At 45.5% G+C, this 576,716-nt stretch overlaps 2 protein-coding genes, 4 long non-coding RNA genes and 1 other non-coding gene across 18 annotated transcripts; 4 read left to right on the plus strand and 3 right to left on the minus strand.

Annotated features, from left to right (window-relative positions):
* The first annotated feature begins 246 nt into the window (after window positions 1–246).
* Window positions 247–15,561, plus strand: LOC134737108 (uncharacterized). The gene is made up of 4 exons (XR_010121696.1): window positions 247–380; window positions 3,394–3,459; window positions 4,306–4,393; window positions 15,539–15,561. It is a non-coding gene; the product is annotated as an uncharacterized lncRNA (long non-coding RNA).
* Window positions 15,562–34,206: 18,645 nt separating this feature from the next.
* Window positions 34,207–364,984, minus strand: LOC129486233 (uncharacterized). The gene is made up of 5 exons (XR_008658901.2): window positions 364,863–364,984; window positions 290,267–290,355; window positions 169,537–169,649; window positions 43,975–44,084; window positions 34,207–34,344 (listed from the first exon to the last, which is right to left on the minus strand). It is a non-coding gene; the product is annotated as an uncharacterized lncRNA (long non-coding RNA).
* Window positions 49,362–158,267, plus strand: FGF1 (fibroblast growth factor 1). Of its 8 annotated transcripts, none has more exons than XM_055285827.2 (4): window positions 49,362–49,807; window positions 136,281–136,483; window positions 149,648–149,751; window positions 154,969–158,267. In XM_055285827.2, exons 2-4 carry the CDS (start codon window positions 136,315–136,317, stop codon window positions 155,161–155,163), a joined length of 468 nt encoding a protein of 155 aa, XP_055141802.1. In that variant the 5' UTR covers window positions 49,362–49,807; window positions 136,281–136,314; the 3' UTR covers window positions 155,164–158,267. The 8 variants fall into 8 exon arrangements, with proteins under 8 accessions (XP_055141802.1, XP_055141805.1, XP_063498799.1 ...); XM_055285830.2 differs by having other exon boundaries at window positions 49,411–49,807; window positions 154,972–158,267; XM_055285828.2 differs by lacking the exon at window positions 49,362–49,807 and adding an exon at window positions 61,155–61,441 and having other exon boundaries at window positions 154,972–158,267.
* On the plus strand, window positions 124,459–124,595 carry LOC129487077 (small nucleolar RNA SNORA36 family). The gene has a single exon (XR_008659203.1). It is a non-coding gene; the product is annotated as a small nucleolar RNA SNORA36 family (small nucleolar RNA).
* On the minus strand, window positions 207,125–209,025 carry LOC129486235 (uncharacterized). Of its 2 annotated transcripts, none has more exons than XR_008658902.1 (3): window positions 208,996–209,025; window positions 207,726–207,893; window positions 207,125–207,203 (listed from the first exon to the last, which is right to left on the minus strand). It is a non-coding gene; the product is annotated as an uncharacterized lncRNA (long non-coding RNA). The 2 variants fall into 2 exon arrangements; XR_010121695.1 differs by lacking the exon at window positions 208,996–209,025 and adding an exon at window positions 208,224–208,356.
* A 27,459-nt stretch (window positions 364,985–392,443) lies between the features above and the next one.
* On the minus strand, window positions 392,444–400,731 carry LOC134737155 (uncharacterized). Its single transcript, XR_010121800.1, has 3 exons — window positions 400,409–400,731; window positions 399,770–399,855; window positions 392,444–393,323 (listed from the first exon to the last, which is right to left on the minus strand). It is a non-coding gene; the product is annotated as an uncharacterized lncRNA (long non-coding RNA).
* Window positions 400,732–431,804: 31,073 nt separating this feature from the next.
* SPRY4 (sprouty RTK signaling antagonist 4) lies at window positions 431,805–446,397 on the plus strand. Of its 4 annotated transcripts, none has more exons than XM_055285822.2 (2): window positions 431,805–431,990; window positions 441,678–446,397. In XM_055285822.2, the coding sequence occupies exon 2, from the start codon at window positions 441,725–441,727 to the stop codon at window positions 442,622–442,624; it is 900 nt and encodes a 299-aa protein (XP_055141797.1). In that variant the 5' UTR covers window positions 431,805–431,990; window positions 441,678–441,724; the 3' UTR covers window positions 442,625–446,397. The 4 variants fall into 4 exon arrangements, with proteins under 4 accessions (XP_055141797.1, XP_055141798.1, XP_055141796.1 ...); XM_055285823.2 differs by lacking the exon at window positions 431,805–431,990 and adding an exon at window positions 432,841–432,939; XM_055285821.2 differs by lacking the exon at window positions 431,805–431,990 and adding an exon at window positions 436,998–437,100.
* The last annotated feature ends 130,319 nt before the right edge of the window (window positions 446,398–576,716 follow it).

The raw sequence follows: 576,716 nt of genomic DNA on the forward strand, positions 1-576,716 counted from the left end.
TCCTGTGCTCTCAGAAACCTGATTTTTCAGCCTTTCCCTCAAATCTGTAAGCAACCCTGATAGCCTTGGAATAAATTGTTTCTTTTGCTTAAGTGAGCCAGAGTTAGTTCTGTTGCTTGCCACCAAAGAACTCTAACTGATTCTCACAATCAAGATCTTTGATACAGTGTTGTATATAATAATGATGTCATAGCTTCCATTCTTATAAAGCCATTGTGAATGATTCTCTTGTAGCTAAAGTGACCATTCTATAGAAGGTCAAAAGTTTGTTTTAATAATGACATCTTTGTTCCAGTAATTCCAGATAGTGAAAATTTCTCAATGGGATAAGAGGTTATTCACTGTCCTGCTGAAGTATCTTAAGTGGAAACAGGCCTTGGGTAAATACTCTTCCTCTAAACAAAGCTTATTGTTCTGGACCCAGGGAAGGAAAGGACAAGAGAAAAAAGAAAAAGGAAAAAAGTTTGGGCTCAGTTTAAACTAGCTCCCATTCAGCTATATCTGCCCTTTACATACAAATTTAATAAAAAGTTGACTTTTTATGTATTTTTTTAAATGCTGGAAATTGCATCCAAATACACATTTTAAGGGGTGACGATTGCAGAGAAAATAGCTTTAGTGATTGAACCCTTTTCTCTCATCAGCCTCTATTTTATTTCTACCCCCATCTCATTGTTACAGTTTTTACTCTTTCTTATTGTTACTGACATTCTCACTATTTCTCATCTTTATTGGCTGTGTTAACGTTATGAGCACTTCCTATGAACCAGGCACAATGATAGATGTTTGACACGTATTACCTCATTTAATCCTTACAGTGCCCTTCAAAGCCAGTATTATTATCCCCATTTTACAGAGGGGAAACTTGAAGCTCAGTGAGGTTAAGTAATAGGGCTAATGTGCAACATGACCAATCACTTATTACCTGTGTGTCCCTATCTGTCCCCAAGTCTTCCTTACACTGTGACCCATTGCCTTAAATTGAAAGTACCTACTTAGTCCAAGGCATTAGTGGAAAGAATATTAAATGTGGCATTGTAGCTCAAAAAAAAAATGACAACTGAACTCATTGCCCATGTCACATTCTATATTCCTGACTAGACTATAAGCTCCTTAAGGGCAAACACTATGTTTTGTCCACCACAATATTACCAGCACATGCCTAGCACAGACGAGGTTCTCAAAAAATGCTTATAGAATCAATGAATATCCTGTAGGGTCCTCAGAATAAGGGACCATTACAAGGTTAGGAGAAAATGTCAAGAAATCCCTTTCTGGGAAATACAAAGTCCAGGTTACCCGTAGCGAATTCAACCAACTTTGAAGTTTGGCCAAGCCTTTAAATAGCATTGGATGATTTCAAACTTGGAATCCTGGGCAGCGATTTCCCTTCCTGAAGAGCTGTTGCATCTTCTATGCATAGTCATGCTTTGGCTTGAGTTTATGAGGAACAGAACTTTCAAAAATCTGATTGGGAAGTATAAGCTAAAAGGCTCAAGTACCAGTCATACTTTTCCCAGGGCCAGTAAGCTCTCAGAGAGCTCAAATCCAGGTATCAAGCCCTCCATCAAGGACTGGGAACATAATATTATTTTATCATTTTCAGAGATAATAACTAGAGATAATTTTTGGTTGACATAAGACTCACAACATATCCTTGGTTGAACTCTTTTCGTGTCTCAGTTCCTCGAATGGAAAACAGTCAAATAAGCACATATACAGTCAAAATCTTCCTCCAGATCTGTGAGGTTCCCTCAGTGGAGTCAGTCTCATTCATTCACTGATATTTAGTTCAGAATTTGACCTTTGGATTCAGATAAACCTGAGATTAGGCTTTGGCTTTGACATGTGTCAGCCATGTGACCTTGAGCAGAACATGGTAGCTCTCAAAGCCTTAGCAGCCTTGTCTCTTGCTGGGAAGATGGTAAATGATAATGTGGTTAATGTGCTTAAACCAGTGCCAGGCACATGCGAGGCAGTCAGTAAATAGTGACTTATAGTGATATTTCTGCTGGCATCACTTGCACATTTCATTCAAAACAGTTGAAAAGTCCAGTGTGTTCCTGGTGTTTTAACTGGCAGGTATGATCTGAAGTCATCCTTCAACTGAGTGGATTACTTTATCAACTTCCAAATTGTAAGCAAAATTAATCTGAACTAAGGCAATGAAGTGATACAGACATACGAATGAAACATCTGTCCTGATCTCTGCCTTGGAAAAATTCAAAACACTATAATTCTATTATTCTTATGAAGATTATTTTAACCATTTACTTTAAAAATCAGCATTGCTATTGCATCTTGACTGTTCTATTGTCCAAACTTTCTGTATCTATTTTAAGACTTAAATATAAAGCATGAAACAGGTTTGATTTTGAACATAGTGAGCAGATGAAACATCATTCCTTTCTTTTTTTTTTTTCTTTTGAGACAGAGTCTGGCTCTGTCCCCCAGGCTGGAGTGCAGTGGCACCATCTCGGCTCACTGCAAGCTCTGCCTCCCGGGTTCACGCCATTCTCCTGCCTCAGCCTCCCGAGTAGCTGGGACTGCAGGCGCCCGCCACCACGCCCTGCTAATTTTTTTGTATTTTTAGTAGAGACAGGGTTTCACGATGTTGGCCAGGATGGTCTCGAACTCCTGACCTTGTGATCCGCCCACCTCGGCCTCCCAAAGTGCTAGGATTACAGGCTTGAGCCACCGCGCCCGGCATCATTCCTTTCTTAAAAGAGATTCTTAGCAGACATTTTAAAATCCCCATCCTGTCTTGTTTTCACTAGTTCACTGGTCAGTACTCCATGGTTTCAAGCCAGATAATTTCAAAGATTCAAGATGTCAGTTACATCGCACTGACTACAGGTAGATCCATTTGAATTAGAAAAATTCTAACACTGACGAGAGAACTCTTTCCTAATGTTAGGTGTGGCTAAGGATCTGTTTGAGCTATCGGAATATGGGCAGTAGTTTATAAGAATCAGAATACAACTTTCTGTGTCCCCTTTCTCTTTGCCAGGGACAGCTGGTATTGATCTAGACAAGCAGCGTGAGCAAAATAACTTTATGTCATTGTAAGCCACTGAGATTTTAGGGCTATTCGTTTCTGCAGCATAGCCTAGCCTTTCCTAACAGATATAGAATAGATATAAATGCAGTTGGCATATATAACAGACATACTCATGGAGCCACACATGGAGTCCTCTCATCTTGGTCTACAATTAATTTCCAGAAGTTAGTGGTTTAGTGGGACAGAGACAAAGCTCAGAACTACAGTCAATATCAGAATAGCTTTAACACACTGGCAGAAAGATTCAGAGGCATCTCTTCTATGTCATCATGAGAGTGAGAAACATGATTCCTAAATCTGTATTCCTGGCTGGAATTCTCATCTGTCAACAGGTGTCATTGTCACCCTGAAGAGAACCAGAGCAGGCTGTCTCTCCCTCATCCTCGCGCACTCTCCTGGTGAGTTGTAGAGCTGGGGCTGACCTCAAACTGAGAACTCCTTGGGATATAGCATGTATCCCAAGTAGCCCTCACTCTAGGGAGGTTTTTTTTTTATCTGTATCTCAAGTCCACATAGAAGAAGCACTCAATGTTGATGCCAATCTTTGGCACGTCATCTATTCCCAAGCCAGCCTCTCCATGAAGGAATCAGTGATCTTCCAAATATTTTCTTTTCATAGCTGAAATGAACGATAAATATTATTTATTATTTTAGTAAGAAACACATGATCTAAATCCCACTAGTAATAAAGATAATGACCATTTGTTGAGGGCTTGCTATTTGGCACTATGACATGTATCATTTTATTTAATCCTCACAACAATTTGATTAGGTAGTATATTATTAGAGTTCTCCAGAGAAACAGACCCAATAGGATATATATAGAGATACATGAGGAGATTTATTATAGAATTGGCTCATGCAGTTACGGAGGATGAGAAGTTCTACAGTATGATGTCTGCAAGCTGGAGAACCAGGAAAGCTGGTGCTATAATTCAGTCTGAGTTTAAAGGCCTGAGAAACGGGAGCAGGAGCTCGTAGTGTAACTCAGAGTGTGAGGCCCAAGGCCAGAGAAGCTGGAGGGTGAAGAGGCTTGCTGGTGTCAGTCTCAGAGTCCAAAATCCTGAGAATCAAGAGCATTAATGTCCAAGGGCAGGAGAAGATGGATGTCCCAGTTTCAGCAGAGAGCAAATTCACCCTTCCTCTGCCCTGTCGTTCTATTCAGATTGGACGATGCCTGCCCACATTGATAAGGGTGAATCTTCTTTCCTCAGTCTACTGATGTAAATGCTGGTCTCTTCCAGAAATATCCTAACAGACACACCCAGAAATAACGTTCTGCCAGCTATTTGGGCATGCCTTAGCCCAGTCAAGTGGATAGATACATCTTCAGTAGGTACCGTCATTTCCTTTTTTACAGATCAAAAAACCAAACCTTAAAGTGGTCAAGTAATCTGCTTAAGGTCAGCCAGCCTAGAAGCAGGAAAAATTATGCAAACTCAAAAACTGTTCTTTGCAAGGAGGCCCACTTTACTCCCCCTCCTGGTCATAGTATTATATCTCAATCTCCACACCGAAGATATAAACCCTGGAGTTTTCCTTGTCTTCATTCTGTTGCCAGTGACTTGATTACATCATTTCTGGTCTGACACCAGTACGGCTCCAGTATGTTCCCGGGGAGAATCGGGCCCCCAACACCTGCTAATTTCTTCCTGCCTTTGCAGAGGAGAGCCTGGGAACTTAACCTAAGAAAAAAACTACACAAAGTGATCCAAGGAGAAAAAAAACCCCTGGGATGAAAAAAAGTTATTTTCCTCTTTAATAATTCTGTGTGACTAGTAACTATGGAAGAGAAAACTGATCTACGGGTTTGTTAGAAACTCTGGGGCCTGAGGCGGAAATAGACACTGTGAGACCAAGAAGGGGGTGGAACCAGAGGCTGCAGCCAGGAAACAAAAGACAGGAAACAGGATTTCTTTTTGCCAATGTCCAAAACAAAGCTGATGAGGAGTTTGGCAGGAAGAGGGACCACCATTTCATACTTTCAGTGGAAAAAGGACTAAATGCTCAAAATTGAAGATATGTGGGAAGGGATGAGTCATGGAGAAACGGTGATACATAATCTTCTCTTTCTGAGAACAGTCACTTAATATTCCTGCTTGGCATTCTTTTATTATTTGACAGCAGTCCTTGTGCCTCTCTATGGGAAGCCAGGAAGGGGCCAGAACCATCTCATGCTGCTTAGTATGGGATGCACAACTGGGAAGCTGCACTCTCTTCTCCTCCCCTCCTTTCCCTCCTTCATGTATTGCTCTTCCCTCTTCCTGGAATGCCTCTCCCACTGTTAGCATAGGTAACTCTTCTTTATTTTAAAGTCTTAGCTTAGATGTCACTTCCTCAAAAGAATGTTCCTTGACCCTTATTCTGTGACAGAGTTGTTAGCTGCCTATCCAGGACCCATTCTCCTCTCTTTCTTTTCTTCTTTTTTTTTTAAACACAGAGTCTCACTCTGTGATGCAGGCTGGAGTGTAGTGGTGCAATCACAGCTCACTGTAGCCTCAAACTCCTGGACTCAAGGAATCCTCCCACCTCAGCTTCCTAAGTGGCTTGGATTACAAGCATGTGCCACCATGCTCAGCTAATTTTTTAAATTATTATTATTAAGTATTATTATTATTATTATTATTATTATTTTGTAGAGATGGGGTTTTGCCATATTGCCCAAGCTGGTCTTGAATGCCTGGGCTCAGGTGATCTGCCTACCTTGGCCTCCCAACGTGTTGAGATTATAGGCATGAGCCACTGCACCTAGCTTTATTTGCATTTATAACCAAGCTTTTGGCTTAATATCTCCCAGGCCTGAAGCATATTGACTTTCTTTCACTGGAGGACACTATCCAAACAAAACATTATCCAAATAAAAAATAGCTTATATTTACTTGTGTGTGTTGGAAAGAGCCATTACTATTGGAAACTATTTAGATTTTGCTTTAAAAAATTTTTTCTGGAAAAATATTTTCAAATAATTTCTTTTGTGGGGAAAATGTCACCTGGATGAAATATTTGTCAAAGTGTGGTTGCACCTGTTCCCACTTATCATTTGATAAACTGGCATAGTCAACACACAGTTGTACAAAGCACACATCATGCAAACCTTAGCTGGTGAGTATAAAAATGACCACTGACCCCTGATTTGCAAGCAGCCCCTGACTTGGTTTGGACCCTCCCAGAAGCAGATCTGGACACAATGATTCAAGTACAAGCCTTTCATTTGGGAAGTGTAGGGACACTGCTTATGGGTTGGGGAGGTGATAGAGGAAAGGAAGACAGCCAAAAAAGGATGTGTTATTCAGCCAGCTACTACAGTAAGTGACGAGAGTCTAACCCCACAGGGACACTCTAAGGAATAGTATCCCACAAGAGGCATAGGGAGCTGGGGTACTTATCCACAAATTTCCATCAGCCTTCAGCTACTCTTAGGGTGTTAATTCCCTGGCAGCCTACAGTCCAGGGCAGAGGGGCCTTCTATGGTTCCCAGAAAATCCCTCATGCACAGAGATGCAGATACTGGCAATTAGACATGTCCAGAGCACAATGAAGCAGTAAGGCCTGATGCGCGCTGACAGCCCTGACCACCGCCCCCTTCAAGCAAAGCTCAGACTTCAATGTCCTATTTCACAGGGGACATAGACGTTTTCAGATAATACAAGGACACATTTTTTTTTAATAGTTAAAAATTAAGTTTCAACATTCCCTTCCACCTAATGCACAAGGTTCTGGGTTCCAGTCTGTGGTAATGATGAAATATATAGATTGCAAAAGGAATCAATTTTTTAAAAGAGCATCAATTGATTTAAAGTATATTGAAGAAAGACTGGGTACGGCAGCTCACACCTGTAATCCCAGCACTTTGGGATTCCCAGCCAAGATGGGCACACCACTTGAGATCAGGAGTTCAAGAGCAGCCTGGCCAATATAGTGAAACCCCGACTCTACTAAAAATACAAAAATTAGCTGGGCGTGGTGGCGTATGCCTGTAATCCTAGCTACTCGGGAGGCAGAAGCAGGAGAATCACTTAAACCTGGGAGGTGGAGGTTGCGGTGAACTGAGATGGTGCCACTGCACTCCAGCCTGGGTGAAAAGGTGAGACTCTGTCTAATAAAATAAAATAAAATAAAAAGTATACTGAAAAAGTAATTGTACGGATAGTAATCAATATGCAAAGGTAATGGGGAAATGACGGGAGCTTGGCAAACACTGATGGATATTTTATAGGTAGTGAAATGGAAGCATAAAGCCAGGCCACCAAGTATCTATGAAGGAATATCTATTGCGTACCCAGCACTCTTCTAGGCATCAAGAAGGATGTAAGAGGCAGAGAAAGGACGAACCCCACATTGAGGTTTTTACCAGTAGCAGTAGTAGTAATGGCTAGCATTTAGTGAGAGCTTTGGTTTACCATCTCCTGACCTGCCTTCCTTAGGAAGCTCTGCTAGCCTTCAAAAATACATGAAATAATAAAGGGTGCTCTATGCAGAATATGAAGGTCAGACTTACTAGGACAATTTCATTAAAACTTCAGAGGGAAAAGCAGCAGCATGGCAGCATTAGCATAGACAGAACTGTGCCAGACTGGCAGTGGTCAGAGCCAGAGAACAAGGAAGACACAGCCTGAGGTTTTTCCTCCATGGACCCATCTCCTGCTCCACTCAAGCTACAGAGCAGGACTCAGCATCTGGGAGCAGGCAGGATAAAGAAAGAGGAATCAAGCTGCTGCTGAATGTTGCCAAGCTACTCCCAAAATGTGCTACCTTGAGAGGCTGTCTTATTGTGTGAGAAGACATAAAATCCAGATGGCAATTTCTGGATTCTCAACTTTCTATGCAGAAGTCATATTTTTCCAATACATCCTAATTCTATTTACTGTGTGCGTGATGGCCAAATGTCATTAACAATGGCCAGGCATGAAAATAAAGAAAGTAATTAGGCTAGGAAATAGCTCAGCAGCTGCATCAGCTATGTGTTCTTGGAGTGGAGGTGCGGTGGTCAGGAACCATTACTGGGCTGCATTTAAGTGTTGTATGGCATCTGGGGACCAGTCACATATGTAAGCACAAATCTAGACTGACGGCAACATCACATTCAATCAAGGCCCAGTCTTACCAGAGGAGCCACAGACCTGTTACAGATAATGCCTGAAGGATCGACTCAGAAAACAAATAGGCTCTTATTTGCATTAGAACTTGGATTGGCATGTTGTTTACTTCCCATAGGTGCAAAGAATGCAACTATGGTCTATGCTCACATAGCTCCATGTCCTCTTGTTTTTAAACTGGGTTAGTTGAGCCTGGAAAAACCATCCACGGGGCCAATGATAGATGAGGTGGCTAATCAAGAGTGTACCTCGGAATCAGACACTTGGCCCTGAAAGCTGGCTCTGCCACTCACTCTAGCATAAGATCTTAGGAAATGTGCTTAGTTTCTCAGAGCTTTTCTTCTTCTGTAAAATGGGACAATAGAAATATCCATTTCATTTTGAGAATTAAATGAGACAAACTTTTAGCTTAGTGCCTAACACATGGTAAGTGCTTAAGATATACATGATTATGACTAAATATGACCGATTTTTATGATAGAAATCTTTATTTAGCCTTTGATGGCCTTCTTTGTGAAGAACAGCAAAGGTTATGAAGAGGAATTTGCTCAAAAATGAAGACAGAAGTCGACGAAATCCAATCCTCACTAGAAGATAAGAGAAGAAAGAGGAAGGGCGTATTAGTCAGGGTTCTCCAGAGAAACAGAACAAAAAGGATTCATAGAGATATAAAGGAGATTTACGTTGGGAATTGGCTCATGATGGGGACCATGGAGGGTGAGAGTTTCTATGATAAGCAGTCTGTAAACTGCAGGACCAGGAAAGCTGGTGGTGTAATTCAGTCTGGTCCGCAGGCCTGAGAAACACGGGAACTCATAGTGTAACTCCCTGTCCAAGGCCAAAGGTCTACGTCGGGGTTAGGGCATAGGAAGGGAGGTAGGGAGGTGTAGGTGCTGCTGGTATAAGTCCTAGATTTTGAAGGCTTAAGAACCAGGAGCTCTGATGTCTGAGGACAGGAGCTGATGGATATCCCAGTTCAAGAAGAGAGAGAGAAAATTAGCCCTTCCTCTGATTTTTTGTTCTATCCGCACCCTCAACAGACTGGATGGTTCCTGCCCACACTGGGGAGGGCAGTTTGTTTTACTCAGTCTACTGATTCAAATGCTTGCCTCTTCCAGAAACACCTTCACAGACACACAGAAATAATGTTTTACCAGCGATTTGGGCATCCCTTAGCCTAGTCAAGTTGACCCGTAAAATTAACCATCATAAGGAGAAGAACTAGCTGGCTAACCACGAGGTTCTGAAACACCAAATGGGAATGGAAAACGTCAAAGATAAAGAACTCATCATAAGAATATACTTCTCAGAAATATAATTTAATTTTATGGTGACAGAGCATAAGATTTAAAATAACTTAGTAGGAAACTGCATATGTTCATTCCTAAATAAAAAGAGAAATAAGAAAGAATGTAATTAAAATGCCCACTAGACGTGATAAAGGAGGCCATACTGCTTTTGCCGGTAATCTAGTAGTGTGACTATTAAAATAATAACATCCATGGTGGTATACTGTGGTGGGATAATGGCATTGTTCCCACCGTAGTACAGGCGCCATGGTCTCCCCTGTGCTATGGTGAGGCTTCTCAAAGGTCTCCTGCTTCCACTTTTGCCCCTGCACAAACCATTCTCTGCCTACCAGCCAAAGTTACCTTTTAAAAAAAATACATATCAGCACCTTATCTCTGCAAGAATCACCAAAATCAAAAACTCAAAAAATAATAGATGTTGGCATGGATGCAGTGAACAGGTAACACTTTTACACTGCTGGTGGGAATGTAAATTAGTACAACCACTATGGAAAACAGTGTGGAGATTCCTTAAAGAACTCAAAGTAGAGCTACCATTTAATCCAGCAAATCCCACTACTGGGTATCTACCCAGAGGAAAAGTAGTCATTACACAGAAAAGATACTTGCACACACATGTTTATGGCAGCACAATTTGCAATTGCAAAAATATGGAACCAGCCCAAATGCCCATCAATCGAGTGGATAAAGAAATTGTGGTATGTATACACCATCAAATACTACTCAGCTATAAAAAGGAACAAAATAATGACATTCACAGCAACCTGGATGGAATTGGAGACCATTATTCTAAGTGAAGTAACTCAGGAATGGGAAACCAAATGTCATATGTTCTTGCTCGTAAGTGGGAGCTAAGCTATAAGGATGCAAAGGCATAAGAATGATACAGTGGACTTCGGGGACTCAGGGGAAAGGGTGGGAGAGGGGTGAGGGATAAAAGACTACAAACTGGGTTCAGTGTATACTGCTAGGGTGATGGGTGCATCAAAATCTCACAAATCACCACTAAAGAACTGACTTATATAAACAAACATCACCGTTCCCCAAAAACCTATTGATATTAAAAAAAAAACATATTGGTTGGGGCACAGTGGTTCATGCCTCTAATCCTAGCACTATAGGAGGCCAAGGCAGGAGGATAGCTTGGGCCCAGGATTTCAAGACCAACCTGGGCAACACGGCTAAACCCCATCTCTACAAAAACTACAAACATTTGCACGGCGTGGTAGCGCATGCTTCTAGTCCCAGCTACTCAGGAGGCTGAGGTGGGAGAATGGCTTGAGCCTGGGAGGTCAAGGCTGCAGTGAGCCAAGATCACACCACTGCACTCCAGCCTGGGTGACAGAGTGAGGAAGTCTCAAAAAAAAAAAGAAAAAAGAAAGTATCAAATTATGTTACCACTCTGCTTCAAATCCTGTGGGCTTCCTAGTGGATTTAAAATAAAATCCTAACAACTTAAAGGTCATGGTCTGGCCTCCAGCGACTTCTCTGGCCTCATCTTGCTCCACTACCTTGCTCATGACTCCAGGACAGGCAAAGCTCATTCCCATTGTGGGGGCTGATCCCTCCGCCTGGATGTTCCTGTCCGGATATCTGCATGGCTGGTTTCCTAGCAGCGAAGTCTCCAGTCAGACATCATCTCCTTAAAGAGACCACCCTCAACCACCCAACCAAATGTTAATTCTCCCACCCCATTCTCTCCTGGATTACTTTTTAAAACTTCTCTTCATAGCACTTTAGGCAAAATTGCCTTGTATGTTTATACACTTATCACCTGACTCCCCATGCTAGGAACTAAGCCTCTAGAGAGAGGGAACTTATTCACTAATGAACCTCAGGAACTAGAATGGTACCTGCCACGTAGAAGAGATGTTTGAATAAATAAGTAAATAAATAAATGTATATTTCACTCTCTTACTACTCCTACCCCAGCACCTTCCTGCCTTGGGGGAGTTTGTGATTCAGAGCTAAAAGCAGAAGTTGTCTGAAGCCAGCTTGTCGTTCTCTCTTTCGTGAAGATCTTAACAAGCTAAGGAGCAGATGCTTGGGGATTGAAGCATGCGGGGCCTTATTGTGGTTAGTTGAGAAGAGGAGGAACAGGATTTCTTCAAGCAGTGGGAGATCTGCAGGTTGGTGAACGATGGGTCCTACAGATACCTCCTTATAGATCCCTGAGGTCATGTGGGATCTGGGGAGTTGCAAATGGAGGAGGAACAGAGAGATTCAAGGTGGGCTAAGGAAGGCAGACACCAGGCATGGGAGCCAGGTATGAAAGTCCTGCACCCTGAGAGGTGCAGGACTTTATCCATTTCTTGGTCTACCCAAGCTCCCACTTATGAGGAGCTAAGTCAGGTTTCAGGTGCTCACCTGACAAGGTGAGCCTGGACAAGGCCCATGCACTAGTCCCCTGAGTCAACTATAGTGGAGCCCCCAGTGTCTGGGCAGCCTGGGAAACCTGGAGGGTAGAGGGTTTGGAATAATAACTGAGATGGAGTTTCCTGAAGCCTGATAGAACAGGGGCTGGGAGCTGGACTTCATATCCTTTTTTAAAAGTAATGAAGTCATGGGACATTTCAGACACCTTTGAACTTGGGAAAGAGTACACATCTGCTGCTCAATACCCAGCCCAAGAATACTACACTTATAGCAGGTTTCATTGATAAGAACTTAGAATGCCAGGCCTGGACTGGGCACTCCACAACTTACCCCATTAAATCTTAAAACAATGCTATGAGAGAGGTGCTATCTCTCATCTATCTCTCTATCTCTCTATCTATCTATCATCTATCTATCTATCATCTATCAGAGTTGGCAGCTGAGGCCCAGAGATGCTTGATTACTAGATCTCCAGGTCCACACAGGGTGAGAGGCAGTAGTGGGGGGCTCCACTTTGGAGGCCTTGGAGGCCAATCCCCTTGAGACCCGTACCTCTACTCTTCCCCACTCTGCCTGTAACGTTTGTGAAGAACTCCTGGTCAAAAGCCAATCCCCAGACTAGCTCTTTCTGCATCAGCTTTGTCCTGTAGCTGGAAACAAGCAAGGGCTGCCTGCCTGCAAAGAGAACAATCACAGCCATCCACTCTCCAGGTTGAGCACAATGTTCTGTCCCACAAAGCTGCAGGATGAGAGAAGGGTGTATTGCTCCCCTCCAGTTTGGAACTGGGATCATTTTCACCCTCAAGAGGTTCAAGACAAAAGCATGCAGGTAGGCTAAGCCGACTCTTATGTTCTCCCCTCTCCCCAGCACCTGCTGGAGGCAGCAAGGGGACACAGACATTGCCTGATTTTATCCATTTCTTTGTCTACCCATTGCATGACATTAAGTGTTGTTTTCCTACCTCAAAGACACAAAGATCTCTTCCTAGAGTACTAACAGGTAACATGGCCAAATATTACGCAGAAAAAAATGTGTAATCAACTGCTCCCTCCTGGTGGGGAAGAGCAGCCTATTTTGCAGTAGATCGCTTGCCTTCCCATCTGCTCTTCCCCTTGTAAGCACCCCCTGGTGCATTCCTCCTACCCAAGGTTATTCCTGGGATTGAGGAAAGGACCAGGAAAATGAGTTCATATGGGAGGATTTGCGATTTCATCATCTCATTCTTGAGAAGTGAGGGCAGGATTGGGAGGGGGTTGAGGAACATCATTTAAAAATAGGAGTCTAGAGAAGATTGTGTTCTAGATAAAGGAATGACTCCGAGGGTGGAAGTTGAGGCTACAAAGACAGGGCAGGAACACAGCTGTGATCCCTTCAAATTACAATGTAAGTCTCTTGCTTGGGACTTAACCCTGAGGAACCCATTTGGCTGTTGGGACTTTCAGTGTCTCAGATTTTTCAAGTCTGACCAGCAAATCTTAGATGAGCCTCACTACAAGTGTGCTATATGCCCCACCCTCTCTCTGCCTGCCTTGCCACAATTCCATGCCCTATCAGTTTTCATTCCTGAGACCAGGCCCGTGCCCAGGGCCAGTGTGGGGCATGTAAAGGGAGGCCCAGAAGGGGTATTTGGCTGCACTTCCAGGACAGAGGGGGCCTCAGACTCAGACGATTGGTGACTCAGGATATTTGCACATTCTCACCAGGCTCAGTGAGCAGGGAAGTTGGCATTCTCAGCAATTGGGCACTTTCACGCTGGAAGACCAAGAAATGTCTGTTCAGATATCCTCCCCTAAGGAGCTGGGGAGGGGTGGGGTGTGTAGCTGACTTGATAGCCACTCTGGACCTGCCACGTTGTTTATGCCCAGGCTCTGCTTCCTAGAGCTGCTCCCAGCCAATGACTAAACACGGTGGGGTTCTAGTGCAGGCCCCTCTAACCATGGCTTGAGCACTCTCCATTAGCTTGGCTGAAACTTTCTTAGAACTGCACCAGAGTCTGAAATTCTTCCTAATGAATCCTCTTCTCAGCCTCCTTAACCAGATACCAGTTCTGCAGAGCAGTCTGAAGGCTCTCCCTGTCTAATCTTGCTCCTTCTCCTTTCTGCAGATAAATCTCTTGCGCATCATCACCCTTGGCATCTGTTTCTTAGAGGACCCCAACTAGCACAGGAATGGTTGGAGAAAACAGACAGAATGATAGGGCTTGGGAACTGCCTCACTCACTACCAGGGAGGCAAAGAGGACACCATCCTAAGTAGACTGTGGGACACAAGTGGCACAAGGTGGCAGCCTAATTGCTGAAGCTGTGCTGGTGGTGGCCTGGGGACGCATACTGGTGGAAGGGAACAGCCTTGCAGGTGGGACAGATCAGGCACTTGAAAGATATTCAGGGAGGCAGTGTCTACAGGGACAGAAGAGTTAGCTATTTTTTTGGCTAAATTTTCTTGAAGCCCACCAGAGGGAGGTTTTTGTTTTTGTTTTGTTCTGTTTTGTTTTTTGAGATGGAGTCTTACTCTGTTGCCAGGCTGGAGTGCAGTGGCGCGATCTCTGCTCACTGCAAGCTCCGCCTCCCGGGTTCAAGCAATTCTCGTGCCTCAGCCTCCTGAGTAGCTGGGACTACAGGCATGCACCAACATGCCCAGCTAATTTTTGTATTTTTAGTAGAGATGGGGTTTCACCATGTTGGCCAGCATGGTCTCGATCTCCTGACCTCATGATCTGCCTGCCTCGGCCTCCCAAAGTGCTGGGATTACAGGTGTGAGCCACCTCCACCGGCTGAAACTGAGGCTCTTTAACAAACAGTTATACAAACAGTTAAAGGCTAAGTGTGAAAACCAGAGGGCTTATTTGGAAGTTTGCCAAGAGGCCTTTACTTCCTGTAGTGGAAAGGCTAACAGAGCTGAGAAACAGCTGCAGGACTTGATTGTTAGAGGTGTAGAGTTCCAAAGACATTCAAATGCTCACTAGACTAGTCTGTTTTACTCAAGTCAAGATCCTAATTGGAAAACCTGGCCCCTGCCATATGGGGACATCTAGGTGGATGCTCTGGGCTTCTTATTAGTAATATCCAAGGGGATGAACCTCCTCATCCGCACCCCCATGAGGTGGTTCTGCACCTTAGAGATTGCAGAGGTAACCCAAGTTAGTACTTCCCCATGCTGACTGATGCTAAAGAGACCTCTCCCCTACAAAGCACAGGTTCTCTGGTCCCTCAGGAACTGCCTTCACTTTCCAATACCTAGGATTACATTTCAGGATGTGCTGAGCCTGATAAGGGAGAAAAGAGACTATACAATGATTAATAAGAATGAGCTAGCATGAATCAAGAGGAGAAAAGGAAGGATCTCAAGCATTAGATTTGAGAGTTCTTGATCAAGGAGTAATAACATAGGACTGAATAAGCAAGAATTCATGGACTTGGGGGCACTTTCTTGGGCCATGGGATTTAACACCTGGTTAAAGATCCCCAGAGTTAGGGGCAAACTTGCTGCTAGGTAGCTATGGTAGGCAGCCTCAAACATAATGGTCCCAATGACCTCGCTTCCTAATATTCATGCCCTTGTTTAATCCCTTCCCACTGAATGTAGGCTGAATTTGTGGATTCATTTCTAATAACTAGAATACAGCAGAAATGATAGGATGTCATTTCCATGATTACATTGTTGAAATTTTAGGTGTATGCTCCCTTTCCCTTTAGCCTCTTTATTCAGCCCAGCCACCAAGTAAAGAAGTCCAGGCTACCTTTCTGGAGAAGCCACATGGAGAAGAGAGGTCCTGGAGGTTGGGAGGCCACATGGAGAACTGAGGCATCCCAGCTGACAGCCAGCACCAACTGCCAGCCACGTGAGCATGCCTTATTGGAAATAGACCCTACAGCCCCAATCAAAGCTTCAGATGATATCTTGACTGACACCTTGACTACAACCTCATGAGTCCCTGAGCCAGAACCATCCAGCTAAACCACTCCCAATCTGACCCACAGAAACTCTGAGATAATGTATGTTTGTTGTTTTAAGCCACTAAGTTATGGAAAACAATAACTTAGCACAGCAATCAACAACAAATTCAATAGCTCCTAGAAGCCCAGAGAAAGCAATGGTCCATGCTGAACAACATAGAAATGCCTGATTTACCCCTGAAAGATAGTAGAGAAAGAAATAAAGAAGTTGAAGGAAGTGAGAAAGCTGGAATGGATACATTATGTGAGGCCAGAGGATCATGTTCTATGAGAGGCCTCAGAGCACACACCATCAGCCGAGGCTATCGGGGGTACCATCACCATGAAGAAGTCCAGTGGTAGTTCTCCTCTCCAGGCCAGAGAGGTGGTCACAGGGCTGGGCTGGTTAGTATCCACAAGGATGTCTCCTCATTCTCAAGTAACAGAGGCCAGGTATATTAAGCATCAGAAGCCAGCTCTGGTAGCTTTTACCATAATGACTGGCAAGTTTGAAGGGGCAGCTAAGAGAGCTTCATGGAGTTGTGGCAGTGACTGATAGAGCATGGCACTCCTAGGAGCAAGATAGATGGGCAGCCTACAAGGTGATGCTTAACCTCTGTAACTCCCCCAATCCCCGAAAAAAGCAAGAGTGAAGGAGCAGGAGACTGAGGGAAATTACCCCAATATGAAGTCATGGGGCCGGGCGCAGTGGCTCACGCCTGCAATCCCAGCACTTTGGGAGACCGAGGTGGGCGGATCACCTGAGGTCAGGAGTTCAAGACTGGCCTGGCCAACATGGCTAAATCCTATCTCTACCAAAAATATAAAAAATTAGCCGGGCGTGGTGGCATGCACCCGTAATCCCAGCTACTCGGGAGGCTGAGGCAGGAGAATCACTCGAACCCAGGAGGCGGAGGTTGCAGTGAGCCAAGATCCTGCGACTGCACTCCGGCCCGGGCGACAGAGCAACACTGTATCTCAATAAATAAATAAATAAATCTGGACTCTCACTCAGTTCCTGAACCACTGTCAGTTTTCAGATCCAGAACCAGTTGACTGAAGGGGTGAATTAGTCCTTAAAAGAAAGGATCTGGAAAGGCTATGGAAGATATATAATAGAATATTTACTTAGGTTATTGTACACTAAGAAAAGGGGATACCCACATATTTAAAACACTTCTAGATAGATCTGAAGTGACGTTGATGCCCAGAGACCCAAAGGATGAGCACGGTCCCCTTGTTAAAGAGGGGGCTTACAAATATTAGGATATGAATGGACTCATGGCTAAAATCTAGTTCATGGATGGTCTCCTGGATCTGTTAAACCACGATATGATCATTTCCCCAGTCCCTGAGTGTAAAATTGGGATTGATAAGCTTAGCAGTTGGTATGGCATCCACATTGGCTCCTTGACCTGTAAGGTAAGAATGATGGTAGTAGAGACGGTCAAGTGGAATCCTCTGAAGCTACCTGCTCCTTCCTGGCTAAGACAGTGAATAAAAAATACTATGTCCTAGAAGGATGGAGACAATTAGCATCACCATTAAAAACCTAAGGGATGCATTGCTGATGGTCCCTCTCATATCTTTATTTAATTTGCCAGTCAGGACCCTGCAGGGAACAGATGGATCCTGGAGAATGACTGCAGACGACTGCAAGCTCAACCAAGTCATAGCCCTTATCATAGCTGCTGTGCTGGAGGTGGGATTTCTGCTAGAGGGGATTAATAAGCTCTAAAGTACATATAAGATATGTGGCCATTGATTCAGTAAATGTGTTATTTTCTATTCTGATTAGAAAAGAGGATCAGAAACAATTCACTTTATCATGAAACTGGCATTACTTATGTATAATTTTGCCTCTGTGCTCTCTTAACTCTCTGCCCTCTGTCATGATACAGTCCTAAAGACCTGAACTAACCGGACAGCCCACAAAACATCACACCAATGCATTACGCTGATGGATGGTGTCATGCTGATCCAACAGGATGAGCAAGAGGTGGCTAAACACTGGAAGCCTAGGTGAGACAAGTGTACCCTCAGCGTGTGAGATGGATGCTGCGAAGATTCAGGGACCTGCCACTTTAGTGAAGTTTGTAGCGGTCCAGTGTTCAGGGGCTTAACAGAATATCCCCTCTAAGACAAAAGAAACATTGCTGTAAGCCCCAGTGAAAGACTCATGTTGAAGTCCCGGGATTCCAGAGCAAGGCCATGCCATCCACAGCAGACAAGTATCTGCCACTAGAGAAACAACCCATAGTGTGTTCCTGGGCCCTAGCAGAGATAGATCACTTGGCCATTGGGTACAAAGTGATCATGTATCTGAAACTGCCTATTATGAGCTGGTTTTGTTGGATCAAGTCATAAGCTGGGTGAGCCCAGCAGCACCACATTGTAAGATGGAAATGATACATTTATAATCAAGCTGCATGAACAGGTAGTCCAGACCCCAGGTCACCTGTCACAGTTGCACAAGTGTTTCTCCCCCAACTGGTACCTATGCCATGTTGGGAGTTCTTCTTATTCCCCAACTTTTAAGTTCAAGGGTACTTGTGCAGGATGTTCAGGTTTGTTACATAGGTAAATGTGTGCCATGGGCCGGAGGAGGAGAAAGAAGCCCTAGCTTGATTTATGAATGGCTTGGGTTGTTAGACAGGTGCAACGCAAAAGGTTATGGCAGCTGCACTCCAGCTACATTCAGGAGTCATCTTGAAACACAGTGGATGGAGATGGAAAATCTTCCCAATGGATGGAGCAGAAAGTGATGCATGTGCTCACCTACTTTGTGTGATTTGAGATGAGACTATAGAGATTTATGGGCAGAGGTCAATGGCCTGCTCATCAGATTAGTGGTCTGGGAGACAAGGAGGTCCGGGGCAGGCACATATGGGAATGGGTACAAAGTGAGGATTTTTGTATCACATTTTAATGCCTGCCAGAAAGCATCCACCATGGAAGAGGTACTCAACAACCAAGTAGACAAGTAATTCAGCAGGCCGATGTCATGTGCATGGTGGGCACAGGCATGGAGTGGCCTTGGTAGCAGAGAGGGTGCCTATACATGTATGGGCCAAACAACATGGATCCCCACCTACCGTGGCTGATCTAGCTACTGCTACCTTTGAATGTTCAACTTGGAAGCAACATAGACCAGCCCTGAGATCCATGGCATAGATACCAGTTGGGGGAGAAACACTTGTGCAACTGTGACAGGTGACCTGGGGTCTGGACTACTTGTTCATGCAGCTTGATTATAAATGTATCATTTCCATCTTACAATGCGGTGCTGCTGGGCTCACCCAGTTTATGACTTGATCCAACAAAACCAGCTCATAATAGGCAGTTTCAGATACATGATCACTTTGCAACCAATGGCCAAGTGATCTGTCTCTGCTAGGGCTGTATAGTCCCCCCTGCCAAAATTCATACATTGAAGTCCTAACCCCTAGTACTTCAGAATGTGACCGCATTTGGAGATGGGGTCTTTAAAGGACATTAAGTTAAAATCAGGTCATTAGGGTTGGCTCTAATCCAACATGACTAGAGTCCTTATAAGAAAAATTGGACACAGACACATACAAAGAGAAGACAATGTGAAGACACAAGGAGAAGATACCCGTTTACAAGCCAAGGAGAGAAGCCTAGAACAGATACTTCCTCCATGGCTCTGTGAAACTTGCTACACCTTCATCTTGGACTTCTAGCCTCCAGAACTGTGAGACAGTAAGTTTCTGTTGTTTAAGCCACCCAGTCTGTGCTACTTTGTTATGGCAGCCCCAGGAAACTAATATAGCCCCCAATGTAGCATTATTCCTGAAGGAAACCAACCGGCTACTTGGTGACAAATTGGCAACATTGAGCTCTTTCTGTCTTGGAAGGGCTATTAGTTCAACCTCATAGAGGGAATTGTTCAGGATATGGATTTGCCTTTCCCTCTGAGGAAGCCTTAGTCAGCACCACTACTCAAGGGCTTAAGGAATAAATGATCCACAGTTGTTGTCCTACCCAACATAGCATCTAACCAGGGGTCCCTTCACAGCAAAAGAAGTGCAGATGTGGGCCCATTAACATGGGATCCACTGGTTATATCACCCAGAAGCACACCATCTAGATGCAATGGGCCTTGCAGTGTGTGGAAATGGCTTTCTACAGGCACAGCTGAAGGATGGGTGCCATGCTTCAGGATCTGTCATAGGCATTAAATCAGAGATCTCAATGTCACTGTGTCCCCAGTAGGATTAATACATTGATCAGGAAACCAAGGAATGGAAGCAGGAGTGTCCCCACTTACCACTACTCCTAATGACCCATTGAGAGACTTGGTATTTCCTGTCCCCACAACTCTAGGCTCTGCAGGGTTGAAGATCATGGTTCTCAGAGAGGGTGCACTCTTGCCAGATGACACAGCAAGGGTCCCACTGAACTACAAGCTATGGCTGCTGCCAGGGAACTTTGGACTCTGTGTGTCTAGGAGCCAGTAGGCAAGGAGTTGCCATCTTGGCAGAGGTAATTGATCCTGATCAGCAAAAGCATATAGGGCTGCCTGTACACAATGGAAGTATGAGGGCATGCATATGGAACCCAGGTGACATGTAGATAGGTACAGCAACCCCAGTTGAGAAGGCTGAGACTCAGGCCCCTCAAGAATGAGGGTTTACGTCACATCACTAGGTAAGCCATAAAGACCTGCAGGGGTGATAACAGGGTGAGGGGAATTTTAAATGGCTAGCAAGAGGGAGAGGATCAGCATCACCTGCAGCACTGAGAAGCTGCATCTATTGAAGCTATAGAAGCTGTAGTCAGTTTTCATCTCCTTCTAATTTCCCCACCAGGAAGAGAAACTCATGAAAACTCCAGAGGAGCTGCTTCCTGACTTTATATGGAGAAGTGGGTCTGTGAGGACTAGAGATGGACTGTGGAAGCCATAGGAATGCAGCACTCAGGTCTTGCTTCAAGAAAGAACCTGCTGGAAGGATTGCAGTTAGCAGACGGTCTCCAGATTCAGTATCTTTGAGATCGACCTCAGTGTTCATGCTAGGGCAGCATTCTCCCCAAGCTGTTCCCAGCCAATGATAGTTTGGCAGAAGTACTAGAGCCAAGCCATTTCTGGCCAACATGGACAACTTTGTGGGCAAGCTTTGTGCTGGGGCCCCAGTTGGGCTTGACAAGATGTTCTCAGAACCGCTCTACAGCCTGAAGCTCTTCCTACCAAGCCCTCCTTTCTTCTCCCTCTCCTTTCAGAGACATCAAAGCTACAATGCAGTCTGAAGGCTCTTCCTAACCACTGCTTCTCCCTTTCCACCTTATCTTTCAAGGCCAGGAAATCCAATAAATCTCTGGTGGTTTTAATGCCATCTTGGGGCCTGAATTGACATGCTAGCACTCCTCATCAGAACAGGAAAAGCCCTTGGAACCTGCATGGCCTTGAAGGTGAGAATTGAAAGAGAGGGTTGGAATTGTAATTCCTAAAAAACAAACATGAGTTTTTAATTTTCTGTTGCTACACTGGAAAGGAATGGGCACTCCAAAACTCAGAGAAAAGAGGAAGTGAGAGTGGAGTCCTCAGTCCTCTTAATTGGTTTCTTTTAATGTCTTGGATCCCTGGATGGTGGGCATTCTTGGATTCAGTCCTTGGACACTTCTATTCCTTTTTTTTTCTTTTCTTTCCTTTTTTTTTTTTTTTTTTCTTTTTTTTGAGACAGAGTCTTGGTCTATTGACCAGGCTAGAGTACAGTGGTGCGATCTTGGCTCACTGCAACCTCCACCTCCTCGGTTCAAGCAATTCTCCTGCCTCAGCCTCCCAAGTAGCTGGGACTACAGGCATCCACCACCACATCCGGCTAATTTTTGTATTTTCAGTAGAGGTGCGGTTTCACCATGTTGGCCAGGCTGGTCTCAAACTCCTGACCTCAAATGATCCACCCACCTCAGCCTCCCAAAGGTTGGGATTACAGACGTGAGCCACTGCTCCTGGCCCACTTTTATTCCTCATTAAGCTAACTTTCTAGTGGATCTTGTGGAGTCTTGTGGCTTAAAATAACATTTATATGCTGATGACTCTCAAATTTGTATGTCGGGTCATCAAAATGAAAAATTCTTATGCTTCCAAGGACGATTAAGAAAGGGAAAAGAAAATCCACAGAATAGGACAAAATATTTGTGAGTCATATATCAGACAGGGACTTATACCCAGAGTATATAAAGAACTTCTCAGTTCAAGAATAAAAAGATAAACAGCCCAGTGAAAAAAATAGGCAACAAATTTGAATAGACATTTTTTCCAAAGCAGATATAAAAGTAGCCGATAAGCACATGAAAAATATTCAATATCATTAGTCATCAGAGAAATGCAAATCAAAACTACAATGAGATACCACTTCACCCTCACTAGGATGGCTATAATAAAAAAAAAGACAGACAATAACAAGGATTGCTGAATATCTGGAGAAATTGGAACTTTCATACATTGCTGGTGAGAATGTAAAATGTACAGCTGTTTTAGAAAACAGTTTGGCAGTTCCTGAAAATGTTAAAAATAAAGTTATCCTATGACTCAGCATTCCGCTTCTAAGTATACCCGAGAGAACTGAAAACACATGTTCACACAAAAACTTATACATGAATGTGCATAGCAACATTATTCCTAACAGCCCAAAGTGGAAACAACCCAAATGCCCATTGACTGATGAATGGACAAACTAAACATGGCTAATCTATACAATAGAATATTATTCAGCCATAAAAAGGAATGAAGCACTGATACTCATAAGTGTACCTTGAAAACATTATGCACAGTGAAAGAAGCCAGAAACAAAAGTCCACACATTTTATGATTCCATTTTTATAAAATGTTCATAATAGGCAAATCAGTAGGGGAGAAAGCAGTTTCATGGTGTCAAGGGCTTAAGGGGAGAGAGGACTGGGGAATGACTAATGGGTATGGGATTCCTTTTTTGGGGTGATGAAATGTTCTGAAATCAGACAGTGGTGATTGTTGCACCAACCATCCTGTGACTATACTGAAACCTACCACTCTGTACATTTTAGAAAGAAGGATTTATGGTATGTGAATTATTTCTCAACAAAATTTTTTTTTTTTTTTTTTTTTTTGAGACGGAGTCTCGCTCTGTCGCCCAGGCTGGAGTGCAGTGGCGCAATCTCGGCTCACTGCAAGCTCCGCCTCCCGGGTTCACGCCATTCTCCTGCCTCAGCCTCTCCGAGTAGCTGGGACTACAGGTGCCCGCCACTACGCCCGGCTAATTTTTTTGTATTTTTAGTAGAGATGGGGTTTCACCACGGTCTCAATCTCCTGACCTCATGATCCACCCGCCTCGGCCTCCCAAAGTGCTGGGATTACAAGCGTGAGCCACCGCACCCGGCGTTATTCCTCTTCTTGAGATATACTGTATGCAATTTTAAAGCTATCTTTGGAGACAGGGTCTCACTCTGTCGCCAAGGCTGGAGTGCTGTGGCATGGCCACAGCTCACTACAGCCTTGACCTCCTGCGCTCAAGCGAGCCTTCCACCCCACCTCAGCTTCTCAGATAGCTAGGTCTACAGGCACGTGCCACCACGCCTGGCTAATTTTTTTGCTTTTTGTAGAGGCGAGGTTTTGCCATGTTGTCCAGGCTGGTCTCAAACTCCTAGGCTCAAGCAATCCACCCATCTCAGCCTCCCAAAGTGCTGGGATCACAGGCGTGAGCCCTCCAGCCTAAAGCTATCTTAGATTTTGACATGATATGGAATATAATAAAATAAATTTTAAAACAATTTTTTTTAAATGTCCACAGTGTCTGGCCTTCTGGAATGGCTGTTTGATCTCTGGCCACCATGGAGTAGGAGAAAGACACTTTGCATGTTCCTGGCTGACAGTGCTGAGGAGATATGGGTTATTCTCATCTCAAGAGTTCCTGGGAGAATTCTTCTGAAGATGTAGAAATTCTCCCAGGGGGCAAGTATGGTGGCTTTTGCTTGTAATCCCAGCTGCTTAGGGGACTGAGGTGAAAGGATTGCTTGAACCCAGGAATTCAAGGCTACAGTAAGCTATGCCTAAACCACTGCACTCCAGTCTGGGTGACAGAGAAAGACCCTATCTCTAAAAAGAAAAGAAAAGAAAAGAAAAGAAATCTCCCAGGGATCATCAGCTGTAGAGAAAGAAGAGAAGAAAAGATACCCTCTTGAGGACCTCATGGTCAAAGAATACTGAAAAACAGCGCCTTGCGGGAGGAAAGTGCATCTTCTTACCCTGCGAGATGTTGTTGGGCCAAAGTTGAAAGGAGAGCTTTAAAACTTGCCTGCCCTAAAGGGCACAGAGGCGGCTTCTGGGTTAACCGCCTGGGTGCCAGCAAACTCAGGAACAGAGTGGCATTGTCTGGCCAGCTGGGTTCCTGGAGAATGCCTCTGTACTGGCTCCCCGCAGGGGAGGAAGGCTCCTGGGGACTGGCAGCAAAGCCTGTCCTGAAACACTTCCCAGATCTGCAGACTGTGCCTCTCCTCTCCCCTGGAGGTCAGACCCTGCCTCTGACCTTTGGGATCCAAGTTTCCAAACTCTCTGCTCACACAGTCCCTGCCCCAAGACTGCCCAGAAGAGTACAAAAGCCAGCCAGGCACAGTGGCTCATGCCTGTAATCCCAGCACTTTGGGAGGCCAAGGCAGGCGGATCACTTGAGGCCAGGAGTTCGAGACCAGCCTGGCCAACATGGCAAAACCCTGTCTCTACTAAAAATACAAAAATTAGCTGGGCATAGTGGTGCATACCTGTAGTCATAGCTATTTGGGAGGCTGAGGCTGGAGGATCACTTAAACCTGGGAGGCAGAGGTTGCAGTGAGCTGAGATGGCACCACTGCACTCCAGCCTGTATGACAGAGCAAGACTCTGTCTCAAAAAAAAAAAAAAAAAGTACAAAAGCCAAGCAAACCTACAAGCAGTGGCAGAAGCTTCTCCAAGGAGAAGGTTGCTAACTCCAACTAGCCCGTTCGCCAAAGAACTGCGCAGTGTCTTCACATACTCCATTTCAACTCTCAAAGCTGGGTCATAGTCAAGGTGAGGATCCCTGGTGTTTTTCCATCACAATTTCTTGGCCTCAGACTCCACATGGCTTCAGATTACATCACTTTTCTAATTTCTTTGCCTCTTTTGTGTTATGTTGGCCAACAACACTTCTCTCGGCTGCTGAGGACCGTCTAGTTGAGTCAGGGAAAAAAAATCTAGGGTCTGCAAGACAGAAATTCAAGCATAATTGTTCTGGAGTAGTAGTCACACGGTGTGTCAGAATCACATACGGCAGCAGCTCTAAAACTTGACTGTGTTCAAGAGCCGCTGAGGGACCTGTGGCAAAAGTCACCTGTTAACAAGGAAGCCATTGGCCAGGTACAGTGACTCACGCCTGTAATCTCAACACTTTGGGAGGCCGAGGCGGGTGGATCACGAGGTCAGGAGTTCGAGACCAGCCTAGCCAATGTGGTGAAACCCCGTTTCTACTAAAAATACAAAAAAAATTAGCCAGGCATGGTGGCAGGCGCCTGAAATCCCAGCTACTCTGGAGGCTGAGCCAGGAGAATCGCTTGAACCCGGGAGGTGGAGGTTGTGGTGAGCCAAGAACATGCCATTGCACTCCAGCCTGGGTGACAAGAGTGAAACTCCGTCCATCCACACCCTAGATAGAGCTGTCTATATAGTGGGTCTGGGGTATGGCCAAGGGACCTACGTTTTTAACAAGTGCCTCAGGGGTTTGGAGGCAGCCGGTCAGGGGACCACCCCATGAGCTGGTTAATAATGCAGGTGTTTGGGGCTGGCCACACACCTACTGATTCAGAATTGGCAGCCCTGTGTGTGTCATATTCCCCCAGAAAAACCCAACACACAGCTGAGTTTGGGACCCACTGCTGCAGAAATTATCTCATTCCAGAAAAAGTAAGCCAGGCTCATACTTTTAAGGTCCCCTTTCTCTCTGGCCTCTTATAACTGCCCGAAAATCAAGGCACATTATTGCTGGAACAGAAACTGAAGGAAAACTTGCACGTGCCCCAGCAGCTGAGATCCTTAAACAAAAAGGACTACAGAAATGACAAGCATGGTTGTAAGAATTGTATGCAGCTTTTCTTTCTTTTCCTGGGTGTGGTAGGAATCTCCAAGGTGAATGTGGCCTCCTGGAGCTACCCACGTGGCTGGAAGACTGTCCCGCTCTGTGCTATTTGGGAGTAAGCAAGGCAACCGCAGCCATATCTGCCCGTCACCCAGGAGCCGGTGTGGCTGGCACCAGTCCTGAGCAGCTGCATATCGCCACCAGTTGGGCTCCTCCATGCCAGGTGCCAGGTTGCCGCAGCTGCCAGGGAGAGTTCCATCAGCAGGACTGTCTGCACCTGGACAGAATGATGTAACCTACAGGAACGCAAGATTCACAGGCGTGCAGACAAGCCTCAGAAAATTACCAGCCTCAGCTCCAAGTTACGGCTGATTCAGCTGCAGTCTCTGTGGTCAGACTTGCCTGTTGAGGCAGGCTGCTTCTCCGGTGGACTGGATGGCGTCACTTGGAGTTTATGTTAAAGCTGAAGTCTACCTCAAACTAATGTAACCCTTATTTCCCAGTCCTCATAAGACAAGTGGAAATCATGGGCCAGGCTTAAGCTTAGCTGATGATCTGATCTCCCAACTGCATTGGGTGTCGCTGGGGTCACCTAAGCCATTGCTCCCTTTCACTCCTTCAACAAACATTTACTAAGTGTCAGAAATGATAGTAATCGCAAACATTGTCTGAATGATTGCTGGGGTCAGGCATCGTGCTAGACCTGGCACCAGCATCTTCTTATTCAGTACTCACTAAGCTGAATAAGTTCGAGTTCATTTCACAGGTGAGGAAACCCGGCTTCCCAGAGGCAAAGCAGCCTGCCTAAGGCCCCACAACTAATGAGGGGTAGAGCCTCTCATCCATCCACTTGAACAATAAGCCTTACCCTCTTTGTGGGGTCTTCCCCATGGCCTGACACTGAGTGTGTAGACACTGAATCAACACACACAATGTCAGGTCATGATTCCCCAGCCCCTCTGACTGGTCCCTTCCTCCTATCCATCGGCTGTCTCAGGTAGGCTCAACCCTACCACGCCAGGCTCCTTCTCGCTACCCTATCACCACTCTGCTGACCTTCCCTGCACCCCTCTGACTTCTAATGCCTGGCCTCTTGAACCTGGTGTTCCTCGGAGTTCTTTGAGACTTAGCCCCCGGGATGTTTCTCCCAGGAAGTCTTCCGTGACCCACCCCTCCTCCACATTTATGACCCCATTGTATGATTAAAGTGCATACCAAAGATGCCTTTGTCTCAACATGACATCCCATATTAGGTTGGAATTTTTGGTTTCTATCTGTCAGTATCCTTCATTAAAATGGAGTTTCATAAAATTGGACAGCTGGCACCAGCACGATGCATGGCGCATGGCGGGTCCTCAATGGATGCTTGCTAGACTGAGCACAGCTGACTCACGGGCCTCAGGCACCAGGGCACGGGCAATAAAGACAGTGAACCCAATATTTTAACACAAGAAGGAAAATATAACCTCACAAATGTCACTCATACTTGGAAGGGGGAAAAACACAACTGAAATATGGTCACCAAAGAATATAGGGAAGGATATAACACACAGGCTGAACTCATGATCCTGTAGTCAGACCACCTGGGCTTGAGTCTTGGCTCCCCCACTTAAAACTAGTGAGATTTGGAGCAAGTTGTTTTCCCTCTCTCTACGTCAGTTCTCTCATTTATAGAGTGGGAGTAGATAATCTTATAGGGTTGTGTGAGGATGAGATAATTCACGTGCAGTGTTGAAAACAGTACATTGTTCATGCTCGGATGTTATCATATTTTTTGTTCATAATAAATGGATTTGCTAGAAAGGGGTGGGGCAGGAAACTAAGAAGAAACAATGGTCATAATATTTTAGATTGAGAGTATAGTACAAACCCTCAGGTCCAATTTTTTAAAATGCAGGTCAGAAGTTACCACCCAAAGGTGTACAGATTTTTTTAAATTTTCAATGAGCTGCCTATTTAAAAATGAAGAAACTTTACATTATGAGAAAGAAATCCAGAGATCCGACTTCTGTCGAAAAACTGGATGACTTGGCAACTCTGAGCTTCTACTTGCCCCGGTAATAATTGTCGAGATTTGTGTATCACTGCCCACTTCAGGGTAGACACGTGCTCTCCAGCTCACGCGACCCCTCCAGGCCCTCCCGCTTCTTACGTGGCCTGCTTCATGCTATAGGCGTTTGAGTTTGTGACCTCAGGAAGAGAAGATGTCTTCACAATAACAATATACACAGTTTTTCTCTGCTCAGAACCTATCATACCTCTTTGGTACATCTATCATAAAACTCAAACTTTAACTCCTCCCTCCTCCATCTGGGAGCCCATCTCGCCTCACTTCCTATGACTCCCCATCCATCCTCCCTCCCCACCAGGCTGCCCCTGGCCCCCCTCCCACCCCAGCTCCTCCCTGCTATGGGGCTGGCATGGCCTCTCCGTCCCCTCTGCTTTCCCAAGTCCCCCTGCCCTGTGAAGGTTTAGCTCATGTCCAGACACCCTAATGAGCTTCTTCCCCACTCCCTAGCCCACGAGTGGTCTCCCTTTTCCAGGCTTGCACTGCCCTTCGGACAAGGGTAACTACTATTACAGTATGGCTGTGTCTTGTTAGTCTTTACTCTGAAAAGAAGCCTGTTCTTATCTATGCAGTTTCTCTCCTTTTCCCTTGCCCCTTGGGGCTTCTGTCCTTGCTGGGCCTGTTCCTGAAATTTTGTGATTTACAACAAAACCAGAACGGGATGGGGAGAGATTGGAAAAGAGGTATGGGAGGTAAGGGGAAAAGGAAACAAAAACAAGGGCAAACTGAGGGTGTGCTGTTGAGAGTGAAAAAGAAGGCAGGGGGCCCTGCAACAGCAGCTGTGTGGGAAGGAATGGGAGATGAAGCCGGGCAGGGGACGTGTGCAGCATTGCATGGCTCCCAGCTTCCTTGTATTTACCCATGCTGTCAGAACCACGTCGTGTGCCCCCTTTGGTCTGCTTTTAGGCGGCAACCCTGCATTTTACGGAGGACTGGAAGCTCTGTGAGGGCTGACAAATTATTATTATTTAGTGCCCCTTCCATCCCTCAGAGCCTTTGGCCCAGGGCTGAGCCCAGGGACTGCACACGTTCATGCAGAATGACTGACCTCAGTATCCCCAGGTGTCCTCAGGCAAATGACCTGAAGAAGACGTTGAGCATCAAGAATGTAGGCTCTTTGATTTCACCTCCTGGCAGAAGTGTGATGAGATCAGATACCACCATGGTTTTGCGTCCCAGAGAATAACCAGGAAGCTGCTCTGGAGGAGAGAATAGTGGTTCTCGAGCGAGAGCTCACATGGCAATCACCTGGGAGGGGAAGGGCCTTGTTAAACCAGAGCTTGCTGGGCTCCACCCCCAGAGCTTCGGATTCAGCAGGTCTGGGCTAGGACCCCAGAATGTGCTTTTCTAACAACTTCCCAGTTGACGGGGATACGGTTGGTCGGGGAGCCACACTTCGAGCAACCCAGCTCTAGAGTTCAGGGCTGAGGTCTGATCCAAAGCCACGTCATCCCACCACCCTACAGAAGGAAAGTGACATCCCCTCCCTCTCTAGCAGGTGACTGTCCCCTCTTCATAATCCAGCACGTCACTCAACCCACTTTGGAGCTTTATGGAGACTATAGATGCTCATGGCTGAGTGGAGGGTGTCCTCTTGTGGCCCAAATAGAAAATAACCTGAACTGCAGTGACCTCACTCAGCCTTAATTAACAGTTTGTCAAACATTGAATTTTATCTGCCTGACAAAAGATCGAGGGAAACAGGATGTTCACCATTCACCGGATCTGGTCCATTGTAGAGGAGGGGCCAAGGGTCCATTCAGCGTGAGATGGGTCAAATACTTGGCCCAAAAGGTGTCCAAGGACAGCAGAAATGATTTGTACTCATGACTTTGAGATTTTATAGGTGGGAAGGTGTCTTAGGAGAATAGTCCAAACCCAGATACTCACAGAATTCTCTGTTGAAGGATACACCTTTGAAAACATGAGTTAGAAGTAAACAATTTCAAAGTCTTGGAAACACCATGTGACTAAGAGGAGACCTTAGAATGACTTTGAACCATGTTTGGATTTGTTCCCTGAACTTTCCTGAAATGAGAAAACTGGCATCATGAACTGTGGGCTAGTGTAAGAACACTGGAGCAATTGTCACCAACCAATCTGGCGCAAGCCAGCCCCTTCTCAGCATTTAGCAGCCGTCCAAATACCATTCTGCGATTCACTGCCACCTACTGCTCGGCCCGGAATGAGCAGGAGTTGGTAATAGGACACAGGGGCAGTGGAGCGGCGCTTCTCAGAGTTTGGCTTGTATTAGAATCACCTGGAAGGCTTGTTAAACTGTAGATATAGGGGCTTCACCCCCAGAGATCTGACTCAGTAGGATTGGGGTAGGCCTGAGAATTTACTCTTCTAGTAGATTCTGGTGACGCCAATGCTGCTGGCCAGGAGATGCCTCTTTGGATAACATTTGTAATTCTCCTTCTACCACACATTTGCTGAGCTTGATTATTAATCAGTCACATCTGTAAGTGATCAAGAGCCACTAATTCAGGATGTCTCAACCTGGGCCCGATTGATATTTTGACCTGGCAATTCTTTGTTGTGGGGGTAGTTTGTCCTGTACATTGTAGGATTTTAGCAGCATCCCTGGCCTCTACCTACTTGATGTCAGTAGCAGCCACTTCCCCCACGTTTTGATAGTTAAATGTGTCTCAGACATCACCAGATGGCCCTGGGAGGCAAAATTCTCCCATTTGAGAACCACCTCTCTAAAGTGGGAATATTTTCCTCTTCCATTTGGCAGACTGTGAGGGTATCGTCAAGTATTGTCTTACCTAGGATACTGACATATAATAAACTCTCAGCTCTTTGGGTTTAAACAACAACAGAAAAAATAGACTACATATCCTGAGTGCTTAGTACATGTGAGTTACTGTGCTAATGCTTTTTAGTATGTAATCAATATTTTTAAAATCTCTGATATATTTTGCATTCTTGTTTTTGTAATTAGTGTGTATCTTACCTTTACAGCAGATCTTAATTTGCAGTAGCCTCCTCTCCAGTGCTCCAGAGACACGCAGCTGCCACACTGGGCCCTGCAGGGCTAGACTCTGAGCCCAGATTCTGCCTCTGCCCAAATGGCTTCCAGCCTTTAGTTGTGGAACAACACATGCCAATTTTACTTCAATGTCCTTCCAATCCTGTCCTTATTTCAGCTATTTTATCAGACTCACATACCTATTCATGTACTCTGCAATCAGTCCTTGGAATAGTTCCACATAGTTTAAAATAAGGTCTGCAGTTTCATAAAATTTATCAAACAGCAGATACCTCATCTGGTGGCCAGACTGTGTCGACTATTATCATATTTTAGTTCTGATAGCTTTTCAAGGGGCTGTTTTCCAAAAAGTCTGTGTTTATGCATGCTAATCCTATCCAATGCTAATCACTGATGCACAAGTTCAATCACACTCTCCCGCTTTTTGGTTTATCTCACAATATCTAGGAGTGTTCATCTCCATTCAGAGGTTCTGCCTTTTCATTAGCCCTATGTGACGTTTCTCCTTGTCGTTCCTCATGTTATCCTTAGTAAATGTTTCTGATCACTTAGGGAACCAATTATTCTCTAGAAAATTTGCAGTAAACCCTTTAGTCTTACCACATTTGTTCATTCAAATTTTACAGGCATGAAAATCAAGATAGACTTAATTACTAAGGTCAACCTTTAACTATTATGCCAATAAAAAGTAGTCATGAGTTAACCCTTATGAAATGCTTCCTGTGAGCCATGCACTGTGCTCAGCTCTTGACATGCATTATTTATTTATCCTAATAGGCCTATGAGGTAGGTGCTGGGGCGATCGTCATGTTAGAGGCAGGGTAAGAAGGCACAGAGAACTTAAGTAACTTGCCCAAAGTCACCCAGCCAGCAACTGGCAGAGCTGGGGTTCATATCAAGCTGTGGATGATGATACAGTTGGTCCCCTAACCTCTATACTCCATTGCCAGGAAAGATGATTTACAAAAGTTCTTGTTAGGCCTTCTCTGGATGAGGAAGTATATATATATATATATATACACACATATATATATTTATATACATATATATATACACATATATATATTTATATACATATATATATATATTTATATACATATATATATATATATATATTTCCTGGTATTCTAGGAACTGTCTCTGAAGCAAGGTGCCAGGACTTCTCAGGATACAGGGCTTTTGACTTGAACAGGGGGCTGAGTTCCCATCAGAAGGTTGAACCAAGATGTTACATCAGAAACCCTCAGAATCCAGTGCCAGGAGAGCACCGGGTTCAAGAGTGAATGGGAGTGGGGATGTGGAAGTGGCAAGTGAAGATGATTCCTTCAAGAAGACAGGCTACAGGCTACAGCAGGAGAGAGAGAGGAAGGATGGGAACTGAAGAGAGGCAGGGCTTAAGGGAGGGTTGTGCTTTCTCTGTGTTAATTTGTTTTGTTAACTACTTGAGCATATTGCAATGCTGATGGGGGAAAAACTAAGAGCTGAAGGCACAGGAAAGCACAGGGGGGCGGATAGAAGCTGAATCAGCAAGGACCCCGAAGAGTCCGCTCACGAAGATATTTGAAGCTCTTGTCGGGAGACATGTTCGCCGGGTCTGACACCAAAGCCTGCTCATGTCTGCATCACTCTCTGGCTTCCCACTGTCACTGACTGACAATCTATGGCTATCAAAGATTCCAAGAGCCAAGTGGCTTGGAAGTTGTTTGAGTCAGAAACATTTTCCCTCCACTGGGCACAACTTCTTATCCTTTTAAGTGAGGAAATACGAAATGCATGATATCAGAACATATATCCTAGGGCAGCCCCCTATGTAGGTGATATGGTTTGATGCAGGGGACATTAAATCTGTTTCTTCCTAAAATAGTTCCCATCAGCTTTCTTCAGACCTTGAACTATTCCATTGGGATTACCTTCCTAAAAAGTCCTGTTAAAATACCAACAGGTCAAAACAATCTCGAAAAGGACACCCATGCTCATTGCAGCACTACTCACAATGGCCAAAAAGGTGAAAGCAATCCTGGTGTCCATTGACAGATGAATGGACAAATAAAATGTAGCATATACGTACAGTGGAATATTATTCACCCCTAAAAGAAGGCAATTCTGACACACACTACAACACGGGTAAACCTTGAGGACACTATGCTAAGTGAAGCAAGCCAGCCACAGAAGGACAAATACAATATGATCCCATTTATAGGAGGTACATAGAGTAGTCAAATTCAGAGGCAGAAAGCAGAATGGTGGCTGCCAGGTCTGGGGGAAGGGGAATGGGGAGTTTTTGTCTAATGAGTGTGGAGTTTAAGCCTGGGAGGATGAAAAGAGCCCTGGAAATGGATGGTGGGGATGGTTGCACAAGAATGTGAATGTATTTAACACCACTAAACTAACTGTACATTAAAAATGGAAAATTTTATGTTATGCGTATTTTTCTGCAATTAAAACACCGGGTGATTTAAAGGGGCTGCTTGATCAATAGCCAAACTAATAATAGTTTGGCTCAACTTTGATTTCCTGTTAAGGCCACTTTGTCCAGAGCAGGACTCTAAGGAGCCAGAACTGGGAGGAGCTGGAGATGGAGAGGTGACAGGCGTGAGGACGGTAATTCACTGGGCGCTGGAATGCGTTTTGACAAAGGCCAGGTGTCGGTTCCCGTCCTGACCTGCAGGGGGCACTCTGGTGGGTCCTGGGAAACGAGGAGAACGGGAAGCCTAGAAAGCCCTGGGAGCTCTTTGAGCGACAGGGAAGCCACTTTTACTGAGGCCGCCGGCAGTCATGATACTACACAGTGGTTATTCTTAGGCCCCTAGAGTCAGCAAAGCCTCTTGTTTGGAAAACCTTCTCCCGGGTCTCCCCTCGCAGTTTGTGTAAGGGGCGCCCCGCCCGCCCCGCGTCTCCGTGTCCGGGGTGGGTGTGAGGACAGCAAGGCCGCGCCCCCTGCTGGCCGCTCGCTCAGCTGCTCCGTCGCCTCCTCCGCCATCAGCCCTTGGGAAAGAAAGCCATTTTGGTCACAGGAAGCAACGTTTTCAACTTCTCTCATTAATGAGAAAGACAGAATTGTGATACCCGAATGAGAATACTCGAGGAAGGAATAAATTAAATTTCCACGCAGCTCCGGCTGGGTCCCAAGCTGAACAGATGCTGTTTTTATCAAATACTTTCTATTCTGTGACGTGCTCTGCCAACTTTCTATTATTAGACAAATCAGGAAAAGTCTGATTTCTCTCCCTTCTGGCTTCTCCTTCCCGCTTTTGTGGGAGGGTGGTGGTTTGGGTGGAGACTCTCTCCTGTCCATAGAAGGTAAATGACAAGGAAATGGCAGCCACCTGAAAACTTGCCTTGTTGCTAGCGTGTCCCAGAAATGTCCTTTAAAATGACATCTCATCCAGGCGTCACCCCATCCCAGATGGCGTAGCTGATGGGACAGGAAAAAATATATATTTTAGAGTATTTACAGCATCATTTTCCCCTGCCCCCACTTCCTTCCTGTGAAGGAGGAATTAGTCTTCACTAGCCAAGTTCTGGAGTATTTTTCTTTTTTCTTTTTTTTTCTTTTAATTGAGATAGTGTCTTGTTGTGTCGCCTAGGCTGGAGTGCAGTGGCACCATCATCACTAACTACAGCCTTGAACTCTTGGGCTCAAGTGATCCTCCTGCCTCAGCCTTCCAAAGTGCTGAGATTACAGGCGTGAGCCATTGCACCTGGCCCTGGAGTATTTCTTGTGCGTAATAAGGGAAAATGTGGGAAAGGATTCTGAATTGTGCAAGTACCATGGGTAGGATGGGTTGATGGGTCTACCTAAGAGAAGGCAGGGTGTTACATACTAAGGAAAGCAGAATGGATCAGAAGGCGAGAGAGAGAATAAGAGAAACAAGCCAGGGATGAGCTGGGTTTGGGAGAATTCAAGAGATAAATTAAGGAGGACTGAAGTAGCTGTTGGGCTGTTGATATGGTTTGGCTGTGTCCTCACCCAAATCTCATCTTGAATTGTAGTTCCTATAATCCCCACATGTTGTGGGAGGGACCCAGTGGTAGGCAATTGAATCATGGGGGCGGTTACCCTGTTCTATGAGAGAAATGCGCAAAGGGAAAAGAAAAGACACACACGCAATACCTTTAAGGGTAAACAACCTTTATCCCATGTAAATGGCAATGCAGATATAATAAGCAAATTATATAAGCAAATTGCAATGGGAAGGGGAGAAGGGAAAAGATATATATATATATACCCTGGACTACTGGGAGGCTAGAAGTTAATGGCAAGGGAATGCCAGCTTTCACCCCACTTCTTCCATCAACATAGACTATATATATATACACACACACTCACCAGACAATGGAGGATTCATCACCAGACCAGAAGCAACAGCCTGGGCTCCAGAGTCGGCCACTGCACTTACCAGACTATAGAGGATTCATCACCAGACCAGGAAGCAACAGCCTGGGCTCCAGAGTTGACCACTCATCCATGCAGATGAGGAGAGGTCTCATGAAGCTTTGGTGTGGTATGGGACCCTAGTTCTTTTTGTAACGACTTATTTGGCATGAGGCCCAGTCATGAGGGCCCTTCATGACTGGACTCAAGGAACGCAAAAAGGTCAAATTGTTTTTGTGATTGTTTGTTGTTTTTCAATAACTAACATACAGGAACAGATTTCTCCAAAACCGTCTGGATGAACGCCTCAAGGGACTCATGCAACCTGTTCTGGGACTTGGTGACCATTGTTTGTGTCCACATTCAACTGAGTTCAAATTTAAGATTTAACTTTTCCTCCACGTACCCCCATGCTGTTCATGAGTTCTCATGAGACCTGATGGGTTTATGAAAGGCTTTTCCCCTTTGCTTGGCACTTCTCCTTCCTGCCGCTATGTGAAGAAGGATGTGGTTGCTTCCCCTTCTGCCATGACTATAAGTTTCCTGAGGCCTTCCCACCCCTGTGGAACTGTGAGTCAATTAAAACTTCTTTCTTTTATAAATTACCCAGTCTCAGGCAGTTCTTCATAGCAGTGTGAGAATGGACTAATACAGATGTCATGAGGAGGACTTGAGAAAGAGAGAAGAGAAGAGGATTCTTCAGAAATGTTGGTGTTATGAATGCAACCCAAACCCCACCCTTTGGCGTTTTTAAGAGATTTCAGTAAAGACATAAATTGATTTAAAAACTGTGTTTTGGTCAAGCATAGTGGCCCAATCCTATAATCCTAGTACTTTCAGAGGCCGAGGTGGGAAAATCGCTTGAGGCCAGGAGTTTAAGACCAGCCTGGGCAACATAGCAAGACTCTGTCTCTCAAAAACAAATTAAAATTAGCCTTATGTGGTGGCATACACCTGTAGTCCTAGCTACTCAGGAGGCTGAGGTGAGAGGATCACTTGAGCACAGCAGTTCGTGGCCTCAGTGAACTATGATTGTGCCGCTGCACTCCATCCTGAGCAATGCAGAAAGACCCCCAACTCATAAATAAATAAATAAGATAAAAACTATGTTTTGTATGATGGTATGGTGTTTATTCAAGGCAGCCTGGACTACTGGGAGGCTAGAAGTTAATGGCAAGAGAATGCCAACTTTCACCCCACTTCTCTCATCAATATAGACTATAGTCCAGATATTTTAAACTAGTATCCTATAGGGTAGCTGGGTGTGGACCCCAGATGCATTTTATTTGGCTAGTTAAGATTTAAGATTCTTTTTAACCAACAATTGAAAATTGGGATTTCACATTTTAAAAGCCTGCATTTCCTTTCCTACTTCTTTTGAAAAAAAATGGAAAAATTTGGCAATATGAGGTCCTTATTTCCACAAGGCAAAAATAGGCTCATGCTTTCTAGTTAACCTCAGTGCCCACCTCTCACATAAGGCATGTATATGCATGTATACCTGGCCCACTGCCTGCATTTGCAGGTGTACCTTGGAGCTATTGTGGGTTTGGTTCCAGACTGCCATAGTAAGGCAAGTATTGCAACAAAGTGAATCATACAAATTTTTGGTTCCCAGTGCATATAAAAGTTATGTTGACACTATGCTGTAGTCTAGTAAGTGCACAACAGCATTATGCCTAAAATTGTACATACCTCAATTAAAAATACTTTACTGCTTAAAAAATAGTAATGATCGTCTGAGCCTTCAGTGAGTTATAATCTTTTTTCTGGTGGAAAGTCTTGCCTTGATATTCATGGTTACTGACTGATCAGACTGGTGGTTGCTGAAGTTTGAGGTAGCTGTGGCAAGTTATTAAAATATGACAGTAATGAAGCTTGCCATGTCAATGGACTCTTCTTTTCACAAAATATTTCTCTGTACCATATTTGGTAGCATTTAATGACAGTATAACTTCTTTCAAAAGTGGAGTCAGTCCTCTCAAATGCTGCTGCTTCTTTATTAACTAAGTTTATGGAATATTCTAAATCCTTTATTGTCATTTCAACAATGTTCACAGCATCTCTACTAGGAGAAGAGTCCATCTCAAGAAATCACTTTCTTTGCTCATCCATAAGAAGCAGCTCCCCTTTTGTTCAAATTTTATCATGAAATTTGTATCAGGGTTCTCTAGAGAGGTAGAACTTATAGGATAGATGTATAAATGAGTGGGAGTTTATTAAGGAGTACTGACTCACACGATCATGAGGTGAAGTGCCACCATAGGCCGTCTGCAAGTTGAGGAGCAAGGAAACCAGTCCAAGTCCCAAAACCTCAAAACTAGGGAAGCTCACACAGACACACCCAGGAACAACACTTTGCATCCTTCAATCCAACCAAGTGAACACTCAATATTAACCATTACAAGATTGAAGCAATTCAGGCATATCTTCAGGCTCCACTTCTAATTCTAGTTTTCTGTTTCCAGCACATCTGCAGTGACTTCCTCTAGTGAAGTACTGAACTCCTCTAAGTCATCCGTGATGGTTAGAATCAACTTCTTCCAAACTCCTGCTAATGTTGATATCCTGACCTCCTCCCATGAATCGTGAATGTACTTAAGGGCATCTAAAATGGTAAATTCTTTGCAGAGGGTTTTCAATTGATTTTGCCCAGATCCATCAGAGAAATCACTATCTATGACAACTATAGCCTTAAAAAATGTATTTCTTAAGTAATAGGACTTGAAAGTTGAAATGACTTCTTGATCCATGGACTGCAGAATGGATGTTGTGTTAACAAGCATGAAAATATTACTCTCCTTGTACATCTCTGTCAGAGCTTTTGAGTGACTAGATGCATTAGCCAATAAGAAGTAATATTTTGAAAGGAATCCCTTTTTTTCCCTGGAGGAGTAAGTCTCAACAGTAGGCTTAAAATATTCAGTAAACATGCCATAAACAGATGTGCTGTCATTCAGGCTTTGTTATTTCATTTATAGAGCACAGGCAGAATAGATTTAGCACAATTCTTTGTTTTGAGACAGGGTTTCACTCCTGTCACCCAGGCTGGAGTGCAATGGCGTGATCTTGACTCACTGCAACCTCAGCCTCCAGGCTCAAGCAATTCTCCTGCCTCAGCCTCCTGAGTAGCTGGGACTACAGGCACACTTCACCACACCTGGCTAGTTTTTGTATTTTTTTGTGGAGATGGGGTTTCACCCTGTTGCCCAGGCCGGTCTCGAACTCCTGAGCTCAAGTGATCTGCCTGCCTCGACCTCCCAAAGTGCTGGAATTACAGGCATGAGCCACTGTGCCTGGCCTGGGTTTAGCATAATTTGTAAGGGTCCAAAGATTTTCTGTATGGAAAATGAGCAATTGGCTTCAGCTTAAAGCCACCAGTTGCATTAGCCCATAATAAGACAGTCAGCCTGTCCTTTGAAGCACTGAAGCCAGGCATTGCTTTCTCCTCTTTAGCTATGAAAGTCTTAGATGGCATCTTATTCTGATAGACATTTTGTCTACATTGAAATTCTGTTTGTTTAGTGTAGCCACCACCATCCATAATCTTAGCTAGATTTTCTGGATAACTTGCTGCAGCTTCTACCTGAGCACTTGCTGCTTCACCTTGCACTTTATGTTGTGGAAATGGCTTATATCCTTAAATTTCATGAACCAACCTCTGCTAGCTTCTAATTTTTCTTCTGTAGCTTCCTTACCTCTCTCAGCCTTCATAGAATTGAAGAGAGTTAGGGCCTTGCTCTGGATTAGGCTTTAACTTAAAGGAATGTTGTTGCTGGTTTGATCTTCTATCCAGACCACTCAAACTTTCTCCTTATCAGCAATAAGGCTGTTTTACTCTCTTATCATTGTGTGTTCACTGGAGCAGTGCTTTTAATTTCCTTCAGGAACTTTTCCTTTCCATTCACAACTTGGCTACCTGTTTGGCACAAGAGGCCTCTATTTTGGCCTGTCTTGGCTTTTCCTCATGCATTCCTCACCGAGCTTAATCATTTTTAGCTTTCGATTTAAAGTGTGGGATGTGCCACCCTTGCTTTCACTTGAACACTTAGAGGACATTGTAGGGTTATTGATTAGCCTAATTTCAATATTGTTGTGTCTCAGGGAATAAGGAGGCCTGAAAAGAATGTGAAAGATGGGAAATGGCTGATTGGTGGAGAAGTCAGAACACACAACGTTTATCAATGAACTTCACCATCTTATATGAGCACAGTTTATGGCACCCCAAAATGATTACAAGAGTAATCTCAAAGATCACTGATCACAGATTACCATAGCAAATATAATAATAATGAAAAAGTTTGAGATATTGTGAGAATTACCAAAATATGACCCAGAAACAAAAAGTGAGCACATGCTGTTGGAAAAATGGCACCTAAAGACTTCCTCAATGCAGGGTTACCACGAACATCCAATTTGTAAAAAATATAATATCTGCAAAGTGTAGTAAAGCAAACTACGATAAAATGAAGCATACCTGTCTATTTCCTACCATCTGGTAATGGCAGACTAAATTCAGACCTACTGTCCTGCTGAGGACAATTAGAAAAGTGGGAAAAAATAAAAAAATCTGCTTGAAAACATCAGAGTTAAAAAGATAATGAAGAGTTACCAACAATGATCTGGAGAAAGACGGGTATTCAAGGAGGCAAGCCCAATAACTGGGCCTCTATCCCCCTTGGGACATTTGCTGCTTCTGGAAACGACAACTAAGAACTGGAGAGACGGCCGGGCATGGTGGCTCACACCTGTAATCCCAGCACATTGGAAGGCCAAGGCAGGCGGATCATTTGAGGTTAGGAGTTTGAGACCAGCCTGACCAACATAGTGAAACCCCATCCCTACTAAAATACAAAAGAAAAATTAGCTGGGTGTGGTGGCGGGTGCCTATAATCTCAGCTACTCGGGAGGCTGAGGCGGGAGAATTACCCAGGCTCCCAGGAGGCGGAGGAGCTTGAACCCATGAGGCGGAGGTTGCAGTGAACCAAGATCACGCCACTGCACTCCAGCGCGGGTGACAGAGTGCAGAGTGAGACTCCCTCTCAAAAAAAAAAGAACTGAAGAGACTAAGCAGCACCTGGGCAGCTTTGTGTGGCCACATGAACACAAGTTGGAATCCAGTGCTCACCAAAGGAGAGGGTAGACATATAACTCCCCATGGCAGGCTAGGACATTGAAAGTCTTCATCTTAAGACTGAATGAAAAAATTAGCCCAGTGTGGTAGCATGGTGGCATGTGCATGTAGCCCCAGCTACTTGGGAAGATCCCTTGAGCCCAAGAGTGCAAGGCTGCAGTGACCTATGTTTGTGCCACTGGACCTATGTTGTCCAGCCTGGGCAGCACAGTGAGACCCCATCTCCAAAAATATTTTAAAAAGAGAAAAGACAGGATGACTTGGATGGAAGTAGATGAGACTTTCTAGGGCCTCAGCTGAGATCCAATTAGCTTAATTCTTCAAATTGGATAAAGGTGATCCCAGGTCCTTGCATCCCCAGGTACCTTGCAAAAGCAAATACAAATATAGTTGACCTTTGAACAACATGGGTTTGAACTGTATGGTTCATTTATACATGGATTTTTTTTTTTTTTTTTTGACAGAATTTTGCTCTTGTCATCCAGGCTGGAGTGCAATGGCACGATCTCGGCTTACTACAACCTCCGCCTCCTGGGTTCAAGCAATGCTCCTGCCTCAGCCTCCTGAGTAGCTGGGATTACAGGTGCCTGCCACCATGCCAGCCAATTTTTGTAGTTTTGGTAGAGACAGGGTTTCACCATGTTGGCCAGGCTGGTCTCGAACTCCTGACCTCAGGTGACCCGCCCGCCTCAGCCTCCCAAAGTGCTGCTGGGATTACAGGCGTGAGCCACTGTGCCCGGCCTATACATGGATTTTAAAAATAAATATAGTCAGCCCACTCTTCTCTAACTATGAAAGTCCTAGATGGCATCTTATTCCAATAGAAGGCTGTTCTGTCTACATTGGAACTCTGTTGTTTAGTGTAACCACCGCCATCCATGATCTCAGCTAGATCTTCTGAATAACTTGCTGCAGCTTCTACATCAGCACTTGCTGCTTTATCTTACACTTTTATGTTACGGAATGGTTTATTTCCTTAAACTTCATAAACCAACCCCTGCTAGCTTGCAGTTTTTCTTCTACAGCTTCCTCAGCTCTCTTAGCCTTCATAGAATTGAAGAGAGTTAGGGCCTTCCTCTGGATTAGGCTTTGGTGCATCTGCAACCAAACATAAATATAAAAGACAGTAGTTGCAGGATGCCAAACTCACTTATATATGGAGGGCCCACGTTTTCTATCTATGGATTCCACAGGGCTGATTGTGGGAATGAAATCTGCATGGATTTTGGTATCTGCAGTAGGTTCTGGAACCAGTCCTGCTATGGATACTGAGGGATGACTGTACTTTCAGGAGGAATATAACACAATAAGTTTTACATTACTTCAACCAACTTTTCATATACAATTTTAGCACACAAGAGAATAACCAGGCTCATAAAGACATAAGAAAACATGAGATCCAGTAGAAACAACTACAATAGAAACAATCCCACAGAACTCCAGTTAATGGATTTATCAGATACAGACTTTAAATTAATTATGTTTACTACACATATGGAGATAAAAGACAGTATCAACAAATTTGGCAGAGAACTGAAAAAAAGTTCTCTTTTAAAAAAAGAGAACTTTTTAAAAAGGATGAAAAAGATTTAAAAAATAATCAGTGAACAATTTAGAATTTAAAATATATACTAACAAAAGCAAAGAGCTCAGTGGATACTCTTTACTTGGTTTAACAAAAAATTATACACAGCTGTAGGGAAAATTGATGAACTGGAAAGTAGGTTGGAAGAAAACATCAGGATGAAACATGAAGAGACAAAAGGATAGCAATGCTACAGAGAGTAAGAGATATGGAGATAAAATGAGAATTAAAATTTCAGAAGGAGAAGAGAAAGAGAACGGTGCAGCATCAATATTTGAAGAGAAAATAGTTGAAAAATTCCCAAAATTGATTAAAGACAACAAGCCACAAATCTCAGAAGCCCTGGGAGCTGCAAGCAGGAGAAATTTTTAAAAGCCACACCTAGTTACATCACAATAAGACAGATGAAAACCAAAGACAAAGGGAAAAAAAAAGTTACAAGCAGCTGTCATTACTTGAAAAAATGTAATAGCCTGTTAGCTTACCTCTTGATAGAAACAATGGAAACTAGAAATTAGTGGAATTTAAATATCTTTCAAGTGCTGAAATAAAATAACTGTCAACTCTAGAATTCTATGTCCAGTGAAAATAGCCTTCAATAATAAAAGTGAAATTAAGACTTTTTCAGGATTCTTTACCAGCATCAAATACTAACGGATGTTCTTTAAGCAGAAGGAAGATGATTAAGGATGATAGGTTATACAGATGCAGAAAGAAATGAGGTCCAGCACGAAGGTCCATTTGAGGAAGTCTAAATGAATTACACCGTATGAAACAATGTAACACAGTGCTGAAGATTTAAAAAATTAAAATATATTAAAAGCAAATCGGGAGAGGAAGTAAATGAATTGAAACGTTCTAAGGTCCTTGTACTATTATGGAAGAAAATGAAAGTGCCAATTAACATTATTAGCCTTTGCTAACTCAGAGACACATACTGTGATCTATAGGATAACCTCTAAAAGACTACTAAAAAGATATGTAACTTCCAAAACAATGGAGGCAAAAACAATATTTTCCAAAAGCAGGCAAAAAGTGAGGATAAAGAGAACAGAGAGCATGCGGGACAATTGAAAACACTTAATAAGACGGTATATTTAAATTCAAATATATCAGTAATTACATTAAATGTAAATAAATTAAACAGTTCAATTAAAAATCAAAGATTGAATTGGATAACAATCTGCATACTGTTTATAAGAAACATATCTAAAACATTTGTATTATAATGTTGAAATTAAAGAGTGGGAAAATATAAATATTAACAAAAATTAATGTTATCTATATTAATATTAGACAAAGTAGATCTTAAGGCAAAAAGCATTATCATAATGATAAAAAGTTTAACTTATGAGAAAGTACAATGATTATAAAACTTGCAGCCGGGCGCGGTGGCTCACGCTTGTAATCCCAGAACTTTGGGAGGCCAAGGCGGGCGGATCACGAGGTCAGGAGATGAGACCACGGTGAAACCCCGTCTCTACTAAAAATACAAAAAATTAGCCGGGCGCGGTGGCGGGCGCCTGTAGTCCCAGCTACTCGGAGAAGCTGAGGCAGGAGAATGGCGTGAACCCGGGAGGCGGAGCTTGCAGTGAGCCGAGATTGCATCACTGCACTCCAGCCCGGGCGACAGAGCAAGACTCTGTCTCAAAAAAAAAAAAAAAAACCTTGTACACATAATATAGCTTCAAAAATGTAAAACTAAGATTGACAAAACTGCAAGAAGTGAACAGATACATGAGTAAGAATACAGATTATTTAAACACGATTAGCAAACTTGACTTAGTGGACATGTATAGACTACTACATCCAACAATTATAGAACTCATGTTCTCCAAATATGACTCTCCACCTTCCAAACAAATGATAGGATTGAAATTCTGCACCTCATTTTATGTTGTATACCCATATGACTTGCTTTGGCCAATAAAATATGAATAGAAATAATTACCAGTGTATTAGTAAACATGTCTTCTATTTTTTTTTTTCTTCTTGAAAGCAGAAATCCTTCAGTCCAGGTCCTTGAGTTAGGATGATACAGAATGGAGCTTTCCAATCCACCTGCAAATGGACAGACATGCCCAACTGTGAGTGAGAAAGGAGCCTTTGAGCCACTGAGATGTGGGGATTATTCATGATCACAGTCATCTCACCTTTTTTTCTACTAATACACATAGAAAAAAAGATGGGCTGTTTTCCAGGCACAGAGATGAGCCTGTTTTGAAAGAATATGGTGTGATACAGTCCTGGTGAGTTCACTGGCTTAAGTTCCAGGGAGATGGGCATAGGAATTGTGGCTGAGGCAGAGAAAGCAGCTCCCAAGAAGACCTTACGAAGATTGGCTAGAGGCAAGTTTTAAAGGGACATGGATTTAACAGTAAATATTGGATATTGTCCTACAAGTTGAAGGATCTCCAGAAGTTGGTGGCTGACTTGACTACTGATAACAATGGAGATGAACCAGGAAGAAGGTGATCAGTATGAAAGGGTGGAATTAGGTAAAGAGCTACTACCAACGAACACATTACAGTTTTTGTTTTTGTTTCTCATTCTCTAGAGGTAGCCATTATTAAGAATTTGGTGAGGGCCAGGCGCGGTGGCTCACGCCTGTAATCCCAGCACTTTGGGAGGCCAAGGAGGGCGGATCACGAGGTCAGGAGATCAAGACCATCCTGGCTAACATGGTGAAACCCCGTCTCTACTAAAAATACAAAAAATTAGCCAGGCATGATAGCAGGTGCCTGTAATCCCAGCTACTTGGGAGGCTGAGGCAGGAGAATGGCATGAACCCGGGAGGCAGAGCTTGCAGTGAGCCAAGATCACGCCACAGCACTCCAGCCTGGGCGACAGAGCAAGACTCTGCTTTTTTTTTTTTTTTTTAAAGAATTTGGTGAGAATTTCTCCAGCAATTGCATGCACATGGAAACACACACACACATACACCAATTTTAAAAAACACACATCGCATCAATCATATTCTACCTGCAATTCTGAAAAAAAATTCTAGTTGATAATATCTCCATGGTTGTTTTCCATGTTACCGCAAAGAGATTTGCCTTTCTTTTTTATTGGCAGCTTAGTAGGCCATAGTACCACTGTATCACAGTTAGGCAACCATTCTGTTGACACTTAGGTTGTTTCCACAATTGCAAACAATTCTTCAGTGACCATCCTTGCAAATAATATCCATGCATTTCAATATCTTCTTTCTGCAGGCAATAAGACCAGCTTTGTCACCATTCTAATGGTAAAAATTTTAAGCTGGGTAACAAAGGAACACAACCAGGCCAGCTATTTGAGGTGGTTATTTTTGGTTAATGGGTGACTGGTGGGCTTCAACTATGCCCAGAATGGTGTTTCAAACATAGTGGGCACTCAGTAAGTATTTGCTGAATGTATGAATGAATAAACAAGTGAATCCACATCCACTATAGACACTCGTCAGGCCTGCCCTGCCCCCATTTATAATAGGATTTTTCAACCCTAGCACTATGGACTGTTAGGGCCAGATAATTCTTTGTTATGGGGAGCTGTCCTGAGCATTGTAGAAAGTTTACCACCATCCCTGACCTCTACTCACTAGATGCCGCTAGAACAACCCCAGATGCAACAACTAACAATGTCTGCAGAAACTGCTAAATATCCCCTGGGGAAAAATCACTCCTGATTGAGAACCACGGATTTATAATACAGGTTGAAGTGGTATAAGGGCAAAGGCTCTTTATGAAAACAGCTAACTCTAGGCTGGGCATGGTGGCTCACGCCTGTAATCCCGGCACTTTGGGAGGCTGAGGCCAGTGGATCATTTGAGGTCAGGAGTTCGAGACCAACCTGGCCAACATAGAGAAACCCCGTCTCTATTAAAAATACAAAAAAAATGAGCTGGGCATGGTGGCACCTGTAATCCCAGCCATCTATCCATCCATTTATCTGCCTATTCCTCAAATACCTATTGAGCACCTACTGTGTGCCAGGCCTGTAATCCCAGCTACTGGGGAGGCTGAGGCAGGAGAATTGCTTGAACCCAGGAGGCGGAGGTTGCAGTGAGCCGAGATGGCACCACTACACTCCAGCCTGGGTGACAGAGTGAGACTCCATCTCAAACAAAACAAACAAACAAAACCCCAACTAACTCTAAAAACGTTGATCCTACTTCTCCCTGATCCTCTCATGTTATAGTGGCCTTTTTTTTCCTGGGTCTTCACAGTTTTTTCATAGAGATTCTTGGATACCTTATTTTTGGTTTGGATTTCGTTTCTCCAGAGCTACCTTCCCTGATGCCTCCCCCATCAACTCATGTATATATGCATGAGGATTATAATGTATAATAATCCTTATTATACATTGTTAATCTCCATTATTCATTCTCTAATTACCAAATACCCCTCCTTGGTGTGGAGGAAAAAAATCTTAAATTTGAACTCAATTGAACGTGGACACAAACAATGGTCACCAAATCCCGGAACAGGTTGTGTGAACCCCTTGAGGCATTCATCCAGCACTGTTTCGGAGAAATCTCCTTTTCAATCTATTCCTATACGTTAGTTATTGAAAAACAACAGACAATCCAAAAACAAGTTGACCTTTTTGTGTTCCTTGAGCCCAGTTGCGAAGGGCCCTCGTGACTGGACCTCATGCCAAACAACTCGTTACAAAAGAGCTAGGGTCCCAGACTGCGCTGAAGCTTCACAGACCTCTCTTCATCTGTGCACAGATGAGTGGCTGACTCTGGAGCCCACGCTATTGCTTCCCGGCCTGGTGATGAATCCTCCATAGTCTGGTGAGTATATATATATGTATATATATATATTTCTTTTTTCTTCTCTCCTTCCCATTGCAATTTGCTTATTATATCATTTGCTTATTATATCTGCATTGCTATTTACGTGGGATTCAAAAGTATTGTCTGTGCCTTTTCTTCTCCCCTCACACGTTTCCTGCACAGAACACTTAGTACTGCTTATCAATGTTGAATTCTTACATTTATTGGATTAATTATCAAAAGTGTATCCATAATCTGTTTCCCTCCCTCAGCTTCCTAGAGGAGGCCATCACTAAGAATTTGCCATGGAACATGCCATTTTTTGCTGTTTTTATATCTAGTGCCTGAAACAAGGCCTGGCACACAGTAGGTGCTCAATGGGTATTTGAGGAATGGCTAGATGAATGGATGGATAGATGGCAACCTATTATCAGTCAGCAATAGCCAGCCCAAGGGTACAGCAGACTTCACAAATTGTTCTTGTACCTTCTAAAAGAATTTTGAAAAAAAAGTTACATATATCCACATTTAAACATTTATGTTAATTTTCATCATTAAGTTTATATGGTTTCAAGAGCATAATTTCTAATATATTATAAAGTTGGAATTTAAAAATTAAACTGTGGGCCAGGTGTGGTGGCTCATGCCTGTAATCCCAGCACTTTGGGAGACCAAGGTGGGTGGATCACTTGAGGTCAGGAGTTTGAGACCAGCCTGGCCAACGTGATGAAACCCCATCTCTACTAAAAATACAAAAATTAGCCAGGCGTGGTGGCAGGTGCCTGTAATCCCAGCTACCCGGGAGGCTGAGGCAGGAGAATCTCTTGAACTCAGAAGGCAAGGTTTCAGTGAGCCAAGATTGCACCATTGCACTCCAGCCTGGGCAACAGAGCGAGACTCTGTCTCAAAAAAAAAAAAAGAATTAAACTGTGTCATCATTCTTTAAGTGTACCTATTAATCTGTTATTATTTCTAATATTCTCTTTGATTTGCTTCCACAGTTCTGTCCCTAATATTCAAGGGAGGAAAAGCAAAGTTGTTAAATAAAAAAAAGCCTAATTAATCATTAAAAGAGGCTGACTTAAAGTATTAAAGAAGTTCCTAGCTTGGGGACTTTGAGATTTTTATACTGGGGCAATGGCACCTCAGTAAGATTTGTGAAGAGTGACAGGTATGGTTTCCTTTATACAGTAGGGGAAGGATTATGAACACAGACACGTGCCCAGGCAAACCAGGTTTAGGAAAGAGTAGCTGCAGAAATGGAGAACCTGGAAACTGATTCTCTAAAAATAATCCTTGGTGTGGCCCGCCTCTTTGGACAGTCTTGAAGACCCGCATCTGGGGTAATGCAGCCTAGTGACCTGCAGAGGGCAGTGTTGGACAAGCTGTTGGCTCAATCTCTCTTGTCTTTCTCAGGGTAGTGGAAAGTGCAGTCCAGCTTGGATACATTGGGAACCCGGCCTGGGCGGCCCAGCCCAGTCCTCTCTGGTCTGTGTGTTTGCACAGTGAATTATTCACCGGAAAATGGCTCCAACGAGAATGGTGGCCAGAGACTCCATCCTGTACATAGAATCAGGGCCTGGGACTGTAAACAGATGAAAACCTCATTTTCTCTCCCCTTCAATAACTGGATTTGGGACAGAAATCAAGGATTGAAGTTGTGGGTCTGAATCAACCCTAAGGGTTTTGTTTTCTCTCTTAGGAAGTGAAAACAACAGTGAAATGTCAACGATTCACATCTTCGGGAGACAATAGGGCAAAGTGGCCAAGAGCTCAGACAGTCCTTACTCTACCTTCTCCAAAAATTAGGTGAGGAGCCTTTCCAAACCTCAGCTTCCCTGGATATCAAATAGGAGCGATCTTACCCTCCTGGCAGGGGTGTAATGAGGATCAAATGCGAGAATGCAGAAGTACTCCGCAAATGAAGGCATTCAGCAAGAAAGAGCCCAGTAAATAACAGTGATAATGGTGAAGAGGATGATATTGAATTGGCATCTTGCCACGCATGACATTTTCAAAACTTTCCATTCATGTCTGAAGAGAAAGGATCAGAGGTGAAAAATCAAGCTGTCTCAATGTTGTAAGTTTTACAAGCCTAGGAGCCAGAGGCAGAAACAGTCAGGGCAGGAGGCAGAATCAACGCATTGAGAGCCTAGCTCTGTGGCGTTGCCCACATCTGCCTTCCAGGGTCCGGGCTCCCATCCTGGTGTTGAAAAGAGGATCTTTGCATCTAAAATAGTGTGTATGATGACAGTGCGACACGACCACCAGACTCAGAAACACTCACTTGCCTCAGACATAAAAGTAAGGACTTCGTTCATTACATTGATCCTCTGTGAAACCTCAAAGGGTAGCAATCCGCTAATTGAAGAAAAGTGGTAAGTTGGACACATTGCTTGCATGTACTGAAAGTGAGGCTCAGAGCAAAACCCGCTCCCTTCTGCCTCATATTGGAAAAGGTAACGGGGACTGGTGCAGAGAGAGGCATGGAGAGAACTCGGATGAGATCATTGTCCTTTCACCTGGCAGCTGTCCAGCCCCCAAATAGCTTTTGTGTCCATTCCAAAAATAAGATCACATGAGAGGGGGAGAAATAAATACACAGTGCTTGTCCGTGGCCTTTCTGTGGGCATACCAGTGTCAGCTGCACTTGTAGGGGCCCAAGTGCCTCATGACCCACTCCACTGCCTTCCTCTCCAGGATCCCCAAGGCTAGGAGGCCAACCTGCTAACAGGGGGGGTATGGTGTGTGGTTTCACTCAGCTCTTCTCACGGGGCTCCTCTGAGCTCCATTCATACCAGAAAGGGAGCAGGAGAGAGAGGACAAGTGGATCCAACGGCCTTCGCTCCAGGGGAATCAGGGCATCGCCTCCTTTTCTGGGAGGACACTCCCTTCTGATGGTGAATGGGAACTCCCTTCCTCCTGCAGCAGCCTGCCTGCAGCCGTCCTGGTAGAACAGTGTGGACATTGCAGAAGCTGTCACTGCCCCAGAAAGAAAGCACCCCAGAGCCAAGGCAAAGAGGTGAGTGCATCTGTTTCTGCAAAGGGCTCAGATTGCTACAGACTTTCTGCTTGGCTTCATGCTTGTGCTCAGCATGAACGTTCTCCCTCACCCCCGCCTTCCTTTTCTCCTCCCTGATCTGGGTCTGTGGCAAGCTTGAGTCTACGTGATGAATACCAGAGTGAAATATTCCTGTACTGCCTTCTCTCATTCAAAGGCCAATTTACTTCCAGAAAGAACTGGGTAGGTCTAGTTCTTAGTGGGGAAGCAGGAAGTGGTTCCTACTAAGTGAATTATCTTTGCTGAGATCCAAGAAGACGTTTACCAGGAAATCATTAGACAAATCCCATTACAGTAGACTTAATGCTTCATTTTAAAAAGCACTGCATGAAATAGAAAATAAAAGGATGCCAGCTGATTCTTTGTCGTTGGCAAAAAGGAAAAAAACAAAAATGAGACATGCAGAGCCTCTTTTTCCCCAACACCTCCCTTCCCCATCTCTTCCTGATTTCTTAGAGCCCTGCAAAACATACTTAACAGATTCAAGAACTCCTTTCTCTGGTTGAAAACAAGAGGAATAAAATCAGGGGTTTGTGGAAAATTGCTCTGTACACAGACTTCAGAGACAAAGAGGAGACACAGATTTTGCAGCCTCAGTCTCCCCTTTAATGCGTCCTCATAGCACATGTACCTATATCCATTTAGGGATATGGATAGATGCTACTATCACTTCCACACACAAACTGTTATCCTGGACGCAGTCTGACCCTGGGCTATGGACTACAAATACCCATGCCAAGAAGCAACCAACAAAATTCTGGTAGGAACAAGGTCATTATTTGAATAAGTCAGGATTCATCTAGTAACCATGGACTGAAACCCAGTTTGAAGAGATTTAGGCAAAAAGAGGATTTTTTAATTAATTCATGTGCCTGAAAAGGCAAGGTTTTGGTATCATGAGATCCAGGGGCCTAGATGATGGCATCGTGAATCTGTCTTTCCATTTCTTGGCTTTGCCTCCCCTGTGTCCTTCTGTTTCCAGGAAGACCTGCCCATTGTGATGGCCACATGGCTGCAGCAGCTCCCAGCTGACATCCTACTAGCACAGCACCGTACAAGAACAGGTGCTTCCCTTTCTAGTTCTAGCTAGAATCTCAGGGTCAATCTCATAGAACCAATGTAGGTATTGTACCCATCCTTGCCGTGGACGTGGAGTCATTCCCATCCCCAAAACTGCATGGACTGAAAGCAATGAAGGGGTGTTTCACTAGAAATGATCAGAGTTCTCATCCCAGGACAAAGGGGGCTAGATGCAGGGTGGCTGAAGTCAATGGTTGCCACTCTATGTCGCTTTTTTGCAATGGTCTAGATTGACTCAAAGCTCATCTGATAACAGCTCCTCCCTCTTACATGCCATAAAAATGTATTAGTGACAGAAGTTCTCATAGGAAGGATAATTATTAGTGGAACAGGTGACTAAAAGACTCCATGCTCATGGCATGTTATTCCTAGAGATCCCTAAGAGTAGGAAAAACACCAGGAGGCTTGTCTGTGGCTTAGCCCCCAGACCATGCACCAGGCCCAGACCCACCTGGGCTCCCAAATTGCCCATGCTCACATGGGTCTCCCTTCTCCCTCACCCACCCTTGCCCAGTTCTGTCTCCCTCTCCTCTTCTGCTGTGAACTCATCTTGCCTTGTGAGGGCCCACCTTGGTGCTGCCTCCCCTCTGAGGCCTTATCTGGCCTTTCCAGACTTTCTTGCTGTCTCCCCTCTCTGAATCAGAATGGCATTGACTGTCAGGATCGCAGTTTACTGTTTACATGTTCTTTAAGAACTTCATGTATCTTAGTTTCTCGCACAGCTTGAATTCTCCATTCTTGCGGGAAAATTAAGTTTCATTGCCGAGCCGTCTCTGTGGTAGCTAACAGATACTAGGTGCTTGATTAAGTGCATCCAATTAATTGACCAATAGAAAATGAGTCTTCCTAAATAGATGAGGGAGAATGGATGGATTACTTGGGGTCCTTAATTCTCTTTTCTTTTTTCCTTTTTTTTTTTTTGAGACAGAGTCTTGCTCTGTCACCCAGGTTGGAGTGCAATGGTGAGATCTTGGCTCACTGCAACCTCTGCCTCCCAGGTTCAAGCAATTCTCTTGCCTCAGCCTCCTAAGTAGCTGGGATTACAGGCACCCACCACCACACCCAGCTAATGTTTGTATTTTTAGTAGAGACAGGATTTTGCCATGTTGGCCAGGCTGGCCTCGAACTCTTGACCTCAGGTGATCCACCCCTGCCTCGGCTTCCCAAAGTGCTGGGATTACAGGCATAAGCCACCGAGCCCAGCCTTGAGGTCCTTAATTCTGACTTTAGAAGTACTATAATAACTATAGCAAACACAGATGGTATGCTGGAGTCCCTACAGGCTTCATCTCAAGTAATCCTCACAATGGCCCTATGAGGCAAGTACTGCTGTTATCCCATTTAACAGATGGGTAAACCAAGTCTCAAAGAAATGAGTTACTTGTCCTAAATTATACATCTAGTAAGTGGTGATGTGTGGATTATAACCCAGGATGCCATCTTCTCATTTCCTGTTCCACTAATCATTTACACACCTATCAGTAGAATTTCCTGCTGCCTGAGTTTAAAGAGCAAAGGGCACAGGTGATTGGTCAGAGAGCAGGAAGGAGTACATATATTTTAGATCCCTCTTTTGCCACCTGGGTGCCCAGTACCTCTACTGGGAAGTTCTTTTTAGATTCTACCCAGGGGTGAGGGGTCACTCCCCTGCCCCAGAGCCTACAGGAATGTCAGGGATTTCACAAAAAGAGGTGCCTCTGGGACTCTGCATAGAGTAGGGTGCTTTTTAATTAAATGGGGGTAGGGTGGTCTTTGCGGGAAATGTTGGCTAGAGGGTAGGCTTTAGAATTTAAGCTTGCCCCTTGGGCTGCCAGTCAGTACATTATGGCCCTGCCCTTTATCCTAACCCCCACCAGGGTGACCAAGCTGGGGCCCTCCCTCAGAGGGTGGCTGGCAGGATTTGGAAGGCAACCAAATCTGATCTCAAAGAAAACCAAAATCTTGAGAATGGAGTGGTGATTTCTTGTACCATCTATTCCCCCACATCAAGCCACTGGCCTCTTGGCTGATGCAGTCATCTTTGCACTGGCAAAACTTTTGGTTCAAGTGTATCTTGTTTCTTTGATGCACACCGGCCTATTCATATGGCTTCGTATCTTGGAAAGAGCAGATCCTATTGATTTACGTCATTTCCTTTATCTTTACAATATCCTGTGGCAGTGTGAAAGAGCTGGTGTTCTCACCTTCCTTCCATTGATAGCACAACTGAGGCATAGTGAGAGTGAGTCGTGACCTTTACACAGAAGGTCCCAGGCTGGGAATGTAAGAGCTCTGAGGTCTTTAGAACCCAAATCTGCTTGGTTCTCCATGAGGTTATGATGGTAGGCAGGGTGGGGGGGAATACATATATACAGACAGACAAGCAGATAGACATAGATAGATAGATAGATGATAGATAGATAGATAGATAGATAGATAGATACAGACAAGCAGATAGACATGATAGATAGATAGATAGATAGATAGATAGATAGATAGATACAGACAGACAGACAAGCAGATAGACATAGATAGATAGATAGATGATAGATAGATAGATAGATAGATAGATAGATAGATAGATAGATACAGACAGACAGACAAGCAGATAGACATAGATAGATAGATAGATAGATACAGACAGACAAGCAGATAGACATAGATAGATAGATGATAGATGATAGATAGATAGATATAGATAGATAGATAGATAGATAGATAGATAGATAGATGATAGATAGATAATAGATAGAGATAGAGATAAATTCTTTGGGTAAATCTTTAAGAGAAAAAAAAAGCACTGCTAGACCCAAGAGAAATGAACACATGTTCACACAAAAACTTGCCCATGAATAACAACACTGTAATAATAGCCAAACAGAAGAAACACCCCAAATGTTCATCAGCTGATGAACGGAGAAATACAATGTGGTGTATCCATGCAATGAAATATTATTCAGCAATAAAAAGGAAAGAAATGTTGATATGTGCTCCAATACAGAAGAACCTTGAGGACATCACACTAAAGGAAAAACACTCATGTTGTTTGATTCCATTTATATGAAACGGCCAGAACGGGAAACTCTATAGAGACAGAAAGTAGATGAGTGGTTGCTTAGGCCTGGCAGGAGGGAGGAATGGGGAATGAACTGCTAATGGGTATGGGGTTTCTTTAGGGGGTGACAAAAATATTCTAAAATTATAGTTGTGATGGCTGCACAACTTTGTGAATACACCAAAACCACTTAATTGTACATTTTAAAGGGGTGAACTTCAGAGCATGTGAAGTATATCTCAATAAAGTCATTTAAAAACCCAAACCAGCCTGGCTAATATGGTGAAACCCCATCTCTACTAAAAATACAAAAATTATCCGGGAGTGGTGGCGCATGCCTGTAATCCCAACTACTCGGGAGGCTGAGGCAGGAGAATCTCTTGAACCTGGGAGGTGGAGGTTGCAGTGAGCCAAGATCACGCCACTGCACTCCAGCCTGGGCAACAGAGCAAGACTCTGTCTCAAAAAATAAAAAATAAAAATAAATAATTTAAAAAACCCAAACCACTGCTATTGAAATAATTAACCCAGTGACAGGGCTTTGCCGAAAGACGTGATCTCACCCTGTAAGCTCTGATAAGCTTGTCTTGTCCCATAGAGCCTGGTCACAGGTCACTCACATAATTCCACTGGGAAGAAGATAGATGGAAAAGATAGGACCAATTAATTTCTCCTCAGAGTCTAAACCAGGAAAGTTTTTTTCCTCTTTCCTGGACAGACATTTTAGATTTTTTGGAATCAGTCTCACTACTTTATTTTCACTTCTGGGTTTTAAATCATGCTTCAAAAAGTGTTTCCCATTCTAAGATTATAAATCTTATTAACTAATGTTTTCCTCTAAGGCTTGTCTCTTTACACTTAAACCTCGGATTCATCAGGAATTTAAATAAGAAACTGGGGATCCAGATTGGGTTTGCTTGTTTGTTTGTTTTTGCCAAATAGCTAGACAATTATTAAACCAGAAGTTCTTAACTTGGGGTTAAAGTGTGCTTGGGGCATCTTGTAACTTCCTGAAATTAAATGTAAAACTCTGTGTCTCTGTGTGTGTGTGTGTGTGTGTGTGTGTGTGTGTGTGTCCTGGAGAATAAAGCTATAGATCTTGTCAAGAGGTTTTGTGACTCAGGAAAACCAGTAGGTTTTCTATATTTCATAACCTGCTTGGGGTTATGTTGCATACACTCCAATATACCAAGGCCCAATCTAAACCAACAGGATAGTTGTTAAATCATTACAGGGAAGCCTGAGAGATCACTCTGTTCTCTGTCACATGTCAAGTGAGAGTTGCACCATCTTTTGGTTTGATGTTCTGCTGAGGCAGAGAATGAGAAGTCTCTCACTGGTTCCTCTTGGGTCTATAAAGCTTTAGTTTGTTGTTGCTGCTATTCTTTTTGAGACAGGGTCTTTCTCTGTCATCCAGGCTGGAGTGCAGTGGCGTGATCTCAGCTCACTGTAACTGCCGCCTCCTGGGCTCAAGCGATCCTCCCACCTCAGCCTCCCAAGTAGCTGCGACCACAGGCACATGCCACCTCACCCAGTTAATTTTTGTGGAGTTTTTTTGGTAGAGAAGGGGTTTCATTATGTTGCCCAGGCTGGTCTTGAACTCCTGGACTCAAGCAATCTGCCTGCTTCGGCCTCTCAAAGTGCTGGGATTACAGGCATGAGCCACTGCACCTGGCCTAAACTTTAGGTTTTTAATCATCAACTGACAAATCAATGGAGATAGTGCACCATTTTAGCTGACAAAACTTGGGGCCTTCCTGTCACAAAGACTTTGAGGAGGCAAGGTTCACAGCCTATAGTCCCATAAATATAAATAAATGATAAACTGAAAACAAAACTGCCATTACAAAGAAGGTGGCAGATCCTACGTGCAGGCTCATGCATTCATTTAATAAATATATATGCAACACCCACTATATGCCAGGCATCGTCAAGACTGGTAGCTCTCAAAATGCAGTCCCTGGACCAGGAGCAGTAGCAGCAGCTAAAAGCTTATTAGAAATATAAACTCTATTTCAGTAGGCCCACCCCAGATCTACTGAATTAGAAACTCTGAGGAGTTGGGGCCTAGCAATCTGTGTTTTAACAAATCCTCCAGGTGATTCCAGTGCACACTCAAGCTTGAGAACCACTGGTCTCGGTACTGAGTATATAACTGAGTATATATAACAGTGAGAAGACAAAGTCCCTGCTCTCCTTGTGGAATCTGTATTCCAGCGTATGTGGTAGGGGGACAGAGAACAATTAAGTAAATATTTTATTTATTTTTATTTTATTTTATTTATTTGAGACAGAGTATCACTCTATCGCCCAGGCTGGAATGCAGTGGCACTATCTCGGCTCACTGCAACCTCTGCCTCCCGAGTTCAAGTGATTCTCCTGCCTCAGCTTTCTGAGTAGCTGGGGTTACGGATGCCAGCCACCACGCCTGGCTAATTTTTGTAATTTTTAGTAGAGACAGGGTTTCACCATGTTGGCCAGGCTGGTCGTCTCCAACTCCTGACCTCAGGTGATCCACCCGCGTTGGCCTCCCAAAGTGCTGGGATTATAGGCATGAGCCACCACGCCCGACCTAAGTAAACATTTTATGAATACAATAATTTTGAGAAAGTAGTAAGTAGTATGAGGAAAAAGAAAGTGGGAGATGTAAAAAGACAGTGATAAGGGGCTGATTTAGAACAGGTGGTCAGGGTGCAGGTGGCCTGAGCTGAGACAAGAATAACAGGAAAGAGCCAGCCAGGCAAATAACCTAGAGGCAGAAAATAAATGCATAATTCTGGGCAGAGGGAATGGGAAGCACGAAGGCCCTGAGCTAGGACCAAGCCTGGCCCGTTACGAAGAGCAGGTGACTGGAGCACAGTGAGCAATGAGTATGTTGGGGGAGAACTTGCAGAGGCAAGTGGTGGTAGTGAGCTTAGCTTTTGTTCCTAGTGCAAGGGAAAGGCCCTGGACAGTTCTGAACAAATAGGGACATGGTCTGATTTACCTTTTAGCAGGTTCCTTCTGAAATGAACTGTAGAGGGTTAGGGTAGAGCAGGGAGGCCAATTAGGAAGATACCCCAATACTCCAGGCAAGAAATTTGGTGCTTGGATGAACTAGACCAATGTGCAAACATCTATTATTAAGTGAAAAACAATTACGCAGGACATTGTGCACAGTAATGTGTGTTTTTAGCATACACATATTCAGGATACAAAGACAGTTTTCTTTCCTGAAAGGATCCATACATTCAAAGTGAATAGTGGTTATCTTTGGAGAAAAAAGGGTTAATGAGGGTCGTTTTATACCTCTAGGTGCAGTGTTATCATGTGCACGGAGTGTTCGTTTTATGTAAAGGTAAATTTTTTTTTTTTTTTCAGACAAAGTCTCGCTCTGTCACCCAGGCTGCAGTGCAGTGGCGCAATCTCGGCTCACTGCAAGCTCCGCCTCACGGGTTAACCGGGTTCACCGGGTTCACGCCATTCTCCTACCTCAGCCTCCCGAGTAGCTGGGACTACAGGCGCCCGCCACCATGCCCGGCTAATTTTTTGTATTTTTAGTAGAGACGGGGTTTCACCGTGTTAGCTAGGATGGTCTCAATCTCCTGACCTCTTGATCCGCCCACCTCAGCCTCCCAAAGTGCTGGGATTACAGGCGTGAGCCACCGCGCCCGGCCAAGGTAAAATATTTTAAAATTAAAAAACTAGGATCGAGGGGCCGGGCGCGGTGGCTCACGCCTGTAATCCCAGCACTTTGGGAGGCCGAGGCGGGCGGATCATGAGGTCAGGAGATCGAGACCATCCTGGCTAACACGGTGAAACCCCATCTCTACTAAAAAAAAATACAAAAAATTAGCCAGGCGTGATGGTGGGCGCCTGTAGTCCCAGCTACTAGGGAGGCTGAGGCAGGAGAATGGCGTGAACCCGGGAGGCGGAGCTTGCCGTGAGCCGAGATCGCGCCACTGCACTCCAGCCTGGGCGACAGAGCGAGACTCTATCTCAGAAAAAAAAAAAAAAAAAAAAACTAGGATCGAGGAAAGCAGTAGAATAGGCGACAGGCAATCAATACTAGAGGAGAGGAAACCCAGCTCTCATGGGTAGGACCGTTCCCAAGCATCCTCCTCTGAAGTTGCTGAAGAATCAGGCTAACCAGCGGAGGGCAAGCGCATGTGATTGGATTTCAGTGGGATCAGGGTGAGGCACCTTCCTTCTTGAGGGTCATTGGACTCAGCTTCTGTCCTGCAGCTCTGGTGATGTTTGTGGCTGGCTGGTCTCCTTGAGCAACGAATACAATTTCCCATGAATGTCTGCTGCATTTCCCATTGCCCTCTGTCATCGTGGCGCTTGCTTCACCATGAGACCAGGACGCCCTTCATTTAACTGCCTCATTGGGCATAAACAGAGGGAAATGTGTTGCTGGAGGGAGAGAGTGGCATGCAGCATCCAATTTCTCCCGTCAGCTGATTAAGATTCGTTGTGCCTGAACAAGGTCAAATGAGATTAGAAAGAAAATGCAATGTGTCTGGTGTGTGTTTCACATAACTGTATCATTTGTGTAAACAGGATGAATGAAGGGGAATTTTTAAAGCAAATATTGAATGTCATTCTCAAGAATCAAGGACAAGACGCCAGGGCTTATGTTCTGCCTGGAGAGAAAAAAAAATGTATATATTGGGGACATTTTGAACCTTGTTGATTCAATAATGCTCTGCTTCTTTCATGCTGGTACAGTTAAAATGTGATAGTTATATGTCTGATTTTCAGAGGCACAGAGCACAAAATAAGTAAAACCGCAGAACCACCACATTCTACCTTTATCGCCCTTCTAAAGCTCTTAGGAGAGGTGTAGAGCCACTTTCTGTAATAGCAGCTGCCTAAGTGCTCTATATTGAGTCCATCTGTTAGGATGTGAAAGGAAAAATCTCACCTCTGGCAACAGCCACAACATTTTAGATGTGGATAACTCCGGGGCAAGCCCACATCTCTGTGGATAAACCTACTAGAATTTTTTTTGGTCCTCTAAACCTGTAATTTTCTTCCTTTCTCTGAGGACCCCTCTGCAGTACTAGCAGCCTCTCTCACAAGGTTCTATCAGGGCAGAAATGGCTTTTAAAGTGGTGTAAGAGCTTTGGAAGAAGACATGATTTCTGTTACATGTTCTGCATATGATCTAGCATATTGTGGATGCTTAATAAGCAGCTTCGACGGCTATTATTTCCACTGACTATTTCCAGGCACAGAACTGGAGGGCTATTCTGAGACCAGACTTTTTGACTAGGTCATCGCAAAGTCCCTTCCTACTCTAAATAACAGTGGGGCTGAAAAGCATTCACATGATCATGTCTCCAGACAGGGAAAAATCTCAATATATGTTATTTAAAAGGTAAATCTAGAAACTAACAGAAGTTGAAATAAATTTAGAAATTGAAGGATATTAAAATGAAATTTTAAAAAATTTCAACATTGGGGGGAATTATATTACAGTAAATACCTTAACTGAGGATTATTTCCTAGTATTTGGACAGTAATATTGCCAAACACCCAATATGCAGTAGATAAATTAGCATATGTCAGTAGCTAGGGATTATATTTGCCTAAAAGCTGTGTGTGTGTGTGTGTGCGTGTGTGTGTGTGTGTGTGTGTGAGTGTGTGTGTTTAAACACGGTTTCATAACTGGACATAATGGAGAAATAAAATAATGACTTGCATTTGCATTCCCCACATTCAAGGTGCTCGAACACACTTGGACACATTTGATTGTCATGATAATCCTGTGAGTTTGCAGGGAGGATATGACTAGGAAGGTCTTATTAATTTCCACTAGGAGGTGGGGAATCTGGAGCCCTTGGGCTAAATTACCCAACAGTGGCCAACCACACAGTGCAGGCAGGTTAACACAGGGTTAACCTAAAGCAGGGAGACCTGGTTTTAGTCACAATGAGGACTTTAACTAAGGGTACCACCTGAGTGAGTCTCCGAGTCTGCATCTCTGTCCTTAGGATTTTTAGGGTATTTTCTAACTTTCAAGTCTATCATTTCACGTAGTTAAAAAGGGTTAACATGCATACTACATCTAGCATAATGATTATTTAATACTTGGAAAACCATTGTCCGAAATATTTTTTTAAGGATTCAGAAGGCAACTCCATCCTCTCTACACCTAAGCAACTACCCAGAGGAGGTAGAGACTGGAGTATATTTCTAGTTCTGACAGGTCGATCTGTACCTCTCTACCTGAATCACCAGGTGAGCAGTCTTGTGTACATACATGGGAGTGCATGCGTGTACACACACACACACACACTCATGCCTTCTGGGCTCAAACGCCTGCATAAGGAGGAGCGACTCTTCAATTATTGGAAACTATTAATCATGTTTTCATCTGGTTTCTTCAAAGACAGCTCTTGATCCATATCCTTTCAGTCCACCTTATTCCCCACCTTCTAGCCAAAGAGTTATTTGTCCAGACAGCTCCCTCTCTTCCTTACCCTGTCTTGGCCAGAAGTCTAAAGAGGATGTCCATGGCCCATTGAAGAATTTCCCACCCCTGAAGTTGAGCTCACCTGAGGATTCACCTCATCCAACGGGGACAGGCTTGAGCAGTGGAGAGGGAGGACAGAGCTGCCACCTCTGCAGCCCCTCGCCAGTCCCAACCTGGATGGCTTTCGCCTTGATTGACTTCGCAAAATGCCATTTGTAGGGCTTGGCTCTGGGGATGGCACAGACAGACACACACACGCACACATACACGTTGCCACACACAGACACCTACACCCCATGCAGGGATGCCAGATGACAGAACAGAAAAGGCCTCCCTTTCATCCAGCAGCCTTCTGATTCCAGAGGAGAGTCTCCGAGCCACGACCTGCTGTTTCCCTGGCGACTCAGGCCTCAAAATAAACAGGATTCTGCTCAGACGGGCCAGAAGTCCATTCGGCTCAGACATTTGCCCCAAGACAAACCACGTTAAAATAACACCCAGGGTAGCTGCTGCCACCGGCTTCTGTCTCTACCTCCCTCCAGGCTGGCCAATGGCTCTGTGTTCCTGGGCCTGCTGCTGGCTGTCCAGAGTAGGGGTTGCTTAGAGCTGTGTGCATCCCTGCGGGTGGTGTGGGAGTGGGCGGTTGTCTAAAGGCAGGTCCCCTCTGCTGATAAACAAGGACCGGAGATAGACCTAGAGGCTGACATTCTTGGCTCCCCCAGCCTGCCCCCCCCACCTTGATTTCCCACACAGCCCTAGGGACGGGTAGCCAGCTCTGTGGCATGGTATCTGGAGGCAGGCCAGCAACCTGATGTGCATGCCACGGCCCGTCCCTCTCCCCACTCAGAGCTGCAGTAGCCTGGAGGTTCAGAGAGCCGGCTTGGGGCTGCTGGGGCGGCAGCCGCAGCACAGTGACAGTGACAAACACAGAGAAGAAGACACCAAGTGGATTCTGCTTCCCCTGGGACAGCACTGAGCCAGTGTGGAGAGAGGTACAGCCCTCGGCCTACAAGCTCTTTAGGTAAGAATCAGGGCATCTGATCTGGGAAACAGAGAGCAGGTTATAGCTGAGGTCGTGTGTGTGTGTGTGTGTGTGTGTCTCCAAGTGCAAATGTAATGCTACTTGGAGAAGAAAGAAAATGTTTCAAGCAGATAGCACTGGAACCAGGACTCCTGCAAGTGAATCTCAAGAAGCCAAGCAGCTCACCTTTGGCTGGATTTAAACCGTGGTGCAGACTGCTCTGGGGGAAGGGCGTGCTGATGTCACAGACAAGTAAAAATAGTACTTCTAGTTTAGAGACTGCAAAAATATGAATGCACCATGCCTCCACATTATCTCCATTCCTCCAGTGCCTGCCTGACACTGGCCCTGAATCAGGGCTGGAGGGGGCAGGCATTTCTCATTTACTAAAGTGCTGGATGCAGCCCTTGAGGTTCGGCAGAAGCAGAAAGCTGCGGTGAGTCTGGCTGTGGTGAGGGTGGCTAGCATTATCTTGCTGTGTCACACTAGCTCTCTCTTGGGAAGCCTGGATATTCAGCTGCCTTGGAAAAGCTGTCCACATGGTGGGCAGCTTAGATTTTATTAACCTTTTGATATAGAAATCAGGCTGAAGTTTAGGATTATCTGGGCGTGTCAGCTCAGGGTTTTGGTAGGGTGGTATTCCCATGGCCCCATGGTCACTCGGATTACTTCTTTCCTTCCTTTCTGATCTTGGAATATCACATCCTCATTTCAGTACCCCTCCGATGGGCACTAGGAAAGAAGGAGTCAGAATGGACAGATTCTCTGGCACATACACTATCCACACCCACATCACAATTACATGCCAAAGGTATGCAAGGCTGCTGCAGAGGAGCACTTCAGAAATTCAGCCCTCCAGACACTGAGATGGAAATTTCAGGCATTTAATCAAGTACCCACTTTTCAGAGACCCAAGGGAGACCCCTCTCAGGCCCAAGGGCTCATTCTGCCTCAGCAGAATTCAAACACTCCATTATTCTCTAGCTATGTTACATCCACCCACCACCCCGCCACCCCCATTTGCCTCCCTCCTTTCTGCACTGGTGACTGGCACATTTCCTTTCATTCTCTACAAGGATGCGATTGTTTACGAGTTAGCTCCCCGACCCAGTGGGAGGACATGAGCATCCCGGCTGAGGGCGAGCCAGGCTGCCCCTCCGCCAGCTCTGTGTAACAGTGAGCCAGCAGCAGTGGCATCAGGGCTGAAAGAAGTGGGCCTCGCTTTGGGAAGTGGCGCCTAGTGAAGGGTGGCCAGCAGTTTACCGGAGCTGTTTGTCAGTGTGGATGACTGAGGATTTTGGTGGAGACTCTGATTCACAGTCACAAATTCCCTTTTCCTTTGTTTTCTTTGTGTTGGTCTTTGAGAGCTTCTGAGGAAAGTCCCCTCTTGAGATGTAGATCTGAAGGCAAGATCAACAATTTGCTGTTGGCAGAGGGACTCAGAGAGACTTTCTACTGCTGCCCCTGCCTTTGTTAGTGTGAATAAATGGGTTTGCAAATGAAGTATGTAATCCAAAGGAAACTTAGTATGCAAAACGTTAAGAGAAAACACAATGAGTTTCTTTTAAACTCTCTCTCAAATCTGCTGTTTACATATGACTTGACTAGTTCTGCAAAGGATCAAGGAAGCCATATCTGGTTAAGTGGTTTGACTTTACAGGTGAGTGGCACCAGCCACGATGATAACATTCAGTGGAGATGGTGGGCGGACATCCATATGCTGTATCTACATTGAAGGGACATCTCATCCTGGGACAGTGCAGCCGCTCACTTAGGTGACATGCATTCTGTGAACTGCACATAAACTATTAAGGATCTTGGGACTGCCGTTACAGGAAAGAGATCCAGACCCCAAGAGAGGGTTCTTGGATCTCAAGCAAGAAAGAAGTCAGGGCGAGTCTGCAGTGCAAAGCAAAAGCACTTACTTTCTTTTTATTAAGAAAGTAAAGTGGTGAAAGCACAGCTACTCCATTGACAGAGTAGGGTGTTCCCAAAAGTAAGAGGTACCTCCATCCTAGGTACCATGCTCGTATATATAGGATTTTAAAAAGATCATGGGGAGATGGGCTCTGCTACAAGGGTTTGTGATAAAGGATTAATTTTCTTTTTCTTTTCTTTTCTTTTTTTTTTTTTCTTTTTTTTTGAGACAGAGTTTCACTCTTGTTGCCCAGGCTGGAGTGCAATGGCACCATCTCGGCTCACTGCAACCTCCGCATCCCGGGTTCAAGTGATTCTCCTGCCTCAGCCTCCCGAGTAGCTGGGATTACAGGTGTGCATCACCATGCCCAGCTAATTTTGTATTTTTATTAGAGACAGGGTTTCTCCATGTTGCTCAGGCTGGTCTCCAACTCCCAATGTCAGGTGATCCAACCGGCCTCCCGAAGTGCTGGGATTACAGGTGTGAGCCACTGCACCCGGCCTAATTTTCTTAATTACTGTATTTTGCAAGAATCCATATTATCTTTAAAGCAAAATTAGGAATGCCTTTGTTCTCAAAATATCGGGCTATCTGGACACTCCCAAATCTGAGTCTGTGTAGTAAACATTATCAATCTATTCCCTTAACCGTAAATATCTGGAGTCTAGGAATGCCTAACTTTCTGGGAATGCAGCCCAGCAGGTCCCAGCCTCATTTTCCTAGCCCTCACTCAAGATGGAGTTGCTCTGGTTCGAATGCCTCTGACACTGTCAGCCTGTGTGCTAGCTCCCAGGGGTTAGGTATTGTGCAGAGTGGACACACCCATTTCCACCTCATTAAATAAGCATTGCATGGCTAATGTAGTATCCCTTAATTTAGGTTGCTGGAAAAATAATCTGAAGTTGTTTGTGCCATAGGCCTACCGTGCTTTAGGTAAATCTAACATCTATACATGTGGGTGAGAGTACTTTTTCTGAAGAAAGGGTTCACTAATCAACAAATGTTCAAGTACCAACAAGGTGTCCCCATCTTGAGATATGACTGGATCCAGCCCAAACAACCACAGAGAAGGAAGGGGACTGATTGGGTGGGCAGGTAACAGAGAATGGGCCTGGGCTGGCGTGTCCAACTCAGCGGAAAGATAAGCAAAGGAGTCCAAGGTACAGGAACAAGAACAAGCATCTGGGCCAGTGGCCTACAGGGAGAGAAAAGGGGAGGGAAGGAATAGCAATTATTTTGATTATTAAATACACCATGGTTTAAACCCAGCCAGAAGTGAGCTTCTTGAGTTCACTTGCAAGAATCCTGGTGCCAGTGCTATCTGCTTAAAACATTTCTCTGTCTTTAACTTTTTCCTTTCTTCCCCCTTCCCTTTTTAATAATTAAATTACACTATTTACGAGAGGGAGCATAACACATTAGCTAAGTACATAGATTCTGTAGCTGGGCTGCCTGGGATCCAAATTCTGCCGCTTATTAGTCCTGTGACCTTGGCCCTCGGTTTCCTCATCTGTAAAGTGGGGGTAATAAAGTAACAACCTTGTTATGGAAGGAATCAAATGAGTAATGCCCTTATCAGCACAGGGTCTAGCTCATAGTGAGTACTATGTATTTGCTATTATTATTATTATTCAAAGGTGAATTCTAAAAAGGCTGCTTCGGCCAGGTGCAATGGCTCATGCCTGTAATCCCAGCACTTTGGGAGGCCAAGGCGGGTGGATCACCTGAGGTCAGGAGTTCAAGACCAGCCTGGCCAACATGGTGAAACCCCATCTCTACTAAAAATACAAAATTACCTGGCATAATGGCACACACCTGTAATCCCATCTACTTGGGAGCCTGAGGCAAGAGAATCTGAGGCTTGAATCTGGGAGGCGGAGTTTGCAGTGAGCCAAGGTCACACCATTGCACTCCAGCCTGGGTGACAAGAGTGAAACTCTGCCTCAAAAAAAAAAAAAAAAAAAATAGAAAGAGGAGAAAAGGCTGCTTACAAGTCCATTTGCTCCAAAGCCCAAAGTGACACTCTATGAGTGACCCCTGGTGCCACTGCTTGGGTAGCTTTGAGGCACATTTGCTTTGGCATGGAGCTTTGTTCACATGTATGCATACTCAGACACAGAACAGCTTTTGGACTGGTCCCCAACATTTATTGAGCCCTTGCTGTGTTCAAGCACTGTGCTTGGCCGTAAGTGTATCACCTCACTCAATACTCATGACAACCCTGCATATAATAGTAGGGGCTCTTATAGATGCAGGAATTGAGGCTTGGTGGGTGGGGTGTTTGGCTAAGGTCACACAGCTACCAAGTGGCAGAGCCAAGCTTCATACCTAGGCTGTCCAGTGAGCCTGTGCTCCTCAATGATAGGCTGTATATGGTTTGCGGGGATTATAAGAGGTGTCCTGAGAGGCACATGGAGCTTGGTGATAGGAATTCAGCACCAGATGATATTGGAAGACCCTAGAAAGTAGGCCAGGATTTGGAAATTCTGCTAAGAGATGGCAGGACCTTAGCTTGGGCCATAGGTAGAATCTCAACCTTGAGGACCCATAGCCTCTGGGATTGGGTCTTTGGGGCAAGACATGAACACAGGCACTGGGGAACAGTGGGGCTAAGGTTTTTCTGACCAGGTAGTGGATGGTGCCCAAGAACAAAATAAACAGAGTGCTAACAACAGAGCCCCAAGCACAGCAAGCGTGCTGGGCCAGGGGGCCTTACGATCCTCAAGCTAAACTTGAGGTCAAGATTGGGTAAGTATCTGAGCACAGTAAAATTTACAATAATGAAAACAATTTGATTTGCCAGTGTAATCCCTCTAAATATTATATTTAAAATGTGACTTACAGAGATTTGTTTTATACCTAATTGCTCAAGACCGTCTCCTGACCTTGTCCAAGGAATGCTGGTGATGAGAACAGGTGTGAGGGGCGTGCCTACCTTGCACCAGGGCTGTGTCAACATGGGGTATTACTCATGGACATGACTCATCTCTGCTCCTCCAGGACCTGTGGTCTTGTCCAGGGGTTTTCAAATTTTAATGTGCGTAAGAATCACAGGGGAACTTGTTTAAAAATCAGATTCCTGGGTGCTCCCCACAATTTTGATTCAGTGGCTTCATGAGGGACCCAGGATTCTGCATTTTCTGGGTGGGGTCTAGGTAATTCTGTTGCCTTTGGTCCACAGAGCACAATTAAAGAAGATCAGGTCTGGCCGTTGCTCGGCTTCCTTTCTTGTTGTGACTATGAGAGGGAACACAGAGTTGTGTGGACTCAGTCATGGCAATTACCCTCTTCTTTGTCATCACTTCTTCCTGAATTAGCTGGTGAGACCACCCCTATTATGATAACAATAACAACACATTTGGTACATATTGAGTTATTATGTGCTGGGTACAGTGTGAAGCCCTATGCTTGGGCTGTTCTCTCATTTAATCTTCACAACAATCCCATAAGTGAGGTATTACTATTACCCACATTTTATGAGCAAGGGAAAAACCTCACTGGTAGTAAGTGGCTGAGTGGGGATTTGAACTCAGAACTAGCTGCTTACCAGAGCCTAGATGTGTAACTAACTGCTAGGCCATTCAATGAGAGTAGTTTTAGCTCCTGTCAGTACCACCCTCCTTTCTCATTCTTAGGTGGGGTGTCTTTCTCCAGTTGCCATTCCTGTCATGCCCGTCCCATTCCCAGACTCCTGTGTCATTTCTTCAGAAGATGTGTCTGTTGTTTCCTTATTTTTATTTCATTCAATGAGTCGAAGAGAGTTGGGGCAATGGACATGTGGTGGTAGGTGTTAGGGTTGAGTTGTGTCCACCCCCAAGTTCATAAGATGAAATTCACGCCCTATCCCCTATTGCCTGAGAATGCAACCTTATTTTGGAGATAGGGTCTTTACGGAGATAATCAAGTTAAAATGAAATCATTAGGGTGGGTCCTACTCCACTATAACTGGTGTCATGCATAGAGAGAAGACAAAGTGAGCGGACATAGGAAGAAGATGGCCATCTACTAGCCAACGAGAGAGGCTTGGAACAAGTCCTTCTTTCACGGCCTCAGAAGGAACCAACCCTGCTGACACCTTGATCTTGGACTTCCAGCCTCCAGCTCTGAGAGAATAAGTTTCTAGTTTCTGTTGTTTCAGCCACCCAGCCTATGGTGCTTGTTATGGCAACCATAACAGACTAACCCCGTAGAAAGCCAGATTCCTAGGTTCCCCCGCTAGGCCATGGCTCTGGGGTGATCTGGTTGAAGGCCTACACATTATGCAAAGGTTTGGCAAATTGGGAGCAGCAAGTAGGCCCAAGGCCCAAGAGGGAAGAAGGAATGAACAGAAAGAGTGAAGAGGGAGGAAGGAAGCAAATGTAAAGAAAATAAGAGAAGGGAGGCTGGAGGAAAAGAGGAAAGGGAGAGGGGATTGGGATGGGCCTACTCAGGGCCATGTCAGGTTCATTCAGCTCAGCATGGATGCCTCCTGTGTGCCAGAGGGCATGTGAGACACTGGGCTACAGCAGTGCCTGAAGACAAGAGCCCTCACCTTCATGAAAGTTAGAGGCTAGATGGGGGTATAGACATCAATCAAGCAGCAATTCTACCGAGTGGTCCTGAAAAACCACATGGCAGGGGAACTTGACCCCAACAGGGGGTCCTGGAAAGCTTCCATGAGGAGGTGAGGCTTGGGTTGAGGTCTGACGGATCAGCAGGTTTCAACTGGTGAGGGCAGAGTGTTTCAGGTGGCAGGGAGAGGAGCATGCACAAAGGTTGCCTGGCGTGAGGAAGCCTGGCATCACCAAGGAGCGGGAGGAAGGCCATTGTGGCTGAGTGCAGGCACAAAGGGGTGAGCCAGAACCCAAGAAGCAGGCAGGGTCAGACTGTGCAGCCATACTGAGGATTTAGTTCCTTAAGCTGTGAGCCCTAGAAAGCCAGGGGAGAAAGTGATCCTATGTAGGGCAGTCTCTCATTTCAGCAAAGGGAATGATGGGCTACAGAGGCAGATGGCAAGGTTCAGCAGTGGGTCAGCCCTGGAGAGAGACATCAGGCTTTCTGAGCTCACACACCCAAGGTTGGCTGCATGGGCATTAGGGAGTGAAGTTCCAGGCCACTCCTCAAAGTGTTTTAGCCACAGTCCTTCCTCAACAGAGTGTGCTCTAGGAATTTGCAATGGCTCCACTGGGAAGGGTCTGAATAGGGACGCTCCTGTCAGTACGGCTAACTAGTAAGCTGGGCAGCCGGGCCAGGCTCAGACTGCAGTGGCCTAGGCAGCCCCTTCTTTGGCATCATTTGAAGGACACAGAAAGGTCTTGTAAATCTAGCCTCTCCTTTGCCTGCCTGTACTTTGCCTGAAGTTGCAGGAGCAGGCGTGCATTCAGAAGGTGACTTATTCATCAGGGACTGTGGCGAATGGCAGAGATTAGTCCAGGCAGACCCCATGAGAGCACTGGGGGAGAGAATGGGTGGAGACAAGCCCGAAAAAGGGCAGAGGGCGCTGAAAGGAGGAGTGCAGAGTACCCGAAGCCCAATTTGCTTTTTTCATGATGTCACCAAGAAGCAGCAAGGTGGGACTGGGGCTGCGGGTGAGGGAGAGTCCCAGCGTGGTGTTTGCAGCCTTGCAGGTGCCTGGATGACTCCATTCCGAGGCAAACACATCCATCGCTGGGGAGCTTCTCAGCTGTTGTTGGCATGATCCGTATGTAAAAAAGTCTGCATGTAAAACCGAACGCCCTGCCTTTACCACATACCCTGTCTGCCACAAAAATCATTCCCTTCTCTTCAGTTTGAGCAGAGGGACTGGATTTGGCTTAGCAATGATGAGTTCCTGAGGCACACTGTAAGGGAGAGTGGTGATTTTCAGGAAGGTGAGAAAGTAGACAGGAGGCCTCTTGGGGGGCAAGATCCATCTGACTCCCACCCATCCCACATCTCCCCCACCCATCCAGCCCCTGGCCTCCTGTCTGCTCCTCTGCTGTTCTAGGCCCTTTCCTGACTCTCAGACTTTGCAACTGCTGTTTTGTCTCCTGCCTGGATGCTTTCTCCCCAGTTCTTCAGGTAGCAGGCCTCTTTCCATTCTTCAGGCCCTGCCTGTCTTGTCAGTTCCTCCAAAAGGTTTCCCTGTTTCTTCCCTCTGACTTCTTTTTCCTTCATGCTGCTTACCTCAATTCGTAATTTTCTTGTCAATTTTTAAAAAGACTTTCTATTACCCATTCTCCTGCTTAGAACGTAAGCCTCCTGAGGGCAGGAATAAGACCTTGTCTGTTTTGCTCCTTGCTATCTCCCCAGTGAATAGGACAGAGCCGTGCCACAGAGTAGGTGCTCAAATATCAGTCTAATGAATGACTGAGTGAATCACTAAATGTTGGGAGTGTTAAAGCCAAGACTCAGGACAGCAATGGGACCTTCTACCCTCTGTTGCCCTTTATAGCTCTGGAAAGGGGCCTGGAAAGTAAAGCTGAGACTTTTGCATCAAGAGCCTCTCACCCTAACTCAGGTGGGCTGGCCTCTTGCAGTTCCCAGGACCCTATGCTATGTGTCAGCTGCTCTGGCTTAGTCGGCTTAGTGTCATCTCTGCAGAGAACTCACTTCGGAAGCCTGGAAAAATCCACCCTAGTGGTATTATTCATGCTTAGAGATGAATAACTTCTTTTGGCTGATGGGCATCAAAGACAAACAAGTGATGTCAGGCACCCAGAAGGGAGACATGGATCCAGCATGTTCCAGCCCTTGGACCCATGGAGACAGACAATGTAGCTCATCTCTGTCTTCCCCATCAGTCTGATGGGAATAGTGGAAGCAGTTTGCATTGATTAATCAATGTGTGCAAAGTGCTGAACCAATACCTTTAAGGACATAAAGAGCTTCTAGAAAATGAGACTCTTCTTATCCTTCCTCAGAATATCTATCAGAATTAAGAAACAGCAACTAAAGGAAAGTTGAGAATGAATGCTCCAGAGTCGCTCCCTACAGTCTACGCAGAGCAAGTTCAGCAGCCCAGAGGAGAAGAGAGCTGCTGCCTGGGCCAGTCCAGGCTCTTTGCAGTTGGCTGCATTGCCTTGGTGATAAGGTGGTATTTAAGTTATAGGAGCAAAACATTCCTCCTTGAGCCTTGATTTTTTTTGTTGTTGTTGTTTTGTTTTGTTTTTTGTTTTTGTTTTTGTTTTGAAGTAAGAATGGGTATCTTTCTTTTTTTTTTTTTTTTTTGAGATGGAGTCTCGCTCTGTCGCCCAGGCTGGAGTGCAGTGGCGCAATCTTGGCTCACTGCAAGCTCCGACTCCCGGGTTCACGCCATTCTCCTGCCTCAGCCTCTCCGAGTAGCTGGGACTACAGGCGCCCGCCACCACGCCCGGCTAATTTTTTTGTATTTTTAGTAGAGACGGGGTTTCACTGTGGTCTCGATCTCCTGACCTCGTGATCCGCCCGCCTCAGCCTCCCAAAGTGCTGAGCCACCGCGCTGAGCCACCGCTCCCAAGCGTGAGCCACCGCGCCCGGCCAAGAATGGGTATCTTTCTAAATGGCAGAGATGCAGGATGACTTCAGAATGGTTTCTTTCAAATGAGTTTTTTCCAAGGATGAAATCTTCACTCAGTTGGCCACACAAAGCTCACTGCCATTCTCCCAGGCTGGTCCTGGGATGTCTTAGCTGAAGGCGTGTGAAGAAGAGCCCTAAGCTCCTTGGAAAGCGAGCTCACATAGAAGAAGACAGGAATACTTCTGACAGTTCTGACCCATCTCTCATTAACCTTTCCCTATTTCAGAGCCACAGCCTGTGGCACTCTGGTAGGGTAGCATGTTGATAGAGCATGAACCCTGGAGTGGGACTGTCTGGGTGTGAATTCTGGATCTGACATTCAATAGCTGCGTGGACCTGGTCAAGTTATACAACCTCTTTGATTCCATAAAATAGAGATAATAGCAGCAGTTCTGTCCTAGGTTTGTTGACAGGAAGATGTGAGTTAATACATCTAAAGTCTATAGTACATGCCAGCACTGCATCAGTGTAACTTGTTCCTATCTCATAGGGTTGGTGTAAGAATGTAGTGAGAGAATCCATGTAGAGTGCCTAAAATGTTTTAGCACACAATGCACAGCACCTAGTATTTGCTCAATAAGATATGAATGATTGTTGCTGTGGCAAATTTTCTGGCAAAGGTTTTTTGGAAGTCTTCATGAGAATGTACTTGAACTCAAAAAATGATACTAGGACATGCAGGTCACCTGTTTCCCTGCTGTTCGTCTGTCAGCCTTTTTTGTTCCAGGGGAAGATTATTATCCTGTGCCTTTTAAGCACTTGAAATCCTCATGTCAGGAGCCTAGAACTAGCCAAGAAAGAAATAGCCCCCTTGAACAGGTTAAGCCCAGGGCAGATACACAGGCTACTTGTTCAGAAGTTTTAAGTTGTAGATGTTCCCAACAAATGATTAAAGAAGAGTTGACTTCAATAGATTCCTTTTGCTCAATGCACAAAAAGGCTTTGGTATTCCCAACCAGCCAGGGGTGTTCGGTTCCTCAGTATATGTACGTTTTGAAAATACTGCTCAATGTCCCCTGGCACTGGACTTTGAGTTCAAATCATTTGGACATTGACTGCAGAGATAAAAGGACAGGCTATTATAGGTGGTAAATTGCACAGCCACTTTGCATTTTGGCTGCCCAGTGCTCCACCCTCCTTTGTTGGGTGACTTTGGGTGGGGAACAGGTCCTCTTTATATTTTAGTTGCCTTATCTATAAGAGCTTCTGTCTCAGAGGACGGTGGTGGAGGTTAAATTCAAGGTGGCATGTAAAGCTCTCAGCATAACTGTCTCTCTTGATTCTTGCTAATTCTCTTCCCCTTCTTTTGTGGTCTTCCTGACTGCCTCATAGCTGTGTATATGGAAAAACCCAGTGGTGATCAATGTTTTCGAGGTCTGAGAATATTCCCTTGCACCAGGTGACCATGAGCACATCACTTGGCTTCCGCACCAGCACAGAGAGATGGATTCTGGGAAGGGGTCCAGGTCACAGTCCGGAGGAGGGGATGCTGGCAGCCCCCACACTCCACTCAGCCCATCCTTTCACCAAGGGAGGCCAGAATATGGATTTTCGCTTGCTCCTCCCCTGGGTCGTTAGGCCTCTCATTAAGGCCTGAAGATTGATTTTCTCCTATGGAGAAGGTGGACCTCTTCCTGTCCCACTCTGACCCTCCCTAAGGCTTCCCCACCTCCCACTGAGGTCTGAGGGTTTAATACACAGCTGGTTCAGGGTGGATCCAGATGCATGCGGCGCAGGGGGGAGCGTTTCCAAGGCGATGGCCGAGTTGTTTCTAACGACCCATTGACCTGACCCTCCCCACCTCACGCCGCCCCTGAACCAAGCCAAGCCTTTGGAGGGCGGCTTCACCTTGGGATCTCTGGCTGCAGCCCTGCTGTGGTGGGAGGTTCGGCTCCCACGCTGGATGGGCCCTGGGGGAGGTCAGAGGGAGGGTGAGCCAAGGAAGGCCTTATGGCCTCTCGTTCCCTCCAGGCCTCTCCCTCTTATTCTGACCCGTGGCAGGCAGAGGAGGGGTGCGGAGTCCCTTGTTCTAAGAATTGTAAAGAATATCTCTTTAGAAACCTCTAACCATGTCTTGCTCTAGGATGGAAGCATATCCTGAATTGGCCACTTTAAAGTCTTTTCATACACGGCAGATCCAGAGAGAGGCTTCTGGTGACTAATCGGGAGTCGTGCATTGGTCAGACTATTGCAGCCCCAAAGTCAGTGTTTTTCCGGAGCCAAGATCCCATTGCTTCCTGGCCGGTCCCACATCCTGCTGGACCTGCGTTGGCTGGCTCATGTTTCTCATTATCTCTCCCCCAGCCTCTTTAAAGGCTTCTCACTCCACCCAGGGGTTTTATTTTTAACTCGCACAGTAACACTAGGGTTGAGCAGGGATACCACCTACATTCACAGGAAATGGGGCTGCCTTGGAAAAGTGTCCCCCTCTCTGGGAACTTTCTCCGTCCCTCCCTGCCTCCCTTCCTTTCATATTTAGGGAGCACCTTCCCCATGTGGGCCCTCCCTGGAGATACAACAACACAAGGGCAGATACGATCCATGCTCTTGAGCCACTGACATTCTGATGGGGCAGAGGAGTGGGTGACAGAAAGAGCATCACATACGAAAAAGTAGGCCAACAAAGAAATAAACCAAGTCAACAGGGATTGTGATAAAATGTCTTCTCCAAAGAGAACAAACAAGGCACCAGGACAGGGAAAGCTGTTATATATTCGGAGGGGAGGGGAGCCTCTCTGAGCAGGTGACATAGAAGTGGTGGCCAGCAGAACAAGGGGCACCAGGCACACATGAAGCAGAGTGAGGACTGTTCCTCAGGGAGGGAGAACAGGTGGGAGGGCCTGTGGTGGGCATGAGCTTGGTGTGTGTTAAAATGCCATAGAGGCCAGGGTTTTGGGGGAAAGTAGTCAAAATGAGGCTGGTGAGGCATGCAAAGACCTCATGCGGGGCCCTGGACCCATGCAAAAAGTTTGGGGCTTTGTTTTGAGTGTAGTGGAAAGTCACTGGGCGTGTTGGATGTAGCAGGGGTCAGGCAATGATTGACATTTTAAGACCCTCGCTGAAGATTGATATTCTCCTATAAAGAAGGTGGACCCCTGAGTGGAGAACTGACCCTACTCACCCTAAGCGGGGTGGAGGAAAGGCAGGGACATGATTTAGGGCGCTACCGAGTCATGTAGAAAAGAGATAATGGTGGCTGAGGCTGGAGTGGAGCAGGACCACAATAGAATCAGGCTGGCTCTTCCAGAAATTAGCTTGATCCCAAACATCTTCCTTCTAAAGAGCTCATAGAACCATATCCCACAATCATCAGGCAGAACAGAACACCAAGGCCTGAAGTCATAGAATTGTATAAGCAATAGAGTTTAGATAGCCTATTGCTTGTAACTGGTCATACTTATTACGTTTCCAAACACAAGTAAGATCTTTGTCCAACATCTGCCTCTTCGATTTTCTGAATGGTGTGCAAATACTCCTCTTTATACCGTGGTAGCTACCTCTGTTCTTTGTATCGTTGGCTGAGATAGGAGGCCAAATGGGCCAACTCCACTATTCCTGAGGAATTTTTGGATCAACTAAGAATAAAAGATGAGAAAAGGCCCAAATTCTCAACTCTGATAGAATTTGCCTTGACTGAGTGATGCCACTCACCTGCAAAACTCAAAGGTGACTTTAGATGCCTGAATAGCCTGAACAGTTTTTCCGTGCTCTCCAAGAAAAACACTATTGTGTTACTGCACTTCAGAAGAAAGGAGAGGGAAAACAACAGTACCACAATGCAGAGATTCTGCATCGAATAACAATAATAATAGCTATTATCTGTTGTTTGCTTCAAGGCACTTTACTTACATTAACTCACTTAATCACTGATGAGGTAGGTCCCCCTCTTAATCCTTTTCACTGATGATGGAACCGAGGCTTAGAGAGAAGTGATGTGAAATCTCACGGTAGGAGCAGACGGTCAGGTCCGGAAGCTGGTCGAACTCCTAACTATAAACCAGGGCTTGACTATCTGCCTTGGTTGCTAGTTACTTTAAAAACTGCATAGAAGGCAGGGGGCAGTGGCTCACATCTGTAATCCCAGCACATTGGGAGGCCGAGGCGGGAAGATCACGTGAGATCAGGAGTTCGAGACCAGCCTGGCCAACAGGGTGAAACCCCGTCCCTACTGAAAATACAAAAATTAGCCAGGTGTGGTGGTGCATGCCTGTAATCCCAGCTACTCGGGAGGTTGAGGCAGGAGAATGGCTTGAACCCGGGAGGCAGAGGTTGCAGTGAGCTGAGATCACGCCATTGCATTCCAGCCTGGGCGACAGTGAGACTTGGTCTCAAAAAAAAAAAAAAAAAAAATACTGTACAGAAAAAAACCTGAAGGAGAGCATCCAAAATGTTAGCAGAGCAGGGATGTTAGTAATTTGCTGTTTTTCATGTAGTTTTTTTTATTGTTTTGACTATACAGTGCCTGGTACTTGGTGGAGTAGATGCTCAAAATCTATTTGTTTAATTAAATTGTTGAGTTAATAAGTATATGTTACTCAAAAATTATTTCTGAATAATTAAAGTAATAGATCTCATTATAGGAAATAGAAAATTTCAGGAATTTTAAGAAGATTAAAATTTATTCATCATCCAGTGGTAATCACTGTTAAAATATTGGTAATATTGATTTATGTCTTTTCCATTTTTTTTCTGTTTGTGTTTGTCTCTACCTATTTATGCATATATATGCGTGTGCATAACAAAAATGGTATCACCTGTATAGTCTTTTAACTTGTATGTAATGGAATGATGACATTATTCACCTCTCAAGTATGTTTTTTGTGCAATTCCACCACAATGGGGTTAGGTTAGGAAAAACCTCAGTTGTGGCTGAAATGTGGGTCCTGAAGTTGGACAACTGGGTTTAAATTCCATTCCTACCCCTTACCAGCCATGTGACCACAGACAAGGTCATTTTTCTGAGCCTCAGTTTCCCCAGGTATAAATGGCACATACCTCAGAGGATGTAATCAGGTAAAACAGGTAAAGGTCTCCCGAGCACTCTGCCCGGCATGAAACAAATGTGCAGAATGTGCTTGTTGCTATCGTTATGAAGCTAGAAGAAGCGTTTCTTCACAAGTCCAGTGGTTTCGAAAACTCCCTCCCATCCTACTCTGCAGGACCCAAGAAAAATGAATTTAGAAATCACTCAAAATACCCTCTGACCATATTGCCCTTTCCCCTAATTTTTTGAAGGAGGGGAGTGTTAAAGTCTTAAGTGTTAAAGACAATTAGCTCTTTTTCTCTTCCTCACCAAGACCCAGGTTTGTTGGATTAGAAAACATTTAAATAATTCTGTTGCTCACAGCTGCAAGAGGAATGTAGCCTTCCTTTCTATTTAGCAGCTGTGTTTTATGATTGTCTGTCTTAAAGCAAAAACAAAGCAGGCAAAAGAAAAAGAAAAAAGCAGGACTGTTTAGATCAGTCCTAAATTGCTCTCAGTTTTATATAACAATACAGAAGACGTCTTACCCCTAAAACACAGACCAAGGAAGAACTAACCTGATTCATATACTGGACATCATTTGTTAGCACAGACACTCCACTGACACATACATAGAAGGTTCTCCTGAACCATGTTGAATACATTTCTTATGTATGTTTTCCTTACAAACAGCAAGCTATTGAGGAATAAAACAGTATGTTCCTGTAATCTAAATACTGTCAGAGTCTGTTCAGGGGGTCAGAAGAAGATGATAGATGGTTAAATGAACAGCTGCTTTTTGAGTTTGTGTTGCATGTTGAGAAACTTTTTCCTCTTAATTCATAGCTCAGGAAATGTGTTTATGATCCTGGTGGAATTGTGTAGAGATTTCCCTAAACCACTGTCATAGGCAGCACATGTGATAAAGCGCTTCTGACGGCTGGGCCAAGTTTTTCCATTTTTGTCTAACTATGGGAACTACTCAGAAACGTCTTAGTGTATGTGTAAAAGTGTGCTCTCAAAACCGAAATGGCCCTAGAGATCACAGATAACACATGTGATTGTAAGGCAACCCAACATCAGGCCGAGACATTAATTGCAGGGCAAAACCCCTGAAGTCCAAATAACTGTGAGGCACATCGTAATTTCCAAATAAATGATTGGAAGTGGTGGCATCTACTGCTGTCAGGTTTTTGTGGGTTTTTTATCCTAATTTCTTCATATGCTTTGCTGGCGTTGGTTGAGTACCTTCTGCATGTAAGAATCTATACCATGGGAGATTCAAAGATAAAACATGTTCTCTGCTCTCATGCTGTCATGTGTGAGTGGATGGGGGCCAACAACTCAATTGTAGAAAGAATGAAGTAATGACTAGGCAAAGCACCACACCATGGGTCCTTGAAGGAAGGACCTTCCTGACTGGAGAAACCAGAGAAGGCCTTACAGTGGAGGTAGCATTTGACAAAGGCCTTGAAGGATGAGGAGAGTTTTAATTAGCAGAACATTGAGCAAAATGGCCTTCCTAGCTGAGGGAACAGCAAGAACCAACATAGGAAGGCATGGAAGTTCTTGGTGTGCAACAGGGGAGAGGGAGCAGCTCAGATTGCTGGGACGTGGAAGGATGTAGTGGAAGGTGAGGCTTTTCACACTAGATTTGAGGTCACTTAAATGCTTGGCCAAGGACTTTGGCCTTCCTAGCTGGGAAGTAGGAAACAAGGGAAGGTTTCTGAGCCAAGGGTTGGCACATGCAGATCTTCCTTGCGAAGCGTGACCTCAGTGCCAGTGTGCAGAAGTGACGGGAACAGCAAAGCTGTGGGGCAGGAGATCAATCCCGAGGCTCCCGCACCCACTTTCCACTCTGGTTAAACTCTTTGTAGCTTTGGGCAGTGCAGACCAGCCTGACTTCCCCCTTGAAGGCTGTGATCCTGTACCTCTTGGCTGTCCTCCTGACTGTGCCTCTTCTCCCCAGCATCCTGGGGTTGCTCCTCTGTGGTAACCGGCTGCATTGGGGATCTGGGAGTGTGGAGTGACCCCCAGGCTGGCTGCCTCTGTCTGCTTCGCTCTTCAGGCTCCAGGCTGTTCTTCCTTGCAGATCCCATCTTTTCCCTCTGCTCTGCTTCTCCTGTGCCTGCCTCACATTCTGGCTTCTCTCCAGAGCCCGCGTCCACTGCCTGCCAGTCAGCAGATGGATGACTCTATTCACCTCAGCCGCGACACACCCCACAGCGAGCGCAGCAGTCATCCTGCCAGATGGGCTGCTCCTGGCTGCGTCCATTCTGTCAGTAAATAGCCTCTCCATTCATCCTTCCAGCCCCTCTACGCCCCATAGCCTCTCCATTCATCCTTCCAGTCCCTCTACCCCTGAGTGACCTCTGATTACTCCTTTGCAGAATCCTCTTCATTCTTCTCCTGGAGTGTCTTTGGAGCCATCCTCTCCCTTCCACTCTCATGGCTCAAGTTTAGGATCTTTTGTCTATTTCAATTCAACAGCCATTTATTGAGCCCCAGGGGCTGTGCTGGGGACATAATCATGAGAAGGAAGCACATGCTTCTGTCCTCGACTAGCTTGTAGTCTAGTCAAGAAGATTTGAGGACTGATGAGCTTTTCAGAGATGGAAATAGAGGACACTGTGCCCCGTGGCCTCTGCTCTGCCCAGCCCCCTACCAGTAACCAACAATTTTCCAGAAGAATTTCCAAATTCCCTTCTCCAAAGTCTCCACTGGCTCCACTTTCATTTGCTTGCAGAAAAAAGTCTAAATGCTTTGGAATGGCATCATTCAAGGTCCTCTATGATCTGACTCCAAGCTAGCTTGCACTAATCCTGTGTATCCCTGCAAACCCCCTGCTCAGCGGCATCAGCCATGCATACTGGGAGAAGATGCCCTCTACTTGCCTACCCCTGGGCCTTTGTTCAAGTGATTCCTTTATTCCATGCCCACATGTGTAAAACCTGTTTGTCCTTCTGCTGAGATGCTACATCTTCCAGAAAGTCCTCCTGACCCCTTCCTCTTCAGCCCTCCATCCCCCCAGCCCGTGGCACAGCCTTCACAGCACTTATCATAGCTTGTCATGGTATTTATGACTTAGCTTCTCACCTTCTTTCAAGGACAGGAAGCTTATCTCATTCATCCTGAATAATCACAACAAAAATAATAGCTAAAATTATGAGATGCTAGAATGCATATTTTATTTATATGAGGCAATGTGCTAAGTGCTTCCCTTGCACTATCTTGTTGCACCCTTTTGACAAACATGTGAGGTAGGTATATCACTGGCCTCCTTTTATAAAGGAAGCTCAGAGAGATGAATTGACTTTCTGGACTTAAGGAAAGTCCAGAAGCTTCACTTCAAAACCCATGCCCTTAGCCATGACTTCACCTTTATTACCTAACTGTGTCTGGGTGAGTTCCTTGTATACAAGTCCTTACTGGGGTGGGGGGTGGGGGGGAATGTCAAGAGGATGGGACAGTGAAGACAACAGTGGCCTCCTCAAGGTCATGTGACAAGTCACGGTCACATAAACATCATGAATGTGGGAACTTTAGCGACCACATTTTCTCCTGCACCTTTTATCTAGGAAATGGAAATGACAGTTTCCAAAGGGAAACGAAACGTTTTTGACTGTGCAAAGGATTAGATGACAGTGTGTTGAATCCAAATTGATTGAGTCTGATTTAATTTGGATGGTGATGTGCCCAGTCACCCAGCCCTGTTGGACCAGGTGCCTGAAGCAAAGAACTTTCCTTGCACCCAGCTACCATGGCCTCTGCCTGAGCCTGGGAGGAGACATTTAACAAGGGAAATTCCTTCTCCCTCCCTCACTGGACTGGACCTGTCCCTTTTCTTAAAGAAAGGGAGTGGCGTGGAGCCCAGGCCCTCCCCCAGGGGCCTGCCTGCTCAGCTCCAGACAGGTCTGCCTTTGTGAGCAGGGGTGGGCTGGTGGGCAGGAAGGCTCTTGGACTACAAGACTGCTATGGCATCCCAAGTCAGTGGGAGTGAGGCCAGAGGGGACAGTCAGGATGGGAAGGCTGAGAAAGGGAAGACAGTCACCATCGGGCTAGCCAGGGCGCTTCCTCCATTCCTTCCCGGGGCATGAACAAGACAGCATGTGGATGAGGCTGGAACCAGCCCCAGGGAGCCTGGAGGAACGGAGTCCAGAGTTTGGATTTTTCAGAGCCCCACAAGGCCTGCAACATCTTTAGCATGGGACATTCGGTAGTGGGAGGACAGCCCGCTCCTGTCATCTTCCCTTTGGGACTAAAAGCCGGTGATCTTTCCTTGCTGTATTTCTTTTCTGTTTTTCTTTCTTTCTTTTTTTCTTGAGACCAAGTCTCGCTCTGTTGCCCAGGCTGGAGTGCAGTGGCACGATTTCAGCTCACTGCAACCTCTGTCTCCCGGGTTCAAGCAATTCTCCTGCCTCAGCCTTCCAAGCAGCTGGGACTAAAGGCTCCCGTCACCACCGTTGCCCAGCTAATTTTTGTATTTTTAGTAGAGACAGGGTTTCACCATATTGGCCAGGCTGATCTCGAACTCCTGGCCTTGTGATCCGCCTGCCTTGGCTTCCCAAAGTGCTGGGATTACAGGCATGAGCCACTGTGCCTGGCTTCTTTTCTTTTCTTTCTTTTCTTTCTTTCTTTCTTTCTTTCTTTCTTTCTTTCTTTCTTTCTTTCTTTCTTTCTTCTGTCTCTTTCTTTCTTCATTTTTGTTTTGTTTTGTTTTGTTTGTTTTTTTTTTTTGAGACAAGGCCTCACTGTGCAGTGGCACTATCACAGCTTACTGCAGCCTCAAACTTCTGGGCTCAAGTGATCTTCCCACCTCAGCCTCCTGAGTAGCTGAGACTATAGGCACTCACCACCACACCTGCCTAATTAAAAAAAAATGTAGAGATAAAGTGTTGCTGTGTTGCCCAGGCTGCTCTCAAAATCCTGGCTTTCAGTGATCCTCCTGGCTTTCAGTGATCCTCCTGCCTTGGCCTCCCAAAGTACTGGGATTGTCGGTGTGAACTGGTATACCAGGCCTCTTGCTCCATTTCTTTACTTGGCTTGAGTTTGGCTTCTCTTGTTATAATGTAGACATCTTTATATGCCACTTTGTCCTCCATATCCTGGCGAAATGCCACGTTTTTTTTTGTGGGGAACATGTCAGAGGATACACAGACCGGTGAATGGACAGACTGATGAATAAGTAAATGTTGGGATTCTTGTCTAACACACTGTGCTTTCTAGACTCTGACTCAACCACACCACACTGCTGCTGGATTTCATGAAATCTTACACCCCATCCTATCCAGTACATTGTGTCATGTCTTTAAGAAATTTAAAGGAGCAGAAACAAGTTTTGAGAAGCTAGGATTGTGTGTGTGTGTGTGTGTGTGTGTGTGTGTGTGTGTATGACATGCTCCTTAGACCATTAGAGTCATCCTGTTGTGTTACGAAACCAGTGAAAAGTCCTATTTCGCAGCTTCCCCCAGGGGCATCTGCAGGGCCCATAATGCTGATACAGATTCAACCCCAATATAACAAGACCTTAACGTTGAGCACTGGTTAAGTTTCATTCAAATCTGAGACTTTCAGCAGTTGCCATACTAGAGTAGCTTGTGTTATGATGGAATTCCACTGGCAGTCAAAGTGGCAAGCAAAAGTCTGGGTTTTCCTGACCCTGGGTGGTGGAGCAGGCCAGTTATCAAAGGCAGGTTGTAGGAGCGGGGGGTCTCACCTTGAAAAAAGAAGGGTTTGCCAGAGAGCCAACCTGGGGGGAAGTCATTAGCTCCATCTTGAGTGCTCATGAGATGATGAGAAAGACTGGGGATTGAGAAAAGAATAGGCAACACTTGACCACCTGTGGGCCTCTCCAGCTTCCCCAAAGGAAAAGCTTGTTGGTTGTACTTGAAGAGGAGAGCTGCGTGACCCGTAATCCTCTGAGGATCACTGTAGAACTTTCAGTGGGAAGGACCATGGGTTTCTGAAGATATGGGGAGGCTCTGAGTGTGTGAGCTATTAATGTTAAAAGCATGAAGCTTTATTGATAGACAGGACTCACTGGGTAGAGACGAGAGGCTTTGAGGAGAACATATTGAGGTCACTGAGTGTTGAGGGAATTCCGGGAGGACAGAGGCAGCTAGCTGGATGCAGTGAGCCAGGGTGGGAAAGGAGACAGGAAGATGAAGAGACAGAGAAGCCTTGTTGGGGGGAGGTCCCGGGTCATTCATTGCTTGAGAAAATCCCAGCCAGAACCTGTGGCGACCTTTTCCAAGGAGGAGTGAGCCAGTCCTTTTTCCAAGGTAAACAGCTCTAAAGTAATGTTTCCAGAAGGGGCCAAAGTCCTGAGGAGGGGAGCGGGACAGGGGGAGATGGAAAGCCCCACCCAGAACGGAGGATGGAAGGGCAGGGGGGTGGATGAGGGGCAGGGGTGAGGGGTGCAAGGTGAGATAGAGCACTTGCATTGTCTTGAGGTTCCCAAAATATCTCAGGAATATTTTTCTAAAGTAAAGTTCGTGAGTTTTGTTTTTCATTTTTTGAGATGAAGTCTTGCTATGTTGCCCAGGCTGATCTCAAACTCCTGGGCTCAAGCAATCCTCCACTTCAGCCTTCAGAGCAGCTGAGATTGCAGCACAAATAACACTTTTTATAAAATGTAATACTGTTACATAAGGCAATGTTACTATTTTTTCAATATTATTGTTTAATAATTTGTTTTTATCATCCTCATTAACATTTATACAATGCAGCACTGTGCTAAGCACCTCACATAACTTTACCTCATTTTATTTATCCTCACAATAACCCTATGAGTTTAGGTAATACTGTAATCTCCATTATAGAAAAGAGGAAACTGAGGTTCAGAGAGGTGACGTCACCTAGCCCACATCTTACTGCTGTTAGCAGTGAAGTCAAGACTTGTCCTCTGCTGGGCTGACTCCAGAGCCCAGGCTCCCATCCACCAGGAAAAAGACTCGACCAGCTTAGAAGAGGAAATCCCTGGACATCGACGGTGCCATGAATGAAACACAGGCAGAGCAATCACAAAACACCCCACTGCCACTTACTGGATGGCTACTTCCATATTTTATCAGATCTAAGATACAGTAAATTGGAAGTTAGACCATCACTTCATGTACCATGAAGAAAAAGAATGCTGCATGGCCTGATTTTAGAGACATTCAAGTACTGAAAATATGTGCATCTGAGGCTTGATAAAATATTACAAGCACCATACCATGCTAGGGGTGTTGCCTCTATGATCTAATTCGTCCCAACGACAGCCCTGTTGTATCACCACTACATTTGCAGAGAATACAGGGCTTAGAGTAGTGGCGTCCATGCCCATAGCCAGTGACATGGCGCTAGGGAACCGCAGAGCCTGGATCTGTCCTTGGCAACTTCCTGGGCCCAAATCCCTGCCTTGCCTGACCCGTCAGTGCATGCTGCCTGGGGGGTGGGGGGCACCTTTGTTATTTGTTGCTTCAGGTGGGCAGCCAGCTTGGCAAACAGAAAACACGATGGAGCACCTAACTGCAGGAAAAAAGAACACCTTGCCTCCTTCTTCCCCCCGGGGCTCATCTGTGCCTGGGCTCACTTGGAGCTGCTCACTCCCCCTGGACTTTAGTGGTGCTGGTTATGAGGCCAGGTGACCCCTTCAGCAGGACCCCAGCAGCAGCTCTGGCCATTGATTTCCTAGTTCATAAGCCTCCATGGTATAGGCTCTTTCTTGGACCCATCTCTTTCTTTTCCCGAGCTCCACTTGTGATTTGCGCCAGATTTGGAAGCATCATCCCTGACCCTGAACTTTATTCTTCCCACATCTTCCTTGCCTCCTCTCATCTCTCCAAGTGTCTTAACTCTTCAGCCTTACCCCGCCTCCTTCGAAAGCCTTATTCATGTCTTAACCACTTCCTAGCTCTGTTCACATCGAATCGCTAATGGTTTTCTAGAATCCCTGCATGTTAAGATGGAAATCTGGGGCAAGAGAGAGGTGGAACGAAGAGGTTGTCTGTGTGGAAAAAAAGTCAACTGGACAAGTTTCCTCGCTTTGATTTTTGACTCCAAGACCTCCCTCCTCCGCTGTGGGCTGTGTATCTATAAGCTGGCTTCTCTTGGTTTCTCAACTCAGGTCATCACGGAGTATCTTCTTGCCCTCTGTCTCGACCTCTTGGCTATCTTTCCCGTAAGTTTCCATAGTGAAGAAGGCAGTTGTACTTAAATTAGATCTTCCCCATCTCTTTAAAACACCCTTGTTCTCTCTCCTCCAAGCCACTGAGTCATACTTTCCCATCTTCTCAAAGACTTTCCTGTCACTGGAGATGAGGGCTAGGACTTGGCACTTTCTCCTTTTCTGATTTTACTCCCTACTTCAACAAGAAATTAATATCACAACTTGAAAAGCTTTCCTAACTGGTAAAAGCATTCTGCTGGAAAAGCTCATTATCTTTTTTCTTTTTTCTTTCCTGATTAACCTTCTTCTCACCTATCCTCTGTCCTTCGGAATCTTTTTCTTTGTATGGCTGTCTCAACTCAGCCTAACTTTCTTTCAAAGCCCTGCTGAGAAGAACTTTAAAACATTTTGCAGGCCAGGCACAGTGGTGCATGCTTATAATCCCAGCACTTTGGGAGACTGAGGCAGGTGGATTGTTTGAGCCCAGGAGTTCCAGACCAGCCTGGGCAACATGGCAAGACCCCATCTCTACAAATACAAAAAAATTTATCTGGGCCTAGTGGCACGTGCCTGTGGTTCCAGCTGCTTGGGAGGCTGAGGTGGGAGGATTGCTTGAGTGCAGGAGGTCGAGGCTATAATGAGCTGAGATTGTGCCACTGCACTCCCGCCTGGTGAGGGAGTGAGATGCTGTCTCAAAAAAAAAAAAAAAATTATAATTTTAATACTCTAAACCTTTACTGGATGTTAGATTTATTTATTTTCAGTATTTAATCAAAATATGAAAACTGCTACCTACGGGTTTCCTTTGTTCTAAGTTCCCCCAGGGCAGAGAGATGTCTGTTTCATTCACACACTCTGTACACAGAGGAGGCTGCAGAAAATATGTGCTGAATGAATGAATGAATGACCAGCAGTCATCACTGGGCTTTTGTGTCCATTTACAAAGTAAGCTCACGTAGGCATCCATTCATTCAACAAATATATATTGAGACCCGACTGTGTCTTAAGCCTTGTGTTAAGCATGGTGGGTATAATAGTGACAAAATCAACAAAACTCCTTCCCCTTTTGAAGCTTATCTTCTAATGGAAAATGACCATTCAAAAATCATTGAATTGGTGTCCACTAATAAGCATGTTGGAGAAAGTCTCGAAATTATAGAAAGTTGAATTCATATTTGTTCCAAGAGAGCTAAGAAATTGGGAAAAAAGAGACACAATTAGCGAACGAGGTGAGAACATTTTTAACGGCTTGAGATATAATTCACAATTATACAATTCATCCATTCAAAGTGTGTAGTTCAATGGCTCTTCGTATATTCACAGTGTCATGCAACTATTGCCACTATCTAATCTCAGGACACATATGAATCAGTAGTCATTCCCCGCTTCCCCCTCCCTCAGCACCGGACATACCACTAATCTACGTTCTGTCTCTAGATATTTGCTTATTCCAGATATTTCATGTAAATGGAATCGTAAAATATGTGGGTTTTTTTTTGTGGTTTGTTTTGTTTTCTGTTTTTTCTTGTGTTTTTTTGAGACGCAGTCTTGCTCTGTCACCCAGGCTGGAGTGCAGTGTAATCTCGGCTCATTGCAACCTCCATCTCCTGGGTTCACGCCATTCTCCTGCCTCAGCCTCCCAAGTAGCTGGGACTACAGGCAACCGCCACCATGCCAGGCTAATTTTTTGTATTTTTAGTAGAGATGGGGTTTCATCATGTTAGCCAGGATGGTCTCAATCTCCTGACCTCGTGATCTGCCTGCCTCGGCCTCCCAAAGTGCTGGGATAGTGAGCCACCGCACCTGGCCAATATGTGGTCTTTTGTGACTGGCTTTTTAAACTTAATATAATGTGTTCGAGGTTCATCCACGTTGTAGCATGTATCAGTACTGCATTCCTTTTTATGGTTGAATGTTTTGCATGGATATGCTACCTTTTGCTTACCCACTCATCATTTGTTGCTTTCCATTTTTGGCTTTATGAGTAATTCTGCTATGAACATTAACGTACTCGTTTTTGCATGAATATGTTTTCATTTCTCTTAGTTGCATACTTAGGTGCTGGATTGTTGGGTCACATGGTAACACTATGCTTAATTACTTGAGGGACTGTTTTCCAAAGTGGCTGCACCATTTTACATTCCCACCAGCAGTGTATGAGGGTTCCAATTTCCCCATATCCTCACCAACACTTGTTATTGGGTGCCTTTTTGATGAAAGCCAGCCTAGTGGGTGTGAAGTGATATTGCGCTTTTGATTTGCATTTCTCTGGTGGCAAATGGGGTTGAGCATCTTTTCAGGTGGAGATGAGAACATCTGCATCATGTTTGTGAGGCAGCTATTGATCTGGTGTCCAGCACAGTGCTTGCATATCACAGGTGCTCAATAATATTTGTTGAATGAATGTAAGAATGGAGCAAAGAAAAGTACCTTGAAGGACAAGGGTTCTGTTAGCTATGGCAAGCCTGCAAGAGGAATAGTGTATGACGGATAATATTTTGTAGATATGAAGCAATGCATTTTCCCCCTCTTACCACATATCCTGCCTTTAAACCATGTTCCATTTGGAGCCTCTCTTCTCAGAGCCTGGGCCAGGAGTCCTGTTGCCCGGAGCCAGAGAAGGAAGGAGGAACACAATAAAGAAGACAGCTGGCTCAACCACCAAGATTTGTGGAAAGATTTGCAAAATGGCTTTCACTCCATTGTAACATAGCAGGGGCTAGGCCTGGCAGACAGACTGTGGGATTTCTTTTACCATGGTAGGGGATGCCTGTCTGCCACTGGGGTATGGCGTATGGAGTTGGAAAAGAAGATATGGAGTGTGTGTCTTTGGCATTAAAAACTTGCTGATGAGCTGAGGAGAACACGGAAGGCAGGGCAGCCCTGCAGCATGGGGAAGCCTGCAGAGTTTGAGAGGCTGAATGGGTGTGATCAGAAGGTGAGTGGGTGTGTGTTACACTCCAGATTTCTGCTGCTCCTGCGTGATATAGATGCTGAGACGAGAGCCAGAGGCCATTGTGGGGTGACCCTGCAGCAGAGCGGGGGCAGACCTCCTGGGCAGGGAAGGAGAAACCCACAGCCAACAAGAGCTGGCCAGCCAAGGAGCCGCCCTGGGCCCTCACCCAGCCAAGAGAGACCAGCGGCCCCAACTTGAGTCATGAAGGCCAAAGGGTGGGCAGCCACAGGGCAGGCTGAGGGCTCCATGCTGGAGACCCTGTGCCGGGGGCCAACTCTTCCCTTCCAATCAGAGGTTGAGTGGCTCCCGCTCCTCCTAAAGCTGTGCCGCAGGGAGGGCGGCCAAAGACAGAGGAGCTGAAGGACAGAGCTTTACTAACAGGACTGTTTAATTCTCGCCCCGGATGAGCGTGAAGATGGTTTTCAGCTGCCGCACAGTTGAGGCCTCGGGAAGAAGTCCAGAGAAGAGACAAATTAAGAGAAACCACAGTCATGTTGTGTGAGAAAACGTGTGACACTGCCCACGGCCTGTTTATGGACCAGTCAGCTCAGCAGTGAAATGGCCCGACGCAGGGCCTGCAAGACTAGGGATGCAGTCCCATTAGTGTTGCTGTGGCAGTGGCCACTTTCAGAGGCCTGCTCTGGAGTCAAAGAGCTTCTGGGCAAGAGAATTTCTCCCCTTTGACCAGAGAAACAGACCAAAGGGCATGTTCCCTGTCATCTTTGGTCGTGACTCTCTCGGAAGCATTTGGAGACATTTGGATGGGCCAGGCTGAGAAACGTCACTCCCACAACAATGGCACCCCTCAGCTGTGTTCCACGCTCTGGGCTAACTCTTCACATGTGTCACTGAATCCTCCCGCCAGCAACTCTCTGAGAGATTTTGTTATTCACATTTTATAGATAAAGCCATGAAGGCTGAGTGGTTTCCTGGGATCTGCTGTTGGGCAGCATTTGAACTCAGTGATGTAACTACCTGTGCTGGGCACTTAACCACCGCTGACACTGCCTTTCCTCATGCTGCTTTAAAGTTCTCCCTTAAAACTGATGCAAGGGCTGGGCGCAGTGGCTCACACCTGTAATACTTTGGGAGGCTGAAGTGGGTGGAATACGAGGTCAAGAGATTGAGATCATCCTGGCCAATGTGGTGAAACCCCGTCTCTACTAAAAATACAAAAATTAGCTGGGTGTGGTGGCGGGTGCCTGTAATCCCAGCTACTTGGGAGGCTGAGGCAGGAGAATCGCTTGAACCCAGGAGGCGGAGGTTGCAGTGAGCTGAGATCGTGCCACTGTACTCCAGCCTGGTGACAGAATGAGACCCCGTCTTAAAAAAAAAAAAAAAAAAAAAAAAAAAAAAAAAAAAAACTGACGCAAGATCTGGTGAAGCACTGTTTATCAAAGAAAAATACAAAAAAAAAATTTATTATCTTTTATTTGTAAGAAAATACATGCCTGTTTCACAATAATAAGGATGGTTACCATGGAACCAAAGTGATAAAGAACCTGAATGAGAGCTTATTTCAGACATTCTTCCCCCAACACATGCCAGCACCAGCAAATGCAAGGCTTCAGCATTGTTGGTTATATAATTTTTCCCCAAAGACATTATACCCAGCTCATCTCAGAGTGCATGCTTCCGCTTGCCTATCCATCCAGCTTTTCATCTCACAATTATTGAGCCTACCACATGCCAGGCACTGGGGACTCAAGTGACCTGGCAGTTCCTCCCTTGGAAGAGTTCACGATCACGGCAGAAGCATCCCCAGAGCACCACGCACACAGGTACCGCAGCCTACACTTTCTCTTCCTTCGGGTCTCAGCTTAAATGTCACCTCTTCAAGGAGTCTTGCTAGTCTGTCTTACTCTATTTTTCTATCTCAGTTCCTTGATACCGAAGGAAATATCCTCCAAAACACAACTGACAATTTTTCTTTCTTTGTCCTTTAACTCGTGTGTGTGTGCGTGTGTGTGTCTGTTGCCTGTGAAGCCCCACTACAATGTGGTCCCATAAGGGCATGAGCCACACTCTCTTATTCACAATGGTATCTCCAAGGCATGACACATCCTGGGTGCTTAGTTTGTTGATTGAATGAAAAAAAAGTTGCAACCAGATAGTCAAGAGCCTTGAATGCCATGCTAAGAAGTTTTGCCTGTGGCCTTTAGGCAGTGAGAAATAACAGGAAATGTGATCGGGGCAAAGCATGAACAGATCTGTGAATGGGAAGCCAAGGGTGGCAATGTTGTGAATGAGGTAAGGGGAATAAGCTACAGAGAGAAAAACTAGAAGCAATTGCCATGGATAAGGCTTGAGAATTTGCTGGCCTGACCTGAGACATTGATGGAAGGAAAATTTAAGAAATATTTAGGTAGAATCATTTGGAGATGCCTGTGGGAATGAGGGAAAGGGAATATGACTAGGGCATATTAAGTAGCTTGGGCTATTTTGTAACCACTGTACTGTCATTAATTAAGCAAAGGCAATGGAAGAAGGAGAATGCAAGATGTCCACCGTGGGCTGTTATCTGCAGAATGTCCTGGAAGCTTTCTTGGAAGTGATGGGAGCTTTGAATGCAAAGACCAGGGTGGAGGCACAGGGCAGAATTTGGGAGTCCTGGGTAGAATCTGGGGCAGACTAGCACTCCCAGAGAGCGTATACGCATTTAAGACAGAACCACCTAGGAAAGGCCCCTGAGGACACCACACTCCAAAAGGTGGTGAAAGGCAGAGAAGCCAGGGCAGGATACTAAGCAAGAGAAGGAGAAAGAAGACCCAGACACCAGCATTATTACTGAAACCAGAGGGGCGAGAATTGTCCAGAGTGGATTGGAAAGTTCCGCTGCCCACTGGACTGAGAGTCCAGCCGAGAACGTGGTAGAGACCCAGTCTTGGGCAGACACTCAGCCGTAGCCAGCAGCCAGCAGCATGGCGAGTGTGGTGGACCAGGTCTCCTGGGGGTTAAAGGGAACCCAGATAGCAGGAATCTCTGAATCAGTAAAAGTCAAGTCAAAAAACAACAACATCCACAGCTGACCACACGGCCCCAGGCCACTGCAATCACGTGTGGGAGGAGTCAATGGACAAGCTTTTCCAAGGTGGTTTTGGTGGAGGGGTGGGCTAGAAGGGGGACTGCAGAGGGCTGGGGATGCCTGAGAGGTGTTGGGGGGTGCTGACATCCTTCAGAAAGCTCAGCTGTGCAGAGAAGCAGAGAACGGGGCGGGAGCAGGTAGATGGGCAGGATTATCCAGGGAGAGGGAACTTAGCAAGTTTGGGGGCTGAAGGGAAAGATTCAGTGGACAGCATCCTTGCCCTCTTGAAAAGTTGTTGTTTTTTCCTTCACATTAGAAAATACCTGCAGTAGGGCTGGGTGCGGTAGGTCAGGGCTGTAATACCAGCACTTTGGGAGGCTGAGACAGGTGGATCAACTGAGGTCAGGAGTTCAAGACCAGCCTAGCCAATATGGTGAAACCCCATCTCTACTAAAAATATAAAATCAGCCAGGCGTGGTGGCACACGCCTATAATTCCAGCTACTCGGGAGGCTGAGGCAGGAGAATCGCTTGAACCTGGGAGGCGGAGGTTGCAGTGAGCCAAGATCTCGCCACTGCACTCCAGCCTGGGCAACAAAAGTGAAACTCCGTCCCAAAAAAGATAAAAATAAAAATAAAATACCTGCAGTAACAAAATAAAATGTGAGTTCCTCCTCAGCCACCCCATCCCACTCCCCAGAGGTAATCATTTTTTCAGTTTTCTATCTATTTGTCTACACGTAGATATATGATTTTTAAAATAAGCTATGGGATAATTCTAGATATATTGTCCTGAGGCTTCCTTTTCCCCACTCATATGTGTACATGTGTGTCTAGTGCTCTTTTTCTTATGGCTGCCTGGTATTTGCTTACACCTGTAACTTATTTTATCACCCCATTCTGAAGCAACATTTTTTCCAAATTTTCACTATCACAAACAGCACTGCAGTGAACTTCATGAATTGATCTTTGGGCACTTGTGTGAGTCCTTCTGTAGGACAAATTCTTAATGCTGGAGTTGTCAGTCACGGGGTCTACACATAAGTATGCCGTTTTCCTTGAAGGGCTTCTTGGATTTGTCTGCTCTTCCCTTAGGGACTGGGAATGAAAACTGTGGGGAAGAAGATAGATTTCCAAGGAGGCATGTAAATGGAAAACAAGGCTTTAAAGTATCCCAGCTGAATAACAGCTTTTTTTTTTAATCAGGATATTGTGGGTGACTATATGTATACATAGTAACTCTTATTAACCTGATTAAGATGGACCAGGTAGAAATAACTCTCAGAGCGGTAACAGTCTGCTCTTCTCGGTTTAACCATCCATTTTCTATGGCTAGAGTCAATATTGGAAGAAGATACTGATTCCTGAGGACACATTTAGATGTGCTGAAAGAGTTACGATATGGGAAATTCGTTCACAGATTTCAGGGAGATCAAAGACTTAAGTCCATTAGAAATGTTAAAAACAATCATATTCCTGGGACTTGGTATTTAATATGTGAAGTCATCAGTTTAATTATATTTTCAGATCATTCTTTGGCAAAGAGTGAGGAAAACCCTCCCTCACTCCTGCAGAGAACACAGAAACACTCAGGAAAAACAAACCTGAAGTGTCAACAGTCTCTTTGCAAGGGTCCTCTGATCTCACCAGCGCAGCCAGCACGCTGAGCTCGGAGCGCCCTCTTCTGGCTGCGGGCTCCCCTGCACCAGCCTGGCTCCCGCCCACAGGACAAGTCGGGTTTTCAGTGTTTGGAAAGCTGCTCTGGCTCTCCCGTTCCAACAACAGCACATCCTTCAGCTTCTTCTGCTGCGGCCACTGAAACCCCAAGATGTTCTTTCTCAATATTTGCGCAATATTTTCAAGTTACTCTGGGCTCTGCCTCCTCTGTAAGGATTTCTTGATGACTAGTTTATTTTTTTATTTTTATTTTTATTTATTTATTTAGTTTTGAGACGGAGTCTCGCTCTTTCGCCCAGGCTGGAGTGCAGTGGCGCGATCTCGGCTTACTGCAGGCTCCGCCCCCTGGGGTTCACGCCATTCTCCTGCCTCGGCCTCCCGAGTAGCTGGGACTACAGGCGCCTGCCACCTCGCCCTGCTAATTTTTTGTATTTTTAGTAGAGACGGGGTTTCACCTTGTTAGCCAGGAGGGTCTCGATTTCCTGACCTCGTGATCCTCCCGCCTCGGCCTCCCAAAGTGCTGGGATTACAGGCGTGAGCCACCGCGCCCGGCCGATGACTAGTTTTTAAAAACACCGTTCTTAGATCTGAGTTAAGCTATTGGGATTGCAGTTACGTTTGTTAGCTGTAGGGAATTAGTAATTTTGGATAAGCAAGAACTAGATCTAGAAGCCAAAGGAGAACGGCAAGCAAGTCTATGTGTCATTACCCAATGCCTGTGAGCAAAGTATGGGTGAGATTGACGTTTTCTGTCTACTCTGGAAAGCTGTCAGAACCTTAGGTCGGCTCATAGTTCTTGTATTCATTTAACAACTATTTGCTGAGTACCTATGGTGTGGTGGGGAGTGTGCTGGGAGCAGGTCTCAATGGTGGATGAGATGAGGGAAGGGCCGCTTCACTCATTATGTGTGATACCTAGGCAGTGTTTCTATTGCAAAATGCTTGGAATTTTACAAGCATCATCAAGTGTTACTGAAGCCTCCATCGTGTTCTTTCAAATTCCCAGTTAATCTATCCTGTGCTGCTGCTACCACATTGAACCAAGTTAATCCTCTCAACTCAGAAATGGCTCCTTCCTAACTTCTTGAAAGGCACCATTCGGTCCTCCAGGGAACATGCTTATAATCTGTTATGATAGGAAGGAGGAAGCAGCATAAACGAAAACAGTTTTTTCCAAAGAACTGCCTGTTTTCCTTGGAGCTGGGGTGGGCCAGAGCTGAGGCCTGGCCCTGTTTGAATGTGGGAGCCTGCGGTTACCTGGCACTATCTTCATCAACCCTGCTGGGTGAGCCACAGGCCTGCAGCCCTCTGCTCTCCCCCGCCTGCTCCTCCTGCAGGTAGAAGAGAAGCCCCTTCTCCCTCTTTCTCTCTCTCTCTCAGTCCCGTGTGAATGCCTGGGGTCCCACTCGCCAGGCAAAGGGAGATTGGCCCCTGGAAGGAGCCAACCATAAAGAGGGAGTGTTTCCTTCCAACAAGGCCACAACATTGACGGAGTCGAAGACAGCAGATTGCAACCCTGGTGGAAGAGCCAGGCAATGTCATCCAAGAGAGATAAGGAAAGGACGCAAGGCCAAGGGCTGGAAGGTATCAAATGGCAGCACAATGTCCAAGATTCCACTAGTTATTTATGCCCCACTTTTGCTAAAACTTCAGATGAACCTCAAAGGGGCAGACATCCTTTCTTCCTCACTTATCTTGGCTCTATAACCAAACTTGATATTTCTTTGGGAAAAGTAAGAATCTTTCTACTATCCAAAGTTCAATGAACTATCGAGCAGTTCATTATAAGTGAACTTGCCTTCTTAAAAAAGCTAACGTTCTCTCTAAAATCATTGAGTTCCAAGAAGGTGGTACAAAAGGATTGTATTTTGTGAGCTTGCTCCATCAAAAGTCCCCAAATTTCAGGTGCCCTTTCCCAAATTATGCTGTTCAATTAAATGCAGCTCATTCAGTTCAACTCTCCAAATATTTATTGAGCTGAGCACTGTGTTAGAGAAAGACCTGGATGCTGCCCTCAGGAAATTCACAGACCAAAAGATGAGATAGATGAATAAACAGATCATGTCAGTCTAGCATGGTAAATGCAATGTTAGAATTACATACAAGGTGGAACTTTTTTTTTTTTTTGAGACAGAGACTCGCTCTGTTGCCAGGCTAGAGTGCAGTGGCACGCTCTCGGCTCACTGCAACCTCTGCCTCCCAGGTTCAAGCAATTATCCGGCCTCAGCCTCCCGAGTAGCTGGGACTACAGGTACACGCCACCACGCCCTGCTAATTTTTGTATTTTTAGTAGAAATGAGGTTTCACCATGTTGACCAGGCTGGTCTCGATCTCTTGAACTTGGGATCCACCCACCTCGGCCTCCCAAAGGGCTGGGATTACAGACGTGAGCCACGGCACCAGGCCCAAGGTGGAACGTTCAAGCCTCTGCCCTCATGGTCTGGAGGGAGAACCTGACTTAATCAGAAAATACACAAATAAAAGTAGAATTTAAGCCCCAACCAGTGTCGTAGAAGACAGGCAGGCAGCACAATGAGAGCTGAGGGGTACAGGAGGGCATCCCTGAAGAAGTCACAGCTGAGATCTGAAAGACGGGTCAGGGTTAATTCGCTGTAGAGAGGGATGAACAGTGGTCCAGGCAGTGAGGAGAGTGTGTGCAAAGGAACTGTGGCAGGAAGGCACGTGACGTATCCCAGGGGCCAAATCAAGGCTGGTATGGCGAATGCACAAAGCTAGAAGGGGAGAGTGGGAGGCCAGGCTGGAGAGGTCAGCAGGGCTGGATCCCATGTAGGGTCTGGTGGACCACAGCCTTCACTTCTATGTGTTCCTTTCCTCTTGTGCCTGAAGGGATCAGAACAGCATCTACCTCATAGAAATAAGTGAGTCCATTTTTGTAAGGCACTTAGAGGAGGGTGCCGCAAGTACCGGCTGCCGTGACTGCTGTAATTATCCCCCTCGTCATCCTCGCCAGGTTGAGCTGGTGGAGGAGGACCCTGCTGGCTCAGGTCGGATGTGTCTTTTTAACAATTCACACTTGATATGTGGGCACAGCTCCACAGAGGTCTCAGAGGCCACAGAAATGAGCATAAACTCCTGTAAAGGTAACCACTGGCTTTCTGGAGACGCTCTGCATGAATGACTGGCTGGGCTGCCGACCACAGGGCTCAAAACAGCCACCAAGAGTTTATCCCCAAATACCCAGGAAAGAAAACGAGACAGAGGAAGGAGGACGGAGCCTCCCAAGAGAAGGCTGTCTATAAATGGAAAGTGACACTGAAAGAAAACAAATCTTATTTGATGTGAACCCATTTTTGACTCTGTCTGGAAATCCAGGGCAGAAGGAAGTGGAGGGGACAGGGAGTGAGTGAGCAGATGTGCCCAGGATGAGCCTGCCCGCCCGGGGCCTGGCGTGGACACACGTGTGCACTATGACGAGGTGATGAGGAAGGGCTGCGGCCGCCGCCGAGGCACCCACTCCTCCAGCCGGACCCAGACAGACACAGGCACTCCTGGGCTGCTTCTGTGCTATTATGTGTGCCAGGCTGCACGTGTGGGCCCAGGTCTGAGATGGAGAGTACTGGCCTGGGGTGGGCACAGGCAATATGGGGAGAAGATTCAAGGGGACTGCAAAGAACACCATGGGGCTCCTGGGCCCTTCTGTTTCCTACAGGGGGTCTTAAGGATAATTAGCTCACAGGGTCATTGTGAGTGGCCTTGAATGGGATGACCTACACAGGAAGGGCCTAGTAAGTAATGAATCAGTGCTCTTTTCAGAGCAGTGCAGAGCCTCCATCACCCAAGGCTTCTAGGTCCAGTTCTAAAACGCACCTGCCCCATAGCACTAGGTGACTTCTGAATGTCCCAGCGCCTCTTGTGTTTCTTCATCCTCAGCCATCAGAGAAGAATACGACCTTACAATTTAAATGGCTCTACTTCAAAAACATTAACAAGAAGAAGCACCATTTGGCAACATGTTTTTACTATATGCAAACACTGTTAAGAACCTTCTCAGGAGATTATAACCCAAATACTAAGACCTGGCTTCAGAATGTCTGGGTTCAAATCCCAGACCCATTCCTTCCTGGACATGTGGCCCTAAGCAATTATTTAACTTCTCTGGGTCTGAGTCTCTTTGTCTGGAAAATGGAAGTGCTAATAATCCCTCCATCGCGGCATTCAGAAAGGACTATGTGAGGCAGTGCAGAAGTAGAGCGCATGGTACGAAGCACTTAATAAATGTTCATGTTTATCATTATTACAAATTCTGTCAGATTAGGCCACCTAGTACCCCTGTACTACAGCCCAGAAATTTGAGGCTGGAAAGAGGTTAAGTGTCCACATGGTGGAATATTATTCAGCACTAAAAAAAAAAAAAAAAGAGCTACCAAGACACAAAAAATATATGGAGGAATTTTAAAGACATATTACTAAATGAAATAAGCCAATCTGAAAAGGCTATGTTCTGCATGATGTCCACTATAAGACATTCTGGAAAAGGCAAAACTATGGAGGCAGTAAAAATATCAGTGGTTTTCAAGAGTTAGGAGGGAGGGAAGGATGGATTGGTAGAACATGAAGGATTTTTAAGACAGTGAAACTACTCTGTAGGAAACCATAATGGTAGATATATGTCATTATACACTTGTCAAAACCCATAGAAGGTATAACACAAGAGTGAACCCTAAAATAAACTATGGACCCTGGGTGATAATGATGTGTCACATAGCTTCATTGGTTGTAACAAATGGACCAGTGTGGCTGGTGGGGAAGGCTGTTTAGGGGTGGGGCTGGGGGAGAGGAATTCTCTGTCCTTTCTGCTCAATTTTGCTGGAACCTAAAACTACTCAAACAATAAAGACTATGAATTTCAAATAAAAAGGTAAAAACGTTAAGCAACCCAGCTCCTAAGAGGCAGAGCTGAGACTCAAATCTGAACTCAGAGCCGGGGGTCTTGCCCACTTTCCTAGGCAAGTCGTGGTGGGTTCAGGCTCCTGTGGGTGATGAAGGTTACCCAAAAGAAGGAGGTGGAGACCCAGGGAGGAAAGATACCAGGTGCCCCTGGGTTATCACTGCACCTTTCTCGGTACCCAGGCAGGATCCCCAGGCCTCGCAGCCGCCTTCCTTCACCTCTCTCTGAGCAAAAGCATGAATAGGGAGGAGACATTGAAGCTGCATTAGCACTACCCTCCCATTAACACACTTGGCTCTCAGTGGGGGTTGATTTGGACTGTGTGCACGCTAGGGATGAGTATGAGTGTTAAACTATATATTTTTACTTAAATTTTAAAATGTTCACCCTTCTGACTTGCTCCCCACCCCAACATAGGAAATCTCCATGTCCCTCCTGAATGTATTTCTGGAACCAGCTGCTTAAGACTGTTGCTCCTATTTTCCTGTGAGAATAATAGAATAATGGGGACTGCATGTTTTGGATTTCTATCAGTTAATACTACAGCAATATCCAGCTACTTTAACTACTGTTATAGTTTCAAATAATGAGACCATAGTATACATAGTGTGTGTGTGTGTGTGTGTATATATACACACACATATAACATGTATATGCATTGATTATAAAGGGGTCAAACGATAACAGTCATGAGCATCATTCTCCCTGCCATCATCATTTATTGGCCACTTAAGAAGTTTAGGTTCTGGGTTAAGCAGGTTACTGAAGCCTTAAATCATTTGATCTTCTTAAAATTCCTAGGAGGTAAGTACTGTAATTACTACCCTTCTGCCAATGAGGAAACTGAAGCTCAGAGAGGCTACATAACTTCCCAAGGGCACATAGCCACTAAGTGAGTGGTGAGGCCAGATTATCAGAATTCACAGACCTCGTTTTAAACTACCATGTTCACCTTGACTGTCTTTCTGAACCTTTTGCAATGTTATCTTGATAAATGTCATGGATTCCCTTTCTGTTCTTTAAAAGAGAATGAGTTACACAAATGTCACACCCTAGCATGGTGCCTGGCATAGAAGAGCTATCAATCAATGTCATCTCCATCCCTCCCCCTGCACGCCCTTACTCCACTTTCCCCTTCTCCTTCTCAGAGGAAACATCTGTCTATCCAGTGCCTCCCAAACTGGAAGATGCCTAAAAATCACCTGGGGTGTTTACTGCAATGTAGATTCCTAGGCGTGACCCATGAAGATTCTGATTCAGTAGATCTGAGGTGGGCCCAGGAATCTGCATTTTAAAAACAAATGTCCCATGGACTACACTTGATCTTAGCCAAAAGGCCAAGATGTGATCAAATGTCCCAGTACTTCTGATTTTGTTGTTCCTTGGGTCATACTTTGGCAAACACTAATCTGTGGGTTTTTAAAGAAAATTGTCTTTTTCTTACTTAAGAGACCTGTTAAAAGTGCATATGGTAAAACAAAAGTCAGAAAGTTTAAAAGAGTAGATAGTAAAAAGCATCTCTCCCCATGGATAAAGGTGATCATGGCAGCAGTTTTGGTAATAGTGAAAAATTAGAAACAAAATGTCTGGCTGGGCGCGGTGGCTCACGCCTGTAATCCCAGCACTTTGGGAGGCTGAGGCGGGCGGATCACAAGGTCAGGAGATCAAGACCATCCTGGCTAACACAGAGAAATCCCGTCTCTACTAAAAATACAAAAAATTAGCCAGGTGTGGTGGCGGGCACCTGTATTCCCAGCTACTCAGGAGGCTGAGGCAGGAGAATGGCGTCAACCCAGGAGGCCGAGGTTGCAGTGAGCCGAGATCGCACCACTGCACTCCAGTCTGGGTGACAGAGCGAGATTCCGTCTCAAAAAAAAAAAAAAAACAAACAAAAATGTCCACCCCTAGAGATTGTACATAAATAAAAAGTAGGCCATTTGCAAGATGAGAATGTACTTATAGTAGTGATAATAAATATTATACATAATGTATGAAAATGAATAATCCCAGAAATAATATTGAACAAATGAAGGCAAATTGCAGAACCATCCATCTGGAGCAAGCTGTTGATGTGTGTCACACACACACAATTCATTAGAGCAGTTGCCTCGAGGAAGGGGGATAGAAATGTTATGAAAAAGGGAATCAAGAGCAATCACAACTTTCTAATTTTTTTTTTTTTTTTTTTTTGAGACGGAGTCTCGCTCTGTCGCCCAGGCTGGAGTGCAGTGGTGCAATCTCGGCTCACTGCAAGCTCCGCCTCCCCGGTTCACGCCATTCTCCTGCCTCAGCCTCTCCGAGTAGGTGGGACTACAGGCGCCCGCCACCACGCCCGGCTAATTTTTTTGTATTTTTAGTAGAGACGGGATTTCATCGTGGTCTCGATCTCCTGACCTCGTGATCCACCCGCCTTGGCCTCCCAAAGTGCTGGGATTACAAGCGTGAGCCACCTCGCCCGGCCAACTTTCTAATGTTTTATTTCTTTTATATAAATAAAGATCTGAGGTAAATTTGAGAAAACATGAATATTTGGTAAATCAGAGTAAAGTGCACACAGGTGTTTCTTATTTTCCTGTTTGTTTTTCTTAAATTAGAAAAAAAAAAGTAGTCCCCTCGCCCCCGGTCGCCTTGTTTCCTCTCTCAGCCATCCTGCTATTGTTTTCAGGGATCTGTCTAGGTCTAGGCCTGTCCATGCATTAATAAACACATAAATCTCATCCATACTCTTCATCTGATTCTCTCTGACCTCCTCCAGGGCCTGGTCCTATCAATTAAATTCTCTCCCCATCTTCAAACTGTTCAGTCCCTTTCCCTGCAGGCTTATTCTCCAGTGACAAACATTCTCAGGTCTCTCATTTGAGAAAAGCTTCTCTCCATTCCTTCTCCCTCAAGACACTTGTTCTCTTTTTTTTTTTTTTTTTTTTTTTGGTGGGGGGGACAAATCACTTTTTAAAGTTATTATTATACTTTAAGTTCTGGGATACATGTACAGAACATGCAGGTTTGTTACATAAGTATACACGTGCCATGGTGGTTTGCTGCACCCATCAACCTGTCATCTACATTAGGTATTTCTCCTAATGCTGTCCCTCCCCTAGCCCCCCACCCCCTGACAGGCCCTGGTGTGTGATGTTCCCCTCCCTGTGTCCATGTGTTCTCATTGTTCAACTCCCACTTATGAGTGAGAACATGCGGTGTTTGGTTTTCTGTTCTTGTGCTAGTTTGCTGAGAATGATGGTTTCCAGCTTCATCCATGTCCCTGCAAAGGACATGAACTCATCCTTTTTTATGGGTGCATAGTATTCCATGGTGTATATGTGCCACATTGGTGGACATTGGGTTGGTTCCAAGTCTTTGCTATAGTGAACAGTGTCACAATAAACATACGTGTGCGTGAAGACACTTGTTCTCTTGGTGTGACCACAGTACAGGCTGAGAATTTTTGATCCAAAAATCCTAAGTCCAAAATCCTCCAAAATCCAAGTTTTGTTGTTGTCGTTGTTGTTGTTGTTGTTTTGAGATGGAGTCTCACTCTGTCACCCAGACTGGAATGCAGTGGCACGATCTAGGCTCACTGCAACCTCCAACTCCTGGGTTCAAGTGATTCTCCTGCCTCAGCCTCCCAAGTAGCTGGGATTACAGGCACGCACCATCACGCCCAGCTAATCCTTTGTACTTTTAGTAGAGATGGAGTTTCACCATGTTGGCCAGGCTAGTGGCCAGGCTAGTCTCGAACTCCTGACCTCAAGTGATCTGCCCGCCTCAGTCTCCCAAAGTGCTGGGATTACAGGTGTGAGCCACTGTGCCCAACCCAAAATCCAAAATTTTTAAGCACTGACATGATGCCACACGTGGAATATTCTACGCCTGACCTCATGTGACAGGTGAAAGTCAAAACGCAGTCAAAACTTTGTTTCGTGCATAAAATTATTGTAAATATTGTATAAAACTACCTTCAGACTATGTATATAGGTGTACATGAAACACAAATGAATTTAGTGTTTAGATCTGGGTCCCATCCAAACAGGTGGGAGTGGTCTACCATCTTAGGTCCACTGGTGAGGCCCTTTAAATTAGACTGAAAAAAGACAAATTAAGAGGAGAATTACAAGTTTATGAACAGTGCATTGTGCGTGCGCATGGGAGCACGCAGTACTGAGAACCTCAACGCGGTGGTGAGAACTTGGGTTTCCACAGCAGCTTAACAGAAGGACAAAAGATTTTTAGAGAAGTGACAAGACAAAGGAAAAGGACTGAGTTTCTAGAGCAGCAAATTTTGAAAGTAAACATATGGGAGAAACGAACAGAGAGGAAGGCTAGTTGGTAAGGTTTGTTCCAGTGGTTAACTTCAGTCTTTCCTGGTGGTGAGGGGGCAACTTCACAAATGTATGCTCTGCTTTTAAGCAAATGAGAAATGGCATTTCTGCTTCTTCTTAATTGTCTTCAACTAAAAATAATCGATATGCCAAATTGGCTTATTTGGAGGTCACATACTCTGCCACATTTCCCCTCCCTCTCTTCACCACCGACTTCAGCCTGTCCTCTCCTCCTTGCCCCTCCACCTACCCATCTCTGGGGCAAAACTCAGTGGTCACTTCTTGATCTTTATGTTCCCTTACTTCTCTGCCAAAGCTGGTACTTTTGTTCACCCCCTTCTCGACCTCCTCTTCTACTCTGACTTCTGTAATCATTCTGTATCAGTTTCTTTTCCCACTTCATCTTAGCCCCTCTTCTATCACGCCCACACCAGGGCTCCCCTGCAGCCCCCAAACTCCATCTTCTTTTCTGCTCTCTTGCTGTTCTCCATTAATGATCTCCCCCAGCCTCTGGACTCCAGCCATCAATGAGCATCATGGGGAAGGTATTCTCTTCCTCTACAGTCCTTCCCCTGTGGCTTCAGAACCACATTTCCACTGTCTGAGGGACATGCCCACCTCTATGCCCTGCAGATAGAGCAAACCCAGCGTGCCAAATTCAAAGCATTTACGCCTCAGGAATCTCGTATTTCTGCTAGACCAGTGCTCCTCAAATTTAATATGCAGAGGAGTCACCTGAGGAATCTCGTTGAACTGCAGATTCGGGGAAGACCCGTCTGTAGAGGTGACATCAGGGCTAAGATATGAGCAATGAGGAAGTGGACCAGCAAAGATCTAAAGGAAGAGGAGCCTTTCAGGCTGAGGGAGCAGTTTTTCAGGCAGAGGGGAACAGCAAGTGCAAAGATGCTGTGGCAGGTCTATGCTTGGTGAGTTCAAAGATGAGAAGGAAAACCATAGTCTAGGTAGAGCGCAATGTGTGAGGGAGGAGAGGGGAGTGATGGGGCCAGGGAGGGCCTGGGGCCTGACCAGGGGCCTGTGGGACACGGTAGGGAGGGTGCATTGTATTCTGAGAGCAATGGAATGCCATCAGAGGGTTGTAAGCAAGCAAGGGGATAGGATCTGACTTAAGCATGTTGCTGCAGCAGGGCAAGAGTTGAAACAAGGAGGCAGGTAGGAAATGATGGTGGCTTGGAACATGGTGGTAGTAATGGAGAAGGTAGAAGAGGTCAGACTGATGATGTATTTTGGAGATAGAATTAATAGAACTTGCTGATGCATTGGATAGGGGTAGGTGAAGGAGAGAGGGAAAGACTGACTTCCCTGTTTTGGGGCTGAGGACCTGGAGACATTTACTAAGACTTGAAATATTTGGAAAAGAAAAGCTGGGGAGTTGGGCAGGGGGAATCAATGGTTCTGTCTGGGCCATGTTAAGGATAATTCTTGGACATCCATGTGGAGATGTTGAGCAGGCAGTGGGATACAATATAAGATCTGGCTATAAATTACCTTTCCAGCCCTACCCTCATCCTCCATGAAGTCATTCTATGTGAGACACTCTTAATTCAAAGCAGATGGTTTCCTGTTCTCACCTCACATTTTCCCAACTTGTTCCCCCTGCTGTATCCTCTGCCCAGTGCACCTGCCAAGCTTGACATTGTGAGACTCTAATCACCTATATGAATAATCTCAAGTAACCCCAAGTCTCTCCCTCCAAATCACCATCATAAGTGATTTTTGCTTTGTGGAAACTCTTATTAAAACTAGATGGCTTGTGGCATTTGTCACTTTTTTTTCTCCCATGTTATTTATATGTTTTTACCTCCTGTGTTGGGCTGTAAGGTCCTGGAGGGCAGAGCAGAGCTTGCATTCTTTTACTTTTTTTAAACAGTATCTTCCATGGTATCCAAAAATGTGCTCAGCACATAGAAGGCTACTCATTAAATGTGCTAAATAAATGAATGACTACAATACGTCCTAAGATGATTATCTGAGATTAATTTATCATTAGTGGTAAAAAGTGGGACACTTTCTTTTTTTTTTGAGATGGAGTCTCACTCTGTTGCCCAGGCTGGAGTTCAGTGGCGCCATCTCGGCTGACTGCAATCTCTGCCTCCTGGGTTCAAGTGATTCTCCCGCCTCAGCTTCCCAAGTAGCTGGGATTACAGGTGCCCACCACCACGTCTAATTTTTGTATTTCTAGTAGAGACGGGGGTTTCACCATGTTGGCCAGGCTGGCCTTGAACTCCTGACCGCAAGTGATCTGCCCACCTCAGCCTCCCAAAGTGCTGTGATTACAGGCGTGAGCCACCGTGCCTGGCTGTGGGAGACTTTCTTAACCCTAGGGGGCTGGCTGATGGTCCGTGATGATAGCTGTGTTTCTGGTTTATTGGCATAGAACTACCTCGTGCAAGGCACAGTCTCAGCACAGGTGCATCACTGTTTATCTCTGTGCATGTCACCTGCTTCAGGCAAAGAGTATATTCCTTAAAAGAAGTCTGAATCTCATTTATGAACTCACTAAAGAAGCCTATTATTAGAAAAGTTGGTGGTATATTCTTTCCTAAGAAAAACATTACATTTGTAATTTTTTTATTCTCACCACTGCTACCCCATGCCCATATTTTATAAAACTGGACTTTGGGCCACTTTTCTTTCTGTGGGTGCGTGTACATTATGCTGGGGCCTTGGAAACTGGTATTGGGCGCTGAAAACTGGTGTTAAGCCCTGATCGTTTTATGATTTTAATGCCCAATCTGTCCATGAGGCTTCCTTCAACTCAGATTGATTTATTCTAATACATTTTGCTTCACAGTGTGCCAGGTCCCAGACTCTGAAGTGGGGAAGAAACGATGACAGGGTCTGACATCAGGTGATGAGGTCTTAGCACACAGGTTCACAGACACGTAGAAAAGGAGAGAAAAGGCCGGGCATGGTGGCTCACACCTGTAATCCCAGCACTTTGGGAGGCCAAAGCGGGCAGATTACGAGGTCAGGAGTTCAAGACCAGCCTAGCCAAGATGGTGAAACCTCATCTCTACTAAAAACTACAAAAAATTAGCCAGGGCCAGGCGCAGTGGCTCACGCCTGTAATCCCAGCACTTTGGGAGGCCGAGGTAGGCAGAGCACGAGGTCAGACATTTGAGACTAGCCTGACCAACATGGTGAAACCCCGTCTCTACTAAAAATACAAAAAGTAGCCGGGTATGGTGGTGCATGCCTGTAATCCCAGCTACTCGGGAGGCTGAGGCAAGAAAATCACTTGAACCTAGGAGGCGGAATTTGCAGTGAGCTGAGATTGCACGCCACTGCACTCCAGTCTGGGGGACAGAGCAAGATTCCATCTCAAAAAAAAAAAAAAATTAGCTGGGCGTGGCCGGGTGCGGTGGCTCACGCCTGTAATCCCAGCACTTTGGGAGGCCGAGGAGGGCAGATCACGAGTTCAGGAGATCGAGACCATCCTGACTAATATGGTGAAACCCCGTCTCTACTAAATATACAAAAAAATTAGCTGGTCATGGTGGCGGGCACCTGTAGTCCCAGCTACTCAGGAGACTGAGGCAGGAGAATGGCGTGAACCCGGGAGGTGGAGCTTGCAGTGAGCCGAGATTGCACCACTGAACTCCAGCCTGGGAGACAGCGAGACTCCGTCTCAAAAAAAAAAATAATAATAAAAAAATAAAAAATAAAAATTAGCCGGGCGCAGTGGCAGGCACCTGTAATCCCAGCTACTTGGGAGGATGAGGCAGCAGAGGTTGCAGTGAGCTGAAATTACACCACTGCACTCCAGCCTGGGTGACAGAGTGAAACTCTGTCTCCAAAAAAAAAAAAAAAAAAAAAGGCCAGGTACGGTGTCTCATGCCTGTAGTCCCAGCACTTTGGGAGGCTGAGGCAGGCAGATCACAAAGTCAGGGGATCGAGACCATCCTGGATAACACAGTGAAACCCCATCTCTACTAAAAATACAAAAAAATTAGCCGGGTGTGGTGGCGGGCACCTGTAGTCCCAGCTACCCAGGAAGCTGAGGCAGGAGAATGGCGTGAACCCGGGAGGCAGAGCTTGTAGTGACCTGAGATCGCAGCACTGCACTTCAGCCTGGGTGACAAAGCAAGACTCCATCTCAAAAAAAAAAAAAAAAAAAAAAAAACAAAGTAAGGGAGAGAAAGACAAGATAGAAATGAGCAGTGACTATAGAGGGAGGCTGGGCTGTGGCCTGAGCTCAAGAGGTGTCAGAGGTAAAGGATGACTTCTGGAGGAAGTAATGGTATGGAAGCTGAGTGAGATTAACGCAGAAATAAAACAGAAAGGATGGAGGAGTAACGGAGGCCGTTGGAGGAAGGTGGTAAAAGAATAACTCTGTCAATTACAGCAGCTGTCACCCTACTGAATGTTGATTACGTGCCAGGCATTATGATAAGGATTTGTAGGGATAGTCTTTCTTACTTATCCCAATGACTCTGTAGTAGGTACTATTATTTTACTCATTTTACAGATGAGGAACTTGAGGATCAGAGAGGTTAGAGGGTTTGCTTGGAGTCACAGAGCTAGTAACTAGAAGAGCTGGGATTGGAACCCAGGTCAGTTGGATGCCAAAGCCCAGGTTCTTATCCACTCCTTCCACTACCTTCCAATATTGACTCAGGGGCGTTTCCTCCCACCATGCCTGCTGTAGGCTGAGGAATGTGATGTCTCCCAGCACCCCAAAGAGTGAGGTGCTGGGTGATGAGCTAACTCGGAGGTGTAGCTCAAAACCCTGCTATGACTGAGCCGTCTGCCAGGGCTGTGAGTGCTCAGAGCGGAGACGTTCTCATCTGCCATCAGGGAATACTCACTCCATTGTGCTGGCCCCACCTAAATGTTTTTTTATTGCCTGCCCTTCACCATGAGTAATGCCACTTTCCATTTTAAGCTGGGAGCTTCAGGAGATGATGCATTACAAGCCAGGGTTTAAAGCTAAGAGCTGCCTGGGGGATTACTCACCCATTTCAAGACGCGGCCCACAATGCACCCTCCCACTCAGGATGCTGCTGGAAGATCTTCTTCCTTGCCAAAGCCTAAAAGAAATCTGATTTCCCCTGGAATCCGACTAGGAATGGTGCCAGAATATCAGAAAGCTGGCGAGTTAACTGGTTCTCCAAGTGGAGCTACCGTGCTTGTTTCTGGTCCTCTCATGTGTGCTAAGGTTTTGTTGCTTGTTCATTCATTTGGCATTTGCTGAGGGCCTACTATGTGCCATGCACTCTGCCCATGATGGAGAAACTATCACAAGCTAAACAGCTTTAGTCCTTGTCCTCAGGGAGCTAACAGTCTGGGGGTGTGGGGATAAACAGACAATTATAGTAAAATATCATAACAGAATATGCTAAATCATATGACATGCATACTCAGGGAGTTTTGGAAACCAACAGCCAGAGGATTTATACTAAGGTAGGTATGAAGGATGAGGAGGAGCTGGCTCGGTTTCTTAATTGTAAGCAACCAAAGACTTAGAAGGAGAGTTCAGAGAACGTGGAGTTGCTCCCAGAGTCACTGGGAAGGTGTGGTGGCCCCAAATCACGCTGCAGGAATGGTCCAGCCAGACCAAGATGTAAGTGTGTATGTGTGTGGTGGGGAATGAGGGGGTGGGTGTAACTTTCAAATACATGGGGTGGGGATTCAGATGCTGGGCAGTCAAAAATGATGACAAATTTCCAGGACAGCAGGTAGAATTAGGGAAGGTGTGGAGGAGAAGGCTGTCTCAGAATGACCTAAGATATTCTGAGTCAGAGAAAACAAAAGGAACAGCTTAAAGAGAGCACCAACTCAGTGAGGCAACCAGGCAGTTGGGCTGGCTGGCCAGGCTCTTGGGGGATTCCTTAGTGAGTGAGTTCACTGCTCAAAGAAAGGCTTTGCCACTTCTTCAGGGAAGCCAGCCGCGGGCCAGCAGGTAAGTATGTTTTAAGGCTTTCCTTTTTTGTTTTAGGGCTCCTGGGGACATTCTGGAAGGCCACAGTTCTCACTACAAGCCTTGAGATTGCAGAACCTAGATAAGTCGGAAAAATGTTCTCTGCATGAGAATTGGAAAAGATGTTTGGGAGAAGCCAATAGGATAATAATAGCCAACCTTTATTGCTTGCGCTAACATGAGCTTACATGCATTATTTCATTTCATACTCATTATAAGCCTATCAGCTTAGATGAACAGACTGAGACACAAGGATTTTAAATGACTTGGCTAAGATCCCATGGTTAGCAAATTGTGGAGCTGGGATGCAAATGTAGATCTGTTTTACTATAACTAAGAGTCTGTTGACACAAAACATGAAAAAGTGAGGGCCAGATGAAGAAGAATGTTATGTGCATAATAAGCGATCAGAAGGAAGCCTTATTCCTTAGCGATCACCTCTCTCATGGGTACAATTTTGAAACTTAAGGTCAGCTGTTGCTCCCTACTGAGAAATTTTCAAATAGAATCCAAAAGGGAAAAGCCCTATTTTCCTAGAGGGAGGCTTGAGTGAGGAACTTTAGGCAGTAACTCAGGGTATTGCCTCCTAGGTTGCAGCAAGAGGTATATATAGCATTTTAAAATTGATTTTGTCAGAATCACAACATCTCTGACTATACAAATAATACATGCTCTTGTAGAAAATTAGGAAAAAATAGAAAAACATAAAGAAGAACACAAAAATCATCTTTACTGTTACCACCCAGGAATGGCTTTTGTCATATTTTGGGGTATGTGTGTGTGTATAATTTGTAGTCTCTTTTTCCGATGCATATATGGTGATACTGTCTTTTAAATTACAGTTCTTTATATCTTCGATAATTGTTATGACCTTGATTTAGCCCTTTCCTCAAGGGAGAATTATATCACAACATTCAGTTTTGCAAATCTGTTGATATGCAATACAAGCTGGTTTGTTCAAATGAGGAGGCAGAAGCCATGGAGCCTCCTGGGGTGCGTTGGATATAGTGTATGTGAAAGTGCCTAGTTCTTTAAGAAAAACTTGGTTTTTCCTTATTTGTTAATATTTCTAGCTGGTAAGCATTGCCGAAACAAATGCTTAGCATAATGACTAACCTAATCAGGCAACCATATATTTATTAGGAGAGATTTATTCCCTAGTCTACCCTATGCATGGCATTCATTAATGTTGTGTTCACAAAAAAACAGAAGAGCAGTTTCTAGGACTCAGCTCCAAGTGGAGTCTGTCCTGATCCCACCTCCCCTTCACTGGTCAACAGGATCCCAGCTCTTCCCATCTCCCAGCCAAACATATTTCAAAAAGCCACAGTCCAACACACACAGCTCTTTGGCTCTCTCAGGCAGGAGTGCAGCAAGGCCTTCACAGACCTCAGTGAGTGTCTCCTCTGGGAGCCCACGTGGCTCAAGCCAGCACAAAGCCAGATCTATTGGATGGCTGCTGTTGTCCACTCTTGGCATGCCATATGCCACCCATTCTTGTCCTTTACCCAGATCATCAAGACAAAGTCCTACCAGTTCAGAAGCCGTGTGTGTTCCCTCTTCATATCTTGACATCTGCTTTGTGTTGGGAGTCAGTGGCCAGTCAAGTGCTTGCATGATGCAGCTGGATTTGCTGATGCAAATAAAGTTGCTGGCATGTGAGTTTTCTGACCCTGAAAAGGCCCCACAGAACTATCGCCTCAGGCCTTGATCAGGACATTACCCCCAGGCCAAGGGGACAAGGAAAATGAACTTGAGTGTACTTCATAAGTGACAGCCAAGAGGGAACCAAAGCTCCTAGTTCTTCTCTTCCCTTCCTGTCTCCATGTAACATTTTCTTCCTGGGCCATTCCTGGTCCTGGAGGTGAAGTCACTGCTGACAGCATCCATCTGGTGGCCCAGGAAGCCAAGGGTCAGCTGGCTTCTCTGACAGTGGTGGATGCCCTATTGTGTTCCTCCTAGAAGAGGGTTCTTTTAACTCTTGCTTTTCTGCTTTGTTTTCCCATGCTTCATTTGATTTTCTTTTTACTTAACAAAAGTAAGCAGTTAATTTATGTGTCTATTTGAGAGGTTAATCACCTCCAGTGCCACCTTCAGATCCATTTTTCAGCTCCATGAAATTCATAAGATTCTCTTTACATATTCCATTTGTAAACCAAAACTGAATAATAATTCAGATGCCTAAAATACCTCTTAGCCCTGGGAGTGACCTAATTTCTCAAGATCTCAGTTTTATCATCTGTAAAAATGGAATCATAAGATTCTCTTTACGTATTCCATTTGTAAACTGAAATTGAATAATTATTCAGATGCCTAAAATATCTCTTAGCCCTGGGAGTTAATTTCTCAAGATCTCAGTTTCATCATCTGTAAAAATGGAAATAACACCATTTATACTGTGGTGCTGTTATAATAAATCATGACATAACAAAGTACTCAATAATATAGTATAAATAAATTAGATTCATTACAATATGTTTTTACAACAAATTTACCTTTACAATGACCATCTGTGGCAAGTGATACTGGTTTTTCATTTTCATTATTGATATCAAGTTCCATTTAAAACGAATTTCAGCTTAAACTGAAAATACTTCAAAAATACTAATTAAATAAAAAATACATTCTAGCTGTATATATTTAGATTATTCAAGACAAAAACATTCTGAATATATAGAAAATTAACCCCCGCAGAAAAAGGAAATGACAAACACAAGAAGACAAGAAACCCTAACTGAACCCTAAATCAACCAGCCAAACAAACAGCAGAAATCTCAGATCAAACAAGGACCAAGAGTTGAAGGAAGCATGCAAAATAATTCTCGATGGCTTTTTAACCACTAAGACCAAAACAGCAAAACAGGCAGTTAGTCCTCATTGCCCCATCTTCTTTTTGTGGCCCTCACAACTTATTTTGTTATCCTGGCCAATCTCCACTGGAAAGTCTCAAAGTATTCAACATTCTCCATTAGAAGAACCACCTAAGTGTGGGGTCCCTATACGCCCAAATTATCTTTCCCTTCCCTGCAATCAAAACTCTTCTCTTTTTGTAATACATATGTCTCCAAAGTGTTATCCAGAAATCCTAGTATTCAATTGAATAAACACCAACAGATATTCACGGAGCATCTACTAAGTATATGGAGAAAGTATATGTCTGTGGGGGAAGGGAGTGCACAAGATCCAATCCCTGCCTTCGAGGAGTTGAAGATTCCCAAGGGAGGCCAGAGGATGCAAATAGCTCTAATTACAGGGTGGAATGCAGTGACTGCCACAAACAGCTACAGCCAATATGCACAGGATGTCATAGGAGGAAATGACTTTTGACTTGGTGGGGATGAGGACAGGTTCAGATGGAGGCAGCATTGGTTCTCCGAGAAGCATTTGACTTTAAAAAGATTGTATTAACTCTTGTGCCCTACCCCTCAATTGGTGGATTATTTCGAGTCTCTTGCCTATTCTTGGATAACAGCTGGAAGAAGGTACCACATCCTGCTGTTTCTTCTCTGAGACAGGCCATCTCCCTGCTCATGCGCATCACAGCCCACAAGACAGGCTTAGGTGCATGTGGCTCTGTGCACAACCCTGACCCCCCCTGGCAAAGGCCTCAGCTCCAATGCTGCTTCCTCAGAGAGACCCCCTACCATACTTCATCTCCTGGTGCACTCTCCCCTTCAAGCCCCCATGGGCTCCTTTCTACCAGGAGATACGGGAATTAGCACCATTTTAGATTTTCTTAGTCAGCTGTTCACTTTTTAAAAATGTGGTATCTCCCCCTATAGGAATCAAAATTGACAAGGAAAGCAGGGTCTTTGCTTTTCTTGTTTACCCCTGTGTTCCCGGTGCCTGATAAATCACAGTATTTAATAAATATTTGTTGAATGAATTAATGAATAATAGTTTAATTCAGTCTCTTCTTCTCGAGTTTCTTCCTCTCTCTGGTTTGTTTTTGTGAAGAGGGGTCCAGGGTTTTAGAAAATATATATGATTCATTCCAAAGTGACTTAATCAAAAAATACTCATACCTGGGTTCAGTATGGCAATTGACAAAGCAGAGTTTAACACACTTCGGTTTGTGAGGAGACTTGAGCCAGCATGCATCTTTTCAGGTAAACTGATATTCCACACTGGATGGAACAGATCATCATTTATCCCTCCCACCATCCTTTCTCTCAACAAATATTTTTTCCAGCTTTATTAAAGTATTATTGACAAATAAAAGTTGCACATATTTAGGGAATATGATGTGATGTTTTGATCTATGGGTACATTGTGAAATGATTACTATGATCAAGCTAGTTAACATATCCATCACCTCGCATCATTATCATTTTGTGTGTGCGTGGCGAAAACATGTCAGATCTACCCTCTTGGCAATCTTCAAATATATCACACATTATTGACTATAGTCACCATGCTGTACAATAGATCTCTAGAACTTATTCATTTTGTCTAACTGAAACCTTGTACACTTTAACCAACATCTCCTTATTCCCAGTCCCCTCTCCCCAGCCCCTGGCAACCACCATTCTACTCTCTACTTCAATGAGTTTGACTTTTTTTGGATTCCACATATAAGTGATATCATGTGGTACTTGTCTTTCTGTGTCTGGTTTATTTCACTTAGCATAATGTCCTCTAGGTTCATCCATGTTGTCATAAATGACAGGATTTTCCTCTTTTTATGGATTAATAGTATTCCATTGTCTGTATATACCACATTTTCTTTATCCATTCATCTGTAAATGGACACTTCGGTTGATTCCATATCTTGGCTATTGTGAATAATGTAGCAATGCACACAGGAGTGCAGATATGTATTTGAGATACTGATTGCAATTCCTTTGAATATATACCCAATAGTAGGATTGCTGGATCATGTGGTAGTGCTATTTTTATTTTTCTGAGGAACCTCCATACTGTTTTCCATAATGGCTGTACCAATTTTTATTTCCACAATAGTGTACGAGGGTTTCCCTTTCTCCACATCTTCACCAATACTTGTTATCTTTTGTCTTTTTGATATTAGCTATTCTAACATGCATGAGGTGGTATCTCATTGTGGTTTTAATTTATGTTTCCCTAATGATTAGCAGTGTTGAGCATTTTTACCTGTACCTGCTGGCCATTCATATGTCTTCTTTTGAGAATTGTCTGTTCAGGTCCTTTACCCATTTTTAATGGGATTGCTTTCTTACTGTTGAGTTGTTTGCATTCCTTATATATTCTGGATATTAACACCTTATCAGATGTGTTTGCAAATATTTTCTCCCATTGCACAGGTTTTCTCTCCACTCTGTTTTCTCTGCTGCCCAGAAACGTTTTAGTTTGATGCAATTCCATTGAACTATTTTTGCTTTTGTTGTCTGTGCTTTTGGAATCATATCCAAAAAAATGATTACCTAGACCTGCATCAAGAAGCTTTCCCCTGTTTTCTTCTAGCAGATTTTTTTTACAAACTCTGGTCTTACATGTGAGACTTCAATTCATTTTGAGTTGATCTTTGTACTTTGTGTGAGTCAACACATATTTATTAAGCACATATTATGTGCCAGGCTTATGCTAGACATGGGATAAAAAGCTGAGCAAGATACGGGTTCTGCCCTATGGAGCAAAGTCGGAGGAAACACTCAAATAACTAATGCGAGGCCTCTGGGGTGAAGTCTGAGGGAGAAGAAGGAATATCCTGGGGGTTGTAGCAGGTGGAGGTGGTGGCGATATTGGCAAAGAGAGGTCCATGCCAATGGATAAACAAGTTCAAAGGCTCAAGGTGAGAGTAAGCATGGCACATTTGAGAACTAAAAGGAGTTCACTCTTGTTTGAGGCCACTGATGGTTCAAAGCTGGGGAACTCTTGGGCCGTCTGTCTTTACTCAGTACAAAGATCAGGAGAACTTTGGGGCAGAGTGGGTCACCAGCTGTCCTCAGGAAATGACTGGAATAAAATCTCTGCCGGCTTTGTTCACTGCCATGCTTTGTTCGCTGTCTGAGGATGCAGCCAGAACATAGTAGATTCTTAATGACCATTTGCTGAGTAGATGAATGAAACCCTCACAGATGGTCTCAGCTTTCTCCTTTAGCATCACCAAGCCCCACAGAGTCACAAGACCAGAAGGCATCTTGAGAGCCAGCTGGTCCACCCTTTCCCCTCCAGGTTCTGTCCTGCCCTTAAACCTCCCACAAATGGCACTGTTTTGCAGATGTTATAAACTACAGTAGCATGACTTGTAAATTGGGTTCTTGAGATCATACTCACACCAAGAAAGAGACAATGTGTCCAGTCATCTGGTGAGTCCAGGGCAGGGTGCAGAAGAGCAGGGACAACAGTCCTGGATGCCCAGGCTGCATGGCAGGCAACGAGGGAGCTCCGGCTCCCAGCACTGTTTGTCAACTATTAAGATGCCATGGTGGCCGGGCGCGGTGGCTCACGCCTGTAATCCCAGCACTTTGGGAGGCCGAGGCGGGCAGATCACGAGGTCAGGAGATCGAGACTATCCTGGCTAACACGGTAAAACCCTGTCTCTACTAAAAATACAAAAAAATTAGCTGGGCGTGGTTCTGGGCCCCTGTAATCCCAGCTACTCAGGATGCTGAGGCAGGAGAATGGTGTGAACCTGGGAGGCGGAGCTTGCAGTGAGCCGAGATCACACCACTGCACTCCAGCCTGGGCAACAGAGCGAGACTCCATCTCAAAAAAAAAAAAAAAAAAAAGAGACGCCATGGTGCTTCACTTCCAAATCTGCCTCTGAAGGTCAATGACCTCCACGTTCTCAAAGCAGCACATCTTGTTTGGAAATTATATTCCTCGTATCTTTGGTGTTGGGATTTTAAAATTCGAGTTTAGTTCATCTCCCAGTACCGTGCCCTGGCTAAATGCCACTGTCTCTCCCAGAGAAGGCCACTGGGCTGACATACTCAAGGTGTCCTGGCTGGAAAGCTGTGAGCAGTGGACACAGCATTTGGCCCATACCCACATATACCACTTGATCTGAGGTCCCAAGACCTCTTACTTGGGCGATTGCAGCTGATTTCCTTGCCTTTCCTCCAATTTAGTCACTCAGCAGCCAGAATGACATTTTAAAAATGCAAATCTGATAACATCACATCCCAGCCTGAGTATTCCATAGTTTCCCACAGTTCTTCAGACAGGTGCCTACAGGACCTTGTGTAGCCTGGCCCTGCCAGCTTCCCCAGCCACAGCCTTCTCCCCTCATCCACAATGGACTCTGTCCAGTTCCCCCAAGTAAAATTTGCTCTTTCTGGACTCATGACCTCTGCACATACTTTTACCTGCAACCTCCCTCTCTCTACTCACTAGTAATAGAAATACCCCTTCCTCTAAGAAGTCTTCCAAAGTCTCCCAGGTCCTATAGATTGCTTATTACCTGGCTCTCAGGGCAACCTGGACTTTGCCACTATAGTACTCAGTTCATTCAAAATTGCTTGCATGGGGAAAGGTCTTCCCCACTAGAATTCAAACTTCAAGAGAGCCTCTCTGTGTCTGCCTTGTTATTCACAATATTCCTTATGTCTGGCACATAGTAGGTACTCACTGAATATGTGTCAAGTGAAGGAATGAGTCCTCCGATTGTTAAACAGCTGGGAACAACTTTACCAAATAAAATAAGAGGCAGAGACAAACTGAAATGTAACAGGACCTCATGGTAATCCTGAGCCACCTCCCTTCCTCACCCTAAAGGCCTGATGTCATCATATTATGGGCTTGTGTGTTGTGATTAGGTCCCAGTTTTTGAGATCCGGTTTCTGGGCTCAGTTCAGAGAAAGCTGGGCCTTTCCACCAGGCACCATCATGATCAGCAAAGCAGAACTGTGGAGCAAATCAGATAAGGTGAAGATGCATTGGTGTGCCTGCTAGTGGCCCGTGCCTCTCGTCTCACTGCAGAAGCAGAAAATCCGGCCCCAGCCTCACACAGCAAAACAGAGCAAGACGGAGGGGGTGTCTTCACTTATGTTGCCTCACCCTCTGTTTTATTTTCTTCCCCCCAGCAGCAACAAACAATAATTCAATAAAGGAAATATGAGTAATGGAAAGAAATAGAAAAAAATAAACATATCAAAATGGGCAGTGTCCCCAGGACCACTGCTTTTAAATAAAACAAGAGTAGATTTGGAGATATTTCAGTGGCTTTGCTAAAAAGAGAAAAATAATCAAGCCTTCCCTTCCTTTCTAGGCTGCACTGCTTTCCTCTATCTTGATGTAGAAAAAATATCACCCAGACTAGGGAGTCTCACATCAGAATCCTCTGTGGAGTCTTGCTGAACATGTGGGTGCCAGCCCCAACTCAGCCCAGCAAATCAGAACCCTTTGTCGGGGGAACCTATGTGATTCCCACGCAGGTGGGCCCTACTTTGGGGAAGAAAGCTCAGGGTGGGAGTGCCATGGTATGTCCTGTGCCTTGTAACACAAGATGCAGCTTGAGTAAGAAGCTCAGGTCTGTAACTGGGAATTCCAGCGTCAGGCGCTGCAAACCTCATTTAAAATAAAGCACCGTAAGCTTGACTTCGGATATGCAGAAAAATGAAGATTGTTGATTTCACCTTCTGTGGAAGGGGCGGGGGGCATATTCTATTCATTTTATTCACTTAAGTCGACACTCACTGAGCTGCTCCCATAGGGAAGAGCCTGTGCCAGGTACAATAGAAAGGTGATGATGGCAGTGGATTTGAGCAAGATGAAGATGACGGTAACTCACATTTACTGAGACCTCAGTATGTGCCAGGTGTTTTACATTCATTATCTCATTTAGTCTTCCCCAATACCCTGCGAGGTACTATTATCATCCCCATTCTGTGGACAAGAAAACTGAAGAAAACTGAGGCACAGGGGAGTGGAGTGACTTACCCAAAGCCACTCAGCAAGTTAGTGCAGAGCCACAGGGGGAGCCAGGTCTCCCGGACTCTGGAGTCTAGTCTCAACCATTATAGTGTAAGTCTCCCTTAAGACATTCAGCCCCTGCCTTTCTGATCCTTAAATTAAGTGGAAAAGGTACAAAAAAATCAAAAGAAGAACTCCAAATTATACAGCTTTGTGCAACAACGAGCAATCGACCTGGGGACATCTGGTGAGACTTACCCTGTTCTAGCTAATTACTCAGACTGACTATTTGTTATTCTTTTTTACAAGGAGTCGTGGAAAAAAAAGAAAAGAAAAAAAAGCAATAATCAAAGCAACTATTTTCCCTCCTCCATGGAAGGGCAGAGTCAGCAGATTTTTAGAGAAGTCAAAGAGTCGCATTATCCACAAAAGTGCAGGAGCCAGGAGCTCTGCAGTCCAAACTGAGGAGGGAGGCTTCATTATTTTGTGAACTCCCAAAGGATGAAAGCCATTAATAATACTATTTGTGGTGAGCTTATCACATGCTGCGTACTGCACTATTCCCTCTACATGTTATTATAGAATTTGATCTTTGCAGCTCTATGAGTAAGTACTATTCAGATGAGGAACCAGACTCAGAGAGGCTAGCAACTGGCCTATAGTCACACATCTGCTCAGTGGCAAGGAGTCTGAATTCCAGCCATGGTTCTTACCCTGAATCTAGGCTGTCTCTTATTTTAAATACAAGGATACCGTCTGGAATGCTAAGTGAGCAAGAATTCACAACCGTCTGCCATTTTTAACTTGGCTGTGCTAAGCCTCACTTCAATCTGGGAGACTGGCTGGATTCTTATTTCAGCAAGTATTACTTCAATACACTATGCTCTGTGCCAGGCACAAAAGCCCTGCATTTAATAAGTGGGAGATGTGGTCACAGTGGATAAAAGGAACACACATAAAACTTTAGAGGTGATTTCACTAGAGGGAGTTCTTTTTTTTTTTTTTTTTTTTGAGATGGAGTCTCGCTCTGTCACCCAGGCTGGAGTGCAGTGGCGCGATTTCGGCTCACTGCAAGCTCCGCCTCCCGGGTTCACGCCATTCTCCTGCCTCAGCCTCCCGAGTATCTGGAACTACAGGCGCCCGCCATCATGCCCGGCTAATTCTTTTGTGTTTTTAGTAGAGACGGGGTTTCACTGTGTTAGCCAGGATGGTCTCCATCTCCTGACCTGGTGATCCGCTCGCCTCGGCCTCCCAAAGTGCTTGGATTACAGGCGTGAGCCACTGCGCCCGGCCGAGGGAGGTCTTGATTCAAGAGAGTCATTAGGTGCCTGGAGATTCATGGAGGAGCTGAGCTTTGAACAGATGCCAGGAGTGGAGGAGAGGTCAGAAGTCAGGGGATGAGCTTCGAACAGAGGTCGGAGCTGAGACACCTCTGATGGTGGTATAGCAAAGCACTAAATGGGGCCCCAGAGAGTCAAAGGCAAAAGGCAAGTCCAAAGCTGCTTTCAGCCAATGCTGCAGTGGGCATTCTGCTCCCCTTGAGCCTGGGGCACGCTGGACTCCGGCAAGAGTCACAGGCTGGAAGAGCGTCCCTCAGGTAGGGCACATGCACAAAAATGGGTGCAGGGAAATTCCATGAATGCTACTCTATGTCTTCAGAGGAAGTTTAGGCAAAGGAAGCAAGCCTCTTCTATTACAAGGGGATTTTGACACCAAAGTCAGCAGATCTAAAACTTTCACATTAATTTCTCTTCTACCTTAAAGAGTAGACATATACGTCAGAAAGGAAGTAGAGAGAAGTCAAGGAGTAAAAATGGAACTCAAGCCTGTAAAAGGTACACATGTTCAGAAATGTCTGAGTAAAAACCTTAATAAAATGCATGTGCTTTCCCCCAGTAATTCCATTTCCATAAATTCTTCCCAAGGAAGTAATGGGATAGTTGGCAAAGATGACTACAGCAGTTTTGCTTATAATAGTGATAAAGAGTAAACAACCTATCCCAGTACTTTGGGAGGCTGAGGCAGGTGGATCACGAGGTCAAGAGATTGAGACCTTCCTGGCCAAGATGGTAAAACTCTGTCTCTACTAAAAATACGAAAAATTAGCCAGGTGTGGTGGCAGGTGCCTGTAGTCCCAGCTACTCAGGAGGCTGAGGCAGGAGAATCACTTGAACTCGGGAGGTGGAGGTTTCAGTGAGCCGAGATTGTGCCACTGTACTCCAGCCTGGCGACAGAGCAAGACTCCGTCTAAAAGAAAAAAAAAGTAAACAACCTAAATGTCCAACAATAAAAGGTTAGTTGACACAGTTTTGCATGTTCCTATCGTGGACTCCTACGCAACCATTACAAATGAAGGTGTAGGTTTCTGTTTATTAATGAGGGGGAAATTCCTAATGTATTGAGTAAAGTCAGATCATAAAAGAGCAGGTTATAAAACAGTTCTCTATATATATATGATTCTGCTTTGTAAGATGCTTACATCTCTATGAACAAAAAAGTTAACAGAAGGTATCTCTGGCAGATATGATCATGGACAATCTTTTAAAACTTTTTATTGTTTATCTGTATTTTCTAATTTTTATATCACTCCCTTATAGTTAAGGGTTTGTAAGTGGACTGATGTCCCCTGCTTTGTTGAATTGATACAACACTAAAGGAACAGACCTTAAATATTATTTCTTTGTTTCCCAAAAGTATGGTACATGTGCTCCTGTTGATAAGATAAATTCTGAGTGGTACTGAGAAGTATCTTTGAACAACACTGCAGAGAGAAAGGAAGCCCCCATCTTTAAGTCTCCTTAGTCATTTTGGTTATTCAAGGAGAAAACCTTGGCTTGGGACAATTATGTTTTCAACTTCCCTAGAAGAACTGCTCTTCTCTCTTTAAAACCAAAAGAGCTCAGCAGACAGGAGGCAGCATCTAAGCAGAAGTCAATGCCATTGCTGTGCTTCATTTTATTGATCTTTATCACTGCCTTCTATTTATAGGAAATTTTTGCGGTTATACCAGGGAGATAAAGCTTGCTTTAAATAAGAAAATTAGGCCAGGTGCGGTGGCTCACGCTTGTAATCACAGCACTTTGGGGGTCCAAGGCGGGTGGATCACCTGAGGTCGGGAGTTCAAGACCAGCCAACATGGCGAAACCCCATCTCTACTAAAAATACAATAAAATTAGCCAGGCGTGGTGGCACACGCCTGTAGTCCCAGCTAATGGGGAGGCTGGGGCAGGAGAATCACATGAACCCGGGAGGCGGAGATTGCAGTGAGCCGAGATTGTGCCCCTGCATGCCAGCCTGGGCAACAGAGCAAGACTCCGTCTCGAAAAAAAAAGAATTAGCTAATTTAAATAAAATTTAAAAGTAAGGAATGAGTTGAAAGGATAATGATCAAAGTAAGGAAGGCAGCGCACCTGTATTGAAGTCTGAGGCAACGGGTGTTAACCCCGGGTGAGGATAAAGCTACCCCTACTGGAACGTCTGTGCACTGAAATATCCCAATAGTTCCCCCAGGTCTTGATTTCTATCTTATCATTTTAGTATAAAAACAATAGCATGGAAATAATACATAAGCAGTTTGCTCAAGTGATGGCCCACCCAGTGGGGAAATAATTTCGGAACAGGATTCTGAGAATGTCCAGATAAATCCTGCTGGGAAAGTGATTGGAAAGAGAGGTTCCTAAGAAGAGATAAAATTTCTTTGCAATGTTTGCCCTAAGGAAAGAGGCCCTTCCACAGGAAGAAGGTCAAGTCCGGTCTATTTTTATAAGTGTTTTTCAAGTGGTTAGTGGACGTATTTCCTGTGGTTCCCAGGAATTCTGCAGCAGGCTCTCAGGAGGATGTTGGTGATAGGGAACAGGGACTTGATGAGCGAGAATCAATAATTATCTCTATATTTGCTTCACTTTTTTCTATAAAAATAATCTAGGGGAAAAACACTTGCTTTAGAAGAGCAAAGTTCATTACAACAAAGAGCAGAATGGGACATTGAAGTCCCTTTGTGTATAGCAGAGTCCTTAGGTCAAGATTCTACAAGCTGAAAATTTGTCTGTTCATTTGTTCCCTCCCTCCCTCATTTACTCAATAAATATCTGAGCAATTCCTCTGTGCCGGCCATCGTCTGAGGGCTGGGCAGAAGGTGTTGAATAAACATGGCTTCTGTCCTCCAGCAGCTTACAGTCCAGCGTGGGAAAAAGATGTCAAACAAGGAAACGCATGGATGGATATATAATTAATTACAGATGATGGTGAATGTTGGAAGAAAGAGAACAAGAGGCTGCAAAAGAGAATCATGGAGGTAGAGAAGGAACTTACCTTAGTTGGGGAGACCAGGGAAGACCTCTGAGGAGGTGGTACTTTAGCTGCCCTCTGAAAGGGGCATGGGAGGCAGCCCATGGGAAACTGTTACAGAAGGGCACTGCTGCAGAGGGACCAATTTGTAGGAAGGCAGCCATATGGAGGAGACCATAGTGGGCTCAAGGACCCGAGGGTACATGCAGTGGCTAGAATAGAGGGGCAAAGGGAAGGAGGAGCCGTAGGTGAGGCCAGACCATACAGGGTCTCATAGGCCATGGTAAGGGTTTGGATTTTACTTTATGGAAATGGAAAGTCATGACAGGTTTTAAGCTAGGGAGTAGCCAATCTGATATAATCTTTAAAAGATCTCTCTGGCTCTGTGTGTAAAAGTGATGGGAGGGGGCCAAGAACAAAAGCTGGGGCTATTTCAGAAGGTAAGACAGGAGCTGCTGGTGAATTGGACCCACTGTGGACAGTGGGGTTGGTAATAAGTACTTAAATGTGATAACCCCTCATGGCAGTCCAAGGGCTCGATTGGCAGACCTCAGAGAAGTCAGCCAGCTAACACAGCTGGGACTAGGGTGAGGTGCGGGAGGCACTTGCTTTGGATAAAAATGTACTCAAGCACTCAAGATAAATCATATTTTAGGCCAGGCACGGTGGCTCACGCCTGTAATCCCAGCACTTTGGGAGGCTGAGGTGGGTGGATCACAAGGTCAGGAGATCGAGACCATCCTGGCTAACATGGCGAGACCCCGTCTCTACTAAAAATACAAAAAATTAGCCGGGCGTGGTGGCGGGCAACTGTAATCCCAGCTACTCGGGAGGCTGAGGCAGGAGAATCACTTGAACCCGGCAGGCGGGGCTTACAGTGAGCCGAGATCATACCACTGCACTCCAGCCTGGCCAACAGAGCGAGACTCCATCTCAAAAAAAAATATATATATATATGTATATATATGTATATATATAATATCATATTTTATGCAGTATTTTTCAAAAATCCAATTTAATGCAAAAATATCTGTGATTAACAAAATATTAAATAATAATAATAAAGACAGGATGAGTAACAGTGATAATGTGAGCAAAACAAACTTGAAATGGGCCCCTACAAGGCTTACATTAGTGTGCATGCATGTACAGTTGTGTGGAGTGAGACAGACAATAACAAGTAAACAAAAAAGTAAACACAATCCTAAATTATCATAATTGTCATGAAAGAAACACATTTCGGTCTGAGATAGAGGACAAGGAAGTCAGGAGGGCTTCCTTAGATAGGCTGGGCCTAATGCAATTGGATTCGGAGGCAAATGCTCTGCCTGGAAATGCTATGTGTTAATGAAAATTTTTGCAGCCCAACGCAGTGGCTCATGCCTATAATCCCTGATGTTTGGAAGGCCAAGGTGGAAGGACTGCTTAAGCCCAGGAGTTCAAGACCAGCCTGGGCAACATAGCAAGACCTTGTCTCTACTAAAAATGTATATATTTTTAAATTAGCTGGTCGTGGTGGTACGTGCCTGTAGTCCGAGCTACTCAGGAGGCTGAGGCAAGAGGATCACTTGAGCCCAGGAGTTTGAGGCTGCAGTGAGCTGTATTCGTGCCACTGCACTAAATAAAAGCTGGGGAACACAGCAAGAACCTGTTACACACAGAAAGATAATTTTTGCAAATCAAGCCTATCAAACTTCCTACATTGTATACAATTTTACAATCTAGTAACTGGAAAGTTTTGAACAGATCTATAGAAAAGTTGCTCTCACCACTGAGGGTTCAAGAGTACAAGATCATGAAACACTAGGAAAAGTTCTGCCTTCTGTCTGCCCCACCCCAGGGGCCTATCTAAACATCTAGATTTATCAAACTTCATAAGAGCCCACTGAACCTGACAACGCCAAGGAGCCAAGGAATGCAGGATCTTGAATGTGAAGAGGAATTATGTGCGAAAAGATGGCAGCTCTGAGAAGCAAGGAGAAGTCACTCTGACGTTCCTCCTTACTTCTTGTTGCCTAATCTGCTTTCAAAGGCCAATAAATTCAAAATTCTCCATTTTTCAAACAACTCCACCCAACATAGTGATTCTTTAATCTCTAAACATGACAGGGGGCAGTGGACATGAAGGATATAAATGCCTTTGAAAGGTCAGTTAGAAAAAAAGAAACAAGGAGAGAAACCATGAGGAGTTGAAGGGATAAAAGCAAACCATGTTTTAAGCTACCTGCCAAAGTTAAAGAAAACTCCCATGAGAGGCCATGTTTGACAGATGAGTTTACTGACATAGTTATTGGCAACTATCTCTAGCCTCATGATTTTGAGACGTAGTCTCGCTCTTTCACCCAGGTTGGAGTACAATGGTGCGATCTCGGCTCACTGCAACCTCTGCCTCCTGGGTTCAAGTGATTCTCTTACCTCAGCCTCCCAAGTAGCTGGGATTACAGACACGTGCCATCACGCCCGGCTAAATTTTTGTATTTTTAGTAGAGACAGAGTTTCATCATGTTGGTCAGGCTGGTCTCAAACTCCCGACTTCGTGATCTGCCTGCCTCGGCCCCTCAACGTGCTGGGATTACAGGTGTGAGCCACCATGCCCAGCCCTGATAAATGACATCTTCACTGCAATGTGCACCTTCCTGAAGATGCTAGATACCAAGGCAGACTCATCTCCTAGTATAGCTTCTTGCATTCAAGATTTTAACTCACCTCCAAGCCCTTTCCCCCCTTATCAGACACCAGTCATGTCCTGGGGCCTTTGGTGATGTTCTCTTGTGCCATCTCCTTCCCATAAAGGAGGATTCCTTTGCCTGCCAACAGCTGGGTTGTGAGTGGAGCCAGGTGTAGAATACTAATGATGTGGTCACAGGACCATGAGAGCCATTGGTGATGCTGAAACAGGGAGCAAACGGTGCAAATGGGAGAACAGTTCCTTTTGGACTGTTTATGTGGGATCAAAGGGAGTTGGCAAGTATATGGAACCTCTAAAAATAGACCACATCCTTAAAAAGAAAAAATGCAAAAAGAAACAAGTTTTACATTGTCCTAGTGTAGGCTCTGCAAAAACTTGGCCCTTGAAGGCTAGCACTGGGGCAAGTGACTGTTTTCTTCCTGCCCTTTGGCTGTGATACCAACTGGGTCGCTTTGCATATCCTGGGTCCTGCTCCCCTGCCTGCTTCCTGCGTGGTGCTTGGGGCATGCTGGGGCCTCCATGGCCCCCTTTCAAGATCCAGAATGGAGTCTGACATATGAAACCAGTTCCATGGGGTTTACATTCCTTCTTCATATCCAAGCACCTTAATACACAAACCCACATGCTGGGATTGCTAACTGTTCTTCCAGAGATGCCTGGATATTGTCTGTCTAGCAGAAATGTGAGTTTTGTCCTTTTTATTTTTTAATGTTTTGAGGGAGGCTGGGCCCCTTGGAAATGGGGATGACATTATAAACTGGTATTTCGGGACTGAGGGTTTTATTATTGACTAAGCCACAGATTTGCTTTGGTAAGCTGTCCAGTCTCTCGGCATCACACTTCTCTTGGCTGGAGAAGACAGAGAGGTGTTCATCTAGCCCATATGATAGCGGAACAGCAAATACAAAATGATTATGAAGTACCTCATATAGTGTCTACACAACAGCCATCCAGAGATGCTTGTTTATTCATCCCAAATGCTCCGTGAAACCCCAACTGCTATCAAAGTTCAGATAATCAACCCACTAAACACAGGTTCATATTAACAAGGATAATGATAGCTGACATTTCCTAGCACTCACTATATGCAAGCTCCCTCCTGGGCCTTGTCCTATTCCTTTCTCATGGCAACATGATGAGATCAGAGCTCTTAACAGCTTCATTTTACAGAGAAGACAACTGGGGACCAGAAAGGTTACATGACTTGCCTGGTTTGCAAGAACTTAATGACACAGCAGAAACCCAAATCCAGGTCTATGACTCTCAGGTTGTGAGAATTTCCATTTTCATGACATTTCCAACCCAGTCTGAAGGAGTCTCTGGCCTCTCCCCCACCCTTCATCTGCATTGGCAAATGGCTGCCCTGACAAGGGCCAAGATGGTCTCACAGGCTGCAGGGTCGCCTAAAGAAGGCACAGGAGTGACAATCAGGAAAGTGCTGATGGTGGGATGCTGCACCCCGGTGAAGAGGACAGGCCATCAGGGGAGGAACTTGCAAAGTTCCATTCAATAAAAACGGATACCTCCTTTAGAACATGAACGAATGGGCTGTACACGTTCCAGGGGCTGGTAGAGTAAAAAGAATAGAGAAGTTCAAGAGTCACTCAGTTCAAGGGGCATTTTATTCTCTTATCCACATTTATTCAGCAATGAAAATAGTGGACTCTGGAGTCAGCAAACCCTACCTTCCGATCTCAGCTCCAACACGTTTTAGGTTGGTGCAAAAGTAATTGCGCTTTTGCCATTACTTTTAATATTTAGTGGTATGACCTTAGAAAAATGACATAAACTTTCTGAGCCTCACTTCCTTACCTGCCAAATGGGGGAACTCAGACAATGCCTTGAGTTCAGTCGAGGACAGCTTCCCTTTTCTGTTAATTAAACTTTGGAACGTTGGGGCATTAAAACAGGCTAGGGTAGGTGATTGCACAGAGAATATTATTCTATTCATTTCCTTCCTAGCCAAAAACAAAAACAAAAACAAAAATACTTTCCTAACAGAATTTGAGCATTAATTAATGTAATGTGCTTAGAACCATATGTGGCATACAGTAAATGTTCAAAAAGGGTCATTATGTTATTATTTGTGGACATATTTTATTATTTACGGGTAGGTCCAGAGTCGGCTATTGAGTAACAAATGGTAGGGCAAGCCCTCCGCGTTTCTAAAGAGATAACAAACACATACTTCAAAAGACTGCGTCTGGAGAAGCTAGATTTTCTAGGTCAAGAGGGAAGAAAAAAAAAAGACGCAGGCAACAGATCATCTTCCTATAAGCTGGAAGGTTGGCTGATTTCGAGAAAGGAATGTCCTTGCTGGGCTGGTTCTGGAAATTGTAACTTGCACAACAACAGATTCAAAAGATTTTTGGAGACACATCAGTAAGAGAAGGCTAAAGGAGGCGGCGAAGGGCTGCCAGAGCCCCTGCAGAATCACTTTGCATTTGGTGTGAAGCCCTGGGGCTTTAATGTGTCCGTCTGCAGGAAGGATATTTCCATTTAAGATGTGTGCAGGTCTTCAGGATGGCCCAGGGCCGGCAGGATGGTTTGGACCGTGGTGTACCATTAAAGTTCACACAGAATGGGGGCCGGCAGAGCATGCCATTGCACCAGGGAGCACTCTGTTTTTCCTTTTGGAGTGGATGCTATTTTCTCTAAGCACTTAAAAGAATTCCTGACCTCCAACTGAATGATGCTCCATGAGGGGGAGTGTTTTGTGGGTGAATAAGCCAGACTGCAGGGAAAAAACATACAGAATCAAGGAAAGAAACAAAGGACACTACAGGACATCTGTGTGTGCGTGTGTGTGTGTGTGTGTGTGTGTCTGCTTGTAGTTCTCTACTCTTCGTTAAGAAGTGTGCAAGCTGGGGCTGGGACTGAGCTGTTTGGTGACACAGCTGGATTAGATAACAGCCCCCACTTCCTGCCAGTTACACTAGATGCAAGCATCTATGTCTCTCTTATCTGAAACATGGCTTGATGAGTCTGGTGTGGCTAGATTGTAAACTCCTTAAAGGCAGCAACTGATTTCTACTACCAACCCATAATCCCTTATTTCAAAAGCCTTGGGCTAGATATGTTTCAGAATCCAGAATTTCGTTAATTTTAGCAAGGTAGTATGGTGCATATATTGTATATTACCGAACAACTGCAGTGGGGTCTGGGACACCACCCGAGAATCAAACACATTAGTAATTGTACCAGATTATATAAGTATTATTAACACAAAGCAGAACAAATAGAGTTTAAGTCTCAGGACAGTTTGGACCAGGTTTTGCCACAATCTATTATGAAAGAACTTCTAGTTTTCAGAGCTTTTTGAATTTCAGAATTGTGGATTAGGGATCTCAGGTCTTTCTTTTTCTTTCTTTTCTTTTTTAAATTTCCAGGACATCTGCAGCATTCTGCCCATGGCAGGCACTGAGTAGAAGTTGTTGACTTCTAGAGTATGTGACATCTTGATCTCCCTCAAATAATATTTCATTCTAGAAACCAGGGGACAGTTTATTCTCAGTGACTTGGGGAGTCTTTAGAATTAAAAGTATCCTAAATTAAAGAACAGAAGAGAAAGACTATGAAGCACATTCTCTGTCATCCTGAACAGTAACACATGTAGACCCATGAAATATACTGAAAATTCATCACTAGCACATCCTGTTGAGCACCTAAGCAAATGAGAGGAGTGCATCATTGCTTATAAATGACAATGGAAAGTTCTAACCTATCACTTAGAACATGGTATTTTTCGAACACTCCTAAAATACTACTAAATGGGCCAGGCGTGATGCCTCATGCCTGTAATCCCAGCACTTTGTGAAGCCAAGGTAGGAGGATTGCTTGAGCCTAGAAGTTTAAGACCAGCCTGGGTAACACAGTGAGACCCCAGCTCTACAAAAAGAAAAAATTAAAGTTAGGCAGGCAGCCGGGCATGGCGGCTCACGCCTGTAATCTTAGCCCTTTGGGAGGCTGAGGCAGGTGGATCACCTGAGGTCCGGAGTTCGAGACCAGCCTGGCCAACATGGTGAAACCACATCTCTACTAAAAATACAAAAATTAGCCAAGTGTGGTAGCAGGTGCCTGCAATCCCAGCTACTCAGGAGGCTGAGGCAGGAGAATTGCTTGAACCCAGAAGGCGGAGCTTGCAGTGAGCCAAGATTGTGCCATTGCACTCCAGCCTGGGCAATAAGAGCGAAACTCCGTCTCAATCAAACAAAAAAAAGTTAGCCAGGCATGGTGGCCTATGCCTGTAATCCCAGCTACTTGGCTGGCTGAGGTGGAAGGATCACTTGAGCCCAGGAATTTGAGGCTACAGTGAGCATAAGTGTACCACTGCACTCTGCACTCCAGCCTGGGTGACAGAGCAAGACCCTATCTCAAAAAAAAAAAAAAAAAAAAAATTTTAATGAAATGACACAAAATATTTCTAAATATGAAAAATCAAGTTTGTTCAATCCTAAATCAATACCAGATGATTCGTAAAAGTGACAAAAGGGGCCAGGCACAGTGGCTCACGCCTGTAATCCCAGCACTCTGGGAGGCTGAGGCAGGTGGATCACCTGAGGTCAGGAGTTTGAGACCAGCCTGGCCAACATGGTAGAAACACCATCTCTACTAAAAGAATGCAAAAATTAGTTGGGCGTGGTGGCATGTTCCTATAATCCCAGCTACTCAGGAGGCTGAGGCTGGAGAAATCACTTGAACCCAGGAGATGGAGGTTGCAGTGAGCTGAGATCACACCACTGCACTCCAGCCTGGGCGACAGAACGAGACTCTGTCTCAAAAAAAAAAAAGTGTCAAAAGGGTACACAGCTGATGATAGTCAAGCTAACATCTATCGAACACTTACAAGATCTCAAGTGCTGAGATTACAGTGACTCTGTTCAGTAGCTACTGGTATGCAGCCCCATTTTGCAGATGAGGAAACTGGGGCACTGTGAGAATGAGTCATTTACTAGCGAGTGTCCAACCAGGATTCAAACCCAAGTTTAGCAGTATGCTGGGTCAACCATCTATCAGAGGGGAAAAAAAAGGAGAATTTTAAAAGCCCTGGCATTTGCCAACTTCTATGATATAAATACTCTCACCAGGGTTGATTTCAAGATATTAATGGATTTAATAATAGTAAAATTCCTGAATATTTAATAATTGGCTTTCGTGAGCTTGTGGGAGCTGTCTCCTGCACACCGTTGTCAAGTCCATCCCATAGTCAAGTCCACAGTTTAATGTCAACCACGGAAGATGAGATTTCAGCTCAAGGAACAGAAATGGTTTGGGGGCAGCATGCTGAGATGCTAGCCCAGGCCAGTCAGCCATGGCTACACTCCTACCTCAGACCCAGTACAGATCACGGAGGGTGGAGCAGAAGAAATAGAAAGCAAAGAACACACTGCCTCCCTTTCTTCGGCAAACTTTCCTTCACCAGAGAGTGGAAGGTGGGTCCCTGCCAGCCTAACACGCCGTGGCAGAAATAAAAAAAACCTGGATTTTTTTTTCCACCTACAAATATTTTTCTTGGTTAGATAAGTTGAGACTTGAGACTAAAGGAGCTGATCACTTCCTTTCTGAGATCCTTAATTTCCATAGTATTTTCTTTAAAGAAATAAGGAAGTATTTATTCCAAGATGAGGACAGGGATTGAGCCTGCCTTTAACCAAAGGTAGGGTATTCTGGCCTAATTCGAACCCAATTAAAATACATTTAGACTCTTGGCTTAGCTTCTTTGTCAATACCTATAGGACATCACTTGCTAATTACGTAGTCTGATAAGATGTTCCACGAGAGGCTCCTGAGAAAGGATTGGCCCTTCAATCAACAAGAATTCACAGGACACTAATAATGCATGGGTATTTGCTCAATGCTAGATAGAGAAAGAAAAGGCATAGTTTCTGTCCCAGGGTCTCGAGACTAATGAAGGAGTCAGTCAAGTAAACGTAGTTAAATTACATTCATTTGCTCATTCAACAGATGTTTATCAAATGCCCATTAGGTGCCAGGCATTTTGCTAGGCACTGGGATACCATTGTGAGCAAGACCAATTGGTTTGTACTATCATGGGGCTGACAGTCTAGTCATGAAAAGAGACATTAAATAATCACAAGAGTGAACGTGTAATTAAACACTGGTAGTAAGAGCTGTGAAGAAATGTTAAATGGTCCTATGAGAACTGGAGGAACCTGACTCAGTTCAGGGAAGACAGGAAAGGCTTTCATGAGGAATTGAGAGTTGAACTAAGATTTGAAGAAAAATTAGGAGTTAATCAGGGGAGTAGGGTAGAGAGAAAGAAAGGAACATCACTCTAGAGGGAACAGCATGGGCAAAGGTCCTAGGGTGGGGGGGAATCAGAAAATGGAAGGCAAGTTTGGAGGGAGACGTGGTGGGAAATGAGGCAGAGGGGGAGTAAGGGCTGAACCTCCCAGAGTCCTGCAGGCCACAGCAAGGCTTTTGTTTTTGTCCCGGAGCAATGGGAAATCACTGAAGAGTTTAGGCAGGGGGATATAGATGGGAATTCCACCCAGCACTGCAGTGAAGTAAAGGAAATGCTGTCTGCTCTTGGGAGAGCACAGGGGAATGAACCCACCTAAACTGGTATGTGTGAATTTTAAGAAAGAGTAGGGAGGTTAGGGTTGGGGGATGTGTCCAAATAAGGCTTGCTCAAGGAGGAAATATCCAAAATATCCAGCTAAATTTTTGAAGGGTGAGTGTGACTTAGTCAGACCATGGTGAAAGGGTGGAGGAAAGGAGGGAAGGAGGAAGGGAGGGAGGGAGAAAGAGAGAGAGAGAGAGAGAAAAAATACTGTTGGCAGCAGCAGAATGTTTGGGCTAAGACCTGGGTGAGTATGAGGGTGTAGGGGGACTATTAAAAAGAGGCCAATAAGAGAAAAAGTCACAGGGTTAAGAAGGGGTCAAATGATGAGAGCCTCACAGGTCATGGCAGGAGTCTGGGTTTTATCTTGAAAGACAATGGGAAATCAATGACCTAGTCAAAGATCTACAGCAGGGGAGTGATGGGTTAGAATGGTCACTAGCAGCAGAATTGACAGTGGATTGAAAGAAGGCAGTGCTGGAAAGGTGAGACCTGCTGCAGCAGCCCAGGTGAGACAGGTGCTGGGTCTGTGCTAAGGCAACAGAAGTGAGGAGAAAAGAGGATGGCTTTAGGAGACACTAAAAAGGTAAAACTGAAAGGGCATTGTCACCAACTGAACAGGTGGGAGTGATTTCTATTCTGCCCAAAGAATAGTCTGAATGAAACAAATTTTTCTATTTGGTTGTCTTGCCTTATGACCCGGTACATGGTCAATTTTGGTAAATGTTCCATGTGTCCTTGATAAGAATGATGTTCACTTCATTGTTGGGTACAAGGTTCTTTTATACACTCATCAATTAAGTTTACTAGTTGTGTATTTCAATCTTCCACATATTAATATTTGGTGTCTGTTTGCTCTATCATTTATGACAGAAATGTATTATAAAATCTCCCACCGTAATTGTGGAGTTGTCATTTTCTCTTTACATATTTGTCAATTTTTGTTTTATGTATTTTGAGGCTATGTCATTAGATATATACATGTTTGGAATTTTTATATCTTTCTTTTGAATTAATCCACTTATTATGTGGCAATCCCTTTTATCTTTAGTCATTCTTTTTGTCTTAGACCTACTTTATCTGATATTAATACAGCCACACGAGTTTTCAATTTTTTTTTTTTTTTTTTTTGAGACGGAGTCTTGCTCTGTCACCCAGGCTGGAGTGCAGCAGCGTGATCTCAGCTCACTGCAAGCTCCACCTCCTGGGTTCACACCATTCTCTTGCCTCAGCCTCCCCAGCAGCTGGGACTACAGGTGCCCGCCACCACGCCCAGCTAATTTTTTTGTATTTTTAGTAGAGACAGGGTTTCACCGTGTTAGCCAGGATGGTCTCGATCTCCTTACCTCGTGATCTGCCCGCCTCGGCCTCCCAAAGTGCTGGGATTACAGGTGTGAGCCATCACGCCTGGCCGAGTTTTCAATTTTTTTGTTAACATTTGTCTGGTATCTATTTTTCATTCTTTTGCTTTTAACTTTTCTATGTCATTATGTTTTAAATGTGTCTCTTGTAATCAGAGTGCAGATGGATTTAAAAAAAAAAGTAGCTAGTAAATTTAGCACATTTACATTTATTGTGATTATACATATATTTGGATTTATTTTGGCCACCTAATTTTGAGCAATGTTTTTAGTTTATTTTCTTTTTCTAGATTATTTTGGAACAGCACAGGGTTTTTTTGCTTTTGTTTTTTAGTTTTTCTTGAGACGGAGTTTTGCTGTTGTTGCTCAGGCTGGAGTGCAATGGCACAATCTCAGCTCACCGCAACCTCCGCCTCCCGGGTTCAAGCGATTCTCCTGCCTCAGCCTCCTGAGTAGCTGGGATTACAGGCATGCGCCACCATGCCCAGCTAATTTTGTATTTTTAGTAGAGACAGGATTTCTCCATGTTCGTCAGGCTGGTCACAAAGATAAGTACAGTTTTATTTATTCCACCTTATCCCCCTTACCCCTACCACTTGCTGCTTGGACTAAATACATTCTATTTCTTTTCATTTAGTAGTTACCTTTAACATTTAACATGTATATTTGACTTAGCAAAATTTAAAGCTAATATCTCTAAGGAAGAGTTAAGATTTTGGGTGATGCCATTCATAGGCACAGGGAGCAAGGACTTAGAGCATATTTGGAACCAAAGCTAAGGCCTGTTTTGTATGTGCTGGGTTTGAGGATACATCCAATTATCACCTTAGCACCTGTGTGTCTACACATCTACCTTCAGTGGCTTTATACACTTTGCAAAATATCCTCCTTCATGGGTATTCCACATTGCTTACACAGTGACAGGGATTAAAAACAAAACTGAAAAATAAATGTCAGTGTTTGCCTTCCTTTGATTCTTAACACATCACAGTCTTTCCTTCCAGCTTAGTTTCCAGGGCCAAGCTGAGCACAAATGTCTCCTAGAAATAATGGGCTTCACAAATAACTATAATAACTATATAGTAACTGTCACTATATTAACTGTTGATAAGCTGAAGAACTGAACCTGAAATGCAGACCAGGATTTTTTCTTACATAACCATAGCTTACCTTTGCGTCTTTCATCTTCTCTGCTATGTTTGTGGCTTACATCACAGGGGGAGGAGCTTAGCTCATTTCTGCCAAATATGGGAAGGAAAAACTTCTATTTTCAAACCAATTAAAAAATTATTTTAAATTAAGCATTTAATCACAGCTGACTTAGATCACACCAGGCTCCAACTAGTTCAACATAACCAGTTACTATTATCTCCTATAGGTCGGGTCACATTTTTCAAGTGCTATATGAATATTGTACCCATTTAATCCTTCAGACAACTGTGCGAGAGGCAGGATGAGAATTATTAGAGGAAACATCTCAGAAGGAGTGAATGACTCGCCCAGGTTCCCAGAGCCAAAGTGGTTGCTTACTATCCACATCCTGTTCGTGTGTCAGAGTTCAGATTCCCTTCCAGAGGCCACAGCTGACAAAGTATGTCAGCCTTAACACAGATGTTCCAATAGGCTTGGTGTTCCTCTAACCTAGGTGTCACTGATAAATCAAAAAAATCATCTGGATTTCCTAAAATCTCACCCGTACCCCAAATCTCAAAGGGCTGGGCTTCGTGCACAATGATGACATGGAGTTCGCTGGGCTTGATCTTCTCCATTTCCCAACACAACACAGACAATCCCCTCCTCTGACAGCCACTAAAAAGAAAATAGTAACAAGAAGCAGAGCCTATAAAATTCCACTACACTTAATGCCTGATTTCACCTAGTTAATGGATTCATTTATTAAAGCAATTTGTGTGAATCTCCAAGGGCCCGCTAATGTTGCTGCCTTATGGTTTTATCATGCCATATACTTCCTTTATTTCTATCCTTTAACAAACAGTGGATTGGCAAGGAACTTTGGACCAACTACTGCTCAAACTATAGGCAAATTACAAATAAAGCTTAAAATAAGGGCTTTTCATGCCCCTGGGGTTTCCTTTAGCAACAAAAAGGGATTTCATTTTTTGTATGTTTCAGCTGAGTCATCAATCTCAGTTACCATGGTCTGTCAGTTTCATGTTGACTCCAGGCTTATTTTCAGGAGCCTACACGTCTCCTTCAGGTTTTCAGGTGTGGATCTGAAGGGTTTGGGGAGCCATCTGACATCAGTATAGGCACCCTCATGATGCTCCCTCTCACTGAGAGGAGCAGGCAGAGAGCAGAGGTGTGGCCTTGTGTAACTGCAGGTACACTGTGGTCAGGAGGGAGGGGCCCCTGAGGACCTGCTGGGCTCTGGCCGAGGTCATTTAGCCAGTGAAAACTCCACAGTGATGAAATCTGGGCTGCATGGCTCATACACACATGGTCCAGAATCTAGAAGAAAGGCCATTCTTTTTTTTTGAGACAGAGTCTCGCTCTGTCGCCCAGGCTGGGGTGCAATGGCGCAATCTTGGCTCACTGCAACCGTCGTCTTCCAGGTTCACGCCATTCTCCTGCCTCAGCCTCCCGAGTAACTGGGACTACAGGCACGCACCACCACACCTGGCTAATTTTTGTGTTTTTAGTAGAGATGGGTTTTTACCATGTTGGCCAGACTGGTCTTGAACGCTTGACCTCAGGTGATCCACCCACCTCGGCCTCCCAAAGTGCTGGGATTGCAGGAATGAGCCACCACACCTGGCCTGAAAGGCCATTCTTAACATGAAATTGCCCCACAATCAGAGGCAAATGGGGACCTACACTGGAGGAAGTCCAGAGACAAGGAGAAACAAAATTTGGCCCACCTAAGATTGACAATACAAATGACTATTTGTGCAGTTAAGTGGCAACCACTGGTATATAATTATTGTCTCCTGTACCAAATGAAGTACATAACTTAGGAAGTGCTTGGAAAAAATAAATGAAAGAAAAAAATCATTATCTCTTAGTTGTACTTTAAGGGAGGGGAATCTGGTAATGGTTGAGTGCTAATAGAGAGGTGAGGGGTAAAGATACCCACACTGGGAAGAGCTAAATTGCTTTACATTAGAAGTGGATCCAGAAGGGAGTGGAGTGAGGAGTTAGAGTGAGAGGGTAGGTGGAGAGAGGAGTGAGTGGAGAGACAGGAAGAGACAGAGGGACAGAGAGTAAGAGAGCCAGAGGTGGGCACAGAAGGATTTAGAGGCTTATGGATAAGAAAGAAAGGTTTGGAAGAGACAGTGACGATGGAGAGAGATTGTACTATGCAACGCAAACTCTGCAAGCCTCTCTGTGAAATTGACATAAATAAAATTATATATATGTAGTATTATATTTATTTTGTGTCTGTTGCTGTATTACGTGAAAATAATTAATTGAAGTTTCACCATATGGGATAGAGGGGACATTTGGGACGATCTGACCTTAAATATAGTTTATATGGTATATGCGAAATTCTCTTTGGGGTTCTTGGAGGCACCTCCAACAGTAGCTGAAACCAGGGACAATGGCTGGCCCATGTGGCGGCAGAGTGGGAAAAATGTACCAGAAACATTAACATGCCAGGAGCAGAGAAAACAGATGGAGGCTTCCAACACGAGCCCTCATTTTAAAGTCATAAGGACAAATTATTGTAATTGGTGTCTTGATTTATGATGGAACCGTCTCCTATGAGAGCAGCTCCACACGGCTGCTACAGGCACTGATGGATGGTTAGTGCAGGGAAGGCAGGGTAGCTGCTGGTCTTCCATGATGCTCACGAAGCTGTTGGGGTGGGCTTCTCCTGGAGAAGGAGGAGATGCATGGAGTCCTGTTTCACGGATGGCATAGGGACAAAAGGAGAGGCTGTTGGTGGAGACCAGCCAACCTTTGGGTCACAAATATATGAATGGCAAGTTATGGTGGCAGATGTACATGCCAGGCAATGGGTAAAAACCCCACTCCTCATAAAAAGACTAGTGTTAATAAAGTCACTAAACCTTTTCATGGTGATCAAAGGCAAATTGGGGCTTTCTGTTCCCAGACTCCTTTTGCGGTTCAGCTCCACCGCTTACTAGCTGTTGCCCTTGGGCAGGTCACTGAACATCTCTAAGCTTTGGTTTTATTAAAAATGAGGATAATATTAGTGTCCACTTCAAGGGATTATGGTGAGATTACTTGAGATAACCTGTAGCCCAAAATACGTTAATGATGAGGAGGATGATTTTTATTCTAAGACCACTTGGTAATCAATATGTATTAATGATCACATTCACTACTCACACTTACAAAGTGCAGCTCCCAGGCCAGGTGCGGTGGCTCACACCTGTAATCCCAGCACTTTGTGAGGCTGAGGCAGGCGGATCACGAGGTCATGAGTTCAAGACCAGCCTGGCCAACATGGTGAAACCCCATCTCTACTAAAAATATAAAAATTAGCCTGGTGTGGTGGCGCATTCCTGTAATCTCAGCTACTTGGGAGGCTGAGGCAGGAGAATTGCTTGAACTGGGACCCGGGAGGCAAAGGTTGCAGTGAGCCAAGATCGTGCCACTGCACTCCAGCCTGGGCTACAGAGACTCCGTCTCGGAAAAAAAAAAAAAAAAAAAAAAAAAAAAAAGTGCAGCTCACACGTTAGTTTCCTGGTCTCTTTTTGGCCTCTTTCTTTTCAGTTTTTAGAGTCACCAGCACTTCCTTCTCCTAAATGGGGGGGCAAGTATATGTTTTAACCAATTCTAATGCTCATTCGTTTTGTTTTTTAATCCTTTGAGGTGTAAGTGATGCATTTTCACATTAATAATGTAAGTTTGCATGTAGTGGCTACATATAATGTTAAAGGTATATTATATATAATATGGTGGTTTCTGTGTTCTATCTCACATTAGAAAATAGCTAGGATGAAAACAGCCTGCGTGCGAGGGACAGAGCCACCTTCTCTGTGCCACACGAAGCTATGTGGAAAGCTGCGGAATGGGCAGGAACCAGGCATAGCCTTCATAATGATCTGTCTCATAACATTTCCTTTGATATGGTGTTTGCCCTTTAAAAACCCCACTTACTCCCACTCTGTACCTTTTTCCCGGGTTCCAGTTCTGTTTCCCCCAGCAAATCCAGAAGGTTCCCTTAACTTACTAACCCTTTGCTTTCCCTGTTGTGTCCCTGAAAGGCCTCCTGTGCCTTTAGCTGCAGGTCCTGAACATCCAGGCTATCTGTGCTATCTGCTTCACGGTACCTCATCAACGCAGCGTGAGGGTGGAGGGCAGAACCTTGGTCCTGGCCTCTCAGCTTTTGTGGGTTTCAGCCAGACCCTGGGTGTTATTTTAGTGCAACTTTGGTGTTTAATTTGAGGATGTGTGTGGACCAGAAGGAGGGACCAAAACATGATTTTTTTCCCCATGGTCAGATGATTAAATTTGAAGTTCTAAAAAATGCACAGTTTGGTCCAAAGCTGTGTCCAATTGGGAAGAGAGAAAAATGCCCTGGAAACCCCTCCCAGGCCTGGGACCATCCTTCCTTAACCACCAGCCACCTCGCAGGCCCGCGGACTGCGGGCATCACCTGGGCAGGCTGTGCTTACTCACTACCCAGGAGCCCTGTGCCCTGGAGCTGTCCTTCCTCTCTTCAAAGTGCATTTTGTGCCTTTGCTGGAAGAACCGACCACAGGTTTGTTCAATTTCTTACAGTCTTGAAAGCGCCAAAAGCAGTAGCTGCTGAGCCATGGCCGAAGGGGAAATCACCACCTTCACAGCCCTGACCGAGAAGTTTAATCTGCCTCCAGGGAATTACAAGAAGCCCAAACTCCTCTACTGTAGCAACGGGGGCCACTTCTTGAGGATCCTTCCGGATGGCACAGTGGATGGGACAAGGGACAGGAGCGACCAACACAGTAAGCCCATCTCTATGGCACCCCCTTCCCTTTCTGACATCTCCTGTAGTCAAGGTGGGAGGAAGGTGCATACTTAAGCACAGGTACTTGCTTCTCCAAGGTTCTAGTCAGGCATGACACATTCAGAGGTGGAGTCACATAAATGTGTAAAATGTCTGGGTTTGGAAAATAGGGAGTTGTGGGGGCCACCACTTACCCAAATGTGTTCTATGTCAAGTTTTTTAAAGCACTCTCTGCTGACCCAACAGAACTGGCTGCCGTGCTCAATCGCTGTATGTTTTCCCAGGTTTCTGTAACTAGTGAAAGATCTGGCCCCGAAGGCTAGTCAGGGGCCTGCACGCTCCATGATGGGATGAACCAGACGGGCATGGTGGTAAATCCTGCACGGAGATGTGGGCTCCGTTTCAAGTCAACTGACTCTCCTGGTTATGTTTCCACTGGGCTTGATTTGTGAAATCCTAGTTCATAATTGTAGTCTTACACATCATAAATTATGCAGCTTTCCCTCTGCGTATCACGCAGATGTGGCTGTGGTAACCAGCAGTGGTAAACTCATTCTCCAGACCTTACAGAAACTGGAGAGTAGGAGCAACTAGCGCCAAATGCTGAATATCTCTTCCAGGACTTCCTGGCAGCACGGTTCTCAGAGGTGTTGATAAATGAAGGTATGACTCTGGAGAAAAGGATCTTCTTGACTATCTAAGTATAACAAAATCTCTTCCTTCTGCTTTGGTACTTCTGGCATTGGTGTGCATGTTTGATATTAGGTGTCCAGGTCCTATCGTGATGTTATCTGAGATTCCCTGAGTCCCACTGCAGCATCAGAGGTTACAAAGAAGCCTAAAGTCAGATCCAGTCCCTGCTTAGAGGGTCAGCAATCTCAAGAGTCAAACATGCCACAAATCAAGAGAAGGAAAATCAGGAGACCCAGAAGAAGACAGGCAGGCAGGAAGTTTCTGTAGGACTGGCTTTAAAATGCAATGCAAAATATTCACTTTGACATGATGGTTTATATATCAGGTGGTCTTAATTATTCATGGACCATGCACCAGAGGTTGCAGGCTCTAAGCACAAATGACCACTTTGCTGGTGCTCACGCTCTACCCTCAGATGCACGGGTAATGGGGATGGACGCTGGCGTTTACACATGAGGTGACATTGTTCCTTCCTCCCCACCCACCGCACAGACCCTTGAGATGAGGAGCAGGAAGGCTGAGGCTGGGGCTTGCAGCTGCAGGATTACCTCTTTTGGGCTTTGTTTTGATGGCTTATCTTCAAATGAGCTTGCTGAATGCCTTATACTCAGTGAAAAGCAGGTGTCAGAATGAGGCAAAAGAAGACTAGTTTGTTAAAAAGCATACATAAGCAATGTTCACTGCAAATTAGCAAACTTAGATTGTAGTCCATCGTGTCAGGCATGATACACAGCTCACGTGATCTGCCCCACACAACACAAAGGAACAAGCTTTAATTCCTCTGGGTTTTAAGTGTTCCTAATACGTCTTACCAATTTTCTGAAAAAGTAGGGAATGCTCTCCGGTCCTCAGAACCCAAGAGGAAAGACAAACTTCGTGATATGTTCCTTGGGGTTAAGCTAGCTCTTCTGGAAACCTTGACTTCTGGAGTAACAAAAGGCTCCGATACTGGAATTTCTGTAGCAATGGAAAATGGCTTCACTGTTGTCATTCCATCATTAGCACAACAGACTGCACTCTGGGTGTGTAACGCTGGCACAACTTCTGGAATCCACAGTGGATTTGGCCACCTGACTTAAGATGTCAGGAGCCCCTAGAAAGCAGCACAACGTAGCCCGGGGGAGTGCAGGTGAGGATTTCTGCATTCAAGGAACGCCAGATTATTTTCCAAGTGAACTTGGACAACTGCACCTTGCTGCCCTCACTTTTCTCATTTGTATAAAAACAATACTAATATTCCTTGCCTCACAGGTTTCTTGGGAGGGTTAATGAGATAATATAGTGAGAGTTCTTGACACAGTGGCTGGCACAGAGGAACAGCACAGCACATGTTGGTTCATATTGCAGTTATCGTCATCGAGCTTTCCATATAATCAGCCTAGCATATGGTAACACAGCGTTGTATTTAAGGACCTTCCAGACTCCTCTTTTTAACAGTACTGCCACCCAGGAAAGCCAAGGGGCTAGATGCAGGCTTAGATTCAGGGTCTCTCTGCCAACGCTCGAAGTTGTTGTGTGGGCCTATTATTTGCTTACTCTGGAACTAAGAACAAGGACCAGGAGGACAGAGATCAGAGTAAGTGGGGTGGGTGGCCAGAAGCCCATCCCTGTACCTGTCAGTACTGGAACTGGATATTCCACTGCAGAGTCAGCAGGCTCGAGTTCAAGCCTACTCTGCCCCTTTCTACCTGGAGCAGCCCTGGACGATTAACGTTCTTGCCATTATGCATTCTTTCTGTTTGCAAACTCTGCAAAAGAAGCTTCAAGCCCCCCAGCCCTGGGACTCTTCCAGTCCTTTCCTGACTAGAAATTGAAGTGTCTCTAGTGTTCCCAGATACTTTTCAGAAAAATCGTTTAATCTTGCTGAGACTCAGTTTCCTCACCTGTGGAATGGGAATGGCAGCATTGCCCAGTGTGCCTCACAAAGGCGAAACTTCTATTTACTAGGATTCTGCAGGTGAGAGGAGTCCTGGGCACGGATGTACTCCCTGAATGTGGTTCTGTCGCCCTCTTCTGCCCAGTAGTGGTACTGCCAGAGCCCTTCTGAGTTTCAAGGGTTATTCAGAAACAGAATTGCCTCGGCCAGGCATGAGACGGATGCTCCCTGACTAAATGTGATCCGCATGGCCTGGCAAGGAGATATTTTCGATTCCTTGATCACTAGTTTGAGCATAATTAGAGACTGAGGTGACAGAGTCACACGTTAAGACTTCCTTCAGAAAGAGCGTTTCTAAAAGCCAATCGAAAATTTTAAACAAATCACACAAGATAGAACCGTATGCTTTTGAGCTCTACAAGGCAGAAATAACTCCTTTCGCGGCTTCTCTTTGTCCCCAAGTCATTGATCATTCCTGGGCAAATGTATCTTCCTCCTACCTCTAGAAGAATGAGTTTCCAAGTACCTAACCTTTCTTATAGTGGTATAACCCTAGGGCAGATGCTCGTGTGGGGGCTGTTCTAATAGAGACCTGAGTAGAATGTCTCTACTGGTGGACTTCTGGCCTGCAGAGAAGATGGTTTTGGTTTGTCCCATTACCATTCCTTAGATCGCTGCTGCAGGCAATTACCAATATGGACTGTGAACATTGGTTACGCTGCCATGCTAGGAAGGCCAGGCAGAATCAGCCAGGGAGTGCTGCATAGATTCCAGGGCTGATGGGCACAGTTTGTGAGAAGGTTCATGTCGGCCCTTAAGCTTCAGCTCAGGGGGACACATAAGTGGTGTCACCATGAGAGGGGGAGGTCCTGGAAGAGGATCAGGTCCAGGGGAAGATGGCCAGTTCCATTTTGGACACAAGCATTTGAGGAGTGTCTCACGTACCATGCAGCTGTCCTCAGGGTTATAATTCTCAATTTATTTGTGCGATTATTTAATGGTTTTCCCTCCTACTGGACTCCTAGAGGACAAGGACTTTGTCTCTTATTGCTCAACACTACAAATTTTGTGTCTAGCACATTGCCTGCCATGTGGTAAAATGCCCAGTAAACATTGATTTGATAAGTGACTGAAGTGTATTGGTGGTAGCTAAATTCAAAGTCAACAATATATTCAATAAACATCTATGAGCCCTGATATGTGCTGAGCATTATGCTGAACTCCTTCACTTCCACCTAACCACAACCTTGAGAAGTTACTAATTATTATCACTCTAAGAACACTGCAGTTGACAGGCGTGACCAGCTCCTAACTGGGAGGGCTTGGCACCGACCACGTCTTCTGCTTCCAGGACTAAGGCTCCTTCCATATCCCACCACCATCCGACACCAACATCATGACAGCAGTTCTGCCCCACAGACTGATTCAATAAACACATCTGTGTTGTGGATCGGATGGGTGTAGGTCAGGTCCCAACACTGCTGTTCACCAGTTGTATCATCCTGGGACAGTTACTTCTCAATGTGCCTCAGTTTCCTTGTTTTAAAAACAAGAATGACAACAGCACCCACTCATAGGAACATAGGAGTTTTAATGTGATAATGTTTGTAAGAGTGTTTAGCACACTGCTAGGCACACAAGTGCTCAAAAAGAAATGGTATTGATCATCATTCTTCCGGGATTCCTGAGCCTTCCTCACCTAACCAGCTGACCTTTCAAGTCTGTTAGATTAAGTGAATGCTATGCTTGCTCGCAGAACTGAGGGTGACTCTTTGTCTCAGCTTCTCTGGGACTATCTGAGTTGAAGCCCCTGAGGCCTGACACGGAGGCACAATGTGCCCAGGCACAGGTGCAGCAAGCCCCGCCCCATCTCACTCCTCTGGCAGGGCAAGTCTGCTCTGTGATTGATTCCGATCTTTCTGGGGAGTTTCCTCTCGGGTGAAGGGGGACCATGACTTTTCCCTCAATGGGATTAATAACTGGAACAATAATTAGAGAATTATTTCCTCACGAGCATTCCAAACCTTCAGCTGCCTGCCACAGCCCACAACTCCTCAGCTCCCCAAGCACGCAAGAGGCTACGTGGGGAGCAGAATTACCGGCACCACTCACTGCACAAATGGAAATGTTCTTAAGCAAAGTGTGTGCCAATCAAATATTTATAAATCAAGCCACATCCTAAAGGCGCTAGCAGAGTTCACTGGTCAAAACAATCCTACCTTGCAGCCCTTTCTAAAGGGCAGATTCCTCTTCATGAAATGCCTCCTGCCCTGTTGCTTTAGGGGAGTCTAGACTTCTATTCTCTGGTTGGGATCACTCAACACCTAGCAGTTAAGGCACTTTATTCCCCACCAGCATAGACCCGAAGTCAAAACAGTTTTTCAAATGACCACGATGGGGAGAGCTGGACCCCACTGCCAGAAGTCAGAGAGAGGGGAAGGTCTCCAGGAAGGAATGTACTCCATGACAGGGTGCTCTCACCTCGGTCGTATGTGATGGGAAGGACTCCTTGCCCTCCTCCCCACAACCCTCATCTGATTACATAGAGGATTTTTATACATAAACTTTAAAATACACACACACACACACACACACTATATAATATATACTATATACTATATATACGGTGTGTGTGTGTATGTATATATATGTGTATATATATGTGTGTGTATATATATACACATATACATATATATACACACACACGCATATATATATATATATATATATATATATATATATATATATATATATGTCATTCAGTCTCTGGACTGTATCAAAATTTTCCAGGCAACTTTTTCAGACCTTAAAGAAGCAAACACCTTTTAAGATAAGGTGTTTTTTTTTTTTCATATATATTTACATATATGTGTGTGTGTATATATATATATAGATGTGTATATATATTTATATATATATGTATGTGTGTATATATATATATTTTTTACCACTGGAATTATTTTCCCCTAAATTCGATTTTTTCCCTTCTCTGTCTTTCTCTAATGTTTTACCAATCCCGGCTTGTGGTTACATTTTAATTATAAATGCCACTGACATAAAACAACCTCACCAAGTTCTGAATGAGGCTGACCTCACTTTGGGTAAACACGGCAAAGGACGGGAAGTCTCCAACCCAGAATAAACCAGGCACATAATCTCTCTTGGCCTCTCTTTGGAGAGCAGAGGCGGAAAGCAGGCTTAGAGGCCACAGACAGACATGCTACAGAAGCAGAACCTCTCTGTCCAGGCATTTTCCTCATTGAATGCACCAGTTGTGGTCTTACCTTTACATCTTCCTAGGATGGGACAGGAAGATGCTAGGATAGCTTGGGGCTCAGAAACAGGGTGAAAGACCTCAAAGTTGACTTCTCTTGGCACTGGCAGGCTCATAACCCTTTTTCCTTTTTTCTACTTTTGGAAAGTAAGGGATTGCTATTCTTACTGTGAACAAACTACTGCTAAGACCTAATGGAGGGCTTTGGGGAGAAGAAGAGAAAACCAAAGCTACAAACTTAGTTCCTCAGACAAAAGGTGTGAACACCTAGTTGGGGGCTAGCACAGCCATGCAAAAGCTCTGGGCTCCCCTTTATGTAGGTTTCCCAGGTATGCAGGGACTCATGAAGCAGTTTAAATAATGAGCATGGGACAAGGAAGACCATGACCCACAAAGGTGAGTTTGCACATTTCAGTTTCATTGACATGTAGTTCTGACAAATAGGCCGTTTTCAAACCAACACTTCTTAACTCATTCCTAGTAAAGGAGCAGGACTCTGGATTCTATTGGGGGCACATACAGTCACAAATCCACCACGTAAACACTTCCAGCCCTCTTCCCATACATTTTTACAATGCTTTATCTAAGTTTGAATTTCTCCAAGAAGTTTCTGTCATTAGAGTACCTTTTTAAAAGTTGCTTTCCATTTCTTCAGCTAAATTAATTGTTAATGTCCCCATTTCAGAAGGGGAAAATGAAGTACCTACCCTACGGACCATGGATGTATCTTGTTTTTCAAAAAGTACTTGCCCCTTCATCCCTGGGATGCTTGAGAGACACTGACCTTCCTGTTCATAGATAGCAACTCCTAGATCCCTATATGGGATAAAGAAGAGATGCTTGCTCCTCCTCATTTGCTCTGTGCGCTAACCTGGTCAGGGGGTATTGAAAAAGGGAGTGGACAGAGAAGTTAGAGCTTCTGCCTCCCCAGTTCTCCTGGGTCCCTATCTGCCCCCAAGAAGACCCACCTTTTATAAGTGCCTATGCTCTGGTCTAAAAGCAACATGGACTCAAGCCTAAGCTGGGTCATACAACATCTCAGGGGTCACCAGGAACAAAAAGTGGGAGTCTTGGCCAGCTCTAAGTGTCCCATTGACTATGAACGGAGCTTTAACACATCAGCTACCATCCTAAAATGTATGAAGGAGAATCAGGGGAGATCATAGCAAATCTCTGATGAAAATTTTGTAAAATACACAAAACAATATGCATAGTTCATGTATATGTAGCAAAACAGAAAACTATGCACTAGATATAGACCAAACACCAGGAATCCCATCACTCAGAGTCCTCCAGTGTCACTAGCTGGCTGTTCTTACCTCAGAACTGTTTATAAAGAAATAGAGTTAGGATGAAGGAAACATTTCCTCAATTCCTCTTCCAGTCTTAGTTCCTCTTATCCTTCCCAAAGCAGCTACTTGTATGACTCTGGTCAGTATCTGGTGCACAGTTTTATATTTTACTATAGATATATTCATGAGCTACACACGTTGTATTGTGTTTTTTTTTTCTTTTCTTTTTTTGAGACGGAACCTCGCTCTGTCACCAGGCTGGAGTGCAGTGGCGTGATCTCGGCTCACTGCAACCTCCTCCTCCTGGGTTTAAGCAATTCTCTCACCTCAGCCTCCCAAGTAGCTTGGGTTACAGGCGCCCACCACCACATCTGGCTAATTTTATTATTATTATTATTTTTATTTTTAGTAGAGACGGGGTTTCACCCTGTTGGCCAGGCTGGTCTTGATCTTCTGAGCTCGTGATCTACCTGCCTTGGCCTCCGAATGTATTGTGTTTTTTAATATAATTTTCATCAAGGATTTACTATATTCTCCCACTGCAATTTTGTTTTTTTCACTATATGTTATATTCTGCCTTTCTTTGAAAGGGGATTAAAAAAAAACCACACACACACACACACACACACACAGAGAGAGAGAGAAAGAATATTGCAGTTCTTGTGCTTTTGTTTGCTTTTAGTTCAAAAACAAGTGGAACTTTTGTTATTGTGTTGCTGTATCACTCCCAGGCTCATTTGTCTGTATCCCTAATCATGCGGAAGCCCCAAGTGCAGGAACCATGGCTGGCACTGAGCGTAAGTCCCAGCACCTAGTAGATGAGTATCTGTTGACTGAATGGTTCTCCGTCCCCCAACCCTGAGCTGCTACCAAGGAAGGAGCTGCTGCTGTGTAGCCAGCCCCCTCCCTCTTCCCAAGGCCCCCCTTTCTCATGCTCTCTCCTTCCTTGCCCGTCCTCAGCAGCAGCTGCAAGAGGATGTAAGTCTGGAAAACTGGAATGAAGTCACACTAGAGAGCTGGACACCGAGCCAGCTACACGAGCCGCTCAGCCTGGGTGTTGCTCCTTCCTGCCAGCCCTACTTGCAGAAGGATATATGTTTAGGAAACTTAGCCAGAAAGAAATCTAGTGAAAATGAGCTATGAAACTTGGACATCCTGGAGAAATAATATTTACAGAGGAAACTCTTGAGACGAACTCTCACCGGCACAACAAACCTGGTGTCGGGACTCATGGCTGAGGGCTGAAGTCATGTGCTAAGCAGGCCTCTGGCTCTTGTTTACCTCTATGAGGCCTCTTCATGGCCATGATGGAACTCCACAAATGGCAAAGCCAACCCTATTCAGCTCCATGGCCAGACAAGTAGGTGCTATTGAAGGCAGCAAAACAGAAATGCATAGGAAATGAAAAGCTTTTTAAAAATCTTCCTTGATTGGCTGGGCAGGGTGGCTCACGCCTGTAATCCCAGCATTTTGGGAGGCCGAGGGGGCTGGATCACCTGAAGTTAGGAGTTTGAGACCATCCTGGCCAACATGGTGAAACCCTGTCTCTACTAAAAATACAAAAAAAAAACAACAAAGACAACAAAAAACTAGCCGGGCGTGATGGTGCGTGCCTGTAATCCCAGCTACCTGGGAGGCTGAGACAGGAGAATCACTTGAACCTGGGAGGTGGAAGTTGCAGTGAGCTGAGATCACACCACAGCACTCCAGCCTGGGCAACAGAGTGAGACTCTATCTCAAAAGAAAGAAAAAACAAACAAACAAAAAAAAAACTTCCTTGATTACCTAAAAAGACCTCCCCTTTGGGGTTTCTGTAGCACCTATAATGTGTTTGACTAAATATCTACATATACGGGCGATAGGTTGAAAAGAGTCCCAGGCAACTAACCTCACTCCATTCCATGGCTACAAATGGGATCCTGGATGGTCACCCGCCATCTTGTCCATGTGTGATCTTGAACACAAGAGGGTCCGAGCAGGAGAGTATGGCTGGATTTGGATCAATCCATTCCCATAATTGGAGCCCAAGAGGTTGTGTGAAAGACAGGAAAAAGTAGGATACTTGGAGTACTCAGCCTGGGGTCTGGTCATGATTTTTCCCCTTCTTAGAAGTATAATGTTGCATAAAACACACTCTCACCAAACTCCAGCTCTTCACCTAAAGGACAGAGCAAGCACCACCTTCCTTCAGGGAATGCTTCGAGGAGAAAAGGTCACAAAAGCACAGAGGAAACAGTCATACGAGTACTGGCCACTTTCCATGCATTAGCCCTTACAGCTCCCACTATAGATAACGAAACAGAGGCAAATACTTTGCCCAATGATCACACAGCTAATAGGCAGCCAAGCAGAACTTGAGTTCATGCAGTTGTGTTCTGGAGCCCACACTCTTTAATTTTATACTATTTATATCAAGATAGAAACTAGCATGGTGCCCGGCACATTGTAGGTGATCAATAAAGTTAGCCCCTTCCTTTGATCTCTCTTAAACATGTAGGATTATGCTGAGAAATTGACAGAAAAGTATATGTAAATGTTCTCTGAAAACCATAAAGTCTGATAACCATTTTTTAAAAAAAGAAAAAAACAGCTTTATTGAGATAACACACATACCATACAATTCACCTATTTAAGTTGTGCAGTGCAGTGGATTTTCTTACAACTTAACAGAGTTGTGCAACCAACACCACAATCCATTTTAGAATATTTTCAAAAAGAAGCCCCATGCCTTTTAACCATAATTCCCCCATCTCCATCCACCCTGGCCCTGGATACCCTGAATCTACTTGCTGTCTTTATGGATTTGCCTATTCTGGACATTTCATTTACATGGAAACATCAAACACACGGTCCTTTGTGATGCTTTCTTCCCACTCAGCACTGTTTCCAGACTCATCTGTGTTGTGGCACGCCTCAGAACTCTGCTCCTTTTTATTGCCAAAGAATATTATATTGGCATTCCATGTATCTACTTGCTCCATAGACTGTTAGACTGAGAAATAACTTTATGCAGACTGAGCGCAAATACCCCTCATTTTACTGAAAAAGAGACTGTGTCTAAGAGGCTATGCAGCCTAGCCAAGGTCACTCAGCTCAGAGCCCAGCCTTGAGCCTTACAACTCTCCACATGGTCCCATCTTACTGCACCCCTCAGAGCGTTATTGGAAACATAACTCAAAGTGCACAGATTATTGATGATGGGCCAGGAGAATCATCTCTGCCAATATTAGCCACCATTCATTCACCAAATAATGTAGACTGCCCACTCTGTGCAGGGCACTGTAGGAGGTGCTGAGGACCCCAGAGGGAGCAGGACAAGATCTCTGCCCTTCCTCTCAGAGTGTACACTTTCCTGAGGGGGCAGAAATAGATCAGTAGCTCCCTAGATAATAAAATCATTGCATGTTGTACCAAGTGCCATGAAAGAAACAAGGGGCAGAGAAGGAGGAGGATGTGGGGGAGGGTGGCATTGGCAGGGAGAATGAGTGGGGATGAAAGGACCCGGTGCGCAGAGTGTCACAGGTTACTGGGGAGGTCCTCTTTTTGGATATTTAGGCTGAGGCCTGGAGGAGAAGGACCTTGTGAATATCTGGAGGAAGAAGATCCCAGAGAGAGGGCATAGCATGTGCAAAGATCCCAGGAAAACAGGGAAAGTTTGAATTGAATAGGAGCAGAAAGACAGAGCGAGCAAGTGGTGTGACTGAAGGCTCGAGAGAGCAAGGCCCACCTTACAGTGGAGGCCCATTGGCCTGTTCCCTCATGGCTACACTCTCAGAGCTAACCACTCCTAGGAGGACCTGTGAGAAAGTGCATCAGTGGCTTCCAGTTCCTTCCTGTGAATTAAATAAACTCCATTTGCCACAGGAAGCTGGAGGAAGTCCTGAGTCTCTACAGCAAAGACTTCCAAGGAAGGGAGAATTGCATCTTAGGTAAGGGTGATGAAACTATGTATCATCCTGGGGGTGAATCAGGAGATAAGGAAAGCAAAGAGAAATAAGAAAATACAGGCATATTAACAGAGAAGTTGTTAAACAATTATGGTATAGCTACATAACGGAACACAATTCAACTGGCAAGAAGAAAGAAGTTCACTCTTTCCATACTGACGTAGAAAGATCTACAATTAGTTGTTAAGCAAAAAAAAAAAAAAAAAAAAAAAAGGCGAGGTGCAGAACTGTGCAATATATGCACACAAGCTCTCTAGAAAGGATACACACACAAGGTGTCTAGGAGGGGTTTCCTTGTTTCTGCATCCCCCCAGGAGATGTGCACTCCAGAAGGAAGCTTTTCACTATCTCCTCTGCTATTTGGAAACATGGAAGTATATTTCCTATTCAAAGAAATTACATTAAAAATGAAAACAGGCCGGGCGCAGTGGTTCACACCTGTAATCCCAGCACTTTGGGAGGCTGAGGCAGGCAGAGCATGAGGTCAGGAATTCGAGACCAGCCTGGCCAACATGGTGAAACCCCGTCTCTACTAAAAATACAAAAATTAGCCGGGCATGGTGGTGCATGCCTGTAATCCCAGCTACTGGGGAGGATGAGGCAGGAGAATTGCTTGAACCCGGGAGGCGGAGCTCGCAGTGAGCCGAGATCGCGCCACTGTACTTCAGCCTGGGCAACAGAACAAGACTCCGTCTCAAAAGAAAAAAAAAAAAAAGAAAACAAAGAAAAGGCAATGAGGGGTCTAGATCTACCAACCAAAGCCCTGTGTGTTCCAGCCTCTCCTGCCCCTCGGCCTCTGCCAAGATGAACCTCAGAGATGCCCACTCATCCTCCTACGGAACTAACTACTGGGCAGCCACTGGTTCCTGGTCTAGATTTCACTCCTAGTCGTAATGATGGTTGTGACGGTCTACTGACCAAATAAATTATCCCGAAGAGTCTAGAATTAATTCCAATTCCCAAATGTGAATTATCAAAGCACCTCTCTCAAGAGGGCACCCTAGGGTGAATAAACAAGTTAATAATTATCAAATGGATATTGGATTCCAATTAAGTGTCCAGCACCTTGGGAGTGTCAATCAGTGTGAATGAGGAGAGTGTGACTCTGTAACTCGTAGTCCTTTCGCTCCATCTCCAGGTTTCTCAACCTGGGCGCTGCTGACTCTTTGGGCGGGAAAATTCTTTGCTGTGGGGGCTGCCCTGTGCATTGCGGGATGTTAGCAGCATCTCGGGCCTCTACCCACCAGATGCCAGTAGCACCCGCCCCCCTAGCTGTGACAACAGAAACTGTCTTCAGAGATTGCCAAATGTCCCCGTTGGAGCAAAATCACCCCCAGCTGAGAACCACTGTTCTCATCACTGCATTTCCAGGTAACGGCTTCATTCTCCCTCCATCAGGAGCTGGCGATCTCCCCTCTGCCTGTACCCCAGGTGGGTTGCCATAGAGGCTGAGGGATTGACGGAAACTTCATTGTGAGGGAGTTCCCCGAGTTTCATATGTGGCAACCAGTCCTAACTCCCTGGGAACCTCTTCTGTCTCAGGGAAAATAGCAATCTCAGATTTTATAAAATAACGATCTGCGGACAGGAGTCTCTCCCATGACTAGAAGGCCCAGACAATTAAAAGGCACCCCTATGCAGGTTGATAATGAAAGCAGAACACATGCAGGCTGGCCAGATCCTACTCAGTGGCATCCCAAGATTGCAGGGATGAGGGAGCCCGGGGGAGTGAGTGCCATTTCCTCCTGTGATTATTTTCCTACAGGTGACAGAAAGAAAGGAGCGAGGCACCGTGAAGGTGCACTCAGGGTCATTTTGTAACCAACAGGGTGGACAGGTAGGTGAGCCGGCTGTTGTCTCTCCTTCCTTTCCCAAGGACGTAATTCCCGATGGACAGCTTTCTTTGGAAGGCAAAGAAAAAGGGACTGTATTTCTATGTTTTGATTAATCTGAGGCTCATCCCTGAGGGCTCCGTGAAATGAATGAGCAGAATTTTCCATGGCCAACTGTCCTGGCTGCCGGGTCCTATCGGCAAAAGCGTAGTGTTTATTTACTTTTGCTCATGTTATTTTTATTCCAGTTCAGCTGCAGCTCAGTGCGGAAAGCGTGGGGGAGGTGTATATAAAGAGTACCGAGACTGGCCAGTACTTGGCCATGGACACCGACGGGCTTTTATACGGCTCAGTAAGTATGAAGCTGACATGCTTCCAGACGTGGCCAAGGTTTGAGGTTTCCAGAAATCTTGTTACATGGAGTGAGGCAAACTATAAAGCAACAATTAGTTTCTGTTTGTTATTTTTTCCAGAAGGATTCCCACCCTCACCCTGCTTTATTTTAGGCACAAACATAAAAGAGTTTCTTGTGGTATTCTCTCAAAACACCCAAATGTATTATCATATAAACACAGAGGAAAGATTGATTGATGTTTTGGTAACTCTTCAGTCACTCATTTTAGAATATCTAATCCCATTCCATTCATTCATTCATTCATTCCAAAAATGTTTTTCTTTCTTTTTTTCACTTTGAGACAGGGTCTGGCTCTGTCGCCCAGGCTGGAGTGCAGTGGCTCAATCATGGCTCACTGAAGCCTCGAACTCCCGGGCTCAGGAAATCCTCCCCCCTCAGCCCCCTGAGTAGCTGGGACTACAGATGAATACCACCACGCCCGGCTAATGTTTTTATTTTTTGTAGAGACAAGGTCTCACTATGTTGCTGAGGCTGGTCTCAAACTCCTGGGCTCGAGCAGCCTCAGCCTTCCAAAGTGCTGGGATTATAGGCCACCACACACAGCCCAAAAATGTTTCTTGAATACCTAGGTACTACGTGCTATAGGTGTGTCTCTTATTTCTTTTTACACAAATGGCAGAGCCTGGGCTTTCGCAGTTTATATGTCATGCATTAAACTTTGAAAATAGCCCCTTTTATTCTGAAAGGATCACCTAAAAGGATAGAAAGCTTAATAACTTAATTCAACATTTATCAAATGTCTCCTGTGTCTAAGTGCCATGTTAGGTACTGAAAGGATGTGAGGATGAATGAGCTGCATGGAGAGGCGTAGTCTAATTGTTTCTTCAGTAGCTAAAATCCTCCATGCTCCCTGCCCTTTCCCTATCATAGCTAATGCTTTATACAGGTTTGACCATGTATAGATAGGTCTTTATGGGAAAGGAACAGAAATAGAGGCAATGTGATTTTGCCCCTATTGGTATCTCTGTGACAGGAGTTAACTGGAGAGACAGCTTAAACCAACGACTGCAGGTTTTGAAGTTATTTCTAGATTTTAATGTTCCCTCCTCTGTATCCTAACAGTTGATAAACTAAGGCTTGGCTGTAATTCCTAGCCCAATCCACACCCCTTTCCTCCCTTTTATGAAGATGTCTTCAAAAAGACAGTCAGTAGGGGGAATTTTAGTCTGGAGCTTCAACTTATATAAAATTGCCAAGTGACAGAGGGCACAGGAAACCCTCTTGAAGTTGTCGTCTCAGCCAAGGGTCCCAATGTGAATACAGTTTTGTTTCCTCTCACTGCCCACTGGGGATCAGGAGATTAAATCACCAGGGTAATAGGTAACCTCTAAAATGCTATGTGCTCAGTACAGATCACCTGGGATGGCTTTAAGGGGTTTGGCAGTAGGGGATTTTTTTAAGGTAGTTCTTCCAAGCGGTAGTAAAATCAATCCATCAGCCAATCGTTCCGTCTCAGACTCATGATTAAATCTCATGCCTCTGCCACTCTGGCAAGTCACTTACCCACTCTGAGCCTTGTCTAAAATGAGGACGGTCATGGATCATAACCGCCTCACACAGAGCGTACGTGGGTTCAGTAGTGCAACACACAGAATGCGCCCATCAGAGCGGCTGGCACGTCGCAGACCACTGGTGGCTGTAAGACAAGTCATCAGCTTAGAAGCCCCTCACCCTCACTGTGTCTTAGGTTATGCCACAGTTTTATGGCTTTTCCCCCTTTAAATAAATTTTGATGTTTATGGTAACCTGCTTTCACTTATATAAAAATATTGAGGGAGAACTCCCAGAATCTAATTTCCGATAGGCTCCAGGCACCCCCTTCTCCCACCATAAACGTGGCCATCACTACAATTCACCTGAAATATGATCTTAATATATTACGCCTAAAAATGTTTGCATTTTCCCCATTGATAAAGAGAAGTTCTGAGATATCTCAAAGCTCTGCTTCATGCTCTTCACAAAATTTGGGCACTAATCCATCCTGATTCAAACTTGTGTGTGTGGAAAGGATATATATATTTTTTTAAAGTTTGAAAGGCTATATATCAAAATACTGATATAGTTATCTCTGGGGGTGGAGAATGGGTGGTTTTATAATATGTGAATAACTTCCTATATTTTCCAAATTTTTTTTACAGTAGGTATATGTCACCTATGTAATTTAGAGTGGGAGGGGAAACATGCTAAATATAAAAAAGAAGACAATTTAAACAACAAACATGAATCAATAGTTAACCCACACATCTTCAGCATTGTACCAAGTGCATAATGAGTGCTGACAAATCCTGGTGGAGGGACGGAGCACCGCTGATCTGGCCTGCTGACTCAGCCTGTGACTCAGCTATTTTGTGTGTGTCAACTGCTCCAGTATAATAGAGACATCAGGTGGGGAATGTGGCCATCCTCACCTTCGTCACAGAACACAGGCCTGATGCCCACTATGAGGTGTCAGGGGTGAGTCCTGCCTACAAAGGAGTGGGCAACCCACATAGGTCCAAGCTGTCTACCTCCTTCTACCCGAAACAACGTGCATCAAACACGAATGTCTGCACCAAGTTCCTCCAGAGGCAGCAGAGTCATCCAATAAAATATTATATTTATATCTCATCTTGTTCCAAAATGATCTAAAGTGTCTCACCCAGTTGTCATTTCACTAGATTATGAATGAATAAGAAGCAGGATACTTCCTGTTACACAGTTCCTTACTAAGAAAGGCTGACTTTACTGACTGCTTTATATTGTCTCAAGAATCAAATTAAACGCATTACTTAGCTGGTGAGCACCTATTATTTGCAAGGCTCTGTGTCTGGGGGATGGAGAGAAGACCAACAAGATTCCATCTCCTTCCTCACTAGGGTTTATAATCTAAAGAAACAAACATGCTCACACATAGAGAACAATGAACAACATAATCGGAAACCACCAGACAGGGAATCACCAACCACTGTGGGTGAAGAGAGACTGTAGGGGTCACACGACTTGAAAAAGGCAAAGCAAAGTCAGATGTCTCAGTTCCCAGCATAAGTGTTTTAATATACCTGTTTTAGACCCAAATGTAATAAATATATTCTAAGATCTTGACGAATAGAAAGTTCAAAAACTGAGTTCCCCCTCTACCAACAGATTAACTACAAGTAAGCAAAATAGCGGTTGCTGGATTTTTTTCAAGTAACTGCACTCTTTAATATGTTGTGGCTAATTTTTTTTTTTTTTTTTTTTGAGATGGAGTCTCGCTGTGTTGCCCAGGCTGGAGTGCAGTGGCGCAATCTTGGCTCACTGCAAGCTCCGCCTCCCGGGGTTCACGCCATTCTCCTGCCTCAGCCTCTCCGAGTAGCTGGGACTACAGGCGCCCGCCACCACACCCGGCTAATTTTTTTTTGTATTTTTAGTAGAGACGGGGTTTCACCGTGGTCTCGATCTCCTGACCTCATGATCCGCCCACCTCGGCCTCCCAAAGTGCTGGGATTACAAGCGTGAGCCACCACGCCCGGCCATGTTGTGGCTGATTTTCAACTTAATAAATGTGCAGCTGCACTGGATTCTACTGTACGGATATTCTTTTATCCCCTTAACCAATCACCTTTCCATGGACATATAGGTTACTCCTAATCGTTTGCCCCTATAACCGTTGGTTCACAGACCATCCTCAAAAATACAGTTGTACACTTACTCAACCATCTCCTAGGGGTAGATTCCTAGAAGTGAAATTGCTGAGTCAAAGGTAATACATCTTGTAAATTTTGATACATATTGCTAAACTGTCTTCAGAAAGTTTCCACTAATTTTTCTCACCAACTGTGCATGGCAGTGCCTAGTTCCCACATTCTAAGTCCTGCAAATGGTTTTTTATCTTTGTGCAAATTTTTTTTTTTTATCTTTGCACGTAGGAGGATAGCTAACATATGATAAATAATTTTTAGTTTGCATTTTTCTCGTTAGCAGTATTGAATGTTTTCATAGTTTTGCTGTTCATTTTTAAAACATCAAATAAAACATGACATTTTGATGATATCATAAGTCTATATCCATATAGCCTTATCTAGTCTGTATGTACATAAAGAGATGTAGGGATGGATGTTCATCAGTGATTAACAGTTGCCTATATCTGGGTGGTGGGTTTTGGGATAGTTTTTTCTTTTTACAAAGTAAAGGTATATTTTTAAAAGTACAATTCTTCTTATAAGTAGCATTTTTATCACTCTTTAGAGACAGGGTCTCGCTCTGTCACCCAGACTAGAGTGCAGTGGTACAATCATAGCTCACTACAGCCTCAAACTCCTGGGGTCGAGCAATCCTCCTACCTCAGCCTCCTAAGTAGCTAGGAGGACAGGCACACACCATGGCACCTAGCTAATTAAAAAAAAAAAAACTGTAGAGAATGGGTCTTGCTATGTTGCCCAGACTGGCCTCAAATTCCTGGGCTCAAGCAATCCTCCTGCCTCAGCCTCCCAAAGTGTTGCGATTACAGGCATAAGCCACTGTGCCTGACCACAAGTAGCATCTATTTATAAGATTCTTTTTATAAGTAGCAAAAAATAAAGCTATTTTCATTAAAAAAAACATTTACATTCTAGGATATGTTTCATGCTTAGGATAGATTTTGCACAAGCATATCTTCATAACAATACTCGGGTAAAATCCTAATGTTAGTGAAAATCACCAGGATAAAAAGGCATTTTAGCAGCTTTTTGTTTATTCTCTAAGTCTAGTCTTCAAGTTAAAACAACAACAACAACAACAACCCACTACATCACAGTCTGGTTTTTACCTATTTTGAATGTTTTTCCATGGTCAGGCCTGTGTGCCAGGCCACTACAGAGATGAAAGATCCAGCCCTGCCCTCAAGGTACTTATGGTCGAGCAGGATGGCTCTTATCAGTAGCATCTTAATTACTTTAAAATTGATTTTAAATGGAAAGGGAGTTTACAATAATAGCAAATGCATATTGAAGGCTCTTTAGTGCCAGGTGCTGTTCTAAGTCCTTATGACTACCCTGTGAAATAAGTTCCACCATGACCCCAATTTTCCTGAAGAGGAGACTGAGGCATGGAGAGCTTTAGTATTTTGCCCAATGTCACAGAGCTAGTAAATGGGGACCCCCATGTGAAACTACTCACTGATTGTCCTACTCTCTTTTGGTTTTATCTTTTTAGCAGACACCAAATGAGGAATGTTTGTTCCTGGAAAGGCTGGAGGAGAACCATTACAACACCTATATATCCAAGAAGCATGCAGAGAAGAATTGGTTTGTTGGCCTCAAGAAGAATGGAAGCTGCAAACGCGGTCCTCGGACTCACTATGGCCAGAAAGCAATCTTGTTTCTCCCCCTGCCAGTCTCTTCTGATTAAAGAGATCTGTCCTGGGTGTTGACCACTCCAGAGAAGCTTTGAGGGGTCCTCACCTGGTTGACCCAAAAATGTTCCCTTGACCATTGGCTGCGCTAACCCCCAGCCCACAGAGCCTGAATTTGTAAGCAACTTGCTTCTAAATGCCCAGTTCACTTCTTTGCAGAGCCTTTTACCCCTGCACAGTTTAGAACAGAGGGACCAAATTGCTTCTAGGAGTCAACTGGCTGGCCAGTCTGGGTCTGAGTTTGGATCTCCAACTGCTTCTTGCAGGCTGAGTCCCTCAATGCAAAAGTGGGGCCAAATGAAGTGTGTTAAGGGGTCTGCTAAGTGGGATATTAGTAACTGCATACTATTTCCCTCTACTGAGTAAACCCTGTCTGTGATTCCCCCAAACATCTGGCATGGCTCCCTTTTGTCCTTACTGTGCCCTGCAAATATTAGCAAAGAAGCTTCATGCCAGGTTAGGAAGGCAGCATTCCATGACCGGAAACAGGGACAAAGAAATTCCCCCTTCAGAACAGAGGCATTTAAAATGGAAAAGAGAGATTGGATTTTGGTGGGTAACTCAGAAGGATGGCATCTCCATGTAGAATAAATGAAGAAAGGGAGGCCCAGCCGCAGGAAGGCAGAATAAATCCTTGGGAGTCATTACCACGCCTTGACCTTCCCAGGGTTACTCAGGAGCAGAGAGCCCTGGGTGACTTCAGGTGGAGAGCACTAGAAGTGGTTTCTTGATAACAAGCAAGGATATCAGAGCTGGGAAATTCATGTGGATCTGGGGACTGAGTGTGGGAGTGAGGAGAAAGAAAGGGAAACTGGCTGAGGGGATATCATAAAAAGAGGATGATTTCAGAAAGAGAAAGAAAAAGAAAGTAATGCCACACATTGTGCTTGGCCCCTGGTAAGCAGAGGCTTTGGGGTCCTAGCCCAGTGTTTCTCCAACACTGAAGTGCTTGCAGATCATCTGGGGACCTGGTTTGAATGGAGATTCCGATTCAGTGGGTTGGGGGTAGAGTTTCTGCAGTTCCATCAGGCCCCCAGGGGCAGGTGCTGACAATACTGCTGCCTTACCCACCATACGTTAAGGAGCAGGGTCCTGGTCCTAAAGAGTGTTATTCAAATGAAGGTGGTTCGACTCCCTGAACCTCACCTGACCTCAACTCACCCTTAAAAATGCACACCTCATGAGTCTACCTGAGCATTCAGGCAGCACTGACAATAGTTATGCCTGTACTAAGGAGCATGATTTTAAGATGCTTTGGCCCAATGCCTATAAAATGCCCATTTTGAAGATATACAAAAACATACTTCAAAAATGTTAAACCCTTACCAACAGCTTTTCCCAAGAGACCATTTGTATTACCATTACTTGTATAAATACGCTTCCTGCTTAAACTTGACCCAAGTGGCTAGCAAATTAGAAACACCATTCATCTCCAACATATGATACTGATGCCATGTAAAGGCCTTTAATAAGCCATTGAAATTTACTGTGAGACTGTATGTTTTAATTGCATTTAAAAATATACAGCTTGAAAGCAGTTAAACTGATGAGTATTCAAGCACTGAGAATGATAGTAATAGGATACAATGTATAAGCTACTCACTTATTTGATACTTACATTTACCTATAAAATGAGATTTTTGTTTTCCTCTGTGCTATTACAAATTTTCTTTTGAAAGTAGGAACTATTAAGCAATGGTAATTGTGAATAAAAATTGATGAGAGTGTTAGGTCATGTTTCATATGAAATTGAAGTAATTGTTAACTAAAAACAATTCCTTAGTAACTGAACTGTCATATTTAGAATGGAAGGAAAATGACAATTTGTGAAAGTTCAAAGCAATAGTGCAATTGAAGAATTGACCTAAGTAAGCTAACATTATGGTTAATAATAGTATTTTAGATTTGTGCAGCAAAATGATTTCATAACTTTTTTGTTTTTGTTACTTGGATAAGATCAATCTGTTTTATTTTAGTAAATCTTTGCAGGCAAGTTAGAGAAAATGCAGTGTGGCTTAACATCTCTTTAGTATGAAGATTTGGCCAGAAAAAGATACCCAGAGAGGAAATCTAAGATAATTACAATGGTCCATACTTTTTATTGCATGAATCAAACTCAACATTGGCCAAGGAAAATTAAATACCATTGCTAACTTGTGAAATGGAAGTCTGTGATTTCAGAGATGCAAAGCATTGTAGTAAAAACGCCAATGTGACCTCGACCATCTCAGCCCAGATATCATTCATGTATCTGTTCAATGACTATTAAGGTGCCTACTGTGTGCTAGGCACTGTACTGGATACTGGGGACCTTATCTGTCTGGTTTGCTGCTGTATCTTCTCCCAGGGCATTATATTTATGATGAAAGATGCTGTGGATTCAATTCTTTCAGTCAAGAATAAACACAGACTTTGTAGGTTCCTGCTGAATAAACAGCAAATCCCAGAAACCCAGATTTTGGAAGAATCAGCAACCCCCAGCATAAAATAAACCCCTATCAAAATGTCAGAGGACATGGCAAGGTAAACTTAGCATTTTCAACTTTAGAACCAGGTCAGCTTCAGGGGGACTGCTTTCAAATCAGCCAAAGAGCCTGTCAGATCTTCTCAGAAGGAAGAGATTGGTAGTTCCCTGCTCTGTTTTGAACATGCTGTAGTTCATTAACCTGGGGACATTCCCATTGCTGTCTTAAGTCAGTCTCATAGCCAGCTCCTGTCACGTGCCTCTCGTATGGATTCATTTTCGGGCCAGCTCTGAACAAAGCATCATGAACATATGTGCTTTTGGTCGTTTGCAATGTGATGGTGGTGGAGGTAGGTATTGGTTTCCTTGGAAGGCATGATAAGAAAGAGTCCTGTGGCCAACAGGGTGTGTGAACAAAAAACTGATTGGAGCATCAGCTGTTACTGAAAGTCCTTGCTTTGTGTCAGAGGCAAAGGAACCCAAGTCGCCAAGTCCTCAGCCTTGAATGTACTGCTGACAACTAAACTCACAGGCTGCAAAGCAGACCTCTGATGAAGATGCCTGTCATTTCACATCACTGTCTTTTTGTGTATCATAGTCTGCACCTTACAAATATTAATAAATCTTCCAATAATAGGTGATAATGTCTCCGAGTTTCTGAGCATCCTGCTGCCTCATCTTTCTATCAAAGGACTTCCCCAGCATCCCTGAGGTGTGGCTGCTTAGTTTTCGATACTTACCTTGTTACCAGATGTCAGACTTTAAAGGCTAACAGGGAATGTGAAGGTAGAAACATTTTTCAATGTGTTTGGAAACAGAAGGCAGCATGGGTGATTTTTTACATTTCTGTTAGGGTAATATACATATACAGGAAACTCGCCTCGTGAGGAGCCAGGCACCATAAATAACTCAGGTGAAACCTTTTCTTCTTAACATAAACCATGTAAAATTATGCTACTGTTGTTGAGGTGACTGGCTCGTGCTTAGGCAAAGATATTATATGACCTAAAAAAAAAACCATTTAAGGACTTATTTACAATTTTAAGTCAATGGAAAGAGGGTGGATCTCTTCATCTTAAGAGCCCTGATGTGGAGCTATAGATTTGCTTCTCAGATTTTCTAAATTATCATTCTAAGCAGTGTTTCCTTAAATAAACCTCTGGATCTTATGACATGTTATTCTTAGGAGGAAGTACGCTGCTGCCTAGCACATCATGCGGAATCACACACACAGGCACACACACAGATGCACACGCATCATCTAAGGAGAAAGGTGGGGAGAGTGTGCTCACTCTGCTAATCACATACCACAATATTGGTATACCACAGTCAATCCTTTCTTTCCTTTCTAAAGTTGCCTAAAGCAATATTTTTCTAGTTTTTGGATCTTGCTCCACCATAAGAACTACATTTTCCATTACAAACTGGCACATACATACTGTTATACATACACACCACTGAAACAAAAATTTCACAAAACTAGATGAGGCACTTTGATTCTTCTGTTACATTCCACTAAAACACACTAGTCAAACATCATTTAACTTGGTTCACAACATTCATGGGTCACAACCGCAGTTTGAAAAACACTGACTTAAAGCAACTATTCTTCCCAAAGATGGCGAGACCCAGTGAGGATCTTGTGTTATGACTTTAGTGTTTTCAAAGACGCAGTTTGTTCTTGAGTAAACAAGACAAGAGGACATCCTGTTACCCAGGAACCATCTGTTTTGAAGGCTCTGTTAATTCTTTTAGCCTGGTTTGCTGCTAATCATGCAAAATGAATGTAATGGAACAGATTCCATGGGTGCCCACTGCTGCCTCCAAGGCTGGTCTAGCAGATTTTTCTGCTCTTGGAAGCCCTGGAGACTTTGACCCCCCTCCCCCTCCTTTGGAATTCTCATCACGTTGGGTCTTGAGGTCATTCCCTCCCTAACTCCCACAGTCTTCACTTCATTCCTCTCTGCTGCCTCCCCAACCCCTCACCAATTCCTAGTTCTTAACCATTTCTAACAAAAACATAAAAAGCAGATTGAACCAAGAAAAGGCTATAACCTGGGGCCTCTATGCATCTTCCCCAGCTCCCATCACTTTCTGGAAATGATCCTCTCTCATCTCTTATCTACCTTTTAAAAACTGTGCCATTCCTGGCTCAGTCATAAGCTAAACACCATTGCTGCTGGAATGCAGCTTACACAGGGATCTGTATTTTCCATCTTGGCTGAACCAACTAAACAAAGTAATTCTATGTCTTAAATATTTGGTGGGGTGTGGGTGGCTGAGAATGGACCTCCTGTCAGTGAACTTGACCACAAAGAGAAAAATATAAATATAGTCTTCACTTTTCATATTTATCTGAGTGATGTCCTATTTATCACGGGGTGGGAAGGGAGGAGGAATCTCCAATCCTAAGCACTTTTGGGTTGTTATATTAGCTAGTATGGTAGTAGTAGCACATCAGACAAAAATGTGCTGTCAACTACACTTTCACAAGTTAACAAAAAATATTTTTAGAAGCAGTAGTGACAATGTGAAAATATTTAAGCCCAACTAAGCAGCAGGACTTGTATGTTCTCCATTTCAAAATGACTAGGGATGATTTGTTTGACGACCGTTAAAATTGAAATAATGGCTAGTAAAAAGTGGCACCCCCTCCCTCGAATCCACTCCCTAAAGCTGTCCTCCACCCCCCGGAAAAAACTCCTCTTGCCATTGTACATAAATGTACACTAAAATCGACTCAGAGGACTCAGAGCTTTAGGCTTGGGGATCTGACACTAGGGACTCCAGACCCTAGTTATTGAACTACCATTCTCTCAAGTAACAAGGGAAATGTACTAAATGACTATTGGAATCTTTCTGCAACGTTGGACCCACTTTGCGGTTGACATATTGACCATGACATACTACACTGTTAGCTTTCCACCCTAGTTATAAAATTAAAAAGAGAAACCAGGTCACACACAGCCTGAAGCCAGAGGGTGGGTTTGCTTTATAAAATGCACATATTGTAGGACCTAGCTTTGGGGTCTTCTGATGGTTCTGAGAATGTTTGTGATGTGGGAAGGAGGTATTTCCCAAATTGCTTCCTTCCTTCTTAGCTCCCCACTGTCATGCAGGCTATATTTACACATTCAGCAGCTAAACATTGGTGTCTGTTTTATTACATAAACAAGGAAAACTTCACATGTCCTTGATGTGCTTTTCTATCAGCCTTAATGAAGGGTTGGGCATTCCCTGTTTGGAAATGTGTTCAATTTAAGGATTTGGTTCACTTGGCCAAAGTGTTTGAGGATAGAGATGTAAATAGTCAATTTGTGCCAATTGTCACAGAGACACACTTCACTGTGATTTTCACATTTCATGTTTTCTTAGGAAATAATTTTTTTTAGTCTGACCCATAGATACATAAGAGTAAGATGTTGGATTATTTTCTAATATGCCTTATTCTCCAAGACAAGTTATAGGAACGTATTATATACTAACCTGTTTTGCATGGATTAGAAAAACAAGACTGTTCAGAGCCTGGGAATATCAACTGTATTAAGAGTTTAGCAACTTCCTGTGGAAATGAATAGTAAAATCTATTGCATTCTCAAAATAGAACACCTGCATTAGGGACAGTGTTATTGACCCAGGAAATGGTACAAGTTTTAAGACTGGGCAGATTGTTTCTGCTAATACGGGACAAAATTGCAAATCCAAGATGGTTGTGCAGAGAGAGCACATGAGAGGGAAATATGTTTCTATATCCTTGGTGCTACTGAAATCTGCCGTATATTTAACTGCGGTGAAAAAGAGGTAGGTTTTTAGTTTCTTTTTTTTTTTTTTTGAGATGGAGTCTCGCTCTGTCGCCCAGCCTGGAGTATAGTGGTGTAATCTCGGCTCACTGCAACCTCCACCTCCCAGGTTCAAGTGATTCTCCTGCCTCAGCCTCCCGAGTAGCTGGGACTACAGGCACCCGCCACCACGCCCGGCTAATTTTTGTATTTTTAGTAGAGACGGGGTTTCACCATGTTAGCCAGGATGGTCTCGATCTTCTGACCTCATGATCCACCCGCCTTGGCCTCCCAAACTGCTGGGATTACAGGTGTGAGCCACCATGCCCAGCCAAAAAGAGGTAGGTTTTACAGATTGCTTGAAAATGTATAAGAATTGCTTGAACGCAGGAGGTGGAGGTTGCAGTGAGCCAAGATCATGCCACTGCACTCCAGCCTGGGCAACACAGCAAGACAAAAGAAAGAGAGAGAAAGAAAGAAAAGGGCAGGGCAGGGCAGGGCAGGGAGAGAGGAGAGAGAAGAGAGGAGAGGGAGGGGGAGGGAGAAAGAAATGAAAGAAAGAAAAGAAAGAAAAAAGGAAAGAAAGGAAGGAAGGAACAGAAAGAAGGAAAGGAAGGAAGGAAGGACGGAAGGAAGGAAGGAAAGAAGGAAGGAGGGGACGGAGGGAGGGAGGGAGGGAGGGAGAGAGAGAGAGAGAGAAAATGTATAACTCCAAGAAACTTCACTTCAAAAAACTTCACTCTGTCGCCCAGGCTAGAAGGCAGTGGCGTGATCTCGGCTCACTGCAACCTCCCCCTCCTGGGTTCAAGTGATTCTCCTGCCTCAGCCTCCTGAGTACCTGGGACTACAGGACAGTATCACCACGCCCGGCTAATTTTTGTATTTTTAGTCCAGGATTTGCCATGTTGCCCAGGCTGGTCTCAAACTCCTGACCTCAAGTGATCCGCCCGCCTCAGCCTCCCAAAGTGCTGGGATTACAGGTGTGAGCCACTATGCCCAGCCCATCCATTAACCATTTATTGTCTATATTAGTCAGGGTCCAGTCAGGAGACAGAAACCACACAAATCATTTGAACGGGGGGATATTTTAATGGAAAGAATTGTTAACTAGTAAAAGGGATTAACTACTAAGAAGGGTAAGGAGATCGCTAAAGAACATTGGAATAGCAGGTGTAGAGAGCAACTACTATCTTCAAAGCTGAGGAGAGTACTCAAGGAAGGAACTCACTTGAAAGAGGATACCCTGTCAAGATGAGATTCAGGCTGCATTCGAGATGTGGCCATGGCCCACTGGATGGTGAAGAATTTCACCAAGGTGGTTCATTCCCACTAGAGTTCTCTGGAAGCAACTTGCTGGGGTGCCAGTAAAACTCGCCGAAAGGTGTGCACCAGCAGGTCTCCACAGGGAGCTGCCCGGTGGCCACTGCACCATAGGGGCAAGAAGAAACGCAGGAGCAATAAGAAAAGTACAAGAACCGCAAAGAAATGCCCCTCCTTCTGATAGTGTCTCCCCAGCGCCCTCTACTGACAAACGTTACTTCATATCAGCTGGTATAGAAATGTTTTCAGGGTTCCACTTCACTATAGCAAAACGATGCAAAGAGTAGATTTGGGGCAGAAACGCAATAAACTGGTAACTGTCATAAACATGATTTAGATACTCTGCTAGATACAGAGTATTCAAAGATGAAAAAAGGTGGTCCTTTCTCTGAAAAAGCTTATTATAGTGGTGGAGAAAGTGCTAATTTTTTTGGCTTTATTTCCTTCTAAAAAAAAAAAAATGCGGCCGGGCGCGGTGGCTCACGCTTGTAATCCCAGCACTTTGGGAGGCCGAGGCGGGCGGATCATGAGGTCAGGAGATCGAGACCATGGTGAAACCCCGTCTCTACTAAAAAATAGAAAAAATTAGCCGGGCGTGGTGGCGGGCGCCTGTAGTCCCAGCTACTCGGAGAGGCTGAGTCAGGAGAATGGCGTGAACCCGGGAGGGGGAGCTTGCAGTGAGCCGAGATTGCGCCACTGCACTTCAGCCTGGGCGACAGAGCAAGACTCCGTCTCAAAAAAAAAAAAAAAAATGCTATCTTTCTAAGCCTTCTGAGATTCTCAGAAGAACACTAGGTATGTTCAAGGTACTAACTTTACATATTGTTAAGTCATTCCCTAATTTAAATTAACACAAATCAACATAAGATACAGATACAGAAGAAGATAGCTTTGAAGTCAGACAGCCAGAGTTGGAATCTTGATTCCTCCACTTACTGACTTTGTAACTTTGGGCAAATTACTTAATCTGTCTGTGCCTCCATTTCCTCCTCTGTAAAATGAGGACACAAATAGTATCAACCTCACAGAGTTGTTGGGAAGATTAAATGAGAGGGAGGCATGCAAGTATTTTTAACAAAATATCTAGCATATAAGAATTAAATAAACGTGCCATTATTTTGATAATAAATATCCTATATATTATATAATAAGATAGGACTAAAAATAACCTTTTAGAGCTTCCATTTAGGTTCCGAGTGATCAATTTCGTGAATCCATATTTGAAGAGATCTTGTTCCACAGCAGTGCATATGAAAAAGATGAGAATCTTAGTTGACTCCAAGTTTAATAAGACCCAGATGATGATAATTTCCCTATTGTAGTTTCAGCTCGTCAGTCCACATGTGGACTATGGTATCTTATTCTAGATGCTACATATTAAATAAACTTTTATAAATTTTAAAACAAAATTATATGGAGAATAACGGATGACTAGTAAAGGGCCAGAAAAACACATACAAAACAAACAAACAAAAAACAACTAAAGAAACGAGATTTGTTAAGAGAAGCTTTTTTTTGTTTGTTTGTTTTTGTTGTTTTTTTTTTTTTTTTTAAGACGGAGTCTCGCTCTGTGGCCCAGGCTGGAGTGCAGTGGCGCAATCTCAGCTCACTGCAAACTCCGCCTCCCGAGTTCACGCCATTCTCCTACCTCAGCCTCTCCGAGTAGCTGGGACTACAGGCGCCCGCCACCATGCACGGCTAATTTTTTGTATTTTTTTTTTTTTTAGTAGAGACGGGGTTTCACCGTGGTCTCGATCTCCTGACCTCATGATCCGCCCACCTCGGCCTCCCAAAGTGCTGGGATTACAAGTGTGAGCCACCACGCCCGGCCAAGAGAAGTTTTAAAAGATACCGTAGCTCTCTTCAGCTAGTTCAAGGGTCATATTGTTTTTCTTGCTCTGGTCATCAAAATGAGTATAGGCATTCTACAAAGTTCCAGCCTATCCCCTGTCTGCAATCTATATGGATGATCCTCAATAAAACCTTAACTTTCTTTCTAATCACCTGTCCTAATGTTACTTGGGAGGGGCACTGGTTAAATTACTAGGTTTTTCATTCAATCACTTGTGCATTCTTTCAACAAATATTTCTTAAGACCTAAATATGCACTAGGTCTGGTGGGTGCAAGGGTGTACAGTAAACCTCTTTCCTGGAGCTTACACTCTCATAAAGGGAGACAGATACTGATGAACACATCATTTTTCAAATTTCAATCATTTGCATACTGCTTCCAAAATTTTTGCCATATATACCTATTGTCTGATTATAGTACTTCTAATTCATATAATTTATGTAAGACAGATTGTTTTATCTACTTTAAGGCCCACTGTATGCAAAAATACTCATAAAAGTGTAAGTATTCATTACTATTAGTACTATATAGATATTTCTTCTAATACACATTAAAATAAACATATAACTTTAACATCATAAAAGGACATCCACATATCATCTCTCCCGTCACACATATACCATACTTTAGGAAGCAATTTACCCAAGGAATCACACAGAGAAATGTGAAACTGCAACTGTCACAGCTGCTTGCAAGGAAGTATCCAGTGTCCTCCGACCATATAAGAAGGGGATTTCACTTCATTTCACTTAAGAGCTTCCCCCAGGAAGTGAGCTGATATCTGAAGGAAGAGTAAGAGTTGACTAGTTAAAAAGATATGGCAAGGCTTGTGAAGAACACTCCAGATAGAGGCAGCAGCATGTGCCAAGGCCCTGTGGCAGAAAGAAGAATGATGCCAGTGAGGCTCAAGTATAGAAAGCAAGGGGTGGCAGGGCATGGTATGAAGGGAGGCCAGCCAGGGAGGTAGAAGCCAGTGATAGAAGAGAGAAGCTGGTGGACTCCATTCTCCACCATCTGCAGACAACCATGTAGAAGCCACATATACGCGATCATCCTCTCTCCCCACACACCTGAATTATAACACTTCCCTAGACCCTCTGCCAAAGGACACAAATAATCAGTATCAGCATGCATGTTTCTGGCCTGGATGCAAATATGAAACTCTGAAATGTATTTTCAGACACGAAACTTTGGAAGCTGAAGTTGTATTTGCTAAATACGTAGATCGTTCATGGAGGCTTTTATTCATTCCATTCAGCAGGTGGAGTAGAGGAAAATGCTTTTTATTCCCAACATATTCCCTTAAACCCAAAAGGAAAAACAAGGTTTGCCAGCATAGCTGAGGTGCAAGTTAGAACAGGGAAGCAGTGATTCTGTTCTGTATCTGAGTCTCATTCATAGTGAAAACATGAAGTAATTAGCTTCTTATTGCTGTACTTCCAGAGATTCTGAATTTGATGTTTCTGTCCAAGTTTGGGTAGCTATCTACTATTCAGTCCAAAAACAAATGAAGCAGCTTAAAAAGAATCACACAACCAAAAACCACCTGTTTCACAAGCTACAAAAACAGAAAGACAACTTGGAAACTTTTCAGAGATGGTGCCAGTTTCATGATTCAGGGACAGGAGGAGGGGAATTGGCTGGCTGGAGGCAATGTCTTAATCTGGGTATGAAAATAGACAACATACATATGTTTTTATAGATCTAAGGAGGAAAACTCAACAGCTCACATTACTTTTCAGAAACTAGCTCCTGGCCAGGCGCGGTGGCTCAAGCCTGTAATCCCAGCACTTTGGGAGACCGAGGCGGGCAGATCACGAGGTCAGGAGATCGAGACCATCCTGGCTAACACGGTGAAACCCCGTCTCTCCTAAAAATACAAAAAAAATTAGCCGGGCGTGGTGGCGGGCGCCTGTAGTCCCAGCTACTCGGGAGGCTGAGGCAGGAGAATGGCGTGAACCTGGGAGGCGGAACTTGCAGTGAGCTGAGATCGTTTCACTGCACTCCAGCCTGGGCAACAGAGCGAGACTCCATCTCAAAAAAAAAAAAAAAAGAAAAAGAAAAAGAAACTAGCTCCTTAGAGTCCTAAGGTCAAATAGTGATCCCATGGAAAGAACAAAGAAACCAAAGTGAAATAAAGTGAATAGAGACATAATATTTTTGGTATTCCAGGTTCTATAAGAAACATGACGGATTCTTTATAATAACCACTCTGAATTGATCTCATTCCTTTTTCTAAAAGGCATGGGACTGGGTGCCATGCCTCACCATGCGAGCCATGGTGGCTCACATCTGTAATCCCAGCACTTAGGGAGGCCGAGGCAGGTGGATCATTTGAGGTCAGGAGTTCGAGACCAGCCTGGCTAACATGGAGAAACCCCATCTCTACTAAAAACACAAAAATTAGCCAGACATGGTGGCACATGCCTGTAATCCCAGCTATTCGGGAGGCTGAGGCACAAGAATCACCGGAACCTGGGAGGCAGAGGTTGCAGTGAGCTGAGATCGTGTCACTGCACTACAGCCTGGGTGACAGAGTGAGACTCTGTCTCAGAAAATCTCAGAAAAAATAAATAAATAAATAAATAAATAAAAGTTTAAAAGTCATGGAGATCTGCCTTCCTGACAACCAAACAATAAAGTAGTTTCTGAATTCCTGGTATGGAAGAAGAGATTGTAATAGACACCAAAGAATCCAGAGAACAAAAAACCGACACTATTGAGAGGTTCACACTCACAACTTGGCTGGAGAATGTGATATACGAACAAATCATTAGAATGTAACAGGAGAGCACTAAGAGGAATATGGACTGGATGCTACCAGAACACAGGTAGGAGGAAAAATTCTTCCCAGGGGAGTTAGGGAAGACTTTCCAGACGTGTAACATTTCAGTTCTATCAGAAGAGACAAGCAGGCACTATGGTTTGTATGTTTGCATGTCCCCAAAATTCATGTGTTGAAACTGAATCACCAATGTGATAGTGGTGGGAGGTGGGACCTTTGGGAGGTGATTGGTCAATAGAATTAGTGCCCTTATAAAAGAGGCCTGATGGAACTGCCTTGTCTCTTCCACTGTGAGGACAAAGCCAAAAGGAGCCATGAACCACTTTCTACGAACCAGAAAGTGGGCCCTTGCCAGACACCAAATCTGCCAGTGCCTTGATCTTGAGCTTCCCAACTTCCAGAACTGTGAACAATAAATTTCTGTTGTTTATAAGCTATTCCGTCTGTGGTATTTTTTTTACAGCAGCCCAGACAGACTAAGACAGCAGGTGTCTACCAGGTGGGGAAGTAGGAAAAGGAAGCAGGACCATGGAGTCTCACCTCACTCGTGGATTAGATACCAGAGAGTCACGCATGAAAGGGAGCCACACGTGGTCAAAGTCACCCCCGACAAGCCTGAAGGGAAACACATGTACCATCCTTGGGCAAATCCAACACGGCTGTTCCTTTCTCCCACATGGAAACAGATCACAGATCACTGCTTCTTCAGCTGAGCACCAGAGGAAGTCACTGACATGTGTTTAGGGGCTACATCCTATGAATACAGTGAATAATTAAGCACCATAATCACCCTTGGCCAAGAAGTGCTCCTGGTATGAGAGGCCCAGAAAACTGGGGTAACAGCAGGCTCCCACCTTACCTCTCACTGCCCTGGGAGCACAAATGCAAGGAGTAGAAGGATGAGCAGATCACCCACACTATTTTCTGCAACTTTTTCTTTTCTCTCTCCTGAGTAAGTAAAGTTTCTTTCCTGTGAGTTAATTGTGTGTATGATGTCACTTTCCTGCCAAGTAGAGGGCACAAGCTCTGGAGTCCTCTGATGCCAATACTGTATTTGTGATTTCCCTAAGACTTGGTCTCCCTATCTCTAATACAGAGAGAATAGCATAAGGTTCTTCACACAGTTGGCATGAGGATTCAGTGAACTAAGCCATGCAGATTACACAGAAACACTGTGAGGCACAGGGAAAGTGGTCCATGAGTATTTACTATTGCTGCTATTATTATGACTCCAGTCAGAGGAGACAGCACGGGTTTGGGCACAAGTACAAGAACACCAGGTTTAAAGGATGTTGAGCAGCACAACTTGCCAGAGGTGAAGCCTGTAAAGTAGGAAACTTACTTCACAAATCTGGGGAATTTGGGAAGGTTCTTTATTGCAGGACTAAGCTTCCACTCTGCCTTTAGGTAAGAAGGAATCAGTGGAGATTTTAAGCAGGTAAGTCATAACTTGACATTTCGATTAAACTGAGATAGCTCTAGCTGTAGTGTGGAAAAGAAGATGGGAAAATCAGCCAGGAGGCTCCTGCAGGAGCTTGGTGTTGAGATAAGGAGAAAATAAATTGGCCGGGCGCAGTGACTCACACCTGTAATCCCAGCACTTTGGGAGGCCGAGGCAGGAGGATCACTTGAGGCCAGGAATTTGAGACCAGCCTGGCCAACACGGTGAAACCCCATCTCTACTAAAAATACAAAAATTAGCTGGGTGTGGTGGCATATGCCTGTAATCCCAGCTACTCAGGAGGCTGAGGCATGAGAATCACTTGAACCCAGGAGGCAGAGGTTGCAGTGAGCTGAGATCACGCCACTGCACTCCAGCCTGGGAAAAAGAACAAGACTGTCTCAAAAAAAAAAAAAAAAAAAAAGAAAGAAAGAAAATGAATTGACAATGATGATGATGACAATGACGATGATAATAATAGTCTTGGTGTGGGTCCGCCAAAAACAGACCCTGAGACCATGACTTGGGTGCAGGTTGAGAGGAAAGTCCAAGAAGCACAAGTTGAGGGAGGAGAAAGTCAGACGTGGAAGGGAGAAGGGCCAACAAAAGGCGTATCCCTGAGCAGGTCACTGCTGTAGAAAACTGGCCTTAATTCCAATGGGGGCACTCTGAGGAATTATGGAGGAAACACCTAAGAATTGCCCAACAAGGGAAGCTGGGGTACTTACCCATTGACTTCCATCCTTCTCTGGTTGAGGGTTTCTACTAGAGGTGTAAATCCCAGGACTTCTGGGCTGCTCTGCCTCTGGAATGACAAGCTCCTGGAGCACCCGAGGAAGTCCTTGGGGAGAGAAAGACAGAGAGGCGGGCTTTGAGGTGGGAAGCTTTGAGTTTGATTGGGAACTGTCCTTGAGGGCTGCATGAGAGCTCAGAAGTGGCTGACAGGATATGGGGGGTTGGAGAGGAGGAGGAGGAGGAGGAGGAAGAGGAGGAAGAGTAATTGCAGCAGGCAACCTTTACTGGGTGTTTCCCATGGGCCAGGCATGGTGCTAAGCACTTCATATAAATGCATTATCACAGTCTACCCTTACAACCCTCAAGAGGTGACGATGCTATTTATATCTTCATCTTATAGATGGGGAAACTGAAGCACCAAGAGGACATATGATATACCCAAACTCACACAGCAAGTAAGTGATGACACCCATACTTGAGCTCATGTATTCCGACTCCGGGGTCCACACCTTCCATCACTACTCTATACTGCATCAGAGAGAATGGCAACATGCTGGGAAGAAGGGATGAATCTGAGAACAATTTAGGGTAGTGCTGCCCATAGAATTTTCTATAACGATGGAAATGATATCTGTGCTGTGCAGTACGGTAGTCATTAGCCACACGTGACTCTTGAGCACTTGGAAATGTGAATTGTGTGACAAGAATTAAAATTTGAATTTTATGTAAATTTAATTAATTTAAATTGAAATAGCAATGCATGGCCAGTGGCTACTGTACTGAACAATGAAATTTTAGGAGTTAGACTATCCTGCACTGAAGAAGGTGATGGTGACTTAGAACTTCACCAACATGATGATGTTATACTGCATGGTGACATGTGCCACAGTAAGTTACTAAGAGTATTTAAAAATCTGAAATTAGGGTGGGCGTGGTGGCTTGTGCCTGTAATTCCAGCACTTTGGGAGGTGGATTGCTTGAGCCCAGGAGTTTGAGACCAGCCTGGGCAATATGGCGAAATCCCCTCTCTACAAAAAAATACAAAAATTAGCCAGGTGTGGTAGCACACACCTATAGTCCCAGCTACTGGGGAAGCTAAGGTAGGAGGATCTGTTGAGCCTGGGAGGTTGAGGCTGCAGTGGGCTGGGATCACACCACTGCACTCCAGCCTGGGCAACAGAGTGAGATCCTGTTGCAAAACAAAATCTGAAATTAATGAATTTTAAATTTTTTATTTTAAAATATTATCAAATGAATGCAGATCCATAGTTTAAAAAGTCATATGGTAGGCCGGGTGCGGTGGCTCACGCTTGTAATCCCAGCACTTTGGGAGGCCAAGGCGGGCGGATCACAAGGTCAGGAGATCGAGACCACGGTGAAACCCTGTTTCTACTAAAAATACAAAAAATTAGCCGAGTGTGGTGGCGGGTGCCTGTAGTCCCCGCTACTCGGAGAGGCTGAGGCAGGAGAATGGTGTGAGCCCGGGAGGTGGAGCTTGCAGTGAGCCGAAATCGCACCACTGCACTCCAGCCTGGGAGACAGAGACTCTGTCTCAAAAAAAAAAAAAAAAAAAAAAAAGTCATATGGTACTATAGGGTTTATAACAAAAAACAGCAGCCTCACTTCGCATGCACCCACTTCCTGCTCCCCAGAGGCAACTACTTTCATTTCCTCTAGATATTGGATGAGGCCCACTGCGTTACAGAGGAGAATCTGCTTTACTCAAAGTCTAATTAAATGTTAACCTTACATAGAAGATACCTTTACAGAAGTATCTAGAATAATACTTGACCAAATATTGGGGTACTGCAGCCTAGACACATTGACACATAAAATTAATCACTGGACAAATTAATAGTAATTCCCTAATATCATCCTTCAATAAATCCTTAATAATTTTTAAATGTCATTTAATGCTCATTTCATATTCACATTTAATTAGACTTTGAGTAAAGCAGATTCTCCTCCGTAACGCGGTGGGCCTCATCCAATCAGCTGAAGGCCTGAATAGGAAAAAGACTGACCTCCCTTGAGGAGGAACGAATTATGCCAGCAGACAGCTTTCACACTCAAACTACAACATCAGCTCTTCCTTTAGGTATGTTTTTCCTTATTTATTTTGATATGAGAGTCTCACACTTTGTCTCCCGACTGGAGTGCAGTAGCATGATCATGGCTCACTGCAACCTCAAATTCCTGGCCTCAAGGGATCCACCCACCTCAGCCTCCTAAGTAGCTGGGATTACAGGTAAGTACTACCATGCTCTTACTTGAGTTTTCAGCATGCCATCATACCCTGCAGGTACAATGGACTTGCCAGCCTCCGTAATTATGCAAGCCAATTCCTTAAAATAAGTATCTAACTATCTCATACACACAGACACACACACACACATACACACACCCCCTATTGGTTCTGGTTCTCTGGAAAACTCTAATGTAAGTTGTTAAGCAGTGGGTGTATGAGTGTTTATTATACTATTCTTTTTACTTCTGTTTTAAAATTCCCAAAGTAGAGAGTCAAATCAAAGAGGAAAATTAAAAAATCATAGCAGTACGTGGGCAGTATTGGGGGTTCATTAGTCAAGTAGATGAGGTTTTTAAAATCCTCAGGAAGCAGGAGGAGGTAGGAAACTAGGTCTTGAGCTGAAGGCAGGCAGGAACCGCAATTGAGACATCTGCTAACCAGGAGTTTTGAAGAACTACACTCTAGTCAGAGAAGGGATGGATTAAAAAAAATAGCCTATTCATTGGCCTGAGGATGTGGCTCTCTTCAGCCCTGTGCCATGAAGAAGAAAGTTCTCCAAGACTTTATAATCATGAGCCTGTCCTCAAGACAATTTGGGCTACAAAGTTATACCTGCTTGGTCTAGGAACCCTTAGCCTTAGAAATTAACATAAGAAAGAGGTCCGTGATATTCCTGGGACACCAGGTGACAGCAAAGAAAAGCCTCTCTGTAGATCTAAAGCCCTAAATCAAGATGCTTGGTGTTTCCATGTTTACTGCACCCCGATCAATAGCTCATAATTCAAAAACTACTTACAAAAAGTTAAAAGAGAGTCAGCAGACACAACATAAGGCACTTCTGAACATGCAAGAGCTTCAGATACTGAACACTCAAGAGCTTCAGGACACTGACTAGATACAGGCCATAAAATAAGCATCTTTAAAATGATCCAATACGTTTTTCAAAAAGGACTTAAAATTGAGAAATAAAAAGGCTATCATAAACACTAGCAGATTTAATTCAGAAAGTAACTAAATAAAACTTCAAATGAAAAATGGAGACATTGAAATTAAAAACCCAATAGGCAGAAACTTCCAGAAATGGCAGAGGATTGAAGTGGTTTTGAAATGTTCCCACCGATAACAATGATAAAAACAGGCTTAGGGGAAAAAAAAAAAAACAACTTTTTTTTAAGAAGAACTATTTAAAGACCCTGGAGAGAATCCAAAAGCAGATAGAAGCAGGAGACTTTAATCTTAAAAACTGCCACAGGAAGGAGTAGGAATTTCAAGTTTATATCTTCCTCACCCGAGGGTGATGCCCAACCCTCACAGCTAGGGCTGTGAAAAACAGCCATGGAAAACCACAGCCTTACTAGCTAAAGGTTCCACAGATCGGAGTTCAAGGCTGAAAAGTAGCTAGAAGTCTACAGGAAAAGTACTGGCAGCAGAAAAACCACTGAAGAAGTATAAAACTCTGAGTATAAACTCTGTCCAGGTCTCTGGCCAAAAGCTAAACTACACATATGTGGTAAAAGACCCTACGGAACCTGGTGAAAAAGGAGACAGAAACCAGAGAGAAATCTCCCCTTGAATACAGAGCTATGTGAATGTGTTGCCTTTTAAAAACAAACAAACAAACAAACAAACAGACTTAGTACATTTCCTAACCATGCACAGTGCAGGTGGCAGAAAATTGAATCTTGCAGCCTTGAAATGTCAGAGACAGCCTAAAGTCAGCCAAATAGCTACAAATCAGGAAGAGGGAGCACCTATAAGCAAGAAAGTGCACAAAGAAGGTGACTTCCATCTCTGCTGAAATCCTTGGCTAACTACCAAATTACACAGAAACAGGGAAAACCCCCAAAGGGGCAGGCAGAAAAGCAGCAATAGGAAGCCATGAGAAGAGAGATAATGGCTGCTGTGTATCACAGGGGGACAAAGTTTGTGGTTGGAGACTAAATAAGTCAGCTGCCTACTAGAACAAAAACTCAATAGTCCTCAGAAGAATACAACAGAATCTAGAGTTGCCATAATGTATTATCTATAAGGCCCAACTTTCTTTCTTTTTTTTTTTTTTTGAGACAGACGCTCTGTCGCCAAGGCTGGAGTGCAATGGCAGGATCTCAGCTCACTGCAAGCTACATCTCCTGGGTTCACGCCATTCTCCTGCCTCAGCCTCCGGAGTAGCTGGGACTACAGGCACCCACCACCTCGCCCGGCTAATTTTGTTTTTGTGTTTTTAGTGGAGACGGGGTTTCACCGTGTTAGCCAGGTTGGTCTCGATCTCCTGACCTTGTGATCCGCCCATCTTGGCCTCCCAAAGTGCTGAGATCAAAGGCATGTACCACCGTGCCCAGCCTGAAGGCCCAACTTTCAACCAGAAATTACTATACATGCAAAGAAACATTAAAGTGCACTCTACACTCAGAGAAAAAGGCAGCCAGTAGAAACTGATTCTGAGTGGCTCCAGATGTTGCATTTAGCAGACAAAAATCTTTAAACCCGTTATTATAAATATGCTCAAAGAATCAAAGCAAAATGTGGTATACATTGAATGAACAGCTTGGAACTCTCGGTGGAGAAATTAAAACTAAAACACATATAAAATTAAAAAGGGGGAAATTCTAGAGCTGAAAAGTACAAAATGTAACACTTTAAAAGTTCACTAGATGGGCTTAACTGAATATTGGGGATGGCAGAAGGAAGAATCAAGGAACATGAAGATAATGCAACAGAAATGCCACATACAAACAACAGAAAAAATGAAGATTGAAGATAAATGGAGAGAACCTTAGAGACCTGGGGGAGCAATATCCAGATGTTCAGTATACATATGATTGTAATTCCAGAGGAAGAGGAGAGAGGAGGGAGTAGAAAAAATATCTGAAGAAATAATTATTGAAAATTTCCCAAAGGGTCATAAGGAAAGTTTTAGGGTTGATAGAAATGTTCTGTATTTTGAGTGTGGTGGTGATTTCATGGGTATATACATTCATCAAAATGTATCTAATTGTACAATTTAAATAGATATGCTCCTATTAACAATAGCAAAGACATGAAATCAACGTAAATGTCCATCAATGACAAATACATGGTGTATTCCATGGTGTATATGTACCACATGTACTTTTTTATGCAGCCATAAAAAAGAATGAGACCAGTCTTTTGTGGGAACATGGATGGAGCTGGAGGCCATTATCCTCAGCAAACTAACACAGGAACAGAAAGCCAAATACCACATTCTCACTTGTAAGTGGGAGCTAAATGATGAGAACTTATAAATATAAAGGAAGAAACAACAGACACTGAGGTTTATTTGAGGATGGAAGGAAGGAGAGGAACAGAAACGATACTTATTGGACACGAGGCTTAATACCTGGGTGATGAAATAATCTGTACAACAAACCCCCATGACATGAGTTTACCTATGTAATAAACTTTCACGGGTACCCTCGAACCTAAAATAAAAGTTAAAAAAAGAAAACTTGGGAAATTAAAGGAGCAATAAATGTGATGATTTTGAACTTAAAATAAATATTAATATAAATAGGCATGCATTATTGTACATAAATTCAATCTCGATAAAGTTGTTTTAAAAAGTAAATGATGACATAAACTTCCCCCCTCCATTAAAAAAATCCTAATGTGGCCGGGCACTGCGGCTCATGCCTGTAATCCCAGCACTTTGGGAGGCCAAGGCGGGTGTATCACAAGATCAGGAGATCGAGACCATCCTGGCTAACACGGTGAAACCCTGTCTCTACTGAAAATACAAAAAAATTAGCCAGGCTGGTGGTGGGTGCCTGTAGTCCCAGCTACTCAGGAGGCTGAGGCAGGAGAATGGCATGAACCCGGGCAGCGGAGCTTGCAGTGAGCGGAGATGGTGCCACTGCACTACAGCCTGGGTGACACAGCGAGACTCCATCTCAAAAAAAAAAAAAAAAAATCCTAATGTATGGGTTAAATATATTGAACACATCCGAAGAGAATACAGAAAACAGAAAAATAGATTTGCAGAAATTAACCAGAATGCCATGTGGTGAGATAAATGAGCAGGGCAGAGGCATGAAAAATAGAATGAGAGGAGAGTTCCTGTAGGACAGAAGCGTGGAAATGTGGTGAGATGGTATGTGGAGAGATTATCACCGATGATTTTCCAGTTTTGAGGAAAGACAAGAATCCTGAGGTTCAGGAAGGACATGGAGTCCACTTCAGTACAAATAAAACCATATCCACATCTAGGAACACCTTTGTGAGCATGAAGAATGCCACAGAGAATATCTTAAAAATAGCTCGAAGAGCCAGGGGTGGTGGCTGACACCTGTAATCCCAGCACCTTGGGAGGCCAAGGCGGGCAGATCACCTGAGATCGGGAGTTCGAGACCACCCTGACCAACATGGTGACACCCTGTCTCTACTAAAAATACAAAATTAGTGGGGCATGGTGGAGCATGCCTGTAATCTCAGGGAGGCTGAGGCAGGAGAATTGCTGGAACCTAGGAGGCGGAGGTTGCGATGAGCTGAGATCATGCCTTTGCACTCCAGCCTGGGCAACAAGAGTGAAACTCTGTCTCCAAAAAAAAAAAAAAAAAAAATAGCTGGAGGAAAGAATGATGTCCTCCACAGTGGCATTTACAGTGGCAGCAGACTTCTCAACACAACGACAGTGGCCAGGAGAGAGCAGAATCTGGTCTTCAAAAAGCTGAGAGAAAATAACCATCAACCCGCCCGGCTGGTGCCTCGTAACCAACTGCAGATCCACTTCTGAACTTCTGTTTTGAACCTTCTCATGACCTCTTCATTCTCAGCCATCAAAATAGGTTCAGTCTCTTAGGCTATTAAGGGATTTTATTTAAAGTAAACAGTGTTAATGTGTTCAGGGTGTTAATGACATACTACTGTGGCCTGCCAGTGTTGACCTAAGCCACTTTTATTATAATATTACTAAAATATACACAAATATATAAAACTAGGTATAAACCTCATATGCTTATAGTTCTTTAAATTATAAAGTTGTTTAATAGTAAACAACTATTAAACCCAAACAAATGTGTAAATACATATGTGATTTATTTATAAATTAAAAACAAAGTTACAGTGCCAATAAAATCCAAAACATTGACACAAATGTGACAGAATGCACCATCCGTTTATCTGTTGACGGACACTTGAGCTGTTTCCACAGACAAAATACCAGATTCTTAGAATCTAGAATCCTGCAATATAGTTTTATGCTTTCTGTTTCACTGTGGGAGGCCAGCATAGTGGCTTAGAATGATGGGTCTGGAGTCAGACTGCCTGGGTTTAAATCCCACTGTGTGATTTGGGTAAGTGACTGAACCTCTTAGTTTCTATCTGCTTTCCTGTAAAGTGGATATAGTAAAACACTTACTCATGGGGAAGTTGTGAAGATTCAATGCAACAATACAAGGAAAGCATTTAGCCCTGTGCCCAGGACACACAAAAGGCTTCATAAATTATTATTATCATTGTTGTAGTTACTCCTTTTTAATGATAAACCCATGTTAACCTCTGTTCCATTATTTTGAAAGGCTAATCAACTTAATGAGACCCCAAAATATAATACCAAAAGATTATTCAAGGAAAAAATCCTAATGAACTTTAGGACCTACAGAGCTGGCTCTGTGTTCACCTTCACCTGCAATGAATAAGGTATCAACCACCAGGCTTTTTTGAGTTTGGAATGCGTTAGTGTGGGCCACTGATGACTTAGTTTTCACACTCTGTCTTCTCTTCAGTCTACCTTGCGATGGGGTAGTATTAGCCTTCCCTTGGTCCCTGTGTGAGCATCAACTTCCATGCAAACTTGGGAACTGAAAGTGTGGTCAACACTCCCTGAGTGATCATCCAGGTGATCCAGAATAGGTTTACAGTCCTTTCATCCTTTCAAAAGAAAACAAAAACACACATAGACACACTAGACACACACACGTATACACTTACTCCCCCCCGCCGCCACACACACACCCCTTCTGGAACTCTCTGACACTTAATGTGTACGTGGACTCTGGTTCTCTCTCTCTCTCTTTCTCTGTTAGATTTAACAACTTCCTGGAAAGAAGGGTTTTAAGCCAAAAGAATCTCTTGGGGTGAGAATATTAGGCTTGGCGGAAGGCTACGACAGGGGACTGGTAAAGGGGAGGGTTTGTTACACTCTAGGGTCAAAAGAATGCTTATGCACATAAAAAAAACCAGCAAAACTCTGCTATATATCCAGTCAACAAAGAGGGCAAGCCCAGCTGTACAGAACGATAACCTTATACTTTTTAGTCTCTATGGGGTGGCAATTCATGATAAGAAAGGCTAGACTGAACTCCTATCTTTACAATGTTTATCAGGGGAAATTTAATAGGCCAACTAGCAACATTGGAAGAGAAACTGCACTACTTAAAAATACCATTGCTTTTTAATGACTTTAGCCCCTACTGTATACAAATGAAGCTACTTAAATATAAATTATAGCTATCACTTAATTAAAGAAAGTCTATTAAGTTCTTTGTCACAAAGGTGCATCCTTGAAGGTAATCATAATCTATTTCTCAAACATTTTACAGTTCAGACTGGCCCTACTACCAATCGTTCTAAATGAGTGCGGAATTAGCTGAGCTCTGAGTCTGGGTAGGTTCAGACACATCTTACAAATAAAAACAGATCCTGCAGAGTGTGAAAGCTTCTTCCCACATGGTACTTTTGGCCCCTATCTCCTTAAGTCTTCTCCTAATGGCCTGGCAAACCCTGTGGAGAAATGAAGCAAGGGCCAAAGTCGATCACATGAGATGCTATCAAAGACTACTTCCAGACCCAAGCAAACGATTACACCACGACCTGAGCCAGGGCACAAACAGAGGCTGGCTCCCCCGATGGGCCATGGGCCACTTCCACGAGTCCCCTTTTCCCATAACCAAATTCTGACCACCGTCTTCATCCTCTCAGGACACAAGAGACATTAATGGCAAAAAAATGGGTAGAATTCCTAAAATTCTTTAAGCTTACGAAATACAAAGAACAATTACTAGATTCATACAACGTATCAGATTCTTAGAACTAAAATCTTCCTTCCCCTGCCAATTTAAATTAAAAAGTAGGGGTGGCAAAAGAATGAAAAGCAGGTAAGCCCAGGAAGCTGAGGTTGCAGTGAGCCAAGATCACATCACTGCACTACAGCGTGGGTGACAGAGCCAGACCCGGTCTCAAAAAAAAAAAAAAAAAAAAAAAAAGTCCAGGCACAGTGGCTCACACCTGTAATCCCAGCATTTTGGGAAGCCGAGGCGGGTGGATCACTTGAGCCCAGGAATTCAAGGCCAGCCTAGGCAATGTGGTGAAAACGCATCTCTAAAAAAAAAATACCAAAAAAAAAATTAGCCAGGTGTGGTGGTGTGTGCCTGTACTCTGGAGGCTAAGGTGGAAGAATCGCTTGAGCTGGGGAGGTTGAGGCTGCAGTGAACTGAGATCATGTCACTGCACTCTAGCTGGGGCGACACAGTGACATCCTACCTCAAAAAAAAAAAAATTAAAAGCAGAGACACAAACAAATACTTGTATGCCAATGTGAATAGCAACATTATTCACAATAACCAAACAGTATAAATAACCCAAGTGCCCCCTACATGAGTGGATAAAGAAAATGTGTTAGGTCGGGCACGGTGGCTCACACCTGTAATCCCAGCACTTTGGGAGGCTGAGGCGGGCGGATCATGAGGTCAGGAGATCGAGACCATCGTGGCCAACACGGTGAAACCCAGTCTCTACTAAAAATACACAAAAAATTAGCTGGACGAGGTGGCAGGCGCCTGTAGTCCCAGCTACTCGGGAGGCTGAGGCAGGAGAATGGCGTGAACCTGGGAGGCAGAGGTTGAAGTGAGCCAAGATTGCGCCACTGCACTCCAGCCTGGGTGACAGAGCGAGACTCCATCCCAAAAAAAAAAAAAAGAAAAGAAAAGAAAGAAAAAGAAAATGTGTTATATACATGTAATGGAATAATACTCAGCCATAAAAAGGAATGAAGCATTGATACGTGCTACAACATGGATGAAGCTTAAAAACGCTATGCTAAGTGAAAAAACCCAGATATGAAAAGCCAAGTATTATATGATTCCATTTATATGAGAATATCTAGAATAGGCAAATTCACAGAGATAAAAAGTAGATCAGAATTGCCAGGAGCTGGGGGAAATGGAGAGTTATTGCTTAATGGTTACACAGTTTCTATGTGGGGTGATGGCAATGTTTTGGAAACAGATAGTAGTGATGGTTGCACAACAGTGTGAACGTAATTAATACCAGGTACTGATTTGTACGTTTCAAGATAGCTAAAGGGGAAAATTATATATGTTTCAACACAATTTAAAAAAAAATAAAGGACTTGAATCACTGGAAACAACACAAACGTCCCTCAACAAGTGAATGAATAAACAAATGGTGGTACATCCATATGTTGAAATAAAATGGAACCAACTATTGATATACACAACAACTTGGATTGATCCCAAAGGCATTTTGGTGAGTCAAAGAAGCCCATCTCAAAAAGGTGACATGCTGTAGGATTCCATGTATATGACATTCTCGAGAAGAAAAAACTATAGGGATAGAGAACTGATGAGTGGTTGGCAGGGGTTAGGGGTCAGGGAAGCGTATGCTTATAAAGAGACAGCATGAGGGAGCGTAGTCGGGGTGGGTGATGGAACTGTTCTGAACCCTGATTATGGTGGTGGTTACAAGAATCTATACAAACGTTAAAATTCATAGAATGAGTCACCAAATTTTTTAAAAATCAAGTTATTGTTTTTTTGAGATGGAGTCTTGCTCTGTCACCGAGGCTGGAGTGCAGTGGCGTGGCCTCAGCTCACCACAACCTCCACTTCCTGGGTTTGAGCAATTCTCCTGACTCAAAGTAGCTGGGATTATAGGTGCGTGCCACCATGCCAGACTAATTTTTGTATTTTTAGTAGAGATGGGGTTTCACCATGTTGGCCAGGCTGGTCCTGAACTCCTGATCTCAGGTGATCTGCCCACCTCAGCCTCCCAAAATGCTGGGATTAGAGGCGTGAGCCACTGTGCCCGGCCAAGTTATTTTTTAAAAGTGAGGTAGAAGGAGAAATGGCACCAATTGCTATCACTGCTCTTACAACTCTGATTTCCTGTTTCTTTTCTCTTTTTTCTATTTTTATTTTAGAATTAAGGGGTACATGTACAGACATATTACAAAGGTGTATCGCATGATGCTGACATTTGGAGTACAAATGAATCCACCACCCAGATATTGAGTATAGTACCTGTGGGTTTCTTAATCTCTTAAAATTGTCCAAAGATCAGTCTGGGGGGAAATACAACTTGTAAAATTACAATAAAGGGTTTATATTTCTATTCCTAGAAGAGATTCTTTCCCTGCACCTCATCCACCCACATATAGTCACACTGTCTTTTCAGCCTTGATGTCTTTCCTGGACAAAACGTCTTTCACTTGAGAAAAAGAAACGTGGCTGTGTCTCAGTGATAATGTCCATAGTGTCCTGGAAAATACTGGAACACACATCTATCACGGCACAATGAGGGCAGTGCTCAGAACCCTTCCGCTGAGGTGCAACACTGGCATGTTCTCAAAGTACAGGTCTCCTAGGTTGTTTAATAAGGATAGCCCCTGAAAACCTTCTGGTTTCATGACTGTGAGTACCTGGAAGTACCCAGTTCCACAACAGCCCATACAGGCTCCATCTAACAAACACACACAAAAAACTGTGGGAGACCCTGGATCCAGCCCAGTGGTCTGCAGGAGAAAAATGCCGAGAGAAAGCTCCCAGCTATCTCATATTTCGGTGATAATTCATGCTGAACTGGCAGCTCTGGCCTTTGGAAGCCTCTGGAAGCCCCTGGAACATTATTTATGGCAGCTACAGACAGCTACAGGCCCTGGATGTGAGCTGGACAAACTTGGGAGAAAGCAGAGGACTGACAGCCCTGTTTTATCTCACCATAGGCTTCCTCATCTCTCCTGTCTGAGTAGGGGTGTCACCCAGTGAAAGAGTATTTTACAAGCAAGCCATTCATCAGGACTCCTAATTAAAAAGCTGGAAAGCCTAACACTGGAGTTGGTTTTGCCATTTTCCAACACCTCATTAACCTCATCACTGATCGTCTGTTGAGGGCAGGATGCTCAGGAATTACTACATAGGATCTATCCTTAATGCTCAAGCAGAAAGAGAAACAGCAACCCTACTTAAAAAAAAAAATACTTCCCCCAATCCCCCAGATCATGAACAAAACAGGAAGGATGTGAAAAGGGGAGGAAGATCTGCTTAAACTTTACTAAATTTAGGAATATGCACCTTTACCCAGAGGAAAATAGAGGAGGAATATTAAGTAACCCATTTTTCATAGGCCTTTCTAGTAAAGGGGAAGATGTTTTCTCAACTTCTCTCTGAAACAGACAGCTAAGAATAAATAGCTAGGGGTTTGACCCATACTGTGGACCAAAAGTTGTACTTTTTGTGAATTTTGAACTTAGCCCAAGTATTCCTTTTTTTACTCAACTGCAAAACTAAACTTATGTTTTAAATACATAAATAAACCTCAGGGATGGAGTTCAAACTGCAACCATGTCCATTTATTTTCCGTGACTGGTGAACTGAAACACAACAATATTCACACAAAGAAACCGATATTTCTATGTTTTTGACTCCGGTATCATGGAAATGAGAGGAAGAAACTAGGTTGTATTCAAGCAACCATGACTTTTACTCTATCTCATTCCTGGTGAAAAATTGGTAATACTTGAAGGAGATAGCCCCAAGTGGTGGGACAAGACCCAAAACTGGACCTGAATCTGTGATGCTCTCACTGACCCACCAGTATCAGCCTGTCTTCCTTTGTTGGTTCCCTACAAGAAGGAAGTTACAGAGTCCATTTTTTCCATCAAAATAAGAAATCAAGAAACCAAACAATGGATTTTTTTTTTTTTTTTTTTTTTTTTTTTTTTGAGACGGAATCTCACTCTGTCGCCCAGGCTGGAGTGCAGTGGCGTAATCTCGGCTCACTGCCAGCTCTGCCTCCCGGGTTCACGCCATTCTCCTGCCTCAGCCTACCAAGTAGCTGGGACTACAGGTACCCCCACTGAGAGGTGACAGCGTGCTGGCAGTCCTCAGAGCCCTCGCTCACTCTCTGCGCCTCCTCTGCCTGGGCTCCTACTTTGGTGGCACTTGAGGAGCCCTTCAGCCCACCACTGCACTGTGGGAGCCCCTTTCTGGGCTGGCCAAGGCGGGAGCCGGCTCCCTCAGCTTGCAGGGAGGTGTGGAGGGAGAGGCGCCAGCGGGAACCTGGGCTGTGCTCGGCGCTTGTGGGTCAGCTGGAGTTCCAGGTGGGCGTGAGCTTGGCGGGCCCTGCACTCAGAGCACCCGGCCGGCCCTGCCAGCCCCGGGTAATGAGGGGCTTAGCACCCAGGCCAGCGGCTGCGGAGGGTGTACTAGGTCCCCCAGCAGTGCCAGCCCACCCGCACTGCGCTCGATTTCTCACCGGGCCTTAGCTGCCTTCCCACGGGGCAGGGCTCGGGACCTGCAGCCCGCCATGCCTGAGCCTTCCACCCCCTCCATGGGCTCCTGTGCGGCCAGAGCCTCCCCGACGAGCGCCACCCCCACTCCACGGCGCCCAGTCCCATTGACCACCCAAGGGCTGAGGAGTGCGAGCACACGGCGGGGGACTGGCAGGCAGCTCCACCTGCAGCCCCGGTGCAGGATCCACTGGGTGAAGCCAGCTGGGCTCCTGAGCCTGGTGGAGACGTGGAGAACCTTTATGTCTAGCTCAGGGATTGTAAATACACCAAGCGGCATCCTGTGTCTAGCTCAGGGTTTGTGAATGCACCAATCGACACTCTGTATCTAGGTACTCTGGTAGGATGTGGATAATCTTTATGTCTAGCTCGGGAATTGTAAATACACGAATCGGCACTCTATATCTAGCTCAGGGATTGTAAATACACCAATCAGCACCCTGTGTCTAGCTCAGGGTTTGTGAGTGCACCAATTGACACTCTGTATCTAGCTACTCTGGTGGTGCCTTGGAGAACCTTTGTGTTGATACTCTGTATCTAACTAATCTGGTGGGGAGGTGGAGAACCTTTGTCTCTAGCTCAGGGATTGTAAATGCACCAATCAGCGCCCTGTCAAAACAGACCACTGGGCTCTACCAATCAGCAGGACGTGGGTGGGGCCAGATGAGAGAATAAAAGCAGGCTGCCTGAGCCAGCAGTGGCAACCCGCTCGGATCTCCTTCCACGCTGTGGAAGCTTTGTTCTTTCGCTCTTTGCAATAAATCTTGCTACTGCTCACTCTTTGGGTCCACACCGCTTTTATGAGCTGTAACACTCACCGTGAAGGTCTGCAGCTTCACTCCTGAAGCCAGCGAGACCACCAGCCCACCGGGAGAAACGAACAACTCCAGACGCGCTGCCTTTAGAGCTGTAACACTCACCACAAAGGTCTGCAGCTTCACTCCTGAGCCAGCAAGACCATGAACCCACCAGAAGGAAGAAACTCCGAACACATCTGAACATCAGAAGGAACGAACAACTCCAGACGTGCCACCTTAAGAGCTGTAACACTCACCACGAGGGTCTGCGGCTTCATTCTTGAAGTCAGTGAGACCAAGAACCCACCAATTCCTGACACACCACCACGCCCAGCTAATTTTTTGTATTTCTTAGTAGAGACGGGGTTTCACTGTGTTAGCCAGGATGGTCTCGATCTCCTGACCTTGTGATCCGCCCGCCTCGGCCCCCCAAAGTGCTGGGATTACAGGCGTGAGCCACTGTGCCCGGCCAGTGGATTCTAATTCTTATCTTTTTTTGGCCTACAGTAAGTTAGCAGGGCTATGACATTGCTACCCAGTCACTTGGATCTTTTCCAAAAAGTTGCAACAGATACCTTTGCAATCAGAACGGAATGGCAGACACAAGTCCAGATATTTTATCTTACCCAGTTAGAAATTAATGGTGCCTGTGGACAGATCACTAGACAGGCAGGAACATGAATGTATCTGCAAATGTTGACATCCTAGACAAAAAATACTGAAAAACAGTGGTTTGTGAAACACAGAGGGCACCCATATGAGCCACAGGCTGTCTCCTCAGACCCACAGCTCCTCTCACCTTTTACAATCTTTTTTGGCTGGCTTTTTCTCCTCTTCTTTCATATAGGGGTCTATTCTTGGCCTCTTCCACTCTCCTTGGGGAGCTACAGCTGTTCTCATCCCTTCAAGGAGAGCCTGTTTCCTGTTGGCTCTCAATCTATGTCTGCAGCTTCTTTTCTTTTGGAGCTACAGGTCAGTATGTTTAACTGCCCGCTGGCCATTGACATGTGGATAATCCACAAACACCCTGAGAGTCATCTGCTTTCCCTTCCTCAGTCCCAAATCTATCCTTTCTGTATTTGTTCCTGAAAATTCTGAGCTCCATAGCAAACATCATTCCAAAACATTTCCTTTGACGCTCTCTTGGTCTCAAAATGAGCGTATTTCCAGCAAGGAAGCTAGAGGTGATGATGTTGTATAAATGTGCCTGCCGGCCCCTGAGGCTGGGGAGATAGGTATAGGCAGGTGAGGCTGGAGTGATGCAGAGCCATTTCCAGAAGACAGGAACTGATTGTGTGAAAGTTGGGGAGGCTGATGAAACAATGCACTATGGGCTCCGAGAGCTTTCAATACGTCCGCTTGCTATAATTGTTTATAAAGACCTACCTCATTGTTTACAACGTGAAGAAAGTTAGGAAAGTATGCAGAGTTTGCTTAGGTCTTCAGGATCCAGGACATACGAAGCTCCCTTTAGCAAAGGCATTATGTTGTTAAATCAAACTCAAAGTCTTCTAAAGAAAGACAGCACAATCTTCTGGAAGGAATGAATGATTGGCAGTGTCAGACGCTTGTCCCCTGACTTTCTGCTCTCTGCTTTAAGGTCCTTCAGCTGTGTCTGACCCTGTCTCTAGCTGAAGCATTGACAAAATTCCCTTTCTCTGTTTCTGCTTCTAATGTCTCAGACCAGCTGGTAATTTTATACAGAACATTATAAAACAAACAAGCAAACAAAAATAAAGCACAGGTATTTCCTCACATAGTTCTAGGACTTAAAAATCTAGACATAATTTAATCACCAATCTCTTTTTTTTTTTTCTGCAAGCCAAATTTTTTATTTGTTCATTTCTTCTCCTCCCTCCTCTCCCTTCCCCTCCTCCACCTTCTTTTTCTTTTTCTTTTTTTAGACAGGGTGGCTGGAGTGCAATGATGTGAACACAGCTCACTGCAGCCTCAACCTCCTGGACTCAAGTGGTCCTCCCACCTCAGCCTCCCAAAGTGCTGGGATTACAGGCATGAACCACCACCCCCAGCTTGTTTGTTCATTTCTGCATTTGAAGTACTCTTCAATAACATCCTCCACCTGAGATTCTTTGCCACAGTTCTTAACTATGACACAACACAACCGACCACTTGTACAGGGTCTTCCCTCTCTGTCAATTTCACAGGGGCCACCTACCTGTCCCCTTGGCTTCTTCTGTCATCACCCTCCCTCAACTCTGTTGACCTGGAGTTCAGCGCAAAGGGCCTCCCCTGATTTGACAGAGGTGGGCTCATCATGCAGGCTCACAGAGATGGGCTTGACTCTCATCTAAGGCTCTGGCAGCTTTGTAAATCCTTATGCTGGGCCATCGTGGATGAGGGCAGTCAGCACTTCTTGTAAAGCAGTGTTAACGTCCAGGACACTTCCTGTAGCAGTGGCTTCTTGGGCCTTGGCGGTGGGTCACGACTGAAGCCAAATCAAGGCCACACCTGAGCCTTCACATGACTCAGCAGCAGCAGCAGCAGCAGGGAATGAGCAATCACCAACCTCTATCTTTTTATAAACGGGGAGACTAAGGTCACGTTTATAAAGTGATGGGCCCGAGGACTCAAAACTATTTTGTGGCAGAGGCTGAACCTGAACTTGGTGACTTCACAGCCTGTCTTATGTCCTTTTCATTCTCTCAAGCAGCCACTCAAACAAGGTCTTGGCTGTGTACCTCCACCCTGAGGGGTACCCCTACTTGTCTCCCTACTACACAGTCTCCCACCACCGCCTTGTTTCCTTGGCTCCTCATTTATCCAAATATCTTGCTGTATTCAAGGTCAAACCCCAGCTCCTCTAACAAACCAGACCCTTTTTGTTTTTTTGAGATGGAGTTTCGCTCTTGTCTCCTAGGCTGGAGTGCAATGGCATGACCTCGGCTTACTGCAACCTCCGCCTCCCGGGTTCAAGCGATTCTCCTGCCTCAGCCTCCTGAGTAACTGGGATTACAGGTGCCCACCACCATACCCAGCTAATTTTTGTATTTTTAGTTAGAGACGGAGTTTCACAGTGTTGGCCAGGTTAGTCTTGAACTCCTGACCTCAAGTGATCCACCTGCCTCAGCCTCCCAAAGTGCTGGAATTACAAGCCTGAGCCACTGCTCCTCACGCAGATCCTTTTTCTTTGTAAACTTTCCACTCAGTTCCAGTTTCCCATCTAAGCAACATACCTGGTTTACAGTGAGGTTATCTGGTAATGGGGACTGACATCCTCAGGTCTCTGTAAACGACCATGGCTCAAGTAACTTTTCCAGCCCCTTGGAAATCTATGGTGACTCTCCCAAACAACATAGGGAAGTGGGCTCTCCAAATGTTGAACAGTCCACTTTCAATGTACTAATGCCTTAATCATATAATAACAATAGCTGTGTATGTGTATACACAGACACAAGCTCACACAATACAAATTAGAGCCTATGTGTTGATGATGGTTGTTCTTGCTGTAATGTTTAGCCCAAAACACCAGCAATAAAGGCCCTTGAAGATCATGGGAGTTTACCTCGCATGATGCAGTAGACTCCGTCCCAGGCTGGAAGTCATTATAATGTGTTCTTTGTCCTGATTTTGCGAGCCAGAACTCCTAGAGCCCGATCTGCATGCCAGCTCAGGATAGCTGGGGAATCAGCCTAGATCAGCAGGAATTTTATTTGGCTGAGGCCCCCAAAACCTCATAAAATAGTGGTTTTCAAGCATCTTTGGCCATCTCTAATGAGTGGAGATGAGGGACAGTCTCCACATTTGTAAAAGATAAATGGTTGAGGAGGACATTATATGATGTGTAAGATTCCTTTTCTAGAAGTTTATATATGGATCTAAAATTTCCTGGGTTTGCCTTACAGGGGGTGTTTAAGGCAAAACCCAACTTTTTTTCTTGAACTCCTGCTTCTGGGCACTTACCAGAGAACATGAAATTGTCTCCTTTCCCCATTCCACTCTCAGGCAAGGTCGGAATTTGTTTTTAAAGATCTGAGCACCCTATCCCTCTCACCAACCTCTCTCCTTCCCTTCCCTCTCCCTCACCCCTTCTCTTAGAAGTAAATTACATTTTGGCGGGGCGTGGTGGCTCACACCTGTAATCCCAGCACTCTGGGAGGCAGAGGCGGGTGGATCATGAGGTCAGGAGATCGAGACCATCCTGGCTAACATGGTGAAACCCCGTCTCTACTAAAAAATACAAAAAATTAGCTGGGCGTGGTGGCATGCACCTGTAGTCCCAGCTACTCGGGAGGCTGAGGCAGGAGAATTGCTTGAACCCGGGCAGCGGAGGTTGCAGTGAGCCGAGATCGCACCACTGCACTTCAGCCTGGGTGACAGAGCAAGACTCCATCACAAAAAAAAAAAAAAAAAAAAAAAAAAAGTAAACTACATTTTTTAGTTTAGGGGGGTTTCATTGGATCATCCCAGAGGGAAGGATGGAGGCCACTGTCTTGTGCCAAAAAAGCAGAAGCAGCCAGATTTGAGAGGGTGGCTGCAATAGAAGGTCAGGGTTTTGGAGTTCCCGTGTACAGTGTTTGGATGTCTGCACCCTATTGGCACACCATACACCGAACAGGAACAGTGAACAGCTGCTAAGCCACAAAACATTGAGAGTAGTGCCAGGGGCTTCTACACCCTCCCTGGACCTGTAAAAAAGCTCTTTGAAGGACATCTCTGGGCCTCTTGGGGCAGCAGTGCCCAACAGATGGCCAAGAAAAAACACCGGGAAATAAATACCCAAAGTACTTCCCAACTCAATTTATGTGGCCAGTATTACCCTGATACCAAAACCAGACAAAGACATTAAAACTACAAACCAATATCCTTTATGAACACAGATGCAAAAATCCCTACCAAAACATTAGCAAATTTATTCTAGAAATAAAGAAAAAGGATAGTTGTGATATATTCACATAACAGAAAACTACTCAGCAATAAAGAGGAACCAACTATTGATCCCCATAACAACATGGATGAAATTCATGGCCAGGCACGGTGGCTCACACCTGTAATCCCAGCACTTTGGGAGGTCAAGGTGGGTGGATCACTTGAGGTCAGGAGCTCGAGACCAGCCCAGTCAACACAGTGAAGCCCTGTCTCTGCCAAAATATAAAAAGTAGCAAGGAGTGGTGGCAGACACCTGTAATCCCAGCTACTCTGGAGGCTGAGGCAGGAGAATCACTTGAACCCGGGAGGCAGAGGTTGCAGTGAGTCAAGATCACACCACTGCACTCCAGCCTGGGTGACAGAGTGAGACTCCTCTCAAAAAAAAAAAAAAAAATTACATGGAGTAAAAGAAATCAGACAAAAAACTATGTGTGTATAGACATAGACATATAGATATATATGACTCCATTTATATCAAAATGTAGAAAAGACAAATCAAATGACAGCAGTTCAGTGATTGCTGGTGGGTAACGATAGGGAGAAATAGGCGGTGAGGACTGACAGGGAGGGGGCCCAAGGAAACTTTCGGGGGTAATGGAAATGTACATCTTGATCATGGTGGTTGTCCTGGATATATAACTTTTTCTTTTTCTTTTTTTTTTGAGACGGAGTCTCCCTCTGTCATCGCCCATGCTAGAGTGCAGTGATGAGATCTTGGCTCACTACAATGTCTGCTTCCCGGGTTCAAGCGATTCTCCTGCCTCAGCCTCCCGAGTAGCTGGGATTACAGGCATGTGCCACCACACTCAGCTAATTTTTGTATTTTTAGTAGAGATGGGGTTTCATCATGTTAGTTAGGCTGGTCTTGAACTCCTGACCTCGTGATCAACCCGCCTTGGCCTCCCTAAGTGCTGGGATTACAGGCGTGAGCCACCGCACCTGGCCTGGATGTATAACTTTTTCAAATCACATCATTATGTAACTTTAAATGGGTGCATTTTATGGTACTAGACTACAGCTCAATAAAATTGATTTTTTTTTTTTTTTGAGACAGAGTCTCACTCTGTCACCCAGGCTGGAGTGCAGTGGCACAATATTGGCTCACTGCAACCTCCGCCTCCCGGGTTCAAGCGATTCTCCTGCCTCAGCCTTCCGAGTAGCTGGGATTACAGGCACCCACCACCACACCTGGCTAATTTTTTGTATTTTTAGTAGAGACAAGGTTTAGTAGAGACACATGTTAGCCAGAATGTTCTTGATCTCCTGACCTCGTGATCCACCCACCTCGGCCTCCCAGAGTGCTGGGATTACAGGTGTGAGCCACTGCGCCTGGCCAAAATTGATTTTTTTATAAAAAGTCTGAAACCAAGCTTGTCTAATGGGGGCCCTAATCCTTAGGGCCAACGGTGGAGTTGGCCCAATGGGCTCCAATCACCCAGATGGAAACTTATTTCCTACACCAAGGATTCTTGGCAAGTTGTCAGAGAGGAGTCTTGGGAAAGGGGGCAATGGTGAGAACAGCAGAAAACAATTAACCCAAACGATGAGAATCCTGAATACCCAGTAACTAACCAGAAGAGACAATACATCAAAAATCCATGTGCCTGATGGCCCTAGATGGCCTCCAAGGGCTCAGGCATCAAGGCTTACGAGGGTTAAGATCCTTTCTTCAGGTTCTAACAGCCTGTTGTTTTTCTTGGCAAGGCTTTCTCATGACAAGCCATGAAGAGCTAAGCACGGCTCCCAGAAGACAGCCAGCAAAGAAATGGGGGCCTCAGTCCTACAGCCACAAGGAACTAAATTCTGCCAACAGGCTGAATGAGCTTGGAAGTGGATTCTTCCTCTGAGCCTCCAGAAAAGGAACTTGGTCCTGCCAACACCTTGATTTTGGTCTGTGAGGCCCAGAACAGATGAGCCAGCTGAAAGTCAGACTTATGGCAGGCCAAGTCCTCAGTTTCTACCAAAAGAACTCCACATTTGCTAATGTGGAGGAAAAGACTGACATTGGTCATTTGATGTTACTAGAGTTCTCTTCACTTTTCAAATTCACTGGACATGGACTTGTCACTTATAATGATAAAAGAGCATTTATAGGAGGTCATCTCAATAGATACTTTAGAATAAAAATAATATTGTCTTGTGATTGCATTCAGTATTTAGATTTGCAAGCCAATGGCTCCAAAGAGTTAATGTGCCTCCTTAAATATTTAGCTTCTTACCAAGCAGCGCCTTGAGCACTGAGGAGAGAGGAGTGTAAAGCACTGCAAAATTTGAGCTGTGAGTTATCACTGCAGGAAAACATTCCTAGGCCTCTCAGTATAAGTTTTTTTTCTAATAAACTACAACCTGAGAAGAGACAGATCAGGCACCAGGATTTAAAAAAGAAGTTGCCCATCAAAACAGTGCAAAGTAGACACGTTTTCATTTATTTTCTTTGGAACATTCTTGTTGGCAGCTGCATCCATTTGGTTAATGGAATATTCTTGACTCATGAAACAGGCTCATTACAGAAACAGACTCAGACCAAGAGTGCGGTAGGATGTGGAGCCACCCTTGCTCTCCCATGGCACATTCTCTTAAAAGTGGTGCCTTTCCGTGACTCTCAGAGATAGCATGTGGTCATGATGGGTGTTAGAATCAGGATGAAAGACCTTAGAGGAAGCAGCATGAAAACAAGACTGTGTGAGAAGTAACAGTCGGTGTTGGCCACCTCCAGGCTGACCACTTTTACACCAGGGCCTGGCATGAACTCTGCACACCTCGCCTGCCCTGAGACTGTTTATTCCAAGAGCTACCAGGGCTCATCCTTCAGGACGGTTAACTACAGGACTTCACGACAAGGCTCTAAATCTGGGTCTCTCTCCCCTGAAATGAGAACTAGACACTTCTCCATGTATTCCCAAGAATAACTTTCAATGAGAATTAGAATTTCTTAGGGATGTACATTTTAACAAAGAACTTTTGGTTCCAGGAAAACCAAATTCCATAACCATGACTCTAACTGCAACAAAAAACAAACCCAAACTTCTACCAGGGCCCACTTATTTCTATCAATATTTAATGCCACGTAACTCTAGTATAACCTAGAGTCTGATAATCCTCGAAAAATTGTTCATATTGAACTTGACCTATTAATACGTTGAGAAAACAAAAAAGTCTTTAGTCAAGCATTGACTTTTTTTGTTTGTTTGTTTGTTTGACAGTTTCACTCTTGTCGCCCAGGCTGCCAGGCTGGAGTGCAATGGCGTGATCTCAGCTCACCACAACCTCCGCCTCCCGGGTTCAAGCGATTCTCCTGCCTCAGCCTCCCGAGTAGCTGGGATTACAGGCATGCGCCACCACGCCCGGCTAATTTTTTGTCTTTTTAGTAGAGACGAGGTTCACCATGGTGGTCAGGCTTGTCTCAAACTCCCGACCTCGGGTGATCTGCCTGCCTCGGCCTCCCAAAGTGCTGGGATTACTGGCGTGAGCCACCGTACCCAGCCAAGCATTGACTTTTTCTATAAATTTTTCACATCAATGACTGACAGTTGTGCAGCATTTCAAGAAGTTTAATACTAAGACCTGCATCTTTTTAGAAAACTGTAATCATAATTTGTTATTTATAGGTCATCTCTCTTCTCCTCTGACTAGTCTTCCCAGCCCTCCTTGGCCATGCCCTGTATCGTGATCCCTACTCCACCCCAAAGTGGCAAAGAGCTTAAAAGCTCTGCTAGGATCAGTCAACCCTGCAGGCTAAATGAAGCCTTAAGGAGGAGAACTGTTCAGGCACAGCCCTCTGGCCCCCTCCCCCGACATTTGCACAAAGAACAGTTTTAGATTCTTTAGTTCCACCACATCCAAGATTTTTCCCCAAACTTCACATATTATGGTCAGTAAAATTAAATTTGCAACTTGAAGTAGGAGGAATAAAGTCAGTTGAAAAGTGATAAGAAATTAGGTTTTCCAAAACTAATCAGCTTCCAGATATATGAACACAAACTCTGCTCAAGCGAAAACAAAACAATCTTTTTTCCTTCCCACGTTTAAGTTTCACCAATAATATCACAAACAACAAAAAAAAGACTAGGCATCCATGGGAAGAGAGGAAGAACCCTATAGGCTTTGCCCTTGCCCTGTTTTGTTTATTCTACCCCAGAAAGAGGGGCATTAAGTCCCATAAACTCCTGGACTCTAGGGGCTAAATTCTTTTTTTTAATTGTACTTTAAGTTAAATAAACAAACTTTCTGAAGTACTGCCATTTGTTGGAGAAGAATGTAAATCTGGACGTAATGGGCCTCAGATGTCCTTCGGGGCTGTCTGAACTTGACCATGAATGGACAAGTCTGAAGCCCCTGAAAGTATTAGTGTACAACGGTGGATCAGTTTAACTGAAGACTTTCTTCTTCATTTAGCGATGCATTCTCCTCCCCTCCCTGCATACACCTGGAACTCGAAGGGGTAACTGTAGGGCTATGGACCATATCCCTTGAAGGGGTAACCATAGGGCTATCCAACATGGTCCAAGGAGGGGTGTTCTGATGAAGGTTGACCAGGAGAGCTTCTGATGTCCTGCAGTGCCCAACAGAAATGAGAAGCAAGAGTCGGCCGTCCCCAGGCTTACCACAAATACATCCAAGTTTCCCCAGGACATTCTACTTTGCCCATAAATCCCCATTCCATTGTTGGGGCTCAGAAAACAAGATCCCAAAATGAAGGCCCAAGAAACAGCCTCAGAAGCAAAAGTATTTCTCTGACCTTCCCTGCCCTACTGTCTCTCAGTCCCATTCTACCTGGGGTAAGGCATGGAAACTAGGATCCCTCTTTCCCAAGGTGGGTCCTAAAAACCAGAACCCCTTTTCCCCAAAGCCAGCCATAAAACCTAAAAATATTAGGCTAACTTTTACTCTGCCTTTCTGTGTCAAAAACTGGCCATTAAAAAGAAATGTTCTGGCCTGGTGCAGTGGCTCACACCTGTAATCCCAGCACGTTGGGAGGCTGAGGCAGGTGGAGGCTTGAGGTCAGGAGTTTGAGACTAGCCTGGCCAACATGGCGAAACCCCGTCTCTACTGAAAATACAAAAATTAGCTGGGCATGGTGGCATACATCTATAATCCCAGCTACTCCGGAGGCTGAGTCAGGACAATTGTTTGAACCCAGGAGGCAGAGGTGCAGTGAGCTGAGATCGCACCACTGCACTCCAGCCTGTGTGACAGAGTAAGAGTAAGATTCCATCTCAAAAAAAAAAAAAAAAAGACCGGGCGTGGTGGCTCATGCCTGTAATCCCAGCACTTTGAGAGGCCAAGGTGGGTGGATCATGCGGTCAGGAGATTGAGACCATCCTGGCTAACACAGTGAAACCCCATCTCTACTAAAAAAAAAAAAAATTAGCCGGGCATGGTGGCAGGCGCCTGTGGTCCCAGCTACTTGGGAGGCTGAGGCAGGAGAATGGCATGAACCCAGGAGGTGGAGCTTGCAGTGAGCCGAGATTGTGCCACTGCACTCCAGCCTGGGCAACAGAGCGAGACTCCATATCTAAAAAAAAAAAAAAGATCCGACCTACCTTGTTTGACTGCAGGCCAAAAGACCCACATTCCAGAAAAGGTCCTGCTTCACACCCAGAAGGAAGGAACACACGTTCAGAGAGGCCCAGAACAATCTAGACAGACAGGCCTGGCTGGGGTTCCCCACTTAGTCTATTAGCATTACAGCATACCTGTTTTGTCCAGTCATATTTCTACCCAACTGCCTATACTTTGTTGAATCTAACCATAAAAATAGATAATTTCCCCTGTGTGACTGTATCTTCATTCTGAAGGCTCTTGTATATATGTGTTAAGTATATTTGTTTGTCTTTTCTCCAATGAACCTGCTTTTCACAAGGTGATTTTTCAGTGAGACTTTGGAAGGCCACGAGAACTTTCCCTTGGTCCTCACGTTATTCTCCTTGGACAAGTTCCATTTGCAAATGGAGTCATCTAAAAGGGTCTCCTCCAAAGGCAGAGTACACTCTCAGAGGCGAAACTACCTTAACCTCTCTCAGCTTTAGTTCTCTCATCTAAGACATGGGGATGAAATTAGTATCCGTGCCACAGAGTTGTTTAGAGGGTTTATTATTTAGAAAACACAGTTCAGGCCAGGCGTGGTGGCTCACACCTGTAATCCCAACACTTTGGGAGGCAAAGGTGGGTGGATCACCTGAAGTCAGGAGTTTGAGACCAGCCTGACCAACATGGAGAAACCCCGTCTCTACTAAAAAAAATACAAAATCAGCCGGGCATGGTAGTGCATGCCTGTAGTCCCAGCTACTCGGGAGGCTGAGGCAGGAGAATCGCTTGAACCCAGGAGGCGGAGGTTGCAGTGAGCCGAGGTTGCGCCATTGCACTCCAGCCTGGGCAACAAGAGCGAAGCTCCGTCACAAAAAAAAAAAGACAGTTCATTTCCTTTGACTAATGCTCTCTGCTCTTTTCTGTGGGCTCATAAGTCTTTTAAACAGAAAAGATTTGGGCTGGGGGAAGTAACGTGGATTTTTTGGCTTCTACTCAAGAGTCCAGGACTCACTTCTTAAGACTGTTAAGGTCATGAAAAACAGGAAAACTAGGCAACTCTCAGAACAGAGGAGCCTGGGGATACATGACAGCTAAGTGCAATGTGGTACCCTGGATTGCATCCTAGAGTTTAGTTCATAGTAATGTACCAAGGTCTCTTGGTTTCTTCGTTTTGACAAATATACCATGGCAATGTAAAATGTTAACAATGGGGGAAACTGAGTCGGCAGTATATGAAAATTCTCTGTACCCTCTTCGTACTATTTCTTTGACTCTAAAATTATGCCAAAATATAAAGCAAAAAATGCAAATATGAGGCTGAGTGTGGTGGCTCACGCTTGTAATCCCAGCACTTTGGGAGGCCAAGGTGGGTGGATCACGAGGTCAAAAGATCAAGACCATCCTGGCCAACATGGTGAAACCCGTCTCTACTAAAAATACAAAAAAATTAGCTGGGCATGGTGGCGGGTGCCTGTAATTCCAGCTACTAGGGAGGCTGGGGCAGAAGAATTGTTTGAACCCAGGAGGCAAAGGTTTGCCGAGATTGCATCACTACAGTCCACCTGGTGACAGAGTGAGACTCCGTCTCAAAAAAAAAAAAAATTGTAAATATGAAAAAATAAAGTCTATGATGATGCCACAGCATGAAAACCTAATAGCAATAGATACTTAGCAAGTGTTTATAATAGGCTAGGCTCTGAGCCACACACTGGCCTACCATTAGATATTGAGACCTCTCAACAACTCTATGGCATGGGCACTAATTACATCTCCATGTCTTACATGAGGGAACTGAAGCCTAGAGAGGCTGGGTAGGGCCCAAGGTCATAGAGCTGGTAAGGAGGCTGAGGCCGAATTTAGACCTAGAGAGAGTAACTCCAAAGATTGTTTCTCACTTGCCACTACCCTAGCTCCTACCATTCTACCATTTCTCCCTTTACAAGATGGAGGAAATACATTCTTGAAAGTTAACTCAAAGAGACAAAATAACATCGAATGAAGCAGGAAAACTCTCAGGGCACTTACTTCGAAAAAGGAAGACTGATGGGCTCTGTTTTTCCTCCCTCCTCTACCTTACAGGTTATCGCGATTTGTACTCATTGTACAAATGATACAAGTACATACAAATAATAAAAGTAATAATTGAAGAGTAAAACTGCAGAGAAGGCTCTAGAATGAAAATCAAATCCCTTCTGGTACACCCAACCTCTCGTTCTAATGTTCAGAGTATGGAGAAGTTAAGTTTAAGGTCCATAAAAATCAGAGTTTGTGCCTAGACAGAATGTAGATTTGTCCATCAAATCCTGGACTATGAGAACCCCGATAGTACTGAGAACTTTATAGGAGTAAGTTTAGAAGGAAACAAAAGCCACACTTAGCAGGAAGTAAACTCCTGAAACTCACTACCTGGGGAGTTGACAGGAACATAAAAAGGTAAAAGGGCTCAGGAAGGTTTAGGGTGAACTCGTGGCTGATGGTCCTTAACAGTTGAGGGAAGCTGGAGAAGTTTAACCAGCATCCCAGTGTTTTTCCTTTTCCTATTTATTTATTTGTTTATTGAGACCGGTTCTCACTTTGTCATTCAGACTGCAGTGCAGTGGCATGATCGTAGCTCACTGCAGCCTCGACCTCCTGGGCTCAAGAGATCCTCCCACCTCAGCCTCCCAAGTAGCTGGGACTACAGGCATATGCCCCCACACCCAGCTAATTATTTTTTATTTTGTAGAGACAAGGTCTTGCTTGCTATGTCAGCCCAGGCTGATCTCAAACTCCTGGCCTCAAGTGATCCTCCCATCTCAGCCTCCCAAAGTGCTGGGATTACAGATATGAGCCACCACACCTGGCCCTAATGTTTTAAAATTAACACAAGACAGATCAGCCATGATCTCCCTGGAGTCGGTATAGTTCAGTAAAGAAACAGTGAAGTTGCATATTAGTTAGACATGTGTTTCGGCTGCTATAACAGAAAACCTAATAAACAAGAACAGAGCTCCTATAAAGACTTTTATTCTTAACAAGAAGTCTGGAAATGCATGATCTGAAGATTCATTCAACAACTCAACAGTTTTGTGAAGGTTGCAGGTCTTTCCATTCATTCTTCGGCTTAACCATACCTGGCATAAAGGGTTTTGTGTTTATACTTTTCAATTCATGAGTACAAGATAGCTGCCACCGCTCCAGGTGTCAGTGTCCCAAGCAGGAGAGGCAGGCAGGGAGACAAAAGCCTTCTCTTCACAAGGGCCTACTGATCTGAGAAGGAAATCCAGCCCAGTAGCACCCAGTAGATTTCTCCTTAGGTCTCAATGGCCGGACTAGATTTGGTCCCTGTTATGGTCTAAATGGTGTCCCCCATAAATTTATCGACTCCAATCTCTAGCATCTCAGAATGTGAATCCGTTTGGAGATAAGAGCCATTAAAAAGGTTAAAATGGAGCCAGTAGGGTGGGCCCTAATCCAATCTCACTTGCATCCTTGTAAGAAGAGGAAATTTGGGGCCAGGCATGGCAGCACATACGTGTAATCCCAGCATTCTGGGAGGCTGAAGCAGGTGGATCACTTGAGGTCAGGAGTTCGAGACCAGCCTGTCCAACATGGTGAAATCCCATCTCTACTAAAAATACAAAAATTAGCCAGGCGTGGTGGCAGGCACCTATAATCCCAGCTACTTGAGAGGCTGAGGCAGGAAAATCACTTAAACTCAGGAGGCAGAGGTTATAGTCAGCTGAGATCATGCCACTGCACTCCAGCCTGGGTGACAAGAGTGAAACTCTCTCTTTAAAAAAAAAAAAAAAAAAAAAAAGAGGAAATTTGGACACACAGAGAGACACCAGGGACATGCACGCACAGAGGAAAGACCATGTGAGCACGTAGCAAGAAAACAGCCATTTGCAAGCCAGAAAGAGAGCCTCATGAGAAACCAACCCTGCTGACACCTTGATCTTGGACTTCTAGACTCCAGAACCCAGAAAATAAATTTCTGTTGCTTAAGCCACTCAACCTAGCTGCAAAAGAGAGTCTATAAAAGGGAGATTTAGGAAGGGAATTCAGTGGCATCCTTGCCTCAGGCTGGGCACTCTCACCTCATACAAAATCAGTTTTCTTAGCCAGGTAAGGGTTGGGGGAGTAGCTACTGGGTAGGCAACTAAAAATGTCCACCACAACTCTTGAGTTGAGAAAGCTGCATGCAATTCTACCTCTGCTACTTGGTAATAATACCTGTGGGTAAGACATGGAGTTTTTTTTTTTTTTTGAAATGGAGTCTCGCTCTGTGCCCAGGCTGGAGTGCAGTGGCACAATCTTGGCTCACTGCAAGCTCCGCCTTCCATGTTCACGCCATTCTCCTGCCTCAGCCTCCCGAGTAGCTGGGACTACAGGAGCCCGCCACCATGCCCGGCTAATTTTTTGTATTTGTAGTAGAGTCGGGGTTTCACCGTGTTAGCCAGGATGGTGTTGATCTCCTGACCTCGTGATCCGCCCACCTCGGCCTCCCAAAGTGCTGGGATTACAGGCGTGAGCCACCACACCCGGCGACATGGAGTTTTCATTCAGTAAAATGGGTATGATAAGCAACATACAGGAATAACTAACAAGTTAGTTTCCTTCCTATCTCCCGACTCTGAAATTCTAAATCTGAGGGGTCTGTACCCAAAAAGGACTTTGCTTCTTTCACAAATGAAAATAAACAGGAATATTCACACAGAGTATGCATTTCTAAAATGCATGTACCTTACAATACTTTCCGATGTTCTATTCCAAATTTCAAATATTCAACAGCGTATTTCCTGAAATAATCAACTAAACAAAACTGAATCTCCTTTCTTTACATTTTCAAAGCCCTAGGAACCCACACTAAACACACACACACACACACACACACACACACACACACACACACGCAGCCAGACCCCTCCAGAAAATAAAGGTCTGACATTTTTCTGTTTGATTATATACTTCCTGAGGGCAAAAATTAAACATGGTCATTCCTGTGATCCCATAGACCACTTTACACAGTAGCAATGAGGGCTTGCTTAACGAATGAGGGGAAAACAGCCACTAAGAATCCATCTTATGGGCCACTCATTTCACAAAGACTAGTCAAATATTAGCAATGAACCTGTTTTTTCTGGAAGATGGGTCTCAGCATCTTTAAAGATGCTAAGGATCAAATTATTTTCTTCTCTAAAGAGCTTCACATATTGGGAAAGTTATCATTATGAAACAATAAGTGTTTTCCTTATATGAAGACATTTTATTTTTTAAAACTGCCAAGAAAAGACACATTAGTTAATGAACAGCATGAGAATACCTGATAAGGGAGGTGGGAAATAATGTCTGACCTGTATTATATGATTTATTTTCCCCTCAACATTTTAAAGATTTAAATGTGAAAAATACAAAGGAAAACATGGGTTATTTTTCAAAAATGCTTAGTTTATGGGTAGGCTTCATTTCTCTTTTTCTTTCTTCCTTCCTTTCTTAAGTTGAGGTCTCAGTCTGTTGCCTAGGCTGGAGTGCAGTGGCACAATCACAGCTCACCACAGCCTCAAATTCCTGGGCTCAAGCAATCCTACCACCTCAGCCTCCCAAGTAGCTGGGATCATAGGTGCATAACACCATGCCTGGCTAAATTTTTAAATTTTATTTTTGTGGAGATGAGGTCTCACTATGTTGCCCAGGCTAGTCTGGAATTCCTGGACTCAAATAGTACTCCCACCTCAGCCTCCCAAAGTGCTGGGATTACAGGTGCATGAACTACCATACTTGGCTTATGGAAGGGTTTCTAAGCATGTCCAGAAGCAAAAAACGAAAGAATTGATAAATTCACTATTATATTAAATAATTTTTAAAATATTATTTGGGAAAAATATATCATAAGCCTAAATGACAAATGATAAAGTTGGGAACTACTGATAAAATCTATGATAGAAAAGCGTTGTTTTCCTATTTAGATGAAGAGATCTTCAAATCAATAAGATGCAGATAAATAATAGAAAAATGGTCAAATTTTCATGAGCTGAGAATCACAGAAAATAATCAGACATTATTTGCGAATAAGGTTAGAAGCCCACCCTCAAATAGTTAAATAATGATAAAATTTCTTTTAGGACTGTTGAAAGTTAAAAAGTTTGATTGTATGTGTGTTTGTGATGGTACGTGCAACCACACACTTTTACTGGAGTTTTCACTGGCACAAACTTTTTTTTTTTTTTTTTTTGAGACAGAGTTTTGCTGTTGTTACCCAGGCTGGAGTGCAATGGCCCGATCTTGGCTCACTGCAACCTCCACCTCTCGGGTTCAGGCGATTCTCCTGCCTTAGCCTCCCGATGTAACAATTTTTTTTAATGAGTAAAGCTAGATTTATTGAAATGGAAAATATCCAAAATGTGCTAAATAAAAAATAGCAAGTTGTAGAACAAGATGTCCAATATGCTCCCATTTGTGTAAAACAAAGAAAAAACATATATATACTTTTATATGCTTGCATGTGTATGGAACACTTCTGGAAGGATACTCAAAATACTATTAACTGTGGTTCCGTCTGGAAACGATCTGTTTGAAATTTTTACTGTGATTGCATATTTCTTTAGTAATAAAAAAATACACAGTTAAGATATAAAAAGCCCCATGATGCTTCCCTGGAAATTCTTCAAATGGGGAAAATTAAGCTAAAAGCGTTAGGGCTTATCACTTCCTCCTAACAGTTGGCTTTTGGAGAGACAGGGAAATGGTCCTAAGGAAAAGAGTTCCTTCAGGATGGAATATTTGGAATTGCCCCATTTGGGTGGGGAAGGGGAGTGGGCTGAGGACCCAGGCAGGGCTCCTGCTCTCCAGCCCAGGAGGGAGAGCAAAGAGCAACAGATCAGGGAATTCTCTCTCCCTGACTTCAGGAGCCAAATCAGCTCCGGAGGGAAGGGGAAAGGGGGTGGGTGAGGGAAGGCCCTCAGGGCAAGACATCAAACAGGACGGAGGCATCTCTGACCTCCGGGTCACAGGCCCGCGCGCTCCGGGAGCCCACCCGGGGCGCCGGCGCTGGAAGCCAATTCCGAGTGATTTAGGAAATCGCCCAGCCTGGGGGCTGGGGCGGGCAGGAAAGGAGCGATTAAGGGCGAGAAGGAGAAGTGAGGCTTCCTCGGGAATGAGCACATTTGGAAGCCAGGCAGGAAGCGGGCAGGAAGCTGCTGTCATAAAACAATCTGACAATTACGTGTCAGTGTAGGAGAAGGGCCCTGGAAATTATGGGGCTGCCGCGCCGCACTCCTGAGCCCTCCCCCGGTGATTTCCTCGGGGCTGCAAAGAGCTGCGGGAGGAAATTATATTTGGGGCCAGGTGTTTGTTCCAGCACATTTGGGTTCAACTTGGGACTGAGAATTTTACGCTCACATGCTGAGGGAAACAATTCCCTGGTGCCTTTGTAAACCACGGCGGATGCACTGCTTCCAGCTGGACTGGGCTTTGGTACTGTGATTAGCATAGCTGGGATTTACCAAGCGCTTCCTCTAGCCAGGTGCTTCACCTGCAACTCACAGCAAGGGGCCTGGATAGGTTCACTGACTTGCCACAGACAATCACTAGGGGTGGCAGAACAAGAATTTGAACCCAGGCATTGTCTCCAGAGCCCCACACTCAAATCCAACTTGAAAACATATTTCACAAACTTCATAAGAACAACCAGAACCATTACTTTATACGTGTATCTGGAGGAAAGGGTTCCTAAGCAGACTGCTACCCACACATAGGCTGCCTTCTCCTTGTCATTCATTGATTCATTCACTTGTTCCTTCGTATCTATTAAGTACCTATGGTGTGGCCAGCCAAGTTAGGTACTATAAAATTATAAGACACATTCTGACTTCTAAAGAAGGCTTAGGCCTTCTAGAGGCCTTATGCCTGCAGTGGTGGCTCATGCCTGTGACCCCAGCACTTTGGAAGGATAAGGTGGACGGATTACTTGAGTCTAGGAGTTTGGGCAACATAGCAAGACCCTGTCTCTACAAAACAATAACAACAACAACAAAAAGAGCTGGACATAGTGCCTGTAGTCCCAGCTACTTGGGAGGCTGAAGCAGGAGGATCACTTGAACCTGGGAGGATGAGACTTCAGTGAGCCATGACTGCCCCACCGCACTCCAGCCTGGGCGACAGAGTGAGATCTTGTCTCAAAAAAAAAAACAAAAACAAAAACAAAAAAAACAAAGATAACTAGAGGACACATTTTACAGGTTTTACAGGCTTAGATTCCAAACATATTTGCAGTCTTATCCTGGGCCTTGACATGATTCTTTTAAGCCCACTTGGATTTTCCTGGAGCAGACATGCTCCCTCAAACCCTCCAGACCAGGGGCATTTCCCAGCGCACACCTTTGGCAGACTCCTGGTAGACCCTGATCCTCCCTCTAACTCCCTCCCCCCATTCAGAGGGCATCCTTTGGGAAGCTGGGGCTTATAAGACAATCTGAAGTTCCCCCAGGGGCACCTGAGAGGAGTCCAGAAGAGCAATGAAGTGTCCTGACTCCACCAACCACTAGCTGGATGACCTTGAGCAAGTTGTTTCACCTTTCTGAGCCTCCTCTGTAAGGTGAGGTTGTCGTGAGGATTAAATAGAAAAACATGCTGGGCTTTGAGCCCACTGCCTGGAACATAGTAAGTATTCAGTAAGTCTTGGCTGTGTCCCTGGAGGTCAGTGTTCTGTGCTCTGTTAGGAATAAGCCAACCCAGCTCTCAACACCTCTTCTATTAACAAACTCTTCCGAAGACACTGGAAATGCTATACTTCCCTCCTAGCTCAATTCTGCGATGTCTCAAGTCCCATTAATTTTTATGCAATGAACTATACCTGGAAACATGATCATTTCCTTAGTCACTGAATTCCTAAACGTTCATCTATTACTTGTGAATGCTAAGCAGAACAATATTCACAGTGGACAGGAACAAAGTCTTTAGAGCTAGACTTCCAAGCTCAGATTCCATCTCTGTAACTTGGGCAAGTTACTGAATAGCTTTGAACTTTCATTTTCTCATCTGTAAAAACTGGGATAATAAAGCTCTTATCCCATCAGGTAACTGTGAGCATCAGATGAAAGAAGGGTAAATGATCATGTGCTTGGCTTCAGGTAAAAACTCACTAAGTGACAGCTGTTACCATTATTTTTCGTTATTGTTACACTGAAAATTGAACAAGCAAAACAGACACAATCTTTGACTTATGGGATCAAATGAACAATAGCCATGGTCATCAGTATGTAGCATGTAGATGGAGTTCAATGAAGTATTAGGGTAAATGTTCAGATGAAGCAGAAACCAGAATGCTGAGTAGAAAGGAGAAGGTATTGCTAAAATGTCTTCATTTTCTGCAAATGTCATTGAGAAAAACAAATGACTGGTGAAGAAAAGACAAAAGGAGGGTAGAAGGTGGTGGTAGGAGAGTCCTAAAGGTTTTAATTTTGCAGTTTTCTGTTAAATTGTTCAATAAAAGAAACTTCCAGTATATCTCTTTCCAGAGACTTCGCGAGCTGAGGCTCTACCCTCCTCCTTTGGACAACTCCTTTCTCAGCGTCTGCCATTTCATGAAGAGGCTGCCAGGTAGCACATATCACCTCACCGCTATACGATTTCTACCGTATGCGGAGTTCCTCTAGCATGTTGGGAATTGTTTAAATAGTATTTTATAAACATTTAGTCATTCATTCTTCATATTCTTTATCTATACTGACTCCAAGCTTTTATTTCATTTTATATTCCCATCCTTGCCCTGCACATGGTGAGTACTCAAATAAGTTCCTTCTCCCTAACCAGTCTTACTTAGAATCTCCAATCTGACTCATTTGGACTTGTAAATGGTCCAGTGTGGCATTCAAGTAAAAAAAATAGAAGGGGCCAGGAGGGGGCAGTGATGGGGCAGAGCTGGCCAGAGAAAAGGAGATGCCTGTTATTATCCCAGATGATTTCAGGACAAATAGAGATCGTTTGCATTTAGCCCAGGAGAGGGTGCTACCTACTTCTAAGACAGCCTCTCCAAGAAAGACCAGCAGCAAGGCCTCTGCCACCTGAAGTGAGGCTGGGGCTCAGGCTCCCCCGCAGCCCTTTCACCAGTGCAGAGGAAATGCCCGACTCCCTTACCCCTCCTTTGATACAAAGACCTCTTCTTCTAAAATAGCAGGCAGGTGTCAAGGGAGCGTGAAAATATCAGCAGAGCAGATGCAAAAAGAGTACACAGATGTACAGATTCAGGACAAAGATTTTCATCTTGTTTTAAGCATTTATCCAAGCAGCTTGCTGGATATTGGAGATAAAGAAAAAAAAAAAAAAAAACTCCATCATCACCACTACTACTGCTGCATATACTCTGAGACTGCTTTTAAAAGATTCAGAGAAGAGAGGGGAAGTGTCAAGTGTTAAGTATAGGGTTGGGTGGTCTCAGAGATCATACATAGTACATTGATGAGCCCTAAATGTGGACCTTCTTCCAGTCTTTACATAAGGTATCTTTTTATTACCTATATTCTATTTAGAATATAATTCTATTTTCAAAGTCATTTTGTATTTGTGGTGAAATAACCTCTCTGTAGCCTGGGATCTAGAAGACCAGGTTGTATACTCCTGGTGGCATTCCCTATTCTTCCTCTCCAATGATTTTCAGCTAGTTCCATCATTTCTTGAGAGCTTAATATGCCTATATCTTTTTTTTTTTTGACAGCGTCACGCTCTGTTGCCCAGGTTGGAGTGCAGTGGTGCAATCACAGCTCACTGCAGCCTTGATCTCCTGTTTGCCTATATCTTGAATTCTTGAATAAGAATAATCACTAGCATCTTTTCAGCAATAAGACAGAACTTTTGCCCATAATGCACTTTAAACAAAAGAAAGCATTATACTGAAGCAGATCACTCACCGGCTTCTCATTTGTCTTTTGAAAAGTCAGACATCATTCTTTCTCTGAACAGAAACCCAGATAACAAAAGTAATAAGTGAATAAGAAATAAAGTTAAATCCCAGCACTTTGGGAGGCCGAGGCAGGCGGATCACGAGGTCAGGAGATCGAGACCACGGTGAAACCCCATCTCTACTAAAAATACAAAAAAATATTAGCCGGGCGTGGTGGTGGGCGCCTGTAGTCCCAGCTACTCGGAGAGGCTGAGGCAGGAGAATGGCGTGAACCCAGGAGGCGGAGCTTGCAGTGAGCCGAGATTGCGCCACTGCACTCCAGCCTGGGCGACAGAGCAAGACTCCGTCTCAAAAAAAAAGAAATAAAGTTAATGTCCAATTGTAATTTCCATCTGAGTTTAAAAAGCAGCTTTGGCACAGTTGCTGGGAACGTAACTGCAGGGAGCACTACTTAGATACTTAACATACGATTTAACCTAGCAACTCCAATTCTATGAATCATGTCTACCAATGTATTGGTACACAGATAGATGTGCAAAGGAATCTGTTGCAGCAATCTTTGTCCAGACTTCCAGAGCAAGACTCTGGAAACAAATGTCTATTAACAGGAAATTGGTGAAATAAATTATGGTACATCTACTGTACAATGGAATTCTATGCAGTCAGATAGAAGTCGATGTATACATATGCTGTTTTGGAAAGATGTTTATAACTATGATTAAATGTAAAAGCAAAGTATATTACAGTGTGTGCAGTACAATCCCATTTATGTTTATATATATGTGTGTATGTGTGTGTTTTTTAAAAGGAAGGGCTCTACATACATGGAAAATATCTAGAAGGATATCCTGAAAGCTTTTAACATCATGACTTTTAGATAAGGGGTCATGGGATATGGGGCACGTTTTACTATACATTTCTGTATTGTTTGAATAATTTACATGTGTTACGTCCTTGGTAAAGTCAGCCTCAAGAAATGGTAGGTACTTCTCTCATCTGCCTTTAGAAACCATGTTGGCTTTGGCCGGGTGTGGTGGCTCACACCTGTTATCCCAGCACTTTGGGAGGCTGAGATGGGTGGATCACGAGGTTAGGAGATCGAGACCATCCTGGCTAACACGGTGAAACCCTGTCTCTCCTAAAAATACAAAAAAAATTATCTCGGTGTGGTGGCGGGTGCCTGTGGTCCCAGCTACTCGGGAGGCTGAGGCAGAAGAATCGTGTGAACCCGGGAGGCGGAGCTTGTAGTGAGCTGAGATCGCGCCACTGCCCTCCAGCCTGGGCGACAGAGCGAGACTCCATCTCAAAAAAAAAGAAAGAAAAAAGAAACCATGTTGGCTTTATTCACCTATATCTAGAGTCCAAGTGATAGAAATACAAAAGCAGAGGACAGTGGTGTGTGCCAGCACAAGTCCCTGTAGCTGAGGGGACATGTGAACTCAAGTCCCATTAGACATGAAACCATTATTTTCACTTTTTGGTATTCAGGTATTAAGTGATGCTCGCTGCATTAAGCTTTTAGAATGATCTTGATGATATATTACCATCTCTTGGAGTAAAGATTCCATGACTCGGCAGGAATGAGCACATTGTTCTCAGCAGCTGAGAATGATACTGTGGAGCCTGTCGCTAAGCACTCTAACTGGAGGAATATTTAGCCAGTTGAATTGAGATTAGGTTCAGCTGTGAGGAATAGAAACCCTCCAATAAATAAGTTTATTCTCTATCATATAAGAAGCCTTGACGACAGTCAGTGCATGGTGGGCTGTTCCTTCTGTCTTGTTTCATCATGCATGGACTCAACCAAGATGGCAGTATTTGCATTTCAGACAGCAGGACAAAGGCAGGCATGAAGAAGAAGGGGAAAGAGTGTATACACAATGCCTCTTAAGTGGGTTTCTAGGAGCTGCCCCTAGACACTTTAATCTACTCACATTGGCCAGAACTCAGTCTTATGGCCTACCTAGCTGCAAGGGAATTTGGGAAATGTAGTCTTAATGCCAAGTGGCTATATGCCCAGCTTAAAATTGGGGCTTTAATGTTATTACCATAGAAGAAGAGAAGGGTAGATACTGGGAGATGACTAGTGGTTTTCTGCAACACTGATATAACCCACTTTTTTCCCCTCTAATCTACTTTCCAAAGATAAATGTGTTTAGCATTCCATCATGTCAGCCAACGGCATAGCTAAGTTATCATGCTTTGTCATATACTCACCCCTATGAACTTAGGGAAATATTTGGAGAAAAGATTTGCTACAACATAGAGAGGATGATGAGACATCCTGGGATTTCAGTCACCTGTGTTTCTCCCATCTCTGCCACCAGCTCCAGAATCTTGAACATAATGGATGGGATATGCTAGCTAGCTTTTGGAGACAGGAACCATGTCATTCCTACAATGGTTCCATAATAAACGTCAATGGAATACAGTAGAACTGGCCTGTGATGTAATTTAGAGACAGCTTCCTGTGAATGAGACAATATGTACAGGAATAGAATGTTATTTATGCTGTGGGAAAGGCCCATGGGGCTTCAGATTTAGGTTCAAGGAAAAAGGAATCAACCAGCACCAGCTGATTATACTAGATCCCAGGGGACTAAGGATAGTAAACAGTCATAAAGGAATTGGGGCTTCAGAAATTCCCAAGGTTAGGAAGGACTAAATCCTGTTTTGGAGCAGACAGTGGCAGACTCCCTGGACGTTCTTGCCTGACATCAATCTTCAGAGTCTCGGGACTGGTGGTCCATTAGGCCTCTGCAAAGAAGGGACCTGAAGCCTCCCTGCCCCAGCCTTACCTGTCATTTACTGCCAGACTCTCCTAGACACAGGACGGTTATTCACTAGGAATACAAATGAGGGTTCTTTTATGTTTCCTAGCCTGCAGGCCCATTAGTTAGCAGTAAAAAGCCAAATGTTTAAATCCTAAAGTGAAACCTCCATGCTGTGGTATTCTGTCTTGTTAAAAACAAGTAACTTTATGGTTCTTTGATCAATAAATAGCATAAGGGTATAGAGATAAAGGAAAAGAACACTAGCATGAAGACAACAGACTAAATAAAGCCCCTGAATTACTCAGAGGGGTGGAATCTCAACCCTGGTAGATTTCCCTGGTAACTAGGAGAATTGTTCCAGACTTGAGGACTGTGATCACGTAGGTTTGGCATCTGTGTCACTTGACACTGGCCCCATGTTTGGCCCCATCCTCTTGGGCCCTTGGCTTGTCAGGGCTCAGTGGTCACTATGCCAGTGAAGGTCTCAAGCTAGGACTTCACCCTCCTACGTGCGACTGCCTACTTGGCCTCTCCCTACAGGCTCAACAAAGCTTCTCAAACCTATACCCAAAGTCAACCCTTGAGTTCTCCTCAAGCCTGCTTTTCCATCTCGCTAAATGGCCAGGAAATCATTCTGCAAAGTGCTCAGCCCGACAGCCTCAAAACTATCCCTGGCTCCCACTCTCATGTCCCACTTTCAAATCATGAGCAAATCTCACTGGCCTGCCTTCAAAGCATATTCAAAATCTGACCATCTCTCATTACTTCCACAAGTCTGGGTTGCCATCCCTCTCACCTGGATTACTACAAAGCCTCCTACTTGGTCTTGTTCCTCCCCTCTTGCCAAGCCACCCATCCCGTTCTTTTTGCCACACAGCAGCCAGAGGAAGCCTTTTAGAACCTAAGCCACGTCATAGTGCCCATTGGTTCTAGACCCTCAAGGGGCCTCCCCATGTCATACAGAGTAGAAGCCACAGTCTGACCAGGCCCCCAAGCCCTCTGTGACTTGCCGCAGCTCTCCCATGGCACCTTCTACACCCCCTCCTGTGGCTCACTCTGCTCCAGCCTCCCTGCTGCTCCACAAAGGAGGTAAGCATGTGTCCGGCTTTAAGCTGTGCACATGATGCTACCCAGGCAGCATTTCCGCCAGCTATCAGCAAGCTTAGCTTCCTAAGCTCTCATTTCTGATAAGGATGGCCCCTTATCAGAAACCTTCCCTGACCACCCCTTTAAAATCCAGCTTTACTTTTCTTCATAGTACTTATCCCCACTTGACAAAATATATATTTATGTTTTACTGTCTGTCTCTCTCCACTGGAATGTAAGTTCCATGGATACAGGACTTTTCCTTCTGAGAACGGTGCTGGGTACAGAGAAGACACATATTTTTTACATGAATAATGTGGGCACATTGTCCAATTAACGTGTACCATAAGGCAAGACAAACAGTAACAACTGTAACAAAAATCCCAGTCACCTGTATGAATATGTATAATGTCTTTTTTCATTACTAACCTTTCAAAAAAATAAGGAAAGAGAAGGAAATTTTTGTCTGTTGGATGAAGAGGGGAGAAAATAATTTACTTAGAACCATCTTTTGGGCACTCTTCTAGGTCTGGAGGTAGAGAGTCAAGATAGATAAGCTCCCTGTTTTGTGGGGCTTATGTTAGAGAGGAAATAAAGAGGGAGAGGTGGACACTGAAGAAGCTGGGAATCACACCATCAGTAAACAAACAAATGAACAAACAAGATAATTTCAAATAGTCGTGAATAATATACATGTTTAAGAAAACTTACTGGAAATTACCAATAAAAATATACCTGTTTTATGCATGGGACTTATCAGTCTCTTTTTCCCATTCCACCCCCAAAATCCTGCACTTTCAATATATAAATATTCATAATTGATATTTATTAAAACAAGCTGCTTATGTTAGAGCAACTACTTTGTAACTTCTATTAAATGATGAGCTGTGCTTTGTTGAAGACAGTATCTCTTGTACATGGATGGATTTAACAACTGATATTGTCCTTTGTCGTGTGCCCAGAAGGTACCCATTAGAAGTTAGATTTTTCACAGGTCTTCAAAAATGAATGTCTGGAATTCTTTCCAACCTAACCTTGAATCTTTGTGGATATTTCAGTACACTGCTGAAAAGTTACATGCTTTTATTTTAGTAGAGTTGGTGAAAATTCCATATGGATTCCTCCATTCACAAAACTGAATGAAAACACAGAACTCCTTAAAATAAAAATAGACACACTGGGAATCACCAGGGAAATGTTACTTATTCTCTGAGCATTCAGCTTCTGCTATCCCTAGTGGTGGGAACCCAAGCTGTCATTCCAATTTCCTATAAACTTGGCAGGACTCTGTGTCCATTTGGAATTGTAATAGCCCGGATCTCAGTTCAGGGAGGAAGGAAGGAGTCATTGCATTCCACTGAAAAGTCCTCCAGCAGAATCCCAAGAAGCCAAAGCCTAAATGTCAGTGTTCTCCCAAAGGAAAGACATGGTTCCATCCGACGAGTTTACCTGGTATAACGCTCTGTAGCCAATTCTGGCAAGCCCTCTTGGCTGGTCTTTTTTTGGTAATGTTGCTTGTTGCAGAAAATTCTGGTTCCTGCATTAGGTGTTTTGTTTTTTCAATTATGAACAGATTTTTCATACTAAATGCCCTAGACATTTCAGACTGGAAGTTCCAGGCTGTGTATATTCTTGCTGTTCATTCTCCACTCCTGCATGCTTCCTGATTTAGAATGTGGGAGCTGCAAGAAAGGCCAACCAAGTCACCCTCCCAGCTCTCGTCACCTGTGGTCACAGTCAGACAAAGGAGTTGAATCCTGTTAAAGTGGGGGTCGGGCTGGGGGGTGGTGGGGGGCACGGAGTGTAGCCCTCAGGCAAAGACAGAGTGGGAGGCAGGGGATGCCTCTAAATGGCCCAGGTGAGAGGTGTGCTGTGGGGAGTGGAAAACTCTAAGGCTTGCGGAATCCTGATCAAGCCCTGAGTCTGTGGCTCCTCCTTCCTTCTTCCCCCATTTTTGGTTCAAAATAGGTGATTTGCTTGCAAACAGATTCCACAAGCAAATCATTTCCTCTTCCTTGCGGGACAGCAACTGTGAGGAGAGGGAGGAAGAAACATACACCTCTTCTGAACCCCCGGGATCGTGGTAAGGTCTTTGTGAGACTTGGTGAGCCGCAGCCTCTTCATTCCACAGCATGCAGCATAACTACAGAAGGATTTACAAATTTTGCTTTTAAAATTATTTGGCTCCAAGGAGTTGATGTTGAAACAATTCCTCAGAAATGAGAAAATCTAGCATACAGATTGTTTCCAAATGAAATAAAGCTTTTAATGAATACTAAACTTAAGAACTGATGGAGTTGATATAATTGGTTAGCTATTATAGGCATTTAATCCACTAAATTTGGGGGTGGGGGTGGTTCTTTCATTTGTTGGAAAACATATTTACATTTTGCTGTCTAAGGCCGGGCCCAGTGGCTCACGCCTATAATCCCAGCACTTTGGGAGGCCGAGGCAGTTGAATCGCTTGAGGTCAGGAGTTCAAGACCAGCCTGGCCAACATGGCGAAATCTCATCTCTACTAAAATACAAAAAAATCAGCTGGGCGTGATGGCAGGTGCCTGTAATCCCAGCTACTCAGGAGGCTGAGGCAGGAGAATCGCTTGAACCTGGGAGGCAAAGGTTGTAGTGAACTGACATCGTGCCACTGCACTCTAGCCTGGACGACAGAGCAAAACTCTGTCGCAAAAAAATAAATAAATAAAAAATAAATAAATATATTTTGCTGTCTATATAGATGCATATCATATATAGGATTTTATATATACTATCTATGTAACATTTTTTCAGGGCTAAATATTGCTATAGGCCCTCAAAAACCTGTTGGCCCTGAGCCCTGTGCCTGCAGAACCTAACAGACACAGTAGATTGTGAAGTAAATGTGCCTCTCTAAAACAAAGAAAAAAATAATGTAAAAAGTTCTTGCAACCCCAGGCTAGTGAATGGATTAACATGACTAGGAGGCCAGTTCTGTCAAGGCTCCCTTGCCAACCCCAAGTCTCCAAGAGAAGCCCTGGATTTTTACACCCACTCCTCTCCAGCCTTGCTGTAGGAAGCAGTCATCCCACCAGAGAGGTTTCTATTTCAGACCCACTCTCAGTCCCTTGGGAGTCTCCTCCAGGCTGTCCTTCCTAAACCACTTGAATCTCATTTCTCCCGCAGCTGATTTTTTTTTTTTCAAGATGTTAGCAATTCCTGTGGAACCATCTGGATGTTATTAAGAAAGTGTCCCGGGTCCTCTGAGGCAGCTGGCTGCGGCCTCTTGCCTTGTTTCCTGTGTCCTGGATGTCTAACTTGACTTTCATAAGAAATTTGGAATATTAGCTTAAAAAAAGAAACAGTCAATATTTTTCAGGCGTTGAGCTCTTGCAGTTTAATTTCCCCGGCTGGGACTTTGCATTTCAAGTTCCCATCTTTGGCCCCTGCTCTGGGAAGGATGAAGCACGTCTGTTTTAAAAACAGAAAGCAGCAGTGGTCGGGGAGAACCAGAAATCCAGTCTTCCCCACCCTCCCTAGTCAGCCTCACAAAAACGTCCTTATGTCGCTGCTGCTGCTGCTCAGCCACTTCCATGCCCCCGGCCCCTGCTCCCAAGTGAGACCCTGAATCTCTGTCCAAACGTACATGCTAGTTAGTTCAGCTCTATAGGGCACTCTCCTAGCCTCCTTGAGGCAAAAATAACAGAACAAATATCGAATAACAGATAAATGGCTGAACAGATGGCAATGATTCCATGGTTAAGAGGGGTAACTGTGAATAGGTGGGACAATAGGAGACACCAATTTACCCGCTTCCTAACCACTAGCCAGGTGCACCTGGGGCCTGAACAGAGACGCTCCCATGGATTCATTTTACTACTTAGAGCCTGCAGATGGGGTTGGGGCACTGGCTTGCCTCACTTCCCATTTATTACCCAAACTCAACAGCCAAGCTTTGGGTTCTTAGCCCTGACCATTTGCTTTCCCCACTAAAGGGGCCCATGCCCACCTCTTCTTCATTGTTGTTCTTAGACCCTCACCACCACCCCCGCCCGACCAACTTGCATCTCATCACCCTTTCAATTTCACTAATAAAGTTAACACTAGTTCTTCGGAAGATTTTAAGACCCCCCAATGCTATTAAATCAGACAACGTGATTAAGGACACCCACTATACCTAGGAAGCGCAAGCACAGAATGACTTTTCCAGAAGACAAACAGCCTAACTTTCTGTCTCTGATACTGGTAGAACCAAGAGAAAATTTTGAAGGGAAGCATACAATTCACTCTCCATCGAGGATTCACTCAGAAAGGAGGTAGAGATACGCCTTAATATTCTTAATATCCCTGTCACAATCCACAGCAATCTACAACCTCCTATCTGGTTTGCCACAGACACTCAGTAACTGGTCCCACCAACCCCCACTTTTTATTTTGAAAAGCTTAAGCTACAAAAAAACTAAAAGAATAATACAATGAACTCCTATATGCATTTTACCTAAATCACCAACTGCAGTTCAACTTTGAGCAACATGGGGGTTAAGACCCCCACACAGCCGAAAAAGGAGTATAACTTTTGTCTCCCCCAGAACTTAACTACTAAGAGCCTACTGTGGGCTGGAAGTCTTACCAATCACATAAACAGTTGATTAACACATGTTTTGTAGGTTAAATGTATTATATGTGGTATTTTTACAATAAAGTAAGCTAGAAAATAGAAAATGTTATTAAGAAAATCATAAAGAAGAGAAAATATGTTTACTATTCATTAAGTGGAAAAGGATCATCACAAAGGTCATCATAAAGGTCTTCACATTTAGTAGGCAGAGGAGGAAGAGGAGGAGGGAAGAAGAGGAGAAGCAGGAGGGAGGGGAGGAGGGAAGGGGAAAGCAGGGAGGGAAGGAGGGGAGGGGGAAGCAAGGAGGGGAGAGAGGGAAGCAGGGAAGGGGGGGGAAGCAGGGAAGGGAGGGGGGAAGCAGGAAGGGGAGGGGGGAGGAGGGAGGGGAGGAGGGGGGAGGAGGAGGGGAGGAGGGGGGAGGAGGGGGGAGGAGGGGGGAGGAGGGGGGAGGAGGGGAAAAGAGGGGTTGTCTTGCTGTCTCAGGGATGTCAGAAGTGGAAGTAAATTCCAAGCATAACTGGACCATAGCAGTTCAAACACCTGTTATATACAAGGTTCAACTGTATTACAATATTACCACATTTTCTTTCTCCCAATAATTTTTTCTGATACATTTGAAAGTGAAGCACAATGATCCCTAAATATTTCCTAATAGGTATAACATACAAGACATTTAACATTGAAAAAAATATTACCTAATAGACAGCTCATTCAAATTTCCCCAATTGTCCCAATGTCCGTTATAGGGTTTTTTTTGTTTGTTTTTTTTTGAGACAGAGTCTCACTCTGTTGCCAGGCTGGAGTGCAGTTGTGCGACTTCAGCTCACTGCAACCTCTGCCTCCTGGGTTCAAGTGATTCTCCTGCCTCAGCCTCCCAAGTAGCTGGGACTACAGGTGCACACCACCACGCCTGGCTAATGTTTGTATTTTTAGTAGAGACAGGGTTTCACCATGTTGGCCAGGATGGTCTGGATCTCTTGACCTCGTGATCCATGCGTCTCGGCCTCCCAAAGTGCTGGGATTACAGGTGTGAGCCACCACACCCGGCCCATTATAGCCTTTTAAACTTTCTGTCTCTGATTTTAAAATTTGAGATATTTTTATAAAATTGAGATATAACTCACATATAAAATTCACCCTTTTCAAGGGTACAACTCAGGTTTTTAGAATAGTCACAGGTTACACAACTATCACCACTATCTAATTCTAGAACATTTTCATCCACCTAGAAAAAAATCCTGTACCCATTAGCAGTCATTCCCTATTCTTCACCTCCCTGCAGCACCTGACAAACACTAATCTGTCTCTGTGGATTTGCCTATTATGGAAATTTCATAGAAATGGACTCACACAATATGTGTCCGTGTCTGGCTTCTTTCCCTTAGCATAATGTTTTCAGGGTTCATCTATATTTTATCTATTTGATAGTTGGTAGACATTTAAATTCTCCTATGACTTGTTTTAAAAGCCAGGATCCAATTAAGGACTATACACTGCATTTAGTTGCCAGTCACTAGTTTCCTTTAATCCAGATGCTATAACATTAATTCTAGAATGTTAATCTAGATTTAGATCCTAGAACATTCTTCCCATTTTACAACAGTAAAAGTTTTGAAGAGCACCAGTCAGATGTTTTGAAGGATGTCTTTCTGGATTTGTCTGATTGTTTCTTATTATTTGACTCAGATTAGACAATTTTGGCAACACTACTGCGTGGGTGAGGATGCATACTTCCTGTTGCATCACATCAGAAGACACGTCATGTCAGTCTGTCCGATGACAGGTGATACTAAATTTGGTTATTGGGTTAGATGGTATTTACCAGATCTCCCTATCAGAAAGATACACTTTTCTCTTTGTATAATATTAAAATAAGTGAAATTAAGTAATATTTAAGACCACGTGAATATCTTGTTTCCCAACAACCTTTAACCGATGGTTTTAGCACCCAGTGATGATTGTTGCCTGAATCCCTTATTATAATGGTGTTACAAAATAGTAATTTTCTGGCTTTTCTGAATCTATAATTCCTTCTATATACAGACATGGGCATTTTGTAAAAAAAAAAAAAAAAAAAAAGCTTTCCCTGCTCCGTCCCATCTTTTTTTTTTTTTTTTTTTTTAGGCAGAGTCTCGCTCTGTTGCCCAGTCTGGAGTGCAGTGGCGTGATCTTGGCTCACTGCAAGCTCCACCTCCCGGTTCATGCCATTCTCCTGCCTCAGCCTCCTGAGTAGCTGGGACTACAGGCACCCGCCACCATGCCCAGCTAATTTTTTGTATTTTTAGTAGAGACAGGGTTTCACCGTGTTAGTGAGGATGGTCTCAATCTCCTGGCCTCGTGATCTGTCCTCCTCGGCCTCCCAGAGTGCTGGGATTACAGGCTTGAGCCACAATCTTTTTAATCACCACTGCGAACTCATAGATTTTTTTTTAACTCAGTGCATTATAATCAACATCATTTGTCCCAAATTTGGGAAATGGGATCCACTTTGAGTTAGCTCATCTGTCTTTTTTGATGTGTTCCCATCAGTCTTTAAGTATTTCTTTATGTGTCTAAAGATGGGAAAAAAACAAAGGACAGAGTGTCTTACTCTCTTACATAGTCAAACACTTCGCTTCTGACACCAGATGTGTGGAGGTGGCTTTTCCCTATACGCCAAGCAATTCTCCAGCAGACACCTGGATATTCTGGGTATCCTCGAACTCAATTCAATTCTGACACACTCTGCCTGGAGAGATGGCCAGATCCCACAGGTTAAGGGTTCAGTCCCACAAGACTGCCCCCTACTTCAGATGCCAGTCACAAACCCCAGGCTGGGACCTGTACTTCTGAGCAATCAGCTATAAATTGGGGTTCCCACAACCCCCTTCTTGGGTCCAATTAATTTGCAAGAGTACCTCACAGAACTCAAAAAAACAAGTTACTTCCATTTACCTATTTATTACAAAGTATTTTTAAAGGATATAAATGAATAGCCAGAAGAAAAGAGACATAAGGTGAGGTTTGGAAGGATCCCAAATGTAGCAGCTTCCCTCCTGTGGAGCTGGGGTGCACAACCCTGCCAGCACTTGAATGCATTCTTGTTAACCAACCTGGAAGCTCCAGGAACCCAGTCTTATTTGGGTTTTTATGGAGGCTTCATTACATAGGCATGATTGATCAAACCACTGGCCACTGGTGACCAACCTTCAGCCCCTCTCCCGTCCCCAAAGGTGGAGGAGGTGGGAGAACTGAACCCTATAATTACATGGTTGATTCCCCTGGCAACCAGCCCCCATGCCGTGGATATCTAGGGACTTTCCAAAAATCACATCATTAAAATAAGTTCACTGTAGTCGAAAGAGGCTCGTTATGTATAACCAAAGACACATCTTTCACCTTTCACCTGTTTCAGAAACTCAAGACAAAGGGCCAAATATTTTAACAAAAGGTATACCAATTGCTCTCATCACTTAGGAAATTACAAGGGTTTTAGAAGCCATGAGTCACGAACTGTGCATGAAAACAAAAATATATACATAAACGTATATAGTCATGTGCCACATAGTGACTTTTAGTTAGCAATGGACCACATATACAAAGATGGTCTTATAAGATTGTAATGGAACTGCTCTATACAGGCAAACCACTTTTGGCCGGGCGCGGTGGCTCAAGCCTGTAATCCCAGCACTTTGGGAGGCCAAGGCGGGCGGATCACGAGGTCAGGAAATCGAGACCATCCTGGCTAACATGGTGAAACCCCGTCTCTACTAAAAATACAGGCAAACCACTTTTAAAAGTCTTTTACATTTTTACTGTACCTTTTCTATGTTTAGATATATTTAGATATGCAAATATCTGATGTCATAATTTCCTACAGTATTCAGTACAGTATATGCTGTACAGGTTTGTAGCCTAGGAGTAAAAGTCTATCTCTATACTATATAGCCTAGGTGTGCAGTAGGCTACACCATTTAGGTTTGTGTAAGTACATTCCATGAGGTTTGCACAATGACAAAATCACCTAGAGATGCATTTCTCAAAATGTATCCCCCTTGTTAAGTAATGCATGACTGAATATATATTTATTTCACAATATCACAGTGGCACAATAAGATGTTTGTTTGGGATGGGGTCTCCCTCTGTCACCCAGGCTGGAGTGCAGTGGTGTGTTCTTGGCTCACTGCAACATCAGCCTCCTGTGCTCAAGAGATCCTCCTACCTCAGCTTCCCAAGTAGCTAGGACTATAGGCACACACCACCACATGGGGCTGATATTTGTAATTTTTATACAGATGGGGTTCCACCATGTTGCTGAGGCTGGTCTTGAACTTCTGGACTCAAGTGATCCACCTGCCTCAGCCTCCCAAAGTGCTGGGACTACAGGTGTGAGACACAGCACTCAGCCACAAAATGTTTCAGACTCGCTTTGTACTTTCCCTTCTTCAGACTTTAAATCAATATTTCTCCAAGGAGGCCTAGTTTGGCTTTGTGAGAAATGGTATTTAGATACCAAAATCAGGATACTAGGTGTGCTCATGATATTGGGTTTGATACTGGGTATTCTTACATGTCTTTGCCTGAATGACTTATAGCATTTATTTAAGCCTTCCATGTGTAACCTCTCTTGTGATACTTATCTGGGTTTCAATTAGTTAGTAACACTTGCTACATCTTCAATGTGTCCTAAATGTTATAGGTAAAATAGTTGCCATTTTTTTTTTAGTATTTACCAAGTGCTCAAAAAACTCTGTACATGGTATTTGCATGCAGTACTTAGTCTCTGTAACAACTCAGTGATGTAGGCATTATTATTCATCCTTATTTGACAAATGAAATAACTGAAGTACAGAGAGGTGAGTACCCTATTCAAGGTCATAAGGTCACAGCTCATAAGTGGCAGAGCTGGGACTCAATTCCAGGTCTTTCTGACTTTAAACCTGCTCAACTACTAGGTAATATTATGCCAAAAACAAACACTGTAAAGGAAATAGAAGTATGCCTTCAAGCTAACTATGCCTGGGTATATTACATCATATTCGTAAAGTGAGTGGGATTATTATGTAATCTAACTTAAGAGGCACAGCCTGGTGGTGTGAGGAGGGCAGAAGGCACATGAATGAGTAAATCCCTTCACTTTTCCAGGCCTCAGCTACATCATCTATAAGAGTGGAATGATGATATATCCTATACCTGTATTCCATATAAGGTTACTGTGGGGATCAAATGGTATTACATAAGCAGTAGTCTTGACAGAAATTATAAATTTCTAATACAAGAAGTGGCTCTCAAATCAAACTGAGTATGTAAAATAATTACCTAAGGGGAGGGGTGTGGGCTGAATTTAAAGTGCAGATTATTGGGTCCTACTCTTAGAGATTGTGATTTAGTGGCCTGGTGTGGAGCCCAGAAATCTGATTTTTTTTTTTTTTTTTTTTTTTTTGAGACGGAGTTTCGCTCTTGCTGCCCAGGCTGGAGTGCAATGGCGTGATCTCGGCTCACTGCAACCTCCACCTCCTGGGTTCAAGCAATTCTCCTGCCTCAGCCTCCAAAAGTAGCTGGGATTACAGGTGTGTGCCACCACACCCAGCTAATTTTGTATTTTTTTAGTAGAGATGGGGTTTCACCATGTTGGTCAGGATGGTCTGGAACTCCTGACCTCAAATGATCCACCTGCCTCGGCCTCCCAAAATGCTGGGATTACAGGTGTGAGCCACTGCGCCCAGCCCTGATTTTTTAACATACAGTAGTGCCTTGGTATCCATGGGGGATTAGTTCCAGGACCCTAGATACCAAAATCTGAGGATGCTCAAAGTCCCTTGTGTAAAATGGCTTAGTATTTGCATATAACTTAGGCACATCCTCCCATATACATCATCTCTAGATTACTCATAATACTTAACACAATGGTAATGATACATAAATAGTTACACCATTTTTTACTTGTACTTATTATTATTATATATACTTTAATTGTTTTGGGGTTTTTTCCGAATATTTTTTCTTTTTTTGAGATACAGTCTCGCTCTTGTTGCCCAGGCTAGAGTGCAATGGCATGATCTTGGCTCACAGCAATCTTCGTCTCCCAGGTTCAAGTGATTCTCCTGCCTCAGTCTCCTGAGTAGCTGGGATTACAGACATGCGCCACTATGCCCAGCTAATTTTTGTATTTTTTAGTAGAGACAGGGTTTCACCATGTTGGCCAGGCTGGTCTCGAACTCCTGACCTCAAGTAATCCGCCCACCTTGGCCTCCCAAAGTGCTGGGATTATAGGCATGAGCCACTGTACCCAGCCCCCAATGTTTTCTGTCCACAGTGGGTTGAATCTGCTGATGCAGAACTGGTGGACACAGAGAACTGACTGTACTTCCGGGGAATTCTGATGCAAGAGGCTCACAGACCACGCTTGGAAAAACTCATGTAGTTGATGCAAAGATGATGAGAAAAGAGATGATAAACCCATGCTTAGAAACCACTTCTACATCTTTTCAGCCCCATTTCTGGCATTTGATTGCTTTTTTTCCCTATTTCTCTCTCCCTCATCTTTTTGCCGACTTTTCTCCTATTTGTCCTTAGTTTCAGCTCAAATGTCACTTCTGTTGCCTGCTCTCATCACATCTTTGGACTCTTGATAGCACACATCGCCCTGATAAGTATGAAACTTCTGTCTGTGATTAGATGCTTCCTGTCTACTTCTCTTGATGGAGTGTAAGCACCAGAGGGCAGTAACCAGGACCTGTTCAATATGCCTGGTGCCCAACACAGCACTTAGCACACAGTGAGCCATCAGCAGGTGTCTGCTGGACAAATGAAGGAATAAAAAGTAATACTAACTTTATTACCAGACAAGACTGAACAGCACACAGAATTCATAAATAACAAATACAGAATAAAATTCATTACCAACAAGAATTGGATACCCTACTTCCTGTTCTCATAATCTTTCCCAAGGTCCTTGGAAAGACAGTTTTGACAGAGGAAATTGCACTTTCAATGACAAATTTGGGGACAATTGCTCAGAATAGGCAGGAATTCATAATGAATTTATGGCTCTCTGCTCCAGCCTCTCCTCCCACTTACTTCCCTCCTGGTTTCAGTTGTCATCTTGCACTGAAGCAACAGCGTCCCCTCCTTCCTGGCTCCTGCCAATTTTATCTAAGCAGTTCCAAAACAGAAGAGCTGCTGGCCCAGGGAGGCAGGGTATTCCAGTGGCCATCATTAATTGCGTGTGTTCCCCGAGTTATGTGCATTTTCATTTGCGCATTTATCTCCATCCTAAATGGGGCCCTTAAAGCTCCTTTACAATTTAACCTTGAGCCAAATATGCATTGAATTTCACAACCAGAGCTTATGCTCATGTATTTATGGCAAGGTGGGAAGTGGGATTGTTTTAAGTATTTGTGTCTCCAAACTGGCCGCTGATTCTGTCTGGAAAAACTGAAAGAATGCATATGAAGGGGTGAGAACAGGAACTGTTCTACAAAGGTTTCCAGAACTCTGTAGTGACCCTGAAGTTGGGGCCTGGGAACTAAGTTCATGTGACATTATTCCTTCGGGACACAGTTCCCAGTATAACAGGGTAAAGAAGGACAAAACCACCAAGAATGTTCAACACTTCCTTTTTTTTTTTTTTTTTTGAGACGAGCTCTCACTCTGTCACCCAGGCTGGAGTGCAGTGGCGTGATCTTGGCTCACTGCAAGCTCTGCCTCCCGGGTTCAAGTGATTCTCCTGCCTCAGCCTCCCAAGTAGCTGGGATTACAGATGCCCACCACCACACCTGGCTAATTTTTGTATTTTTAGTAGAGACGGGGTTTCACCATGTTGGCTGGGCTGGTCTTGAACTCCTGACCTCAGGTGATCCGCCCACCTCGGCCTCTCAAAGTGCCGGGATTACAGGCATGAGCCACCACGCCCAGCCAACACTTCCATTTTAACAAAGATAATAAAAACATCCTTGTACTGAAATCCGTTCGTCTCAGAAAACATTAAGAGAACTATGCATGATGATTCTTCCAAATCTGGTTGACCTTATTTTCCTGTAAAATTCTCTTTGGTTTTGGCATCAGAACTGAGTTCTGAACTGAGGAGGAAAGTCTAGTGGTGATCCAGCACCAGGATTTGGTCTTCAACACAATAAACAGCTTTGTCAAAGGCAGAACGATGCGCGGCCCACTGGGTTCAAGTCCATGCCTATTGCTTACTACCTGAATGATATAGAACATGATACTTCCTCTCTGTGCCTCAGTTTCCTCAATTGTGAGATGGGGATAATAATACATACTGGAGATGACAGTAGACACTTCATAAGATTGTTGTGAGGTCTAGTGGAAAATGTGTGTAAAGAACTTAGCACAAGGCCTGGCATGGAGTGAGTGTTAGTGACTATTATTTCAAGGTCTGGATTCAGAGAGGTCTCTCAGCTTTAAGACACACACTTGTATGATAAGGCCCAGCTGAGCCCATGTAATAAATGTATCTGCTGGACAGCTGTCCTTGTAAGTGTAAGTAACTTCTGGGTGGTTCCAAGTCTGGGACATTGCTTACCTCGTTAAGTCCTACTTTTCAGAGAAGCTGCTGCCCGACATTCCTGGCCTTCCTTGAAGATGGAGTGAAGGTATACGATCAGTCTTCTCTAATCAGAGAGACTTACCTTCACAAGAGTAACATGTATAATCCATTTTCTGGCAAGGGTAATGGCCTGACACGTGGTGCTTGGGGGCAGCCATTGGGAGGCTCAGAAGTCCAGAGCCCACGTCACAGTGAGAGCTGCAGAGGTGGACCCAAGTGTGTGTATGTGTGCGTGTGTGTGTGCATGTGTGTGTGTGTTTGCGCTGTGTGTGTGAGAGAGTACACTGTGTGTGTGTCTAAGAATTCAGTAAATGAAATAGGGATGTGATTTCAAATCAGTTGGGGAAGACAGTATAGTCAACAAGCAGTCTAAATATATCTGGCAAATCATTTAGAGGAAAACTTAGATTTGGCCGGGCGCGGTGGCTCACGCTTGTAATCCCAGCACTTTGGGAGGCCGAGGCGGGTGGATCACGAGGTCAGGAGATCGAGACCACAGTGAAACCCCGTCTCTACTAAAAATACAAAAAAAAAATTAGCCGGGCGTGGTGGCGGGCGCCTGTAGTCCCAGCTACTCGGAGAGGCTGAGGCAGGAGAATGGCGTGAACCCGGGAGGCGGAGCTTGCAGTGAGCCGAGATCGGGCCACTGCACTCCAGCCTGGGTGATAGAGCAAGACTCCGTCTCAAAAAAAAAAAAAAAAAAAACTTAGATTCTTACTTCTTATAATACACTAAGACAAATTCCAAATGGATTAGAGTTTAAATGTAAATCAATGACATGAAATCATATATGAAGCTATCAGAAAAGTATATAGGGAAATAGTAATATGATCTTGGATGGGAGTGGTTTTTCTACATGTATTAGGATGTCCCAGTAGAGCCTGAACTGGGACTCAGAGTTTGGCTCTGTTTGGAACTGGGCAGGCTAGTACAGCCAGTGTGGGTTGGGAGCAAATATATATTTTGGGATTTTATTTGTCTGCAGGTAAACAGGCCCTCAGGAGGTGAGGTGGCAGGAAGGAGTTAATGGTAGATATTGACTGAAATGGACACAGGTTATGGTAAGAGGCTTCTGGCCCCAGGGACCAGATCCGAGTGCCCATGAAGTAGGGACAGTTCTGTTAGGAACATAGTGTGGCCCTAGCACAATGAGCATGGAAGGGACCATTTGGGCACCCAGAAGGCCTTCTGGGCCTGAAAGCACAAGGACTCAAGGCTTTCGTGGAGGTCTCCAAGGTAACGGAAGTAGTACGGAGGCAAAGCCTGCCACGCATGAGGAATCAGGAGCAGAAGTTGTGGCCGGCCACCTCACCTGCTAGATGCCTCCTTGTTTATATAAGGCTGGTTCTACAGATAATCAGTAGATTAAGAAATGACTCAGAGGGCAGATTCTGGCAAGACCGTGGTGGTGATATAGTCTTTGAATCTCTTCGAATCCTCACACTGAAACAGAAAACCAAAAAAGCATGGAAGCATTTACAGCAAAACTAGGTATTACAGATTAAATAATGGTGGCAAATCCTCTGCAGCTCCTTACATCAAAAGCTGGAGTCTCTCCTTCCACTCTTTGTGTCTGGACTTGCTTTCAACAATGGAATGTAGCGGAAGTGACACTGGCTGACTCCGCAGCCTTGGTCTTGTTGAACAACCTGACTCACGTCCCTAATGATGAGACACCTCCATGAGTTCATTGTTTGTTTGTTTGTTTAAGTCAGTTTTTGATGATGACAGGGAATCAATTCATTATCTTAAAAATTTGATGTATAGGCCAGACATGGTGGCTCATGCCTGTAATCTCAGCACTTTGAGAGGTTGAAGCAGGTGGATCATGACGTCAGGAGTTCGAGACCAGCCTGGCCAACATGGTGAAACCCCATCTCTACTAAAAATACAAAAAATTAGCCAAGCGTGGTGGCAGGCGCCTGTAATCCCAGCTACTCGGGAGGCTGAGGCAGGAGAATCACTTCAACCTGGGAGGCGGAGGTTGCAGTGAGCTGAGATCGTGCCATTGCACTCTAGCCTGGGCGACAGTGCCAGACTCTGTCTCCAAAAAAAAAAAAAAAACAAAAAACTTGATGAATAAGGAGAAAGCATTTATTCTGCCTTTCCTATATGAACTGTGCCACTGTGTAAGCAAATATTAGATGAGGCACAGCACCTCTTTATAATAAAAGTATTCCAGTGAATGTATGAGAAAAAAGAATTAGAATCATCAGTAGCCTATAACCCCAATAAATTAAGACTGAGGCAGCCAGACACGGTGGCTCACACCTGTAATCCCAGCACTTTGGGAGGCTGAGGCGGGCGGATCATGAGGTCAGGAGATTGAGACCATCCTGGCTAACACGGTGAACCCTTGTCTCTACTAAAAATACAAAAAAATTAGCCGGGCGTGGTAGTGGGTGCCTGTAGTCCCAGCTACTCGGGAGGCTGAGGCAGGAGTATGGCATGAACCCGGGAGGCGGAGCTGGCAATGAGCTGAGATCGCGCCACTGCGCTCTAGCCTGGGCTACAGAGCGAGACTCCATCTCAAAAAAAACAAAAAAAAAGGCTGAGGCAATGTGCACCAACAGCTACTAACATTACAAAAAAAAAGAGACAAGCAGACTTGATGTGTCAGCTGATGAAGAAATGCAGTACCATTTATAGTCTTGCCCAAGGGATCGGCCATAAGTCTGATCAAGCCTCTGAATCAGTTGCCAATTTGCAGGAAATAAAGAGGACATAGGCAAACACGCTGAAGTGCACCATGGGATCAAAATGAACCAATTCCAGACCGTGCGCAACTCTACGGGTTGGGTACCTCTAATTTTTCAACAGATAAATTCTTTTTTTTTGAGACGCAGTTTTGCTCTTGCTGCCCAGGCTGGAGTGCAGAGGGACAATCTCAGCTCACTGCAGCCTCTGCCTCTGGGGTTAAAGCAATTCTCCTGCCTCAGCCTCACGAGTAGCTGGGATTACAGGTGCCCGCCACCATGCTCAGCTAATTTTTTGTATTTTTAGTAGAGACGGGGTTTCACCATGTTGGCCAGGCTGGTCTCTAACTCTTGGCCTCGGGTGATCCCCTTGCCTCAGCCTCTCAAAGTGCTGGGATTATAGGCGTGAGCCACTACTGCTGGCCTCAACAGATAAATTCTAAGGAAAAGAAAAGAATGGTGAGAAATCTGTTAAAGAATCTGTTAAAAAAATTGTTTTAAGAGGGAAAGACCAAGCTGTAGTATATAGGAATACACATTTGGATGATAAAACTATTTTCTAAACTATGAGGAAGTGATTAAAGTCTGGCCAGCAGGAACTTTCTAGGGGAAGGAAGGAGTAGGATTGGACGGAGCCCAGGGTGGACCTTCTGGAGGAGGCAGCTCAGTTATGTTTGTGGACCTGGGAAGGGTTTGCCTTAGAATAATTCATTAAACTATATATTTGTTTTGTAAGATTTTCTGTTTCTGGCTTTTTGTTTGTTTACAACACAAAGGGTTTTACAAAGAAATAATTCCGAAAAGCAGGAAGTGAGAAAGTGAAACAATTATAGCTAGAGAGGTCTTCTCATACTGTTCATGGTTAGAGAAGCTGAAATAATAAGGTGAATTCTGCTAGAGGGGCAAACAATACGGGCAGTTTACCTAGAGTGATTTTTCATAAGGGTAATCATCTTTTTGGGGAGGAAACCAATTAGAAGGGCATTAAGCAATTTAACAGATGTGCAGAGAAAAAGGCTAGAAAAGATATGTAAGGCATTTGCCATGGCATATTTTGAAATAAAGCATTATGAGTGTTATTTATATTAATTCATGTTTCTTATCTAATGGTTCAACAATGTACATATATTGATTTTGTGAAACAAACCAATTATTTTTCTTTTAAACTGGTTAACACCAGTCAGTAGAATGTTTCTCTAGGTCCTGGTGGACACAACCCCTGTAGCAGTCTTAGATCCTGAACCTGTCACACTCTGCCCCAGGCATTAAGAGCGTCCCAGTCACACCCTTGGCTTAGATAGGTCCTTGCCCACAAGGAAACCTTTAGATCATCATTTGGCTTCCCATATTACTGTCTTTCAGGGAGATAATGCATTGAAGAGCTAATATGAGCATTCCTGTGTATTTGATAGTAATATTTCTCACTGTAAATTAATACATTAAAGTACTTGTAGAAAGATTGGCTTAGGTCAAGAAGATGAACACTACTTTCTCTGAAAACCATGAGAAGGATAAATGATGAGATTTATTATTTTATACTTTAAAACCCCTGGTCTATTTTTCTTCTGGACATTGAAATGAATCATCTGCTGAGTCCAGGGAAGGCTGGAACAGCTGCAAAAGGCAATGAAAAAGGGCTGAACCAAACACAGGTGAAGGAATTACTTCCTAACCCTCCAGATCCTACCTTGCACTGTCTATGCTGGCTCACCAGATCACCAAAAGGCACCCAAATTCCTGATTCAGATTCAGCTAGGACATACTAACACACTTAGAAAGGCCATTCCCATCCAAGCTTAAATATTCACATATATATATTATATATATAAATATATATATATTTTGAGACATTTTCTGTTGCCCAGGCTGGAGTGCAGTGGTATGATTTCAGCTTACTGCAACCTCTGCCTCCCGGGTTCAAGTGATTCTCCTGCCTCAGCCTCCTGAGTAGCTGGGATTACAGGCATGCACCACCGCACCCGGCTATTGTTGTTTTTTGTTTTGTTTTTTTTTTTTTTTTTTGTATTTTTAGTAGAGACAGGGTTTCACCGTGCTAGCCAGGATGGTCTTGATCTCCTGACCTCGTGATCTGCCCATCTTGGCCTCCCAAAGTGCTGGGATTACAGGCGTGAGCCACTGTGCCCGGCCTAATTTTTGTATTTTTAGTAGAGATGGGATTTCACCATGTTGGCCAGGCGGGTCTCAAACTCCCAACCTCAGATGATCTGCCCGCCTTGGCTTCCCAAAATGGTGGATTACAGGCGTAAGCCACCAAGCCTGGCCAATATTCACCTATATTCTTTCCTAATATCTTTGTGTATGGTTTCATGTTTCAAATTTAAATCCTTAATTCTTTTAGAATTTGTTTATATTTATTACGTAAAGTAAAAATCTAATTTTACTTTTCCAAATATTAGTTTGTCAACACCATTTATTGACTAATCTATCCTTTCTCCACTGGTTTAAAATGCTGCCATTATCAGGACTGATGCCACAGAAACAAAATATGGACTTTAACACTGAGGAGATTCTTCCATATTTTTAGCTAAAAGTCAGTTGTGGCTTCGAGAGAGAGGACCAGAGCCTTGATTCTAAGACTAGACAGAGCTTATGCTGGCTCACTTACAAATACGCATATATAACCACCAGCCTCCTTTCTCCCATCATGAATTCACTACTGGTTACTCAAACAAGTGTTCTGGAATTAGACAACCTGAATTTGAATCCTGGCTCACTCTTTACTACCCAAATGACATCGGTTACTTCACCTCCTTGTATCTTAGTTTCTCCCTCTGTAAAACGGGGATAACAGAAGTATCTACTGCACAGGCAATTGTGAGGACTAAATGAGATAAGGCACTTAAAGTGCCTGAGCAACAACAACACCAGCAGAATATTATTTTTATGGTAGTGATCTTATCATCATTCTCATTATCACCATCTAGATGAGCTTATGATGGATTGTGGAGGATTCATATTCACTCTTCATTCATTCAATGAAATGCTATTGAGCATTTACTGTGTTTCAGCTATCATTTTAGCAGTGAATAATAAAGGCAAGGTCCCTACCCCTCAGAACTCACATGTTAGTGGGAAAACCATTAAAACAATGGCTAAAGAAAAAATATCTGTGAATAGTACAACAACAAAGTACAGCAGAGTGATACAGCGGGACTTCACTGGGGAACTTTCCCTTACCTTAGTGGTCATGGAAAGCTTCACTGAGCCCCAGATGAACAGAAGAAGCCAATAAGAAACGTCTTGTTTTTCAAATACTTGGAGTTTTTCTTTTTTATTATTATTATTATTTTTTGAGACGGAGTCTCACTCTGTCGCCCAGGCCGGAGTGCAGTGGCGGGATCTCGGCTCACTGCAAGCTCCGCCTCCGAGGTTCACGCCATTCTCCTGCCTCAGCCTCCCAAGTAGCTGTGACTATAGGCGCCCGCCACCACACCCAGCTAATTTTTCTATTTTTTAGTAGAGATGGGGTTTCACCGTGTTAGCCAGGATGGTCTCAATCTCTTGAACTCGTGATCCGCCCGCCTCAGCCTCCCAAAGTGCTGGGATTACAGGCGTGAGCCACCGCACCTGGCCCAATACTTGGAGTTTTTCTAGATATGTTTCCAATTTCTTATTCGATTCCACTGTAGTTAGAAAATAAAGTCTGTATAACTTTAGTCCTCATATATTTATTGAGATTTGTTTTCTGGCCTAGATACCATTTATCTTAACGAATGTACCATATGCACTTGAAAAATGTGCATTCTGCAGTTGCATAAATATCAATTACATCAAAGTGGTTGATGATGTTATTCATATCTTATGTGGTTTTATTTATATTTTTGTCTCATTCTGTCAGTTGCTGAGAGAGTAATGTTAAGTTTTCTAATAATAAATGTGGCTATGTCTATTTCTCCCTTTAATTCTATTTTTGCTTCATATATTTTGAAGCTCTATTATCAGGAGCATGAATATTTATAATTACTTGGTAATGAACTGAACCATTTTGTCATATCTCTTTTGATCTTCTATTTATTATTATTATTTTTAGTAGAGACAGGGTTTCACCATGTTGGCCAGGCTGGTCTCGAAATCCTGACCTCAGGTGATCCACCTGCCTTGGCCTCCCGAAGAGCTGGGATTACAGGCATGAGCCACCATGCCCGGCCTATTTACTTTTTAAAGAGATAATTTTGGCTGCTATGTGGGAGAATGTATTGTAGCAGGGATCAATGGGAGAAACATGGAAACCAATGATGAGGCCATTGCAATGGTCCAGGAGACAGTTGGTGGTGGCTTGCACTAGGGTAGGAACAGGAGGAAGGAAGAGAAGTGGACAGATTCAAATGTAAAGGTAAAGTCAACAGTATCTGCTAAGGATTAGATGTAGTGACTGAAGGAACAACTCTAGGATGACTCCTAGGTTTGTAGCCTGAGCACTTAGGTGGATAATGGTGTCTTTTAATGAAATGGAGAAAATTTAGGAAGAAGCAAGTTGACAGTAGGCTGTATTAAGACATATTAAGTTTAGGGTTCCTATTAGATATTTAAGAAGAAATGGCAAGTACATGGCCAGATATTTGACTCTGAAGTTCAAAGCAGAGGTTGGAGTGAAAGGTATAGATTGGGAGCTTTAGCTTATATATGGTATACAACAAAATGGGATTAGATGAGCTTACTTGAGGAAAGTGAAGACGAAAAAAAGTGGTCTCAGGAACAAGCTCTTGGACTTGCCAAAATTTGAAAGTTGAATAAAAGAAAAAAAAGCAAAAGAAAATGTAGAAGTTTCAAGTAAGCTAGGAGAAAAGCCTCCAAGAAAAAAAAATGCTTTAATAAGAAATAAGTCAACTGAATGCTGCTGCGAGTTTAAGAAAAATGAGATATAGAATACCCTTTAGATTTAGCAGTGTGGGGTTGGGCACGGTGGCTCACGCCTGTAATCTCAGCACTTTGGGAGGCCGAGGCAGGCAGATGACTTGAGCTCAGGTGTTTGAGACCAGCGTGGGCAACATGGCAAAATCCCATCGCTTCAAAAAAATACAAAAATTCACCAGGAGTGGTGGCACGCACCTGTGGTTCCAACTTCTTGGGAAGCTGAGATGGGAGGATAATTTGAGCCCAGGAGGCAGAAGTTGCAGTGAGCCGTGATTGCACCACTGCACGCCAGCCTGGGTGACAGACAGACCTTATCTCAAACAAACAAAGAAATAACAGATTTGGCAGTGTGTGAGGGGTGAATGAGGATGAAAAGCCCACATGGAGTGGGTTGAGGAGAAAACGAAAGGCAATGGGGAGTCAAGATGGTGACCATGGAGAGTATTTATGGAAGTTACACTGTGAATGGGGAAAGAAGTGGGGCAGTGGCTGAAGGAAGATCTGGGTCAAGGAAAGTTTTCTTTGTTTAATGTTGGAGTTACAAGAACATGTTATACTAATAAGGAAAATCCACTGTGTCTTGACTGTATGAACACAACTGTATCCAGATGTAGCCTGCCTATTCTTGGCTTTCCTTTTCTTACTTCATATGTTCCCAAAGAGGGGGAAAGGAGATATATTTGCTTTTTTTTTTTTTTTTTTTTTTGAGATAGAGTCTCACCCTGTTGCCCAGGCTGGAGTGCAGTGACACAATCTCGGCTCACTGCAAGCTCCGCCTCCCAGATTCACGCCATTCTCCTGCCTCAGCCTCCCGAGTAGCTGGGACTACAGGCACCTGCTACCACACCCGGCTAATTATATTTTGCTATTTTTAATACAGATAAAAACAGATTAACTATGTAGCTATCAATGAGAACAAAATCCCACTGTTATCTGATTATGAACAGGCACCTGTGGTCACTGATTTCAATGATTCTACATTTAACATCCCATGTATATTTTTAATCTTTTATATATGTAGCAAAAGCCCTGTAAAATAAGGGTATTTTCCCTTAGCGATACGGTCAGTCAATCCTTTCGATTATGAATTATACAGGACTTTCCTAGAATCCCAAGGGGAACAATATAGTTTAATGATAAGAATACAGACTTTAGTATCATACATACTTAAGTTTTAAGTCTTGGTTCTGCTTCTTTTTAATGTGATAGATAATAAATACAGATCACAGCCAAATATTTGCCTGTCTTCTAGACTTCATTAATACCATATCTGACTTCCCAATCTTGTACTCAATGACTGCTCAGTACATATAATTGTAGGTAATATATACTGTAACCACTTTAAAATCTACCTCAGCATTGGAAAACTATGAATACAGGTGACCCAAGCCAGGCATTCAGTTTGCCTGGCAGATGTGAAGACAGTCCACACCTCCAAGGGTTTCCGGCCACCAAGGATCGCTAAATTGCATAAGCAGATGTCCGTGCAAAGTCCGAGAGGTTAATAATGAACAACTCTATTTTATCTGTGGCTAGGGAGGTGGACTCAGTGTTGTCGACACCAGGCAAACACACAGCAAAGCATTTCCCAAGAGAGACTCAGAGAGGTAAGCCAAAGAGAAATGCACCTGTTAGAAAGATTACCCTTTTCCTAGGATTTCCTACTGGTTTCCCAACAACTGGTCATATTTGTGCACACGAGTCACTCTCTGCCCCTCTGCCTTGCTTATCTGAGCTAGTAATACTCAAAACAAAGACAAAAAATGGAAATTTAATCTCCTCTGAAACCTATTAAAAGACAGGACAATCCTCATCAATGGAAAGGATCAGATTTCCCATCTCAAGTCAAAGGAAGAGCTCTGAGAGTGATAATCTTTGGTTTCTAGAAATTATATTGAGAGGCATTATTCCATTGTTCTCATTTTGGGGTCTGAAATTTGCCTGAAAATAAAGCAACATGGAGAATAGATGTTTTGTAATGATTTGTATATATTTGACATACTCTCCTGACAGAACCATCGCAGTATCAAACTAACCATATACTTCAAAGTGAAAAAGAGAAAATAGGCCCTCTCTTACAAGTCAAAAAATAAATATTCCAGGTGAGGCTTTTGAGTTTTTATCTAGTTTTAAACCCTGTGCCAGGAAATGGAGCAAATGTGCTCTTGCATTAAGAAACATCCCTTTTCGGGGTTCTTTAACATTCACAATGAGCCGACAAACCTTTGTGACCATCAGCAACTCATCCACATTGCCCCTTACATACACATACATGCAAGTATGAGAAACTCAATCTTCCTGCTTTTGAAACACAAAAGGCTGCCTGGCCCCATGGTAAAGAGGAGTTTAGGTATCCCAGGAAAGGGCTTAGATCATCGGCCACACAGGCCAGCCCCTGGGTAGTACCCGCTGACAGCAGGAATGAAAACCACTACCAGGGGTAAGTGCTTATGGGTGTATTATTATTGTTTACATGGTCTTCTTCCAAGCTGTAAAACTTCTTTGAGGTCTCCAACCAGAACGAAGAGCACAGATTAGGCACGAAACAGCAAAGTTGTACAGAGAGGGGATAACAGCATGAAATATTCCTGATGGATGGTCAAATTGAGCAGAACACTGGCATATGTACTGTGGCTCTCGGGACTCCCTGTTGTTCATTTTTTACCAGCCTAATTAATATTATCTGGCTTAGGAGAACTAAAGGGTCCACAGCAATCACAGAAAATTTAGGATTGAGATTCTTCCTATTCTCATTAAAGGAGTGAGTTAGGGGTTATCCTTTCGCATATGACTATAAGAACGTGCGTGTAAAAGAGAAAGAGCACGGTCAGGCGTGGTGTCTCACACATACAATCCTAGCACTTTGGGAGGCCAAGGCAGGTGGATCACGAGGTCAAGGTCAAGAGATTGAGACCATCCTGGCCAACATGGTGAAACCCTATCTCTACTAAAAATACAAAAATTTTTAGTAGGCCGGGTGTGGTGGCCTGTGCCTGTGGTCCCAGCTACTCAGGAGGCTGAGGCAGGAGATTGCTTGAACCCAGGAGCCAGAGGTTGCAATAAGCCAAGATGGTGCCACTGCACTCCAGTCTGGCAACGGAGCGAGACTCCATCTCAAAAAAAAAGAGAGAAAGAGCATAATATTTTAAGCTGTGTCTCCTGGAAGATGTAAAATATGGAGAAGGGAAAACTATTTTCTGCTGTTAAGAGGAAGGTTTCTCAGTGTAATTTATAGGTGATTTGCAACAAACTCATCTATGTTAAAAATACAAATGTTTGATAATTTGCAATTGCAAAAATATGGAACCAGTCCAAATGCTCATCAATTGATTAGTGGATAAAATGTGGTATGTGTATATACACACACACACACACACACCCCATGGAATACTACTCAGCCATAGAAAAGAATGGAATAATGGCATTTGCAGCAACCTGGATGGAGTTGGAGACCATTACTCTAAGTGAAGTAATTCAGGAATAGAAAACCAAACATTGTATGTTCTCACTTATAAGTGGGAGCCAAGCTGTGAGGACAAAAAGGCATAAGAAGGATACAATAAACTTTGGACACTTGAGGGGAAGGGTGGGAGTACTTATCCATGTAACTAAACACCACCTGTTTCCCCAAACCTAGTGAAATTTTAAAAAATACAGGTGCTTGGACTCCCCACCCCATAAGTTCAGACTGAGTGACTTGTGGTGGGTCCTGGGAATCTGCATGTTCAACATGCTCCTCTGGTAATTTTTAAGTGCCTGGGAGTTGGAAAATCACTAACACTATAGTGTCGAGCCTTCTGGAATAAAACAAATCCATTTCCTTCATCCCTATTTTCAGATAGGCCAAGGTTACCGCACAGCACCTAATAAAGATACATAATAAAGGTGAAATTGTTCAAAACACGAGGCCAGGACAACTGGCTATCCATGAGGAAAAATAAAAACTTGATTCCCACCTCATACCATACACAAAATTCAACTCTAGATGAATGAAAACTCTGCATGTTAAAAATCAGCAATCCTTTGTCTTTAGAAGAAAAAAAAAGAATTTTTCATATTGTGGTAGAGAAGGACCACAAGCTAAAAAAACACATAGTGTAGGCCGGGCCTGTAATCCCCACACTTTGGGAGGCCGAGGCGGGCAGATTGCCTGAGCTCAGGAGTTCGGGACCAGCCTGGGCAACATGGTGAAACCCCGTCTCTACTAAAATACAAAAAATTAGCCAGGCGTGGTGGCATGCACCTGTAGTCCCAGCTACTCGGGAGGCTGAAGCAGGAGAATTGCTTGAACCCAGGAGGCAGAGGTTGCAGTGAGCTGAGACTGTGCCACTGCACTCCACCTGGGCAACAGAACGAGACTCCATCTCAAAAAACAAAAAACAAAACCAAAAAACCCCACAAAGTATAAACAAATGATTTATTAATTCAGCTACATGAAAATTTTAGAAGTCTTTACAATAAATGACTCAAATATAAAAGACATGCAAATAACTGGAAGAAGATATTTGAAACACACAACTCTGATAGATAATTAACATCTATACTTACTAAAGAACTCCTACAAATCAGGAAATATATAACCTAATACTACAGACTTGGACAAAGGATATAAGCTGGCAATTCACTAACAAGAAAACCCAAATGTCCAATAAACAAATGAAAAGATGCTCAGTCTCACTAACAATTCAGCAAACCAGCAAATGCAAATTTTAAAAGTTAGATACTATCTTCACATGTATTACATCAGAAAAAAGATTTAAAATCTAATAATATTAACAGTTTGCAAGAAGGTTAAGAAATGGTAGTGCTTCTACATTGCTAATGATATTGTTAATTCATTTAATGAGTTTACAGAGCCATTTCTTAACCTCTCGTTAATTTTAAAATACACATATTCCATATATTCCATGACCCATCAACTTCTAGATACATAATGAAGAAAATTTCTTTTTTTTTTTTTTTTTTTTTTGAGACGGTGTCTCTCTCTGTTGCCCAGGCTGGAGGGCAATGGCATGATCTTGGCTCACTGCAAGCTCCGCCTCCCCAGTTCATGCCACTCTCCTGCCTCAGCCTCAGGAGTAGCTGGGATTACAGGCGTGTGCCACCACACCAGGCTAATTTTTTGTATTTTTTAGTACAGACGGGGTTTCACCACGTTAGCCAGGATGGTCTCGATCTCCTGACCTCGTGGTCCACCCACCTCGGCCTCCCAAAGTGCTGGGATTACAGGCATGAGCCACCAGGCCCAGCCAGAAAATTTCATCTACATGCACAAGGAATATATGTAAAGATGTTCATTTTGCCAATGTTTATAATTATAAAAAAAAAATTGTAAAAGGCCAACATATCCATCAATAGAGTAGTAAATAGACAAACTGTGCTATATTCATATAGGTAATTACTTATAGCAGTTAAATGAAATAAGTATATTGAATTAACATGCATAAGTCTACAAAACATAATGTCAAAAGAAAAGCATGTTTCAAAAGCATATATACAGAACAATATCATTTAAGTAAATTGGTTAAAATACAAATAGTATTATATATTATTATGTGAACAATCACATGTAATAAACAGTACAAAGCATGGATGCAAATTATGCACGTTGTATTAGTCTGTTCCCACACTGCTATAAAGAAATACCTGAGACTGGGTAATTTATGAAGAAAAGAGGTTTAATTGGCTCATAGCTTGAAAGGCTTAACAGGAAGCCAAACCATATCATTCCACCCTGGCTCCTCTCAGCTCATGTCCTTCTCACATTTCAAAACACAATCATGTCTTCCTAACAGTCTTCCAAAGTTTTAACTCATTCCAGCATTAACCCCAAAGTCCAAGTCCAAAGTCTATCTGATACAAAGTAAGTCCCTTCCTCCTACTAGCCTGTAAAATGAAAAGTTAGTTACTTCTAAGATACAATGGGGGTACAGGCATGGGGTAAATGCTCCCATCCCAAAAGGGAGAAATTGGCCAAAACAAAAGGGCTACAGGCCCCATGCAAGTCTGAAACCCAGCAGGGCAGTCATTAACTCTTAAAGCTCCAAAATGATCTCCTTTGACTCTATGTCTCACATTCAAGCCACACTGATACAAAGGATGGGCTCCCAAGGCCTTGGGCAGCTCTCCACCTGTGGCTCTGCAGGGTACATCCCCTCAAGCTGCTTTCACAGCCTGGCATTGAGTGCCTGCAGCTTTTCCAGGTGCACAGAGCAATCTGTTGGTGGATCTACCACTCTGGGATCTGGAGGACGATGGCCCTCCTCTCACAGCTCCTATAGGCAGTGCCCTAATGGGGACTCTGTGTGGGTACCCTAACCCACATTTCCTCTCCTCCACATTGCTCTAGTAGAGGTTCTCCAGAGGGATCTGCCCTGTAGCAGACTTCTGCTTGGACATCCAGGCCTTTCCATACATCCTCTGAAATCCAGGTGGAGGTCCCCAAATCTCAACTCTTGCCTTCTGCACACTTGCAGGCCCACCACCACATGGAAGCTGCCAAGGCTTGAGGCCTGTAGCCTCTGATGCCTTAGCCTGAGCCATACCTTGGCCCCTTCTAGCCATGGCTGGAGCTGGAGTGACTGGGATGCAGGGTGCCATGTCTCAAGGCTGCACAGAGCAGCTGGGCCCTGGGCCTGGCCCATGAAACCACTTTTCCCTCCTAAGCCTCTGGGCCTGTGATAAGAGGGGCTGCTGTGAAAGTCTCTGACATGCCCTGGAGACATTTCCCCTATTATCTTGGCTATTAACATTTGGGTCCTCTTTACTTATGCAGATTTCTATGGCAGCCTTGAATTTCTCCCCAAAAATGGGATTTTCTTTTCTACCACATGGCCAGGCTGCAAATTTTCCAAACTTTTCTGCTCTGTTTCTTTTTTAAATCTAAGTTCCAATTTCAGATCATCTCTTTGTGAACACATATGACTGTACACTGTTAGGAGCAGCCAGGACACCTCTAGAATGCTTTGCTGCTTAGAAAATTCTTCTGCCAGATACCCTAAACTATCTCTCTCACATTCAAAGTTCCACGGATCTCTAGGGCAGGGGCAAAATGCCACTGGTCTCTTTGCTAAAGCATAGCAAGAGTGACCTTTATTGCAGTTCCAAACAAGCTCCTCATTTCCATCTGAGACCACCTCAGCCTGGACGTCATTGTCCACATCACTATCAGCATTTTGGTCAAAACCATTCAACAAGTCTCTAGGAAGTTCCAGACTTTCCCACATCTTCCTGTCTTCTTCTGAGCCCTCCAAACTGTTCCAACCTCTGCCCATTACCCAGTTCGAAAGTCACTTCCACATTTTCAGGTATCTTTATAGCAATGCCCCACTTTCCTGGTACCAATTTTCTGTAGTGGTCTGTTCTCACACTGCTATAAAGAACTACCTATGACTGGGTAATTTATGAAGGAAAGAGGTTTAATTGACTCACAATTTTGTAGGCTTAACAGAAAGCATGGCTAGGAGGCCTCAGGAAACTTGCAATCATGGCAGAAGGTGAAGGGGAAGTAAGCACATCTTTCCATGGCAGAGGAGGAAGGTGGGGAGGTACCAACACACTTTTAAACCATCAGGTCTCAAGAGAACTCACTATCATGAGAACAGCATGCGGGAAATCCACCCCCATGATCCAATCACCTCCCACCAGGTCCCACCTTCAACATGTGGGGATTACAGTTCCACATAGGATTTGGGTGGGGACATAGAGCCAAATCATATCACACTTCAACTTTCAGTTAATGGTTTATTCTGGGGATGGAGGAAAGGACTTTAGCTATAATGTTTCTTGCCTTAAAAAATAAAGATCTGAAGTGAATATGACAAAATGTTAACACAGTTGCTAATGTGAGTGATGAGTAAATGGATGTCTGTTATATTGTTTGTGTAGGCTGAAGTATTTAATAATTAAACAATAAAAACAAAAATGAACAGCCACAAAGTTGTTACTAGGTTAGATAAGACTGACACAGTCCATTATAGTCCTGGGTGTAGGACAGTTTTCCGGGTGTCCTTGGACTGACCCAGTTCTCTCCCTTTTCTCACTTGTAGTTCTCATGAATAACTGTAGGATGGGCTGAGAATTCAACATTCTGAGATAAGAGGGAGCTGGCTAGAACAGCCAGGCTCTGTTCCAGTCCCCACTTAGAAACAGGATGTCCTTCAATGCTTTATACCAGTGAATCATGTGAACTCTGTGTATGAAACCAGGGTGAGCTGTTTTCTGGGGTCCCTCAGCTGTGATCCAAGTGGTGCATGTGCAGTTGAGACCCCAACTGCCCTGGGCAGTTTTCCTGAGCCTTGGGGAGCTGCCTCACCCTGAATCCTAGGCTTCTGCTGTCCCTTGCTGCCTATGCAAAAGTAATAAACTCACTCTGTGTAATTCATTGTATGTACGGGTGTTCTGTCTCACCAGACTGAGGCAAGTTGATGCCAGTGCACAGTGAGCTGCTTCTCACTGTGATGCATAGAAAGAGGGGGAATAGCTTAGGTCACCAGTCTTTTCAAAGAAAGATGGTGGGAAGCAGGAATAAAAATATTTTTATGAGGACTAACTCCTATAGGATTTGTTTAAAGCAAAATATGAGAAGTAGTATTTACTCAGAGAGGAATGGAGATACTGATCATAACACAGGTAGAATGCTATATTGATACCAAATGTTTTCAGCAGCTAGGAGATAATGTGGTTGTACTTTTTCTTAATAAATCTGCCATGAAAATAGCACCAAAGAAAACAAAGAGATTAGAGTATCTCATTAGTGTAAAATACTGAAAACTAAAGTATCCCTTGTGATATCCTGATAAAATACATTTGGTCAGGCCATAGGCTGTCAAAGATTGGTCTCCGGACAAATTGTATGCAGAGACCCAAAGGGTTTACTCTTCTCTTAGGTATTTCCAAGGCAAAAAGTTTCCCTTGAAGTCACAGACTGAGGGCTACAAGGTTAATGAGAGCATCTCCTTTTCTAGAAATTCTTGAGAATGAATAACAGACATGATTGAGCGAAATGCTGCTTGGGAAAACAAAATTCTGGACAGAATCTAGTATGAAGTAGATGTTCAGTGAGCATTGTTTAAACTTAACAAAACAGCCCCAATAAATAGAGGACAACTGAGGTCAATGAACAAAGAAGCTATACGACACTTAATTCTTTTAGATGAAGTTCTATCATCACGGATCATGAATACTTCATACTTCCTCTTTCCCCTTTTACTTCTATTTTTATCCCATTTTCTCCACTTCCCTATGATGCTCTGCTTTTGTTAATGTGGCCTTAAAGTTTACTTAACTGGGTGTCTAAGGATTTCTCCAAGTCCATCACCTGCTAACAGGGTGATCTGTGCTCTGAAAAGCGCTATAGTCAGAAAGGCCTTTCATTTTACAGTAGAGCTTGTAGATGTCAACCTAACAGCTTGCAACTGACGCATGTATCTGGAGGCTAGGTGCGTTGGGGGAAGTTAGGCCCCTCTCTCATCCCAGGAGATGAATTGTTATTAGCCAAAGCCAAACAGAGGAGGATTCCGCTTGCCAGTGACTGGTTTAGGAATAAGTATGTGTTACAATTCTGGCCAAAGAGACAGGAAGGAAAGTCTGCTAAGAAACTCATTTTGCTCTTAAAAAGGAAAAGAGGCTCATTCCCTCTTCCGGTCTTTCAAATTGACTATTGAGATGATACCATTGGTTACTGCAGTCATCCTGTGACATGAGAGGACAAACCTAAGAGAAACAGCTATAGAGAATGGCAGAATGGACAGATCAAAAGAACTCAAATCCTTGATACTATCATTAGCCACTGAATTCACTGGCCCTGGAAGAGCCCTACCCTAGGATTTCCTGTTAAGTGATCTAGTGAATGTCCTAACTATTTAAGTGAGTTTTAATTGGGTTTTCTGTTTCTTGTAGCAGAAACTGTCCTAACAGGTACACTCCAACCCCAAACGATGATTATCAGATTCAATTAAGTGAGACTTTGGGCAAGAGCATCTCTGTGGAGACAGCCTGCATCTTTTTTTTTTTTTTTTTTTTTTTTTTTTTTGAGACAGAGTCTCGCTCTGTTGCCCAAGCTGGAGTGCAGTGGCGCAATCTTGGCTCACTGCAAGCTCCGCCTCCTGGGTTCATGCTATTCTCCTGCCTCAGCCTCTCCGAGTAGGTGGGACTACAGGCGCCCGCCACCACGCCCGGCTAATTTTTTTGTATTTTTAGTAGAGACGGGGTTTCACCGTGGTCTCGATCTCCTGACCTCGTGATCCGCCCACCTCGGCCTCCCAAAGTGCTGGGATTACAAGCGTGAGCCACCACGCCCGGCCACCTGCATCTTTTAAAATCAGGTTTATTGGGCCAAGGGAAACTCATTCCTTAAGGACTTTCAATCTTTCTTCTCCTGGCAACATTTTGGAAAGGTCACTCTCTTGGTAAGCAGTCATTCACTTAACAAATATTTATTAAGTACCCACCATAAGCCAGGCACTATTTTAGAGGTTGGGATAAGAGTGTTGAACAAGAATTACAGGCTCATTGGCCGGGCATGGTGGCTCACGCCTGTAATCCCAGCACTTTGGGAGGCCGAGGCGGGTGGATCACGAAGTCAGGAGATTGAGACCACGGTGAAACCCCGTTTCTACTAAAAATACAAAAAATTAGCTGGGCACAGTGGCGGGCGCCTGTAGTCCCAGCTACTCAGGAGGCTGAGGCAGGAGAATGGCGTGAACCCAGGAGGCAGAGCTTGTAGTGAGCCGAGACTGCGCCACTGCACTCCAGCCTGGGCGACAGAGCGAGACAACGTCTCAAAAAAAAAAAAAAAAAAAAAAAAAAAAAAAGGAATTACAGACTCACTGTTTTCATGGAGCTTACACTGGGGGGCAGGATGGGGGGCTACGACAAAGGAGTAAACAAATAACTGAATAAGATGATCTCAGATAGCAATAAATGCCAAGAAGGAAAACAAGCACAGGGCTGTGACCAGTAGTGACCCATGGGCGGCAGGGCCATTTTGCACAAGGTGGTGGCCTAGGTTTGTTTGAGAAAGTGATGTCTGAGTGCAAATCAGATAAGGAGTCAACACATGGGAATCTGGGGTCAGAGCTGCCCAAGTAGAGGTCAGGACCACGTGCAAAGATCCTGGGGAGGAAATGAGCTTGGGGAACTTGAAGAACAGAAAGAGCATGCCTGTGGCTGGAAAGGCAGGAGGGAGGCAAAGTGCTGGAGGGTGAGGGCGGGGAAGCAGGCAGGAACCAGTTCAGGCAGGGCCTCAGAGACCATGGTGAAGAGTCTGGATGCTATTCTAAATGCAAAGGAGAGCTGCCGGCGTGTTTGCAGCCAGGGCTTGACAACTCACGATTCAATTACCAGGAGGTTGTACTGCAGGCTGCCCTCTGGTTCAATCCCTCAAAAGGCCATTTTCTCTCTTTCTCAGAAGGGCAGAGCCCTAAACACAGAATCCCAGTGCCTTGGGATGCAGCCTGAGCTGAGGGAGCAAAAGGACAGAGGCTGACGCCATGCTCAGGCTCTCACTTTGGTCCTGTCGCCAGGCAGCCCATCTGGAGGCCGGCACGTCTCTGTGAGAGAGATGCAGAACCTGACATGTAAAATAGTAAGAAAAAAAAAATCTACTCGAGTTCAGTGCCCTGTTGGAGGCCTCACACCAAGCAGTAAAATTTTCTTTAAAAAAAAGAAAGAAAACTAGGTCAGAGCTCTTCTGCCTGGTAGCACACATAGAGCTGGGCAAACTCCAAAAGCCACTGCCCCACTTGGAGGTCTTTATTGAGCAATTTGAGTGATGTCAGTACTAACGGCCTCTGAAATCAGTCCCATTTCTGAACCTGACCTCACCCGCGGTTCTCCTGGTAACTTTAAGACCATTTCTTCCTGCCCTGTGCTGTATTTATCCCACATGTTTATTTTCTATACGGTCCATTCCGAAACTGAGCTCTGTGTGTTTCCAGGTCACCATGTCCCATCAGGGCAAACTCAACAGATGTGGGATAAGTTGGAAGATAAAATGGGCCATCCTGCCATTGCTGAGCACAGCCTGGCACTCACTGTGGAGGGGGGTTTCTTGTTCCAGGGCCGGCCAGGGAAAGTTAGCATCTGTGATTTGTGCAATCAATCTTCTTTTTCCAAAGGACATCCTGTGGGCAAGGCAGGTCCTCCCAACCCCATTGCCAAGAATGTTCCTTACTGACATGTTCAACATGAGAGTGGAGGTCACAGCAACATCCACAGATTCCTGAGAAGTTTGCTTTAATTTCTTTTTTCTTCTGAGGGTACCAGCAATTTCTTTCCATTTAATTCATTCTCTGGGTCTCCTGGCGCGGTCTGCTGTTGTCACAGCAACAGGGACCAGCATTGCTGCTCTCTGAGGTTAACGCACCCCGTGGCCCTCTGCCCACAGGCCTCTCAGCCTCATCCCCAACAGCCCTGCCTCCACTGGGCCCTTCCCCACCAGCAGCCTGGGTACCACCTCCAGACCATGAGCTGACAGAACTTTCAGACAAGACTGATGCCCCTTGCTTATCCACCAGATCTCAACAAATTAAAAAAAAACAAAAAACTCCCTAGTAAACCAAACTCCAGACCTTTAAACCCTGTTTTGCTAAAGCTAAAATGGATCTTTCATGCTTTTGAAACCACAAGCAGAAATTTGGTTTGACTGTGGGCTGTGTTCATTGACCCCATCCACATAGGAAACTCATTCTTCAGCATCTTGTTTGGGTGGCTTGGTATTACGAGGCTGGCATTTATGATGATGGTGGGGCTGGTGAGAATAGTATTCATAAAAACACTGGAATGTAAGCACAAGCAAGGGGAAAGCCTTTTTGGTGTTCTTTGTCCTTTATTATTATTAATTACTAATTATTTATTATTACTGCATTCCTGGCACTTAGAACAGAATACCTGACACACCGTAGGCCTTTGGTCCAAAATTGTTAAATTAATAACTAACATCCCCTGAGCACTTACCATGTGCCAGACACTGTAGTAATTTACAACATCTGTCTCAGCTTTTATTACAGGATTATTGTAAGATCTGAAAAAGCACTAATCCAGGTGCAGTGGCTCACACCTGTAGTCCCAGCTATTCAGGAGACTAAGGCAGGAGGATCCCTTGAGCCCAGAAGTTTGAGTCCAGCCTAGACAACATTGCAAAACCCTATCTCTTACAAAAAAAAATTTAGAAATTAAAGATAAAATTTAAAAAGCACTTAATTTGCTCTTACTGCATGCAAGGCGCTGTCCTAAGCATTTGATATATATTAGATCAATTGATCAACACAGCAACCCTGTAGTGGGTTGAATGGTGGCCCCTAAAAAGACATGACCACGTCGTAACCCCTAGAACTCGTAGATGGGACTTGATTTGGAAAAAGGGTATCTGTGGGTGTAATTAAGTTAAGATCTCAAGACGAAATTATCTTGGATTACTGGGGCACGTCCTAAACCCAATGACAAATGTCTTTATAGGAGATGGAAGAGGAAAAGACACAGAGAAGAAGAAAAGGCCAAGTGAAGAACCAGGCAGACACTGGAGTGATGCTGCCACAGCCAGTGACCACCTGGTGCCACCAGAAGCTAGAAAAGGCAAGAGAGGATTCTCCCCTAGAGCCTTCGGAGCAGGCATGGCTCTGTTAACACCTTGATTTTGGACTTCTGCCCTTCACCACTGAGAGAATACATTCCTGTTGTTTTAAGCTACCAAGTTGGTGGTAATCTGTTATGGTAGGCTTAGGACATCAATGCCAATCCTATATGTCTTCCCAGATTAAGAAACTGAGCCCACCAGATGAAGTGACTTGCCCGCGTTCACATACTTAGTAAGTGGCAAGCTGGAATTTGAACTCAGGCAATTTGGCATGAAGTCCTTGTTCTTAACCACTACATTCATCCCTGGAATGTATTTAATTGAACACCTACTATGTGTCAGATGTGACAGATGCTGGGGATACAGCTATGAACAAAACAGCTAAAAACTCCTCATGAAGCTCAGGTGGGATCTGAGGTTCAGAGAGGGAAAGTGATTTGCCTAAGGTCACAGCACAGTTGGTAGAGCTGGGATTTGAACTGGAGTATCTTGACTCCAGAGTCCATTCTCTGCTCTCTAAAACAAAATGAGAGCCACTGGCCCAGGCAGCCTCTGTAAATTATAAGAAAAAAAAAAATGGGGATGGGTAGTGGAATGCAGCAGCTGTCCGCCTACTTCTGAGCAAGGTCCCTTGTCAGTGGTGTTCACTCAGGCTGCCTTATGATGGTAGAGGGAACAGTAGGTGACTGGGGAGTCAACTGGTCTACCACAAGGCAGAGGCAGAGACCTTCTCCTACCTCTGTTGTCAGGATGGCCCAACATCTGGGGGCATTTTGAGGAGCTGGTGAACTTCAATGTCACCCCTCCAGACTGCAAACAGGCTAAGGCATCTGACCCAACTCTTCCAGCACCAGGGGCAGGTCTTCTCCTAAATTTGCCACGGAATAATCTGAATTCCACCTGGAGAACAAAATGACTTATTAAGTGAAACCAGACGTCATTCTCCAGGTCCACGGGTAAAAGCTCTGAGGGTGCATCTGCACTTTCAATGAAGCAGAAATGTTGTGTCCTAAGACTTCCAACACCTAAAGATAAACACATTTGAGGGGATGGAGGTGCCAGAATGAGCTGGAAATGTGCTTTTCAATTTTTTTTTCTTCCTTGGAGAGAAAAACATGAAAAAAGGAAAAGGTAATTTAACCTGAATAAATGTGATGCAATTTCCTGTTTTGAATTAAGTTTTAACCAGAACAATTGCAAAAGCAAAGAAGGCAAAGGGAACAGAATGAGGGGGATAAAAGAAAAAAAAGGGAAAGATAAAAAAAGTAGAAAGAGACAAAATAGCAAAGAAATTTTCTTTTCCATAAAAGAAAAATATATATAAAATGAAGTGGCAAGGGACAGTGATAGAAGATAAGGGGAAAATGAAAGGGAGAGACTAAAATCGAGATACCTAAGCAGAGGAAAAGCAGAAAAGAAGGATGGTTATTTTCTGTGTCAGTTTTCCAAATGACTCTCTCCACCTGGGGCTCTGGCCACCCCCTCCCTTTAGCTGCTGCTCAGGGACTCTCTATCAGTCTATTGAAGAGGCAGGAGGCTATCAGTTTACAAGAAGAGAGGAAGCAGAGGAAGAGGAAAGAAAGCAGACAAATTACTAAATGAGGAAGCCAATTATCCAGTGCACCATACTTCAAGCTGTCAGTAGGCTGCTATTCCTCAGGCACCTTTGAGCAAAGTGGGACTTAGAACTCTAAAGCTTGCTGCCATCTGGCCTTTCCAATAAGATAATCTATACAGACTTCCCCTAGCACATTCACATCAAATTGCCAGCATCCGGAACACAAGCTCTCCAACCCAGAGACCCCGTATTCCAGTACCACCAGCACACACACAATCACAAAAGCAGAAGAGGTCTCCAAATAAAACTGCCCAGGGTCCACTTTGGTTTCCTACCTGGACAACTAAAGGGTTTATCTGGAGGCTTCTGCTGATTTCTCTTACAGCAACAAACATAAAAAAGCCAAAAGCAATAGGCATTTGCTTCGGTCAAGCAGCCAAAGGTGGTGCAGGGTAAAAGATCTTTTGCGACTGCCAAAGGCCGGTGCATTGGAAGGCAGCCCGGCACACAGTGTCTTAATTTACTCTTTATTCTCACATAAAACCCTGACAAACACTCCTGCAGAACAAAGTAAACACCACCTAATCTAGCTGTACGACAGCGGCCACAAACAACTTGATGTGGGGGGTTGAGAGCCAAGAAAGGTCAGACAGGAAAGAGATCGAAACGTCTGGAAAGGAATCCTGTCAGTCAGTGGCAGAGTCCACTTTGGAAGAAATATGAATTACAGAAAAGAGCTGAGGCATGGGGCAGATAGCACAATAACATCGGCACCTTGAATAAGCTGCCTAACATGCTCTGGCAGTGGAAGACTTCTGAAAAGTTTATATTTATGATATACTAGATTTTCTTGTTCCCTCAAGAAAGTCATGTGGCGTGGTTGGCTTGAATCTGAAAGAAAGCTAAGAACCTCGAGAAAAGGAAAATGTCAGATCTGTAGTCATCAGGTCCCTGAGGAATAAAAGATACTGACATTTCAGCAACTACAACTCTGAGTCCGGCTGAAAGTAGAAATGGTGAATCGGTTTGTCCCCTCACCAGCAGTTTGCATAATTCTGTAAACAACTCTCCTTCTCTATAGAGAGAGGCGTCTATAACTCTGGAAAACATTGACAGAGACTAATACACCCACCTTCATGCTCTACAGGGTAAAACTGATTAGTCATAATCACAGTTCCTATGACAACATTTTTCAGTGTGAGGCCCGCGGGCTACCTGTATCGGAAAAACTGGGGGAACTTGTTGACAATATCCATCCCTGAATCAAAATTTCTTGGGAGTGGGGCTCGAGAATCTATCTTTTTGAAGTAGCTCTGTTGGGGATTCACATGCCCTCTAGAGTCTAAAAAACACTCTTCTGTCTCTCGTTAATGATGGAAACTTCCCTTCCTTCTTCCTCTCTCCGTCCATCCATTACAATTTTCACCTCAGGCACTGTGTTCTTTGTGAAAGATACACAAGACACAGCTCACACTGAAAATGGCTGTAGCAAGAAATGCTCACATATGTAAAGGTGTTCCTGTAACTCCAAACGCTCACACTGGTTCATAAAAGGATGTGTTCAGTTTTCTTTTATGAAATGTAGAACTTCTAAGATAAATATATTTGAGGAAATTAAACTATACACTAATGATCACAAGCAGAACCTAGTCACTCTCATAGGCTATTTCTTTTGGGAAGAATATGTAAACACATGGATTAAGTTTGTCGATAATTCTTTGTTCCATCCATCGTCCTTATTGAGTTATTTGATTGTGACATATAGAGCGTAGCCACCCTCACTCAACGTGAATAAGAAGGCAATCTGCTTGACTCTCTGCCAAGGGTGTAACCATCTGAATGGTAAGTTAACTGCTGGCAGGAGAGATGCACCATTCGGCCAGGGACTTCTCCCTCATGGGTAGGGGTTTCTCCTGAGCCTGCCACGATTATGATTCACTCAAAGGGGACCACAGGCAGAGAAGCAGCAATAGCTTTCAGATGGTCATGAGATGATTTTGCTCATCCTTTCTTCACATTAACACATTCCATGTAAAAGTAAACGTGGTGGCTCTGAATTACATTCTGGACCACCTATTGCCCCCAATACCTGGCTTCAGGCAATGCAGACTAGAAATTCAGCTGTGTTTTGAATAGACACTGACATACTTTATCAGTGCCTCAGTGAGCTGAGAAACAATTTCCTTCTCTGAAGGGGAACTCCTTCCTGAGGTTTCCCAGTTGATATTCATCTTTCTGTGACATCCCAGTAGGAAAGAGAGCAGGACCCTTCCTCCTGCTCTCCTCCAGCATTGCATGGTTCAGGATTCCTTCGCTGTCCTCTCCCAGGTTCATGGTCTGTTTCTCTTTTCCACAACAGCATCCTTGACCCTTCACCATCCTCCTTCCCTGCATCTTTTCAACCACCAGAAGCTTTCAATTCTGCAAGTTTTGCATGTATTTTAGCTCTACAGATAAACAGGGGAAAAGATCTCCAAAGAAAAGGGAAGCACACAGTCCTCACCATGGAAGGTTTGGGAGAGGCCAACAATGTGGTTTCAGCTCTGCTGACCCACCTTAAGGGGGGAACGCACCAGAAGGAAACTTTGTCTGATAACCATTAACAAATTTTACTGCTTGGCAAGATACAACTTATTTTCTATGAGGTAGAAAACTGTGCATGCCATCAGTCAAGCTGCACAGCAAGTTCACCTTGGGATAGAACCCTTTGGTCCTACAGTCAGCTGTTATCATTTCTGATCATTTGGATTTGGGTTACAGCAACCTATCACACTGGTCTTCAAACTGTGTCCTATGGTGGTATTCAACATGTGTCTGTACCCCCACCTCCAGACCCTGCCTACAGGATTAGGATGTTGGATCAAGAAAACAAACACACAAAAAACTCAAAAATTTTGAAAAGCATTAGCACTGTGCAATAGTTTCCATGGGTTTTCAGGTGCTTGTGCCAAGGCTGAAGATGAAAATTGATAAAGAGACAGGAAATCACTCAACCTCAATACTCTCACTGTGGACCACATCAGATTGGCTTGAAATCTACCAACAGATTATGTTGGCTCTGAGAGTCATCAAATTGTGGGCCAGGGTAGGGTGGGCTGGAGAAATGCCTTTTTCAGGGAGACATTTTCACTCTCTTTCTATTCTCTTGATTGATGTAAAGTGATTTCTCGGAATATCCTCAGCAGCTGATACAAATAATAAGGAAACCCTCCAAAGACTGAGGCTGCACTTTCAGTGACTCAGGCTAAATCGGAGACTTCACAGGTCTTGAGTTCTGCAATTTTTATTTATTTATTTATTTATTTATTTATTTATTTATTTATTTATTTATTTTTGAGACAGAGTTTCGCTCTTGTTGCCCAGGCTGGAGTGCAATGGCACGATCTCGGCTCACAGCAACCTCCACCTCCCGAGTTCAAGCCATTCTCCTGCCTCAGCCTCCGGAGTAGATGGGATTACAGGCATGCGCCGCCACACCCGGCTAATTTTGTATTTTTAGTAGAGATGGAGTTTCTCCATGTTGGTCAGGCTGGTCTTGAATTTCGGACCTCAGGTGATCCGCCCACCTCAGCCTCCTAAAGTGCTGGGATTACAGGCGTGAGCCACCACGCCCGGCCTCTGCAATCATTTTTTAACTGCCTTAGCTGGTCATCTCTGGATCTGTCATCAATATCAACCTTTCTAACTTCAGTGAATGACCAGTGGGTGGACTCTTGAATCTGTTCTATTGAAACAGACCCAGGAAGATACCACAAAACAAGAACATGCAGTTTTTCAGCAGAAACAAGGGATGGGACAGGGATTCAGTATGTGTTCCCTCCAATTTATAAAGGGAATTCTGGGTTTATAGAAAATCTTACCTATTGTAGGTCTTGGCATTGAAACTTTCTACAAAACAACCTAAAGGCGGGCCAGGCATGGTGGCTCATGCCTGTAATCCCAGCATTTTGGGAGGCCGAGGCAGGTGGATCATCTGAGGTCAGGAGTTCAAGACCAGCCTGGCCAACATGATGAAACCCCATCTCTACTAAAAATACAAAAATTAGCCAGGCATGCTGGCATGCACCTGTAATCCCAGCTTCTACGGAGGGTGAGGCAGAATTGCTTGAACCCAGGAGGCAGAGGTTGCAGTGAACCGAGATTCAGCCACTGTACTCCAGCCTGGGTGGCAGAGTGTGACTCCATCTCAAAAACAAAAACAAAAACAAAAACAAACCTTAAGGCATAAGAAGACGGACACGGTGGGGCTCTCATCACTTGCAGACACCTAAGAAGAACATAGCTATGCAAAATTGGGGAAGAGGGAAACTAACCATTGTTTTCCACCCATGCTATGTGTATTAGTCAGGGCTCTCTAGAGGGACAGAACTAATAGGATAAATGTATACATAAAGGGGAGTTTATTAAGGAGTATTGACTCACACGATCACAAGGTGAGGTCCCACAGTAGGCCATCTGCAAGCTGAGGAGCAAGGAAGCCTGTCCAAGTCTCAAAACCTCAAAAGTAGGGAAGCTGACAGTGAAGCCTTCAGTCTGTGGTCAAAGGTCCAAGAGTCTCAAAGCTGAAGAACTTGAAGTCCAATGTTCGAGGGCAGGAAGCATCCAGCACGGGAGAAAGATGGAGGCCAGAAGACTCAGCCAGTCTAGTCTTTCCATGTTCTGCTGCCTGCTTTTTATTCTGGCTGCGCTGGCAACTGATTAGATTGTGCCTACCCAGATTGAAAGTGGGTCTATCTTTCCCAGTCCATTGACTCAAATGTTAATCTCCTTTGGCAACACCCTCACAGACACACCCAGGAACAATACTTTGCATCCTTCAATCCAATCAAGTTGACACTCAATATTAACCATCACACTATGCCCACCTCCAACCTCCGCTTTCAGTTTCCTGTCTGGTGATTTCCCCACAATACTCTTCATCATTTTCATCCTCCTGTTTTAGCTTTTACCATATGCCTGGCATATTTTATACATATTGCTTCATTAATCCTCACAATATACTTACAATGTAGACACTATCATTATTAGCATTTTATAGGTGATAAACCTGTTGTTTAAAATTTTAAATGACAAACTCAGCTGATAAGCGATGGAGCCAGACTTCAGACTGATGACTGTAACTCCAGAGCCTTATATTAGCCAGCACAGAGTGATTTACCAAAGGTGCCTTGAGGTGCAACAAAGGAAAACATATAAAAAGGTTTGAAAGCTTCACCTTCCTATATAGCTAAGCCAAGCCAGATTCCATGGTATAAATATTTTTTCATAATTTGGGGAGATTTCAGCATACGAGGTAAGAAATTTACAAGTCCATAGATAGATGATTCATTGAATCCCAATGGAAAAAAACATTGATTTATTTAGTGACAGTGCTGAGCAGGCCTCTCATTGAAGGTTCCTGGGCCTGGACAGGAATATGAAAGGCAGGTAAAAATAAGGAGGGGTATTAAAGGGTTCCTCTGGAACTCAAAGTTTTGTTGCAGTAAACTGTGTTGCTTAAGAGAAGTACATTGAAGATGACTAAAGATAGAAAAACTGATAATAACATGTTCTTTGGTGTCATCTTTGAGGATGTGTAAATGGTATGGTTAGAAGTGATCACTGAAGAATTTTCATTAAAAATAAAACAGCCAAATCTGCACTTATGCTAAATTTTTTTTTAACTTTTTTTTTTTTTTTGAGACAGAGTCTTGCTCTGTCACCCAGGCTGGAGTGCAGTGGCGCAATCTTGGCTCACTGCAACCTCCACCTCCCAGGTTCAAGCAATTCTCCTGCCTCAGCCTCCTAAGTAGCTGGAACTACAGGCGCACACCACGCCTGGCTAATTTTTGTATTTTTAGTAGACACGGGGTTTCATCATGTTGGCCAGGATGGTCTTGATCTCCTGACCTCGTGATCCACCTGCCTTGGCCTCCCAAAGTACTGGGATTACAGGCGTGAGAGCCACCTCACCTGGCCACTTATGCTAATCTTTTGAAAGACCTAGTGAAAAGAAAATATTGCCATTGCCAATAACCTCTTTACCCAGTTTCTTTAGCACCAAGCTCCACAGATCAGGGCTATGCAGTTAGCAAACATACATAAAAGAAATGGCAATAGACCCACTTGTTATCTACAAGGATCATACATGTTACAGAATGCTTTAAAGATTATGAGGATGTTAGTGATGAGATTATTAACCTGATCCACAAATGATTTGCAGACTTGTTGGGCTGCACAGGTCACCAAAGAGGCCAAGACAATTTGGTAAACTATATAGAAAATCAGAATGCCTTAGGCTGACAAGAGATCACCAAAGAGACCTTACTCCTTCTAAAACAGAATCAGTCTTTCTCATTCAATAGAGTGAGTGGGTTAGATCCTATCGATGGAAGCTCCAACCTCTGCCTAGATGGAATGCAAAACTAATCCCATATCAAATGAAGGTGTCAAAGGCCATCAGGAACTTCCCCTGCTTATGACCAGAATATCCGTGACAACATGTGTAGTGATAACAAACAAGTAGATTTGGGTTTGCTGGTTATATATTGTCTTATTCCATTTGTGCTGTTGTAGAAAATAAAAACTCACACATTGTGTAATTTACAATAGAAATTTATTTTTCCCAGTTCTGGAGGCTGGGAAGCCCAAGATCAAGGCACCAGCAGGTTTAGTATCTAGAGAGGGCTGCTCTCTGCTTCCAAGATGGTGACTTCTTGCTGCATCCTCCAGAGGGGACAAACTCTGTGTGCTCACATGGCAAAAGGGATAAAGGGGTGAGCTCATCCCCTCAAGCCTTTTATAAGGCACTAATTCATTCACGAGGTCTGTTGGTCTAATCACCTCCTAAAGGCCCCACCTCTTAATACCGTTGCATTGGGGATTACGTTTAAACATGAATTTTGGGGGACGCATTCAGACCACAGCATGCATACAAACATACACACACAACTTCCCCATACAAATACAGATAAAACAAGCACATACACCAAACGACTATGTTGCACATGTCATCTAGAGAACCTTGGCAGGCAAAGGGTCAGATTATTTTTCTCTAAAGAGCCTGGCCTTGGGGTAGCCATCTTTTTCTTGTCAGTTCTCTTCTTTTACCCCTTCTCTGTAACATCCATTGTCAAAGTTTAAAACTATTGGGGGGTGCCAGGCATCTCAGGATGCCAGCCTTACCTCTGATGAGTAATTAATGAAATTAAACTCATGTACCCGCCAAGGAGGCATGTATGGGGATGTTCTTCACACCATTATTTGTCATGGCATAAAGCTGGAAACAATCTAAATGTCCATCCATAGGGGATAGCTCTACAAACTGTGGTACAGGTTGAGCATCTCTAATCTGAAAATCTGAAATCCAAAATGCTCTAAAATCCAAAAGTTTTTGAACACCAAAAAGATGCTCAAAGAAAATGTTCACTGAAGCATCTTGGATTTCAGATTTAGGATGCTGAACTGGTAAGTACAATGCAAATAATACAAATCTCAAATCCAAAACACTTCTGTTCCCAAACATTTCAGATAAGGGATACTCAACCTGTAGAGTCAATCCAAGGAACATTTATGCTGCAGTTAGAATGAGGAAGACATATAGGGACTAACATGGAGAGGGATCTAGGTCACTTCTGTTGAGTGACAAAAGCAAGTGGCAGACTACTACTTACCATATGATTTACATAATCATTTCTCACCAATAAACAAAATAACATGTTTAAATAGCCATGAATATACTTGTAAAGGCTCATCAAGGTCTTCAAGGCTAAGCACAAATGGAAAACCTCAGATTCTCTGGAGAGTATGAGGAAAGGGCCCTGGGATTCGGACTAGTAGTGAAGGACCTCAGTCTTACTTGACATTTTCTGATTTTGTTTATAAGAACAATGTATTTATGTATCACTTATACAATTAGAAATAATTTTAAGATGTTTAAATAAATTGGATATGTCTTCCCTAGCAATGGGACTTCTCCCCCAACATACATCAAAGAAACAAAATAAAACAAAGTAACTCTTCTCGGCTCTAGGAACCTCAATTTGACAACTGACAATTTCTCTATTCATCATTCACTCCTCATTCAACAAATATTTCCTGAGGGCCTACTATGTGCAGGCCCAGTTCTGTAAACATCTCTTCTCTCAACACAGAGCCTTCTACTCCAGAGTTTCTTCATTCCCTAATACTCCACATCATCATGTCTTAGTTCCAAGTGCTTTTCCACCACCAGTTCTGCTTTCCCAACTCTTAGCCTGAGCCCCAGCCCTCTCATTCTCCCAGGCGCTCAGCAATTCTTTGACAAATATTAACATAACCATTAGCCTCTGTACCACTTAACTCCACTTCATTGACTCCAACCCTGACCTGATGGGAGCACTCTCAAGTCTGCAAAGGCTAGGAATGAATGTGGAGTGGTCTTCCCCACTAAAACCACCCCCAAATCTCATGGTAGGGACATACACAGTGAAATGCAAATCTCCATCTGAAAAAGGCTTCCCGCCCCTTGCTAGACACGGCAATAGGATTGTTATTCTGAGGCTTGAATTTGCTAACCTCCCAACCATGCATCCATAGGTCCTGCTCAGGCTGCAGCTGGAGAGGAAGGAGACATTTAACACACTAACAGGTTTGCTTCCTATATCAGGCTTTATATCATTTCTGCCAATGCATATTCTCCTGGCCAAGGATGAGCTTCACTCTTCCTTGACTTTTCAAAAAGGCCTATGGACCTGGCATGTGAAGCCCAGTTTCTATTAATTTTCCTTTCTCTAGTCTGCTTGCAAAACCAAAAAATGTTAAAAAGCAAAAGCGAAATTCCAAAGGGCATGGTAGTGGTTTGGCAAGTGGTAGGTTTCTCCAGGAGACAGACAGAATTTGTGGGTAAAGGGTTAAACATTAACACGCTTCCCTGGAAAGTCTCTCTACCCTGGTAATGGAACCCAAGTGCAAACTTTGGCAGGAATCAAACATTAGCTCATGACAGGTGTAGGCTTCACGCTGGCTGCTGCTGCATTTCCAGCAAAGAAATTGGGGACATGGGGACTACTCCATGACACAGTAGGCTGGAACAGATTGCTTTGCAGAGATCTCTTCTGGCTGAAATAATTCCCTATAACAACTTCCTTGACATGCTGTCAGGATGGCCTGTTTCCAAGGTCATAGCTGGTGCATAGGGATATAATAGACATCATCTGTGGTCTTCCAGAGATTAAGTTGCCAGAACTCCGCTACAGCCTTCAAATAGAGCCATTCACCCATTCCGCAACCTTTACTAAATTCGCTCCCCCTGTTACACACTCACCGGCAGCCTCCAGTTGTTCCCACATTATAATATTGCTCACTTTTACTGTAAACCTGGGGTCACAAACTCAAATGTCTATGGGAGCCAGCCAGATAATATAAATGAACAAAGCAGGCTAGATGACAACCAGAGGGTCCCTGCCTGCCTAGAGAGAGGCCACTCAGTTCCAGTTGATGATGTTAATTTCAGGATGCTTTTCTTGAACGGAGTTCTTTGCAGATCTCTTCTGGTTGAAATAAGTCTATACCCAATGTCCTGACACTGTCAGGATGGGCTGTGTACTAAGTTGAATCATTGTCCCCAAAATTTATATCCACCAGAAACCTCAGAATATGACCTTACCTGAAAGTAGGGTCTTGCAGATGTAATTTGTTAAACTAAAATGAAGTTATACTGGATTGGAGAGGGCCCTAACTCCAGTGACCTATGTCCTTTAAGAAAAGAGACAGAGAGGCTGTGCACGGTGGCTCACGTCTATAATCCCAGCACTTTGGGAGGCCGAGGTGGGTGGATCACCTGAGGTCAGGAGTTTGAGACCAGCCTGGCCAACATGGTGAAACCCCGTCTCTACTAAAAATATAAAATTAGCCGGGTGTGGTGGCAGATGCCTGTAGTTCCAGCTACTCGGGAGGCTGAGACAGGAGAATCACTTGAACCCTGGAGGCAGAAACTGCAGTGAGCCACGATTGGCACCACTGCACTCCAGCCTGGGCCAGACAGAGCGAGACTCTATCTCAAAAAAAAAAAAAAGAAAAGAAAAGAGACAGAGAGATACAAATACGCACGGAGAGGAGAACAGTGTGTGCAAACAGAGGCAGAGCTCAGAGCAATGTTATCCACCAGCCAAGAAATCCCAAGGATTGTTGGCACCTGCCAGAAGCTGGGACAGAGCTATGGAACCACCTGGCTCAACAGAGGACTCCATTGGAGTCTTCCCATTTTTTTTTTTTTTTTCTTATAAAAAGGCAAGATCTTTCTATGAAAAAGAACAAAAGCAAACATGTGCATGGGCCTCTGTGCTACATGGTTTCTCATCTGAACAGCCACAGAGGCCCCAGCCCACTCTGGCTCCTTTTTAATCCATTCTCCACACTGCAGCCAGAAGGATCTTTTGAAAACTCAAATCAGATGATGTCACTCATCTCCCTGAAATGCTTTAATGATGTCCCACTGCTATTTCAATAAAGACTAACATTGTTACCATAGTGTATATGGCCCTGCGGGCTCCGGTCTCTACTCCCCCTCACTGCCTTGGTTTCACTGGCTTCCTGTTGCCTCTCTGCCCTATGTTCTCTTCAACCTCAGGACCTTGGCACATGCTGATCTCTCTACCTCAAATATCCTCCTTCTTCCCGCTCCCACAATGCACACACACACACACACACACACACACACACTCGCACTCATGTATATACCTACTTCTTTCACCTGGCAAATGCCTATTTATCCTTCAGCACTCAGGTCAGCCATCATGTCCCTGACCACTCATCTAAAGTTAGTCCAGGCCGGGCGTGGTGGCTCACGCCTGTAATCCCAGCACTTTGGGAGGCCAAGGCGGGAGGATCACTTGAGGTCAGGAGTTCAAGACCAACCTGGCCGACATGGTGGAACCCCTTCTTTATTAAAAATACAAAAATTAGCCAGGCGTGGTGGTGCATGCCTGTAATCCCAGCTATTTGGGAGGCTGAGGCAGGAGAATAGTTTGAACCTGGGAGGTGGAGGGTGCAGTGAGCTGAGATTGCACCACTGCACCCCAGCCTGGGCAATACAGCAAGACTCTGTCGAAAGAGGGGAGGGGGAGGGGGAAAGAAAGTTCAATCATCTTCATAGTCATCATACCATGTCCCTTTCAAATTTAGCACCTCTCACTGAAATCTGTGTGATCATCTGATTCACGTCTGCCACCCTCATTAGACTGTGTTATCCCTTGTGCCCAGCACGGTGCCTGCCACACGGTGTGGTCTCATAGGAGACAGGACAGTGTTAATCTCTCCAGGGAATGTGCATGTTTGATTTTCTCCTACTCCAGGTTAAAAGTTCTCTACAGTCTTTTTACTTCAGTTGTCCTTGGATTGTACTTTTGTTTTAGGTACATTTCACATTTTGCACTGTTCTGTTACGTTCTAAGTCTTCTGACTATGGGCCACAACTGGGGGGAGGGATTACATTGTGACCATTATTGTCTTACACAATGTATAGTATGGGGCCCTATCATATTTAATAAGTATTTGTTGGGTTACTAAAGACATATTTTTAAACCTTTCCTTTTAATAATGGTAAGGAAGGCTTTATACAGTTGTACGGGCAGAGTGTAATGGCACAGAGGCTAAGAGACAGGGCTCTAGAGTCTGAAACCTGCTTGAATCTGCTTTGTGCCAGGTGTAACTCAGGGGAGGACAGGTTTTTGATGGGAGGGCCACTTCTTTGCAATGCTGATTCTACTTTTTAAGAAGCCTTTATTAGAAATGTCAGGTTTTTGGCTGGGCACAGTGGCTCATGCCTGTAATCCCAGCACTTTGGGAGGCCGAGGTGGGTGGATCACTGGAGGTCAAGAGTTCAAGACCAGCCTGACCAACATGGTGAGCCTGGGAGGCAGAGGTTGCAGTGAGCTGAGATCATGCCACTGCACTCCAGCGTGGGTGACAGAGCCAGACTGTCTCAAAGAAAGAAAGAAAAAGAAAAAAAAAAGTCAGGTTTTCTACTGCATGGATTCCATTCTATTGTAAATGCCTTGCTCAGATGGGTTTAAACTCTTAAGTTTCACTATCTATTTTTAGCTGGGGGCTATTCCCAACCCCCAAAAAGCATTTGATAATGCCCAGAGGCATTTTTTATTGTTATGACTTGAGCTATGGGGTTGAGGGGGAGGATTGCTACTAGCATCTAGTAGGTTGAGACCAGGATGCTGCTAGACCTCTGATAGGACACTGAAGCCACTGTTGCCACCACTGCCGCCACTGCCACCACCATCACCACAACCAACACAATCACCATCGCCACCACCACCTCCAACAAATAATTATCTGGCTCAAAATGTCAGTAGTGCTGAAGTTGAGAAACCTTGTTCTAGACCATTCTATTTCAATGTCCTAGGGACCCTGGCCTTATATTCATAGACATCATGTCACAGGCTTGGGTAACTTAGTCTCTATGGCACTTCAATCAGCTCCTCTTTTAAAAGAAGAGCCTTTGACAATAATCAATGTGTTTTAAAACTTTGTAGACCATATGGTAGTTTGCCCTGACCCAAATTAAATCTCTCAGCTCTCCCTTGCAGGCCCCCAGATTCCCCATTTTGGCCATGGTCCTTCAGAAGAGTCCAGAGAGCCTCAAGGCACTACAGGCTGTTCAGTGCGTGCAAGAAATCTGTGGTTAATCACCTCAACCTGCTTTACTTCAACAGATTTTCGGAGACCTGTTTATTGTTCCACTGCTTGGCTACTCTGGAGTTATCTATGACCGAAGTCTTACATTTGTTTGTAGAGCAGAAGAAGGTATGTTTTTATTCTCACATGCCTTCCAAGTCCCTGAATTAAATTAGTGTGAACTTTCCAAAATAAATTCACCTTTGAGATGAAATGAAGCATGGGAAGTTTCAACCCAAAGGATACCTTATTGGAAAGTTAGAAGCAAATGAAAATAGGGATTATAATGGATATTTTACTGTAACTTCAGCACTTGTAGTTACAAAGGCTAGAGTATTTGTTCATAGAAAAGATTCTCTAAAGGGGTGATGCATGCATTCCAGGACTGACTTTCTTCAGACTCCAAGGGAAAAAATAGAACGGAAAACTCAGCACATGTGGATCTAATTCTGCACCATGTCACTGGTTAAAATCCAAGGAAAGAATGTTTTATCAGAATGAGACCTGGGGAACAATCAATAATAGGAAGGAAGACCTCTGATTTTCTCACTCCACAAATGTAATTTGGTGGACCATGATTGTGGTCTAGTAGCGTTTGCCAGCAACTGCAAGTTCACATTTTATGTGGATAAGCCACCATGATTTTTCCTATAGAAAACTATTCTCATAGCTCTGGGCAATTTGTAATATAGACAGATGGTAGGGCATTTGGAGTTTGTTTTTTTCTCTTAATACTCACATGAGAAAACATTTCCAATCACTTCCAACCCCTGGAAGATTTGAAATCTGGAAGATTCTGAAGCATGCACCTTTTAAAAAATCCATTCATAGCCATAACTGTGACTTTGCCCACATAAGGCCTAAATACTGTCAGTCGAAGCAGCATTAAAAGTAGTGTAGCAGGTCAAGTGGTAGCTCATGTATATAGTCCCAGCACTTTGGGAGGCTGCGGCAAGCAGATCACCTGAGGTCAGGAGTTCAAGACCAGCCTGGACATGGTGAAACCACATCTCTACTAAAAGTACAAAAATTAGCCGGGCACAGTGAGCCGGTGTGGTGGCAGGCGCCGCTTGTCCCAGCTACTCGGGAGGCTGAGGCAGCAGAATTTCTTGAACCCGGGAGGCGGAGGTTGCAGTGAGCTGAAATTGCGCCACTGCACTCCAGCCTGGACAACAGAGTGAGACTTCGTCTCAAAAAAAAAAAAACTAGAACTGCTCTGTGAAGCAGGGTTCCTGAAGTTCAGCCCTCCCTTCATCCTCCTGCCCCCATCCCAATACTCTTCTTTGTTCCCTACTGTCTGGATAACCACATGAAAAAAAAATTGTTTCAGGATTAATTTTTTTATTTTCAATTGATTGAACTGGCATAATTTAGAGCTAGTCTTTATTTAGGCCACAAGAGCATGTTTGTACTTCTCCTTAATTTTAATACCTCACATAAATAGTAGTTACTGGGGAATATAATTTGGGGGGTTTGACTTTTGTTTTTACTCTCCTTGACTCTGTATTATGTTTTTTATTATTTCCTGGAAAAGGCAGTTTTTACTGTAAAAAATAAATAAATCCTGGCTCAGCATGGTAGCTTATGCCTATAATCCCAGTACTTTGGGAGGCCAAGGTGTGAGGATCACTCGAGACCATCCTGGTCAACATAGTGTGACCCCATCTCTACAGAAAATGTAAAAGTTAGCCAGGTGTGGTTGCATGAGCCTGTGGTCTCAGTTGCTAGGGAGGCTGAGGCAGGAGGACTGCTTGAGCCCAAGAGGTCAGGGCTACAGTGAGCCATGATTGTGCCTTCATCCTGGGCAACAGAGTGAACCTGTCTCAAAAAAAATCAATAAATCAATTTTGAAAAAATTAATATGTTATCAAGTTTCCTTTTTGCCCTTCCGATTAATTTTTTAGATTGTATATTGGGCAAAAGGAAAAGGGACAAATTTCATCTTCTGTTTTCTTCACCTCTAATTTGATCATGTATATGGAGTTAGTTAAATTGATACACACTCTAAAGCTAGAAAAGGGTCCGACGCATTCTCCCATCTGCATTTTCATTAACATAGTCTTGATGAATGTAAGATGCTGGCACTGTGGTATCTGCCACCCGTTGATGGTCAGCATTGATTTTGTTGCCTTGGATGGCTACACAGAGATCCTCCCCTATATCATGGCCCCATACGTGCACCACTTTGCATCAAAGAATCCCCATTTTCAGATGAAGGAAGATAGTTCCTCTGTTAAGGGCATGTCCTTGGCATGGGCTAACGAAATAACCACATTCAAAACCTAAAGGTTATGTGTATATTGGGTAATTCTAGATTTTTTAATAAAAGCATTTAATAAAATTCACAGAACCTTTAATTCATACTTGGAATGCAAAGACATCTTTAAAACGTTTTTTCGCGGGGCACAGTGGCTCACGCCTGTAATCCCAACACTTTGGGAGGCTGAGGCCGGTGGATCACCTGAGGTCAGGAGTTCAAGACTAGCCTGGCCAACTAGTGAAACCCCGTCTCTACTAAAAATACAAAAATTAGCTGGACCTGGTGGCGCATGCCTGTAATCCCAGCTACTCAGAAGGCTGAGGAAGGAGAATCACTTGAACCCGGGAGGCGGAGGTTGCAATGAGCTGAGATCGTGTCACTGCACTCCAGCCTGGGTGACAAGAGCAAAACTCCATCTCAAAAAAAAAAAAAAAAGTTTTTTCATCAGAAAATGGTCCCCTTAAAATGCATGTTATCACCAAAACAATAATCACCACCTCAGATCTGTAATCCTGCCAAAGAAACCTATTCAATGGGGCAGTGAGATGACAGGGGCTCACAGAAGCTCATGTTCCCTGAAATATCCTTTGCATTTCTCTTTAAAAAGCATGAGGGGACATCAAAGCAGCTGAAATTGTGGCTTTTTTTTTCTGGCCAGATCTGAAAAACAATATTCCAGAAGCTGTGCATCTTATCTTATGGTCCACATTTCCAGTGGGGCCGAATACAGAAAGTGCATTTGGATTGGCACGTGGGTTGAACCATTTTACTTTAGAGAAAGAAAAATTGAGCAATCTTGGAAGAACTCCATATTCTTTAAAAAAAAAAAAAAAATTTTTTTTTTAGGTTCCTCTTGAAAACTACTTTGAGCAGGAAGGAAGGGTTTGGAACAGCTGTCCCTCGGTGAGTTTGGAGAATGTTAATCACTGTCCCTTCTCTCTTTTACTTAAAGATTAGCTCACATCCCAGGCCCCTGCAAAAGGAAACCGCATATACTTAACTTTTGAGACTATCGTGCGGAACATTTCTGTAACAGTAGTAGCATGTCAGCCAGATCTAAAAGATGCTCAACTCCGGAAACTTACCCCAAGGCAATGAGAGCCCATAGGGTCAGCAATGGGCTGACTGGACATTTGAGAAAGTCATTTATTTCTTGACTAAATTTCCCCAGGAAAAAGTAAAACTTGAGAAAAACAGAGCAGAAATGAAACTGCCATATACATAGGCATCTGCAACTTTAACCAAAGGGTGCCCTCAGGCAAGGTGACCCTGCATACACCATGTCAGCTTAAAAATATTATATTAAAGGCATTTTCCTCTTTACGTTAAGTAAGGAAACATGCAGGGAAATAGATAATATATAATTCCGTTGTAATAAAATAATGATTCCTCCAATCCAAGATTTTAAAAAGCTTTTATACGAATATTTGAGCACAGAGCTAGATGTGGAGGGATGTACAACCCACTGCGAATATTCGTAACAGGGAAGAGAGTAAGAGGAGGAGGGAGGAGGAGTTTTTAAAAAAAGAGAAACAAATTTTCTTGGATAGAAAATTTTGGAATTTTTTGTTTTGGAAACAAATTTTCTTGGATAATATGCATGCCATAATATTATGGAAAGTTAAGACTAAAATTCTATCTTTGGTTTTATTGTAAAATGCAAACACTGAGTATGTACATAGACAAGAAATACAAGGTGACACAAATGGAAACTTGTTAGCTTTAGGATGAAATCATGGATAATTCTCTTAAAGCAATTGCCATAAGGCATTTTGGAAATATGGAATATGATACATTCTCTACCTGTGGTCAATACGCTTTATAACACACTGGTTAGATATGTAACCTTGAGACAAAAATGAAATGCATCTTAAAAGCCTGTCTGAGACTCTGTGAATACAGGTGGTGGTCTATGGAGTCTAAATGAATCATTCAGGCTAGAGAATTCCAGCCACACACACAAATGGGACAAGAAGTGAAGCCGCTCGCCTCAGCGACTGATTTCCTTGGGCACCTGGTGGTTGCGAGGTCTGTGACCCCAGGAAAAGCTGGAGGCCGACACACCAGAGCTGCGCGGCACCAAAGGGAAAAGCAGCATCTGACCTAAACATTTGAAACAGGTACTCTGAGTCTGTCAATATGGCCACAAGATGCTCGCTTTCCATGGTGGATAGGAAACTGATCAGAAAAAAAAAAAAATAAGGAAATAAAATATTAAAACATGTAAATGTGACGGAAATTATAAACAGCCTAAAGCTCCTCTCCCTTCGGGAACAGCTGTGTCTGCTAATCCCTTGAGGAGTCCTCCCTGCGATCCCCCTTCCTTCCTTCCTCCCTCTCTCTCTAATAGCTCCCTTGTTCCTGCTGGACAAAACTAGCCCTTTGTGGCTGCTCTCAGAACAACATTAAAAACAGGAATAGGGAAATTGTAAACAGGAGGCTTCTGGCCTACAGGCGAAGACACACACAGGCCTCTGAGGCCTACTTCATGCTAAGCAAAGAAACAGATCTTTGTTGCTAAAGGGATTAGGACCGCGGGATTTCAGAGGCACTGCTGAGGCATTCAGCTGGCCTGAAGTAGGGGCTTTGTAAAGAGATACCTCCATTAGAGGTCTGTGAGCGGAAATCATTCATACTCTTTATACAATCTGGGTAATGTGATAGTGCTGGCCTGTTAAACGCCTCTGGTGAGGCAGGGTCCTATCTCCTTGAATGGTAAATTCTTTAGCAGCTAAATAGATGGTGGTATAATTACCTTCACTGAATTTTTCTGTGGGGGGTGGGGGTTGTTTTCAACCTTTAACCCTTAGTGGGAATAACACTAAAGGATCACCCAGTGTCAGGGAGGCAAAGACTTTCCACGTCCACTCGGAGATAGTCTCTGGCCTTCTGTTGTCAGCATAATGTGACTTAAAAAAAATGGAACTCTTCATGCATCATCTTAACATACAGCGAATGTCCATTTTGTCCCCACATTCATCAGGATGATGACTATTTCCATAATTGCCTCTTTCCATGTCCCTGGTCTAGACAGCCCTCCAACCTGCCTACCTCATTCCTATCTAGCCTGTGCCCACTTTCCCCAGCCAGGCCTTCCTTGATGTGCCCTCCCCAAGTTGGACTGGTACCCTTTCTGTAGTGTCCACGCATGTCTCTCCCACTGCATTCTCCATAAATTGGAAGACTATGTGTGTCTGCCTACCCCCATAGATGATGAGTTCCTAGAGGCTGTGGCTTATTTACCTCTGTATCCACAATGCCTGGCTCTTAGTAGGTGTCTGAGCTGTGCACAGCAGAATGTGAGATGGACAGGTTATTTGGCCTTTAGACTGGTCCCTGTGGTTGCCGGAAAGAACTTTCCTAGTGAATCTAGGGGTCTTAAGAGACCAAGCAACATACACTGTGGCCAGTTAGGAAAGAAAAAGTGAGTCCTCCAAAAAAGATAGCAAGTGGTCACTTCCCACAAATGGCCAGCCTCTTTCTGAATAACTTGGCTGACCCTGATCCTGCCTCCACATGCTTCTTGGTTAGGGAATAGTCACCAGTAAAATGGAAATGTTCTTTGGGTTCACATTTGGAGTCCCTGGATCCAAATATTAATTATGGTTTCAGCTGTTATATACTTAAAAAAATCAGAGCCAACTCCAAACTTAAAGTTAGAACTGAAGAGGGAAGTAATGATGCATCCAAGCTAAGGGACACTTTCCCTGGTTTTATCAGCCCATCCTGGAGGGCTAACAAGTTCATTTTGGGAGAAAGTGTGGCTCTAGGTAGATGTGGGGTTTGCAGTCATTTCACTTAGAAGGGGTCCTGGATTCTGTTTATAAGATATGCCTGCAAATACAACGGACGCTTTGCAACAACTGTTAGAAGGCAGGGTTTTACCTGTATGGATGTTCTCAGAGATCTGCGTTATGCTTCTATAAGGGCATGACCTTGAACATCATTAATTGTTGGTTCTTTCCATTGTTCACAATTATCTTTCTAGATTACCTCTCTCTTCTCACCATTTGGCAGATGGGACTTTCCGCTCTTACATTATTAACAATCACTGTCTGCAAAAAGCAGTTAAATATGGAATCAAGAAAATAGCTATGAGGCCATGGGTTTTGTCTCTAATTCTGCCACTTACTTGATCATCCACTCAACCAAAAAGTGCTGAGTCCCTACTATGTGCTGCACACGGCACCAGGCACTGAGAACGCGGAGGTGAGCACAGCATGGGACTCAGTGTAAAGAGGGGTGAGCGAATGCAACAAGAGAGGCTGAGACCATGACAGCCATCTGCACATGGCCTTCTGGAAGCATGAGGCAGTGAGTGCCAGAAGGAGTTCAAGGAAGGCCCCCCAAAGGAGATGAGAACTTAGCTCAGAAGATCCTGGTAGGGAAAAGAAAAATCCATAAACATATTTGTGATAATTGAGGAAAGTTGAATATAGACTGCATATTAAATATTATTGTATTGATTTTAAAATTCTTGAGCATAATGGCATTGTGGTTATATAGGAGAGCATTTTCGTTGTTGCTTTTAGTTTCCCTGGCTGGAATGCAGTCGCTATTCACAGGTGTGATCACAGGATCATAGCGCAGTACAACCTCAAACTCCTGGACCAAGAGATCCTCCTGCCTCAGGCTCCCAGACAGCATTCTTTTTTTTTTTTCTTTTTTTTGAGATGGAGTCTCGCTCTGTCGCCCAGGCTGGAGTGCAGTGGCACAATCTCGGCTCACTGCAAACTCCCCCTCCCGGGTTCACGCCATTCTCCTGCCTTAGCCTCCCGAGTAGCTAGGACTACAGGCGCCCGCCACCACGCCCGGCTTAATTTTTTGCATTTTTAGTAGAGACGCGGTTTCACCGTGTTAACCAGGATGTTTGCAATCTCCTGACCTCGTGATCCACCCGCCTCGGGCTCCCAAAGTACTGGGATTACAGGCGTGAGCCACCGCCCCCGGCCAAGAGCATTCTTAGTCTTAGGGAACACGTGCTGAACTATTTATGTGTGAGGAGTCATGATATCTATAGGTTCCTTTCAAAGAGTTCTGAAAAACATTTGTTTCCTGTATGTGTGTATGTGTGTGCACATACATACAGCAGGGGTGAGGAGAGAATATGGCAAAATGTTAATCAGTGAATCTAGGTGAAGGTACATGAATATTTCACACAATATTTCATTGTACAATTCTTTGCGTTTGAAGTTTTTCAAAATAAAACATTTGGGCTGGGCGTGGTGGCTCACCCTGTAATCCTAGCACTTTGGGAGGCTGAGGCAGGTGGATCACCTGAGGTCAGGAGTTCGAGACCAGCCTGACCAACATGATGAAACTAAAATACTACTAAAAATACAAAAATTAGCCAGACATGGTGGCACACACCTGTAATTCCAGCTACTCAAGAGTCTAAGGCAGAAGAATCACTTGAACCTGGGAAGCAGAGGTTACAGTGAGCTGAGATCACGCCATTTGCCCTCCAGCCTGGGCGACAGAGCAAGACTCCATCTCCTAAAATAAAATAAAAAATTTGGCAAACAACTTGAAATACACATACAGATTGAGCACCCCAAATCTGAAATGCTCCAAAGTCCAAAACTTTTTGAGGGCCAACATGATGCTCAAAGAAAATGCTCATTGGACCATTTTGGATTTTGGATTTTTGTATTTGGGATGTTCAAGCAGTATAATGCAAATATTCCAAAATCTGAAAAGCTTCTTTTCCCAAGCATTTTGGAAGAAGGATACTCAATCTGTATGTAAAGCTATTTCAAGGGCTAAACACTGCACTGAAAAAAGAAGCCATTTGTCAGATCAAGACAGAGGGGAAGGCACTCTAGGGAGAGGGGATGGTGACAGCAGAGGACTTGGAGCAGTAGCCGGTACATCAGTGAAGGCAGGGACTTCATCCAGATTGTTCCCTTCTGTATCCCCACACATGGAACTGCTTCTGGCACAGAGTCTGCACTTGTGTGGATTTGTCAAATGAATGAAAGAGTTAAACAGTGTCATTGATGTAGGGAACTGCAAGCAGGGCAGACTACAGTGAGCATAAGGTTTGCATTAAGGAGTGAGAACTGGTTTGGCTGTGGAGGCAGGGGGCCTGGTCATGGAGGCCTTTGCATATTCTGCCAAGGTCCTGGGGCTTTATCCTATAGGCAACAGGAGGCATGAGCAGGAGGCAATGCCATCAGATTAGCATCCTGAGGGACCACCCTGGCAGTCAGATGTCATGTGGAGTGATGGAGCACAGGCCTGGAGGCAGGAGACATGGGTATACCAGCCAAGATGCCTTTGGCTTCCTTAAACACAAAACTCTGACTCAAATTGGCTGAATTTATCAAGGGACGTATTATCTAGTATAGCTGGAAGCTCTGAGATGACAAACAACAGGGAAGGCTTATTCAGTTGCTCAACAACATCACCACGGACCCAGCTTCCCTACCGCTCTCCTCATCACTCTACTTCTCTCTGTGGCTGGCTCTGCCTACAGGCTGCCTTTTCTCATCTTCAGGAGATGGTTGCAGCCGTTCCCAGGGTGACATCCAGGCATCCAGGCACACTGATGACCATAGACAGAAGGGAGCCATCTCTTCTATGTATCTTTTTTTTTTTTTTTTTTTGAGACAGGGTTCACTCCCATTGCCCAGGCTGGAGTACAGTGGCATGCTCTCGGCTCACTACAACCTCCTCCTCTCAGGCTCAAGCAATCCTCCTGCCTTAGCCTCCTGAGAAACTGGGACTACAAGTTCACACCACCATGCATGGCTAATTTTTGTATTTTTGGTAGAGATGGGGTTTCACCATGTTGGCCAGACTGGTCTTGAACTCCTGACCTCAAGTGATTCACCCACCTCGGCTTCCCAAAGTGCTGGAATTACAGGCGTGAACCACCATGCCTGGCCTCTTTTATGTATCTCTTTCTTAGCAAGAAAATCTTTCCAGAAGCTTCCCAGCAAACCCTCCCTCCCATCTCACTGGGCCCGATTGGGTCACACACCCCATTCCAAAATCAATCATTGTCAGGGGATAAGGTTACATGTCTGGCTTAGAATAATTTACACATTGTGGGAGTCAACTGCTAGGAATCATCACTCGAAACTCTTGAAAGGCTACTGGACCAGGCAACAGATGCTAGCAGCCCAAGCTATGATAATGGTGGTAAGGGATGGAGAGGTAAGAATAGATAAGATTTATTTAGCAAGTTATGTTGGTAGAATTTAGTGAATGTGGGAGGAGGAGGGAAAGGAGGAAGGAAAGGACACCCTCCTCCATATTTCCAGCTTGGGTGAGCAGGTCAGAAGGAAGTTTGCTAACTGAGATAAGGTACACGGTGGGGATGAGGGGTGGGTTTGGGGAAAAGATGGTCTGGGGCAGGCTCAATTTGAAGCGCCCATGGGCATTGGAATAAAGACATTGAACAGTCAGTGGAGTGCAAACAATGATCCCAGTGTGGTGGTCCATAGTCAGATCTAGTTCTCAGATGGGCTTTGGTTCAGAAAAATGTTAAAAAAAATTGAACCAACATTTACTCTTTGAGAGATTCCAAATAGGATTATGTATTTCTAGCTTCTGTGGGAAAATTGGAAAATCTGGTGACACTGGTTCTGAATTCCTATGCATCAAGAGTTGGCTGGAGCCCAGCAGCAGCCACCCACTTTGGCTAAAACCAGCAGCTCTCTGGTCTGCCACACTCACAGTCAGTTTCATTCATTTTCTTTACCTGCTTGGCCCCTGAGGACATTTCCATCTGACACCTCTGATGGGGAAGAGGTCTGAGCTGCAGATATACATCTGGGAGTCACTGGCATTTAGGTGGCAGCAGAAGCCCTGACTGTGGGTGCCATTGCCCAGAGATGAAGTAGAATGAGAAGCAGTCAGGGAAGTATCCCTGGGGCCATCAGATTTTTAGAAATAGAAGAGAAATTCATATAGAAGAGAAAGAAATAGTCAAATAAATTGGGGCAGAAGCAAGAAAGCTTGAAGTCTCAAAAGCTAAGAGAAGAGAGTTTGAAGCTGGAGGCAGTGCCCACCTGGGCCAGGTGCAGCAGGGAGATCCAGAGACAGGAGGAGCCAAAGGAGACACAGCACTGGGGAGATGAGCTGTGGGTGCCACAGGGAGCATTGCTCCCTCGCATGGTGAGGGAAGAAGCCAGAGGGCAATGAGCTGGGTAGAGGATGAGAGTTAAGTGGACAGAGTTCACATAGACTACTTGGGTGAGAAAGGGAAAAGAAAGGTGGGGTGGAGGCTAGAGAGGATATGGGGACACGGGATGGTCCCTTTTAAGGATCAGTGAGACTTGGACATCTTAATGGGAGAAATAAGCCACTGGTGAAAGAAAGGCCATAGAAATGTACCATACAGGGATGAACAACAGAACCAAGTCCAAGAGGAGGTGGTAGAGGTGAGGAGCCAAAGAGTCAGGCACCAGTGGCTGGATCCACCAATAACAGGAGGGGCTTCCAGGCCTCCAAGGCTGGTGCATAGCAGGGGACACTAAACCTGAGTGTGTTCAGAAATTTGATGGCTATCAATGGACCTTTCATGATGGAGGTGGTGGTGGGGTAGAGAAATCAGTAATCTTTCAAAGGAATACTCCAAGGTGCCCATCCTTTTCCATTTGGTGTGAAGGCTGGGGTGGAGTGGTTTATCACTCACAGGTCCTGACTTATAAGCAGCAATGGGTAAAGAGCAGAGCAAGCCCTGGAGGCTGGTTTTCAAACCCTTGGAGGCTAAGTTCCTATCAGCAGAGGGGAAGGAATGTGCAGGCACAGTGGAATGATCATTCTTCCTGGGAGGCAGGAAGCTCTGGGAGGGGAGACAGTCACAGCATCACACACAGCCTTGAGAGCTGTAGACAATGGAGCCCTCTCTGGTATACATCCTGGTTTGGGTGAGTGTTTCGCCCCTTTTCCTATGCTTAACTCACTCCAGAAGCGTCCACCATAACCAAGATGGACTAAACATAACTCCACTCTTGCAGATGCCCCATCAATTCACAGATGCAAGTGGTGTCATCAAAGCCCCAGCATGTCACCCAACTGTTAACACCAATCCACATAAAGAAAATGAGCACGCATTCCTGTTTGCTGGATGTTACACACATTCTTTAAACAGAGTAGGCACTTGGGTGCCACCTTTATTCAAGGTCTTCAGGTTTCTTTTAGGGGGGACATCTGCCATAGCAACTTTCAGTGGGCATTTCTTTTCTGATGAAGCTTTCTATCCTGGGGAGCCAGGGAGACTCCAAGGCAATGGAGTCCCCTGGCAGCTCACTGTCACAGGTCAAGGTTTTGATTATGACAAAAAATAAAAAGAAGATAAAAGAAGAGAAGCGCCTCATGGTTTGTGGCTGCAGCATTACAGGGCTGTCAGAGACCCCAGAGCATGGGTGTCTTGGTGGTCCACATTCTGTGATCCAGGGTATGAACCCTGAGGAGTAGGGAACTGCCCACCAGAAGAGCTCTCACAACACACTAAAGCTTCTTGACATACAATTCCAGATGTCATCTCTAAATTCACAGTGACCTTTTCCCTAAACTACGTTTTGATACAGGGCTAGCAGAAGTGAGGGGTGATACACAGCAACATCGGTGAGCATCCTGAGCTCGCAAGGAGGCAGTGGCCTCTGTGCCCCCTCTTCCCACCCTTATCTTAATAAAATTTCCTAAAGATAATTATTTAGATTGTCTCTCTTTTGTGTCTTATGTATTTAATGCCAGAGCTGCTATGAGGCAAAAAGAAACAAACAAACAGAAAGCTCTTTTTGAAAAATGCAGGAGGAGAAATATGCCAGGAAAGGTTACTATTTGACATTAGGCATTCCTGGGATGACTAGGATTTAGCTAACATAAAAATTCCCATGTTTTAAAAAGTATCTCTGATTTTAAAATAATAACAAATCTGGCTACAGCCCTTGCACTGGAAAAATCAATACTCTTTTATTCCTGTAAAAACTAGGGCATTAAAACAGAATCCAGGCTAGAAGAGGTGGGTATGCCGGCATCATTTCACCTGTTTTGAATTATGTGGTTAAACCCAGCGTGCATTTCCCTAGAGGGGGTGCAGACGCTTCTTCCTTCAAGAACATGCTAAACATCCATCTGTCAGAAACAATTTTTGGGTATCGAGGTGCAGAGACGGAGAATAGAACAGACCATCCCTTGGGGTTCCTGCCCGTACAGAACAGTTGTGTCTCTGCTAGATGCATGCACCCATTATCATTGATCAACAGTCCCCTGCATGACAGGCATGGCCACCCACGCTGGGGACACGGCAGTCCATGTCCTCAAGAAATTTATCTTCTCCTGGCAGAGCCAGATGCCCAGATAGACCATCCCAAGACAATACCACATTGTGAGAGTAGAATGTTGATGAAAACCAAAACCAAATGCTACAATTAACAATACGGATTTATGGAAAGGGGTGCCATTGAGAGCCGACCTCTGGTACTACCACAGGCACTGGGGGCTTAAAGTGTTTCTCACATAACACAGCAGCCCCTGGGGTTTCTTATCTTTGTGTTACTGAGTGACGCCTATGGTCTCCAAGGTAGTGAGGGGCAGAGATGGGATTTGAACCCAGTTGCTCTGATTCCAAAGTCCCTGGTCTTTTTATACCAAGCAACATCTTAAGCACCATTTTTAAAATATCACATTTCCCGATTCCCTTCACTGAATTTTATTTGTACTTCTCATAAGGCAATTACAGACTGGGCACAGTGGCTCACACCTGTAATCCTAGCACTCGGGGAGGCCGAGGCAGGGAGATCACTTGAGGTCAGGAGTTCGAGACCAGCCTGGCCAACATGGCAAAACCCTGTCTCTACTAAAAATACAAAAATTAGCTGGGCGTGGTGGCAGGCGCCTGTAATCCCAGCTACTTGAGAGGCTGAGACATCAGAATTGCTTAAACCTGGGAAGCGGAGGTAGCAGTGAGCCGAAATCACGCCACTGCATTCCAGCCTGGGAGACAGAGCGAGACTCCATCTGTAAATAAATAAATAAGTCAATTACCTTAATCTGAGCATGGAGTCATTTGTGTACTTATCAATTTTGCTGAACTATAAACTTCAAAGGCAGGAATGGCATCTCTTTACATATTTTGAGTTTGTGTCTAATTGTTTAGATTAGGTGTGCCCCTTGGAGGTGGTGATATAGAAGCAGACACCTGAAAGAAGTGAGAGCAATCCCTGAGGGTATGGGGAAGTGGGAAACCTCCAGGAAGAGGACACAGCAGATACAAAGGCTCTAGGTTAAGGGGCAAGCATGGGAAGCAAGACCCCCACTCCGCCTACCCCTGTCATTCTGTCCTCTTACTCCACATTATTTTTCTTCAAAGCACTTTTCGCTATTTGACATTATACTTGTGAGTCTACTTGCTTACTATTTACACCCCCCCAACTAGACTTTGAGCTTGATGAGGACACAAACATACTCTGATTTCACCACTGTGGATCTGCAGCACCTAGAACAAGTCTGGCCTGTGGAGGGAACTCCATACCATGTTTTTAGGGATGTGCAGAGCATTGTGTGTATTTTTAAGTTTGGCTTATTTTCACTAAGCACTTATCTACAACTGCTGAGCTAAGCACTTCATATATATTTCGTTATTTAATCCCCACAAAAAAATCTATTGAGGTAAGTACTATTATCCCAATTTTACAGACGGTGAAACTGAAGTCAGTAACTTGATTCAGCCAGTAAGTGATGGAGCTAGAACGCAAACCCAGGTCGGATTCCAAAGCCTGTACCCTTTAACCAAAACATTATTCTAATCTTGCTAAGCCTACAGTGGCCACCACAGTGTCATATACATGAGAGGCCCTCAACAAATATTCACTGGATTGAAATAAATATATTCAGTGTGGAGGAGAGGGCATTCCCAAAGAGGACATAACCTAGAATTTGGAGATTAGAAGATGCCTTATGCTGGTGTGGAAGCTAAAAGAGACCAGCGTAAAAGAAATGTGGTTAGCTGAATGAACGTTTTCCTCCAGAAACTTACCACATAAGCATTGATGCCTAAGTGCATGGCTCATGTGACAAGGGTACATCGTAAAGGCTCCTAGACTCAAAAAAAACTCGAAAGGAAGACATTGATTTCAATTCAGCTCAAAAGGAAGACATTGATTTCAGTTCAGCTAATGGCACGGAAGGTCTGGCCTCAGAAACTGTCATACCATGTGAGGAGGAGTTGCAAGGACAGAAGTTTCTGGTGACTCAAAGGCGGATGCCAAAAAGGGAGAACTGGGTAAGAACAACGTGTCAGAGCTTACCCAGGAGGCCCTATATCTGATGGGCTGGAGAGTTTTGGTCTGTTGGAAGATAAATGACAAAGTGGAAGCTCAAATGGCCTTCATCCAGACAGGTTAGATAAAATATCTCACAAAGACTCCCTAGCTTCTTGCTTTGATTTCAGGCTTGCTAAGACTGATTCAGTTCCTGGGTTTTGAAATTGAGACTCCCAGAACAATCATCATGGTTTCTCCATCCTTCCATTGATAACTTAGCATTCTGTTTACGGCTCAGGGTCTTGCTACCAGTAGGTGAGTCCCCTAAGCCTGATCCGTGCTGGAGGAGTTGGCGAGACAGAGGTTCCTTAGCCAGGAAGCCTGTGAGGGAGGCCTTAGACTAAGGATGCCACAGCATCTGCAGGTCCAGCTCTGCCTTTGCCTCATCTATGGTATGAGGAAAATGATGATTCCTACATGTCCCAGGTATGATGACAATCAGGAGAGATCATGGCTATATAGACAAATCCACTGATCTAGGAGTTCTGGTCACCCCTCAATAACACATCAATCTTCAGAGGGAAATTAAGACTTTTCCTCACTTTTCATCTTGGCACTTATCTAAAGTTCTTTTTATTTTATTTTATTTTATTTATTTATTTATTTATTTATTTATTTATTTATTTATTTTTCCCGTTTACCATGAACACAACTTGGGTTTTCCAACAGCCAACCACATTTCCCAACTCACAAATAGCATCCACAGGTTTAGCCTAAGCACAGGTATTTGGGTCCCCATGTCCATATTTTGGTCACTTCTTTGAGATCTGCGGTTGACCAACATCCAAGTGCCTTTGTGGGTGCCATTTCATGGAATTCTTCCAACAATACCCAAAGCTAGTAGGAAAATGGTTACTTCCCATTTTAAGGAAGAAGAAACAGACTCCAGGAGGCTACACAAGTGACTGGAGGCTCTGGGTCCCAGAAGCCAGTGAAGGTGGAGTTGGAATCAAACCCATATTGCAATCCCACGCCTTGGAGCTCTTTCCCTAAAGGACACCATGAGCTACCCAGGTCCTGTCAACACTTAACCCTCTACACACCAGAAGACCCAGGATATGAATTGAACATCAGAGTATTTATGAGCAAGTGTTCAAATCCTGGCTCTCCTTACTTACCATGGTGCTTTGTACTAATTCCCTAACCTTAATTAAGTTCTCCATTGTAAAATAGAGAGGTTAAACAAAAAGTTACATGGCATAATCTTGAGTGACCTGGAAACTACTATCAAGCAGCATTTTTAAACTAGCTAACATTTTTAGAACCTGACAGTGCTCCAGGCACATTCTCATAGGGGATAGCACTAGCTGGGCTCATCCCAGGCTCAAAGTGAGGTGTGTCCAACCTCTGAGCCTACCACAACCCCCTTTTCCTTACTTCCTCTTGTAACTGCCCTGCTGTATGAGTTATTATTCATCCTTCCAGACCCTTAGCCTCTCAACTACTCTAATAGCAAACACAGTTCCCTACTATATGCTCCAACCCAGGCAAACAAGAGACCAAAATACACTTGGGAGCCCTCAAAGTCAAGGAGCATCAAGGTGCTGGGAACATGATCCCTCTGACCCAGGTGTTGAAATGTAGGGGCCTTTACCTAGCCCCTCCTTTCTCTCAACCCCCAAACAGCTATCCAGACCCAACAGGGGCTTTAACCACATGCAGTATGGTCTCTAGGGTGCCTGGTCTTTTTTATTCAACTTCCACACTGCCCAGCACATTCGTCTATCAATGCATCAAGAAGAGGCTGACCCGCCCCCCTCTTCCTTTAAAGCATTTTAAGACAAAATACACTTGATGGATCAGGCAGACTACCCCTCAGACTCTACCTCTGGCCCATTCCAACCTCCATGGTTGCCTCCACTGTGATGCAAGATGGACCCCCTAAGAGGCGGCTCATGCACTGGTCCACAGTGGCTGCTCCAGAGACACGTATGTTCAATGACTGCTCCCTCAGAAAATGATACCACCCTGTCTCTCAAGGCAGAAATAGCTGGGAATCATCCTTAATTCCTGCTTCTCCTCAGTCTCTATGCCCACCCCATTTTATGTTGGGTCAACTCTACCTCCAAAATACATCCCAAGCCTGCCTGGCTCTCCCCACTTCCACTGCCTCCTCTTTAGGTTCAGCTATCATCAACACTCACCCTGGTTCCTGAGCAGCCCCACAACTGGTCTACCCCCTTGGCCCTCTGGGACTCTGTGGCACACTGCTCCTCTTTGTGGGGGTTTGAGAATACAGCATTCCATCCACAGACTCCCTTGCAGCTAGGTTGGCCATGTGACCACATACTTGCCAGTAAAATGTGAGTAGAAATGATGCACGCAAATTTACATCACTTGCTTAAAAGGAAATTGCTTCCCAGGATTTCCTCTCTTGCTCCCTTTTTTGTGGGCTGAATGCAGACTTGGAGCTGTACCAGCTCTGACCATACTGGTGGGCACAGAAACCTAAAGGAAGGTGAACAACAGGATGGAAGGAGTTTCAGTCCCACAATGATCTTGCAGAGTAGAGCTGCTTACTAACCTGGATCTCTCTGGTGTGATGAGAAGATACTGAAGGATTGTAAGGCAAGAAGCAGAGATCCATGTCAAGACTATTACAGAAACCCAGCCGGGCGCAGTGGCTCACGCCTGTAATCCCAGCACTTTGGGAGGCTGAGGCGGGCATATCACGAGGTCAGGAGATCGAGACCACGGTGAAACCCCATCTCTACTAAAAATACAAAAAATTAGCCGGGCGTGGTGGCGGGCGCCTTGTAGTCCCAGCTACTCGGAGAGGCTGAGGCAGGAGAATGGCGGGAACCCAGGAGGCGGAGCTTGCAGTGAGCTGAGATCACGCCACTGCACTCCAGCCTGGGTGACAGAGCAAGACTCCATCTCAAAAAAAAAAAAAGGCTATTACAGAAACCCACGCAAGAGATAGGAGCATTGGCAAAGGTGATAGCATTGGAAATGCTGAGATGTGGTCAAATTCCTGATATATTTTGAAGATAGAATTAGTTGGGTTTCCTGATAAATTCTACTTTGGGCATGAGAGAAAGAAACACCTCAAAGATGATGCCAGGGTTTTTGGCCTGAGCAACTGGAAGGCTGAATGGCCACAAACTGAGATGGAGGAAAACTGAGGGTAGAGCCCGTATTTGGAGAAAAACTGAGAGTTAAATTTTGAACATTCTTGAGAGTGGAGATTACCAGAGCCTGAACTTGGGGTCAAGGCAGACTGGATTTGAGTCCTGACTCTGACACTCAACTGCATGATCTTGATCAAGTTACTTAAATCTTCTGTGCCTCAGTGGTCTCATCTATGAAACAAAGACTAGTAATAGCCTCCATCGCATAGAGCTGATATAAGGAGGAAATATGTGCATTCCAGACTTTCTTTTGTGCTGTTTGATTCTTCAAAAGGGCTCAGAACATTTGAGTTCAGGAAGAAATCTTCCCTCACCTCCATGTCTGCTTATCCCATCTCGAATAACACTAAGCCCCCAAGATTTTGAAAGTAGAGATGTGGCTGTCTGCTGTGGTTTGAGGACAGCTGTGAGGAAGCTTTCAAAGCAGCTGGTAGAGGCATATAACCAGAACATTTTCTTCACCTCAGATTCCTGGCAAAACAAGGCCTGCAGTTAGAAGGGAAAGGTTTTAATTACCAAGCCACCTGTCCAGTCATCTGAAGCCAACCCAGCCCTTGGGCTGGTTCCCTGTGGGCAACGGGGCATTTAGGGGAACCATGCTCACAGTCCCTAATGTCTTTCATATTTCATAGCCCTGTATAATCAAGCAGAAAATTAACAGCTCTCAAAAATGCTCCCGTTATTGTTCCCCTTCCCCATTTGTTACTAAGGATAGAGACAGACATTGAGGATTTAGGTCATAAAAAGCTTGAATTCCATCCTTTCCTTTCATGCGATCAGGATAAGATGACCTCTAAAACCAAATGATCTTATGTTCTCCAAAGCTAACTATATCCCCCCGAGATCCCCCTCCAAACGGAAATAAGTGGTTTCCAAATTATACATTGTCCATTGACTTTTTTAGACTTATAAATATATGAAAAGTGAGTTGGTTATATTCAAACTTATAAAATAATAATCAAAATTAATAGAAATTCACTGGCACCATGACTCACGCCTATAATCCCAGCACTTTGGGAGGCCGAAGCAGGCGGATCACTTGAGGTCAGGAGTCCCAGACCAGTGTGGCCAACATGGCAAAACCACATCTCTACTAAAAATACAAAAATTAGCCAGGCGTACAAGCATGCACCTGTAATCCCAGCTACTCGGGAGGCTGAGGCAGGAGAATCCCTGAACCCGAGAGGCAGAGGTTGCAGTGAGCCAAGAGCGCACCACTGCACTCCAGCCTGGGTGACAGAGTGAGACTCCATCTCAGAAAAAAAAATTAATAAAAATTCCTGACTCTTGGCTGGGCGCGGTGGCTCACGCCTGTAATCCCAGCACTTTGGGAGGCTGAGGCAGGCAGATCATGAGGTCAGGAGATCAAGACCATCCTGGCTAACACGGTGAAACCCTGTCTCTACTAAAAACACAAAAATTTAGCCGGGTGTGGTGACAGGTGCCTGTAGTCCCAGCTACTTGGGAGACTGAGGCAGGAGAATGGCGTGAACCCAGGAGGCGGAGTTTGCAGTGAGCCAAGATCGCGCCACTGCACTCCAGCCTGGGCAACACAGCAAGACTCCGTCTCAAAAAAAAAAAAAAAAAAAAAAGAATGTATGAATGAACAGAAGAAAGAAAAGTAAAAGTAATGAGCAATTTTGGGGAGTGCCATTTATTTATGCCATATATGAACATACTTTCCAAATGTGGCTTTTTTTATTTTTTAAGGAATAGACAGAGACTACAGAAGAAAATGGACCCAAGGTGAAGAGATGTCAGGATTAAACTGCAGAAGGGATGTTCATGATTCATTAAAGCAGTCTCTACTTTTTCTTGGGCCCATCACTAGACTGTATTTCCCATCTTCCTTGCAGTAAGCTGTGGCCATGTGACTGAGTTCTGGCCAGAGATAAACGGGCAGAAGTGATGAGTGTCACTTCCAGGCCTGGCCCACTAAAAACTCTCATGCATAATCCACCACGCCCTTTACCCTTCTGCATGGTCTTAGAAGAGACATGTTGACAACGGTGGAGCCATAAGATGGAAGGAAGCTGGGAGCTTGAACCACTGCTTAGAGGAGAACCACCTGCTGATTAGAACACCCAGTGAGAAATAAACACGTATGTATTAAGCCACCAAAATACATTAGTAGCAGCTAGGGTTACATTAACTAATATACAGCTCAAATCTGACCCATGTCCCCCATGCAGCCTCACTCTGGCATTTGCAAACACTGAGTTTTCCCAAGACCACGTCAGAGGTTATAAGTCTAAGTCAATCAACAGACTAATGCAATCAACACACTATACCTGTGTTAGCCCTGTCCATCTCACTCTCATGAATTATTTAACCGACAAGTGATATTCTCACTAGGAGTGCATTATTCCATAAAACAGCATATACCAAGAACACGCTGTCATTTTTTTTAAAAAAAGGCACAAATTCTATTTATCAAGATACAAGTTCCTAAAGAAATAACGGGCAGAAATTAAACAAACCAATTAGTGTGCCATGGTAGTGTTGCCACAGAGAACATTCCCTCTACCAACTGGCTGTGAGCTCCATGATGGCAGGGATGTGCTTCTTCCTGCCACAGGGCTATTCTGTCTGCCTGAAATGCTCTGCTCCTCCTCACCCTCGCCTTCACTGTCCCCTGGGCCTGGTTATTCCTACTCCTCTTTTAGAGTTCAGCACAAGAATTCCTCCCAGGTATCTCTGTTTTACTGTATCAGAGCACCCTGTACCTTTCCCTCTGTGCAGTTTTACATTTCTTTAAGAATTTCTTCATAGCACCTGTCTATATCTAAAAACATCCTATTTATTTGAACACGTGTTAATTATCTGTCTCCCTACAACCCTGCCAGGGGCCTTGAATCTTTCATCCACAGCTATCTCTCAATGCCTCCTGCAAGAGAAAGTCCTCAAGACATAGGCTGTATAAATAAAGGAATGTGTTACATATCTTTATTCCCATTTATTTCATTTTATCCAGCCAGTCCAATTGCTAGGTTAACTTTCTTCTATTCATATTTTAACATCACATTATAGAAAGATGGACAGCTGTTAATATTGGTGAGATGAAAAATCATAAATTAGATGCTAATAATACAAAATTTAAAATATACTCTATCATTTATTCTTATAATGATAAAATGTGTATTTAGTGCCTTCTCTGTGCAAGGAACTATTTCAGTTGCCCTAGGGAAATATTAAGATGAATGAAATCAAGTTCCCTGTCCTCAAGCCGTTTACAAATCATGGAGCAGGAGAATATTTTGTAACATTAATGCTGAATTTTTCTCCGGGTTTCCATGGCTCTTGCCCTACTCAGTCAGCAGGACTAGTTTGTGTTTCTTGCCTTAGGGAAGGAATGGATGACAAGCAGGAAGAAAATTTCTTTTGAGCTTCAAAGTCTACACCCTGTTGGGAACGGAATGGACTCTGGTAATTAACACTTTGGGGGAAAATACATGATAATATAAGAACAAGGCTTCCTGACCCCACAGGAGATAAAAGTCTCCCACCCAATCTCCAAACAGGATGAACTCCAAGGGAGGAGGAAACAGCAAAAAATTCCAGACCAGTTTGGAAGCTCTGAGAGCTGAAGTGACCCATCCCTGGGGGAACTGTCAAGACCTCAGAGAGGCAGGGCTGCATTAAGGCATCCGTGTGCTAGGCAACCATGCAGAGTTCCCTTGCCCCCAGCATGGTGTGGGGCAGAGGAAGGGTCCCAGGGGCCTAAGGGAGATGACAATGCAGGAAGAGCAGAGTTGCAGGACCTAACGAGGTCTTGCAGAGGGAAACAAGGGACAAAGAAGCATACTGTCCAGTCCCTGTGACTAAGGACTGGACAGGATGACGTGCGTTCTAGCAAATAGACAGATGACACCTGAGGACCAGATCCCATCCTGCCTTGGCCCTAATCCTCTAGAATATAGATGCGGCCCTGAGGCAAAGGGTGGGGAATGGGATGGTATATTCACAAGCAGAAGGGGAGCTCAGAAAAGAAACTTAGTCAAAGAAAATTAAATTGACTCTGTGGCACTGGGAGTGGCACCTGCTACACAGAATTGAAGAGTTAAGGTTTGTACTAATATAACTACCAATGGCACAGATCATCAACATGCTATGATGTGTAAGGACAGCTATGCAGTTGGGGAGCCACAGAAGGCTTCAGGGAGGGGGTGAAATGTGAGCAGGGGTCTCGGGCCGTTAAGAGTTTTCAGAGATGGAGATAGCAAATAGGGAGGTTGGAGAAAAATGCATTTCAGAAATGAGAAAGCTTAGTCAAGGATGCAGGGGCAGGAAAGCTTTGCATACATAAAGCAATAGCTCCTCTGACTTATCTACAGCTCAGGGTATATGCAGGTGAGAGCTCACAATCAGTCACTTAGTGGAGAGCCTTAAGTGACAGACCAAGTAGCCTGGCTACTATGTGGTAGATAATAGGGAATTACTAAAGGTAACTGAGCAGTGGCCTGAGACGATCAATGCTGCCTTAAGAATACACAGCTGTCTGGGCCGGGGCGGTGGCTCACGCCTGTAATCCCAGCACTTTGGGAGACAGAGGTGGGTGGATCATGAGGTCAGGAGATCGAGACCATCCTGGCTAACATGGTGAAACCCTGTCTCTACTAAAAATACAAAAAATTAGCTGGACATGGCCGGGTGGGGTGGCTCACACCTGTAATCCCAGCACTTTGGGAGGCCGAGACAGGTGGAACACGAGGTCAGGAGGTGGAGACCATCCTGGCTAACATGGTGAAACCCCGTCTCTACTAAAAATACAAAAAAATCACTTTGGGAGGCCGAGGCGGGCGGATCACGAGGTCAGGAGATCAAGACCACAGTGAAACCCCGTCTCTACTAAAAATACAAAAAATTAGCCGGGCGTGGTGGCGGGCGCCTGTAGTCCCAGCTACTCAAAGAGGCTGAGGCAGGAGAATGGCGTGAACCTGGGAGGCGGAGCTTGCAGTGAGCCAAGACTGCGCCACTGCACTCCAGCCTGGGCGACAGAGCGAGACTCCATCTCAAAAAAAAAAAAAAAAAAAAAATTAGCCAGGCGTGGTGGCGGGCGCCTAGAGTCCCAGCTACTCGGGAGGCTGATGTGCAAGAATGGCGTGAACCTGGGAGGCAGAGCTTGCAGTGAGCCAAGATCATGCCATTGCACTCCAGCCTGGGCAACAGAGCAAGACTGCATCTCAAAAAAAAAAAAAAAAATTAGCTGGGCGTGGTGGTGGGCACCTGTAGTCCTAGCTACTTGGGAGGCTGAGGCAGGAGAATCGCCTGAACCCAAGAGGCGGAGGTTGCAGAGAGCTGAGATCGCACCACTGCACTCCAGCCTGGGAGACAGAGTGAGACTCTGCCACCTCAAAATAATAATAATAATACAGAGCTGTCAAGAGTTGAAGGAAAGAGAACGAAGGAGAGGGTGACAGCCCAGGCACTAAGACGTAAGGGACTGGAAGTGCAATCGGAGCTATAGGAATGGACAGAAAGAGGCTGATGGAGACAGGGTTGGGCATCCTTGGCAAGAACTGATGTCAGGGAACAGGGAGGAAGGAGTTAATGATGGATGCTTCTAAGGTTACAAGGACGAGGAGGTAGGGAAAGGCAAGGTTTAGGCCTGAAGTAGAATATGTCAGTTGGAAATACGGACCTGGATTTCAGAAAGAGAGAGAGTAATATCAATAGTTGACATCTGTTGTCAGAGCTAGAAGAATTTTTTTTTGAGAGACAGGGTCTTGCTATGTTGCCCAGTCTGGCCTCAAACTCCTGGGTTCAAGCAATCCTCCTGCTCCAGAGTTACAAGTCACTGGGCTATAGGCACACACCAGAGTTGGAAGGAATTTTAAAGATCCCCTAGACTACTGCTTCTCAAACCTTAAAAGTGTACATATGAATGTCACTTCAATAAAAAATGCAATAAACTCCCCCCAAAAAGTATGTCCATCATTGGGGATCTTCTAAAAATGCAGATTCTCATTCAGGAGGTATGGGATGGGGTCTGAGATACTGCATTTCTAACAATTCTCAGGCATGCTGAGGCTGCGGTCCAGAGACCACACTTTAAAGAGTAAAGGACCAGACCAGTATTTCCCCAAGTATAACGTGGATGTGTCTGAGAGCACATATGAGGATTTTAGGTGGTTCATAGACATTCTATTTAAAGATCGATTCGATATTTGCTTATAATAGTGATGTGAAGTTTTCTTTAAATGCATTTAAGTATTAAAAAAATTTGAAGAAATATTAAATAAATAACAATGGAGGAGGCAGGCACTGGTGGCAGAAATTGGGCAGGTGGCCTGCAATTAGTAAAGTCTGGGGCATGCTTGTAGGCAGCTTCTGGGGGTACTTGTAGGAAGAGGGGAAAAGTTTTACCCTACTCAGGGTAAAATCCAGTTTAGAGTAAGTAGTGGTGATGCAAGAGGAAAAAAATGCTGCTTGATGGAACAAGGTGACTAACAGAGAAGGTGACTGAGCATTTCCGGAGCCTATGAGCATTTCCGGAGCTGTGAGCCCAGCACTGTATTGTAGTGTCATTTACTCTTCATGACTCTGTAGATATGTATGTTACCATGATCCTAATGAGGACACTGTGGCTCAGAGAGTTCACCCTAGGTCGCACACCCTGAGCGTATGTAAGTATCACAGCCAAGACTTGAATCCAAGTCTATGTGACTCCAGAGCTGCACGCTTAACTTTTCTCTCAATTACCCTATTCAGCTGGCTGGAGACTTATACAAAATTCTCTTTTCAATGCTGCTGCTGCTATTTCTCTACTAATGCAGCTCAGTGTAGCTTTTTTTGTTTTTTTGTTTTGTTTTGTTTCTTTTTTTTTTTTTAAGACAGAATCTTGCTCTATCACCCAGGCTGGAATGCAGTGGCAAGATCTCAGCTCATTGCAACCTCCGCCTCCCAGGTTCAAGCGATTCTTGTGCCTCAGCCTCCCGAGTAGCTGGGATTACAGACATGTACCACCACACCCAGCTGATTTTTGTATTTTTAGTAGAGATGAGGTTTTGCCATGTTGGCCAGGCTGGTTTTGAACTCCTGGCCTCAGGAGATCCACCTGCCTCAATCTCCCAAAGTGCTAGGATTACAGGTGTGAATTACTCTGTCCGGCCAACTTTTTTGCATTAACGTCAGCAAGAATTGTGTGAATTCAAATTCACTGAATTCTGTTTTGTAAATCAGGTATTATCACTCCCTTTTTTTTTTAAATGGAGTCTCGCTCTGTCACCCAGGCTGGAGTGCAGTGGTGTGATCTTGGCTCACTGCAAGCTCTGCCTCCCGGGTTCACACCATTCTCCTGCCTCAGCCTCCAGAGTAGCTGGGACTACAGGCCCCCGCCACCATGCCCCGGCTAATTTTTTTTGTATTTTTAGTAGAGACGGGGTTTCACAGTGTTAGCCAGGATGGTCTTGATCTCTGGACCTCGTAATCTGACTGCCTTGGCCTCCCAAAGTGCTGGGATTACAGGCGTGAGCCACCATGCCCGGCCTATCATTCCCATTTTCAAGATGACAAACTGAGGCTTACCAGAGTTACACAGTCAGGATTCAACACTTGGGTCTCTCTGACTCCAGGTTCAAGGCTTTTCCAACAAGCCCACCCCAACCCCACTCCTCTTTGTGTGTTACCATTGCTAATAAACAGACTTTCCTTCCCAGGTGACTTCCTATCATTTGCCAAACACATGCCCCCCACCTTGCTCTCTGCCCTGGTGGACACATGACACCGTTTAAACCAATTCAGAGTTTAACCTATAATCTTGGTGTCAGTTGGTGGCTAATAGCTGCCTTGTAAGTTTAATAGGTGCACCAGATCTCCAGCAGGTGCAGACAAGCCACAAAGAAACCCACTCTGAATCTCTGCATGCTGGAACCGTCCCTAGATTACAAACCAAACTGCATGTAGCAGTGCCATCAGGCAAGTCTCTTAAGTTTTGTCAGGAATGCTACGAAGACTTTTTAAAAAACCAACCTTTGTTTCAGATGTTACAAAAAGGAAAGGTACTGTAAATAACTCTCATATGGGGCTGATCAATTGCTCTTCTAAACCAAGATCTATTCATACAGCATTATAACCAAAACCTGAAATACTGTTATTTTGCAAGGAGAGGGCATTCTAGAAGCAAGGATTTAAGTGTCAGACAAATAAGATTTACTTCAGATTCTAATCGAAATCCCCTTTAATTTACGTTAAACATGGTATTTTGAGCCATCACTAATTTTCCCTTCAAACAGGACTTCCATCTAGAAGCCAGGTCTTCTGACTTCCCTTCCTCATCGATTCCCACAGTTCCCCTCCCTTTCCAGGCTTCCAGGCTACTTTACGCAAATGCTTTCATCTCCATCAGTGGCTTTCCTGTTCAGTGCATCATGACATTAGCATGGTTCTTCCCATCATTTTCCATCTGGACCGCACTCACCCAACAAAGCCTGCTCATCACTCATAGGCACACAGAGTCTGCAGGAGTGAGAGTAACAGGGCATCATGAAGGGACTGGCCAGGACACAGAAAACCCAAATCCTACCACAAATCAGCCACCCTTCCCCATGAGGCCCCAAGGGAAAGGGGTGCAAGGAGGACAGAGCAAGGCAAAGCAACACCTTATTATTGGCTGGTTGGCCTCTGGCTCTGAGTAGAACCCCAGCAACACTGGCTGGGTTGCGAGCTCCCTCACTGGAGCTAGCGAGGCTTGAGTGCCCCAAGGGGTGTTCTTGAATGCCCACCCCCAGACCCAAATCTGTGCCTCCACCCAGAGCCAGCCACCACAACACACCAGCAAGGAGAAGAACAAGCAAGACAAATGGGGCGACCGACCCAATGCCTAGAACGGAGTAAACCTAGGCCACTCCCCCAGTCCTCTCCAGCCAAAGGAGAGTAAGGGTGGACCCTGGAGGGAATGAATGGGAATGAAGGAGCAGACAGACAACATGACAAGGGGGCGAAAAAAGAACTGTCGGGCCTTCCTCTCTCAGTGGGGCAGGCCTCAGTCCAAGCTATTTCTCAGCCTCCTGGGAAGGAGGGCAGACAGGGCAAAAATAGGCCTCATCTCTTACCCTCAGAAGCAGAGAGTGAGGAGACAGCAGGAGAGAGGTCCCTGGAGGGAACAGGAGTCCAGTGCTTAGGGGTCTGGCCACACAAAAGCAGAGTGAGAAAGGCCCCACAAGGCTGTGCATCCAAGGCCGTGGAGCCAAAAGCTCCATCCACCTCCCCCAGCCTCCTCAACACAGGTGCACATTCTCACCCACACCTGTGGGCTGTGGCAACACTTCCTCAATTCCACACCTAGAAGGGGCCAGCTGGGAAGTTAAGGTGCTGAGACGGACCTCAGACTCGTTCTCCTAGAGAACCATGTCTATGCTTCTAAACCTCATTTTTTTTGGTTTTATCCTTTTCAGCTTTATTGAGGTATAACTGCTAAAATTGTATATATTTAGGCCGGGTGCGGTGGCTCATGCCTGTAATCCCAGCACTTTGGGAGGCCAAGGCGGGCGGATCACATGAGGTCGGGAGTTCGAGACCAGCCTGACCAACATGGAGAAACCCCGTCTCTACTAAAAAAATACAAAATTAGCCAGGCGTGGTGGCACATGCCTGTAATCCCAGCTACTAGGGAGGCTGAGGCAGGAGAATCACTTGAACCTGGGAGGTGGAGGTTGCGGTGAGCTGAGATCACGCCATTGCACTCCAGCCTGGGCAACAAGAGTGAACCTCCATCTCAAAAAAAAAAAAATTGTATATATTTAAATAGCATAATGTAGTGATTTGATATATGTAAATATTGTAAATTGATTACCCCAATCAAATTAATTAACATATCCATCACCTGTTTTTTTTTAATGAGGTTTAAGGTTTACTCTCAGCACATTTCAAATATATAATACAGTATGATTAACTATAGTCACATCAGGCTGTACATCAGTGCCTCCGAATCTGTTCATCCTATGACTGAAAGTTTGTACCCTTTGACCACCATCTCCCCATATCCTCTGCCCCCCACCTAGCCCCTGGCAAATGCTTTTCTACTGTTTCTATGAGTTTGAATATTTTTGTTCTGAAATTTAAGTTTTTTCCTACAGGTTTGCCCAAGGGGCTAACTGAACAAAAAGAACCTGGAAGGGGCTCAGCCATATTCCCTCCACCAGCTTCCTGATCCCATGGCGTTTTCATCAAGCAAAACCCAGGTATTCCGCGATGCTGGGCAGAAGGTGGCAAGCGTGGTGGGTAAGAACCCAGGCTTTGAGTCAGATGGCCGGGGGGGTCACACGCCAGCTCTGCCACTTACTATGTGCTGACCTTGAGCAAGTTAGTAAACCTATCAGTGTCCTCATCTATGAAACAGGCAGAGCAATAGTAGCAACCTCAGAGTTGGGTGTGAAGTTCAGATGAGACAATCCATGTAAAACACTGAGCATAGTGCCGGGCACATAGTGAGCATGCAGTAAAAGCTGGCAGCCGCGATGATGACGGTGGCACTGTTATTATTATATTATCACTACTACTATAAGAATAATAGGCCAGGCATGGTGGCTCACGCCTGTAATCCCAGCACTTTGGGAGGCCAAGGCTGGCGGATCACGAGGTCAGGAGATCAAGACCATCCTGGCTAACATGGCAAAACCCCATCTCTACTAAAAATACAAAAAATTAGCCAGGCGTGGTGGTGGGTGCCTGTAGTCCCAGCTACTCGGGAGGCTAAGGCAGGAGAATGGCATGAACGTGGGAGGCAGAGCTTGCAGTGAGCTGAGATCACGCCACTGCATTCCAGCCTGGGTGAGAGAGCGAGATTCCGTCTCAAAAAAAAAAAAAGAATAGCATCAATATTGACCTGCGTTGTCAGAGCTGGAAGGAATTTTAAAGATCCCCAAACCAGTGGTCCCCAACCATTTTGGCACCAAGGGCCAGTTTTGCAAAAGACAATTTTTCCAAGGTCCAGGGGGTTGGGGGGATGGTTTTGAGATGATTCAAGTGCCTTACATTTATTGAGCACTTTATTTCTATCATTATTACATTGTAACATATTAATGAAATAATTATACAACTCACCATAATATAGAATCAATAGGAGGAGCCCTGAGCTTGTTTTCCTGCAACTAGATTGTTCCACCTGGGGGTGATGGGAGACAGTGACAGATCATTAGGCATTAGATTCTCATAAGGAGCACATAACCTAGATCCCTCACATGCGCAGTTCACAACAAGATTCCGCTCCCACAAGAATCTAATGCCACCGCTGATCTGACCGAGGCAGGGCACAGGTGGCAATGTTCACCTGCCCACTGCTCATTTTCTGCAGTTTGCCCGGTTACTAACAGGGTCTGCAGCCAGGGTTTCGGGACCCCTGCCCTAGACCGTTGCTTCTCAAACCTTACTCCAGCTGCACTCTGGATTGCCATGGCTTCTAGGGGCAATGGAGTGTCCGCTTTCCTGTTTCTTCCTTTTGTTTCTCTGCAACTGCTGACCCTTCTCTACCAAGGTGCATTCAAAGTCTTTCCTCACATCACCACAGACTCTCTCACACATGGTGTGTTTGGGGCAAGGTTAATGGGCAGTAGGAGCTCTTCACTGTGAAGACCAAATGCCCAACTCACCTCTTTGTCTCCCCACCTCCACTGCATTATATGAATTTCTTTGAGGGAAAACATGGATTTGCTCAGTCTTCTAGTTCATTTATTCATACTCCTACCTCCAATAAATACTCTGGTAGTTGTTACCATATTTGAAGAAATGCTACAAGCAGAATTGTTAAAAATAGTAACAGAACAGCGATTTATACCTTAAACAAATCATTCCAACAGATGGGACTTAAAGCATTTATTATCCTTCTCTGGTCTGGGACTTTTCAAACACTGCATTTCCAGCCGGCCAGACTGGGAGCTATTTGATAGTACCTCTCTGACCAATTACATACTAATTAAAAGACCTCGGTGTGGGCTGGAGGGAGCAGCTTTGCATATGGACTTTAATTACTGGGCTCCAGTTTTGCCAAGAAAACACAAAGGGCTTTTCTGGCTGGAAGCTGAGGCTTAGAGTGAACATATGGCTTGCGTGGGAGGGGAGGGTTGACAGTGTAATCCTAAACAGGAAATGGAGTGTTCCCCCCCTGTAATCTCCTGGAAGTAACTATGTACCAGGGTCATCCAAAATCCCTGATTCAGTGCCCGGAACAAGGGCAGCCTGAGCGGGCAGTGAGCTGCCACTCTGGACCTGTCATTCAATCCTGGGGTCATCTCTGGATCAGGATTCTTTCTTGCCCCTCTGGCCTTTTCCTGTTGTTTTTGGGATCAGAACCTCATGTCTCTTCCCAGGTTTCACAGAGCCTGGGGTAGCCCAGTATTAATTTTTCGCTCGCCAGAATCCATTTCCCTGTCTCCTAGTTATGTCATCCCAAACTCCCCAATGCTCAAGGCTCAGGCAGGGCTACATCTCGGGCTCCAGGGAGGAGCATGTGGCCCAGTACTGATCAATTTAATCCCTCTGGCCAGAGTGTTTGGTTCAAGGATGAGTGTTCGCCCTGAACCAGTACAATCAGCATGACTCTCAGGACGTGTGTGGGAGCTCACACTTGGGTAGCTATGTTTTTCTGTGCAATTTGGGGATTGAAAGGTGGTGACTGGAGCTGTGGCAGTCATCTTGCTGCCATACGGAGGAGCAGACCTGAAAATGGAGACAACCCATGGGAAGGAGGAGGAGAGGGAAAGACACACACACACACACACACACACACACACACACACAAAGAGCACTGGAATAGCATCTGAGGTCCTGGATTAAGCTACTGCTGAATGAATCCACTCACGACTTTTCAGTATTATAAGCCAATGAATTCCTTTTATGCTTAAGCTGGCTTCAGTTAGGTTTTCTGTCCATTTGCAACTAAAATCATCCTATCTGGTAGCAATAAGATTGGGAGGCAGAAGTTAAAACAACACTATTCAACCTAACAGAGATCCAGCCTACCAAGAACACACTTGCTACAGCCTCTGTGGGGCCATAGAGACCTCGGCCAGAGTCAAAGAATTATAGAGGTGGAAGAGACCTCGGAGACAACACATCCTGTTCAACCACCATTGGTGACTTTCTTTCTCTAAGTGGGTATGTACCTGGAGGTCCAGGGAGGAAGGACAGTACATAGTAAGCAAGAGGCAAACTCTTCTTCCCCTTGCTGCCTCAATGCCTTGTATGAGGCTGTTGCTCAATAAAACCTTTTTGACTGAACATTACAGACCCAGTCACCAATAACCAACCTCTCTCTCAAACATGCAGCTAGTAAACAGCGTACTTTTTTTTTTTTTTAATAGCCTTTCACTCTGTCACCCAGGCTGGAGCTCAGTGCTGAGATCTCAGCTCACTGCAACTTCTGCCTCCTGGGTTCTAGCAATTCTCATGCCTCAGCCTCCTGAGTAACTAGGATTACAGGCACGTGCCACCGTGCCTGGCTAATTTTTGTATTTTTAGTAGAGACAGGTTTTCACTATGTTGGCCAGGCTGATCTCGAACTCCTGACCTCAGGTGATCCACCCACCTTGGCCTCCCAAAGTGCTGGGATTAAGGTGTGAGCCACCACGCCCGGCCTGCTTTTCTTTTTACAAGGCATGTATCTCTTCCAATAATTCCCTGAGTGGATTACTTTCACCTCCTATAGCAGTTTGTCTCTCCTTCCTTCTGTTTCTTTGCTTGACACTACCTTCTCATTTCTTTCTATTCTCCATTTTGCCCTTTCCTTTTTTGCTCAAAACCTTTCTTTACTTCTTGATTCCACATTACCTACAGGCACTTAAGAATCTACACATTGTTGGCTGGGAGCGGTGGCTCACGCCTACAATCCCAGCACTTTGGGAGGCTGAGGCGGGCAGATCACGAGGTCAGGAGATCGAGACCATCCTGGCTAACATGGTGAAACCCCATCTCTACTAAAAATACAAAAAATTAGCCGAGCGTGGTGGCAGGTGCCTGTAGTTCCAGCCTCCAGTACTCGGGAAGCTGAGGCAGGAGAATGACGTGAACCCGGGAGGCGGAGCTTGCAGTGAGCCGAGATTGCACCACTGCACTCCAGCCTGGGTGACAGAGCGAGACTCTGTCTCAAAAAAAAAAAAAAAAGAATCTACACATTGTGCACTTCTCCATCCTTTAACTTCTACTGCCAACCCTGAATTACCTATCCGTCGTCACCCATCCTGTAACCTATCCTCACACATAGTTCGACTGCATTAAAAACAGCTATTTTTTTTTACACCCTGTCCGCAAGCAAACGTACACACACACACATACACACACACACATATCCGCTAAAATCAATTTCTCACAAATGAGTTATCAACATCTTTACGAGAGCCAAGGGATATTTCTTCCTAGAATCAGATCTCACAGCCACCCAAGATATTTTTACACGGTTCAGGATGGTAGTGGAAAGTAAATCTAATTGTCCATTTCTTGCCAACGCCTTGTAGGACATGATCAGTTATTTAAACTTCCTGTGACTAAATTCCCCCTATTTCTGTGACAGATTAATGCCATTTGCCAGCATATAATGTTAGCCAAGTTGTGGTAACACACAGAGGGAAAGCTTCATGTATACATTAAGCAAAGTTGTTAGTCTCTGGAATCCAGTATGCAATTGGCACTCCTTAAGAATTACAATTATTATCTTTATATTCCTTTTAGAGTGTCTCAGGAACTTATAGGTCTTCAGAGAAAAAGCTGTGGGATTTTGGATGAGAGTCACAAAATCATTTGCTCTCTAGTCCAAGTGAAATTTTTTATTAGAACTTTGGACTGGGAAGGTGGAAAGTTAATTCAGGATATAAAATAAACAAGTGATACCTTGAATCTATGCAGCCTCCATTGCAAAAATTGGCAACTACTCCCACGTAGCACTTAATTCTCAGTGCCTTCTTTTACTGGAAGTTGTCCTGAGGAAAGGAATACAAATAAAGAAAAATTTAAAGAAAATGTACAATGGGTACAAATTCTAGGCTTCCTTTCTTATTCCCATTGTTAATATAACTCTATTTAGACAAGTTCCCTAGAAGTCTTTCTTATTCAACTTCAAAACTGTAATTACTTACAGAACTGAAAAAAAATCTACCTTTCCCAGCCTCACTTCTTTACTCTCTTTGGAAACAAGTCTATGTACCTTCTCAGACACCCTCCACTGCTTCCTTCTTCCTTTCTCTCTAGGCCAGGATCCCATCTGTCCTGGTTGCCCTTCTACCCCTAATTGTCTGAGGTCCGGCTTCCTGAGAGGCCACTGAGAGGATGGGTGATACAACCCTGAGCCCCCAAGGAGTGCTTTACCAATGAGAAACAGGAGCCAGGGCAGAGTGGGAAAGAGCTGGATTCCTGTTTCCTTCTTTCTCCCGCTATGCTAAGGCCGGATTCCTCCCATAAATTGTCTGGAAGAGCCCTGCATGCTGAGTGACCTGCTTGATCCTTCATGGCTTATTTTGAAATGGTAGCCAGCAGAAAAAAAGAAAAGGAAAGAAATTCATGTATCCCATTGTCTCCTCCTGTGCCCCACACACCCTCACCCTGGGATTTCACCTCCCAGATGAAGTTTTAGCACTAGGGTCCTTGCCTCCGACTCTGCTTTCTAGAGGACCAAAGCTAAGATGTTTATTTTCTCTAGACCAGCATTTTTCAAGGCGTGATCTGCAGACCACCTGCATCAGAATCCTCTGGGATACCTGCTAAAAAGGCAGATTTCCAGGTCTACTTTAGAGATTCAGATTCAGTAGGCCTGCGGTGGATTCTAGGAATCTGCATTAACAATCTCCAAAGTTGACTCCTAAACACTATAAAACATGAGAACCACTGGTCCAAGTTCCTCCAGTGTCCCCCAAGCTCTGCGAATAGGACTTTATGGTCACCCAGGCTACAGCTGCAGCATGTGCCCCCTTATCCCTCATTCTTGCTGGGTCCTACTGATATTTACCAATGTAATATCACCAGCTTCTGCACCTGCTCTCTGTTCTCCAATCCCACTGTCCCCATCTGGGCTTATCTCCTATTACCTGGACTATCATCAAAGCTTCTGAATAGGCTCCCCAGTTACTTTCCAAAACATCACTAAAATCAGGGATAAGGCCGCAAATTTCCTAGAGCATCTAGAAAAGCACAGTACAAGAAGTGGGTACGCAACTTATCAGAGAGATATATGAAGTCCCTGAAGTGATGTGCCTTCAGCTGGATACAGTCAGGCCTGTGCTAGATTTGTGATCCTGCCCATTTGCTGTGTTTAATACTTATATCATTGCTACACTTGTTTTACTGATCATGACAACATGTATGGTCAACTCCATGTGAGGAGAGGTCACCTCATCTGTATCTGTGCAATCCTATATATCTAATGGGGCACACTGCACACAATGGGTGCTTTACACAGGCTACTGACAGTCAAGATAACAGGGATATAAAATTCACTTTCTCTTTTTTCCTCCCTTTCAACCATCCCAGACCCATGTTACTCAATCTCCCTTCTGAACTTGATAAACACTTCTAACACAGCTTGAAAACTCTCCTAGGCTCCCTTCTGCATGATTTTGGCCAAAATTCATTTAGGTGCACCTGTGTTCTGTTTATTTCCTTCTTCACTGTCTATTCTTTCTGACATGAGAAACTGAATGTTCTTCTGTATCATAAGGACACAAATTGTATTGCTTAACTGTGATAATTATAACTAACATTTATTAAGCATTTACCATGATCTAAGCCCTTTCCGGGCATTTCTTCATTTAGTCCTTTTTTTTTAAGACAGGGCCTCATCATCGCCCAGGCTGCAGTACAGTGGTGTGATCATGGCTCACTGCAGCCTCGACCTCCTGAACTCAGATGATTCTCCCACCTGAGCCTCCCAAGTAGCTGGAACCACAGGCACATGCCACTGTGCCAGGTAATTTTTTTTATTTTTTGTAGACACAAGGTCTTTTTATGTTGCCCAGGCTAGTCTTGAACTCCTGGGCTCAAGCCATCCTCCTGTCTCAGCCTCCCAAAGTGCTGGGATTATAGTGTGAGTCACTGCACCTGGCCTCATTTAGTCCTTTTGACAGCCCTAACAGGTAGGTACTTGTATTGGCCCATTCTCATGCCCAAGACTGGGTAATTTATAAAAGAGGTTTAATTGACTAACAGTTCTGCATGACTGGGGAAGCCTCAGGAAACTTACAATCATGGTGGAAGAGGAAACCAACACATCCTTCTTCACATGGTGGCAGGAAGGAAAAGTCCCTTATAAAACCATCAGATCTCATAAGAACCCACTATCACGAGAACAGCATGGGGGTAACTGCCCCCATGATTCAATTACCTCCCACTGGGTCCCTCCCACGACATGTGAGGATTATGGGAACTACAATTCAAGATGAGATTTGGGTGGGGACACAGCCAAACCATATCAGTACTATTTTTATCCACCTTTACAGATAAGGAAACTGAGGCTTGGAGAAATTATAACTAGCCTTCAGAAAGTCCTGGAGGTTGTCTGATTACAAGGTCTAGGATTATAACCATTTTGGTACCTTCTTTCCTCACTGCCTGATGATGCACAGTGATTTTCCACAGTGTAGCTACCAGACATGAACTTCTCAAGCTGAACAATTGTCCACATTCATGGCTGACGGAAGTCACCCCACAATGAGAGCAGGTTACTAGCCTCACAGTCCTGGTCCTCTGCCTACTCTCAACCAACCTTCTGGTTTTTGCAGATCTACCTCTGCTGTCCCACTGTCACATGGTTCTGTCATTTCATTTGACAGAATGACATTTCATTTCTAGATAATATATGCAGTCTTCATGTTTGACGTGTCTTGCAAGTATTCATGCCACATCAAGCCAGGAGCTCATTTCCCTCCCAGTATTTCTTCCACAAACATCCTCCATTTCCATCTACCCCGAAGCCCTGCTTCACACTCTCATCCTGGTATCTAAACCACTACAGAAACATGTCTCACAGCATCCCAGTGACTCAGAATCCCCACCACAGAATCCTGTGTGGCCACTTGACAGTTTTCTTCTTTGAAATTGCCTTCTTAATTGGCCCTCAAATCTCCCAGTGAACAGTTCTCTCTTCTCAGTAACTCCATGGGGACTCCATATCCTTTTCTATATGCTTCTTTGTCCTTCTGAGCCTTTAAAACTAACCAAGATTTGAGCTGAAGTGTGAGGTTAATTAACTGGCTTTGGCATGCCACTTGATTCACCAAGACATAGGCCTATCCCCCTATTTTTAACAGGCGTGAGTCATCCCATGATGGTACTATTCCCTAGTCCTAGATCCTTAGGTGATGGTAACTGCCCTCCACTCCAAGCTTGATTTAACATTTAAGCTTGGCTTTCCAGCTATCTTGGTCTCCCCAAACCTGCACACCTGGAACCATTCACAAAGTGGTAGTTGAAATTTCCACTAATTCAAATGGAATGCTAGGGATGGAGGCCATTGGGAGGCCCTCAGCTTATCTCAAGTCACAGGGCAAGGAGCAGTTCTGATCTAAGAAGTGCATGTGTCAATAAACCTAAAGAGAGCCCACTGGGGGCAGAGCCCTGAGCTAGGTGTACTGGAGCAGCCCAGCTATGTATATGGTTGCCCTGAGGCATGTCCAGACATCATGGACAATGCTATGGACTGAGTCGTGTCTCCCCAAAATCCACATGTTGAAGTCCTAACCCCCAAAATGACTATTAGGTGATAGGATCTTTAAGAGGTAACTGAAGTTAAATGAAACCACAAGGATGAGGTCCTAATTGAATAGGACTGGTGTCTTTATAAAAAAAAAAAAGAGAGAGAGATTGAACTCTCTCTTTCTCCACCATGTGAGGACAAAGCAAGAAGGTGGCTGTCTGCAAGACAGGAAGAGAGCCCTCACCAGAAACTGACCATGCTGGACTTCCCAGGCTTCAGAACCATGAGAAATAAAGTTCTATTCTTTTAGCCACCCAACCTATAATGTTTTGTTATGGCAACCTGAGTTGACTAACACAGCAAACTCTTATGGCCACATCTAGTCAACATGGCTGACAGGAAAAACCAGGAATTCAGAGACATTACTCTCCTTATCTGCCTAGCCACCTTACCTGGAAAAGGTACAGAAATCAGGAAAGGAAGCAAGCAAATTGGAGAGAAACACATGTGAAAATGATTCCAACCACCAATTAGCATTTATGGAATACTGTGTACCATCATAAATTCTTTTCGAACAAAATATATTCATATTTGTTTATAAATGCATGGAAGAAAGATCTGTAAAGGTATACAATAAATGAATAAAGTTTGATGGAGTAGAGAGTGGTGATAGCAGCAGTGTCCTGTCTGGAGTGGCCACTGCCATGACACTGGCTGCAGTGGGGGAGATGCAGCCAGGGCTGGGCACTTCACAGAGCCGGTGGAAGCCAGAAACAAGCAGAAGCTCCAATCCCTTCCTAGTTGGAGGGGTGGGTGCAGCTGCAGCCACCCAGCCACAGCTGTGGACCTGGGCATCTCTGCACTTTTGGGGGCCTGAGAAGGCTCCTTTCCCCTGCAGGCTCAGAAGTGCCTACTCCCGCTGCCTGGCCTCTCCTCACTCCAAGCACCTGCACCAATTTCAGAGTGAAGCTGAGGCCACACCCAGGCACTGTCACAACCCAGCACACTTGGGGTAGTGTTGACACACCAGCCTCATGTTGCCTCAGCCCTCTCTGGACTTTGGGTACCGATAAGCACAGGAGGGAGGCTGAGCAGGGTGTGAGGGCCTGCAGGCACCCCTCAGCATGAACAGCCTGGGCACCATGGATGGCAGCAGGAGGCAAACAGGTTCCCAGCCAAAAAAAGGTGGGTCCCCAGTGAAACCCCACCTTCAGGCCAGGGATGGCCTGGGGGCCGGGCTGCCAGTTCTGCAGACTTGAGTGAGAACTTATGGTGCCTTTTCCAGGCCTGCTCATGGCTGCCCAAGGACCAATCAGCATGCACTTCCTCCCTTCTGAAGCCCATAAAAACCCCAAACTCAGCCAGACTTTGACAGAAGTCAGGAGGACCTGTCTGCAGAAAGGAGCTACCCACTGTGGGTCTCCTCTCAGCAGAGAGCTGAATGAACTTGTCAGGATGCCCCCCAACCTGCAGAGAGGAGCTACCCACTGCGGGTCTCCCCTCCACTGAGAGCTGTACACTTGTCAAGATGACCTGCCTGCCGATGGGAGCTTCCCATTTCAGGTCTCCTGAGCACTGTTCTGCTGCCCAGTGAAGCTCCTCTCTGCCATGCTTACCCTCCAGTTGTATGTGTACCTCACTCTTCCTGGACATGGGACAAGAACTCGGGACCTGCCAAATGACAGGACTAAAAGAGTTGTAACACAAATAGGGCTGGAACATGCCCCCTGCTAGCCACATTGTAGATGACGAGAAGGAGAAAAGAGCTGCAGCCCTTAGGGGAGCCCAGACTTAGAGTTTCCCGTGCCAGGACTGTGACACCCTCTTTGGAGTTCTGTGGTTCCTGGTGTTTACAAGCTTCTGGGTGCCACCATGTTCCCCTCATCAAGACGCAGGTGCCCATAGCAGAAGCTGCATGCAGTACATCTGGTCTAGTCGCAGCCTTGCACAGAGCCAACACCTGTGTTGGTGCCTGCCTTGCCATAGCAGCCAGTGTGCCTGGCTGTGCACAGTGGCCAGACCCCGCACTTGCTCACCCACACACCCCTCACTGCTCTGCACTTGGCTCACCCTTGGCAGGTGTGGATCCAGCCCATTAGCGTGAGCCAAGCGCAGCCTACCAGGCTGAGTAGGCAGAACAAACCCACTGGGTGCAAGTAATACTCAGGCAGATGACACCACTGGCCACAGAGGTTTCTGGCTGGTGAAGAGACCCCCCAAGGATCCCTGTGACAGTGGAAAGGGGAGGGGAGGAAAAAAACAAGGAGGCTGATGAAAAGGGGCTTTTACTGATGTAAAATTATTTTAACACATTCACCTGTATAGGGGAAAACACACACTTTTGCAAATATCTGCCCAATCAGGAAGAAAGGCAGCATGCAAAGCATTGTGGGCCTGCTTTCCTGTTTGACAAGTGTATTAGTCCATTCTTGCATTGCTGTAAAGAAGTATCTGAGACTGGGTAATTTATAAAGAAAAGAGGTTCAACTGACTCACAGTTCCACAGGCTGTATGAGAAGCATGGCTAGGGAGGCCTCTGGAAACTTACAATCTTGGCAGAAAATGGAGGGGAAGCAGGCACATCTTACATGGTTGGAGAAGGAGGAAGAAGGCGAAGGGGGAGGTGCTACACACTTTTTTTTTTTTTTTTTTTTTTTTTTTTTTTTTTTTTTTTTGAGACAGAGTCTCGCTCTGTCGCCCGGGCTGGAGTGCAGTGGCGCAATCTCGGCTCACTGCAAGCTCCGCCTCCCGGGTTCACGCCATTCTCCTGCCTCAGCCTCCGAGTAGCTGGGACTACAGGCGCCCGCCACCGCGCCCGGCTAATTTTTTTTGTATTTTTTAATAGAGACGGGGTTTCACCGTGGTCTCGATCTCCTGACCTCGTGATCCGACCGCCTCGGCCTCCCAAAGTGCTGGGATTACAAGCGTGAGCCACCGCGCCCGGCCATCTACACACTTTTAAATAACCAGATCTCATAAGAACTTACTATCATGAGAACAGCAAGGGGGAAATCTACCCCCATGATCCAACCACCTCCCATCAAACCCCTCCTCCAACATTGGTAATTACAATTCGACGAGATTTGGGCAGCGACATAAATCCAAACCATATCAGCAGGTGATCCTACTCCCCAGACTTTTTCTCTGGGACACGGGACTATAACCACTTTCAAGGTGCTGAGAGCTGTCTATCCTATTAATGACTATATCCCCAGTACCTGGCATGGTACCTGGCACATAGTAAATGCTCAAACATTGGGTTGCTTGCATACGTGAATACATTAATGCATGAATAAATTAATGGGGGATGGAGCAGAATCAAATAATGAAGTTCTTTGGGAAGGTCTAACCTGGCCAGGAGAATTAATTAAAGCCTCAGGACACAAACCTGTGTGACTTTGTGGAAGAAGGCATGAGTGTGGGGCAAGTGGGGAATCTGTATGACTTCAAGGTTTAAATGATTCAAGGGACTTTAGGTGGTACATGGTCTAAGAAAAGGGTCAGACAGACTGGGGTTCTTGGAGTAGAGCCCAAGATTCCAGTATTGAAAGACAGACTAATATCTTTAACAAGAGTATATGCCCCCCTGTGCTACCAGACAACCAAGAACAGCACGAGTTCTCATGTGCTTCTCATACAGACCTGCCTACCTAAAACATGAAGGGGTCTTGATAGAAATGGCTTGCTTCATGTCATATTGAGACTCAGCATAGCATGAAGGTTAAGAACACAGGCTCTGGCTCTAGACTACCTGGATTCAAATCCTGGCTTCATCACTTAGTAGAGATAGTTAACTTTCTAATGCTCCAGTGTCTCCACTTGTAAAATGAGGATGGTCAGAGTACCTGGTTTATAGAAGAAACTTGGAATGGTGCCTGGTCCTAGGAAAGAAGGGAGAAGTAATGAAACCTCAGTTGATAAGAAGATAGTCAAGTGAAATCATGTGACTTTACTTGTGCAGAACTCATCATTCCAACTTACAGAAACAAAATAACTTGCATTAAAACCTACATTGTTTTTTGAGACGGGGTCTTGCCCTGTTGCCCAGCCTAGAGTGCAGTGGCATGATCACAGCTCAATGCAGCCTCAACCTCCCAGGCTCGATCATTCTCCCACCTCAGCCTTCCAAGTAGCTGGGACTACAGGCACGTGCCACCACACTTGACTGATTTTTGTATTTTTTAGAGAGACAGGGTTTCACTATGTTGCTTAGGATTGTCCTGAACTCCTGGGCTCAAGCAATCCTCCTACCTTGCCCTCCCAAAGTGCTGGGATTACAGTTGTGAGCCACCACATCCAGCCTAAAATCTACATTTGATGTATCATTGCAATGATCTTTAGATGTGTCTATGTGGCTAAATACATGGCAGCAACCTTTTTCCAACACACACCTTCTCCTAGTTATTCAATCAAACCCTAACCTAGGTGCTGCTGTGAAGGAATTTTATAGATGTGATTAAAGGCCCTAATCAGTTGACTCTAATCTAGGGAGATTATATTTGATGGGCCCAACTCAATCAGGTGAGCCATTAAAAGGGACTGAGCTTTTCCTGGTAAAAGAGATTCCAACAGCAGGTGGATCCACAATTGCTTTTGCTTCACTGGATATTCCCTATTTGACTGCCTGTGGACAAGCTTCAGCAATGCCCATGTGATTCTTCCTTCCTGATAGTATGCCCTGTGGGTTTCAGGCTTACTTAGCCAAGCCCCACAATTATGTAAGCCAATTCCTTGTCATACATTTGTTAAAACATGTATCTCCTACTGGTGTTGCTTCTCTGCTTGACTTCTGACTGATACATTTCTCAGAAGTGTTAACTTGAGGATGCAATGAACTACTTCCCCTTTTCCAAATCAAGCATATTAAGGATCAAGGGGCTGAATATGAGCACCAGTACACAGTCAATTCTTATAACTCGCAGTAGTTATGTTCCATAAAGTCACTGCAAACACTGCATTGGCAAATACTAAACCATTGCTCCCAAAGGAAATACAGAGGGAGGTTTCTTAAAGCCTCTAGCCAAACTGATCAACATTTTTTGACAACTGATCAATACATCAATGTGCTTTACGTATGTTTCTGTTTAAAGACAACTCAATACATATTTTTGATTCATTAACACCGAACTCAGCCAGTAGCACTAAAACTCAAGCCTGAACAAAGCTTATCTGCAACACATGTATTTTCTTTGCAAGGCATATCAGAGCCTTCTGGAGCTTGGGAACACTAGACAGCACGATGCCTGGGGGCCATTTAAACAGCAAAATCAAGGCCAGGAGTGGTGGTGTACACCTGTAGTCCCAGCACTGTGGGAGGCTGAGGTAGGAGGATTGTTGAGGCCAGGAGTTCAAGGTTACAGTGAGCTATGACCACACCACTGCATTTCACATCAGCCTGGGCAAAAAAGCAAGATCCTATCTCAAAAAATTTTGAAAATAAAAATAAAAAATGAACAACAAAATCGCTAACAAAAAGCACAAAAATGTGAAAAACACAGCACACACAGAATACTAAGAGGACACTTGACCACAGTACGAGGGCTGAAAAGTGAAGGCAGAGTGTCTCGTTGTTCTAACTCAGCTGGGACCATGTGAACTGAGTGACTCAAATTTTGTCCTGCTCCCACGATGTCCACAAATGAACACAAAAGCGCTACAAAGATTGATTTTTGGAGTTATAAGTAAATGTTAGCAAGTAGGTGAATGTGCAAATATGGCCTCTGTGAATGAAGAGGATCAGCTGTATTTTTTTTTTTTTTTTTTAAATGGAGTCTTGCTCTGTCGCCCAGGCTGGAGTGCAGTGGTGCAATCTCGGCTCACTGCAAGCTCTGCCCCCCACGTTCAAGCGATTCTCCTGCCTCAGCCTCCTGAGTAGCTGGGATTACAGGCACCTGCCACTATGCCTGGCTAATTTTTTTGTATTTTTAGTAGACACGGTGTTTCACCACGTTGGCCAGGCTGGTCTTGAACTCATGACCTCAGGTGATCCACCCGCCTCAGCCTCCCAAAGTGCTGGGATTACAGGCATGAGCAACCATGCCCAGCCGATCAGCTGTATTTTTTACTCTTTCTCCTTTAAAGGGGTTTTTCTTCTCTTCCATCCCAAGCATTAATTTCTCCAGTTTGAATCCACCCTCATTCACCTCCTTTTCTTTTCTATTTTGTCCTCATCTTTGGCCCTCACAAGTGACGCCGGACCTTCTCTGTTTCCTGCTCTTCATCTCTGCAGGAGAATGGCAAAAAGATGACCAGATCCGAGGCTGTGCCATGTTCAAGGCAAGAGGGCCTGGGTGAAGGCAACAGCAGAGAAGATAGAGAGGGAAACCCAGAAGGGGTCAACCCTTTCTTGGTAAATGCTGAGAGCTGGAGGTTTAGGAAGGAGGAGTTGAAGGTGACTATAGTTTTTAATTTCATAAATCCAGCAAATGCTGAGGAGCTGTGCTTGTGATGAAGAATACGAGAGATGGCAGTCTCTGAGGAAAGGCAATGAGTTCTATTTGGGATGCATTAAGTTTGAAGTGCCCACAATATCCAGATAGTATATGTATCAATCAGTGCACTTGGTTGTAGAGAAACGAAAGCAACTCAGGCTAATTCAAGCACAAGAGGAAATTACTAGAGGATATCTGGCAATTCTTGTAATTTCCAGAACAGCCAGAGAACCAAGGTTGGCCCCTTTACAGCCAGGAACAAACATCGAATTCATTCTGGACCTCAGCTAGTGAGGAGCCCCTTGTTGATACCGCTGGAAACTGACTCTAGCTCACAGCCCTGGCTTGGGCTCTGCTTCCAGAATCCTGCCACTGTCATCCTCACCAGGAGAGATCTGTGTGGGCCCCACTTCTAATCGGGTTCAGAGCACGGGCTTCTGACAGGTGGGGCCTGAGCCACATGCCTGCGTTCTCACTGCCAGCGTGGGAAGGATTACTCTGGAGTGGGAAGTGCGTTCAGCCCCATAAGGTGCAAGATTCCCAACACAGAGAAATAATGTTCAGATGTTGGGTCATCAGAAAGACTAACAAATGTCCACTACTTATATTCAGAAGGGTTAGAAACAGGAACAGTAATAACAGCTTGCACTTTTAAGCATTTACTGTGTGTCAGGTACCATACAAACTGCTCAACATGCATTTAGAGTTTAAATTATACAAAGTATGAAGTGGGTACAGGGAAGTGATCCAGGCAGAACAAGGCAATTTACTGCACTGGTGAACTACCCCAGTTTCTCCAGGACTGAGGGGTTTCCCAGCAAGCAGGACTTTCAGTGCCAAGACAGAATATCAGATTGAGAAGATCTTAGGGAGAAAAGACAGCTGGTCAGCCCGGTCTCATCAGAAAATCCTGGGTCCAAATTCCAGCTCGTCCACCTGAGCCAAGTAACCTAACTTATTTGAATCTCAGTTTTCTCCATTATAAACTAGGAATAACAAAAGTACCTCCCTCACAGAGTTGCTGTGGAGGATTAGAGATATGTGTGATGTACAGAGCCCATCATCAGGTATGGCTTTTTTTGTTTGTTTTTTGTTTTTGAGACAGAGTTTCGTTCTTGTTGCCTAGGCTGGAGTGCAATGGCACCATCTTGACTCACTGCAACCTCTGCCTCCCGGGTTCAAGTGCTTCTCCTGCCTCAGCCTCCTGAGTACCTTGGATTACAGGCATCTGCCACCACATCACACTAATTTTTTATATTTTTAGTAGAGACGGGGTTTCGCCATGTTGGCCAGGCTGGTCTCGAACTCCTGACCTCAGGCAATCCCCCGCCTCGGCCCCCCAAATTGCTAGGATTACAGGCGTGAGCCACTGTGCCCAGCCCAGATATGTATTAAGAGCACAAAAATGTTAGATTATTCTTAACTCCAGAAAACCTGAGTCTGCCCATGTCATAACAAATAGTACAACCGAGATTTCAATTTAGGACTGAACAATTGAAAAGTATACTTTAAATCCCTAAGGATCTCCATCCACATGGAGGTTGAAGCTACAGGAGAATGGAGGAATGGTGAGAAACTGGGATTATTACTACCTGATATCCTAATATTTAAGGCAAACAAAAAGGACGAAACCAACAAAGAACAGATAAAATAAAGAGATCGCAGATGGAAGAGATATCATAAAAGCGGCCGTACGCAGTGGCTCACACGGGTAACCCAAGCACTTTGGGAGGCCAAGGTGGGGAGATCACCTGAGGTCAGGATTTCAAGACCAGCCTGGCCCACGTGGTAAAACCCTGTCTCTAGTAAAAAATACAAAAATTAGTGGTGCATGATGGCGTGCACCTGTAGCAGCTGCTTGGGAGGCTGAGGCAGGAGAATCGCTTGAACCCAGGAGGCGAAGGTTGCATTGAGCTGAGATTGTGCCATCGCACTCCAGCCTGGGTGACAGAGCCAGACTCTGTCTCAAAAAAAAGTGGAGTAACTGCAAAAAGCTGGGGTGGCCAATCAGATCCACTGTGGCAGAGAAGCCAGCAGGTTAGGAACACATACCACTTTTGTAATCAGAAGAGGACAAAAAGTTAAAAAAAAAAAAAAAAAAAGGTGAGGAATGTTAGCTTTCAGCCATAATGGAATAACAGGGTGATTTATTCTCCTACCTTAAATAACTAGAAAAGCACACGCAATTTATGAAACAACAGTTTTTAGACATCGGACAGGTTTTTAGACAAAGCACAAGACAATGATCCCCTGAGAAAAGAAAACAAATTAGGTGAGCCCTGAGAGCACCCCAGCTTACTGCCTGGATAGGGTTTCCAGGCCATGGTGCAGGGAGGAATAAAGTAGGTGGAATAATCCCCAGAGCTAAGACATGGCCAAGAGTAGTTCATGTTCCAACCAATCAAAAGGGAAAGACCTTCTAATACATGGAGCATCAAGTAGAGTCCTCAGGAGAACACTTCTTCAATAATGAGCACAAGTTACCTTAGATCAGAAATTGGTAACCGTTTTTCTTTTTTTTTTTTCTTTTTTTGAGATGGAGTCTCGCTCTGTGCCCCAGGTTGGAGTGCAGTGGCAGGATCTTGGCTCACAGCAACCTCCACCTCCCAGGTTCATGCAATTCTCCTGCCTCAGCCTCCAGAGCAGCTGGGTTTACAGGTGCGCACCACCACGCCCAGCTAATTTTTGTGTTTTTAGTAGAAACAGGGTTTTGCATGTTGGTCAGGCTTGTCTCAAACTCCTGACCCCAAGTGATCCACCTGCCTTGGCCTCCCAAAGTGCTGGGATTACAGGCATGGGCCACCAAGCTCGGCCAGGCGACCTTTTTCTTAAAGGACCAGATGCAAATTTTTTTAGGCTTGTGGTTCATAACAGCCACTGCTGCTACAGCAACCCCGTTCTGCTGCTGAAGTATAAAAGCAGCCCTAGACAATATGCAAACAAATGGGTGCGGCCATGTTCCAGTAAAATTTTATTTACCAATACTGGCATCTTGTCTGTGGGCCATAGTTTGTCAACTCCAGACTTGGACTAAGTTCTGTTCTAGACTCACCCTTACAAAGCTGAAAAGCAAGACTCAAAGGATCAGATTAATTCCAAGCAACACAGCTGTATCCTGCTGCATCCCAGAGCAAAGTCCAACAATGTTTATGGAGATGCAAATCACCCCAGCACTCCACAATGTAGACTTCACAATATTTAGCATCCAATCAAAAGTTGACAGGCATGCAAAAAGTAGGAAAACATACCCCCTATTGAGGAATAGACGCAGATGACACAATTAGTATATGAAAACATTAAAACAGCATTCTAATTATGTACGTTCAAGAAAATTAAAGGAAAGCATGAGCGTGTTAAGGAGAGACATGGAAGGCCAAAAAAAGGTTATGAATCAAACTTCCAGAGATGAAAAATAGAACGTCTGAGATGTAAAATAAACTGGATGAGATTAAGACATTAGATACTGCAGAAAAAAGGTTAATGAATTGAAACCATCTGTCAGTAAAAACACTGACAGAAAAAAAAAAACTAAAAAAAATGAACAGCACATCTGTGAGCTGTGGGACAACGTCAAGCAGGCTAATATAATTGGAGCATGAGAAACAGGACAGGAATAAGGGGCATGAAATATATCTGAAGAAATAATAGCCAAAATTTTTCCAAATTTAAGGAAAACTAGAAACCCACAGGCGCAATAAGCTTAACAAATCTCAAACAGAAGAAACATAGAGAAGACTACACCAAGGCATATGATAATCACATTGCTTATAACTAGTGATAAAGAGAAAATTTCTAAAGTAGAGAAAAAAACCAAGGGAAATAAAGATTGACAGTAGACTCCTTGTCATAACCAACACAACTCACAAGACAGTGGTATCTTTAAAGTACTGAAAGGAAAAAAAAAGTTAACCTAGACCCAGCAAAAATATTTTTCAAAACCAGAAGTGAAATAAAGACATTTTAAACATAGGAAGAATTCATCACCAACAGACCACCACTATTAGAAATGTTCAAGGAAGTCTTTCAGGCAGAAGGCTAATGATACCAAATGGAAATCTGGATCTACACAAAGGAATGAAGAGTGCTAGAAATGAAAAATAGGTCGGCAAATATAAAATATCTTTTCTTCTCCCTTCTAAAAATCTTGGGTGGTGGCTCACACCTGTAATCCCAGCACTTCGGGAGGCCAAGCTGGGCAGATCATGAGGTCAAGAGATCAAGACCATCCTGGCCAACATGGTGAAACCCCATCTCTACTAAAAATACAAAAATTAGCCAGGTTTGGTGGCATGTGCCTGTAGTCCCAGCTATTCAGAAGGCTGAGAAAGGAGAATAGTTTGAACCTAGGAGGTGTAGGTTGCAGTGAGCCGAGACTGCGCCACTGCATTCCAGCCTGGTGACATAGCGAGACTCCGTCTCAAAAACAAAAACAAAAACAAAGCAAAACAAAAACAAACCTTTGAGATTTGGCTGTTCAAAGGGAAAATAGCCACAATGTTTTGAGGGATTTATAGCACATGTAGAAATAAAAATAAAATGAGTGACAAGAAGAGCACAAAGGCTAGGAAGGAGAAGGGGTGGAAATATACTGTTGCAAGGTTATTATGACAAACGTTAAATGACATATTACTTGAAGACAGACTGCACTAAGTTCAGGATGTACACTGTAAACCCCAAAAGAATCTCTAAAAAAAAAATAAAATGAGGTATAGCTAATTAAACCAAGAAAGGAGATAAAATATAATCATATTGACTACAAATGGGCATGAGGGATCTTTTCGGGGTGACAGAAATATTCTAAAACTGGATTGTTGTGATCGTCGCACAATTTTGTAAATTTACTAAAAATCATGAAATGTATAATTTAATGATTTATATATAAATCATTATAAATATATAATGAACAGCACATCTGCATTTATATATACATTATAAATATATAATGATTTATATATTTGGTTGGTGCAAAAGTAATCGTGGTTTTTGCCATTACTTTTTTAATCTTCACAGAGACCCCAGAACCAACTCCTCCCGCAAACTCTGGGAACTTCATTCACAATATTTCCTTCTCTCTCCCTCGTGTTTCGTCAGTCTGTGTTTTCTGACTCCTTCCTCTAAACCTATACTAAAACGACCCATCCTAAAAATAATCCTTCCCTCAACTTTCCACTCTCCCTGTAGCTGTCCATATCCTTCTCCACCAAATGTCTTTTTTTTTTAATTTTTTTTATTTTTATTTTATTTTTATTTTTTGAGACGGAGTCTCGCTCTGTCGCCCAGGCTGGAGTGCAGTGGCGCAGTCTCGGCTCACTGCAAGCTCCGCCTCCCGGGTTCGCGCCATTCTCCTGCCTCAGCCTCTCCGAGTCGCTGGGACTACAGGCGCCTGCCACCACGCCCGGCTAATTTTTTTTTGTATTTTTAGTAGAGACGGGGTTTCACTGTGGTCTTGATCTCCTGACCTCATGATCCGCCTGCCTCGGCCTCCCAAAGTGCTGGGATTACAAGCGTGAGCCACCGCGCCTGGCCTTTTTTTTTAATTTTTAAGTGAAAGCCAGTTTATTGGGAAAGTAAAGGAATAAAAAATGGCTACTTCATATGCAGAGCAGCAACTTGGGCTGCTGGACTAAGGATAGTTATATTTATTGATTATATGCTAAACAAGGGGTGAAAAAATATTTTTTTCAGAAAAAAAATGTGTGTGTGTGTATATATATATTTTAGAGACAGGGTCTCGCTCTGTTTCCCAGGCTGCAGTGCAGTGGTGCAATCTTGGTTCCCTGTAGCCTCAACCTCCTGGGCTCAGGCGATCCTCCCACCTCAACCTCCCAAGTAGCTAGGACCACAGGCACACACATCACCATGCCTGGCTAATTAAAAAAAATTTTTTTTGCAGAGACAGGGGTCTCACTATGTTGCCCAGGCTGGCCTTGAACTCCTGGCCTCAAGCAATCCTCCCACTTCAGCTTCCCAAAGTGCTGGGATTACAAGTGTGAGCCACTGCAACTGGCCAAATTGTATATTTAAGATGGAAGAATTTTATGGTATGTAAATTATTCCTCAATAAAGTTGCTAAGAAATAATATTAAAGCATTTAATCTAAAAGAATGCAGAAAAAGAAAAAAGGAACAACAAAACACAGATGGGACAAATAGAAAACAAGTAGCAAGATGGCAGATTTAGATATTTATATTAAAAAGTAGGGGTCTGGGTGCAGCGGCTCATGCCTGTAATCCTAGCAATTTGGGAGGCCAAGGCGGGCAGATCACTTGAGGTCAGGAGTTCGAGACCAGCCTGGCCAACCTGGCGAAACCCCATCTCTACTAAAAACGCAAAAATTAGCCTGGTGTGGTGGGGTGTGCCTGTAATCCTAGCTACTCGGGAGGCTGAGGCAAGAGAATCACTTGAACCTGGGAGGTAGAGGTTGCAGTGAGCCAAGGTCATACCACTGTACTCCAGCCCAGGTGACAGAGTGAGACTCTGTCTCAAAAAAAAAAAAAAAAAGGAGGGAGATCTAAACAATTTTGATTTTTAAAAAAATTAAAGGATTATTTCAAAAATTCTTGTAAGGCTGCAGTAATCAGCTTTGTATATAGCACTACATATCCCCCTCAATGGCTAAAATGTAAAAGACTGACAATATTAAGTGTTGGTGAGGATGTGGGAGCAAATGGAACGTTCGTAGATTGCTGATGAGGATGCAATTTTTCAGGCACTTTACAAAACAGTTTGGCAGTTTCTGATAAAGTTAAACATATACTTATCATATGACTTAGAAATCCCACTCCTAGGTATTTACCTAAGAGAAATAAAAATGCATATCTACACAAATACTTATATGTCAATGCTCACAGCAGCTTTAGTCATAAATTCCTGTCCTTCAACAGGTAAATGAGTAAACATATTATAGCATCTTCATACAACAGATAATTACTGAGCCATAAAAATGAAAAAACTACCCACACATGCAACAGCATGAATGAATCTCAAAAGCATGGTAAGTGAAAGACGCCAGATACAAAAAAACTACTTACTGTGTGATTTAATTTATATGAAATTCTAGAAAATGCAAATTAGAGTGATTAAAAAGCAGGTCACTGGTTGCTAGGGGTCGGGGAAGAGGTAAGGAATTCACTGAAAATAAAAATGAGGGATCTTTTGGAGGTGTTGCAATGCTCTATATTATGATTGGGGTAGTGGTTGTAAGACTTTATACATTTGTCTAAACTCGTTGCATTGTATAATTAAAATTGATTTTACCACATTAAATCATGTCTCAATAAAGCTGACAAAAAATAAATATATTGAAATCTGTAAGTAGACCAAAGAGGCAGGCAGAAGACAATCCACTAGGGAAAATATTCAAACTTCTATATTTAAATCATCTCTTAAAGTATTTATTTTGGTTTATATTTCATAGTAGACACAATATCTATACATTAGCATATGTATATAATTTATAAATAAATATTCATATGTTGAGGCACATACTCAATTTGTTTTCACTGATAGGGATGAAACTCTCAAAACATCTGGAGAGTTCAAAGTTGCTTGCTATAAGCCTGGCAGGGCAATTTCAGTGCCATGGTAGAAGCAGAAACCAGACTGTAACTGGAGTTGAGCAGTGGAGATAGCAGGCAAACATCTTTCAAGATATTTGGTGGAGAGCACCAAAACCAAAGAGGGAAAACAGTGACCTCCGGTCATCCTCACTGCTCATTATATGCTAAGTATAATGTATTAGCATGCTAAGAGACACTCCCACTAGAGCCATGACAGTTTACAAATGCCATGGCAATGTCAGGAAGTTACCCTATATGGTTTTAAAAGGGGAAGAACCCTCAGTTCCAGGAATTGCCCAACCCCTTTCCCAGAAAACTCATGAATAATCCACCCTTTTCTAGCATAAAAATCAGGAAATAATTATAAGCATCATTAGTCCAGCAGCCCAAGTTGCTGCTCTGCATATGGAGTAGCCATTCTTTATTTCTTTGCTTTCCTAATAAACATGCTTTCACTTAAAACAACAAAAAAAGACATTTGGTAGAGAGGAAAGGTATGGATAGTTACAAGGAGAGTGGAAAGTTGTGGGAAGGTGATTATTTTTAGGATGGGTCATTTTAGTATAGGTTTAGAGGAAGGAGTCAGAAAACACAGACTGATGAAACAGGAGGGAGAGAGAAGGAAATATTGTGGATGAAGTTCCCAGAGTTTGCGGGAGGAGTTGGTTCTGGGGTCTCAGTGAAGAACTGAGAGAGAGAAAGCTGTGATGTTGCTGGTCTCATTTTTTACTGATTACTAAGCAAGGTCATCAGTGAATGGAATGTGATAAGGCAGGGTAAAGTAGAAGTCATCTTTAGAAAAATGAGCCTGAGAAGTAATATGCGGAATGACCAGAACCCTCACTCCCAGCACACACACCAGTAAACAAGTAGTTGTGAAACAGCAGCTGAGTCTCTACTATTGATATGGTTTGGATTTGTGTCCCCACCCAAACCTCAGGTCAAATTGTAATCCCCAGTGTTGGAGGAGGGGCCTGGTGGGAGGTGACTGGATCACAGGGGCGGATTTTTCCCTTGTTCTTGTGATAGTGAGTTCTCATGAGATTTGGTTGTTTAAAAATGTGTAGCACCTTCCCCTTCTCTTCCTTTTGCTCCAGCCATGTAGGACAGACATGCCTGCTTCCCCTTTGCCTTCCACCATGACTGTAAGTTTCCCGAGGCCTCCCTAGCCATGCTTCCTATAGAGCCTGTGGAACCATAAGGCAATTAAACTTTTCTTTATAAATTAAGTCTCAGGTAGTTCTTTATAGCAATCCAAGAACAGATTAATACAACCATCCAGTTATTTTTATGGTGCTGGTACCATTGTACACTCTCATTTCCAAACTAACCCTTAGATGCTTGACAGGAGTTAGCTGCTTAAACTTGGCACTAAAGGAAATGTCTCCTTATGCCTACTCCAGCAACAAATGGCCCCAGTAAGTGGAAGGTGGTAGGGATTTAAGTGGAAACTGGTGAGCTGATATCTTTAACCCCGGGTCCCTTTGTAATTTACCCATCGCCCACAGGATCTTGGACCAAGTTTTCCCATTATGCCTCAGAAGCTAATTTTGGTCCTATTGGTCAGTGCTGCTCTAGGTGTGGTGGCTGTGTGGGTGGGGACCACCAGGAAGTAAAGGAAGTGGGACTGGTGAATCAGGTGGGGCCCTCCTTCAGCACAGCCTGACTCACCCAGGAGCATGGGAATAGGGGCTTCAGGGCTGGCGGCGCTACCTCTGAGCAGCACCAGGGCTTTGAGGGGCATCATTAGTGGTTGCAGATGCTTACCCAGCACTTCTTGCAGGATGGCCTGGGGCCTGCCCACATGCCATTTGGATAATTATGTCCTATTGACCCTCCTGCAGATTCAATGAACTGGCCACGGACTTCCTGACGACCTCTCTGAATGCCGCCCCTAGTGACATAGCAGGTTGAGCCTTAAAGATGGTGCTTCTTCCACAGCTCTCACTTATAAGTGAGCTGAACAGTGAGAATACACGGACACAGGGAGGGAAACAACACACCCTAGGGCCTGTGGTGGGAGCGGGGCAGAGGGGGGAGTATCAGGATAAATAGCTAATGCATGGGGGGCTTAATACCTAGGTGATGGGTTGATAGGTGCGGCAAACCACCATGGCACACGTTTACCTATATAACAAACCTGCATGTCCTGCACACGCATCCTGGAACTTAAAATTTAAAAAAAATAAAAATAAATAAATAAATAAAAAATGGTGCTTCTTGCCAAACCCCTCCAACCCTCTTCCCTCGCTACTCTATGCTGGAGGATTCAAAAGGATTTAGTGGAAGGGCCTCTGGCCACCCTCTCTGTTCAGTTCATCAGCTACAATGTGTCTTTTCCCCAAGAAATCCAGATAGCCTCTTTTGCTAGTGCAAATGCATGATATAGGGGACTTCTTGTTTCTCTACCTCTAGTAATGCTACTTTTTTTTTTTTTTTTTTTAACAAAGAAACAACCCTCCTTCACTTTTTAGTTGAGGTGGCTCAGGTGGTGCCAACACTACCATCAGCTTCAGGGTGGGCCTATGAACCAGGCTGGCTCAGTGGAACACTGACATCTCTTAGCCATAATGACTGGTTGAGCAACGGATATGGGACCCAAAGAGAATCAACAAGACCCAGTTCTGAGAATTCTGAGGATCTCTTAAGAAGAATTGCTCTTCTCTGCTCATGTTACTGAGAGCACAGAATATAGGTCAGAAGTTACTGGCAGCTTTTTTTCTTTAGATAAGTTTGAATACACCTTATGTGCTAAGAACTGCCTGAAGCATCTTTATATATATCAACATTATCTCATTTAATTCCCACATCAACTCCAAAAGTTGTAAGTTCTATTATATGAGATGGCATAGTTTGGAGGTCAATAGTACTGGCTCTGGAATCAGATTGCCTGGGTTTAAACTCTCGCTCCATAGGTACTAGCTGTGTAACAGGCAATATTTAAACATTTTGTGCCTCAGTTTAGTTCATCTATGAAATGGGGCTAATAATAGTACCTACTCCATGGGTTGTTGTGAAGATTAGTAAGGTCTTATATGTAAAGCACTTAGAAGACCATCAGGCACCCAGTAAATGCTCAATAAAATTTAGCTATGACTATCATCATTTCTAAGGTACATACCAGGACACTGAGACACAGAAATGTTGACTTAAGTTTGTACAACTAGCAAGTGACAGACTGGGAATTTAAACTGAGGCTGTTTTGGGCTCCAGAGGCTGTGTTTTTTGTTTGCTTGTTTGTTTGTTTTGTTTGTTTGTTTGTTTTTGAGACAGAGACTCGCTCTGTTGCCCAGGCTGGAGTGCAGTGGCGTGATCTTGGCTCACTGCAAGCTCCACCTCCCGGGTTCACGCTATTCTCCCGCCTCAGCCTCCCAAGTAGCTGGGACTACAGATGCCTGCAACCACGCCCGGCTAATTTTTTTGTATTTTTAGTAGAGACGGGGTTTCACCATGTTAGCCAGCAGGGTCTCAATCTCCTGACCTCGTGATCTGCCCGCCTCCGCCTCCCAAAGTGCTGGGATTACAGGCGTGAGCCACCGCGCCCAGCTGGCTGTGTTCTTAACCATCAAATAATACTTCCTTTACCTTGGCACCCCCAGAGGAGAGTCTACCTGAAAACAGAGAGCTAAAGCACAGAGAAGCAGAGTGGAGAGATGCAGCGAATAAGACAGAGCCCTCAGGAATCGCTGGAGCCCCTTACACCAGCCAAGGCAGAGGTCAAATCTACCCCTGGAGTTTTCTTTTTCAAAAAATTTTTGTGGGTACATAATAAATGTATATACTTATGGAGTACATGTGATGTTTTGATACAGGCATGCAATGTGCAATAATCACATCATGGAAAATGGGGTATCCACTTCCTCAAGCATTTTGCTTAGTTACAAACAATCCAATTATATAATTTTAGTTATTTTCAAGTGTATTATGCCATTAAATTATTATTGACTATGGTCACCCTAGCATGCTATCAAATACTAGGCTGGCATTTTCAATAATAGTATTCCAGCAAAATTCCTTCAGCCTCAACCCAGTTTGAGTTGATGTATACGTCCCTTGCCTTGAAATCCCTTGCAGATTTAACTAATGCAGTCATTCAGATCTCATCTCATATCCTTGTATTCTGGGCTTGACTGGCCCAAGGAGAATCCCCAAGAAAAAGTCTACTCTAGGGTTACAAAAACAAAGTTGTTCATTTGTTTGGTCATTCATTCATTTCATTCAAGCACCCTCTATGTGCCAGGCACTGTGTTAGCTGCCAAAACCTTCTGGGTGGATTGGGCATAAGGCATTCCTGCATGAAAATATCAATGATATTCCCACCAGCATATCAATCAGGACCAACTCCAGCCACAAGTCAAAGCTTGGTTCTCCTGTGTGTCAGAAAAGAAGTCTCTGGGATCAGGCTGGGTGTGGTGGCTCATGCCTGTGATCCCAGCACTGTGGGAGGCTGAGGCAGGTTGATCACCTGAGGTCAGGAGTTCAAGACCAGCCTGGCCAACATGGTGAAACCCCGTCTCTACTAAAAATACAAAAATTAGCTGGCGTGGTGGCGCACGCCTGCAATCCCAGCAACTCAGGAGGCTGAGGCAGGAGAGAATCACTTGAACCTGGGAGGCAGAGATTGCAGTGAGCCAAGATCACACCACTACACTCCAGCCCGGGTGACACAGCGAGACTCCATCTCAAAAAAAAAAAAAAAAAAAAAAAAAAAGTCTCTGGATTGTATGATCTATGCCAGATCTTTTCTAAGCTCTGCATATCCATCACTACAGCCGGACCCCAGCTCGTCTTTAAATGGAAGAGGTAATGGGGAATATCTGCACAGACTAAATTATTCATTTGCATCGAACCACATAAACAGCATTCAATCTCCATCTCTGGACAGTCTTCCCTGATCAAAGTATTCGACTGAGGTCCAAACAGAAACTGCAGATACAAAATGGGGGACTCAGAATGCCAGGGTAGAGCCTTCCACAGCAAGGTGTGTTGTTTCCTCCTTTGCATCAGATCTACTCACTGAGAACCCTTCAGGGCTGGGAATACTTTTGATTTTTACATCACAAGCATCATAGAAAATATACAATGAAAAACCCAATGATTCCTTGGAGAGTTCATTGCTCTCTCCCATCTTCTTTGATTCCCCTGCCTCCTCTCCACATCCTTTGAACTTCTAAAAAGACACTTTGAAGGCATGTCATAAAGCAGTTTTTCATTCATGCTCCTCTCTTTGATGATCTTGCTATTTGTCTGAACTGCAGCGTCCACAGGATGTCGGGCTGGGAGAGCTGAAAGCCAATACTGACGAGGAAGGGCCAAGTGAGGAGGAGTCTGAGCTGCATATGTCAAGAAGAAGAAAGGGGAAAGAAGCAAGGAGCGAGACCAGAGGGAGCCACGCAGAAACCTCTGGCCTCTCTGCACGTCTGTCTTATCCTACAGAGTGGCGACTCTAAAAGGCCAAGGGTGCCAGCGCCCAGCGACAGTTCACAGCCTGAGACACGCTTTGCTCACACGCCTCCCTCCTCCTCTGGCTCCTACCTGATAAAAAGCATTACCGGTTTTGATGTTTCCAACCTCCCCCATTTTCCCTGGTGAAAGATCCATTCATTTCAGTGCTAACAAGACATCATAAGCAGGGAGAAGGAACAAAAGACAGAGTGCGTGCTAAGGAGGGAGGCAGTCTGCAGAGGCACCACTCTTTTCACCTTGCCCACAGAATAAAGGGTTGAAGACTAAGACTTTTTATAGATGACTCTCGAGAACTCGAAGTTACACAGTTGCTCTAAAAACAGCAGCCCTGGCTCCCTGGGCCTGGGGCTAGGTAGCTGCAGTGAGGGCAGATCACAGCCTTCCCTGAACCTGAGTTATGGCAGATCTAAAGGGAAAATAAATCCCTTCCGTCTGTGAAGCAGCGAGTCTGATTAGTGCCAAGGAAGTGGTTGTGAGGGTCAGGGATGGGGAGAAAAGGCTTCATCCAGTTGTAAATACTAAATGCATTAGAATCTATCACTCTGGGGGATGTTGGTGTTGGTGGGGTAAGTGGAGAACTCATTTGCTCACAAATGTTTAGTGAGCATCTACTAAGCCCTAGGAGGATAAGAGTGAGCAAAATAGACAGGATCTCTGCCCTCATGGAACTAAAAGTTTAAGGAGAGGTCACATGTAAAACAGTTCTAGTCACGTAAGCATAATTATAAATTGAGACACATGCCTTGAAGGAAAAGTACGGTGTGTTATGAGACCATTTAACACAGACACGCTATTTGGACATATGGGACAGCCTATATGGAGATGAGGAAAGCCCATCTAAAGAGGTGACATTTAGGCTGAGACCTGAAGGGGAGAGGGTACTAAGCAGGCAGGGTAGGGAACAGCATATTGCACAGAGGGAACAGCATTATATGCACAAAGACAGCATGAGATGGTCCAGCTCAGAGGAAGACAGACTGGTAGTGCCAGCGGCAGACCCGTCAGGATTAAAGATTCAACAAATGTGTGCTGAGCCTGTGACATGCTAGGTGCTGCTCTGAGCACTGGAAATGCAGCTGTGAACACAATTTGCAAGGTCTCCATCCTCTCGGAGTTTACATCCCAGATGTTCACCTAGTGAGAAACTAGACTTTGGTAGAACTGTCATTGATTCAAACTACATGACTGCAATGAGGAAATGGACAGTGCTGCTTCATAGGCTCAAGGATGTCTTCATCTGATGGGCTTACAGCATGGCCCTTGAAACTTACAGTGAGGAAAGACCCTCTTCCCTTATCTGTCTGGCTATATGCCAGAGGGAAATCATCCGTGGTAATGCAGGAGGTGGCAGGGCAACCAAGTCCAACGAGGGGGATATCTAATCTACACTCTGTGCCAGGAATTCTAGCTCACCGTGGTAACTGGTCTGGAAGGGATCAGCTCTTCCATCAAGCAGTTAAGGCTTCAAAGATGGGCTGGGTGCAGTGGGTCATGCCTGTAATTCCAGCACTTTGGGAGGCTGAGATGGGCGAATCACCTGAGGTCAAGAGTTCAAGACCGGCCTGGCTAACATGGTGAAACCCTATCTCTACTAAAAATACAAAAATTAGCCTGGCATGGTGGCACACACCTATAGTCCTAGCTACTCAGGAGGCTGAGGCAGGAGAATTATTTGAACCTGGGAGGTGGAGGTTGCAGTGAGCCGAGACTGTGCCACTGCACTCCAGCCTGGGCGACAGAGCAAGACTCCATCTCTGGGAAAAAACAAACAAAAAAAAACACCTTCAAAGATGGTTCTGGCACACAGCATACTAGTTTAGGGCATGGGATTTTTGAGTCAAACAATCCTGGCTTCTTGTCCCAGCTCTGACACTTGCCAACTGGGCTCAGAACTTAACCTCTCTGATCCCCAGTTTCTTAGTCTATAAAACAGGGTTAATGGGACCTTTACAACGAGGTCATTGTTAGGATGAAAAGAGTGGGGGCATATAAAGGTCTCAGTGCCCTATGTAGCATACAAGCAAACGCTCAGTCAGCATCAGCTACTATGAATATTACTATTATGATAGAGCCCACACCCGGCTAAAGACGCCTGGTTTAATGCAATTGTCATAGACCACAGAATTATAACTCAGGCAATTAAGTGCAATTCGTAACCCTCTCCCCTTTATTCATACATTGCCAGGGAAACCAAGGCACAGTTCAGCATTTAGCCCAGCATAATCCCAGGACTTCAAAGTCAGGAATGTTCATTTCTGAGAACAGTGAAGCAACCACAGGAAGCATGCTGCAGAAGGGAACAACTGGCCGAATTAGTCCCACGGGAATTACTCGGAAATATCTTCTATTCAAAAAGACTCTGCAAATTTTCCATTGCAAATATTTAATATCAAATTGGATTCTCTCTTCCGCCTTTGTCAGTGGAGTGCTCAAAATAATTTTAATATTAGCTGAAGCCAAGCAAAATTAGGAAAATAAATCTGCAACATTTCCTTCCCCTCCTCCTCCTCTCCCTGCCCACAACACATCCCAAAGCCAAAATTCAATGATCTAAAGTCTTCAGCAGCTCGGCAGCACAGCAGTAGCTTTTAAAACAGATGACATGGTTCCAACATTGGCCCTGATCTTTACAAATTTCATGATTTTAGGCTAATAACTTATGCTCCTCAAGCCTCACCTTGCTCTTCCATCAGATAAGAGTACTTACCTCATTGAGTTACTGTGGGAATTCAATGAAATAATCTGTGTAAACCACCAAGCACACAGGAAAAGTTCTACAGATGAGCGTTAGCTGCTATTATTTCTACTACCTGTTCTATTCCAACCCTATGATCAGAGAGGACCTGGGTGCAGCTGGGCCAGGAGGCTTCGCATGGGCACCAGCTGACCAAGGAGAATAGCCTCCTCAGCTGGAATGGGGTGAGAAGGCTTGGCATCCTCCCTAGAGATTAACAAGCTACACTCAGAAGGAAACAGCTGTGTGAAATTAAGAGAATCCACCAGCAACTGAGTTAAACTACAGTGACACCAATAGAGCTGCCTTCCTCTGTTTCTTTTTCTTCTTCTTCTTCTTCTTCTTTTTTTTTTTTTTTTTTTGAGACAGGGTCTGGCTCTGTGACCCAGGCTTGAGTGCAGTAGCACAATCTCAACTCACTGCAACCTCTGCCTCCCGGGCTCAAGTGATCCTCCCATCTCTCATTAGTCTCCTAAATAGCTGGGACTACAGACACTCACCACCACGCCCGGCTAAATTTTTTTTTTTTTTTTTTTGTAGAGATGAGGTCTTGCTAGGTTGCGCAGGCTCATCTCGACCTCCTGAGCTCAAGCAATCCACCTGCCTTGGCCTCCGAAAACGCTGGGATGACAGGCATGTGCCACCAAGCCCGGCCCCTGTGTCTCTTAATAGTTTCAATTCCCAAGTCAGAGTCAACAGCAGATTAAAATCTTAGACTTTTAAAGCATATTCAAGGACCCCTACAAGGTTTTCTTTTCTTCCTTCCCTTCCAGTTTTCCTCCCAGTGAGCAGTGCAAAGTCTGTGACCTCATGGTACTTACAGTCTAGGAGACAGGACAGACCATAAAGTCATCAATTAGGAAAAATCCTATGAAAGAAATAAAGTGGGTGTTGAGATGGAGAGTGACTGGGGATACACCCTTAGTTGAGGTGGTCAGGGAAGGCTTCCCTGAGGAAGCGATATATAACCGGAGGCTGCACCAGTCACACAAAACAGATTATCTTGCTAATTCTTTATTTCTTAGGCAAAAAAAAAAATAGATAAATAAACCACAAAAAAACAAAAAACAGACCCAATAATGAAGTACTTGAGCCAAGCCAAAGAAGGATTAGACTGGAGAGGGGGTGGGGTCTTTCTATTTAATCAGTCTCTTGGCCGGGCACAGTGGGTCACGCCTGTAATCCCAGCACTTTGGGAGGCCGAGGGGGGGCAGATCACGAGGTCAGGAGATCGAGACCATCCTGGCTAACATGGTGAAACCCCATCTCTACTAAAAATACAAAAAAAAGGCCGGGCATGGTGGCTCAAGCCTGTAATCCCGGCACTTTGGGAGGCCGAGGCGGGCGGATCATGAGGTCAGAAGATCGAGACCATCCTGGCTAACACGGTGAAACCCCATCTCTACTAAAAATACAAAAAATTAGCCGGGCGAGGTGGCGGGCGCCTGTAGTCCCAGCTACGCGGGAGGCTGAGGCAGGAGAATGGCACGAACCCCGGGGGGCGGAGCCTGCAGTGAGCCGAGATCGCGCCACTGCACTCCAGCCTGGGCGACAGTGAGACTCCATCTCAAAAAATTTAAAAAAAAAAAAAAAAAAATCAGTCTCTTCTCTTCCCTCACCACTAAGCAATGTAAAGGTTAGCACAGGATGGACCCAGGAGGATCTAACACACCTCCCCACAGATGGCCCTAAAGCATAACCAGAAACACAGGTCTAATTTGTGCCAGAGCCACTACTAGACTAATAACAATCATAACAGCAATAAGTACTTAACAAGCCTACGCTCTGCACCAGGCATCGGGCCATGCGCTTCCCGTGCGTTCCCATACTTCTTTAATCCCCAACACAATGGGGATGATACAGTATCATCATCAACATCCACATCGCACTGACAAGAAAACCAAGCTCAGGGAGGTTCAGTGGCCCAGCATTACACAGCCACCATGAGGCAGGACAGGCATTCTATGAGACAGGCACTCTTATCAGTCCCATTTTATAGCTGAAGAAATTAAGACCCAGAGAGGTAAAGTGACCCATCCAATGCAGTACAGCCAGGAATGGGTAGAGGGAGGCTTTAAACCTAGGCAGACAATGGCAGAATTCATGCATTTAAGGACTCGGAGGTGTGTGCAGGGAATAGCAGGCAGGTCCATTTCTCTCCAGGAAGAGGTATATAAAGAGGTGGAAGGAGAGTCTATATTCATTCCATAAATGTGAGATGCACAGAACAACCAGACATGGCACCGCCTCTCCAGAACTTTGGTCTAATAGGGAAGACAGAGACGGACAAGTTTATACACAAATAATTCTAGGGATAAAAGTGAAGGAGTTTAGGGTGTAATGAGAGCAGGTAAGAAAGAAGTTTATCTGAGACAGACCCCCAAGACACAAATGAAGGTTAGCTGGGGGAACACAGGGGACATCACCATGCCACGTATCAGGAGGAACAATTGCACAGACTGTGGAAAGACAATGGCAAATTGGAGGAAGTGACAGAAAGCTGAAGGGCTAGAGTATGCTAGGTGAGGGGAGTAAGGCAGAGAGGAACAGCAGATGGGTGGGGAGAGGTTGGCAAGGGAGAAAATGGAGAAAGGGATGGAGGCCAGTCAAGGGGAAGCTCGTAACAGCAGGGCTAGGGAAGCTCAACCAACAGGCTGGAGGGGTCTGAACACTGCCACAAGCAAAGCTGCACTTCAGGAAGGTGGGACTGGAGACACATGTGAAGCGCTTTGAGGGGAAGCAGTGCTGGCGGTGTGGAAACAACGACCACATCCAGGTAGAGGTAATGACTATGATGGGAGCGAGCAGCAAGGATCTCGATAGCAGAGAGCGGTGGGTCAGAACCCCAGGAATGCCTAGGGGTCAAGGGAGAAAGCTGAGTCCCAGCTGGGGACTGGGGACGTGGAGCTATTTAAAAACTAGCAAAATGGTGGGGCACAGCGGCTCACGCCTGTAATCCCAGCACTTTGGGAGGCTGAGGCGGGTGGATCACCTGAGGTCGGGAGTTTCAGACCAGCCTGACCAATATGGAGAAACCCTGTCTCTACTAAAAAATACAAAATTAGCCGGGCGTGGTGGCACATGCCTGTAATCCCAGCTACTAGGGAGGGTGAGGCAGGAGAATCGCTTGAACCTGGGAGGCGGAGGTTGCGGTGAGCTGAGATCGCCCCAACGCACTCCAACCTGGGCAAGAAGAGTGAAACTTCATCTCAAAAGAAAAAAAAAAAAAAAAACAGCAAAAAAGTTCCATTAGAGCTTGTTAAAGGTGAGGCCTGCTGGAGTAACAGCTCCTGAGCCCTGCGCTGGGTACCCTGACATGCTCTGTGAAACAAATGCTACTCATCTCACATCACATAGTGGAAAGCTGGGGCTGGGTGAAGTGGAGTGATCAGGACCTTCACATCCTCGTGCATGGAAGAGCTGGAGTACAAATCCAGGCCTCTCTGGACCAAGGCTTACTTCCCTGGACCAGCCCGTGCAGCTTCCCTGCAGCTGTTCTTTGGGCTTCTATTTTTCTCCATTTACACCCACTTGCTCATGTCCTGCCATCTAAAGAAGTGGATTCTTTCAGATGACCCACACTGGCCAACAGACTGCTAACTGACAACTTTTGAACAAAGCAAAACCCACACGCAAGTTGCATTTGACATATGCCATATATATATGTATTTTTTTTTTTTTAAAGCTGGGTCTCCCTCGGTGGCCTAGGCTGGAGTTCAGTGGTACAGTCATAGTGAAGTAGGAGGCAGGACTTGACTCCATAGGTGGGGCTCAGACACCGGACCAGACTGAGAACTAGCAAAAACAGGGCCTGGGTAGAAGCAGCTTTCCAATCAGACACACTCACCGGTGTGCCATGGCAACACCTGGGAGTTACCGTCCCTTTCTATGGAAATGACCCGATGACCCAAAAGTTACTACCTCTTCCCTAGAATTTTCTGCAAAAATCGCCCTTTAATCTGCATGTTATTAAAGGTGAGTGTAAATGTTACTGCAAAAGTGCTCTGAGCTGCTGCTCTTTGCCTGTGAGGTAGCCCTGCTCTGCAGGAGCTGTCATGGGGCAGTAACACTGTTGGAGCTATAACACTGCCTCTTCAATAAAGCTGTTTTCTTCTACCTCTGGCTTGCCCTTGAATTCTTTCCTGGGTAGCTGGAATTATAGGTGTGCACCACCATGCCCAGCACAAATTTGTTTAAAAACATGTATCTGGGGTTTTTTGTTTTGTTTTGAGACGGAGTCTCACTGTCCCCCAAGCTGGAGTGCAGTGGCACAATCTGGGCTCACCGCAAGCTGTGTCTCCTGGGTTTAAGCAATTCTCCTGCCTCAGCCTCCCAAGTAGCTGGCACTACAGGTGCCTACCACCACGCCTAATTTTTGTATTTTTAGTAAAGACAGTGTTTCACCATGTTGGCCAGGCTAGTCTCGAACTCCTGACCTCAGGTGATCCGCCAGCCTCAGCCTCCCAAATCGCTAGGATTACAGGCATAAGCCACTGCACCCAGCCTTAAAACATGTATTTGTTCCCAACGTTTAAAAATTAGAAGATTTTTCATACAAATCCAGATATCTGGCTGGGCCCAGTGGCTCACACCTGTAATCCCAACACTTTAGGAGGCCAGGGTGGGAGAATTGCTTGAGCCCAGGAATTCAAGACCAGCCTAGGCAATGTACCAAGATTCTGTCTCTACAAGAAATGTAAAAATTGTAAAAATAAGAACAAATCCAGCTATCTGGCTTCTCTTTAAGAAACAGATTATCTGGTGACATTGAGCCCATATTTTCATGTGGCAACAATTACCTGGAGTTGAGAAGTAGCTGTCCTCTTAGAGGGGCACAAGCTTTCTAGTTCACCATAGTCTCTATCCCCAAATATCCAACAACCAAAATGGAAACTAAGATATGTGGCCAGCCAAGAAGTCTGCTCTTCAAAACCAGTGGTCATTTTTGTCTTGGGGACAATCAGGAGTGGTGGGGACCAGGGTTAACTAGAGAGTACAGTTTTTCAACTAATGGGGTGCTCCACTTTCCTAGGCTTTGTAGGCATTTCAGTCTCTGACCACATGCTGCTGTTATTTGATCTTATCAGAAGGTAGAGGAGCCAGGCTAGTTGAATATTAATGCCTGGGTCACAGTTTGGGACCACACAAGAATAGTCTCTTCCTCCACATTGCAACCACTGCGTCCCCACCCAGCTCCTGAGTTACTCACCCACTGCCACACAGATCCTAAGTTTTAATTCAGTAGGTTGTGCAGCAGGACATCCCAGGGAAGTGGGGACACAGAAGTGCATTTGTCTCACATCATTTGGAAGTAAATACAACCCAAGTGGAACAGGGCTCATGCTGAGGCTGGCTGAGGCCTCCAGTGAAACGAGACATTCTTTCAGGGCAACATCCTAACAAAGGAGCCCAGAAGGGAAAAATCTGATTACAGAACTTCCTCTCCCTAGTTGAGGTTTGGCACAGAACAGAAAAATGAAACACACCCCTTGCTTCTTTCCAGAAAAACTCAATATGGAGAATGGGGATGTGGGGAGACAGTCAGGAAAATGAACAGGAAGATTCCTTGTAGTCTGCTCTGAAGGCAAGTGGGTGGGTATCCTGGGTCCTTGCTGTTTAGGATGCCAGAAAACACCCAGTATCTCCAAACGCTCTTGAGTGCTCTGCATTCCATCTCTCTCTCATTTCATCGTACTGGATTCTGCCCAGGGGAGAGCAAGCCTTGACTTCCCGACTTCACAGAAGCCACCCACCATGCACACACTTCCTGAGATTCCATCAGTAACTAGCCGTTCTCTGGAGAACCCTCTACCACTAAAGAGTTAGGCCTACGGTACACTGAGGTTGTGATGAGCAACCACAGACATCTTCCCATCCCTTACAAAGTTTACACCCAAGTAGGGGAGACAAACAGGAATCAAATAATCATACATATTCGTACACACATTATTCCAAATGGAACTGTGTAGTCTGAAGGAAAGAGACACGGTCCTATGCATGCAGATAACAAGGTTTTCAGGCATTGCCAGGGTGGGCAGAGAAGGGTAGCAGTTGGCTAGGTGAAGGAGGTGGCGCAGGAAGAGCATTCTAGCAGAGAGAACGGCAAATGCCAAGACCCTAAGGAAGCAGGGAGCATGATGTGCTCCAGGACCTGAGAGAGCTCCTGCAGCTGAGTGTGGGCTGCAGGGGCCAGGCCGCGGGCAAGGAAGTATCTGATAAGCATCTCCACACCTGCAGCACTGCATCATGGCTGTTCCATCCACTGCAGACTCCGGATTGAACACTTTCTTCAGTGACCTCACCCAGCTCTCAACACACGAAGCCCTCAGTAAGGTCAGGATGAATGTGTGTATGAGAAGAACAGTGACAAGGACACACTTTGTGGAGGACAAAAAAAGCAGAGGAAATTAACACAAGTTTGTGAATTAAATACACATCAACCAACACAAAGCTGCAGCAGACAGGTTAAGGCAACTCTAACTTCAGTGCAATAAACCCTGGAGATGTTCTTCTGCAAACTGGGAGTCTTTCCTCTCGGTCTCTGATTCTGAAGCTTCAAGCAGACTGCCTGCATCTTTGTGGCCCTTACACACCTGGCGGCCACCCTCCCCCGACTCTGGCCGGGTGAGCCCAGGCAGGAGGCCAATGAGCACAGGCACGGTGTACGCCTCCAGCTGCATGGGGCCTGCCCAGGAACAGGCAGGGGCCTCACGGCGCCTGCTAATCTGTTTCCTCGCAAGCGTTGGTTTAGTTCCAGTGTGGTCGGCCTGAAGGACCTGAAGCAAAGGTGGGTGGGCTCTGCGGAAGGGGCGCTCGGGGAGAGCAGGTGGGAGGCACACACTCCCCAGCTGGGGTGGCAGGATTCCCCAGAGACACCAGCCGAAGTCCAAATTAAAAACTGCCGGGGAGGCAATGGGACTACTGTGTGGTTTCTAGGGTGTGATGATGTCACTGATGAAGGGGACAAACCAGACAAGATGAGAGAACAAGAGATGTCCCCACCCACCTCTCCGGAAAGCCAAGCCAAGTCCATGCCTCAGAAATCACCCAGGTACAATTTCAAATAACAAACATAAGTCAAGATTTTTAAACCACCTTTTGTGATAGCTCTAAATTCTCACAAACAACACTTTGAATTTATCCATCCTCTTGAATTTGTGGAAGAAATTTCATTCCAACCCAGCAAATGGCTTCAGGGGTGCTTCAAACAGCAGCTGGTAATCCTTTTAAATCATGCTTCAGTTCATGGGGTCCACTTTATCAACTCTCCAAGGCCTTCTCATTGCACCTAAAATTAGATCGAAAAGCCACACCATGGTCTAACCCCTGCCCACGGCATCAACCTCCTCTCCTACCTCCCGCCTCCTGCTCACCATGCTGCAGTCAAACTGGCCATTGCTCAGTTCCTCAACCAGGCCAAACACTTCCAGCCTCCAGGCCTGTGCACATGCTGTTTCCCCTGCCTGGAATGACACCGCCACCAATGTCACCCCAGCCTCCAACTTAAATATCACCATCTCAGAGACAGACCTTTCTTCAAAGCACCCCATGATTTTCCACTTCATCTTTTCTTGTCTTGGGCCCTATTTCTTTGAGACGGAGTCTTGCTGTGTTGCCAGGCTGGAGTGCAGTGACACCATCTTGGCTCACTGCAACCTCCACCTCCTGGGTTCAAGCGATTCTCCTGCCTCAGCCTCCCGAGTAGCTGGGACTACAGGCGTGCGCCACCATGCCTAGCTAATTTTTGTATTTTTAGTAGAGACGGAGTTTCACCATGTTGGCCAGGATGGTCTCAATCTCTTGACCTCGTGATCTGCCCACCTCAGCCTCCCAAAGTGCTGGCATTACAGGAGCGAGCACCGAGGCTGGTCTGTCTCGGGCCCTATTTATTTTTTAGAGGAGATGTATGCCTAGACGGGAATGCTCTTCAGTCTCTCCCTGCATTTTTCACTTTTCTGTAACTTATTTATCCTCAGGCTCTCCCACTTGACTGAGCAGCAAAAGGAAAACAATCCCACTCGCCTCGATTCAGATGTTTTCCTATCACCAGCACAGTGCCCAGCACGTGGGAGGTATTCAACTGCTGCTAACTGTTGAACGAACCAGCCAGGTCATCTGCAAAATGACTGTCCTGGACTCCTCAAAAATGTCAACTCATGGGAGAAAAAAAGGCTGGGGAATCATTCTTGATTAAAGCACACCAAAGAGACATGACAATGTAACGCAATATGTATCCTTGATTGGCCTGGGTCAGAAATAAAAACAAACAAGAGAAAAGGAACATGATGGAGACAATAAGGGAAACTTTAAAGAAGCGTATTACATCCATAATACATTTTCTGAGTTTGAGAATTCCACTGTTAGGAGAATGCAGAGATGCATGTGAAAGTACTGTAGGAGGGAAATGTGACAATACCTACAACTTACTTTCAAATGGCTCAGCAAGAATATACACATTTGTATATATACACCCACATATAACATTCTTTTATTCTTACAATTTTTCTATAGTTTTTAATATTTCAAAGTGAAAAAATGGGGGGGAATAAAATAGATTTTATTACTATTAAATAATAGCACAGTGGCTCACGCCTATAATCCCAGCACTTTGAGAGGCTGAGGCAGATAGATCACCTGAGGTCAGGAGTTCGAGACCAGTTTGACCAATATGGTAAAACCCCATCTCTACTGAAAAATACAAAATTAGCCGGGTGTGGTGGCTCACGCCTGTAATCCCAACTATACCAAAGCTGAGGCAGAAGAATCACTAGAACCTGGGAGGCAGAGGTTGCAGTGAGCCGAGATCACGCCACTGCACTCCCACCTGGGCAACGAGAGTGAAACTCTAAAAACAAACAAACAAACAAACAAACGTAATAGATAGATAAATGTCAGAGATTTTGTTCTCTTTTTTGGTTGAAGTGACATGATTCATCCAAGATCATAAGAATAGTCTTGCCCAGGCATAGTGGCTCACACCTGTACTCTCGGCACTTTGGGAGGCTGAGGCGGGAGGACTGCTTGAGCCTAGGAATTCAAAACCAGCCTGGCCAACAACACAAGACCCCCATCTCCACAAACAAAAAAAAAAAAAAAGTAAAAAAAGCTAGTCAAGTGGCCGGGTGCGGTGGCTCATGCCTGTAATCCCGGCACTTTGGGAGGCCGGGGTGGGCAGATGACCGGAAGTCAGGGTTGGAGACCAGCCTGGCCAACATAGTAAAACCCTGTCTCTACTAAAAATACAAAAATTAGCCAGGCATGGTGGCGGGCGCCTGTAATCCCAACTACTTGGGAGGCTGAGGCAAGGAGAATCGCTTGAACCCAGGAGACAGAGGTTGCAGTGAGCCGAGATAGTGCCATTGCACTCCAGCCTGGGTGACAGAGTGAGACTCTGTCTCAAAAAAAAAAAAGAAAAAAAACTAGTCAAGTGTAAGGTTGTGCACCTGTAGTCCTAGCTATTCAGGAGGCTGAAGCAGAGGGTCACTCGGACCCAGGAGTTTGAGGCTGCCATGAGCTATGATCACACCACTGCACTCCAGCCTGGGCAACAGAGCAAGGCCTTGTCTCTAAAAAACAAAAAAGTGTCTGGCAGAGTCGAGATTATGACCAAAATATCCAAACTCCCGTATCTTTTTTTTTTTTTTTTTTTTGAGACGGAGTCTCACTGTCGCCCAGGCTGAAGTGCAGTGGCGCGATCTTGGCTCACTGCAACCTCCGCCTCCTGGGTTCCCGCCATTCTCCTGCCTCAGCCTCCCGAGTAGCTGGGACTACAGGCGCCCGCCACCGCGCCCAGCTAATTTTTTGTATTTTTAGTAGAGACGGGGTTTCACCGTGGTCTCGATCTCCTGACCTCGTGATCCACCCGCCTCAGCCTCCCAAAGTGCTGGGATTACAGGCATGAGCCACCGCGCCCGGCCCAAACTCCCATATCTTTTTAATCTCTGTTGCATAAAACAATATACTTGGAATTTGTGACAGTCTCAAACAGTTAACTTTCACAGCCCTGAAGTGAATTGCTGGTTGGATATGAATCAGATTTAAAAAAAAATCAAAAACATGTTGGGTGATTTTAATCTGGGACTCTTGCTTCCAAGCTTCTAAAGATAGAAGTCTCATTTGCATATATCTAGCCCTGAGACAACCAACCACATATCAGCCCTTTCCACATGCCCCACACAATGTGAGCCATGCCTCTAGTAACAGGGAGGAGCTAGAGACTTGGGGCACAGGGGGATGCGGCAGGTGTGTGGGTGGGGGCAGAAGGAAACAAACCTAGCATTAAAGTTTCAATTTCTTATATTTGTCAGATGTCTTAAGCCTAAGCTTTCCTTTTTCTTTTAAGACCTTTGGAGCCTGCGCAACTAACTGTATGTAGTCAAATTCTATTCATCCTTCAAGTCCCAGCCTACACTCCTCTTCCTCCAGGAAGCCTTCCCTGACTTCTCCAGGATAGTCTAGGCACCTGGGCTCTACTTTCTCTATTAAAACTTCAACCTCATTATACTAATTTTTATCACCTGCTTGTCCATCTCCATCACTGGGTCACACCCTCTGAAGTGGCAGGAGCTGGAATGTCAGTGCCTAACCCATAGAGGACAAAAGCTAATCCACTGAGCTAAACATGGAAACAGCTGGCCCAGTCCCACTCTTCCCAAATCTGAGATGGCTCGTGGCGGGCAGGCTGAGGGCAGCTCTCCGAAGCGGCTCCAGTGAAACTTTTCTTCTGCCTGTTGTTTCAGGTGTCCTGTGTCACATCCCCTTTGGGACAGGAAGTGTCCTATGTCACTGTTTTCTCCTCTTGTTCTGATATCAAAGGCTTGACCAGGGAGTTCCTGAGAGAAGATCAGGGGGCTTGGGTTCAGTTACCCAGCACCTGCTAGAACGGCGACTTGGCCCCACTGCCAAGTAGGGCACAACACACCCTTTATTAAATAACAACATAATACATAGTGCTCACTCCATCCGGTCATTTCAGCTCAGGGATCAGCTTTAAAGTCTTACCAGGGTGGGACAAGCAGAATGGGCTTCATGAGAGGCAGGAGATTTGTGGGTGCAAATTCTTTGGATTCCGTGGGTTTGATAGTGGGGCAGTTTCTTGACTGTTCTATCCCTTCCCAAGAAGACTCCAAACAGAAACTGTACCCAACTGGTATCCATGACAGTAATTGCAACTCAAATTGGTGAGAAAGTCACTTAACAGCCAGAAAACGCAGGAGTGATTCCCAGCTCCTCTCCTTCACCAGCCTGGAGCTCTGTAGGTTATTTATCCTCTTGGAGCCATACTTCCATTTGCTATGAATGGTGGTTAATATCTTTTAATATAGATAAGTGAGCATATTGTAAGGAACATATTATACATCATGCAAACATTTGTTATAACTTTAGGCTCCAAGTGCTATAAAATTGTGATAGGATTCAGGAAACCACTCCCTTGAATGGATCAACAGCAGGAACTGGGTGACAGAATGGGCTTACCAGGAGATTACAGACCTGACTGAAGAGACATCACATAAACATCTGCTGACAGTTCATCATAGACTCAGTCAAGGATATAAAATTTGGTGGGGCCAGGTGGGTACACAGAATAGGGGCAGATGCTGTGGATCTTTTCCTTGTCTGCCGTGGGCGGGCCCTGGCATTCAAAAGTTGAGTAGTTGATATGGTGATACGCTTCCCCCAAGGGTCCTATTGGAGTTAAGACTGCTAAAGTTTTGTACGTAACAGCCTGCCCCTCTCTCTCTCCATATATGTGCATACCTGCTGACCCTCTGCAGGGAATGCTCAGTAGACCTACCAGCTCCCCACCTGCCAGCTCCTTCACATCCTTTGCATCTGAGTTCAGATGGGCCTCCCCATTCTGCCTCTCTACTACAGCATCCTGGCCGTTCCCTTCACAGCGGGTTCCCAGTGGATGGCCACATGTTCCTGTTTTACATCTTGGCAGTCTCTTCCCATGGACCATAAACTGCAAAAGGGCAGGGCCTTGTTTGTTGTGTTTACCCAGTGCCTGGCCATGAACTGCTCAACAAATGCTTATCGATTGAACATACAGATGGATGGACGGATGAATGAACAAATGAACTATCAAAGAAAGGACTAAAGAGAGAGAAGAATTGCTTCTCAACACTGGGAGATATACATTCAGTAAAAGTAGCAGTATTCTGGTGGAAAAATTTGAGGCTAAACTTCAGGATTATGAATCCATGGTATTAATACCTGTTTGGAGAAAATGACAGAGAACTCTTAACCAATTCATCTGTCTGGTGGTTTGTGCAACTTGAACTTTGCCTTCTTAAGTCTTTGGAGGGGACCATGGAGCTGACCAGGTCTCCCAGGATGACCTTGTGTGGCCCCAGGCAAGGCTGGACAGGCAAGCGTCTCTACCGCCACTTGAAACCTTTAACCCAACTCCAACGGGGCTGGAAAGGCCTAGAATCTTGAGAGTAGCTCCCCTGGGAATGAGCTCACAGAATTACTATTCCCCTCAAATGCAAGAGCCAAACCGCTGAGTATGCACCATCCAAACTCAAGGCTGTAGCTCACTGGGCAAAAGGGAGGTCATGGTGCAGAATGCTGGATGCTGCAGCCCCTGGAGAGGGGATAAAAAAAATCAAGCCCCAAACACAGCTAAGCTTTGAGGGACACGATGGGTACACCTGAGGCTTTGCTGCCCAGCCTTAAGAAAATGTTTATGAAGAAAACCAGAGGGGAAAGAAAGAGGGGGGAGGTCGATGATTAAAAATACAACTAGAGCCACAGGAGAGGAAATGTCTCCGCTCTGACTCCCAGCAGGTCACTATTGTGGATGAGAAGTAATACCACTTGAAAAGCGCCCAACAGGAAGGAATGGCATGAGGGGGGACATGAGAGATCGGACTAGGCCAAAAAATAAAAATAAAAAAAAAAAAAAGAAAAAAATGTCCTTTAGAGCAAAACTGTTCTATAGGGAGATACCTCATTACAAGTTTCTCTGTCTGTTTTAGAGCATTTTCTTCCCTGGTGTGCATTCTTTGTGACTTTGGCAGGGAAGGGCAGGCCCTCTCTGCTTCTCTCCCCCTTTCTTTTTCCTGTTTTCTCTTTGGCCACCTCACAGGCCTCCTACACCTTCTGGATTCCAAGAGCATCCTGAGGATATTTACTCGCAGGAAGCCAGGCAAGGAGGGAATTGACACAGTCATTAGGTGACATAAGCCTGCTGACAAGCTGCCAGCTCAGCCTATTGGATATATAACTGAAAAGCCAGCGTTTCACTCAAACTAGGTCACCTCCAAGCACTGTGGATGTCAGCGGGGAGTTCACCACAGACCGAGAACTGAGGAGCCAAGAGGTTAGTGGTTTCCCCTGGGGATAAGTGGAGGTCACACAAGGGGAAGACAAAGACCAACAGGGGAATTTGTGAGAATGGATGAAGCGGAAGACTGGGAGTGAGGCATCCATAGGCAAGTGGATTTCTAAAAGCAAGCTGTAGAGATCTGGCCATTGAGGTCTGAGCAGGCTGCAGAAGCATATCCTGTGCCACTTATGTGGCATTTGGCACTCTGGTTTTCATGCACTCACTTCTATTTGCTTGGTAAGTATTCTCTCCGTTGAACTACAAAAGTTCCCCCAAATAAAGTGTCAATTCTTTGTGTCTATTAATATTTTGTCGTGTCTTCAATTTCACCAAATACTGAGCCAGACCCAAAGCTGACATTTAATAAATGCCTGATGATTGTGCGATTGTGAAAAAAAAAAAAAAAAAAAAAAAGGGTGAATCTGATGAACACATGGACTACGGAGTGAGTCAAACTTGAGTTTGACAGTTGGATCCATTTGTTGTTAGCTGTATCCCTTTGAGTAACTTCTCTAAGCTCTGCATGCATCAGGCTCCTCATTTGTAAAGTAAGGATGTCGTATTGCCCATCTCATCTGGCTCTTGTGAGGATTTAGAGAGGAAGTATGTATTATGGGTCTGGCACAAAGTAAAAGTCCAATAACTGTGGACTATTATTAAATTTCAGTTACTATGACCACTGTGGTTGATAATAGGCTACTCCCTGGCTTTGGGTTTTCTTTAGAACCTCCAGGCATGTCTGGGTTTTGCTCTTAACAGAACACCTGAAAAGTACCTACCCAGGGTGCCTAAATCTGCCAACCTGGCGGACTTAGGATGAGAGCAGCAATAGGTGAATCGTGTCCAACTGAAGACAGACTCCCTTCTGAATTGGTGATAGGCTGGCAAGATAAACCAGTTTTCAGCAAGGCGTTTTATGTCATCTGTCATTTCACCCTTGTGGTTAATGATAGAGGAAATCAGGTGACAACACAACTAAATGGAATGGTAACAGGTGGAATATCCACATGAGCACTGCTCAGACTGTGCCCTCTACAACATTTATATACAGGTTTTCATGGCAGGGAAGGGGAGAGCCTCATGGTCAGTTATGTTGGGAAAATTACGTCTAACAATTTCTTCTCAGAGTTTGTGATATGCTCTTAAGTATCATGAGCCTTCCAGAAGGGATTACGGTAGATAGCACTATCTAAACATATTTGATTACAGGGCTCTGGTTGGTTTGGGGTTGTTTTGTATAAATTTAAGGGGTACAAGTGCGGTGTTGTTACATGGATATATTGTGTAGTGGTTAAGTCTGAGCTTCAGTGTATCCATCACCCAAATAATGGATGTCGTACCCATTAAGTAATTTCTCATTATCCACCCTTTTCTCCCTCCCCACCCTTCTGAGTCTCCAGTGTTGCTCACAGGGCTCTGTTATTGAGTATCCTTCAGGCTGGTATTCTTCAGAATATGCTTTGAACTAGGTGTGGTGGCCAGTGCCTGTTGTCCCAGTTACTCAGGCTGAAGCAGGAGGATCAAGGCCAGCCTGGTCAATACAGCAAGACCATGTCTCAATCAATCAATAGCCTGCCAAAGGTGAGTTCAAAAGAGGATATTGGAAAAAAAAAAAGGAATATGCTTTGAGAAATGCTCATCCGTGTTTAAAGGATATGTGACACCAACCCTGGCAGGAGTACCTGAGGGGCATGTCGTTGGCTCTGTCTTTGACCCTGTCTGGTTCAACATCATTAATTTGCTGGCACGCTGATCAGATCTGAAGATGACCCTAAACTAGGCAGGGAGTCTGAAAGGGGAGATGGTATAATCAGGACGATGGACTAACAAGATACTTCATAGGAATAAATAACAGGAACAGGTCCCACATACATAGTCCAGAAACCACACAAACCATCCAGGATGGTGGAAGATAGGCCTCAATGTAGTACACGTGAAAAAGACTCAGGACTCTGGTGACTGTGGAGAGAGAGAGAACAAAAAGCTGGCAGCCAGGCGCGGTGGCTCACACCTGTAATCCCAGCACTTTGGGAGGCCAAGGTGGGCAGATCGCTTGAGTCCAGGAGATCTAAACCACCCCAGGCAACGTAATGAGACCTTGACTCTACAAAAAAAAAAAAAAAAAAAAATCAAGAAAATTAGCCAGGCGTGGTAGCATGTACCTGTAGTCCCAGCTACTCGGGAGGCTGACGCAGGAGGACCACTTGAGCCTGGGAGGTGGAGACTGCAGTGAGCCAAGATTGTGCCACTGCACTTCAGCCTGGGTGATCGGGTGATGGAGTGAGACCTCGTCTCAAAAAGAAAGAAAAAGCTGGATCTTTGATAAAGGAATCTGAGCCTTTGGATTAAGCCTCACCTGAAGACACTACCACCCTGCTGTCCCCAGCCCTGTAAATACACCAACGAATCATGTTTAAAATTTTTTTTTAATCTGCAACATAAACATTCCAAACTGACAGCACTATTAAGTGTACCAAGGTTTCCAAAGCAGATATTATACTTTTAGGAAGAACTGAAAGAAGACTCGGGTCAAATGAAAGAGAGACAGCTTACCCTTCCTGCTGGTCAGGTGTTTTTCAGCTTGTACATGATTCTGGATACCAAATTAGAAGGATACAGACATACTAGGAAAAACTATCAGGATTACGAGGATCCCTGAAACCATGTTCCATGGAGACTTATGTAAAAATAAATAAATAAAAGAGACTCAGGGCCAGGCATAGTGACTCACGCCTGTAATCCCAGCACTTTGGGAAGCCGAGGCGGGCGGATCATGAGGTAAGGAGTTTGAGACCAGCCTGGCCAACATAATGAAACCCCATCTCTACTAAAAATACAAAAAATTAGCTGAGCATGGTGGTGGGCACCTATAATCCCAGCTACTTGGGAGGCTGAGGCAGGAGAATTACTTGAACCCGAGAGGCGGAGGTTGCAGGGAGCCAAGATCGCGCCACTGCATTCCAGCCCAGGTGACAGTGTGAGACTCCGTCTCAAAAAAAAAAAAAAAAGAGAGAGAGACTCAGATAAACAAGAGATCCAAAAACTTGAGAAGGTCTAGCCTTCCAAACAGAAGATCTGTGTGGGATATGGCATTCCATGAGGAATCCAATGTTTTTAATTTTCTATAGCCAACAGACTCTTTTGAAAAACTGTTGAAAGCTATGGGAACTCTCCCCAGGAAATTGTACATGGAAACCAAATTCTACAAACATTTTTGGGGGATTGCTGCCCCTCCACCACCACTGCCAAAGCCCATCCACAGGCAACCCCCGTAGAAGACCAAAACCAGCGTTCAGAACCTCAGGATTAGGCATCACCTGTGTAACGCCCACCCCTTGCCAAAGTCATAAACTAGAACCAATGGATGGGTGTCATACGGAGGTGAGCATCAGCTCAGTAAAAAGACATTCCCATCATCCCTGCCATCTGGAAACAGACAAGGCTGCCTGGCATGTAGGGAGCTTGTCATTACTGGAGGTTTTCAATAACAAACTGAATTACCATTTTCAGGAAAGTCATAGAGAGGGTTCAGTCATGCCACTAGACTAAATGACCGAAGGCCTTTTAGGACTTTGCTACTTAAAATGTAGTCTGAGGGCCAGTAGCGTTGGCATCATCTGGGAGCTTGTTAGAAGTGCAGAATCTCAGGTTCATGTCTTAGAGCAGTGCTTCTTAAGCTCTGATTCATCTGTGTGTCAGAGCTTAAGAAGCACTGCTCTAAGATTTCTTAAGCAGAGAGAAATAAAAATATTCTGGTCCCTCAGCAGCAGTCTTGCACCTATGCCTTCAGAGAGCTGCCCTTTTAGCTTTATGTAAGTTTGGATTTTAGAAGTGAGGGCCCTGCTACAAAACCTCATCCCACCCTCTATCATGAGTTACCATAACACTAACATGAGTTAGCTATCTTCTCAAAGGTTGCTGATGGAGAACCTAGGGGAAGAGTGGAATAATTCCTGCTTTGTCTCTAAGCCAGTTCCTGAACTTCTACAAGGAAATAGTAATTTAAAAATATTTATCCTCATGACTCTTTTTTTTTTTTTTTTTTTGAGAAATAGGGTCTTGCTCTGTTGCCCAGGCTGGAGTGCAGCAGTACAATCTTAGCTCAGTGTAACCTCAAACTCCTGGGCTCAAGGGATCCTTTCACCTCAGTCTCCCCACTAGCTAGGACTTACAGGTATGTACTGCCACACCCAGCTAATTTTTTATTTTTTTATTTTTTTTAGATGAGGGCCCAGGTTGGTCTCTAACTCCTAGCCTCAAGCAATCCTCCTGCCTCATCTTCTTTAATAACAATAATATATAATTTATTGTGATCTCACATGTGCCATATACACTGCTAAGTGCCTTTTGAATCCCTTGTCTTACTTAACCCTCACAATAACACAACAGGGTAGGTACTATCATTTTTTCTCCCATTTTTCAGGTGATAAATCTGAGACTCAGAGAGGGTAAATGACTTGCTCAAGGCCACACAGCTGGTAAGTAGGGAAGCTAGGTCCTGACATGAAAGTTTAAGTTCTTAACCACGAAGCCCCACACCCATTTCCTTTAGAGGAAATTTCTTGCCTTCTACTCTTTTCAGTAAGCAGTAATGGTAGCTTGAAGGTTGTCAAGTTCCCACAGAGCTCATCCAAGTTATCTAGGGGTAAAGCCAGGCTGCTAACTGGGTAGCCACAGACACAGGTGCACTAGGGTCTCAGATCTCAGCCCTCCATTATATTCCGTTCATTACACAGGAAGACTTAGAGGTCACGCTTTCAAATCCTGGCCCCTTCCTCATTATCTGCTCCAGCATCAGAGTTCTCCCAGGCCTGTACTGACTTGCCTTATCTCCTGGCTGCTGTCCCATCTCCATTAGATCCCGGGCATTTGAGCAAAGTACACAGCTATCCAGTTCTGACTGAACGGAATTGACTCGCCATTCCTTCTCTATAATTTTGGGCATAGTCTGAGAGGATTTAGAAGGTGTCATTGACTTGGAATTACAGTTCTTTGTTACAGAATGAATTTCCGGACCATGCTGAAGAGAGATCTTGCATTTACACAAGCAGCTTTGTTCCCGTCAAAGTGTCCCTCTAATTGCATTGTGCACATTCATTCTGGACTTTGCTTCTCAAGAAGGAACTTTATCAAAGACAACACCGACTTCCTATAGCACTTAACATCTGCAGCCTTCATCTGGAAATTAATAATGAGCTGCATATTCTCTCTTCCACTTACTTTCGTTAACTTTTTTATTTCCTACAGCTATTAAGCCTTTTGTATGTCTTTGTATAATATGCCCCCACTAGGTCCCGTAAAGCAAAAACCACATTTTAGTTATCTTTGTTTCCATCACAGCAGTCTAGCACACTGCCTCATCTGCATTAAACATTTGATGACCACATGATTGACTGGTAACTAATCGATTGCATTTTACATATTACCATGCACATCTGTTGCTATGACCAAAGTGAATTCACTCTTCCAGATACTGAACTTACTTGGAGGGAGAAACTTGAAGGGGGAGTGAGGGGAAACACTCTAAGCATGTCGAGAGCCTGAAGCAGATGGTGCTGTGTAAGAAACCATATTAAGGTTTCAGCTCTATGAGAAGTAACAATAAAATGTGCTCCCATGAGGTAGGACTAAGCCACTAATCCCCCTGGTACAGCTGGAAGCACAAAAGCTTCTTAAAGTTCAGAGACCTCGACCCACCTGGTTAGACAATAACCAGGCCAAAGCCTCATTTCTCAGCTGCTTTTGTTATCACTTGCTCCAACTCCCAAAACACATAAAGAGAATTGTGGGAATTTTAAAATAAACTTGCTTGAGAAATGGGCCAGAATTGTATCATTTTCTTACAAAAACAAAACATCCTTAATACTAGCTAGGAAAAAAAAAAAAAAGTGGGGTGGGGGATGCATTTCCTCCAGTTATAAAAAAAAAATTCAGTAAATAAAATTTTTTAAATTTCTACTAGGTGCTGATTCACTGTTTGAAATTTTGTCAGATTTCTCTCCTCTTTATGAGACTCTCAACAGATGACTCTTCCTGGTCTATTTTTCATTTAATAAATAGTTCTAGAGAGCTGACTATGCTCTCTAAGGCTAGAATCTACTCAGTGCATAGACAAAAACAGACGTGGGCTGTTCGTATGGCTTCTTCACACGTGGTTCCTTCAGTACCAAAATTTCACCTGCTTGAATGATCAACTTTACCCCTAGAATCTTTTTTTTTTTTTTTTTTTTTTTTTTTTGAGACAGAGTCTCACTCTATCCCCCAGGCTGGAGTGTAGTGGTGCACGCTCAGCTAACTGCAATCTCTGGTCCCAATTTCAAGTGATTCTCCTGCCTCAGCCTCCCAAGTAGCTGGGATTACAGGTGCACACCATCATGCTCAGCTTAGTTTTGTATTTTTAGTAGAGATGGGGTTTCACTATGTTGGCCAGGCTGGTCTTGAACTCCTGACCTCAGGTGATCTGCCCACCTCGGCCTCCCAAAGTGCTGGGATTACAGGTGTGAACCACCGTGCCCGGCCTAGAATCTTTAACAGGATACAGGAACCACCAGACCACAAAGGAAGGGGAGATAATACAGCTCAAAGCACTGCACAGTTCAAACCCTGTCTCTGTTACTCATGTGAGTACGGGCCCTCACCATGCCTCAGTTACTCACACATAAAATGGGGAAGAAAACACTTCCTTTCTTAGAACAAAAGTGCCTGGTGCTTGCATAAACATTCTTTGTATAAATACTCATATCTATAAATATTATCATACAACCTTAACCCAGGGGTTGAAGACTAAAATGTCTGCTGGTACAAACGAGTGTAGGAACTGGGTCAAGTGAACAGGAACTCAGAGTCAGGGAAGTGAGGGACTGGTGGGGCTGGGGGTGAGCCAGAGAACACCACCCCCCTAAGGGGCTGGCCTGATGCAGCACGAGCCAATTGTGACCACAGGGGATATGGCCCAGTGTCCTCTCTTTTTCTGATTTTTCGAGAGAAGCCAGCTCTCCACGGTTTGACGTGAAATTTCCCAATTTTTATTTATTTATTTATTTTTGAGATGGAGTTTCGCTCTTGTTGCCCAGGTTGGAGTGCAAATGGTGCGACCGCAGCTCCCTGCAACCTCCGCCTCCTGGGTTCAAGCAATTCTCCTGCCTCAGTCTCTTTTATAGCTGGGATTACAGGCGGATGCCACAATAGCCAGCTAATTTTTGTATTTTTAGTAGAGACAGGGTTTCACCATGTTGGTCAGGCTGGTTTCAAACTCCTGACCTCAGGTGATCCGCCCGCCTCAGTCTCCCAAAGTGCTGGGATTACAGGCATGAGCCACTGCGCCTAGCCGAAAGCTATTTTTAAACATTGGGAGGCAATATGGTGCAACAGTTAGGAGCAGGAACTCCAAAACCAGACCATCTAGGTTTATGAACCTCAGTTCTGCCATTTACCTGCATGTGATTTTTAACAACCTATTTAACCTCTTCATGTCCCATTTTCCTCATCTAAAAATAGATAATAATTAGAATCTATTTCATAAGGTTACTATGAGGAATAAAATATCAACATAAATCTATACGCAAGACCAGCCTGTGCAACATAGCAAGACCCCATCTCTACAAAAAAAAAAAAAAATTGGGCGAAGGACTCAAATAGATGTTTTGCCAAAGGAAACATACGAATGGCCAACAGGTATACGAAAACATGCTCAACATCACTAATCATCAGGAAAATGCAAAATGAAACCACAATGAGATACTACTAAAAGCCTGTCAGGATGGCTATTTAAAAAAAAGAAAAATAAATTGTAAAAGACAACAAGCATTGATGAGGATGTGGAGAAATTGGAACCTTGGTACACTATTAGTGAGAGTACAAAACGGTGGAACTACTATGGAAAAAAGTACGGAAATTCCTTAAAAAATTAAAAATAGAACTACTACATGATCCAGCAATCCCACTTCTGGTTATGTATTTACAAGAATTCAAATCAGGATGTGAAAGAGCTAACTGCACTCCATGTTCATTACAGAACTTATTCACAATAGGTAAGATTTGGAAACAACCTAAATGTCATCCAAAGATGAATGATTTTTAAAATGTGGTATATACATATAACAGAATACTATTCAGCCTTAAAAAGAGAAGAAAACACTGCAATATATGACAACATGGATGAACTTGAAGGACACTGTGCCAAGTGAAATAAGCCCATCAGAGAAGGACAAATACTGCATGATTCTATTTATAGGAGAGATCTAAAACTGCTGAACTCATGGAAGCAGAGGAGAATGGGGGTTACCAGGGGCTGGGGCAAGAGGGAAATTCGTAGTCGCTAATCAATGAGTACAGTATAAAGTTTCAATTATGCAAGATTAAGTTCTAGAGATCTGCTGTATCACACTGTACCTATGGATAACAATACCATATCATACACTTAAAAATCTGGCCAGGCATAGTGGTTCATGCCTGTAATCCCAGCACTTTGGGAGGCGTAAGTGGGTGGATCACGAGGTCAGGAGTTCGAGACTAGCCTGGCCCACATGGTGAAACGCTGTCTCTACTAAAAATACCAAAAACTAGCCAGGCATAGTGGCAGGTGCCTGTAATCCCAGCTACTCAGGAGGCTGAGACAGGGGAATCACTTGAACCCAGGGGGGCAGAGGTTGCAGTGAGCCCAGATTACACCATTGCACTGCAGCCTGGGCAACAAGAATGAAACTCCATCTCAAAAAAAAAAAAAAAATCTACGAAGAAGGCCAGGTGCAGTGGCTCACACGTGCAATTCCAGCACTTTGGGTGGCTGAGGCAGGTAGATCACTTGAAGTCAGGAGTTCAAGACAGGCCTGACCAACATGTCGAAACCCCATCTCTACTAAAAATACAAAAATTAGCCAGGCGTGGTGGGGCACACCTGTAATCCCAGCTACTTGGGAGGCTGAGGCAGAAGAATCACTTGAACCCAGGAGGCAGAGGTTGTAGTTAGCCAAGATCGTGCCATTGCACTCTGGCCTCCACAATACAGCAAGACTCCGTCTCAAAAAAAGAAAGAAAGAAAAAAAAAAAGGCCGGGCACAGTGGCTCACACCTGTAATCCCAGCACTTTGGGAGGCCGAGGCAGGCGGATCACCTGAGGTCAAGAGTTCAAGACAAGCCTGACCAACATGGTGAAACCCTGTCTCTACTAAAAAAACAAAATTAGCTGGGTGTGGTGGCACATGCCTGTAATCTCAGCTACTTGGGAGTATGAGGAAGGAGAATCACTTGAACCAGGGAAGCGGAGGTTTCGGTGAGCCAAGATCACGCCATTGCACTCCAGCCTGGGCAATAAGAGAGAGACTCCATCTCAAAAAAATAAAAAAATAATAATTTTAAAAAGAAATTTGGATTTTGGGTTCTTGGAGGGGAAATACCACCCTGGGGCATTTTGGATATATCACAATTTGTTTACCCATTCATCTGCAAGTGGACATTTGTGTTGTTTCTGGGTCTTGGCTATGACAAAGCTGCTATGAATACCTATGTACAAGTCTGTTTGCTCGCTTTTCTCTTGCTCTGCCCCTTGGTGATATCAGGAGTGTTGCAGAGCAATGCCTAGGTCCTCCTCCTCCTGCCCTGCCTATGAGGCTGTCTGCTGCTTTCACCTTCCTAGGTATGTAACTTTATTTATTACTATTATTTTTTTGAGACAGGGTCTTGCTCTGTCACTTGGGCTAGAGTGCAGTGGCACAATCACAACTCATTGCAGACTTGACTTCCCAGGCTCAAGCCATTTTTCCCCCACCTCACCCTCCCAAGTTGCTAGGACCACAGGCACATGCCACCATGCCCAGCTAATTTTTTATTTTTTGTAGAAACGGTGTCTTGCCATGTTGCCCAGGCTGGTCTCCAACTCCTGGGCTCAACTGATTCATCCGCCTTGGCCTTCCAAAGTGCTGGGATTATAGGCAGGAGCCACCGTGGCTAACCAACTTATTCTTTTTTAACAGCTTTAAGGTAAAATTGATAAATACAAATTTAATTAAAAAAAAAAAAAATATATATATATATATATATATATATATGTACACACACTTTTTTTTTTTTTTTTTTTTTTTGAGGCAGAGTCTCGCTCTGTCGCCCGGGCTGGAGTACAGTGGTGTGATCTCAGCTCACTGCAAGCTCTGCCTCCCAGGTTCATGCCATTCTCCTGCCTCAGCCTCCCGAGTAGCTGGGACTACAGGTGCCTGCCACCACGCCCAACTAATTTTTGTTATTTTTTAGTAGAGACGGGGTTTCACCATGTTAGCCAGGATGGTCTCGATCTCCTGACCTCGTGATCCGCCCGCCTCAGCCTCCCCAAGTGCTGGGATTACAGGAGTGAGCCACCGCGCCCAGCCAAAATATCTTCTTTTTTAACCGAGCCCCAGGGCAGGGGATTAAGTCTACTCCTCGATGGTCTGAGCAAGGCTGCTCTCCTGTGATGTCATTATCTCCCGTTCTAACTCATTCCCTACTCCCGTTTTCTTCTTCCCTCAGGCAGCTATCCTAATGTGTGTAATGTGCATCTTTCCCTACGTGTTCTTGTAAGATGTGTATAGTTAATATGTATGTAGGTTTCCCAAACTTTTAATTATAAAATGCTAATATTTTAATAAGTGGTATTTTATAGATGTCATTCCAATCTTTTTTCACTCAGCTCAATGTTTTTAATCTCATCATGTTGCTAATATATAACCAGCTACACACACGATAAAAAATTAATTCAATGCCATAATTGAATTATAAAGAAATGAAAGGAAATGAGTTTATAATAAAATATCTAATTCAATATGTAAATTCACAGGCACAAATATACTAAAAGACATAACGAAATAGGAGCTTTTAAGGAAAAACTTTGGATTTAAGAGAAGAAAGGAAAGAATCTATTAATATTGTCAAAATCTTCCTTAAAATTTTTGGTATTTTGAAATGAAAGCTAAATAGATATCTATATAATTATAAATATTTTGCCTATATAAATGTTTGGTAGGACATTTGATGGTCATATGAGTCATGAGGCTTTTTGTTATGGTGGGTGTATTTCTTGTACATCTAGCATTCCTGCCAATCCACTGCTGGTTAAACCCCTCCCCTGTCACTTTGACAAACAACAATGCCCTCATCAGTGTCCAAAATGCCTCCTGGAGATGGATCATAGACCCAAATATAAAACTTAAGACTATCACACTTTTAGAAAAAAAACATAGGAGAAAAATCTTTGTGAGCTTGGCTTAGGTAAGTGTAGGCAACTGTAAATTTGCTAAAGAGTAATGGACACACACACACACACACACACACACGCAGACAGAGAGAAATAGAGACAGATGAGAGAGAGAGAAAGCACTTGCCTATATATAGGAATAAGGCAAAAATGTCCACTCTCACCACTTCTATTCAACATTGTACTAGATTCCTGGCCAGGGAAATAAAACCACAGAAGGAAATAAAAATCATAAAAATTAGAAGAAAAGTAAAACTCCTCATTTGGAGACTACATGATTGTATATGTAGAAAATCCTATGGAATCTACCAAAAACTTACCAGAACTAATAAGTAAATTTAGCAAAGTTGCAGAATACAAAGTCAAAATAATTAATACACAACAGTAAACTGCATTTCTATAGATCAGCAATAAACAATTGGAATGTGAAATTTAAAATATCATTTGTGATAGCATTTTTAAAAACTTAAAATACTTATAAGTTTAACAGAAATATGCATAGCTTGTAAACTGAAAACTACAAACTATGGCTAAAAGATTAATAAAGATCTAGCCAAGTGGAGAGGTTTACCATGTTCATGAATTTGAAGGTTCATTATTTCCAAGTTGAATCTTAAACGATTCACCAATATGGACTTATTTATTATTCATTTGAAAATATGTCTTAGCATCTCCTATGCACAGGGTACTGTCCTAAATGCCAGGGATACAGCAGTAAAGAAGATAAACAAATATCCCTGCCTCCATAGAGCTTACATTTTAAACAGAAACGACAACATAAAAAAGCAAAATACTAGTATGTCAGATGGCGACAAGAGGTCGGGAGGAAAACAATGAAGGGGAGCAGGATAAGGAATGCAGTGAAAGGAATGAAAATTTAGATGGAGTGGAGACACTTTAACAAAGACCTGATATAGATGTAAAAGTAAGGCTTGTAGGTAATGGGGGAGAAAGTATTCTAGGCAAAGGGAGCAACAAATAAATTATTCTAGATAACAAGTCTAGAATGTTGTAGGAACAACAAGGAGGGCAGTACAACTGAAATAGAATGAGCAAAGGGCAAGTGACAGGACATGAGGTCAAAGCAGCAACAACAGGCCAGTTCAGGTCGAGCTTCATAAGGCCATTGTAAAGACTCTGGCTTTTATTCTGAGTGGCATGTGCAGCCATTGAAGGATTTTGAGCAGAGTGACAGGACCTACTGATCTCTTTTTTTTTTTTTTGAGACAGGGTCTTACTCTGTCACCCAAGCTGGAGTTCAGTGGTGCAATCATGGCTCACTGCAACCTCAACATCCCCGGCTCAAGCAATCCTCCCACCTCAGCCTCCCAAGTAGCTAGGACTACAGGCATGTGCCACCAGACCCAGATTATTTGTTTAAAGTTTTTGTACAGACAGGGTCCCGCTATGTTGTTCGGGCTGGTCTTAAATTTTTGTGTTCAAGCAATTTTCCCACCTTGACCTTCCGAAAGTGCTGACATTACAGGCATGAGCTACTGTGCCTGGCTTGATCATACTTTAGAAGGATCATTCTGACTGCCATGTTGAGAATGGCAGGTCAGCAGTAGAAGCAGTTAGGAACTGACCGCAATGATCTAGGCAAAAGATAATGGTGGCTTAAGCCAAGGCAGTGGTAACAGAAGTGGTGACAAATGCAAAGAGTCCAGATATACTCACAAGGTAGATAGGATTTCCCTTACCTAGCCGTCCTTTGGAAAGCCCCTCTCTGGCAGGCACCTGTCACCTGTAGTCCTGGAATGTTCTCTCTATAGCCCACCACATGTTCAGGGAGGGTAGCTGTTCACCCCTGCACGCCAGAGATCTCAACAGCAGACCAAGCTTTGAGGAGCTAAGGAAGTTCAGGTTCAAGGGGGAAGCAAGTTACTCCTCTCTCTTTCCCCTTCTCGTAGCCTGACGGGCTTCCTGTTAGGAAATATAGCCCTACTATATGCTTCAGAGGATGGCAAGGGCAGGAGCCAGCGTGCCATGAGGTTAGGGGTGGCGATGCTGTTTAGCAACCCCTGCTTAGCTCACAGACCAGCGCTCCCAGCCTTTCCAGGCAGCACTCCTGCAAACTCATCAATCTCCCACCCTGGTCTCTACCAGGTGCAGCTCCTGGCCCTGGGGTCACTTTTCTACCAAAAGCAGCCACAGGGCTCAGCAAGCGAGTGCTTAGTTCTATGTTCAGGAGGCCCACACAGGCCACCAGGTACGCACATACCCTGTCAGTTGCTCTCATACGCATGCACACACGTGCAAACAACTGTCAGGTCAACCTAGAGTGGCAGGCACATCTGGGTTTTCTGAAGTGGATCTAGAACAACACTGCTCTGCACTCTGACAATTCCAAGCACAGACTCCCGTAAAAGCTTGGACAGAGCTACTTAAATCCCACATGCCAGCCCTGCTTAGGTTGGCAGATCATGAGACCATGACTGTATCTGGGAAGGCAATGGCAGAGGCCTTTGTCTGCTTTTTGGGTTACAAAAGTGGATTGGGCTGGCACCTACAGCTATGAATAAAAGGGGAAGGGAAGGCAACAAAAGAGAGGGAGTGACTGGGGTGGAGGTAAAAGTATCTTTTCCTCTAGAGGGGACTTTAGAGAAATTTCTTCTCCTAGGTCTTCCCTATCCATGTGGCTTTTTCTCCTTTTCTCTTCTCTCAGCCACTGGCCATGGGGCACAGAGGCTGGAGGATAACAGAAGCAATGCGAGAGTGAAGTCCAGGCATCTCAGGCTAAGCCCACTGCCACCCAAGCATGGAACTGAGAGCATGCGGAACCAGGTGGCTGGAAGTTGGGCAAAAGGGGCAACTGGAGGAGAGTTGGGGAGAGGCAACCGTGAGAATGAGGCAGAGGATTTACAGGAGAATATGGCCCAGAGCCCTTGGGGATAGGCCAACACAGGACACAGCAGATGGTCCCCAAGCTGGCCTGATCCTCCCATCTTGTTAAATAAGGAGTCAGGATTATGTGCTCAATTCCTGAGGTCCTCTCCAGTTCAGCATTCTCCAGTCTGGGAGAAGGGACTCTAGAGAGCAAAATGTCTGTGTATATGTACATGCATGCACAGACACTTATTAACACACGTCTACTTACATTCAGGGCCTCAGCCTGAGTAGCAAAGAACAGCAAAAAACTAGAAGAGATGCTGGAGAGTATGAGGTTCAGAGAGGGGATTTTAGAAGCAGAGGGGCTAAGTCCCAACTCAGAAGTTTACTATAGCTGTGTGACCTTGTGCAAGTGACAACCTCCCTAGACCTCCAATCCCTTGCCGGTTGAATGGAGCAAATAATAGTGTTAACCTCTCAAAGGCCAAGAGAGAGGCCTGAGCCACTTCCACTTAGAGGCTCCTGTATACTTCACAACAAAGAATAGAAAAGTTAGATTATCATAGTGTGACATATTTTAAGTGTTTAAAGAAAAATTTTAGGCCAGGCGTGGTGGCTCACACCTGTAATCCCAGCACTTTGGAAGACCAAGGCAGGCAGATCACCTGAGGTCAGGAGTTCAAGGCCAGCCTGACCAACATGATGAAACCCCCATCTCTACTAAAAATACAAAAAATTAGCCAGGCGTGTTGGCAGGTGCGTATAATCCCAGCTACTTGGGAGGCTGAGGCAGGAGAATTGCTTGAACCCGGGAGGCAGAGGTTGCAGTGAGCTGAGACAGCACCATTGCACTCCAGCCTGGGCAACAAGAGTGAAACTCCATCTCAAAAAAAAAAAAAAAAAAAAAAAAAAAAAATTAGTAACAAATATACAACCTGAGCTAACAGGAAACGCTAATGTCGATTTCCTGGTTTTGATGCATACTAGTTATTTAAGATATCATTGGGGGAAGCTGGGTGAAGGGAACATGGGAATTCTCTGTACTATTTTTGCAGCTTCCTGTGAGTCAAATTATTTCCAAATAAGAAGTTTAAAAAAATGAACAAATACACAAAAACATTCTTACATATATAATTTTATTTGAAGATGGTGTCAAAAATCTAACCTTGAAGTTTTATGTAAGGAAGATGTCATGGCAAATTTCTTCCTGTTCTTCCCTAACTTCTTCCCCTGTAAGAAGCCCGAGTTATTACAAGGATTAAATTAGATGAGATGTAAACAGGTCTTAGGACAGCACCAGACACAGAACCTCAATATTTGCTATTTTTAAGTTTAATTGTTATTATTACCCAAAACAGCCACAAAGGGAAACAGCATTGTAGCAGCATTCCATTTTGGAGATGTATGCATCACAACGGAGCCATTTTAAATGATGTTCTAGATATAAGGTTATTGGCATGGAAGGGAGTTCATAATATTTTGAGTGGGAAAAAGAATGGGTTACAAATTGGTATGGATAGTATTCTCCAAATTCTTTTCAAGTTAGTACGGCGAGTGCCTTAAGAGCACAGGCTCTGGAACCAGATTGCCTGTGTTCAAATCCTGGCTTGGCTATTTACCTATGTGATCTTAAGCAAGGTAACCATTCTGGGCTTCGGCTTTCTCATCTGTACAATGGGTTTAATAATAAAACCAATCATTGAATTGTTGAGGATCAAGTGAGTCCCTACATGCAAAGTGCTGGCAAATGGTAACACTCAAATGTTCGCCATTGATATTTTATTTTACATTAATATATACCCATTAGGAAAATGTCTGGAAGAGCATACAAATACCTAAAGAACAGCAGCAATTATTCTGAATGATAGCATTGCAGAAGACTTTTATCTTATTATCTTTCCTGATATTTTCAATTTTTCAAAATAAACATGAGTTAAAAAAACCATGAAATTTGCTGGGTGCAGTGGCTCACGACTGTAATTCCAGAACTTTGGGAGGCCGAGGCAGGTGGATCACGAGGTCAGGAGATCAAGACCAGCCTGGCTAACACAGTGAAACCCCGTCTCTACTAAAAATACAAAAAATTAGTCGGGCATGATGGAGCACGCCTGTAGTCCCAGCTACTTGGGAGGCTGAGGCAAGAGAATCACTTGAACCTGGGAGGCAAAGGTTGCAGTGGGCTGAGATCGCACCACTGTACTCCAGCCTGGGCGACAGAATGAGACTCCGTCTCAAAACAAACAAACCAACCCTGAAATTCTTAAGATTGAAATTTAAAATTTTGTTTAAATACATATATTGTTTTCACATCATATTCAGGAGAAAATAGGAAGAAACAATCTGTAACAAACATATAAAACAGTAGCTCATACGCTCATCTAACGGAAGTACTTTGGGCTTTGCTAGTGTCTCAAAGTAGCTAGTTGGGTGTTTCCCTCCAGCCCATGGCTCTCAAAATACATTGCTTAATGCACCCATGCAGGTCACTAACGTACTGATGTATATTTTTAACCACACACATAATCCCAAGTCCAAATATACCTCACACACATACGTACATATTACCAAAGAGAAGAGAATATGAATGCAAGGTAAATCTAGTCACCGAAAGTACCTTGGCAAAAGGCAGCCAAGGGCACAAAGACCTTTCTGTGGGTTCCCCCACGCTAAGGTTCCTGTGTAGTTCACAACCGGCAACATTTAGACAGCGTGGACCTGTGCCCTCCTTCTCAGAGCAGTTGCCTTCCCACGGCTGCCTGCCACCTCCCTCACTGGCACTGGCCATAAAGGGGCCTTACGTCTAAGGATTGTGACAAACCAAACATCATCCAGAGGAAGTCAGAAATCCTGGTCCCCGCCTTACCCGCGGTTTGCCCAGCAGGCAGGAGCCTGCCCCCTGCTCCAGGTCTCAGGCAGCCCTGCCTCCCTCCGTGAGCACAACCCCAGGCCAGCCATTGCTGGAGAGCTGCCCCTGGTCCACTCGGCTTCGTTACACGAAAATAAAACACCAGCCTGTTCAGGGTCTGCCCAGCACATTATCGGGAGGAAGCTATAAAAGCTGCCAACATGGGTTACCTCAAGCATTTTCCTTCTCAAATGCACCGGGAGTGAGGCACTGCCTTTCCTTCGCTTCCCCGCCTTCCATCTCTTCGGAAAAGGCTTTCTGTGTCCTGCCTGTGTTTATTGACATCCCAGCTTCTTGGCCGTTCCAGCTTCGCTGGAGCGATTCTCCCTCCTTGCCATTCAAAGTGGCCCCTGTTCCGACCCAGCGCCCATAACGTGCGCTTCCAGACCGCACGGCCCACTGGCTTCTCAAAGTCTGGCTCAGAAGCCAAATAAAAAGCTTTTCATTTACACTCAAGTTTATGTGGAGGAGCTCAAAAGCCTTATTTTCATGTCTTACACAGCTCCCACCTGAATAAATTCATTTTAAGTGCCACTTTTCCATTTGTGGATTACAAAGCTGTGAGAAGGTCTGAGAAACAGCCCCTCTGGCTCTGTGGGATGCTACAGGGCAGGCTGAGGTGCAAGGTGACCCCTGAGGGACCAAGAAGGCCGAAGGATGCCAAAACCCTGGGCAGTAAACACCACAGCCCTTGGAAAGGCAGGCCTGGGCCAAGCCCCTGCCGGAGGCAGTCGACCTTCCAGCTTGGTCAGAGTTGAAAGTGTGGTCCTTAGAATCCTGGCTTCAAATCTCAGCTCAGCAAGTTCCTAGGTGTGTGTGCTTGGGGCATGGGACGGCCTCTAGAGCTTATTTCTTCATCTGTAAAAAGGAGATGACACTTTGGGGACAAGGCTATTGTATTGATTCAATGAGATGATGAAATATAAAATGCTAACTGCTGTGGATAGCACACAGAAACCCCCAATAGACAGCATCCATTGCCACTAAGATTCATTATCTTTAAATGTGTGAAACGCAGACTCCATGCTCCTTCCTCTTTGGACATCACCAGGAAGAGGGAAGTTGGACCGCTCTAAGGATACCATACCCAGGCCTCGTCGCCCCGTCGTCCTTCCAAACGTCAGTGGCTATAATTTCGATAAACAGCTCCCATGCTAGGTGCTGGGTGTATGCAAAACAGCCACAGTCCCTGGCCTCCAGCGCTCCCAGTGTGGTGGTAAAATACACAGCCCTAACAAAGGGTGACTTGCTACAATGGCTGTGTGCCTACCACGCAGAATAGCACAAGAGAAGGAACAGCTGATCCTGCCCAGCGACATCTAGAAATAATGATTGTTGAAAACAATAAGGTCCTATGTGACCTGGTAGCCTCCACCCTGGCTTCATTTCCTAGTTATCCCTCCTCTCTGTCTTGTTGTACCAGATTCAGTCCCACCTGATGGCTCTGCTGGGATGCTCCCCAACATTCATTCTATCTACCTACCTGTCTGTCTGTCTAGATAGAGTCCTGCTCTGTCACCCAGGCTGGAGTGCAGTGGTATGATATCCGCTCACTGCAGCCTCTGCCTCCTGGGTTCAAGTGATTCTCCTGCCTCAGTCTCTCCAATAGCTGGGATTACAGGCGCACCACCACACCTGGCTAATTTTTGTATTTTTAGTAGAAACAGGGTTTCACCATGTTGGCCAGACTGGTCTCGAACTCCTGACCTCAAGTGATCCACCCACCTCGGCCTCCCAAAGTGCTGGGATTACAGGCATGAGCCACCGCACTTGGCCTCCCCCAACATTCTCATGATTGGCACCTCCGCATCCCCAGGGTCTCTGCTCACTTGTTATCTCCCAATAAAAGCCTTCCTTCCCAGCCACACCAACGATGTCTTTGTTCCCTCTCCCTGCTTTACTGTTCTTCACTCCAATATTACAATCAAATCTACTTGCTTACATGTTTCTCATCCATCTTCCCTAGTAGAGTGTGACCTCTATGAGGGTGGGGACTGTTTTCTTCATAACTATGACCTCTCAACCTAAAACATTACTTGAATCCACAAATTAATGGCCACAGTCAGAAGGTGGGCCCTCGCTGAATGTGAAGTATTAGGCTAAGAGCTTCATGTACACCAGCATTTCATCCTCAACAGCCTCTCAGGGCAAGTGCGGAGGTCATGGCAGCCAGGAGCTCACAAGGTGGGGAGACAGTGTCTCTGGAAGGCAGGTCTAGGTAAACAGGTGCTACTCTAGGGCACCTGATATGAAAGGTTCAGTGGAGTCTGGGGGAGACACTGACAGCACCCACCCCCGCCACCAGTAACTCTGGGCCCTGCCCAAGCCCACTGCATACGCTCCTCCAGGCAGTCCCGCTATGCCCATCTGAGCCGCCGTGCTGGCCTTTCTCTTTGGACATCACCAGCAAGAGGGAAGTTGGACCACTCTAAAGATGCCATACCCAGGCCTCGCCTCCCCTTTGTCCTTCCAAACTTCAGTGGCTATAATTTTGATACACAGCTCCCAGGGATACATCCCAGGGTGGATAAATAAAGCTAAGGGTCTCTCCTGTGTCTGAGAGACCTGCCCTCCAGTGTCTGCCTTCCCTAAGAGCCAAGGAGATCAAGTGGATGAGAAAGTGCCCAGCAATTCCCATGTGCCCACAGCAGCCAGCATTTACTGAATGCTCATCACACCCCAGGGCCCATGACAAGGCTCCGTATACATTTTCATGTCATCCTTACACTTTCTGGGTAGGGGACCTCTTTTATAGATGGGGACCCTCTTTTATAGATGGGGACCCAAGGATCAGAGAAGTTAAGTCACTTCCATGCTCACAGAGCTAAGAAGTGGCAGAGCCAGGATTTGAACCCCAGTGTGTCAGATTCCCAAGGTCCTGCATTACCCACTCTGTTCCAGTGCCTCAGCCCTGCCCACATGACTTCTTCCCTAGCTTGGGTCTGCTTCGCTGATCACCCAGGGTGCACAGCAGAACAGAGAGCATGGGCTCAGGGACCAGACCTGGGCTCAAATCCCTGCCTCACTACTTCAAATGTGTCTGGGCGGTTGGTTACCCTCTTGGAGCTTCAATTCCATCTGCACGGGAAGGTGAAGGATACCTACTGCAGAGATGTGAGAATAAATGAGATGCGTGCCTACCAGGTACACAGCAAACACAGCACAGCCAGCGAGAGTCATCTCTGGACAAGCCTCTGCTGGCCCTGGCACTTGCTCCCAGCTAGCCACTGGTGCTGCCCAGTGGCCAGCAAAGGCCAGGTCAAAGCCTCTCTCCAACTCCCAGGAGAGGTGCCCCCAGAGGACAAAATGCAGGGGCTCTGCCAGGACCCTCACAGCAGGCTCCATCCCTCCACTGATGAGTGTCTCAGGATTTTCCCTCTTTGGGGGAGAGCCCGGCCTACTGAATCTGGCTGGGCTCAGGCACACTCTATAGCTTCAGTTTTCCCACATATACTTCGGAGGAAAAAAATGTTTTACATTTATCAGGTACCTGAAAAGTGCCAAACTCATTTTAAGTACATGAGCTTCAATCTCTACTTGCAGGTTAGCAACATCTGTGGACATATTATAGGATATATTAAAGCCTCAGTTTACTCTTCTGCAAAATGGAGATGATGATTAACCTGCTTCACTAAGTTGTGAGGATTAAATGAGATAAAGCATGTGAAATGCTTATGGCAGTGCCTGACACATAAGAAATAATAAATGTTAGCTTTCATCATGTCTCACAGCTAAAGAAACAGACACTAGGAGAGCAACCAATCTGCCCAGCATCTCCGGTAAGGTGATGGGATTTGAACCAAGACCTGTCTAACACCAGGCCACTTTCCATGCTGACATTTCAACATGCCCATCCAGGGACCAGTGCTTGTTTGTATTTCAACAGAAAACTATAGTACATCCTTGCAGATTATCAAATTCTAGTCCTGTTCATTGCCTTTGAGCTTTTTTTCACCTCTTGGTAAATTACATTTTACTGTTTACTTTGTTACCTACTGTGAATTGGACTGGATGTGCCATTCTGCACATTTCATCAGTTCTTACCAACTTCTCAATTTTTCTACTTTCTAAGTTTTCTCCCACCCTCCTGACGTCACTGAGAGCTAAAGGCTGACTGCCCAAATCCTCATTGCAACTCTACGCTGTCTTATAGCTGATCTTCCCCCCAGGATCTAAAGTAGGCTTGCAAGCTGGATGACTTGACATAAACTTCAAAGGACCCATCACCACAGCAGATCATGAATCTCCCTCGTTTAAATGCCTGATGGTTGTCCATCAAGTATCCTCTACTGCCAGACCCCAACAGACATTCAAGCTGGTCCTTAATGAACAAAAGGCGACCAAACAAGAAATGGACCTATATTATTCAGAGAAAAGAAGAATTTTTCTTTCCTTGAACAAGAGGAAGCACTGACAAAAACTCTTTCTTTGACCAAACTTTAGTTAGGCTCTTCTGAGCCTTCTTCTGAACCCTGGCCTCCTGTCCTTGCCAGGCCTGCAGAGCCCAGTCTTACCAAGAATCCTGGAAATTCAGTTTAGGAAGTCCCCTACCCTTGATATCTGATAAAGCGCTTCATCCCCTACCTTGGCTGTATAAGTCCTTGGCCTGCCCTTAACAAGAGTCCTTTTAGGTCTGTTTAGCGAGAATCCCGTTCCCTTGATGTCTCCTCTTAGTAACTTTCCATCCACTGATGCCCTCTTCTCTGTTCCTTGGCTGTAAATCCTCAACTGTCTTGCTGCATTTAGAGTTGAGCCCCATCTCTCTCCCCTATTGCAATAACCCTGTTGCAAGACTCATGAGTAAAGTCTTCCTTGCCATTTTTACAAGTGCCAGAATAATTTTTTTCTTTAACAACACTCAGGCTTGCTTCAAGTAGGAGGGCCTCCCCTGCCTGAAAATGCTCCATTCATATTCCAGTCAAATACCATCCCCAGATCTCCTCTCACAGCCATCTCCCTCTCGTCACAGCAAGCAAACATCTGACAAGGACTGCATTGCTTTCCCCACCACCGCCCTGGGGATCTTCATCTCTCTCAGGCCGCTGCCAGCCCCCCTACCTGCCCTGCCAGCCGTCAGCCCCCAGCTTCACGCCAGTCCATTCACGTAGAGAACACGGCTATGAAAATACAGAAACGCACTTCCCATCTGGAAACGCCTCAGAGCTAAATATTATGTAGGATGTGATGGTGTGCGTCTACCAGCAAAAAAGCGAGGCTTAAAGAAACACTGAGACACGAGGAGACTGCTAGTGAGAGGCCAGTGCGTCAGCAAGAGCTAAATTTAGCAACCTAATCCTCTAACTTCATTCTTTCAGGAAAGAGAGCAGTAGGAGAAAAATGTATGAACATATTTAAATAAAAGAACCTTTGAGAGAGCAAGAAAATCCACATCCTAACTGACCTGTTGCTACTTTGCAGAAACGAGCACAGAGAAGGCGACATTTTGGGGAGCTAGCCCTGAGGTCAGTGGTCACAGAAGGGCTCTATCCAAGCAATCAAATTCCCTGGTAGAAGGTCCCTTCGGAGCCAGTGGCTGCATGGTACAAAGGAAGCTGCAGCAAGGGGAAGAGATTCTTAAAAACTGGAAGTTCTGGAAAAACCTGTAACACAGCTTTCAAACAGATTTTGCTTTCGAGTAGAGTGGCGAGTATAAAAACACGCATCATCTAGGCACTAAATGGCTCCAGGGAGTGTTTGAAAGAGGAGGAGCAGGGACAGGAAAGTCACAGGCAATGACAAGTGGTGCGTGTAAACACACGTGTGAAGCCCAAGTTCAAGCTCAGCTGTGCCTGTGACCAGCTCTAGGGGTGGGATGGGTGGGTTGCCCTAGTCTAGTTGCCAGACTAACCCACCCATGAAACAAAGGTAATGGCCAGGCATGGTGGTTCACGCCTGTAATCCCAACACTTTGGGAGGCGGAGGCAGGCGGATCACCTGAGGTCAGGAGTTTGAGACCAGCCTGGCTAATGTGGCAAAACCCCATCTCTACTAAAAATACACAAATTAGTCAGGCGTGGTGGCACACGCCTGTAATCCCAGCTACTCGGGAGGTTGAGGCAGGAGAATAGCTTGAAGCTGGGAGATGGAGGTTGCAGTGAGCGGAGATCGTGCTACTGCACTCCAGCCTGGGAGACAGAGCGAGACTCCATCAAAAAAATAAAAAATAAAAGAAATAAAGAAAGAGAGAGAGAGAAAGAGAGAGGGAGAGAAAGAAAGAGAAAGAGAGAGAAACAGAGAGAGAGAGGAAGAGAGAGAGAGAGAGAGGAAGAGAGAGAGAGAAAGAGAAAGAGAGGGAGAAAGAAAGAAAAAAGAGAGAAAGAGGAAGAAAGAGAGAGAGAAAGGAGGAGAGAAAGGAGGAGAGAGAGGAAGAGAAAGAGGAAGAGAGAGAGGAAGAGATGAAGGAAAGAAGGAAGGAAGGAAGGAAGGAAGCCTGTCTGTGCTTTAAGACATGTTTAAGTACTAAGATACTACTTATCACTGGATTTATGTGTAGGGAAAGAGGCGGGTAGCTTAAAAATTTTTCCCCCTGGAATCAAGTCTTCTGCTTTGATCCATTATTAAAATATTTCATCACACTACTAAAAATGTATTGATCCCCACAAAGGGTTAATATTTTTATTACAAACAGAGTCTGTATAAATCAATAAGAAAAATACAAGCACCCCAATAGGAAAATGAATAAAGGATACGTAAAACAATTCACAAAAACATAAAAACAGCTATTAATTATATGGGGAAAAAAAAAGACCTTACTGGGAACCAGAAAAAAAAGGCATAATAAAATAAAAACAAGGCCAGGCATGGTGCCTCACACCTGTAATGCTGACACTTTGGGAAGCCAAAGTGGGAGGACTGCTTGAGACCAGAAGTTCGAAACCAGCCTGGGCAACATAGTGAGGCCCCGTCTCTACAAAAATAAAAATTTAGCCAGACATAGTGGCATGCCTGTAGTCCCAGCTACTCAGGAGGCTGAGGCAGGAGGATAGCTTGAGCCCAGAAGTTCAAAGCTGCAGTGAGCTATTATTGTACCACTGCCCTCCAGCCTAGGTGATAGAGCAAGACCTGTCTAAAAAAAAAAATTAAAAAAAGCAAAGCTTCTCTCATCCAGCATTTGGCAAAGTCCTAAAACTCCAGTAATACCCAGCAAGGGCCAGGATTCAGAGAATCATGATGCCTCCTCACACAACAATAGGAAGGCAAATTAGCATTTCTTTAGGTCAATTAGAGCATACAAAAATTCTTACGTGGACATCCCATTTGACCCTATAATTCCACATGCACAAAGATTTATCCGTAAAGATTTAACCACAATATGATTTTATAATCCTAAAAAATTGGAAAGTCTTCTATCCAATAAAAGGAATATATTATATATGATAGAACAGTTAAAACTGTTATATAACAATTAAAAATCAGGCTGTAAGAAAAATCTAAAGATACAGGAAGATGTTTATATTATGTACAAGACAGATTCTGAAGCTGTACATATCAAATTTTATAAGCCATCTCTCATATACATGACACATAGGCACAATGAAGTAAATACCAGGAGATAGACAAAAATATTACCAGTGTTATTTATGGGAGTTGGATAATCATGAGTGGTTTTGATTTCCTTACACGTATTTTTATTTTCAAAGTTCTTTTTTTGTTTGTTTGAGACAGGGTCTCGCTCTGTCATGCAGGCTGGAGTGCAATGGCATGAACGCGGCTCACTGCAGCCTTGACCTCCTGGGTTCAAGTCATCTTCTGGTCTTAGCCTCCCGAGTAGCTGGGACTACAGGTGCATGTCACCATGCACAGTGAATTTTTCTATTTGTTGTAGAGATGGGGTTTCACCATGTTGCCCAGGCTGGTCTGGAACTCCTGGGAGATCCACCCTCCTCTGCCTCCCAAAGTGCTGGGATTATATGCGTGAGCCACGGTGCCTGGCCCAAAATTCTTAAATAGATATGTGACTCTTTTGTATTCAGAAAGCTCTATTACTTTTTAAAAGAAAGGGGGGAAAAAGTATCTTTCTGTCTTTCCAACAAGTAAAAGGCACTGAATTAACTACTTCAGCCAGAAACCTGCCCCAGGCCAGAGACTGTCCTGCCCAGCAAACTCCTTTCACATCCTCATCCATGACCCCTAAGAACTTTCAGGCCACGGGCCATACATTTTAGGCTTCCTCTTGCCCACTTTTTTTTTTTCTTTTTTTTTTTTTTAAGAGACAGAGTCTCACTTTGTCGCCCAGGCTGGACTGCAGCGGTGTGATCTCAGCTCACTGCAAGCTCCGCCTCCCAAGTTCACACCATTCTCCTGCCTCAGCCTCCCGAGTAGCTGGGACTACAGGTGCCCACCACCACGCTCGGCTAATTTTTTGTATTTTTAGTAGAGATGGGGTTTCACCATATTAGCCAGGATGGTCTTGATCTCCTGACCTCGTGATCCGCCCGCCTCGGCCTCCCAAAGTGCTGGGATTACAGGCGTGAGCCACCGCGCCCAGCCTTCTCTTGCCCACTTTTTACCTAAGGTCTATAGTCTGCAATTCATGAAGGTCAGATCCCAGCCCAAGTCCTGAGGGTCCTCCTAGCACTTGTCTAGTCCAGCCTTCAGTCAAATGAGACAGACAAACCACCTTACAGCTATAGAGTCCTGATGGTTCTCACGATGGTTTCAGAGATTCTCATCAGCTCCTGGGAGCCTCTCTCACAAACTCGGAGGTCAGCAGGGCACTGTCAGCACTCCCATTTTATGAAATGGAAAGCAAGGGCTCAGGAAGTTGAAGATGTGCCCCAAGGCACACGCAGAAACAGGACAGGAGCCCAGAGCTGGCTTACAGTCGAGAGCTCTCTCCAATCCAGCTGCCTGCCGACCCCAGGCTCCTCAGCCATTGCCAGGGAGCCACAGCTGGGAGGGAACTGGGGCCCCAGCATCCCCACCACCATTTGGCGAAGGCCACGCCTGTGGGCTCACTTTAGTCTCCTTCATTCATCCCCATCTCTACCCTCTGCCCCGTTCCCACTCCCATAATAAAAAGAATCAGGGAAATCAGGAGAAGCTCCTCTCACAACTCATTAATTCAGTTAACTATCTAATCTTCTACTATTATCTCACAGGTCAAGTTGTTCTAATTTTTCAATCGAAATTGTGTGGGCTGGGTGCAGTGATGTGTGCCTATAGTCCCAGCTACTTGAGAGGCTGAGACAAGAGGATTGCTTGAGCCCTGGAGTTCAAGGCTGCAGTGCACTATGATCTGATCATGTCTATGAATAGCCACTGCATTCCAGCCTGAGCAACATAACATGTATGGGTCAGAGCTTGCTCAGCTGTGAGTGATAGAAACTAAAGTCAATCTGGCATAAGTTAAAAAAAAAAAAAAAAGAATTCATTAGCTCATGTCACTAGGAAGTGGCTGGATCTAAGGCCTCAAACATCAGCTCTTCCTGTCCTTTCTCCACTTAGTGAGCAGGATATTAATCAACAGCCTCACACTCACATCCTACCAGGTCCAGCAGAAATAGATCATCTTCCCCAAGAACTCTGGCAGAGAAGTACCAGGAAGGACTCAACTGACTCAGACCACCTGCCTACTCTTAAGGACACAGGGCAAAGGTCAGCCCCATCCAACTCCACAGGAAAAGGTGTTCTCTTCCCAGAGGGAATGGGCGATAATGGAAAGGAAACCAAAAACAGATTTCCACCTAAACAAATCTCTCCTGCTTTAAGATCAAATCTGATTTTTGGCACAGATATTCATTGGCAGTGGTAAGCATGAGTGACACCATAGGGCTGGGTTACTCTGTCACCTAGGCAAAGTGAGTTATTAGCTAACATTCACTAGAAATGCCCAAATACTACTACCAATATCTAGGTGATAATGTTTTGGGTTTTTTTTTTTTTTTAATTTTCTAAGAGGCAGAGTCTCAGTCTGTCACCCAGGCTGGAGTGCAGTGGCACAATCATAGCTCACTGCAGCCTCCAACTCCTGGGCCCCAGCAATCCTTCCGAGTAGCTGGTTCTACAGGCACACATCACCATGCCCAACTAATTTTTTTTTTTTTGAGACAGAGTCTTGCACCGTTGCCCAGGTTGGAGTCCAGTGGCGCGATCTCACCTCACTGCAACCTCCGCCTCCTGGGTTCAAGCAATTCTCTGCTTTAGCCTCCCAAGTATCTGGGATTACAGGCACCCACCACCACCCCTGGCTAATTTTTGTATTTTTAGTAGAGATGGGGTTTCACCATGTTGCCCAGGCTGGTCTTGAACTCCTGACCTCAGGTGATCCACCTACCTCGGCCTCCCAAAGTGGTGGGATTATAGGTGTGAGCCACTTTGCCTGGCCCATGTATCATTATTTTACATATCAGTTCAACAAATATCTCAGTTTCCCCTGCATGTCCAGGAACAGGAGTTATATCAGTGAGCAAGACCAACTTCTCATTCTCACAGTACTTTCATTTTAATGGAAAGAGAAAATAAACATATATATGTCAGGAGGCGGGAAGTGACATGAAGAAAGATGGAGCAGGAAGTAATAAAGTAATCAGGGAAGGCCTCTCAGGGACCCAGGGGGAACAAGGGGCATGAGCCTTGGGGATACCTACAGGAAGAACATTCCAGGCAGAGAGAACCACCAGAGCAGAGGCCCTGAGACTAAAGGAGCAAAGGGTGTTTGCAGAAGAGCCAGCAGAGCAGCGGGCTGCTGTATGCAAGGGTGAGAGGGACGGCAGGGCCTCACCAACCAAGGTAAGGGCTTTCAGTCTCACCCAAGTGAGATATCTGGAGACAACCCAGATATTCTAAGCCACCTGCCTTTCCTGCACTGTCTAGACACTCAGGTGGCTGGCCTTGCTGGAGACCATTCCACAGCCCCACAACTTAGAGCCACAAGTCCACTCTCTACACCCATCACTTCCCCACTCTCAGATACTTCACAGAGGAAATCTCCCTAGGGCCTGTGACACCCACTTTGCAATTCTCCTGTCTTCCCAGCAGCACCAGCTACATAATTTGTAGTGCCCAGTTAGGATTGCCAGATAAAATACAGGATACCGAATTGGAATTTCAGATAAAGAGTAATTGGTTTGTTTGTTTGAAACTGAGTTTTGCTCTTGTTGCCCAGGCTGAAGTGCAATGGCACGATTTCAGCTCACTGCAGCCTCTGTGTCCTGGGTTCAAGCGATTCTCCTGCCTCAGCCTCCTGAGTAGCTGGGATTACAGGCACCCACCACAATACCCAGCTATTTTTTTGTACTTTTAGTAGAGATGGGGTTTCGCCATGTTGGCCAGGCTGGTCTCAAACTCCTGACCTCAGGGGATCCACCCGCCTTGGCCTCCCAAAGTGCTGGGATTACAGGCGTGAGCCACCGGGCCCGGCTGTAACTGTTAATCTCAGTATGTCCCAGATATTGCATGGGACACACTTACACTCAAAACAAATATGAAAATGAGGGGGCCTGTGTTCAAAAATCATTAACAATTTCAAGACAGTGACGCCAGAGCATTATACAAAGCATGAAGCCCTTCTAAGTGCAGGAACCCGTGCGACTGCTCAAGCTGCCCACTCATGAAGCCAGCCCTGCTCCCCACTCAGCTCTCTTGTCCTTACAGGAGACAATTCCAATTCAACTTCCCTAAACATCTGACCCACCACTCCCTCTCTTGCAGCTACTTTATATAGGAAACAAACCATCTAAAAGGAAGTTCCTCAATGTCCCAGTCCCACCCATTCTCCTGGTCTCTACTCTACCTGTTCCAATGGGAGTCCTCTTTCTATCTGAGTCAGGATCCCATACTCTTCCCCACCTTCTCAGGTCCTCACACTTTCCACTACCCACCTCGTCTCTATCTTCAACTTCTGGTCTACCAAAAGTCTACCTCTCAGAAGCAATTAAACATGCTCCAATCTTCCTGCATGCTTTTTTGTTTTGTTTTGTTTTTTAAAAAAAAAGCTTTCCCTGGATCCTCACATACCCTTCCCTTCATATTTAATATCTTGAATGAAGGAGCTACATTCCCATCAACTTTCTGTTATCTGGCTGTCACACTCTCGCTGTCATCATCAATGACCTTTGTGGTACTTCTCAGGCCTTATCTTTCTTTCCTGCTTAAAACTCCCTTTCCTCAGCATTAGTGTCACCAAATTCTCCTGGATTCTTCCATGTGAGGCATGTCTTCTTGGTTTCCTCTGTGGGCTTTCTTTCCTTAAACACAGCTCTGTCCTAGACTCTCTTTTCATGTGTTACACACTCTCACCCACCATGGAACCCAGGGGTTCTACGTGTTGAAGCAGCCCACATTTCTCTCTAGTCCAGATGTCTCTCCTGAGTTTCAGACTCTAATGTTTACAGAACAGCTCCACTCTATGTCCTTGAACTCAACATGTCCAAAATGAGACTCAAAAAATAAAAAGTGGACTCCTTCTCCCCTATGCCCTCACCTGGTACTGTTGAGGCAGGAGAATAGGGTCTGAAGGTAGGGAACCTAAGGCTGATTCATGCTGACTTCCTAGAACTGAATCAAAAGGAAAATCTTACCTCTCTATGCCCAAGTAACAAAAGAATCAGAGGCTACTCCTTTTGCAATCCCACCCCCTTTCTGCATTGCAAATGAAAAATGGAAAGCACCTCTGATTGGTCCCCTCCCACAACCAATCAGACTGGTCCCTGGCCAAGTCTTCATCTGCATAGGTTGTAACTCTGTAACTTCACTTCAGCCTCTAATTGGTCACCTCCCACAACCAGACTAGTCATGGACCAAGTCTTCATTGACATAGGTTGTAGCCAAGTAACCAATGGGAAACCTCTAGAGAATATTTAAACCCCAGAAAATTCTGTAACCAGGGCTTGCTTGAGCCCACTCCTACTCTGTGGAGTGTACTTTCACTTCAATAAATCTGTGCTTTCATTGCTTTATTCTTTCACTGCTTTGTGTGTGTTGTCCAATTCTTTGTTCAAAATGCCAAGAACCTGGACAACTCATGGTCAAGACCTTCCACTGGTAACACTGCCTCCTGTTTCTGAATGGTAACCCATTTCCAAGCCATAAACTCAGGTGATTCTCCTCCACCTTCATATCATCAAATCCCAATCCTGCTTTCTAAATCTCTCTTGATTGCATGCCTTCCCTTCCGCCTCTCCTATTTCAGGTTACCTGGATCTCTTCCCTAGTAAAATCTTTCAACAGTCTTCCAGCCCATGCCATTCCCAATCTCGTCCCCTCCCATCTCCACCCAGCAGCCCCAGCTGCACACCCTCTCCAGCCTCATCCCCCAGCACTCCCCTCACACAACAGACTTCAGTCACTCAGCATCTCTCAATCTGCAGTGAGACCATGCCACCCCTTGCCTCTCTGGGCTTCGGCACATGCTATTTCCTCTGCCTGTGATTTTCTCAAACTCCAATATCACTAACTCCTGCTCCTCAGCCATGGGAAACAGCAAGTAGAGTGGTTAAGATAGATTCCTTAGCCAATCTTCCTTGGTTCAAACCATAGTTCCACCACTTCCAGGTGTACAACCTTAACCATTCTAAGCTTCAATTTCCCCTTCATAAAAATGGGAATAATAATTGTGGAGATATCACTGGTTGACTGTCCAGCCATTTCTTCTTCCTCACTAACAGAACCTCAATTTTGTCCAGAGACCATGTGCTCATCCCAGGGAATGACTCATGATTGGCAGAAGGAAGTTACAGAAATTTACCTTCTTTCTGGCAATAATTAATTCTATCTAATGAAATGTAAAAGGAAGCCTACTGAGGGTTTCTGGAAAACAAGAGTACTGCCCTTAGAACCAGACAAGAGAGGCCCCTGCCCTGGGCCCTGTGCTTCAGGGTCCCACCTATTTCAAACACATGCGTAAAAGTTAAACAACACATCGGCACCTCAGTCATCGAGGGTCACACTGCATGATGTTGTCACAAGTAACACCTAGCACAAGTAACACCTAACACCAGTCAGGCCCCAGAGAAACACTTCACACCTCTTCCTCTGTCCCCTCAAAACAAAAGATAACTGTGTCTAAATGAGAAGGTTTGTGGATTATGCCACTGCCAACACCAGAGACCAATGCTGCAGTGGAGTGTGGGAAGGATTGGAGTGGTAGAGCACTTAGGGAAGAGAAAAGACAAATTAGCTTGTCAAATCCTTCCTCTCAGCACAAATGCAATACATTCTTGCAAAATGAATAGGAGCATGAATAGGATATTCAGGAGAACTGAATATCCATTTTTTTGCTTCTGTTCCTATTCATGGTTCCAGCGGACTCACAAATCAGTGCTACTAAATTAGCACCAGTTGCACATGGTGGCAGAGGGATATTTTGCAAAATTCTATCACATTGCATACATATGTATCATAAATGCAGATACATTATCTCACATAGATATGGGAAATATATTTATAAAATAAAACTTGAAGGATGCATAATACCAATAATATCAATTTTTTATTTTTTTTTTGCTGGACTCAAGTGATCCTCCCACCTCAGCCTCCCAAGTAGCTGCGACTACAGGCGCCCACCACCATGCCCAACTAAGTTTTCTATTTTTGTTAGAGTCAGGGTTTCACCATGTTGCCCAGGCTGATCTAGCTCAAGCAATCTGCCTGCCTCTGCCTCCCAAAATGCTGGGATCACAGGTATGAACCACCGCACCAGCCAATGCCAATTCTTTCCTTTGGAAATTAAATGGACATTAAGCACTGGAATTTCAGGTATTAAATATCTCATTGAAGTAAAACTAAGATTAAATTTTCAAAATATTATTTCTTTAGTTTTGAAATAATTTTGATCAAAACGTTAACATTAACTTGTATTTTGCCTTTTACTTTTAATAGATAACTGTGAACATTTTATAAGAAAAAGCTTGTTTAAAAAGGTAATTTGTAGGCTGGGTGCGGTGGCTCATGCGGGCAGATAACGACATCAAGAGATCAAGACTGTTGTCCTCGTTAGTACAGTGGTGAGTATCCCCGCCTGTCACGTGGGAGACTGGGGTTTGATTCCCTGACAAGGAGGCAGCAGTCTTTTGGCCAGGCGCAGTGGCTCACACCTGTAATCCCAGCACTTTGGAAGGTCAAGGTGGGTGGATCACCTGAGGTCAGGAGTTCGAGACCAGCCTGATCCACATGGAGAAACCCCATCTCTACTAAAAATGCAAAATTAGCAGAGCTTGGTGGTGCATGCCTATAATCCCAGCTACTTGGGAAGGCTGAGGCAGGAGAATCGCTTGAACCTGGGAGGTGGAGGTTGCGGTGAACTGAGATCATGCCGTTGCACTCCAGCCTGGGCAACAAAAGGAAAACTCCATCTCAAAAAAAAAAAAAAAAAGATAGAACAAAAGAGATCAAGACCATCTTGGCCAACATGGTGAAACCCTGTCTCTACTAAACATACAAAAATTAGCCGGGCATGGTGACACGCACCTGTAGTCCCAGCTACTTGGGAGGCTGAGGCAGGAGAATCACTTGAACCTAGGAGGCGGAGGTTTCAGCAAGCCGAGATCGCACCACTGCACTCCAGCCTGGGGGACAGAGCAAGACTCTGTCTCAAAAAAAAAAAAAAAAAAAAAAAACCATCTGATTAAAGCTGCTGTTCACAGAGGTTCCCCTTATTTGCAGCCCAAAGCATCCCTAACTAATAAAATAGGGCCCAGATCAGGACTGAATGATATAAATAACGTGACTGGCAAACAGCTCAGTTTTACTCACTTGCTATGAGCCAGGGCTATTCTGATGATGGGGCTCCTGGAGCAATGCCTGGCACATAGGGCACCAAAGAGCTCACCATCCAAACCAGGCACTTTTCAGAGTAAAAGATGGTACAAATAAAAATTATACCAGGACCAAAGGCCTGTAGCAGGTCAACTAAGCATAAACATTCAGTGTCAACTCTGCTTATTTGTGGATTAACTTCAACATCACTTCCTCTGGGCAGGTCTTCCAAATTCCCCCCCACTCCATAAAAGCCCACAACTCTTCTTATGTCCTGTATCTCAGCACCTCTCACAGAGAGTATGGCAAAAGCCTGTCTACGAGTCTGCGTACACAGCACAAGACCACAGGTCCAGAAAGGTGGGGGCTGCGTCTGTCCATTCTTCACTGTATCCACGGGGACTAGCAAATAGTGAGGATTCAATTAATATTTGTTGAATTAACTAATTATGTCTGTTGCTTATATCCTTGCCTGACCCTAGAAAGTCCACTATGAGTTAAATGTTCTTATATTTGCATTTGGGTTCTGTGGGAGCGGACCTGTATTATTTATATTCACTCATGTGTCCCCTGAAGTCCTAACTGCAGGGTCCAGGACAGGTTTGTTGTTTTCCCATCATCCTTTCCAATGGGCAGATAACATGCCTGTGGGGACTGTAACAACAGGGAAGGCAGGGAGAGCCTAGAGCTCCCACTGAACGTATCAAGTTACATTGTCTAGTTGTTATAAGAGTCAAGAATCAAGATGGGAGATTTCATCCTAGCTAGGCACACAGGCCACATTACTCTGTTAGCAAGAGACCTTTTTTTTTTTTTTTTTTGAGATGGAGTTTTACTCTTGTTGCCCAGGCTGGAGTGCAATGGTGCAATCTCAGCTCACTGCAACCTCTACCTCCCAGGTTTAAGTGATTCTCCTGCCTCAGCCTCCCAAGTAGCTGGGATTACAGGCGCCTGCCACCATGCCCAGCTAACTTTCTATTTTTAGTAGAGGAAAGGTTTCACCATTTTGGTCAGGCTGGTCTCAAACTCCCAACCTCGGGTGATCCACTTGCCTCAGCCTCCCAAAGTACAGGGATTACAGGCATGAGCCACTGTGCTTGGCCAGCAAGTGATTTTTAAACTATGTCTTTCCTTGGCCGAGTGCAGTGGCCCACGCCTGCAATCCTAGCACTTTGGAAGGCTGAGGCAGGTGGATCACTTGAGCCCAGGAGTTCGAGACCAGCCTGGGCAACATGGCAAACCGCCCCCCCACCATTTCTACTAAAAATACAGAAAAAAAAAAAAAAAAGCCAGGCGGCCGGGCATAATGGCTCACACCTGTAATCCCAGCACTTTGGGAGGCCAAGGTGGGTGGATCACTTGAGGTCAGGTGTTCTGAGACCAGCCTGGCCAACACAGTGAAACCCCATCTCTAAAAATACCAAAAAGAAATCAGCTGAGCACGGTGGTGCACAACTGTAGTCCCAGCTACTCGGGGGCTGAGGCAGGATAACTGCTTGATCTCAGTGGTGAGCCAAGATTGTGCCACTGCACTCCAGCCTCCAGCCTGGGTGACAGAGAAAGGAAGGAAGGAAGGGAAGGGAGGGAGGGGGAGAGGGGGAGGGAGGGGGAGAGGGAAGGAAAGGGAAGGGAGGGAAGGAAAGGGAAGGGAGGGAAAGGAAGGAAGGAAGGAAAAGTAGGAAAAGAAAGGAAAGAAAGAGCCAAGCATGGGGTGTGCCACGTGCCTGTAGTCCCAGATACTTGTGAGGCTGAGGTGGGAGGATCTCCTGAGCCCAGGAAGTAGAGGCTGCAGTGAGCCAAGATCACGCCACTGCACTCCAGCCTGGGAACATATCTCATGTGATGAGGACAGCCTGTTAGGTTTTGTTCCCCAGACATAATTCTCCATATCTCAACTGGGGATCCTGAGCACACAGCCACCTAGTACTTTCCTCTTCTCTTTCCCTAGTTAGCTTGCAGCTGTTGCCTCAGTAAACCAGTTCTCCAGGACATCCTTCCAGAACTGTGTGCCAGAGTCAGGCAGCCTGACCCAAAAGGGCCAGACACTCTGACACGTGTCTCCTCAGCCAGACCCCAGAACTCAAAATCCCCTCCTACAAAGGAAGAGAAAAAACACAGGCTCCCACCAGCCGAAAAAGAACGAGAGAAGGAAAGCACAGAATCTGTCCCCTTCTCCTTCTGCCCCATCCTTTTCACATCACATCAACCCAAGCTGTCTTTGGGGAACAGACAAGATGCAACAGGCAGTTAGACTGGCCCACCCTGGCTAACAAGGCCATCTGACTCCACCAGCAGAACCCCCTTCCAGGTTCAGGGGAAGGGGGCTCAGGGGCTGGATATTTGACAGCAGAAAGAACCGGCTATGATTTGGGGGCTAGCATCATACCAGCTGCCCAGCTACCCACAGCTGTGCTGGGAATGTGGCTCTACCAGGAACACTGCTACAGCCAATCAAGTGTGTCACAGCCCACTTCCATCACCACATTTACGGTCTTCTCTAATGCAGTCAATCTGACAGACAGAAGTCGGAGTGAAAACTGTGCAGATGCCTGCGCTGATCCCATGAGACATTACCAATTTTGTTTTTCCCACATTGTGCACCCGAGATTTCAGAAAAATTCCTTACCTTTCACTAGTCAGAGAGCCACCTTCTCCATCTGTTGGGGATCCTTTCTTTTCTCCTTCATTAATGCAAATATCACCAGAGCAGTGATTAAAGCGAAGATACAATTTTGAGTTAGTTGTCTATCTCTGGACCTAGAAAGAGACTGCAATAAAAAGTGGATTCTTTCTGGAAACCTAATGGATTATTTTTCCCTGACCCCTGATAACTTACTTTCCTAATCTACAGGACATCCCCCCCACCTGCCTTTACATTAACTTCCCTAGGGCGGAAGAAAAAGACATTTCTGGTTGTGGGAGGGAGGAGGAGGTGGTGGTGAAACAAGCAAATACAGTGAGGCTCCCCTGGCCCCCATCTGTTCCAAATCTTCCCCTCACAGGATGTCATGTCTGAAAAGCAAGAAAAATATTCCTTCCTCTTCCAACATTCAGCAGGATCTTGCATGCAAAGAGAAGAATGTCTAGTTACTCTGTGGGTTCTCATCTGCTTTTTAACTCACATGTTGCCGAATTACAACTAGCCCCTCCACCCTCTCCCTCTCTCCCAGTAAAACCCCAGGGGCAGCAGGGCTCAGCACCAGCAAGGAGCTAGCTCCCCACCATACCACCAACCCCTCTGGCACAAAGGATTAGTTCTGCTGAGCCTGGCCAATGACTTTTGCAGATTTCTAAGCTGAAGACAGGCCAGAGAGCAGCCAGAGCCCCCAGAGGAAGTGAGGCCACCCCCGGGGGGTAAAAGGAGTGGGCTCAGAATTCCCCACTTTTGACCCTGCACTCTCCCCAGCTTCTAGGCACTTTGCATACGAAGTGCACAGGCAGCCAAGTCCTGGGCATTTGAACAGGAAGGATGTTCCTCAGTAGCTCACAAGGACCCTAACTGCTGCATTTCCAGGACCGGGAGGGCGATATTTATAGAAAGGGCAGCCAGCCAAGCGAGATCAGCTCCAACTTTATTTCAGCTAACCCTCTTTTCCATCTTCTGTAGCTCTCCTTCAAGTTAAACAGAGAGGCATTCCTCCCTTTATTGGTTGATTTTTACGCAAGGGCTGAGGCTCTCATTAAAATGATTGAGAAACCCTGACTGAAAAGATGGAAAAGGACCTGCCTGCCTGCCCCTCCCCCTTGGCTCTTAATCTTCCTCTCCTGTGTCCCTCTGCCCTGTTTCCCTGCTTTCCCCACATGGCACATGCTCCTTCTTATGCCCCTGCAGCACAGAACCCCTTGTAGTCCTGTAGATGAGCAAAGCTCTCCCTTACCCTAAATCCAAATTATCCTTCCTCCCAGCTTTCTTTCTCATCCCTTTTTATCACATCCTATAAGGCCTGCATGATCTACTCGTACCCCACCCTCTTCAACCTTATTTCCTATCACTCTTTCCCTACAAACCCCCTCCTCCTCACTGTGGCTCAAACACACTGACCACACCCCTCAGGGCCTTTGTGCAGGCTGTTTCCTTTACCCAGAACACACCCTCCAGGGGGGCCATTTGAGAGTCTGGCTCTGACACATGATCCAGATTTTAGCCCTAAAGACCTTGCTAACACTGAGTATAAAAAAGCACTGCAGGCTGGGTGTGGTGGCGCACGCCTATAATCCCAACACTTTGGGAGGCCAAGGCAGGAGGATCACTTGAGGTCAGGAGTTCAAGACCAGCCTGGCCAACATTGTGAAACCCTGTCTCTACTAAAAATAAAAAAATTAGCGAGGCATGGTGGAGGACGGCCGTAATCCCAGCTACTCTGAATGCTGAGGCAGGAGAATTGATTCAACCTGGGAGACGGAGATTGCAGTGGGCCGAGATCATGTCACTACACAGCGAACACTTCACCTCCAAAATAAAACTAAATTTAAAAAGCACCCCTATGAGCCAAGCACAATGACAGGTGCCTATTGTCCCTGCTAGTAGGGGACTGAGGCAGGGGAGGCTGAGGCAGGAGGATTGCTTGGGCCCAGGAGTTCGAGGCTGCAGTGAGCTATGATCAAGCCACTGCACCACAGCTCGGGCAACAGAAAACAAAAACAAAAAAGGGCCTAACCTGTCACTCTGTAGCCTCACTATCCCACAGCTGCTTCATTTTCTTCACAGCACCAACAAAGACTCTCTCCTTGACCAAACTTTAGACAGGCTCCTCTGGATCCTCTTCTTCATGTGGCCTGCCTTTAGCAAAGAATTCAGCTGAGTCACTCCCCCGCCCTTAATATCTGACCAAGTTCCTCATCCCCTACTTTTTTTTTTTTTTTTTTTTTTTGAGACAGAGTCTCACTCTGTCCCCCAGGCTGGAGTGCAATGGCGCGATCTCAGCTCACTGCAAGCTCCGCCTCGCGGGTTCATGCCATTCTCCTGCCTCAGCCTCCCGAGTAGCTGGGACTACAGGTGCCCACCACCACGCCCGGCTAATTTTTTGTATTTTTAGTAGAGACGGGGTTTCACCGTGTTAGCCAGAATGGTCTCGATCTCCTGACCTTGTGATCTGCCCGCCTCGGCCTCCCAAAGTGCTGGGATTAGACATGAGCCACCACGCCCAGCCTCATCCCCCACTTTTAATGTGTAAGTCCTTGGCCCGCTTTCCACAGAATCCTGTTGAGTTGGTTTAGCAAGAGTCCCCCTACCCTTTGGGTCTTCTCTTAGTGATTTTCCACCCAATGACCGCCTCACTGATTATAAATGCCCAACTAGGTCTTTGCTGGATTCAGTGATGAACTCAACCTCCTTCCTCTATTGCAAAAGTCGACTCCTAGGCTGGGCGCGATGGCTCATGCCTGTAATCTCAGCACTTTGGGAGGCTGAGGCGGGTGGATGACCTGAGGTCAGTCAGGAGTTCAAGACCAGCCTGACCACCATGGTGAAACCCTATCTCTACTAAAAATACAAAAATTAGCCAGGTGTGGTGGTACGTGCCTGTAATCCCAGCAACTCAGGAGGCTGAGGCAAGAGAATCGGTTGAACCTGGGAGGCAGAGGGTGCAGTGAGCCGAGATCGCACCACTGCACTCCAGCCTGGGTGGACAGAGTGAGACTCCATCTCAAAAAAAAAAAAAAAAAAAAAGTCAACTCCTGTTGCAGTAGTCTTGAATAAAGTCTTCCTTACCAAAAGTGTTAATTCTTCTTTAATACCACCTGACATCATATGATCTTTTTGTTCATCTTTCTCCCTCCACTGGACTGTAAGTTCCACAATGGCAGGATCTTTATGTGTTTATTCTCTGCTAGATCCTTTGCTTCTAAAATAGTATCTGGGGCTGGGTGTAGTGGCTCACGCCTGTAATCCCAGCACTTTGGGAGGCCAAGGTGGGCAGATCACAAGGTCGGTTCAAGACCACCAGCCTGACCAGTATAGTGAAACCCCGTCTCTACTAAAAATACAAAAATTAGCTGGGCATGGTGGTACACACCTGTAGTTCCAGCTACTCGGGAGGCTGAGGCACTGCTGCCTCAGTTGAACCCGGGAGGCAGCGGTTGCAGTCAGCCAAGATCATGCCACTGCACTCCAGCCTGGGAGACAGAGCGAGACACTGTCTCAAAAAAAATAAATAAAAATAAAATAGTATCTGACACACAACAGACACTCAACAAATGTCTGTAAAATGAATCTAGCTACCTCCACTTATTCTGTGATCTCTGTTTATCCACCACCTCCTCTGGGAAGTCATTCTTGAATCTTCCAAGGCTTGACCCTGTACTTCAGTTAACAGTGATTATATTGATCTCAGAGGATAATTCTCTTATTATTCAATACGTACTTTAAATGTGTTCGTATATAATATACTAATACACAGAATAAAGCATAGAAGTCTACTTTGACTGCCTGCCCTCCTTCCCTTTCACATCTCCACAATGCCCTGCCCCAGTCTTTTTTTCCTCTCTGTACATACATCCATGCACGTATCTCTTTGCACAACTCACACACACACACACACACACACACACACACACACTGCCTGGCTCCAAGCAGGGGCTTAAATAAAAAGGATGAGGACAAAGAGCCCTGGTGGGGCTGAAAGCCACCTGTTTTCCCAAGTCTTTGCCCCATCTTCCTGGCTTTCTCTACCCACAGGAAGAAAGAGACCGCTTCTGTTGGCTTCCCTGCAAGAAGCAGATGAAGTACAGAGGGCTGTCCACTGTCAGCTCACTTCTTCATTCCAGGAAAACTTTCAAGGCTGGCACAGGTCAGAGAGAGCTGCCTGAGCCCTGCTGCTCCAAAGTGCTCCTGGAGAGCATGAGGGTTCAGCCAACCCAGAAAGCCATGGTGGACCAGGGCCCTGAGGGTGAATTCAGACCTGCCTGGAAGTTAGGGGGTGAGGGTTTACCTGGGGGAGGGGGCACCAAGGGAGAGGGGCAAGCTAGTTGTAGAAACAGCCCAAGTAGATTTCCACATAAAGAAAAAGTAAACAGATGAAGGCTCTTCCTCAGCCCTTTGGGCCTCTCCGAGGAAAGCAAACCTTCAAGTGTTTGTTGAAACGCTAATCCAATTTAAAAATGCTTTAAAAGAGCTGGAAGAGGAAGTACCAGCTATTGACCACCCCCTCTGCTGGCCTGCAGTGTAAGTGTAGTCACTTTCCCCTCTCTCGGCCTCTGTCTCTGGGGATATTACACACAGAGACCCAGAGAAACAAGAAGTTACCTGGGACAGGTTCCGGAACCAACCCTTGTCCACAGAGGGCCATCTGACTCTTCCTCTTGCCCAGCCATGAAAGAAGCCTTTATTAGGAGCAGAAAACTAGCCAGGATCGGAAAGAGCTGACTCCAGCAGCCTTCACCTCAAGACAAGCTCACATCATTCACACTCTAGGAATCTGGAAGATATTGAAGTATCCTTGCCCCTGCTTCTGGGGAGGCACTTAATTACCCCCTGCCCCCACCCCAGGTGGGTCTTATTTCTGGCAGCCAATTCAGTCCCAGAAGTTGCAGGTGAAATGAGCTTCAAGGGGATTTGCCAAACAATAATTAAAGGAAAAGCAAACCCTTCTCAAATGCTCCAGAGTCTTGTTCTCCCACCCTTGGACAACTTTACCAGATCCTTCACCCATTCTCACCATGCTAGGGTGACTTACACTCCTGGTTTGCCAGGGACTGTCCCAGTCTTAGCACTGACAGTACCATGTCCCGAGATGATTGGTCATGCACCACTGTAGCCTCCCAACCTCCTTCCCTTCATCCCCATGGTTTCAGGGTGGTTACACACCTTGGAAAGATTGCCTAGCAATGTAGAGATGGGCTTTCTGGTATTGTTTCTTTTTCCTTTTTTTTTTTGAGATGGAGTTTCACTCTTTGTTGCCCAGGCTGGAATGCAATGACGCCATGTCAGCTCACTGCAACCTCTGCCTCCTGGGTTCAAGCGATTCTCCTGCTTCAGCTTCCCCAGTAGCTGGGATTACAGGCATGTGCCACCACCCCTGGCTAATTTTGTATTTTTAGTAGAGATGAGGTTTCGCCATGTTGGTCAGGCTGGTCTTGAACTCTTGACCTCAGGTGATCCAACCGCCTCGGCCTCCCAAAGTGTTGGGATTACAGGCATGAGCCACTGCGCCCGGCTCAGTATTGTTTCTTTATACAGCTTCCCTTGCTGCATTTTCAAGAGGAGGAAAGTGGTGAATATAGAGGTTCAATTAGTTTCTGTCAACCAGGTGCTTTCATTTAGAAAGAGGGAGATAGATAAGAAGACCTAAGAAGCATTCAGCACTTACTATGTTGTGTATAAAATACCTGTTTAATTTAATCCTAGGAGGTGAGTACCACATCTCAGATTGAGAAACTGAGGTCCAGAATCACACAACTAATAAATAGTAGAGTTGAGATCCCAATCCAGACAGGATAACACCAAGGCTCATGAACTTATTCACTGTCTTATACTGTGATCCCTAAAGATGAAGAGTCCTTGTCATTTGAATCACGGAGGAAAAAAACAATGTGAAAGTGCTTAGGCTGGACTGAAAAGGAATGTGACACTGTGACCACAGGGCCTCCCTCTCCCACGGATGGGAGCTCTAGTCATCATGGGGATGGGGCCAGGTTCGCAGATAGTTAAGTCACCGCTGAGAGCCTCCTAATGCCAACTCTGCCCAACCACCTACCCAATGGCTGCTGGATGAATCCATCAAAACCCTGGTCTCATGCCCTCACCAGCAGCACTGCAGAACAAAATCCACATCCCTCAGCCACAGTCTCATCCACTGTCTTGGAAATAGAAGTGGGAACTCACTTTACAGGAATGAATTTGGCAGGATAAGTCACAAATCTTGATAAATATTCATATAATTTGACTTTGTAATATCCTTTCCAAGAATTTTTCTCAAGGAACTTGTTCTAACAGGCTGGGAAAAGCGGGGCTGGTTTTGCTGGTGATATTTGACACATAAAGGTGTTCATGCCTAGTTTTCTTTTTTTTTTTTTTTTTTTTTTTTTTTTGAGATGGAGTCTTGCTCTGTCGCCCAGGCTGGAGTGCAGTGGCGCAATCTCTGCTCACTGCAAGCTCCGCCTTCCGGGTTCACGCCATTCTCCTGCCTCAGCCTCTCCGAGTAGCTGGGACTACAGGCGCCCGCCACCACGCCCGGCTAATTGTTTGTATTTTTAGTAGAGACGGGGTTTCACCGTGGTCTCGATCTCCTGACCTCGTGATCCGCCCGCCTCGGCCTCCCAAAGTGCTGGGATTACAAGCGTGAGCCACCGCGCCCGGCCTTTTTTTTTTTTTTTTGAGATGGAGTTTCACTCTGTCACCCAGGCTGGAATGCAGTGGCTTGATCTTGGTTCACTGCAACCTCCGCTTCCCGGGTTCAAGTGATTCTCCTGTCTCAGCCTCCTGAGTAGCTAGGATTACAGGCACCTCCCACCAGACGTGGCTAATTTTTGTATTTTTAGTAGAGATGGGGTATTGCAATGTTTACCAGGCTGGTCTCAAACTCCTGATCTACTCAAGTGATCTACCTGTCTCGGCCTCCCAAAGTGCTGGGACTACGGGCGTGAGCCACCATGCCCAGCCATGCCTTGAGTTTTCTGTAACAATGAAAACCTGGAACAATTCCTATGGCCAACAATAAAGAAATGGTTAAACTATGATATATCCATTCCATCGGATTATTATGCAACTATTAAGATGTATATGAGGAGTTGAAAATAACATGGAAAATGCTTGGCTACAGATGTTATGCTAAGCAAGCAGTAAATAAAATTATACAGACAATGTGATCACAACTATGTGAAAACAAACCAAACACACACACACCCCTCTTTAGAGTGAAAGGACTGAAAGAAATGAACAAGATTAAACAGAACCAACACTTAGGAAGCAGCCAGCTAACTGCTTTCCGTACTTACCTCATTTCATCTTCAAGGCAAGCCTACACATTCGGAACTTTTTTTTATCCTTACTTCACCAATGAGAAAACTGAAGCTCCCAGAGGATAATTAAGCTGCCCGATGGTTGCCCACAGCTAATAAGGAAGAAGGAAGGCATCTGAACCCAGACTCACCTGATTCAGGGCCTGTGCCCTTATCCTGCACACGACCACACCCAAATGCAGCCAGCAGCTTTACTTGGCTAGCAGAACGACTAGCAACTTTTCCCCCCTACTTTCTACTTTCTTTTTTTCCAAATTGCCTGTATTAGTCCATAATATACTTATGTATGTTGATGTGTATGTTTTCATGTATATGTATATTTTATGTATATGTTTATACATAAAACACTAGGTTTTTTGTATATTGTGTGTGTGTGTGTGTATATATATTTTGGAGACGGAGTCTCGCCCTGTCACCCAAGCTGGAGTGCAGTAGCACACAATCTCGGCTCACTGCAACTTCTGCCTCCCAGATTCAAGAGATTCTCCTGCCTCAGCCTCCTGAGTAGCTGGGACCACAGGCGCCCGCCACCATGCCTGGCTGCTTTTTCGTATTTTAGTAGAGATGGGGTTTCACTGTGTTGCCCAGGCTGGTCTCAAACTCCTGAGCTCAGGCAAGCCGCCCGCCTTGCCCTCCCAAAGTGCTGGGATTACAGGTGTGAGGCACTGCGCCCCGCCTATTTTTTATATTTTATGTATATTTTATGTATATATTTTTGTATAAAACACTTTTTTTTTTTTTTTTGAGAGGGAGTCTCGCTCTGTCGCCCAGGCTGGAGTGCAGTGGCGCAATCTTGGCTCACTGCAAACTACGCATCCCGGGTTCACGCCATTCTCCTGCCTCAGCCTCTCCGAGTAGCTGGGACTACAGGCGCCCGCCACCACACCCGGCTAATTTTTTGTATTTTTTTTAGTAGAGATGGGGTTTCATCGTGGTCTCGATCTCCTGACCTCGTGATCCGCCCGCCTCGGCCTCCCAAAGTGCTGGGATTACAAGCGTGAGCCACCGCACCCGGCCAAAACACTTTTTTTTGGAGACGGAATCTTGCTCTGTCACCCAGGCTGGAGTGCAGTGGCGTGATGTGGGCTCACTGCAACCTCCGCCTTCCGGGTTCACACCATTCTCCTGCCTCAGCCTGCCAAGTAGCTGGGACTACAGGCGTCCGCCACCACGCCCGGCTAATTTTTTGTATTTTTAGTAGAGACGGGGTTTCACCATGTTAGCCAGGATGGTCTCGATCTCCTGACCTCGTGATCCAAGGTGCTGGGATTACAGGCGTGAACCACTGCTCCTGGCCTTTTTTTTTTTTTTTTTTTTTTGAGACCAAGTCTCACTGTTGCCCAGGCTGGAGTGCACTGGTGCAATCTTGGCTCACTGCAACCTCTGCCTCCTGGGTTCAAGTGATTCTCCTGCCTCAGCCTCCCAAGCAGCTGGGATTATAGGCACCCACCATCCCGCCCAGCTAACTTTGTATTTTTAGTAGAGATGGGGTTTTACCACGTTGGTCAGGCTGGTCTCGAGCTCCTGACCTCAGGTGATCTGCCCACCTTGGTCTCCCAAAGTGCTGGGATTACAGGTGTGAGCCACCCAAAATACTTTTGTTCCTCTGGAATTCAAAGGTCTCCACAGTCTGGCTCTCTGCTGTCCTTCCGGCCACATTCCCCATCGCTTCTTTTCCATAGTGAAGTCAATAAGTGACGTCATTAGGTGACATGGGCAGATCTACATTTTGGAAAGAACACTTCTGGGGCAGAAAGGAATGTTGATGGCTGAGCAGAGAGTGGAGGAAGTAGGAGAAGGGGCAGGTGAGATCTGAGCCTTGTGGCCCCCACTGAGACGACCAACAGGGCCTGGTGAATGACCACAGTGTCACACACTCATGGAAAAACCAAGCCCACAGTGTCCAAGGGAAACAACTGTCCATGGAAATGCACCAGCATCGGCCGGGCGCGGTGGCTCACGCTTGTAATCCCAGCACTTTGGGAGGCCGAGGCGGGCGGATCACGAGGTCAGGAGACTGAGACCAGGTGAAACCCGGTCTCTACTACAAATACAAAAAAATTAGCCGGGCGTAGTGGCGGGCGCCTGTAGTCCCAACTACTCGGAGAGGCTGAGGCAGGAGAATGGCGTGAACCCGGGAGGCGGAGCTTGCAGTGAGCCGAGATTGCGCCACTGCACTACAGCCTGGGTGACAGAGCGAGACTCCGTCTCAAAAAAAAAAAAAAAAAAAAACAAAAAAGGAAATGCACCAGCATCAGACAAAAGAAACAGCAGAAAGACCAAGAGCCAGAATCTGGGCTCCCTCCGCATCTCAGGGCCTCATGGTTGCTCCTCCAGGAGAGCCAGGAGACAGGGAGGCCTCCTCCTCCTCCTTGGCGTCCGCTCCCTGGAACACTCAGGACAGAAGGGGTGAGGGTGAGAAGGGCCTACACCACCTAAACCCGCGTTCTGGACCTGGCCTCCTGTGGAGGGGTCTTTTCTAGTTTGAAGGAGAGAGCAGGCTCTTGTGAAAACAAATTACAGACAGCTTGGCTGGAGCAGAGCAGTAGCAGCACCAAGTGGGAAAAGTTACAACAAAGATGCTCAGATTTCACTCACTTTTCCCAGCCCTTGCACACTGGAGGGCTCTCAAGGTAAAGAAGCCACAATATTGCTGGAGGAAATAAAGAGGAACCTGTCTGACACTGGTTCTCAGCCCCTGATGGGCCTCAGAGGGCAGGAGAAGGGCTATTGAAAACAGATTTTCCAAGCTCACCCCCAAACATTCTGATTCAATGTCTTGCTCAGGCCTAAGAGTTTACATTTTTAATAAACATTTCCCCGAGTTGCTGTTGAGCCCTAGCCTACCTATGAAGAAATCTCAACTTACAGGTTGATGTAAGGACTGACATTTAGAAAACATTTATTTTAATTATTTTATATTTAAAAATAAGTGGCTGTGCGTGGTGGCTCACGCCTGTAATCCCAGCACTTTGGGAGGCGAGGCGGGTGGATCACGAGGTCAGGAAATCGAGACCATCCTGGCTAACACGGTGAAACCCTGTCTCTACTAAAAATACAAAAAATTAGCTGGGCGTGGTGGCCGGCACTTGTAGTCCCAGCTACTCCGGAGGCTGAGGGACGAGAATGGCGTGAACCCGGAAGGCGGAGCTTGCAGTGAGCAGAGATCACGCCACTGCACTCCAGACTGGGCAACAGAGCGAGACTCTATCTCAAAAAAAAGTATGTATCACAGCCTGGGCACGGTGGCTCACTCATGTAATCCTAGCACTTTGGGAGGCTGAGGTGGACAGATCACGAGGTAAAGAGATCAAGACAATCTTGGTCAACATGGTGAAACCTTGTCTCTACTAAAAAAAATACACAAAATTAGATAGGCATGGTGGCGCGGGCATGTAGTCCCAGCTACTTGGGAGGATGAGGCAGGAGGATCGCTTGAACCCGGGAGGCAGAGGTTGCAGTGAGCCAAGATGGCGCCACTGTACTCCAGCCTGGTGACAGAGCGAGACTCCATCTCAAAAAACAAACCAAACAAAAATATATGTATTACAAAGGGTATACAGGGAATTCTTTGCATTATTTTTGCAGCTTTTCTATAAGACAAACTATTTCAAAATAAAGTCTAAAATATATATGACAGGCCGGGCACGGTGGCTCATGCCTATAATCCCAGCACTTTGGGAGGCCAAGACAGGCGGATCACGAGGTCAGGAGATCGAGACCATCCTGGCTAACACGGTGAAACCCTGTCTCTACTAAAAATACAAATTAGCCAGGCGTAGTGGCGGGTGCATGTAGTGCCAGCTACTCGGGAGGCTGAGGCAGAAGAATGGCATGAACCTGGGAGGCGGAGCTTGCAGTGAGCCAAGATGGCGCCAGCCTGGGTGACAGAGCGAGACTCCATCTCAAAAAAAAAAATATATAAAAAACACAAAAGTAATATGTGCCTATAGTAAAATATTTTTAATAGTACCACATTAGATACAGGAGAAAATAGACACCTGGCTGGGCGCGGTGGCTCACGCCTATAATCCCAGCACTTTGGGAAGCCAAGGCGGGCAAATCATGAGGTCAGGAGATCCAGACCATCCTGGCCAACGTGGTGAAACCCTGTCTCTACTAAAAAAAAATACAAAAATTAGCTGGGCATGGTAGCACGCACTTGTAATCCCAGATACTCAGGAGGCTGAGACAGAAGAATCACTTGAACCTTGGAGATGGAGGGTGCCGTGAGCGGAGATCACGCCACTGCACTCCAGCCTAGGTGACAGAGTGAGACCCTGTCTCAAAAGAAAAAAAAAAAGAAAATAGACACTTCCTCACTTCACCAGCCCCAGCCCACTCTCGACACTAACTACTGTGAACAATTTGGTAGATATTAGGACTTTTTCTTGTTTTCATTTTCTTTTTGAGACATGGTCTTGCTCTGTTGCCCAGGCTGGAGGGCAGTGGTGTGATCGTGGCTCACTGCAGCCTCCACCTCCCAGGCTCAAATGAGCCTCTCACCTCAGCCCTCCAGAGTAACTGGGCCTATAAGCACGTGCCACCATGTCTGGCTAATTTTTGTATTTTTTTGTAGATAGGGTTTCACCATGTTGCCCAGGCTGGTCTCCAACTGCTGAGCTCAAGTGATCTACCCACCTTGGCTTCCCCAAGTGCTGAGATTACAGGCAAGAGCCACCATGCCTGGCCTTGTTTTCTTTTTCTTTCTTTTTTTTTTTTTTTGAGACGGAGTCTTGCTCCGTCGCCCAGGCTGGGGTGCAGTGGCGCCATCTCAGCTCACTGCAACTTACGCCTCCCGGGTTCAACCGATCCTCCTGCCTCAGCTTCCTGAGGAGCTAGGACTACAGGCACACCACCGTGCCTGGCTAATTTTCTTCGTATTTTTAGTAGAGACGGGGTTTCACAATGTTGGCCGGGATGGTCTCGATCTTCTGACCTCGTGATCCATCCACCTTGGCCTCCCAAAGTGCTGGGATTACAGGCGTGAGCCACCGCACCCGGCCTTGTTTTCGTTTTCTAACAATAACTAATGCCAGCAAGAATGTGATGAAAATGACGCTCTCAAAATTGTTGATTGAACTGCAAATTAAAATGGATCTTTTGGAAAGCAATTTAGCAATGTGTATCAAAAACCATAAAAACGTTCATACTCTTGGACCTACCAATTTCCACGTCTAGGAATCTCTCCCCCAAGGCCACCACTCTCTAGAGTGCAACCATTTAAAATGATGACACGAAGCAATAAGGAAGATGGTTACGATGATAATGTTAGTAGGACAAAAAAAAAAATCAAAACAGGATATAAACATTTTACATATCCTCTAGTTACCAAGTTGTTTTTTTTAATTTCATTTTGTTTAGATACATAAGACAAAGGAAATAAACCTAAACTGCTAACAGTATGTTAGGGAGATGGTATATGAGTACTATTATCTATTAGGGAGGTGGTTTTTGAGTTACACTTTTTTTCTTTTCTCATTTCATCCGTTGAGAGGCTCAGCACTGGGACTTTGCAGACAGATACCCAAACCTGGTTGAGAAATCCATTTTCCACACGTGTATTGTTGAGGACATTACCTAGTCTCCTGGAGCGTCAGCTTCCTTATGGAGATAATGGGAGATTTAAAAAAAATTACCCCCTAAACTTGCTGCAAGAATAAAACTGAGAAAACACATGGAAACTTTGGGTGCTTTTTGACCTGACACAGTAAGTAGAAGCTGTTATGTCATTTTTCTATATTCACTGTGATAGGTCACACTTCACAAAGCAAGGTTTAAACACTGGGGTTTAAAAATGGGGATTAAAATTTTGATAACCCTCATTGTCCTCATCAGACCCTCTCCTAAGCCCCTGCTTAGTTTTACTTTGAAAGAGATATTGCACAACGTGCATTAAAGTGACAAGGCTCCACCCCGTTAACCAAAATAATGAATGGGAACAAGATTAGCAGATTGTAAAGTGCCTACAAATGGAAGGCAGCCTGAGTCCGGTTTTTACTGGATGACCCTGAAGGGACAGTGGTTTAAACAACAGCCCAAGTTAAGTACTGGGGGTATTTACATGAGGTGCAATAATGCATTAAACGAACACATTAAATGCAGGGGGGCAGGGGAGTGAAGATGGAATGTGGAGGGGTTGTATGTCAAGAAAATCAACATTACTCTTCCAACATCTGGGCCAAAGCTTCCAGGAGGAGGCAAGACTAAAGGGTAATGAGGATAAGAGTCATTATCTCAGGATGCCTTCAGCCAATCAGAACAACAATTAATTGGTCTACCTTCATCTAATTTATTGCAAGACTTACTAGGCTTGGCTCCACATCTCTTACTTCGGTGTTAATCAGAAGTGTCACTCTGAGCCCACGATTACAGGAAGTCTTCTTTTGAAGGGACCATTTAGAAATGAAAACTAAATGGCTGGGCACGATGGCTCACCCCTATAATCCCAGCACTTTGAGAGGCCAAGGTGGGCAGATCACATGAGGTCAGAAGTTTGAGACCAGCCTGACCAACATGGTGAAACCCTGTCCCTACTAAAAATACAAAATTAGCAGGGTGTGGTGGTACATGCCTGTAATCCCAGCTACTCGAGAGGCTGAGGCAGGAGAATCGCTTAAACCTGGGAGGCGGAGGTTGCGGTGAGTCAAGATCATACCACTGCAGCCTGGCGACAGAGTGAGACTCTATCTCCAAAAAAAAAAAAAAAAAAAAAAATTGGCGGGAAGCAGTAGCCCACACCTGTAATCCCAGCACTTTGGGAGGCTGAGGCAGGCAGATCACTTTGAGCCCAGGAGTTCGAGGCCAGCCTGAGCAACATGGCAAAACCCCATCTCTACTAAAAATATGAAAAGTGGCTGGGCATGGTGGCTTGCACCTGTAGTCCCAGTTATTCAGGAGACTGGGGTGAGAAGATTGCTTGAGCCCCAGAGATGGAGGTTGCAGTGAGCCAAGATTGTGCCACTGCACTTATTTATTTATTTTTTTGAGACAGAGTCTTGCTCTGTCACCCAGGCTGGAGTGCAGTGGCACAATCTCAGCTCACTGCAAGCTCCGCCTCCCAGGTTCACGCCATTGTCCTACCTCAGCCTCCTGAATAGCTGGGACTACAGGCGCCCACCACCACACCCGGCTAATTTTTTGTATTTTTAGTAGAGACGGGGTTTCACCGTGTTAGCCAGGATGGTCTCGATCTCCTGACCTCGTGATCTGCCTGCCTCGGCCTCCCAAAGTGCTGGGATTACAGGTGTGAGCCACTGCACCCAACCAAAAATTTTTTTCTTTTATAGATGGGGTCTTGATATGTTGCCCAGGCTGGTCTGGAACTCCTGGGCTCAAGCCTGCATCGGCCTACCAGTGTTGGGATTACAGGCATGAGCCACTGCCCCCAGCCAAAATCCTCTTTATGTAGCCCATCTCACCTCCCTTCCTGGTGAGAATTGCTGATTGAACATGTATTTTTCCAGAACCTTTACTATTACAAATATATAACATATATTCACATAGGCGTGCATACATGCAGCTTCTTTTTACATGAAAAAGATCAGCTCCTATTTCTCTGCTACTTGAATTTTCTACTTAATCATATGTCAAAAGCATCTTTCCATACCTGTACATACAGGCATTTGGGTAGTGGTTATTGACCCTGACCCTGAGGCCAGATGGCTTGAAGCCCAACTCCCCGACTCGCCCGCTATGTGACTTTAGACAAGTTACTTAACATCTCTTTCCTGATTTAAAAAAATTCTAGTAGGCCGGGCGCGGTGGCTCACGCTTGTAATCCCAGCACTTTGGGAGGCTGAGGCGGGCGGATCATGAGGTCAGGAGATCGAGACCACGATGAAACCCCGTCTCTACTAAAAATACAAACAATTAGCCGGGCGTGGTGGCGGGCGCCTGTAGTCCCAGCTACTCGGAGAGGCTGGGGCAGGAGAATGGCGTGAACCCGGGATGTGGAGCTTGCAGTGAGCCGAGATTGCGCCACTGCACTCCAGCCTGGGCGACAGAGTGAGACTCCGTCTCAAAAAATAATAATAATAATAAAAAATAAAAAATAAATTCTAGTAATAGTAACCAGAGAATTGTTGAGAAAATCAAATGAGTTAATATTATAAATGTGCAGATATTCTAAAATACACAGAACTTTCAGACTAGTGTGTACACAGTAAGTGCTATATGTATGTTGGCCATTGTTATAATCCACCTTGTTCTTTTTGTTTTTTTTTTTTTTGAGACGGAGTCTTGCTCTGTCGCCCAGGCTGGAGTGCAGTGGCGTCATCTCAGCTCACTGCAACCTCTGCCTCCCAGGTTCACGCCATTCTCCTGCCTCAGCCTCCCAAGTAGCTGGGACTACAGGCACCCACCACCACACCCGGATAATTTTTTGTATTTTCAGTAGAGACGGGGTTTCACCGTGTTAGCCAGGTTGGTCTCAATCTCCTGATCTCGTGATCCGCCCGTCTCGGCCTCCCAAAGTGCTGGGATTACAGGCTTGAGCCACTGCGCCCGGCCCCACCTTGTTCTTTTCTTTACTGGCCATATAGTAGTCCACTGTGTGGATAAAATATAATTTATCAAGCCAGTCCCCTACTGATATATTCATGGTGATTTCCTATTTGTCACTGCAGTGAGCATTTTTTAACATAGGTTTTTGTATACATGTGCAACTATTAACGTAGTATAGTTTACAAAGCATGAAATTACTGCATCAAAGGTCACGCTCATTTTTTATGAAAGATGTTGCCAAATTTCCCTCCAAAAGGCTGCACTAATTTACATCCCCACCAACAGTTTATGCATGCCTGTCTCCAGGCATCTTCGCAACACTGGCAGCCTGGATCTTTGGCATCCTCGTTTCTGCACTTGCCTTCCCTAAATGAAACCTAAATCAAAACCACCAACAATGCATTTGTTAAAGTCCCAGGGACACCTAATCCCTTTGTTTTTTCTAAAGGGAATTAGACATTCGGTTCTTTGACAGGCCCTCAGTTGCCTGGACACAGCCCTGGGATGACTTTAAAAAAATATAAATAAAACACACTTGCTGTTCCCTAACACTCTCCAGAGAAGCTCGAGGGTGACTGCGTGAGGCCTGGCCGCTCTGCTTTCTATCACGGATGAAAAGATTTTCAATAGCAGCTGGTGTTTTCCTGGGTGGAGATTAGAGCCAGCATTTGTGTATAAATATTATCCCAGGGCTCGATGGAGAATTAGGCTGGAAGCAGAGGTTGCAAAATCCCAGTTGCATTGTTAAACAACAGGGGGGACGTAAGCATCTTCAGCCTTACCTGGTGCTTTCTATAGAAAGGGGAAGTGTCTCAGCCCAGGCCCGCCCCATCAGGGCAGCTTCTAAGGAAAACAAACAGACGTAGAAGCTGGTGCAGAGCTTGGCTGGAAACCTGTACCAGCCAGAGGAGAAGCAGGACAAAGGGAGAAGTGCATTGTCTGGGGGTCCAGGCTGGGGTTTTGTCGCCTGTTCTGCAAGTTGGCAGCCACCTGGTTCCCTGGACCATGGCTCCTGCCATGTCATGTATGACAAGATGACCACGGACTGAGATCTCCACAGTTCTGAGATACAGGGTGACTTCCTGCTTGGTGTGAGGACCCCTTCGAATCCAATGGACCTGTGAAGGGAGGGAGGCCTCTGGCTCACCAGTGGCCTCCCAGAGGTCTGAGGCAGAAATGTCAGTAACTTCCAGGATGGCCCTGCTAAGCTCCAGAAGCCCCAAAGCCATTCATCTTCCAAATTCGTTTTTCAGGCTATTTTATGGCTCGAAACCATTCATTTTTCTTCTTCCACATCTCCTACCTCACATCATTCCCAGGGACTCAGGTTGGAGTCCAAAGAGTCTCTACAACAATGGATTCCATGGATCAGAACAAATCCCAGGGACCCCTCCTCAGATCCGTAAGCGAGAGAATAACTCAGATGATGATCTCAGGAACTCAGAGGTGGGCTAAGTTTCCCCTGCTTGTTCAGCTTGCATGGGAGAATAAGCAGGAAGGAAAGGAGGCCTAGAGACCCAGGATCTCCATCCCGCTGACTAGGGGCAGCATGTTGTACAGGAAAAGGAATTTGGAGCTGGACACGTCTGGCTTCAGGTGAAGGTGTGTAAGCTCATTGTGCCTCAGTTTCCTTTCTCTGAGAGTTTGGGGCTAGCCACCCAATACCTAGCATACCATATGTTCAGTGCGGCCCATAGGTTCTAGACACCAAGGACACAGCAATAAGCAGACCAGTGCCTGTCCTCGTGGACTTTATATTCCCAGTGAGGTGGAGACTATTAATAGTGTCATGCTTCCTGCTGAGGAACCGAGGTTTATGGAGCGTGTTAACATGCCAGCGAGGTCTGCAGCTCCTAAGTGGGCTCCATGGCTCGCTCTCAAATGACACTGCCCTGAACCATGAATATAAGTGATAGCTAACCAGGTCCACCGTGAAGCTAACAGAGCTGAAGCTTCAGGATCCCTGCTTGGATTAGCCCCTTCCAAGGTCTTGCAAAGGGCCCGGAAAGAAAAGCATCCATCGGATGGTCTTTGGTTTCTCTAACATTTGCCAACATCAAGTCTTTTAACCGCAAGTGGAAAGACCACCATCTCTCTCCACTCCGGTCTCGCTTCTGCCCCTTCTCCCTTCCTGTTGTGTGATGTTAAGAGTGGCCACGGGCATTCAGGGATGCACGCACATGGGAGTTGAGTTGGTGGTACATTGAGTTTAGTAGATCATTAAGCTGAGTTATTGCTAATCCTCCCAGGGTAGGAACAGCTCCCAGTAAAACTCCAGTAGCAAGTACCCCCCACCCAGGTCCTGACACCTCATCAGAAGTTGTATCACCATATGAACATATCCTACAGTGCCCAATCCTGAAGGAAGTGGTGGGGAAGAAGGAAGGTTTAAAATGTATATAGTTAGATGCTCGCCTGTGAGAAATGCTTCCTGTTATTAGACGTGCAAAACAGGTGAAGAGTCAGTCAAAATGGAAGTTCTCTTCTATCAGAAATATACTCCACTAGGCCAGGCTTGGTGGCTCACACCTGTAATCCCAGCGCTTTGGGAAGCCGAGGTGAAGAGATCACTTGGGGTCAGGAGTGCAAGACCAGCCTGACTCTGCCTCAAAAAATAATAATAATAAAAAAGAAATATGCTCCATTAACACGTGCATTTAATTGTAATGCACCTTATATTCTTTTTCTTTTTTTTTTTTTGAGACTGAGTCTCGCACTGTTGCCCAGGCTGGCGTGCAGTGGCACGATCTCAGCTCACTGCAACCTCCGCCTCCCGGGTTCACGCCATTCTTCTGCCTCAGCCTCCCCAGTAGCTGGGACTACAGGCGCCTGCCGCCACGCCCAGCTAATTTTTTGTATTTTTAGTAGAGACGGGGTTTCACCGTGTTAGCCAGGATGGTCTCGATCTCATGACCTCATGATCCACCTGCCTTGGCCTCCCAAAGTGCTGAGATTACAGGCGTGAGCCACCGTGCCTGGCCCACCTTACATTCCTTTTTCATTTTTGGTGGGAATCACACAAAACTGAATTTACTAAAATTCCTCTGAGGGACACAAACACGTAGTAATACTACAGACACTGTTTGTTTGTGTCTATGAATGTCTTCATTTTTTGCATCTAAACTATCAATAACAAAAAGCAAATTTTGATCACCCATGCTAGAGAAAAGACTGAATTATCTTTTATTCGCTCTACAGAATATTATTTTAGGAAATCATTATCATATGAAGAAGTGATCAAAGAGTATGAAGCTGGATAATATAGGAATAAAAAGTGCTATAGAAGTGTGTCAGGCAGTAAATTAAGAAAAAATGTCCTATTATTCTTCTGCAGTGTGTAGTGTTTGAGGTATCTGTTGGTTTTTAAAATGTGTAAACTGGCCCGGACACTTTGGGAGGCTGAGGTGGGAGGAATGCTTGAGCCCAGCAGTTTGAGACCAGCCCAGGCAATATAGCAAGGCTCCATTTCTACAAAAAAAAAAATTTTTTTTTTTTTTGAGACAGTCTCTGTCGCCCAGGCTGGAGTGCAATGGTGTAATCTTGGCTCACGGCAACCACTGCCTCCCAGGTTCAAACGATTCTCCTGCCTCAGCCTCCCGAGTAGCTGGAATTACAGGTGTACACAACCACACCTGGCTAATTTTTGTATTTTTAGTAGAGGCGGGGTCTCACCACGTTGGCCAGGCTGGTCTTGAACTCCTGACCTCAGGTGATCTGCCTGCCTCGGCCTCCCAAAGTGTTAGAATTACAAGCATGAGCCACCGGTCCCAGCCAAAAAAAAAAAAACTTTTAAAAAGAAAGAAAAAAAAAAGATAAAATGTGTAAATTGTTAGAGCTCTGTTTCTCACTTGAAATAAATATTTGCTTACATTCCTAGTATTTTTTTTTTTTTTTTTTTTGAGACAGAGTCTCGCTTTGTCGCCCAGGCTGGAGTGCAGTGGTGCCATCTCGGCTCACTGCAACCTCTGCCTCCTGGGTTCACGCCATTTTCCTGCCTCAGCCTCCCAAGTAGCTGGGACTACAGGCTTCTGCCATCAAGCCCAGCTAATTTTTTGTATTTTTAGTAGAAACGGAGTTTCACCGTATTAGCCAGGATGGTCTCGATCTCCTGACCTCATGATCCGCCCGCCTCGGCCTCCCAAAGTGCTGGGATTACAGGCTTGAGCCACCGCACCCGGCCGAGGATCCAAGTGCACCAGCCTGGGCAACACAGTGAGACTCCGTCTCAAAAAAAAAAAAAGAAAAACTTGGATTCTCCCCTCCCCTGTAGTCATCACCTACTCAGCAGTTATGTGCCAGGATCTGAGAAGCCCCTCTACATGGATTATTTCATCTAATCCTCAGTCAACCCACTGAGGCAAACTGAGGCCTGGAGCATCTATTCTACACAATAAGCCTCATGCTGCAGGGTTGTAGCCAGGATTCAAAATCACACAGTGCCCAGAGCAGAGCCTCACACCCAGAATAGGAGCTATTATTACAATTCACTATATGACTTCTCTGAGCCCGTTTCCTTACATTTAAAGCTGAAGGGGTAGAAAGATATTTAAATAATCGTCTGCATAGAAGACATCTGGAAAGATACACGGAGTATTGGTAATAATGGCTGCTTCCATGCAGGAAACCATGGGGATGTGATGGCTAATTTTATGTGTCAATTCGACTGGGATAAGGGATGCCCAGATAGCTGGCAAAATACTCTTTCTGGGTGTGTCTGTGAGGGTGTTTCTAGAAAATATTAGCTTTTTTTTTTTTTTTTTGAGACAGGGTCTCACTCTGTCACCCAGGCTGGAATGCAGTGGTGCAATCACAGCTCATTGCGGCCTTTACTTCCCAGCCTCAACTGATCCTCCCACCTCAGCCTCCTGAGTAGTTGGGAATACAGGCATACACCAGCACGCCTGGCTAGTTTTTGTATTTTTTGTTAAAAACGAGGTTTTGCCATGTTTCCCAGGCTGGTCTCAACCTCCTGGGCTCAAGCGATTCGCCCTCCTCAGCCTCCCAAATTGCTGGGATTACAGGTGTGAGCCACTGTACTGGGGCCAACATCAGCATTTGAATCAGCAGACTGAGTAAAGATCACCCTCACTAGTGTGGACTGGCATCCTCCAATCTGTTGAGGACCTGCATGGAGTGAAAAGGCAGAGGGCGAGTTAATTCTCTCTTCTGGAGCTGTGACATCCATCTTCTCCTGCCCTTAGACATCTGTACTCCTGGTTTTGGGGTCTTCAGACTTAGACTGGGACTTACACCATTGCTCTGTATTCCTCCAGCCTTTGGTCTTGGAATGGAACTCCACCACCGGCTTTCCTGATTCTCCAGCTTACAGATGGCAGAGTGTGGGACTTCTCCGCCTCCATATCATGAACCAATCCCTCATAATAAATTTCTTTCTATGCATATCTTTTTTTTTTTTTTTTTTTTGAGACAAAGTCTCACTCTCTCGCCCAGGCTAAACTGCAGTGGTGCGATCTCGGCTCACTACAACCTCCGCCTCCTGGGTTCAAGCCATTCTCCTGCCTCTGCCTCCCGAGTAGCTGGGACTACAAGTGTGCACCACCATGCCCGGGTAATTTTTGTAGAGACAGGGTTTCACCATATTGGCCAGGATCATCTCGAACTCTTGACCTCAGGCGATTTGCCCGTCTCAGCCTCCCAAAGTGCTGGGATTACAGGTGTGAGTCACCAAACTCGGCCTCTCTCTATATCTTATTGGTTCTGTTTCTCTGGAGAACCCTAAATAATACAGGGTAGGAGGGAGACATATCCCTCTTGTACCTTCAGATTTTTAAACAAGTTAATAATTAAAGGTACTTGGCACTATGCCTGGCCCATGTTAGCTATTGTTATTATTAGTTGTTTCTATTGTCAGTTAATTAAATCAATTAACTCTAAAACTAAAAAGGTAGGACCTAATGTTTTGTGTTTGTTTTGGATAATAGTCCCTAACACTTATCAGTGCCAGGGCTGTCATGAGCTAGTGCTTTTAAAACTTCCTGCATCTCTGTGAGGTAAGAACTGGTCTCATCCCCATTTTGCAAATACGGAATCAGAGGCACAGAGGTGTTAAATAACATACTTCTGGTCACACTGCCAATGTGGCACAGGCCAGGATTAACACGCAGGCCAGGTGACTCTAAAGCCCAAATACAGAGTGGCCTCACTAGCCCACCTCCCCTGTATGTTAGGAGGTCCCAGCATTTTTTCACCCTTAATGTGTGCACCTCCAATGAACTTCGTGCATAGCAGGACAGTCACCAGGGAGCCCAGAGTGTGAAGCAGGGAAACACTGTCACTGCAGATGTGATTGCAGCAGGATAGCCCTACTGGGCTGACTGACCAGCCAGAAATTAAGAGGGAAGGGAGGTAAGGAGGGAAGTGGGAAGTAAGTAACATATGTGAAAGTCTGGACGTGGTGGTTCATGCCTGTAATCCCAGCACTTTGGGAGGCCGAAGTAGGCAGATGATCTGAGGTCAGGAGTTCGAGACCAGCCTGGCCAACGTGGTGAAACCCCCATCTCTACTAAAAATACAAAAATTAGCCAGGCGTGGTGGCAGGCGCCTATAATCCCAGCTATTCGGGAGTCTGAGGCAGGAGAATTGCTCAACTCAGCGGCCCTCAGGGGCCACTGTCCTGCTAGAGAATCTCCAGGGATGGGTCTCAGGAAGTTTCCTAAGTCTGCCTGCCAAAGCAGGGACCCTTCCCCACAGAGACAGAGGGGTGGGTTAGCCTCTGAGTTCTGCTGCACATAATGCCATGGACCCACGACCCTAGAGGCATCTTTAACAGCTAAATCTGCTTTAGAATCTCCACTCCAGGAACACTAAACACACACCTGGGACATTTGCTACCTTGGCCTCTGGGTGACCCTGAAGGACAGCTGTGACCTTCACCTGCCTTGGATGCAGGAATGAGGTAGTCCACATAAACATCTCCAACTGCTAAGGGGTACTGGCAACAGCCACCTGATAAAAGTCTTGTCTCCCAGCACCTTGGGAGGCTGAGGTGGGAGGATCACAAAGCCAAGAGTTTGAGACCAGCCTGGGTAACATTGTTAGACCCCTGCCTCTAAAGAAAAAAAAATTTTTAATTAGTGGTGCACAGTGATATGTGCCTGTAGTCACAGCTACTGGGGAGGCTGAGATGGGTGGATTGCTTGAGCCTGGGAGCTTGAGGCTGGCTACAGCGAACGGGGATCCCACCACTGCACTCCAGCCTGGGTGACAGAGTAAGACCCTATCGCAAAAAAAAAAAAAAAGCCTTGTCACTTCATAGCTGTGACCTTGAACACATCACTTGACCCTTTTTTTTTTTTTTTTTTTTTTTTTTTTGAGACGGAGTCTTCGCTCTGTCGCCCAGGCTGGAGTGCAGTGGCACGATCTCGGCTCACTGCAAGCTCCGCCTCCCGGGTTCACGCCATTCTCCTGCCTCAGCCTCCCAAGTAGTTGGGACAACAGGCGCCCGCCACCACACTCGGATAATTTTTTATATTTTTTAGTAGAGATGGGGTTTCACTGTGTTAGCCAGGATGGTCTCGATCTCCTGACCTCGTGATCCTCCCCCTTGGACCTCCCAAAGTGCTGGGATTACAGGCGCGAACCACTGCGCCCAGCCCACTTGACCTCTTTGATTAGCAGTTTCCTTATCTATGAAGTAAGGCTTAAGAACTAATCACTGTTTCTGTAAAATAAAGGATGATTCTCCACCCCCACCTTAGATAGCAAGTACCTTGAAGAGAAGGACAAATGTGACCTTCAAGGTGCCTTTTTATTCTTTTTTTTTTTTTTGAAACAGTTTTGATCTTGTTGCCGAGGCTGGAGTGCAGTGGTGCCATCTCGGCTCCCCACAACCTCTGTCTCCCACGTTCAAGCTATTGTCCTGCCTCAGCCTCCCAAGTAGCTGGGACCACAGGCGTGCGCCACCATGCCCGGCTAATTTTTGTATTTTTAGTAGAGACGGGGTTTCACTATGTTGGCCAGGCTGGTCTTGAACTCCTGACCTCGTGATCCACCTGCCTCGGCCTCCCAAAGTGCTGGGATTATAAGCATGAACCACCGCGCCTGGCCTTCAAGGTGTCTTCTTAACAGGGTGCTTTATTCAAAGAAGGGGCTGATTTAAGGCAAAACTGAGTAGTGCAAAACGATATGTGTTATGAGTCATCCAGACCTGCATTTGAATCCTACCTCTGCTACTAATATTAAGGAACCTCTCAGAGCTTGGTCATTACTGTTAATATAAAAATAACTAGGGCCAGGCACAGGAGTTCGAGACCAGCCTGTGCCAAGATGCGAAACCCCATCTCTACTAAAAATACAAAAATTAGCCAGGCATGGTGGTGCACGCCTGTAGTCCAAGCTACTGGGAGGCTGAGGCATGAGAATCATTTGAACCCAGGAGGCAGAGGTTGCAGTGAGCCGAGATCACACCACTGCACTCCAGCCTGGGCAACAGGGCGAGACACTATCTCAAAAAATATATATATATTAGCCAGGTGTGGTGACATGCTTGTAATTCTACCTACTTGGGAGGCAGAGGTGGGAGCAGTGCTTGACCTCAGGAATTTGAGGCTATAGTGAGCTAGGATCATGCCACTGCACTGTAGCCTGGGCAAAAGAGCAAGACCCTGTGTCAAGTAACAGCAGACTAGGTCCACAACAGACTATTCAGAAGTTCAAAGAATTTTGCAAATATGCAAAGATAACACCACCAATTTGTATTTTCAGGGACTCACTCCTTTTCTGGTTGTTCCAGGAAAGGTTTTATGAGACTCCTTTTAAATTTTTTTCATTGTGGATATGGAAGTGGTTCCATTAGCCAAGATATATGAATTTTTAACAACTCCCTCCCCAAAAAAATGATCCATTCACATAAATGAATCTTAATCTTCATTTTATATTGATAAGCTGCAGAGCTGACACAATGTTTTTTTCTTTTAAAACTGTTTTGTCATTCTGAGAACTTGATGCTTTTTGCAAACACCCTTTTGAGGGAGTCAGGTCTTTCCACTGTGAAAGAAAAATGTGCCGTGTCCAAAAGTGTGTTTTTAGCAGCACAGCATTCCTCCAGGCAAAGAGGCGGAGCAATTTCTTTAGATCTTGAAGATTTGAAGGAGAAACTTCATCCACCATCTCTGTCTTGGGCCAAAACGACAAAAACCCACCCTCTACCAGGGAAGTTTTCAGGAAACAAGTTCTGGTTTTCTCTGCAAACGGTTCTGTCTTTCTTTAGAAAGAGTTCAGCTATGTGGGACTAACCCTGTTATAACATCTGTATTCAATCTGCATCTGCACAGAAAGGTTTGCTTAGGGAGCATCTCCATGTACAGCAAGAAATGGGCTGGATGAGATGAACTAGAGGGGGAGAGACAAACCAGGAGGCAGAACACCAGCATTCTGTTCTTTACCTTACCACTTCCAAGCTGCACTTTGGCATGTCTCTTGACCTCCCTGAGACTCAGTCTCCTTATCTGGAAAACAGAGATAAAAACACCTTTCCTGTCTACTGCACAAGAGAGTTGTTCCTTCCCTACCACCTTTACCCAAGCAGAGAACTGCTGCCACTCTGACCCAGCTATGACCCAATTTACACAGAAAAAATAATGACCAAGTAGTGCAGTGCTTGCAAACTGAAGTGTCTGATGCAAAAATGAGTGAATGACATGTAGCCGATACTGTCGGTGTCTCACCCAGATCCCTCTGCCAGTTGTGAGCCCCTCTGAACATCAGTGTAATTCCAACAGCCCAAACTTTAGACCTCCTATGCTGTGTCCCTTTACTACCACCACCAGGGACTCAGTAGACCGTAGCCAATGACCTTGCCTCAAGCCAAGACAACTCCGGAGTTCCATGTAGGCTCAGGCTGAAGCTACCCTGCAAGGGCCTTTGCATGAAATTGCACCTTTGCTTGGTTTCTTCCCCTTTCCAGTCCCAATTCCCTCACTCCCTTGTCAGCTGCTGCTGTTTCAGGGTCTGCCCTTGGGTAACCCAGCCTAAATTAAAAGACCTGGGAGTTGGCCGGGCGTGGTCGCTCATGCCTATAATCCCAGCACTTTGGGAGGCCGAGGCAGGCGGATCACAAGTTCAGGAGTTCGAGACCAGCCTGGCCAATATGGTGAAACCCCATCTCTACTAAAAAATATAAAAATTAGCCAAGCGTGGTGGCACACGCCTGTATTCCCAGCTACTCAGGAGGCTGAGGCAGGAGAATCGCTTGAACCCGGGAGGCAGAGGTTGCAGTGAGCTGAGACCGCACCACTGTACTCTAGCCTGGGCAACAGAGTAAGACTCTGTCTCAAAAAAAAAAGACCTGGTAGTTCATGCCACATCTAAAAGGGGCAGCTGCTGCTCAGCTCCACCCTATCCAACCACGTGAAGATGCAGGCGCAACGTTTCCGGACATTCTGATGTTTCAAGAGAGCCAAGAGATTTTTTTTTGTTTTGTTTTGTTTTGAGATGGAGTCTCGCTCTGTCGTCCAGGCTGGAGTGCAGTGCCGTGATATTGGCTCACTGCAACCTCCGCCTCCTGGGTTCACGCCATTCTCCTGCCTCAGCCTCCCGAGTAGCTGGGACTACAGGCACCCGCCATCAAGCCCGGCTAATTTTTTGTATTTTTAGTAGAGACGGGGTTTCACTGTGTTAGCCAGGATGGTCTCGATCCCCTGACCTCGTGATCCGCCTGCCTTGGCCTCCCAAAGTGCTGGGATTACAGGCGTGAGCCACAGAGCCTGGCAAAAACTGCCAATTTTTAAGTGCTGGCCATTTAATTTTTTAAAAACTTCACACTATGCAGACCAAATTAAACACATCTGTGGATCAAGTCCAGTAATTTCTAAGTACAAAGTGCCTAATATGTATTTAATACGCTGGCCCCAAGTGCTTTGCATGTATCATCTCATACAATCCTCACAACATATCCTATGAGACAGACATTATCCCCATTTTACAGAAAAGGAAACTGAGACAAAAGAGAGGTTAAGTAACTTGCACAAGTTCATATTGCTAGGAAGTAGCAGAACTGATTTTCAAACCAAGCTTTGTCTGATTGTAAAGCCTGTGCTCTGAACCACTGAGAGGCTCTGCCTTCCCTTCTATATTTAAGCAACTCCCCAGAGGGGAATCAGAAACTTAGGTCAATAAGTCACCCAACATGTGGGATGAGGAGAGGGGCAAGAGGGGAGGAGAAAAGCTTTAAGCACAATGTCCGTTAGAGCATTGTCCATAACTGTGACAAACGGAGGACAGTGCAAATGCCCAGGAGGAGAAAATGGTTACACAAAAAATGGTTCACGGAATTCTGTGCTCTCATTTTAAACAATAATTACAAAAACTATAAAGGAAAATATCTATAACACAATACCGAGTGAAAAACACAGACACAAAATCATACTGACCACAAAGTTGGCAGGCTTTGGATGGAATCAGACCTGGTTTTGAATCCCAGCTCTGCCAACTATGACTATAGGACCCCTCAGAGCCTCCCCTTCTCCAACAGAGTAATTGGGATAATAATTCCTCCCTTCTAGAGTTATTGCAAGGATTCAGTGAAAAATATGTAAAAGGTTTTAGCACAATCCAGGCCCATGGTGAAAGAACTCACACCATGTGCAGATGTGTGTAGGAGCAGGGATAAAGATGAGAAGAGACCCCAGGCAAATGGACAGGGTCATTTAAGACACTGAAACATTATGAGAATTTCAATTTTTTTCATCTAAGGTTGTTACAATATCTCAACAAAGTATACAAACATAAATGAGGGCTTTGAACTAGAGTGATACAATTAAATTAAGTTTCCTCTAATTGACAACCCTGCCCTTCTCACTCATCCTGGGAGGTGCTGTGCTTACAAGTATGAGGTCAGCTCTTGGGACAATTTACACAGAAATCAGAAATTACCAGCCTCTGTAGCTTCCCCTCCCCAAGCACATGCAACTCTTTAGCCCTGCCTATTACCTGTTTTCTTAATGAAATCTTCCATAAAGGCCGGGCACGGTGGCTCACGCCTGTAATCCCAGCACTTTGGGAGGCCGAGGCGGGTGGATCACAAGGTCAGGAGTTCGGGACCAGCCTGGCCAAGATGGTGAAACCCCGTCTCCACTAAAAATACAAAAATTAGCCAGGTGTGGTGGCAGACACCTGTAATCCCAGCTACTCGGGAGGCTGAGGCAGGGAAACTGCTTTAACCCAGGAGGCAGACGCTGCAGTGAGCTGAGACCGCGCCACTGCACTCTAGCCTGGGTGACAGAGCAAGACTCCATCTCAAAAAAAAAAAAAAAAAAAAGGAATCTTCCACAGAAAACCAGGGCAGGCAGCATCGAGGAAGGAAGGCTGAGGATGAAGGGCAAAGTCGAATTGCAAAAACACCATAATTAACGTTTTGTTTAGAGGTGCTTTCAGAGATTTCGAACCTTAGTCTCAGAACCATTAGACACCCTTCAGCAAACCACAGGGCTGTCCACCAGGGTGTCAGCCCCAGTTCCTTCATTCACTGTGAAACGTGCACCTCGTCTACGGTTTCTCGCTGCTTGGGTTCTGGAACCAGGCTACGGCAGGCCCTGTGCAGTGTGCGGGGTGTGTTCAGTCAGAGGCAGATGACCGGGGTGGGGCTTGACTGTTTTGAGACAGTTATCTGTGGAGACAGGCTCAATTATTTTCATTATATGGAGTCAACAGAGACAGGGAGGCATAATGGGTCTCAGTCAGAGAGGCAAAGCTTAAGGTAAGGGAAACAGGGGGAACCAAGGGGGGCCCTCCCAGGCCCACCGTGACCACTGAACCATGATGCCGGGGAGGGTGAGTGAAAACCGGAAGATGTCGAGTGTTTGTCTGGTCCTGCTCTGCTGGATCCAGCATGAACCCCTGGAGAGCCAAGACGGCATTTCCTGTGTGAGTGACTCTAAAAGCTTCCAGACAAGGCAGGTGTGCTGGCTCACGCCTATAATCCCAGCACTTTGGGAGGCCGAGGCTGGTGGATTGCTTGAGCCTAGGAGTTCGAGACCAACCTGAGCAACATGATGAAACACTGTCTCTACTAAAAATACAAAAATTAGCTGGGCGTGATGATGCGTGCCTGTAGTCCCAGGTACTTAGGAGGCCGAGGTGGGAGAATTGCTTCAGCCTGGGAGGTGGAAGTTGCAGTGAGCCAAGATCCTGCCACTGCTCTCTAGCCTGGGTGACAGAGCAAGACCCTGTCTCAAAATAAATAAATAAAAATAAAAGCTTCAGGTGGACAGAGCTTCATCAAGACCTCATCTGAATGGTCCAGCATTAGAGGGCAGAGTACCCTAAGCCCTCTTCTCTTGCCTTCCCACCCCTTTATCCTTTTCCTCTCCATAAATAACAACCAATGTTATAAGGGTTTGCTGTGTGCAAGGCACAGTGCTGAACACCTGGCACATATCTTTTTTTTTTTTTTTAAGACAGGGTCTCGCACTGTTGCCCAGGCTGGAGTACAGTGGCATCACAGCTCACTGCAGCCATGACCTCCCTGGCTCAAGCCATCCTCCTGCCTCAGCTTCCTGATTAGCTAGGACTACATGCACACACAACCACACCCAGCTATTTTTGTATTTTTTGTAGAGACAGAGATCTCTCTATGTTGTCCAGGCTGGTCTTGAACTCCTAGGATCAAGCGATCTGAACACACGTTACTTCACTCTCTCATTAAACCTGTCAGGCACTGTGATGATCCCATTTAACAAATGAAGAAATTGAGGCTCAGAAAGGGTTATAGGACTTGTCCAAGCCAGTAAGGGGCAGAATCAGCAAACCGAGGTCCATTGAGCCCACAGCCCAAGCTCTCCACTACAATCTTCCTCTTTCCTTTTTTTCCTTTTTTTTTTTTTGAGGCGGAGTCTCGCTGTCTCCCAGGCTGGACCACAGTGGCTTGATCTCGGCTCACTGCAAGCTCTGCCTCCCGGGTTCATGCCATTCTCCTGCCTCAGCCTCCCGAATAGCTGGGACTACAGGCGCCTGCCACCATGCCTGGCTAATTTTTTTTTGTATTTTTAGTAGAGACGGGGTTTCACCGTGTTAGCCAGGATGATCTCGATTTCCTGACCTCATGATCCGCCCGCCTCAGCCTCCCAAAGTGCTGGGATTACAAGCGTGAGCCACCGTACCCGGCCCCTTCTCTTTTCTTTGTCCTGTTTACTGCTTATCCTCTACACAGGCCAAAGGCCTCTCCCTCACCCCAAACCAGGCCCTGTACCTGTGTGGGTTTGGTGGCTACTCAGTGAGGCCCCTCAGGTGGAGGAGTTACTGTTTCTGAGATTTCTCAAGAACAGGAAACTTCCCCTTGCTGCCTGCAATAAATCCAAGCCTTCCTTCCTTTGTGATTTCACCCCGGGAGCAACACTCCAGCATGACTCATCACTGGGCCGGCAGGAGATCTCCTCTGGAGACTAGAGGTGACCTTGGCCAGGCACTCACATCCTGTGCCTGTTTTCCCGTTTGTCAAGCAGACAGCCCCAGCCTCCCCACCAGGCTTGTTGTGAACTATCTGGCTGAACACAAAGCTTGTAGAAAATAATTTTTGAAACAGAATCTAAAATACTGACAATTCTCTAACTTCAGCCTATGTCCCACAGATCAAACCAGGATCTAAATCCTTCCCAACCTTAATCCTGGCTGCAAGAGTTCTCCTGCACTCCTGCTGCCTTCTTGGTGTATAGTCGAACTAGGATTACTGGAAAAAAGAAAGCTGACAAGGACAATAACCCGTTTTCCAACTGCGATGGGCCACTCCTCCTTCGGCTCCCCCATCACCCTATATTATAAGCACTTAGTAGTAATATCACCTAACGTTAATGAAACCCTGATTGAATATGTAAATTTATATTGTTTTGCTCTGGCAGGGCACGGTGGCTCATGACTGTAATCCCAGCACTTTGGGAGGCAGAGGCAGGCAGATCACCTGAGGTCAGGAGTTTGAGACCAGCCTGGCCACAATGAAACCCCGTCTCTACTAAAAATACAAAAATTAGCCAAGCATGGTGGCACATGCCTGTAATCCCAGCTATTCAGGAGGCTGAGGCAGGAGAATTGCTTGAATCTGGGAGGCTGCAGCAGGCCAAGATCGTGCTAGAGTGCACTCCAGCTTGGGCGACAGAGTGAGACTCTCTCTCAAAAAAAAAAAAAATTATATATATATATATATAGTTTTTCTCATGTAACCCCTTATTGCTAGACCCACTTTGCAGATAAGAAAAGTTTCAGACTGGTTGATTATAGAAACTCAAAGGTCACACACAGCTGGCAGGTGTCAAAGCCCAGATTCAAGATCGGGCCTGTCCATCTCCACACTGTACTGTCTTCACTTCGTTTTAAAATTACAAATCCCAGTACTACTCCCTAGCCACTTTCTCTGCTTTATTTTTATTTTTATTTTATTTTGAGATGGAGTTTCGCTCTGTTGCCCAGGCTGGAGTACAATGGTACAATCTTGGCTCACTGCATCCTCCACCTCCTGGGTTCAAGCAATTCTTCTGCCTCAGCCTCCTAAGTAGCTAGGATTACAGGCATGCGCCACCATGCCCAGATAATTTTTTTTTATTTACTAGAGACATGGTTTCATCATGTTGGTCAGGCTGGTCTCGAACTCCTGACCTCAAGTGATCCACCCGCCTCGGCCACCCAAAATGCTGGGACTACAGGCGGGAGCCACCATGCCTGGCCCCTTCGCTTCATTTTTCTGCATAGTTTCTATGCTCTTTGGTAAGAAATTAACAGTCACAACCCTCCTTTACCCAGGTAGAATGTAAATCAATGTGGGCAGGGATTTCTTGGTGTTTGGCCACTGCTATATCCCCTCAGTGCCTAAAACAATGCCTAAAACACGTAGTATCAGCAAATATTCAAGGTATTCAATAAATATTTTGGCCAATTTGGCCAAAAATTCTCATTAGCTATTTTTGACTGTCCTTTCTACTAGATTCTAAATTTGACAGCATTTTCTTCATCTCAGTCCCCATAACTGCCCCCCGTCTCTTCCCGTTTCAAGTTTAGAACGCCACTTCTGAACATAGTAAAATATTACTTGATATTGCAATGTGATTTGGGGGTGGCCTGCTGTTTAGGGAATTCATTCTCCTCTCCACTCCCCACAACAAACAGGCACTCAGTAGAAAACCGTCTTAGGAAGGCTGGAAAATGTCTAGCACTTTCTCATCTTATCCCTGGGTTAGGTTCCTCCCATCCCTGCTCCCTGAGGCTGATGGACAGGCAGGCGGAACAGCCCGATGGATCGATGCAAAGGTGCCCTCCTCTGCTCTTGTTTGCTGCTGCGTTTCTGACTCACATCTTCCCTGGGCTGTGGGAAAGTGTTCAGTGTGTGGCTTCACAAACTGCAGTGCAGCAGGGAGAGCGGGCAGTTGGAAATGATATGGAAAAGAAAGGATCTAATTAAGCAGAGTAGGTGATAGTGTCGGGAAGAAAAAGCAAGCAAGTGGCAATTTGGATATCTGCCTGCAAATAAAAGAGATGACTGTCATTTTCTCCTCTGGCTCCTGTTTGCCCTATAAATCTCAGTTCACAAATCCAAGTGTTTTAATTATTGCTGTACAATACAACATGCTGTGCTGGGCCTATCTTAGGGAAATTAAAACAAAGCGGGGGAGACAGAGGGATTCAGGCTACCCCGTTCTCCCGTTTATCTTGTTTACAATAATCTGCAGGTGTTTCTCCCCCCTTCTGCCATAAACACAACATGGGGCTCTCCAGTATTAAACATATCACCTTCCTCCACTCACAGAAAGGAACTTCAGGCCCTGAGCTGTTGTCAACCATGCAACTCAGTTGCCAGGTGTCACCTTGGCCACTGTTGCTGTTTAATCCCCAAGAAATCAAAAGAACCAGGTCATGAATGAAACGCCAGGTCCAGCTCAAAAAGGAGAGTCCCTAGTGGGAAGCAGCATGATGATGAAAACTAGCATTTGAATATCACCTTCGCTACATACTAGCTGTGTGGCCTTGGGTAAATCATTTAACCTGAGTCTCATACTTCAAAAGAAAACAAACCAGTAATAGCAGGATTAAATATATAAGACTATAAAGCACTTAGCACAGTGCTCAGCACATAGTAAGTGCTATGCAACACAGTCCCATCTCCAGTCTTTATCTCTGCCACTTCAAATACCTACAGTAAGCTTCTCCCGGAAAGCTGCATGGTTCACTCCTTCCCTTCTACCTTATCAGTGAGCCTTCCTCATCCTAAATAAAATAGGAGCCCTCCCATCACACACACTGCATTTCCCCTTACATGCTTCATTTTTGTCCACAACAAAGTACTCCTTGACATTTTACATATATACACATACATTCACGTGTCGCTTAACGACTGGGGTAAGTTCTGAGAAATGTTCTGAGAAATGCTTCGTTAGGCGATTTCATCGTTATGCGAACATCATAGAGCTAGAGCGTACTTACTTAAACCTAGATGGTATAGCCTACTACACACCTAGGCTATATAGTACAGCCTATTGCTACTAGGCTACAAACCTGTACAGCATGTTACTGTACTGAAAACTGTAGGCAACTGTAACACAGTGATAAATACTTGTGTATCTAAACACAGAAAAGGTAATGCACTGCACTAAGCTAAGACATTAGGATAGCTATGATCTCACTAGGCAACAGAAATTTCTCAGCTTTATTATAATCTTACGGACCACCGCCATTAAGTGCAGTCCATCATTAACTGAAACATCATTATGCAGCCCATGACTGTACACATACATATATATGTATAGACATATACACATATACATACACTTACATATATATAAAATTATTTTATTTGGGCATCTTCTTCACCTAAATTCCAAGAAGGCAGAACTTGTGTTGACCACTGTATTTCCAACGCCTGTAACAGTAGTGCCTGGCATGTAATGGATGTTTAATAAATATTAACAGAACCAGTAAATAGAAGCTATTTTTTCTATAATGGTTGGAAGGGCCCTCATAGACCACCTAGACCAAAGTTCTTCACAGGCCTGGAAATTGAGACCAGGTGGCATCAGATGACCTGCCCTATGGTTCCAGCTTCCCCAGAACTGAGTGGTGGGGACTAGGGACCCTGACTTCAGTGGCTCTGCTCTGCCTCAAGTCAGCCCATTCAGTGCCCACAACAACTTAGCAGGTTGGTGCCCTGTGCTCCTCATCTGAGGAATGGAAACAAGGAGATGGTTCACTCTCCCAAGTGTCAGGATATGGATGCCCCAGTGACTGGCATTTCTATAAAAGCAAAAAGGACAGGTGGAGACACAGAAGTCTGCTCTGGAAATCCCTCAACAAATGTCCTCAGAGTTGAGGAACTGCAGACAGCTGCAGCACAAAGGAGCCAAAGGCCACTGCTTTTCTCTCTCAAAATCCACCCGCACCAAGGACCCTCTTGGCTTTCTGCATGATTGAAGGCAAGCAACTGTGGTCTCATTTCTGGGGTGCCTGGATGACCTCCTCCTGCACAGACACAGGGGATCCTGTAGAGGGAAATGCCAACCCCCGCTCCACCATTTCTAGGTGCACGACCTCTCTGGATACCAACTTTTCGTGGCTTAGGATCAAATGAGAAAACACGTGCACAGCACCTGGCACAGTGCATGCAGGCACATGAAAACATTAGCTGTTAGGAACCGCACGTTTAATATTCAAAGTCCACCCTCCACACATCTCACCAGCTCCTACCATTGCCCCCTAGAGCTGAGAATCTGAATAGAAGGGCTTGCATTGGACGGGGACTATTCAAGCCTTAGAAATCCAACTCCAGGTAACTGTTTAAAGGAGCCCATTTTCCTATTAAAGTAGAGTGAAAAGAACTCCACTTCAGTCCCCAAGCCACTCAGGACCTCAAAGGCTGGTGAAGATTCCAGTCTGAGAGCACTGGCCACCTAACTATTCCCAGAAAGTGGGGTCCGGCCCAGAGCTCCCTGGAAGTTGAGGTAACAAGACCCAACAAAAATATCCTGTGTTCTCTTCACCACCTGTCTCCGCAAGCGAGTAATAAGAAAAAGCATTAAAGAGAGACATCACCGGTAATCAGAATGTGGTAACTAAATGAATCTTGTGTCTTCCACTTACAATGTGCAAGCTGGTCCAGTTCCTCAGCCTCTCTGAACCTGCTTCCTCAACTGTATAGAGAGAAAAGCAACCTCTACCTCCTGGGGCTGGTCAAAGAATGAAATGAGAGAACTCTGTTCAGCGGTGTCTAGGACATTAGCTGCTGCTTTTAGTTCAAGAAGCCCAGTGCAGCCTATGCCGGAATAAGCATTAATTGCTCCAAAAGAACACTCTGTACAGCAAAGGCAGCCCTTTCCTAGACCACAGACCACACTACTCCAACATGGGCCACAGGTCGGGAGCAAACACTTACTGCACCAGAGGCTTCCTGAAATCTTACAAGCAAATGGGGTGAAAGCAGGAGGAATTCGGGTGCAAAAAAGCACAGGTAGAAACTGAGACCCAAACAGCTTCTGAAAAAGGGGTGCCCGGCTGGAAGTGGTGAGGGAAGTTCCCCCACGAAAAAACTTGGACTTGGCAACCATTGCTTTGGACTTCCCAATGTAAATTGCCACTTTTGACGACCTGGGGATTCTAGAATGTTCCGGTCGCTCACTGATTTACAAATATAAGGTCTGGGGTGACCTAAACCTGCGTGGTGTGTTCCAAGAGCCCCCAGAGCGTTCCAAGAGCTGGTGACTTTCGGCTCACGTAACTAACCTGGGCCTCAGTGTCCCTCCAGACCCTAACGAAGGAGCTAACGGTTGTTGCCTCTACAGGGAGGCTGCCAGGCTAAACGGGGATGGCGCGCTAAGGCGCTCCCTAGACACAGCACGGAGCTGCCCGCGCGCGGTTCCCATTCGCTCCCGGAGAGAAGGGCGGCGCGCGGGCTCACACAAAAGCCCAGGACCTTCCTCTGCTGCAGCTGTAGAAAAAATAATCATAAGAAAGCAACTGGAACGCGAGCGGGGGCAGCGGCCGGGCCGGGGGCTCCTCCCGCAGGCGCCCAGGAGCCGCTCGGCCCGTGGCCCGGCCGGGGAGCAGGCGCCCCGCGGGAGCGCTGAGGCCCCGCTGTGCCGGGCCGGGCGGGGGCGGCGGAGGCGGAAGCGGGGGCGGCCGAAGCGCGGTGGGGATGTTTAAAGGAAATTTACAATCATTTCCTCTCTGTGGTTTGGTGACAAATCAACAACATCCTGTTCTTTTGTGAGGCTCCGGGCGCCTGCGAGGCGGGGGCAGAGCTCCGGCTCTTAAAGGGACACACACAGGGCCCCTCTCCCACCGGTCCCCTGCGGCTCCCCCCCCACAAAAAAATACAGCCTCCTAAAGGCCTCACCTCCGGGGGCGGCCGGAATGCGGGGGCTGCGGCCGGAGCCGCCACCAGGCCACGACCTGGATCGCGTCCCTCACCCCCTCACCCCCCCCGACGGGAGCAGACGGCCGCGGCGGCGGCGCACCCCTCTGAAGGACGTCGCGGCCCCGGGCCATCTCCCGCCGAGGGGGCGGGCAGGGGGCGGAGGGGCGTCCTCCCGAGGGTTCCCCTCCCTCCCACCAACCCCAGGGAAGCTCCGCCGGGCTTCGGACCTCCGGGTAGTTATCCCCCTCCCCCAATTCCCTGGCCTCGAGTTTTGCAGCCCCAAAACTCTTGTGGATTTATGGTTAAAAGTCGACGTACGCACAGGAGGTTTATAAAACGCCAAAGCAGAGAGAGACTTCCCGAGCTGTAGAAGTAATGAGAATCAGATGGTCGGGACCAGGAAAAAAAAAAAAAACTACTCAACTGCCCTCCTGGGATTTCGTTCATTCAGTCATTTAATGAGTATGTTTTACTAAGTGCTGGTCACTACTCTAAGCCCCCGCACCGCAGGAACAACACAGACACGGTTCCTGCCCACAGGGGGCTTAGATTCTCAAAAATAAATGAATGAACAGGATTATTTCACATCTGTAAGTGCTATGAGTTTTTTAATGGGTCATATTCTAGAACAGCGGCTTTCTGTAGGGACACCTCTCTGAGGGGTCTGACCTGAGGCCTCCAAGGATGAAAAGGCAAGGGTGCCAGGAAGAACTGGGTTGGAGAGGTCCCAACATTATTATCAGGAAAGAGCTCAGAAGTCCCATCCCAAAGACCGAGTGAAGGGCAGCCCCAGGGCTGCATTTTCCCCTTGAGAACAAGCCTTGATAAGGGGCTTGGGTCCTGCTCTTGCTATATCGCCTGAGCGGTTTCCTTCCGTCTCTCGGCCTCACAGCTTCCTATAGGGAAAGTGAGACACTGAACTAGATACAGTACTTCTCAACCTAGGTGCAAATGAGAATTCCCAGGGAGGCTTTCAAAAACACTGACACCCCTGACCCCACAGACCAAGGGAATGAGGATCTCTGGTAATGGGGCCTAGGCACTGGCATTTCTGTAAGACTTCAAAAGTGAGTTTAGTGTACAGCCAGGGTTAAGAGCCACTGACCTAGGGCCGGGCGCGGTGGCTCACGCCTGTAATCCCAGCACTTTGGGAGGCCGAGGCTGGCGGATCAGTTGAGGTCAGCAGTTTGAGACCAGCCTGACCAACATGGAGAAACCTTGTCTCTACTGAAAATACAAAATTAGCTGGGCGTGGTGGCGCGCACCTGTAATCCCAGCTGCTCGGGAGGCTGAGGCTGGATAATCACTTGAACCTGGCAGGTGGAGGTTGCGGTGAGCTAACATGGCGCCATTGCGTTCTAGCCTGGGCAACGAGCAAAACTCTGTTTCAAAAAAAAAAAAAAGGCACTGACCTAGATGATATTTAAAGTTTGGGTTTAAAGTGCAGTAAGGTGGCAGGGCGCAGTGGCTCACACCTGTAATCCCAGCACGTTGGGAGGCCGAGGCAGGCGGATCATGAGGTCAGGAGATGGAGACCATCTCCTGGCCAACATGGCGAAACCCTGTCTCTACTAAAATACAAAAAATTAGCCGGGCGTGGTGGCACTGCCTGTAGTCCCAGCTACTTGGGAGGCTGAGGCAGTGGAATCCCTTGAACCCAGGAGGCGGAGGTTGCAGTGAGCCGAGATCGCGCCACTGCACTCCAGCCTGGCGACAGAGCAACACTCCATCTTAAAATAAAATAAAATACAGTACAGTAAGAAGGCCAGGCACAGTGGCTCACACCTGTAATCCTAGCACTTTGGGAGGCCAAGATGGGCAGATCACCTGAGGTCAGGGGTTTGAAACCAGCTTGGCCAACCAGCCTGGCCAACCAGCCTGGCCAACATGGTGAAACTCTGTCTCTACTAAAAATACAAAAAAAAAATTTATCCAGGCATGGTGGCAGGCGCCTGTAATCTCAGCTACTTGGGAGGCTGAGGCAGAATTGTTTGAACCTGGGAGGCGGAGGTGGCAGTGAGCCGAGATGGTGCCCCTGCACTTCAGCCTGGGTGACAGAGGGAGACTCTGTCTCAAAAAAATAAATAAATAAAAATAAAATGCAGGAAGAGCTATTTCAATTCAGGGCATAATCATCCACATTCATTGAGTGCTTAGCAGCTGCTATATAATACCCTAAGTAAGCTACATATATATTTTATCTAATTTAAGTTACAAAGAAAAACCCTACCAACTTAGATAGTATTATTATTCCTATTTACAGATGAGGAAACTGGGTACCGGGATGACACAAAATATGGTCAAGGGCACACAGGTAGTAAGTGGTCTTGTCTGTATCCTGTAAGCTGAACTGCCTGCCTTTCCGGTGTCAAGGAACAAATTTCTACCTAATGGGGTTGTTAATAAGGCAGAGTAGCTACCTAGAGAAGAGCATGGGGTGCTGTAAGCCCAGGCTGCTCACATATCTTGGACAGAGGCAGCAGACTGGCCTACATGCCCAGAGTGGAGGTCTTAAAATTTTGAGAGATTGTAACTCAAAGAAAACAGACTTTTATGTTTCTCGGTGCTAATCCTCTCGGTCGTTTTCAGAGATGATTCACATAAATTGTTAAAGGTATGCCTTGGCCAGACAGAGGAAACATTTGGCAAGGTAAGGAGGAAAAAGAACTCCCTGTGTACCCCAGTAATGACCAGGATAGGATACACTCCCCCACCCTCCTCACTCTCCCTTCTAGGGCCCACCCCATGCCCTTTTCACCTTTGACCACTTTCCCATTTGTGCAGTTCCCTGAGGGAAGACCCATGGAGAGTATAAGCATGAGCTGGGACAGGTTCCCTAGGAAAGTAAAAGATCTGAGAAACCAAAGATAAGAAAAGGAAGATGATGCATTCCTACAGTGCGGCACTGTGCTGCTGTTAATAAGAGAGCTGATAGACCAGAAAGATGCTTATAATATACAAGGTGCAGAAAAAGGTGCAGAATAGGGTCCTCTCACTGATATTTTTGTAAACGACACACACACACACACACACACACACCCCAGAACCATCTGGAAGGATAGACTCCAAAGGGTTGGGGTTAGGAGTGGATGGCTGGGCAGAGGCATGAGGGAGGGTTGTAAAGGGGTGTGTGTAGTGTAAATCTATACTTTTACTTTCTATTCATCTCCATATTATTTAAGTTGATGAAAACAATAATGTATTAATTTTTTAAGATAAAGACACTTCTACTGACAAATAATAAAAGTAAATATTAAAAGGGGAAGCATAAAAACCCACCCTGGGTCCTGGGAATTCTATGCAGGGTAGCAGGGTAGATACCTGGTAACGCTATCTTTCGGCTCTTCCCGGTTGATGTCCACCATCCCCTCACCCTCCCACAGCCTTCCATTCCAGCGGCAGGCTCTTAACTGGTCAGCCTACTCCCTTTCAGTCATCATGTGTTACACACAATTTTCTGGGTTTTAGAAGATGGATTTGAGAGGTGCTGGCTCCAACTGACGTAAGAAATGACAGGTCACATGAGAGGGAAAAATTGTCCAAAGTGCCATTCGGTGGTGGTGCTGGTGGTGGAGGTGGGTGACGGGGATGGCATTGGAGTTCAAAGGCTCTGACTTCCCCAGTGTCTATGTGTTGCTCTTCTGGAAGCTTAGAAATGGAATCTGACAGTCCAAGCCCTGAAGAAAAACAATAGTGCTTTGTGGTAAGGACCTTACTGCAAAAATCTGAAAGCCTAGGGGTAGGAGGTCTGCTTATAACGTTATGTGCAGAACTGTTCCCTCCAATTAGGAGCTGAAAACTCAGCAAACATATGACCTGAGCGACTGGCAGAAGGTGAAATGGCATGCTCTAGGGTGGAATTGTTTGGCCACTCTGTGCTTCCTTTTATTTATGTTTTTTTAGATCTTTGCTGTTTATAAACAGCATAATGGCATGGTTCAGAGCATGAGCTAAGGAGACAGAAAACCCACGTGGGATTTCTAGCTTCACTACCTTTTTAAGCCTCAGTTTCCTCTTCTCTGAAATGGCAATAATATTACTTATATAATATGTAATATTTATATAATATAGATAATATTTACATAATGTAAATATAAAATTATAATATTCTATATATAAACATAATACAGACCGGGCACTGTGGCTCATGGCTGTAATCCCAGCATTTTGGGAGGCCGAGGCGGGCAGATCGCCTGAGGTCAGGAGTCGTAGACCAGCCTGGCCAACATGGCGAAACCCCGCCTCTACTAAAAATACAAAAAATAGTTGGGCATGGTGGCAGGCACCAGCTACTTGGGAGGCTGAGGCGGGAGAATCGCTCAAACCCAGAAGGCAGAGGTTGCAGTGAGCTGTGATCACACCACTGCACTCCAACCTGGGTGACAGAGCAAGATTCTGTCTCAAAAAAAAAATGTATATATATATAGACAGAGAGAGAGAGAGTATATAATATAATAATATAACAATTATATAATACATAATTATATAATATATAATTATATAATACATAATTATATATTATATAATATATAAATAATATATAATATATTATTTATATATTATATAATATATAAATAATATATTATATATTATTTATATATTATATAATATATAATTATCTTAATTATATAAAATATATGATTAATATATTAATATTGATATATAATTATATAATAATATGACATAATTATATATTATATATAAGATTATATAATATGTAATATAATAATAGTACTTACCTTACAGAGGTGTTGGTGAGAATTAAATTAGCTAATACAGGAAAAGCCCTTAGCTCTGAACCTGACACACATGGTAAGTGGTATATAACTAACAACAACAAGATCTAAGAAGGTGGTAAACTGTACCTTACAAATAAGAATAAGGAAGGTGACTGAGTTAAGTGGCTCATCAACACTGACATACCTACTAGTTTACACATCTCAAATCGAAATCTGAATCTTGGCCTGCAGAATGATAGGTCCTCCAGAAGACCTGTGTCCACCAAAATCCTACATGGTTGATCAATTACTTCATTAAAAAATTATCGCCTTCAGGCCGGGCGCAGTGGCTCACACCTGTAATCCCAGCACTTTGGGAGGCCAAGGCGGGTGGATCACAAGGTCAGGAGATCGAGACCACCCTGGCTGACACGGTGAAACCCCATCTCTACTAAAAATGCAAAAAATTAGCCGGGCGTGGTGGCGGGCACCTGTAGTCCCAGCTACTCTGGAGGCTGAGGCAGGAAAATGGAGTGACCCCGGGAGGCGGAGCTTGCAGTGAGCCCAGATCACGCCAGTGAACTCCAGCCTGGGTGACAGAGCGAGACTCTGTCTCAAAAAAAAAAAAAAAAATTATCGCCTTCATCTAAAATCATTTAATAAGGCCCTTTTTACCTACTTACATATGCCCTACTGCTAGCCGCTATACAGATTGAAACAGATGAAATTCTTTCCTTCCATTCATCCAGAGCCTAGTCACCTTTATTTTTTTAACTTTTATTATCATTCAAATGATTTTGGCAATTTCATCGTATACTACATCCTTTCCAAGGCATGCAACCTGACCATAAAATAGAAAATTAATGCTTCAATAACAATAATTTATACAGAAAATTTTCCTGAAAATAACATGTAGACTATTTTCCTCGGCCTTTGTATTCAAACAAAGATGGAAGAACTAAGATGTTAAAAAGCTAAGCTGTTATTCTTTATCTATTCTTGTTTCAATTACTTTTTCTATGACAAAATAGAGTTGTCTTATTGAGACTGCAATTCAGAATTCCAAGCTCTAGTCTTACCAAAACTTGTCAAATCAAAGAGTTTGAAAGTTATTTTGTGCTTTGTAATAAATTTAATTTGCAATCTATTTTGCTTAATTTAAATATTTCTGCATCAGTAGTTACAGAACCATTTCCTTCACTGCATTTTTAAATTTTATTTTTAATTGACATAATTATACATATTTATAGATACAGTGTGGTATATTGATACATGTAAACAATGTGTAATAATCAAATCAGGGTAATTAGCATATTCATCACCTCAAACATTTATCATTTCTTTGTATTGGGAACATCCAAAATTGTCTCTTCTGGCTATTTGAAAATATATAATAAGTAATTGTTAACTGTTATCACCCTACAGTGCTATAGGACACTAGGACTTATTCCTCCCGTCTAGCTGTAATTTTTTTTTTTTTTTTTGAGACAGAGATCTCACTCTGTCACCCAGGTTGGAGTGCAGTGGCATAATCTCAGCTTGCTGCAACCTCCACCTGCCAGGTTCAAGCGATTCTCCTGCCTCAGCCTCCTGAATAGGTGGGATTACAGGCGCCCATCACAGTGCCCAGCTAATTTCTGTATTTTTAGTAGAGAGGGAGTTTCACCATTTTGGTCAGCTTGAACTCCTGACCTCAAGTGATCCACCCACCTCGGCCTCACAAAGTACTGGAATTATACGCGTGAGCCACCACACCCTGCCTAGCTGTAATTTTTTTATCCATTAACCAACCTCTCTCTATTCCCTTTACCCATTAACCTTCCCAGCTTCTAAGAACCACTCTTCTACTCAACACTTGTATGAAGTCAACTTTTTTACCTCCCACATATGAATGAGAACATGTGGTATTGGTATTTCTGTGCCTGGCTTATTTCACTTAACATAATGTCCTCCAAGCTTATCTATGTTGCCACAAATGACAGGATTTCATTCTTTCTTTTATGGCTGAATAGTATTCCATTGTGTACTTATAGCACATTTTGTTTATCCATTCATTCCTTGATGGACACTTAGGTTGATTCCATATCTTTTTTTTTTTTTTGAGACGGACTCTTGCTCTTGCGCCCAGGCTGGAGTGCAGTGGCGCCATCTGGGCTCACTGCAAGCTCCGCCTCCTGGGTTCACGCCATTGTCCTGCCTCAGCCTCCCCAGTAGCTGGGACTACAGGCGCCCCGCCACCGTGCCCGGCTAATTTTTTTTTTGTATTTTTAGTAGAGACGGGGTTTCACCGTGTTAGCCAGGATGGTCTCGATCTCCTGACCTTGTGATCTGCCCGCCTCGGCCTCTCAAAGTGCTGGAATTACAGGCATGAGCCACCACGCCCAGCCTGATTCCATATCTTAGCTCTTATGAATAGTGCTGCAATTAACATAGGAATACAGATGCCTTTTTGATGTACTGATTTCCTTTCCTTTGGATTAATACTCCAGTGAGATTGCTGGATCACATGGTAATTCTATTTGTAGTTTTTTAAGGAACCTCCATATCATTCTCTATGATGGCTATACCAGTTTACATTCCTGACAACTGTTTATAAGAATTCCCTTTTCTACGCACCCTCGCTAGCATTTGTTGTTTTTTGTCGTTTTGATAATAGTCACTTGAACTGGAAGAGAAGATACTTCATCGTGGTTTTATTTTTTTTGAGACGGAGTCTCGCTCTGTCACCCAGGATAGAGTGCAGTGGCAAGATCTTGGCCCACTGCAACCTCCGCCTCCCAGATTCAAGCAATTCTCCTTGCCTCAACCTCCCAAGTAGCTGGGATTACAGGCACCTGCCACCATGCCTGGTAATTTTTGTATTTTTAGCATTTTTAATAGAGACAGGGTTTCGCCACGTTGGCCAGGCTGGTCTTGAACCCCTGACCTCAGGTGATCCGCTCACCTCAGCTTCCCAAAGTGCTGGAAATACGGGCATAAGCCACCAAGCCCAGCTTTCACTGTGGTTTTAATTTGCATTTCCCTGATGATTAGTGATGTTGAGCATTTTTTCTTTATTATTGTAATTTTTTTCTTGAGACAGAGTCTCACTCTATGGCCAGGCTAGACTGCAGTGGCATGATGTCAGCTCACTGCAGCCACCAACTCCTGGGTTCAGGCAATTCTCCTGCCTCAGCCTCCCGAGTAGCTGGGACTACAGGTGCATGCCACCACGCACACCTGGCTAATTTTTTGTATTTTTTAGTAGAGACGGGGTTTCACCATGTTGGCCAGGATGGTCTTGATCTCCTGAGCTTGTGATCCGCCTGCTTTGGCCTCCCAAAGTGCTGGGATTACAGGTGTGAGCCACCGCGCCCGGCCTTTTTTTTTTTTTTTTTTTTTTTTGATATGGAGTCGCTTTGTCGCGCAGGCTGGAGTGCAGTGGCGCAATCTTGGCGCCACTGCCTCCTGGGTTCAAGTGATTCTCTCTCAGCCTCACAAGTAACTGGGATCACAGGTGCACACCACCACACCCGGCTAATTTTTGTATTTTTAGTGGAGACGGGGTTTCGCCATGTTGGCCAGGCTGGTCTTGAACTCCTGACCTGAGTTGATCTGCCTGCCTCGGTCTCCCAAAGTACTGGGATTATTACAGGCATGAGCCATTTGTCTGTCTTCTTTTGAGAAATGTGCATTCAGATTATGAGCCCATTTTTAATCTGATTATTTGGTTTGTTATTAAGTACTTCATATATTCTAGATACTAACCCTTTGTCAGATGAATAGTTTGCAGATATTTTCTCTCATTCTGCAGATTACCTCTTTACTCATGACTGCTTCCCTTGCTGTGCAGAACCTTTTTAGTTTGATATTATCCCATTTGCCTCTTTTTGCTTTCGTTGCCTGTGCTCTTGAGGTCTTACCCATAAAATCTTTGCCCAGATCTGAAGCATTTTCCCTGTTTTCTTCTAGTAATTTCATAATTTCAGGTCTTACATTTAAGTTTTTAATCCAGTTTGAATCTATTTTTGTGTATGGTGAAAGATAGGGGTCTAGTTTCATTTTTCATTCATTTTTCTGCATATGGATATCCAATTTTCCCAACACCACCTTTGAATCTCTCCCAAGCTCTTTGAAACAGCAATTCTTTTTTTTTTTTTTTTTTTTTTAAACTTTGTCCTCCTTCTCCAATCTAGTTAAGAGAAGGAAACTTTCTGGGGATATGAGGTTTAAACTGATGGACCATTAACAGCATAACAAAGCAAAAGGAATTTTCCGGGTCACCAGCCAACAACTTTAGAGTAGTATTTAAAATTCACTTGCTTAGTGGGGAGGGAAAGCACTTGTTCAGGAGAGGGTGGGGGAAGGATTTCTCCCAGCTGATGGGGAACTGGAGAATGCCCTCTTTCTGGCCAGCAAAATCAGTAAACATAACATAGGGCTTGGTTTTGTGCGGATCTTTTATCCTTGTAGATACAGATTACAACGCAGATTTTAGAAAGAAAATGTCTGCTGAAACCATAAATAAAAAGTTTCTTTGGCTTCAGATTTAGGGAACACCTGGATCCCTGCTCTGGCTTCAACCATGATTTGCTAGAATATAACATACCCATAAATTTCTTCTGAGCCCACTGAACACACACACAGACACACATACACACACACAGACATACACACACACATTTATACAGATATTGCCTTATTCCAGCTGTGGCAGCGTTTAGCAGAAGAAGAACGTTGGCCATATTGTCTTTCCCCCACCTCATTCTGCATTTCTAAAATGTATTTGCTGGCAGTCTGGAAAGTTAACAGCAGCTTTAGCAATTAAGTGGTAAGCAGAGCTGTTCTAGCAGAAATGTTCTAGGGATCACCTTTGCTCCTGAAGGAAGAATGACCAATAGAGTCTTGCTGAAATTCGGTAAGAATTTCACATCCCTATCATACCCCTCCCCCACTGTATTGCTCCAGGAACTTCCATAAACCTATGACCACTTACATAGACCTTAAAATTCCTATAACGTCTTGATCCCAGGATTTTCTGGGGCCCTGCCAAATTGCAGAAGGCTGTTTAACTAGTGTTATACACATTTTAAGGTCTTTCTAGTATAGTGGCTTCTAGCCTTTTAAAAAAGCAGCAGAAGCGTTTTAAAGGAATGCAAAATATGAAAACGAGATTAAAACTATTGTTTCTGGTTGAAGCCAATCACAATGTTGCTCAAAAGGGGTCCTAGGAAACAAATCACAATTTTAGAATATCATCCTTTTTTTTTTTTTTTTGAGACAGAGTTTTGCTCTTGTTGCCCAGGCTGGAGTGCAGTGGCGTGATCTCGGCTCACTGCAACCTCTGCCTCCCAGGTTCAAGCAATTCTCCTGCCTCAGCCTCCCAATAGTTGGGATTACAGGCATGTGTCATCACACCTGGTTAATTTTGTATTTTTAGTAGAGATGGGGTTTCTCCATGTTGGCCAGGCTAGTCTCGAACTGCTGACCTCAGGTGATCCGCCCACCTCAGCCTCCCAAAGTGCTGGGATTACAGGTGTGAGCCACCGTGCCCGGCCTAGAATATCATTCTATTATGACTTTAAGTAATTTTGGCATTTAATGGAGTTCAAACTCCTTACTATGCCTATACAACGCTTTTGATCTAGCTCCTGCCTACCTGAGCTCACGCAGTTATTCTCAAGTTGTTTACTCCTTGGTTTTGTTGGTACAAATCTTCTACTAGCTTCCTGGAAAGAGATACACAGAAGTAAATATTGGCTCACTGCAACCTCCACCCCCCAAGGTTCAAGCAATTCTCCTGCCTCAGCCTTCCCAGTAGCTGGGATTATAGGGACGCATCACCACATCTGGCTAATTTTTGTATTTTTAGTGGAGACGGGGGTTTCACCATGTTGGCTAGGCTGGTCTCAAACTCCTGACCTCAGGTGATCTGCCCATCTTGGCCTCCCAAAGTGCTGAGATTACAGATGTGAGCCACTGCACCCTGCCTGTTTTCATATTCTGATTGATAGTTTTGCTAGGTATAAAATTCTAGATTTTTTTAGCTTCATTTTTTTGTTGTTGCTACATTAATAAACATACATATTTTCAGGGTACATGTGATAATTTCATGTATTCATATAATCAGGTCAGGGTAATTGGGATCCATCATCTTAAATACTGATATTTTCTTTTTACTTAGAACATTCGATTATTTTCTTCTAGCTATCTTGAAATGTACAATTGGTTGATGTTAGCTATAGTAATCCTACTGATCTATTGAACACCAAGTCTTATTTCTTCCAAGTATATATTTGTCCCCATTAATCAACCACTCTTTATTTCCCACTCTCCCCTACCATTCCCAGCCTCTAAATTATAAATTGTTCCTTGACACCACCACCTGTGTTCCTCGATAAGCCTAGGCCTCTCCAGTGTCCAGGTCTTTAAACTAGAAGGGTTTCTTTTCCCCCCGCAATTGAACACATATCCCCATCCTCACCCTTATACCTGTGTAGCTAACACTTCATTATTCTTATCAGGGAAACTTCCCTTCCTGCCACCTCTCCTTCCAAGGCTAGGTGGATATGCCTCCTAGGAGATCACACAACACCTGGTGCTTATCCTCTTCATATGCTCATTTGTCATATCATTACCACCTGTTAACTTGTCTGTGTCCTCCACTCAATTGTGAGCAGACAGCTGAAAATTCACAGCCATAGTGCCACTCAATAAATATTTATAGAACAAATAGATCAATCGTCACAAGAGTATTTTTTATTAAAAGATACAATCTATAATAAAATGTTTGACAAATGCCCTTACCAGTTGATGCATGCTCCAGACTGTAGGGTAGAGAGTAGGGTTTAGGGGGAAAAATGTCACTTTGATATTAGGAACATAGAAAGAGTTCTTGTGAATTCTTTTTCTAGTCTTTACCATCTTGGGAAGAAAGGGGGTTTGGAATGAAAATTGAATTCATCAGCCAGGCGTGGTGGCTCACGCCTATAATCCCAGCACTTTGAGAGGCTGAGGTGGGCATATCACGACGTCAGGAGATCGAGACCATCCTGGCCAACATGGTGAAACCCCGTATCTACTAAAAATACAAAAATTAGCTGGGCGTGTTGGCGCACATCTGTAGTCCCAGCTACTCGGGAGGCTGAGTCAGGAGTATCACTTAAACCCGGGAGGCGGAGGTTGCAGTGAGCCAAGATCACATACCTGGAGATTCTCACACCTCCAGCAGATCTCCCCAACTTTAAACTCCTGACCTCAGGTGATCCATCCACCTCGGCCTCCCAAAGTGCTGGGATTACAGGCATGAGCCACGGCACCCGGCCTTGGCTATTATTATAATAGACAATTCAATCCCTGTTTTTGGAGCTGAACTTTGGCCTTGACTTTGTTTTATTTTTTCTGTCACTGATCAGCTTTGCAAATAGTGATTTCATGCCAGTCCCTGCCTCTGTGACCACCCTTGATTGTTCGAAGTATAGCTCTGCAAGCAGTGGCTAGGGACAGTTTCCAACACACAAGTTCATCTCGGATCCCACTTCATCATTCTTCCTGCCCCCAGCACTCCTGGATGCTATGCTGAATAGTTTTGGTACCTTTGGTTTGCGAGCCTTCTTAAACCTTTCTTTCTTCTACTTTATTATTATCGTTGTATTATAAAAGCAATAGATGCTCATTACTTTAAAAAATTTAAAAGTACAGAAGAGTGTAAAGTGAAGAGTAAATGTCTCACTCCCCACCCAAACCCCCATTCCTACTCTGGAAGTAAGCCAATTCAAGTTAATGGTTTCTCATGTGCATTTCCAGAAATCACCCATGGCTACACAGAAGCATGTACACACTTCTGCATATACACATATGCACTGTTCTGTGTCTTGCTTTATTCTCTTAACAGTCTTGAACACCTTCTTGTATCCACACCTAATAGATCCACCACACACTGCTTAATGACAACACAGCTTTCCTTTGTAGTGATCAGCCATTGTTGATTTCCTCCCTCCCCTACAGGTGGACACTTGGTTGTTACTACTAAAACATTACAATAAACATTCTTGTATACAAATCTCTGTGGACTCCTTCAGTTTTAAAATTATTTGATTGCCAAATTAGACCAGAATGACCAGAAGCATTTCTTTAAATGTGGTTCCACCTCCGGAGTTCTCCACCTATACACAGTGTTCAGTCCCTGGGCCCACTGACTCACTCACTGGTCAGCAGCACAGCCACCTACGTCCTCATCTCAAAATAGAAGAAAGGTCACGGGATGCTTCCTCATGATCCCACTCAATAGGTGTTCACAGAAGCCACATATCTCCCTTTCTCTGGAACCACAGGGGAAATCCTGGGCATTTGGGAATCGAATTTCAGAAACCGGTTGTGCTCTCAAGTACCCTTGAGGAAACCCCAGAGAAGGAAGGAAACGCGTTTTTGGTTCCTGAGACATAATCCCAGGTGTTTTCAGTGGTGCTGGGATGGGTGTGTGTGACAGCAAGGACAGTAGCTGAAATGGACTTCAGGCAGTGGCTGGGAGGAGGTGAACACAGGCCTCTCATCAGCAGTGACGCGGCACTATTGTCCCGGCCCACATCCGTCCTCAGTGCCTGTCCTTTCTCAGGCCAAGGACAGGATGGGCAGGCAGGAACTGGGACTGCTTATCCCCAGCTCGTCCTGACTCATCCACAACTCCAAGCAGCCACTGACTGTGCCCTGGGAGAAGCCTTAGGGGCCTGGGTGAAGACAGAGCTGGAAAAGGTGCCCCTGGGCTGTGTCCAACTGGCTTACTGATCATTCTGTGACCTGCAGTGAGTTTCCGAACCATCCTAAGCTTCAGTTAGCCCATTTCCCCATTGGTATAAAAGCCACACCAACAGCCCCCGTCTTAGACTGTCCTTGAGAGCAGGATGTACACCAAGTGCTTAGCACAGGACATGGTGTTACATAAGCAGTCAATAAATATTTGATATTTGCTTCACTGATGTTTCCCTCTGGCCTAGCCTAGCATACAACTTAGAGTAGGTGCTTAATTAGAATTTTTTTTTTTTTTTAAAATAAATGACTGAATGAACAACCTCTTTCTTTCTGGAGGGCAGACAGGAAAATTGCAAAATGGCCCCCAAGGCCTCTCTAACTTCCTATGTCACCCCATTATTTTCTTTATGGCTGTGGCAGATTAGTGACAATGTGGTTTGGTTTGTTTTTCTCTCAGTTCTTTCTTCTTTGCCTCCCTCCTCCTCCTCCTCCTCCTCCTCCTTCTCCTCCTTCTTCCCCGCCCCCCGCCCTCTGGCTTCCCAGGAGAAAAGATATTCTATTCTTCCTGGCTCATCCTCAAGACCCAGTTGCATATGATGAATAGTAAGTTCAGGGTCAGGGTCCTAGAAGGCAGCCTTCACCTCAGAGTTTCTAAGGAGAAACCAAGTCCCAGAGCCATGGAATATTAGAGGAGTGAGGAAAAGAAGTGCATTGTATTCACTTAGTGAACCGCTACGGAGTATCTCCCACTTCGACTTCGGCCTCCCCTGTGCTCCTCACCACGCTGGCCTGGCCTCTGCCTCTGCTGGGATGGCTTCCTCGTAGGTAATCCTTAGGGACTGCCCATTGCTAAGCCCTTCTTTCCTCCATTCTTACCCCTCACAACCTCTCTACAACACTGAACACTTGATATCCCTCTCCTAGCACCTTTCTCCTCCTTCAGCTTCTCTGGGGGACTCCCACTTTTTTTTTTGAGACAGAGTCTCTCACTGTCGCCCAGGCTGGAGGGCAATGGCGCGATCTCGGCTCACTGCAACCTCTGCCTCCTTAGTTCAAGCAATTCTCCTGCCTCAGCCTCCCGAGCAGCTGGGATTACAGGCACCCGCCACCACGCCCGGCTAATTTTTTGTATTTTCAGTAGAGACGGGGTTTCACTATGTTGGCCAGGCTGGTCTTGAACTCCTGACCTCATGATCCGCCCACCTCAGCCTCCCAAAGTGCTGGGATTACAAGCGTGAGCCACTGTGGGATCCCCTTTTTTATCATCCTCCCCACTACCCTCTCAGTGTCTGCTTCTTGTCTCCTGTTATGAGCTGAACTGCATTCCACCCAATTAATATGTTGAAGTTCTAGCCGCCACCAACTCAGAATAGGACCATATTTGGAGATAGATCTTTAAAGAAGTAACTATGTTAAAATGAGGTCACCAGGGTGAGCCCTAACCCAATATGACTAGTGTCCTAATAGTAACAAGAGAAAATTAGGACACAGAGCAAGGGGAGTCCATGTGAAGACACAGGGAGAAGACAGCCATCCCCAAGCCAAGAAGTGCAGTCTCAGAAGACACCAATCCTGTCAACACCTTCATCTCAGACTTCTTGCCTCCAGAATTGAGAGAAAATACATTTCTGTTGTTTAAGCCACCCAGCCTGTGGTACTTTGTTATGGCAGCCCTAGTATTAAATGTGGATTTGAACCCAGTATGATCTAGCCTCAATTTTTTTTTTTTTTTTTTTTTTTTTTGAGACGAAGTCTCACTCTGTCATCCAGGCTGAAGTACAGTGACATGATCTCAGCTCACTGCAACATCCGCCTCCCAGATTCAAGCGATTCTCCTGCCTCAGCCTCCCAAGTAGCTGAGATTACAGGCACGTGCCACCACGCCCAGCTAATTTTTGTATTTTTAGTAAAGATGGGTTTCTCCCTGTTGGCAGGCTAGTCTTGAACTCCTGACCTCAGGTGATCTGCCTGCCTTGGCCTTCCAAAGTGCTGGGATTACAGGCGTGAGCCACCATGCCCGGCCTCAAAACTCTTATACTACATCATTCTACTCCTCTTTCTCTGTGCAAAATGTAAAGGAATTTGTTCAGTTTCTGATAGTATGGTAGCCATACTATCAGATGGCCTTCCGATTAAAAAAAAAAACAGACAAACATTGAATGAAATCTCTTTTTTTTTTTTCAAAAATGCATTGCTGAACTGGCGGAAAAGTAAGGAATATTCAGAGACCAACAAAAGAAATGAAAAAGGGAATTCTGAAACGTAAGTGAGTGCACAAGACAGCTTTAGATTGAGGATGTCTGCTACAACTTGATGACTTGAAGCTTCCATTTTGATTAACACAGGAGGTGAGGGGGACAGGAGATAAAGTTCCTTGCACAAGGAGCTCTGCTGCCCAGGCTGGTCCTGAAGTACTGGGCTCAAGCAATCCTCCTGCCTCAGGCTTCCCAAAGTGCTGGGATTACAGGTGTGAGCCACTGTGGCTAGTAGGAGTTCCTAGTAGGAATAAACCCCAGTAAATATAGCTGTTAAAAGTAAATATAGGCCAAGGTGGGTGGATCACTTGAGGTCAGGAGCTCGAGACCAGCCTGGCCAATGTGGTGAAACCCTGTCTCTACTAAAAATACAAAAATTACAATGGGTCATGCCTGTAATCCTAGCACTTTGGGAGGCTGAGGCAGGTGGATCACAAGGTCAGGAGTTTGAGACAGCCTGGACAACATGGTGAAACCTCGTCCTTACTAAAAATGGGTGTGATGGCACATGCCTATAATCCCAGCTACTTGGGAGGCTGAGGCAGGAGAATCGCTTGAACTTGGGAAGCGGAGGTTGCAGTGAGCTGAAATTATGCCATTGCACTCTAGCCTGGGTGACAGAGCGAGAATCTGTCTCAAAAAAATAAAAAATAAAAAAATATTAGTCAGGCGTGGTGGCACACCCCTGTAATCGCAGCTACTCAGGAGGCTGAGGCACGCGAATCTCTTGAACCCGGAAGGTGGAGGTTGCGGTGAGCCAAGATCACCAATTTCAACCCATACCTCAAAGAAATGCCCACAAAGTTTCAAGAAACTTGAGCCTAAGGTTAAAATCACAAAACACACAGGAAATAAGGCACCATGAGCGAGAACCAACAAAAACAACAGACAGCATCATCAGACCCACAAAAATATGAGACATAGAAATGATCAAGCACAGAATATAAATAGGTATATTTACTATATTTCAAGAAGTAAATGTGAGGCTTAAATACATGAGCCAGGAGCAAAAGGCTGTAAAATAACTAAGCCAATTTGGAAAAAAACAAAACAAAACAAAAAAACCTAGCGTGGTTTAAATAGCAGACTAACAGACTAAACACTTTTTGTTTTTTGTTTTTTTGAGACAAGGTCTTACTCTGTTGTTGCCCAGGCTGGAGTGCAGTGGTGTGACCATGGCTTGCTGCAGCCTTACCTCCTAGGCTCAGGCAATCCTCCCATCTCAGCCTCCTGAGTAGCTGGAAGCACAAGGGCATGCCACCATGACTGGTTAATTTTTTAATTTTTTGTAGAGACGGGGGTCTCGCTATGTTGCTCAAGCTGGTCTTTAACTCCTGGGCTCAAGCAATCCTCCTGCCTCAGCTTCCCAAAGTACTGGGATTACAGGGTGAGCCACCAGGCCCAGCCTAAACACTGTTAAAGGCAGAATTCATTTACTGGAAGATGGATCTGCAGAAATCTAGAATGTGACCCAGAGACACAAAGAGATTAAAAAAATACAAAGAGCAACATAAGTGACATTGGAAGAGAAAATGAGAGTTCCAATACATATTTGTATTTAATAAAGAAAAGAATGAGGAAGAGGAAGTATTTATATAGAATAGGACAGAGACTAGAGTGAGGTAAGTGATATGTGTAGACTACAAAATTTAATGTAGACACTGACTCTCAGGGCCAGCCTTATATTTACATAAGCTCCATAATGAGCACATCCTTAAATTTTGTGCCCTAGGTTCACAATAGTTATGGCCTTGAGAATTTTTACAAATTGTTGTAAAACACCAAACTCTGGGTCCAGAAATTCCAGGGGTCCAGGATAAAGAAAAAAAATCACATTCAGGTATATTACAATGAAACAGCAGAGGGCCTGGGACAAATACACATCACTTTTGCTTTCTTCGATATTTTTTTTTAGATAAGATCTTGCTTTGGCCGGGTGCGGTGGCTCACGCCTGTAATCCCAGCACTTTGCGAGGCAGAGGCGGGCGGATCACGAGGTCAGGAGATCGAGACCATCCTGGCAAACACGGTGAAACCCCGTCTCTACTAAAAATACAAAAAAAAAAAAAAAAAAAAAAAGATCTTGCTTTGTCCCTCAGGCTGGACTGCAGTGATGGGATCACAGTTCACTGCAGCCTCAAACTCCTGGGCTCAAGGAATCCTCCCACCTCAGCCTCTTTTTTTTTTTTTTTTTTTTTAGGGGGGCAGAGTCTGGTTCTATTGCCCAGGCTAGAGTGCACTGGCATGATCTCAGCTCACCGCAACCTCTGCCTCCTGGGTTCAAGTGATTCTCCTGCCTCAGCCTCCTGAGTAGTTGGGATTACAGGTACCCACCACCACGCCCAGCTAATTTTTCTATTTTTAGTAGAGATGGGGTTTCACCATGTTGGCCAGGCTGGTCTCGAACTCCTGACCTCAGGTGATCTGCCCACCTCAGCCTGCCAATGTTCTGGGATTACAGGCGTGAGCCACCGTGCCTGGCCCACCTCAGCCTCTTGAGTAGTTGGGACCACAGATGCATCCCACTATGCCCAGTCAATTTTTATTTTATTTATTTACTTATTCATTTTTTATTTTTTAAATTTATTTTTATTTTTTGAAATGGAGTCTCACTCTTGCTCCCAGGCTGGAGTGCAGTGGCGCGATCTCGGCTCACTGCAAGCTCCACCTCCCGGGTTCAGCCATTCTCCTGCCTCAGCCTCCCGAGTAACTGGGACTACAGGTGCCTGCCACCGTGCCCAGCTGATTTTTTTTTTGTATTTTTAGTAGAGACGGGGTTTCACCATGTTAGCCAGGATGGTCTCGATCTCCTGACCTCGTGATCTGCCCGCCTCGGTCTCCCAAAGTGCTGGGATTACAGGAGTGAGCCACTGCGCCCGGCCAATTTTTATTTTTTGTAGAAACAGGGTCTTGCTATGCTGCCCAGGCTGGTCTGGAACTCCTAGGCTCAAGCAATCCTGCCTTGGCCTCCCAAAGTGCTAGGATTACAGCCGTGTGCCACTGTGCCTAGCCCAGGTCAATTTTTATTTTTATTTTACTTTTTTGAGATGGAGTCTCACTCTGTCACCCAGGCTGGAGTGTAGTGGCGTGATCTCAGCTTACTGCAACCTCCGCCTCCTGGGCTCAAGTGATCCTTTCTGCCTCAGCCTCCTGAGTAGCTGAGACTACAGGCAAGAGCCACCACAACAAGGCTAATTTTTTTTTTTTTTTGAGACGGAGTCTCGCTCTGTTACCCAGGCTGGACTGCAGTGGCACTCGGCTCACTGCAAGCCCCGCCTCCCAGGTTCACGCCATTCTCCTGCCTCAGCCTCCCAGTAGCTGCGACTACAGGCGCCCGCCACCACGCCCGGCTAATTTTTTTTTGTATTTTTAGTAGAGACGGGGTTTCACCGTGTTAGCCAGGATGGTCTCGATCACCTGACCTTGTGATCTGCCCACCTTGGCCTCCCAAAGTGCTGGGATTACAGGTGTGAGCCACCGCACCCGGCCTAATTTTGGTATTTTTCGTAGAGATGGGGTTTCGCCATGTCATCCAGCCTGGTCTCAAACTCCTGGACCCAAGCAATCCTCCTACCTCAGCCTCCCAAAGTGCTGGGATTACGGGCGTGAGCCACTATGCCCAGAAAGATACAATTAGACTCACTACATACTTCTTAGTAGGCACAATGGAAGCTGGAATTCAGCAGAATGGTATTTTCCTCATTGTGCTGCAACACAACAACTAGCGACTAAGAATTCTATTCAAGAATTCAAATATGAAGATGAAATAAAGTCATTTTCAACCCAATAAAAACTGACAGAATTTACTAACAACAGACTGTTACTAAAGGAAATTCTAAAGAATGAATTTCAGGCAGAAGGAAGTCAATCTTAGACATATGCTCTTATAACAATGAACAGTGAAAAAAGAGATTGGTAGTTCTGTGGGTTAATGTGAGCAACATTTGACTGTATAAAGAAACAATAATACTGTCTAATCTGGCCTAAGGGAAGAAAAAAAAGAATGAAAACACCGGACTACAGAATATAAACGTGTATATGTGTTGAGGTAAAGGGAGAGGGCAGAGATTGAAGTTAATGCAATTTAAGATCCTTGTATTCAGGTTTTATTTGTTTTGTTTTGTTTTGTTTTGTTTTTTTGGGGGGGGATGGAGTCTCACTGTGTCAAACTCAGGCTGGAGTGCAGTGGTGCGATCTCAGCTCACTGGAACCTCCACCTCCTGGGCGCAAGCCATTCTCCTGCCTCAGCTTCCCAAGTAGCTGGGATTACAGGCACATGCCACCACACCCAGCTAATTTTTGTATTTTTAGTAGAGACAGGGTTTCAGCATGTTGGCCAGGCTGGTCTTGAACTCCTGACTTCAGGTGATCTTCCCTCGGCCTCCCAAAGTGCTGGGATTACAGGCATGAGCCACCACACCTGGCCAGTTTCTTGTATTCTTTAGGAGGATAGAAACTGTGATTAACTTTTGTTTTTTTTCCAGACAGGGTCTTACTCTGTCGCCCAGGCTGAAGGGCAGTGGCATGATCTGGGCTCACTACAACCTCCACCTCCCAGGTTCAAGTGATTTTCCTGTCTCAGCCTTCTGAGTAGCTGGGACTACAGGTGCCTGCCACCACACCCGGCTAATTTTTGTATTTTTAGTAGAGACAGGGTTTCACCAGGTTGGCCAGACTGGTCTCGAACTCCTGACCTCAAGTGATCTACCCACCTCGGCCTCTTAAAGTGCTAGGATTACAGGTGTGAGCCACCACCACGCCCGGCCTGTGATTAACTTTTTAAATCTCTAGAGGATCCACTAAAAGAAGAGATGGAGAGACTGTAACTTCCTAGGCAATCAATGGGAAAAAAAAGAGATGATTAAAAAAAAAAAGCCCAATCCATAAGAAGACAGGAAAGTAGAAAGAAACACAAAAATAAAACCAGGACGAAGAGAAGAAAATAAGATAGAAGGAAATCTGACTAATTCAATAATTTTCAAGACTCATATTAATGCAAGCAATCTGAAACGTACTCCACTATATACCCCAAGAAGCTTATCCACTGTAGTGAAAATAGTGAAAAGACAAAGCTTGTCCAATTTGCTAGGAAACAAAATCCAGTCATACATGTGTATCACAAGCAAAACAAAGGAGTTAGGGTAAATGACTGCTAAACTTTCCTCCTGCTTTTTTCCAGCCTATATAATTTCTCCATAGAGTCAAGCAGAACAAATTTGGTCATTTGAGGAGAGGTCATTTGATAAAGAAACTATTTGCAAACATAATAGACATACTTTGCAGAGTGTAGGGAAACTACAGGGATGGTGCAGCACCCTGGAACCAGGAACAACAGGGTTCCACTATCACTCCTAGAACTGAAGGGGCAGCGTGGGGATGGGCAGTTACCAGAACCCATTGTGGTCCTTGCAAGCCATTCTTCACTCTGTGGCCAGAATGAGCTTTTCAAAATGCAAATTAGATCTTGTCACCCCCTAACACAAATACTTACACACATATGCATGGCTTCAAGTCCTTTAATAGTATCCCATTGTCCTCAAGGAACATAAAAGTGCAGATCCTTGAGAGAGCCTCCAAAGCCTTTTGTGATCTGTCCTCAGCATGGGCCCTGTCCCCCATATTTCTAGCTCTTCCTGGGACCAGGGTCCACCTCATTTTCAGCCCTGTAGTCACACTGGTCTTTTTGCATTTCCTTGGAGTCACCGTGATCCCTCCAGCCTCAAGACCTTTGCATATGCTGTCTTCTGCCTGGAATATTTCTCACTCCACCTTCCAAACCCCGCTTAACACCACTCATCTTTTAGCTCTGAGCTGAAATGTCGCTTACTAGAGAAACTTTTCCAAACTCTGTCTTCATTATATACCTTTAGAACATTACTGCCTCTCCTGCAGAAGACTTATTGCTGTTGTCATTTTCTACTTATATTTATGCAATTAATTTTTCTTTTTTTTAGAGACAAGGTCTTGCTCTGTCACCCAGGCTGGAGTGCAGTAGTACAATCACGGTTCCCTGCAGCCATGAACTCCTGGGCTCAAGGGATCCTCCTGCTTCAGCCTCCCAAGTAGGTGGGACTACAGGCGCACACCACCACACCTGGCTAATTTTTAAATTTTTTGTAGAGATAGGGTCTTGCTATGTTGCCCAGGCTGGTCCCAAAGTGCTAGGGTTAGAGGTGTGAACCACCACACCTGACCATATTTGTGCAATTATTTGATGCACGTACATCCCACTAGATTGGAAGCTCCATGAGGGTGAGAATGGCACCCTTTTTGCTCACTGCTATACAGTGGCTGGCACCTAGCAGAAGCTCAGTAAATACTGATGAATGAAGGAATGAAAAATCCTCACCAGGTATAAAGCACTTTGTCCAGAAACAAATACTCTATACCCCAAGAAACTTATCCCAGTTTCATTACACAGCTTGCATTCATTCATTCACATATATATATTTTAAATTTACATTTATTTTGTAGAAACAAGGTCTTGCTATGTTGTCCAGGCTCGTTTTGAACCCCTAGGCTTAAGCGATCTTCCCACCTAGGCTTCACAAAGTTCTGGGATTGCAGGTGTGAGCCACTGTGCCCAGCCCATTCACATATTACTCACTTTCCATTTCTCTGGGTCAGAGAGAATTAAGGGCAGCTTCCTTCAAGGGCCTCTCTGAAACATCAAAACAGCCCCTGGGCTTTTAATGACATGAACATGGTGGGAGAACCTCCAAGTCAGCGATGGCTGATTGGCCAGGCATCCCAGCAAACCTGGTGGGCACTCAAGGTGGAGGACAGGGAGCCTCTGCCCATCTGGGCCCGTCAGACCCAGAGCAAAGGCAGCTGGATTGAACAATCAATCAGGAGCCTTTCCAAGGGTCCTAAATGGTGGCTGGGGCCATAGGCAATGGCACCTAAGTGACTGAGTTCCAAGCATTTTGGCAAAGTGGGGCTGAAGGAGTTTAGTTGGTTCCAGATGATTGCTAACCATAGAGAAAACACTCTGCTTTAAAATTCACACTTGGGAAAAGGACCAAAAGCATTTCCTTCGATTAACAAAATCTGCATCCTGTTCTCTGATTTGATTGACTTTACACGTGGATGGTAATGACTATGCCTTGGCTTCCTATCCTTAAAGAAGATGAAGATTTTTAGGCTCTTCAAGGGCATCGATAATAACAATAATAACAGTAGGCCAGGCACGGTGGCTCACACCTGTAATCCCAGCACTTTGGGAGGCCGAGGCGGGCAGATCACAAGGTCAGGAGATCGAGACCATCCTGGCTAACACGGTGAAACCCCGTCTCTGCTAAAAATACAAAAAATTAGCTGGGCGTGTGTGGTGGCACGCGCCTGTAGTCCCACCAATTCGGGAGGCTGAGGTGGAAGAATTGCTTGAACCAGGGAGGCAGAGGTGTTGTAGTGACTGCACTCCAGCCTGGGTGACAGAGCAAGACTCAGTCTAAAAAACAACAACAACAACAACAAAAAAAAACAATAATAACAGTAGCAGCAACTAACATATACTGAACGTCACTCTGTGCCAGGCTCTGTGCTAACTTATTGATTTTATATATATATATATATAAAATCTCTTTTAAATCTTTGTGGAAATCAGCTCATATTGGTCCCCTGCCGAAAACCATTCAGTGATTTTTCATCGATCTTAAAATGCAAACTATTAACCATGGCCTTCAAGGCCCTATGACCTGGCTCTGCCTATTTCTACTGCCTTTCTCAAACAGCCCTCTCCCTTGGCTAGTTAGCTCCACAAAATCAACTTTCCTTCTGCTCCTTACATACACCACGCTTGTTTCTGCCTCAGGCCCTTGCACCAGCTAGCCCTTCTGTGTAAAGCACTGTTCCTTCATTTGAGTCTCAGCTCAGGCATCACCTTCCTGATTTCCCTACCACTCTCATCTCATTGCTTGACCACAGCCCCCTGATACCTCCAGAGCATGTATCACTATCTGAAATGATCTTAATTATTTGTTTAACTAGCATCCCTCTCCCCTAACTAGAATGCACATTCCATGAGAGCAAAGCCTTATCTGTCTTGTTCACTTCTGAATTCTCAGTGCCCGAAACAGAGCCCAGTAGGCATTCCATAAACATTTCTCAAATAAAGGAATGGGTGGAAGACCCAATGAGATGAGCGCTCCCGTATTTACACTATTTGATAGATAAAGGACCTGAAGCTTAGTGACATTAGGTGACTTGCCTGAAGTCACAGAGGTAGTAGATAGGTAGAGGAGATGAGTGAGAATCTAACCCAGGCCTAGCTGACTCCAAGACTTGTGCGCTTAATCACTACACAAACTGAGATTCATCCCATGAGTCGTGTCTCAAGGGATGGTCAGGCTGGTCTCAAACTCCCGACCTCAGGTGATCCGCCCACCTTGGCCTCCCAAAGTGCTGGGATTACAAGCGTGAGCCACCACGCCCAGTGGATGTTTAAATTTTATATGTTCCCCTCATTAGACTAAGCTATTTGAGAGCAAGGGATTCCTCTAACTCATTCATTGTTGTGTCCTTGGGGTCTAGCATGGTGCCTGGTATCTAGAAGGGGCTTAAATATTGGTTGAATGAATAAATGACCAAATGAAGTGGCATGAATGGAGGCCAGAGTAGTAAAGGTGGCCCAAAGCACAAATGTCAAGTCAGAAAGACAGACCCAGCCCCCAACCCTCCCATGCAGTGTGAAAGCCAAGATCAGGCCTCCAGAAAGTCGCTGATCCAGATGAGTCCAGATGGGCGTTCCTTATCCCTATGCTTCTCCTGAGGGTCCCATTCTTTTATACAAAGGACACAGACACTTATGAGATGTTTACTGAACCACCCTATGGAGTTGGAATCATCACGCCCATTATATAAATAAAATTGAGGCTCTAAGTGATCAGTAACTTGCCTAAGATCTCTAAACAAACTAAGTGGCAGTACCCTGGGCCAAGTCCGTTTATGGAATTCCCAAAGCCAGAGTTTGCCAACCACTGTCACATCTGAGTGTTCAAGGTTACCAGGGAATTTCTGTGATTTGCAAGCAAGGACTAAGGGGGTTACTCCTGGCCACTGGTAGGTTGTGGTTTTGTTTTTTGTTTTTTTTTATTCTTCATATTCACTGCTCACAATGGCTGTTCTGGATTTAGCTCTCACATCTGAAATGGACAGTGTGCTTGCATTTAAATGTGAATTTCAACAAATGCAAATTTGAACTGTGCCATAGAAATTCATGAGTGAAAACCAGGGGTCTTGGAAGAAGGGCAGGGAAAAGGAAACTAGTGACCTGTGTTACCATAGCCAAGTTAAAATCTTTAAAATCTCCCTGTTACACAAAACAACTAGAAGACCACAAAAATAGCTACGCACCTGGCTCTGAGCTAAGTTACTTGAAAAGCACCATGCCATTTAGTGCTTACAGCAACCCTCTAAGTAGATGCTATGTATATTCCCTTCCTACAGTCAAGGCTTGAAGAGATTAAGAATTATGCCAAGTCACCAAGTGCTTAACATGTCCCCCACTTATACAGATTCAAGAGAACCAACAACATACACATTCGGCATTATATCACACTACCTGCTACCACTGAAACTCTTCAAACAAGGGTTGATCTTGGTTGAAATCAACCCTTTGGTCAACCATTTAAGGTAGCCAACCACACAATTAAAAACACTTTTTTTTTTTTTGAGACAGGATTTCACTCTGTCACCCAGGCTGGAGTGCAGTGGTGCCATTATGGCTCACTGCAGCCTCGACTTCCTGAGCTCAGGTGATTCTCCCACCTCCACTTCCCAAGTAGCTGGGACTACAGGCACGCGCCACCATGCCTGACTAATTTTTTGTATTTTTAGTAGAGACAGGGGTTCACCATGTTGCCCAGGCTGTTCTTGAACTCCTGGACTCAGGCAATCTGCTAGCCTCATCCTCCCAGAATGTTGGGGTTACAGGCATGAGCCATCATGCCCGGCCTCAAAATGTTTTTGTCCTGCAAAAACTGTTATAGTTAAAACATTGATGACAACTGCAGTATAATTAACTTTTTTATTAATAAAGACTTTAAAAAATTTTTAGATTGTTTTTCTGAGTTCTTGATGCGCCCAGATAAATGAGCTTCTGTTGAAATTCTAATTCTTTGCATCAAAACAGTTGCATATGTTGAATAATCATCTAACATGTATTAGCTCAATCACGGCTTACTGCAGCCCCAACCTCCCTGGCTCAAGCTATCCTCCCACCTTAGCCTTCTAAGTAGCTGGGACCACAGACGTGTACCACTACACCCAGCTTTTTTTTTTTTTTTCTTTCTGTAGAAATGGAGGGTCTCTTTATGCTGCCCAGGCTGGTCTTGAACTCCTTGGCTCAGGTGATCCTCCTGCCTCCCAAAGCACTGGGATTACAGGCGAGCCTGGCTTGGGCACTGTTCTAAGTGCCTTGTGTTCAATATCCCATTTAAGCGCCACTCAACCCTTTGTGGTAAGTACTACGATCAGTTTTCATTTTATAGAGGGAGAAACTGAGGCACATAAAGTTTGAATAACTTGTCTGAGACTATGGAGCATGTAAGGGCAAGATTTAACCCTAGCAATCTGTAGGCAGTGTCTGTCTATCTGTCTTTCAAGCTGTCCAGCCCAAAGCTGAAACAGCTGAAACGCTGAACCAGAAAGCTTAGGAGGTCGTGCCAGGCCGGAGTTCTAACCTCTTGTTCAGATACATCGTCTCTTCCTCAAAGGACTAGGGTCCCCAAGGCTCTTTCCTGGTTCGGGCCTTCTACCACTGAGCTCAGCCTGGCTGAGTCTGAATTCTGCAGATATGAGCTCTGGGGAATATTCTTGAGGGCCTCAGGCTGTGCTCCCCTCCTTTGCTCTCTGTACTTTGTATGCACTGCTGATGTTAACTGTAATTAAGTGATTCTTTGATTCTTTGATCAACTATTTGTTTAATGTCTATCTCCCGAACTTGACTATAAATGGTAGCAGTCCAGAATTTCTACATAGGTGGAAGGAAATAACCTGTTTGGGTAGGGGGGCCTTTGCTTCCATTGCTTAATACTTGCTAAGGTTGAGAAATGTCAACTGAACACAGAAATGAATGGGAGTTCTGATGGAGAATGTAGGAAGAAAACACATGCCATCCTCACCTCTCCATGCCCTCCCTGTGGCATCACCACTGACTATAAGCCCTATGAAGGGCAAAAATTGTGTCTGTCCCTTTTCTCACTATAACTTAACAGCTGGCACTATGCCTGAAACACAAGAAGTGTGTCACAAAAATAGCACAAACAAATAACAATTTTTTTGTGGAATAAATCAAATTTTAAAATGGAGCCTTGCACTTCTGGTCTGCAAAAGAGGGGTGACACAATCAAGACCCAGCTTTTTTTTTTTTTTGAGATGGAGTCTCGCTCTGTCACCCAGGCTGGAGTGCAGTGGCACGATCTCGGCCCACTGCAAGCTCCGCCCCTCCAGGTTTAAGCAATTCTCCGTCTCAGCCTCCGGAGTAGCTGGGATTACAGGCGCATGCCACCACGCCCGGCTAATTTTTTTGTATTTTTAGTAGAGACGGGGTTTCATCATCTTGGCCAGGCTGGTCGTGAACTCCTGACCTCGTGATCCACCTGCCTCAGCCTCCCAAAGTGCTGGGATTACAGGCGTGAGCCACCGCGCCCAGCCAAAGACCCAGCTTTTTGAAACAATTTTACATATGAAAACATGCTTCACATACAACTGGCATCCAGTAAGTGCTCCAGAAGTGACTGTCATTGAATTGGAATTCCTGCCTCTCCTCAATCCCACTAACTCATCTTCCAGGTCCTAGCAAGGCTAGGAGATTAATAAAAGAACAAAGCTCAAAACAGAACCTACTCTACTCCCCTGGCCACAATCTGGTGGGAATGAGGCTGTTTTTATTGGAATCAGGGTAAAAGATTGTCATTAGCCCTGGCAGGAATGCAAGGTTGTTAGGATGTGCCTCTAGCAGAAAAGTTATACCTGGGGAAGACATCGAGTAGCTTTGGAATGAACAGAGTCCGATGAAGTAGAAAAACAAATCCAGCACAGGCCTACCGGCCACCCAGTCCTAAAGAAGGAACATGATATCTTCACTCTGCAATGGAGCAAATGCTCTGCATTCCCCAACCACCTTTCGTTCTGTCCCCTCACCCCCTAAACTGTGGCCCCAGGGCAGCTGGAGAGGTTTAAAACACAAATCAGAATGTGTCAGACCTTGCTTAAAATCCTTAATAGGATGACATCTGAATTCCTCACCAGGCTCACTTCAAACTTGCTCATAAAGCTGTGGCCACAGAGGCCTTCTGTCAGTGCCTCCAATATGCCAGGCTTTTCCCACACACGGCCTCCAACCGTGCTCCCTCTGCCTGAGATGTTTCTCCAGTCCTCCCTCAGATTCACTTCTCAGTCTTCAGGTCTCAACTCACAACTAGAAGCCACCCTCTCAGAGACATTCCCTGACGACCAAATCAGAATCAGCTCCTTCCACCATCCCCCACCTCCCTGGCAAGCAACATACCCCAGAGAAAGCTCATTTCCCTCCTAGCACTTATAACCTCATGTTGCAGTCTGTCTGTATTTTCAAAGACTGTGAGCTTCACAAGGGCAGGGAGGGCTGTCTGTCCCTCACCACGGAGTCAGGGCAGGCCCCACTACAGAATCGATCAATGAATGAGTGAATGAATGAATGAATGAATGAATTCTTCATAACTGCTGCTCCAAACCATTCCTCAGCTTAGGTTCCAAGCACAACCAGAATATGACCTCCAGAGCCCTCCTAGACGCTCTGAATCTCACTGTACTTAAGCATCAGAGGCCCCTCCCAGCTCAAGACTGGGAGCTCCTCCTTCTCCCCACCACAGGCTGGGGTCTCCTCACATTCTCTTTCAGGGAAGCTGAGAAAGCCTATGAAATGCAATCCTGTCTCCTGAGTTTCTCTAATAAAGAAAACAGGACAGCGACCCCCCTCCCCGCGGCTCCTCCAATCCTCCTTTTCTGCCACAGATTTAAGATTTATTTATTCTCATCCTTCTAATTGTTTCAGCAAGGGCCATGGGTGAGCACCAGCTGGAAAATTACTGCTTCAACTTTCATTGTTTAAAATGCTTAAATGACATGCGAGAAACAGGTTTTTAGGTCTGTGATGCTGAGAAGGGTTGGTAGCAAAGTAAAGCCAGGTTGCAAAGACCTAGAAAATCAGTGCTACAATTTACTAGCTCTTCCACATACCCGGTGCAGGACCCTTGGCCTCAGTTTCTACAGCTGACAAACAGAGAGGGCGATACTGAACTTCAACACCCTTAAAAGAAGTCCTGGACAGCTGTACCCATTGTTCTGGCGAAGAGTTCTCTTGGTCTCAGAGAAAGGTCTCGCCCCTGAAAGGAAGGCTGAGGTTCCCTAGGGGAGAGTCTGCTCTGCCCTCAGGAGCTGGGTAAGTACACGGAGAGGTGGGCCGAATGGTGAGAAGGCGTTTTAGACTAGGACTCGGTGACCTTGGGCTGCCTGTCTCGAGTCTCAGCCCCAGCCCTAGGCCAGACCTCAGCCCTGGGCTGGGAGCCTTTCATTGGTTCCTCTGACAACAGCCAAGCACAATCTTATAGTGGCGTATGAAGAAAAAGACTGCCACACAATCTCCCTGTGAGGCCAGAACAGCGGCAAGACAGACCTTACAAGGGACTCAGGGCCAAGCCCTGGCCCAGACTCTGCTCTTATCCACGCATCAAAGCCACCCCCCGCCCCGGACTTCCCGGAGGCTACAGGCTCCTCCGTTCCAGGGAGGAGCAGGGCCTGCCGCGAGGGCTCCCCGCCTTCCTGGAGTCAGGCCTAATGGCGGGGGCTTTTCTTTTCACCGGCTTGAGCTGATCCTCACCCCCGCCCCCCAACGCCACCATCATTAACAGCAAAGAAAGGATCCCCAGCCATTTCCATTTCCTCTGCGGCTCAAGAGCCCCGTTGTTATTTAATCCTGAGGCCACCCCGGCAGCATCCTCGGCGCAGCCGGCTCCACCCATCCACCTGGCCAGTTCCCGGCCGCTCCCACTTCCCCGGAGGGGAGGCTGGTGAGAGGTGGGGGATATTGGGGAAAGGCGCCTACAACAGCAAAGGGCCGTGGGCCTTCGGTGGACCGAGGCTCCTCAGGCCAGCGTCCTGTGAGGGCTGGGAAACCGACTGAGACAGAGAGAGGACACCTAGCTAGGGCGGCAGAGAGGGGGCAGACGCCCGGGCACTGCGGACATTGCACGGTGGCTGGGGGCGGGGGGAACGCTGGGAGGCTACGGCCAGGCTTCCTCTGGCTGAGTTGCCAGAATCGCCCCGGGGGGTACTGGAGCCGGAAGAGGCCTGGGCCCAGTCACTGTCTACACCCAAGAAATAGGGGGAGGGGCGACCAGCATTCACGAGAGATTCAGCCTCAGGAAAAAGAACCAGATTCACTCACCAATCCTCACCCCACCCTTTGATATGAATGATGGACATTTTCTTAATTTTTGGTAAACGCAGCTTCAAGATCCCTCCCGCCTGGCGTCTCTGGTCTAGAGCAAGAGAAGGCCCCCAGTAGGGGTCCTCCCGCCCCCCCCCTTTTTGACTGCCTGCGGGGGGCAGAGATCCCCAGATCTAGGTGTGTCCTCCCCCACCCTGCTCTTAACCCGGGATCCGGAGGCCGCAGCGCCCCCCGCCCCCCAGCGACACTGAGGGTTCCTGCCCAGGCCCGCAGTGGCGTGAAGGTGGCCTTTACCTCCTCTCGCAGGCTGGGAGGGGGTGCAGCCCGCGCAGCTGGCCCAGCTGCAGCAGTCGCCGCCGCCCTCCATTCATTAAAAAAAAAAAAAGGCAACAACAACCTCCACTGGAACCTCCACCCCTCTTTGTAAAAGAACGACGGCTCCTGGTGGAGCTTGAGCCAGTCCCAGCAATCACGGGTTAAGATCTTTTCCCGCCCCCCATTCATAAAAAAAGGAGCGCAGCGCATGCGCGCTCAGGGTCTGTTGTGCCCACCCATTCATAGAATCGCGAACGGCACGCGTGCGCATTGGCGCTCCCTTCCCTCCCATTCATAAAAAAGCCATTTTCCCAGGCAGTGGTTGCAACATCGCCGCGGAGGTAGAGAGCTGAGCTGACAGCGCGGAGCTGGCGCTGTGGAGCGCAGGGAGCCTTGCCGGTTCCTCCGGCCGGCGTCTGCGAGTACAGCGGCGGCTAACCTGCTCCGGCTCCAGGATTTACACAGACGTGGGGCGATGCTTGTGGCCCTGCAGCTCCTCAAAGTAAGTCCATGGCCGGTTTGGAGATCTGAAACTGCCCCGCTCCGAGCCGCGACGCGACTCACCCCCTGGGCTGGGGCAAATGGTGCGCTATTTCTAGGCGCGCCTCAGTGTTCCTTCCCTCAGCCTGCGCCTCCTTGAGTCGCTGCGGTGCGCCGCAGCTCCCTGACGCCCTCGGCCCGGCCGGCACGGCGCCGGGGGTGTTCACAGCCTGGCACCGCCGTTTCCGACCCCTGGGCATTGCCAAGCCCGGCTTCCCCGCCCTCTGAGACTCGGGAAGCCCCGTGCGTGTCCCGGGAGTTTGCCTCTGGCCTGGCCTCTTTCCTTCTCCTGCCACCATCCGCCTCGAACGCTGGAACGGGCGTCTCTGGGCTTGGTCAGGAGCCACCGTTTGAGTCGGGGGGCGCCCTCGCTTTGGGCGGCTCGCCCACCTCCCAGCTCGGTGCCCACGGTGCCAGCTTTGCCGTGTATCTCCTAGCCCGCCGCAGCGGCCTATGCTCGACGTAGATTTTTCTTTTCGGAGCCGTGACGGACTGAATTCCCTCCCCTTCTGCCTCTCCCTCGATGGTCAGCGAGGGGCTGGCTCAGGGCTGGGCATTCCTACTCCCTCTCCTTGGCGAGGCGGTTCCTCGCCGTCTGACCTTTGCTCCGCTGCTGCATTTTATGCTGTGCAACTGCCTTGCAGTTGCCTTTTTCTTGCCTGGCCTCTGTAGGGCCTGAGGCTCCTCGGCCACCCTGTACCTCCCTATCCTCGGGCACCGAGCTGTGCCAGGCCCCGGAGCCCCCAGGCCGCGCTAGGGCTGCGGTGGGGGCTGAAGGTGCGTTTACATAACACCAGGCGTGTGGGAGCTGGAGGAAGAGGTTGCGAACGTAGGAGAGATAAGGCTCCTACTTTCCCTCCTTCCTTCTTGGTGGTACCAGGCTTGACATCACAGAGAAGAGGATAGAGACGGTATGTTTTGCAAAATTCTGAATCGCCAAGACCCCGGGGACAGTGAGCTGGGTGAGGGCGGGTTTGGCTAGCCAGGGCAGCTGGAGCTTGGCTCCATCACTGGGTCCAAGGCTGTGCCCAGTTCTCCCTCCATGCAGACGATCAAAAAGCATTTAGACAGTAGCTGCTCTTGTGCAAGAAGACGGTTTCTCAATTCTTCTTGATCGGGGGCAGGGGGTTGTGGGCAGGAGAGGCAGGGGAGACAGAAAATGGTTGCATGGCTTATAGGGCCGAAGGATGGGCAAGAGAGGCGAAATGGGCTGCAGGGGCTAGATGGTAGGCAGAGCAGGGAGCTGCTGGCTGCCTCTTTCACCAGCTGCTGGAGGGGCATCCATATTGCCAAGGCCTCTGTGAGGGCAGGAGGCCGCCTTCTGTCGCAGCAAGGCTTCGGTACCCCCCAGCGCGGTTAGTGCTGGAAAGAAGAGTGTACAGTGGGGTGCCCAAACCTAATGGCAGCCCCCTCTTTCCTGCCTCCAAATCAGTGGCGTGATTCTCTCCAGTTTTGGGAGAGGCCAGACACACTGGAGGCCAAAGAACTTGCAGAGGGGCGGGAGCAAGCACTTGTCTGTCTCTGTAGCTGACCGAGGCACTAACCTCCCTGACAAGTCTCTCGGGATTCAAAGCTGGAAGGTATAAGGCTCAGAGAAGTTGGGAACTGTGGGTTTATCAATCTCTTAATGAGCTCAGTCTGGCCTGAGGCCCTACCCAATATTGCACTGGTGGATTTCACAATGTTTGGAGTTCTCCAGATCTTCACACAAACGGAGCATAAACATCTCTGAAATTTTCAGCCTTTTTTTTTTTTTTTTTTTTTTTTTTTTGTAGTGCGGGTGTCAGGAGAACTAGGAGAGACAGGGCTGCAGTTAAAGATTTCTCTTTCTCTCTCCTTCTCTGTCTCCCAGAAGGGTGGGAAAGAACTAGTGGAGATGTCCAGTGTGAAATCACATTTCCTCTTTCCCATCCCTTGGGGAGAGTTCTCACGTGCTGCCAGGCTCCAGCAAATCCTAATGTGGTGAACAGCACACACATTTACCAACCAAGCCGTGTGGCCAGTAGTACGGGTGTAGGGTGGGGATTTTAGTAGCAGATTTCTGAAATCTCCATGGACAAATATTGGTCAGCTATAGTGAGCAGACTTTAAAGGCATCTGTTGGTTATCGGGAGTCACTCCCTTTCAGTGGAGTGTAAATGCCCTCTTGCCCTTAGCCCTCCTGCCCAGCCCCACGACCTTTTCCAGATCACCCTCTGAAATGGCCTCATCTCACTAAAGCTTTAGTTGGGGCTGGTGGGAGGAGACAGAACATACAGTAGGGCAGAGGCTGTGGACAGGTGGACATTTGGAGCTTACGGATGTCGTTTTCATTTATTTTTTGTTTTTTATTTATTTATTTTTTTCAGACGGAGTCTTGCTCTGTCATCCAGGCTGGAGTGCAGTTGCGCGATCTTGGTTCACTGCAACCTCCGCCTCCCAGGTTCAAATGATGCTCCTGCCTCAGCCTCCTGAGTAGCTGGAATTACAGGTGTGCGCCACCACACCCAGCTAATTTTTGTATTTTTAGTAGAGACAGGGTTTCACCATGTTAGCTAGGCCGGTCTCGAACTCCTGACCTCATGATCCGCCGGCCTCGGCCTCCCAAAGTGCTGGGATTACAGGTGTGAGCCACTGTGCCCGGCCTCACATGTCATTTTTATCTGCATCCTCCCAGAATTGGTGGAGAGATGTGGCCCTTTGGAAATCTGTCCTGCCCAGTTCACACCCGCCCATGACTCCAGCCCCAACTTTGGTAAACCAAACGTTTGGCTGACTTTAGTGAATAATAAATGAAAGCAGCCTTTCAGTGCCAAATTTGAAAGTCAGTGATTTAAAAGTTAGGAGAGGAATAAAACCCATTCATACTTCCAGAAGTGACCCTTGAGCTGTGTTGCTCTGGGATTTAATACTTTGGGACCATATGTGGGGATTCCAGTTTCCAGGGCTGAATGTCTCATGGTTTGACATCTTCCAGCTCCTAGATTTGGGCCCCCACAGTGTTTTCCTGTCCTTGGGCTATCCTGTTAATGAGGGCCTGGGTGTTGGTGCCAAGGAGGCCTAGGAAGGAGCCCTCCCTCTTTATTCAGAAAAGTCCAGTGTTTCTTGGAGAATCATAGTGTTCCATTTGGTTCTAAATCCAGAGTGTTTGTCATCTGGCCTCTACTTAGGTGGCAGTTCCCTTGTGATGACAACCTGGCTAAGGATTCTCGCCCAGGCCTCTGAATTTGGAGATAAAGTTGAAAGTTTGGGGTTTTGTATGTAGACATGACAGAGTTTTTAAGGAAAGGAAATGGCTAGAGTGGAGAAGGTTCTATCTCACGGCCGACCTTATCTCCCTGAGAGGAGAAAGCAGTGACTCATTAGAATATATTTTTGCTCTTTCAAAAGAGCCAGGGGAAGGTGAATGAACAACTTTCAGAAAGCTGTAATTGCCCCTTCCAGACCAAGCCAGGGGCCAGAACAGAGCAGATGTGTGACTAGGCAAACCTGCTAAGTATGGCCTTAATTTCCCCATCTGCACAGTAGAGAAAATAAACTCCTCCCAAGAGGCCAGCAGAGCTGCTAGTGAGCGGCCAGGACTAGGGCCATGCTCATTGTTATTATTGGGCTCCTAGGAGGAGGGCCTAGTTTTAAGGGTGCCCCCTTCCTGCACAGGAGGTGTGGGGTGTTGCATGATGTAAGAGGGAGGGTATTCTTGGCTCTCAGGGGTCTGGGGCCACCCTACAGATCCGGACAGCTGACAAGGCTGGGGAATGTATCCGGGACATGTGGCTGGGCTTAAGAGGCTCCACAGTTCAGCTGTGATCACGATTGTTCTTTCCAAGGACAGGCCCCAGTCAGTGAAGGAAGCAAGGGCACAGGGGAGGGAGCACAGATGTGCTGGATCTGGCGGAGAAGGGAAGGGGCCCTTCGGGACAGGTGGCCACTTGCAGAAGACTGGTTTCCCTTGTCAGTAGTCTTTTTTCTGGTTGGGGGAAGGGGAAGTCATTTCCTGCTCCTGTCCCAGGAGTAAGCTAAAATCTATTATTGTAAGTTCATTTCTTAGTGGAGGGTAAGGAGACAAATAATAAGATCTTGGTGTCTGTGGGAGGAAGCCCTGCCCTAGGAGTCTAGGGTTCTGGTCCCACCCAGACCTGGACTTGGCCAGTAGTTCCCAAACCATGCCAGTGGTTAACAGCTCCTTCTGACTCCTTCTTTACTGACTCTTGGCTTCTAATCTTTCTTTATGGGAATCTGAGCAGACAATTAAGGCGGTAATACAGTGAAGCAGAAACTGGAAGCTGATTAAATAGCCCAAAGTCCAGCAAGATTCCCACCCTTCTGTGTGCTGGGGCTTTGGAGCTCAGCTGATTGGTTGTGAAAGAGAAGAGAAGAGGGAGAAGAGGGTTGGGAACTGGTAACTGGTGGTGGGATGAAGTGATGAAAGCAACCGTTTTTTGTGATCTCTGACAGGTTGTGGCCAGAGGTGAGCTTCTTAGTGCTGGTGCTGGGGGTAGGAAGTGGGGGAAGGAAGAAGGATTCCCAGACAAATCTAGCTGCCCCAAATGCTTTATTCTCCCACTGGGGCCATTCTCAGCAGAGATTGTCTTTCTTTGTAGGGTATAGGGAGGGGCAAGTCCTCTGCTTCCCTCAGCATCCTTCCCCCTCTTTTTAAAGTCCTTTTAAAGCAATAAGTCATTATTTGGTTGTAGCTTAATTAGCTAAACTGGGATAGTGTCACAAAGAACCAAGCAATACCGGTGGGCAGGCTCTCTGGCAGCCTAGAGACCTTTATTCTGAGTTGTTCAAAGGGTTAAACAACCTTCATTGAAAGAACCCGCTGAGACTGAATGGGGCAGTGCTCAAACTACCCATTCATTCACAGCCTTTTGCCAGTTTGTCATTAGCTGACCTGTAGCTTTCAAAGTACAACTGTCAGGTTTTCCCAATATTTCCCAACTCACCTCCCTAGGGTAAGTCAAGGGGAGGGTGTGGGTGGGTGGGATTAGGCATCCTGCTCAATTGTGTGGACATTTAACATGCCTCTTGATTCTTTTCAGCCAGCCTGTATTGAGCGGTCTGCAGCCTGATGCTCAGCCCCCTCCCCACAGGTACAAATGCAGTGAGTGTCAGACTGGCTGGCTCTGGGCTCCCAGACCCGCCAAGCAGCAAATACAGTGTTGCGCGTGTTCTGGGGATTTTGATATCCTGCTGATTCAGTATTCTAGGACTCTCTGTGCCCTGGCTCCCCTCCCTTCCTCACAGACCTGGGCCAGGGAGCCCCATCAATGAAGGTACCCTAGGGACCCTTAAGTTCAACTTGATAGGTGGGCAGGAGTAGATAGGTGGGGAGGAGTAGAGATTCCTTTCCACCCCAGGGTTTCCTTTTGGAAACTGCTTTGTAATAAACTCCTACAAGTGAAATCCATTCAACTATAAGAAAACTAAAAATGAAACCATTTTTAAGACAGGGGATGGCACATAACACTGAACTGGGAGTGAAAAGAACTTGAACTCTGAGCCTTCTTTGAATGAGAGAGATTACAAACCCCCACAACCTTCACTCTCCACATTGAAGATTCCCCTCCCTGGGGTTCAGGCTGATGTCTGAAACCCCGTCTGGCTTTCCTTCCCTGTTGGTTGCCTTGCAGAGCCCCAGGATGTTCTGCTGATGTTCCGTGAGGGCTGGAGGGGTCCCGTGGTTGTGAAAGTGATGGCACTTTCATGCCTTTCCATAAATTCCCAGAGGTTATGGAGGGCTTTTGCAAGTCATTGTAAGTCAGGGCTGAGAGGTTAATATTTCAGCCTCTGAAGCCTCTGCTGTCTTGGTTCAAATCCTGCTCTGGTCACTTGCTAGCTCTATGACCCTTTGTGCTTCCATTTCCTCTGTAAAATGGGTTCTCTCTCGAAGTACGGTGAGGATTAAATGAGAAAATAAATCACTGAGGGCTTAGCACGGAGCCTGGCACCAAGAAATGTTTCGCAAATATTAGCCACTTCCGTAATTATTATTTATTATTATTAGAAGGTTGAGTGGAGGTAAAAGTCCCTTCCCTCTTGCCAGTTCGTAAGAGTACCACCTAAGCTTGATAGAGGTGCTTCTTTGGCTAAGTGGAGTGCTGGGTTTGTTTCTCTGTCCAGTGTCTTCCAAATTGGCCATCAGTCTCTTCCAAACTGCCTAAATGAGGCAAAGCCTCCTGTCTCCTATTTATATTATAAATCTCTTACTACCTTGCAAGGGAAGCAGGGAGCACATAGTAAATTGCACTTAAGATTGTCAGCATTGCTCAGAGTGGAGGGTGGGTGTTTCTCAGTGAGTAGAGATTGATCTACCAAATCAACTGAGAGTTGTTTTTTCTTTCTTTCTTTTTTTTTTTTTTTCCTTGAGACGCAGTCTTGCTCTGTCACCCAGGCTAGAGTGCAGTGGTACGATCTTGGCTCACAGCAACCTCCGCCTCCTGGATTCAAGTGACTCTCCTGCCTCAGCCTCCCAAGTAACTGGGATTACAGGTGCCTGCCACCATGCCTGGCTAATTTTTGTATTTTTAGCAGAGATGGGGTTTCACCCTGTTGGTCAGGCTGGTCTCGAACTCCTGACCTCGAGTGATCTGCCTACTTTGGCCTCCCAAAAGGCTGAGATTACAGGCATGAGCCACTGCGCCAGGCCTTCTTTCTTTTCCTTTTTCTTTTTTTTTTTTTTTTGAGATATCATTTAGCTGTGCTGAGGGGTTATTAAATAGGCAGCTCAGAAAATTGTTTTTCTTTGTCAGCCAAATAAATTCAGCAGAGGCTGTCGGAGGGTCCCTGCTGGTGGAGGGTGAGGCCAGCAGTGGAACTCTGATTTGGTTTTTGCTGAGCTGGTGGTTGAAAGGAATCCTACTACATCAGGGTTATAATAGGGAAGACACATTTTAGAATATGCCCAGTGGAGCCATCGGATGCTGCATCGTCCCCAGAGAGCCAAGTCATCGTGGGCCAAGCTCCCATCCCCATGTCTGGCCTCAACTGCAGGCCCAGATGTTGACAGCTGCCTCTGGAGGGTTATGGGAGCCTGTGAATGCCAACATCCCCATTGCCTGCAGCGGCTGCTCCCATCCTGGCTTCCTGGTGGGACTTTTCCATGAACTGGGGAATCTGCCTTCTGATTCCAAGGCCTATTAAAATTTCTAAGCACTGCCCATTTCTTTTGCTTTATCTGTAGGACATGGGCTGTTTTTAAAGAACCTCACAAATTAAAAGAAAAAGTGAATCTGCTTAAGGAAAGGGAGTATTTTACTTTCTCCCACAGCATGACCAGACCCAATCCTGGTCCTGAGAGACAAAACCCAACCATATGGGGCAATAGAAGCTTCAAACTGCTGCCTACATTGTGTTGGCAGGACCCTTGAATATTCCTGACATGGGTTTCTGGAACAAGGGAATCATGTTATCATTGTCTGGGGGTGACGGTTCTGGCTGGTGCTGGAGAATCTTATCCATGGCATTTTTTATTAGGCCAAATCACACCCTTCCTCCAGGCAGCGTCCTCAGTGCTGGACCTTGGGCTCCTAACCCTGGCCTCTTGCCCGAAACTCATTTATTCTAGAAGCAAGGCCTTGGAACACCTATTGAGAATAAGTGGGCAGGCTGAGGTAGCATTTCCTGGAATTCCTACGTTGTCATCAGCCTGATCCTTGGAAAAACTCCTCTCCATAGATGCTTACTTGCATTCCCTCTCTCTAGCCCTGACCACAAGATCTCCACGGGAGGCTGCTTTGGCAAGTGGCTACTCTTTGGTGGCAGACCTGCCAGACACTTAAGGTAAACTCTGCCACAAGGAAATCGCCAATTCAAAGGTGATGCTCTGGTTTCATCCGAAGAGAACATGGGGGCAGGCACTGCCACTAGGTAGGCTTTCTCCAAGACAGGAAAAACAGCGTGTAAAGAAATACCAGCATCCTTTTAAGTAGGCAGGACCATGGGAGCAAAGCCCATAGTTGATGCCCTGCGTGAATGGGAAATATCAGTTGACTGAGCATTGAACCTTGCAGAAAAGACTGGATGCATTTTGGATTTAGCAGTGTAAGTGATACACAGACTGGAGCCCCATGGATAGCCCCCTTTTTATCCCCTTCATAAACTTTTATCTAGAGCTAGCTTTTTATTTTAGACAGGTTCTAGATAAACCTAACAGCAGAGGGGCAGGATCAGCTCTCCTAATTAGAACATCATTAGCATCTTGATGCAAATTTAGTAAATGCAAAAGCATTTACTAAAACCCCACCCCATAATACATTAATCCAATGGCCTTTTTTTGGTTTTGTTTTAAAGACTTATCTTTCTCTTCTACCCTCCCTGCCCATTCCCTGGGGTTCTTAAGATTGGGGTGGAATCTTCCCAGAGTGTAGTCTTTCCCTTGGATTCCAAATTGTATCCCCTTGAGCAGAGGTCTTGGCCTTCTGCTGCTATTTCTTTAAATTGATCTCCAGCAGAATTCCAAATGTAAAGGTCAGCAGGCAAGGAAATGGCACTTCTAATAGAAAACAATGTGCACTTTCTAAATTTGAACCAAGCCGTTTCCGCTCTTTGATTTAAGTGACTTCCTGGGGTTCCGTGTCAGGCACTGCAGTTGAATCTCTGGCTGGATTCCAACTTAAAATTGCACTCTCTCGGTGAAATTAGAAACTGATCCAGGGTTGGCTTAGCTATTCTAGTAAATAGCATTTAGGCTGAATGTTCAGCTCAGCACTTGGAAATGGGTGATATGAGTGCCCCTCGAGAGGATTTCCCATCCAAGTTGTCAGAAGCTCACATACCCAGGGATTATTAGCCACTGCAGGTTGCTGCTCTTAAGTGGTAGTAATAAGTTAATATCTTGGATGTGCAGGCATCAGATACAGCCCTTCTCTTGTGAATATCTGAAATAAAGGGCTTGTTTATCCAGCTGATAAACTCCATGGGAGCACCTAGAGCTGTCTGTTGAGTTCACCACATTGTCCCCAGTGCCTGGCACAGTGCTTGGCAGGCAGTGCTTGTAAGTGCTCAGGAGATCCTAACTTATTCCCTGGGGCAACGATAAATTGTTGCTGCATGCCAGGTAATATGCTAGGTAATAGATAGTATTTTCTCATTTAATCCTTGCAAGAGCCCATTTTACAGATGACAAAACCAAAATCTAAGGCGTAGAGATGAAAGAACTCGTTCATAGCAATATTGCTAGACCAAAGTGATAATCAAATTTGAGTCTCGTTCCAGAGCCTGTGTTTACATTCACTGAGCTATGTGTCTTAAATAAGGAGCATGTTTCACAGTGACTAAGAGAATGAACTCAGGCTGCCCAGGTTTGAGTCCTGCTACTGATAGTTTTGGATAGTTTTGTGTGACTTTGGACAATCATTAAACATGTCTTTTCTGTAAATAGAAAAGGGGGATAATAGTAGTTATGTGTTAGGCTTCTCATGAAGTCAATGACTTAATGTATATGGTGCTTAGGAGAGTACCTCCATCTTAAGTGCTTATTTCCACCACTGACTTCTTGTCATTATTAATCATCTTAAGCTTGGGGAGTCACTGGAAAGTCCACAGAGGGATTTTAGTTCCTATGTCAATTGGGTGGCTCCCAAGGACCTGATGGGGGGTGAGGTATTGGCAGGCCACATACTGATGCCTGGAATCCATTCTCTCTTCCTTTTCCCCACCCCACCCCCAGGGCCCCTAGAAGCCTGTTTCTCCGTACAGTCCAGGACCTCCAGCCCCATGGAGCCCCCGATCCCACAGAGCGCCCCCTTGACTCCCAGCTCAGTCATGGTCCAGCCCCTTCTTGACAGCCGGATGTCCCACAGCCGGCTCCAGCACCCACTCACCATCCTACCCATTGACCAGATGAAGACCAGCCACGTGGAGAACGACTACATAGACAACCCTGGCCTGGCCCCCACCACCGGCCCAAAGCGGACCCGGGGCGGGGCCCCAGAGCTGGCCCCGACGCCCGCCCGCTGTGACCAGGATGTCACCCACCATTGGATCTCCTTCAGCGGGCGCCCCAGCTCTGTGAGCAGCAGCAGCAGCACATCCTCTGACCAGCGGCTCTTAGACCACATGGCACCACCACCTGTGGCCGACCAGGCCTCACCAAGGGCTGTGCGCATCCAGCCCAAGGTGGTCCACTGCAAGCCGCTGGACCTCAAGGGCCCGGCGGTCCCACCCGAGCTGGACAAGCACTTCTTGCTGTGCGAGGCCTGTGGGAAGTGTAAATGCAAGGAGTGTGCGTCCCCCCGGACGTTGCCTTCCTGCTGGGTCTGCAACCAGGAGTGCCTGTGCTCAGCCCAGACCCTGGTCAACTATGGCACATGCATGTGTCTGGTGCAGGGCATCTTCTACCACTGCACGAATGAGGATGATGAGGGCTCCTGCGCTGACCACCCCTGCTCCTGCTCCCGCTCCAACTGCTGTGCCCGCTGGTCCTTCATGGGTGCTCTCTCCGTGGTGCTGCCCTGCCTGCTCTGCTACCTGCCTGCCACCGGCTGCGTGAAGCTGGCCCAGCGTGGCTACGACCGTCTGCGCCGCCCTGGTTGCCGCTGCAAGCACACGAACAGCGTCATCTGCAAAGCAGCCAGCGGGGATGCCAAGACCAGCAGGCCCGACAAGCCTTTCTGACAGTTTGTGTCGAAGCCCCAGTGCTCTGCCTAGAAACCTGGTTCTCTTCTGACATCTAAGAAGACTGCAGCAAGGTCAGAGATTTTAGCCTCCTGAGGCTGACCTTGCTAGTCTGCCCACTCCCTACCCCCAGCTTCAGAAAATACAGAGACCATCACCACGTACCCTGTATTCCCCAAGATGATGAAGAAGCACTTTGGGGCTTTTTTTCAGGGTCCTGAAACTTTGTGTCAAACAGACAATGCAGGGGCAGGGTGTGGTTTGGGGGGAAATTTTTCTTTTTCAGAAGACAGAACACAGATGTGGACACATATCCGGAAACTGCAGCTGCTTGAATGCCTTCCCAGCCCCTCCTTCCTCTCTCTCTCTCTCTCTCTCTCTCTCTCTCTCCCTCCCTCTCTCCCCCCCCTTCCTCTTTTCCATTGTCTTTGGCTCTCACAGGAGCTAGCTGCCTGGGAGAAATTGTTAACTGAGTACCAGGGTACCTTTAAGGAAGACCCTTGGAGTCTTCTATACCTTCTTCTCCTCCCCCATCTCACTCCACCCCACTTTGTCCCTGATGTCTTGGGGAAGGTGTAGAACACCCTAGCAGTTCCTATTGTATATACTTGGGAGCCACTGAGAACAGAGGACGGCCAGTGAGTCCAAGCCTTGTTCCTCCTTCTGCCTCCCTGGAGCCACAGGATGGATTTAGGAGCCACTGCTCAGTGCACTTCTCCCTTCCAACAGCATCAACTAACTCTCGGGGGTGTTCTGCTCACCACACCGTCCTTCGGTTCTTACTGAGTCACAGACTCGCCTGCCCACTACGTGTCCTGGGTTCTCTCTACTCAGATCCCTTCCAGAAACTTTATATGGGTAGAGGAAGCCAGGGCGGCAAATGCGAGACCAAATATCATTTTGCCAATGAGTCTGAGGCTGTGGTCTCTGGATCCAGTCATTATGTTTTTATAGAATAATTAAACCGGATGCTAACGGTGTTTTAAAAAATAATAATACAACAACTTGTTTCCTTTTGGCCACCCCCAGGAAGGGCTGATTTCAAAATCTGGGGGCGAGCAACCTCAAGGAACACAATTTCCCTCCCCATCGACGAGAGGATTTTAACAGCAAAGAAGAGGGGCAGCACCTCCCATTGGCAGAATGACCGCTGAGCCAGGCTGGGTTTGGGTTTCTTCTCTTCTGATTCTGCTGCTCACTGTCATAGCCTTTTGTGTATAGTGATGTGTCTGTATCTTTAATGTAAATAGAGAGATAATGAAAAAAGAGTCTATTTTAGTGTTAGGGAGCCCCAGGAGGGGAGTCAGAAGAGCTGGGGAGAGGGTAGGGGAAAGGTTTTTCCAGGGGCCACTGGGTTTGAGCCCTGCTTTTGTGCACAGCCACACCACCCTCTCCCGACAGCCCTCAAAGACGTAGCAACTCTTTCTCTCAAGGTGCTAAAGGACTCAGAAGGTGCAGCACGTCCAGTGGGTAGGTACTTGTTGCATGCAAAAGCTGTAGTGTATCTGGTCCTTCCTCCCCAGCTGTTGTGTGGGGTTTTTGCTTTGTGTGGTATTTTGTTTTCCCCTCTGATGAGAGGGCATGGCCTGAGTCAGAAGAGCTACCCCAGGTGAAACTGGAAGTGCATGAGGCAGAGCGTCCGTAGCATTTCCAGTTTGTTCTGTATAGGAACAGAGGTGCCTCCGGGAAGGAGGCAGCAAGGTAGGTAGCTATGATAGGCAGGCACCTAATGCTTCTCAAGGACTTCTTTTTTCCTTCTTGAAGACTAGTAGTAACATCTTATGATTTAGAGTAAGTTAATTGTAACCATAGGTATTTATTGATTGGAGGAAGGGAGGGTCATATTATTTTCGGCTTTATTTATGTAACATTTGCTAGCTTGTAAAAGGCGAATGTGAAATATTGCATCTGCATTTTCCAAGGCTGATTCGTGTAGCTACCCTTGCCACAGTTGTGACGGATGTATGGATGTTCTTGAACATTTCAGAGGGAGTGGTAGGAAAAAAAACACATTCAGCCAACCACTTAAATGAATTGAATGTATCAGAAGTGTACTGAAGGGACTGGAGATGGTTTTCCTCAGATGAGGGGGCCCCAAAATTGATAGTGCACATCTGCACGCTTTCTGGGAGGCCTCAGAACTTTTCCCAGGGCCCCTCCCTCAAATTGTCTCCATGGGAAACTTGACCCGGTGGCAAGTTGCACTTTGGTGATCTTGGTGGTCTACACACCCGTTCTGTGGAGAGTCAATTTACATAAGCTGTGTACACACACACAAACACACACACACACACCCCTACCCCACACTGACCGTCTACTGACAGAGACCCTATTTCCTGGCAAACGGCCTCCTGAACCCTGACTTTTTGTGTACATACTTGTAAACACGGATTTTTCTGGGTTTTGGTTTGCTTTTTCCTTTCTTCCCCCTGCCCCTGTTCTAGCTTGTTCTTGGTTTGCTTTCAAGCTGCTTGATGGCTGTCTGCAGAGTGCTCTGTAAGAGTCCACCTCAGTGCCCCGTGTGCTCAGTGGTCATGGGAAGGAGCGAAGGAACCATCCTTGGTTCTCCCAGCTTGGTTGTGTAGCAATCCCTCAGCATTGTTTTTCTCAGCTTCTTGGCAAAAATTAAAAACAACAACAACAAACACAAAAGAATAAACTGGCTTGCCTGTGGACCCTCCCCCGCTCTGGGGCCAGTCGAGAGCCACTGAGGGACCCAGCACTCAGAGACACACACGTGTAGCTGCTTCTGGCTGAGTGTGTTTCCTGTCACCAATGGCCTGTTTGGCTGGACGATGCCTCGGCTTGACCTTTTTTGAAAAGTGCTGGTCAGTTCTCGCCCCTGGCAAACCTGGGGTACGTGGGGGTTCTGCCTTAACTCGAGGGGCACCTGGGATCCAGGACGCTTCTGGGGGCCTCTGGCTGCCCGTGTTAATGAAGGACAGCGCTTCCGCGAGCACCCTGGGAACTGGGTCTTGGGTAGCAAAGCCCTCGCAGAGAAAAGATGGGCACAGCTAAGGCTTTCCTGAGCAGGAAGGGGGTGAAGACCAATCCCTTCCTTTGGTCCTTTGGTACGCACCCCCTCAGAGCTGAGACGGAAGACACGGCTGGTTCTTTCAGCCTTGTGGAGTCTGTCAGCCGCCATCATACCTCGAGTGAGGCCCAGCTAGATAATGACTTGTCCAAGATGGCACACGTGGAAAGTTGGTCTGCACCAGAACCCGGATGACTGTCACCTTGAAGCATCCTGTTCTCCTTCCGCGCTGTCCCAGGAAGTGTCTGGCGGGCGTGGGCAGCACAGCTCTACACTGTACAATTCACTAGGGCATCCTGCGAGCCTCACCAGCCTTCTGGTTCATGCCTTTGACAAGCATTTTTGTGCCCCCTTTGCTTACTGTGACAGTCGACGATGAATCTTGCGTTGCCATTTTCTGCTGTGGGTAACTGCGTGCAGTGTCTTGCCTTGCTTTCTCTTCTCACTGTCCCACAGCTTCGTTTCACGTTACAAACAGAAAAGCTCGAGGCTCCCATCCTGCCACATCCCGACTTCATTTCCCCCTCACTGTAGCCCATTTCCACCCCACCACAAAGTTGCCACAGAAGGTTTTCTTTGTATAGAATATTTATTTTGAAGCTCTATTTTAATAGTATTTATTTTAGAAAGTCTACTATTGTAAGAGTTCTTCTGTTTGTGAAGAAAAAAAACAAGTTAAAAACTGAATGTACTGATTTAGAAAATATATATAAATATATATTGTTAAATATACATGGGACTGCCGTTTCTGGTGTGTTTGTGTGTTCACTTCCCTGACCTCTTCACCCAGCAAGGCCTCGAGTTTGAGAATAAGCAACCACTGAAAGGGGAAGAGAAGATGGGGCTTCCTGGGCTGGGCAATTCCTTCTCCCAGCTCTAGGACGACTGTAGAACCATCGGAGGAAAGCTGCTCTTCATTATGAAGCCGAATGCTGCAAGGAGCTGCTAGAGCCTCCTTCCTAGGCAAGCTGTCCCCTAAACTGGAGTGTGCTGCAGATGGACAGCAAAGCTCCAAAACTGGGAAGAGGTAGAGGGGGAAAAGGGTCATCTGACCTGTCCATTCCTCTCCCTTTATGTCCTGATTGCCCCCAAAGCAGGTTTTCACGCACATGAACACACACATACATGCTTCAAGGAACCAAATAGAAAAGCCCTTGGTCATTTCCTTATTTTCACAGGATTGGTGCATATCGCACAAAGCTAGTCCTTCATCCATTTCATGACCTTCTAATGTACCTTCCTTCTGTTTTTTGTTTTGTTTTGTTTGAGACAGCGTCCCAGGCTGGAGTGCAGTGGAGCGTTCTCGCTCACTGCAACCTCCACCTCCTGTGTTCAAGCGATTCTCCTGTTTCGGCCTACCAAGTAGCTGGGATTATAGGCATGCACCACCATGCCCGGCTAATTTTCTGTATTTTTAGTAGAGACAGGGTTTCACCGTGTTGGCCAGGCTGGTGTCAAACTCCTGAGTTCAAGTGATCTGCCCGCCTCTGCCTCCCAAAGTGCTGGGATTACAGGTGTGAGCCACCATGCCCGGCCTGCACCTTCCTTCTGATTCCCTTGTACCCCTATCCCCGACTAGTGCACTCAAACTTTAGACCCAGCCACTTCTCAATTTACATAGTTATGGGAACTTTTTTTTTCCAAGACAGAGTTTTGCTCTGTTGCCCAGGCTGGAGTGCAGTGGCGCAATCTTGGCTCACTGCAACCTCCACCTCCCAGATTCAAGCAATTCTTGTGCCTCCCGAGTAGCTGAGATTACAGGCACACGCCACCATGCCTGGCTAATTTTTATATTTTTAGTAGAGACGAGTTTCACCATGTTGGCCAGGCTGATCTCGAACTCCTGACCTCAGGTGATCCGCTTGCCTCGGCCTCTCAAAGTGCTGGGATTACAGGCGTGAGCCACCGCACCCAGCCCACTATGGGAACTTTTTAATGACCTTTTATTCATAGGCCAATCAGGATGAAAGTTGGACTTTATTTTGAACATGTGAACACATACCTCTTGTTTTCTAGAAATCAATAGAGTTTTTTTTCTGTTACCAATAATATACCAATAAATGGGGGAAGAAGGGGGAGTGGTAGAGACAGATCAGGAACAGTGGGTCTGGTTCTTGGTTTTTCTAGGGGTTACCAATTATGGCCTCCCAGGTTCCTTTGTGAAATCCAAACCTTGAGTTCCTCTTAAGAGACATCCAAATGTGTGCCAGGATCCCCAGACACTGCCCAAGAAGACACAAAGGATGTTCTTCAACCTGGGCTTGTCTGCTCTAGAACTTTTAGAATGAAGATAGGCGCTGACCTCCCTCTCTGTAGCCAGACCATGTGGCCTGTCCCATTCCTGCCCTGTGGACCAAGGTTAGGTAATGCTCCAAGTCCTGTTTCACTGACAAGGTAAGTCACTGGCACTTAGAGGTAATCGTCTTTTTAATTGGCTCAGTCCCAGTTCGTGTACACCACACTTTGATTCAGTCTTGGGTTTCCTTATGGGTGGGCACATGGGGCAGGCCTACCCCTGGTTCTACTTTAACAATTTCTAGTGCTTGGTGATTAAAAACAATGACAAAAATCTATACAAGGGTTTGAGTGCTGAACGTCTCAGGCACCCAAATGCTCTTGGGGAAACGGGAGCCAAGCAGTATCCAGAGAAAAAGTTCCACATGTGCCCCTCTTATCTTTATCCCTCTGGCCCCATGCCTTTGGTTCCCAGTTATCAAATGGCGTTGGAGTAGTAATAATGGCCATCATTTATTGAATGGCTTCTTTTCTCCAGGTACTGAACATCCATGGCAGATGCTATTCTTTCCCTCTTAGAGATGCAGACACTGAGGCTAAGAGAAGTTGTCCAGCACCCAGTATGTGATGGAGAGGTAAAGGGTAAAAACATCAACTGAAGGATTTAGCATTTGGGGAAGAAGGAAGAAGCCCAAAATGGAGTAGATCAAAGGCTCCCCAGTGATCAAATTTAAAATTAAGGAGAAAGAAGCAGAATTCAGCCTTCTCCACACCCATAACCAAACAGCTCCTATGAAGGCACCAAGCCTGACGCTCATCGCAACAAAAAGGAATGATCTGGAGAGAGGGGCAGCCGCTGGTGACAAGAGAACCCGCCAGGCAGCCTCGTCATCTGGCCAGGAGTCCCCGGCTCCCTCCTACAGCTCTCCAGACAGCCTTTCCCACTTGCTGAACCTGCAACTTGAAGTGAGCTCCGCTTTCCAAAGTAGGTTTGTGAACCAATCAAACAAACCCAGGTGGCCAGCTCCATGCTGGAGGTGTGTGCCAGATGAAAGCCAAGAGGACATTTTTAAGAGCCTTAAGTTTATTCATCGGAACTTTAATAAAACAATATGTCCATGGCCTAGGGCAGGTATAATTTTCATAATTTATGGGTCTGTGAGACAGGAAGAGAGCTTGGGGTTTTATTGTGTTTTGCACGATAAATGGCATTCCAATTGTCTACATGATGTTCTTTAAGGACTCTTGTCTGGCAGGAACACAGGCCTTCTGGAGCCCACCTGGGCCTCGAGGCCTGAGGCAAGGGATAATTATGAATACATCTGTATGTGTTAAGCAGGAGATGATTGAAAAACTCCCTCTGTTCCTTCTATCATTAGAAGACACTTCCTATGCTGACACCTATATTAACATTTAACTGTTGCAAAGGTTGGAACCCTTCCTGTTCCCTTCCTCTCCCACCTTCTCCTCCCTTGGGCCTGCCCTTTTCTTTCCTGTAACTGAAGAGACTCAGGTAAATTTCTCTCGATTGGCTTCCCTCCCACTGGGCATGGTGGAGGGGGTGACTTGGGACTCTGAACCAAAAAAAAAAACAAAAAACACCATGATCTACAGAAGAAGACAATGGAGCTCTAGGTAATGTGTTTTTTTGTTTGTTTTTTGGTCTGTGTATTTTTTTTTTTAATTTTTTTTGAGACACGATCTCACTCTGTCATCCAGACTGGAGTGCAGTGGCATGATCTTAGCTTACTGCAGCCTCAACTTCCTTGGCTCAGGGGAACCGCTCACCTCAGCCCCTGAGTAGCTGGGACTACAGGCATGTGCCACCATACCTAGCTTTTTTTTTTTTTTTTTGGAGAGACAGGGGTCTTATGTTGCTCAGGCTGGTCTCGAACCGCTGTTCTTGAACTCCTGGCCTCAAGCAATCCTCCCTCCTTGGCCTCCCAGAGTATTAGGATTACAGCTCTGAGACACTGCACCCCACCTGGGTGGTGTTCTAATTGGAATCAGCAGTTAGAGTACTTACAGACTGATTGCTTCTATAATATTAAGCCCTCAGGTAACAGTGGCCAAGTGGCCTTGCAAAATAATAATTATTATCATTTATATATATATATATGAGAGATGGAGTCTCATTCTGTCACTCAGGCTGGAGTACGGTGGGTGGCATGGAATTACAGGGTGAGCCACCCCACCCAACCATCACTTACAATCTTGAAAACGGTCAAATTAGGTTGATATAATCAACCCCATTGTATAGAGGAGAAAACCAAAGGTCGAAGAGATAAAGTCACTTGCCCAAGGCCACACAGCTGATAAGTGGTAGACCTGGAATTTTAACCCTGAGGATATGCCTCCAAAGTCAGTGCTCTGCTCGCTAAGGCCCCCTCTTTCAGATCAATTCAATTTGCACCTGCCCTGGGTTGCTTTCCTGTGTCCCCAGAAAGAGGCTTCCTTCCCACTTGTGCTTCTGTAGAAGTTGATAGAATATGTAGTTTGTTTCAACAAATAACACATAGACTAATCAAGATGGGACTTGAGCCCAGGTCTAACCACTGAACCACAACAACCCTGTTCTCAAACTGATCTCAGGAAGGATCTTCTATTACCACATAACATTGCTTTTGGCCAGCTTTCCTGATTTCTTCTACAATAGAAATAATAATTTGGGCTGTGATGGCCGGAGACTGTTTGGGGAAGGGGCAATAATCTTAGAGAGAGAGGGGGCTGTAAATTGCTTCAGATAATTCAAAAAGTCAGGGTCTGGCCGGGCATGGTGGCTCACACCTCTAATCCCAGCACTTTGGGAGGCCGAGGCAGACAGATCACTTGAGGTCAGGAGTTCGAGACCAGCCTGGCCAACATGGTGAAACTCTGTCTCCACTAAAAATGCAAAAATTAGCCGGGCATGCTGGCAGGTACAGTCCGCTGCTTGGGTCACCACTCTGCTACCTTCACTAGCTGTGATCTTGGGAGAGTGACTGCCCTTCTAATAATAGTTGGCACCAATAGTAATCCCAACTACTCAGGAGGCTGAGGTGGGAGAATCGCTTGAACCCGGGAGGCAGAGGCTGAGTGAGCAGAGATCATACCACTGCACTCCAGCCTGGGCGACAGAGTAAGACCATATCTCAAAAAAAAAAAAAAAAGTCAGCATCTGGTGGCTTTGTGGAAAAGATGTATTACACAGACAGAGGGGTGCAGGCCACTCCTGCTCTTCCAGGGGCAAAGGCACATTCCTCCTGTGCCAGCCTTGGAGTCAGATGGATGGGGCAGGACCAGAGAGTCGAAGCAGCTGGGGTGCAGTGGAGGGGGTAGGAGTTGGGGAACCCCATGTTACAAATAGTGCTCCACTCAACCCTGCCAGGCCACGGCTCGACCATTTCCCTGGCCAGCCCTGGATTACTAAAGCACTCTAAGATGCACATCTAACAGGATTCAAGAACTAGTGTCCATCCAGCCAGGGCCAGTTCCCAGAGTGTGCCTGGCATGGGCCTTGGGGCTCTCTGAGAAATGAGTGCTCCTTCCACTGGCCACTCCTCTTAGAACAACATGGTGGGGAAGAGCACAGAGCCTTACAATCCGCTGCGTGGGCCACTGCTCTGCCACCCTCATTAGCTGTGATCTTGGGAAAGTGGCTGCCCTTCTAATAGTAGTTGGAAGATTAGATCGTGACTTTGCACAGCACTCAGCCCAGCACTGACAACTGTTGTTAATATCTGAAAGACTGGAGAGCAGAGAATAGAAGAACTCGCCTCTCCTCTCTTCTTAGCCTCAATTTCTTCATCTTCAGCCTGGCAGTCTGGACCACATAGGCAGGAAGTCACAAACTGTTGGCCCACAGTGTTTCAAAAACTGTTGGTTGTCATCATTCAGAAATTAAGAGGTTTCAAATTCTGATGAAAACTTTTCTTGAAAAATACAAAGAGCTGCCCTGCTGGGCCCCCATTCCCTAAGGCAGCGCTGGGCTAGAGCAGAAGGGCAGCTTCCCTTCCCAAAGCAGGCACAGCTCTTCAGTCTCCTTCAGCACCTCTCTCAGTTAAGTACCACTGCCCAGTTCCCCTGGGCTGGGTGCCCGTCACCATCGATCATTGTGTTTGCACCTTGATGTCCCTTACGCCTTTGCCTGTTTCCTCATTTCTGCTACCTGCTGGGCTCTCCGCACTTGATGCTGGCTGGTGTCAGGTCTGACTGGCCTCCTTGGGCACTTTAACTCGAACCATCATAATGTCCCAACCCCCATCTGGTGGCTTCCTAAGGATGGCCACCCCGTAGGCATGTGACTCAGATGCAGTTTCCAGAGTCATCATCCCGGAAAGCACTGCGGTTGTAGAGGCCAGTGGTTCTTAGCCTAGAATTTGTCTGTGTGTTGAGGCATTGGGGGTTAAAGAGGGAGGACTATTGGTGAACCCTTTGATATTATAGATAAAGTTCTGTGTGTTTGTGTGTGCTTTTTTTCTGAGGGACGCTTTCCAGATTCTCAGACAGGTAAGTGGCCTCCCCAAAATGTGAGGGTTCAATCACTGGTTTAATCCACCTACTTCTGTTCTATGGATGGAGATGTGAGACCCTGAGAGGAGACAAGCGGCTTGCCCAAGGTCCCACAGAAGCTTAGTTGCAAAGCCAAGAATAGGAGCCAGGTTTTCTATCTCTCTAGGAAATTGTCGTTTTATGAACCAATCTATAGTGTCTCCAAAAAAAAATTCTACAAAAGTGACATCACCCTTAATGATGTGTCAGTAACACTCCCACTTGGCCATACCCTGATTCTCCCTGTTTTGCATCTGATTCTTTGCCACCATTCCTACAGTGAACCGTGATTTGCTGACTCGTTCACAGCCTGTCTGTTCCTCACTGGGGGATAAGCTCGATGAGAGCAGACAACTTGGCTTCTTTTGTCCACGACTCTAGTGCTTCCCAGCCTTCTTCACAATCCACATAAATGTGATATTTGGGTTGTCCACTGAGGTAAACCAACAAGGTCACTTCCAGGGACACTGATATCCGGGGGCTCTGTCCTCCCCAGGTCTCACCCACTGCCGTGAGGTTGGGGGACCAGTAATTTCAATATACCTCACATCTTTTGGGAAGCTTCCAGTACAGCATCTGGCATAGGAGTGGCAGATACTCATTAAATGTATTCATTAAAGGTATTAATTAATGAATAATAAACTGAGAGGACAGTCAAAAGAGAGTTGGACATGTAGCCTTAAACTTTATTTCTGTCCTAAAGCTATGGCTAGGACCAGGCACAGTGTTTCACACCTGTAATCCCAGCACTTTGGGAGGCTGAAGTGGGAGGATCACTTGAGCCTGGGGAGGTCGAGGCTGCAGTGAGCCAAGATCGTGCCACTGCATTCCAGCCTGGGTGACAGGGAGACCCTGTCTCAAAAAAAAAATTGCTAGGATTATGTAGCAGCGTTTCCACTGCATACCCATAATGATAGCAATATAGTACAAGCTTCCAACTTGTATGGCTGACATTTAAGTATTTGCCATGTGCCAGGGTGCTGAGTACGATGTGAACCAACAAAGTGCTTTCTGTCCTTTTTTTTTTTTTTTTTTTTTTTGAGACAGAGTCTTGCTCTGTCACCCAGGCTGGAGTGCAGTGGTGTGATCTCAGCTCACTACAACCTCTCCATCCCGGGTTCAAGCAATTCTCCTGCCTCAGCCTCCTGAGTAGCTGAGACTGCAGGTGTGCACCACCACGCCCAGCTAATTTTTAGTAGAGACAGGGTTTCACCATAGCCGGGATGATCTCGATCTCCTGACCTCATGATCCGCCCGCCTTGGCCTCCCAAAATGCTGGGATTACAGGCGTGAAACACCGTGCCCAGCCAATTTTTGAATTTTTAGTAGAGACGGGGTTTCACCATGTTGCACAGGCTGGTCTTGAGCTCCTGACCTCAAGTGATCCACCTGCCTCGGCTTCTCAAAGTGTTGGGATTACAGGCATGAGCCACTGCTCCCGGCTGCCTTAGTACTTTTATAACCTCAGTTTTACAGATGAAGAAACTGAGGATCTAGAAGATGAAACCGTATGCCCAAGGTTGTGCAGGCCTGACCCTAGACCCTTGCTTTTCTACACAGCCACCCACCCATGGACACTGGGAAGAGGCATCAGCAGGGTGTCTTCTGGTTACCAATTGTGGGGATGGTTGGTGTATAGGGGGAGAGGCCTGAGCCAGAAGCCTTGACTGCATTGTAGAATCACTCATGGGCTGTAAAAGGTCTTCAAAGCCAGTAGTTTCCAAAACTGAATCTGGTAGATTCCCACCCCTTAGCTCCCTTCGTCACTTGCCTGTGATGAATACCTTTAAGAAGAATAAAAAGGAGGCCACTTTAGGAATTTATGCCATGTGGTTCTCCTGGCCCTTCTAAAGCATGTGTGGCCACCAGACAGATACATTAAGGATCAGTAATGTCATGTTAAAATAACATGACTATTGCAAAAAGGAAAACAGCAGGAAAAATAAAACTCTCCCCACCATATTCCCGGCTTTAGTGTAACACTTTGGTATATACCATTCATTCATTCATTTAACAAATAGTGAGTGTCTACTATGTGCTAGGCATGCCCTTCTATCTTTAAAACCATACTTGGGATCATACTGCACCAAGATGTTCTGCAAAATGCTTTTTTCTGTGTATTGTGTAACAATACACATGGATATCCTTCCACACCTCTAGCTCCACCTTGTCTTTTATAATAGCTGGTATTGTGTTGTAGTTCATTTTATGGTCTTATCACCCCCTCTTTCTACCGCCTCTTGTGACAGGCTCTGCTCTCACACCCAGCCACAAACCTCACCTGGACCACACTAGCCACACCCTCTGCTTGCCCTCCCCAGGAGGCCAGTGACCAAAAACAGGAGACTCGTTGGGTCCCTGCATGAAGTGGGGTCAGGGGGAAGGGGCAGACACAGGGCAGACTGTGAGGCACTGTGGGCCAGGTGTGGTGGCTCATGCCTATAATCCCAGCACTTTGGGAGGCCAAGGCAGCCGGATCACTTGAGGTCAGGAGTTCAAGACCAGCCTGGGCAACATGGTGAAACCCCGTCTCTACTAAAAATACAAAAATTAGCTGGGTGTGGTGGTGCACACTTGTAAACTCAGTTACTCGGGAGGCTGAGGCAGGAGAATCGCTCGAACTCAGGAGACAGAGGTTGCAGGGAGCAGAGATTGTACCACTGCACTCCAGCCTAGGCGACAGAGCGAGACTCCATCTCAAATAAATAATAATAATAATAATAAATAAATAAATAAATAAACAATAAACTTCAGTTTCTTCTCATTGGTTTTAGGAATAAAGTCAGACTTCTTACTGAAGCCTGTAAGACCCTACCTAATCTAGCCCTGCCTACCTCCATTCTCTCCCACCCTTATCTTGTGCCCCTTCCCGCACCTCCTATAACTCTCTCAAGAAGCTAAGCAGCCCTTTCCTGCTTCTGAGCCCTTCCTGCTTCAGAAGCTCTTGCTTCTGCCAGGAATACTCCATAGTCCTCCACTCCCTTACCCACAGCTCACTCCTTCTTACCCTCAGGAAGGTAAGAAGGCCTTCCTGGGCTGCCCTGATACTCTCTTTGCTGTCCTTATTTCCTTTGCTGTCTTTTCCTGTGCAGTCCTTATTTCAATTTGCAATTATATTACACATGTGCTTATTACTTTATTTGCTATCTGTCTCTCCCCCTTCAAAGGTGTTTTATTTTTATTTGCTTATTTTTTATTTATTTCTTTATTTTTTTTGAGATGGAGTCTTGCTCTGTCACCCAGGCTGGCGTCTGCTCACTGCAACCTCTGCCCCCTGGTTTCAAGCGATTCGCCTGCCTCAGCCTCCTGAGTAGCTAGGATTACAGGCGCCCACCACCACACCTAGCTAATTTTTGTATTTTTAGTAGAGACGGGGTTTCACCATTCTGGCCAGGCTGGTTTAGAACTCCTGACCTCAAATGATCCGCCCACCTCGGCCTCCCAAAATTCTGGGATTACAGGCGTGAACCACCGCATCAAAGGCAGTTTTATTCATTGTTCTATCTGCAGGTTCTAGACACTACCTAGTTATCCATATTGGTTATCACTATATTAACTATCAGTACTTTTTTCTTTTCTTTTAATGAATGAACCCCTCCCCCACTGATAGACATTTACATTGCTTCCACATTTTTGCAGTCACAGCCACTGTGGCAGACACCTTGGTTGATAGCTATCCTTCATGTTTTATTGCTGCCCCATGTTTGTTCTGGAGTTCACCCCCTTCCCATGTGACTCAGGGAAGAATAACCCTATTAACGTCTCCATCTGTAAAACCCAGAGGAGTCTTATCAAATGTGACTGTACCAGGTATGGGTATGTGATGCAGTGCAGGCAAATGGGAGGTGAGGGGAAATCTGGGGGGACTTCCGGGAAGTTTTTTTTTTTTTTTTTTTTTTTTTTAAAGATAGAGTTTTGCTCTTGTTGCCCAGGCTGGAGTGCAATGGGGCGATCTCGGCTCACTGCAACCTCTGCCTCCTGGGTTTAAGCAATTCTTCTGCCTCAGCCTCCCAAGTAGCTGGGATTACAGGTGCACACCATCATGCCCGACTGATTTTGTACTTTTAGTAGAGACGGGGTTTTTCCATGTTCGTCAGGCTGGTCTCAAACTTTCGACCTCAGGTGATCCACCCACCTCAGCCTCCCAAAGTGCTGGTATTATAGGCATGAGCCACCACGCCGGGTGAGCTGGATCATTTTTATGACTGGCAGCGAAAGGCTTCCTAATTTACAGAGCTAGTACATTTTTCTATTTCTTTACAAGGCTGGTGTTTAGAATTATCATAGGGTTGGGAAGGTCATAACTCATTGAACTGTATATATTAAATATGCACAGCTTTTTATATGTCAATCACACCTCAATAAAGTTATTGGAAAAAAAATTCACCTCGACAATAAGTCACTATTTTTTGTTGTTGTTTTGTAGAGACAGGGTCTCACTCTGTCACCAGGTTGGGGTGCAGTAGCACAATCATAGCTCACTGCAGCCTCAAACTCCTGAGCTCAAACAGTCCTCTCTCCTCAGCCTCCGGAGTAGCTAGGAATACAGGTGTGTGACACCACACCCTGCTAATTTTTTTTTTTTTTTTTTTTGAGATGGAGTCTTGCTCTGTTGCCCAGGCTGGAGTGCAGTGGCGCAGTCTTGGCTCACTGCAACCTCCACCTCCTGTGTTCATGCGATTCTCCTGCCTCAGCCTCCCAAGTAGCTGTGATTACAGGTGCCTGCCACCACACCCAGCTAATTTTTTTTTTTTTTTTTTGAGACAGAGTCTTGCTCTGTTGCCCAGGCTGGAGTGCAATGGCGTGATCTTGGCTCACCAGAACCTCTGCCTCCCAGGTTCAAGCGATTCACCTGCCTCAGCCTCCCGAGTAGCTGGGACTACAGGTGTGAGCCACCACGCTTGGCCCTAATTTTTTTTAATTGATTTTTTACATTGCTATGTTGCCCAGGCTAATAAGTCACCATTAAAAACCCTTCCTGAGATTTTCCTTGGAACTAATGTCACAAAGACATGTTTTAAATGGCTCAATGACTATTTTGTAGACAACCATATTCAGCTCATATGGTCATCTGCAGCATTCAGAGGGTTTGGCTACTAGACTGCCCATAGGTAGTGGCTATTCCCCCCGCCAACCCCTGACTCAGGTAGAAGAAATGGAAGAGGAGTTCTAGGGTTTTTCAAAGCATATTCTATTAGTTCTTTTAACAACCCCCTTTTTCTCAAAGGCAATTGGGAGGGCACAGAGCTTCAACTTCTAAAATCTTCCAAAGTGGATCACATGGAATGTTGTCTCCAAAATCAAAATCATATTTTCCTTGTAACTCCAGGAAGGAGGGGGAAGTCAGATCTTAAACAGGTCTCAAATTAGAAACAGTTCCCCCTCCCTCCATGTTATACAGCCCAAGTCTTTCTCTTGTGGACTTTCAGACTGGAGCCCTGCCAAAAATGTGAGCAAGAATTTGGCCCATTGTTACTTTAAATATCCTGTGTCGCAGGCCATCTAGGAATGTCTAAGTATGGGAATTTTCCTTTTGAGGTCTGGGATGTAGATATAAATAAACCATTTGTTGGATTCTGTCTCCATCCTGCCTCTCCTAGCTTCAGTGGCCATGAATAAGCCAGCCTTGTAAATAACGGTTACCAGCCTACTCCGTGGGGGAGGCCGGAAGCGGAATCCATTAGGATCATTTCCCTTTACTCTTTAACAATAACTTATCCAGGCCAGGCGAGCTGGGGAGTAGCTATTTCCAAGGCTGCCCCACACGTCTCTTGAAAATGCAGTCTGGAAGATCATGGTTTAACCTGATTCATCCTGGCCCTTCTGCCGCCATGTTAAAGTTTGAAGAGCTCATATTTCTGGTAGACTGAATAAGAAGAAAGCTTTATTCCCATCTTCCTTACCACCTCTTCCCCAAAAAGGATCTGCTGAAGTTAGCAGATGACACAGATGACCTGGTGGAGGCAGTTTATAGCTGTCTCTCACCTTCTAGCTCTGACTTCCCCAAATTTCTCTGACCTTGGGATAAGAAAAAACCCAACAACCTGCAAGCAGTGCTTTGACACTAAAGGAGTCTCCCCGCGTCTTAGTTTCCCCATCTGGAAAATGGGGGTAATAATGACCTCTCTCACATGGACTCTTGTCAGAGGTCAGTGAGAGCCTGTGTATAGCATTTACCGTGAGGTAAGAACTCAATAAAGGAAAGAAAACATAGAGCTGAGGGAGAAGGAGGAGGAGAGGGAGACAGAAATAGAGAAATGGAGGGCAGACAGACAGAGGGAGAACCACAGTGAGATGTGGGGTGGGGGCAAATTGAGAGCACAGATCTAGAGAGACACAGGAAGGCAGAGGCTGAGATGATGTGAGAAGCTCTCGAGGGGAAAAGGAGGGACAAAAGTGGCTTTCTCTCTTGCATAGAGTTGATAAAGCTCCCCACTGCCTGCTGATAAGGGATCAGGGAAGCTCCACGGCCGAAAAAGGAAAAATTATAACTCAGATCCTCTTATAGTAAGCAGAGATCCAAACAAGAGCAGAGGTAGTGCCTGCCGACTAGCCTTCCCCGAGGGCCTTACAGCTGGTCAACCAGGTCAACTAACCTTGACTGAGGGCCCAGTAGGTACCAGGCACAGGCCTGGGCTCAGGCTATGTAAGGAGCAAGACCATCATGGAGGGTGCATACATTCTAGAGTGAAGGAGGCAGACAAGAAGCAGGTATGTAAGAAATAGATGGTCAGGATAATTTTAAAGAGTAAAAAATGCTGCAGGGAAACTAAGTCAGGTGACAAGGTAGCAAATGATGCAGGTAGTGGTCAGGGAAGGCCTCTCTTAGAAAGTGACGTTTGAGCTGAAACCCGGTTTGAAATTTGGAGGTCTCAGCCTCAACTGTGGTTTTTCCTAGCAGGCTTCCGGACTTAGTCCTTACATGCACGTGTGCCCATGCACATGCACACCGTAAAAAAGAGACCAAAGAAAAATCTGCAAGAACTGCTCAAATAACACAAGACGGGGATGAACTGGATCTATGGGTCTATAGTTTTTCAGAACTAAAGACGCCTGTCACACGGCATAAGCAAGAGCAGGAAGGGGCTGCCAGGCCCCTGGGAAGACCTCCCCGGGGAGGGAGCAAGCAGACAAATGGCCCGGATAGAGATCCCCCGCTACGTGATGTTTTCCTTCCTAATGATAGCGCCCAGCTCACTGAATCACCCGGGCTTCCTCTAACAGTGGAGAAACTTCACACTTCCCAGCCCTGCAGGCCCCCAACCTACCTCTGCCTTTGCCAGGGGCCACAGGACCGTGATCTACATACAAAGAAAAGCCCAGGGATGGGGGTTCAAGGGGAGCCAGGGAAAGAGTTCCAGGCAGGAAGCCTCTCCTTGACCCAGGAATACAAACCGGGTTGGAACTGCTGCCTTCAGGTCAAAGCTGCCAAAACAAAGTTAAAGGTGTAAAAACAAAGTGAGAAGGTCACACAGCTATGGGCCTCTCTCTCTGGAACCCAGGGGTGGGGGTGAGGCGTGTGTGTGAAAAAGACTTGACTAAAAAGCACTTTTCAACCATTTTAACCGCAGATGTCCCTCCACTAAGATAAAAGAGTGTGAGAAGGGTGGGTGCCCAGCATTCGGCGGCTGCTTTCATTCATTCCATAAACACGTATTTTTACGTGTTTTAACCAAGCCGAAGTCTCGGTTTCTCTCCCAACCTGCTTTTCCTACAGCTTTCCTCATCTCAGTAAAGATTCTATTTACCTGGTAGCTCAGGCCAAAAATCTTGGGCTCATTCTTGGCTTCTCTCTTTATTTCCTACCCCTACATCTGATCCAGCAGCAAAATCGTACTGAAATTTTTTTTTTTTTTTTTTGAGACAGAGTCTTGCTCTGCTGCCCAGGCTGGAGTGCAGTGGCACGATCTCGGCTCACGGCACGCTCCGCCTCCCGGGTTCATGCCATTCTCCTGCCTCAGCCTCCCGAGTAGCTGGGACTATAGGGGCCCGCCACCACGCCCGGCTAGTTTTTTTTTTTTTTTGTAGAGACAGGGTTTCACCGTGTTAGTCAGGATGGTCTCGATCTCCCGACCTTGTGATCCGCCCGCCTTGGCCTCCCAAAGTGCTGGGATTACAGGCGTGAGCCACCGCGCCCGGCTGCGTATTGAAAATTAAAGGTGTACATTCAAATGATCGAATCTGTTCTCACCACCTCTGCCAAAACAGATCCAGAATCCTATCAGTTCTCACCATCTCCACGTCTGCCACCACCCTCCAAGCCACCATTCTCTCTCTGGATTATCTCTAAACAGGTCTCCCCCTGCCTCCCCGAGGGAATCAGCTGGGAGTGTTTACCAGCAGGGTGGCCTTGGGCTACTTCAGCCCTCTGCTCTTCAGTCTCTGCATCTGAACAGAGGAGAAAGTAATGGTACCTCCCTCATGAGACACTTGTGAAGATGACATAAAAGAAGTCACAGCCTTCCAAGAGTGCCTGGCACAGGAAGTCCTAGTATTCTAATTTGTCTATTGTTTCACTTACCACACTGGTTGTTTAACAGTCATCTCCTCTGGCTGGGCGCGGTGGCTCACGCCTGTAATCCCAGCACTTTGGGAGGCCAAGGCGGGAGGATCACTTGAGGTCAGGAGTTCAAGACCAGCCTGACCAACATGGAGAAACCCCGTCTCTACTAAAAAATAAAATAAAATAAAAAATTAGCCAGGAGTGGTGGCACATGCCTATAATCCCAGCTACTCAGGAGGCTGAGGCAGGAGAATCGCTTGAACCCAGGAGGCGGAGTTTGCAGTGAGCCCAGATTGTGCCATTGCACTCCAGCCAGGGCAACAAGAGCGAAACTCCGTCTCAAAACAAAGCATAATAGTCATCTCCTCTCATTAGATTGGGTGCCACTGGGAGGCTGGAGCCATACCTAACACCTAGCACAAAATCAGAAGTTACTCCTCCGCTCAACCCCCTCTCCCCGCCATCCCCATGGCTTCTCTTTTCCTTTAAAACAGTGTCTAAAGTCCACGCAGTGGCCCACAGGCTCCAAGTGACCTGTCCCTGACTGTATCTCTTCCACCCACCCTACCTCTTACTCACTTCCTTCCTGCCACATGGCCTTCCTCAGGGTCCTTCCATCACACCAGCATGTTCTGTCTCTGGGCCTTTGGATGTGCTGATCCTTTGGTCTGGAAAGCTCTTTGGTCACATATTTGCATGGCTCACCACTCCTTCACTTCATTCAGGTCTTTGTTTAGTTGCCACCTCCTCAGAAAGGCCTTATCTATCTATTTATTTATTTATTTATTTATTTATTTATTTATTTATTTTTCTTTTTTGAGACAGAGTCTGGCACTGTCACCCAGGCCGGAGTGCAGTGGCATGATCTTGGCTCACTGCAACCTCCACCTCCCAGGTTCAAGCGATTCTCCTGCCTCAGCCTCCTGAGTAGCTGGGATTACAGGCATTCACCACCACGCCCGGCTAATTTTTGTATTTTTAGTAAAGACAGACTTTCACCATGTTGGCCAGGCTGGTCTCAAACTCCTGACCTTAGGTGATCTGCCCGCCTCAGCCTCCCAAAGTGCTGGGATCACAGGCGTGAGCCACTGCGCCCGGCCAGAAAGGGCTTATTTGACCTCCCTGTCCAAAATAGTCCACCTTTCAACCTCCCACCTCCCCTTAGCCTAGTTTATATTTCATCACTACCTGCTCTTATTTTATATTTACTTTTTTTATTTAGTTGTTTACTGTCTGTCTTGTCTACTAGAATGTAAGCTCTATGAAGGCAAGGAGTTTGTCTTTGCTCACCATTATATTCCTAGTGCCCAGGAAGCTGGCTTATGGTAGGTGCTTAATAAAAATGTGTTGAATGAACAAATGAACAAATGAATGAATTTACTGGGCGTTCATGCACCACAGCACTGCGTAAGGCACTTTACATATTATATATACATTTGTTCATCCTCACAATTATTATCACTACAAAGTGTGACTCCCCCCTTTTTTTTTGAGACAAGGTCTTACTCTGTCACCCACTCACTGCTCACTGCAGCCTTGACCTCCCGGGCTCAAGTGATCCCCCAGCCTCAGCTCCCTGAGTAGCTGGGACTACAGGGTGTGCCACTGCACCTGGCTGGCTAATTTTATTTATTTATTTATTTAGTTTGTAGAGATGGGGTTTCGCCATGTTGTCCAGGCTGTTCTCGAGCTTCTGAGCTCAAACGATCTGCCCACCTTGACCTTCCAAAGTGCTGGGATTACAGGCATGAGCCACTGTGCCCAGCCTATGTGACTCCCATTTTAAAGACAAAGGAAACCAGGTTAAACTCTGAGCTTTGCACAGCAGAGAGAACCTTCCACATGCTGCTCCCTCTGCCTGGAATCCCCTGCTTCCTATTCACTCCTACTTGATGTACTTGACCATCAAGGTCAACTCGGACATCTTTTCCTCCATGCAGCCTCTCCTGTGTCAAGCTGGTCAGGTGTCCCTCTGCCACTTAGTGTAGGCTGCCTGGCTTCTCATCCCACCTCCAACAGCAGCTGGGTGGCGTAGGGAGGTTACTTCACCCCTCTTGCATTTTAGTCTCTGCATCGAGAAGGAGGGAGAAAATAGTACCTGCTTCATGAGACAGTTGTGAAGGTTAAATAAGTAATGACCTTCAAAGAGTGTCTGACATGTGGTAAGTGCATTTGTCTGCATTTCATTGACCATGCTGTGTTATAACTGTTTGTTTAACGTCCATCCCCTTTGCTATGGTTTGAATGTTTGTGTCCCCTCCAAAATTTATGTTAAAACTTAATCCTTGATGCAACAGTATTAAGAGGTGAGGCCTTTAGGAGGTGATTAAATAATGAGGACAGAGCCCTTATGAATAGGATTAGTGACCATATAAAAGGGCTGGAGGGAACTAGTGAGGTCCTTTTGCCCGTCCATCCCTTCTGCCATGTGAGGATACATCATTAATCTCCTCTGGAGGACACAGTGTTCAAGACGCCATCTTGTAGGCAAAGACCAGGCCCTCACCAGACACCAAAGGTGCCAACACCTTGATCTTGGACTTCCCAGCCTCCAGAACTGTGATAAATAAATTTCTATTGTTTAGCCAGGCTCAGTGGCTCACGCCTGTAATCCTAGCACTTTGGGAGGCCAAAGCGGAAGGATCACGAGGTCAGGAGATCGAGACCATCCTGGCTAACACAGTGAAACCTGTCTCTACTAAAAATACAAAAATTAGCCAGGCGTGGTGGTGGGCATCTGTAATCTCAGCTATTCGGGAGGCTGAGGCAGGAGAATCACTTGAACCTGGGAGATGGAGGTTGCAGTGAGCCGAGGTCGTGCCATTGCACTCCAGCCTGGGCACCAAAGTGAGACACCGCCAAAAATAAATAAATAAATAAATAAATAAATAAATAAATAAATTTCTATTGTTTATAAAGGACCCGGTCTCAAGGATTTTGTTATAGCAGAACAAATAGACTAAGACATTCTCTTACTAGTCGAGTGTTACTGGAAGGCAGGACCACACTAACACTTAACACAATGCATGGCACACAGTGGGTTAATGATCACTGTTTGCTAAGTCAACAATAGTAATAGTAAAAGCTGACATTCAGGGTGTTCCTTTTATATGCCAGGCCAGATGCCAAACACTTGAAATGGATTAGCTCATCACCTAAGCCTCCCCACAAAACCATGAGGGACTTATTTTTTGTCATTTTACAGATAAGGAAACGGAGGCCTTCAAAGTTTAAGCAAATTACCACCCAAATAGTAAATGGTGAAACCAGTATTCAAACTAAAAGGAAGGAAGGAATGAAGCAAATCAACTTGACCTTACTATTGGCTTAGCCAACCCAGAGCTCAAGGGGATTAGTGTACACTTGTATGTAAAAGGGCTGGAGAGCTAATAAACTTGCAGATCTCCCACCCCGAATCCCTAACCTCCCCCTGGCTCCAGCCTAAGTAATACAATGGCAGCTAATTGCTTCCTGCTGCCCTGATGCTATCTCTGCCTATCAAGCACCCAGCTTGGGGTGGGGGTGCAGATCTCATTTTCCCCTGGAGACTTGTCTTTGTTCACCTCTGGTTGAGGGTTGGGGGGGATGGTGTGCAAGCCCCGTGGATTTCCTTGCCTCTCCACTTCCCTCTACAACAAATTCCTGCAGAGGAATGTACGTACCAAAGCCACCTGATGAATAAATCATCAAACCCCGAGGAGCAGAGCCCAGACTGCAGCCTCCATCCTCACTCTTTCAAAATCAGGAGAGAGAGAAAAAAATTCCATTTCTGAACACCACATTGGGGGAAGTTTCCACTTGCCCTGAGTTTCAACCCCTTCAGGGACTGCCGGAGACACACGACCGAGTGCTGCCAGCACCCTGCACACAGAGCGGTTTGGGCTTGTCCAAGGCTGGAAACAAACTGAGTTGGTCTGGTCTTTCACAGGTGGTCCTGTTAGCCTAGGAAATGGGTGCTGAGAAAAGAATAGTAGATGTGCTGCTTGAAGGCCACAACACAGGAAGGATGGAGTAGTCCAAAGAATGTGGGTTTCAGGGGTGGCCTTGGGTTCAAACCCCAGCTCTGCATCCACTGGGTAGGGAACCTTAGACCAGTTCCTCATCCCTTCTTCGCTTCAGTTTCGTCATCTGTAAAATGGGTATCATAATTCTCACCTGACCTGATTGTTGTTGGGATTAAGAGGGATGTTGGCACTAAAATAGCGAGGACAGAGGAGCTAGAAGGCACACTGTAACAGTTCGTTCCATTCCCTCAGAGGGAGAGAGAGGGCCAGAGCAGGGCTGAGGAGAGCTGCTCAGACAAAGGGTCCCCTACCTCTAATACAAACGTACTCTTTAATCACTGCTCTCCAGGTCACATGGCTGTGACCTGTTGATTATCATTCACCGTCATACTCGTAGGAACATGAGTTTACTTCCAAAGGCCTTTGAGATGCACAGTACAGTTTCAAACATGCTCCCTGGACACTGAGTGTAGTGCTCAAGGCTTCTCTTCCATAATTAATTTATCCAATAAATAGTTATTGAGCACTGACTATTTGTCAGGCCTGGGAGCTGGGAATGAACCCGACAGATGTGGAGCCTGCCCTCTGGAAGCCTGGCCATCCAACTGGGGGGACAATACTCATGGTTGGTGGCAACGCTAAATGCAAGGTGATAATGTAAGTTACACTGCTCGGCCCCTTGATTCTGGTTTTTTCGTAGAGCCCTTTTATATGGATGACATGAAATGAAGACACCATTTGTTGAAATGAAGAAACGGAAACACTCTGCAAAGGCATCCATGATGCCCAGAAGGTGAAGCATGCCATGGTACCAGTCTCTTAAAGCAGCCAGTAGAGGAATGGGACCCTTCCCTACAGGCAAGGCTGCTGGCACTCCAGGAAGTGAGGTGCCCTCCTCACATGGGATTGCTGGAAGAAACAGGCTGTGCATACTGGCTTTTCTCGACTCCTGTGCTGATGTTCTTTCCATGGTGTCAGGGAATTCATGCCAGCGTGTCCCCTCTCTGAGGTAACTGAGGGCCAGAGTAAAGCTGGGGAAACTCTGGGATCAGAGCTTACAGGGCCTTGAATACCAAAAGAACAGTGCTGGTTTTCTGAGCAGGGCAAGTGATGAGTTATGAGCTGTAATTGGGAAAGGGGAGCACTGAAAAGGCAACAGTCATGGGAATTGTATAGTATCAGCGATCGTTGTTGAGGCCAGTGCTCACCCCAATCCTGCTGTTACCAAGCTCATTTTAGAGATGAGGAAAAGGAGGACCAGAGAGGATAAGCCAATTGCCCAAAGCCACATAGCTAGTAAAAGGGATTTGAACCCACAGCCTGTGCTCCTGGATGCTGCCTCACCATCTGGGTGAGGGAGAATGAACTAGAGAAAAGGTTGTGGAGAAGGAGGGGGGCTGGTGTGCAATGGAAGAGACCCATGAGAAATATCAGCAAGAGGCTTGCGCCTTCCCACACCCTGGGCCAGGCTAGTGCTGGCGTTGTCCTGTGACAGGCCTTGCCCTTTCTGCTGTGTCCCCTGCTAGAGCACCCTTTCACTTTTTGCAGTCTATTGAAAGCTGGTCCACCCATCCCAAAGGCTACTCTCTTTCCTTACCTCTCATTGCTCTGATGGCCTCCAGCCCCTAACTCTGCCTTTGAAGCCAGGATCAGGATATGGGTCTGCCAGTACCTGGCTGTGCAACCCAGGCTAGTCTCTGGAGCTGTTTCCTCATCAGTCAGAAGGATGTCAGAAGACCTACTCACAGCCAGGTATGGTGGCTCACGCCTGTAATCCCAGCACTTTGGGAGGCCAAGGCAGGCGGATCACTTGAGGTCAGCAGTTTGAGACCAGCCTGGCCAACATGGGGAAACCTCATCTCTCCTAAAATACAAAAAAATTAGCCATGTGTGGTGCCGCATGCTTGTAATCCCACCTACTCAGGAGCTGAGGCAGGAGAATCACTTGAACCCAGAAGGCGGAGGTTGCAGTGAGCCAAGATCGTGCCACGCACTCCAGCCTCGGCGACAGAGCAAGCCTCTGTCTCAGAAAAAAAGAAAAGAAAAGAAAACCTACTCACTGGAGTTCTGTAATAACTAATTGAAAGGCATTTCTCTTTCATTTTCATTTCTCTTTCATTTCTAAAAATCAAAGAGCACTGTGTGTGTATGATGAGTGGCTTCTCATGAATGTTGCTGCATTGCCACTGGACTGACTGTGTGTGTGGTTTGTTTTTTGTTGTTTGCTTGTTTTGTTTTGTTTTGTTTTGTTTTTGGCCTCTTGTCTGCCCCTCTGTGGTAAACTCCACAGGGAACCTATCATACTGAGGCCTCCACTCTCGGTCTGTCTTGCTGCAGAAATGTTCTGGATACCAGAACGGCCAGCCACAGCCAAGGGGCCAGGCTGCTGGGCCTTCCCCACCACCCGCCAGCCTTTTCCTGACTCTGGTGTGAACTCTGGTTTCCGAGGCAGCTGCAGCCCCGCACAATTCCACAATTTGCCTCCTTCCCATGTAACCCATTTCAGGATTAGCCAGCCAGGAGGTCATAAAATGCAAAAAGGAAGTGGGAGCATCCCACAATTGTAGGAACCTGGACTCTTAAGGGAAGTAACCTGTCTGTAGGTCTGTCTGCCTTTGGGGAAATGGGCTATAAATTGTAGCCTTAAGGGCTGGTGAAAGGATATGAGCTATTTATAAAAAGTCTTGGGCTTTTGAATTGCCTCTTTAAAGAGGCAATAGTTTTCTCTTGGGTAATTGGGGCTTGGTATCAAGGGCTCAAATGTTTCAGCAAACAAAGCCCCCAGGGCACAGCTGGGGAGAGTGAGGCTGAGGAGTGTTTGCAGGGAAGGATAGGAGCCACAGAGAAGGGCCTGGCCGTGGATCGGACAGTCCTGCTGTACATTCCCAGGCTCCACTGTGTACCAGGCCTGGCTGGTCACTGAGCACATATAGATTAATTTATGCCTAAAGATTGTTCTCTTCCTTCAAAAACTAGCAGGTGGACCGGGCGCGGTGGCTCACGCCTGTAATCCCAGAACTTTGGGAGGCTGAGGCGGGCACATCACAAGGTCAGGAGTTTGAGACCAGCCTGATCAACATGGGGGAAACCCTGTCTCTACTAAAAATACAAAAGTTAGCCAGGCATGGTGGCCCGCGTCTGTAATCCCAGCTACTTGGGAGGCTGAGGCAGGAAAATCACTTGAACCCGGGAGGCAGAGGTTGCAGTGAGCTGAGATCGCACCACTGTACTCCAGCCTCGGCGACAGAGTGAGACTCCGTCTCAAAAAAAAAAAAAATCTAGCAAATGGGCTGGACACAGTGGCTCATGTCTGTAATCCCAGCACTTTGGGAAGCCGAGGCCAGAGGATCACTTGAGGCCAGGAGTTCAAGACTAGCCTAGGCAAAACCCCATCTCTCTTTTTTTTTTTTTGAGACAGAGTCTCGCTGTCGCCCAGGCTGGAGTGCAGTGGCCCAATCTCGGCTCACTCAGGCTCCGCCCCCCAGGGTTCACGCCATTCTCCTGCCTCAGCCTCCCGAGTAGCTGGGACTACAGGTGCCCGCCACCACGCCCGGCTAATTTTTTGTATTTTTAGTAGAGATGGGGTTTCACTGTGTTAGCCAGGATGGTCTTGATCTCCTGACCTCCTGATCCGCCCGCCTCGGCCTCCCAAAGTGCTGGGATTACAGGCGTGAGCCACCGTGCCCGGCCTAAAACCCCATCTCTTAAAAAAAAAAAAAAAAAAACATTAGCCGGACATGGTGATGCATGCCTGTGGTCCCAGCTACTAGAGAGGCTGAGGCAGGAGGATCACTTGAGCCCAGAGTTCGAGGCTGCAGTAAAGTAGGATTGTATCACTGTACTCCAGCCTGGGCGATAGAGTCCTGTCTCAAAAACAAATAACAACAAAAAAGAAACCAAAAAATCAAACAAAAAACAAAAACAGCTAGAAAGAGCAGATATGTGAGCCACGTAAATGTTCTTGGAAGTTTGCAGAAAATGCTGTGACTTTGCACTTGTTGTTTCTTCCACCTTGAACACTCCTCCTTAGTCCCTTCTTTTTTGTTTTTTTTGAGACGGAGTTTTACTCTTGTGGCCCAGCTGGAGTGCAATGGCATGATCTCGGCTCACTGCAGCCTTCGCCTCCTGGATTCAAGTAATTCTCCTGCCTCAGCCTCCTGAGTAGCTGGAATTACACGCGCCTGACACCGCGCCCAGCTAATTGCTTGAACCGGGGAGGTGAAGGTTGTGGTGAGCTGAGATTGCGCCATTGCACTCCAGCCTGGGTAACAACAGCGAGATTCCATCTCAAACAACAACAACAACAACAACAACAAAAACACTACAAGTCCACCAATGAGTTATTAATTAAACACATTGTGATAGAACACAGTGGAGTATTATGCAGCCATAGAGATTTTGTTCCAATATGGAACAATCTCCAAGAAAAATAAGTGTTAATTGGTGAGTATGGCATGCTCCCACTTCTGTAATTATACATGAGTTTGTTTGACTGTGGGGAGACTATTTCTAGAAAGATACACAAGGAATTCCAACATCGGTGGCCTCTGGGGAAGGGATGTATGGAGACTTTTCATGCTCTACCCTTTTGTGTTTTTAAATTTTGTATCATATGCAAATAATACCTATTCAAAAAAAGAGATAAAGCTTGAAATGTATTTGTAAATTTTAAAAAATCCATCAGATCTAGCTTATAAATACAGCAGGAAAGAAAGAAAAATTCAGTGCTCAGTTCTTGTGTTTCAGTTTATAGTCCCCCAGCACCCTGTACTGCTGCCTTGCACTTATTATACTTGGGGAGATTAATTAGTGAGTCTGAAGTATTTGCTATTACTCATGTTCCCCGTAAAGTGTAAACTCCTTGAAGTTATGAATAGTATCTCTCATACACTTTGCTGTATCTCTGGTGCCTGCTAACCAACAACAACAATAAAACAAAACAGAAACCCTTTTAAAATGATGTTGACCTCTGACAGCTTAAATTCCTCCTCTTCCAGGGAGCCTTGCTTGATTGCTCACAAAAACATCTCCTAATTTTTTTTTCTTTTTTTTTTTTTTTTTTTTTTTTGAGACAGAGTCTTGCCCTGTCGCCCAGGCTGCAGTGCAGTGGTGCAATCTTGGCTCACTGCAATCTCCGCCTCCCAGGCTCAAGCAATTCTCACTCCTCAGCCTCCTGAATAGCTGGGATCACAGGCACCTGATACCACGCCTGGCTACTTTTTTTTTTTTTTTTTTTTCAGTAGAGACGGGGTTTCACTATGTTGGCCAAGCTGGTCTGGAACTCCTATCCTCAAATGATTCACCCGCCTCAGCCTCCCAAAGTGCTGCAATTACAGATGTGAGCCATTGTGCCCGGCCAAATATCTCCTAATTTTTAATGTCTGCCTGGTTTTCTTTCTTTGATTTATTCAGCCAATATTTCTGAGTGCCTACTAAGTGTCAGACACCTCACAGTTCTATCTTGCCATACAGTCTTTTGCTCATATTTCTTTCCTCCTCCATTTGATCACTGCAAGGTGCAGGATTTGTATCTTATCCTTATATCTCCTCATATAACTTTTTAAACTTAAATAAATTATGTATTCATTTATTTTTAATAAACAGCTTGCTCTGTTGCCCAAGCTGGTCTCAAACTCCTGGGCTTAAGCTATCCTCCTGCCTGGGCCTCCCAATGTGCTGGGATTACAGGCATGAGCCACTGCGCCTGGTCTCCTCATACAACCTTGAACATTACTTCGCACATAGTACATGCCAAGTATGTTTTTGTCACATAAGTGAGGGGATTATTTCCAATTTATGTTCTAACCAAATGAGTTAATATAAATAAATAACATGGGTGCAAACACTGACTTCCTGTTTAGCCCTCACAGCAAGCCATTGAGATCAGCACATTTTTGCAGATGACACAGGCTAGAGCATTCAGTGACTTGATTAGGTCACAAAACTGGTAAGAGGTGGAGCCCGGACTCTAGCCCAGGCTGGCCTACCTCTGGGAACCCTCGGAATGTGGGAGAAGTACCATGTTACCTCCTGTCCAGGTTCCAGGCTACATTTCTGAGAAGGCCTTGAGGGTAACACAATGGGAAATGGCTCCTCTGGTCTCACAGGTAACATTCTGGGACCTTCTCCTGAGGCTAGGAAGTGGCAGGGTAGATTTTTTAAGGGATTGCTTTAATGACAATGGCATTTTATGCCAATGGTTTGGTGTGGGAACCAGCAAAGAGCACCTTCAGCTGCACCACAAAGGAAGATGTCATAGGTGGGCTGCCAATACCTGGGGAAGGGGGCAGTGTTCCCACCAAAGAGGTAGAGGGGTGGTAGGGAAGCAGAGCAGGGGCACAGAGCAAGGGGGAGTGAGAGCTTGGAATGAATAGGGCTCTCTGAGCCTTGTGAAGGCCAGGCAAAGGACTCCGTCATTTAGGTGATAATACCACCAAATAATCCATCCCAGAACCCAGTTCTGGCCTGGGCAGAGAAAGGGTAGGGGTGGACAGGGCTGCTAGTCAAGGTAGCCAGGTCCCTGTGAGTTTGGAAGTCTTGTCAGGAGCAGCACCACAGAGGGTCTCAGGGGTGAATGGCACAGAGGAATACGGCGAGACTGCAGGACTTGGCGGCTAGACCCACGGAACACAGCTGAATCTCGCACCCCAATAATAAAATGAAAAATTATTAGAAAAGAAAAGCCAGCAAGTGCAATAATCTACCAGGAGCAAGCAGAGAGCCTCCATGTGCAGGTACAACATATGCTTGCTGGCGAACGCAGGCATCTGCTACAAGCATGATCCTTTGACTCTCTGTGCCAGGCATCGTGTGAGACAGTTTGCATTTTTCATCCCATGTCATCCAACAGCCCCGGCAAACAAGGTGCTCTCACCATTTATAGATGAGGAAACAGGCTGTGGCCCAGGTCTCATGGCTGGGAAGTGGTGGAGCAGGTGTTCAAACACAGCTCCATCTCACCTCAAAACACAGGCCTTGGATCCCCAAGTTCTACAGGGAACTTCCTGCCAGATGCGCGCTCAGCACTTAACATGCACAATCTTGTCTAATCCTTGCAGCCACCCAATACCTAGTGTTACAAATCAGGGCCAGGACCAAGGTGAGATGAGTGTGTTGGGATTACAGGTGTGAGCCACTGTGCCCGGCCTCCGTGCCTTTATCTTAAGACAGGATCATGATTACTGATTTTTTCTTTTGCCTCAGGCCCCGGGCTGGCTTGGTATGAGCTTCCTTTGTTTAAAGGTTTGACGCTTTGTTCATCGCAGATTGTTCTGCATTGATTTTGACTCTCTGAAAATATTGCATTTAAGTATTATTCATCTTGATGACTGAGGTTTTGGGGAGTATCCCTTAAATTTTATACTCACAGCACCTGTCTTGCTCACCTTCCCTTGTCCTAGCCCTGAATTTGCCCACTTTTCAGATGAGGAAACTGATATGTGGGCAAGCGGGAGGTTATGTTATTTGTCTTGATTACAGAGCTGGTAAGTGCTAGAGCAGAACTGAGAACCCAGACAGTCCAGAGCCCATTGTCTTAAAATAAAACTAAACCTCAAATCCATGTTGAGTTTTCAGGGATCTGTGTCTTGTGGACAGGGCATTTCTATCTCGGTTTGTCCTGTGGTTCCTGGGCATCACATTCACCCTCTTTGCTCCCATCTGGTGCTTCCTCACCCCCAGGACCCTGGGCACTATCTGACTTTCCAAAGTATCCTCCACCCACCCACTTCCCTGGAACTCTTCCTAACTTTCTGGTGCCACTACGCCTGGCTAATTTTGTCGTTTGTCTTTGTTTTTGTTTTTTTGAGACGGAGTCTGGCTCTGTCGCCCAGGCTGGAGTGCAGGGGAACAACCTCAGCTCACTGCAACCTCCGCCTCCCGGGTTCAAGTGATTCTCCTGCCTCAGCCTCCCAAGTAGCTGGGATTACAGGTGCATGCCACCACACCTGGCTAAATTTTTGTATTTTTAGTAGAGATGGGGTTTCACCATGTTAGCTAGGATGGTCTCGATCTCTTGACCTCGTGATCCGCTCGCCTCGGCCTCCCAAAGTGCTGGGATTACAGGCATGAGCCACCGCGCCCGGTCAACTTTTTTGTATTTTTAGTAGAGATAGGGTTTCGCTTTCTTGGCCCGGCTTGTCTGAAACTCCTGGCTTCAAGTGATCTGCCCAGCCTCTCAAAGTGCTGGGTTTACAGGCATGAGCCACCATGCCGGCCAACTATTGATTCTCACAAACCAGATGTGGTTTCTCCATCCTCTGTAGGAAAGGCCCTCTGTGTGCATATTCTCTGTGAAAGGTTCTCTACCCTCTCCCGCACAGGCCGTTTCTGGACTCGTCTTACTCGTCTTCCCAGACAAGTCAACTCCCTGGGGCCAGAACTGCAGGAGGAAGCAAGTTTAATCTTACTCATGTTTAAATGGCCTCAGTGCCTGGCCTAATGCTTTCTTCATCATAAACACTTAGAAAAAGGTTTAAAAAAAAATTCAGCGTTAGTGATGATCAGCATGCAGGCTCTGCATCCAGACTGACTTTGTTCAAATCCCAGTACTGCCACTTATTAGTTATGTGACTTTAGGCAAATTACTCAACCTCTCTGTTTCCTCAACTACAAAATGGATATAATACTAGACAACTTAATGCAAGTTTCTGGTACACTGGATTCACAGAACATGCTCACCAAATGTTAGCTATAATTATTATTAGGAAAATTAATGTGCTAGCCATTTACAGGATGGATTAGAGAGGCAGAGGACAGGTCAGAGATTAGCCAGGAAGGCCCTGAGCTAGAGTGTGGTAAAGAAGACAGAAAAATTCAGGAAGGATACAAAGAAGGCAGGGAGGTCAGGGTGAGCTGAAGGCATTGTTTGCGGGGATGGGTGTGTGTGTGTGTGTGTGTGTGTGTGTGTGTGTGTGTGTGTGTGTGTGTGTGTGTGCAGGCTCAGATCACTGGCTCCTGGGACCTGTTGACACCATTTCTGCATCAGAGAAACCATGGGCCAACTTGTCCTGACCAAATGCTGATGGAGCCTAAGACCCACAACATGGTGCAGCCAAAGGGAAGCTGTGAACAGATAGATTCCAAACTGCAAGAGGAAAAGCAAAGACAGCGAATCCTTAGGGCGACAAGTCAGCAAACCTTCCTGTCCCTCAGACAAAATTGTTGGTGGGAATTTGCTGCACGTCCTCTTCTGGCCCCAGAGGTGCTGAGTTTTTTTACAGGGGGAGGTGGGAGTAGGGGTCCTTGGCAAACCAGCTGGAGAGCAGCGCACCCGCCTCACATGCAGGGGCATTTGGCCAAGTGGCCGGAAGGAAGGGCCATGGGAAGGCCACAAAGGGCAGCCTGACCCAGGGCCTCTGGTCATGCCATGGCAGAAGGGCCAGGATCAGGGTTGAGCAGAGGACTTTCCCTGGCAGGATGCCAGGCAAGAGGGTTGCTTGTCCCATTTTCTTCCCACCTGTCCCTGCTCCGTCGGCCCCTCTGGCACACTGAGCTTCAAGCTCCTTCCTCTCCACAAACCAAGGGGTTTTAACGTTGGATGAAAAGAAATCTGCCTATCATCGAAGACTCTGGAAGTAAAAAGAATTATCTCCTCAGAGTGACAGGGTGACTCGAGGGGGGCCAAAAGGCCACCTCCATTTGGTGCCTGAAATTCCTGCCGCCTGGGGTCTGACCCTGGAGGTGTCATCATCACCTAGTAGCATCGTAAGTTTTAATGTCTGGGGAGGGGCCCTCTGGAGGCAGGGCTGGGAAGGCTGAGGCCCCAGGGAGGCACAAGGAAAGGGCTCCAGACAAAATCTCCCTTGGGACTCGCTGAGAAAGGAAGGAGGCCTTAGACGAAAGGGGACTCAGAGGAGTTGAGAGACAAATGCAGCCTATCTCACAGATTCCTGAGCACATCCTGTCTCCCGGAGAACCAGGATGTGGTGCTTCCTCAGGTCCCTTTGTACCAATATTGGCTTCTGGGCCAAGACTGTCCCAGCTAAATCCTGAAAAATCACACGGCTCACCATAAACCACCCTCCTCCCTTTCTCAGTACCCTGGCCCCAGACTTCTGGGGAAAACAAAACACAACCCAGAGAGTTTCACTGCAGCTCCCCAGGGGCTGGGAACGGAGGCAGCCGTGGGAGCTGAGCTCTTCAAAGTCAGTCATGACATCAGAACCGCTGACATCTCTACTCCCACCAAACTGGTTCAGTGCTTCTGAGAGGGCCTCAGGCTGGCCCTGCTTGGAGGAAAGCTCCAATTAGAGGGTGTGTTCCAGATAGCCCGTGGGAAGGCCGGCTGGGCAGGCTCACAGTGGTCAGTGCTGCCATCAATCACTCAGCAGGCGGCGTGTTTGGCAACGCTGGCTTTTGCTTTGCGGCTGACTAGTGACTAGCCGTGTGACCCTAGGCAAGTGACTTCATCTCTCTGGGTCTCAATTTCCTCTGCTATGAAATGGAGCTGATAATGGATGCTACTGCCTAAGATCTCTGAGAATTAAATGCTTGCCAACTTTAGTTGAGACCCAACTTAATAGAGACCCAAATACCCAACCCACCTGGGAAGCCCTGCAGGCCCTGGCCCTGCCTGCCTGCCTGTCACTATGGGCTGCTCTCCCTCCTGCTTGCCCCTCCAGCTGCTTGGGCCTATCTCAGGTCCTCAGTATTCAGCCATTCCACTCGGCCCCCAGAATATGAGCTTCCTGGGAAATCTCTTCCCCTCAGTAGCTTCTGCCTAGACCCCTGCCCCTCTTTGAATCAGGCTCCTGTTCTAACCTCTTGGAATACCCTCTTTTTCCCCTCCACAGCTCTTAGGCATGGTCCATCTTTGGACATTGGTTTGGGTAATTGTGTGTTCAGGGTTAGCTCCTCTGGCTACACTGTGAGCTCCTGGAAGACAGAGGCTCTTGTCTTATTCACTGTGTAGCCTCAGTACCCAGTATATAGCTGGTGTTCAATAAATCTTGGCTCAATGAAAAAAAAATAAAATGAGATGGTGCAGGCAAAATACCAGGCACAGCTCAGTACCATTCACAGCCACAGCCGCTTTGGCTGCTGGTCTGAGGCTGCTGATCCAAGACCCTCCAGGGGAGAAGATGATAGAGACAGGCTGCTCCCTGTAAGCTGAAAAAGATGAGCCAGGAAGACAAGGTTGACATCAACAGGGAATAGTCAGGGGCAATATTGAATTAAATGTTCTACTGTGGGGTGTAATTGCTTCAGAAGCTCAGAGAAAAAGGAGCTAATGACTGCAGAGAAAAAGTATATCAGAAAAAATAGAACTAAAGCCAAAAGAAAAGTGGCATTGGACTAGCAAAGGAGAGTGGGGTAGAATTCAGGTAGGAGGAAAATCATCCTTCAACTAGCTACCATTTACCATTAGTACTAGCAGTACTTATCATCAGAGTTGTCATTGAGCCAATATTCAATTCCACATTTACCATGGGGCCAAGTATTATATCAAGCCTTTCTTAGAACTATTTTGTTTGACCTTTGAAACATCCCTAAGAAAGTTCTTTCATTATCACTATTTTAGAGGTAAGGAAGTGAAGGCTCAGAAAGTGTTCTGTAATTTTCCCAAGAGCGTATCACTAGTAAGCAGGAAATCTGAGATTCACACATAGACCACTTCCAGACTGAGGGGCCAGGTGAAAGCTGGGACAGCCAGGCAGCAGCACTTACAATGAATGGGACAGCAAGCCTGGAGCCATATGGCAGTGAAGCTGGAATGAGGATGATGCAATGAAAGCTGGCTTAGGGGTGGCACGGCTGGTCCATTCTAGTACAGAATGGGTGGGAAGGGGCAGGGACAAGGAACAGTATTTCAGAGTTGACAGTCAGAGCCCATGGGCTGGGGTGGTCATGGGGGCCATGAAGAGAAAGAGATGGATGGATGCAGGGGATATTTTATTTCTTTTTCCTTTCCTTTTCTTTTTTTTTTTTTTTTTTTTTTTTTTTGAGACACAGTCTCACTCTGTTGCCCAGGCTGGAGTGCAGTGGCATGATCTAGGCTCACTGTAACCTCCTCCTCCAGGGTTCAAGCAATTCTCCTGCCTCAGCCTCCTGGGTAGCTGGAATTACAGGTACATGCTGCCACGCCCGGCCAATTTTTGTATTTTTAGTAGAGACGGAGTTTCACCATGTTGGCCAGGCTGGTCTTTCAAGATCTGCCTGACCTCAAGTGATCCACCCGTGTCGGCCTCCCAAAGTGCTGGGATTACAGGCGTGAGCCACTGTGCCTGGCCTGCGGGGGATATTTTAAGGAAGAAATAGAGCCAGAGACCTTACTGGCTGTATGTGGGAGCAGGAGGGAGGATTTAAAGGTTATCATTTAAAGAGAACTCTGGAGTTTTAAGTCAAAGCATAATGTGAGTTCATCCCCCATCCTCTCAACAGTACTTGAGGAATTTCTTTTGACAATCTTCCTCAGAACTTAGGAACCACCTGTTTTTCCCCACTCCCTAGTATTTTAAAGGTATCCTCCCCTGAGTACAGTGGTGTACTGGTGCTGGCTCGTAAGAGCCAATTGCACACATCTCATCCCAACTCCATTGTTCAGCACCATCATGTTGGTTGTTTGAAATCTGCCATGGAGAGGTGGAAATCCGCAAATGCCGCAGATCAGTGCTTTTATTTTCCTGTAGAGCTGGTTGTTAAACATTTACCAGCACATGTCTGCCTGGATCCAACTTAAATTTCTCCCACTGCACATCAGGAATTTTTCCCTTTCTACTGTGAATGAAGAACAAAGAGGGAGGATGAATAGATTCAAGAAAGGTTGCAATGGAGTCCCCTGTCAGGAAGCTCACCTCTTGAGCTAAAGTTAGTTACAATAGCCACCATTCCCTAAAGACCAGCTTTGTGCCAGAATCTGAACTAGAACTCCACTTGTGTCATCTAATTCAATCATCTCATCAGTGATAGGGATGTAGGAGGAGTAGGTCCTATGGTCAAACCCCTCTTACAGATGAAATTGAGGCTCAGAGAGATTAAATCACTTGCCCAAGGTCACTCAGGCAGCAAATGACAGAGCTGGGGTTCAATCCAGGAAGGTCTGTCCCCAGATCCCTTGCACTTGACATGTAGGCAGTTTCTTTGCAGGAGACCTTTACAGCCTTCTCCCCGGATCAGTCTTGACTAGTCCTCTTCTTAGCAGCACTGACCACCCACCTTGCCTAGTCAGTTGGGATCCTCACTAGGATCAGAAAACAACTCTGACTAATCCTTTTAGCAGAAAAAGGATTTGTTTAGGGGTTACAAGGTAGCCCACAGAATTGCTAGAAAAGTAAAGAATTAAGCTTGGAACACAAGCAAGAATCAAGGGAGATGGACCCCAGTCCCCACCTGGTGAGGATACCAGTGTCATCACAACACCACTGGACGCTGGCACCAGCTTTGCTTCTGTTGACAGCTGCTCACGGCTGCCACTACCCAGGATGAATTCTCTTTTCCTGCTTCTCTCCATCACCAGTCCTGGGCCCTGAGTCCCAGTGGCAGCATCAATCACTTGGCCTCATCATAACCTCCAGAGGGGAAGGATGGGCTTCTATAGTGAGAAGTAGGTCCTTCCATCAGGATTCTTACAGTGGAGAGATCCCCAAGCATCTATGGGGGTTCAGTTGCCAGGGAGCTTCCAAGAGCTCTGTTGCTTGCACATACTTGTTTCCTCTAAACCCTTGGCCACTTACACACAGTCAGCTTGTTTGTGTTTCTTTGACCTGTTTGCAGACATTCAGAATATCACCCACGTACAGGTGTGTGGCTCATGCCTGTAATCGCAGCACTTTGGGTGGCCCAGGTGGGAGGATCACTTGAGCCCAGGGGTTTGAAACCAGCCTGGGCAACATAGTGAGACCCCATTGCTACAAAAAAAATTAAAAATTAGCTGGGTGTGGTGGAGCACAACTGCGATCCCAGCTATTCGGGAGGCTGAGGTGGGAGGATTCCTTGAGCTGAGAAGTTTGAGGCTGCAGTGAGTTTTGATCAAGCCACTGCACTCCAGACTGGGCAATAGAGTTAGACCCTATGTCAAAAAAAAGGAAATGTCACTCAGGACTTTTCTTATCCTGTTCCATATATATATATATATATATATATATATATATATATATATATATATATATGTATATATGTTATTATTATTATTTTTTCTTTGGAGACAGAGTTTCGCTCTTGTTGCCCAGCCTGGAGTGCAATGGTGCCATCTCAGCTCATCGCAACCTCCACCTCCCAGGTTCAAGCGATTCTCCTACCTCAGCCTCCCGAGTAGCTGGGATTACAGGCATGAGCCACCACACCCGGCTGATTTTTGTATTTTTAGTAGAGACAGGGTTTCTACATATTGGTCAGGCTGATCTCGAACTCCCAACCTCAGGTGATCCGCCTGCCTCGGCCTCCCAGAATGTTGGGATTACAGGCGTGAGCCACCGCACCCAGCTATATTTCTTTCTTCACTATGTTAGGATATATTCAGTTACAAATGTATAAGACTCATAAACCACTGAGCAACATGTCTGCCCCAGCCAAGGACTTTATTTCTGCCCCAGCCAAGGACTGATCCTGATGCCACTGCCAGGTGCAGTTCCTCCCTGAGGTTTACATGGGGCAGTGCCAGCTGTTGGTAGCCAGTTAGGTTATCTGAGGTATCATCTGCCTTCCCAGGAATCTCTGTGGGCTGAGTGCCCTCAGCTGTACTTCCAATCTAAAGGTGATGGAGTGAGTCATTAAGGTAGGTGTGGGACTGGGGCTACCGATACTAGCTTTGCTCAACAATGCTCCTCTGTTGAAAATTCTTTTTCATTTAGTGTGACTCACTCTATTTATTTATATTTATTTATTTTAATAGGGACCATTGCAATGGGGTCTTGCAGTGAGGGAGAAAGAGTGGACTCAATTCCCTCACTCTTTTTTTCTTTTCTTTTTTCTTTTTTTTTTTTTTTTTGAGATAGAGTCTCACTCTGTCACCCAGGCTGGAGTGCAGTGGCGAGATCTCAGCTCGCTGCAGCCTCTAACTCCCGGGTTCAGGTGATTCTCCTGCCTCAGCCTCCTGAGTAGCTGTGATTAAAGGCCTCTGCCACCATGCCCAGCTAATTTTTGTATTATTAGTAAAGACAGCGTTTCACCATATCGGCCAGGCTGTTCTCGAACACCTGACTTCCAGTGATCTGCCAACCTTGGCCTCCCAAAGTGCTGGGATTACAGGCGTGAGTGACCGTGCCCAGCCTCACTGTCTTTTTAGAAAGAGTGCCTGGTCTCCTTTGGGTCTCTGGGCCTTCGCGGCACAGGTTCCATAGCAAAATATTATAATGACAATAAACAGAGGGGAAAGAGAAAGGAAGACAAAACTTATAAAGATGAATGGCTCAAATGTATTAAAAATATAATCTGGCCGGGCGCGGTGGCTCATGCCTGTAATCCCAGCACTTTGGGAAGCCAAGGCAGGCGGATCACGAGGTCAGGAGATGGAGACCATCCTGGCTAACACAGTGAAACCCCGTCTCTACTAAAAATACAAAAAATCAGCTGGGCATTGTGGCGGGCACCTGTAGTCCCAGCTGCTCAGGAAGCTGAGGCAGGAGAATGGCATGAACCTGGGAGGCGGAGCTTGCAGTGGGCTGAGATTGCGCCACTGCACTCCAGCCTGGGCAACAGAGCGAGACGCCATCTCAAAAATAAATAAATAAATAAATAAATAAATAAATAAATAAATAAATAAAATAATCTTCAGTCAATCTCAAAGTCACCTAAGCCAGGCCTGCATTTCAGGAAGGTGCAGATATTATATTATCCCAAGTACATCATTATCCTTAGAGCATCTTTGCCTCTAGATTGATTTGTTTAGAGAATATGTGGCACAAAGGCCTCAGTGACATCTGGGCTATGTTTCCTAGAAAGGTTTTGTCGTGTAACCAACCTACCACATGCCCCCATCCTTTTGAAAATTAATAGACTTATTTATTGAGTTATTTACTGAGTTACTGAGTTGAGACAGGGTCTCACCTTGTTGTCCAGGCTGAAGTGCAGTGGTGTGATCACAGCTCACTGCAGCCTCAACCTCCCAGGCTCAAGTGATCCTCCCACCTCAGCCTCCCAGATAGCTGGGACTACAGGCGCATGCCACTATACCCAGCTAATTTTTCAAATTTGTGTAGAGGTAAGGTCTTGCTATGTTGCCAGGGCTGGGACTTTATTTTTTACAGCAGTTTTGGATTTACAGAAAACTTAAGCAGAAAGTACAGAGTTTCCATATAAGCTTTTTTCTCTCTCTCACAGTTTCCTCCATTATTAACCTCTTGCATTAGTGTGGTGTATGTGTTACAATTGATGAGCCCATATTCATAAATTATTACTTACCAAAGTCCATAGTTTACATTAGGGTTCACTCTGTGTTGCACCTTCTATGACTTTTGACAAATGTGTAAGGACTTGGATCCACCATTACAGTATCATACGGAATCTTTCCACTGCCCTAAAAATCCCATGCATTCCTCTTATTCATCCTTCCTTCCCTCCCCAGTAAACTCTGGCAACCACTGATCTTGTACTGTTTCCATAGCTTTTCCTTTTCCAGAATGTCATATAGTTAGAAACATATAGTATGCAGCTTTTTCAGATTGACTTCTTTCACTTATCAATATATATGTAAGTTTCCTTTCATGGCTTGATAGCTCATTTCTTTTTAGCTCTGAATAGTATTCCATTGTGGACGAACCACAGTTTTTCTATTCACCTGTTTAAAGACATCTTGATTGCTTCCAAGCTTTGGCAATTATAAATAAATCTGCTATAAATATTCCTGTTCAGGTTTTTGTACAGAAATCAGTTTTTAACTCCTTTGGGTAAATACTAAAGAGTGCAATTGATCATACGGTAAGAGTATGTTTAGTTATGTAAGAAACCGCCACGCTGTCTTCCAAGGGGGCTGTATCATTTTGCATTCCCAGTAGCAATGAATGAAAGTTCCTGTTGCTCTGCAACCTTATCAGCATTTGGTGCTGTTCGTGCCTTTAGAGGTATCCAGGCCGTCTCCTAGAAATTTTTTTTTTTTTTTTTGATACAGGGTCTCGCTCTGTCTCCCAGGTTGGAATGCAATGGCACGATCTTGGCTCACTGCAACCTCTGCCTCCTGGGTTCAAGCAATCCTCCTGCCTCAGCCTCTTGAGTAGCTGGGACTATAAGCATACGCCACCATGTCTGGCTATTTTTTGTATTTTTAGTAGAGACGAGGTTTTACCATGTTGCCCAGGCTGGTCTCAAACTCCTGAGCACAAGCGATCTGCCTGCCTTGGCTTCCCAAAGTGCTGGGATTACAGGTGTGAGCCCACTGCGCCCAGCCCTAGAAAGGTTTTATCTTGCAATCAACCTACCCATACCCTCATCCTATTTTTTATTTAAAAAAATTATTGTTTTTAAGTGTATCAGTCTGTTCTCACACTGCTAATAAAGACATACCTGAGTCTGGGTAACTTATAAGGGAAAGAAGTTTAATGGACTCACAGTTCCACATGGCTGGGGAGGCCTTACAACCATGGTGGAAGGCAGAGGAGGAGGAAAGTCACGTCTTACATGATGGCAGGCAAGAGAACTTGTGCAGGGGAACTCCCATTTATAAAACCATTAGATCTCACAAGACTTATTCCCTACCATGAGAACAGTATGGGAGAAAACGCCTCCATGATTCAATTATCTCCACCTGGCCCTGCCCTTGACATGTGGGGATTACTACGATTCAAGGTGAGATTTGGGTGGGGACACAGTCAAACCATATCATTAAGTCTTTAAATTCAGGAGTAATTTGTTACACAGCATGAGGTAACTCATATAGGAGCCCTAAGCCATCACCAACTTTAAGGTATGGGACACAGCCATGTCAAACCCTCCAGTCTCAGTCAAGCTTTCAGATGACTGCAACCCTCACTAATATGTGACTGCAATCACATAAGAGACCCAAAACCTTCCTGGACCACAGAAACCATTTATTTCCTAGACTTCATCATGACTATCCAATGGAAGTTCAGGACTATCTTTGATGCTTCTCACTTAGCAGAACTAGGGAGGAAAAAAGGCAGCAACTCTGTGTTCTAATCCTGGCTTAGTTGCTTGTTAGCCACCCATCAATAAACAAGAACCTTCACTTTCTAGGCCTTCAGTTTCCTGAGTAATAAAATACTCTCTCCCTCTCCCTCTTTTTAAATTAAATTGTCATTATTATAATATTTTGCTATACAGCCTGTGCCATGAAGGCCTAGAGACCCAAAGGAGACCAGCTACTCACTCACTCTCTCTTTCTCTTTCTTTCTTTTCTCTTTTTTTCACAGGGTCTTACTTTGTCGCTCAGGTTGGAGTGCAGTGGCACAATCACAGCTCACTGCAGCTTCAACCTCCCAGGCTCATGCTATGCTCCCACCTTAGCCTCCTGAGTAACTGGAACTACAGGCATGAACCACCACACCCAGCCATTTTCTTATATTTGTAGAGATGGAGTCTCACTATGTTGCCCAGGCTGGTCTCAAACTCCAGGGCCCAAGCAATCCTCCTGCCTTGGCCTCCCAAAGTGCTGGGATTATAGACCTGAGCCACTGCACCCAGCCCAGGCACTCTTTCTAAAAAGACAGAGTAAGGAAGTTGAGTCCACTCTTTCTCCCCTGCTGCAAGACCCCATTGCAGTGGTCTCTATTAAAAAATAAAAATAAGACAGAGTGACGCTCAATGGAAAGGAATTTTCAACAGAGAAGCATCGTGGCAGTGCCTTGCAAAGTGTTACTTATCGAACAAATTTCAAGTGTCATGTTCATGGAGGGGACCAGCAGTGAAAATTTCAAAGTGATGTCTGTCTGACTTTGGACCATTTTATCAGATTTCTTCTCCATAGCAGAGTTACTGTTGAAATTGCATTTGGGGTCTTCTTAAGCTAAGACTGTAGGCATACCTCTAATGGCCTGATGGGAGAGGTCAGCCCAAAATTAAAATTTGCAGCATAATCCACAATGTACCAAATCCACTTGAACATAACTATCCTCAACAAAACATTTATGTAATTATTAACCATGCAGACTGCTCCATCCTTCCTTCCCTCCTTCCCTCCACTTCTTTCTTCTTCCTTTCCCCTTTCCTTTCCCTTTTAGAGATAGAGTCTTGCTCTGTTCCTCAGGCTGAACTGCAGTGGTGCTTATTGCAGACTTGAACTCCTGGGCTCAAGTGATCCTCCTGTCTCAGCCTCACAAGTAACTGGGACTATAGGTGCATGCCACCATGCCGGGCTAATTTTAAAAAGTTTTGTTTTGTAGAGACAGGGTCTCACTATGTTGCACACGCTGATATGAAACTCCTGACCTCAAGTGATTCTTCTGCCTTGGCCTCCCAATGCTTTGGGATTACAAGCAGGAGCCACCACACCTGGCCTGGTTCTACCTTAGAACAGTAAAAACTAAAATAATCACCATAGTGATTACAATTTTGGGGGCACTTACTATGTGCTGAGCACTGTGCTGAGTACTTTACATTCCATTATCTCAATTAATCCTCTCCCAATCCCATGGTTAAATATTATCCCTTTTTAACTGATTTAGAAAAGATTTTGATTTCCAGGTAAAGATGGAGGATTGAACACATAACTGTGTTTGTACACATCTAAAACTTACTCTACTAAAAGAGTAAATTGATTACATCTGTGTGGTGTAGCAAAAAAAGAGTAATTTTTATTTTTTATTGTTATTTTTTGAGACAGAGTCTCACTCTTTTCGCCCAGGCTGGAGTGCAGTGGCATGATCTTGGCTCACTGCAACCTCCGCCTCCCGGGTTCAAGCGATTCTCCTGCCTCAGCCTCCCGAGTAGGTTGGATTACAGGCGCCTGCCACCATGCCCGGCTAATTTTTGGACTTTTAGTAGAGACGGGGTTTCACCATGTTGGCCAGGCTAGTCTTGAACTCCTGACCTCAGGTGATCTGCCCGTCTCGGCCTCCCAGAGTGCTGGGATTACAGGCATGAGCCATCGCACCCAGCCTAAATTTTTTTTTTTAAGAGCCAAAGAATGTCTAGCACATATTATGGGCTCATAAATATTTATAGAATAAAGCAATGAATGAAGAAATTAAGAAGCTTACAAAGTAAATAAAATAGACATTGAGATAACACTGACAAAAATTTGGAAGCAGGGATAAATATCAACTGACTTTGCAGACTTGAGAAAGTTGACTCCTAAGTCAAGTGTGGAGAAAGCCAAGGGGCAGCCAGATTATACATCCTCCAAAGGCTCAGGAATAGGGAGCACTTGTTAACTCCTAAAGTAGGGGTAGAGTGGAGCTAAAAGCAGGGTGCTGGTTAAAACTTGGTTTAAGAAGCTGTTAAAGCCAGGCGCAGTGGCTCACGCCTGTAATCCCAGCACATTGGGAGGCCAAGGCAGGCGAATCGCCTGAGGTCAGGAGTTCGGGACCAGCCTGGCCAACATGGTGAAACCCCATCTCTACTAAAAATACAAAAAAAGAAATGAGCTGGGAGTGGTGGTGCACACCTGTAATACCAGCTACTCGAGAGGCTAAGGCAGGAGAATTTTTTGAACCCGGGGGGCAGAGGTTGCGGTAAGCCCAGATTGTGCCACTGGACTCCAGCCTGGGCGACCGGGCGAGACTCCATCTCAAAAAAAAAAAAAAAAAAAAGCTGTTAAAGCCCAGATCCCCTCCCCCACTTCAGGAGTGACTCCGCATGTCCTTGCCTCTGTAGAAGATTTAGTTTTCTTTTCAGAAGAGGGTAGAATGAGAAGACTCTGGGCTGGAGAGAAATCTACAGCTGAAGGTAAAGGCACCACGGAAAAACAGGGATTCAGCAACGTTGACATACTGAACGCTAAGACCCAACCCCCCCACACTCCAGCTTCATCAGCTTCTTTCCTACCTTGGTTCCCAGAAAGCTGGCAGCCAGTCTTGTACTCTCCTGGTAGTGCTGTAGGAATTATTAAGAAATTATTTTAGGCACTTAGAGAGGAAAAGGGGTCCTTGGGAAGTTTTCGTTTTTAAAGCAACTCTTGGAGCCAGGCCGGCAACTTTTGATATGCAAATGACGCCATTAGAAACTGGGTCCACCCAAACACGGCAATTTTCTTGGCCTTCTTGCCCTTGCCCCATATGTTCCTGGCAACATGGTTACCCCCACATATCCCCACGTGTGTAGAACATCATGGCGCCCTGCATTTGCATATTAAAAGGCTAGGGTGAAAAGGCCAGCTTTTACGTGAATGACAAGCCTGGTCAAACCAATTCCTTAAGCCCAATGCAGGTCTGGCGCGGTGGTTCACGCCTGTAATCCTAGCACTTTGGGAGGCGGAGGTGGGCGGATTGCCTAAGCTCAGGAGTTCGAGACCAGCCTGGGCAAAATGGTGAAACCCCGTCTCTACTAAAAATACAAAAAATTAGCCGGGCATGGCGGTGCATGTCTGTAATCCCAGCTACTCAGGAGGCTGAGGTATGATAATCGCTTGAACCTGTGAGGCGGAGGTTGCAATGGGTTGAGATCATGCCACTGCACTCCAGCCTGGACAACAGAGGGAGATTCTGTCTCAAAAAAAAAAAAAAAAAAAAAGGCCCTATGCAAATCAGATACCACCCCCTCCAGCCTTTACAAATACCTGGCTGATATCCACTACACTTGACGTTTATGCTTTCGGCTTTGGAGCCCCTGTCCTTCTGTCTCTGTGTGGGGGAGCTTCTTCCTTCTGTCTTCTCCCTTCCTTCTTGCCAATTAAACTCTCCGCTCCTTAAAACTACTCCACTTGTGTCCGTGTCGTTTTTTCTAATTGGACTCAAGGCAAAGAACCTGGTGTTCCTCCACTCATTGGAGCTGTATCAGTAGGAGACTAGAATCCCTTCTCTGGGGAATCTGACCTAACCCAAGAGGAAAGATCCAAAATAGAAAAATCAGAAGTGTCCCATATATTATCCTGTATTTGTGTACTAAATTTTTCTGGCAGAATGACTGCTTGCTGAAAAAAAAAGGGCTTAAAGTAGGTACTTTTTTATGGTTTTGCAAATTCTGGAGAACAGGGACTGCTTCTTCCTAAACAAGATCCCCAGTCTTGCTATTAGTCTAGAATAGTGAATATATATTCCATAAACGCTTGTTGAGTGAAAAAAAAATCTTATTACTTGATTACCCAGTTGAGAATAACTATGTCAAAAAATCTCTGAGATTATATGAATATATTTCTATATTTTCTTCAAATAATAATACATTAAATTATAAACTTCTAACAGTGAACAATTAATGTTTATTGCCACAATGCAAAAAATAAGATTAAATTAAGGGCTTTATGACTGCAGGAACCATTTCTATATTGTTTGCAATTTTATCCCCAGTGCCAACTAGCAACACATGGCACTTACTAAGTAGTACTTAAAAATCTTTGGTGGATATCGTTGAAGTATCATCCTTCTTGATTTTTTTCATTCATTTCTCACTCACTTATATGTTTCTTTTGAATAAGTGTAATAATTTAATGTGTGGCTTTGGTAATAAGTCTTCATGAACTGAAATTAGATGTAGTCAAGTCTTCTCTTCCAAGGTGAAATATGACTTCCTTTTCTCAGTCTTTGCTTCCCTAGATTAAATCACTAGGTAGCTCACTGTTAAGTTTCAAATAAAATATGGTAATTTAAATGCTAAAAAAAAAAAGAAAGAAAAATCAGAAGTTTCCCAGTGAAGGAGTCAGTCAGATCAGCATACCGCAAAGATCAGGGTCAATAAGCCCCACACACTCAGAGCTACCAGTAAGTACCTCGTTCTTTTTTTTTTTTTTTTTTTTTGAGATGAAGTCTCGCTCTGTCGCCCAGGCTGGAGTGCAGTGGCGTGATCTCTGCTCACTGCAAGCTCCGCCTCCTGGGTTCATGCCATTCTCCTGCCTCAGCCTCCCTAGTAGCTGGAATTAAAGGCGCCCACCACCACGCCCGGCTAATTTTTGTATTTTTGGTAGGGACGGCGTTTCACTGTGTTAGCCAGGATGGTCTAGATCTCCTGACCTCGTGATCTGCCCGTCTCGGCCTCCCAAAATGCTGGGATTACAGGCATGAGCCACCACGCCCAGCCAAGTACCTCATTCTTAACTATGAACAAACATATTTATCTCACTAGATACTTGGGGACAGCGAAACGAAAGATAGAGACTAAAACAAACATTTAAAGAAGCATGTTGGCCCAGCAGCAATGGCTCACAGCTGTAATCCCAGCACTTTGGGAGGCCAAGGTGGGCAGATCACAAGATCAGGAGATGGAGACCAGCCTGACCAACATGGTGAAACCCCCGTCTCTACTAAAAATACAAAAATTAGCCGAGTGTGGTGGCATGCGCCTGTAATCCCAGCTACTCAGGAGGCTGAGGCAAGAGAATTGCTTGAACCTGGGAGGCGGAGGTTGCAGTGAGCCAAGACCATGCCATTGCACTCCAGCCTGGGCGACAGAGTGAGACTTTGTCTCAAAAAAAAAAAAAAATAAATAAAATAAATAAATAAATAAGTTGAAAGAAGTAGAAACAGTATATAAAGAAGAAATATTTTTTAAAAACTATCATTACTATTTTTAGTGTCGAGATTTTTGCATTCCTGAAAAAAGAACAGTATGCTATAAAAAAGGAATATTCAGAGAATAACAACAACAACAACAACAAACTCCTGGAAATTTAAATAGCACAAATTTAAAACTGAATAGAACTGTTGGAAGACAAAACTGAAGAATTCTCTTAGAAAGTAGAGTAAAAAGACAGAGATAAAAAATAAGAGAGAGGTAATAAGAAAAATGGAGGACCTATCCAGGAGATTAATCTTCAATTAATAGGGGTCCCAGAAAGAAAGAATAGAGAAAATGAAGGGGAGGAAATCATTAAAGAAATGAATCAGTCAGGGTATGAAGAGAGCCATGACATGTGATATAGTATAGGATAAGGGATTTGTTTTGGGAGCTGGGCTATACACAATTGTGAACCTGGTGGGGCAGTCTCTGCAGACTGCTGCTTTTGTAACTAGCATCGGGCCTAAAATCTCCATAGACTGGGCAGCTGGGAAGGAAAGCTGAATGTGGATGAGAGCAGGCACAGAGTGGAATCCAAAAGGACAAACTGGAACCCAGGTCTTTTTCTCACTGCCTCCAACCTCAATGCCATGGGTGATCTACAGTAGAATCTGGTACCCTCTCCACCACCACAGAATCACGCACACACCAGCCAAAGAACTTGCAGTGTCTAAAGGAACAGTTATGGTAGAGCTAATGGAGCTGTGAGTCCAGGTACTGCCCCAAACCAGATAGGTGAGGCAGCAGGTGCATCAGGGCCTGGTGCTGGACACCAACCTTCAGAGCATAAAATATGGCTGCCACTTCATTTCTAGCTTCCAAATCTGCTACAAAATGGCCTTGGTGGCCAACAGTAGCCTGACACCATACAGATAAGGGAACACGAGGAGGCCTAGTTCCAGCTTAGCTAGGACAACAGTACAAAGCCACCACAAGAAATAATTCAATAACATTTATCAGGATAGAAAGATATTTTTAGCTGGGTGAGATGGCTCACACCTCTAATCCCAGCACTTTGGGAGACTGAGGTGGGCGAATCACCTGAGGTCAGGAGTTCAAGACAAGGCTAGACAACATGGTGAAACCCCATCTCTACTAAAAATACAAAAATTAGCTGCGCGTAGTGGTGTGCGCCTGTAATCCCAGCTACTCGGGAGGCTGAGGCACAAGAATCGCTTAAACTTGGAAGGCAGAGGTTACAGTGAGCTGAGATCATACCACTGCACTCTAGCCTGGGTGACAGAGCGAGACACTGTCTCAAAAAAAAAAAAAAAAAAAAAGAACAGAAAGACATATTTAATTGAGTCCACAGAGCACTCTAAATAATGGATGAGAAATAGGCTCACATCAAGGCACATTGTTGTGAAATTTCAGAAAACTGGGGACAAAGAGAAAACAAATTTCCAGAAAGAAATAAAATAGGTTTCAGGCAAAGAATCACGACATCGGATGATTCGACAGCAACTCTTTTTTTTTTTTTTTTTTTGTCCTTTGTAATGGAGCTTTGCTCTTGTTGCCCAAGCTGGAGTGCAATGGCGTGATCTCGGCTCACCGCAACCTCTGCCTCCCGGGTTCAAGCGATTCTCCTGCCTCAGCTTCCCAAGTAGCTTGGATTACAGGCATGCACCACTGCGCCCAGCTAATTTTTGTATTTTTAGTAGAGACGGGTTTCTCCATGTTGGTCAGACTGGTCTTGAACTCCCGACCTCAAGTGATCCACCCACTTCAGCCTCCCAAAGTGCTGGGATTACAGGCGTGAGCCACCGCGCCTGGCCTCTCGACAGCAACTCTGAAAGTTAGAAGACAATGAAATTGTGTCTTCAAAATTCTGAAGAAAAATGACTTGCAACCTAGACTCCCACACCCAGATTATCAGTTAAAAGTAAGGGCAGAAGAAAGCATTTTCAGCAAAGGTCTGAGGAGGCCCGTGAATGATGTAATCCACCAGAAAAGCTGAGAGTCTGGCAGCAGGGAACCAGCAGCAGCAGGAGGTGAAGGGGCTCCTTGGAGACAGTGCAAGGAGAGCCCGAGCGAGAAGCTGCTGCTGAGGCCAGGGGAAAACCAGGCCTGGCTGGAGAGCTCAATGGATCTGCAGGGACTTCGCCAATGGGAAGCTGAAAGAATGTCTAAGTATTTAAGGACGGGTGCAGTGGCTCCAGCCTGTAATCCCAACACTTTGGGAGGCTGAGGCTGGGGAGGATCCCTTGAACCTGGGAGTTCAAGGCTGCAGTGAGCCATGATTGCACCACTGCACTCTGGTCTGGGTGACAGAGCAAGACCTTGTCTCTAAAAAATAAATAAATAAATAAGAACAGAACGTCTTTATATGTATTTTTAATGTATATTTTTTAATGTATTGAGAGGAGACTCACAATTAGGGATTCTTTAGGTTGAATTTATGATCATCATAGAAAATACTTAGCAAACAAGACACATGCACAGGTATGTTTATTTCGGCACTATTCACAATAGCAAAGACTTGGAACCAACCCAAATGCCCATCAATGATAGATTGGATTAAGAAAATATGGCACATATACACCATGGAATACTATGCAGCCATAAAAAAGGATGAGTTCATGTCCTTTGTAGGGACATAGATGAAGCTGGAAACCATCATTCTCAGCAAACTATTGCAAGGACAGAAAACCAAACACCCCATGTTCTCACACATAGGTGGGAATTGAACAATGAGAACACTTGGACACAGGAAGGGGACTATCACACGCTGGGGCCTGTGGTGGGGTGGGGTGAGGGGGGAGGGATAGCATTAGGAGATATACCTAATGTAAATGATGAGTTAATGGGTACAGCACACCAACATGGCACATGTATACATAGGTAACAAACCTGCACGTTGTGCACATGTACCCTAGAACTTAAAGTATAATAATAAATAAAAAAAGAAAAGAAAAAAAAACAGAAAATACTTAGCAAACAAAAAAAATACGATGAGTATTACCTCCAGGGAAAGCAAAAATTGTACAGGAAAGACAAATATGTAAAAAATACTACTGGTAAACAAATATTTGTTCAACCATGAGGGTGTCACCTGAACCGCATGCACTTCCTTGGGCCCTAGGGAGTTGGGAGAGACAGCTTCTCGTCTCTGTCACAGAGTACAGAGGAAGAGGAGCCCACCAGGACTGAAGCTTGCATTCCCAGTAAAGATGCTGGCAGAAGGGGAGGAAGGAAGGAAGGGCTGAGGAGGAAAGAGGAGGCTCCCTGGACAGGGACAGGAATGTACACAAGGACAAAGCAGACTCAACAGGGCAGCCTGCAGGTGTTCATTTTTGAGTAAGTGCTTCCACAGAGCACATAGCAGGAGCCCAAGTAATATCTTCTGAATGCATGAATGCATGAGCAAAAGTCAGGAAGCTCATCAAGGGTTCAGAGTCACCTTCCTGAACCCTAAGCAGAGTTAAGGTGGATGTGTTTTGAGGCTGTCACTAGACAAAGAGTGCTGGAAGGCTAGGTTTCCCAGCAAGGCCTACGTATGATGGTACCCTGGAGCTGCCCCTACCAGCTCTCAAGAGCTCAGTGTTAAATTTTCAGGAAATTTACAAGCCAGTTGTCATCATGTTGGTAGCTCAAAACTGGCCATGGTGGGAGAATTAACACAGCAGAAATCCGTAAAAATTACAAATGAGGTCTTTTTAAAAATTTCAGAAAGCTGTTGTTAGGGCGGTTACAGTGGCTCACGTCTGTAATCCCAGCACTTTGGAAGGCTGAGGAGGGCAGATCGTTTGAGGTCAGGAGTTTGAGACCAGCCTGACCAACATGGTGAAACCCGGTCTCTGCTAAAAATACAAAAAAATTAGCTGGGTGTGGTGGCACGTACCTGTAATCCCAGCTACTCTGGAGGCTGAGGCAGCAGAATCGCTTGAATCCAGGAGGCAGAGGTTGCAGTGAGCCCAGATCACACCACTGCACTCCAGCTCGGGCGACAGAGCAAGACTCAAACTCAAAAAAAAAGAAAAGAAAAAGCTGTTGTTAAACATTTACCAGCACACCACAGCCTACATGTGCTAAAAGAGAGAAAAATAGACACAGATGGAGTGAATAGGGAAGGTATAGTGCTAATGTTAATTATAAAAGCTAACATTTATGGAGCAAGTACTATATGCCACATGCTAGATTTGGTGCTTTAATATAGTGTCTCAGTTAATTTTGTAAAGCTCTGTGAGGGAGATAATTATTTTTTACCTATTTTACTCACATTGAGACTAAGGCCCCAAAAGACTAGTAGTTTGCTTAAGGATATAAGCCAGTAACTGGAAATCAAACTTCATGCCTCAAATTTAAAGCCCAAGCTTTTAATTATAACACCACAGTCCAGGCAGTATTGCAAAGTGGTTAAGTGTGAGGATGCTGGACTGATGTGCATGGATTCATATGGTGGCTCTGACACTGACCTTGAGTGAGGTATTCAATCGCTCTATGCCTCAGTTTCCTCATCTGCAAAATGGAGTGAATAATAGTATCTTCCACATGAAGTCGTACTTTCCCCACAGCCCAGCACTTAACCTGGTACTAACAACAAAGTTAGTTGTTATTGCTTGAATTATTGACAAAGTTTGATGGTTTCTATTTTGTCTATATTTGATGACTCAAAAAAACTAACATTTGATCTCTGGAGGATGCATAAGAAACGAGTTCATTGGAGAAGAGAAGTGGGGACAGATGCGGAAGGGAGGCTGAATCAGTCAAGATTTACTCAGAAACAGAAACCACACCAGTCATCTGAACAGACAGAACTCAATATAAAGAATTGTGAATGTGACGTAAAGTTGCTAATCAGGTAACTGAAAAGGTAAAAAGAGAACGCACCAACTTTGTATGGACAGAACCACTACAGGAAGCAGCTGCCAGCCCTGGGGCTGGAAAAACAAAAGGAAGAGTTGGAATTAAATTATTAAAACTGGGCCAGCTGCGGTGGCTCATGCCTGTAATCCCAGCACTTTGGGAGGCCGAGGCAGGTGGATCATGAGGTCAGGAGTTGAAGACCATCCTGGCCAACATGGTGAAACCCCATCTCTACTAAAAATACAAAAATTAGCTGGGCATGGTGGTGGGCGCCTGTAGTCCCAGCTACTCAGGAGGCTGAGGCAGGAGAATCGCTTGAACCCAGGAGGCAGAGGTTGCAGTGAGCCAAGATCGTGCCATTGTCACCTGGCGACAGAGTGAGACTCTGTCTTAAGAAGAAAAAAAATTATTAAAACTAAGATGTTTGGAGAGGGGCCCTCCTATCATGTGCTGGGGCAGAGACCCCTGAGGAGGAGGGCACCAAAGGCTACTGCTGGTGTCTGTGAGCAGGAGGCAATGAAGCCGATGGTAGAAAAACTACAGACATGGCCGGGCGCGGTGGCTCACGTCTGTAATCCCAACATTTTGGGAGGTTGAGGTGGGCGGATACTTGAGGTCAGGAGTTTGAGACCAGCCTGGCCAACATGAGGAAATTCCATCTCTACTAAAAATACAAAAATTAGCCAGGTGTGGTGGCATATGCCTGTAATCCCAGCTACTCAGGAGGCTGAGGCAGTAGAATCACTTGAACCCTGGAGGTGGAGGTTGCAGTGAGCTGAGATCGTGCCACTGCACTCCAGCCTGGGTGACAGAGTGGGACTCCATCTCAAAAAAAAAGAAAAAGAAAAACTACAAACTGGATTTGACTGCAGCTTCAGGAAGGAGTTGCTGCTTCTGGGTGAAGCAGCGCTGCTGGGGTGATGTTCACGGTGAGGAGGCAGACGGGAAGCTGACAGGAAGGAGCGAGTCCCTTCTTCTTCCTCTGGCCTTACCATCTCCCTGGCACCGTTACTGAGACAGTCTAACACGAAGCAACTGACACAGCAGAAATGTGCTTTGCAGAGAGCCCCAGCCCTAGCACCCAAAACCTGAGAACAAAAGGCTGGGCTGGGGGCTGAGAAACAATAACTTAATAACTAGCACAGAGGCTCCTACCGAATACCTGTTTTACCTTTTCAATTTTATTCCAGGGAAAGTGTTACCTAATTTTAAAAATACATAAAATTTAAGTTTAAAAGAAAAGGAAACCTGACATTTGTCACTGAGCTTGGCCTGTGATATATGCTTGGCCCCAATTAAGTGCTTCATACACCATTATTGAATGAATGAGCGAGTGGAAAGAATTCATGCACGCACACATTTGCAATCATTTGTCAAAAGCTACTCTGTGCATTGTTCTAGATGTTGAGGATATGGTGGGAAACAAGCACAGTGCCTACTTCCACGGTGGGGGTGGGGAGCAGATTAAACGAGTAAACAAGTAAATGCATTTATTTCAAACAGTGACAAGGAGTAGGAAGGGCATAAACATGGTGATAGTGCAGTTAAGATGGGGTATAGTGGGAGAGCACTGTGGATAGGGCAGGGCCGTCCGTCTCTGTAATGGTAACATTTAAATTGAGACCAGAGGCCAGGCGCAGTGGCTCATGCCTATAATCCCAGCACTTTGGGAGACCGAGGAGGGCGGATCACCTGAGGTCAGGAGTTGGAGACCAGCCTGGCTAACATGGTGAAACCCCATCTCTACTAAAAACACAAAAATTTGCCAGGCGTGGTGGCGCATGCCTATAATCCTAGCTACTCAGGAGGCTGAGGCAGGAGAATTGCTTGAACCTGGGAGGCGGAGGTTGCAGTGAGCCCAGATCACGCCACTGCACTCCAGCCTGGGCAACAGAACGAGAATTTGTCTCAATAAAAAATAAAGACTGGAAAGATGACAAAGGACCACTCCCACAAGATCTGAAGGAAGAGAGTTGGAGGCAGAGGGAACAGCAGCAAAGACCCTGAGGCAGGGGAGAACTTGGTGTGTTCCAGGCAGTGACTGAAGGGCTGGGGACAGGAGTGTGCTGAGGGAGAGAGAGGGCAGTACCTGAGCCATCAGAGCCCAGAGGTCCCCGGCTGGATATAGCTGGGCTTAGGAGACTATGGTAAGAGGTTTGCAGTTTACCATGATAGCATTTTTAGCAGAAGTTAAAATCAGATTTGTATTTCTCAAAGATGACTCTGGCTGCTGGGTGGAGAATGTATCACAATGGGCCAAGAGCGGAAGGAGGGTTTGTGATTGTGGATGCTGGTAAGGATGTGGAGAAAGGGGAACCCTCGTACACTTTTGGTAGGAATGTAAGTTAGTATGGCTGCTATTGAAAACTGTATGGAGGTTACTCAAAAAACTAAAAATAAAACTACCAGATGATCCAGCAATCCCACTACTGGGTGTATATCTTAAATAAAGGAAATCAATACATCAAAGAGATATCTGCACTCCCATGTCTATTGCAGCACTATTCACAATAGCCAGAATATGGAATCAACCCACGAGCTCATCAGTGAATGAATGGATAAAGAAAATGTGGTACACGTATACCATGCAATACAGCCATAAAAAAATGAAACCTGTCAATTGCAAGAATGTGGATGAAACAGGAGGTTATTATGTTAAATGAAATAAGCCAAGTGCAGAAAGAAAAATTGCATGTTCTCACTCATATAAGGAAGCTAAAAAAGTGGATCTTATGAAGACAAATTGGTGGTTATGAGAGGCCGGTAAAGTTGGGAGGAGGGAGTGAAGAGAGGTTGATTAATGAGTACAAATACACTGTTTGATAGAAGAAATAAGACCCAGTACTTGATAGATCAGTAGAGTGACTATAGTTAATGGTAATCTATTGTATATTTCAGAATAGCTAGAAGAGAATAATTCAAATGTTTCTAGCATGAAGAAAAGACAAATACTGAAAGTGATGGATATCCCAATTACACTGATTTGATCTCTACAAATTATATAAATGTATTAAATTATTGCATGAACCACCAAAATATATTTATTATGTATGAATAATAAAATAAAAAAGGAAAAACAGTGGAAGGAAGGGACTGTGTTAGTCTTCTAGGGCTGCCATAACAAATTACCATAAACTGAGTGGCTTAAAACAACAGAAATTTATTCTCTCAGCTCTCTACAGGGCTGAAGTCTGAAATTAACATGCCAGCGGGGCCACGCTCCCTCTGGATGCTCCAGGGAAGAATCTTGTCCCTTTCAGCTTCTAGTGGTCTCAGGTCCTCTCTGGTCTGTGGCATCCCTTCCAATCTCTGCCTCTTTCTTCACGTGGCCTTCTCTCTGTGTCTTCTCCCCTGTGCATCTATGCTTCTCTTTTTATTTATTTATTAATTTGTTTTAGAGACAAGGTCTTGCTCTGTCATCCAGGCTGGAATGCAGTGACACAATCGTAGCTCACTGCAGCCTCAACCTCCTGGGCTCAAGTGATCCTCTCACCTCAGCCTCCTGAGTAGGTGGGACTCTAAGCACATGCCACTGTGCCCAGCTCTCTCCTCTTTTGGTAAGGGCATTTGTCATTGGTCTTAGGGCCCATTCGGTTAATGCAGGATGATTTTATCTTGAGCTCCTTAACTTAATTACATCTGTAAAGACCTGTTTAACTAACAAGGTGACATCCACAGGGACCAGGGATTAAAAGTTGGACATATCCTTTTGAGGAACACATTTCAACCCACTACAGAGACCTATGAGGAGATTAATGCAGGCATGCAGGTGAAGGGCTATAGTGGATTAGAGTAAGGAAGTGACTGCAAAGATGGGAAAAAGTGGATGGGTTGGGTGGATGGTCATTAGTCAGGGTTCTCCAGAGAAACAGAAGCTATAGGAGATTATATATGTGTGTGTATGTATATACATATGTATGTGTTTATATATATACACACATATATATGTGTGTAGATGCATATATATTATATATTATGTATATTATATATTATATATAAAATATAATATGTATATTATATTTTATATATAATATATAATATGCATATTATATTATATATTATATAATATAATATATATTACATATTATATAATATGATATATATTACATATTATATAATATATAATATATTATGCAATTATATAATTATTATAATATATAATAATTATATAATATATATTATAATTATTATATAATATATATTATATAATATATAATATATAATTATTATATAATATATATTATATATAATATAATATATAAAATTTAATTTTATATATTATATATAGTATATATAATTTAATTATATAATTATATATTATAATTATATATTATATATTTATATATAATATATATTATATTTTATATAATTATATAATATTTTATATAATATAAAATATAATATATATTATATTTTATATAATATTTTTTATAATATATAATATAAAATATATATTATATATTTTATATATAATATATAATAATATATAATATATAATTATATATTATAAAATATATAATAATATATAATATATAATTATATATTATAAAATATATAATTATATATATATTATATATATATATCATGGCTAGGCACCACAGCTCATACCTGTAATCTCAGCACTTTGGGAGGTCATGGCCAAAGGATTGCTTGAGCTCAGGAGGTTGAGGCTGCAGTGAGCTGAATTTATACTACTGCACTTGTGCTGTCTTCGGCAGCACATATATCTATACCACTACACTCCAGCCTGAGCAACAGAGCAAGACTCTGTCTCAAATAGATATATATATTATGTGGGATTGGCTCACATGATTGTGGAGGCTGAGAAGTTCCAAGATCTGCAACTGGCAATCTGGAGACCCAGGAGAGCCAATGTGTAGTTCTAGTCTGAGTCCTGAGGCCTCAGAACCAGGAGAGTTGATAGTATAAGTTCCAGTCCAAAAGCTGGCAAGCAAATGTCCCGGCTTAAGAAGTCAGGCAGGAGGAGTTCCCTCTTACTCAGTTTCTTTTTGTTCTATCCAGGTCTTCAGCTGATTGAATGAGACCCACCCGCCTTAGAGAGGGCAATCTGCATTACTGAGTCTACCAGTTCAAATCTAAATCTCATCCAGAATGACTCTTACAGACACATCCAGGAGAATTGTTTGGCCAAATATCTGGGTACCCTGTGCCCAGTCAAGTTGAGAGAGGAAGTTAATCATCACAGGTGGGCAGTAAGGGACAACAGGAGGAAATAAAAATCTCATGTTCCAGGAAGAGATATATACTTGAGAGTAGCCCTATTCAGGGCCAGATGGCAGAGGTGGAAACATAGGACCTCAGAGAAGGCAGAGGCTGGTGAATATTGCCCTACTGGAGAAGAAAGCTGAGTCACTTTAACACTAATTACCCTCTTGCAGCGTCTTCCTTCCCCCATCTCTGGAAAAGTATTTCCCCGCCAACTACTGAGGCACATTTCTCCATTTAGGAGGACATTAGTTGGCTGCGATGGTATTATCACCGAGTGAATGGATCAGTGCGAAGCTGAATTGCACTAGGCACCATCTCCTGAAACCTTTCCTCTGTACCTCCAGTTCATGCAGGGCTGCTCAGGGATATACAATTAGTATTGATTTATCATGCTGCCTAAATTCTGTAGCATTGCTGTTGCAATGAGAGTGGTGGTTTATTTGTTTGTTTGTTCTCGTTTTTTTGAGACGGAGTCTCTCTCTGTCTCCAGGTTGGAGTGCAGTGGCATGATCTTGGCTCGCTGCAACCTCTGCCTCCCCAGTTCAAGCGATTCTCCTGCCTCAGCCTCCTGAGTAGCTGGGACTACAGGCACGTGCCACCATGCCCAGCTAATTTTTATATTTTTTAGTAGAGACAGGGTTTCACCATGTTAGCCAGGATGGTCTCGATCTCTTGACCTTGTGATCTGCCCACCTCGGCCTCCCAAAGTGCTGGGATTACAAGCGTGAGCCACCGGGCCCGGCCGAGAGTGGTGATTTTTATATCAGTGAAATTAGGAGAACTATGGCTACACTATAGACCTTCCAGCTTCTACTATCTTATTGTTTTCTTCTTATATTAAGATAGAATCTTCTGAGATTTTGATATATAATATACTCTACAGAATTTCACCCCAGTATTTAGAGAGACTTTTCCTCCAAGGTCTGTTCTAGGGAAAGACACTGTATTAGTTACCTATTGCTGTGCAACAAATTACTTCACAACTTAGTAGCTTAAACAACAAACATTTGTTCTCTCACAGTTTCTGTGGGTCAGGAATCCAAAAACAGCTTAAACTGTGTGGTTCTGACTGTCTCGCATGAGGTTGCAGTCTACATGCTGGCTGGGGCTACCATCATCTGAAAGTTTGACTGGGTGTGAAGGTTGCTCTTCCAAGTGGTCTCACTCACATGGTCATTATGAAGAGACCTCAGTTCCTTGCAGGCTGTTGGAAGGAGGCCTAAGTTCCTTGCTGTGTGAGCCTCTCCATAGTGCTGCTTGAGTGTCCTCACGACATGGCAGTTGGCTTCCCCCAGGAAGAGTGAGCCCAGAGAGAGAGCAAGGAGGTAGCTGAAAGGTCTGTTATGATCTGAGCTTGGATGTCACACACTTCATCATTCTGGCCGCATCCTATTTGTTAGAAATGAGTTACGAAGTCCAGCTCACATTCAAAGGGAGGGGAATTGCTACTTGAAGGGAAGAGCATCAAATAATTTGTGGGCATATTTTATATGTCCAGGTACTCTGGAAGCTTATTTCTGACACCAAGCAGGCTCTGAGAATGGTTATTTTTTATTTTTATTTTATTTTATTATTATTATTTTTGAGATGGAGTCTTGCTCTGTCACCCAGGCTGGAGTGCAATGGCACAATCTCGGCTCACTGCAACCCCACCTCCCGGGTTCAAGCGATTCTCCTGCCTCAGCCTCCTGAGTAGCTGGGATTACAGGCGCTCGCCACCGGATTACAGGTGCTCGCCACCACACCCGGCTAATTTTTGTATTTTTTAATAGAGGTGAGGTTTCACCATGTTGGTCAGGCTGGTCTTGAACTCCTTACCTCAGGTGATCCACCCGCCTCCGCCTCCCAAAGTGCTGGGATTACAGGCGTGAGCCACCGCACCTGGCCTGAGAATGGTTATTATACAGTAAAGGATGGATTTTTTTTTTTTTTTTTTGACAGGATCTTGCTCTGTCACCCAGCCTGGAGTATTGTGGTTTGGTCACAGCTCACTGAAGCCTTGACTCCCTGGGCGCAAGTGATCCTCTCACCTCAGCCTCCAAAGTAGCTGGGACCACAGGCACACACCACGATGCCTGGCTAATTGTTTTATATTTTTGTAGAGATGGGATCTCTCCATGTCACCCAGGCTGGTCTTGAACTCCTAAACTCAAGTGATGCCCCCACCTCGGCCTCCCAAAGGGCTGGGATTACAAGCAAGAGCCACTGTGCCAGGCCGAATCTTTCAGACCATGCATATTCAGAAAAACTGAGCCACAGGTTAGGATTAGATCTCTCTCTCTCCCCATCAGTTGGGTGGTGAGAACACCAATAGCAACAGCACAACAACAATAATGTACCTATTATTTGCTGAGCACACTGGAGAATGTTAGCATTTCAAGAGCAGGAGCACTGCCTGTCTGGTTCTCTATTGCCAGCACTTAAAAGCAGGTGTTAAGTGAATACTTAGGAATAAATGAATACATTTCTCGTTTTAATCTCACAAGAACCTAATGAAGTAGATACTATGATTGTTCTCATTCTACACATGGGAAAACTGAGGCACAAGGAGATTAAGTAATTTGCCAGAATGACATGGCTAATAATGGTAGTTCGGATTAGAACTCAAACTATTTGACTCCAAACACCACCACTACTCCCATCGGCCATAGAGAAATAGATTGATGACTCATAATTACAGAACCAATGCTGGTAACGATGGGTTGGCTTGGACTAATGGAAGATGAGGCTTGAATTAAAATAAAACACTGGATAATCCAAAACCCACTTTCATTTGGCTCAGGAATATAGCCAGAAACATATTCTCAGAGGAGCAGCTACATTCAAACCATCTGGACTTGGCTTCCATCTTTACCCAAGGCTGACATTTTCTGGAAGGGATCCTCAAAGGATGCAGCCCTGTCCCCCACTCCCCCACCAGCTGCCCTGAGCTAGTGCATCCCTGAGAGAGCCTCTAGAAAAAGAACACCCACAAACACTTCCAGAAGCCGTATCCCTGTTTTTTAATCTCTCTTCTTCCTGAAGTCTTGCTTGTAACTCTTGTTTCGCAAATAGCATATTTCTTCCTGCCATGCCCTCAGGAAGAAAATATATTCCTTAATTTGAATAAACAACCTGTCATTCACGTTGGAGGGACTCTGTGTGAGGACGAGAGAAAGGTCCATTTCCCAATACGTGCTGGAGGGGCCAGCTGAGAGTTGTTCGTGTCACAGGATTAGACTCCAGCTCATATTCTGACTTATTAAATATACCCAGGTCTTTTGGTTTCTCAGAGCCCCTCCTGCCAACTGCAGCAACCACAGGCGGATACCACTGTGAGCACAGCCCAGATGTGGGAGCGCAAATGAGTGGAGAGAAATGCTCGGAAGACCAGCCGAAGCTTCAAACACAGGGCAGGCCTCCCTCAAGTGGAAACCTGGAGCCGGCGTGGCTGTCGCTCAGCTCTGGTCCTGACCCAGCTGACTGATAGGCGAGGTACCAACTCTTTCTGGACTCAGTTTCCTTCTCAAGAATTCGGAGATAACTGCAGGGTCTTCCTTCTCCAAGGAGTGAGGTAAATATGCCAAAGGAAGCTCAGTCCAATGTGGGTAAAGACAAAAGGGTGAATTGGCTCTGAGAATCTCATGGGTTGAATCTGACTTGTGGACGTTTTTCAAAAAAAGCAGGCTGGGCCCGGTGGCTCATGTCAGTAATCCCAGCACTTGGGAGGCCAAGGGGGCCAGATCACCTGAGGTCAGGAGTTCAAGACCAGCCTGGCCAACATGGCAAAACCCTGTCTCTAGTAAAAATACAAAAATTAGTTGGGTGTGGTGGCGGGTGCCTGTAATCCTAGCTACTCGGGAGCCTGAGGCAGGGAGAATTGCTTGAACCCGGGAAGTGGAGGTTGTAGTGAGCCAAGATCATGCCATTGCACTCCAGCCTGGGTGACAGAGCAAGACACCATCTCAAAAAAAACAAAACAAATTAGTTGCTAATATTAAAAAACAAAGAGGTTTTACTTTTTAAAAACTTCAGATACCCAAGAACTGGAAAATCTGACATCAGACAGGTTGCATCCGCAAAGGGTACAATGAACCAAAGCTAAGTACTTGCTAGCACTGACTTTAGACAGGGCAGAATCTCACTAGTTTACCATGGTCTCCACCACTCTCTATGGTCAACCCTATTTTACATTCATCATTATCTAAATGTAACTTAAGTATTTTATTTGATTTTTCATATGTCAAAATTATAAGGTTTCCTTCCAGATTTCCTGTTTGTAAAATTTCATATAGTTCATTAAAGCTGAGCTTAGAGGATGTTCTCGCTTTGCAGATACCTTGTGTGTATGTTAGTTTGTTGATTGGATAATCCTGGTTCTTATAAACTTTTGGGTTTGGAGTTTTTACCGTAACTCCAGAGGTAGCTAGCCAGCCTGGGAAGTGGCAGAGTACTAAGAGAAGAGAGGATACAGAGGGAATGTACGGCTCACACTCCACCCAGCCTTAAGATTAAGATCTAGGCTGGGTGTGGTGGCTCATACCTGTCATCCCAGCACTTTGGGAGGCCAAGGTGGTTGGATCACCTGAGGTCAGGTGTTCGAGACCAGCCTGGCCAACATGATGAAACCCCATCTCTACTAAAACTACAAAAAATTCAGGCCGGGCTCGGTGGCTCACGCTTGTAATCCCAGCACTTTGGGAGGCTGAGACGGGCAGATCACGAGGTCAGGAGATCGAGACCATCCTGGCTAACATGGTGAAACCCCGTCTCTACTAGAAAATACAAAAAATTAGCCAGGCGTGGTGGTGGGCCCCTGTAGTCCCAGCTACTCAGGAGGCTGAGGCGGGAGAATAGCGTGAACCTGGGAGGCGGAGCTTGCAGTGAGCCCAGATCGCACCACTGCACTCCAGCCTGGGTGACGGAGTGAGACTCCGTCTCTAAATAAATAAATAAATAAAATAAAATAAATACAAAATACAAAATTAGGCGGGCGTGGTGGCGCATGCCTGTAATCCTAGCTACTCAGGAGGCTGAGGCAGGAGAATCGCTTGAACCTGGGAGGTGGAGGCTGCAGTGAGCCGAGATCACACCACTGCACTCTAGCCTGGGTGACAAGAGCGAAACTCCTTCTGAAAAAGAAAAAAAAGAAAAATCAGGCCTCAAGAAAGCTAAATCCCACAGGTCTTCCTTGTGGGATTTTTGCTTCTCTCTCTTTCTTCTCTGCTCTTTTCCCATTGCCGACCTTCCTCCACTTACTTTGCCTATTCTCAGCTTGCACCAAGCTCCTCAGGACTACCCAGGCCCCATCTACATCATGCAATTCCCCAAATGGCCTTTCAGCTTTGGTTTCCATTGCTAATGGCCCCAGCCTCTGAGTTTCCCAATTCTAAACTTCCAGGGGAGGAATTTGATTGGCCCAGATAATCTTTTCAAGTCTATGGGCCTTGGAGAATCTTAGCTAGCCTGTGGCTGCCCCCTCCTCTCAGTCAGGGCTCTGTCCCCCTGCCATCAATATCAGTGACCATGGAGCATTGTCCCATGGAGCAGAAGGTGTTGTCCACTTAGCAGGGGTGGCAGGCATAGAGCCCTCATTTAGAAGGGAGTGCAGCAGGGCAGGAACACTTAGCTAACTCGTGAAAGACCTGGTCATTTATCGAAGTCAAAGGTCATTCTTCTAGCTCACTTATTCACAACATTGACTGAGAAGTGAAAGTCTGAATTATCAACATGCCCGCTACGAGAGGTGGTATAGAGTCTTCCTGAAGTTTGCAGATGGGTATAAGGTCAGCAGAGGGGGAGAAGAGCCAGATCAACAGCCAGCAATTGGTGGGATTTCAGACATTAGAGACTTCTCCTCTCTAAACTGGCAGGAGAAGAAGGGGCAGGAGGAAACCTAGCCTGGCAGAACTTGTCCTGGTTCTGCCACAAACAAACCGGTGATGAATGTGTTACTTTCCTTCCTCCCACCTCACCCCAGGCCTCAGTTTCTCCACTGATTGAAAGCTTGGAGCCTTCCCAGTGATGATCAAACTGTGCCCTGCAGCGCCAGCACTTGGAGGGCTTGTGACAACACCTGCTGCTGGGTCCCACCCCTGGAGTTTCTGGCCCAGCAGGTCTGGGTTGGGGCCTGAGAATCTGCATTTCTAACAAGTTCCCAGGACATGCTGATGCAGAGGACCCAAGCCCACACTTGGAGGGCCCCGGTCTAGATCATCGCTAAGTCTCCTTCCAGCCATGGCACCCTGGTTCTAGTCTGCTCCTGGGGTTAGGTTTGGTGAGATTCCTGGTGAGTGTGGAGCACTTGGATTGTGTGCCAGGGAAACCTCTTGCTTGTGTTAAGAGGCCTCTCCTGAGCTGAGTAGAGATCCGATTGTGCCCCCCCATCACTACCACCTTTTTTTGCCTCTCACCACCACAAGGACCATTTTACCAGAGAGTCCTGGGCTCCAGAAATACCCAGCTGCCTTCCCAGTCTGCTGGAAAATGTTGACTTTCTACTTCCCTCCTTGGCCAAATTTTGTGGGCAGCGTGGCTCCCCGACACGTAGGCCACACAATTGGCTCTCACAACTCACTTCCTCAAAGGTGATCCCATGTCGTTCTGCTGTCCATGATAAACAGCTCCAGACTGGGCAGCCCAAACCCAGGGGAAAGCCAGCCTGCTGTGGATCTGGAAAGTTCCCCGCAGGCAGAGAGATGGCAGCTGCTTCTCTGGCCCAGGCTGAGGCCAAGCCACAAGCTGGGAGGACAACTTGGAGCTCAGGCATCCAACCAGGGTGCAAATTGCCCCTGCAGGGCCCGGCCTAGTCGGAAGAAGCCAGAGGAGGCGGAACTCTGAGTGACAGCTGAGTGGGGAGACACCCTTCATCATCTTGCTAAGTCACTAAGAGGTTTCTGAAACAGGTGGCTCAAATTTCCTTGAAAACCCAGAATAATCCCCCATTTGAAGTGTGCGCGAATCTTGTTGTCACCACCTAGTATTAATGGGCAGGCACTGCAGAAGGAAAAAGGGGTTTTCGGCTGCATTTTTGCACACTGACTTGCCTGACAAGCTCAATAAAAGCTTAAACAAATATTAAAAAACACACAGAGAGTCAGGCTGGTTTAAATTAACTTCCCAAGCACTTCACCTACTGTAGGAAGAAATTATAACAAAATGTCAGAGCAAAAATAAACCGCGCATGGAAATAAAAATAAAACATAAAATGCCCTCTTACAACTAACTGTTCAGTACGATTTAGTTCATAACAACATATCATTGTACATGAAGTTTTCATAGTCCTAAAGCGTATTTGGGCATTAGGAATGTTGACTTTGAAAATTTCATATTTTACACGTTGGGAATCTGTCCCTTTCCCAGAAGTCTTATAGATGTAAACCACTTTAAAACCAAACCAAAAAAAAAAAAAAAAAAATTCTCTGTTAACTCTGAAATAATTCTTCCACATAGAATATGCTACTTGACTTATGACCCCAAATTCCATTTCTCTTAGGTGTTCGCTTCTTTATCCTGCTTCATAGGCCCCACAAAGACCCTGCTCCTCAGTCTTGGAGAAGAAGGAAAGCGTTTGGGGTTGAGATATGACAGGTTCAACTCTGGCCATCTTGAAATTTCACCCAGAGATGGAGTTTGTGAAGGGGAAAGATACTTTGTAATCCTTGAGCTGTGGCTTGTTAAGTCCTCCAACCTCAGTGCTTATACCGAGCTGGATATACAGGTGCTTCTTGATTTACAATGCAGTTATCTGCCGATAACCCCACTGTAAGTTGAAAATATCGTAAGTGGAAAACGCATTTAACACATCAACCCTACCAAATATCATAGCTTAGCCTAGCCTACCTTCAACACTTACAGTGCTCAGAACACTTACATTAGCCTACAGTTGGGTGAAATCATCTCACACAAAGCCTATTTTATAACAAACTGTTGAATACCTCATGCAGTTTATTGACTACTGTACTGAAAGTGAAAAACAGAATGGTTGTATGGGTACTCGAAGTACAGTTTCTACTGAATGCATGACACTTCTGCATCATTGTAAACTAAAAAAAATAATAAGTTCAACCATCATAAGTCGGGGAGTATGTGCCCTGGAAGATTAAAGGAGAGGGATGCTTGGAGATCTTTTTCCAGGATAGAATTAAGAGACAGAAGGAAGGTAGGGGAAGGACAGAGAAAGGAAAGGAAAGGAAAGGAAAGGAAAGGAAAGGAAAGGAAAGGAAAGGAAAGGAAAGGGAAGGAGAAATAGGAAGGGAGGGAAGAGGAAGAAATTTTGGAAAGGAGGGGAGAAAAGAGGGGAAGGAGAAAGAAGAGAAAATTAAAAAAGCAAGGAAGAGGCCTGGCGCAGTGGCTCACGCCTGTAATCCAGTACTTTGGGAGGCCGAAGCGAGCTGATCACTGGAGGTCAGAAGTTTGAGACCAGCCTGGTCAACACGGCAAAACCCCATCTCTATTAAAAATACAAAACTAGCTGGGCATGGTGGCACACGCCTGTAATCCCAGCTATTCGGGAAGTTGAGGCAGGAGAATCTCTTGAACCAGAGAGGTAGAAGTTGCAGTGACCTGAGATTGCGCCACTACACTCCAGCCTGGGCAACAGAGTGAGACTCTGTCCACCACCCCCACCCCCCCCGAAAAAAATTAAGGAAGAAGAGGGCCGGGCGCGGTGGCTCACGCTTGTAATCCCAGCACTTTGGGAGGCCGAGGCGGGTGGATCACAAGGTCAGGAGATCGAGACCAAGGTGAAACCCCGTCTCTACTAAAAATACAAAAAAAAAATTAGCCGGGCGTGGTGGCGGGCGCCTGTAGTCCCAGCTACTCGGAGAGGCTGAGGCAGGAGAATGGCGTGAACCCGGGAGGCGGAGCTTGCAGTGAGCGGAGATCGCGCCACTGCACTCCAGCCTGGGTGAAAGAGCGAGACTCCGTCTCAAAAAAAAAAAAAAAAAAAAATTAAGGAAGAAGAGATGGATGGAAGGAAGGAGGGAGAAAGGCAGGCAAGTGGGCACCTCCTGCCCAGTTCATTCATCTTGTAAAAGTTCTTTCACAGGCTGGTAACTCCTACTTGGTTTGTTAAGCCAAGCTGATACACCCTGGCTTTCTAGCCAGGCAGAGTGTGGGGGCTGAGAAAGACCTTGTGGGCCTACGTGCCCCTTCTTCCCCTGCCAGATTTCTGTCACACCTCAAAGGTGATTTTCTTTTCTTTTTCTTTTTTTTTAAAGACGGAGTCTCGCTCTGTCATCCAGGCTGGAGTGCAGCGGCGCAGTCTCAGCTCACTGCAGGTTCAAGTGATTCTCCTGACTCAGCCTCCCAAGTAGCTGGGATTACAGGTGCATGCCTGACTAATTTTTGTATTTTTAGTAGAGACAGGGTTTCACCATCTTGGCCAGGCTGATCTTGAACTCCTGAACTTGCAATCTGCCCGCCTCAGCCTCCCAAAGTGCTGGGATTACAGGAGTGAGCCCCCACACCCAGCCTCAAAGGTGATTTTTTGGGAAAGAGTTTTCTGGCAGGGACTGGGTGGCGCAGCCTGGTAGGGTCTTCCATGTCTGCCTCCCAGCCAGAGTTTCCATGGGAGACCCTTACTGGCCTCAGAAAAGCCAGCCTCCCCTTCCTCCGGCGTTTTCTGGGGGGCTCCCACAGAGTGCTCCTGCATCAGAAAGGGGAGCCAGAGGCACCCCAGGAGAGCAACAGGAAGGAAACATGCAGCCATTGCGCATGTAAGGATAAGCACGTGTAAGTACGTTAAGTGGTGTCTCCATATGCAGACGCATGTATGGGTGCCTGTGTATCTTTCCTGGTGAGCTAATTACCACCTTCCCGAGAGCCTGGGAAGTGATTCACTATCTGGCAGAGTATGAACAGCCATGCCAGGGACTCAGGCCCAGCCATCCCTCCAGAATGGACTGGAGACTGTAGAGAACCATACAGATCCAGCGTGCTAAGGTCCAGTCCAAACAGCAAACAGACGAAAAAATGCAACTTATTTCTCTAATCTGCTTGTGCTGATCGTGCCAGAAACAAATACCAGCAGGCCTGGATAAAATGTTTCTGTTCATTTGCCTCGGCTCTGAGCCACCAGCTTCAAAGTGGAAGGAAAAAGAGCAGATTCTGGGGGTGTTTTGTCTGGCTTGCTGGGCCCTTCTGCCCCCTTCCCCTCTGGAAAGGAGGGACGTGGCGTTATCTGGAGCCCCCCACACTCAAGACCTGAAACAGCCCCTTCAGTTTCCCACAAACAAGTTTCAGAAGCGGAAACTGGTGGTGGCTCCCCAGGGCAGAAATTGAGAGCTCAACACTAAACCACTTCCTTTGCCTGGTAACAATGCACGAGGAATTTCCACAAATCCCCTTAGCTGTCATGGCTTCCGCTCCTCAACCTGGGAGAAGACAGCCTGGGACATTCCACCTCCCACCCCCAGCCTCGTTTGATCTATTTGGCTCCTGGAGGGGCTAGGAGACCGACAACATACGTTTCCCTTCCCTATTTTTCCACGGCGAGAAACATCCAAGTCTGACCAAGTGTGAGAAGAAGCCCGGCCCAGCCCAGCCCCGCAGCATCACCAAGGGCTGTTCTCTAGGTTTGGAGAAGAAAGGAGCTTAAAGGAAGGGGTTGGGGAGAACCCAGGAAGTAGAGTACAGTGCTAAGGGTGTGACCTTGTAGAGTCAAACAGACATGGGCCCATGAATGGTTTCCACCACTTTTGAGCTGTGTCACATTGGGAGGTGACCTGAGCTCTCTGATAATCAAAGGTCCTCAAAAGATGGTCATGAGGGGCCAATGACAGAGGTTTTTTTTTTTTTTTTTTTTTTTTTTTGAGATGGAGTCTCGCTCTGTCGCCCAGGCTGGAGTGCAGTGGCGTGATCTCGGCTCACTGCAACCTCTGACTTCCTGGTTCAAGTGATTCTCCTGTCTTAGCCTCCCGAGTGGCTCAGATTACAGGCGCGCACCACCACGTCCAGCTAATTATTGTATTTTTAGTAGAGATGGGGTTTCACCACGTTGGCCAGAATGGTCTTGATCTCCTGACCGTGTGATCCGCCCGCCGCAGCCTCCCAAAGCGCTGGGATTACAGGCGTGAGCCACTGTGCCTGGCCAATGACAGAGGTTTATAAAGCACTTAGCACTGTGCTGGCAATCAGTAAGCACTGGATCACTGTGAGCTGCTGCTGCAGTGACCCCAAAGGTCTACTCCCTTGAGACTCTTCAGCCTTTCACAGCAGAACCTCAGTGCCCCTTACCTGCCATGAGGGTTATAGGTCTATGTGCACACAGACCACAGCCACCATGTGCTCCAGCCCATAAAGACCCTTAGAAAAACACCCTGTGTGCATGCCAATGTCCATGCCAGCAGTGCTTCTCACACGTGCCCCTGGAGCTTCCTGCCCATTCTCAGGGTACCAGTGGAGTGCTGGGTTCTGAGCAGAGGCCAGTAGAATAAAGCCCTGCCAAGCTCTGGACCTCACTCAGCCACCAGCAATCAGGGCAGCTGTGCTTGTGTCAGAACTGGTCTAGCCTCAGTCCCTCATTTTCTTTTTTTTTTTTTTTTTTTTTTTTTTTTTTGAGACAGAGTCTTGCTGTGTCACCCAGGCTGGAGTGCAGTGGCGCGATCTCGGCTCACTGCAAGCTCCGCCTCCCGGGTTCAGGCCATTCTCCTGCCTCAGCCTCCCGAGGAGCTGGGACTACAGGCGCCCGCCAACACGCCCGGCTAATTTTTTGTATTTTTAGTAGAGACAGGGTTTCACCGTGTTAGCCAGGATGGTCTCGATCTCCTGACCTCGTGATCCGCCCGCCTCGGCCTCCCAAAGTGCTGGGATTACAGGCTTGAGCCACCGCGCCCGGCCCAGTCCCTCATTTTCAAAGTGTGCTGGGAAGAATCACCACCTTATTGGAGCTTCCTCCATCTGGAAAATGGGATGGCGTTATGAACTAAATTGTGTTTCCCCAAACACAATTCATATGCTGAAGCCCTAACCCCCAATGTGACTGTATTTATGGAGATAGGACCCAAAAGGAGGCAGGAGGGGTTAAATGAGGTCATAGGCTATGGTTTTAATCAGATAGGACTGGTGTCCTTATAAGAAGAAGAGACATCAGAGACTCTCTGTGTTGGTGTGTGCACAGAGAAGAGGCCATGTGAGGAAACAGCAAGAAGGTGACCATCTGCAAGCTAAGAAGAGGAGACTCACCAGAAACCAACCTGGCCAGCACCTTGATCTTGGACTTCTAACCTCCAGAACTGTGAGAGAATAAATTTCTGTTGTTTAAACCACATAGTCTATGGTATTTTCTTATGGCAGCCCAAGCAGCCTCATATAAAGAGGGTGGACTGAATCGGCACCCTGTGAAGGAAGAGTGTGCATTAGAGGGGCCCCAGAGACCAGCCGCCGTGGGAGGCAGGCACAGGGGGGCTGGGGAGATGGGCTCCTGATCCTCCATACCCATATCACTGGGGACGGCATATATCGTGGCTAGGGTTTTTATATATATATTGGGGTTTAATTACCTATTTTTTTTTAAGAAACTTCCCTTGCTGAATAATTTTTGAAACCACAGGACTGAAGGATTTCTCATTCCTGTGCTGAAGAATTGTGGAGTCACAGGACTCAGGGACCCGCTCAGATTTAAGGGTCTGTGACTTGGGAGAAATCTTGGTTTCCAATATTAATGGAACATTTAGCTGGAACCAGGCTGCCTTACACGCTTTACACACATTAACGCATTCAATCCTCCCCCAAGCCCTCCAAGATAGGTCTGATTGTCATCACCATTTTGCGGATGAAGAAACTGTGGCTCAGATGGGTTCACTCACTTGCTCAGGGCCACGCAGAGTGAGCTGTTTGATTCTAAAGCCCATGTTTATCCTCCACCATCCTTGAAGAAGGGAGAGGAAGTCACTAGGTAGTCATTCTGTCAGCAAGTATCACCCTCAACCCCATGTAGCCAAAAACCTGCCATATATAGTGAGGAATCTCATCATACCATCTCAGGATCTCAGGATCTAAGTCAATGGGTTGGTTTCCTAATTCTCCTCTGAATTCTATGTATCTCATAAACATGGGTTCAGATCTGTTGTTCCAACGTATTTTTGCATTTTATGCTACAAATTTGGATTAGGACTTTGTAAACACTAAAATGAATTTATATAAAGTGAGTAGATGGTCATTTTGAACTCAGTGTTTCTTAATGTTTTCTTACTGGACCTGCAGGATGAACAGTGCCTCATTAAACATTCCAGACATTCAAGAAAGGATGAGTGGAATAAAACTGTCATTATTTGCAGAGGAAGGATTGGCTACATAGAAACCCCAAAATAATATGCAGATACAGCATTTGAATTAATAAGAGAGGTCTGCAAGATTGCTGGATACAATAATCATTTGCATTTCTATAGAATTTCTATACATCAGCAACAATCAGTTGCAAAATGTAAATTTCTTATAAAGATGCCCATTTCTAATAGGCACCAAAACATTTTTAAGCACCTAGGAATGAACACCAAGGATTCCCACACACAGAGAAAAGTCTACCTAATGACACAGAGATAAGGTGGACATCTGAAAGCCAAGGAGAAAGCCTCAGAAGAAATCAACCCTCCTGGCATATTGTTCTTGGACTTTCAGCCTTTAAAACTGTGAGAAAATAAATTTCAATTTTTAAAAAAGTACTTAGGGGCCAAGCATGGTGGCTCACACCTGTAATCCTAGTACTTAGGGAGGCCAAGCTGGATGGATCGCCTGAGCTCAGGAGTTCGAGACCAGCCCAACACGGTGAAACCTTGTCACTACTAAAATACAAAAATCAGCCAGGCATGGTGGCGTACACATGTAGTCCCAGCTACTCAGGAGGCTGAGGCACAAGAATTTCATGAACCTGGGAGGCAGGGGTTGCAGTGGCCTGAGATTGTGCCACTGCACTCTAGCCTGGGTGACAGAGTGAGACTCTGTCTCAAAAAAAAAAAAAGGGGGGACTTAGGAATAAATCTATAAAAGATACATAAAACTGTCTTAGTCCATTTTGTATTCCTATAAAGGAATACCCAGGGCTGGGTAATTTATATCTAAAAAAAAGGCTTATTTGGCTCATGATTCTCATGACTGGAAAGTTCAAGATTGGGCATCTGCATCTGGTAAGGGCTTCAGACTGCTTCCACTTACGGTGGAAGTTGAAGAGGAGCTGGTGTGTGCAGAGATCATATGTCGAAAGAGGAAGCAAGAGTGTGAGAGGGGAGGGGGATGCCAGGCTCTTTTTAACAACCAGCTCTTGAGGAAACTAATGGAGTGAGAACTCATTCACTCCCCAGCCACACCTCAAAGAGGGCATTAATCTAGTCATGAGGAACCTGGCCCCATGACCCAAACACCTCCCATTAGCCCCTACCTCCAACATCGAGAATCAAATTTCAACATGAGGCTTGGAGGGGTCAAACACCCAAAACTCTTTATGGAAAAATGATCAAGCTCTAAATGCTATTTTTAAAAGTGGGAGGATCACTGAGGAGTTGGAGACCAGCCTGGGCAACATATCAAGATCCCATCTCTATAAATTTTTTTTTTCAATTAGCCAGATGTGGTGGCATGCACCTGTAGTCCCAGCTACTTGGGAGGTTGACGGAGGAGTATCACTTGAACCCAGGAGTTCAAGGCTGCAGTGAGTATGATCATTCCACCATACTCCAGCTTGGGTGACAGAGTGAGATCTTGTTTCAGGGGTGGTGGGAGGTGGGTGGCAGGGAAAGCCCTAAATAAATGAAGAGAAATGCAATGTTCTTAGGTAAGAAGATTCAATATCATAACTGTCAAATGCCTTTAACGCAACACCTGTAAAAATCCCAACAGGCTTTTTTTTTTTTTTTTTTTTTTTTTGAGACAGAGTCTCGCTCTGTCGCCCAGGCTGGAGTACAGTGGCGCGATCTTGGCTCACTGCAAGCTCCGCCTCTCGGGTTCACGCCATTCTCCTGCCTCAGCCTCCCGAGTAGCTGGGACTACAGGCCCCTGCCACCATGCCCGGCTAATTTTTCTTTTTCTTTTTTTTTTATTGGTAGAGACGGGGTTTCACCGTGTTAGCCAGGATGGTCTCGATCTCCTGACCTCGTGATCCGCCCACCTCGGCCTCCCAAAGTGCTGGGATTACAGGAGTGAGCCACAGCGCCCGGCCCCAAAAGGCATTTTTAAGAGACTTGAAAAGCTATTTCAAAAATGTATATAGAAGAGCAACTCTCCAAGAATGTCAAGGCACTTATGAAAAAGAGTAAATTGAGGGGAACCTACCCTACCAGATACCATGACTTAACTTACCATTGAGACTGTAGTAATAAAGATGATGTGGTATTGGAAAGGGATGGACAAATGGATCAATGGACCAGAACAGAGAACCTAGAACAATATCCATGTATATATGGAGACTTGATTTATGACTGAGTGGGCATTTCAGATATTGGGTAAAGCCTGGACTATTTAATAAATGGTGCTGAGACACTTGGTTAATTAAATAGAAAAAATCGGCCAGCTTAGTGGCTCACACCTGTAATCCCAGCACTTTGGGAGGCCAAGGTGGGCGGATCACCTGAGTTCAAGAGTTCGAGACCAGCCTGGCCAACATGGCAAAACCCTGTCTCTACTAAAAATACAAAAAAATTAACTGGGCATGGTGGTGTGAGCCTGTAATCCCAGCCACTCCAGAGGCTGAGGCAAGAGAATCGCTTGAACCCAGGAGGCAGAGGTTGCAGTGAGCCGGGATCCCACCACTGCACTCCAGCCTGGGCAATAGAACAGGACTTCATCTCAAAAATAAATAAATGCAAATAAATAAATAAACAAATAAAATAGAAAAGAGCAAAATTGCATCCCTGCCTCATACCATATACCAAAAAATCCATTCTAGGACTTAAATATGAAATGCAAAACTATAAAACCTTTAAAAGGCAACAGAGAGAAATATTGTTATATGCTTAAGGATGGGGAGAATTTTTTAAACAAGAACAGAAGCCCAAACTATAAAGGAAACAATTGATAAACTCAACTACATTTTTTTTTTTTTTTTTTGAGACGGAGTCTTGCTCTGTCGCCCAGGCTGGAGTGCAGTGGCGCAATCTCGGCTCACTGCAAGCTCCGCCTCCCGGGTTCACGCCATTCTCCTGCCTCAGCCTCTCCTAGTAGCTGGGACTACAGGTGCCCGCCACCACGCCCGGCTAATTTTTTGTATTTTTAGTAGAGACGGGGTTTCACCGTGGTCTCGATCTCCTGACCTCGTGATCCACCCGCCTTGGCCTCCCAAAGTGCTGGGATTACAAGCGTGAGCCACTGCGCCCGGCCAAATTCAACTACATTTTTAAAAGAGAGAGTAAAAAGATAACTTAGGCCAGGTACGGTGGCTCACGCCTGTAATCCCTTTGGGAGGCCAAGGCGGGGAGATCACGAGGTCAGGAGTTCGAGACCAGCCTGGCCAACATAGGGAAACCCCGTCTCTACTAAAAATACAAAAATAAGCTGGGTGTGGTGGCACGTGCCTGTAGTCCCAGCTATTCGGGAGGCTGAGGCAGGAGAATTGCTTGAACCCGGGAGGTGGAGGTTGCAGTGAGCCGAGACCACGCCATTGCACTCCAGCCTGGGTGACACAGACCCTGTCTCAAAAAAAAAAAAAAAAAAAAAAATCCTTGAGGAGATACTCTTCCACACTTACCCGACTGACTACAATCAGAAAGCCAGACAAGGCCAGGTCTTGGAGCAACAAGAACAGAATGTGGAGCAACAGAACTGCTATCCACCACTGATAGTAGAATAAACTGGTAAAACCACTTTGGAAAAGAGCCTCGCCTTAGCTAAGAAAGACAAATATGCACATGTTCTACTACCCAGCAATTCCAGTCCTATGTTATGCACTCTAGAAAAACTCCTGCCCAAGGGTACCAGGAGGTATGCACAGATGTTCATGGCAGGGTTTTTCAGCAGGGTCAGGACCAGAAGGAGGAAGAACGGCTCCTAGGGCACAAAACTTAAGGTGGTACTCCCCTACTCCCCTACTCCCCTACAGGACTGTTGTAGGTTGTGGTCTCTAATATTGCACGCTCAGTATTGATAGTGAGCTGGATGATAGCCCTTCAAAAGTACGTCTGTGTCCCAAAACCTGAGCATGTGACCTTATTTGGATAAAGGGTTTTTGGAGATGTAATGAAGTTAAAGATCTGAAGATGAAATCATTCTGTTTTTTGTTTGTTTGTTTTGGGATGGAGTCTCGCTCTGTCACCCAGGCTGGAGTGCAGTGGTGCAATCTTGGCTCACTGCAAGCTCCACCTCCCGGGTTCACGCCATTCTCCTACCTCAGCCTCCGGAGTAGTTGGGACTACAGGCACCCGCCACCACACCCAGCTAATTTTTTTGTATTTTTAGGAGAGACGGGGTTTCACCATGTTAGCCAGGATGGTCTCGATCTCCTGACCTCGTGATCTGCCCGCCTCGGCCTCCCAAAGTGCTGGGATTACAGGTGTGAGCCACCATGCCCGGCCTGAAATCATTCTGGATAGCCTGGTTGGGTCCTATATTCAATGACAAGTGTCCTTAGAAGAGACACACAGAAGAGGGACACAGGGAGAAGAGGGGAAGGCCATGTGAAGGCCAAGGCAGAGGTTGTAGTCATGCAATCATAAGCCATGGGCCAAGGACACTTGAAGCCACTAGAAGCTAGAAGAGGCAAGGAAAGAGTCTCTGCTAGAGCCTTTGAAGGAGTATGGCCCTGCCAACACCTTGATTACAGACTTCTGGCATCCAGAACTGCGAGAAGAAAAGTTTCTGCTGTTTTAAGACACCAAGTTAGCAATAATTTGTTATGGTAGCACTAGGAAACTAGTACGACGTCCCTCTTCCTCACCCTAGTCCCAGGCCTGTTGCTCAGGATAGTAAAAAAATGAAACAACTCTAATGTCCATCAACAGTGGAATACATGAATAAATTGTGGTGCTATCTTATAATGGAATATTTTAGCAGAATGAATGAACTGCAGCTATGTAGATCAGTTAGGATGGGCCTCAAAACCGATGTTGAATGAAAGAAGCAAATCAGAGAAAACGACAGTGTAGGATTCCATGTATACATTTCAAAAATGAGTAAAAGGATACAATGTATTGTTTAGATTTGCATGCACAAATGGTAAAACTATAAAGAAAGCAGGTGATTTATTAACACAAAACAGTGGGTGCTTCTGGGAAGGAGGGACATGTGCTCAGAAAGAGGCACTTGGGGCTTGTAAGGCTGCAGTGTTTAAGCTGGCTACTGGGTGCCATGGTAGTTCTTGTATTATTCCTCTTTACATTCTATATCTTGCATTTGATATGCTTTTTGATATCTTCAATATAGTTTGTAATGAAAATTAACAAAGAAAGTATAGGCTATGGAAATTAACATGCGTGGTATAGTATGCTGTGTCTCTTCTTAGATGAAAGATCCCTTAAGATATGGGCTAGTTAGATTGTAAGTCAGCCTGTCAATCAGTCATCTAATACATATGCACCAAGCTCCGGTACAATGTGAGGCTCTGGGTTCCATAACGAGGTAACACACTTTAGGAGTGGAGACAAGAGAGAACATACAATGATTTATTTGCAAAATTAATTTTTAAATCCAAAAATGTGTTTAAGGGCCATGACTTACAACATTTTCTGTTACTCAAAGTCTTAAGGCTTTCCAGGATTGATAAATTAAAACAGTTCAAAGATGGGAGTTTGAACACACGCATTCCAAAAGCCCTCTAGAGTAAGATGAAGGGAATTAAAAAAACAAACAAACAAAAAAACACAACCCAGGCCAGGCACGGTGGCTCACACCTGTAATCCCAGTACTTTGAGAGGCCGAGGCAGGCGGATCACCTGAAGTCGGGAGTTCGAGACCAGCCTGACCAACATGAAGAAACCCCGTCTCTACTAAAAATACAAAGTTAGCCGGGCGTGGTGGCACATGCCTGTAATCCCAGCTACTCTGGAGGCTGAGGCAGAGAATTGCAGTGAGCTGAGATTGCGCCATTGCACTCCACCCTGGGCAACAAGAGCGAAACTCCGTCTCAAAACAAACAAACAAACAAAAAAGACAAAAACCTAGAAGGACAAAGTGAACAGGAGAAGAGACAGCGGCCAAAAAATAAGGAAAACAACATAAACCAACAAAAACCCAACAACAACAACAAAAAGCAGACCCACAAGTAGTAACCAATTTAGCAGACCCAACAAAGCTGGCTCCTAATCCAGCAGTCGGAATGCTGAGCAGCAATGTGATTTGCACTGCAGATCCCCACAGAGGGCTCCAGGATCTACAGCACCAAGGATCTCTAGCAGTGGAGTGTTGGTGGTGAGAGAAGAGAGACAGATCCTCTCATATTGTTTTATGTTATCTTATACTCAAAAAAGGAAACAGAAGCAAAACTAAAGGCAGGTAGCCCGGCGCCTAGGAACCAGACCCGAAACCAAGGAACCAGACCTGCAACCAGGCCTGGGCCTGCCTGACCTAAGCCTGGTAGTTAAAGATCGACCCCTGACCTAACCGGTTATGTTATCTGTAGATTCCAGACATTGTATGGAAAGGCATTGTAAAAATCCCTGCCCTGTTCTGTTTCGTTCTGATTACCATTCTGATTACCGGTACATGCAGCCCCCAGTCACATACTCCCTGCTTGCTCAATCGATCACGACCCTCTCACACAGACCCCATTAGAGTTGTGAGCCCTTAAAAGGGACAGAAATTGCTCACTCAGGGAGCTCGGCTCTTGAGACAGGAGTCTTGCCCATGTTCCCAGCCGAATAAACCACTTCCTTCTTTAACTCGGTGTCTGAGGAGTTTTGTCTGCGGCTTGTCCCGCTACAGTGGAGCTTCCGAGCCCGAGAACGGGCTGTTAGAAGCCAGACTCCACACCCTCCCACTCGCCATGCAGTCCAGTTGCTGCCTCTCCCCCAAAGCTGGCAGAGACGGGAGGTTTATTCTCCGAAGAATGAACAACAGAGGGTCAACAAGCAGCACAGGTGACTACAGTGGGATTAGGTTTACAGACTGTGTGCTGAGACAGCCCCAGCCCTTTGCCTTCATCTGTCCCCAGAAGGTGGACAGCCAGGTGTCGACCTTCCAGGTGGGAGATTGGAAGATTTTTATGCTTTGAGACATGGAGGTGGCAGAAGAATCAGCTTTTGTGCCTTCCAAACCTGAAATAAAAACCGGAGTGGCCCTGAGCTGCAGTTTCCGCACAGAATGGAGTGGCTTCTGGGGTACTGGCAGGCCAGGAGGGAAGAGCTCAGATGATCCGCAGCCCTGCCCAGGGTGGGGGGTGCTCAGGCACCACTAACCTGTCTCAAAGGGCTTCTCTCGGGCTGTGGGCGCTGTCACTCGGGGTCACAGATCTGCCTGAGTGGTCTGCTCCAGAAGTCAGAAAAGGCCCCAAGTAACTTAGCGTGACTTAAGACCTCACGACAGAGATCCCATCATGAATCAGAAAAAAAGAGCAGAAATACTCATTAGAAACCCAAGAGAAATTTTGAAAAGATCCAACCCCCCCACCCCCACTCCCTGCTCCAACCCCATTGTCATCAGCTCAAGCCACAAAGCCTTCGGTCCCTGGGGAGCCCCAAGTGCCCTTCTTCCCTGCGGGTACCACACAGTCTGGACAAGAAAGCATTCCTTTCGGTGGGGCGAGGAGGAAGTGGGCCCAGCCCTGCCAGGCAGGAGGGGAAGAAGGATTCCATTCTCATTGTTCTCGCTCAGACTGCCCCACAATGGGCGAAGGAGCAGGAGGAGGGGGGTCCTGGGGGCCTGTCCGACCAGCTGGAGCAGCAGAAGGGGGCCTTCCCACCTCCCTCCTGGGCTCTTGTGTTTTCTCCCTCTCTTCCTCCCTCCTCTGGATCTCCCACACCCTCTTCTTCCCCTTACCCCCACCCACCCACCGCCCGTCAACAGTATCTTCGGTGTGCAGGAAGCTCAGGGCCCAGGGGCCCCACCCTGATGCCTGTCACTTGTCACCAGACCTTGCTTGCCCTGTGGAGTTCTGCGGCATTCCTTCTCCGCACATCTGTAGCTATGATCCATGGAGTTAAAATCTGAACACATTCCCAACCTTGCAGAGCCCACCCCATGATTCCAAGGACCACAGCCACACTGGGTGGAGTTAGATGAACGATCGACTTCTTCCACTGCGGCCATCACCCACACACACTCACAGGCTGGAAGTGTGATGGCTGAGGTCAGGTGACAAGTGACCAATAATAACCACTTCTTTCACTGCTTTTAACAAATATGTGCCAGGCACTGTTACAGGTGCTGGGGATACAACAGTGAACTAAACAAAGATTTCTCTCTTTAAGTAGCTTATGTTCTAGCAGGCAGCTCCTTCCTTGTTTCTTGCTCTCACCTGTGTGCCAGGTCCATGTGGCAATAAAATGCCTCCTTGGCAGGGGTGTGCAGGAGTAGGGTTTTTGATGCTAACTAAACCTGTCCTCAAGGTCTGCTTCTATCCATCTGCAAACTGTATGACCTTAGAAGAATTTTTCCTTTTTTTTTTTTTTTTTAAATGAGAAAGGGTCTTATTCTGTCACCCAGGCTGCAGTGTAGTGGCATGAACATAGCTCACTGTAACCTTAAATCCTTGGGCTCAATCGATCCTCTTGCTTCAGCCTCCTGAGTAGCTGGGACTACATGTGCATGCCAGCATACCTGTCTAATTTTATTTATTTTTGTAGAGATATGGTCTTGCAGTGTTGCCCAGGCTGGTCTTGAACTCCTGGTCTCAAGAGATCCACCCACCTCAGCCTCCCAAAGTGCTAGGATTACAGGCATGAGCTATCGTGTCCACCCAGGAGAATTTTTCCTAGTTTTCTAAGTCTCAGTGTCCTCACCTGTAAGATAGAGTTTGTTTGTTACTGAAATAAACATTATTGTTAAGGGTAATGGTAGTGAATTACCACAGGCGCTGTTGTAAGGGCCCAGTGAGAAGATATGTGTCAAGAGCATCTTGAGTGCTATGGATGTAATAAATAAATGCTCAGTAAACATTAGGTATCATCATGAGGTCACTCCTCCTGGTGGAAGCTATCCATAGGAGGGAATTTTCTTCTTTTTCTTTTCTTTTCTTTTTTTTTTTGAGACCGAGTCTCACTCTGTCGCCCAAGCTGGAGTGCAGTGGCGCCATCTCGGCTCACTGCAACCTCTGCCTCCCAGGTTCAAGCAATTCTCTTGTCTTGCCCTCCGGAGTAGCTGGGACTACAGGTGCGTGCCACCACACCCAGCTGATTTTTTCTTCTTTTTTTTTTTTTTTTTTTTAGTAGCGACGGGGTTTCACCATGTTAGCCACGATGGGCTAGGAGGGAATTTTCACCCTGGTTTACCTTGTACCTGCACAAGTTCCACTTGCCTCGACTCCTCCCTTCTCTGTGACATCTTATTGTGAGCCGGCTCCAAAGCCAGAAATCCCTTGGGTTGTTTATTTTCCACTTGTGCATATGCTCACCCCAGTGGAGGAGCCTCCGCTGAGGCTTACACTCAGGAGCTGTAATTGCAACCTGGCAGCCAATGCATGGAGCCAGAGGACAAGACCCAAATGCAAACAAACTCTCTGTATGGTTCGGACTTCTGCAGTCCGCGAGAAAGGACGACCCAGGAAGGTTTTCAATTGTTATCGGGCTATTTAAGAGGAAACATTGTGCTCTGAGAGGGTCCTTTGTGAGCTACCAAACCAGAAGATGATGCATGTTTCATCAGTTTTTTTTTTCTTTTTTTTTTTTTTTGAGACGGAGTCTCGCTCTGTCGCCCAGGCTGGAGTGCAGTGGCGCAATCTCGGCTCACTGCAAGCTCCGCCTCCCCAGTTCACGCCATTCTCCTGCCTCAGCATCTCCGAGTAGCTGGGACTACAGGCGCCCGCCACCACGCCCGGCTAATTTTTTGTATTTTTAGTAGAGACGGGGTTTCACCGTGGTCTCGATCTCCTGACCTCGTGATCCGCCCGCCTCGGCCTCCCAAAGTGCTGGGATTACAAGCGTGAGCCACCGCGCCTGGCCTCATCAGTTTTTTCATAGGTTTATTAGTCTGTTCTCACGCTGCTATACAGATACTACCCAAGACTGGTAATTTATAAAGGAAAGAGGTTTTATGGACTCACAGTTCTGCATGGCTGGGGAGGCTTCCGGAAACTTACAATCATGGCGAAGGCGAAGCAAGCACCTTCTTCACAAGGTGGCAGGAGAGAGAACCACAAAGGAGGAGCTTCCAAACAGTTACAAAATCATCAGCTCTCTTGAGAATTCACTATGGCGAGCACATCATGGGGGAACCACCTCCATGATCCAATCACTTCCCTCTCTCAACACGTGGGGATTATAATTCAGTATGAGATTTGGATGGGGACACAGAGCCAAACCATATCAATAGGTGTTGGCACAAAAAGGCAGATTCCGTTGTGGTTCCCAACAGGGAGAACACAAGGGTGTTTGAAATCATTCACTGAGACCGGGCGTGGTGGCTCCCGTCTGTAATCCCAGCACTTTGGGAGGCCAAGGCGGGCGGATTCCTTGAGCCCAGGAGTTTGGGACCAGCCTGGGCAACATGGCAAAACCTCATCTCTACAAAAAAAAATAAAAATTGGCCGGGCATGGTGGCTCACATCTTTAATTTCAGCACTTTGGGAGGCCGAGATGGGCAGATCACCTGAGCTCAGGAGTTTGAGACCAGCCTGGCCAACATGGTGAAACCCCATCTCTACTAAAAATACAAAAATTAGCAGGGTGTGGTAGTGGGTGCCTGTAATCCCAGCTACTCGGGAGGCTGAGACAGGAGAATCGCTTGAACCCAGGAGGTGGAGGTTGCAGTGAGCCAAGATCACACCACTGCACTCCAGCCTGGGCAACAAAGAGTGAAACTCCATCTGAAAAAAAACAAAAACAAACAAAAAAATTAGCTGAGCGAGGTAGTGCATGCTCGGTGGTGTACCAGGGTGGGGACTGTTTACCATTATTGCAAATAAATCCTGCCCACAAATGATGTCCAACTCTTCATGTTTATAGTGGGAGGGAGAAAACCATTTCAGAGTAGATATAAAGGAAGACCCTGAGTTTGCGAACCCCAGCTTCCCTAGAGATGTTAAATCCTAGTCTCATTTGGGGGCCATCTATACAGATATTGAAAGACTCAAAGAAACATCTGAGGAGAATATGATCTAATCCTATTGTCTTAAACAAATGTGTTTTCTGAGTTCTTCTCCCCACAACTTGACTTAATGAAGCCCCACACTATACACAGCATCCTGCTAAATGTTACCATATTTGTTTGCTGTCAAAGTGCTTCAGACATTGAATGAGGTTCCATTGAATTCTCAAGCTCCTAGACACGCAGAGTAAAGAGAATGGGGCATAGCCAACATTTCTCTCTGTTTGGATCTGAAGATTTGTGATAGGCCTAGATATCACAGAATCCGAGTCAGATTTTACCACATGCGTATTGAGGAGTAGAGGCAGGGTAGGTGCTGTTTGCCATTCTGTGTATGCTGTGTCCATTGGAATAAGAAGTTGGTATCAGCTCAGAAATCCCCAAGGGGACAGGTCCAAGGTGAAGGCACAATAAGCCCCAGAAAGGACTATGTCTGAGTTCCTAATTATCGTATCTCTCAGAGCCTGGCAAAATAGCACACTGAAGACCCTGTGTCAGCCCGAGTTCTGGTAGGAAATAGGTGGCACACTCAAACTGGATCAATAAGCAGTTTAATACAGTCTCTATGTACGAGATTTAAGGAAAGTAACAAGGGACAGTACAGTGTCCTAGGGCAAGCAACACTGGGGGGTTCTTTAAATTCCTAGGGGCAAGAAAGGGCAAGAAGAGGGAATGGTTGTCCACCCAGGGCACCACAGCAGGAAGGGAGTTCCCTCTGCACCTCCCTCCAGCCTCCTGCTGGTGCTTCCCATTGGCTGAACCTAACTAGAGGGCAGAAGGAAAGGCAGGGCAAGGATGCAGTCCACATGCCTCTGCCTCTCCAGTCACAGAGCAGGGTAGAGAAAGAACAGACTGGATCTGGAATGGCAAACAGAAGACACCTAGCCCAGCCCTCAGGAAGGATTTGCTGTTGACCAGAAGCCAGCATCTGACCAATACGGAGCTAAGAAAGGGGCCACGCGACGCTTCTCTCTGTTAGCGTTGCTTGTGGATAAAATCAACTTACTGAGCACCTGTGCACCATGCCTGTGTTACCGGCATCACATAAACGATCTTAATCTTCAAAACATCACTATGAGATGAGCACTGTTATTATCCCCATGTTACAGATGAGAAAATGGATTCTCAAAAGGTTTATGGAATTGGCTCAAGGCCTGTGCTTATTAATGGAGGAATAGGAACTAAAATACAGTTTCCTTTATTTTATTTATTTATTCATTCATTCATTTATTTTGAGACAGAGTCTCACTCTGTCACCCACACTGGAGTGCACTGACACAATCTTGGCTCACTGCAACCTCTGCCTCCTGCTTTTGTGCAATTCTCATGCCTCAGCCTCCTGAGTCACTGGGTTTACAGGCACGCACCACCACACTCAGCTAATTTTTATATTATTTTGGCAGAGACAGGGTTTCACTATGTTGGCCAGGCTGGTCTCCAACTCCTGACCTCAAGGGATCCACCTGCCTTGGCCTCTCAAAGTGCTGGGATTACAGGCATGAGCCACTGTGCCTGGCCTCTTTATTTTTATTTCCCAACTTTTGATTATGAAAATGTTTAAACACAGAGAAAGGTTGAAGGGATATAACAATGAACATCTTTGTACCAACCACTTAGATTCAACAATCGGCAATATTTTGTCATATTTACTTCATCTATATGTATATATAAATTTGTAGATTTTTTTTTTTTTTTTTTTTTTTTTGAGACAGAGTCTCGCTCTGTCGCCCGGGCTGGAGTGCAGTGGCGCAATCTCGGCTCACTGCAAGCTCCGCCTCCCAGGTTCACGCCATTCTCCTGCCTCAGCCTCCGAGTAGCTGGGACTACAGGCGCCCGCCACCGCGCCCGGCTAATTTTTTGTATTTTTTAGTAGAGACGGGGTTTCACCGTGGTCTCGATCTCCTGACCTCGTGATCCGCCCGCCTCGACCTCCCAAAGTGCTGGGATTACAAGCGTGAGCCACCGCGCCCGGCCAAATTTGTAGATTTTTTGGTTTACCTTTCCTGTATTTCTTTTTCAGTTTTCTATTGTGTTAAAGTACATATAACATATGATCTACCGTCCTGATCATTTTTAAGTGTACAGTTTGGTGGTATTAAATACATTCATAATGTAGTATAACAATCACCACCATCTATCTCTATAACTTTTTTCACCTGTAAAACTAAAACTCAAACAAGAGAGTTTCAACAAACCCATTAAACAATAACTCCCTACTTCGGGCTGGGCGTGGTAGCTCACGCCTGTAATCCCAGCACTTTGAGGGGCCGAGGTGGGTGGATCACAAGGTCAGGAGATCGAGACCATCCTGGCTAACACGGTGAAACCCTGTCTCTACTAAAAATACAAAAAAATAGCTGGGCGTGGTGGCCCACGCCTATAATCCCAGCTACTAGAAAGGCTGAGGCAGGAGAATCGCTTGAAACCGGGAGGGGGAGGTTGCAGTGAGCCAAGATCGAGCCACTGCACTCCAGCCTGGGCGACAGAGTGCTCCGTCTCAAAAACAAAACAAAACAAAACAAACAAACAAACAAAAACTCCCCACTTCTCCTTCCCCTCAAACCCTGGCAACCGCCATTCTATTTTTGTCTCTATGATTTTGACTTCTCTAAGTACCTCATATAAGTGGAATCATGAGGTATTTGTCTCTTTGTGATTAGCTTATTTCACTTAGCACCATGTCCTCAGGGCTCATCCGTGTTGTAGCGTGTGCCAGAATTTCCTTATTTTTTAAAGCTGAATGACATTCCATTGTATGTAGGCACCACATTTTTGTTTCATTCATCCTGGATGAACATTTAGGTTGTTTCTAAATTTCAACTATTGTAAACAGTGGGGCAAGAAACATGGGAGTGCTAACATCTCTTCAAGTTGCTGATTTCAATTATTTTGGATAAATACCCAGAAGTGGGATTGCTGTATGGTAATTCTATATTTAATTTTTTGAGGAACCTCCATGCTGTGTTTTCCATAGCAGCTGTATCATTTTGCATTCTCACCAACAGTCTACAATGGTTCCAATTTCTCCACATCCTTGCCAAGTCTTACTATTTTGGTTTTTTGATAGCCGCCATCCTAATGGGTAGGAAGTGATGTCGCATTGTAGTTTTGATTTGCATTTCTCTAATGATTAATGGTGTTGAACATCTTTTTCTGGATTATTGGTCATTTGTTTATCTTGTTTGGAGAAATGTCTATTCAAGTCCTTAAGTCCTTTGCACCTTTTTTTTTTTTTTAGATGGAGTCTTGCTCTGTCGCCTAGCTGGAGTGCAATGGCACGATCTCGGCTCACTGCAACCTCTGCCTTCTGGGCTCAAGCAATTATCCTGCCTCCAGCCTCCTGAGTAGCTGGGATTACAGGTGACCGCCACCACGCCTGGCTAATTTTTGTATTTTTAGTAGAGACAGGGTTTCACCATGTTGGTCAGGCAGGTCTTCAACTCCTGACCTCAAGTGATCCACCAACCTTGGCCTCCCAAAGTGCTGGGATTACAGGCATGAGGCACCATGCCCGGCCTCTTTTCCACATTTTTGAATTGGGTTGTTTGAGATAAATATGTAGATTTTTCCTTGGGAAAAATATAAAATAAGTTGCATAGTTCCTCATACATCTTCCAAAATGATGGCATTCTCCTCATAATCACTCTGCTACTGGCACAGTAAGAACATTAACAATTTCTGAATATCAGTCAAACCAGCTTAGAGTCAAATTTCTCTAGTATTCCCAAAATATCTTTTATTTTATTTAATTTTTAGTTACATCAAGAGCCCATTAAAGTTTGAGCACTGCATATGGTTGTCATGAATTTTTATTTTTTATTTTATTTTATTTTATTTTATTTTATTTTATTTTTTTGAGATGGAGTTTTGCTCTTGTTAACCAGGCTGGAGTGCAATGGAGTGATCTCAGCTCACTGCAACCTCTGCCTCCTGGGTTCAAGCAAATCTCCTGCCTCAGCCTCCCAAGTAGCTGGGATTACAGGCATGCGCCACCATGCCCGGCTAATTTTTGTATTTTTAGTAGAGATGGGGTTTCTCCATGTTGGTCAGGTTGGCCTTGAACTCCCGACCTCAGGTGATCAGCCTGCCTCGGCCTCCCAAAGTGCTGGGATTACAGGCATGAGCCACCAAGCCCGGCGGTTGTCATGAATTTTAAGCCTCTTTTAATTTAGAACTGTATCCCAACTTTTTTTTTTTTTTTTTTTTTTTTTTTGAGACAGGGTCTCACTGTATCGACCAGGCTGAAGTGCAGTGGCAGGATCTCAGCTCACTGCAACCTCTGCCTCCCAGGCTCAAGCAATCCTCCTGCCTCAGCTCCTAGAGTAGCTGGGAATACAGGCGTGTGCCACCATGCCCAGCTAATTTTTGCATTTTCTGTTTTTTGTTTTTTCGAGAGAGTTTCCCTCTGTCACCCAGGCTGGAGTACAATGGCGAGATCTCAGCTCACTGCAATCTCTGCCTCCTGGGGTCAGCCTCCCAAGTAGCTGGGATTGCAGGCATCTGCCAACACACCCAGCTAATTTTTGTATTTTTAGTAGAGACGGGTTTCGCCATGTTGGCCAGGCTGGTCTCGAACTCTTGGCCTCAAGTGACCTTCCCGCCTCGGCCTCCCAAAGTGCTGGGATTACAGGCATAAGCCACCATGCCTGGCCCCAACTTTCTTATAAAACGATACTGGCTTTCTTTTTTGTTTGTTTTTTGGTTGGTTTTTTTTTCAGATGGAGTCTGGCTCTGTCACCCAGGCTAGAGTGCAGTGGTGCGACCTTGGCTCACTGCAACCTCGGCCTCCCAGGTTCACGTCATTCTCCTGCCTCAGCCTCCCGAGTAGCTGGGACTACAGGTGCCCGCCACCCCGCCTAGCTAATTTTTAAAATATTTTTAGTAGAGACGGGGTTTCACCGTGTTAGCCAGGATGGTCTCAATCTCCTAACCTCGTGATCTGCCTGCCTCGGACTCCCAAAGTGCTGGGATTACAGGCATGAGCCACCGCGACCGGCTGATATTGGCTTTTTGAAGAGGCCAGCCTTGCTGCCCTGTTGAACACTCTACATTCTCCATTGGTCTGATCATTTTCTCATGATGTCATTTAACTTGTTCTTCTGTTCCTTATCTCTGTAAACTGGAAGTAGAGGATGAATTTGATTCAGATTAAACATTTTTGGATGGAATGCTTTATAGGTGATGCCGGTCCCTCCTGTTGTATCTCCTCAGGAGGCCTTTGATGCTAAGTGGCCCTTGGAGCCTGCACTTTTACCTGCCAGTCAACAGACAGTTCCCCAGGGGGGAGTGAGGGTAGAGGAAGGCCTGGAGATAAGCTTATCAACCATTAGAAAAATCTGTCTTGGCTGGGTGCGGTGGCTCATGCCTGTAATCCCAGCACTTTGGGAGGCCGAGGAGGGCGGATCACGAGGTCAGGAGATCGAGACCGTCCTGGCTAACACAGTGAAACACCATCTCTACTAAAAATACAAAAAATTAGCCTGGCGTGGTTGCAGGCCCCTGTAGTCCCAGCTACTCGGGAGGCTGAGGCAGGAGAACGGCGTGAACCCAGGAGGCGGAGCTTGCAGTGAGCCGAGATCACCACTGCACTCCAGCCTGGGTGACAGAGCAAGGCTCCATCTAAAAAAAAAAAAAAAAAATCTGTCTCATGGCAATCCAGACAGGGGATTTCATATTGAGAGTTGTCTGGATGGTAGAATGGAAAATCTGTGGGCAAGTATAGGACAAGAAGGGGGAGAGGCAGTTGCCATTGCCTTCTGCAGAGGCGTTAAGTCTCCACATTGTTGTAACCTATGTCAGTTTCCAAGTGCTCCAAGGAAAGGGAAACTCCCCACTGCGAAGCATAAACGTAGACTTATGCCTCTTTCAGAGGCGAGGCCACCCCTTTCCCCCTACTCACGTGCACACACAACCAGGGATGTTCACCTTTCTTATGTGTTCCCTTTTGCCCATCAACTTATGTACTTTTATTTTAGTCAAGGACCCTCCTGTTGCAAGAAATAAAAATCCACTCCAGCTAACTTAAGTGAAAAGGGCTATATCAGAAAGAAATAGGAATATAAGGAAAGAGACAGGTTCCTAGGGGTCCTGAGCAAAGAACTGTTCAGCTTCTCTCAAACGACACCCAGCCATATTTAGTAGACTTGTTTTGGGGTGTCTGGCCAGCACACAAACCCCCAAGTGCCCTAAAAGCCCTGGTTTTTAGGACACCCTCCTTTGGCTATTGCATTAGGATTGGTCACTGGATCTACACTGAACCAGTTCCATTCTGCCTCCCAGAAATTTGGAGTTGGAACTAAGAGATGCAGGTCAGTCTCTGCTGGTTGCTTGAACTGAGAATGTGCTACTTCAGTAAAGCTGAGGAAGCCATCATGCAGAGAAGGAACAATGAGGCTGACACACAGAGAAACCAGAGGTGTCACAGGGTGCCAGAGAAAGGAGAGAGGCACCGCCCAGAGGCTTTTCCACAAGAGACCCCGGTTCCTTATAATTCACTCTTCTAGGCTTAAGCCAGTTTGTAATGAGTCTCTGTTACCCTGCTACTGAATTATCCTAACCAAACAGTAGCAGACCAAGGGCAGGGCACAGAAGCAGCCTGTCCCAGTGGGAGGAATATTTTCCCTGACATTGTTTAGAATTGCTGGTGTATGGCAAGCACCTTTAGGTTGGTTTTATTCTTTATTCTCTTTTCATTCTCTGCAGACAATGCACCCCCTTATTGCCTGCACTGGGGGGCCTCTCCTGCCACCCTGCTCTTTGTACACTGCTGTGACTAAGTCAGTGAGGACCAAACCGGGAAGTTTTTGGAAAATGCTTTTGGAAGGGTTTTGGAAAATGCTGTTTAAAGTCCTTGTTTCCTTCTGCCTTCCTGGCCCTAATTCAAATGTGCCCCTGGAAGAAGCCCCCAGAAAGCCAAGAATTCCCAAAAGGCCCAAAGAAGGAAGTTTATCCTCTTTCCAGCCTAAAGAGGGGCAGAGGACATCTCTGCCTGTGGGAATCAGCCCTGGACATCAGTGGGGCCAGAGCCCTAGTGTGAGGCCTGTTTCCAGCCAAGCACCTCTCCAGAGGCCACGTTAATCACCAGATTATGGATTTTCAACATGGTGGGAAGACGGCTGGTGTCACCTCCTTTCTGTAGGCATTCGCTCTTCTGTTTACTCAATAAGATCCAGCTCTTAAAAGGTAGGGAGGGTTAAAGATGGGAACCCAGAAGCCTTCCTGGTGGAGGAGAACTTGCATGCAAGACCTGCAGACATAACTCAAGCGTTACTTTCCCCAGAGACATCCCAAGAAAGCCAGCCTCATCCTAAGCCTGTGTGAGCATGCCCCTGCTGGGCTGAGATAAAAGCTACCTCAGGGAAGCAATGTTGCATAGTGGTTAAGAATGTGGTCTCTGAGCCAGGCTCCATGGCTCTGACTGTAATCTCGGTACTCTGGGAGGCCGAGGTGGGAGGATCACTTGAGCCAAGGAGTTGGAGACCAGCCTGGACAACATAGTAAGACCCTATCTCTACAAAAAGTAAAAACAAATGTAACTGGGCGTGGTGATGCACACCTACAGTCTCAGCCACTCAGGAGGCTGAGGTGGGAGGATTGCTTGAGCCCAGGAGTTCCAGGTTAGGTTGAGCCATGATTGTGCCACTGCACTCTAGCCTGGGCAACAGAGTGAGACTGTCTCCAAAAAAAAAAAAAAAAAATTGGTCTCTGGACCCAGGCTGCCTGGGTTTGAATTCTGGCTTCATCACTTAACAGCTAATCACTTCAGACAAGTTGCTCCATCTTACTTAGCCTCAATTTTTTTTTTTGACACAGAGTCTCACTCTGTCACCCAGGCTGGAGTGCAGTGGCATGATCTTGGCTCACTGCAACCTCCGCCTTCTGGGTTCAAGCGATTCCTGCCTCAGCCTCTCGAGTAGCTGGGGTTACAGGCATGTGCCACCACGCCCCGCTAATTTTTGTATTTTTAATAGAGACGGGGTTTCACCAGGCTGGTCTTGAACTCCTGACCTCAGCTCACCTGAGTATCCCCAGCCTAGCAGAATCTCACTCATGCCAGGTGCTTTGTCAGTGGATGAGGAAACTCAAATATAGAGCCCACTGCGGGGCAGGACGGGTGTGGCATTGCCCCAGAGGCACACAGTCCAAGGGAATGGTGAGAGGGAGCCTCCTGGGGGAGTGCATCAGACAGGACTTCATGTGGGAGGCGGCCACTGAGCTGGGCCTTGAAGACCACTTTCTGCAGGGTCACAGGATTAATCCATAGGTGCTCTCCACACCTCAAGGTAAAGCACCCAGCGTCTTCACCTTCAACTAAATCCTGAGGCCCTTTTTTTTCTTTTCAGCATGAAGGATGAAGGATATGGCAGACACCGTCTGTTTTCTCAGTCACCTGGCAACCTAACCTAACAGCTGTGTCCAGCATCAAATACTCCTCCTCACCCCCTGCTCTTGCTCCCCAAGACCAGGAGCAGGCGCTGGAGTGCTCCTCCCTGGGGCTGGGCCACAGGCCTTAAAACTCTCTACTCCCTCCTCCTTGGGGTACCCCTTCACACCTTCCCGAACATCCTCCAGGCCTATGCACATGACGGAGAGCTGGGGGTGGGGTGTGGGGTGGGTGGCAGCGACTGGGCCATGGAGAGGATAGGGGCTCTCAGGATGCTTATTCAGATGCAGTGTTGCTCTTTGCCCACCTCCCCTCACTTCCTCCCGTGCCTCTCACAGAAGTGAAGATAGAGCTGATGATTGGTGCGAGGAAGCCTGTGCCCATGGCCCGGGAATTCCTCCAGCCTGATTCACGGGCTTTGGCTCTAATGCACTAGAATTCTCCACTGGGCGGGGGCACCAAGAGGATTCTGGACCGCAGTGGTCACACCTGCTGCTCACTTCCACCTCTCACATCTGCTGTGAGGCCCACTCCCCACCAGCTCCATCAGCCAGAAGGCTGCTGTGGCTGAGGTTGAGAGAGAAGGGAGGCAGAACACTTCCTATCCCAGGGGCAATTTCAAAATCAACGCATCCCTTGCCGACCCAACAGCAAACCAACTGCTTGTTTAAGGAAATCAGTGGAATGTATGCAATTAATTACAGGGCAAATCTCAAGTCAGACTAAATACTGGAAATCAGGAACCAGAGTCCAAGTCCCTTTCGTGATCGGAAGGGGAACTTCCCGATTTGATTGCAGAAAGCAATTTACTTCAATTAGCAGTGACATAAACAGAGTGATTGCTTAATAGGAGCACTAAATCTCTAAAAAATAAACAGCCTGAATTGCATCCTTTACCATTATATTAGCAGCATGGGATTGCTTTTCCCAAGACAGGTTTGATTAACTCTTTAAGAACCATCCTCACTCCTAAGCAGATCTCTTCAGAGCTCCTAAAAAGTCTTCACATTATGGTCCTAGCATTTGTTGTGCATCTCGGGCATATACGTTCATCAATTTACTTGTTGCTTTAACTTTCAAGTCTTTTAATCCTATATAATCCTGTGAGATATGTATTACTATGCCCATTTTTAACAGAGGGGGAAAATGAGGCTCAGAAAGTTCAAGGGGGTGATCTTTTCAAATACATACCTAATCATGTCATTCCCCTACTTAACTTAGCCTCGAAAGCCTTCCAAACCCCTCAGCATAGCCTCCAAAGCCCTGTGTGATCTGTTTCTGGCCTACTTCTCCCACCTCTGCTCAAACCACTTCCCCGCTTGCTCACCACATTTTATATTTTGAGGCCACTGCCTGTTCCGCAAGCGCGTCAAGCCCATTCCCATCTCAAGGCCTTTGCACTCGCTGTTCCCTGCGCCTGGAGCACTCTTCCTCCATTTCTAGAACTGACTTCTCAACTTCCAGGTCTCTGTTCAGATGCTACCTCCTCAGAGAGGAGTTCCCTGTCCGTCCCATGTTCCCCACTCCCTTTTGGCTTTTGACTAACACTTAGCATGATCCAAAATTATCTTGTTTGTTTATAGTTGATGTATTTCTTGTTTGTCTCCCTCCTGGAATATAAGCTCCAGGGCGGCAGAGATCCTGTCTCCTGTTTGTCTTGTTCATTTGCACAGGGTCAAGCATACGGTAGGCAGACAGAAGATATTTGCTTAATAAAGGAAGTATTGTCCCTGCTTTTATACAGATGAGGAAATGGAAGCTGGCAGAAGTTAGGCCATTTCACAAGGTCAAACAACTGGGAAGCAGCTCCAGGGGATTCACAGGATTCAGACATCGCTTTCTCCCATGCAGCTACACTACTTTTTTGAGGACCCTCCTTTCCTCCCTATTCTCTTCCCCCACCACCTTCTCACCTCTACCCTACTACCCTACCACCCCAGCCCCAGAAAGTAGGCACTCATCCAACCAGCTGGGAGAGCATTAAAATCACAACCACAAAGCCAAATCTCCTCTTCCTGCTTAAACTCCCTTCTGTGGTACTGATGCTTCTTAGCTGGACAGGGTCCCCCTCATTGCAAGAATGCGAATTCTGGAAGTTAAAGATCTTAACACCCCTCTCCCTCTGGCTCCCCACCTTGAAGGATTTAGATACTGAACTGGGCTCCCCTTAGGAAATGCATCCCCGGACCTGGGCTGTGGAGGTAGTGGGAAAGATGTTTGGTGAAGCTTTCGCTGCTCTGTGACCCCACCCACCACACAGCCAAATACTACCCTTGGCCCAAGCTCCCCACACTGCCCAGTGAATTGGGGCTGTAAACTGGAGGAGGGAAGGCTGGAGAAGCCAAGGTCAGCGGCAGGAGAAGTGCAATGGGAGAAGACCAGGGAGAGGGTGAACACTGAAGAATTTGAGAGACGTGTGAGTGCCCCAGAATTGGGCTGTAGGGAAGTCGGCCTCCCTGAGCAGGCAGCCGGGTCGGGGCTGACCTGAAAGCAGAGGTCTGTCCCTTAGACACTGGCTGGCTTTGGGGCTCAGAGTCTTCATCTGGTCCCTCGGCAGCATCACCTTCAGGAGAAGTTCAAGTGCAACTGTCATTGCAGTCCCAGTTTCACTATCCATTCCCTGTGTCTCCTTGAACAGGTCTTTAACCTCTCTGAGGCCACTTCCTGCTTGATAAGGAGACCACATCGCCCACTCTGCTTCATATGCAGATTTCTTTTTTCTTTTTCTTTTTTTTGAGATGGAGTCTTGCTCTGTTCCCACGCTGGAGTGCAATGGAGTGATCTCAGCTCACTGCAACCTCCACCTCCCAGGTTCAAGCGATTCTCCTGCCTCAGCCCCCTGAGTAGCTGGGATTACAGGTGTGTGCCACCACACCCAGCTAATTTTTGTATTTTTAGTAGAAACGGGGTTTCACCATGGTGGTCAGGCTGGTCTCGAACTCCTGACCTTGTGATCCACCAGCCTTGGCCTCCCAAAGTGCTGGGATTACAGGTGTGAGCCACCATGCCCGGCCATATGCAGATTCTGTCACCCAGGCTGGAGTGCAGTGGCGCCATCTCGGCTCACTGCAAGCTCTGCCTCGCGGGTTCATGCCATTCTCCTGCCTCAGCCTCTCCGAGTAGCTGGGACTACAGGCGCCCACCACCACGCCCGGCTAATTTTTTGTATTTTTAGTAGAGACGGGGTTTCACCGTGGTCTTGATCTCCTGACCTCGTGATCCGCCCGCCTCGGCCTCCCAAAGTGCTGGGATTACAAGCGTGAGCCACCTTGCCGGGCCTTTTTTTTTTTTTTTTTTTTTTGAGATGGAGTTTCCCTCTTGTTGCTCAGGCTGGAGTGCAATGGCATGATCTTGGCTCACCACAACCTCTGCCTCCCAGGTTCAAGTGATTCTCCTGCCTCAGCCTCCCGAGTAGCTGCGATTACAGGCATGTACCACCACACCCGGCTAATTTTGTATTTTTAGTAGAGACGGGGATTTCTCCATGTTTGTCAGGCTGGTCTCAAACTCCTGACCTCAGGTGATCTGCCTGCCTCGGCTTCCCAAAGTGCTGGGATTACAGGCGTGAGCCACCGCACCCGGCCAATAGTTTTATTTATTTATTTTGAGATGGAGTCTCGCTCTGTCACCGAGGCTGGGGTGCAGGGTGTGATCTCAGCTCACTGCAGCCTCTGCCTCCCAGGTTTAAGCAATTCTCCTGCCTCAGCCTCCCAAGTAGCTGGGATTACAGGCATGAGCCACCAAGCCTGGCTAATTTTTGTGTTTTTAGTAGAGATGGGGTTTCGCCATGTTGCCCAGGCGGGTCTTGAACTCCTGGGCTCAAGTGATCTGCCATGCCCAGCCCAGATTTCAGTAGCTTTAAATAAGAGAACGAATGGGAAAGTGCCCTGGAAGGTTTAAAGTATAAAGTATACTAGGGAGGTACTTTTGTTTTAGCCTAAATGGGAAAGAGACTTTAACATTCTTTAAACGTCTGTCAGAGGTGGCATTTCCTATGCTCATTGAACAGGTATGGAAACAGGCTCACAGAGCAACTTGCCTCCAGCTACAGAGCCCTGAAGTCTAGGTTTTAATCATTGTCTATGCTGAACGTATGCAGCTGGGACTAGATCCATTCAGACAAAATCCTGGCGAAAGGTGAAGGGCGGTGAGTGAGGGGTGTGGATTACAGGATGCAGATGGGGAAGGGCATGGGCCACAACGGCCATGGAAAGGGCTTCTTAGTTCCAAGTTACAATAAGCATACATTGAGACAGAGTCTTGCTCTGTAGTCCAGGCTGGAGTGCAGTGGCACCATCTCGGGTCACTACAACCTCCGCCTCCCAGGTTCAAGCAATTCTCCTGTCTCAGCCTCCCTAGTAGCTGGGATTACAGGTGCCCACCACCACACCCAGCTAAGTTTTTTTTTGTATTTTTTAGTAGAGATGGGGTTTTACCATGTTGGCCAAGCTTGTCTTGAACTCCCGACCTCAAGTGATCTGCCTGCCTTGGCCTCCCAAAGTGCTAGGATTACAGGCATGAGCCACCGTGCCTGGCCGAGGCCAACATCTTTAAAAGCCTCCCTGGCAGCATGTGCACATGGCCTGGTGAGGACAGGAAGTGCTGGGCAATGGGGCTGGGAGAGGACGAATTTGGGGTACACTTCGAAGGTAGGACTGGCAGGGCCTATTGAGTGTGGGTGAGGATGACTAAGAGGACTAGTGGTTGACAATGCTCTGCAAAGGGGTAAAGCAAAAGTCCAGAGCTGTTTCTTGCTGGGGACATGTAAATAATTTAAGAAGATCCTGAACCAAGGGGATAAATGTGAAAAACTCTTGAAAACAGGCCTCATGTATGCCCTCAGAATAGGGATGTATAGCCCCTCTAGCCTGATTGGCTAGAGCCATTCCATTTCTTTCTTGAATTAGGCATTTATTTAATTAATTATTTATTTATTTATTTATTTATTTATTGAGACGGAGTCTCGCTTTGTTGCCCAGGCTGGAGTGTAGTGGCGCCATCTTGGCTCACTGCAACCTCCACCGCCTGGGTTCAAGCGATTCTCCTGCCTCAGCCTCCCGAGTAGCTGGAACTACAGGCACATGCCACCATGCCCGGCTAATTTTTGTATTTTTAGTGGAGACGGGGTTTCACCATGTTGGTCAGGCTGGTCTCCAACTCCTGACCTCAGGTGGTCTGTCTGCCTTGGTCTCCCAAAGTGCTGGGATTACAGGCATGAGCCACCATGCCCAGCCTAGGCTCCTCTTTTGTCCCTTCACTGTTAATTATTCCCAGCCTTTTGGGTGAGACAGAATCTTTACTCTTGAGATTCTAGTGCAGCAGGGGCTTCAGAAATACCTTAATATGGCTTTACTTAGGCTTTGATGCCAGCCTCAGGCCTATGAGCCTCAAATTCTCGCCTGTGACCATCAGGAGAGAAAACTGAGTCCCTTTTGAGGTCGTACAAAGTTTCCCAATGAGCGTAAATGTCACCTCCTCCATGAGGCCTACCCTGACTACTTTAACACAGGAATTCTGCTTCTCTATGATTCTCTGTCTTGGTCCTAGGGCATTTTTCATTCACAGCAGTTACTACAATTTATAAACAACTACTCATTTGCCATCCTTTCCCTACCAGGCCAGGCACTCCTGAAGCGCAGGGAATTCTCTGTCTCTCTTGCTCACTTTTGTGTCTGCAGCACTTATGCACATAGTGGGCACCTGGAAAGTGCCTTATATCTATTTGCCCACTACATTCAAGGCACTTGACCAGGGCTTTGGAAGCGCTAACCCATCCTTCCCTCTCCCTTGTGGGCTCTCTTGGGCCCCAGAGCTGTGGTCCCCTCATCTGCCTTGGGCATTTTATTCCCAGGGGGATTTATCAGCCCCAGGAGATGCCACCTGCATGGTGTCACTGAGGTCAAAAAGTTAATAACAGAGAAAGAAGCCAGGCTTTTCTTGTTAAAATGAAAAATACTCAAAGGATCATTGCAAATCTAACTTGTTCAGTCAAAAACTATGGTGCCAGGCGCTGTGCTCAGAACTGGGACGTGGTAGTGAGCAAGACCAACATGATTCCTGATCCCTCTTGAAGTTCGCCATACAGTAGGTTCCTCAGAGTCTTTTCTAAGAACCATTTTTCTCCCACTGTAGACCTCCATGGCCAGGGAATCCAGCTCTTTCCCTTCCCTAGCCTTGCACGTGGCAGCTTTCAAGCTCCCCAAGGAAGGAATCCATGCAGTAAACCCCACCTTTTCCAACTCCAGGCCAAGGGGACACTAGGTGAAGTTTTCATATCTTAGTCCTGTGTCTCATTAACCACATGACCTTGAGCACATGACCCTTCAAGTCTCATTTCTCCACCTGCAAAATGGAGATCAAGAGTCCCTACCCCTTACGGATGCTATGATGATCCAGTTAGATGCTGCCGCTGATAATGACTGCTAACATTTTTTGAGTTCTTTTCTATACCAGACACTGTGCAAGCGTTTTGTCTGCATTATCACATTTAATCTTCCTAACAACCTCACAGGGAGGCTGTCATCACCACTGTTTAGAGATGGGGACATACAGGTTATATCATTGCCCAGCGTCACATGGACATTAAGTGGTGGAGCTGGGACACAGACCCAGCCATTCCACGCTATGTCAACCCTCCAACCCACTGTCTTACACAGCCCCCCTGGTGAATGCAGGCAGAGTGCTTTTCTTGGTGCCTGGTATGCAGCAGGTGCTCCACGAATGGTGCCTCTTACTCAACAGCTGGAGGCTCCCCGTGCAAGACTTCCCAAGCTTCAACAGTTCCTAAGGATTGGCCCGTGACCACTCAGCAGTCAGATCCTCCCCAACCCATTCCTGTTCCAAGTCCCAAATCTGCATCCTTACAAAAGCTCAGATTGAAACAGACAGTGGCTGGAAGGCTGGCCTTTCCCATAATTTCCCCAGCAGTCCAATCACAGTGGCCACCCAGCACTCGGCACTGGCTGAAAACCCAGATCTCAGCCTCCCCGGAAGCCGAGTGAACAAGTTGGCTCAACAGACTAATTTTGTTCTCCCTGTCCCCTTTATTCTACCCTCTGGTCGTGGCCTGAATCAAAACAGCAGGGGCCTGGGAGGTAGTTCTGGGTACCACTGGGACAAGCACAACTCGGTTCCAAAGAAAATGATAGTATGAGGTCACTCATTATAATATTTAGCTCCCAGAAGAAACCGCTGTGAGCCCCATCCAAACCACAGACAGCTTTGGCAGCCCCAGTATCCTCTTACAGTTACATAAGCTTTGCAGGGAAATAAATACCAACTCATCTCGAAGGAATTTTAAGGACTAATAAACCTTAACCAGTCTGTGCAGAGAGGGCTCCCTTCTGAAGGAGGGGCTGTGGTTTTAGAGAGGAAGGATTGAGAGGGCTCTGGGGCAGGGCTGGGAGGGACACCTTGTGGGCCTGGCTGCAGGACATTCCTCAGATAGACTCAATCCTGCAGCCTCATTTGTGGGGCAAACATCTCCAAGGTCAGCAGGTCAGCCATGTCCCAGGCCACCTCCTTTTTGTATACCATCAGGATCCACTCTCTAGTTTCCTCTTATAGGTAGTGAGTTACCTATCACTGGAGGTATTCAAGCATATTCAAACATAAACTGCATGGCTTTAAGGGACTGTCTAGTTCCAATATTTTATTTTATTTTTGAGATGGAGTCTCACTCTCTCACCCAGGCTGGAGTGCAGTGGCATGATCTTGGCTCACTGCAACCTCTGCCTTCAAAGTTTAAGTGATTCTCGTGCCTCGGCCTCCTGAGCAGCTGGGATTACAGGCATGCTACAACACCTGGCTAATTTTTGTATTCTTAGTAGAGATGGGGTTTCACCATGTTGGCCAGGCTGGTCTTGAACTCCTGGCCTCAAGTGATCTGCCCGCCTCAGCCTCCCAAAGTGCTGGGATTACAGGTGTGAGCCACTGCACCCGACCCCAAGATAGTATTTTATATTATATTTTTCAGGTATAGGAACTACCCTTGGCATCAACAAAAGGCAGGATGGTACAGTAGTCTCTCCCTCTTATCCACGGTCTCCCTTTCTGCAGTTTCAGTAACCCATGATACAGTAAAACATTTAGAAAGAGGCAGGGCGCGGTGGCTCACATCTGTAATCCCAGCACTTTGGGAGGCCGAGGTGGGCAGATCACCTGAGGTAAAGACCAGCCTGGCCAACATGATGAAACCCCATCTCTACTAAAAATACAAAAATTAGCCAGGCGTAGTGGCGAGTGCCTGTAATCCCAGCTACTCAGGAGGCTGAGGCATGAGAATCACTTGAACCTTTAAGGCAGAGCTTGCAGTGAACCGAGATCATGCCATTTACACTCCAGCCTGGGTGACAAGAGCAAAACTGTCTCAAAAAGAAAGAAAGAAAGAAAAATTAGAAATAAACCACATTCACCATCCTGGCCAATATGGCGAAACCCTGTCCCTACTAAAAATACAAAAACTAGCCGGGCGTGGTGGCCCATGCCTGTAATCCTAGCTACTTGGGAGGCTGAGGCAGGAGAATCGCTTGAGCTGGGGAAGCAGAGGTTGCAGTGAGCCGAGATTGTGCCACTGCACTCCAGTCTGGGTGAGAGTGAGGAAAAAAAAAAAAAAGAAAGAGACCACATTCACATAAATTTAATTGTAGTATATTGTTATAATTGTTCTATTTTATTATTAATTATTGTTGTTAAGCTCATATTGTGCCTAATTTATAAATTATACTTTATCACAAGTATGTATGTATAGTAAAAAAAACATATTACACACATATAGGGTTTAGTACTATCCATGGTTTCAGGTATCCACTGGGAGACTTGGAATGTATTCCCTGTGGATAAAGGGAGATGACTGTATAGATAACTTGCGTTGGAAACCTGAAAACCTGTCATGTTGTTTTAGCTGGGTGACCTCGGGCAAACTGCTTCACCTTTATGAGCTTTGGTAAGAAAGAAATAACAATTACTCTCTTCTGTCTACCCCACCTGATTGCTGGAAGGGGCAGAGAAATTGTAGATGTGTAAAAATGTCTTGCAAATCACAAAATCCTTTGCTAGTAATGGTGAGATGCCCCAGGCACCCAGGGGACTAAGTAGGGATGGGGGCTTTCTGCCTGTGGTGTTAGGAAAAGCACTAGAAACCCAGCCCATCATCACTCTATGGTCAGGTTCTTCCACTGCCCTGTGTTTTCTGGGGGAAGCAAACCAAGTGTGTTAGGGTGAAGGCTATAGATTCTGAGGCCAGACTCCCTGCGTCTGAATCCTCGACCAGCCATTCACTAGCTGTGTATCCTCGGGCAACTCACTTGACCGCTCTGTGCCTCAGTTTCCTCATTTTACATTTGTATAATAATGGTACCGGTCAGAAGTGGTGGCTCATGCCTGTAATCTCAACACTTAGGGAGGCCAGGAGTTCAAGACCAGCACTGGGAAAACAGCGAGACTCTGTCTCTAATAATAATAATAATAACAGGGCCGGGCGCAGTGGCTCATGCCTGTAATCCCAGCACTTTGGGAGACCGAGGCGGGCGGATCACAAGGTCAGGAGTTCAAGACCAGGCTGACCAACATGGTGAAACCCCACCTCTACTAAAAATACAAAAGTTAGCTGGGCGTGGTGGCGCATGCGCCTGTAATCCCAGCTACTCGGGAAGCTGAGGCAGGAGAATTGCTTGAACCTGGGAGGCAGAGGTTGCAGTGAGCCGAGATCGAACCATTGCACTCCAGCCTGGGCGACAGAGCAAGACTCTGTCTTAAAAAAAAATAATAAAATAAATAAATAAATAAAATAATAAAATTAAAAAAATAATAGCCTATCTTAGAGAGTTGTTAGGAGGATTCAACAATATATATCAAGGGCTTAGAACAGTGTCTGGCACAGAGCATGTTAGGAATGTCTTCCCCAGCTAATTGAGTTAATTTTCTGTTAGCCCTGTCACTGATCAGTCCTGAGGAACAGAACACAAGCTGGGTAAATTTTGTAAGGAATAACAAAAACAATGACTACCATTTAATGAGGTCTTGCCGTGTTGCCCAGGCTGAAATGCAGTGGTGCAATCACAGCTCACTGCACCCTCGAACTCTAGATTCAAGTGATCCTCCCACCTCAGGCTCCTGAGTAGCTGAGACTACAGGCGAGCACCATCATGTCCAGCTCATTTTATTACCTGTAGAGAAGGAATCTCGCTATGTTGCCCAGGCTGATCATGATCTCCTGGGCTCAATCCTCCTGCCTTAGCCTCCCAAAGTGCTGGGATTACAGACATTAGCCATTGCCCCCAGGGGCCTTTTATTTTTAATTGATTAATTATTCTCTTGAGACAGAGTTTTGCTCTTGTTGCCCAGGCTGGAGTGCAGTGGCGCAATCTTGGTTCACTGCAACCTCTACCTCTGGGTTTCAAGCGATTCTCCTGCCTCAGCCTGCTGATAGCTGGGATTACAGGCGCCCACCCTCACGCCCGGCTAATTTTTTGTATTTTCATTAGAGGGGGTTTCACCATGTTGGGCAGGCTGATCTCGAACTCCTGACCTCAGGTGATCCACCCGCCTTGCCTCCCAAAGTGCTGGGATTACAGGCATGAGCCACCTCATCCAGCCAATTTTATTTTTTTAGAAATGGGGTCTTGCTCTGTCAACCAGGCTGGAGTGCAGTGGTACAATCACAGCTCACTGCAGCCTCAAACTCCTGGGATCAAATGATCCTCCTGCCTCAGCCTCCCAAGTAGCTGGGACTACAGATGTACACCGCCACGCCCAGCTGATTTTTAATTTTTTTTTGAAATGGGGTCTCACTGTGTTGCCCAAGCTGGTCTGGTCTCAAACTCCTAGCCTCAGGTGATCCTCCTTCCTTGTCCTCCCAAAGTGCTGGAATTACAGGCGTGAGCTACCACACCCAGCCTACTCATGTACATTACCCTATCTAATCTCCATAATAGTTCTTTGAGGGGGTAGAGAAGAGGGGACTAAGCCTCACTGAGGTTATATCACTTGTCCAAGATCACAGAGCAGGCAAGTAATGGTGTCAGGTTTGAACCCAAGCATTCTGGAATGAAAGCCAATTCTTTTTTTTTTTTTTTTTTTAGCAGTTACAAGTGAATTTATTTATTTATTTTTTCTTTTTTAGATAGCATCTCCCTCTGTCACCCAGGCTGGAGTGCACTGGAGCAATACAGGTGGATTTCTTTTTTTTTTGAGACAGAATCTTTTTTTTTATATATATATACTTTTATTTTTCCGTGATTACAAACACAACTGAATATCAAATGCACAAAGTAAGAATTATACGGGGAAAAAAAAATCAGATACGTTCATATATATATATATCACCTTTTCTTTTTTTTTTTTGAGACGGAGTCGTGCAGTGGCGCAGTCTCGGCTCACTGCAAGCTCCGCCTCCCAGGTTCACGCCATTCTCCTGCCTCAGCCTCTCCGAGTAGCTGGGACTACAGGCGCCCGCCACCACGCCCGGCTAATTTTTTGTATTTTTAGTAGAGACGGGGTTTCACTGTGGTCTCGATCTCCTGACCTCGTGATCCGCCCGCCTCGGCCTCCCAAAGTGCTGGGATTACAAGCGTGAGCCACCGCGCCTGGCCTTATATCACCTTTTCAAGGCTATTTCCATCCAGAATAACCTTGGTTTGCCAGGGCCAATAGAAAGAAGTCACAAAATTGCCTTTAGTCAAATTTGTGTTTGCTTTCTTCTATAATTCCAATACCTCCACCATCAACGATTTGACATAGCTGCCAAGGTGTTGTACAATCAGTGCCAGTGTCTTCATTCATTCTACAACGAAGGCTGTCACTTCACCCTTGGAAGGTTGCACAGCGCCGAGGCAGAGGCGCTCCTCACTTCCCAGATGGGGTGGCGGCCGGGCAGAGGCTGTAATCTTAGCACTTTGGGAAGCCAAGGCAGGTGGCTGAGAGGTGGAGGTTGTAGTGAGCCGAGATCACGCCACTGCACTCCAGCCTGGGCAACATTGAGCATTGAATGAGCGAGACTCTGTCTGTAATCCCAGCACTTCGGGAGGCCAAGGCAGGCAGATCACTGGAGGTCAGGAGTCGGAGACCAGCCCGGCCAACACGGTGAAACCCCGTCTCCACCAAAAAACACAAAAACCAGCCAGGCGTGGTGGTGTGAGCCTGCAATCCCAGGCACTGGGGAGGCAGGAGAATCATGGGAGCCCGAGGCAGGGAGGTTGCAGTGAGCCGAGACCATGCCGCCGCACTCCAGCCTGGGCAACAGAGGGAGACCGTCCCAACAGGAAGGAAGGAAGGAAGGAAGGGAGGGAGGGAGGGAGGAAGGAAGGAAGGGAAGGCTGAAAGCCAATTCTCTTAAGCTTATTTGAAGTTTGGGGTATGACCCAGGCTTCTGGGAGGGGCAGCAGGGCAGGACCTTGGTGATCCTAGTCCCCGCAGTGGGGGGTGAAAAGAAAATGTCTGCATGATGTGTCATGAACACAATGGGTGACTCTCAAGCAACACCCCAGTGCCTGGCCGCTCACAGGGATCCTGGTACCTCTAGTTTCCAAGGAGGAGAAAGTCCTGCCTTCAAGGCCAGATAAGACAGCGCAGTGTCAGGGAACAAGTATCAAATCTGAGGGAAGTGTCAAGTGCAAGAAGAGACAGAATCTCATCTTAGCTGGAGTGGTCTTCTTCCCGGCCCCCAGGCTGTGGACAGAGGTTAGGGGACACACTTCCAGAATGTGTCACTCCCAGAGGAGTGAGCCTGTGTGGGCAGAGCAAACTCTTAGAGGTGAAGCAGCCTGCTCGAGTCAGCCCAAGCCCAGGGAGAGGCTTTATCTGGGTGGCCTGCATAACCAAGGCCATCTCAGGGTTAAATCATCCAATGACCACGGGGCTGGAACAGGACCCCCTAGTCCCAGAGCTGACCGACCACACCCCCAGAGCACCAGGGCCAAGGTGCTTGGGCTCCACTGCTGTCTCCCCACCAGCAGCAGAGACCCCGCCAGGCCCTCCAGCAGAGATATCTGATTGCCCCTGGAGGCTAAAAGCAAACACACTGTGATGCCTAAAAGTTCTCACTGGTTGACAATGCCCATGGAAGAAAGAGAACCTGCTTGATCCTCACTCTCCAGACTTCTGTGCTTCCCAGAACACACCGCCGGCTGAGAAGGCCCTAGAAAGGTGAGGCCTCACCCCTCTGCCCCAGCCACTGCGCTAATCATGGCCAAGCTTCTGGAGATGTGGGTGCCGAAGGGCATGGCTAGAAGACGGGTGCGGCCAGGAGACCTGGTGGGGGATAGAAACCTTGGAAGCCTTTTGAAAATCCCGAACAGATGCAGCTATGGAATCCCACCTGGTCTACTACTCATTCACCAGTAGGCCAGCAGGTGGTTTGGGCCTCCTGCCCTGGCCTGGGAAAGCACTCTAGGCAGCCAACTAGGAGGCTCACAGGCTAGCTTCATTGGAACCCGCCAGCACCCCCAGCCCTCAACAGCAAGGCACTGGTCCCACAGACCCTCCCCCTACCACAGCAGGCAGGCAGCTGGCAGCTTATTTTATGAACATCCAAAATCCAAGAGGAACCGCAAAACCACACTGGGCTGTAGACAACCAGTCCTGAATGAGGCTGAGGCCGGGGATGCCACTTGCCCCCTCCTTCTAGGCTGGGCTTCTGCTGGGCTCAATCAGGGTCACTGCTGCCCTGTGCGGAGCAGCGGTGGGAACCCGATTTCTGCCCACCAGCCTCTCCTGACCCCCATAACTCCTCAATCAGCTCTGTGGGCTAGGAATACCTGCTTTCTCCCCAGGTGGACTTGAGAATGGGGGATAGGGAGAGGCGGTGTGGGGCATGACATAGCTCAGAGGGTCAGTAACCAATGGAGACTCTTCATTGCCCATGACTAACTTCTGAGAAAGAGGAAGGCATCAGAGGTGTGGGGGACTCTAGTGGCTAAAGACGGCATGAGGGAGGGGAGAGGGAGGGAGGGAGAAATGTATCACTCACTGAGCATTATGTTGGGGAGGTTCTTGTGTCAGGAGATGGAGTTGTACTGCATTCCTTTTAATGATGGTGGCTAATATTTGCGGGTGCCTTTTTCAGCTGTGAGAGTTGGAGGGCATAGAGACAAACAGATGACTGGACCAATAGCGTTAGAGCTCCTCACCGCTTCTCTTTCTTCATCCCCATGACAGCCTCAGAGGTGGTAAGGTCTTAGCTTAGACTTTATCTTCTCCTAAGTGCAGCTTCCTATGCATTTTGCACCCCCATCCGTTATTCTTTTTCTACTATGGTTCTCATTTCTTTCAGAGCACATCATCACAGAGCCAACTAGATTCTTTTTTTCTTTTTTGTTTCTTCAGACAGGGTCTCACTCTTTCATCCAGGCTGAAGTGCAGGGCATAGTCACGGCTCACTGCAGCCTTGACCTCCCCAGGCTCAAGGGATGCTCCCACCTCAGCCTCCTGGGTTACTGGGACTATAGGTGCACACCACCACGCCTGGCTACTTTTTGTATCTTTTTTGGTAGAGACAGGGTTTGGCCATGTTGCACAGGCTGGTCTGGAACTCCTGGGCTCAAGCGATCCTCCTGCCTTGGCCTCCCAAAGTGCTAGGGTTACAGGAGTGAGCCATAGCACCCAGCCCTTTTTGCTTTATTATTATTATTATTATTTTATTTTTTTTGAGACGGAGGCTCGCTCTGTCGCCCAGGCTGGAGTGCAGTGGCGCGATCTCAGCTCACTGCAAGCTCCGCCTCCCGGGTTCAGGCCATTCTCCTGCCTCAGCCTCCTGAGTAGCTGGGATTACAGGCGCCTGCAACCATGCCCGGCTAATTTTTTGTATTTTTAGTAGAGACGGGGTTTCACCATGTTAGCCAGGATGGTCTCAATCTCCTGACCTCATGATCCGCCCGCCTCGGCCTCCCAAAATGCTGGGATTACAGGCGTGAGCTGGCCGCTTTTTTATTATTGTTCTTCTCCACTAGGTTACTAACTCCATGAGAACCGATGTATTCTAAGTGCCTAGCATAATTCCCAGCACATAATGAGTACATAATGAGTATTCAATTAATATTTATTGAATGAATGAAGAAATGAATGAATGAATATTAAGTTCAGAGGGAGATGTCAAGAAGCATAAGATAAGCTGACCCCTGTAGCTCACACCTGTAATCCCAGCACTTTGGGAGGCGGAGGCAGGAGGATCACTTAAGCTCAAGGGTTTGAGACCAGCCTGGGCAACATAGTGAGACCCCATCTATATTTAAAAAAAAAAAAAAGGCATAAGATGTGATTCCTACTTTTACTCTATTTATGTAGTGAAAAGACGGATGTGTAGAAAGAAGTAGCCAGTAAGAGAGGTCATTCAACAAATGGTTTTGGAATAATGGTTTAAGGCATTCCTAGGCAAAACGGACAAACCTGGAGCTAAACTTCACACCTTATCCAAAAAGTAATTCAAAATGGATGGTAGATCTAAATGTAAAATATCAAACTTTTAGAAGAAAATGGGGGAGAAAATCTTTATGAACTAGGGTTAGGTTAAGAGTTCTTAAACCTGACACCAAAATCACAATCCATGAAGAAAAACATTGATAAATTGGACTTCATCAAAATTTAAAATTTTTGCTCTGCGAAAGACCCCACGCAGAGGATGAAAAGGCAAGCCACAGGTTAGGAGAAAACATTTGCAATTCACCTTTCTGACAAAGAACTTGTATCTAGAATATGAAAAGAACTCTAAACTCAACAGGAAGAAAATAAATCCAATAGGCAAAGACTTCAACAGGCACTTCATGAAAGAAAATAAACAGATGAGAAATCAGCACAAGAAAAGATGTTTGCTATCATTAACCAATTGGGAAATGCAAATTATTGCCACAATGGCATACCACTGCACACCTATTAAATAGCTAAAAACAACTGCTGCTATACCAAGTGCTGGGGAGGAGGCAGAAACTGGAGCTCTCGCACGGTGGTGGTGGGATTGTAAAATGCAGCAGCTACCCTGGACAACAGCTTAGCAGTTTCTTATAAAATTAAACACACTTACCATATGACCCAGCAATTGCACTCCTGGGCATTTATCCTAGAGAAATGAAAACTGTAGCCAGGGCACGGTGGCTCATGCTTGTAATCCCAGCACTTTGGGAGGCCGAGGCAGGCAGATCACCTGAGGTCAGGAGTTTGAAACCAGCCTGACCAGCATGGTGAAACCCTGTCTCTACTAAAAATACAAAATTAGCCAGGCGGCTGGGGGCAGTGGCTCACGCCTGTAATCCCAGCACTTTGAGAGGCCAAGGCAGGCAGATAACAAGGTCAGGAATTCCAGACCAGCCTGGCCAATATGGTGAAACCCCGTCTCTACTAAAAAAAATACAAAAATTAGCCGGGCGTGGTGGCATGTGCCTGTAATCCCAGCTACTCGGAAGGGTGAAGCAGGAGAATCACTTGAACCTGGAGGTGGAGGTTGCAGTGAGCCGAGATTGCATCATTACACTCCAGCCTGGGCAATAAGAGCAAAACTCTGTTTCAAAAAGAAAAGAAAACAAAACTATGTTCTCAGAAAAATCTGTACGTGAATATTTAAATCAGCTTTATTTGCAATAGCCAAAAAGTGCCAACAACCAAAATGTCCTTCAAGAGGTAACCAGCTTAAAAGTAAAGTGTGGGCCACAGCGGCTCACACCTGTAATCCCGGCACTTTGAGAGGCCAAGGCGGGTGGATCACTTGAGGTCTGGATTTTGAGACCAGCATGGCAGTGTGGTGAAACCTCATCTCTACTAAAAATACAAAAATTAGCCAGGAGTGATGGTGCACACCCATAGTCCCAGCTTCTCAGGAGGCTGAGGCAGGAGAATTGCTTGAACCCAGGAGGTGGAGGTTGCAGTGAACCGAGATTGCACAACTGCACTCCAGGCTGAGTGACAGAGCGAGACTCTGTCTCAAGAAAAAAAAAAGAAAAAGGGGAAAAGAAAAAAATCGGGAGCATCTACACAAGAGAATACTGCCCACGGGTGTTATGCTGAATTCCAAAAGCTAATCTCAAAAGATACTTGCTATATAACTTATTTTATATAACATTCTCAAAATGACAAAATTATAGAGTGGTGGCCAGAAGTAAGGGATGGGGCGATGGTGTGACTATAAAAAGGGTAGCCCGAGGGAGTTCTTTTGTGGAGATGGCACAATTTTGTATCTTGATTGTAGTGGTGGTCGCACAAATCTATACAGGTGACAAAGTTTCATAGCACTATGCACACATACAAAAGTTCACGTATAAATTGGTGAAATCCAAATAGGGGCTGTCATCTAGTTAATATTGCCATACCAATGTCAATTTCCTGGTTTGTTAATGTCCTGTAGTTATATAAGATATTATCACTGGGGAAGCTCAGGGAAGGGTACAATGCATGAACAGGACCACTCCGGACTAGTTACAGGAATTCTCCTGCCTCAGCTTCCCGAGTAGCTGGGACTGCAGGTGTGTGCCACCACGGAGGGCTAATTTTTGTATTTTTAGTAGAGACGGGGTTTTGCCATGTTGGCCAGGCTGGTCTCGAACTCCTGGCCTCAGGTGATCTGCCCGCCTCAGCCTCTCAAAGTGCTGGGACTACAGGCGTGAGACACTGCACCCAGCCTTATTTTTGTAACTTCTTATAAGTCTATAATTATTTCAAAATAAGTTACAAAAAATAATAAGGGCAGTAAAGATTAAAGTCCCCAATGTGCAAAATAAGTGTTAGAAGCTATAAGCACCCAGGGGAGGTCTGGCTCCCGTCTAGTTGGGAGTGGTGATATTTATTAAGTACCTACTCCTCATTGCATGCCAGGCATCATGCCCCGCACTAGGGGGCATTCAAAGACACTGGTCCTATTCTCCAGAACATCATAATAAGAGAGAAGGAAGGTGGGAGTAGGATGGAAAGAAATGACCATTGTTAGGTCTAGGACCCAGTAGACCCACTGTAAGCTGCATCTTGGTCAAGACTCCATTTGTTACCTGGACCCCCACATCCCCACCTGACAGGGGAGCTATGATGACACTTCAGGTCCTTGGGTGTCAATGTCAACTCAGACCCTATGTCCAATGGTCCTCAAATGTCTAGGTATTGTATTCCCAGTTCCCTTGTGCAGAGTGACCTAAATAAATGGCCATGGGTCCTGTTGGGGGAAGCACAGGGTTATCACATGCCAGAAACAGGAGTTTTATATACCATGGTAATACAGGGTTCTTCTTTCTGGAAACCCAGCCACCTTTCTTTCTGGAAACCCAGAGGAAGTTTCACCATGTTGGCCAGGCTGGTCTCAAACTCCTGACCTCAGGTGATCTGCCTGCCTAGGTCTCCCAAAGTGCTGGGATTACAGGCGTGAGCCACCGTGCCCAGCCGGGAGCCAAGTTCTATAGCAGCATCTTTGCCCTCAGCCCTGGACTGCAGAGGAGAGCCACCACTGAACGTTTTAGTGATGCTGGTGCCCTTCTCACCAACACATTGTGTCCTCTGAGCCCTGTCATGGACCGTTTGAATAGACAGACATTCTGGCTGGCCATAGCCTATCCATTTTGGCATACTCATCGCCTTGAGCCTTTTAATCCTTTCCTCCACCAACTGCCACAGCAATTCTGGCATTTCACCTTTGCTCGGTAGGATGGTCACTTTCTCCACACCTCTGGGGCATCCTAGTAGTGATGCCCAGTTAGTGCCATCTCCCTGGATGCTGCATCTCAGGAAAGCTCTTCCCTGTGTGCTGCGATGTTCTTGTGCTCTGATCGACAGTCTCAGTCCAGGCCCCTGCGCACTTCCCTGGCCCCTGTGTGTGCTGCCATCTGGCTTGGTCCTGCAACCCCTGGGGAATGATCCCTTTCCTCCCATATCAGGGGCATTGCACACCCAGCTGGATCATGCTGTGACCTAACCTTATTTTTAGGCCTAGTGGCCAGGAGGGGAGGCGGGAGCACTTCCTGAGAGACACTTCAGGAGAATGGCCTTTGCGGTGATCTCCAGCACAGTGACAGTGCTAGCTCCCACTTGTGTCGGGTGGGCCATTCTGCATGCTCGGAAGGGTCAGCTGAGTCTGGGAATTCACAGGCTTCTGGAGCATCTATATAGGTGTCTCCATCCCACATATATATCACAGCCAGGTTTTACCCACCAGGGCCTTAACCTTGATATAATGAAACTGCTTCAATGGGCATTTCATCCTGCCCTTTGCTGTAGGAGGTTAGAATTTCTTTGTATGCAAACAAAAAGGCCCTCTGGCTTCACACCTGCCTTTCAGTTGCCTGTTACTGGCCCTCAGCTGTCCGTTCTTTTTCTGGAGGACATCAACTTTCTATCCCATACCCTATCCTTAAAGCAACTGTGAACTCCAGGCCTCTCAAATACCTCATACATAACACCTACTAGTGCGTTTCCCCCCTTCCTCACCAGGGGAATCCATAGTTGGGCCACTACCCTGACCCAGGGGCTGCTGTGCCTCACCTCTCTTAATGCTGGCCCTGTGATAACTGGTCCAGTTCCAAAACCCACCTGTCAACTGCTTTCTGGGACCATTCCTTGTACCAACTATCACAAATTGGGTTCTCCAGAAGGCAGAGGCTGATATGGAGTTGAGGGTGCATGTTTACTAGAGATCAAGAACTGTGAAAGGAAAGAGGTGCACGGGAACAGATGTCGGCAGAGGGAAAACCAAGCTGCAATGCAGACCTGTCAAATGCATGGCCAGCCCAGTGCAGAGCTCTGGAGCAAATGTTGCAGCAGAGTTACCCTTGCCGAAGTGGGTAGGCCCTGGTGCCCTCATCTCACCCAGCCACCAGATGGGGCTCCCCTAGGGAGGCCATGGGCTCAGGCAGGACAACCCCTGTGGGAGCAACAGCTAGAAGCTCCCTGCTGAAGCACCAGGCTGGGTACCATGTCTTCCCTTAAGGGAGAGCTGGGTGATGATAGAAAATCAAACTCCTTTTGGCTGATGAGAAACTTCTGGAGAGATTTGAAGTATGGTTGGGATTTTAACAGAGAAAAGAAAAGGGAGAGTCCTTCTCAATGGAGAAAGCCCCTGAAGTCTTCCTAGAAGACGGGAGAATGAGAGGCTCTGGGAAATGGTGGGACTCTTGGGGTAGCCCCATCTGGGAGGCTGTCTTCTGGGCCTGGAGACACAGTGTGGGGTTGGGGAGGGGCCTCATGGAGTCACTTTTAACAGGCTGGAAGCCTCTTGAGGCTCATCATCTATTTGTTTCTCTCTCTTGAAAAATCGTTGTGACTATTCTTACATAAACCCCACAGAGATCTGCAGGTGCCATCCACAGAGGGCAGGCTCCCAGTAGTGCCCCAGCTGGAGTCCATGACACTAGCAAAGTTCTTAGAAGGAATATCTGGCACGTGGCATCACTATTGAGAAAGCAGAGGGACTTGTCTCCTTAACCCCTGCAGGAGGTCCTGGGACTCCAACTGGACGTCATCACTTCCGCTGATTTCTTCCCAGGAGGGGTCACCACCCCTCCCCCGATGCCCAACTGGCTGCAGGCAGAGCCCTGGGGGTTCACCCACCTCTCAGGAGCAAAAAGCGAAAGCAATGTGGTAAAGCCTCGCTGTACTGTTAGTGATTTGAAATGGAGAAGAAAGAAAACCACGAGAACAACCCTTTGACCATCTACACACACCTCACAGTGTCTTGAAATCTACTTCATTGCTCATTTTGAAAGAACTAAAAATGAGGGTCCTCGCAGAGAAGTAAAACACCCCTGACTTGAGAAGAGACTAACACAGAGGGGATTTTCTTTTTGCTTTTTATGTTTGCCTTCAATTGCACTTGAATCCAGATAAACACAAAGTCCCATTGACACCCTCTTCCCCAGTTCCAGTCCCCTTCTGGAGGTGACCATGGTCAGTGTTTATCTTTCCAAATCTGTCTCTATGTATGTACCTACCTATATGTGTACAGATAAAAATAATTTTTGCGGCAGCATTTTTAAAAAACGTATTCTCCGTAATAGCCTGAAGCTTGCATTTCTTTTTCTTTTTCTTTTTTTTTTGAGACAGAGTCTCACTTTTTCACCCAGGCTAGAGGGCAGTGGCACGATCTTGGCTCACTGCAAGCTCCGTCTCCCAGATCCAAGAGATTCTCATGCCTCAGTCTCCCGAGTATCTGGGATAAGAGGTGCGCACCACCATGCCTGGCTAATTTTTGTATTTTCAGTAGAGATAGGGGTTTCGCCACGTTGGCCGGGCTGGTCTTGAATTCCTGACCTCAGGTGATCCACCCGCCTCAGCCTCCCAAAGTGCTGGGATTAGAGGCATGAGCCACTGCACCCAGCTCTGAAACTTGCATTTCTTACACATAAATATATCTTGGAAATCTTTCCATATTAGCAGTGTGGTGGCATTGGAATGCATCCATTTGGGAAGGCTGGATTCTGTCTTCCCTGTATGTAGCCAGTTAGGGGGGACCAAGAGATATTTAGGCTGAGATTTGTATATCCTGTATTGCTGCTCATCTGACGGCTGCAGCTGCTCCACCTGCCCCGTGTCCTCCTTCAGCAGCTCCATCTCCCGGGCCAGGTGTGTGTTTGGCTCTGTGATGAAGGAAGAGGTCAGCTGCTTCCGCAGGACAATTGTACCAACAAGTTGGAGGTGGAGAGAGACTCCTATGGATCTTGTGGGCTCCTGCTGGTTCTCACTCTTCCCTACTTACATCCCTCTTCTCTTCCTGCCCTGTGGATGCCAAGCTCCAGTGTCAGATGAGAAGGTAACAGCCTTTCCAAGACAGTTTAGCCAGCTCCCCGATTGCTTAAAGTCAAATCCCCATCTCTCTCTCTCTTTCTCTCTCTCTCTCTCTCCCTCTCTCCCTCTCTCTCTCCCTCTCCGTCTCTCTCTTTCTCTCTCTCTCTCTCTCTCTCTCTCTCACACACACACACACTGTACCTCCTAGTGGTTCCACTTCTCTAATTGAATTGTTGAGAACACATAATGATACTTCATTCTTTATTCTTTTTAACCACCGTGAAAATGGCAATGTGATTTAGCTTCTCTCCTATATGAGACCTTTGGGAAGGTCCACTTTGTTCCTCTAACAAATCATGCTATAATAAGCACTCTTGTTCATATTTGTTTGTTTTTTTAAAGCCATATCTATAATTAGTTCTCCAGAAAAATTAAACTGGTGATTCAAACAGTTTGCATATCTTACATTTTAGTAGGTAGGTCCAAATTGTAGGAAGGCTGCCTGGAACCAATGTAGATAGGGAACATTGACACAGTGGTTTTAGTCTCTTCCCCCAACAAGGATAGAGAAATATTTGACAACAATCGATTAGTCAAGATAAGCACTTTCCTTGGGTTCAGCAGTATGCTTGGCACTAACACGTACCCAACATAGGAATTCCCAGACTGTACAGTATGCTCAAAAAAGTCTAAGGGACACAGAGAGTGTAGTAGCTTGAATCATCAATCTCAATTCTTCACTGCCCTGTTGCAGCAGTATCACACATCCATACCTTTGCCATGGTCATGGGAAGGCAAAGTGTGCCATTCACCCTTGAATTGGGGCTTGGCCTTGTGACTTGCATTAAATGCTAATTACAGATTTCAGATGTGAAGTGAGCAGAAACTTGAAATATGATTGTGCAGTTGGGCTTGCACTACTTTTTGGCCATGAATAGAATATGCCTCAGGTGGCCGGGTGCAGTGGCCCACTCCTGTAATCCCAGAACCTTGGGAGGCCGAGGCGGGTGGATCACCTGAGGTCAGGAGTTCAAGACCAGCCTGGCCAACATGGTGAAATCCTGTCTCTACAAAAATACAAAAATTATCTGGACGTGGTGGCATGCGCCTGTAATCCCTGCACTCCAGCCTAGGTGACAGAGCAAGACTCCGTCTCAAAAACTGAAAAATAAAAAGAATATGCCTCAGGTATCTGCTGATCCAAGGGGGATGAAAGACATGTGGTGCAGACCTCAACTCAGCCACAACCTGGAGCCAAGGCCCACAGATGCTAGCAGAGAGCAGCGGAGCCCCAGCTGGCCTAGAGACAGATTAGAATCACACATTGCATTTAGTCATCATATCTCTTCAGTCTCCCTCAATGTGAAGCAGTTCCTTAGCCTTCATGGCCTTGACACTTTTGAAGATCACAGGTCAGTTTCTCATGGAATCTCTTTCAACTTAGTCCTCATGACTCGATCCTGGTTATGCATCTTTGGCAAGAATATCAGAGAAGTGATGCTGTGTTCTTCCCACATCCTATCAGTGCATTTCCTGCCTTGCTTTCCATTTGTCCCATTGCTGATGACGTTCACTTTGATCACTTGATGAAGGTGATGTCTGCCAGACTTCTTCACTGAAAAGTTACCCTTTTCCCCCTTGAAATTAATAGATGCTTTCTGGAGAGACTATCTGAAACTATGTAAATATTTATTTATTTATATTAGTGTGGAGTCATGGTTTCCTAAATCAGTCAATGGGTTATAACCATTACTACCGTAATTTATTTTGGTGTTTAAATTGTCCCAGCTTTGCTTAATAGAAGCCCCTTCAAGCTGGCGTCTGTGTTGACATATCCTCATCATTTTTTTTTAGCACTTTTTTGCTTTCTGACACAACAGCATCTTCCAGGCTTTTCTTATACTTTCTAAGCCTTAATATGGGAATCAGTCATTTCTGCAAGGAGCCCTAGTTCCTGCTGTTGGAAAATGGTATTTAGAAGATCTGGGTGCTGGATGTTCATTGCTAGTGAGGTGTGTCACTCTTCCCAGGCCCTCAGAGCTAGCGGACATTGCTATCTCATCTTATTTATTCATCCATCTACCTATGTGTTGAAAGCCATGAGTTCTGATACAGATCTCAATTCTAGCATGACACTACAGGGTTCACTTAAGTTCTGTTCCTCTCCATAATTGTAACTCCCTTCTCTGACTCTGAGAAATCTGGCTCCCATTATTCCTAATATATGTACTTTTTGATGACTTCCCTGCTGTCACCCATCTGCCATCATCATCCTTTGCCCTGGACACGCTCTTCACCTTCTGACTCTCTGTGCCCAGCTGCCCAGCTGCCCTCTTGCGTGGACACCCTCTTCATCTCTCTAACACCCACATGGGGATGTTCCTCTATCTGCATGGACTCTGATCCTTCATGCCAGGCCCTTCCTCTGTGAAGACAACTTCCTCCCTCTCTATAGACTCTGATACCCGCCGCCAGGCCTCTCCTCCCCGTGCACACTCTCCTCTCCCACCCAGGTTCTGTCTTCCCACACGAGGGCATGCCCTTTCACCATGTGGACAACTCCCTCACCTTTCACAGGCTCTGACATCCTCCTCCTCAGATGCCTTCTCCTCCCTGCCTACTCCCCATGCCAGGCAGTCTTTCTACACAGACACCCTCCTTACCCCACTCAGGCTCCGACACCCCATTCTGGACTACAGCAGTCTCTCCCAGGCGTACTAGGTGCCTGCCTTGCTTTGTCCTAATGGTTTTTAGAACAATCTGGTCAGAATGGGATGGGAAAGCACAGGAAAGGAAGTAAAAAAGAGGGGAGAGAGCCAGGCTGCTAAGTGAAGAACAGACTGTAGGGAGGCAGGAGGAGAAGGAAGACCAGGTGAGAGGCTATCGCAGCAATCCCATTGAGATGATGGTGACTCGGGTGGTGAGAAGTGGTCAATATTCTAGGTATATTGTAAAAGTAAAGTCAATAAGAAATACTGATAAAAACACTTGAGAATTCAACCCAGGGACCATTTTTTTTTGTTGTTGTTTTGCTTAGTTTGCTTAGTCACGGCTCAAGTGGGTTGCAAATAGGAACCCACTCTAGGCCAGGCACGTTGGCTCACGCCTGTAATCCCAGCACTTTGGGAGGCCGAGGCGGGTGGATCACTTGAGCTCAGGAGTTCGAGACCAGCCTGGCTAACATGGTGAAACCCCATCTCTACTAAAAATATAAAAATTAGCCAGGTGCAGTGGTGCATGCTTGTAATCCCATCTACTCGGAAGGCTGAGGCAGGAGAATTGCTTGAACACAGGAGGCGGAGGTTGCAGTGAGCTGAGATCGCGACACTGCACTCCAGCCTGGGTGACAGAGTGAGACTCCATCTCAAAAAAAAAAAAAAAAAAAAAAAAGAAACCCACTCTAACTTAAACAAAGAGGATGAATTTGTAAGGATTCAGGTGTAGCTCTTAAGCTCTCAGAACCCAAAGGCAGGAGGAGCAGCCAGGTCTCACGAGGAGTAAGAACCAGGACCCGGAGAGGCGCCCGGTGCTGGGGCAGGCGTCCTTCCTCTCTCTGACTCTCTGGCCACACGGTCGCTCGTCAGTGCTGCTCCTGCACACCTGCCCTATTCTCCTCCCTGGCAGACCTCTTTCCTCTGCTCCCCATGCACACAGCAGAAAATGGTGATGATGACCCACAGCTCCTGTCTTACCTATTCCTATTCAAAAGACCAGTGGGAACCGAAGAGTCTGATTCCTAGTTCCAAGTTCTCAGCAAAGAGGTTCTGAGTGGTCCAGCGTGGGTCAGTCGCCCATTTCTATGGCCCCCTAATAAATATGTCAATATGTTGTGAGACCCCATGTAGTGACCTCAAATTCAGCACCACCTGGACAAGTCAGTCAGGAGTGACACTCCCTTACATGTATCCTTAAGGGGCATTAGTTCCAGGGAAAAAGAACCAATGATACGAAAGGGGTATGGCAGGAGGCATGTGTTTCATGGTTCCACAGGTTTGGGAAAAGGTTAAAGGGGGACAGGGTTACATGGTACAAACCTGGCTCCTGGAACTATTTTTTTTTTTTAGTTGTTATATAATATTTGACCTATGTATGGGCTACATGTGATATTTTGTTACATGGATAGAATCCCTAATGATCAGGTGAGGGTATTTGGGATAGCCATCACCTCCAGTATTTATCAATACATTGTTGCTAACTATAGTTGTCTTACTCTGCTATCATTGAACATTAGAACTTATACCTTCTGCAAGGCGGGTGGATCACTTGAGGTCAGGAGTTTGAGACTAGCCTGGCCAACGTGTTGAAACCCCATCTCTACTAAAAATACAAAATTAACTGTGCATGGTGGCACAGACCTGTAATCCCAGCTACTCGGGAAGCTGAGGCAGGAGAATCGCTTGAACCCGGAAGGCGGAGGTTGTGGTGAGTTGAGATCGTATCACTGCACTCCAGCCTGGGCCACAGAGCGAGACTTCGTCTCAAAAAAAAAAAAAAAAAAAAGAACTTATACCTTCTGGCTGGGTGTAGTGGCTCAGGCCCGTAATCCCAGCATTTTGAGAGGCCAAGGCAAGCAGATCACTTGAAGCCAGAAGCTCGAGACCAGCCTGGGCAACATGGCGAAACTCCATCTCAAAAAAAAAAAAAAACTTATACCTTCTATCTAATTGTATGTTTGCACCCATTGGCTCGACCTCTCTTTCCTGGACCCATCTTTTTTTTTTTTTTATTAATTTTTTTTGCATACAAAAACAATAAACATTTTCTAAAAATACATACAAACACAAAGATGCATATCAAACATATTAGGAAGGTTGCACATGGGAAGTCGGGGAATAGAAATGGGGGTGGGAGTTAAAATAAATGAGAGAGGGACTTTATATGGATCAGTGATAATAACTCAATCCTCTATTTGACAAAGAAGAGGGAGAAGGAAGAGGAAGAAAAAGAAAGTGGGATAAAGGATCAGAAAGGGAGGAAAATAGAAAAAATTAGAGTATGACTCCAGGGTAGACCTGTTTTGTTGTCATTGAGTTGGTTGGTTGGTTTGTCTGTTGTATTCTTCATGTTTCGCCAAGTTGGCCAGACTGGTCTCGAACTCCTAGCCCGAAGTGATCAACCCGCCTCGCCCCCCAGAGTGCCGGGACCACAGGCGTGAGCCACCACGTCCAGCCCCCACATTGCTTCTGGCCTCCGTGGTAGACCTCCCAGACGGAGCGGCCAGGCAGAGGAGCTCCTCACTTCTACCCAGACACGGGGCGGCCGGGCAGAGGGGCTCCTCACTTCCCAGACGGGGCGGCCAGGCAGAGACGCTCCTCAGTTCTTCCCAGACGATAGGTGGCCGGGCAGAGGCACTCCTTACTTCCCAGATGGGGCAGCCGGGCAGAGGCGCTCCTCACTTTCCAGACGATGGGTGGCCGGGCAGAGGCGCTCCTCACCTCCCAGACAATGGGTGGCCGGGCAGAGGCGCTCCTCACCTCCCAGACGATGGGTGGCTGGGCAGAGGCGCTCCTCACCTCCCAGACGGGGCGGCCGGGCAGAGGCGCTCCTCACTTCCTCCCGGACGGGGCGGCCGGGCAGAGGCGCTCCTCAACTCCCAGACGATGGGAGGCCGGGCAGAGGCGCTCCTCACTTCCCAGACGATGGGTGGCCGGGCAGAGGCGCTCCTCACTTCCCAGACGGTGGGTGGCCGGGCAGAGGCGCTCCTTACTTCCCAGACGGGGTGGCCGGGCAGAGGCGCTCCTCACTTCCCAGACGGTGGGTGGCCGGGCAGAGGCGCTCCTCACTTCCCAGACGGTGGGTGGCCGGGCAGAGGCGCTCCTCACTTCCCAGACGGTGGGTGGCCGGGCAGAGGCGCTCCTCACTTCCCAGACGGTGGGTGGCCGGGCAGAGGCGCTCCTCATTTCTTCCCGGACGGGGCGGCCGGGCAGAGGTGCTCCTCACTTCTTCCCGGACGGGGCGCCCGGGCAGAGGCGCTCCTCACTTCCCCCCGGACGGGGCGGCCGGGCAGAGGCGCTCCTCACTTCTTCCCGGATGGGGCAGCCGGGCAGAGGCGCTCCTCACTTCTTCCCGGACGGGGTGGCCGGGCAGAGGCGCTGCTCACTTCCCAGACGGGGCGGCCGGGCAGAGGCACTCCTCACTTCCCAGACGGGGCGGCCGGGCAGAGGCGCTCCTCACTTCCTAGACGGGGCGGCCGGGCAGAGGCGCTCCTCACTTCCCAGACGGTGGGTGGCCGGGCAGAGGCGCTCCTCACTTCCCAGACGATGGGTGGCCGGGCAGAGGCGCTCCTCACTTCTTCCCGGATGGGGCGGCCAGGCAGAGGCGCTCCTCACTTCTTCCCGGATGGGGCGGCCGGGCAGAGGCGCTCCTCACTTCTTCCCGGATGGGGCGGCCAGGCAGAGGCGCTCCTCACTTCTTCCCGGATGGGGCGCCCGGGCAGAGGCGCTCCTCACTTCTTCCCGGACGGGGGCGGCCGGGCAGAGGCGCTCCTCACTTCTTCCCGGACGGGGCGGCCGGGCAGAGGCGCTCCTCACTTCCTCCCGGACGGGGCGGCCGGGCAGAGGCGCTCCTCACTTCCCAGACGATAGGTGGCCAGGCAGAGGCGCTCCTCACTTCCCAGACGGTGGGTGGCCGGGCAGAGGCGCTCCTCACTTCCCAGACGGTGGGTGGCCGGGCAGAGGCGCTCCTCACTTCCCAGACGGTGGGTGGCCGGGCAGAGGCGCTCCTCACTTCCCAGACGGGGCGGCCGGGCAGAGGCGCTCCTCACTTCCCAGACGGGGCGGCCGGGCAGAGGTGCTCCTCACCTCCCAGACGGGGCGGCCGGGCAGAGGCGCTCCCCACCTTCCAGATGGGGTGGCGGCCGGGCAGGGGCTGCAATCCCAGCACCCTGGCCGGCCAAGGCAGGCGGCCGGGGGGTAGAGGCTGCCGCGAGGCCAGACCACGCCACCGCATTCCAGCCCGGGCAACAGCGAGCACTGGGTGAGCGAGACTCCGTCTGTAGTCCCAGTACCTCGGGAGGCTAAGGCGGGCAGAGCACTCGGTGTCAGGAGCTGGCGACCAGCGTGGCCAAGATGGCGAACGCGTGCCTGCATCCAAAGGAGAAAAGGCAGGCAGCGGTGGTGGGCGCCGGGAGTCCCAGGCAGTCCGCGGCGCGGGCAGCAGCAAGCCGAGTAGATTGTAGCCTGGGCCAGAGAGGGAAAGAAAGAAAGAAAGGAAGGAAGGAAGCTCCTGGACCCATTCTTGATTGAAGTGGGGACACTTGTAGGGACCAGGGGTCAATGACCTCAAAAGTGTCCCTTATTCACCTATCAGATGCAAAGAGTTAAGCGGTGGCTGTGAAGTACATGGAAACAGATGAGGCACAATCGGCCTCCTCAAGCCAACAATCTCTGAAGGGAACTAAGAAATGCCACAGTGAGAAATGATCCAAGACAGCAAGATTGTGTGGCAGGCGCTCTGGGGAGCATTGGTGACCTTCAGAAATGGAATGAACCCCACTTAGCATCAGGCTGTAATCAGCAGCATCTCAGTTCACAGGACAGAAGCAGGACGGGCAGGGAGAAGGGAGAGGAGAATTCTGGTTACTCTGCCGTGGAAAAGGCAGGCCCAGCAGAGACCCCGTGAGCAACACTGGCCTCTTATTCTGCAGGCAGTGGGCCTCTACAGGGCTTTGGATCCTCTCACCGCTGACTTACGGCTTGTGCAGCCAGCAAATTCATACCCTCTGTGGCTTTGTTTTTATAGTATTGCTCCTCCAAGAGCTGGCTTTATACCTCAGACATATAAATCTGTTAGAGGGTGGTATATGGCCCAAGAAGTCTTTACCAGGTAGGTAAGATTTTATTCTCATCTATAGATTCTTTCAGAGTCCCCCCAACCTGAGTCCCCCCTTCATGTATTCAGGCTGTCTTTATTCACTGGAAAAACCAATCCAACCTACAGCGCCAGTGGTTGGGAGATGGGGCCTATCTCCTTCCTAATGCCCTAAAATGTTCACGGAGCCACCCAGTTCCCTACGGGCTGGAAGGGTCAATCTCAGTCATCTGCAAAGGAATTTTGCTAATATCTTTGTTTTTTGTTTGTTTGTTTAAGTAGAGACAGGGTTTGCACCATGTTGGCCAGGCTGGTCTTGAATTCCTGACCTCAAGTGATTCACCGGCCTTGGCCTCCCAAATTGCTGGGTTATTAGCTCTGGTTGATTCCGCCGTCTCTCAGACCTTGGCCAAAGGGGCGACACAACAACAAAACAGATGTGGAATCCTGTTACAACTAATTTCAGTTGTCATTTAAATCTCACATGGCTAGAATCATATTTGCAGTCTAAAGCAATATGGTGCTAGGGTGAAGAAGGAAGTGTCATGCAAATTCTTGAAATTCCTGCTCATTTCCCCCTCTTCCTTTCTGAGTGTTGTTTGGTTGAAGGAAAGCTCTAGTGTTTGATGTAGGGATGGTGTGGCGGGGGGAGGGTGGATGAAAGATATTTATTTCTTGTGGCTGAATAAGCAGAGCTTGGAACAGACCGTCTCCCACTTCCAAGCCAAGCAGCACATCCCAATACCTTCCTCAGGAGTGGCCTCTGCTTCTAGGAGAGGCAGGAGGAAGCCAGTGCTGGCCTGGTTCATTTGTGGGGAGGGTTTGTTGGACAAGAGCAATGAAGGACTAGTTCCTGGGACTCAGCACTGAGCATGGAAGTGGTTCCATCATGCGGGCTCCTTCTTTGATTCAGAGACCATAGATTTTGGTCACAAGGAAATACTAAGATAATAAGAGTTCCTTGCTTTCCCCTGCAAGGGAATGGTTCACTCTAGGTCAGTGCTTCCAGAGTAGGTTTCATGCAACACTAGTCCCATGAAATACTCATCAAAAAGTAAGTTTGGGCAACACTGTTTACAACAGTTTCACCCTGGGATTAATATAGTAGTTTGTTCTGTGAAGGGGCTGAGAAGCCTAGTAGTTAAAACATTTGGTTAGGCCGGGCATGGTGGCTCACGCCTATAATCCCAGCACTTTGGGAGACCGAGGCAGGCGAATCACCTGAGGTCAGGAGTTTGAGACCAGCCTGGCCAACATAGTGAAACCCTATCTCTATTAAAAATATAAAAATTAGCCCGGCATAGTGGTGCATGCCTGTAATCCCAGCTACTTGGGAGGCTGAGGCAGGAGAATCGCTTGAACCTGGGAGGCAGAGGTTGCAGTGAGCTGAGATCATGCCATTGCACTCCAGCCTGGGCGACAGAGCAAGAGTCCGTCTCAAAAAAAAAAAAAAAAAAAAAAAAAAATGCTGGGCGCGGTGGCTCATGCCTGTAATCCCAGCACTTTGGGAGGCCAACGCAGGTGGATTACCTGAGGTCAGGAGTTCGAGACCAAACTTTAGTCTGACCAACATGGAAAAACCCTGTCTCTATTAAAAATACAAAATTAGCCAGGCTTGGTGGCGAATGCCTGTAATCCCAGCTACTCAGGAGGCTGAGGCAAGAGAATTGCTTGAACCTGGGAGGTGGAGGTTGCAGTGAGCCGAGATCACACCATTGCACTCCAGCCTGGGCAACAAGAGCAAAACACTGTCTCAAAAAAAAAAAAAAAAGTTAGCTTTACTTCGTCTGCATCCCAAACCTATTGAACCAGGGAACACACACCTCCTGTCATTGCCCCTTCTTTTTAAATTTTTTTTAATTTTGAGGCAGAGTCTCACTCTGTTACCCAGGCTGGAGTGCAGTGGTGAGATCTCGGCTCACCGCAACCTCCGCCTCCCGGGTTTAAGTGATTCTCCTGCCTCAGCCTTCCAAGTAGCTGGGATTATAGGCACATGCCATCAAGCCCGGCTAATTTTTGTATTTTTAGTAGAGACGGGGTTTTGCTGTGTTGGTCAGGCTAGTCTCAAACTCCTGACCTCAAGTGATCCGCCCGCCTTGGCCTCCCAACGTGCTGAGATTACAGGCATGAGCCACCATGCCTGGCCCATTGCCCCTTCTTAAAAATCATCAGGTTGTTTACCCTGGAAGTAGTGCTGTAAGGAACACACTTAAGGGAATGTTCCTCTTGACTGACTTGTCCAGGTCGTGCTGGATTTGGGGTCACCACATGAGGCATCATAAAATATTGACATATTTAATTCCATCCATGAACCAGGAACATTTTGCTCCTGAGAAATGTCTGTCTGATAAAAAAAAAAGAATCTGCATCTCAAAAAAGATAAATACATAAATATTTTTAAATATTAAATGATTTAAAAAATTTTTAAATCAACATAAGCTTACCTATCTAAGAACATTGAACTTGACAGCCAAATGACATCTAGCCAGCATGTAGTAAATCTGTGGAAGAAAAAAATCCGGCAGGGCACAGTGGTTCACACCTGTAATCCCAGCACTTTGGGAGTCTGAGGCGGGAGGATTGCTCAAGCCCAGGAGCTTCAGACCAGCCTGGGTAACATGGCAAGTTACCCAAATGTTTTAACTACTAGGCTTCTCAGCCCCTTCACAGAACAAACTACTATATTAATCCCAGGGTGAAACTGTTGTAAACAGTGTTGCCCAAACTTACTCTACAAAAAATAAAAAAATTAGCTGCACATGGTGGCATGTACCTGTGGTCCTGAAGTTGGGGGACCGCTTAAGCCCCAGGAGGTTGAGGCTGCCGCTCCCTGTGTTCACGCCACTGCACTCCAGCCTGTGTGATAGAGCAAGACTCTGTCTCAAAAAATAATAATAATAAAAATAATTTAGAATTGAAAGAATTATCTCTAACTCTCTTTTTTTTTTGAGACGAAGTCTCACTCTGTCACCTAGACCGGAGTGCAGTGCCACCATCTTAGCTCACTGCAACTTCCCTCTCCCAGGTTCAAGCAATTCTCCTGCCTCAGCCTCCTGAGTAGCTGGGACTACTGGCGCCCACCACCATGCCCGGCAAATTTTTCTATATTCAGTAGAGACAGGGTTTCATCATGTTGGCCAGGCTGGTCTTGAACTCCTGACCTCAGATGATCCACCCACCTCAGCCTCCCAAAGTGCTGGGATTACAGGGGTGAGCCACCACACCTGGCATGAATTATCTCTAATTCATCAATGTCTACCATGAGCTTCTTTGTTAGCCCAGTTCATTTTGATGTATTCAATAACTTAAGCTCTTTAAGCTTCAGTTTCCCTGTCCACCCTACAGGCATGTCATCCAGAGAGGCTCAGAATGGCATATGTGTGTATATACATGCCACCCAGTGGGTAGCAGTGGGGTGGGGGCTTCCACCAGGTATAGCCTTAAATAAAGAAGCTGCACTTTCTATGCATACTGAGAGCGGTGGGAACAAAAGCTACAGCTCTACTATAAATAAACCGAGGTGTTTCTTTTTGTTAAATAATGATGCTACCTCTCTACAGAACACAATGAGCTAATCCAGAGAGGGCTCAGTCTGTCTACCTGTCTCCTGGGAATAAAGGATTTCTCCTATAAATCGCTAATTGCTCACTTTAAGAGAGTATTTTATTTATTTATTTGAGACCAGGTCTGGCTCTATCACCACTGAAGTGCAGTGGTGTAATCTTGGCTCACTGCAACCTCTGCCTCCTGAGCTCAAATGATCCTCCCATGTCAGCCTCCTGAGTAGCTGGGACTGTAGGCATGCACAACCACACCCAGCTAACATTTTACACTTTTTGTAAAGACAGGATTTTGCCATGTTGCCCCGGCTGGTCTCGAACTCATGAGCTCAAGCTAATCTGCCTGCCTCAGCCTCCCAAAGTGCTGGGATTACAGGAGTGAGCCACTGTGCCCAGCGAATAGTTTAAATTCTGAACAAACTGCCAAAGGACAGGTTGGTGGCTTCACTGGCCAGTGGCTGTGGTTTTGCCTAGGGCCTAATACATGGGCAGCGGAATCAGACGGCCCTGGGTGCGAATGCTGCTTCCACCATGCCCCAACTTTGTGACCTGGAGCTGCTAACTTCCTCTCCCTGAGGCCAAGTGCACACCTGTAAAATGAGGACAACACTCAGCCCTACCTCACAGAGCCCTTGGGAGGTATCAAGTAAGGCTGAAGAAGTACTAAGTACAGGGCTTTGTACTTATGCACAGTAATCATTTTTCCTCATCAGCAAGTGAGGGCCAGTTGCGGTAGCTCATGCCTGTAATCCAAGCATTTTGAGAGGCTGAGGCAGAAGGGTTGCTTGAGGCCAGAAGTTCAAGACCAGCCTGGGCAACATAGGGAGACCTTGTCATTATAAAATAAATAAAAAGAAAGTTTTTTTTTTAAAAGTGAGGATTATTACTATTACTATTTCCCTATCCCTCTGCTGCATTGTAAAACATGTGACTATCAAGTGATTGATTTTCTTTTTAAACAGCAGAACTCTTATGTCTGTAAAAGTGAATGCCGTTCATTCATGGTCATCTTCAACGGGACTGAGCTGGACACAAGGAGCACTGAATTACAACAGCGCCTGTGCCCCGTCCCCCTGGGACTGCACTAAGCGAGGCTAGGAAGAACACTGTGCACTTTCTCTCGCTTTGTCTTCAGGGTCCAGCACAAGGCCCGGGAACACAGTAGGGACTACATTCATGCTTTTCCAGTGGCACCTTGCCCTTGTTGGCAATGTTTTCTGGCCTTCAGATTCTGAGCCATCAGCTCTGGCATAACCTCAGTGGTGACAAGCCTTCAACTTTATTTCTGGAAACCGTAGGCCATTTGGAGCCCAGAGGGCAAATAAGGCGAGGAGGAGCTTGTCCAATGATGCTGAGTGAGACCATTTTTGGTCAAAAGTGCAAGGAAGCAGTTCAGCATGCAGGCCCTGTGAATGGGGGTGCCCCGCGGGCAGAGGACACGCGAGTGCAAGTGAACCTCTGGAAGCAGCGCACACGCCTCGGCGGTCAGCAGGTCAGCTGGCTGGAGGTGAGGACTGATTTGTCTTTTTTTTTTTTTATTGTACTTTAAGTTTTAGGGTACATGTGCACAATGTGCAGGTTTGTTGCATATGTATCCATGTGCCATGTTGGTGTGCTGCACCCATTAACTTGTCATTTAGCATTAGGTGTATCTCCTAATGCTGTCCCTCCCCCCTCCCCCGCACTGATTTGTCTCTTTAAGTCTGTGACCTTAACTCTGGGCCTTAACTCTGGGGCTTCCAAGTCACAGCGGTGGAAAATTCTGATTGTTTCATTTTAAAGGACAAAAGAATAATTTGTCCTTAAATGATGTGTATGCGGTGCGATTTTCTATTAAAAAGAAGGAGTATATATGGACTATCTTAGGAAGGATATGATGGAAGCCGGTAACAGGGCCTGCCTCTGGGGTGGCAGTGGGGGAGGGGGCTGGGGACAAAGTTTCCGGGGGCCATGTATTTTTCCCATACCGCATTGTGTACCTTTTAGATTTTATACTATTTGCATGCTATTGCCTATTAAACAATTATGAGCAACAGAGCAGGAAAAGCAGGAGGAAGCAGCAGCATTCCTTTCCTGTATAATAAATATTTAACCTAAGTTTTCTCTCTAAAAAAAAAAAGTAAACCATAAAAGGATTAACAGGAAGCAAATGACCCCATTGGGCCTGTTAGCACATCCCAGGGTTGCTCTCCCAGCCTGGCAAAAAAGAAGTACGTTTTGCTTCCCCAAACTGTGTAGGCTTGTGGTTGAAGACAATAAATACCCTTACCTTAGACCCCCATGGATAATTTGCAATAATCAACTTTACAAATAATAATCCTGTAAATTACATTTTGAAAGAAAGGGCTGGATCCACCAGCTCCTACACTCCTCCCTTTGTTGCCGGTTCAGTGCTCAGACACCTCCCCTTAAGGGCGAGAAGGACAAGAAGGGTTAGAATCCAGCTTTTTCATCACCTCCTCCATGAAGGCTGAGCTCTAAGACCACAACCCATGACTGAAGCGAGGGTTCTGGATCATTTGTAATTGTTCTTGGACGACCCACAATTTTTTGTTTGCTAACACTAGTCCTGGGAGGAAGTGAATTAGCTTTAACTGAGGACAGGTAGGAGGCCCAAATTCCTCCCACTGTAGATTTTACATTCTGAATGAATGACTATGTGACAGGCACTGGGGAGGAACCAGGGACAGTCACTTTTGTCTGTGACATGCCCAGTATCCTTTCCTCTGCCTTCAGGAACAGCTCTCAGGGTTGGTTTGGGATCCACCCTGCCACCCTCAAGGTGAGGCTCCAAAACACAGCCATGGGGAGGAACACACGTCCTAGCCTAAGCCAATCACTGTTCCAGATTCCCTGGGCCATGGGGCTTAAATCAGGAAAGGAAAAATGGCCCCAGGGGAGCCAATGGGCCACAGAGGCCTTTCCTGGGAATGCAGAGCCAGAGACGGGCACTCTCTCTGGCTGGACTTCGATCCTGAGGCTGAGGGGCTGCTGGTGACACCCCATCTTGTCTTCACAAGGAGTCTACGGTGAGAAGAGAGTGAAGAGAGAGTCCAGGGTTGATGCGTGTCCTCTTTGGGCCCTGAATCCCTTCCATTCTTATCCCCACCCCCAGGCATCCTTGTATACGATCCAATAAATTGCTTCTTTTTTCTTTATCGTTTTTCTTTTTTTTTTGAGATGGAGTTTCACACTGTTGCCCAGGCTGGAGTGCAGTGGTGCAGTCTCGGCCTACTGCAACCTCCGCCTCCCGGGATCAAGCAATTCTCCTGCCTCAGCCTCCTGAGTAGCTGGGATTACAGGTGCCCACCACCACGTCTGGCTAATTTTTTGTATTTTTAGTAGAGACAGGGTTTTCACTATGTTGGCAAGGCAGGTCTCGAACTCCTGACCTTGTGATCCACCCACCTGAGCCTCCCAAAGTGCTGGGATTACAGGCGTGAGCCACCACGACCAGCCAAACTGCTTCTTTATTAAGCCAGAGTGGGTATGGGCTTTTCTGGGTCTTATAACCAAAATGGTCCTGTGTGACATACTAGTGTGCAAACTCTCGGAGACAAGCTTGAATCGAAAGCTGGAAAAGCAGTGGGACCCACTTTGACCAGTGAGCATCTTTGAATTAAACCCTGGACTATTCCATCAAAGTCCCCATGGCCTATATTCTCTTACCTTTCTTCTCTTGGGAACGTGGGAATAGCAGAGGGAAAAAGCCTGAAATGTACGTTAATAATAGGCCATTTAACGGAGGTTTACCCACCGTCTTACTACCGGTAGCCCACTCCCTCCCCCTAAAAGGGCATTTTTTGCCTAGCCCCAAGGCTTAGAGTTCAGAGCTGCCTCACAATTTCACTGAAGAGCAGGACATTCTCTTACCGGGAATCACAGAGTCCTCTGAAAGCACAGGCCCTTATAAGCAAGGAATGAGCCTGAAGATAACACAGGGTTAATAATCTGCTTGTCAACACTTTGAAACTCTCTCTCAAAGTCAGTTTGCAGGCAGCAGAGCTGACTGATGAAACCCTGAATCACAGTCCTCATATGGGATATTTCCTCCCCTCTGAGCTCCAAACTACCATTCTGTTTCTTTGATGGTATAGGAAATTCGTGGACTTATTCCCAAATTGAACTCTCAGAAGATATTGGCCAACATAGCATGATCCCATCTCTTAAAATTTTGTGTGTGTGTGTGTGTGTGTGTGTGTGTGTGTGTGTGGAGGGGGTGCACACCTGTGGTCTCAGTTACTCAGGAAGCTAAAGCAGAAAGATCACTTGAGTCCAGGAGTTCGAGGCTACAGTGAGCTATGATGGTGCCACTGCACTCCAGCCTGGGTGACAGAACAAGACCTTGTCTCAAAAAATTTTTTAAAGTGAAACATATAAAAAGATGTTCAGCACCTCTAAAACTAAAAAACGAGTTATAATTTTACATCCACGAGATGGACTATGATGAAAACAATGGATAACATCCAACCCTGGTGAGGGTATGGAGAAATAAGCGCTCTTGTATCATGTTGAGGAGAGTGTGTATTATTAGTACACGGCCCCCTGCAGGTCTTCCTCTCCCCGCACGTGCACACATGCTGCTCCCCACATCAAGAGGCAGAGCTTGGCTCCCACCCCCTTTGAATCTGGGCTTGCCTTGTGACTGACTTTGATCAATAGAGTATGGCAGCAGTGACATTCTGGAACCCGGACCCGTGCTGCGAGAAACTCAAGCCACATGGAGAGACCAGTAAGAGGGAAGCCAAAGGCGCTCCTGGGGATAGCCCCAGCCCAGCACCCAGCGCCAGCCAGCACCAACTACCAGCCCCGCCAGTGAGAACATTCAGACCCTCCCTCTCCAGCACCACAGGAGGCAGAGCTGCCACTCAGTCCACCCACAGAAACATGGGGAATAATGAGTTATTGCTTTAAGCCATTTAATTTTGAGGGATTTGTTACTCAGGAATAGATAACAGAAACAATACTCATTGTCATCTTGTATGAAATAGAGAAAAAATTGGAAGCAAAAAGCCATCAGTAGGAGGATGGTTGCATAAATTATAGTCCAGCCATACCAGAAATGCTGTGCAGCCATTAAGAAGATTGCTGTGAATCTGAATGAAGTGACAGAGGAAGGCCCCCAAGATAGGTTAATGAAAAAAGCAATTTTTCATTTGTTTTTTGAGACGGAGTCTTGCTCTGTCACCAGGCTGGAGTGCAGTGGCACGATCTCACTCACTGCAACCTCTGCCTCCCGGGTTCAAGCGATTCTCCTGCCTCAGCCTCCTGAGTAGCTGGGACTACAGGCACGCACCACCACGCCCAGCTAATTTTTATATTTTTTAGTATAGACGGGGTTTCACCATGTTGGCCAGGATGGTCTCGATCTCTTGATCTCGTGATCTGCCTGCCTTGGCCTCCCAAAGTGCTGGGATTACAGGTGTGAACCACCACACTCGGCCAAAAAAAGCAATTTTTAAAACCATATGCCTAGTATGATTTTGTTATGTAAAAATATGTGATTTGGGTAAACACATTTAAAACTATAGAAAAGATATACACCAAACCATTAACAGTATTTACTTATTTGGGAAAAAAATGGATTTGGGGCAAAAAAGGGTATACAAACTTTCACTTTTGATTTCTATACAGTTTAATTTCTGCTTCTTCCTCCTCCTCCTCTTCTTCCTTTTCCTCCTCCTCCTCCTTCCTTCCTTTTTTTTTTTTTTTTTTTTTTGACGGAGTCTCACTCTGTCTCCCAGGCTGGAGTGCAGTGGCATGGTGTCAGCTCACTGCAACCTCTGCCTCCCAGGTTCAAGTGATTCTCCTGCCTCAGCTTCCTGAGTAGCTGGGACTATAGGCACCTGCCACCAAGCCCGGCTAATTTTTGTATTTTTAGTAGAGACGAGGTTTCACCATGTTGGCCAGGCTGGTCTCGAACTCCTGACCTTGTGGATCTGCTTGCCTCGGCCTCCCAAAGTGCTGGGATTACAGGCGTGAGCCACTGCGGCCGGCCGGCCTGCCTGCCTGCCTGCCTTCCTTCCCTCCTTTCCTTCTTCTTCTCCTCCTCCTCCTTCTTCTTCCAATGAGCATGTACTCATGTTTTATAGTTTTATAATCTAATAAAAGAGGACAGATTTCCAAGCTTTTTTAACCCAGTCCACTGGCTCCCTGAGAAGTTAGGTTGAGCCCGGTCTCATGTTAGCTGTCCTTTCGCTGAGTACCTATGATAAAACCAGGCACCCCACATGCTATTTCCAATTCTCACAACAACTAGGGATTATTTTTCCAATTTTAGAAATGCACCCATGTGGGTTCAGAATGGATAGGTAATGTTCCAAGTGTCACCCAACTGAGTGGCGGAACCAGTGTTTTAATCCAGGTGGACCCCACTTCAAAGCCCTGGTGCCCTTTCAGGTAAGACCTGAGCCGGCCTGAAGGAGCTGATGGTCTGGCCAGGGACAAGAACTCACACATGGACAGAAACGACTGGATGCAATGACTGCACACAGGGACCTGGGTTCAAATCCCAGCTTCACTGCCAACCAGGTGTGAGGCTGTGGACTAGTGACAGCCTCCTGTGTCTTAGCCATTGAGCAAGCATCTATTGAGTACCTCCCAGGTGACAGGTACTGCTCATGCCAGGTCCCCACCACCTCAGGAGGGAAATCCCTGCCCCATGGAGCTCATGATATAATACTTGAGCCAGATATGAAACAAGTAACCAGATAAACACATGATGTAACCACAGAGGATAATAAAAGCTGAGAAAAAGAAATACTGCCAGGTGCAGTGGCCAGACATGTAGTCCCAGCTACTCAGGAGACTGAGGTGAGAGGATCACCTGAGCTCTGGAGGCTGAGGCTGCAGTGAGCTGTGATCATGCCACTGCGCTCCAGCCTGGGTAACAGAGCAAGACCCTGTCAAAAAGAAAGGAAGGAAGGGAGGGAGGGAGGAAGAAAGGGAGGAAGGAAGGGAGGGAGGGAGGAAGAAAGGGAGGAAGGAAGGGAGGGAGGGAGGGAGGAAAAGGAAAGAGAACAAAACATAAAAATGCCTCAATTTTCCTGTCTGTAAAATGGGATACTGATGATGCCAATTTCACAGGACTCTTGTGCTGAGTCAATAAAATATTTTCTGTCAGATGCTTAGTGCCAAGCCGGGTGCACAATGAGTAAATGGGAGTGACGGTGCTGATATGCTAAATTGTGTTTGTACGAGCTGTGATAAAGAATTTTTTAAAAGGTGCGTGACAAATATTTGCTAAATGAATGCAACGAACAGCAATCACCTGGACTAGAGCAGTCAGGGAGGACTCCCTAGAGGAGGCACCAGAGAGCCTCTGCTCAAAGCTGGACCACACTTTGTAGGGCAAAGGCCTCCACCCTGCCCAGGAGGTTCTGGAGTGTCCAAACACAAGACAGAGGCAAGGCAAACAGGCCAAGCACCCTGCTAATGTGGTTAGTTTGGGCCTTATCTCTGAAAGGAGCTGGGTCTCAGACAGCTTGTCGGGGCTGACCGCAGGGCCTGCCGAGAAACCAGATTCAGAACATGTGCTTGCTGCTGCCACCACCGAGAGGGCGGTGCGGGTGGGAGGTGCAGGAAGGCCTGGGGGAGCGCCGGCTTATTTGTTATGGGGTGAAGAGGAAGCTGTAAGTGGTCCTCTGTCCTCCATTAACAGCAGGATGGAGTCAGGCTGGAGCCACCGGCTTCGGAGTCTGCCTTGTTTTTAAACACACATGGCTGGCCCAGGCCTTTTAACCCCCAAACACCCCAGGGTTCCTGCAGGAAAAAAACAGTAGCCTTTGGTCTAGAAACTCTGCAGCTGGGGTGTAGCTTAGGGCATTTCTTTTTAGCTCAGAAACAAACAGAAGATAAGAATATTGTGATAAAAGGAACTGTACTTTTATAATGGATTATTCAAAGTCAGGGAGTCTGGGATGGTTATAATTCTTTATACTTCAGACTCTTTAATGTACATCCACAAAACTAAGAGCAAATAATAAAAATGGATTATCCTTGTCTGCAAAGAAACACAAACTATTTATTTCTACCCAATCCTCCCCCACCCACTCTCATCACCAAAAGTTGATGCAAAGAAATACAAACTATTTACTGCAAAGAAATACAAACGATTTATCTCTCTCAATCTTCCCCCACCCACTCTCATCACCTGAAAGTATGAGACCTAGAACCATTTACACAAGTCTATGAGTACTTCACCCACTCTGAACCTCCCCCAACCCTGTTCATTGGGACCCATTCTATATCGCTCTTCGGTGGGGTGAGGGGGTGATTGTACCAGTGATTCTTAACTTTTTGGAGAAGTCCCAGACAATTTGGAAAGCTCATGAAGGCCATGGACCCTCTCCCTAGAAAGATGCACACCACACAGAATTGTGCACCGTATGTCAGCGGTTCCAAGACTTCTCAGTCTTGGAACAGTACTTCCCAGATAACAGTACTTCCCAGGTCAGACCGATTGGTAAATTTCTTCCAGCTCTTATTCTTTTTTTTTTTTTTTTTTTTTTTTTTTTTTTTTTTTTTTTTTTTTTTTTGAGACGGAGTCTCGCTCTGTCGCCCAGGCTGGAGTGCAGTGGCGCAATCTCGGCTCACTGCAAGCTCCCCCTCCCGGGTTCACGCCATTCTCCTGCCTCAGCCTCTCCGAGTAGCTGGGACTACAGGCGCCCGCCACCACGCCCGGCTAATTTTTTCTATTTTTTAGTAGAGACGGGGTTTCACCATGGTCTCGATCTCCTGACCTCATGATCCGCCCGCCTCGGCCTCCCAAAGTGCTGGGATTACAAGCGCGAGCCACCGCGCCCGGCTCTTCCAGCTCTTATTCTACAATTGATTTGCTCCCATTCAATACATGAGACAATCCTTAGCAATCAGAGTCTGATGATAAAAAAAATCTCAGTGGCTCAGAAACACCCAGGAAGTGTTTCTAAGGCTCAATAGTTAGTAGGGTGAGAATGGTTACGACTGTGGGAGGACTAGGGCATTTGCAGCAGGCACCTGGATAGCAGCTCTGAATCCCCACTTAGACTGGTGACATGAGGATAACGTCCCTAGGACCCTTACGGCCAACAAGATTTCCACTGCCTTATACCCACAGATAGGCTGAGAAGGTGAAGCTTCTCCAGCCCCCCAGTGCCCATCACGTTCTCATGAGGTCTCACTCTGAGGCTATGCTCAGGCCCCATACTCCTCCACAGCGGGGGTCTGCAAGAGCATGCTGCTGAGCAGGGGGCAGGCTGGGTCTGAGAGTGCAGTCCAGATGGGTTCGGGCCCCAGACTTTGGAGAAAAGGCAGAAGTGAACACAGACTCACCACGTCCTCATCCAGCCTGGATGAAGGATGACCCAAAGGCTGGAGCTACGGTTCACCCCAACCCAAACAACTACTGCGGAGGGTGTGGGAGGCTGTGTTTTCCAGAGCCTGCAGTTCTTTACCTACCAAATCGGGGTTCTGTACCACTTCCCCTCTCCCTGACACACAAGAATCATCCCAGCACTTCTGGAAAAGTTTCCAAGGCAAAACTGCTGCCCTGAAGGCAGTCCCTTCAGAAACCAGGGTGATCAGGACAAAGCAATTTCGGGAGGTGGGAAGATCATAATCCACAAGACTTTGGTCAGGCTCAGTGGGAGCAAGCCAGCCCCCAAATGCGGGAATGATTACTAACAGACGATGCTCCCAACCTTACACGTGTTCCACATCCACAAACTGGAAAAAATTGTCAAATTAAATATGAAACAGGAAGTAGAGATAAAGATCCATGCACACACTGCGCACAAACTCACACACACTCTTCTCGTTAGCACGGGATGAAAGCCAGTGGTGACGATTTTTAATTAGAAAGGAGGACTAATAGCCGCCTCCCAAGGCCAAGGCACTCGGCTCTGAACACCAGGCCAGAGTTAACCCTTGCAGCTCCAGGGCGGTGCCTCATTATAAATGGCCCCACTCTACAAAAATTAGTCGGGCATGGTGGTGGGTGCCTGTAGTCCCAGCTACTTGGGAGGCTGCGGCAGGAGAATTGCTTGAACCCAGGAGGCAGAGGCTGCAGTGAGCCAAGGTTGTGCCACGGCACTCCAGTCTGGGCAACAGGGCAAGACTCTGTCTCAAAAAAATAAAAATAAGATAAATGGCCCCTGCCGGGAGTGGTGGCTCACGCCTGTAATCCCAGCACTTTGGAAGGCCGAGGCGAGTGGATCACCTGAGGCCAGGAGTTTGAGACCAGTCTGGCCAACATGGTGAAACCCCATCTCTACTAAAAATACAAAATCAGCTGGGCATGGCGACGCATGCCTGTAATCCCAGCTACTCGGGAGGCTGAGGCAGGAGAATCACTTGAACCCGGGAGGTGGAGGTTGAAGAGACCTGAGATTGCGCCATTGCACTCCAGCCTGGGCAACAAGGGTGAAACTCCGCCTCAAAAAAAAGAAAAAAAAAAGAAAAAAAAGATAAATGGCCCCACTGCTAGAGGAAGCTCATCAAAGTTTTCTAACCTTGCTTGGTTAATTAAAGAATCATTAAGAAATGGATGGAGGGGATAGGAGGAAGAAAGGAAGATAAGAGAAAAGAGAGGAGAGGAGAGGAGAGGAGAAGAGAAAAGAGAAGAGAAGAGAAGAGAAGAAGAGAAGAGAAGAGAAGAGAAGAGAAGAGAAGAAATCAAGGGGAGAACAGACTCTCATGGCAGCATCACCCCCTCCAACGGGAGAGCGCTGGTGTGGAGGCCATGCCCCCTGACGCCTGAGAGAGACAGGTTAGACTCCCAGCTTTTCTATTCACCAATTGTGTAACCATGGACTTACCCATCCTCTTGGTTTCAATTTTCCTTGTCTGTGAAACGGAAATGAGAGCGTGAACTTGACAAGATTGTTGTTAGGATTAAATGAGATATGTATGAAAAGCACCTATTTGCTTAGAACATTGTAAGTTCTCCAAAATGATGGCTACTACCTGGCCATTAAATTAGTTTCATTATTATTCTTTAGTCTTCTTCTGACCATGTTTGAGGAAAATCTTTCCTCTAAGTAAATATAAGGGGATAAACTACCTCCTGTAGATACCGATTTCAAAGTGCGGGGATAGGGTAGGGAAAGTAAGTAGTTGCCTTTTCCTTGAACAGATTCGCCACTCCCCCCCACCACCATCACTGTGTCAGCTGAGAGTGAAATGTGACATCCTGGATGGACGAGTCCAGCAGGTGTCCTTTAGGGAAACCAGCCCACGCCCCACAGAAAAAGACAACGAGAGCTCTAAAACAGGAGTTAACGCCCCACCGCACCTGAACCCTTTCCCTGCCCATCACTCCTGAGTAGCATTTGACTCCAGTTTAAGTTGCTGCTTGAACGGCAGTTTACTGACAGCAGTGCAGGTGCATGCATTTCCCCCTTCCTCTTTCCAAGTCTATCTGAGAAAGAATAGGCAGGGGAAAGTGGGCTTGATTCTTTCTAAAACAAAAATGATCATTTTAGAGTTCATCGTTATCATCCTGAAAGAGCTCTTCACATCTCAATGACCAGCTAGTGCATAGAATATTGCTGGGCACATAGTAGGTGTGCATAAATACTTGTCGGGTGTCCAAATGGACAAAGTGACCCAGTCCCCACAGTGGCTACTCCTGAGGCACTCACATGTCAATAATAGAGACATACAGAAAGAACTCTCCCCCCAGCCCCCGAACAAGTTTCCAGGTACAGGGTCATAATATGCAGTTAAGTTATGGCTTCCAATACATTTACAAAGTCAGTTTTGAAAAGAATTTGTTTTTCTCTTCCCTGTCAGCTTTATTCACCTACTCTTACTAAGACATTGGATCCAGTACCTGACACAAAGCAGGTTTGTAATAAATAGGTGTGTAATAAAAAGTAGTTAATAAATGCATTACTGATGTCAAGAGCCACACTGCTGGCCTGATGTAATTGTCAGAAAAATACGGCAGCAGAGCCCCAAGCAAGCCAGCCATGTGCATTTTCTTCCATTAGCGTCCTGTACCAGATAGTATCTTTCTAAATGGAATCATAAGACCAGACCTGGTATAGGAGTGCAGCATTGCTGGCTCACTCCAGTGACTCAAGCCACATGGTTTAGAAAAGAACAGCCCACTTTTTGTTAGTAGCAGTAGAAACAGTGCCAATAATTGACATTTTGTGAGCATGTATTTGCCAGACTCCATGCTGGTTGATTTACATCTGATATATCTTTTAATTCTCACAACAATCTTATCAAGTAGGTTATATTATCCCCATTATACAGATAAATAAACTGCAGCTGAGAGAAGTGAAATGACTTGCCCAAGGCTGTGCAGCTAGTCTGTGTGCCTCCAGAGGGCTTTCTCATCACACCTCTGAGCTCTGACTCTCCAACCTGCCCCAGCTTTTCTCTGCATTCCAATCCCACCCAACAGTGTCCATTCCTCCAACACCTCCAGACATCTGTTCAAGCATTTTCCTCGGTCTGGAAAGTCCTTCCTATCTTTGCCAACCATGGAAAGGCTCCCTATATTAGTCCATTTTCACACTGCTATAAAGAACTGCCCCAGACTGGGTTATTTATTTATTTTTGAGATGGAGCCTCACTTTGTTGCTCAGGCTGGAGTGCAGTGGCGCAACCTTGGCTCACTGCAACCTCCGCCTCTCAGGTTCAAGCGATTAT

The sequence above is a fragment of the Symphalangus syndactylus genome, chromosome 7, assembly GCF_028878055.3.
Source record: "Symphalangus syndactylus isolate Jambi chromosome 7, NHGRI_mSymSyn1-v2.1_pri, whole genome shotgun sequence".
In the NCBI taxonomy this organism is placed as follows: Eukaryota; Metazoa; Chordata; class Mammalia; order Primates; family Hylobatidae; genus Symphalangus; species Symphalangus syndactylus.

Bases quoted from the DNA above. Each gene is read 5' to 3' on its own strand.
- FGF1 (XM_055285827.2), top strand. From the start codon at position 136,315: ATGGCCGAAGGGGAAATCACCACCTTCACAGCCCTGACCGAGAAGTTT. The intron at 136,484-149,647 runs GTAAGCCCATCT...TTTTTATTCCAG, and splicing joins GGACAGGAGCGACCAACACA to TTCAGCTGCAGCTCAGTGCG. The intron at 149,752-154,968 runs GTAAGTATGAAG...TTATCTTTTTAG, and splicing joins ACGGGCTTTTATACGGCTCA to CAGACACCAAATGAGGAATG.
- SPRY4 (XM_055285821.2), top strand. From the start codon at position 437,079: ATGCTCAGCCCCCTCCCCACAG. The intron at 437,101-441,677 runs GTACAAATGCAG...CCCCACCCCCAG, and splicing joins GCTCAGCCCCCTCCCCACAG to GGCCCCTAGAAGCCTGTTTC.